The 533261-nt window shown below is 41.1% G+C and overlaps 1 protein-coding gene and 1 long non-coding RNA gene across 3 annotated transcripts; one reads left to right on the top strand and one right to left on the bottom strand.

Moving 5' to 3' along the window:
• The first annotated feature begins 69039 nt into the window (after positions 1-69039).
• Positions 69040-130667, top strand: LOC139159583 (uncharacterized). 2 transcript variants are annotated; one of them, XR_011557812.1, is made up of 5 exons: positions 69040-69125; positions 74181-74304; positions 78168-78313; positions 93841-93918; positions 127197-130667. It is a non-coding gene; the product is annotated as an uncharacterized lncRNA (long non-coding RNA). The 2 variants fall into 2 exon arrangements; XR_011557813.1 differs by lacking the exon at positions 69040-69125 and adding an exon at positions 71233-71313.
• Positions 130668-132105: 1438 nt separating this feature from the next.
• On the bottom strand, positions 132106-470830 carry GLI2 (GLI family zinc finger 2). Its single transcript, XM_070730027.1, has 14 exons — positions 470413-470830; positions 406316-406484; positions 239629-239734; positions 192143-192345; positions 187598-187789; positions 173738-173939; positions 171003-171213; positions 168187-168300; positions 160533-160664; positions 154393-154542; positions 151166-151330; positions 148357-148638; positions 140471-140807; positions 132106-134563 (listed from the first exon to the last, which is right to left on the bottom strand). Exons 2-14 carry the CDS (start codon positions 406461-406463, stop codon positions 132213-132215), a joined length of 4593 nt encoding a protein of 1530 aa, XP_070586128.1. The 5' UTR covers positions 406464-406484; positions 470413-470830; the 3' UTR covers positions 132106-132212.
• Between the last annotated feature and the right edge of the window lie 62431 nt (positions 470831-533261).

The raw sequence follows: 533261 nt of genomic DNA, 5'->3' as shown, positions 1-533261 counted from the left end.
CTTCTTCCTAGGGGTGACAGAAAGTAACTAGCCCAAGGTCACTCAGCTGACTCCGTTCCTATGGCAAGACTAAAATTCCTGGTTTCCTGGTTTCTAGCCTGATATCTTAAGCGTTACGCAACAAACTGGCTGTCAATGATTACATGCCAACCGTAATATTTTCCAAGAAGCAAGGGCAATGCTCTAAGATTAATGAGATATTAGGAACATGTTCCTTCTCTGCATCTCTTGAAATTGTAGATCCAGCAACTACAGTGAGTTAAGATTTTTTTATTTTATTTTTATTTATTAGATTTGTATGCCGCCCCTCTCTGCAGACTCAGATGCCTTGAGTCTCCCCCATTGAATTGTTTTGTCATTTAAAAATTCTGAATTGCCCCATTTCTGAAATTCTTCTATAATTAGGAACCTATTTTCAATGGTAGCCCTGGGCATGATTCTCATGAAACTACCATGTTTCCCTGAAAATACAACCTACCCCAGCAGTAAGTCATAGTTTGATTTTTTACATGTGTGCTCATTATAAGCCCGACCCCCCAAATAAGCCCTAATTAAGATCCCGCTCACTCCAGAGTGCATGGGTTAAAATTAAGCTTAAAATAAGGTTCAGGAGGGAAGTGTTTTTAATAGGAAAGTGAACACAAGAATAAAGGAGCACAATTTGAGGTTATTTGGGGGAAAGATAAGAAGCAACGTGAGAAAATATTATTTTACTGAAAGAGTAGTAGATGCTTGGAACAAATTTCCGGCAGACGTGGTTGGTAAATCCACAGTAACTGAATTTAAACATGCCTGGGATAAACACATATCCATCCTAAGATAAAATACAGGAAATAGTATATGGGCAGAGTAGATGGACCATGAGGTCTTTTTCTGTCATCAATCTTCTATGTTTCTAAGCTATAGTGGGGATGGAGCTGCCCTACTACTTATCTTCAGACATTGCGGCCAGGCCTTGCACACCCCGACACCTGCCTTGCCAGCCCATTTCTTTTGCCTGAAAGGCTTTCCTGAAGGCCTCTGCAGCTGACAACATTGCTCCAGGTCGATCCGGAGCTTTGTTATTGGTGACAGAGGCCTTCAGGAAAGCCTTGTAGGCCTTGGTAGCAGCAGCAGAAGTGACAATGAAAAAGGGGTGGGAGGTGATGCATGCAAGTGAGGTGAGTCAATGGACAACATTTCCCCACCCCACAAAATAAGACTTGGTCCTGATACCTTTTTGGGTGGCCAAAAGAAAAAAAAAAGATCTGGTCTTATTTTGGGGGAAACATGGGTAGTTACTAAGAATAGTATGTTTGTGATATGAAGATGCATGAGAAAGTTTAATTGTTGGATGTCAAGGTCCAATATTGAGCAGTGTTTTGATGGGCTGTGATGTGGTCTCTTACCTCAGCACTCTGAGAAAGATACAGGGAGAGAACTAGCTCCTGTGACAAAGAATTACATTAAGAAAAGTACAGTGGTACCTCTACCTAAGAACGCCTCTGCTTACGAACATTTCTAGATAAGAACTGGGTGTTCAAGATTTTTTTTTGCCTCTTCTCAAGAACCATTTTCCACTTACAAACCCTAGCCTCTGAAACTGTAACTGGAAAAGGCAGGGAGAAGCCTCCGTAGGGCCTCTCTAGGAATCTCCTGGGAGGAAACAGAGCTGGAGAAGGCAGGGAGAAGCCTCCATGGGACCTCTCTAGGAATCTCCTGGGAGGAAACTGTCTTAAAAGAAAACTGATTTTCTGCTTTTTCATAAAACAACAAAGAATCAACAATGCAACAATGTTTTTAAAAAAACATTGTAATTGCTGGCATGCTATAATGGGGCTAATCAAAGGATACAATTGCTTTTCAACACTTGAACAAAAACATTTCAATAATACATAATGTTGGCATATAAAATTTTAATGTATCTTATCAAGAAGATTTATATTTTGTTGGCTTGTAGACCACTTAATGTTTGCAGTCGTTTTGTATCAGTGATTCAACTCATCGCATTTAAGATGATCATTTCCCAATCCTGCTATTTAGGCAAGTCCAGCTTTCTCCATTTTGACATGACATTTTACAATACATTTGCTCTCGCTCTATGCATGCTTTTACCCAAGTCACCTACTCCTGATTCACCTAGCAATTCCTGTTAAATTCAGGGGCCCTTATTTGGAGGAAGAGAGGAAAATCACAGCTGAGTTTTTTCTACAGACATGTGTAACTGCTTTGGAGTTCAATAAAGAGAGAGAATTACCATCTCAACCTCAATGTAAAGTGTTTAATCACAACTCTGCTTCCCTTACATTGTCTTCTTCCTGCCCTCTTTAGCATAACAACTTAAATGCTTTTATACTGCCTCTCAAAACATTATGTTTCGTTTATAAAAATGCTTTTGAAAATATTGAAGTGTATCAGAAATTTGGGGAAATTCTTCAATGGGGAAAAATTAGATAGCAAAGATAGCTTGTCTACCACTACTGTTCTTTTAACCTTGTTGCCAATGAAATATTTCATGTTTTTGAGGTCTTGCCATCAAGCATTCAATTCAAACGATCATTTCAAAAGTAATCTTGAATGGTATTTAGTAATTTAAGATGTTCCGAGTCCTCGGAGAGGGGCGGCATACAAATCTAATAAATAATAATAATAATAATAATAATAATAATAATAATAATAACTGGAGCAAGAGCACTTAGACTTATATACTGCTTCACAGTGCTTCACAGCATTCTCTAAGGGGTTTATAGAGTCATCATATTTGCCACCAACAATCTAGGTCCTCATTTTACTGACCTTGGAAGGATGGAAGGCTGAGTCAACCTTGAATGGGGATCAGGGGCAAATTCGTTCCTTTAGGCATAGAGATTGGCCCAATGAAGGTGTGACAAACCCTAACTGAGTGCAAGAGAGCATGCTAAAGGAGCAGCACAATGAGAGAGACGGGTGGTGGTGCAGAAGAATAACGCAGACCTATCTCAAGATCATGGGCAAAACGAATGAATTTAGAGGAAGCAACAGGCCGAGGAATAACAATGAGTGGGAGGGACCCAGGAGAAATACTTTCAATGCAGTGCCCAATAGCCCTCCCCACAGAGAGAAAGTGGCAATACACAACAGGGAAAGAGGCAACAGAAATTGCATTATCATCATCTGTCAGCATGACTAAGGCAGAAACAACAAAGTTAATCACAAGAGGGAAGAAAGGGTGTGGGCCTATTATGCCTGCAATGACTAAATCTATTGGCATCACAGAAAAACAAGCATCTCTTCAATGGGGATTTTATATTCTGACAAAGTCAGCAGGGCTTTATGAAAGCTTAGTAGTTTTAAATATTTTTTAAAAAACTTTCCAGAGATAGTGATGTCTATCATTTCTTCATCTATAATGATACCTGGAACTTGCATTTTAGGGCCATTCTTCACACACACACACACACACATATACACACACACACTTTCTGCTCTATGCTATCCTATTTCTTGTTGTGAGTGGTCTACAACCAGCTCAGTTAGTCACAGATTCTGAGGAGGATGAACTGGTGGCTGGGTGTGGTTTATAGAAGGAAGGCAGCTCAGGTCTCACTGTGTTCGCCCTAGAACAAGGACAGAAGCACCAGCCTGAAGATGACGAGTGGGATCTCGTCGAAACATCGCCAGAAATTTCCAAATCCTACATGGGAAGAAACCCGAATATACCAAGACCGTCATATATATATATTCCATATATATATAAAATTAGTATTTATACATTCTGTAATAAAGTACCCCTATATTTTTAACCATTCATAAAAATCTGTTCCAAGTTAGATAGTATTCTGATTTTTCCTTATTCTGTAGTTCTTTAGTCATCTTGTCCATTTCAGCAGTCAAAGATTTTCCTTACAATTTCATCATCATTTGGTATATCATTATTTTTCGATTTTGATGCATAAACAATCCTGGTTGTGGTCATGATGTGAATTATTAAATAATATTACTTAATTAGATTTCTATGCCGCCGTTCTCCTGAGACTCAGGGTGGCTTACCACAAGACAAATACAATATGCGAGAAATATAGCATTTAAAATACTCAAAAAACATTAAATGTAAAAGCACATTAAAAAATTAACAAGTTTCATATTCTAAAACCCCAATTAATTTAAAAACCAATCATTCACATTTCATACTAGCATACATTATCAATTCAATCATAGGCCGGGGTAGATGTTAAAATTCAATGATCCCAAGCCTGTCGGCAAAGGATGGGAATATGTGGGTAGTATGAATCTCCTGGGGGAGTTTATTCCAGAGGGACAGGGCTGCCACAGTGTAGGCTCTTCCCCAGGCCCTGCTAGGCAGCATTGCCTGGTTGACAGGACCTGGAGAAGGCCAAATCTGTAGGACCCGAGAGGCCACTGGGATACGTCTTTTACATAGTTTCTTGTATAATTTCTATATAATTTCTAGTAAAAAAAATAATCTGATTTCCATTCTATATGTTCTTTTATTATTTCTTCTATTATTTTCCTAACCCTAGTCCAATTTTTCCCCTTTTTCACATGTCCACCATTGGTGATAATTAGTGATGGGCGAACCAAACCCGCACAATTCGGTCCTGTACCAAATTTTGTGGTGTTCGGTATGCCGAACACAAACCTGAATTTTTTTGAAACTTTGAGCAAAGTTTGGGGTTGCCTTTGGCGTTCGGAGCTTTGATATCACCAGCAGGTTGCTAAGGACGCCAAGGTGATCACTTCCTGGATTCCATGGAATCCAGGAAGTCATCACCTTGGCATCCTTCGCAACCTGCCAGTGACGTCAAGGCTCTGCCCCTGGAATCTCTTTGTGGGAGGGATTCCCCAGCTCCTTCAAAGGGAAGTCTTCAGGTAAAAATAAACATTGTTATTTTTACGAAAAAGGATGCCGTAGCAGCGTTGAAAGGAAAGGGCGGTCCTTTTATGTAAAAATAAACAATTTTTTTGACATTGTTTGACATGCTGTGGGAAGATGCCATCTGTAAAACATCTTGCATTGATTTTCTCTATATGCTGTGACTATTGTTAATTTCAAGTTTGTCTGCCACATTTTTTCCATTTGACTAATTCAATATTGTAACCCAAATTTTGTGCCCACCTACTCATGGTTTCTTTAACTGTTTCTTCTTCCAATTTGTAACCTAACAAAAAGTTATAAAGTTTACTGATTAATTTATAATTCACCAATATCATAATCTTGTCCAGTTCTTAGTGATCTTTTTGGAATTCATTGTTTCCTATCCATAGATAGGAATTCATTGTTTCCTATCCATAGATAGGAATTCATTGTTTCCTATCCATAGTATATCGGCTACTACTACAGAGTATATCTGTAACTATCCATAGTATATCTATTTGTTTTCTAACCTACTCCTTCTATTTTTCTCTTCGCAACTAAGGGTGGAGGTGAGGAATTGTCTTCTCATCAATATTACTCAAATAACATCAGTACAATTCACAATACCAAGGGCAGAAGTTCATACAATCTCCATTTAAGAAAAACAACTTAAACAACAATAAGTTATGATGCAAAATGAGAAGCTGTTTACATATAAGCTATAGATGGCAGAACCTCTTAAATTATGCTTTAGAAATAAATGAATAAGACTGATGAAATATCTTGAAGTGGACTGTCTGATGGATTTTGCACAACATTGGACACTTTTTTTTCTGGCTCTCTTCAGTTTCACACAAGAGTCAAATTCAGGTCAGGCTGAAGAAATTCCAGATAAATATTAAGCAATGGATACAATCTGAGAAAGCAGGAGGCATAAGGACAAATATATACTACCATGATGAGAATGCCCTACTTAGGGGTAGTTGGATTTTATTTTTCTGATGTTCACATTGTACCCACATTCAGTTTTCATATAAATTGATGGGACTTAGTGTTGAAAATCTCAAATTTACTGGTAGTCTCATGGATTTGTGGGTTATGTTTAAAGATTAGAAAACTAAAAAGTGGAACAAAAACAAGTCTCAATCTATCATGCTCATAATTTATTAAATCTTGTGCTTTCAAAACAATCTGACAAACAAATTTAATTGCAAAACTTTTCTTGACAAAATTATAGTGGATACCATGCTTCGCCAAAAAGATGACCCACCTTGAAAAGAAGCCCTATCTCATTTTGAGCGCATGCATCAACTTAAGCCCCACCCACAAAATTAGACCTAATTAAGACTCTGCCCACCCCAGGGTGCAAGGGGGGGGAGGGTGAGGTACACAGGTAAAAAGTAAGCTAGGGTGGGGATTGGGGAATGGAGCTTATAACAATGCTCTGAATCAATCTGGAGCTCTATTATCGGCTGCAGATGCCTTCCGGCAGGCATCTGGAACTGAAACAGAGGCTGGGGCAATGCATGCAAGTGACGGCAAGTGGCTGCAGAATAAATGGGCCAACAGCGGGCTCCTGTTAGGTGAGGCTGCCCCTGCCACCATCGTGAAGTGAGTCAATAATTAGAATCCTCCAAAAGAAACCTAGCTGTTTTTTTGAGGGGTCGTGTTCTGATTCAGCCTGAGGCTCCTCAGGGACCGGCTGGAGCTCTGCCGGATCCATGCCCAGAGGAGGAGGACAGTGACCAGGAGGGGGAGGACCAGGCAGACGGGGGAGAGGAACGTCAGGAGGAGGAGGAGGGAGAGCAGCTTGAGACCCCCCCGGGGGGGGCCTCTCTCCAGCTAGTAGCCTGGATTCATTGGATGAAGACGCCCAGGCTATAATAGACATGCGGCAGAGACGTGCAGCTCAAAGAAGGGGCCAATTAGAAAGATATTCCCATCCCTGAATTGGCAACAGCTGGGTTTGGGTGTGGTTCTCCTTAGCAGGGTTGAAAAGGCAGGCCCGCCCTTACAGTCTCGTGGAGAGTTATCAACTGGGAGTCCTGTGACCTTGTTTCGATTCTTGGCGTCTCTAATCTTGGCTTGTGGCCTAGAAGCCTGGAAGACTTATTTATTTTATTATTATTTATTAATCAGATTTGTATGCCGCCCCTCTCCGCAGACTCGGGGCGGCTCACAGCAATCGCCATACAATGTAAACGAATCCAATATTTAAATTAATTTTAAAACACCACAAGTTAAAACCAATCATACACACTAGCATACCATACATAAATTTTATAAGCCTAGGGGGAAGGAACATGTCAATTCCCCCATGCCTGATGACAGAGGTGGGTTTTAAGGAGCTTACGAAAGGCTAGGAGGGTGGGGGCAACTCTGATATCTGGTGGGAGTTGATTCCAAAGGGTCGGGGCCGCCACAGAGAAGGCTCTTCCCCTGGGTCCCGCCAAATGACAGTTGACGGGACCCGGAGAAGGCCAACTCTGTGGGACCTAACTGGTTGCTGGGATTCGTGCGGCTGAAGGCGGTCCCGGAGATATTCTGGTCCGGTGCCATGAAGGGCTTTATAGGTCATAACCAACACTTTGAATTGTGACCGGAAACTGATCGGCAACCAATGCAGACTGCGGAGTGTTGGTGTGACATGGGCAAATTTAGGAAAGCCCATGATAGCTCTCGCAGCTGCATTCTGCACGATCTGAAGTTTACGAACACTTTTCAAAGGTAGCCCCATGTAGAGAGCATTACAGTAGTCGAGCCTCGAGGTGATGAGGGCATGAGTGACTGTGAGCAGTGACTCCCGGTCCAAATATGGCTGCAACTGGTGCACCAGGCGAACCTGGGCAAACGCCCCCCTCGCCACAGCTGAAAGATGTTTCTCTAATGTGAGCTGTGGATCGAGGAGGATGCCCAAGTTGCGAACCCTCTCTGAGGGGGTTAGTGACTCCCCCCCCAGGGTGATGGACGGACAGATGGAATTGTCCTTGGGAGGCAAAACCCACAGCCACTCCGTCTTATCCGGGTTGAGTTTGAGTCTGTTGACACCCATCCAGACCCCAACAGCCTCCAGGCACTGGCACATCACTTCCACTGCTTCGCCGACTGGACACGGGGTGGAGATGTAGAGCTGGGTATCATCTACATACTGATGATACCTCACCCCATGCCCTTGGATGATCTCACCCAGCGGTTTCATGTAGATATTAAATAGTAGGGGGGAGAGGACCGACCCCTGAGGCACCCCACAAGGGAGTAACCTAGAGGTCGACCTCTGACCCCCCACTAACACCGACTGCGACCGACCAGAGAGGTAGGAAGAGAACCACTGAAGGACAGTGCCTCCCACTCCCAACCCCTCCAGCCGGTGCAGAAGGATACCATGGTCGATGGTATCGAAAGCCGCTGAGAGGTCAAGAAGCACCAGGACAGAGGATAAACCCCTGTCCCAGGCCCGCCAGAGATCATCCATCAGCGCGACCAAAGCAGTTTCCGTGCTGTAGCTGGGCCTGAATCCTGACTGCTGAGGACCTAGATAATCGACTTGGGGGAGGCGTGGGTTTTATTATCTCCAGAGTTGTTTTTGCCAGCAAGAATCCTGTTTTATTGCCTGGCCTTCGTGAAACCTCTGTGAAACTGCATCGTGTTCCTGTCTGTAAGAACAGTTTTTGTTACCTGTGTTTGCTTTCCAGTATATAAACTGCCTTTGCTTTTTATTAGTGTGTCTGGCTACTCTTTTTGGTTGGTGTTGGCGTCTGGGGGGACCCAGACAGAACAGGTTGGGGGTCAAAAGAAAATACGATAAGACATAACATAAGAAGAGCCATGCGGAATCAGGCCAAAGCCCATCAAGTCCAGCATTCTGTGTCACACAATGACCCACCAATTGTACACGGGGATCTCAAGCAGAAAGAGAAGGCCAAACCCTCCCTTTCCCTTGACCCCCAACAAATGGTACTCATGGGAATCCTGCCTGCCGCAACCAACATAGAGGTGGCACATGGACATCCATTTCAATAGCCACCGATACTCTTGGCATCCATGAATCTGACTAATCCTGCCTTGAAGCTATCCAGGCTGACAGCTATCACGACCTCTTCTGGGAGTGAATTCCATAAACCAACGACCCTCTGGGTGAAGAAATATCCCTTCACTTTCTTACCTATGAGCTTTAGGGAGTGCCCCCTTGTCCTAGTATTGTGTGATAGAGATTTTTTTTCTATCCACCTTTTCTATCCTATGCATGATTTTATACACTTTGATCAAGTCACCTCTTAAACGCCGTCTTTCAAGGCTGAAGAGACCAAGGCGTTGCAACCTGGTTAGAGCAGCCTCGAACTCAAGCAATCCACGCCAGTCTCAGCCTCCGCAGGTTGGATTACAGGCTCGCGCTATCCTTCTTGAGATGCGGTGACCAGAACTGTACACAGATGGAAGACCTTCTTATCACTGCACAGCGGCCATAGTACCTTAATTGTAAAATAATAAATAATCTGATTTTAAGTTAGATGTTTCCCAAAAACTAGTTTCTAAACAAATCTTCTGCAGCTTCTAATTTGAAAGACCCACTGAAAGAGTTTCCTTTATCTACATTTCTTGTTGAACTGTTCCCATTTTAAATATAATTAATTTCCCATTCTTCTTTCTGCTCTGATCTTTAGTGGGAAATTACAGTAGTAGACATTTGTTTTCTTGGCAAGCAAGGCCTGATTTAATTCACCTGAGATAGCAGAGCAGGACAGAACACAAGTTGCCTAAGGTACTTTTTTTTTTTTTGTGGCTTACTGGGTTATTTCATCTGAACATTTCGTTCCCACAGCTCTCAAAATGTCAATTGTTTCTCTGTCTTCCTTAAATGTAGCTGACCTCATGTCCTGACCTGGCGAGTGCCTGGCATACTCTGTTTGCTAGTTTTACAAGCTCGTGTTTGAAAAGGGATATTTTGGGGGCATGGCAATGAAGACAATTTTTGTGATATAAACCCCTATGGCAGTGATGGTGAATCTATGGCACGGGTGCCACAGGTGGCACACGGAGCCATATCTGCTAGCACGCGAGCTGTTGCCCTAGCTCAGCTCCAACATGCATGTGTGTGCCAGCCAGCTGATTTTTGGCTCACAGACTCTGGGAGGACATTTTTGGCTTCCAGAGAGCCTCCAGGGGGGAATGGGGAAGGGTGTGTTTTACTCTCCCTTGGCTCCAGAGAAGCCTTTGAAGCCTAGGGAGGGCTAAAAATGAGTCTACTGGGCCCACCAGACGTTGGGAACAGTCCATTTCCCCCTGCAGAGGGCCTCTGGGAGTGGTGGTGGAAGCTGTTTTCGCCCTCCCCAGGCATTGAATTATGGATTGGGCACTCGTGCATGCACGATAGCACATATACATGCTCTTTCGACACCCGAGGAAAAAAAGGTTTGTCGTCACTGCCCTAGGGTGTCCTGAAATGTAGCAACCCCACCACATCATTTGTGTTGACTTTAGGATGTTTTGCGCAGCCCTTTGTAGGAAACACCATTGGTGTTCATGAAATTATTTGCTTGCTAGCTGCTCTGTTGATAAACATATGAAGTTACATACATTTTCTTTTAAAAAATCTAATCCATGACTTTTTGCCCCCTAAAGTGAGGCAAAGCCATTTCTACTGACTCTATAAATTTAGTTTTGATAACAGATTGACTTGCTAAATTCAGAAAGTGATGGATTATCCCACATGAGGAAAACTGTAAAAATCTAATTCAGGGGTAGGCAAAATTGGCTCTTCTATGACATGTGGGCTCTAATCCAGGGGTGGGTTCCTCCTGGTTCGGACCAGATCGCCCAAACTGTTAGTGACCCGCTGGTGATGTGACGATAGTGTCACGGATCTGGTTTGTTCAGTGATGGTCCATGGGCACCATCTTTTTTGGGGGAATTTTTGACGAATTATTCCATTTTTGGATGGCTTCTCCTCTTCCACTGCTTGAAAAAGAGCTCTCCCACTCACCCCCTGGTTAATACTGGCCTTTATTTCTTCACCCAAAGCACAGCTGGTCAGCTCCTCAGCAATGTTTCGGGCTGAATCCTGCATAGAAGCAAAACTGCATGAGGGAATACATGTGGAACATCAAGATGCAAACCAGTGGCAAAGGTAAGTGGAACCCACCCCTGTTCTAATCCATTGTCAACCATGGAAATGCACTGGTTGATTTTGTGCCAGCTAATTTATCAGTCTTTGTTAGGGGGGAAATAGGTGGAGACAGTGACATACTGTACATGTTAAGTTATAAATATAACTCATAAATGAAATAACTCTTCTAGCTTTTTCTTAGAATGTTTTGTTAGGCTTAGACTCTTGTTTAAGCATGTCAGGATTTAGCGATGGCAACGTTGGAAAACATAGCTGGATTGTCTTTCCTCATCCAAATGAGGAAGGTGGCAAAATCCTATCATCACAGTATTAAAAAAAATAAAGTAAATTGTGCAAGGTGAACAAATCTGGGTAAATGAGAATGGAAGTGACCTGATTTCAGAGTTAGTCTATGATAAATCATGATTAGATGAGGAAAGCCTGTTAATGGAAACTTTATTATCTAGCTTCTGTTGCAAGCTAGTCATATGCTTAGTCACACGAAACTCAAATTTCCTGAATCACAAGAGCCAGATTGGGAGTAGGGTAGAAAAGCAAATTGCAATCTTTGCGGAAGGTTTTCTTCCTGCACTGTGTTTTAGGGAAGCAGCCTTATATTTGCATACAATGTTTGGAGCTGTGGATTCGCAAGTGATTTGTTATCTTCAATTCAATTCTTTTTTTAATCTTTAGATTGTTTTAAATCTTTATCCAAGTATCCATAATCCAATAACACTTTGAAAGATGCAAAAAATAAAACCGTCCAAATACAAATTCAAGTTTTGTAATGAATTAAGCCACTTCATCAAAAAATGGAATATTGTGAGTGCTGAAAACACACTAACAGTCATGTTATAAACGCTAATGATGTTAAGAGCTAAATCTGCTTTTTTTTAGCATGTAGGAGTGCTTGGATAGCCAGCCTTGTTAAAAGATACAGTTGGTGAATATATTTAAATCTTTCAATCATACCCCAAAGTGTGCTCAAAAGTTGCATTTATTTATTAAATTTATTTTCCACCTATCTCGTCATGGAGTTACTCTAGGTGGCTTACAACACTAAAAATCAAGAAATTAAAAGGGAGTACACAGAACAGAAGTAAAATGATAGAAAAATAAATAAACAAAAGAAAAAAGAACACAATGAGAACACATCAATGTGATAACCTAAACCTTGGATAGGTGGAGAACAGAGAACAAGGAGGGGGAGGGGGAGTCAGTGATCAATCCAGTGGCAACTTCCAGCATGGAACTCCTCTATGTGGTCCAGGGGTGAAATGCTCCCAGTTTGCTTGTGCCCATGTGTTGTCATTCTCAAAGGGAGTGCGAGGCTCTGCCCACCCACCTGGATTTTGCCATTTGGGTTCTTTCACCCTCTGTGAATGCGCAAAGCATTCTGTGCATGCGCAGAGGGTAAAAGAACCCAAACAGCAGTATCTGGGTGAGTGGGCAGAGCCTCACACTCCTTTTGTGACCGGCTCAGACTCTGATAATACACAGGGACAAGCGAACCAGGAGCATTTCACCCTGATCTGGTCCAAAGACCAACCAGCAAAATACCAAAAGCATACCTCGTGTTGCCATGAATAACTAAGATGCTACACAAACATTCCTGTATACGCTTTGTCAGTAGTGATGGGTGAACTCAACGGTATTCGGGTTCGGCAAGTTCGGACAAACTTTATGCTAAATTCAGCCGAACCCGAACTCGAATCTGAATGGGGAATCCCTCCCATGAAGAGATTCCGAGGACGGAGCTTTGACGTCACCGGCAGGTTGCTAAGGACACCAAGGTGATCACTTCCTGGATTCCATGGAATGCTCTCTCCACATGCTGTCCCCGACCCACATGACATCTCTTGGGCACACCTACGTACCCTTCCTCACCTCTGCTGCACTTTTCACACATCACCACCAGGGGGGATTCTAACTTACCTTATCACTGGTTCGTTTCCTTCCATGCCACATGGCCATGCCTTATGAGTGTGTGCGCATATGAGCAATGCTGAAAATTCCATTTTTTTAAAAAAAAAAGCCAAAACCAAGATGGTGGAACATGCACAGTGCCAGAAACACTGAGTTGTGAAAGGCGGCATAGAAATTTAAACAAACAAACAAACAAACAAACAAACAAACAAACAAACAAACTCAGCTTCTGCGAATGCTGAGTTTTTTTGCTGATTTCTTTTCGCAGAAGAAAGAAATTAGCAAAGAATTCTTCCTCCCAACCCCACCCCCACCCCAAATTCCAAAAAATAGATGGTGGTATCCACAGACTGACACTGACAGAACCAGCTCTGTCAAATCACCGTTATGCCACCAGCGGTTTTCTATTGAACTGATGCAAACCGCGATGAACCCACCTCTGATCCCCACATACCCTTCTGGTTCACACACACGTACAACCCCCCGCTTCTTTATCTAACAGCAACTACTTATCTGCCTGCTGGCCTTGGTTTTCAACTCCCTGCTGGTTTCCCCACTGACCTTCTTACATCTTCTCTCCCCATTCCTCCTACCATCTCTCCCTCCTTCTTTTTTCCTTCTCTATCTCTCCTAACTCTTTCCTTCCTCCTTCTCTACAATCCCTTCTATTCTCACTCATCTCTCTTTTTCTTATCTACTTCCTCTTACACCCTCTAAATCCTGAAGCCTGGCATTATGGTTCCTCATTAAATTGATTTTCTTTATAGTTGGTTTCAGTATATACAGTATAGTGTATTTATATTAATTTCATTCGGAAAGTAATGCATTTGGGGGTGGGGTGGGAAGTGAAAGCAGGCTCCTACTATATGAAAATCAATGTTTCATTGATAAGCTGTTTTCCCCCCCCTGGCAGCTGATAAATCTTCCCACTGGTTGAATAAAGAAAATCAGCTCCCAGCTAAACCAAAAAAAGGCAAGCTAGTCAGAAGGAATCGTTTTATCTTTCTTGGATAACTAAAAGGTTTTCCTGGTTATGAAATGAGTTGTTTGTCTAGATGCCAGGCTCCAAGTAGTGTTCCCTTTACTATATTTTGGCAACTTGCAATGTCAGCTTATCAGATGCTGAAGAATGTCCAAAAGCAAGCACGGCAGCCTACGAGAAAGTGCCAGCTGCCAACTAGGGCCAGAGCGATCATTTATTGCCATACTTCCTTCATTCTCACTGACAATGGGTTTAACAAGAACATTCATTTAGGAAGGTCAACACGTGGAGAATTGCTATATAGCTTTATTAATGGAATCTTAATATACGTACTACCATACCGTCTGGTACCGCCTTCTGCCGCACGAATCCCAGCGACCGATTAGATCCCACAGAGTTGGCCTTCTCCGGGTCCCGTCGATGAAACAGTGACTTCTGGCGGGCCCCAAGGGAAGAGCCTTCTCTGTGGCGGCCCCGACCCTCTGGAATCAACTCCCACCCGGAGATCAGGACTGCTCCCACCTTCGTTGCCTTTCGCAAACTCTTTAAAACCCACCTCTGCTGTCAGGCATGGGGAAATTGATTCCACCAGGCCGTTCCATTTTATGTATGGTTTGCTTGGGATGTATGATTGTTTTTATATTAATGGGTTTTAAACTGTTTTAGTCATTAGATTTGAACTGTATTTTGTTGTTGTGAGACGCTCCGAGTCTCCGGAGAGGGGCGGCATACTAATCTTATTATTATTATTATTATTATTATTATTATTATTATTATTAATAAGTACTCCTTCAGCAGATCCTTCAGGACAAGTTCTAAAAAGATAAAAGGCACCTTCAAGTTGTGCCCAAGTCCTGCTGACTACTGAGGCCAATTTCTTGGCAGAGTTACAAAGTGATTTACCATGGCCATCTTCTGGGATTTTTTAAAAACTTTTTTTTATGTTTAGTAGTTAAATAACTGTAGTAAATGTATTTATTGTATAATGAAGGTGCAGCCATAATATCAACAAAGAAATGTAAAGATGTATATATTTTAGATATCATTTTTTCTGATATCTCCAACTAGAACTTCTGATGTAAATAGGGTTATTACTATTATTATTATTATTATTTATTAGATTTGTATGCTGCCCTTCTCCGAAGACTCGGGGCGGGTCACAAAATACAATATAAACAATGCATAACAAATCTAATTAATTAAGAATTACAAACTAAAACCCCAATACGTTAAAATCAGTCAATCAATTCAGACATAACCACACTTCACATTTGGTAGACAGTGTGTGCGTGTGTTGATCTAATTGCCCCATGCCTGGCAGCATAAGTGAGTCTTAAGACTCTTGTGAAAGGTGAGGAGGGTGGGAGCAGTGCAAATCTCTGGAGGGAGCTGGTTCCAGAGGGCCGGGGCCACCACAGAGAAGGCTCTTCCCCTAGGCCCTGCCAGTCAGCATTGTCTTTGGGACCTGGAGAAGGCCAACTCTGTGGGACCTAACCGACCGCTGGGATTCATTCGGCAGAAGGCAATCCCGTAAGTAATCTGGTCCGATGCCATGTAGGAATTTATAAGTCATCACCAACAGTTGTAATTAATACAAATATTTGTTGCATGTTTGTTTTTGTCTGTGTGTGTATTTAATAAAAAATTTCAAAGAAATAAAAATATTATTCTGGACACTGACATCCCCCCAATTCCACTGAATATGTTACCTAGCCTGGTAGTGAAATGTTCAGAAACCAACCCGCAGGGGCAGAAAGCTACAGATGTTTACCAATATTGCATGCTTTCTCCCCTTCCCTTTCAGACTCAGATTTTGTTGGTCATCCTGTTATCTAGGCTCTTCCTCCTGTCTCCTGTCATTACATCCTTTTTGCACAAATAGAAATGATGAGTGTATTTGCAGGGAATTCCCCAGTTACCTGGGAAGAGCATGACATAGCTATTAGGGAAACGCAGTTGACAGAATAAGCAGACTACCAGCTGGAGCGCAGCATCAGCCTCTTAGACACAATGGTTGGTTACGAGAATACTTTTACTTTAGCGTTGTCACCTCCTCCAACATCTATTTGGTAGGATTTTTCAAAAGTTATTACTTTTTAATAAAATGAATACAAACACTGGCTTTATAACAAAGCCTCATATATCTGTGTAAACAATTGGAAACAGAAATAAAGAAACCTAGAAATGCTGGAACTGAGCAAGATGCGCTCCATATATCCATTTTGCTCTTGTTACTTTTCATAACATATGGGCTGAATTTAAAAAAATCCCAAGAGGGAGTCACAACAGGAATTACTAAATGCACCTCTTGAAAAGGTTATTTGAGCAGGGATTGGTTCATTCCCATTCTTTTTATTCAGTGGGCAGATGCAAAGGAACTTTGGGTCTTGTAAAATGATATTTAAAAAAGGAATGTCAACAGGCATAGTGTGAAATACAATTTGGAGCTACTAGTCCTCATGGTTCAGCAATGCATTTTGAAATGGCATGGCTAGACTTTTTGTCACTGACAACTTTGCTTATATGATTTTTTAAAATAGAAAGATGGGGGTGGGGCTAGAATCAATCAATCAATCAATCAATCAATCAATCAATCAATCAATCAGTAAGGGGCATGCATAAGTGCACCAGAGTGCCTTCCAGCCCCTGTCCTAATGTTTCTCTTTTGCAAGTATTGTGTATATAAATATTATTATATCTTTGTACACCACCAATACATACTTGACAAAACAAATATCTATCTATGTATCTATCTATCTATCTGTCTGTCTATCTATCGATCGACCGACCGACCGACCGACCTACCTATCTACCTACCTACCTACCTACCTACCTACCTACTTACCTATCTATCTATCATCTATCTATCTATTTATCTAAATTTTTATTCCGGTATAGTTGAACCTTAGGTGATACCTAGCTATAGAAACGCATTGTACAACAGTCGTTTTCTTGTTGTTATCTCAAATACCAACAAGTTTCTCAAGGTAATATTGCAAGGGCGAAATAGATGCATTTCTTTTACTTCTTCATATATGGACTTATGTCACAACCGTCCTCATAACCAGTGATGGGCTTCTATGGGTACGGTCAGGTACGCAGTTCCGGTAGTAAAATTTGGAGCTCCACCCAAGAGCACCCAATTTGCACTGAAAGATGTTGAAACAAAATGCATAAGCCACACCCACAAAAATTTTGGTAGCCCATCACTGCTCATAACCTATCTCCATTCCTAATAGAGTATCAATACATAACTCTATTCAATATTTGAAGATGAAGGATAATTCTTTATATTTATCCCTCTTACCTTTGTGTATAAGGGCTTCATAAGGCTTTGTATATAATTCTAAAAAGGCCATTTAGGGCATTAAAGGAGTCTACAGCTCTTTAAGCAGTGGTGTGAACTCAGGAAAGAGGTGGTTGTTTTAAAGAATTGCAGACAGGTGTTAGCTTTGCATCTCTATGCACTAAAAACACAATTTTGGAATTGAATCTGAAAGTTGCACAATGTTAGTACCCACTGATAACATCCACTATGTGGATATTTTCTTCTTCTTCTGTTCATTTGTGTCCAATTCTCTGAGACTGCTTGGGCAAATTTCTGCACTTCTCTTGGCGAGGTTTTTCAGAAATGGTTTGCCATTACAGTGTTCCCTCGATTTTCGCGGGTTTGAACTTCGCGAATGGCCTATACCACGGTTTTTCAAAAAATATTAATTAAAAAATATTTCGCGGTATTTTTTCTATACCATGGTTTTTCCTGCCCGATGATGTCATACATCATCGCCAAACTAATAATTTTTGCAAATAAATAACAAAAAAAATAATTATTGTTAATAAATAATTATGTTTATAAATATCAGGATCACTAAGTGTCTTATTCAATGGTGAGTACCAGTAATAATGGTGAGTAAATGGTTGTTAAGGGAATGGGAAATGGTAATTTAGGGGTTTAAAGTGTTAAGGGATGGCTTGTGATACTGTTCATAGCCAAAAATTGTGTTTTTACTTCCGCATCTCTACTTTGCAGAAATTTGACTTTCGTGGGCGGTCTCGGAATGCATCCCCCACGAAAATTGAGGGAACACTGTATCCCCTTCCTGGAGCCGAGAGGAAGTGACTGGCCCAAGGTCACTCAGCTGGCATTGGGTCTAACAAAGGACTAAAATTCACGATATCCTGCTTTTTAAAAAAATTACCTGCCTTGTAATTTACAACAACTTGTAGGTTCTAATTGAAATCAGTGGGAACATCAAACTATGGCGCACGGAGATGTTTCCATGTTAAATCCTATCTTTTCACTCGCCCTTTTATATCAGCATCTGTGGAAGCCCCAGCAATGAATTTTTATCTCTTGTCATAAAAGTAAACGAACCTTAGAAACTATTTTAACACATTGGCAGGTATTTCATGGAAGGGCACATGGACATAGGCCTGGTCCAGGCACAGAGAACAAATCACTCTGTAGGAGCATTTGAAGATGGAGAACAAGGTTATTTAGAAGTAATTTCTACTTATTGTCACTCTTTAGAGAACTGGAAAGCACTACATAATTTTCATAGCTTACCTAGAATGATTTTTTTCAAGGATCATTTCCTTCCAACTTAACTTGCAGAAGTCTGATGGCTCTGATTGAAAAGTTGTTCTTTAACCAGCTGCAGCTGGATGGAACCTGTTCCTTTACAAATATAATGGCTAATTTGAAAACATGGTATGTTCTTGGAAGAAATTGGGCTGGGGGGAAGGGAAAACAGACAAGGAGAAAAGTAGGGACATGGGAGAAATATACAAAGATAGCAGTGGTCCAATATCTAAAGGATTGCCATAAAGAAGAGGGAGTTTTCCAAGGCACTCGAAGGCAGAACAAAAAGCAATAAATGGCAAATAATCAAGGAGACAAACCAAGGAGGAATTTTCTGACAGTTAGAACAATTACCAACTTGTTCTCCAGAAGCTGTGGAGAACATGTTTTGGAATAGATTGCCTCCAGAGATTGTGGGTGCCACAACACTGGAAGTTTTTATGAAGAGATTGGATAACCATTTGTCTGAAATGGTACTATAGGGCTTGCTGCCTAAGCAGGGGGTTGGACTAGAAGACCTGGAAGGTCCCTTCCAACTCTGTTATTCTCTTAAAGAGTGGCATTTGTAAATAGGCATAACTTGAATTGAACCAGCAAAGAATGATGTGATTTCTAATAGATACAAAATGAATGCAAATCGCTCCAAACTTGCCTGCAGAAAATACGATTTCAGCAATAGAGTGGTCACCGCCTGGAACTCATTACCTGACTGGGTTGTTGCTTCCCCCAACTACAATTGACCTCTCACCTTTTCTAAGAGGTCTGTAAGGGGCGTGCATAAGTTCACTCCTCCACTCGAAAAAGAATACCCTACGAGACTAGACTTTCAATCCTGGGCCTAGAAAGCCTAGAACTAAGACGCCTTAAACAAGATCTAAGTATTGCCCACAAGATCATATGCTGCAACATCCTGCCTGTCGGCGACTACTTCAGCTTCAACCACAACAACACAAGAGCACATAACAGATTTAAACTTAATATTCACCGCTCCAAACTTGACTGTAAAAAATATGACTTCAGTAACCGAGTTGTCGAAGCGTGGAACTCATTACCGGACTCCATAGTGTCATCCCCCAACCCCCAACACTTTACCCTTAGATTATCTACGGTTGACCTATCCATATTTCTAAGAGGTCAGTAAAGGGCAAGTACAAGTGCACTACAGTGCCTTCCGTCTCCTGTCCTATTGCTCTCCTATATCTCCTATACCTTTCTTCTATTCCTATATCTCTTCTTCTATTCTTTCATTGATATGTTCTATTACTATACCTTCTTTTCTATTATTTCTTAGATATATTTTACTATGAGTATCTCCTCTATAACCTTCATCATGTATTTTACTATGTGTATATAGATATATACCCACTAAAACCCTCATTGTGTATTGGACAAAATAACGATTAAAGATAAACGATTAAAGATAAATAAGGCAATGGGTCCAGATGGCATCCACCCCAGAGTTCTTAAAGAACTCAGATCTGTCATTGCTACACCCCTGACTGATTTGTTTAACCAATCCTTGTTAACAGGAGAAGTTCCTGAGGATTGGAGAATGGCCAGTGTTGTGCCTATCCACAAGAAGGGCAGTAGAGAAGAAGCTGGTAACTACAGGCCAGTTAGCTTGACATCAGTGGTAGTTAAAATGATGGAGACTCTACTCAAAAAGAGGATAAATCAGCACCTAAAAAACAATAACTTATTGGACCCAAATCAGCATGGCTTTACTGAAGGCAAATCAGGTCAGACTAATCTCATTGATTTCTTTGACTATGTCACAAAGGTGTTGGATGAAGGTGGTGCCGTGGATATTGCCTACCTGGACTTCAGCAAAGCCTTTGATACGGTTCCACATAAAGAGCTGATAGATAAATTAGTGAAGATTGGACTTAATCCCTGGATAGTTCAATGGATTTGCAGCTGGCTGAAGCGTAGACATCAGAGAGTTATTGTTAACGGCGAGTATTCTGAACAGAGTCAGGTTACAAGCGGTGTGCCACAAGGGTCTGTTCTGGGTCCTATTCTTTTTAATATGTTTGTGAGTGACATAGGGGAAGGTTTGGTAGGGAAGGTTTGCCTATTTGCCTATTTGCCAATGACTACCCTATTTGTGCAATAGGGTTGATATTCCTGGAGGCATCTGTAATATGGTAAATGGTTTAGCTTTACTAGATAAATGGTCAAAGCAATGGAAACTGCAGTTTAATGTTTCCAAATGTAAAATAATGCACTTGGGGAAAAGGAATCCTCAACCTGAGTATTGTATTGGCAGTTCTGTGTTAGCAAATACTTCAGAAGAAAAGGATTTAGGGGTAGTGATTTCTGACAGTCTCAAAATGGGTGAACAGTGCAGTCAGGCGGTAGGGAAAGCAAGTAGGATGCTTGGCTGCATAGCTAGAGGTATAACAAGCAGGAAGAGGGACATTATGATCCCGCTATATAGAATGCTGGTGAGCAGGGCCGCCGATAGACGGGTACTACTGGGAGCGCCGTACCAGGCCCGGGCAAATTGGGGCCCGCAGTCAGCGGCTCCTTGCACATGCCCAGTCTGTACCCTCCCTCTTTTGCCGGCTGCCTGCCTTTACCAGCAACAGAGAGAGATAGAGATCGGGCGCGTTACCGGGTGGTAGAGGCGGTGTGGGGCCAGACGCTGGGTGCCGGGGACGCGGGGGGAGGGCGAACGGGTGGACGTGGCTGCTGCTTCTCAGCTGCAGAGCCAAATGGGGGCAGAGATCAACGGCGGAGTCCGGCACTGGGGCCATGCGGGACCGCTTATCCAGGCGGGCGTGGACCGGCAAGCCGCCCTCCGCTCTCATAGAAACATAGAAACATAGAAGACTGACGGCAGAAAAAGACCTCATGGTCCATCTAGTCTGCCCTTATACTATTTCCTGTATTTTATCTTACAATGGATATATGTTTATCCCAGGCATGTTTAAATTCGGTTACTGTGGATTTACCAACCACGTCTGCTGGAAGTTTGTTCCAAGGATCTACTACCCTTTCAGTAAAATAATATTTTCTCATGTTGCCTTTGATCTTTCCCCCAACTAACTTCAGATTGTGTCCCCTTGTTCTTGTGTTCACTTTCCTATTAAAAACACTTCCCTCCTGAGCCCTATTTAACCCTTTAACATATTTAAATGTTTCGATCATGTCCCCCCTTTTCCTTCTGTCTTCCAGACTATACAGATTGAGTTCATTAAGTCTTTCCTGATACGTTTTATGCTTAAGACCTTCCACCATTCTTGTAGCCCGTCTTTGGGCCCATTCAATTTTGTCAATATCTTTTTGTAGGTGAGGTCTCCAGAACTGAACACAGTACTCCAAATGTGGTCTCACCAGCGCTCTATATAAGGGGATCACAATCTCCCTCTTCCTGCTTGTTATACCTCTAGCTATGCAGCCAAGCGTCCTACTTGCCTTTCCTACCGCCCGACCACACTGCTCACCCATTTTGAGACTGTCAGAAATCACTACCCCTAAATCCTTCTCTTCTGAAGTTTTTGCTAACACAGAACTGCCAATGCAATACTCAGATTGAGGATTCCTTTTCCCCAAGTGCATTATTTTACATTTGGAAACATTAAACTGCAGTTTCCATTGCTTTGACCATTTATCTAGTAACGCTAAATCATTTACCATATTACAGACCCCTCCAGGAATATCAACCCTATTGCACACTTTAGAGTCATCGGCAAATAGGCAAACCTTCCCTACCAAACCTTCCCCTATGTCACTCACAAACATATTAAAAAGAATAGGACCCAGAACAGACCCTTGTGGCACACCGCTTGTAACCTGTCTCTGCTCAGAATACTCGCCATTAACAATAACTCTCTGATGTCTATGCTTCAGCCAGCTTGAAATCCACTGAACTATCCAGGGATTAAGTCCAATCTTCACTAATTTATCTATCAGCTCTTTATGTGGAACCGTATCAAAGGCTTTGCTGAAGTCCAGATAGGCAATATCCACGGCACCACCTTCATCCAACACCTTTGTGACATAGTCAAAGAACTCAATGAGATTAGTCTGACACGATTTGCCTTCAGTAAAGCCATGCTGATTTGGGTCCAATAAGTTATTGTTTTTTAGGTGCTGATTTATCCTCTTTTTGAGTAGAGTCTCCATCATTTTAACTACAACTGATGTCAAGCTAACTGGCCTGTAGTTACCAGCTTCTTCTCTACTGCCCTTCTTGTGGATAGGCACAACACTGGCCATTCTCCAATCCTCAGGGACATCTCCTGTTAACAGGGATTGGTTAAACAAATCAGTCAGGGGGGTAGCAATGACAGATCTGAGTTCTTTAAGAACTCTGGGGTGGATGCCATCTGGACCCATTGCCTTATTTATCTTTAATCTTTCAAGTTCTTCTAAGACATCGGCTTCTAAGATCACTGGAGCTGAATCCGTACAGCTGGAAGCAATGCTATATCCCTCTATAGTATTATTCTGTTGCTGGCGTGGTGTATGAGAGAGAAAGAGAGAGAGCGGACCCTGGGGTGCGGGCGTGGGGGGAGGGCCTGGAGTGGGAAGCGGCGACCCGGCCAGCGCGGAGGAAGCAAAAGAGAAAGGCACTTTCCCTCCCAGCCCTCCGCCTGCAACACCCCGAGATCGAGACTGAATCCTTTGATCTCCCGAAAAATCACTTCGGTTTTGTTAATCGGCTTTTCCTGCTTTTCTCACCCAAAAGTTTTTCTTTTTCTTTCTTTCCTTTTTTACATTCTGGCAAATGCGGGAAACCGAGGCGCGTCTCGCCCGCGTTCCTGAGCCTGCGTGGATGTTTTGGGCCTGAAAACTAGAGAGTCTCTTTCGTCCCCGGGACCTTTGGGCAGGGCGGGGGGTTGCTACAGACACGGCTGAGGCCTTTGGGCTGGAAGCCCCCCCCGCAGCCCATGCCCTCCCCCCAGGTTTCCACGACCTGGTCAGGCGAAACTCTACATTTTGCTGCCCAAACAGAAATTCGCTTTGCTCACCTGCATGGAGAGAGTGGGGAACTGTTCGGAAAGAGGCCCTTAAAGTGGGACAGAAGCGAGGTCCCCCTTTCTTGCCCTTCGAAGCCCTCGGCGGGACACTTCGGGCGGCCTGAGCCCCCCTGGCCGGTTTTGAAGCCCCCTCGGCCCCGCACGGCGCCTGTCAGAGGAAGCTGCCCTGTACCGGCCAGGATCCGGGAGGGCCCCGGGTGCGAGGTCGTCGGGGTTTGAGGGGCCCTAAAGCGCCTGGCAGATTGCCCAGCGGGTCTCAGACGCCACTCGGGAGCCACGGAGGCCCCTTTCTGCTCAGGGTCTGGGCCGTGCCCTCTCCGCCCACAGCAGAAAAACAGAAAAAATAAGGGAGAGAGAAAGAAAGAGAGCGAAAGGAAGAGGAGAGATAGAAAGGGGAGAGAGAAAGAGGGAGAGATAGAGAAGGAGAGAGAGAAAGAGAGAGATACAAAGAGAGTGAGTGAGAGAAGGAGAGATAAGAGAGAGAAAGAAAGATGGACAGAGAGAAAGAAAGAGAGGGACAGAGAGAAAGAAAGAGAGGGACAGAGAGAAAGAAAGAGAGGGACAGAGAGAAAGAAAGAGAGGGACAGAGAGAAAGAAAGAGAGGGACAGAGAGAAAGAAAGAGAGGGACAGAGAGAAAGAAAGAGAGGGACAGAGAGAAAGAAAGAGAGGGACAGAGAGAAAGAAAGAGAGGGACAGAGAAAGGGAGAGAGAGAAAGAGAAAGAAAGGTAGAGAGAAAGAGGGAGAGATAGAAAGAGAAGAGAGAGAAAGAAAGAGAGAGGGGGGAGAGAAAGAGGGAAAGATAGAGAGGGAGAGAGAAAGGAAGAAGAGAGATAGAAAGGGAGAGAGAGAGAGAAAGGAGGAGACAGAGAGAGGGAGAGAGAAAGAAAGAGGGAGAGATAGAGAGTGAGTGAGAGAAAGAGAGAAGAGAGAGAAAGAGAGAAGAGAGAGAAAGAGAGGACAGAGAGAAAGAGAGAGAGAATTAGAATTTGAAATTAACTTGGATACCACGGGCTCGTTCAGACCTGCGTTCACCGATGGGCGTAAAAACTAGATCGAAAAGGATATTGAGATGTGAAGCAATATGAAATTGTATTTGGTTTTTTCTTAACAGCTCCTATTTTAATACCACTGATAACTACACAACCCCCTGGATAATTAGAATAGAATAACAGTGGGAAGGCACCTTGGAGGTCTTCTAGTCCAACCCCCTGCTTAGACAGGAATCCACTACTTCAGACAGATGATTTTTTTTTTAAAAAGTAGTTATTATGTAAACATTAAAAAAATAAGATAGTACATAATCTATCATTTTACAATATACTTATTTGTTTGTTTAAATTTTGTATTTTCATTTTATAAGACAAGCAACAAAACAACACAACATAACAAACACCACCCCCGTCCCTTTTGAACTGTTATCCTCACAATCTTATGAATAAAGTTAATTCTGGGAACATCGGGTTTTATTTACAGCTATTTTCAGATGATTATCTAACATCTTCTTAAAAACTTAAAAAAAGTAATTTTAAAATGGTGGGGGGGGGCAGACACTTAGGCTGTATGGGGCCCCAAAATTCCTGATGGCGGCCCTGCTGGTGAGACCACATTTGGAATACTGTGTTCAGTTCTGGAGACCTCACCTACAAAAAGATATTGACAAAATTGAACGGATCCAAAGAGGGGCTACAAGAATGGTGGAAGGTCTTAAGCATAAAACGTATCAGGAAAGACTTAATGAACTCAATCTGTATAGTCTGGAGGACAGGAGGAAAAGGGGGGACATGATCGAAACATTTAAATATATTAAAGGGTTAAATAAGGTCCAGGAGGGAAGTGTTTTTAAAAGGAAAGTGAACACAAGAACAAGGGGACACAATCTGAAGTTAGTTGGAGGAAAGATAAGAAGCAACATGAGAAAATATTATTTTACTGAAAGAGTAGTAGATCCTTGGAACAAACTTCCAGCAGACGTGGTAGATAAATCCACAGTAACTGAATTTAAACATGCCTGGGATAAACATATATCCATCCTAAGATAAAATACAGAAAATAGTATAAGGGCAGACTAGATGGACCATGAGGTCTTTTTCTGCCGTCAGACTTCTATGTTTCTATGTTTCTAAATAAATAAAATAAAATAAAATAAGTGCACTTTTGTGCCTAATGTCCTACTGTCTTATTATCCTTTCTATTACTACGTTCTGCTTATGTTAATATGTACTATAATACTATACTTGCTTGACAAATAAATCAATAAAAATAAATCAATAAATAAATAAATAAGTGCTCCTTTTCGGATTGCAAACATATGATTAAACATTTGATGCAGGGATCTAATAATCTCTCTCTCTGTGTCTCTGTGTCTCTGTCTGTCTGTCTGTCTGTCTGTCTGTCTGTCTGTCTGTCTCTCTCTCTCTCTCTCTCTCTCTCTCTCTCTCTCTCTCACACACACACATATAAACACACAGAGAAATCAGGGTTTAAGCATTAGTCTACACCCCAGCAACAAACTACAGATGTGTCATATTCAGAGATAGGCTTCTGCCTGGAAGGGGGGGGGAACGCAGTGGGGTAGCGAAAATGGAGCTCCACCCCAAAACACCCAATTTGCACTGAAAGACGTTGAAAGAAAATGCATAAGCCACGGCCACAGTGTGGTAGTAAAAATTTGGGTAGCCCTTCACTGGTCACATTCACATAAGTTATTTCTCATTCATAGGTATGAGCATGTTGATGAGCAAGGCTACAGGTTTCTTTCTAGACTGTAAGTAGAACTTCTGCTGCAGTACAGTATTTCCAAACAAGTTTCACAAGAAACAGGTAAGATGCCAAATATTTGCTGAGATGAAATTATACTGTCAGAAAAGAGAAAAGCCCTGACTGATTATTGGGAAATTGCCTTAGACTTTTTTGTGGTATGTTGTTCCAAATACTTTAATACTATTTGGTAAGTCAGGTATGGAGAAGCTATAGTTATAATCTGTGGGCCAAATGTAACTTATAAGTGGAGGCTCTCTTTTCTCCCAACATCAGTTTGTTTCTCTGGATGGTGTTTCAGTTCTTTCTAAGGGAGTGTGGGAAGCTAACGCCCCCTCCGAGAAGATGAAATATTTTGAGAAATATTTTTTAAAAGGGCAGGATAAAATATTTTCCCTAAAAGAGAAATACAACTCAGAGCCCCAGCTCCCTGCCTTCTCCTCAAGCAGATACTGAATTGGGGCAGCTTTAGAAATACAGTTTTGGTAATCCATTACTATCTGCAGCAAGTTCTGAATAAAGGTAGGGTTAACCCACTACCATCTAGCAGCAGAGTTCACCACATTGCACAATCTTATAAGAGCATTGCATCATCCTCCACACTTCAACCAAACTTAAATCAGACAACCTATAGAGCCGGCTATGACCTCTACAACAACCAATAGAATATATGTTCTTGCACAGGAACAGAAGTTCAAGTGCAAAGCCCAAGGTAAGGTATAAATACCCCCCCACACTCTCAACTCCATGTGGTCAGCTGCCCAGAATAACCCACGTGTTTCTGCTTCATCACTAAATGGACTGTCCTTCCAATCAGCCTCCAGCCTCCATTTTTGTTTCCAGTGGCCTTTCTCCCAGATTAGACCTGGACCTGGATACAGTGATACCTCAAGATACGAACCCCTCGTCTTACGAACAACTCGTGATACGAACCCGGGGTTCAGAAAATTTTTGCCTCTTCTTATGAACTTTTTTCGAGTTACGAACCAGCACCCCCCGAACCCCGAACCCGGGTTCGGGGGGGTGCTGGGAAGCCCCCCAGGCTGGCTGAGACCTTTTAAAACAGCTGTGCCGCTTCCCATCTGTCTCCTGAAGCCGAACAGCAAAGCCGAACTTCCGCGTTCGGCTTCAGGAGACCGATGGGAAGCGGCGCGGCTGTTTTAAAAGGTCGCAGCCGGCCTGGGGGGCTTGTCAGCACCCCCTGAACCTAGGTTCGGGATTCGGGAGGTTGCTGGGAAACCCCCCAGCCCGGCGGTCACCTTTTAAAACAGCCGGGCGGCTTTCCAGCAGCCTCCCGAAGCCGAACAAACCCGAACTTCCGCGTTCGGCGTTCGGAGGCTGCTGGAAAGTCCTACTTCTCCCCCCCAGCCAAAATCCCAAAGCCTGTTTGCTGCCACACGATTTAGCCAGGACAGGAGCGAAGTGACGTGGAGGAATGGGGAGCTGAAACCGGGCGGTTTCAGCTTTCCATCCCTTCACGTCACTTTGCCGCTAAATCGTGTGGCAGCAAACATGCTTTGGGGATTTGGCTGGGGGGGAGAAGAAGTAGGACCTTCCTAACTCCCTCCCCCCCAGCCAAACCCCCAAAGCATGTTTGCTGCCACACGATTTAGCGGCGAAGTGACGTGGATGGATGGAAAGCTGAAACCGGGCTGTTTCAGCTTTCCATCCCTTCACGTCCCTTTGCCGCTAAATCGTGTGGCAGCAAACATGCTTTGGGGATTTGGCTGGGGGGGAGAAGAAGTAGGACCTTCCTAACTCCCTCCCCCCAGCCAAACCCCCAAAACATGTTTGCTGCCACACGATTTAGCGGCGAAATGACGTGGATGGATGGAAAGCTGAAACCGGGCTGTTTCAGCTTTCCATCCCTTCACGTCCCTTCACCGCTAAATCGTGTGGCAGCAAACATGCTTTGGGGATTTGGCTGGGGGGGAGAAGTAGGACCTTCCTAACTCCCTCCCCCCCAGCCAAACCCCCAAAGCATGTTTGCTGCCACACGATTTAGCGGCGAAGTGACATGGATGGATGGAAAGCTGAAACCGCCCGGTTTCAGCTCCCCATTCCTCCACGTCACTTCGCTCCTGTCCTGGCTAAATCGTGTGGCAGCAAACAGGCTTTGGGGTTTTGGCTGGGGGGGAGGGAGTTAGGAAGGTCCTACTGCTTCCTCCACTAGCCAAAAACACAAAGCCAGGCAGCCTCCAGCCGCCAAAGGAGCCTTCTGATTCTCCCCGCTTCTCTGTCCCGCTCATTACCCGTGTCCGGCAGAAGCTGCTGCCCGATTGCTCTTAGCCGGCGGGATGCAAAGTGCTGGGGTGGGGGGGTGTCCTGACAGCCCCCCCACCCCAATGCGAGTGGCGGGGAGTCACCCATGGCCGGCAGAAGATCGCTCTTGCTGACCTGATGCCTCGCAGTGAAGCCGGGCAAGAGCGATCTTCTGCCGGCCATGGGCGACTCCCCGCCGCTCGCCCATGGCCGGCAGAAGATCGCTCTTGCGCGGCTTCCCCGCGAGGCATCAGGTCAGCATTCTGGACGGGCGGGCGGCGGGCGAGGATGGGGGAAGCCTCGTGGGGAAGCCGGGCAAGAGCGATCTTCTGCCGGCCATGGGTGAGCGGCGGGGAGTCGCCCATGGCCGGCAGAAGATCGCTCTTGCTGACCTGCTGCCTCGCGGGGAAGCCGCGCAAGAGCGATCTTCTGCCGGCCATGGGCGACTCCCCGCCGCTCGCCCATGGCCGGCAGAAGATCGCTCTTGCCCGGCTTCCCCGCGAGGCAGCAGGTCAGCATCCTTGGCGGGCGAGCGGCAGGGAAGCCGGCGGCTGTGGCAGCTGCTGCAAGAGGCTTCCCCGCCTCCTCAAAGCAGCCTCCCAACGCCGAAGCCCCCAGGCTGTTTTAAAAGGTGACAGCCGGGCGGCAGCGGTTTTTTGCGGGTTTTTTTTGTTGTTGCACGGATTAATTGACTTTACATTGTTTCCTATGGGAAACAATGTTTTGTCTTACGAATCTTTCATCTTACGAACCTCCTCCTTGCACCAATTAAGTTCGTATCATGAGGTATTACTGTATTTCTTCCAACAGGAGGAAGGAGAGTTCATCAACAGCTGTTTGGAGAAAAAAGATTTTTCCTGCCTAGGGTTGCTTTCAAATGGGGACAAGCCATTATGGCTATTGGAGCAGCAATGTTGTTCAAAAAAGTAAGAAAGCAGGAGCAACCTTGTAATGCACGCCCAATCACTTTTGTACCTGCATTGTAAGCAACCGCTTGTCAATCGCTCCAAACTTGACTGCAAAAAATATGACTTCAGCAACAGAGTAATCAACGCCTGGAATGCACTACCTGATTCTGTGGTTTCTACTCCTAACCCCAAAACCTTTAACCTTACACTATCTACAATTGATCTCTCCTCCTTTCTAAGAGGTCTGTAAGGGGCATGCATAAGGCACCACTGTGCCTACCGTCCCTGTCCTATTGTCTACTTTTTATCATTACTTATCTAATGTTTTATATGTACAAATTATCACCCCTATAATTTCACTTCTGCCACTATCCTCTGTAGATGCTGGTGATCCATTTAGCCATGAAAGCATAGTATGTTCCCATTCTTGCAAGTTTGGTGATCAGGGGAAAGGAGTCAGTGTGTGCTTATAAGACGCAGATTAAAACTCCGTTATAAGGAACTGGGTAGGGGTGGCATTAGGATATTCACCAGCTGGTTGATTTACTTTTTTTACCTACCTAGAAAATGGGAATGTAAAAGTTCCAGTTCAAAAGATTATTTAAAATATAAATGGAAAAATTCCAGTTAGGATCTATGTTTCTCCTTCGTGCAAGGGAACAACAACAACGGCAATAACAACAATAATAATACAATCTCATTAAAAAAAATATTCCTCATGGTTTTCAACATGTTGATAATGATCTCAATTCCCTCACCTCTGCCAGGCATTTGCAGTGGCTTCAGAAATGACTTGTTCCTAAGCTTCCATTAGGCCTCTAGACAAGATTTTAAGGAGCACAACAACAACAACAACAACAACAACAACAACAACAACAACAACAACAACAACAGAGTTGGAAGGGACCTTGGAAATCTTCTAGTCTAACCTCCTGCTCAGGCAGGAAACCCTACACATCTTAAAAACTTCCAGTCTTGGAGCTTGGAGTATTCACAACTTCTGGAGGCAAGTGGTTCCACTGATTAATTACTCTAAAATTATTTCTCCTTAGTTCATAGAAACATAGAAACATAGAAACATAGAAGACTGACGGCAGAAAAAGACCTCATGGTCCATCTAGTCTGCCCTTATACTATTTCCTGTATTTTATCTTACAATGGATATATGTTTATCCCAGGCATGTTTAAATTCAGTTACTGTGGATTTACCAACCACGTCTGCTGGAAGTTTGTTCCAAGGATCTACTACTCTTTCACTAAAATAATATTTTCTCATGTTGCCTTTGATCATTCCCCCAACTAACTTCAGATTCAGTTCTAAGTTGCTTCTCTCCTTGATTAGTTTCCATCCATTGCTTCTTGTTCTACCTTAGGTGCTTTGGAGAATTGTTTGACTCCTTCTTTTTTGTGGCAATCCCTGAGATATTGAAATACTGCCATCAGGTCTCCCCTAGTCTTTCTTTTAATTAAACTAGACATACCAAGTTCCTGCAACTGTTCTTCATATGTTTTAGCCTCCAGCCCCCTAATCATTTTGTTGCTCTTCTCTACACTCTTTCTAGAGCCTCAACATTATGTAATGAGGATATGATGGTGTCAAGGTTCCAGGTAACATCCGAACTAAATCAGAGTCAAAGTACTCCTCAAAGTTCCAATTTATTTCCAGTGCCATCCTGACACCTATACAGGAAAACCTGGATCTGAGTTTCCCACTCAGTTGAAAGTTCACATCCCTTGTTCCCCACCCACAAACTTGTCATGTTGCCCAGTCCGATGGTGCCAGCATGACCAGTCCTTTCTTCTTTTCCGCCCCGGTGTCCTTGAACCACTCAAAATAATGCTTTGTGGTTGCATCTGTTCCCTCCTGAAAATCACCCCTCCCAAGTTCCCATAAACATCAGGTCTTCTATAGATAATGTGGCAAGCTGTTAATTTATCACCAACTTCTGCACCGGGCTTGACAGAAGGAGGAAGCTATTCTCCCCAGTAGCATGACTCCAAGTATGTTAGAGGTGTTAAAAGAAGTAACCAACACATCATATTTTGCCTGGAAAGAAATGGAAGATCATCCTTTTATCTCTAGGGCCAAAGCTTTTGCTGCACCATTCAATCATTCATTCATCTCATTATGCTGTGTGAGAATGACCTTGGGAGACAGGGAGAATAGCCACAGGCAGACAAGTGTCAGTTGAATCCATAAAGAGGAACAGGGGTGTGACAAATGTTTCAGAAGGGACACTCTCTAGTTTCCTGGACTATAAAGGCAAAGGGGGGTTGGGAGTTGGGGAAGAGATGTACTTTCATACATGCAACATTCTGTTATTGCCACTTTACAATAAAGTTAAAGCTGGAATGTCTGCGAGTGCTTCTTGTTTGGACTACTACACGAGGCTGACAGGTCCCTACCTGTTTCTATGTCTAAATGGTGTTTGCGCTGGGCAGTAACCATGTTTTAATCACTCCTGTCCTTTGCAGATTTTATAATTGCATCTCTTAATTTTAATAATAATAATAATTATTGGGTATTTTGCTTGCCCCCCCAAAAAATATGAATCTGAACATTATTCTCCCTGAGAAAATTCAATTCAATTCAATTCAATTTATTAGATTTGTATGCCGCCCCTCTCCGAAGACTTGGGTCCCTATGGCAATGATGGTGAACCTATGGCACAGGTGCCACAGGTGATTAAGCAGAGCCACATCTGCTGGCACGCGAGCAGTTGTCCTAGCTCAGCTCCAACATGCATGTGTGTGCTGTCCAACTGATTTTTGGATCTCACAGAGGCTTGGGATGGATGGGTGGGGGCGTTTTTGGTTTCCAGGGAGCCTCCAGAGGGATGGGGAGGGTGCTCGCCATTACTGCCCTAAGGGATTGCAAAGTCTGTGCTCTTTCTCCCTAATTGACAAAGAGAGTCATTTGCCAGGTTTGCTTCTACCAAAAGGTTAGCTCGTGAAATAGTTCCTGTTAAGAATTTTAAGGTCATCTATTTAAAGGCATTACCTTGCAAGTGGCCTGTCATAAAACTGTTTTACGAATGCTCAGTGAACACTATGAAATAAAAGTTCAACAAAGTAAATGTTTCCAAGGGAGAATGTAAAAAATGGATTTATGGGCACACACAGAGACACGTCCTGATCAGGACATTGCACAAACTTTTGAGAACAACATAGACCAGATCCCCATTCAATCCCCATTTTCCAAAACATGTGTAAATAGCAATAGCATTTAGACTTACATATCACTTCATAGTGTTTTTAAAGCTCTCTCTAAGTGATTTACAGAATCAGCATATTGCCTCCCCACTGTCTGGATCCTCATTTTACCCACCTGGGAAGGATGGAAGGCTGAGTGAACCTTGAGCAGTGGTGAGATTTGAACTGCTGAACTACAGCTAGCAGTTAGCTGAAGTGGCCTGCAGTGCTGCACTCTAACCACTGCACCACTCTGGCTCAGTGAGAGGCTGTGCACAGATCTTTTTTTTTAAATGAACCTGATTCTTATCTTTCTAGATTGGTTAGATTTAAGCCGACCTACGAAATAAGAAAATATTGCTTCTCTAGGTGACATTGACAGGCATAAATATTTAAAGTGCATACCATTGTTTGGATTGCTTTGCATTTATGATTTGGAAGAAACTTACACACAGGTCTCCAGAAGTCAGCCATATTATTTGTTTATTTGTTCCAATGCTGACATGCGGCATTTCAGAACAAATTCCTCCCTACATGCTGTGAAATAGGATGGAGAAATTGGGGCTGTGTGAGACTGTGCTACTTTCCTTTATGAACCACGGCCAGCTCAATTGTCTAAGATGGAATGAATCATCATAGAATCGTCATAGAAAAAGCAAGGTACATGGCCAACCCTGCCCCACTTTATTTATTTATTTATACACCAGTAGTGTTGGGCGAACCGAACCCGCACAATTCGGGTCCATACCGAATTTTGTGGTGTTCAGCATGCCGGACCTGAACCCGATTTTTTTTTAAAAATCGTGCTTTGGTTCGGCGTTTGTGCCGAACACTGCGAAAGCCACCACCCGGCTGTCATCTGCTGAGAAGAGGAGGAGGAGCCAGGCGCCGGTGGCAGCGGAGGAAGGCGAACACTGGGGAGCTGTTGGCCAGTTGGGAGGCTGGGAGGGAGGCACAAAAGGAGCTGGGGAATCCCACGAAGAGATTCCGGGGTGGACCTTTGACGTCACGTATACCAACAGGTTGCTAAGGACGCCAAGGTGATCACTTCCTGGATTCCATCCTCCCTCCATTATTCTAATGCCGCCCCCGGAATCCAGGAAGTGATCACCTTGGCGTCCTTAGCAACCTGTGACGTCAAAGCTCTGCCCCCAGAATCTCTTCGTGAGAGGGATTCCCCAGCTCCTTCAAAGGGAGGTCTTTTCATGTAAATATATATTTTTTTATTTTTACGAAAAAGGACGCCGTGTGAAAGGACCTCCCTTTGCTTGCGCCGCCACTGTGGCATCCTTTTTCGTAAAAATAAAAAAATTTAAAAATAAAAATCAGTAAAAATAAAAAAATGATGGGATTCCGGGGGTGGAGCTTTGGCGCCATGAACCGTTCGGGTTCAGGTTTGGGTTCGGCCGAACTTTACATGAAGTTCATCTGAAGTTGCCGAACCCGAACACCGTTGGGTTCGCCCATCACTATACACCAGACTTTTGAATAGCCCATTTCTCTAACAGGGGGGCTATTACTTTACATTATTAAAGCTGTGATATACATCATGTGTATGGTGATGTCTTGAAAATATAAAGCATATGAACATGTAAACATATAATCCCAAAACTTTCCAGCTTCTGGCCCAGCATAAGGGGTGTGTTTTGTGTGTGTGTGTGGCAGGCACATGTGAGTCCACCCTCCACTCCCGTAGTGGGTTCTGTAACCCTTTGCTATGCGCAGAAGGTCCCGGGTGGATAAGTGGAGCAGAACCAGGATGAATCGGGTGCAGCCCACCTCTGCTTCACTCCCATGAATGGATCTTTGTGTGTGAGTGGAGAGCGTTTGTGCACGTGCTTAGCCACCACTGATGTGAGTGGACACAAATGATGCAATGGCATAGTCTTCACTTCATCAGATTTTGTTCATATCAGATTTGCCAGTGATGGCGAACCTATGGCATGGGTGCCACAGATGGCATGTGGATCCATATCTGCTGGCACCCGAGCTGTTGCCCTAGCTCAGCTCCAATGTGAATGTGTGTGCCGGCCAACTGATTTTTGGCTTGCACAGAGGCTCTGGGAAGGCATTTTTGGCTTCCAGAGAGCCTCCGGGAGGACGGCGGAGGGTGTTTTTATCTTCCCCTGGCTCCAGGGAAGCTTTTGGAGCCTGGGGAGGACGAAACACGAGCCTACTGGGCTCACTAGAAGTTGGTAAATAGGCCATTTCCAGTCTCCAGAGGGCCTCCAGGGGGTGGGGGAAGCTTTTTTCACCCTTCCGAGGCATTGAATTATGGGTGTGGGCACTTGCACATGCACGATAGTGTGCGCACATGCTCTTTCAGCACCTGAGGAAAAAAAGGTTCACCATCACTGGAATATGCTCTCCTTCTTACTCCTAAAGTATTAACCAGTTGAAAGAAGGGTGTCTATGTGTCTAGTGGTGAAGCAGGCCAAGTTCCAGGAAGTAATTGTTTCCCTGAATATTTACAGATCAGTATTTCTAGACAGAGAACAAATACTATGAAAATGATCATCTAAAAGGATTTGTTTGAAACTTTATTTATATTGGATTTTGATTGCCAGGTTTTGTGTGGTCTATTGCCTTGTGAAAAAATTGTCTTGAACATTCTCTTCTAAATCCAAACCCATAAAAACAATTATCAGTCATTCTTAATCTGTTTAGGGAACATGCAAATGTTTACTTGAGAATGACAGCCTTTTCTGAGAATTTAAAACAGCTTTAACCATTTTTATATAAGTGCACTGAGGCAAGTGATTTATATTTGCACCTGCGTAACCTATGTCTACAGTTTAGCAAATTCTCCTATAAAAAAGTAAGTTATGCCCCATTGTACCAGCCACCTTGGTGCGTAGCTGCCCTTGGCCCTTGCGAGCATGAGTGATCATTTTTGATTCCCTTACAACTCTTTATGTTAGAGAGGTCTTGTAACGATTTAAATTATGGTTTGATAAAAGTTCCATAAGGAGAAGGATATAAAAGAGAGAAGCAAGTATTAGACTTTTAGATTGTACAGAAAAAAAAGATGAATGCCTGATCATAAAATATATGTGTGTTTCCAAAGGGCATGCACAATAATTGTTGCATTCAATCATATTTGCAGATGGGGCAAATGCCTTTAAAAAGTCTTTCATTTCAGCAGAATTCAGCAGTAGGATGAGTCTTACAGATAGTTTCACTCTTTCTTACTGGAAAAAATTGGCCTTGAAAAGGTCATGTGCCCCCATTTGCGGTGCTTTAAGGCAATTGTGAAAAATTAAACTGACAGACTGTGTTTCCTCTGGATTGGACATTAGAAAAAGTTTAAGGAGAATGAGGAGCAATAGTTGGGGTTTAGTAGTGGATTCTATTGGAGAAATGAGTTTCCTGTCATATTCTCACTGTACTGTATATATGCCAATACACATGGAAGACATCTATGTATATGTTATCTATAACAGGGGTGACAGTTTAGTGAAGGGGGGGGAGTGCTGATATGTCACATGATGACAACATGACGACATGAGTTTGACACCCCTGATCTACAACATATATGAAAGCATAGATATCCTGGGTATGGGATAATGTCTTTTCACCCATCTGTACTCAGATGAATGTTCTGTTTTGGTTACCAAACAAATGTTAAGAGATATATGTAATAATAATAACAACAGAGTTGGAAGGGACCTCGGAGGTCTTCTAGTCCAACCCCCTACTTGGGCAGGAGACCCTACACTACTTCAGACAAATGGTTTTCCAACATCTTCTTAAAAACTTCCATTGTTGGAGCATTCACAACTTCTGGAGGCAAGTTGTTCCACTGATTAATTATTCTGACAGGAAATTTCTCCTTAAATTCTAAGTTGCTTGTCTTCTTTATTAGTTTCCACCCATTGCTTCTTTTTCTACCTTCAGGTGCTTTGGAGAATAGCCTGACTCCCTCTTCAATGTGGCAGTCCCTGAGATATTGGAACACTGCTATCAGGTCTCCCGTAGTTCTTGTTTTATTAAACTAGACACACCCAGGACCTGCAGCCGTTCTTCATATGTTTGAGCCTCTAATCCCCTATTCTTTTTGTTGCTCTTATCTGCACTCTTTCAAGAGCAGTGATGGTGAACCTTTTTTCCCTCAGGTGCCAAAAGAGCATGTGTGCGCACTATCGCACATGTGCGAGTGCCCACACCCATAATTCAATGCCTGGGGAGGGTGGAAACAGCTTTCCTTGCCCCTGGAGGCCCTCTGGAGGCTGGAAACGGCCTGTTTCCCAACTTCTGGTGGGCCCAGTAGGATCATGTTTCGCCATCCCCAAGATCCAAAGGCTTCCCTGGAGACAAGGGAGGGTAAAAGCGCCTTAATCCATTCCCCCTGGAGGCTCTCTGGAAGCCAAAAACACCCTAACAGAGCCTTTGTGCAAGCCAAAAATCAGTTGGACGGCACACGCATGCACATTGGAGCTGAGCTAGGGCAACGGCTTGCATGCCAGCAGATATGGCTCTGCCTGCCATCTGTGGCACCCATGCCATAGGTTCGCCATCACTGTTCTAGAGTCTCAACATCCTGAGACCAAACTGAATGCAGTATTCTAAGTGTGGCCTTACCAAGGCATTATATAGTGGTATTAACACTTCAGGTGATCTTGATTCTATCCCTCTGTTAATGCAGCCTAGAACTGTGTTTGCTTTTTTTGGCAACTGCTGCACATATGATATACTGTATATGATTTTAAATCAGCATTTATGGGTAGTGCAAACCTTAGATTGTTATTTTTAGGGCACAATTTTAACAAGATGCTTCCTAAAACACTTGAATTTTATATGTTATATAAACCTTTCAATTCTCCTATTTGGAGATATCCATCTAGGGATGGCATTCTTTTTGTGCACCATTTCTTGGTTCATGGAACCATCTTATCCCCCAGGTACCTGCTTGAAACTGGTTCTTTTGCATTCCAGTTCCAAGTGACCTCTAGCATTGCAGAGTGATAGAGAATCTTAGTTGAGTTGCAACCTCTTCATTATGGAGTTTCCACATCAATCAGATTCCTTATGTAGAAGTGGAATCTTTCACTTGTCACCTTCCTAACATTGTAGATTTGAAAGAAATGAAATTCCTGGTTCAAATGCAGGCTTTGATTCAAAAGAAATTAACGATTAACTTTCAAATGAAACAAAAACTCTTCCTCTTGGGACTGACAAGCAATTGAAAAAAAATAGGCACGGAACATTATTTTTATATCTAAATGCAGCAATATTATTGTACACATAAAAGAGAGAAAGATTTGGCAATATTTACAGCTGCAACAGCTTGCCTCCAGAAGTTGCAGCCGTTTCTTCATTGGATGTTTTCAAGAAGAGGTGGGACAGCCATTTCCCCAGAATGAAGGAAAGGTCTCCTGCTTAGATCAGAGGACCACCAAGTTTCCTTACAACCCTATTATTTTATGTTCAATGTTCCACAACAGAGGAATTGTTGGTGAAAATGACAGAACAGACTAAAATGGCCAAAACGACGTATTTGATTGTAGATTGGTTATTGTAGACCCTTTATGGACTTTTTGCGTAAAACGGGGGGAAAGAAATTACAATTTATGGTTTTCATAATTAAATCTGTCTTAGATGATAGAAAGAATGTAACATTAGAGAGAGAGAGATGGATCAATTTATAATTGTCCTTAGAACTGCTGTAAAGAAGGTTGGAAGCTCCTTGTTTAGATCTTTCTTCTTTCTTTTCTGTTTGTCTGCTACTCTTTTTCTTTCTCCACCTTTGGTCTTCTTTTAGTTTATCCCTTTTCTCTTTTGGATTTTGGTCTGTTTTAGTTTGGATTAATTCTTGTGTATAGAGAGCAAGAGAGAGAATTAGCGTGCCAACAAAACCAACCCTGCTCCAATGGCATATAAAAACTGCAATCCCATTGACTAATGGGAAAGATTCACAATGATTTTTACAGACTGTGTTCATAGTTCAGGCATTACAAGTGGCAAAGGGAAAGTGGACAGCATGCAGGGGGAGGCCTTTGACAGATTCTGAGTTGGAAACATAGAAACATAGAAGATTGACGGCAGAAAAAGATCTCATGATCCATCTAGTCTACCCTTATACGATTTCCTGTATTTTATTTTAGGATGGATATGGGGTGAGATGGGACAGCCATTTCTCCAGAATGAAGGAAAGGCATGTTTAAATTATCCCAGGCATGTTTAAATTCAGTTACTGTGGATTTACCAACCACGTCTAATGGAAGTTTATTCCAAGCATCTACTACAGTGTTCCCTCAATTTTCATGGGGGATGCGTTCCGAGATCGCCCGCAAAAGTCGAATTTCCACGAAGTAGAGATGCAGAAGTAAATACACCATTTTTGGCTATGGACAGTATCACAAGCCTTCCCTTAACACTTTAAACCCCTAAATTACCATTTCCCATTCCCTTAACAACCATTTATTCACCATTATTACTGGTATTCACCATTGAATAAGACAATCCTGATATTTATAAACATAAATACAATATAAATACAAATCTAATAAATAATTAACAATATGATGTCATCGGGAGGGAAAAACCGTGGTATAGAAAAAAACCCACAAAGTAATTTTCAATTAATATCTTTTGAAAAAATGTAGTATAAGCTATTCGCGAAGTTCGGACCCGTGAAAATCGAGGGAACACTGTACTCTTTAGTTTAGCTACCTCAGACCCTGGGCAGAAAATAATAGTAAAAAAAGGTTGCAATAGCTGTAAATTCATTTTTTTACTACTAGGTTCTGTGGGTGTGGCTTGGTGGGGAGTAGTGATGGGCGAACCCAACAATGTTCGGGTTCAGCAAGTTCGGCCGAATTTTATTTGTGTTTATTTATGTTTATTTTTATGTGAAAGGACCGCCCTTTGCTTGCAGCGCCGCTGTGGTGTTCTTTTTCGTAAAAATAACAATGTTTATTTTTACGTGAAGACCTCTCTTTGAAGGAGCTGGGGAATCCCTCCCACAAAGAGATTCCAGGGGTGGAGCTTTGATGTCACCGGCAGGTTCCATGGAATCCAGGAAGTGATCACCTTGGCATCCTTAGCAACCTGCCGGTGACGTCAAAGCTCCGAACGCCAAACACAGCCCCGAACTTTGCCTGAAGTTTGGAAAAATTTCAGGTTCGTGTTCGGCATACCGAACACCGCAAAATTCGGTACAGACCCGAATTGTGCGGGTTCAGTTCGCCCATCACTAGTGGGGAGCCATGTGACTGAATGGGCATGACTTCTTAATGTCACTCACAGCAAGGTGCTGCACCACTAAGCCATGCCTGCCAAGTCATGCCCACCAAGCCATGCCCACAGAACCAGTAGTAAAATAATTTGAGACCCACCAATGTGGAATGTCCATAGACATCCTGGGAAGAAGCCCCTAAGTAGAATTCTGAAACCACGTATAAATGCTGCATCATTGAGGAACACATTGACATTTGAACCCTGAAAAATCTCTTTAAATCAAGTAAGAAATTAAATGGTAGATAAGATATCCTAGGGCAATCATTATTACCAAAGGGGACAATGAAAGGACATGACTTCTTGAAATACTGATCTATTTTAAGAAGAAAAACCCTGCAGCTAAAAATTACTATCTTCTCTCCTTTTCAGCAACCAGCCAATTTTTAGCAGCTGTAGGCAAAAGAAGGGAAAGTTGATATAATTAGCACATGCCAATACTAATATGAAGATAATGTTCTTTAAGGTTTTAGAGGTCATCAAGATATTTTTGATTGTGGGTAGAGTTCAAATACTCTGGTGAGCTCACCATGCATTTTAGAGTCACTTTCTTAATAATGAGCATGCTATCTCTTTCAAATGCTATGATACTCCATTTTAAGAAAACCTATTTCATGTAAAAGTAAAACAAAAACCAAACACATCTTCAGTCTGAAATCCAATAACTTTTGTAAGTTTTGTAGATCTCATAGCAGTCATAGGACAGCTCCTCTGGATTTTATAGGATTCTGTTACTTTTGTTAAAATAGAATTCGTGGCATGATTATCCAAAGCATTTGAGGGCAGGGCAAGAAGCAATAGGTGGAAATTAATCAAGAAGAGAAGCAAACTAGAAGTTAGAAGAAATTTCCTGACAGTTAAAACAATCAATCAGTGAAACAACTTGCCTCCAGAAGTTGTGAATGCTCCAACACTGGAAGTTTAAAGAAGAGATTGGAGAACCATTTGTCTGAAGTGGTGTAGGGTGTCCTGCCTAAGTGGGAAGTTGGATTAGAAGACTTCCAAGGTCCCATCCAACTATTCTATTCTATTCTATTCTATTCCATTCCATTCCATTCCATTCTGTTCTGTTCTACTCTACTCTATTCTATTCTACTCTATTCTGTTCTATGATGTTGCAAAATTCAATCCATATGTGCATGCATGTGACATCACACAACATAAATCTTGACCCACAATACTGCTGTCATTCTTTTGTCCATCCCTCTCTGGATCTGCTGGGTAAATACCAATTTTATTTACTGTCTCCTTCACAATCAGTTGTATGAAAACTCCAGAAGCTTTCAACATGTATTTCAAAACAGAACCTGCTAACTTCTGCTATCCAACTATACTTGGGTAGTCATTGACAGGAAGGACGTTGTAGCAGATGATTTTATGGGCTATGCTTAGGTCGTGTTTAAGGTGACGTAGTCCTACGAGTCAATGAATACTTCGGCTTCAAGCGCAAAAACACATGTGTACAAAATATATTCAAACTCAATGTAAATCGCTTGAAACTCGACTGCAGAAAATACAACTTCAGCAACAGAGTGATCAATGCATGGAATGCACTACCCGACTCTGTGGTTTCTTCCCAAAGCCCAAAAACTTTAACCTTAAATTGTCTACAGTCGACCTCACCCCATTCCTAAGAGGTCTATAAGAGGCGTGCATAAGCGCACCATTGTGCCTGCTGTCCCTGCAGTCTTATTGTCAAAATTTACCTATCCCTACTTTGCTTTTGTTTATGTTTATATCATACGTTATGTCCTGAGAAGCTGGGAAGTTTTCACTCCAGTCCAACAAGGAAGTGCAGCAGGGAAATTTTGATTGCTCTTTCCCAAAAGGGATTCCTACTTAAACCACTGCCAAAAGCAGGCAGGGGCTGATGTTTGCTCACCAATAAAGAGCTGACATCTCACTGCCAGTCTGCTGCCTCTTCAGTAACTGAACTCAACATTGGTTTCTCCTGCAGAGTTTGCCAACATCTCAGGTGGAAATGGCATCACTCATTTTCCAGGGCCATTCGTACCTGGGATGTTGACAAACTCTGAGATCTTCTAATTTGGTAACCTAGTTAATAAATGGTTGTGCAGCCTGATCCTAAAGACACTTTTGTTAACATCTGTTCCATTTTCCCAGCAGCAAAATTAGCTTCCAAGTGAGTATAAAGAGAACTACAAGCAGATGACATCAGCTGTCTGTAACCTATATGAAGGTTGAGTTCTGGATTGGGGGTGATTGTTATCTTAGTTTGGTATATCAGCTACCCTATATACATATATATATATTTCGATCCAGCACTTACTTACTTACTTACTTACTTACTTACTTACTTACTTACTTACTTACTTACTTACTTATTTATTGTTAGAGTTGAAAGGGACCATGCAGGTCATCAAGTCCAACCCCCTGCCAACTTCCCACAGCACACTTTGAAAGGCTGGGTCAAATATAGAAAGAGCCGGGGTGGCACAGTGGTTAAAGTGCAGCATTGCAGGCTACTTCATCTAATAGCTATAGTTCAGCTAGCTGTAGTTCAGCAATTCAAATCTCACCACCGGCTCAAGGTTGACTCAGCCTTCCATCCCTCCAAGGTGGGTAAAATGAGGACCCAGATTGTTGGGGGCAATATGCTGATTCTGTAAACGGCTTAGAGAGAGCTGTAAAATCACTATGAAGCGGCGTATAAGTCTAAATGCTATTGCTATTATCTTGCTTTGGAACTGTCAAAGGATTGGCTCAGGGTTTGTAATTGACCTCCTGTCATTTCTGTGTGTCATAGGTCATAAGCTTTTTCTGCGAGAAGAATGGCAGTTTATGTAGCACAACAACTAATGAGATTCCATCTAGTGAGACTGTGCCTTCTAAGTCTGCATGCTTCGCCTCTTGGCCCTTACTCACAGGAGGGAGTTAAACTGTAACTTAAATATTGCAAAGAGTTTAGTACAAATGAGGCCCAAGGCTGTCTTCAGGCTTTCCTCAGTTTAAACTAAGAACTAAACGTCTAGGTCAAGCTGGTACAAGGAAAATGGCATGGTTGAATGTCTATGGAGATGAATCTCATCCCACTTATGGCTTTTTCAGTTCTGGCCAAATAGTGGAGAATGGAAGGATGTATATTCCTTGCAGTAATCTGCTCTTTAGTATTCTCTCATGAAGCTTCTTGGAAGAGAACCAAAACATCTTCAAGGAAAAAACTAAGCCCAGTTGTCTCTGGAAAAAGTACTTTGGGGGCATTCTTGAATTTGAATGTCTTCTTTTTTCTAGAGCTGGTCTGTTTTTTTTGTCTCAGATCCTTAATACTGTTGACTGTTGCTTTATCTTCTTCAGCCTCTGAAGATTTATCATTGTAGCAGCCCAAGTATATCGCCAAAAAGGCTTCAAGAATTGTTAACCTAATCCTACGTAGCTTCTTCTCCGGTAATATCACACTATTAAACAGAGCATACAAAACATTTGCCAAACCAATCCTTGAATACAGCTCACCTGTCTGGAATCCACACCGCATATCGGACATAAATACATTAGAAAGTGTCCAGAGATAATTTACGAGAAGAGCCCTGCAGTCCTCTATTCGCAACAGATTACCTTATACAACCAGACTTGAAATTCTAGACCAGTGATGGTGAACTCATGGTATGGGTGCCACAGGAGGCATGCGGAGCCATATCCATTGGCACGTGAACCATTGGCCTAGCTCAGCTCCAATGTGCATGTGTGTGCCAGCCACCTGATTTTTGGCTCACACAGAGGCTCTGGGATGGTTTTTTTGGATTCCAGAGAGCCTCTGGGGGGATGGAGGAAGGTGTTTTTACCCTCCCTCAGCTTCAGGGAAACCTTTGGAGCCTGAGGAAGGCCAAAAATGAGCCTACTGGGCCCACCAGAAGTTGAAAAACAGGCCATTTCTGGCCTCCAGAGGGCTTCTGAGGGGCGGGGTGGAGCTGTTTTTGCCCTTCCCAAGCATTGAATTATGCGTTTGGGCATGTGCAATATTGCACGCACACACTCTTTTGGCACCCAAGAAAAAAAAGGTTTGCCATCACTGTCCTAGACTTAGAAAGCTTAGAACTACTTCGCCTTTGGCACAACCTAAGCATAGCTCATAAAATCATCTGCTACAACATCCTTCCTGTCAATGACTACTTCAGCTTCAACCACAACAATACATGGGCACATAACAGATATAAACTCAAAGTGAACCGCTCCAAAGTTGACGGTAGAAAACCAAGTGGTTAATGCCTGGAATTCACTACTTGACTCTCTAGTTTTGTCACCAAACCCCCAAAACCTTACCCTTTGACTGTCCACTGTTGACCTCACCCAATTCCTAAGAGGTCAGTAAGGGGTACGCATGAGTGCATCATTGTGCCTACAGTTCCTGTCCTAATGTTCCCTCTTATCAGTACCCATCTCATGTATATAAACAATGTTATATCTATGTATGTTACCAATATGTACTTGACAAAATAAATAAATAAAATAGATTGACTCCTGGTTTAATAGGACCCTATGCTTTTCCTAAGTGAGAACTTTGTTGACTAGTATTGCCAGAGGAGGGTCTTTAGTGACAGGGGTGCCTTCACAGTTGGCCTCTGAGATGTCAGACTTCTTTTAACTTGGTAACCATAGGTGGTGTTACCAGGGAAGGGCTATCAAAATGTTTACTGCCATACTGTGGCCGTGGCTTATGCAGGACTCCCTGAATTTTCTTTCAACATCTTTCAGTGCAAATTGGGTGCTCTGGGGTGGAGCTGCATTTTCACTACCCCATTGCGTTCCCCCCTATCCGGGCAGCAGCCCACCCTGGGTGTTACACTTGGAACACCACAATAAAATAGTTAAGTCTAGCTGGCAACTGCCTGTAGATATTATGCCAAGGTTAATTAGGGTAAGTAGTCTTCATTTCGTCTTCCTTTTGACAGCTAATTAGAGTAACTTGGCAAGTTTGCTGTTCCCCAGCTCCCATTGATAAATGGGGGAGAAGGTGTTTGTAGTGTGTGGAGATGCTACTTGTGGCCTTCTATGTTGGTTCTGAGAAGTGTAACCAGGAACACCCAATGTGAGCTGCTTGAGAGTGTGAAACCCAGGTAATGGATCATTATGAAGCATCAAAAACAATGCCATGAAATGGAAAACAGTTTAGAGAGATTTATGGATAGAGGTGGCCCTAGATGACATGCTGCTCTGGGTATTTATTTATTTTAATTTTTTTATTTTATTCATTTGTCCAATACACAAGTACATAGGATGAAAATAGACATGTGATAATATAAAAAGGGTGAAAGTGGGCTTAGAGGAGAGGATATATGACAGGAAGAGAATATATAAGATAGGTGAAAGAAAGGAAAGACAATTGGACAGGGGACGAATGGCACATAATTCAAGCAATGATCAATCAGTCAAATGAGCAAATTAATTTTATCCCTTCCCCCCTCCTTTGGCTTTTAGTTTACCATGTGGAACTGTAGGAAAAGGAGTTGTTTATGAAGGAGCTTTCAATCATGTGAGCTCAGAACAAAATTGAGCACCGTAGCAATAATGAAGCTGATTATAATAATCAGTGGGGACATTGGAGCATACTGGTTGATAGGCTTGTGGGAAGATAGAACCGTTCCCAGTAAGACTACAGAAGGACAAAGATAGGAAGATGGAAATAAAGAGTTTTCATCATCCAGCCCAGATCTGGTTCCTCCTTTCATTCTGATTTGTCCTTTTTTTGCACAGTATTATTTCACAAGTCATTTAGTGCTCAACCCAGACAGACAATGACTGATTACCTATCAGACTAAGACCCAGTTTGTAACTATAGTTTGTTAATCCAAACCACCTTTGGTTTGATTGGCACAACCTTCTGGGTTTTGGACAGCAATACATTCATTCTATGTGTGTGTATGTGGAGAGGTGGGAAAGAGCTTCTCAGCTCTGCCCCCAACCTATGGAACCTAGAGCCACCAGAGGTATATTTGACCAATGAAGACCTATCAAAATTTTTACTACCACACTGTGGGTGTGGCTTATGCAGGACGCCCTGCATTTTCTTTCAACATCTTTCAGTGCAAATTGGATGCTCTGGGGTGGAGCTCCATTTTCTCTACCCCACTGCGTTCCTCCCCATCCAGGCAGTAGCCCACCCCTGTATTTGACTCTTTAACTTATGGCTTTCTGGAAGTTTCTGAATGTCTTTTTTTCTGGGGGGGGGATTGATTTTTTAAAAAAAATAATAAATGCCAAATGCTCATTATTTCATAAAACAGTAAATTATGAGATTGGGACAGTTTAGAAATATTACAAATAAACACTCAAGAAAGATAAAATTAATCATGATTTGCAAACTTCAAAATGCTAAAGCTGTGCTGTGGATCCAATTGGTGTGATAAAATATGAAGGTCTAGTTCGCTATCTGGAAAGACCAAGGAGAAACCAGACTCAGTAATTCATTTCCCTGCCCTGGAATTATGAACCCAAGAGTGGGATGGAGACTCTTCCTCCCATGCGTTTCCCATATTTTAAAATTGTCATTCAGTAATGGGTTTCACTTATTAGGACCAGAGTACATCTGGAGCCGCCTGCTACTGCACGAATCCCAGCGACCGATAAGGTCCCACAGAGTTGGCCTTCTCCGGGTTCCGTCGACTAAACAATGTTGTCTGGCGGGCCCCAGGGGAAGAGCCTTCTCTGTGGTGGCCCCGGCCCTCTGGAATCAACTCCCCCTGGAGATTAGAACTGCTCCCACCCTCCTTGTCTTTCGTAAACTACTCAAGACCCACCTATACCGCCAGGCATGGGGGATTTGAGACATCTTTCCCCCAGGCTCCTTATAATTTATGTTTGGTGTGTATGTGTTGTTTGGTTTTAATATGATAGGGTTTTAGTTATTTCTTTTAATATTAGATTTGCGCCACTATAATATTGTTTTTATCATTGTTGTGAGCCGCCCTGAGTCTTTGGAGAGGGGCGGCATACAAATCTAATAAATTATTATTATTATTATTATTATTATTATTATTATTATTATTATTATTATTATTCTGCTACCGGTTTGGAAATATGTGTGCACATGCGCTGCTTCTGCGCATGCACAGAGCATCCATGATGACATATGGGTAGGTGGGTAGAGCCTACTGCCGCTGCCACTACTGGTTTGCCTGAACCAGTAGTGGTAGAACTGGTAGAAACCCTCTGTTGTAACTGTATTTCTGTGTTAGGGATTCTTTTCTACTTGAGTAAGATTCTCCCATGATTTAGAACCCCAGGAGGGGTAAATCTCAGTCCAGTTGCATTTCAAAGAAACTTTTGAGAAGGCCACATAAAGTAACAGTGGTTTTTATTGTATTCGCCCATCTTAGTAACACAGTGGATCAGAAATAAATTTTCTTACTTCTCTGCCTCATTAATTCGTCCTTTCCATCGGTGACTGCAGCAAGGTCATCTATTAGCTATGCACATGAGAAATTGCATTTCTGGGAAAGTCACGATCGCAACAAATTAGGCAATCTTTTTTTTTTCCAAATCATCAAAAACCCAGCCTTGAAGTGATCGATCTGCTGCTTTGGCAATCATCCACTTCCACTCTGCTTCAAGGCCATGAGCAAGAGAGGGACCCATCAAAACCCACCCCCAGACTTTGAAAAGTTCATCAAACTGCACTAAGATCTACAATATAGATTGGACATGGATTTCGTGGGGGGTAAATTCTGCAGTAAAGATGATCCTTATATTTATTATTTATTTTTATTTATTTTATTATTCAGATTTGTATGCCGCCCCTCTCCGCGAACTCGGGGCGGCTCACAACATGGCATAAACAATCATAACAATCATAGCTACTTAAACTGCTTCTTTTCTTCCCCATTCATGTTACATCTGGATTATTATTTATCAGATGTATAATATCCATCCATAATATTCGAAGAGGGCCTTGACATCTAACAGGTTGTGGGCTGTCCACGATGTGTCCACAGGTGATCACGAGAATTTGGGGGGGTGGAAGGATGTCAAGACTTGCACACAAATTGGATTAAAGTGAGGGAGAGGCGCACATAGTCAGCCTCACTCTCTCTTCCCAGATTCCATCTTGCTCCAGTAGCAGGACAAGAGTCAAGACAGTTGGAGATGGGCATCTTTTGTGTCTTGTCATGCTCTTAGCGTACCACATTGCTTGCAGAGACTACCTTCATGACCGTTGTCTTATTTTAGTAGATTTCATTTGCTCAGTCCACCAGAATCTGTTTTCACATGCTCGGGATAGACAAGTCCCTATCTTCGTCAAAGGTCAATGACCCAACAGCTACTCTCAACCTGGTTTGGCCAGCCTGTTGAAGCTTATGCCCCGAAGTGTGGCTGCTGTGAATGCTACAGCTACTAGGAGCCACAGGTGAGTACTGAGGGACAGGCGGGGGACCAAAGGTGAAAGAGTTGCCTTAAAAGATGCCCTAAAATGAGCTGACATAGAAGGACACAGTGTGCCCCTACAGGAGGTGCTACCCCTCCCTGATCATCCCATACACCCCTATCAGATGTATATCCTATATGTAACCATAATCATACAAATCTAATAAATAAAATAAATAAAATAAATAATGAAAACAGAACTTGAAAAATGTTCCCCTTCAAAGAAAGAAAGGCACAATTCATGGTTACACTATAATATTTGAAATCCTACACAGAGACAAGCTAAAGAAACAAGGAATATATTGCTATTATCAAGACCTGCAAAGAATTGACCCTGAAACCCTTTAAGTTCCTGATCCTCTTCTTCTCAAATCTAGATATAGCTTAATGGTTACCGGTAAATTTAGAGTTCTTTTTGGGGGGGGGGGGGGGGGGGGGGGTGTTACATATTTTTTAGCCTATAGCACCACCTGCTGTTCTTCCCCAACTGTGCCACTAGTTGAGAATGGTCATTCAATCAATAAAAGGTGGTGTTCCTTAAAAGGTTTTGCCTTCTACTATTAAGGTATGGAGCATTGCAAAAAAAAAAAGAGCTTTTGATTGTATAAATTATTAACATTTACTATATTAAAAATAAAATGAACACATTGGCATAATGTTTATGTTCTGTGCCAGCCTCGAGCCACAACAGTTTACTTATTGAATCACACAAAAATGATAACATTAAGCTCATTTCATCATTAAGAAAAAAATCCTACATTTTAAGAAATAAATTTTTTTGGAGGACCCTCATTCCCTCTGGACCACATTTCTGAGAAACAGTGATCTATGGAAAGAATGAATGAACACAGAAAAGGATGTTGAAGAAAAAGAATTGAGACTTTTGCCCCCCAACAAATTATACTGAAAGTTTTGATCTTATTTTAATAATTTAGAACTTCATTAAATCCCCATTAAATCTTGCTTGGAATATTTGCTGAGGATATCTTTACTAGTCTGATTGACTGGAGTTTTCCTGTATTTTGGCCTCCTTTAGTTTTCTGTTGTGTATTCTGCTTTATGAACATTTAAATCTTTGGTGCATGAATAATATCCTTGTATGGCTGTGGTGCTTAACATGTTAAAAGACACACAGTAGGATAATAATTCTGCAGTTTTTATTTATTAACTGCAAAGAATAGTAAGATTGATTCTGTCTCCTCTCTGAAGCCATATTCACAGAAGGATTGTTTGTTGTCACTGATCTATAGTTGATGCTGATTTTGAGCAAAGAAACTGTGGATAAAATCAAGCAAACATAATGAAAGCTACTGAAATCACTATGCTTCAGCAGCTATCAATGCTTAAAGGTATCCTACCCCCAGAAAATTATAGAGGTAAGTCTGAATCAAATCTATTTTTATTTCACTAAACCGACTATTCTACATGAAAATGTATATATCAGTGATGGTGAACTGTTTTTGGTTTGTGTGCCAAAAGGGCATATGTGCGTGTGCTAGCAAGCGTTGTACATGCCCACACACCTTCCCTCCTCGCCACGCACAGACACAATCCCCACGCTGCCCCTGTGCATGCGCACAATGCCTCCCATGCCTGCGCATGCTCACAGGCCTCACTGAAGCCTGGGATGGTGAAAACATTCTGGTTTGTCCGTTGGGCTGTTTTTTGCACTCTGGGGCTTCAGGAAGCTTCCCTGAACTTTCCAGAGTGCAAAAAACAGCATAATGGGCAAACTGGAAATTCATTTTTCCGAACCTCCGGTTTGCTCACTGGTTTTTGCCTTCCCCAAGGCCGAAAATCAGCTCCAGTGCACACATGCATGCTGGAGCTGAAATGGGGCAATGCCCCACATGCCCTCTGATATGGCTCTGTGTGCCGCTGTGGCACGTGTGCCATAAGTTCACCATCACAGGTATATATAGTCTTTGATTAGTGATCACTCATTCAATGACTGTTATGATGAATGAGTTGGGTTGTGACCAGTCCTCAAATTTACTGCCTGTCCTAGTATTAGTCACAAGATTGCTTCTCTCCTTGATTAGTTTCCATCCATTGCTTCATCTCCTGCCTTCAGGTGTTTTGGGAGAATAGATTGACCCCCCTCTTTTTATGGCAGCCCTTTAGATGTTAAAACACTGCTATCATGTTACTCCAATTCCTTCTTTTCATTAAGTTGACATATCTAGTTTCTGCACTCTTCTCTGAGTGTGGCTCTTCTCTGCACTCTTTCCAGAGGGCTTAACACCTTATTTGTTTATTTGTTTATTTTTGTTTATTTTTATTTGTTTATTTGTTTATTTTTGTTTATTTGTGTTTATTTTTGTTTATTTGTGTTTATTTGTTTATTTATCAGATTTCTATGCTGCCCTTCTCGAGGCGACTTAGGGCAACGTATAAATTAAATATAACAATATACACAAAATCTAATAATTATAAAATATGAAAATATGTTGAGTTGTGTGATTGCTTTTCAATAAGGGTTTCTTAATGTGCTTTGGTTTTTAATATTGGATTTGTAGATTGTATTGTTTGTTGGAAGCCGCTCCGAGTCCTTGGAGAGGGGCGGCATACAAATCTAATAATAAATGAAATCTAATAATAAATAAATGAAAATTTACTAAAACATTTAAAAAGACCCCATGTACACTCACACACATTCATTCATTCAATCCAATCATATCTGGATGCAGTATTCTGAGCGTGGCCTTACGAAGGCATTCTAAACACTTCACGTGATCTTGACTCTACCCCTCTGTTAATGCAGCCTAGGATTGTGTTGGCTTTTTTTTTTTATGGCTGCAGCACTCTGCAACAACTTGTATGCTTGGAAGCTGTTTTGTACTTATGACGGTTTCAACATCCCATGGTTACACGATCATGATTTGTGAGCATCCCTACAGGTAAGCAAAGTCAATGGAGAGGCTGGCAGGGAAGATCATAATTTGCTCCAGTATGTCTTATCCCACCAGCACGTTCTCTCTTAATCTCTCTTTGCACACTATTGCCAAACCTCACTATATTTGTAGCATGTCTCCCCACTCACTTGTGCACACCTGCACATGGTTTCCCACCCAGCTGTAGCCATTCCAAATTCCACCATGTTATCTTCTGTACTCACTGTCTGCCTTCCAGACACTTTACCAACAGCTGGCCTGCCTGCCTATGTAGAAGCCCCCCCCCCGCCTTTGTCATGAAACTATGCTAACTAATGCCAACACTAATAAGTGTTGACTCAAGGATGAGCCTTCTCAAACTCTTTGTTGGTCAAAGACTCAATTGAAAACTGGGGAGAAGAAACAATTGAAACTGAATTACGTTAAGGCAGCCTTCACCTGGACTGAAATATTCCAATTTACAGCAGACTAAATTACAAATCCTATCTGCACTCTTACTGCATACAATAATAGCCAGGTTAGTTCCAAGCCTGAATTGAACCCATTTTTACCACTATGCTACATATTTACCTGCTGTGGCTCAGAGGTAAAGCTCTTGCCTCACAATCAGGAAGTTGTGAGTTCAATCCTAAGTAGAGGTAGAGGTAGATGTAGGGTCTTCTGCTTGGGCAGGAGATTAGACTCTGTTATGTAAACCAAAGCCCACTATTCAGCAATCTATTCCCCTATACCATTGATGGCGAACCTTTTTCCCCTCGAGTGCCAAAAGAGCACACCCATAACTCAATACCCGGGGAGGGCAAAAACACCTTGCCCCACTGGACGCCCTCTGGAAGCCGGAAACAGCCTGTTTCCCAACTTCTGGTGGGCCTGGTAGGCTCGTATTTTGCCCTTTCCAGGTTCCAAAGGCTTCCCTGAAGCTGAGGGAGGGTAAAAACACCCCCCCCCCCGGAGTCTCTTTGGAAGCCAAAAAACGCCCTCCCAGAGTCTCTGTGCGAAACAAAAATCTGCTGGTTAGCACACACATGCATGTTGGAACTGAGCTAGGGGCAATCGCTCGCGTGCCAGCAGATATGGCTCCACGTGCCACCTGCGGCACCCGTGCCATAGGTTCGCCATCACTGCCCTATAACATAACCAGCATGGATAGCAGTCAAAGATAAGGGGGGAAAGTAGCCCAACTCATTTAGAGAATATAAGATGGCTACGCAGAGGGTATGCTGTGGCTGGGTGCTCCTTCTTTTGCAATATTAATGCCATATCGGGTTTTCAATTCAATTCTATAGAATGTGAAGGATGTGTGTTTGTTTGTTTTATCTTTACAGTTATAATGTACACCGAAGATGGCATTTAATTTAATAACAATAACTAAACTTATATCCCCTTTAAATAGACAAATAAGAATATAGTTTTCTCTCAAATGCTAAAAATGAAGCTAAGCACAGTCCTGCAAAGGTGTCTTAAACACGACCTAAGCATAGCCCATAAAATCATCTGCTACAACGTTCTTCCTGTCGATGACTACTTCAGCTTCAACCCCAGCAACACACAAACACACAACAGATACCTTAAAGTAAACCGCTCTAAAATTGACTTCAGGAAATACGACTTTAGTAACGGAGTAGTTGATGCATGGAATTCACTACCTGACTCTGTAGTATCATCACCTAACCTGCCAAACTTTACCCTTAGACAATCCACTGCGGACCTCTCTCGACTCCTAAGAGGTCAGTAAGGAGCATGCATAAGTGCACCAGAGTGCCTTCCGTCCCCTGTCCTGATGTTTCTCTTTTACTCGTATCATGATGTAGATATTATATCCTTGTATACCACCAATGCGTATGTGACAAAACAAATAAAATCAAAAGAAACATAGAATGATTCTTTTCAGGATTTCAGTGAACTATGCCATTTTTACACTATTTACTTTATCCGTTCTCACCATCTGTCTGATTTCCCTATTCACCGACCAGTGTGTGTTTTATTTTTTAAATATATGCAAGCTCTACTTTTTCTTTTGAGAACTATGCTCAAGTGCATTATTATTGCTTCCTAGCAATAATCGTAGCCGCAGGATTGTGGCAGTTCTTAGGCAAGACATCAAGTTAACCGTGAAGAATTGCTGAAATGGATGAATTCACTCAATAACTTTCCACAGGAAATGAATATTTCAGTGCTATTGAGACCGTGAGCAATTTTTAGCATCACCTTGAGCTGGTCGTGCTAAGGAGTATTTATTAGGCAATGGATGTACTTCCCTTCATCATATGATTCCCGGACATTTTATAAAAGTAAAAAAGAGAGAGAAAAATCTCCAATTGCAAAGTGTGGCAAAACTGCAATATGCAACAACACTAAAATATTAGTTAATGCACCGAAAAGGCCAGATATATTTTTTTTGAGGGGAGGGGAGAAACCTCATTGAAAGTTTTATGGGATTATTATTTTTTTAAATGATGATGCTTAATACTACATGGTTAGGAACACAGTCATGTGTTCCTGCAAAGAAATGTGACACCCTGGGAAAAATTACGTAGCACATATGCAAACCGAAATGTCTTCTCCTTGCCTGCCAGTTCCACCTTTTACTACCTCTGTAGGCAATGAAGGGCTACCAAATTGTTACTACCACACTGTGGGCGTGGCTTATGCAGGACACCCTGCATTTTCTTTCAACGTCTTTCATTTAAATTTGGGTGCTCTGGGGTGGAGCTCCATTTTTGCTACCCCACTGCGGTCCCCCCCCCATCCAGGCAGCAGCCCACCCCTGTCTGTAGGTAATGTCTGCTTTAGCATTATCTCATCAGCTAACTGTAGAGCAATGATGGTGAACCTATGGCACGGGTGCCACAGGTGGCACATGTAGCCATATCTGCTGGCACGCAAGCCATTGCCCTAGCTGAACTCCAATGTGCATGTGTATGCCTGCCAGCTGATTTTTGGCTTGCACAGAGGCTCTGGGGGACATTTTTGGCTTCCGGAGACCTCCAGGGGGATGGGGGAAGGGCATTTTTACCTCCCTTTGGTTCCGGGGAAGCTTTTGGAGCCTGGGGAAGGTGAAACACAAACCTACTGGGCCCACCTGGAGTTGGGAAACAGGACATTTCCGGTCTCCAGTGTGCCTCTGGGGAGCGGGAGAAACTGTTTTTGCCCTCCCCAAGCATTGAATTATGGGTGTGGGCACTTGCACATTTGTGATAGCGCATGTGCATGCTCTTTCGGCACCCAAGGAAAAAAAGTTTGCCATCACTGCTAGAGCATACACAGATGGTTACTGGAGCTGCTGTCCCACTTAATATAGAACTGCTGGGTAAGTTCTTTAGATAAGGTCTCCCTCCCTCCATATCTGTCTGTCTGTCTGTCTGTCTGTCTGTCTGTCTGTCTGTCTGTCTGTCTGTCTATCTATCTATCATCATTATCTACCTACCTACCTACCTACCTACCTACCTACCTATCTATCTATCTATCTATCTATCTATCTATCTATCTATCTTCTTCATCTTCATCTCTCTCTCTCTCTCTCTCTCCATCTATCATCATCATCATCATCATCATCATTATCATCTATATATCTCTACCTACCTACCTACCTATCCTGTTTCCCCGATAGTAAGACACCCCCGATTGTAAGACGTATCGGGGGTTTCAGGGGGGTCGGCTAATATAAGTAAGACATATGTCTTACTTTCGTGGAAACACGGGGGGTATTGCCGCCTCCCTCTCATCTAGCTGCGCGCCGCCTCCTGCCCACGTCCGCACCGTCCCCCTCTCCATACGTCGCCGCGCCGTCCCCTGCACTTGTCACTGCCGCCTCTGCAAATTTACTCGGGCACGTCCCTACTCCAAAGAAACCTCCCCCCTGCCCGTCACAGAAGGTAAAACATATATCTTACTTTCAGGGAAACACGGGGGTATTGCCGCCTCCCTCTCATCTAGCTGCACGCCGCCTCCTGCCCACGTCCCCCCTCCATACGTCACCGTGTCTGCCGCCTCGGTCTGATCCAAATGAGCGCCGTCTCCTGCCCACGTCCGCACCGTCCCCCTCTCCATACGTCACCGCGCTGTCCCCTGCACTTGTCACTGCCGCCTCTGCAAATTTACTCGGGCACGTCCCTACTCCAAAGAAACCTCCCCCCCGCCCGTCACAGAAGGTAAAATGCATATACACTAAAAAAACACATTTTACACAGTTTTTTTAGCTGTCAGTGCCCCTTTAACAATATAAGACATACCCCGAAAGTAAGACATAGTGGGGCTTTTGGGGATAAAAAGAAAGTAAGACACTGTCTTACTTTCGGGGAAACACAGTACCTACCTACCTACCTACCTACCTACCTATCTATCTATCTAATCTATCAAAATGAATCATGAATCTACATCTCTGTTTATCTCTATTTGTATACCAGTGTATACTGTGTCAAAAGTGGAACGATGGCTCAGCGGTTAAAGAAAGAGGAAGGCTGACAGCCCAGGGTTGAGACCCAAGTTCTGCACAATGGGATGAACCACTTGTTACTGGTCTCAGCTCCTGCCCACCTAGCAGTTCAAAAGCATCACATGTGAATGAATAGGTACTATGTTGGTGGGAAGATAATAGTGTTCCAAGCACCTCAATGTATAGCCCCATTGGTCACATGACAATGGTAGCATCTTCGGACATCCCTGGCTCCTTCGAAATGGAGATGAGCATTACTCCTTGGAGTCAGACATGACTGGACAGGGGAAACCTTTACCTTTATCTATACACTGTGTTATACTAAAATATATTTTCAATGCGGGGGAAAAGGCGTTTAAGATGATCTCTAGATTGTTGGCCTTATATTTAATCTTTGCATGTTTGCTCTGCGAGGCATTTAGGAGAGAATGTGGCAGTCCCATTCGCTCACAGCAGTTGATATACTATGTCACTTTTGACACATCCCAGAGAGCCATTCAGTAAACTAAGGCTCACTGGCCTCACACCTCCAGCAATTCCTGAACGGCTTGATGTCAGGGACTGATTTGATTAATGAAGTCAAGTTAAAGCAGAAATCTGTTCAGGTGCAGCTTTTCTGTCGCCAATGGTTCCAAAAGCCACAGAAAAAAAGTGGAGTTCCAACAGCTGGGGGGGGGGGGAGGGAAAGGAACATATGTCCTGGCATCTGTGGAAGACTTGATAAGGGACAGAAATGTCCTCATTCTGATACCGGTTAACTCTTGCCTTCTCAAAATGACATCTTTTAAGCAGCGAAAAGATAAAAAGAAACATCCTACCATTTTAGGAAATCAATGTCCGGTTAAATAATTGCTTCTTACTTTGGGATAATTTTTACCCAAAAGTCTGACTATTGTACACATTCCATGGTTCTTTGCTTTTGCCCCCACATGACTCAAAGGTGCTCTTTCCAAAAGGCAACTGGACTTACTTGGATTTTTTTCTCTGTGAAAATGTTTTGCTTCTCATCCAAGAAGCTTTTTCAGTCAGTCCGTCCGCTGTCCAATTGTCTCTCCTATATTTTATATATCTTTTCTCCCATTCATATATCCTTTCCTCTACTCTTCATTGATGTATTCTATTCTCATATCTCTTCTTCTATCCCTTCCCTGATATTTACTACTGCATGTTTTTATTCTCTTTAACTTTCAATTTGTAGTGGACAAAATAAGTAAGTAAGTAAGTAAGTAAGTAAGTAAGTAAGTAAGCAAGCAAGCAAGCAAGCAAGCAAGCAAGCAAGCAAGCAAGCAAGCAAGCAAGCAAGCAAGCAAAAGCAAAGAAAGAAAGAAAGAAAGAAAGAAAGAAAGAAAGAAAGAAAGAAAGTAAGTTAGAATGGAAGCAAGAACTGAAGAAGTTTCTTGGATAAGAAGCAAAATATTTTCAAAGGAACCCCCACTCCCCCAAGAAAGTCCAGCTGCCTTTTGGAAAAGCAAAGATGACTGAGAATCTTCATAAACTTCCACTCATGACTTCAATAAATAGATGGAAGAATGAAAGTACCAAACAATCCATTTCCAGTCGTGTCCTTCCAGATAGATGTTTTTACACTTGGGGAAAAGACTGTTTTCAGATAATAAATATCTATATCTGTTCTGTCCCGGCACCAAGCCCCCCTGAAATAAGATGCACAGCACCTGATTTAGTATTAAAGGTTTTACTGCTAATACAAGTCTGAGCAGCTGGCCAAAGTCACAAGAATAAATAAACTCAGCAATAATTACTAGATTGGAGTAATCGTCCTTATCATAGATTTACAGAAGTTGGCTGGAAGCCCTGAGCTGATTAAGAAAGAATGTGGTTGTTTAAATCACAAGCCGACAGACAAGAACTGAAACTAGATTTCCAGGACGAACTGTGTTGTTCTCTGCACTTAAGCATCACATGACTCTATCTTAAATAGCCTGAGGGCATGGCCCAGTAGTCAGCAGTGCTACTCATGAGTAAACCTCCTCCTGAGTAACCACTCATGCCTCCTAGAAGCCCTGCAAAACCTACCATCAAGAAGAGGCTCCTCCTTTTCTCCTGAATTGCTCATCTCAGGAGGTGCAGAAGGCCCTGGTTGCTCTTCAGCCTGTGACACCACGTCCTCTTTGCTGTCAATCTCGGGTGCCAGGAACACAGGATGCCTCCACTGTCTCTGAGTCCTCTGGCTCCATTACTAATTGCACAGAACATGAACAGGCCACAACAATACAGTAGTACCTCTAGATACGAGCTGCTCCACATGTGAGTATTCCAAGTTATGAGCCAAGACACGAGCAAAATTTCTGTTCGACACCCGAGCTCAAATTCGGGATACGAGCCGAGCTTCCACTAGGTGGCGCAAGAATTCCTTGCTTCCAGTTATCTTGGCGTGAAAAACAAAGTCTAAAGACATTCGTTCGAGATGCGAGTTGATCAACATACGAGCTCGGGTCTGGAACGAATTAAACTCGTATGTCGAGGTACCACTGTATCTATCTATGTTATTATTTTGTATGTATTTATACTTATTTTATATTTATAAAATAAATATAGATAATAATATATTAACATAGCTTTAACCTTAAACTATCTACCGTGGACTTCACTCCATTCCTAAAAAGTCCGTAAAGGGGCTTGCATAAATGCACCAACATGCCTACCATCCCTGTCCTACTGTCCACTTTTATTCGTAATTATTTGCTGTGTTCATGTCCATGTTTATATTTATACCTGTTATCTCATATTTATTTGACTGACTGACTGACTGACTAACAACTAACTAACTAACTAACTAACTAACTAACTAACTAACTAACTAACTAACTAACTAACTAACTAACTGCACGAATCCCAGTGACCAGTTAGGTCCCACAGAGTGGGTCTTCTCCGGGTCCCGTCAACTAAACAATGTCGCTTGGCGGGACCCAGGGGAAGAGCCTTCTCTGTGGTGGCCCCGGCCCTCTGGAGCCAACTCCCCCCAGAGATTAGAATTGCCCCCACCCTCCTTGCCTTTTGTAAGCTGCTTAAAACCCACCTCTGCCGCCAGGCATGGGGGAATTGAGATACTCTTTCCCCCTAGGCCTTTACAATTCTATGCATGGTATGTAGGTATGTATGTTTGGTTTTTATAACAATGGGTTTTTAACTGTTTTTAGTATTGGATTATTATTATATGCTGTTTTATTATTGCTGTTAGCCGCCCCGAGTCTCTGGAGAGGGGTGGCATACAAATCCAAATAAGTAAGTAAGTAAGTAAGTAAGTAAGTAAGTAAGTAAGTAAGTAAGTAAGTAAGTAAGTAAGTAAGTAAACAAACAAACAAACAAACAAACAAACAAACAAACATTGGGTTGCACTAAACCGTTCACATCTCTCTACCCAAAGAGCTCCACCTGTTGAGAAATCTGGCAAAGGGTTTGTTTTATATTTTTTCTTCCTACTTGTGGTTGTTACCCATCTGCAGAATTGGCCCCTCCCAAAAGACACATCAATCAGATCTCAGAATAAGCAGCAACAATAAGGTAGATGTGATGTGGAATAGGACTGCAGTTAAAATAAAACCTTATACTTTCCTGAAGAGCTTGATGTTGTTCTGTAGAAAAAGTGAACTGATTTCTTCCAATAATAAATACAGAGGGCAATTCTTCTTCATTCTGGTTGTGAATCTGTTACACTAGTTGTGCGCTGCAGGAAATTGGGTAAGTTAATTGAAAACAAAGCATTGGTTGCGGTAACATTTTCAGAAAAGCAACCTTTTTTTAGTCTCATACATAAAATTATTTTTCTTTGTGTTACATGCCTATGAATACAGTACATCTTTCACAGACTTGGCACTTCTTGAGATAGTAGAATTATACAGTAGTTCAGCATATTACAGGTAGTCCTCGAGTTATGACTGCAATTAAGCCCCAAATCTCTGTTGCTAAGGTAGATATTTGTTAAGTGAGTTTTGCCCCATTTTACAACCTGTCTGGTCACAATTGTTAACTGAATTCCTGCAGTTGTTAAGTTAATAACACGGCTGTTAAGGGAATCTAGCTTTCCTATTGACTTTGTTTGTCAGAAGGATGCAAAAAGTGATCACATGACCCCAGGACACTGCAACCGTCATAAAAATGAGTCAGTTGCCAAGCATCTGAACTTTCATCATGTGATCATGGGGATGTTGCAAGTTGTAAGTCTGAAAAATGGTCATGTCCCTTTTTTCAGTGCCATTGTCACTTTAAACGGTCACTAAATGTACTGCTGTAAGTCGAGGACTACCTGTATTTGCTCTGAAATAATTCAGTGTCCTAACACAGAAGTTGATATAGTAATAGCAATAGCATTTAGACTTTAGTACCTTTACAGCCCTCTCTAAGCGGTATACAGAGTCAGCATGTTGCCCCCAACAATCTGGCTCCTCATTTTACCCACCTCGGAAGGATGGAAGACTGAGTCAACCTTGAGCCGGTGATGAGATTTGATGTGCTGATCTACAGCTAGCAGTTACTGAAGTAGTCTGCAGTGCGGCACTCCAACCACTGTGCCATCCCGCCACACCTCATATTATTTAACATAAATAACAAATACAGTGGTACCTCTACTTAAGAACGCCTCTACTTAAGAACTTTTCTAGATAAGAACTGGGTGTTCAGGATTTTTTTACCTCTACTTAAGAACCATTTTCTACTTAAGAACCTGAGCCCGGAAAAATTTCCCAGGAAATTTGAGAGCGTCATGAAGACCTGGCCAGTTTCCTGCCATTCCCCCTTTAATCCCAACCATCTGGGCTGCCAGAGAAGCTTTTTGGTGGTGCTTAAGGAGGCTTTGGCAGTCCAGAGCAAACAAAGCATTTTCCTTTCTCTGGGTGCTTGGACAGGGAATAAGCCTCTGCCAGCGCCCAGAGGAAAGAAATGCTCCCTTCGCTCTGTCCTCCTCTTCTTCTTCTTCCTCTTCCTCCTCCCACTCAAATTCCTAGCTTTTATTTCTTTCCTAATGGGTTTGCACACATTATTTTCTTTTACATTGATTACTATGGGAAAAATTGCTTCTACGTAAGAACGTTTCTACTTAAGAACCTGGTCACGGAACGAATTAAGTTCTTAAGGAGAGGTACCACTGTACCATCTGTTTTCTTTTCTCTGTACTTTATGATTCTGGAAGCCAGGATGGTTGATAGAGAATATGTAAATATTGCAAAATAAATGAAACGGTGTAAGGAAATAATATCTCAGGCATTTGCTTCTCTTTGCAGTGATTTTACCTTTTAAAATTCTTTCTACATCACATTTCATTGTTTCTAGTTGCATAGGTTTTATGTGCAGGAAAAGACAGAGGAACCAATGTATAAGCAAATCGGGATTGTCACCTGAATCTTCCACGTTCAACCTCAACACAGTTCCCAGAAGCCAATTTGTCATGGGCCCGCCTGGGGTTTTGCCCCTGGGGAGCTGATTTGGTTCTGTTCAGTTTTCTAGGTCATCCTGAAGCGCCTTGCGGGCTGTCCCAATGCTACCTTGGAGCAGGTGTGTTTCTTGCTGCTTGGCACAGCAGTGTTTCCTTTTTTGGGTTGGTGTCATTCTTCGAGTAGCATATGGAGGTTGGAAAACCAGATCATCTGCTACATTAACAAAATAAACACTGAGAAGTATCCATGCTGTTTATTGCACTCTGGTGATTAAATTTGTCTTCCTGATTCATCAGCTTCCGTCATGCCTATTTATGGAAATCTTTCAAAGCCTTTCAAAGCACAGCGGGGGTGAAGCTCGATTCCATTGAGGGCCACATCAGAGTTGTGTTTGACCTCAGGGAGTCAGGTGGATGTGCCTGGGGTGGGCGGGGTCAGCTTGACATCACTCATGTCAGCGGCACTCCTCCTAGGCTCTGTTTTCGGCTGTGACGGCCTACAGCAGCGCTCTCCCAGCAAAAACGGAGCTCAGGATGGCTGTGCATGGCCCTCCTGAGTTCTGTTTTTCCTGGCAGAGGCATCATGCGCCAGTCCTTCACAGTTTCCAGGGTGGCCCTGTGGGCCAGATTTAAACACCCCATGGGGCAGATGTGGCCCACGGGCTTTGAGTTTGAAACCACTGCTATAGCATAAGACAAGGCACATTTTGTCTTATGCTATAGCAGAGTGCAGAATGCAGCTGCGAGAGCAATCATGGGCTTTCCCAAATATGCCCATGTCACACCAACACTCCGCAGTCTGCATTGGTTGTCGATCAGTTTCCGGTCACAATTCAAAGTGTTGGTTATGACCTATAAAGCCCTTCATGGCACCAGACCAGATTACCTCAGGGACCGCCTTCTGCTGCATGAATCCCAGCGACCAGTTAGGTCCCACAGAGTGGGTCTTCTCCGGGTCCTGTCAACTAAACAATGTCGCATGGCGTGGCCCAGGGGAAGAGCCTTCTCTGTGGCGGCCCCGGCCCTCTGGAACCAACTCCCCCCAGAGATTAGAATTGCCCCCACCCTCCTTGCCTTTCGTAAGCTGCTTAAAACCCACCTCTGCCGCCAGGCATGGGGGAATTGAGATACACTTTCCCCCTAGGCCTTTACAATTTTATGCATGGTATGTCTGTATGTATGATTGATTCTTATAATAATGGGTTTTTAACTGTTTTTAGTATTGGATTATTGTTATATGCTGTTTTATTATTGCTGTTAGCCGCCCCGAGTCTGCGGAGAGGGGCGGCATACAAATCCAATAAACAAACAAACACACACACACACACACACACACACACACACACACATAAATATTCCTAAGGAAACACAAAGACCAACCCAGGAAGATTTCTTGTTCCCTTTCAAAAAATGTCATCTGGTCAGTAAAGGGCAGCCATTTGTGACCCTACTGGAATGCTCTGCGGGGGAGCAAACGCGTGCCAGAATTGTTAAGTGAATCACTGCAATTGTTAAATTGCGTTTAACTGCATTTGTTAAGCAAATCGGGTTCCCCCCTTGACTTGGCTTGTCAGAAGGCTGCCAAAAGTGATCACATGACTTCAGAATACTGGAACCGTCATAAATATGAATCACTAGCCAAGCATCTGAATTTTGAACACACGACCATGGGAATTCTGCAACAGTCGTAAGTGTGATAATGATGGGCTACCAAAGTTTTTACTACCACACTGTGGGCGTGGCTTATGCATTTTTTTCCCAACATCTTTCAGTGCAAATTGAGTGCTCTGGGGTGGAGCTCCATTTTTGCTACCCCACTGCGTCATTCCGTCTGGGAAGTAGCCCACCCCTGGTCAGAAGTCAGATTTTTCAGTGTCGTTGTAACTTTGAACGGTCACTAAATGCACAGTGGTATGTCAAGGACTATTTTAGAGAGGAGGCATCAACCCAGTATATCCAGTGAAATCATGGGATTATGAACGGGATCTGTGATAAACGTTCTCCTGCTATATTACTTTACTTGCGATGTTTCAAGGGGAGCCAAACATTGATCCATCAACCTCTAGCTCCTTTTGAAATATCACAGATGGCAATAACGGAAACGGCAGGATTATGTATGGCCATTTGAAGGAGCTGGAGAGCGCCCTGGAGCAGAAAGATGGGCTATCAATCAAACTAATAAAGACAGAATGCATATGCATAATTGATGAACAGTTTTACCATTTTTAAACCAGAAAGTAAAATATATTGGCAAAGTTACCTTTGGGTTATGCTGTCAGTCATTCCGTGTTTCTGACACAAATACATCTTAGTCTCACCCTACAGTCTGTGCTCCCTTGCCCCCAAATTACACTGGAATAATAAAGTATTACATAGTGGCTGTTGGCACCAAACTGGATCTAGTAGAAATAAAGGACCAAAGAATCATGTCCAACAGGGCAAAAATTTAAGCCCAGATAAACCTCATTGATTTCAGTGGGGGGAAAAAGTCTGTAAAAAGGAGCAGGTCTCTAAATATAGCTAGTCTTTTATTCATCTTTTTTTTCTTTTAAAGAATTTGGATCTGTCTTTAACTATATCAAAGGAAACATGGATAATGATTTGCTGATTTAAGAACATTCATTTAACTTATTTATTTAACTTATCAAAATCCTTTGATTCCATTAAATTTAATATAATCAAAGGATTTTGATACTGGATATTTTTTTAACTTGTAGGGTCACTTAGGAACAATGTGGGTCTATGCTGCATCATTTTGATGCGCATCAAACACCCCTTCATCCCCTCTCAACTCACATATACCACCCTACATGGCGGCTGTCACTCATCAGACAGGAAGCCCCCTGAAATCAGAGTGGCAGGGCAAAGAAAAAAAAACCCATAAGGAAAGCTTTCTGTATCTGCATCTGCAATTTATGTAACCAGATAAGTGACAAACTGGGGGATGAATGGCTGAAAGATATTGGCCTCTACTGGACAGTCTATCATAGAGTTGCTGTAATTGCTTTAAATTCATCTGAACATGTTTAGAAACCTTCTGGATTAAGACACTGATAGTTTAATTATGAAAATTCTCATATTGCTATGCAATGCTGCATAATTACGTTTGCCCTGACTTATTTTTAATTATGCTTCAATTAGTGTGCAAAACTGTTATCTATAATAGGTAAAACCAGCTTTTTGAATATTCACTACTTTGATGTTGGGTGAAAGATTAGGCCTAGCTTTGATAGTCATGTGTGGCTAAAAATTCATCATGAACACAGTTAATTATGCTGTCAAGAGCAACACATTCCAACAATTAGAGATAGGGAGCTGCCGTTTAAAGAGTCTAGGGTGCAAACAACCATTTATACCCTGGAGAGTATTCTATAAAGTGTGGAATAATCTCCAGGGCATAAATTTTAAAGAGGAAAGAAATGACCACATTAAACCATTCATCATGTGATGAATTTCCTGTTGATGTTGGAAGATTGTATGTAACAACATGAGAGGAAATTATATATTCTCCTCAGTGATATCTACTGGTTTGGCTCATTTTTTGACACAGTTTCCACAAGGGCTCAAGACAACCTAATATACTATTTACTGGCTGCTGATTTTTCAATCTATTATCATCGAGATGCATTAGACTACAACTCTCATAAACAAATTGGGGAAGATTGTTGTGTAATATGAAAGCTTGATTTTTCAAATGTTGATTCTCCCGACAGCTAACTTGGAAAGTAAGACTTATTTTCTAGAAAATATGTTTTTTTTGGGGGGGGGGGGGGTCAGGTGGTGTAAAATAAATGAATGTGTGAATGAGTAAAATATAAATGCTGAAGCTGAATATTTATTTCTGTACTCAAAAGACATTTCTCTCTCTTCCCAATTCCACCAGGATTGATAATGATGGATCAAGATTGAACTCACTCCTTTATGTGTTTGCTTGGAATTCAAGAATATTTATCCCTAGAGAAGTATGCATAGTATTGCTGCCAAAGACACTTTATACCTTCATCATGATTCACAATCATGATCATTATTGTAATTTAAGAAGTGGATAGTCTTAAAAAGCATAGGTGAAAGAAAAAAGAATAATTATACTCCAATTACAAAAGCTGCCAACACACTGCATTACACTATCTGCTGTTTTCTAGTGTTCATTTTGGACATTCTTAGGTTATTGGGATCCTTGATCTCAACCATAAGGTCTGGTTTCTACTTGGCAGGTAGAACAATAATATAATTTTGGATTCCCCATTTTGTATATTGCATTGTGAACCAAAGTATTCATTGCAACTTCAACTATTCTTTGCTACAATTAATCTCAGCTTAAATTCTTGTTTTAAGCCATCCCATGCATTTCCAGTTATCAATGTTAAGATGATAAAGAGTAAGCAGTGCTCTTAAGTTACAAAGAATATACAGAGGACCATGTGGGTGTAGAAGATATCCAGCTAAAAACCCAGAGATATGAGTAGTACTACATGTAACAAGAGCAGATAGCTTAAGTATATAAATATTATTTACATCAGTGATTTTTTGAGCCGTGGCACATTTTTTACATTTATGAAACCCGGGGGGGGGGGGGGGGGCTAAAAAAAGTTGGGACAAAAATATTCTCTCTCTCTCTCTCTTCCTTCCCTTCACTCTATTTATTTCTCCCTCCCTCTTTCTCTCCCTTCCTTCCTCTTTCTTTCTCTCTCTCTCCAACTCTCTTTCTTTCCCTTCCTTCCTCTCTTTTTTGCTCTTTCTCTCTCCCACCCTACCTCCCTCTATGTCTTTTTCTCTCTTGATCTCTCTCTCTTTCTCTCTCTCTCTCGCTTTCTTTCTCTCTCTCTCTCTCTCTTTCTCTCTCTCTTGCTTTCTCTTGTTCTCTTTCTCTCTCTCTTCCTTTCTTTCTCTCTCTCTTGTTCTCTCTCTCTCTCTTTCTCTCTCTTTCTTTCTTTCTCTCTCTCTCTTGCTTTCTTTCTCTCTTGCTTTCTTTCTCTCTGAGCTTCGCGGCACACCTGACCATGTCTCGCGGCACACTGGTTGAAAAACACTGATTTACATTTACCAAATATTGTAACATTAGTAACAATCCAGTCATTCACAAATGCATCAATCAATCTTCTCAATACATATACATATACAAACCAACATGAGAACACATAGTTCTTACTACACACAGTAGTTCTTACAACAATTCTCCCCCCAAGAGAGCTGCTGCTGGCTCCGTCTTATGGTTTGCTGCATCACCAGCTCTTAAAGCAACAATGTACTAAATCCTGTAAACATACATTGCTGGTTTGCTTTACATATTGTAACATCCAACTAGTTATGCACATAGCATTAACACCTTCCATCATTAATGTTCCCAGCATTTATTTTATTTATTTATTAAATTTATATGCTGCCCATCTCATTGTCAAGCCACTCTCTCAGCAGCTCTCTCTTCCTTTCTGTTATTCCATCAGTTTCTCCTGGTTTGTCCCTGTACACTCTATGGTAGAAAAAAAGGCCCTGGATTGAGTTGGGTTTAGGCTGGCAAGCAAGAACCAGCTCCAGTGACTTGTTTGCATTCTAAAAACGCTATTTGTTGTGCCTGGCAAATTGTACACACACACACCCTCTGTAAAAAATGAGTCCATTAAAAAAAAAAAGGATTGGGCTGCAAGCCAATCTCCTTTCCTAAATATTTTTAAGTGCATGATTAATACACTTCCCCAGCTCCTGTCTGGGGCTGCAGGGGGAGGTCAGAGAGCAGGTAAATGAAAGAAAATGGCTTCATTCGGCATTGACTAAGCTATTAATCATTGCCCATTTTCAATAAATCACAGCAGATGGCAGGAGCTCATGGGAAATGACACACCATGTGGATGATGGGAACTGTGGGTTTTCGCAGACACCAGCAAGGGAAGAGGTCACTCTTGCACACCTGCCAAGTGCCGTGGAGCAGGGCTGGTGTTTCACACCTGCGCTTTTACCTCAGCGTGACAGAGTTTTCCACAAAAGTGGCTCCTTAGCAAGATTCAGGAATGGAAGAAAATCCCCATCCTTCCATCCCTTTTGGCGGTTGCCCGCTTTTGTTTCTCATTGAGTCACACATAAGCCACCAGGAATCCAGGATGTGATTTACAGAACAGTTCAACAAACTTAGTTAAAAGGGCTGCCAATTGGCTGATCTCAGCAACTTTTCCTTGTCTAGGCAGAGATGGACTGATAATATGGCATCGGACCAGAATATCTCCGGGACTGCCTTCTGCCGCACAAATCCCAGCGACCAGTTAGGTCCCACAGAGTTGGCTTTCTCTGGGTCCCGTCGACTAAACAATGTCGTCTGGCGGGACCCAGGAGAAGAGCCTTCTCTGTGGCGGCCCCAATCCTCTGGAACCAGCTCCCCCCGGAGATTAGGATTTCCCCCACCCTCCTTGCCTTTCGTAAACTCCTTAAAACCCACCTCTGCCATCAGGCATGGGGGAATTGAGACATCTCCCCCAGGCCTATATAGTTTATGCATGCTATATTTGTGTGTATGTCTTGCTTTTTAAATAAGGGGTTTCTAGTTACTTTTAAATATTAGATTTGTTGTACATTGTTTTATTATTGCTGTGAGCCGCCCAGAGTCTACGGAGAGGAGTGGCATACAAATCTAATAAATAAATAAATAAATAAAATAAATAAATAAATATATTTCTGGAGCTGCGAAGGGTGCAGTGCTTCGAGGCTCAGACCACACTTCCGGAACTCATTTTCCTCCCAGGTTTGTCTGTTGCCAACCCTGCACATAACTGGTAAGGCCTGCCTTGACTTGAAACAAATATCGTATTTTTGGACTATAAGACGCACTCCCCCTTCCCAAAGTGAGTGGAATTGTCTGTGTGTCTTATTGAGTGAATGTTGCCAAAGCCCTGCCCACCCCTCCACCCTTTGGCCTCTGCCTCCCAGTAATTTGCTTCATTGCAGGAAATAGCAAACAGCCAGGTCAGCTTCAGCACAGCCTGATTTAGCACAAGTAGCTGATTGGTGGTTGGATCTGCCTCCCAAAATACCGATGATCAGCTGATCAAGGCTGCGGGGATCCCTGCTGCCTATCACCGCCTGTGCGTGCCCCATTTTCAGTCCCCATACATCTCATTTTCCATGAGTCCCATTCGGTGACGATAGGTGGCAATGGCGGGGAACCAAACCAAGGGCTAGATGGATGGGGATTTTCTTCCATTCTTGAATCTTGCTAAGGAATGGGGTGAAAACAGGATGCACAGAAGGCCAAAAATGCATGGAGGCCAAAAATGGGGCACATGGAAGCCAAAAATGGGACACACAGAGATGGCGATAGGTGGCAGCGATCCCTGTAGCCTGGAGCAGCTGATCATCAGTATTCCAGGTAGCCGATCAAACTGCCAATCAGCTGCTCATGCTAATTCAGACTGTGGTGAAATTGACCAGGCTGTTTGCTGCAAGGAGGCAAATTGCTGGGAGGCAGAGGCATTTCCCCCTTTTCCTCCCCAAAAGCTAGTTGTGTCTTATATTTGGAATGTCTTATAGTCCAAAAATATGGTAGATTTCAATTTTATTATTGCTCTTGTATTGCTCCTAAATCCTACTGTGCACAGTACTTTTTTGTAGACTGGTCAGTTCACAGCATCAACCCAGAGATTTGTTTGAAAAATAGTCATGGTACACTACTAAGGCAAGATATTGTCATTTAAAGATTTAAATGTTCATTTAAAGATATTTAATCACTGCATAGGTTGTCCCTTTCAGGCATCCATATGTCAAATCTTAGTCCCATGGAACAGTATCTTCCACACTAGTGAGTCTCTAAACAATAAACTGCAAAAAAAATTCAGAGTGTTTCTTTTTAGAAAGCACTTCAAGATTATTCATTAGTTGTAATATTAAACTGCAGATATAATTGGAATAATTTAATAGCCAGCAATTATTTATGAAAGTTGATCTTGCTTATTATTGGCTGAACACTTCATGGCTAGGTGAAGAATTGGAGTTGGCTAATGCAATTCTTAAAACTTTCTCCAGTTAGCAGAATTGAGAACTGTATCAGTTTGGTACTATCTGAGGCGTCACAATGCATTTACATGGCTTCCAGAAAGGTTAAGTAAGATCACTCCACAAGGTGGCACTAAGTAGCTTGCTTGAAGATGCTTGCTTGAACATCCCTTTTCTCCATATATTTAAACTAAAAGACGAAGACAATATCACAGTCTCTTCCATCACTGTCTTTCCATGGGATCATACAGGTGGTGCCAGTTGTTACAATAAATTAAGCAAGTAAGTAACTCACAGTTTGACAGCAAGAAGAGGAAAGGAGATAATTGCTTTCCTGGAAGCTGAAAGGGGGAAAATATTTAAAATATTGCTTTCTTGACATAGAATTGTCGTTCTATTAATGCGGGAATGAAAACTTGTGGGGCCTTCAGTCATGTTGGTGGATCTTTTGGTGTTTTAGTTCAACTCTATTTGAAGGGCCCTGGATTTGCCAGTTTTGTCTTATCCACCCTGTGCATTAACATGCTTGTATGTTATTCCCACAAATTTCAGTGGGGTTTACTTTCAAGTGAGTGGGTAAATAAATGGTAGAGAATTTAAGCCTCAAAGTCTTCAAATCCAGTGCTAGTAATACACTCAGGGGATCAACCAATTAAAATATTTCATTACTTGCTAGTCATTAGTATTCAAAGAATACCTACCTACATCATGGGTTGAAAATGACTGCATAGTTATTTTGGTTTAGTAGGTGTTGTGGTTAGCTCTGGCCCAGCTCCTGCCCCAAGGACTGTGGATGTGGGGGAGACATCCACATGCCGAAGGTCTGTTTTGCTCCCGGTGGAATCTGCTGGTGAGGGCTCCTCTGACCAAGAAGACATGAGTGACAGGGAGGAGGAGAGTGTGGCAGACAGCTCAGAAGGAGATCAATTATCTCTCTCCTCCTTGGATTCAGAACAAGAGTTAATGATACAGCCACGCATGCGGAGAGCGATGCATAGGCAGCAACAACTGAGAGATTATTATCAAAGAAAATGAGGCCACCTGTGGTTGGGTGGGGCTGTGGTAATTAGTGAGGCTGTTATAAAGAGCAGCGTGTGGGTTTGGCCATTGTGGAGGATTATCTGATCATTGTGTTTCGTGCCTGCCTTGCTGACTTCGACCTTGGAGTGTTGCTTTTTCCCCGCTTTGAAACTAAAGCAGAGCAAAGGGTGCTTCATTTTGTGAAAGAAGAAGGACTCACAGCTGCAAGCTAAGTATCTCAGAACTGATAAGGGACTTGTACCAATTACCAGTTTGTTTGGAGAGGAGTGCTCTTTGCTATACAAAAAGAGGGCTTAGTTTAAATGAATTTTCGTTATAAAGAACATTGTTTTGAATTTTCAAACTCGTGTGTGTCTGAAATTTGTATCTGAATTTTCAGAGGATTCTGCCAGAGAGCTCAACAGAACAGTAGGTAAGGCACCAGGCTAGAAAATATGAGGTTGCATGTTCTAGTTCCATTTTATGCGAGAAGGCCAGTTGGTTCACCATGGGCCACATTCTCTCTCTGTGCAAGCCACCTCATGGGATTGTTGTGAGGAAAAAAAGGAGCAGGAATGAAATTTAGATATGTTCTCCACCTTGAGTAAAAATAACAAAGGAGGGAAATTAATAAATTCATCATATGATAAATTCAAGGTAGACTCCTGCAGTGAAGTCATGTGTCCAATTTGTCAGAAGATGAGGGAGATTTATGTGATTATTTTTAATATGAACCCATCCAATGCATAGTTCCACAAATATTTGAATGAATACATAATCCAAAAAGCAATGATCCATTGTTTCTAAAAAAAAAAATTGACTTCTGCAATATAAAAAATGCAAACAAACCTGCATACAAAACCTACTGAGATGTGCAAACTAACAATGGTGATACATGTAAAAGAAGATATGGACTTTTAGGAAGCATGGGACAAATGGTATAAGTGGCTAAATAACAAAATTAAATATCACATTTTGTTATAAACCAGGTTTACTAATGAAGAAATTGTAATGACTCTTGCCTCTTTGCTTCCTATGTACTTCCTTTATAAGTAAATACTATATTTTTCAAAGTATAAAACACACCTTTTTCCTCCTTAAAAGAGGCTTAAAATTCAGGTGCGTCTTATATTCTGAATGTAGCTTTTTTCGAAACTTTTTTTTCCAGCCCTAACTTGATCTTCCCAGCTCTTACCTTGTAGGCACTTTCATTGTTACTCTCTGCAAAGAATGTTTTCCAAGCCCTAAGTCTTTGCAGGTTTTGCTCTGATTACTCTGAATGTTTCTTTCCAGCCCTAATGAAGTGCTAACCGTGTTCCCAACTCTTGCCGGCTTGCAAGCTCTTTCATTGTTACTCTCTCTGAATAAGGTTTTTTTTTAAGCCCTAACCAGGGGATAAATAATGTGCTGAAGCTGAGCAGACTAAGGATGCAAGTCAGATGAATATCTGGTAGGCAGATCCTTCCCCCCATTTCCTCTCCAAAAACTAAGGTGCATCTTATACTCCATTGTGTCTTATATTCCATAAAATAAGGTCAATATTTTCCTAAACATTTACACTTTACAATATTGCTATTTTCATTTTGACTATCACTATTACGTTATGTTATTATGTTTGTGTATTTTGTATATGTTTTTTATATGTTGTTTTTAAAAGAAAAAAACTTAAATATTAATTTTAAAAAACTGCGGAGAAAAAATATGGAGAACTTTCACATAAAAATAAATATACAGAAAATGCTATTGAAAAGGGCATGTGGTTAAAAAAACATTACTTGTAAAAATAATAATAATAATGGGTGATACAAATGTAAATTATTATACAAAACATTTTTTGTGCTGATTTTAAAATAGATTTTTAAATTGTATTTCATTCATAGTTCATCTTTTTTGATACTCAAAATGCTTTAAAAAATTACTGGTAAATAAAACATTAAAAATTAATAGATGCAAAACTTAGAGTTAAAGTTAAATCAGTATTAATATTATATTGATAACCATTTTGAATACATGATAAAAGCAGATGCAATGAACTTGGGTTAAAAATGGCAAATATTATAGAATGCAAAATAAATTCACCACCTTTTTCAAAAAATTTATTTAGACTTTTATCTAGAGACGCCTTCAGACTGGAAAATCACAAACTATTTTAAGGATAACACACCATTTCATCTTCTAACAAGCCCGTTTTCTTTAATGTCTATTTGCCTTTTTTCTAATTTTATATAAAATTGTCATAGGGTTCCTTCTAATGGAAAGATGATTTAGATATTTTGAAAATAAAATGAACAAAAAAGGAAGGCAGCAGGGTAAAGTGACATACAATTCAATCGAATCTTCATCTTCTTTGATGCTATTGTACTGTATACAGTGTTCCCTCGATTTTCGTGGCTTCGAACTTCGCGAAAAGTCTATACCATGGTTTTTCAAAAATATTAATTAAAAAATACCTGCCCCATGACGTCATATGTCATCACCAAACTTTCGTCCACCTTTAATAAATATTTTAAAATAAACTTTAATAAAGAAACATGGTGTGTAATAATCTAAATGGTTGCTAAGGGAATGGGAAATTGCAATTTAGGTGTTTAAAGTGTTAAGGAATGGCTTGTGATACTGTTCATAGCCAAAAATAGTGTTTTTACTTCCGCATCGCTACTTCGCAGAAATTCAACTTCCGCGGGCAGTCTCAGAACGCAACCCCCGTGAAAATTGAGGGAACACTGTATTTTTATTTCAATTTTAGTAACTATTTCTCAATTTAATTTATTCTATGTGAATATCTGCCCTTCCCTGATGTGGATATCAGGTGCAGTGGGCAGGGGAAGTTATGCTTAAGTCACTTCCTAGGCTACAACACTAAAATAATATAAAATTAAATTAAAGGAAGAAATAATACAGAATTAAAGAAAGAAGTAAATGTGAGTTTAAAATGTAGAAGAAGATTCATGCACTCAGTCAGCAATCCCTTAGATCTGGGAGGAAAAGCTTATTAAACTGTTCTAAAATAATTACAATTTTGCCATATAATTGCATTTCTTGCTGTTGTTTAATTGCTCATTAAATAAATCAAATACAGCAGACAACTTTGTCCTCATAACCATCACAACTAATAACCATCAGATTGTTATAATTGTTTACTTGGACATTTAGAAGATTCTATTTAAAAAAGTTAGAATTTTTCTGTCTCTTTAAAAAAAGTATGGGATATTTAATATTTAGGATATTCTTTCCCAGTCTGGTAGCTTCTAACTTTGTTGCAGTGATTAGGTTTTATGAACACTGAAGGACAACTTCACTGGAAGTGGCCAGATTTGGAATACAGTAGTACCTCTAGATACGAGCTGCTCCACATGCGAGTATTCCAAGTTACGAGCCACGACGTGAGTGAAATTTCTGTTCGACACCCGAGCTCAAATTCGGGATACAAGCCGAGCTTCCACTAGGTGGCGGAAGAATCCTTGCTTCTGGTTATCTCAGCACAAAGTCTAAAGGCATTCGTTCGAGATGTGAGTTGATCGATTTACGAGCTCGGGTCTGGAATGAATTAAACTCGTATGTCGAGGTACCACTGTATAGTAATCCCTCGCTACTTCGCGGTTCATCTTTCACTGATTTGCTACTTCACGGATTTACAAAGCGAACTTAAATCCATTAAACCCATTAAAAAATTTAAATCAATTAAAAATTCATAAAATTCTTCTACAGTACTACTATACTCTATTAAAGAAACTGGTGGGATATCACATGTAGTTCCAGCTGAGAAACATTATAGAATGACTGTTTAATGCAAAGGGTGAGTCTTAAAAGTCCAAACACTTGTTAAATACATTAAAAAATATATTTCCTCTACTTCACGGAAATTCATTTTTCACGGGTGGTCTTGGAACGCATCCCCTGTGAAAAAGGAGGGATCACTGTACTATATTTAGACTAAAGGATGAATGCAAAGGTGGTTTCTGGATCCTGTTGCTGCCGGTTTGTTCAAGGTCATGCCGTGGGTGGGTATGTGTTTTGCGTGTGCCCGCAGCAATAAAAAAATTGCTTCTGTGCATACCGCAGATGCAAAATCCAAGATAGCAATGCCCTCAGAGACACCAATAGAACCAGCTCCGTGACATCATCACAGGATTATTAATGGTTCTAAAGAACCGGTTAAAACCAGCAGGAACTCACCTATGTCCGAATGTTGTTATTTAATACTGAGTGAATCCCAGCAGTTTCTCTCTGAGATGGGTATTTTTTGATGCCAATTGAATAGATTGTTACGTTTTGAACAATTTGAAAAATGATGGTAAAATTCTGCATTTGTTATAGGCTTCAAAAATTGACAGCTACTGTTATGCCCAATTCTACCTACTTGCCCTACAAAACAAATTCTTCAGGAGATTTCAACTGCATTATTCATGCCACATGGAGAAGATGATTGCAAGGACAGCGGGTAAGCATCAAGTGCTTCTCCTCCAAGTTTGCTAAATGGCAACGCAAACCATGGTATCTGTGGCATCAATTCCTTTTGCAGCCATTAAAAAAAAAAGGCAGGCTATTTATTTATCTTATCACCTAAGAATACTTTATGCCTTTATTGATTGGTACCAGTAAATGTGGTAGAAATAATTTCTGCCTCTTAATTGCACATTAAGAGGGACTTGTGACATAAACTGTTTCTTGGTTCCTGAAGTCATGCCACCTACGGCTTCACTTGTAACGCACGAAAGCGTTTCGCCCAACTCACTGAATAAATGCACCTCATTGCATTAATAAATTCCCTTTATATTAAGTCCTCTCTTTCACTTCCACTTTATGAAACCAATTCACTATTTCAACACAACTGGGTATCTTTTATTTACAAAGCTGTCATGGGGCTACAATTATAAGATGCATCAAATTTGTAATTTCTCCCCAAGTGTGTACTGTTAATGCTTTTGTAGCAGATGAATTCTTGACCCCCAAGAGAAAACCTATCTGCATTGCTGCTGCCACAATTGACAAAAAAGATTTTGTAATCAAGTTGGAATTCAGAAAAGTTGATTTACTCTACATCAGACCAGATTCTTTCTTGGGGAAAAATCTAAGGATTGTTTACTTATGAACTCTGATTCAAACTGCAACGCTTTGTACTATGTAAAATATAGATAGGTGATAGGCCGGTCTGTCTGTCTTTCTGTCTGTCTGTCTCTGTCTCTCAGTTGGGACAACAATGAACTTGGATGACTCAGTCAATGTAGCCTTAAGTTACATAACTGACAGATCAATTTTATAGCATAAAATGGCTTTTACATTACTGAAGTATATTTTCAGTTCCATGGGCTATAATGACCACTAGTAATTAAATGCTTAATGTACTCTTCGCAGCTCTTACATTTTTATGTCAGGTCTTGTGAATCTTTGCCTACAATATCACTAAAGCCAAGCCTATGAATATATTTCTCAATCTGAGGGACAGTAGGAAAATGTATTTATATTGGTCTTCCCAAATTTAGTATCTGTTGGGTTATCACTCCCATCCCTGATGAAAAGTGGTTATACTGACTGGGTTGATTGGCACTGTATCCCAACAGGAAATTACTAAGTTACTAAAGTTTACTCTGGAGCATATCTATTGTGGCTTGTGTTAGAACGCTAAATACTAACTAGAGCTAAATATCACTTCAGTACCTGTGTAGCAGTCTGGGAAAGTTGATAGATAGCTTGTCTCATCTTCAACTTCCCTCCCTAAGTATCTCCTGAGCTAGAAAACATAGATGCAACAGCGGAACACATTGATAAGAGAAGGATTGTCTTTGTTTCCAGCCTTGAGAATTTCAGCTGGCAGTCGTTCAATTGGGACACCTTTGTACACATTTGGATTCATTTCCGAACTATCCAGTCCTTAACTATTTAAAATTTGGAAGGAAATTCATCCCAGGCTTCCCTCCTCACTAGAAATACTACAAGAATGGAATAGCTTATTTGAGGAAACATCCCAGCTGCAAAAAGAGACAGTATGAGAATAAGAAAGTTTGTCACCATAAATATTTTGCTTACCCGGTGAAGTTTAGCAATAGATCATTGAACGTAAAAGTTCAGGATTTAATGGAATTTCAAGCATCTGTCAGCTGTTAATTTCCGTATCATAATAGAGTTAAATAATGGCTGAGAAGTTTAATATCTACAAAACCCAGCTCCTATCATCACTTCATATTGATTGTCATCTCAAAAACTTTATATACATAGAATCAGATCCGTGTGTGTAAATTGATCGTGAATGTATCCTTCCCTGTGCTGGAATGTAGTTTCCCGAGTTCACTGCAGGGGCGAATTCTTCTTACTTGCTGCTATCAATGGGCTGGACGCGCAAGCATGAGGATTCGCACGTGTGTGCGTCCTCAGTGTGATTTTGCTTCTGTGCATGCACAGAAGAAAAAAAGACCAAAATTTCAAGAATAAAAGATGGTGGCACTTGAAGGACTGGCACTGGAGAGGTCGTGCGCAAATTGCACCATCTGGCGGCTGCTTCCGGTGCAGAGTTGCCTACCACAGTCTTTCCCAACCTTGGCAACTTGAAGATATCTGGACTTCAACTCCCAGAATTCCCCAGCCAGCATTCGCTGGCTGGGGAATTCTGGGAGTTGAAGTCCAGATATCTTCAAGTTGCCAAGGTTGGGAAACACTGGCCTACCACACCAGTAGCAAACCACCACTGGTTCATTGCCTATTTCTTACTAATTTAACTGCACCACTTTTGTTAGAACATTCACCTGGAGTGTTCTTGGATTGGTTTTGTTCCTGAGTGTACAGGAAATAGTAGTAGCTAAGACGAACCCCATCCACCACTCTGATTTGTGATGTGTTTAGCAATCGCAATAGCACTTAGATGCTTATACCACTTCACAAAGCTTTAGAGCCTTCTGTAAGCGGTTTACAGAGTCAGCATATTGCCTCCAAAAATCTGAGTCCTCATTTTACCCACCTCAGAAGGATGGAAGCATGGGTGGATTCCTCCCAGTTTGGAAAGGTTTGCCCAACCTGGTAGTGACCCATTGGTGATATCACAGTGACATCATGGACCCGGTTGGTGCCGGGCACCGCCATCTTTTTTTGATTTTGTTTTTTAATTTTAATTTTTTTAATTTTTCTTCTTCTCTGTAAAAATATGTTTATTGGTTATATACATTAAAAACGGTACAGAAAAGTAAAGGGAATATATATAATGTACATTCTAGCAATTATAGTTTACTTATATAGCATGTGTGATTGGGGAAGGAGAGAGAAAGAAAGGGAAAAGGATTTAGAAAGAAGGGAAAGAAATACAAGAGGAGGACGAATAGAAAAATAGAGCAAGAAAAGAGTAGTAAGAAGATTAATGTGAATGTGCCCGCTTAAGCATGACTTAAGCGCACATATGCCCAAGAGGCACATCCACATAGGAAGCGAAGTTAGAACCCACTCCTGCATGGAAGGCTGAGTCAGCCTTGAGCCTGTGAGACCTGAAGTGCCAAAGTACTGGCAGTTGGTGATCAGCAGGAGTAGCCTACAGTACTGCATTCTAACCATCGTGGCTCTTGATTTGCTTTGTCATTGGATTGCTATCTTGTCTTCTACCGCATGAATCCCAGCGGTCGATAATGTCCCACAGAGTTGGCTTTCTCCAGGTCCCGTTGACTAAACAATGTCGTTTGGCGGGCCCCAGGGGAAGAGCCTTCTCTGTGGCGGCCCCGGCCCTCTGGAATCAACTCCCCCCCGGAGATTAGAACGGCCCCCACCCTCCTTGTCTTTTGCAAGTTACTCAAGACCCACCTATATCACCAGGCATGGGGGAATTAAGACATCTCTCCCAGGCTTTCTTATATTTTATGTTTGGTATGTATGTGTTGTATGGTTTTTAAATTATTGGGGTTTTTTAATGTAATTTTATTATTAGATTTGATCCATTGTCATACTGTTTTTATTGTTGTTGTGAGCCACCCCGAGTCTTCGGAGAGGGGCGGCATACAAATCTAATGAATTGAATTGAATTGAAATTATTTTGCAGTCATTTTTTCTGGCTTGGGTTAATATTTATATTCTACTGTTAGATGGGTGGTGTGGTTAGGACACTGGGTCGACAAGTGTGCATGCAAGACTCCAGTGCTGCTATGGTTCAGGGTGAGCTCCTGTCCTTTGCTCCAACTCCCATGGTGACATGAAAGGACCCCCCCCCCCATTGGGTATCCCAATTGTTTGGTTCACATAGGAAGGCCAGAGGAAGCGTGCTAATTCAGTGATTGAAAAATGACTTTGTATGAAGCAAGTTTCAATTTTGGTTTTGTTCCTTTTTTACAGAAGTTCCCTTGAGTGAATTGAATCGGATTCTGTTAATTAGTACAGCAGGAACCAATGGGAGGCAGCGGGATTTCATTATAAATAGACTGACACAAAGATGGCAGTTTCCTGATGTTTCTAACCTACTTCAGAAGATTCAGAGCAAGGTGAGTGTTGAGCTAGAAACTCACAGCTGTGAGCCACACGTACATTAACGTTCACATACCTTGTTAGCAAAGGAATTAAAACACTACATGGGTTTCTTTTCTTTCAGGGGGATAGTATTAAAAGCATACTTCCTATGGAAGGAAGTATAACAGACACTGACCCACAAGGGAATGGATGAAATCAAGGTTGTACCGTTCAAAAGTTGCATCTCCCCCGGTTTTCTTCTTGTAATATAATGAGGAATTAAGTCCCTCATTTCCAGCCTCCCCACAAAGTCCTTGAACTCACAAGAAACATTAGCAGATGTTCATTAATGTAAAAGCAACTGGAGGATTGGAGGCATTTGCTGGCGATCCATGTTATGCATAAATGTTTGAAATTCTCCATAGAGGAAAACCACTTCTGGTTCAAAGCCAGTTGGCCATACATGACTGCAGGAGGTGGGTGGGAAGTGGGTTAGGCTTTGATTGGGAATTGTTAGTATTATTATTATTATGTTTGTTTGTTTATAATTAAAGAAACCAGCATCCAAAATACATGGAAATGCATGTTATTAACGGAGTCACTCTGAACCTAATGAAAGAGAACTACTTTGATAAGTTCAATGGTTTTGGATTAAAAGGGAATGAACCAAGAGAAATAATTTCTGATATCGTTCTAAATTTCCTAAAAGAACCTCATTGCCCCTTAAGTTTCACTTTAAAGGCAGAAGCTGAAAACGAAGCAGAGAAATCTAGATTGATGTATAATAAAAATACAATAATAACCACCACCACCATCTAATTCTGACTGCATGAGATCAAGCCTTAAGAGTAACAAAGTTAGGACCGAGAAGATAGCATTTAAAAAAATTATTTATTAAACAAATTTATGTAGCTGCCCAACTCATACATATGTGATTCCAGGGGGCTTACAACATTTAAAAACCAACCACATCATAAGAACCCATAAGAAATCCTCAGCTGACTCTAATGATAGTAACATACCATCAAATGCAAGTTCTGCAAGAAGTTGAAGAAATAGTGACCACCTAATTAGGTGCTGCAAGAAGATCACACAAATTACAATATGACAAAATAACAACAATAGTGCATTAGAATATCTGTAAGAAATGCCATTAGCCTGCAAACAGGAATAGGTGGGACCATAAAACAGACAAAACAATAGAAAATGATGATGCTTGAATGAACTTGGGCTTTGGAATTAAATAGATAAACACCTGCCACATAACATCCCAAATTTAATAAATTGTTGATAAAAAGAACAAAAAAAGTCTGGATAGCAGCCATGGTAGTAGTTGGAATAAATACAATATAAGAGAAAGAACTGGAATAAATAAAAAAATGCAAAGGACCTGCCAAAACAGAATTAGAACAACTGTGTCAAGAGAAAGTAAAGATAATATCAATAGTAATAGCTTCCTTGGATATAATCCCAAAACAACTGGACACCATCAGCATTGACAAAATCTCCATCACTCAATTGCAAAAGGCAGCTTTATTTGGAACAGCTTACATCCTGTGACAATACTTTTAATGTTATTAAACAACAACATCTGCCTGTTCCAGATCCTTGGGAAGGACTTGACAGATGTCTAAAAGCACCAAATTCAGTCTAAACATCTGGCTGGATGCATGACCAACCGCAATAATAATAATTGTTAAGACCAGGTTGTTGTCATGCTCTATTTATAAGGGCCAATAGGAAGCTACTCTAGAGCAATGTCACACCATCTGTGTGATTGTTCTAGAATAACAATTTTGACTCACTTCTGTCTTATATACAACTTTCAAGCTGTTCCAGAATTGTAATGCTGATGGCTGTGGCAGCTGGATCAACACAAAGAAGCATAAAATTGGCCATATAAGTTGAGGTATTAGACACTCAGGAACAATGCAGTAAAGAATATCATGAAAATATTGCTTTCTAGAAAATCCTGGATACTAACATTCCAGTGTATCCACTAACATAATCTGAGATTTGACTATAGCTTCAGTTACTTGTAAACATCCCATCATACGATTCCCACCGCTCCCTTCAGTAGCAATATCCTTGCTACCTATGGAACTGTTATGTAAAGGAGTGAATGTAAATGAATTCTTAAAAATAAAATAATAATAAAATTCTTCAAAATAAAACTACTATTGGCCCAAGGAACATGTTTTATGATGGCATCGAATGTAGTAATAGTTTTGTACTAAAGTTTATTTTAGAAATTGGCATATTGAGTTAGAAGAGTGGGCTGGCTATAGATTGTTGGTTGAGACTAATGAACTATAAATAATTTTACTACTTATTAGTTTATTACTAACATTTAAACAAATCTGTTGACGTACATAGACATCATTTTTCAGTGAATGAGATTTGCCAAAAGAGAAAGAATATAAGATTTTTAAAAACAGAGGTACTCAAGCCTCTTCTGTTCCATAAGGTTGCTAAGAACTGGAAAAGATTTTAAAAGAATTTTAGCTATTTCTACAAGCCAATCAGATGGATAAATACTGGGTTCAGAACAGTCTCACTGTTCCTGAATATGGGAATATGGTGCTTTAAATCTATATAACTTTTTGTGTTAGGGCTTAAAATATATGCAAATGGCTTCATTCCAGAGATGGGATGTTATATTCTTCCTTTGAACGGCACAATTCCAGGAACAGCCTCGTATTTTTTCCTGGAAGTAATTTTTTTTTAAAAAAGGAGTTGTGATTTTCCCAGATAGGTTAAGGTCCCAAAAGAGTATGACCCAAAGGAAGAATGTTCTATCTCCAGGATTAAATATTTTGTGCACATCTACTGTGGGTGGATTCTTAAAAGATGAACTGTCGTAAATTGTAATTTATGACTTAGTAGTTACTACTTTGACATTGGCTTCTGGTTGGTTTTCCCACAAAGAGATGTATCAGCCTCTGCTTTTCCTCAACTGCTTGCCTCAGCTGTTATAGTAACTGGGGAGGGGGTTAATTGGGGTGGGTGGGGGTGTACTAGTGAGTACCTAGTTTGAAGTTTTAAATATTACTAGGGAGGAATTTTCTCATCACTACCTGCCTAGAAGAGGCAGGCATTATGGACTTGTTTACAGCCTACTCAAGGTCAACGGCTTCGGCAGCCCAGATGTGCAAGACCAAATGGCTAGTGCAGCATCCATTGGTATTCATCTGGCTAGCATCCTGTTAGTGTGTGAGAGAGTTGAAGGGTGTTTGGAAACACAAACAGTATTTGCTGTGTAAGCAAGAAGGAGAGAGGAAGGAATCTGTGCTTGGCTTAGCTCAACTGTTCTGTAGTAAAGCTGCTTGCTGCTGTGAAAACAAAAGTGAAACTGAAACACCTCTGCTTGTCTTTTGCATTTGGATCAGATTTCTTTTCAGGTTGGGAGCGGGGAGTAGAACTCCTTAGCATCAGAGCTTGTCAATAATATCAGAAATACTCATGCTCCGATGGCCATACATACATACCAAAACAAGCTGATAGGAGGAGAGCCAGTAGTCTAGAGGCTAAGGCCACTGCCTTACAAGGCAGAGGCTGCAGGTTTAAATACCAGTAAGGCTATGGCTGGCTGACGAGAGCAAATAAGCTCAAAATAGATCTATTTATTTATGTATTTGAATTTTTTATGCCACCCTTCTCCTTAGACTCAGGGCGGCTTACAACATGTTAGCAATAACACTTTTTAACAGAGCCAGCATATTGCCCCCACAATCCGGGTCCTCATTTTACCCACCTTGGAAGGATGGAAGGCTGAGTCAACCTTGAGCCAGTGATGAGATTTGAATCGCTGACAAACAGATCTACAGTCAGCTTTAGTGGCCTGCAGAACAGCACTCTCCTGCTGCGCCACATTGGTTCCCTTCCTTTTCATTATCAGCAAAAATGTGTTTGTGTGTCTATTTATATCTGGTAAGCAAAATGTATGATGGAATTCCTGTCCCCTTGTTCTAACTTTAGGAATAAATGTAAAGAAATATGTAACTCTTGGACTACAGAGAAAGGAACTCCCTAGTCGGTGTTGGCCCAAGCCATTTCCAGTGCCAGAGGCAGGATTGTTTATTCCCATCTGTTGTGGTTAGCTCTGGCCCAGCTCCTGCCCCAAGGACTGTGATGTGGGGGAGACATCCACATGATGCAGGCCTGTTTTGCCCCCGGTGGAATCTGCTGATGAAGGCTCCTCTGACCAAGAAGACATGAGTGACAGGGAGGAGAGAGTGTGGCAGACAGCTCAGAAGGAGATCAATTATCTAGCTCCTCCTTGGATTCAGAACAAGAGTTAATGATACAGCCACGCATGCGGAGAGCGATGCATAGGCAACAACAACTGAGAGATTATTATCAAAGAAAATGAGGCCACCTGTGGTTGGGTGGGGCTGTGGTAATTAGTGAGGCTGCTATAAATAGCAGCCTGTGGGTTTGGCCATTGTGAAGGATTATCTGATCGTTGTGTTTCGTGACTGCTTTACTGACTTTGACCGTTTGTGTGCTGATTTTTCCCCGCTTTGAAACTAAACCAGGGCAAAGTGTCTTTCACTTTGTGAAAGAAGAAGGACTGTGAATTGCCTCAAAGCTGCAAGCTAAGTATCACAGAACTGATAAGGGACTTGTACAAATTACCAGTTTGTTTGGAGACGAGTGCTCTTTGCTATACCAAAAGAGGGCTTGGTTTAAGTGAATTTTCATTATAAAGAACATTGTTTTGAATTTTCAAACGTGTGTGTGTCTGAAATTTGTACCTGCGAATTTTTGGGAGGAGTCTACCAGAGAGCCCGCCAGAACACCATCACACCATGTTATACAATATTTTGGCACCTGAGAAAAGACCCTACAGACATATCTCCCCAGCACTGCAAGTACAACAGTTGTGAATCTAATAACTAAAGACCAGCTGCCTTCTCAAAGCAACCCAAATCATCTTTCTAAAAATGTTGGCTTTGCTCCGCTTAATTGCAGGGCCAGCTTTACCGGGGTCCCGACTCTTCCATGAGTATACCTCAAGTGCTTCTGCTCATGGGAAAGTGGTTTGGCACAATTCCTTGCCATCTAGTTGTCCTCTTTTTTTGGTGGTGGGGGAGGGAAGGAAAAGGTGGGACCTCCCAATGGAAAGAAGCATGCCAAAGGCTGATTCAGCACAAAGGCACTTGATGTTTCCTCACACGTCTGCTTGGCTGGCTTTTGAGATCAAGCAAAAGAAAAATACAATCTCCACCACGCAGACTTTTGGCTGACCTACGTCAACCTAAATCAGCTGAGGCAATGTAGGAATTAGTCTGCTGCTGTTGTTGGACAGCATTCTTTCCCACCACACACTCTGTTGGACAAGCAGCGACTTCCAGCAAATGTAACAGAGCTGCATCTGTCTCCTGAACCGTAACAAAACAAAACTCCACTCCTTAGCTATTGCTACATGTCCCCAAAGGCTTGACTTTATTAAATATTGAAGTTACGGCGAGAAAGCAAGCAAAGAAAAGGATGTTCTTCATAAAGCAAAAAAACCCCAAAAACCACAGGTAACAACCCCACTCCCTTTATGCTATTCCAATTTCATCATCTGCAAAAGAGGTAGTCCTTAACTTACAACAGTTTGTTTAGTGACTGTTCACAGTTAAAACAGCAGTTGGAAAAGTCTTTATATACATCCAATTTAATTATACCCCACTTTTTCTGTTCCTTTCTATCCATTATATTTAATATATTTCTGATTGGGTGTGTAATCTGTCTCCCCTTTATGAAACCATACTGGTCCCTGTCAATTATTTTAGGTAAGATTTCATCTAATCTCTTTGCTGAAATTTTTGTAAAAATTTTGTAATCTTGATTAAGTAGTGAGATTGGTCTATACGAGCTAACTTCTTTAGGGTCCTTATTTGGTTTTAAAATTGTTATAATTTCCGCTTCCTTCTCTGATTCTGGTATCTTACCTCCCTTCAGTATGTTATTAAACAATCTATACATATGTGGTACTAATATCTCTTTCAGTTCTTTATAATATTCTGCTTAGTCCATCTGTACCTCGTGATTTTTAACATTTTAAACCTTGTATTACTTCCATTATTTCCTTCTCTAATATCTCAGCTCCCATCTTATTTGACTCATTCTTATTTAATTGAGTGGAGGTCTGTCCCTCCCATTCCTGAACTCTTCTTTTCTTATATAAATCTTGGTAAAATTCTACAAAAACCTCTATTTTAGCAGTTGGAAAAGTGACTTATTTTTCACACTTAACAACTCTTGCGGCATTCCCACTGGTCACATGATCAAAGTTCAGACGCTCGGCAACTGGCTCATATTGATGATGATTGCAATGTCCCAGGGTCATGTGATCACCTTTTGCAACCTTCTGAACAAGCAAAGTCAATGGGGAAGCCACTTAGCAAGCATACTGCTCACTTAACAAATGCAATGATTCTCTTAACAGCCGTGGCAAGAAAGGTGGTTAAACAGGGCAAAACTCACTTAACAGATGTCTCACTTAGCAGCAGAAATTTTGGGTTCAATTGTGGTCATAAAAATATACCCGTATATCTCCATCACTCTGCGAACCTCATTGGCCTCTGATAGGTTGACGAACGCAATTTAAAGTATTGGTTATTACCTATAAAGCCCTACATGGCTTACCACCAGATTAGTTACGGGGCTGTCTTCTGCCTCACATGTCCCAGAGAACAATTAGATCCCACGGAGTTGGCCTTCTCCAGGTCCCATCAACCAAGCAGTGCCGGTTGGCGGGACCACGGGGAAGGGCATTCTCTGTGGCTGCTCCGGTCCTATGGAATCAACTCCTCCCAGAGATTCTCACTGCTCCCACCCTCCTGACTTTTCAAAAAGCTTTAAAAACACGGCTTTGCCATCAGGCCTGGGACTACTGAGTAAAAACACTCTGCTCCAGCCAGTAGTATGCCAGCAGTAATGGATGAGTGACAGATGACTGTCTCTTTAATGTTTTTTTTTAAAATATTTGGAGTTTTAAATGTTGTATCTTTGTTTTAGAAACATAGAAGATTGATGGCAGAAAAAGACCTCCTGGTCCATCTAATCTGCCCTTATACTATTTCCTGTATTTTATCTTAGGATGGATATATTTTTATCCCAGGCATGTTTAAATTCAGTTACTGTAGATTTATCAACCACGTCTCCTGGAAGTTTGTTCCAAGCATCCAGTACTGTTTCAGTAAAATAATATTTTTTCACATTGCTTCTGATCTTTGCCCCAACTAACCTCAGATTATGCCCTCTTGTTCTTGTGTTCACTTTCCTATTAAAAACACTTCCCTCCTGAACCTTATTTAACCCTTTAACATATTTAAATGTTTCGATCATGTCCCCGCTTTCCCTTCTGTCCTCCAGACTATACAGATTGAGTTCATTAAGTCTTTCCTGATAAGTTTTATGCTTAAGACCTTCCACCATTTTTGTAGCCCCTCTTTGGACCCGTTCAATTTTATCAATATCCTTTTATAGGTGAGGTCTCCAGAACTGAGCACAGTATTCCAAATGTGGTCTCACCAGTGCTCTATACAGCAGGATTTTATTTATTTATTTATTTATTTATTTATTTATTTTGTCCAATACACAATGAAGGTTATAGAGGATATACTCGTAGCAAAATATATCATAGAAAGAATAGAAGAGATATAGGAATAAAATATAGGAATAAAGATATAGGATACTGTATAGGAATAAGAAATAGGAATAAAATATATCAATGAAAGAACAGAGAAAGGATATAGGAATAGAAGAAAAGATATAGGAGATATAGGAGAGACAATAGGACAGGGGACTAGTGCACTTATGCACGCCCCTTACTGACCTCTTAGGAATCTGGTGAGGTCAACCGTGGATAGCCTAAGGGTAAAATGTTGGGGTTTAGGGGATGACGCTATGGAGTCCAGTAATGAATTCCACACTTCGACAACTCAATTACTAAAGTCGTATTTTTTACAGTCAGGTTTGGAACAGTTAATATTAAGTTTGAATCTGTTGTGTGCTCTTGTGTTGTTGTGGTTGAAGATGAAGTAGTCGTTGACTGGCAGGACGTTGCAGCATATGATCTTGTGGGCAATACTTAGATCATGTTTAAGGATCACAGGGTTTTATTCTGTACGCTGCCCTGAGTCCATTAGGAGAAGAGTGGCCTATAAATTTAAGCAAGCAAGCAAGCAAGCAAGCAAGCAAGCAAGCAAGCAAGCAAGCAAGCAAGCAAGCAAGCAAGCAAGCAAGCAAGCAAGCAAGCAAGCAAGCAAGCAAGCAAGCAAGCAAGCAAGCAAGCAAGCAAGCAAGCAAGCAAGCAAGCAAGCAAGCAAGTAATAAATGACTACCTTTATCTATTTTGACTTTGAGGGATAAGCAGTGATGAACCAGTAGATGTCTACTAACAGGCTTTGTGATTTCTAGTGCCACTGTTGCCCCATACCACTAGTTACTGTACAGCTAATCAGTGTGTTAGGCATCACAGCTCAAGCCTGCTGTCAACCGGCTCAAAAAAATTATACAATATTTAACAGTTGGGCTCTTACAAGCTGGTAGGAGCCCTCTTCAGCATGCCATTGAGGAGGGCTCACCTGAGAGCTCTCAAGCCTTCCCCAACTTGTAGCTTCAGGCTGTCACTTGATCTTGCTCAGTCCGCTAAGAATAAAGGCGTAGATTTGAACTGTGGAATGGGATTTTTCTTCTCCAAAGGGTCACCTAAATTAAATTAGAGGACATTAAGGCCAATGCCAGATCCCATAGTTAGACTGATTTCAACCAGATGAGGAAATCAGAGGGGCAATTTAGTTTCTTGAACTAGTCATCCTTAGAAGTTGAACAGAGAATTCTCAAATTCTGAACTACAACAGCAAATAGCAACAATTTATGGAAACAGGGATATTTTGAATAAGCTTCATGGATACATATAGTTTTATACTGCATTATTTTTGTTGTTAAAAATAATGGTGTATCTCTAGCTAAAGACGCTGAGATAGGCTGAGCACGGAATGATGTGAATGAGCTGCTCTGAACTATTGGCTGTGAAGACATTGAAATTTCAAAGAGAAATGTTTGTCCTCATTCCTGATTGTCTTTTATCCACTGGCCTAAAGCTTTCAGAAGTGCAGTAGTATTTTTAAAACTTACATAAAATGTTTACACTGTTCACAGTTCTTAGTTGCTTTTCCTAGCAAAATTTTTCCTTCTGTTTCTGAATTTTCTGAATTCTTCCTTTATGTATAAAATATTAATTTTATTATTTATTTATTTGTCAAATACGTATTGGTAGTATACAAAGATATAACAATATTTATATACATGATATTAGTAAGAGAGAAACATTAGGACAGCGGAAGGAAGCACTTATGCACGTCTGGTGCACTTATGCACGTCCCTTACTGACCTCTTAGGAATGGGGAGAGGCCAACAGTGGATGGTCTAAGGGTAAAGTTTTGGGGGTTACAGAATCTGGTAGTGAGTTCCATGCATTAATTACTAGGCTACTAATTTCCTGCAGTTGAGTTTAGAGCAGTTTACATTAAGTTTGTATCTGCTGTGTGCTCATTTGTTGTCATTGAAGCTGAAGATGATTTTATGGGCCATGCTTGTCTTCTTCCTCTCCTATTCACCAATTATAATCACATTTAAAATTTTCCCTTCTTGTTAAATATTGGGGACAAAATATATAAAGTTAAAAAAGGATCTCACAGGCTGTCACTTTCACAGCATCTGGGAATTATTTTGTTTTCACAGGGGACTTTTTATGTACAAAAAATTAATCTCTCTAACTAACAGGGATTAGTGTTGGGCGAACCGAACCCACCCAATTCGGGTCCGTACCAAATTTTGTGATGTTCAGCATGCCGAACACCGTGAAAGCCACTACCTGGCTGTCATCTGCTAAGAAGAGGAGGAGCCGGGCACCGGTGGTGGCGGAGGAAGGCGGACACCGGGGAGGTGTCAGCCAGTGGGGAGGCTGGGAGGGAGGCAAAAAAGGAGCTGGGGAATCCCACAAAGAGATTCCAGGGGCGGAGCTTTGACGTCACGTATACCGGCAGGTTTCTAAGGACGCCAAAGTGATCACTTCCTGGATTCTTTCCTAATGGGTTTGCACGCATTATTTTACATTGATTCTTACAGGAAAAATTGCTTCTACTTACACAAACTTTTCTACTTAAGAACCTGATCAGGGAATGAATTAAGTTCTTAAGTAGAGGTACCACTGTAATGGAAATTCCAATTCCATTAATTTCCAAGTTATAAGACTCATTTCAGTTATCTTCCACAATGTCTTTGGTGGGCTAGCACTTACCTGGATGGGTTCTTGTAAGACATGGTATTCTCATCAGGCTCAGAGGATCTGGATATATGGCATAGCTTGTGCAATGGTTATATTAATTGTTTATTAATTGGTGGTTTTGTTTCTCCTTTCTCTGCTGAATATATGTGCATAGGTTCTTTACTGTTATCTGTTTCTTTCTGATGGTTCAAAGTGATGTTAACTAGCTAGAGTGATGCATCTTCAAAATTGCTAAATTATCGCTTCTTAGCGAAACTGAAACATTTTTGACTCCATATGAGGGTAATATGCTAAATATTGAAACTTTTGAAAATCCTACAGTCCTAGATTTGGAGCCTTAGAAAACTGACTAATTGAGAAACATCTTACAGGAAGGTTTTCTCTTCTCATATCTCAAGATCAGAAGTTCAAGAAAAACAACAGAGCACAATAACAAATCAGATTTTACCTCTAATTGAAATAAGGCAGTTTTCTCCCACAAAACTGTTTATGGAAAGATTGCCACTGCAACCTCTTTGCAGAGCCCAAGTAAAGATTCAAATGGACTAGGGTTTGAGAAAATAAATGTTTGCTCACTTGTTTCCTTTCTATTTGTCTTTGTCTTTGGTCATTTGTGTTACAGGGAAATAACCAATACACTAAATCTCCATAGACATACTGCTACTGCAATGTTTTTGCCTCAATAATATTTAGTGTGAGATTTATATTTCACCATCTGGAAGAGAAAAATCTGGTGTTCCCTAGCACCTGGTCCAGATGTTTGCAGAGGTACCAATGTCCTGTGGTCTGTAGTCTTGGAAGGATTCCAGTCCATAGAACTAATCTGAGTACTGTTTGTATGCCCACACAGCTGCAAGACATATTTTTTTTCAGTTTGGACAGATTAAATTTCTGAATCTGTGACAGAACAATAGTACAGGGCTGTGGCTCATTCATGATTTTGAAGCAATGTCCTACTCACTCTGTGCCCCTTCCCAAACCTCTTTAAGCACCAAAGGATTTGTGTGAGTGTGTGCGTGTGTGTGTAGTATTACCTTACACATTTTTTTGTATCTGAAATGAGTCCCCAATGTTCGGTTTACTTCTCCACCATGCAACCCCACTTATGATTTCTCTGAGCTTATTAAACATTGTTTTAAAAACCCATTTCTCAACTGTGAATTGGTTAATTAAAAGTATCAGTTTAAAACAAATCCATCTATACTTCATGACTCTTGGAAAACTTTGCAATTTGCTTTTGGAAAGCATCACCGACATGGCCTTGCTTCAGCAGGGGGTAATAAATCAACTGCAGTATTGTTTTTATTAGTTTCTCTGATTATTGAGTTTGCCATGGCTGAAGTTTTAATGGCTTCAATGAAATTCAGCTAATTTAGTCTGGGTTCAAGTCTAGTCTGTCTGTATTATTTTAATATAACATATGTGGCAGTGGTAACAACAAAGATTTCTGTTATTCTATTAAGAGTCGCAGTGGCGCAGTGGTTCGAATGCAATACTGCAAGCTACTTCTGCTGACTGACTGCTGCCAGCAGTTTGGTAGTTCAAATCTCACCAGGCTCAAGGCTGATTCAGTTTTCCATCCTTCCTTGGTAAACTGAGGACCCAGATTGTTGGGGGCATTATGCTGACTCTGTAAACAGCTTAGTGGGTGCTGTAAAACACTGTGAAGCGGTGTATACGTGTAAGTGCTATTTGCTATTAACCTATAAAAATAATTCCAAAATTTCTCAAATTTCACAGGTCATGACATGCTTCTTAACTTCAACCTTTTCTCTCAACAAATCTGTTGATTCTTCTAGAAAATCTTCATGATTCCATGATCTTAATTCAGATCTGGAACTGGAGTAATTGAGGAATGATCCTCTTTTATAGTAGCTAATCATACAATCTAGGAAAGTTATTGAAAATTTATTTATTTGTTTGTTTGTTTGTTTGTTTATTTATTTATTTATTTATTTGATTTTATTTGTATGCTGTAGACTCGGGGCGGCTAACAACAATCCGAGTCTACGGAAAGGGGCGGCATACAAATCTAATTAATAATAATAATAATAATAATAATAATAATAATAATAAAAAATAGCATATAACAAATCTAATATTTAAAATAACTAAAAAACCCTTATTAGAAACCAAACAAGCACACACACAAACATACCATGTATAAATTGTATTGGCCTAGGGGGAAAAGATATCTCAGTTCCCCCATGCCTGATGACAGAGGTGGGTTTTAAGGAGCTTACGAAAGGCGAGGAGGGTGGGGGAAATTCTGATCTCTGGGGGGAGCTGGTTCCAGAGGGCCGGGGCCACCACAGAGAAGGCTTTTCCCCTTGGTCCCGCCAATTCACATTGTTTTGTCGACGGGACCTGGAGAAGGCCAACTCTGTGGGGACCTAACTGGTCGCTGGGATTTGTGCGGCAGAAGGCGGTCCCGGAGATATTCAGGTCCCATGCCATGAAGGGCTTTATAGGTCATAACCAACACTTTGAATTGTGACCGGAAACTGATCGGCAACCAATGCAGACTGCTGAGTGTTGGTGTAACCACATCTACCCAAGAAACTGAGGGAGTAGTGATATTCAATAATGTTATATTACTGAATTATACACTGGAATTATACAATTCTTTTGAAATGGCATCTTTTCAGGTAGATTTTAGTCAGTATTATCTGATCTGATCACATTTTCTCTATTTAATCTACATATACATGGCAAAAAAAATACATCAGGGAGAAGACATAGATTAAATACTGCTACAGGCAAATGGTGTTTCAAAAAGGACAAGAGTTCAGTGATGTTATCTCCATGTTTTTTTTTATCAAGGAATTAAAAGAAAACAAAAGACAACCTAATCAGATTCCAAGCTCCACAGATAGAACTATTCACTAATCAGCCTAATTAATTAGACTGCACAGTCCAGGGCCTAGAATGGAAAAGAGCAGAACTCCTCCTAACTAAAAGTAGTTAACCATGAAACTGCATAAGTAAGCTTAGTGAAAACTGCCCTTATGTGTTATCTTCTCTGCAACTCCATCATGTATTGACTATATAAATAATAGACTCTACCTTTGAATTTGTAAATAGAGTAAATGGTTTTATATTTGCTCATTGGGAATGCAATTGTGATGTGATTTTTAATAGTTCTGCCATACACTTAATAAAATAAAATATGCCACTTAGTATGAACTTTAATGTCTATATTGCAACCAGAATCTTCATCACATGACACATATGTGTCACGTGAATTTCCTTGCTTCACTAACAGTTGATCTTGAATGGGTCTAATAAACTATTCTAAGATGATGTGAAAAGATACCATTGGGGATAAACTAGCACAGGCATAGAGTGTAAACCCAAGCTACTGACTATCTATCTATCTATCTATCTATCTATCTATCTATCTATCTATCTATCTATCTATCTATCTATCTATCTATCAAATTTGTATGCCGCCCCTCTCCGTAGACTCGGGGCAGCTAACAATAGTAATAAAACAATATAAACAAATCTAATATTTAAGTTAATTTAAAAAGAAACCCCAATTTGAGAAACCAATCATACATACAGACATACCATGTATATATATTTTTATAAGCCTAGGGGGAAGGGAATATCTCAATTCCCCCATGCCTGATGACAGAGGTGGGTTTTAAGGAGCTTACGAAAGGCAAGGAGAGTGGGGGCAACTCTGATATCAGGGGGGGAGTTGGTTTCAGAGGGCTGGGGCTGCCACAGAGAAGGCTCTTCCCCTGGGTCCCGCCAAACGACATTGTTTAGTCGACGGGACCCGGAGAAGGCCAACTCTGTGGGACCTAACTGGTCGCTGGGATTCGTGCGGCAGAAGGCAGTCCCGGAGGTATTCTCGTCCGATGCCATGAAGGGCTTTATAGGTCATAACCAACACTTTGAATTGTGACCAGAAACCAATCGGCAACCAATGCAGACTGCAGAGTGTTGGTGTGACATGGGCATATTTAGGAAAGCCCATGATAGTTCTCGCAGCTGCATTCTGCACCATCTGGAGTTTCCGAACACTTTTCAAAGGTAGCCCCATGTAGAGATCGTTACAATAGTCGAGCCTTGAGGTGATGAGGGCATGAATGACTGTGAGCAGTGACTCCCGGTCCAAATAGGGCCACAACTATACTAAACAGGGAGGCACTTTTCATAACCTACTCTGATTGATGAAGTGGAAGAATTTATAAAAAACATCATTAATGCAAAAAGATGACTAAGTTGCTTTCAAAACAAAGGATGAAGAACTAAATTGACTCAGCAATCAAATGAAGCTCAAGATATTCTACTAGAGTTTTCTGAAACATTTTTATTCTGTTTTCCATTACATGTTTTCCTAGACCTAAATATTTTAAAAATATTTTTATCTCCCCACTCAGCCATGGCTTATATATTTAATTTTTATAACAGAAAAAAATTATCATTCTTCAAAGTGATGCTTATCAAAATGTGTTGGGGTGGCAACTCTACAAGTTCCCCATGATTGTGGCTCATAGCTGCTTGCTGATAACATACTTTAGAAGAAACACACACACACACATTTTATTGATAGCAATAGCACTATGGATCAGAATGTAGAGAACGATCTGATGGATCGTCTACTACACTTGCCACTTCTGAATGCCTCCAGAGGGATTTTGATAGACAGAACTCTACCATAGGTCTTCTCATGAAAATCCCAAAGAAAGTATAATAACATAGTTCTAAAAATACCAGGTTCCACTATGTTTTCAAATCTAATACAACTTTAATGAATCCGGCAACAAGTAACAAACGAAAAGTGCCATAGTGCTGCAGGAAAGCATAAAAATGTCTCACAGATGCCCGAGTCTCTCATCCCACTTCAAGACACTTGAAGGTTTTTCTATTTCAAAAGCAAAGTTGTGTCTGGGATAGGATAGGAAGCAAATCACCCTGGAGAAATCTAGGTTACTGTATGCAGACCCGTTGAAGCTCTCTGGGTCCCCTCCCCTCTTTTTTTTCTTCCCTTGTTCTGTGCCTTTGCTACAACCCTAAGACATCTACAGTAGTTAGGAAAGTTTGGAAAAATTACGTGAGGAAAAGCATTTCAGGATATGTCTGAAGAAATTGATGTTGACTTAGAAGCTTTCCAGAAAACTTTTCTTTCCCTCCCCAGAGAATTTTCTAAATGTTCTGATTTTAATCATTTCAATTAATGCAATATCCCATAATTCCCAGGTAATAAATATCATGTACTTTTGAATAATCACTGCATTTTCTTTTGTGCTTCTTTAACAGAGGTGGTGTGAGCAGAGCTGAAAAACAGGAATGCATATTTATTTGACTCATATACAGTATAGCAAGATGCCTCTTATGGTAAGTGGTGAATTTCAGGAATCCATCATAATAACCCTGACAGTCATCTCCTCAAAGTAACTATTACAGTTTTAAAACCAGTTTTCAACAGACAGGTTTAGTTTTGTGCGTAGATATCTAGGAATTAGTTCCACTGAACTGAATTTCTGACTATGGAGGTTAAGTTTGAAAAAAAAAGATAATTGATCTTCAACAAGCAATATTCAACCTAATAAATGGACTGTTTACATTATAAAATATAAATAATATTGTGTGAAGTAGAAACCTCAGCAATGGAAAAGAAACAAGAATGGGAAGAAGAGATGAAAACCTGTATGTATGTATGTATGTATGTATGTATGTATGTATGTATGTATTATTATTATTATTATTATTATTATTATTATTATTATTATTATTATTATGTCAGTACAACACAGCAAACGAGATCACTATGCTGGATTTCGTATTTCATCACCAGTCGGGCGCTTCCCAAGCACCTAGGGCTGCGTGATGTAGCGGCGAATTATGTTTGCCGATCCCAGCAAAGTGGCCTTTTGCAATTGACAGATGGAGATTTTGTCAATTCCGATGGCTTTCAAATGTCCGCTGAGATCCTTTGGTACTGCGCTCAGCGCAGTACCAAAGGATCAAAGGATCTAATATTTATTATTATTATTATTAGATCAAAGGATCTAATATTTATTATTATTATTATTATTATTATTATTATTATTATTATTAATTAGATATGTATGTTTATTTGTTTGCTAAATTTCTATAGCCACACATCGTAAGCAAGTGATTCCAGGTGGCTTACAATTCTAAAATTATAAATCAGTTAAAACAAATAAGAACAATAAAAATATCAAAAGAATCATAAATAAATCATAAACACACAATAGCCAAGCTTATTAACTAATTCAAGTAAAGCCAATAAATGTGTTCCTTAATACATTCTGAGCCCGAGTCCTGGGTGCACAGCCAAAGTTTTGAAAAACTACTTACAATAAGATTCCTTTGAAATCTATTTTGGAAATTTTGGAAAGTCAGCAAGAACTGACTATGAAAACAGAATAGATTTTTTATTGGCCAAGTATGATTGGACACACAAGGAATTTGTCTTGGTGCATATGCTCTCAGTGTACATAAAAGAAAAGATGCATTTGTCAAGAATCATAAGATGCAACACTTAATAATAATTCAGGTACAAGTAAGCAGTCAAATCATATTAGGAAACAGTCAATATAAATAGTAAGGATACAAACAACAAAGTTACAGTCATGCAGTCATTTGTGGGAGGAGATGGGTGATGGAAACGATGAGAAGATTAAAAGTAGTGCAGACTTAGTAAATAGTTTGACAGTGTTGAGGGAATTATTTGTTTAGCAGAGTGATGGCATTCGGGGAAAAACTGTTTGGGAAAAAACTGTGTCTAGTTCTAGCCGCCCCGAGTCTGCGGAGAGGGGCGGCATACAAATCCAATCAATCAATCAATCAATCAATCAATCAATCAATCAATCATCAATCAATAGTGTGTTGTTCCCATGTTACAGATTTTTTTGCAGTAGTCTATTTGTGTGTGGCTGGACCTGCCTGGAGACGGACAGAGGAGCAGTGTCTCAGTTCCTAAGACCATCAGAAATATGTTTTTCCAATGGTCTTAGGTGACCCCTGTGAAAGGATTGTTCAACTCCCAAACGGATTGTGACCCACAGGTTGAGAACTACTGCTCTATACCAAGATATAGCTTTATACCTTGGAAGCAAAACTATAATGGACACAAGCAGAGTTGGGGTTTACGTACTCTAACAACTGGTTCTCCGAGCATTGGAAGTGTGAGAGCACACATGCATGCGCATGCTCACTTGGTTCTCATGTGCACCATCTGCGCATGCATAACAAAACATGGCAATTTGCTCACATGCACCATCTGCACATGTGTGTGAGGACAAACAACATGGCAATTCGCTCGTGCACACCATCCACACATGGATGCGTGTTAGCATACAGCATGGGAAAAGGGGAATAGAATGGTACATGAGGGCTAATTTGCATACTGGTATATAGTTAGTTTTGGCAGTTGGAAGGGAGAATTCTTTTCATTTGTATGTTGGTTGTTGGTGAATCTGCATCACAGAGAGCAGATGTATTCTCTTAATGTTAAAGTTCACGAGGGAATATATATATAATATTCACAGAGAGAATATTTAGGATTAGAACAGGATCTAAATGAAGCACGAGGACTGTGCATATATGTTATTACTTGAGAAAAGAAGTACAGTGTTCCCTCGATTTTCGTGGGTTCGAACTTCGTGAATAGCCTATACCACGGTTTTTCAAAAAATATTAATTAAAAAACACTTCGCGGTTTTTTTCCTATACCACGGTTTTTCCCATCCGATGATGTCATACGTCATCGCCAAACTAATAATTTTTGCAAATAAATAAAAATAATAATTATTGTTAATAAATAATTATGTTTATAAATATCAGGATCACTAAGTGTCTTATTCAATGGTGAGTACCAGTAATAATGGTGAGTAAATGGTTGTTAAGTGAATGGGAAATGGTAATTTAGGGGTTTAAAGTGTTAAGGGAAGGCTTGTGATACTGTCCATAGCCCAAAATGGTGTATTTACTTCCGCATCTCTACTTCACGGAAATTCAACTTTCGTGGGTGGTCTCGGAACGCATCCCCCGCGAAAATTGAGGGAACACTGTATAGTTCTGCTGTCAAGTTGTTATTTGTGAAAACATAAAACAAGTTACATCAAGATGAAATAAAACACATAAGCTTTTGTTGGAATCAGTGTATTTATGTGCCCAATATACATTGTGTTGCACAATTCTGCTATGTAAATTGAAGAAGATTACTTAAAAACATAAATTTCATAGAAACCTAACAATGCGACATCAAAAACACAGTGATATAGGACAGGATTGCTCCTGGGCGGGTGGGCCCACCTGCAAGTCGCAACTACCGGTTCGCCCAAACTGGTCCAATGCAGCTGAATCCCACGTCTGGACACAAGATATGCTGAGTAGAGGTTCCTAAAAATACCCACTCACTGTTGCTAGCATCTGATGATTTAACAGAATCAAGCAGAAGTTTGACATAAATGTGCTTAGGAACTGTTCTGGCGGGCTCTCTGGTAGAATCCTCCCAAAAATTCACAGGTACAAATTTCAGACACGCACACGTTTGAAAATTCAAAACAATGTTCTTTATAATGAAAATTCACTTAAACCAAGCCCTCTTTTGGTATAGCAAAGAGCACTCGTCTCCAACCAAACTGGTATTTGTACAAGTCCCTTATCAGTTCTGTGATACTTAGCTTGCAGCTGTGAGGCCATTCACAGACCTTCTTCTTTCACAAAGTGAAATATACTTTGCTCTGGTTTAGTTTCAAAGCAGGGAAAAATCAGCACACAAAAAGTCAAAGTCAGCAAAGCAGGCACGAAACACAATGATCAGATAATCCTCCACAATGGCCAAACCCACAGGCTGCTATTTATGGAAGTCTCACTAATTACCACAGCCCCACCCAACCACAGGTGGCCTCATTTTCTTTGATAATAATCTCTCAGTTGTTGTTGCCTATGCATCGCTCTCCGCATGCGTGGCTGTATCATTAACTCTTGTTCCGAATCCAAGGAGGAGCTAGATAATTGATCTCCTTCTGAGCTGTCTGCCACACTCTCCTCCTCCCTGTCACTCATGTCTTCTTGGTCAGAGGAGCCTTCATCATCAGATTCCACCGGGGGCAAAACAGGCTTGCAGCATGTGAATGTCTCCCCCACATCCACAGTCCTTGGGGCAGGAGCTGGGCCAGAGCTAACCACAACAGGAACAGTTCGCTCAAATGTGTGAGTCAACTGAAATAGTTGACCAACAGCACTCTATTCTTTTTCTTCCCTCTTTCTTTCTTTATTCTCCCTCTCCTTTTTTTCTTTCTCTTTCCCCCCCTCCTTTCTTTCCTTTTCCTTTTTTCCGTGTATAAATTTAGTCTAGGCTTAAGTGATAAGACAATTAGGTAACCAACATAGTATATTAAGTATATATCAATATTTTAAGTAATCGATATAAAATATATAAAGAGGAAAGAATGGTAAACTGCTGAAATGTAAGCCTAAAAACCTCAACTAATGTTAAACACTTTGATTAACTTTGTTTATTTTATTATTATTATTATTATTATTATTATTATTATTATTATTATTAATATTAATATTATTAATATTATTAATATTATTAATATTATTAATATTATTAATATTATTAATATTATTAATATTATTAATATTATTAATATTATTAATATTATTAATATTATTAATATTATTAATATTATTAATATTATTAATATTATTAATATTATTAATTGGATTTGTATGCCGTCCCTCTCCGCAGACTCGGGACAGCTAACAACAGTAATAAAACAGTATATAACAATAATCCAATACTAAAAACAGTTAAAAACCCATTATTATAAAAAACAATCATATATACAGACATACCATGCATAAAATTGTAAAGGCCTAGGGGGAAAGAGTATCTCAATTCCCCCATGCCTGGTGACAGAGGTGGGTTTTAAGCAGCTTACGAAAGGCAAGGAGGGTGGGGGCAATTCTAATCTCTGGGGGGAGTTGGTTCCAGAGGGCCGGGGCCGCTACAGAGAAGGCTTTTCCCCTGGGTCCCGCCAAGCGACATTGTTTAGTTGATGGGACCCAGAGAAGACCCACTCGGTGGGACCTAACTGGTCACTGGGATTCGTGCAGCAGAAGGCGGTCCCTGAGGTAATCTGGTTTTAATTGTTTAATAAAGTTTATATATATTTTTAAAAAAGAAACAAACAATGCTGAATGTATTAAAGATTTATTCTAACAGAGGCTCCTAAGTAGAATGTCTGCTTAGTCCTTTTAATATTTCTATACACCAAACCATTTTCTCCAGGCTTGTTGAGCTAGGCAGGAAAGTTGTGGTTCAGTTTCCCTCTCCTTCCTTCCTTCCCTCTCTGGTTCCCCTGCATTTGGTAAGAGGCTCGGAAACATTGCTTTATGCTCCAAATGAATAAAAATAGCAAAGGCCAGAAACTGCATCCCAACGTGGCTGCCCTTTTATTAGCCAGAGTCAAGGGTAGGATGTCTCCCTGAAGGTGGTTGCTTCCCGGCACGCTCTAATTTGGAGCGAACCTCAAGCAGGTTTATGACACAGCTGAGAGCAGGCATTAATGCAATAGACTGGTAATTCAATCATTTTATAGAAGTTGATCTGTCCTTTTTATTACAATTATTGTCAGTCGGGGTGTTTCGTTCCATCACTGAAAATAAACATCATCTATCATACTTGCAAAGATTAGCTGGTGACAGATCCGGCTCTGCTTTGCATAAATGTGTATTAATGCCGGCTCTGTCTGAAGAAGAGGGAGAAGTCTATATTTCACAAGAATGATTAGACAATGTCACTGCTGCTTTAAGTAATGTCTTTTCATGACTGATAATCAAACTGAAACTACACGCACAATGCATGTGCTCACACACACACGCACGCACACACACACACACAGAAATTTACTGCCTGTGACTTAGCTTTGCTTAGTTTCAGTAGCATTAAAAAAGAATAGTTGCTATACATAAGTAATATACTCCCACCCCCCAATGCATAGAGGGTTGTTATCAATAATGTGAACCCTATAGTAATATCTTTCTATCTTACAATCTGCCAATTCTTTTCTTTTCAGAATGCAGCAATTATTTCCTATTATCTACTCCTATTGGTATCTTCTTATGAATGTCACTTTGTTGGTATGATTTATGATTTATCACTTTGTTGCTTATATTTATCCTGAGAGTTTATGTACAAATTCTTTGGGTGTCCAGTCACACTTGGCCAATAAACTATTCTATTCTATTCTATTCTATTCTGTTCTGTTCTATGCCTTGCTTTTTGCTTTGCTTTGCTTTGCTTTGCTTTGCTTTGCTTTGCTTTGCTCTGCTCTGCTCTGCTCTGCTTTGCCATGCCACGCCACGCCACGCCGTGGTAGGATTCAATTTTTTTTACTAATGGTTCTGTGGATGTGCCTTGGTGGTTGTGGCAGAGGAAGGTTACTGCAAAATCCCATTTCCTCCCCATCATCTGGTACTCAGGAGGCAGAGAATAAATGGAGATAGGGGCAGTCAGAGGTGGTATTTACCAGTTCTCCGAACTACTCAAAATCTCCATTATCAGTTCTCCAGAACTGGTCAGAACCCGCCGAAACCCACCTCTGAGGCCAGGCCATGCCATTCTTGGAGTCAGGCGGATTCAACATGATGTAATGGTATTCCTTTGATACAGATCTCACAAATGTAAACATCTCTTACAGGGATCATTGCTAGAGTCTGTTCAGAGTCCGTTTGGAATGAGCAGCATATAAATATAATAAATAAATAAATAAATAAATAACCCCCCTTTGATATCTGTATTATGAGGGGGGGGGACTTTTCATATAGCATTCAATACAATATTGGAAAATAAACTTTTGTGCAGTTGGATATGAGAGTAGAATCTAATACGTGTGTGTGGGTGGGTGGGTGGGGTTATGTCGCTAATCACACATAGAATGACATCGCTTCAGGAGGTCTAGTTTTGCCAAACTCTGTTTCTCCCAGATACGATGGATACACTTCTCAACATGCCCTTTGACACTGAAATTTAGAACATCTGGAAAAGTCTATGCTGATAGAATGAAAACCCCGGACTTCCATTCATTCTGGAGTTATAAAATTAAACTAGTGTCCACGGTTGTGGAGATCTCTATTCCTAATTTCCAATTTCCTCTTTTGACCTTAAGAATTTAGGAGCGTATAAAAGGCAACATATGCATGAAAGGAATGCATGTAGAAATGGATTTTAAAATGGTTGTTCTTACAAGCAAGATGTATGGAATCAAAGACTACAGAGCGACGTGTATTCACAATCCCTAAGAATTCAATTCAATTCAATTCAATTTATTAGATTTGTATGCCGTCCCTCTCCAAAGACTCGAAATTGTTCATATCTGTTGGAATACAATTTCCTTTCTTATTCCTCAGCAAGCATGCCTCCCTTTGCAAAGAATTAAGGAGCTATTCAGATCTAGGCAGAAAAAACGATGATTAAAAGAGATCACTTATGAGACATCAATGCTATTATGACCAACCCCTAGAGGGAGCAGTAACAATACTGTTAAGTGAGAAATTGTTATGATATGGGTGTAACTTAAATTATATGAGTGATTAAATGATATGATTAAAAAGCATTCCTTTCGGTCCATCCCCCATTCCCGTCTTCTGGAAGCCATTATATGATTAAAGTTGATCTGGAGCTAAATTCAAGCAAGGAAACCATTTAAACTAAGTCCTTGCATCAAACTGAGCACATCTCAACCAGCCATGTGTTTTGAACTGCCAATCCTTCTGCTTTTTGTTTCCCATTCCCATGGTGGGAGGCAAATTGGGGGCTGATTAATGAGCCACTGTGAGTTTCCATATATAGATGGTGGATTGCATGCAGCTTGGCAGCATTCAGGTTCTGGATGCCTGACCTAAGCGTCCTTATTTGGAACTGTTTCCTTGAAGTAAACTGAGATTCTAAAGGGTTATTAAAGACATCAGAAGACAGATCTATTCCAATCGGTCTACATACTGGAACTAATAAACACTCTTGACTTTCTAAATTCGGCAACTTAGAAGCAGCGTAAGCTAGTCCTAACTTAACAAACTGAGAGAAGGATCCAGAAAATGGTCAAATGGGCATTTGCCCACATCTGTTTCGTCCGCTCTGTGCCCCTGCAGTCCATGTTATTCATGTTTTCTAACGGGCATCTTGCATTATCATTATCCCTAATAGTGCTTTATTGTATTAGTTACAGTTAATTTAAATGTTACCGAAGCATTGAAAACAGATTGCAGATGTTTTCAAACAGACGTTATCTTAATGTTAAAACAAAATCATGAATATTTATAGGGTATTATTGTCTGGGCTGAATTAGTTGGCTTAAATAGTAATGTAGGTATTTAACTTTATTCAGGGGAAATTCTCCAGATAAGGTGAATATAACCAGCCTCTCTCTAGATCATTAGAGTTAGTTTGTGCTAATACTTCTACTCCGTCTGCTATTCCTTTTGGTCTGTTAAAATACGTGAGTTTGAACTCTGCATACCACTTTCACCTGAGAGTGGGAGATTTCCTCATCCTAAATTCCTCATTTGTTGTCATTTATCATCCCAAAGCAGAGAAATAGTTCTGAGTAACCAGAATCCAAGAAAATCTGTCTTGGGTTTCCTCCTGTCACTCCATATTTCATTTTAGAAAAGTATTTCAAGAGTTAGTTGGCAAGTTCTCGTGGAGTTTCACCTGTCTCTTCTGTTTCCAACAAGTTGATCTCTCTTCCCCCCCATGGGTAAATATAGGGAACTTTTCTTTCTTAAATGAATTATTGTTGGATATTATTATTTATAACAATTATTGCCACCAAAGCTTGGAACAGAAGGCAATTACAAAATCCCCAATGTTGCAGAAAACAAAATTGGCACGACAGGTGGCTAACTAAAACCTCAGCTTTTACATTAACTCCAGGATTGCATCTGCAGCAATTTGAATACTTGAGTTTTAGAACCAGTTAGAAAATATAGAAACAATGAAAAAAGTTTGGCAGCAAGGTACAATGGCAGTGGATATATGGGCCTTGCATTTTTACGCAGCTGCAGAATCCTGCAAATGATCCCAAGTGATCATAGCTATCAACTTAAACAGAGGTCAGCAATCTTGAGCAGTCAAAGAGCCACAAAGATCCTAACCGGAAGCCCTCCATTCAATTCTGGGTGGGTGTCAAGAAGTCCGGTTCCTCCACCATAGAGTCTCCCCTAACGCGGCATCACTTTTCCTCTACCTATCCTAATCAAAAGCCTATCAATTGTGGAGTCGACTGTCGACAGGGAGTCGCAGCAGAATGATGAAAGAGCCACACGCGGCTCCAGAGTCACAGGTTGCTGCCACTGGGACTAAAGCAACTGCTGGGCTGCTAAACGAGAGCCCTTCATATGACATGGAGACTGCTCCAGCACAGACAGCAATCTGTTCATAGGTGCTACTGGAAAGGGAACAGATCAGGTTTGTATGAGGTTGTTGTTGCTGTTACAATTGTATCACAGCAGCCAGTTGTTTCACCGGATTTGGCATTGATTACTAATCAAGCGCCAACCAAGGGCCTAGGAGCATGCGGCTTTCTGCATTTGACTGATGGGGTTTTTTTCAATTTAGTACTGCTTTAAGTGTAAAACTTCCTATCTATCTAGAACTATGACTTGGTGACATAAATGTGCCATAATCATTGAATTTCAGTTTTTAAGCCCTGGTATTTTGCAATATTTTCATGTTCTTTTTCATCAGCCCTGCTATCCCATAGTATTGCGGTATCCCCTGTGATGTATATGGTAGTCACCTTGTTTTTGTCTACCTGTGTGATGTCTGGTGTATTATGCACCAGTACATTGTCTCTTTGTATGCAAAAATCCCACAAGATCTTGACCGTTTGATTTTCAGTGACGTTTTCAGGCTTGTGTCCCCACCCGTTTGTGGCAGTATGGATGTTATAGTTTTTGTATAAATTTATTATTTACTTATTTATTTATTGGACTTTTATGCCACCCCTCTTCGAGGACTTGGGGTGGCTTACAACATATGAAATAACAATACTTAACATTCTGAATCCAATTAATAACTAATAACCTAAAAACCCAAAGACCATAAAAACACTCATACACATTCAGTCCACTAACTCGCATAACTTTCATTGGCCAGGGGGCAGAAGTCTAATAGACCCAAGGTTGGCGACATAAATGAGTCTTGAGACTCTTACCGAAGGCAAGAAGAGTGGGAGCAGTACAAATCTCTGGGAGAAGCTGATTCCAGAAGGCTTGGGCTGCCACAGAGAAGGCTCTTCCCCTAGGCCCCGCCAAGCGACATTGTCTAGTTGATGGGATCTGGAGAAGGCCAACTCTGTGGGACCTGCCCGGTCGCTGGGACTCATGCAGGAGAAGGCGGTTCCGTAAGTATTCTGGTCCGATGCCATGTAGGGCTTTGTAGGTCATAACCAAACCAATTGGCAGCCAGTGCAATCCATGGAGTGTTGGAGAGATATGTGCATATCTGGGCAAGCCCACGACTGCTTGCGCGGCCACGTTCTGCATGATCTGAAGTTTCTGAACACTCTTCAGAGGTAGCCCCACGTAGAGAACATTGTAGTAGTTGAACTTTGAGGTGATAAGAGCATGAGTGACTGTGAGTAGAAACTCCCTGTCCAGATAGGGCTGCAATGCCCCCCTCGCCACAGCCAAAAGATGATGGTCCTGAAGTAGACCCAGAGACAGGGTTCAAACAAAATCGGTACTTTTATTCAGCTCAGAGAACAAGTAACAGCTCAGCAAGGCAAGTGACAATTCAGCTAGTACTGACTGGCTCTGCTTGGAGAAACCGCTTCTTTTATACATTTGCGGCTCCCGCCAAAGCAAGAGCCAGCCGCGTCTGAGCCAATCAGGAGCGACTTCCTGCTTTAGCTCAGACAGCGCTGGAAGACGGAACAAACTATCTACAGGAAATACAAGGTAGCCATTCAAGATACAACACCCCTCCCCTCATAGTTGGACACATCCATCACGACAGCCATGTGACAAAGTCGTCCAATCGGTGGGGTCTCCGTGAAGCTCGCTCTGACCTGCGCAATTCAATTTCTCCTTCGACACCGACGGTGGAGGATGGCTCGCTGTTGTTCTCCCGGTGCGGTGGACTTGGCCTGGCGGGCCCAACGAGGACCTCGGAGGAGGAGGATGGCTCGGCGTCGCTGGATGGCTCCCCCTGGCCCGATAAGTTCCTTTGCGTGTCTCTTAATTCGGGCAATGTGTTAAAGTCTGTTAAAGGGCGAGAGTCCATGTCAGCGGTTTGTGGCAAAGGATTTTCTGTTCGTTTCCGAATGTGGTCGATGTGCCGTTTCCACAGTCGACCATCCTCTAGTTTTACCATATAAGTCTTTGGTGCATTTTGTTTAACAACAATTCCCTTCATCCAGTTTACACCTCCATCAAAATTTTTTACATATACATTTTGTCCCAAGTACATTTCTCTTTCAGGTTTTACAAACATTTGATTATTAACACAGAATCTTGGATTCAACCTATCTAGTGGTGACCTTAATTTTCTTCCCATTAATAACTCTGCAGGGCTTACATGTGTGTGAGAGTTAGGGGTGATGTGTTGGGTGAGCAAGAATTGGTCCAAGTTTTGTTGTACATCCCCAGGGCCTGACCTGCGCAATGCCTCCTTTGCCACACGAACGTAACGTTCTGCCAAGCCATTAGCCCATGGCGAGTAAGGCGAGATGAGGGCATGCCTGACCCCTAGGCCGTCTAGGAACAATTCGAATTGTCTGGCTGTTAGCTGTGGCCCATTGTCAGACACTAAGATATCCGGGCAACCATGGGTGGCAAACAGTCTACTCAATACCTTGATGGTGGCACTTGTGGTTATGTTGTTCATTGCTATTATTTCCACCCATTTGGAGAACGCATCAACCACTATTAGGAAATACTGGGATCCCACTGGACCAGCAAAATCAATGTGGATTCTTGACCAAGGCCCAGCAGGCTGCTCCCACTCTGCTGGAGTTGTTTTGGGGGGATTGGGCCGTGATTCTTGGCATGGGTCACACTTTGATACCCAGTTTTCAATATCAGCATCCAAACCTGGCCACCATAAATGCCCTCTTGCTAGGCTCTTCATCCTGACAATCCCAGGATGGCCCACATGTAACATTTTTAGTACCTTTTCCCTTAGGCTTTTGGGGATGATCACTCTATCTCCCCACAGCAGGCAACCCTTTACAAAAGATAACTCAAGTCTTTTGGTTTTGAAGTCACACAATTCAGGTTTCACAGAGTCATTTTGCCATCCCTTAAGTACACAGTTTACCACTTGTTTAAGGATTTGATCTTGCTGCGTGTGTGCAGCTACCTCTTTGGCCGTGGTTAGTGGGTTATCCTCGAGCTCTATCATTAGTACATCAGTGGAAGGAGCAGGGTCCTCCACTAAGTCTGTTATGGGGCACCTGCTGAGGCCATCTGCATGATTGATTTCCTTCCCCCCCTTGTGGGTGAGATCATACTGGTACCCTGAGAGGAAAAGGGCCCACCTGATCAGTCTTGGAGACATAAATGGCGGAGTGGGCTTGTTGGGGGCTAGCAGGCCTAGTAAGGGCTTGTGGTCTGTAACCAATTCAAAACTTCTTCCAAAAATGTAATTGTGAAATTTCTTCACCCCTGCCACTAAAGCTAGAGCCTCTTTATCTAACTGGCTATAATTCCTCTCTGTGCTGGTCATGGTTCTGGAGAAAAATGCGATTGGGGCCTCTGTCTTATTAGGCAGAACGTGAGCTAGGACTCCTCCTATGCCGTACGGTGAAGCGTCGCACGTGAGCCTAATGGGTAGTGAAGCACTGTATTGAACTACCACACTTTTAGAAGTTAGTAATTGCTTTATTTGGAAAAAGGCTTCACGTTCAGTTTTCCCCCAGGTCCAACGGGTTTCCTTCTGGAGTAAACGATGTAGAGGCTCTGCTACTGTTGCCTTCTGCTTCAAAAAAACGGAATAAAAATTAAGGAGGCCTAAAAATGCCTGCAGCTCATTCTTGTCTTGTGGCTCTGGGGCTTCCCTAATGGCCCTCAGTTTCTCTGTTGTGGGGTGTATGCCTTCTTTGTCCACTTTATATCCCAGGAATTCTATACTGTTGGTTCCCCAGACACATTTGTCAGGCTTGATCCTTAAGCCTTTATCCTGTAACCTCTTAAGTACTTCCCTTATTCTTTTGTTTACTTGTTCTTGGTTTTCCCCTGCTATTAAGATGTCATCAAAATATGGGATGGCCCCATTTACCCCTGACAATAGGCGTTCCATAATACTCTGGAATATCCCTGGGGCTATGCTTACCCCAAACTGTAACCTTGTGCATTTGAACGCTCCCCTGTGTGTTACAATCGTTTGTGCGTTTGCTGTTTGTTCATCGACCGGAAGCTGCTGGTAAGCCTGCGCGAGGTCGATTTTTGCAAACCTTTTCCCTTCCCCCAGGGAGTGTAGGAGTTGTTGTACCACCGGGATGGGGTATGGGTGATGCTGTAGGGCCTTATTAAGGGTGGATTTATAGTCAGCGCAAACTCTTAACGAGCCATCTGGCTTTAGAGGCGTAACTATGGGCGTTTCCCATGGCCCTTGTTCCACAGGGACCAGAATACCTTGGCTTATAAGTTTATCTAGCTGCAGGTCTAGCTTGGGGAGAAGCGGGAGGGGTACCCTGCGAGGTTTGAGCCGGACTGGTGGGACCTTGGGGTCAATAGAAAATGATATAGGGGGGCCCTTATACGATCCCAAGGTGGGGCTGAACACCTCAGGGAACTCTTGCACGAAGTTAGGCATATTATCACAGTTTACAGTACAAACACCAGAAATTTCAATCCCCAAAGGTTCCATCCAAGCCAAACCCAGGAGAGAGTGCTTAGCCCCTGTGACAATGAGCATGGGTAGGGTACATTTGACATTCTTAAATACAATAGGTACATTTGCTGTTCCCAGGACCGAGATTACCCCCCCTTGAAAATCTCTGATTACTACAGAGGTTTGCCTTAGATCAGATTTAGACAGGTTAGGCATGTACAGTTTAAACTTCTCCCATGGCATAATGGTATACCTAGACCCTGTATCAAGCTCCATCGAGCATGGTTGGTTGTTAAGTAACAGCGAGATAACAATTTTGCCCCCTTTTTTGGTTGCCGTGTTATTCACGGAAAATTGAGTGTTACCTTTTGAGTAGTCGCGGTTAGCGGCTGAGTAGTTCCTTTGACCCGGATAGCGGAACGGTCGGTTTTCTCGCGGCTGGGGCGTTTGGTGTTGTGGCCGTTGGTGGCGCGGTGTGGCGAATGTTTCCTCTGGTGCCGATGCTCTGCATGCGATGGTGATGTGGCCTCGACGGTTGCAGCGGCGGCATGTGGCGTCCCGGAAGGGGCATCGATGGCGCTGGTGGTTCCCTCGGCAGCCGGCGCAGGGGGCTGTGGGGTGAGTAGCTCTGTGGTGTCTTGGCTGGTCTTGTACCAGGAAACAGTTGTCCTCATTGTGAGCTGGTTGGCTGAGGTCGTCTGATCCCTCGGCGCGGGGAGACGCGGAGTCAATCTTGGCGATGATTTCTCGCCTCCCGTGTTCTTTTAATTCCTTAGCTGCTGCGTCGGCGGCTTCTGCGGTTTGCGCTAGTTTAATCACGGTTTGTAGAGTCGGTTCGTCTTCGGTGAGGAGTTTATTCCTCACCATGGCGCTTCTCATGCCGAAAACCAAGGCATCGGTGAGGCGAGCTTCCGGGTCTTTAAACTTGCATTGTGCAAGTACCGTCCGAAGTCGCGTTGTAAACTGGTTGATTGATTCTGTTTCCTTCTGAGCCATCATGGAGAACTGATGCCGAAAAACCATGGCTGGTTTGGTCGGCTTGAAGTGGCTCGCTAGCTTGGCTTGTAGGACGTCCCAAGCGACGGTTCTCGCTGGCTGCGGGTCGGTGAGAGTCTGGGCAAGGCCACGGATTTCTGGGCCGCAGTAATTCAAAAAAATAGCCCGTCTGCGATCGGCGTCGGCGTCCTGTATTCCTGCCGCTTCGAGGAAGATCTCGAAGGTAGCCAGGTATTCGTCCCAGGACGTTTTTTCGGGGTCGAAGAATTCTGGAGCCCGGCCGATCTGGACGTTGCTCATGTTGCACGCGAGGTTTTCTTTCGTCCGTCGTCGCCAGTGAAGTAGACCCAGAGACAGGGTTCAAACAAAATCGGTACTTTTATTCAGCTCAGAGAACAAGTAACAGCTCAGCAAGGCAAGTGACAATTCAGCTAGTACCGACTGGCTCTGCTTGGAGAAACCGCTTCTTTTATACATTTGCGGCTCCCGCCAAAGCAAGAGCCAGCCGCGTCTGAGCCAATCAGGAGCGACTTCCTGCTTTAGCTCAGACAGCGCTGGAAGACGGAACAAACTATCTACAGGAAATACAAGGTAGCCATTCAAGATACAACAGTCCAATGTCAGCTGTGGATTGAGAAGGACACCCAAGTTGTGGACCCTCTCTGAGGTAGTCAAAAGTTCCCTCCCCCCAGGGTAATGGAAGGACAGATAGAGGTGTCCTTGGGAGGCAGAACCTACAGCTACTCCGTCTTGTCAGGATTGAGTTTGAGCCTGTTAGCACCCATCCAGACCCTAACAGCCTCCAGACACCGGCACATCACTTCCACTGCTTCCACTTGCATACATTCCAATGGATCCTTTGTGCAACAGAGTTGCACCGTAATTTGTAATTGGTCTGCACGATTTTCTTGCAGCAGCTGAGCATGTGGTCAACAGTTTCATCAGCTTCCTTGCACAATCTGCATTTAGCATCCTTTGGGGATTTATCAGTGTTGGACTTTATGGCATTTGTCAGCCAAAGAATCTAGTGCTGGCAGGATCCAGGAGAAGAACCTTTTCTTCTATGTCAACCTCCCTCTGGAATAGCATTGGCATCCTTCAGTCTCGAAAGACCATGGTATCATGTTCTGGATTCCCCAAGCTTCATGCTCTGGGGAATCGTCTGGAATAACCTCTTCTTAAAGCTGAGATATTCCTAGAAGAGCCTAAAAAGTTGTGTTGTTTGGCCTGCCTGCCCCCGCCCCCCAACCACCCACAGCAAGAGGTGTCAACCTCTTGTCAACCACCCACAGCAAGAGGTGGATTGCTGTGGGTAGTTGACAAGATAGAGAAGATTCTCTTCCATAGATTGTCCATCAACTGATTCTTCAATTTCTATTTTTATTCAATTTTTATTTAAAATTCATTTTAATTATTTTTTGCACTGTTCAACTTTTATTATATTGTAAGGTGCATTAGTGAGATTAGCAGCAGAGAAATACAATAAACAAACAAATAAATAAAATGTCACTTATGAAGCGACAATACCTGATTTTAAAATACATTTTTTTTATTAGCCCATGATGACATTGAAACACTTTTTAATTAAAAAAAGGGGCCAGTTTTGGGGCCTTCTTTGTTCTCTTTCATCACAGCATAAGAAAAATCTAATAGGATTTTTTTCCATGGGATGTTCTGCCTTTCTTACAGCAGATGCAAATCTTAATAACATCTGGGATCCATTTTTAAATCCACAATTCTGCGACATGTTGAACCAAAATCCAGACAAAATCAGCCCAGCCACCCTGTCATGTCTTATTGATCTTCCCATATCCTTTAACAGCCAGCATTTACTAATAAACTGCAATATGTAGCTCTTGCAGTTTAGAGTTACATACCCATAACTAAATAACTTTGTAATCAATGACAGGCCATTTTCAGTTGATGCCTTAAGACTGCTTTGTCTTTGAAGAACAGAAAATGGTGCTTATTGAGACAGGCTGTGGCTGGAATTAACAAAAGATCCTTTTATTAGAGGAGAATTACTAAGAGTCTACCAACACCGTTTGTCAACAGTGGTGGAGCTGGCTCTATTGCCAATACTGTCTGGTCTGGCCTGGAAGAAACCAGAGGGCTATGAGCTGTCCACAAACAATTAATTGTACAGATGTTACTCTGACATCTAGTGCTGTCTGGATCATTGCAACCTAGATCTAGAAACCCAGCCTTTTGATTTCATTGATTGGCATCTTGTTAGATTCAGAAGCTAAATGGAGTCTGGGTGGATTAATACTCAGATAGGGGACCACCAGGGGGGGTCACAAGACTGTAGGCTACATTGGGAAATCAAAAATCATTCCCAGATGACCCCATCCCATCATAGTGGGGGCAAATCACATCCATTCTGTTGCCAAGAAAGTTATACGAAGAATGAAAAACTCAACCTGAAGGAGATTTTACATTTCCTTATACACAGAGTTGGGCAGCAAGTGCCATGGCATGGAATGCCGTTCCACTGGCAAAAATGAAGCTGTGCATGCAGCTCCATCATCGCTCGCTGTGCACGTGTGTGCACACGAGATTTGGCTTCTAGGTGGGCCCAGAAAGCACGTAATCTCTGGGCCCACCTTCCTGGAGGATTTCTTCCCGTTGGTGGCTTCTGGGCGTGATTGACAGGGCGCCTCTGCCGCTGCAGCTGGTGGCTGCGGCCAATCCCGCCTGGGAGCCACCAGCCACCAGGCTGCCTGAAGTAAAGCACCTGCCTTTCCTTCCTTCTTCCTTTCCTCGTTCTCTCGAGGTGGGTGAGATACAGCCCCAGAACAAGGAATCCTTTTGGCTGCAGGCAAGAAATCTTTCTCCCAAACTCTGCCAGAAATGAGTCTTCGGGCCTGTGCAGCCTTCTTGGAGTGAACGTGGAGAAAGATTTCTTGCAATGCAGCATGCAGACAAAAGGTCTGTTGTCTTGGTGCTGTGTCTTAACTTGCACTATTTCCGCCACTCTGCCCGGGAGGTTTCTGTTCAGTGGGGATGTCTGAGGTGCTGCGGTTGTTGCTGATGCCCTTGCTGCTGCCGGCACCTATGGAAGTCCCTACTGCCACCCCCCCCAGGCCAAGCTCAGCTGCGGGCAGAGCTGCATCTGTCAGGGCTGCTCTTAGCACGGTTGCCTGGTGCCTCATTGCAGGGAAGAGTAAGTGGAGCCTGGGGGAGGGAGTCCAGGCAGGGGCTCCCCTCCGCAGGAAGAGTCCAGCTCAATCACCCTCCATCTGGGGTTTGGAAGCCGCAGGGCTAGAGTTTAGGGTGGTGGGGGAGAGTCATCTAGGTGGAGGGGTTTCCTGAGCATGCCAACAGTCAGCGCTCAGGTGGGGGGAGAGGAGTGGGGGGGGGCGAGAGAAATGGAGGTCTCCATTGACCATCACCATAGACCAGGAAGCACAATTATATATCAGCTGCTGCTCTGGCTGGGGGTTTGGAAGTCACAGAGTCGGAGTTGGGAGTTGGGGAGAAAGAAAGGGAGCTGTTTCTGTTTTTCTGTTTATAAAAACTTTTGAGTTTTCCTTTTATCGTGTGGTGTGTGTCTTCCTGGACTAATTACTCTGTAATTATGGGCGGTTGAAAGACGCCAGCAGAACACTATCTATCTATCTATCTATCTATCTATCTATCTATCTATCTATCTATCTATCTATCATTTATTCAAACTTATATTTGAAAATTTATTTACATGTATGCTTCCCCACACACCCTCATAGAATAACCACAGGTTTCTCATAAAACAAAAGCAATTCTCGGTGTCATGCCAATAGGCCAAGAAACTCCACATGCTGAAATAGCACTAAAGCCCCAATAAAGCTTGAACCTCTGTTTCCCTTCGGCGTAGTTTTTCAAAAGCTCCCATTGTTTTCAGATTGTCTCTCTCCCCTCCTCCATGTTTCATGCCTTATCAGATACTACAGATCATAGTAAGAGTAATAATGCAGCCTGAAACCCAGATTCCAGGAATTCCTGGCTAACCACGCATAATCAAATGGAAAGAAGCTCTAAGAACTCTTGACATGTAGGAACCTTTTTAAAGGACCTGAAGATTTGAAACCTTAACCTGTCATGGGTTTAGAGAGATGAAAGGTCAGGAAAACATGTCATTAAGTGCCCCCCTCCCTGCAAATCTGAAGAATTAGAGTGAAAGAACCAATTAGAAGGAGAGAGTGTCACACGGAGATTGTGTTGCAGTCTTTTCCTTTTTTCTTTTCATTAAACTTCAGAAACATTACAATGAATATATCCCTTTCCTCCCAAAATTTTAATAGTTTGTGCTATTCTGCGTAAACTGCGCCCCACAACTTCCTTCACAGCTATTCATTTATGAGGTTTAGCAGACTAGGTTTTTCTTCAGATCACATTCATTATGAACGTTGCACAGTAAGGCCTGGTTCTCCCATTATCATAATTCACGGTAGTGTAATGTTTAACTAACATACATGAATTTCTAATTTCACACAAATCCACGGCAGCCCGAGATGACTCAAATTCGTATCTTCTGATCTGGTGTTAGCTCTTTCATTCGTAATAAAACCTAAACTTCCATTTCTATGCACATATTCATCAGTTTCATTTACATGATCAGTTCCCCTTCATTCAGACCTGTTGCAATAAAACATTTAACAGCTTTCCAACTTTGGATGATGTATTATTTTTATAATAATTCAGCAATGATATATAATAATGTAATGATGCTACAGTGGTACCTCTACTTAAGTACGCCTCTACTTAAGAACTTTTCTAGATAAGAACCGGGTGTTCAAGATTTTTTTGCCTCTTCTTAAGAACCATTTTCTACTTAAGAACCCAAGCCTGGAAAAATTTCCCAGGAAATTTGAGTTTCCTGCCATTCCCCTTTTAAATCTGGCCATCTCAGGCTTTTCTGGGCTGCCAGAGGAGCCTTTTAGGAGGCTATGGCAGTCCAGAGTGAACAAAGCATTTTCCTTTCTCTGGGCGACTGGAGAGGGAATAAACCACTGTGGTGACTCCCTTGCGCTGCCTCCGATACACACGGCGTGAGGTTGCCTCCCGGAGCATCTGGGCACGGAAAGGCAAAAGGGGGTGCTTCACCCCGGCCGGATCAACTCAGCTTCAGCCAAATCGTGGAATCACCACAGTGAAGGAAAGGCGCTGGCTACAAAGTGAGCAAGCAAGAGGAGAGGCGAGCCCTTCAACATGGGAAGGAAGAGGAAGCAGGTAGCAGCAGCAGCAACCACCTTTCAGTCAAAGGAGTTGGAGGTTTCTCCCTCTCGCCCACCTGGGTTTCTTTCTCTGGCGCAGTATATGGGAGGCAGCCTCGTGCCAAGTATATGGGAGGTGTGTGCTCCTCCTCGTTGCTTCAGAGTCCCTCTTTTTTTTTAACCCTTAAAGTTTTGGATTTTTTAAATTCCCCTCACCTCACCTTCTTCCTTCAGCATCAACTGTCCTCCTCCTCTTCTTCTTCCTCCTCATCCCACCCAAATTCTGAGCTTTTATTTCTTTCCTAATGGGTTTGCATGCATTATTTGCTTTTACATTGATTCCTATGGGAAAAATTGCTTCTACAGTACTTACAAATGTTTCTACTTAAGAATCTGGTCATGGAACGAATTAAATAGAGGTACCTCTTAAGTAGAGGTACCACTGTATATTGTTAACAGTGCTTCATAGGAAACGTCTGTTTGAATACCCATCTCAAATAACAGACAAGTCCACTGGATCTGTAACAGGCGAGGCAGTTCAGTTTCTGTGAATTTTACAACATTCACAGCTCTTTACAGCATTTATGCAAAGTAATTTAACAACATAATTTATACTAATTATACAACAATGTAATTATACAATTAATGCAAAATACAGCTATTGTAATGAGATAAGGAAAAGAAATGGCTCAGCTGTGAAAACAGAAGAAAAATAACAGCATCCCTTTCAAAAAGCGAAGTAGTAAAATAACTATCCTTCTCTGCCAAATGTATCACCAACTAAAAATATTTAGAGGTCATTTCTTGGCCTGCTAAATTACTAAATTATTTGTATACCATACTCAGCTCATGCTTCCATTTTACTTAGCTAGATGCAGATTTAGAATGATTTGCAAATTAATTTTGTCTTCTTGTATATTGAGGGTGGGCACAACTTACTTAATTTATAATAAATGCAATTAGAGAAATGAATGAGCTATCAGGATTTTTAAAGTATGATCCATCGGTATTGGCCTAACTTGCAATCCTGGTTATTAGAAATAACAAAGAACTTTGGCTATATGGAATACAATTTCCCTTGCACTTTTTCTCATTATTTTATGACATATGGATTAATATTAAATTACAATGCCTTAATTTACAAATTAGAGCTTAATTTCTAAGTGAAAATAAATTGCTTCTGCAGAAATGGGTTTTGGTTTCTGTGTGCGTGTGTTTGTTGCAGCCTTTTGCTTTTTAGATTTGACATATTTCATTAGTTCTTTTTCTCAGAATTTGTGCTCTATTCCACATAGACCTCCACTATCAAGTATCTCTGATCCTACAGGCTAGAAGCAGCTTTAAAACGGATATGAAGCCTTTACATATTGGATGTTTTTCATAACTTCATCTTTCTTATGAATCTGACAATAGTTCGAAATGTGGAATGCTCACACACTGCTAAAACAAAATAAATTTCTTTCTTGTTAGAAGTCTGAATGGAAACTTGTTTAGGAATGTCTAAAATCCTTAAGATAACAGTCAAAAAGGTCAGAACTTTCAGAAACATTGGTATTCAGAAACACCTTTAAATCTTTATTTTACAAGATTTGTACAGGGCTTCAAAAGAATAAGGCATAGATCCTCCAAAGCTATGGCTTCTTGGCTTCCCTATAAAATAGATTCACAAAGAGCTAGAACTACAATGCAAGCAATTCCTGTCTGGAATAGAAAGAAGGATATTTACTGTACTCAATTTGATTTCTTCTTTACTGGAATTGTAGTTTTGACACTTTGGCTCACCAATAAATCCTACAATTGCACTTGAAAGTGACTTTGCATTTGTTTTTTCTTTGACTTCCCAAAATAGATCTATGTATATTTACCTAGCAGCTATGCTTCTGGGCATGGGCATGGCCAGTGGGTGACACATCTGGGTCGTGGCCACAGGTTTGATAACCCTGCCTTAGAGCAGGAGACTGTCTAGCTTTTCACCTTGCAGAATCTCAAAGTAAAATACAAGAGGCCTAGTTTTCTTGCAATGGAAGTTTGAGACGAAGTATTACTTTAAAATAGAATTATTCGTTCTAATGATGAGCAAAGCTGAGGTGTGTTTCGTTTTCAGCTCCTCGTTTTTATTATAACTATCACATTTATCTGCTGTTTAACTTCCTGAGGTCCAGATCAGTGTCAGTCTCTAGCAGGTGCTTTTGATGTCATATGCTGCAAAAAAGAAAGTCAAGGACATAAATGGATCATGAATAATGTGAATGAAGGCAGTGGGCCTTTGACATCAACATTTTTGTAAATCTGGCATTTTAAATCACTTTTAAAGGTGCAGGGTAGCAACATTCTAGAAAGCATTATTCTCTTCCGTACCTATGGAAGAAAGCATGGTGAACTTATAATATTTTCCCTCAGTCATGGTCCACAGCCATCATGCATGAAGCAGCAAGGGGTTGATGTAGTGTACAAACACCAATAATTGATTAACTATCCCTTTCTGGAGATTAAATGTTCTCACACAGGAATATAAATCCATGAAACCACTCATACTGGGAGATGACCAGAGGTGGATTCCTACCTTTGTGAATGAAAACTCTGGTGCTGTAGTTTCTGGTCCGTGTGTGGTGCCATTTAATTTGCAGTTATTTTTTGCTTCTGCGAATGCACTGAAGCAAAATCTTGCGAGAGGATGTGTACATGTTTGATTTTTGGTGATTGTTGGTTCTGCGCATGCGCAGAAGCAAAATCTTGCAAGAGGATGAATGCATGCATGAGCGTAGCAAGCACACAAACACACGGAATGTTGCAATGCGTGCACAGTGCACCAGTATGGACAAAATCTGGGACCGTCTTCTGCCGCACGAATCCCATAGACCGATTAGGTCCCACAGAGTTGGCCTTCTCCGGGTCCCGTCGACTAAACAATGTCATTTGACGGGACCCAGGGGAAGAGCCTTCTCTGTGGCAGCCCCGACCCTCTGGAACCAGCTCCCCCCAGAGATTAGAATTGCCCCCACCCTCCTTGCCTTTCGTAAACTCCTTAAAACCCACCTTTGTCATCAGGCATGGGGGAATTGAGACATCTTCCCTGGGCCTGTACAGTTTATGCATGGTTATGTTTGTGTGTATGTTTTTGCTTTTTAATAAGGGTTTTTTTTAGTGACTTTTAAATTATTAGATTTGTTGTATATTGTTTTATTGCTGTTGTGAGCTGCCCCGAGTCTACGGAGAGGGGCGGCATACAAATCTGATAGATAGATAGATAGATAGATAGATAGATAGATAGATAGATAGATAGATAGAAAAATAAATAAATAAATAAATAAATAAATAAATAAATCAATCAATCAATAAATAAATAAATGAATGAATGAATGAATGAATGAATGACTAAATAAATAAATAAATAAATAATAACCCAATGCTGGAGATGACCTAAATAGAGTACACAGTCCTATTTTACATACAGTGGTACCTCAAGATACAAACCCCTCGTCTTACGAACAACTCGTGATACGAACCTGGGGTTCAGCAAAATTTTGCCTCTTCTTACAAACCTTTTTCGAGTTACGAACCGGCGTTCGGAGACTGCTGGGAAGCCACGCGGCTGTTTTAAAAGGTGACAGCCGGGCGGCGGGGCTTCCCAGAAGCCTCCCGAAAGCCGGTTCGTAACTCCAACAAAGTTCGTAAGAAGAGGCAAAATTTTGCTGAACCCCGGGTTCGGTTGGGTGCTGGCAAGCCCCCCAGGCCGGCTGCGACCTTTTAAAACACCCGCGCCGCTTTGCAGCTGTCTCCCAAAGCCGAACGCGGAAGTTCGGCTTTAGCGTTCGGCTTCAGGAGACAGCTGTGAAGCGGCGTGGGTGTTTTAAAAGGTCGCAGCCGGCCTGGGGGGCTTGCCAGCACCCCCCCGAACCCCGAACCCGGGTTCGGGGGGGTGCTGGGAAGCCCCCCAGGCCGGCTGTCACCTTTTAAAACAGCCGCGCGGCTTCTCAGCAGTCACCGAAAGCCGTTTTTTTGCGGGGGGTTTTTTGGTTGCACGGATTAATTGACTTTACATTGTTTCCTATGGGAAACAATGTTTCGTCTTACGAACCTTTCGTCTTACAAACCTCCTCCTTGCACCAATTAAGTTTGTATCATGAGGTATTACTGTATTTAGTTTTCCAAGAAAAAGAGCTGGGAAAGGAGATGAATTTGTAAAGGAAGTCAGTTTGCTTTAGTGGTTGGTTAAGTTACCAAGCTAGAAACCAGGAGCCTATAAGTTTTATTCCTGCCTTAGGCATCAAGTGCCCAGTGGGTGGTTTTAGGTCAGTCCCTCTTTCTCAGCCCAACTCACCTCAGAGGATTGTTGTCATGAGGAAAATAGGAGGAGGAAGAGTATTAGGTATGTTTGCCACCTTGAGGTACAGAGGTACCTCTACCTAAGAACGTCTCTACTTAGGAACTTTTCTAGATAAGAACCGGGTGTTCAAGATTTTTTTTGCCTCTTCTTAAGAACCATTTTCTACTTAAGAACCCAAGCCTGGAAAAGCTTTTCTACTTAAGAACCTGGTCACGGAATGAATTAAGTTCGTAAGTAGAGGTACCACTGTATTTATAAAAATAATAAAGGCAGGATAAAAAAAATCTGAATAAAAAAAACAAAAAGAAAAGTCAAGATGGCAATTGCAACCATTCAGCTGAAGGTCCACTTTTGTATATGCCCTCACATTGCGTGGACATACAAAGGGGAATTATTTTGATGGTGCCTTTGTGGCCACCATCTTGACACCAACACACTGCTGCCACTGGCTATTAGCCTTTGTTACCATATTGTGTCTCCCAAGCACAGAAAGCTTTAAAGCCATCTACTGGAGCAACAGCCAAGGAAGAGTGGCATCTTCATGCTCACCTTCTGAACTTGTGAGAGGCAGTTTGTAGGTTGACCTCTGTCTAATCTAATAGGGTTTTCCCCATGTTTGTGTGTTCTGTCGAGGTCTCTGGTAGAATCCTCCCGAAAATTCACAGATACAAATTTCAGACACACACACTTTTGAAAATTCAAAACAATGTTCTTTATAATGAAAATCCAAATAAACTAAGCACTCTTTTTATATAGCAAAGAGCACACATCTCCAAACAAACTGGTAATTTGTACAAGTCCCTTATCAGTTCTGAGATACTTAGCTTGCAGCTGTGAGGCAATTCACAGTTCTTCTTCTTTCACAAAGTGAAACACACATTGCTTTGGTTTAGTTTCAAAGCGGGGAAAAAGCAGTAAACAAAGGTCGAGGTCAGCAAGGCAGGCACAAAACACAACGATCAGATAATCCTCCACAATGGGCAAACCCACAGGCTGCTATTTATAGGAGCCTCACTAATTACCACAGCCCCACCCAACCACAGGTGGCCTCATTTTCTTTGATAATAATCTCTCAGTTGTTGTTGCCTATGCATCGCTCTCCACATGCGTGGCTGTATCATTAACTCTTGTTCCAAATCCAAGGAGCTAGATAATTGATCTCCTTCTGAGCTGTCTGCCACACTCTCCTCCTCCCTGTCACTCATGTCTTCATGGTCAGAGAAGCCTTCATCAGCAGATTCCACTGGGAGCAAAACAGGCCTGCGGCATGTGGATGTCTCCCCCACATCCAGTCCTTGGGGCAGGAGCTGGGCCAGAGTTAACCACAACGTTGTGGATATGGGAAGATAATATATTTACACTATAACCTAGGGGTGTCAAACTCACATTGTCAGGTTGTCATCACATGATGTATCACGAGTTTTCCCCTTTGCTAAAACAGTGGTGGGCGTGACCAGCTGAGAGTTTGATACTCCTGCTATAATATCGCCGGCTCGACTTACCGGCCACGGCGCTTTTGCGGAAGGGCCGGGCAGACACCGGACCCTTCATGGTGGCCGCCATTTTGTTTTCGGCCGAAATCTCGCGAGACGAGATTTCGGCCGGGAAAGCCAGGCCCACGTGGCCTGGAATGACGTGGGGACCGGGCGGGGCTTGCTGGCCCTATTTAAGGGCCGCAGGCCCTGGGCCAAGCCTGTTCGCCCGGACCCAGTCAAAGGAGCAGACACTTGGCTGTCTGCTCCTGGAGCCTTTCGGCGGCCGCGTGGAGGCGGCCGTCGCTTTGGAGGCCTCGTTGGAGGCTGGAGGTGGCCTGCGCGTCACGGGCAGCAGGCTTCGGCCTATCCGAGGCTGGCGGTCTGCCCGTCTTCCGAAGGAGTTCTTGGGCAGCAACGGGCTTACGGACGTGTGAGGCCTCCCACCCCCTGAAAGCTGAAAGGCGGCCGCGTGTTGCGGTCGCCATTTTGAGAGCCTCATCGGAGGCTCGGGGGAATGGTTTGGGGGGCTTCGGGTCTGGCGGGAAGGCCAGGCCTGGTGCCGTTTGGCTGTTGCCCCCCCCCTTTCTGGGGGGGATCTTGCTGGCAGCCCCCTTGGGGACGTGGGGGGCTTGGGCGGAGGGCTCGCGTGTGCGGCCCCTCCTGTCTCGCGGCCCCCAAAAAACAAGACATAAAAGAAATAAAAATAAATAAACATAAATGGATAAAAAATAAAAACACAAAAAACAAAAAAGGCCCCTTGGGGACGTGGGGGGCTCGGGCGGAGGGCTCGCGTGTGCGGCCCCTCCCGTTGCGTGGCCCCCGAAAAACAAGAAAAATAAATAAACATAAAATAAATAAAATTAAATAAAAATGGAGGACAGTTGGGCCCGTGGCAGCTTCCTGCTGCTGCGTTGCCTGTTTGGGCAGGGGCCTTTTGCTGCCCTCTTGGGGGCCCTGGGGGCCCCGGTTCCTTCATGTGTAAAACAAGAATCACGGGTACACAAGATTATATTAATAATAATGGGACTGATGATGGTTCTATTATTTCACATATTTTTATGGAACCATGGACATATAATGGCAAGAGAGACCCATTGGTCCCTCTGGTCTGCCCTTGTTCTGTTCTGTTTTTATCTTGGGATGGATATATGTTTATCCCAGGCATGTTTGAATTCTGTTGCGGTGGATTCATCTACCGGGCCTGCTGGAAGTTTGTTCCAAGCCTTGGCATTTCAGTGAAATCATGGACAAACTTCAGTGCAGTTATGGTCCAACTTAATTATTTAAATATTGTTGCCACTCGGTCCCAGTTTCTTGGGGTTTTTTGTTTCGGGGGGGGGACACCTGTACCCAGGTTTGCCCCCCCCCGGCTCCTAGTGCAGGAACACAGGCCCCTGGGGCTGCTTTTGCCAGGGCCTGGTGTGTTGGGGGCGGGGGGGGGTTTGACCCCGCCAACCCAGGCTGTAGGGCCTTCGCCTCTTTTGACGGCTTACCCGTCGGGGCCAGGGAGATTGGACATGGGGGCCACCACAGTGTGGGACCCGTTCTCTGCATGTCATGGGTTTGCTGCAGAGGGGCTTGTTTCCCCCCTTTTGTATGTACAGCCATGCGTGTGGGAAGGCGGGGCTCCCATGCCGCTTCAATGTGCCCCTGCCCCTAAAAGGGGACGGTTAGGAGGGGAAGGGGTCCAGGGTACAAACCCCACCTACTGGGGGGAAAGCTGGGCCCTGCCCAATTAATTTACAAAACAACAACAACAACAACATTGGGGTTGGTTGAGGGACGACCACCCTCGCTCGAGAGCGGCCGCTCTCTTGCTAGGTTTCTCCAAGGGATTCAGGATCCCTTACATGGGTTCGAGCAAGCCTTTGGGTTCAACAACCACAGGTTGGTTGTGGGGCATGACGGCATTGTTCGGTCCGGAATAGCATAAGAGGTGGACATGGGGAGGGACCTTGGGCCCTTCCCGGAGCCGCCCTTCCCGAATCTTGGGGTCTCCCCATTAGGGGGGTCCCCTGCAAGGTGGGTGATGAATTTAGGTTGATTCACCACTTGTCTTTTCTTAAAAGGGAGTCAGTGAAGGATTTCGTTCCTGACGAACTTTATTTAGTCCGGCTCGCATCCTTTGATGCGGTCGTGGCCATGGTAAGGCAGTGTGGGGTTGGAGCCCTTATGGATAAATGCGACATTAAGTCAGCATCCCGGCTCTTCCCCATGCACCCGGACGGCTTCGGGCTTTTGGGCTTCCATTTCATAGGTGTTTTTATGTGGTCGGGGTTTTACCCACGGGTGGCTCCGTCTCATGCTCTCTTTTGGGCGAGCTCGAGCACCTTATTGGAGTGGGCGCTCAGGAGGCGCAGCGGTCTGGGCTCGGCGTTCACTACCTCGAGGGTTTCTTGGTGGCGGGGACTACGCGGGCAGAGCACTGCTTTGCTCTGCTGCGGGTCTTCGAAGCCCTTTGGCTCTGTTGGGGGTGCCTTAGCCCCTGCGGGGACCGAGGGCCCCGCCACCGGGATTACCTTCCTCGGTATTGACTTGGACTCAGAGGTGCAATCTTCTAGATTGCCCCTGGACAAGTTGACTAAAATTAGGGATAACCCGGGTACGGTTCTGGGCTGCAGGAAGGTCACCCTTTGGCAGCTCCAGAAACTAGTTGGGATACTTAATTTTGCCCGCCGGGTCGTGGTGCCGGGCAGGGTTTTTTCTAGGTGGTTATATGCTGCGATGAGGGGGCTCCGTTTGCCCCATCATCGTACCCGCTTATGTGCAGGGGTCAGGGCTGACCTCTGCGTGTGGCGGGAGTTCTTAGAAAGTTTTAAGGGGTTGTCTTTTTGGAGGCAAGAGCTTCTTTGGAAGCTGAATTGCAGTTGTGTTCTGATGCTGCGGGGACCTGTGTTAGGTGCAGGGTGTTAGGTGACCAGCGGTGCTGGTCTGCGTGGCCTCCAGAATGGAGGGCCTCTGCCGTGGTTAAGGATTTGACCTTTTTTGGGAGCTCTTCCCCTTGATAGTGGCCCTAGAGCTTTGGGGTGAGCAGTTTAGGGCAAGACTGTGCATTTTGGTGCGACAGCCTTGTGGTTGTCCACGTTGTGAACGCCCTGTCCTCAAGAATGACAGGGTCATGCGGCTTTTCCGCCATTTGGTGCACAGGTCCTGTCCCTGAACACATTGTTTGTGTCTTGGCATGTCCCCGGGTTGGATAACGGGGTTGCTGACGCCTTGTCCCGTGGTCGGTTGTCCCGGTTTCGGACCCTGGCCCCGTGGGCACGTGTGTCGCCAGAGGTTTTTTCCTGTCCACCTTTGGAGCCTGGGTGGGCTCCTGGGCAGTGGAGAGTAGGGGCTTGCTGGGCTACGGCACTCTCGGGAGTGTCTGGCACTCTGGGGGGCTTAGCAGCAGGCAGGTGAAGAGTTTGGGGATTGCAGGCAGTATACGGGTTACCCCTATAGCTGGCCTGCCCCAGTTGTGTACCCGGCCATATTTGTGTCCAGCTTAGGCAGCGTGGCCTTTCAGTTAGGACTATTATGGTCCAGGTTGGCCGGCTTCGCCTTTTGTCTAAGGCGGGGGCGGGGTTATTGATTTACGGTGACTTCCGCATCGTGACGGTGCCGGAAGGTTGGGCCAGGGCCTTATCGCAGGCCGTCAGGTCATTTGGTACCTTCCACCTCATTACCTCAGTTAGGTGGGTGCTAGTATGTAGGGTTTGGCCAGGCCAAGTATGGATCCCGCCATTAGGGAACGTTGTTCTCGAGAGGCGCTGCCACTAGTGCGGTAACGGCGTTCCCGATACGGAGGATTCGGGGAAGTCGACCGCTGGCGGTCAACGGCCTGTTTTAGGGTACGAACGGCCTGTTGAGGGTCCGAGGTAAGATCTTAGGCCAGGTTCCCCTTTGGTCCCTTTCTTTTCGACCCCGCCAGGACGCAACCGAGGGTGTTGCTTTGGGTCATGAGCGCTCCGAGACCACTCAGCAACAAGGTACCGTCGGGGGTGGGGACCCTGCCGTCGTGGCGGCTGGGTCCTTGTTGTCTGGCGGGGAGACGGGGTGTGCGGTGGGACGGGCGTTTCTACCGCTATTGCTGGGAGGGCGGCATCCCATTGCTGCGCCCAGGTGGTCCTGGGAGGGCGGCATCCCATTGCTGCGCCCAGGAGGTGCTGGGAGGGCGACATCCCGTTGTTGCGCCCAGTTGGTCCTGGGAGGGCGGCATCCCATTGCTGCGCCCAGGTGGTGTCGGGGGGCGGCATCCCATTGCTGCCCCCAGTGGGGCTGGGAGGGCGGCATTTCATTGCTGCGCCCAGTCGGTGGCCAGGGGCGGCATCCCATCGTTGCGCTCAGAGGTGTGCTGGGAGGGCGGCATCCCATTGCTGCGCCCAGTTGGTGCTGGGAGGGCGGCATCCCATTGCTGCGCCCAGTCGGTGCCGGGGGTCGGCATCCCATTGCTGCGCCTGGATGTGTGCTGGGAGGGCGGCATTCCATTGCTGCGCCCAGTTGGTGCTGGGAGGGCGGCATCCCATTGCTCCGCCCAGTTAGTGCCGGGGGCGGCATCCCATTGCTGTGCCTGGATGTGTGCTGGGAGGGCGGCATCCCATTGCTGCGCCCAGCGGTGCTGGGAGGGCGGCATCCCATTGCTGCGCCCAGTTAGTGCCGGGGGCGGCATCCCATTGCTGTGCCTGGATGTGTGCTGGGAGGGCGGCATCCCATTGCTGCGCCCAGTTGGTGCTGGGAGGGCGGCATCCCATTGCTGCGCCCAGATGGTACTGGGAGGGCTGCATTCTTGGCGGCGCCCCGGTGGTGGGTCTTGCACCTCGGTGGCAAGGACCTGTTTGGGCCTGGGGGTCTACTTCAGATCTGCCAGGCTCGCGTTGCCTGCGGTGGCTTCACACTGTGTGCCCCCCACGCAGGGGGGTGGTCGAGATCCTCACGGGGATCGCTTGGTGGGACGCCATTTCCCTTAGGGCCCTTCACCGGGTTAGGAAGGGAGTTAAGGCCCTGGGTACGGTAGTCAGAGGGTTAGGCGGGGTGGTTGTGGCCCATCCCCGCATCACCATAGATCAGCTGTGGCTTTACCTGGCTGCTGGTCTTCCTCTGTCAGATCTGAGGAACACCACTTTCTTACAGGACCTGCAGTGTCTCTGCGTGAGCTGGCGCAGTTAGAGGGGGGAGTCGGGGGGCCAAGATAGAGATCTGACCCCCGCTCCGTGGCAGGTTAGGGGCGGAAATCTGGGTGGTGGTTCAGCAACTGCGCGTTCTCCCTTGGGCATCTTTGGGGATGATTGACAGGTTCTCTCCAAGCTCATGGTGGGTGCTACCTGCGCACTTGGGGGGAACCTGTCTTTGGGTCCCGCTATTGAAGTCCCAGGGTAGGGGTGAGCCGGCGGGACCCCCCTCATGCGAGTGCATGGCAGGGTCTCAGGTGAGGGAGAGGTCCCTCACCTGGACCAGCATCGACTACGCCCTTAGTTGCCCAGGAATGTTGACCTTTTACGTCATTTCCGCCCCAGAAGTGTTTGTTTGACCCTGCAGGTCCACTGTTTCCGGGTCATAGTTGAATATGTTGATTTATGCAAATTTATGCTAATTCATGCTAATTTAATTAATAAATTATGCAAATTTATTTTAATAAAAATGACCCAAGTTTAAATCCAGCTCTGGTGTCCGTGTCGTTACTCCGTCTCTTCTGCAAATCATACCTTAGTTTAAGAGGAGGCGGTGACATCCTCAGAATAGCTTTGAAAACTCTTCCACTGCCAAAAAAGCCAAACACAGAGTTTTCCCAGTAAATTAAGTTTGTAACTAACTCTTGTTGGAGTTCCATATGCAAGTATAATCTAACAAGTCAGGATTAACCCTCTATTTATGAACTTCACTTGGTCTTGTTTGTTTTGTTACTTTTACAGCCACATATTTAAATGGGTAGTTCGCAGATTTTACTTGAAACATAAATTCTGCAGGAAGAAATTATACTTAGAGAAGACAAGTTTGTTTTCTTCAGCTGTTTTATTTACACGTTAAATAGCTGTCAGCAGAAAGATCTGCTTGGCCGTAAATTGTCATCCATACAATTTACTGGAAAATGTTTTGTGGATTTATAATGCAGCCTATCCTCCAGGTGCAATTCTCTGTTATTCAGGAACAAGGTTCCTTGAAGTAGAAAGAGAGAACATTAGACATTTGAAGGGAGGATGGCCATTCTCTTTTATGACCACATCACCAAATTTGTCATTTATAATTCAGTGGATAATAACAGACAGAATCCATACTGAATCTGAATCTGTTATTTTTTGGGAGTTATCCTTTAATAATAATAATAATAATAATAAACGTTTATTTATAATGTCCTTTTAACAAAGGGACATTATGATCTCCTTAATACCAATGTTTATTAAAATTAATTGCTTTTTTTCCACAAGTGCAACTTTTAGGCATGGGACAATGTTATGTTGCTCTTCCTGATGGCTACCATATTTTTCAGCGTATAAGATGCACCTTTTAACCCCCCCCCCCCAAAGTGGGTGAAAACTTGGGTGCGTCTTATATACCAAATGTAGCCCCACCCATCCATCCCCTTTCTTTGGTCTCTGCCTGCCAGCAATTTACCTCCTTGCTGCAAATAGCAGCAGAGACTGATTAGTACAAGCCACTGATTATCTGCCTCCCGACACTCAGCTGATTAATTGAAGTTGGACAAGCTCACATGCTAAAATGAAAGTGAAACTAAAGCTGCATGAGGCAATTGCTGGAGGGATCAGACTGTGCAGAAACTGGCTGTTTGTTTTTTGCTACAAGGTTAGTCAATAACTATAAATGCCTATAGAATTATTGAAATTATTAGATTTATTTTTTTAAAGATTGCTTTATATTGTTCTACATAACTTAACAAAATGAAGAAGATTTTTTTAAATAAATGCTTGATCTGAAGAGGCCCAGTGCTATTGTATCTTCCCCACGACATCCGTTCTGCTCCCACCCTGCTGGCTTTTTGCAAAGCTACGAAGGCCTGGTTTTGCCGACAGTCCTGGGGGCCAATAATTCACAGCTTGATGGCCAACTGTAAGAATGGTGTGTATGTATATGAGTATGATTTTCTTTTTATAATACCTTTTAATGTTTTTTTTAAATTTGTTATGTTTTAACATCAGTTAATTGTTTGACTTCTTTTACTGTTTTGTATTTATTCTTATTTTATTTGTACTGCTGTTGTAAGCCGCCCCGAGTCCTTTGGGATTGGGCAGCATAGAAATCAATCAATCAATCAATCAATCAATCAATCAATCAAACAAACAAACAAACAAAGGAAAAACCTTTTAAATAGCAGAGAATACTTCCAGAAAGCCACATCAATTTTAAAGTTCTGGAAAAGTATAATCTGAAACGCAACAGTGTCCTGTATTAGTATTAAGATAAGGCAGCTGAGTTAAACCCTCACTTAGTCATATTTGGAGTAGATCTGTTTAAATAATTAGGAAGAATTAGTGTGATTACATCTAAGAAAACTTTCTGAGATTTAACATACTGCCATAATGTACATTTTTCCAATTCCTTACTACTGTATTTCTATGGCTCCGGCCCACATGCACAGAATGTGCTGTTTGCTGTTTGGCAAATTGCTGGGAGGCAGAGGTCTTTTTTCCTTGTTTTCCTCCCCCAAAACAAAGGTGCGTCTTATACTCCAAAAATATGGTATTCATTCAACTTGCTTGCATAAACTTTAATACTAACAGGATTTACTCTAGAATAGCCAAGGATCTCTCACACAGTATGGAAGAATAAATAATTAACTTTCTTCAATTTTATCCAACCCACAATAGGTCTGTAAAATGATGTATGGACTGGGAAAGAGAAGATTTACAAGGATGGGCAAAATGTACCAGTCACCAGGCAGAACTTTTGCCCCCTTTGATAATACACAGCAGTGGATTCCCATTTTGTTCATCTCTCCAGATTAAATAAAGAGTTGCAGTCAATGCCAGCAGCCTAGTGAGATGCTTGGATGATGATGATGATGATATCTATTCAGTCCAGTTATCCACTGGCAATCGAATGGGCCAAGTCGTCCGATCTTGCAGTACTTCTTTGAGTTGCAAAGAGTTGTAAATTGTGTGTCAAATTCATGCTATATAATTAAGCTTATTATAAGCTTAATAATAAGCAAGATTCTATAGTGGACTGCATATAAAAAGTTTAACTTCTAATGTTTATGGTTTTAATATATTAATATGTTGTTTCATTATTGATAGTTTTAATTGCTGATTGGAAGCTGCTCAGTGTTTGATATAAAATGTGCGGCTGTATAAATATTTAAAATAGAGATAAATGCTTACAAAATTTAATGATGTAATGTGGACTGATACAGAGTTTTGTGCCTTTCTTTCATGACACATCCTGAACAATAATGAATAAAGACAGAAATTATGAAAAAAATTACTTTTTTTAATGTACAAAACATTTATATACAGTTTTAGCATATGACTGCCATCCGTATGATGTAGAAAACAGATAAAAAGCTCCTGGAGATATAAAGGCAGAACAATTCAGCTACAGTACTCTTATTAATAATGAATGCCTTCTATACAGAATATATACAGAGCCAGGTGTTTTTTTTGTTATAATACTATTTCAGTAAATAAAGGGAGACCACCATGGACAAGGTGAAAAAAATAATGGACAAATTGTTTGTGTTTGCATTTGTTAATGCTTATTGGGATTCATATCAGTATACATTCCTGCAACTAGGCATCCTGATGGCTTGTGGGATGTCCAATATCTTCTTAGCTCTTTGAAACTTTGTGCTGTTATTCTATATCAAGACAATTCTAAGTGATGGGGACCAAATCTTGTGTGTAATGCTACACAATTATCACTTGAGCATGGTCCTATGAACAGATCTGAAAGGCCCATATCAGTAGGTCAATACCAACACTGTCATCCTATTGAAAGAACTGAATTCATTTTTAAAAAAAATATAACTTTCCTGTCCTGCCTTAAGATGTGCAATATTTAGATGTATTGAGAAGAACATCTGTAGTCGTCTCTCCCTTTTGTCTACTTTTAAGTCTTCCATTGTCCATTATGATTTTTTTTAAAGGAATAATAATGTTTTGGAGAACTAAATAGGTTTTCTTGGGACACCTAAGTAAACATATTCTGAGGTTAACCTTTAACATGGTGAAAGGCATAACTAAAGTGATTTTTCTTGATGACACTTAAAAATGTACAGGCAAAGAAAAGAATAACTAATAAGAAATGGATATGGTAGTATCCAGAAAATTTTGCCACTATAAACTCTGATGTAAGAAAAAAGTTTCCTTTTCTATGCCACTAAACATTAGACTCAGGAAAAGCTGTGAAACAGTCATCCATCACCTGCTTAGCTAGTGATTAAATTGGACTTACACTTCTATGCTAAGGTGAGAACCAGTTCATATATTGGCATTTCTTGATGTAAACATGATTATTCAAAACTTCCATACTTTATGTATGGAAAGAGGTAGGGAGAAGTGTCACTGGCTTGACTTTATGTCCATATGCTTGATCCATATTCAAATCATCCTAATCAGACTCGTGTTTGCCTGACTGTGTATTTCCAAGGTAGAAACTACAAGGTGTATAAATGGCACTGGAAAGGGATCAGATTCTGATACAGAATACTGATAGGAAAAAAATATATGAGCACAGACATTCTTGGGGGCCCTGTTTCTTTAAAGAACTGGGTTTACATCACACTTTTTAAAAGTTCAAAAATAAATAATGAAACAAGTCACTCTAATCAAATGTATAAATATATAAAGTGGGGAATTTATAATACATCATCCTTTTACAGCTATGCTTTTATAATTCTGCTGAACCATAAAACCCATAGAGCTAACTGTAACGTCACACAAGACAACTGGACTTTCCTTTTTTTACTGTTGTTGTCTCTTGTGCTCCTCTTTTTGGTGTGCCCTCAAACCCGTTTTAGATAAACTTTAACCATCTGAAGCAGATTTGGAAAAGCAGGAGCTGTATAGGAGAGAGTGAACTTTGTTTTATCAGCAGTTACCCAGAAATGTTGGCTAGACAGATACTGATGTATGTTGATATGTAGTGCCCCTGATTTGGGTTTGAATACTTTAACTCAAATCTCCGAATCCCCTTTATAAAAAAAGGCAAACCTTGATACACCAAGGTTTCTACATTTGATATTCACCCTACCCTGTATTGCAATTGGCAACTGCCAAATTTCATGTTCTATTTCTTTCCCAAGCTTTTCCTGGCTGGGATTTCTGCCCTTAATGATTGTCTGATCTCATAATTTTCTCTTTCCAAAATTCTATTAGATAAATGCATAAGAAAACTCCATTGGTTTGCATGAATTAATTTATGAATTTTGCACTGCAAATACTTCTGGATGACATGCAGTTTTGGCAGGAACTGCTTACTGACAGCAAAAAAAAGTATCTTAAGAGAGAGAGGGGACAGTAGGAATGGATGTACTATCTCTTCTTACTGGAGGGGTTAGGTATATAAATAGTATATGTAAGCTAAATACATGGCAACTGGATGGCAACTTAGATGCCATAATACTGACTACAAATTTGCCATTCTTATAATAGCACTCTTCATTTTTATGAGTTCAACTTGATGAGCATTTAGCACTGAACCATTCTACTACTCTATCATGTTATATTGTCAGTTTGGCTTTTCGAGGACCTTCCCATTTCATCTGTGCCTAATGGAAAAGACGCAGAAGACCTTTTTGAAGGACTGCTGTTGAATCTCCTTGTTAGGCAATATGGGAAGGTCTTCAAAGCAGTTACACTAAGCCTTCAAGAGATTATGCCACTTACAGTTCCTAGTGTGGGTTTGGAGAGGTGCCTGGCATCATTTATTAATTTTGTGCTTAAATTATTTTCTTTCTGTGCTCTCCCTTTTCCAGGGAACTCTGAGCAGTTTATAATCTCACAATAATGACATCACAACTGGCTAAGCAAACAGAAGATCATTTTTATCAAAGCCAGTTGGCCACCTCCAAAGTGACATATCAGTCAGAGCTAATCCATGCAGTGTGTAATTAATTGATAGAACACATAACTGGGAGGAACGAACAAATTTTATGATATAAAAATGTACACATTTCTGCAGCATCATATTTTATGTCATACGTAACAAACTCCAGGACTGTTCTTTCTGTATGAGCATTTCCAAAGTGAAGTCAATAGAGACTCAGAGTGATTTGTGTTTCACACCATGCATGGTAGGGATTATTTTTCCTACAATATAGTGGTACCTCTACCTAAGAACACCTCGACTTAAGAACTTTTCTAGATAAGAACCGTGTGTTCAAGATTTTTTTGGCTCTTCTTAAGAACCTGAGCCCGGAAAAATTTCCCAGGAAATTTGAGAGCGGCACGAAGGCCTGGCCAGTTTCCTGCCATTCCCCCTGGGTTTCTCTCTCTGGCATAGTATATGGGAGGCAGCCTCGCACTGGGTGTATGGGAGGCGCGTGCTCCTCCTCGCTGTCTCAGAGTCCCTCTTTTTTTTTTTTAAGCCTTGAAGTTTTGGATTTTTTTAAATTCCCCTCACCTCACCTTCTTCCTTTGGCAGTGACTGTCCTCCTCCTCTTCTTTCTCCTCCTCCTCCCCCCCAAATTCTGAACTTTTATTTCTTTCCTAACGGTTTTGCACACATTATTTGCTTTTACATTGTTTCCTATGGGAAAAATTGCTTCTACTTACAAACTTTTCTACTTAAGAACCTGGTCACGGAACGAATTAAGTTCTTACTTAGAGGTACCACTGTATTTTAAAATTAGTTTGGTTTTTCAAACCTCCACTACATTCTCCATGATAGCCTCTGATTAGAAAAAGCAAACAAACCAAAACCTAATAGGCTATTCCGCTTTTTCTATTTCCCCATCAGCGTGTCTCTCTCAAATGTCTTTTTAGCAACATAGTGTTGCCTGACACAAATGCTTTTTTATTTTATATATGCTTCTGGCAATACACACTTTATCTGACATTATTGGACAACGGATGCCTAGATGTCTCAGCTGCTAATGCACAGTAAGGTAATTTGCCTCAAAGCTGATTCTCAGCTATGCTGCAAGATACAAGGAGCGATACTGGCTGTAATACTGACTTGTGTGTGTGTATGTGTGTGTCTGCACATGCATGCACAACTGGTCATAAGCAAAGCATGAAGCATTATAGTATGGCTTTGCATATGGTTAAATTTCGCTAGGGAGGACAAGACATTACATATTTGCAGCTATAGGTAAGGGAAAGCCAAAAAAAGATTGCAAAAAGTAAAGCTTCATTTGAAACATTGATTATTTTAACACATGGCTTTTGAGTGTCCCACAACTGGCAAAGTGCCATTTGATTTTGAGGTTGATGGTTTGAAGAAACGTTAACCCTTTGCAAGTTAACAAGGGAAGGGAAGGTGGCAATGGCAGTCAGGTTTTTGAAAGGATTCTCAATGTGTCTACCTTTTACAAATGGTGACACACTTTAGAAGCACTTTAAGAAGGAGAGCACTTTAGAGCACTTTAAGATGGCATCTTTCAGCACTTCCCCAAAACAAAAACAAAACCAAGCACCAAAATAATACTAGAAGTGCATCCTTTCAGTGCTTTTTTCAAAAATATAGTTTATGCATGTTTGTACAAAGATATTTCTTTTCTTACTTGGAATTCCCTTAATATGTTTTAATATTTGTAAAAGTCTACTCTATGGAAACTTTTTTTCCCCTTTTCCTTTTTTTTTTAATAAAGAAAACCACATTCATAACGTTTCCCAGCACATAATCTCTGGATATGTCTAGAGGTACCATTTGTGCTTTATGCATTAAGACATCATGTTAAGAAACTTGCTCTCTTCTGCCAGGGTGGTCAGCATAGAATTCATGTCCCCTATTGCCATGTTGCTAATTCCGGCTGGTATAGCTGGCAGCGTCAGAGAATTTCGGGGAGTTGTAAGGCGAGAAGAGTTCTGAGAGAGGCTCTGCAGGATGCTAGGGCTCAAGGTTCCTGACATCAGACTTGAATGGTCGCCATCATCCATGATAGCATCAAAATCTATCTGAGGAGATTCCGGACCCTGAGAATCCACTGTGCTAGAAACTTGATTGGTACCAGGGGAAGGCATGGTGGCTGGTTTGGTGTTCAGCGCACATTGTTGTCTGACATGGTAATCTGTTTGGTTGTTGACATTCCCATTTTGTTCATACATATGTATTTGACCATAATAGTGCATCAAATGGCCTTCCCTCATATTACAGTTAAATTGTGGTTGCAACGATCCTACACCAGTCGTTCTCTTGGGGGAAGAGTGTGCCCTTTGCTGCCCTGAACTCACATCATTTATTGGGTGAGATATTCTCACGTATCCCAACTGCTGCCCAGCACGGACTCCTTGGTGCTTATTTCCTGGATTAGGATTAGGTGGAGGGTGAGGTTGCACCATTGAGGAAGTGAAACTCTGTCCAACGGTACCAATTGTATTCTGTTGTGGCTCAAAGTTTGGTTGGTTTGAGGTTATTAACGCAGAAGCTTGGTGGAAATCCTCTTGTGTCATGAAGTTCATATGGCTTGACTGAGATGAATAGCTCTGCTGATACCCTGGTTCTTGCAGGTCTTGGCTGTGCACTACATATTCTCTGTCATTGCTAACTCCTGAAATGGGGTTAGCCACATTATCTAATTGCTGAGAATGAACGTGGAATGCAGGCTTCATGGTCATGTTATTACAGGAAGGAGAAAGTTGGGTGGCATCACCACCCATCGTATTTGGACTTAGCATTTGATGAACTTGGTTGAACACCCCATGGGAGTTCAGGTCTAGGTTGTTACTAGAACCTGGATTTACCTGCTGCTGCTTTAAGTGCATGCAATTGAGCCTCTGTCCATCCATGCTTCCATTTTTTTGTACAAATTGCTGCAGATTCCCATTCATATTGTTTTGGCCTGCCTGCAACTGCTGTTGGTTGAAGTTCTGATACTGACCAAAATTTTGCTTCTGATGGAATACAGCTAGGTTCCGCTGAGGTAACTGCTGTTTTGCTTGAGAAGGGGGTACATCAACAGTTCCTGAGCTAACTTCATTCCACTGGACCGGCATGTTATTTTTAGGCAAATTAGAGTTGGCTCCATAGTTTATTTGGCATCCGCCACCAACAGAGGTTGAATGGTTCATATTCAGATCTGGAACAGCCATTCTGCGCTGGTTTAATGCATTGTTATTTTGCACTTTTGCGTTTGCTTGGAAGTTTTGCATTTCACTGCCATACCCTGTAGAAGAGTTCTCTGGGGCAATCCCGTTGTTCTGAGATTTGATGTATTGTACCACATCATCAGGTAGGACAATGTCGTCATCTCCTACAGAATTATCTGCCTCACCAGGCATTGCTTCCATGGCAATATTTTCACTAATACTTGGGGGCCGTGGGGAATACACGTGCCTAGCAAGGCTCCTGTCTGAATATGGAAAGACGGGAAGGTTGAATTGTCTTCTGTCTACATGAGCGTGAAGAAAATTCATGCTGTTGGTGCTATTGAAAGTATGGATTCTAGGAAGGGAACTTGGGTCTCCAACAGGCCTCCTTACTGGGTCACTTGCCCGTCTTGCACTATTTCTAGGCACTTCATGAGAGAATGCAGGCGATGTCCCATACACATAAGCATTGCTGTCGCTGGAACGCCTTGGCCCTGGAGGGAGGCGAAACGAAGGAAAAGCAGGCTCTGAACCATCAAGGAGAGAGATTTTATTCCTCAGGGTCATTCTTTCCATGTTAGGTAATGGCGTAGGCGGTGGGCCTCCTGTGGCAGCAGCATACCTAGCTTTCAGCCTGTACTGCTGAGCTGGGGTGAGATTCAGGAGACCAGAGACCCCGTTACATTGACCGGCATCACTTGACCTGCGAGAGGCATCGGTGGAAATAGGATCATAGGAGTCAGCAGAGCTTATGTTGTTAGGGCGGTTTCCAAATTGGGAAGCTTCACTGGAACGGCGGCTGGAGAAGTAAGGGGATATTCCTGATGATCTGCGGCTGACTGTGTAGGCCGAACTGATGGTACTGGTTGAGCTGTCACGGCGTTCGGCTAGTTGGTTTAACATGGTAATTTCACTGATCGATAGCTCATTTATCCTTGGGTTAGGCAACATTGTAGAGGTGCCATGCATATTGTCCAGCAGACAACCTGAAAGAAAATGTGAAAGAAAGAAAGTAAGACTATTGGTCAGTGATTAAAAAGAAAGGGATCTCATTATTGTACTTGGATACAAACAATACCATTACCATCCTTGGAGAGGGGCGGCATACAAATCCAATTAAATAAATAAACAAACAAATAAATAAATAAATAAATGTTGAATACAATGGTCCCTCGATTTTCGTGGGTTCGAACTTCGCAAAACTGCTATACCACAGTTTTTCAAAAATATTAATTAATAAATTGCTGTTTTTTCCCCTATACCACAGTTTTTCCCACCCGATGACATCATACGTCATCGCCAAACTTTCATCTGCCTTTAATAAATATTTTTTTAATAAACTTTAATAAATAAACACGGTGAGTAATAATCTAAATGGTTGCTAAGGGAATGAGAAATTGCAGTTTAGGGATTTAAAGTGTTAAGGGAAGGCTTGTGATACTGTTCATAGCCAAAAATAGTGTATTTAATTCTGCATCTCTACTTCGCGGAAATTTGACTTTCGCAGGTAGTCTCGGAATGCATTCCCCGTGAAAATCGAGGGAACACTGTACTTATCTAGCTCACACATGTAGAAAATTTGAAAATGGAAAGTGGTCTGGAAGACCCATTGTTGTCTTCCAAATTATTTCCAACAAAATTGGCAAAGAAAACTATTGTCCGTCCACATTGTAACATATAATCTGTGTTGATTGCTTTTATTTAGTATTTTATGACTATCACTGAATGTTGTATTTTGTGCTTTATGATTATTGCATTTTATGATTATGATCACGATATATCACTTGTTGTTTGTATGTACATTGAGAGCTTATGCACTGGACACAAATTCTTTGTGTGTCCAATCACACTTGGCTAATAAAGAATTCAATTCAATTCAATTCAACTCTATTCTATTCTATTCTATTCACAGCATAAAACACAGATGATCAAGAAAGACAGTAATGACAATCAGTAATAAAACCGATTGCTTTGGCCTCTTTGAATTAACAAATAAACAATTTGAGTAGTAATATTTTTAGAAACAGACTGTCAGAATTAAAAAAGGGTTATGGACAAATGAGTTGTTTGAATTAGTGCAACTGAAGACTGCAAATATGTACTTAGGAAAGGGTGTTTAATTTCTTAATTGAAATTATGGCATTCATCTATACCTCTTATGTCCATAATACTCCAATAAGCTGCTATTTTGGTGCCTAAAAACAGAAAGAATGCCCATTTTTTTTTAAAAAAAACAAACTATGCCAATTTCATGTTTTTTTAAATTTCCCATATGACTCTAAGGCAGTGTTTCCCAACCTTGGCAATTTGAAGATATTTGGACTTCAACTCCCAGAATTCCCTGGCTAGGGAATTCTGGGAGTTGAAGTCCAAATATCTTCAAGTTGCCAAGGATGGGAAACACTGGTCTAAGGGTAATGGACTGAGATCAGAAAATATTTATCAAAGAATTAGAAAATTTGTTCAAGATAACAGGGTAAGACTGAGGTAAGACGGGACCATCTTCTACCTCATTCATCCCAGCGGCTGGTTAGGTCCCACATAGCCGGCCTTCTTCAGGTCCCGTTGTCCAGACAATGTCATCTGGTGGGACCTAGGGGAAGAGCTTTCTCTGTGGCAGCCCTGGCCCTTTGGAATGAACTCCCTCCAGAGATATGTACTGCCTTCTCTATCCTGGGCTTTCGCAAGACTTTGAAGACCTATCTCTGCCAGTGGGCATGGGGGCCGTGAGTGGTAAGATTAGCTCCAGCCAATACCATGAGTGATTGGATTGGGTGAATGTGGATGATTGTGTTGGAATAGATGGGGCCTTTTTAGAAATGTGTTTGTTTTATAGTATTTTTAAATAATTAGATTTCTATACATTATATTGTACATCATATTTATTATGCTGTGCATCGCCCTAAGTTGGTTGAGAAGGGTGGCATAGAAGTCTAATTAATAAAATAAATAAATAAAATAAAACTTGTAAGGCAGGTTTCATTCTGCTCTTGCTAACCTAGAGAACCTCTACCATGTTTCCCCCCAAATAAGCACCAGGTCTTATTTTGTATGTACATGGAGAGCTTATGCACTGGACACAAATTCCTTGTGTGTCCAATCACACTTGGCCAATACAGAATTCAATTCAATTCAATTCAATTCTACTCTATTCTGTTCACTGTATAAAACTTCTATCATGTTTTCCCCCAAATAAGCACCAGGTCTTATTTTGGGGGGATGTTTTATCAGTTTACCCTAGGACAGTGATGGCAAACCTCTTTTCCCTCAGGTGCCGAAAGAGCGTGCATGCTATCGTGCATGTCAAAGTGCCGACACCCATAATTCAATCTCTGGGGAGGGAGAAAACAGCTTCTCCCACCCCTGGAGGCCAGAAATGTCCTGTCTCCCAAATTCTGGTGGGCCCAGTAAGCTCGTGTTTCACCCTCCACAGGCTCAAAATGCTTCCCTGGAGCTGCGGGAGGGTAAAAATGCCCTCACCCATCCTCCCTGGAGGTTCTCTGGAAGCCAAAAACGCCCTCCCAGAGCCTCTGTGTGAGCCAAAAATCAGCTGGCTGGCACACACATGCACGTCGGAGTTGAGCTAGGGCAACGGCTCGCATGCCAGCAGATATTTATTTATTTATTTAATTTATTTATTGGACTTGTATGCCGCTCCTCTCCGGCGACTCGGGGCAGCTAACAACAGTAATAAAACAATGTACAATAATAATCCAATAAATACTAAAAATGATTAAAAAAACCATTAATATAAAAAGCCAAACATACATGCAGGCATACCATACATGAAATTGTAAAGGCCCAGGGGGAAAGAGCATCTCAATTCCCCCATGCCTGGCGGCAGAGGTGGGTTTTAAGTAGCTTACGAAAGGCAAGGAGGGTGGGGGCAATTCTAATCTCTGGGGGGAGTTGGTTCCAGAGGGCCGGGGCCGCCACAGAGAAGGCTCTTCCCCTGGGTCCCACCAAGCGGCATTGTTTAGTCGACGGGACCCGGAGAAGACCCACTCTGTGGGACCTAACCGGTCGCTGGGATTCGTGCAGCTGATATGACTCTGCATGCCACCTACCGATGCCATAGGTTCGCCATCACTGCCCTAGGACCACCGAGGCTAGGCTTCCCAAACTCTGACATCTATTGCACCACTACCTGACTTCGTTCGCTGCTTTTGGCCAGATGCTGCATGACTCATTGTGTGGTGCTGCCGCTTGTGGCAGGAGCTGCAGGGCATGTTGAGCCATTGTGTATGCAGTGGTACTGGCACGATACACCATGCAGCATCCTCTGCCATGCAGTGTCCTACTACAAGCGGCGGCCCCAGTGCAATGCACCACATGGTGCCTGGCTGCAAGATGCTGCAGAAGTCAGGTAGTGGCGTGACAGGTGTTGGGGCATAGGGGGGCCTTACTGCAGAGATCTTTAGGTAAGTGAATATAGGGCGCCTGGGGCAACTCTATCCCCTGACCCGAAGCTTGATTTTTACATATGCATCTCACTTCACCTCTTTCAACGAGATGGTGGACGGGGCTTAACTAGGGTTTATTTTTGGAGTAGGGCTTATATTAAGCACAGGCATGAAAATCAGGTTAGGACTTGTTTTTGGGATAGGTCGTATTTTCAGGGAATCATGATATATTAGTCATTTATATTATTGTGCAGGTAGTTCTCAACTTACGACTCTAATGGATCCTGGAACTTCTGATGTAAGACGTAATAGTTGTAAGTCAAGGCACTGACATAACAAGTGTACGATTTAATGACTTTTTTTTGGTCATAGTCATTAAGTGAATGGTGCAGTTGTCATGTATGCCTGTAGGCATTTTGTTTTGCCAGAAACCAAATAAAAATGGTGGGAATCATAGTTACATGATCATGGAGCACCTCAACTTGCTCTTAAGGTGAACTGTGTCAGCTGATTGAACCCTGACAAACTGGTTGTCAAAAACCCAAAATGCAGTCATGGGACTCTGGACCAGGTTATAAGTAGTTTTGGGGGAGTGTCATAACTTGACAAAGCAACAAAATCACTAAGCAACTATTATTATTATTATTATTATTATTATTATTATTATTATTATTATTATTTATTAGATTTGTATGCTGCCCCTCTCCGTAGACTCGGGGCGGCGCACAACAGTGATAAAACAATACATGGTAACAAATCTAATAATTAAAATCTAAAATAACAGTTTTACATTACAAAGTCTAAAAAAACAACAACCCAGTAGATAAAATACATACACACAGTCATATCTAGTTGTTGAATGAATAACTAGTTGTTGAATGAGGACTATCTTGAATGGTTTGTAGAGATTCTCAGTCATCCAGGTCATGGTTGTCCCAAAGGTGCTTTTTCAGGAGGCAACTGGACTTTTTTTGTCAGAGCTGAAGAAGCTTCTTGGATGAGAAGGGAAACATCTTCAAGGAAAAACAAGAAAGTCCAGTTGCCTCCCAAAAAAGCACCTTTGGGACATATTTTGAATGGGTTAACTGGGCTAAATTGAAATGATATTTTTTTGCTTTGTAAGTGTTTGGAATGCACTAATTTTATAGTCCATAAATTAGACACCCCCCCCCCCCAAGTGTATCTGTACAAATCGTAATTTTATATGTCAAAACTGGCTACCATCCCGATATCCTTGTTCATTTGCTGCAAGTCAAGAAACCTTCAAGTATAATGCAATATGTTATCTCTTTCAAGACTGAGACATCCCAAGAGATGCTGGTTGCACATCCCCATTTTCTGTTTCAAGTGTGAACCTGCACGTTACTTTTCAAGAGGACAGAAAAAACTGGAATATTGAACATTGGAATAGAATGTCTATTTGGTCTAGGTAGAAGTCCTTCAGGATTGAGCAGCAGAGAAGTCGAATAAAATAAATAATTTGGAGTGCATTCTCTTTCATGTTGTCCTATACTTTTGACTTTCTATCTCATGCACCGGTTGTCATAACGGATAAGAAACTCACAAAAGCAATACTATAATGTGATCAGTAGTAGGTTCCTACTGGAACGGTAAAGGACGCTGCAGTAGGAGTAAAAGTTGATCTGCATGCGCAGTTTTGGGTGTCTTGCGTGCAAGCACGTCCCAGCATCTTTTTGCTTCTGAGTATGTGCAGGAAGCAAAATCTTGCAAGGGGACAGGAAAGATATTCAGAAACACTGTTGGATACATATCAAATACAGTGGTACCTCTACCTACAAACGCCTCTACTTACGAACTTTTCTAGATAAGAATCGGGTGTTCAAGATTTTTTTGCCTCTTCTCAAGAACCATTTTTCACTTACAAACCTGAGCCTCCGAAACTGTAATTGGAAAAAGCAGGGAGAAGCCTCCGTGGGGCCTCTTTATTTATTTATTAGATTTGTATGCCGCCCCTCTCCGAGGACTGAAACCTGACAAAAACGAGAATCTCCTGGAAGGAAACAGGGCCAGAAAAGGTGGGGAGAAGCCTCGGAGGAGCCTCTCTAGGAATCTCCTGGGAGGAAACGGGGCTGGAAAAGGCAGGGAGAAGCCTCCATGGGGCCTCTCCAGGAATCTCCTGGGAGGAAACAGGGCCTCCACCCTCCTTGTGGTTTCCTCAATCGCACACATTATTTGCTTTTACATTGATTTCTTTGGTAAAAATTACTTCTTACAAACTTTTTTACTTAAGAACCTGGTCACAGAACAAATTAAGTTCGTAAGTAGAGGTACCACTCTAGTAGGCTTGTTCTCTGTCCTTTCTGTACTGCTCTGCTGAAATGTGTTTATTTGAAGGAATAATCTGCTAATGGGATTGTAAATTGAGATGTTACTATGTTTATAAAGAAGTTAATGAATCCAGCTGAATCAGTTATCTGTGTGTGCTTCTGGTTTTGATTTTTTTCAACAACATTTAATAGGCTGACTTACCATTTCCTGGGATGGGAGGCAGCTTGCTGTTTTTGACTTGTGGTGCTGGATTTGCCCATGAGCAAGAATCCTTCACTGTCCTGAGTTTCTCTTTCTTGAGCTGCTCAAGGCGTTGCATTGCTGTCATGTTTTTCCTTAGTTGAAGACTGACAGTTGAATTGCCCGATGAGACTGTCGAGTCCACAACAGGAGTATTATCCTCCAACACAGTCAGGTCCCCCAGACTTCCCCCACTGTGCATGTTCATTTCCACTCCACTGTCATTGTTGTTGATGCTCCCAAGGGGTGATGGTTCACTGCTGCATGATGATTGGCCACCAGGACTGGACTGATACATCTTAAAGAAGGAAAGAAAAACATCACCAATTGAAGACAATCCAGGTTTTTCCCTGGTTAGCTCTATAGACAAAGGCTGTACTCAGAGTGGCTCCAGTTCACAATTCACCGCAAAATCATCACAGACAAGACAACCTAATGAATTCCTAGGAAATATACTATTTATTCTGCTAATAATTTGGAATGTTTTGAAATTCCTTTGATTACTATGCATGTTGGTACATCTTTGTTTTTCATTCCCCCTACTTTGTATTCTCCTCTGCCGCATTTCCCCATATTATATTTTAATTTGATTGGCTGTGATGACCCAAATGATTGAATTGGTGATTGGTCCAGGACATCATCACAAAATATATTGGACTGGGATGTGTTGACAAAAATCCCATGAGTTAATACTCCCTTAAATTAAACTGCAGTGTGAGTAAATGAAAATAAGGAAAAATAGCATTGAGAAGATTGAAATATTTCTGGTCTCTATCTGAACATGTCAGAAATTAGCTATAAATTATAGATGCTTTCAGGGCCCAAGTAAATAAATCTTACCAGGGAGGGGGAGGACTTTCTTAACTAAACCATGTAAGGTGTTTTTTTTAAAAAAAAAGCATTTTAACTGATTAAATAATTCCCCTGCAGACAAAGAAAAAAAATCAGAAAGCTTTACAGTGCCTATTGCAGTACGCCATCTTAAGAATTGTGTTGCTTACCCTAGAAACTTTTAATTTTTCTTTCTGAAAGTTCAGATTGTGTTCTCCAAACCTTGTTTTGATCTCAGGCCTGGGATTAGTGTGTGTGTGTTTTGTATTGACCATTTTAATCTAGTCTGTCCGTGTGGTTTTATATTTTGTTTTTATGCAGGTTTTGGTCCTGTTTGCTGCCCAAATTCCATTGGAGTTGGGCAGCTATAACAAATTTGAATAAACCAAAATATTTTATTGACTTAAGCTTAGGCATCATACTAAATATTCTCAGATTTAAATTAGCACCAGAGGGAGAACCTAGAAAAAAATTAAGTCTGTCTTCAGTACTGAAATTCGGTGTATTCAAGTCTATTGCAATTTTAATTTAAGCCAGGTCTGTCCTCTTTTTTTAAAAATGGTTTTTATTGAAATTTAAAAATTTAAAATAAAACAAACATACATACAAACAACAAAAAAGAAAGAAAAAGAAACATACACAACAATACTAAGATTTACAGAACAAAGGAAAAAAATAAAAAATATATAAAAGTTAAAGTATATCATTCCATTAAACATTTTCCTTAGAAATTAACAACTGAAACAATCTTTTTTCCGTATACCGACTGTATTTGCCAAAATAAGAAAACAAATGAACAAAAGGAAACCAGGTCTGTCCTCTAGGTAAACAAATCCTCATTACCTGATAAGTCAATGGGCCTATTATTGCCGATAAGGGTGATGGCACTGTAATGTGGACACAGGATTTTCCATCAGTTAAGCCACTGAAATGATTTTTATGACTTTTTAAAGCAGTGGTATGTAAACAGCAGGGAGCTAAAAGCCAAGGGGGCGGGTTTGCTTTTTCTTTTTTTGTTAGCAAAGAATTATATGTACTCTCTCAAGAAAAGTTAAGCTCTTGATGACTCTGTCAGATAAACCTGGAACCTGAGTAGATTTCCTCTTCTACAATGTGCTGGTTTATCTGCGGCAGAATCAAACCCGAAATGCTTTAGGCACCATATATGCCTTTTGCTTCAAAGGCAAGCAGCATGCTTGGCTGACAGTCTTTGTAAGCAGATAAGGGCATGATTTGCAGGCCTGGGTTTGGTAAATGTTTTTTATTAGGAATTACATTTCACATTAAGTAATTTATCTGCAATAAAAGTTAAATGTCCTGTGTTGGCTCCCTCAAAGGAAGGCTGCTTTGTTTTCTTTCGCTGCCTGACCCATGGCATTGTGATTTATGACCGCTGGCCCTCTATGGCTATAGACGGGAACGGCTAGCTAACCCCTGAGTTGAATTGACTTTTCTCTGTTTTTAAGCACAATATTTGTTCCTGAGGACTAAACAGGCGGTTCTGCCTACTATGCTTTATTTATCAAAGTGGATTTTCTTATGAACAAAGATTATTTTGTAAATGCACAGGAAAAAGAAGCCTTTTCTCAAGGTGAAATGTTCTAGCAAGAGGATGCTCACCATGTAATTCATAATCAAAGAGGTCCAATGCTATGATAGCACTTAGCAATAGCACTTAGACTTATATACCGCTTCACAGTGCTTTTACAACTCTTTCTAAGCAGTTTAGAGTCAGCATTTTATCCCAAACAATCTGGGTTTTCAGTTTACCCACCTCGGAAGGATGCAAGGCTGAGTCAACTTTGAGCCTGATGAGATTTGAACTGCCAAATTGCAGTCAGCTGGCAGTCAGCAAAATTGGCCTGCAGTACTGCACTCTACCACTGAGCCACTGTGGCTCAACCATAATAATGTTGTTATAACTAGAGGGACCTGGCTAACATGAACACAGTAATGAGATAATTTTTCTGTCACTTCTTAAAATATCATATATAAATGGCAAGTGGCACTACAGGTAGCTCTCCACTTGCAACAATTCATTTAGTGATCGTTCAAAATTACAATGTACTTTGAAAAAAAGTGAGATGACCGTTTTTCACACTTAGGACATAATAGCATCCCTGTAGTCACACAAACAAAATTCAGACACTTGACAAGTGGTCCGTATTTATGATGGCTGCAGTGTTCTGGGGTTATGTGATCACCTTTTGCAACCTTCTGATAAACAAAGTTAATGGGGAAGGTGGATTCACTTAACAACCATGTTATTAATTGAACAACTGCTGTGATTCATTTAACAACAGTGGCAAGAAAGGTCATGAAATGGGGCAAAACTCACTTAAAAACTGTCTCACTTAGCAACAAAAAATTTGGGCTCCATTGTGGTATTAAGGCGAGATTCACCTGTACTTAGTTTGCTGAAAGCATACATTTACACCACAGTGTAAAGCTGAAAATTTCATTCAGAAGAGAATCGATTGCCTGTTCCACACTGTGTCTTGAATTGAGGAATTCCCATATATTTTGGGCCAGGGAGGATTTGTCTAATGAATTTTACAGTGTTGGGTTCTCAATAGGATAGTTAGTTTACTTGTGGAATGCCAAACATAGAAATGATGAGAAAGAAGGAATTACACATCACTGTAACAGATACTTAACTACAGCTGCTTTTCCAAACAGGCCATCTTAACTCCTGCAGAAACTCTATGGAGACCAATCACACAGCTGGTTTGCTTATACACACACACACACGCACACTGGACAAAGCACATTATGTCTTTTGTAACAGACTTTGACAAAGACAGGGTATTTGCTCACCTTAGTACCGACTGTCCTTGTGAAGTTGAGTAGAAAAAGTTAAGAGAGGAGAAAGAACAGGTTGTTAGAACGCAGACAACACAGAGGGGGGAGGGTTGAGATTGTTGATGGAACAAGACATGAAGCAAAAATAATAATAATAATAACGGCAGATTAGCAACAGCCAGGGCACAGATGAAACACTGCTCGAATGTCTGTAACATAACATTTTTTTACACTACCGTCAATGTATATAGCACTTTACAGAATCCAAATGTGACAACATGCCTTGGTACACAATCAGTACGGACGTCTCATCACGAGGAATCAGAAAATAAATATTTTCAGAGTATCCAATTCCAGAAATAATTTCACTCCTTCACCCAGATGTCCTGAAGTGGTATTTTGCACCACTCAAATATACAGAATGTGAAATGTAGCTCTTTCTATTATTACTACCATTAAAAATGTATATCTTATTTAAACATAAGTAATGTTTAGTTTACTTTAATTGGATTTGTATGCCGTCCCTCTCCGAGGACTCGGGGCGGCTCACAGCATATATAAAAGACATAATAATACAATCGATCCAATTAATATAATTAAAAATCTTTAAAAATTCTGACTTTAAAACATTCATTAACATTCACTCAATAAATCACACTAAAAACACTCATTGGTCAGGGGGAAAGATCTAATGACCCCAGGCCTGCGACAAAGATGAGTTTTTAAACTCTTGTGGAAGGCAAGGAGGATGGGGGCAATGCATTTCCTATTTATGATTGACATTTTATTAAGTTCAATGTATTTAATTCAAATGCAATTTCTGGTATATCATAGGGCTAAAATCATATCTGCAATGAATTTAAGGTAAGTATTTCTCAGCCTCAGCACTTGTCATCTTGTCATGTAAAATCAATGTATTCTGCAGAATTGATAATTACTATAGTAATTGCATAAATGGCTTAAATATTTGTCAGTATTATTAGTCTCATGTGATAAATGTCAATATTTTTTAAAAAACCAGTGGTTGAGTTTTGTTTACTTTTGATTACTTTGGAAAGAACATGCCATGGCCCATATTTTAGCCACATAAATAAAGCCAGACCAGGCCACACACATTCATTCACATACAAGTATGGTCTTTTTCCACAGTTCTGTTGGGAAGAAGAAAGTTTTATTTAATATTTTAATCAATCTTCTCCATCTTTCTTGCTAGAGGAGAGAAACTCCATCAATGTCTAGTCCCAGTTGGCTCTTCTATGATTTGTGGACTACAACTCCCAGAATTCCTGCGACAATCATGCTAGTTCAGGAATTCTGGGAGTTGAAGTCCATGTGTCATAGAAGAGCCAACTTTGCCTACCCCTGGTCTAGTTGAAATTAAGATGAAGAGCACAACAGACAAACTTTTTTTTCAGCTTATCTTCTCATTGCAATATTCTCCTGTCTTCATACAAAATTTCCAAGTTAGTATGCCTGCCTGTGTCACTAAATACTGCAACTAAACAGGAACAATTCAGGAAAGCAAGAAAAGCAGAGCAGATGCTGAGGTGAATTGTCACAGGAGTAGAAAAGTTTATCACAACTTTGCTAGGATATTTAGAGTGGATGTAATTTGGGGAAATATTTAGAGTGGATATAATTTGGGGAATGTGTCAAGAATGGAGAGTAGAACTCTGTATTTGAATCCAGGTTTGGAGCTTCTCACACAGAGTCTTCAAACTGTCTTTTCATAATAGTTTGGAGAACCAAATGGACAGTACAGCATAATTATGGTCTTGCTTAGAACATAGGTATCAAAAAAATAAAGTCTTTATACCAGAAGTGGTTTCCTGCTTGTTCAGATTGGTTCTATAGAACTGGTAGTGGGAATTCCCCCCACTTGCTGAACTGTTTAGGGATGTGTCCAGCGATGGCCGGTTGTGTCAGAAACAGGGCCATACCTGACGCAATATTCCAAATTGCAGAGAGAACTGTAATCAGTGTAATGACTTTAACAATGTAAAACTGCTTAGTCATGGTGAAACCACAGATTGTAATGTAATCTGATTGGTTGACAAAAGTATATCCTGTCATGCCCCTTTGCATAGGTGTGGCTTATGGCTTGTGGCTTATGGTTTAGTGGAGCCTGTGAATTATAATGGCTTGTGGTGTCTGAAGAATATCATGGCTGAAGACTTGTAGCTGAATATTGTAACTGAAAATTGTAGTTAGAGAATTGTGAGTATTTTGTATAATAACTTCTAGAGAGAGATAGCTACAGTGTAAATAGTGTAGGTTTGCTACGAAAGAAGTAAACATTTTGATTGGTTGACAAAAGTATATATTGTGATGCACCTTTGCATAGGTGTGGCTTATGGCTTATGGCTTATGGTTTAGTGGAGCCTGTGAATTATAATGGCTTGTGGTGTCTGAAGAATATCATGGCTGAAGACTTGTAGCTGAATATTGTAACTGAAAATAGTAGTTAGAGAATTGTCAGTATTTTGCATAGTAACTTCTAGAGAGAGATAGCTACAGTGTAAATAGTGTAGGTTTGCTACGAAAGAAGTAAACATTTTCCTAAGAAACTCTGCAGTACTTGTCTTCAATTACCTTCAAGACAATGGTTCCTGATATCCTGGTCTGAGGCAGACTGGCTAGCTATCTGGGTAGACTAGCTTCTGCAACACCCTACTCCAACAGCCTGGACCATCTCCCTCGGTGGTGCCATAGGCGCCACCATCTTGTATTTTGCTTCTGCACATGTGCAGAATCTGGGCTTTTAGGACTGTGCATGCACGAGCAGACCCACCCACACTGTGCGTGATGAAGGCTACTGGCAGTGGGGTAAGCTAGAACCCACCCCTGCTTTTCAGAAAAGACAAATATTCAAGAAATTGTAGCTTTATGTGTTATTAAAATTCAAAATATTATGTCTCTGAGAGTGGACAATTATATTTTATGGATTTGCTCCTGGGAATCCTATCAAATTTTAATCCCAGTGCAAGGTAAAAGCTAGTCTGCTCTTTTCAGTCATCAGGAAAAACAGTTTTCCCATTCTCAGAGAAAAACTCCAAACGTTAATTTTACATCTTTTTGTTTGGCTTATGCATATAAATATCTGTTATACATGTTGTGGATGCCATCTGGAATCAACTCGCCCCATAGATTAGAACTGCCCCCACCCTCTTTGTCTTTCGCAAATTACTTAAGACCCACCTGTATCGCCAAGCATGGGGGAACTGAGACACCTCCCCCAGGCTTTTATATTTTATGTATGGTATGCGTGTGTTGCATGGTTTTTAAATGATGGTTTTTTTAGATGTTTTTTAATATTAGATTTGTTTCCATTGTAACATTGTTATTATTATTGTTGTGAGCCGCCCCGAGTCTTCGTATCAATCAAACAATATCAACTTTATTTGATTAGTCAATTGACCATATCAAAGCAAGGAAAAGGACCACATTGGTCGTCATAAAACTGTGACTGGTTAAAATACAATAAAATTGGCTAAAATAGAGGGAATTTGAATAAATAATAAGTTAAAATGCAGTATAATATGCTAAAATTGAGTAGTAAAACATGAGAATATAACTCATGCAAAGGATTATATTAAACAAATCTAAGATACTGATATAAAATATTCTTAAGTGAGTTCATCGCCTTTGCATGCCACCCCAATATGATCTATAAAACGTATTCTCATCTGAACAGCCCTGACTATAAACTTAGCGGTTCTAGAAACTACATATATATTTGTACCCTGAAGAAAATATGATAATTGTTTATTACAGTCCCAGTGTATGATTTTGTCAAGTAGGTGCTGTAAATACTGAGGTCTTACTGAGGAGTATAGTTTACCATTGAGTAGCACATGTGCAATGTCTTCTATTTCTGGTGCACCGCAAATGCATGTTCTCTCAAAATTACTTGGTGGAATCGTCCATATTTGACCATAGAATCTAACTGCTCAAATCTTCATAGAGGGGCGGCATACAAATCTAATAAGTTATATTATTATTATTATTATTATTATTATTATTATTATTATTATTATTATTAAATTTGAAGTGCAAAAGGATGCTGAAAAAATTGGAACTGAGCTAAGGCAAAATCTAAACTGGCAGATCAGAAAAGATTGTACGTCTGTGTGTTCAGGGGATGGGATGGAGAAAAAGTTAACATCTATTTGCAGTAATGTTAATAAGTCAACGAAAGCAAGTGCTTCTCTTACCACAGACTTCTCTGTCTTTATCGTTTTGACTTGTAAACTGTCTTCCGTGCCTGTGGTGGTGCTGTTTGCCTCAGCCCGCTCTCCAGTAGACCGGCTGCTTGGCTTGGCACTTGCTTCATTGTCATTGTTTTCCTTAAGGACAGGCGGCCTCAGATGAATGTCATTGCGTTGCTTTTTGGTGACGTGGGCTTCCGGTCCGTGCACTGTCTTTACGTGTTTCCTGAGAGAACTGGGGTCTGTGTATCTCTTGGTGCAGCCTGGGATCTTGCAGACATAGGGTTTCTGCCAAAAGTAACAAAGCTGAAGTGATTCACCAAAATAATAATAAAACAGCTGAGATATGTAACTTAGTGGCACTTTTGGGGTAGAGAAAATGGCGAGAATGTGAGAATGGTAAGAAAAGTATGTGAGAAAGGTATTATATATATATATATATATATATATATTTATATATAGTCAAGAAAAACCAAAAGCACAGTTCTGCAGAGAATAGGGGGTCAACCTATCCTTTAAGGTAGTGTTTCCCAACCTTGGCCACTTGAAGATATCTGGACTTCAACTCCCAGAATTCCCCAGCCAGCATTTGCTGGTTGGGGAATCCTGGGAGTTGAAGTCCAAATATCTTCAAGGGGCCAAGGTTGGGAAACACTGTTTTAAGGCACCTCAAGCAGGGATGAAATGCTCCTGGTTTACTCATGCCTGTCAGTCGTCGGATAGCCGGGTATATAGGCAGCACCAGGCTCCGCCCACTCACCTGGATGCCGCCATTTGGGTTCTTTTACCTCTGTACATGCACAAAGCATTCTGTGCATGCACAGAGGGTAAAATAACCCAAATGGCGGTGTTCGAGTGAGTGGGTGGAGCCTGGTGCTGCCGTTGCAACTGGCTCTCAGATAGCTGACAGGCATGAGTGAACCAGGAACATTTCACCCTTGATCTGAAGGCAGGACAAGAAGCAATGGATGGAAACTAATCAAGGAGATGACCAACCTAGAAACGTTACGATGTAAACCGGTGGCGAAGGTAACAGCACAAATAAAAAGCACACAGTACAAATAAACAGTGTTAGGCTCTACAGTTGGAAAGAGAAGCAAGCAAACGAGCTGAAAAGAGACTTCCCCCTCCCTTAAACCAAACACATTTCTTCAAATCTGCTTTCAGCAAGATAGCTCTGGTATCTCCTTCTGAAAGGCTGGATTCATGCAGCATTCTGCTTCAGGCTGCTTAAAGACTTTTTCCATTAGATCTTAGAAGAAGACCATCCAAAGAATGTTAATTTACTGCTTAGCTTTGGTGCAAAATACTACTTCTACTTTCCTTGATTCTGATTTAGATATTGCTGTCCATATCAGTGGTGGGCTACTGTCGGTACAGCTAATTGCATGTAGCTTTGCTACTCTGGCACGTAAGTGTGGGATCAAGTGCAATTTTGCTTCCCGCACCTGTGCAGGTAGCAAAATCTTGTCTGGGGACGCACATGTGTGCATGTTTCGGTGAGTTGTTTTGCTTCCCTGCATGCGGGGAAGGAAAAAAACCTTGCCAATAACACAATAGTTACAACTTCTGCACAAAACAAGTAGAGATTAATCCTAAACTAGCAACATTCTTAAAACATTGTCTGGCAAAACAATGTTGCTTTTGCTAAGCACTTAAAGAGATAGTAATGAGAAGCCAAGCATCATTTCTTTAAGGAGGAAATAATACAATAATTTGGATCTGCTAAATAAAAAAAGTCAATTTGAAGTTTCCACCAGCCTTGCCTTTGAGGCAAGAGAAACATGTAAATAAACCCAGAAGAGAGAGAAAGAGAGAGAAAAAGGGAAAGAGGCAAGAGAGAGAAAAAAGAGAGTTGAGAATTTTATAATAATCCCATCTGGAGTGCCTCTTAGTAAATCTACCTAGGTGTAAACTGTTTACAAGCAGACTAGAGTACTTTGACTCATTGACCTACTTTGGGGTGCAGCTACAACTTTGGCTTATTTTAATTTTCGGTCCTTCTTTCTTAGGGAGCAAAATTTCCCCTGCTTAATAAAGGGTTTTGATGGTTCCACTTCTTACCATTGGTAGCCTTCTGCCACCAGCGCAGTCTTTTGCCTTCAAGCCATACATAACAAACACAAAATGTTATTTGTTAAGAAAAATATTTGTTTGAAAAGCAGTGGTGATGTGGCCAAAAAACTTATAGCACATCACTGGGGTATCTCACTGACAATGATCCCCAAGTTTTTGAATCTGATATCACTTCTAAAATCTTCCACTTGTATTGTTCCACTTGTTAATTATAAAGTATACCTATGATTAGATTATAAATTAATGTTACTCAGTCCCCAGTGGTTTTTCAGAACTCTGGAGCGTTTCCCCTTACTGTCCTTTGCTTAATTAGTGGTAATATAAGTTTCAACCTCAGCATTAGCCATTTGCAGCAGACCATCACATGTTGTTACAATAAATGCAATTTCCTGACCTTCCCCAGTTACTAATAATGGATCTTAATTAGCCAAGAGGACATACAACATTTGTCTTGTGCGCCAGCCCTACGCGCTCCCAAGGCCAGCCGTTTCATTTAGTTTTAGGCACTCAAGAGGCTAGCTTGGTGAATTTATTTCTCAAATATACCAAATAAAATTGAGCAGGAGGAATACTCAATCTGGCCCAATTTCTATGAGAAAATATGCAGGTATTAAACTAGCATAATCTCCCCTTTCAGCACAAAATATGAGAAAAAGTCACTATGATAGAATTATAATACAAATCACTGCACATTATTATCAATGTAAGAAAAAAAAGTTTGATAGAGGACATTCCCTACCTCATTGGAATGTGTTCTGTTCTGGTGTTTTGCTCGATCCGAAGCATTGGAAAAGGCCTTATTGCAGCCCTCATGTTCACAGACATAAGGTTTTTCTCCTGTATGTGACCTCAGGTGTGTCTTTAAGTTCTCTAGCCGGGAATAGGCTTTGGAGCAACCTTCAAACTAAAATAATAAAAGAAAAGTGGAGTGTTAATCAGCTGGAGGCATTTTTCCATCTCATCTGGTTTTAATCTCTCTTGAAGAGAATAAATCCCAGGCAGATCTTAGCTTTCATGAGGAGTCTGAGACAGAGAAGGGCCTCCCCCCTTTTCTCTCTCTCTCTTTTTAATGCAATTTGTAATCTGGGCAACTGATGGAAAGCAGGTGCTTGTATTTTTAAAACCAACCCACTCATTGGGGCTCTCTTCATGCACAATTTTCATGCAAGGAGCATTCCTGTTAAAAGTCTACATGGACTGCATGTCTGAGTTGCAGATATCTGGATGGTCACTCAACTGCAGCAAAATACACCCAAAAAACTTTAACCAACAATAGAAATTCTGAATACACATGCTCATATTTGAACAGGACAGTTGGCCAATCCAGTTTCTTATTTCTATGCCTGGATCTTGGTATCCAACGGGATTGTCTTCCATCAAATTCTTTATCCTGGATAAGGATGCAAGCTGAATATTGTAACGTGGCCTTTTGTTTCATATTCTGTTCCTTATCTCAGTTGGCTTTTAAAGAACAAGGGTAGGCTGAGACATGTTGCACAATGAACTTGGACACTTCTTCACTCAATAAGTTTTTAACATAGATTATGGCACTGTGTGGGAAAGGTCTTTTGCTCTAAAGTTAAAAGTGCCAATAGGGTCACAGGTGGCTAGACGTTACCATTCCTAGATGCAGGAGACGTTGCTTTAATCCTTAGAATTCTCAAATGACTTTATGGGGTTTCAAATAAAAACACGAGTAAGAAGGGACATAATAAGTAGTGGGTTCTAAAACTGTTGCTACCAGTTCGTGCGACGCTTCTGCGCATGCACAGAAGCATCTGAGTGGGTGGGCGGAGCCTCCTGCTCCTGCCACTACCTTTTTGCAGAACTGGGCCGAACCAGGAGCAACTCACCACTGGACATAATTAATTTGCTTTAACAGGAGACCAGCAGAAGGAGGAGAATAGGAGCCTTGCTTGCTGTATCGATTTGTGCAGCAAGCTCAGTGATGGGCTACAAGCCCAACATAAATTACACTCATGGCCGCAGCTCGTAGGTTCTTGCGGGACCAGCGCGATTTTGCTGCCTCACCTGTGGAGGTAGCAAAATTGCACCCGTGTTTTGGCAAGGTTTTACCTGCGGCTCTGTACGCGATTTTGCTTCCTCCACAGGTGCAGCAGCAAAATCGCGCTGGTCCCGCAAGAACTTACGAGCCGTGGCAGCGAGCGCAATTTAGCGTTCTGGCTCGTAACCCATCGCTAAGCAAGCTCCTTTGTGCAATTCAAGCAATCCAGCTGCTCTCTTTGTGAAACCTGTTTTATTAATCTGCAAGACACAGTGGCACACAGTGTAAAGTCTCCTCCTGACAGGGACCAGTCTTTGTTCTTTTGCTGGATACACAGTGGATATTTTGCCTGATATTATATACTTAAAAAGCACGAGCGTATAGAGAGGATAGAAGAAATGCAGGGATATTCTTCACATATTGAAACTGGATCGGTGTGCTTATGGCCACATGTGGAGGATTATAGTACTGGAGGCACTTGGGGCAGAGGCTGAAATCGGAGTGGGGGGTTCTCATAATTGTCTGCCAAACATCTTTCCTTCCCCTCCTTCTACACCAGACCTCACCTCTGCAAAGAAATCCTGGGTTTTTCTACCTTAAGGTAATAAGGATTTCTCCTCCAATCAGATGCAGATCAGAGCGAGCGAGCGAGCGAGAGAGATCCAGTAGTGGGTTGCTACCGGTACGGTAAAGGACGGTGCACCGATAGCAATCGCTGTGCTGTGCGCGCAGCTTCAGTTAGCTTGTTCACATGCCTCCCAAAATGTTTTTGCTTCTGTGCATTTGCAGGAAGCAAAATCTCATTAGGGGATGTGCGCATGCATGGGATTTCGGTGGTTTTTTTGCTTCTGCGCATGCGTGGAAGCAAAAAAATTTGCGAACATCTTACATGTGGGGGAGATTTTGCTTCCTGTGCATGCGCAGAAGCAAAAACACATTGTGATGCATGCGCACGCACACAAGCTAACTGAAGCAGCACCTGCAGTGCACCAGTAGTGGCAGTAATAAGAATCCAGCCCTGGAGAGATCCTCTTTTCCTTCCCTGCCACTGAAAGGATCTTCCTCTCATTCGCTCAGAGATATGGCAGAGGAAAGAGTTGATAGGTTTAATCGGCTCCAGATTGCAACCCGCTGCTCCTCTGCTTGTGTTGGCTAGAGCACTGTTTCCCAACCTTGGCAACTTGAAGATATTTGGACTTCAACTCCCAGAATTCCACCCTTCTCGACCGACTTAGGGCGGCGTACAGCATAATAAATACAATGTATAATATAATGTATAGAAATCTAATTATTAAAAAAAAAATACTATAAAACTAACAAATTTCTGAAAAGACCCCATCTATTCCAACACAATCATCCACATTCACCCAATCCAATCACTCACAGTATTGGCCGGAGCTAATCTTACCACTCACTGCCCCCATGCCCACTGGCAGAGATAGGTCTTCAAAGCCTTGCGAAAGCCCAGGATGGAGAGGGCAGTACATATCTCCGGGGGGAGTTCGTTCCAAAGGGCCAGGGCTGCCACAGAGAAAGCTCTTCCCCTAGGTCCCACCAGATGACACTGTTTGGACGACAGGACCTGAAGAAGGCTAACTCTGTGTTACCTAACCAGCCGCTGGGATGCATGAGGCAGAAGATGGTCCCATCTTACCTCAGTCTTACCCTGTTATCTTGAACAAATCTTCTATTTCTTTGATAAATATTTTCTGATCTCAGTCCATTACCATTACACCAGTGTTACCCATCCTTGGCAACTTGAAGATATTTGGACTTCAACTCCCAGAATTCCCCAGCCAGCGAATGCTGGCTGGGGAATTCTGGGAGTTGAAGTCCAAATATCTTCAAGTTGCCAAGGTTGGGAAATACTGGGCTAGAGAAGCTGAGAGGCACAGGCCTGCAGTAGCTTGTTTGCTAACGCCTCGGGCTGAGCCACACGTCCACAGCAACACTCTTCTTACCGTGCACTTGTGGGGTTTTTCTCCAGTGTGCCTTCGCATATGCACCACTAGCATGTATTGTGCTTTGAAAGGCTTCTGTTCCCGGGTACATTCCTGCCAGCGACAAACAAACTCCTTCTTCTCCCCATGAATATGATCATTGTTGATGTGCTGAAAGGCAAGAAGAGGAAAAAACTGGGCTGTGAAATGAGAGGCTCGGAATCCCCATGTCAGAAAGACGGAAGGACATCTAATTGGGCTCCAGTCTCTCCTTGACAGGTTTCCTGGAAGTCCTGGATTACTCTTAAAGGAATAGAATCATGCCACTGGATTATTCATACAGTTGTTTTGGTAAACGGCCTTAGTTAAGTATAGTTTGTGTCTTTTTCTTTTTTGGTGCCTTTCAATCAATGTTGACTCCTGATGGACAAATCCCTGCAATTTTCCTATTTTGAGAACCAGTTTGTTGCAGTGCTTAAGGCATCAGACTAGAAACTGGGCAGCCATGAGTTCTAGTCCCACCTCAGGCACAAAGCCAACTGGGTGACCTTGGGCCAGTACTTCTTATTTCACTTCTGAACAACCTTGACAAGAAAACTACACAGACTGGCAGGGCTGGGCATTTGTCAGGAGTGAACACTGATTTGAAGGGGAAAAAAAGCTCTATTTTAAACTTCACCCTGCAATTTGCTCAGAGGAGGTTTGCCTTCAAAAGGCAGTGTCAGATATTTCAGAATACAGTGGTCCCTCGATCATCGCGAGGGTTCCGTTCCAGGACCCCAAGCGATGATCGATTTTTCGCGAAGTAGCGGTGCGGAAGTAAAAACACCATCTGCGCATGCGCAGATGGTGTTTTTACTTCCACCGCAGCCCGCCCTTCGCCTGCCCACCCCGTTGCTCGCGCCTGGGGTTTCCCCGCGCGCGTGCCGCCCGCCCGCCCACGCTGTTGCTGGGGCCGCTTCCCAGCTGGGGAGCGGAGCTGGGGTTTCCCCAAGCGCGCGCGTGTTGCTGGGGCCGCTCCCCAGCTGGGGAGCGGAGCTGGGGTTTCCCCAAGCGCGCGCGCGTTGCTGGGGCCGCTTCCCAGCTGGGAAGCGGCCCCAGCAACGCGCGCGCGCTTGGGGAAAGCCGCTCCCCAGCTGGGGAGCGGAGCTGGGGTTTCCCCAAGCGCGCGCGCGTTGCTGGGGCCGCTTCCCAGCTGGGAAGCGGCCCCAGCAACGCGCGCGCGCTTGGGGAAACCCCAGCTCCGCTCCCCAGCTGGGGAGCGGCCCCAGCAACGCGCGCGCGCTTGGGGAAACCCCAGCTCCGCTCCCCAGCTGGGGAGCGGCCCCAGCAACGCGCGCGCGCTTGGGGAAACCCCAGCTCCGCTCCCCAGCTGGGGAGCGGCCCCAGCAACGCGCGCGCGCTTGGGGAAACCCCAGCTCCGCTCCCCAGCTGGGGAGCGGCCCCAGCAACGCGCGCGCTTGGGGAAACCCCACCTCCGCTCCCCAGCTGGGGAGCGGAGCTGGGGTGTCCCCGCGCGTGCCGCCCGCCCGCCCACGCCGTTGCTCGCGCCGCCGCTGGGGTCTTACCGGGGCAAGAGGGGGAAGACCCAGGGAAGCCGCCCAGCTTCCCAGCTGGGGAACTCCACCATCTACGCATAGAAAAAAGGCCATAGAAAAAAGGCACGCATGCGCAGATGGTGGAGTTTACTTCCGGGTTGAAAACTCGCGAAATAGCCCTTTCGCGATGCTCGAGGACGCGAAACTCGAGGGTTCACTGTATATCAATATACATGTTTGGTTGGAAAAATCCTTTCTGCCCAGAGGATGCTCTGTGTTATGGATTCATAACCTGTTGTCTTCACATTCCACATCAACCACAAAAACCTGATTAGAGGAACATTTAGAGCATAAGAATTTCTTAATTTTAGCAATAGCAATAGCATTTAGATTTATATACCGCTTCAGAGTGCTCTACAGCCCCTCTCTAAGTAGTTTACAGAGAGTCAGCATATTGCCCCCAACAATCTGGGTCCTCATTTTACTGACCTTGGAAGGATGGAAGGCTGAGCCAACCTTGAGCCTACTGAGATTCGATCTGCCAAACTGCTGGCAGCCAGTGATCAGCGAAAGTAGCTTGCAGTATTGCACTCTAACCAATGTGCCATTGAGGCTCTTTCTATCATTTTAATCCTGTTCTGGTTCAAACTCTTTTCAAAGGAAATATGTAATCGCCAGTTATTTAGGTCAGTTTTTCGCATTTATAGCCTACTGTTCCTACAAGAACTTTGAAGCAGTTTTGTTGTTTTTTCAGGACTTGTCGTTCAGGCAACATGCAGGAACAAGCTTCTTTTGCTCTGCAGAATGTATTTGTAGAATACAATTTAAGGACACTCTTGGAGTGCAGACAGCTTTGAGTAAATTTCAGTTGTATTACCAGTTCATTTTTCTGCATCATCATAAAGAAAGGAAGAGTTAACATGTTCCCAAAATGTGGTCTAAACAGAGCAGTGCTAATATGAAAGCCCATAAGGAATAATTTAAATCCACAGCATCATAAAAACTGATTCTTCCTTATTGTGATAATAGGGCAGTTCTTATTTGATGTTGCTCGCTTGCTCATTCCCTTAGATCTCCAAGAACATCTTCTTTGGGCTACTAGCTACTGCCCATATTGCTCAGGCCAACATAGTCTGGTTTAATAGGCCTTTCACTGCTTTAAGAGATCTGTAGATTTTTGATGGGGTACTGCCTGAGATTTCTCGCATGCACATCAAACAGAATTCTAAGGTTGCTTCAGAAAAATTCATGACAAATAATGATGTATCAAAGTGGAAAATGTGAAATGTGCATACAGCTATTAAGAAAAAAAGGAAAGGGATAAGGGTATAAGGAGAGTACTGCAGAATCATATGTGGGTGCCATGTAATTCAGCCATACAAAGGGTTGGTCTTCTGTGGTGATAGTCACAGAGTGAAATTGACCTGACCGTGAACCCTTAGAACCCCAAAGTTATCTGCTACTACAGAATGTAGAGATATGGGAGAAGACAGTAAGACCAGCTCCATTTTAGGAACTGATATTATCTCTGTCTGTCCACAGTCTCCACCTAATGAAACTCTAGAAAGAGTGCAGAGTAGAGCAACAAAGATGATTAGGGGACTGGAGGCTAAAACATATGAAGAACAGTTGCAGGAACTGGGTATGTCTAGTTTAATGAAAAGAAGGACTATGGGGGACATGGTAGCAGTGTTGTAATATCTCAGGGGTTGCCACAAAGAAGAAGGAGTCAAAACTATTCTCCAAAGCACCTGAGGGTAGAACAAGAAGCAATGGGTGGAAACTAATCAAGGAGAGAAGCAATTTACAATAAGGAAACATTTCCTGACAGTTAGAACAATTAATCCGTGGAACGGCTTCCCTCCAGAAGTTGTGAACACTGAAGCTCCAACACTGTAAGTTTTTAAGAAGATGTTGGATAACTATTTGTCTGAAGCAGTGTAGGTTTTCCTGCCTGAGCAGGGGTTGGACTAGAAGACCTCCAAGGTCCCTTCCAACTCTACTTTCTTCTTCTTCTTCTTCTTCTTCTTCTTCTTCTTCTTCTTCTTCTTCTTCTTCTTCTTCTTCTTCTTCTTCCTCTTCTTCCTCTTCTACTCCTCCTCCTCCTCCTCCTCCTCCTCCTCCTCATTATTATTATTGTGTTGTTGAAAATGACCACTGGTTAAATAATTAGTGAAAAATTCCTAAATCATTTGTAACAGGATAAGTGGATGGCAGAAGGACAACTTCTGTGTTCTGTATTTTTAAACATAAAGTACCCTCAGATCTATAAGATTTCAGGGGACCCTGGCTCCAAGGTTGCAAAAGTATAGGAGGTCACTAAAGCAGTGTTTCCCAACCTTGGCAACTTGAAGATATTTGGACTTCAACTCCCAGAATTCTCCAGCCAGCATTCACTGGCTGGGGAATTCTGGGAGTTGAAGTCCAAATATCTTCAAGTTGCTAAGGTTGGGAAACACTGCACTAAAGGACAGCCAAGAGACTCACATAACGTTTCTGGCATCTAGTAATTTTTCTAGGTTCTTATAGTCCAAACCTGGTAACTCTAAGTTTATTCAAATATTAAACGGCTAAGGAGTTAAACTGAAATATTAAATCTTGTTTTAAGGTTGATTTTATTACTAAAAATTTTAGGAAAAAATATAATTACATATAATTATCCATATTCGAGGAAAAAGAAACAAACCATTTCGCAACCGTATAATTGTTTCTCGATACGAAGGCTTAAAATGCAATACCTGAAGGGCTTTTTAGAATCTGGATTTCTTTTCCATTTAACACTGAGATTTAACATGTGCACTGCATCCCTAGAGGCATGAAAACTCAGACAAGCCTGGATACTTTTTGAGGAGAAGCATTCATGTGAAAGCAAAACTTCCTTTAATAACTGCGTACAGCACACTCTCTCATGTTATCTTTCTAAATTCTTCATATGCATTCCTGAATAATACTTTGCAGCAGCATGTCTTCCCTGGCTCAGGGCTCTCCAGATTATTCTTCAATTGACTTACTTTTCAGAGTTTTGCAGACCCCCTTTCATTTTAGACAGGCTGAAAAGAAACACACCACCCTTTCCTTTTCTCTGTAGAATTTAGAACAACATTCTTTTAGAGTAGAATTATCTCAGTACTTCCTCATAATTTCTTTTGATGGAAAATGAGTCATTTTTGATATAATGGCAAGCCATGGCATGACACTCTTTGCCTGGCAGAAGTTGTTTACATGAACAGTTTGGGGTGAACACTATAGCATTTGAATAGGAAAAACCCATTTGCACAAACAATGATGAACTGGTTTGTTGAAAATCAAAATCAAAAGTAAACAAATGGCCTGTATTTATTGTATTGAAGGAAGGAGGAGGAGTGAGTAGAGACAAGTACCTACAAGGTGGGACCAAAATGACAATCCAAACATCATGGCATCGGCTGTGCTTTAGGTGTCATTTTGTAATATTATTATTACTTTGTGTGGGTCGTGATATCATGACTCAAATCACCTTTAAGGTGATTATATCTGGTTACAGATTATAGGTGATTATAGCTGGTTACAGAGGCTATGCATGAGGCTCAGGTATTATGGATTTAGGATTATGTCTGAAGGCCAAAGTCATCCAACAAATGTTATGAACCAATGACATCTGAGTCGAAGTGGATCACTCACATCACTTCAGTGGCATTTCTCCACAGAGACACAATAGGCATCATCCAGTGAAGTAATGTAAATTATGTCCACATAATATTTTGCCTCTGCGGTGATTGGAGAGATACACCTTAATATGTTCACGAGGAAGAGCTCATAGATTAGGGATGTCTGTAACCTTCTTGTCTTGTGTGCCGAACGTGTGTGTGCGCCCGAGAGCATGTGTGCATATACCCATAATGCAATGCATGCATTATACCCCTATGCACCCCATGAACCTTGTGCTCCCTTGTGGATGTGCATGCAACACCCCCCCCCATTTTGGGCCTATCAGGCCTCTTTGTAGCCTCTTGGAAGCAAAAAGAGGCTAAATGGGGGCGCACCCTCCACATGCCATTTTGGGCCTATTCAAAATTACCCAATATTTCCCCCCTAGTAAAATGTAAGACAGCATGAAAAGTGACAGCAGGATCCAGCAGAAGCCCAGTTTCAATAGGAAGGTATTATCACCTGTACCATCATAACGACTCTTGGGACATTCTCACCTGTTAGGCAGGACAAGGAAGTGGACATGACTGTGAGTGCCAGGAGAGTAGAGTGACAAGCAGAAGTAGTCCTACTTGTCTCTTTGGTGCAACTCTTCATTGCACAATCAGCACAAGACTGGATCACTCAGTAATTAGTCCACAAAGGTTTTCAGAATACAGTAAAGTCCAGCAACAGATCACTATTGATCCCAGAAGGATGCGTGTGGCAACACTTATTCTTACATGCTGGTCGCTGAGAAATATGGGAAACTATCCAAGACTTTCCTGCAACTACATTCTTCTGAACATTTGACTTCATTTGGCAAGGTTTACCTATGCCCAGTTGGATCAATTTTAAAGCTTTGTAGTTTGAATTTTGGCTGAGCAACTCACACAATATGATGGGAGGCTAACTCTTCAATTCAAGGGATTAGGTCTCTTTCATAAGAACACTTACGTGGACCAGCTGCTCCTGCGTATCATACTCCTTTGTACAACCTTCCCAGTGGCAGTTGGTCTCATAAATAACTTCAGGCTCCTGCTTGCATTCGTCCTTATCAAGTTCTTCTTTCAAGTCTGTCAGAAGTTCCTGTAAGATATAAAATGCTTTAAGTAAGATGGACTGGCTTTGCCAGAAATCCTCAGTCACCCATAGATTAGCTAGCAGGTGCTATTGTGTGAAAGAAGAGAGCTTTTCTGACCAGCTTATAAGAGGACCTGCACTGAGATATACTTGCATAAAGAGACAAGCACCATAAAGTTGGCTAGTTGGTTGAAAATGTGAACAGATATTCTTCTTTGTATTGAATAATACAATACATCCTCATCCTGGGTGTTCGACAACCATTTTATTTCTCTAACTATCTTAAACCTCATTTTGTCCTCAAGAATTAATATGGCTTTTTATCGCACATTTTCTTTAACAAAATATAAGGACCAAATATTAAGTACAGAACAAGAGCTAGGTGCTGCAAAGTCAGAAACTGTAAAGGATTATAGTGGATAGAAATGATTTAAATTAGCACAGGTAGATTTTTTCAACACTATTAAACTATTTCCTAAATCTGCACTACTGTTAATCTCATTATTCCCATCACCCACCTCCTCCCACAAGTGATTGTATGACTGTAACTTTGTTGCTTGTATCCTTACAATTTATATCGACTGGTTCCTAATATGATATGATTGCTTATATGTACCCAGACTATCATTAAGTAGTGTACCTTATGATTCTTGACAAACTTATCTTTTCTTTTATGTACACTGAGATCATATGCACCAAGACAAATTCTTTCTGTGTCCAATCACACTTGGTCAATAAATTCTATTCTATTCTATTCTATTTTTAAAGACATGTCGCTTTGTGTGCAAACTTGGCATCAGGCCACTTTATGCCTGAAATAAAACCAATTCAAACCCACCCACCCCTTCATTGGTATGTAGGCCATAAGAAAAAGTGCTCTGGACCAGAAATCTGTAGATAGGAAAATGGATAAAGTCTGGCGTTTGAATTTTATACCAGCTGAAGTGCCAGAGACAGCCCTAAAGATAAGTGTAAGTAGACGATGCCTATTTGCAAGAGGTTGTAAGCTGAGATATTGGGCAAATCTGGTGAAAGATCCTGCAGCTTAAATAAATCACGTAGGCCCTAACTCTCCAGATCCACCTCCAGCTTGCAAACCTTTCAAGAGGAGAATGATCCCATTGAGTAGTGATCATTGACAGGTTAGCTACCACTTACAACAGTTTGCTTAGTGACCATTCCGAAGTTACAACTGCATTGAAAAAAGTGACTTTTTCATACTTATGACTTTCGCAGCATCCCCTTGACCATGTGATCAAAATTCAGATGCTGGACAACTGGTTCATATTTATGACCGTTACTGTGACCCACTTTTGTGACCTTCTGGCACGCAAAGTCAATGAGGAAGCCAGATTCACTTAACAACAGGGTCACTATCAACTGGAGTGATTCACTTAACAACTCTGGTGAGAAAGGTCATGAAGTGGGGCAAAAGTAACTTAACACATATCTCACTTAACAACAGAAATTTGGAGCTCCATTGTGGTCATAAGTCAAAGATACTTGTACAATCTCATACATAATGTATAATCCAAAGATATGACACGTTAGATAATATGAGAGATGGAATATAGGATGTCCAATTGAAGAGAATGAAAAGCAGAATTTGAAAAAAATGTGCCAATATCCGAAACGGAGCTCCAGTGTTCTCCAGAAAAAGCATTCTTTCATCGCTTCAACAGTTTAGGGTATGAGCAAAAGAAATCAGTGCAATTCTCAAGAAAGACTTCAAACATAACACAAGCGTATGGTGCATACACTTTTTTGGGGGGGAGGACTGATTTATAAGACTATAAATACGAGTATATGGTCAGAATGCAGAACTGCAGGCTATTTCTGCTGACTTCCAGATGCCAGCAGTTCAGCAATTCGAATCTCACCAATCTGAAGGTTGACTCAGCCTTCCATTCTTCTGAGGTAAAATGAGGACCCAGGTTGTTGGGGGCAATATGCTGACTCTGTAAACTGCTTAGAGAGCACTGTAAAAGCACTGTGAAGTGGTATCTAAGTGCTATTGCTACTATGCTCCTGGTACACTTGTTCAATAGAAACATAGAAACATAGAAGACTGACAGCAGAAAAAGACCTCATGGTCCATCTCGTCTGCCCTTATACTATTTCCTGTATTTTATCTTACAATGGATATATGTTTATCCCAGGCATGTTTAAATTCAGTTACTGTGGATTTACCAACCACGTCTGCTGGAAGTTTGTTCCAAGGATCTACTACTCTTTCAGTAAAATAATATTTTCTCATGTTGCCTTTGATCTTTTCCCCAACTAACTTCAGATTGTGTCCCCTTGTTCTTGTGTTCACTTTCCTATTAAAAACACTTCCCTCCTGGACCTTATTTAACCCTTTAACATATTTAAATGTTTCGATCATGTCCCCCCTTTTCCTTCTGTCCTCCAGACTATACAGATTGAGTTCATTAAGTCTTTCCTGATATGTTTTATGCTTAAGATCTTCCACAATTCTTGTAGCCCGTCTTTGGACCCGTTCAATTTTGTCAATACCTTTTTGTAGGTGAGGTCTCCAGAAGCTACAGAGAGCTACTTGTAAAAAATGGCAAGTCTTTCAGCACTGCATTCTCATCAACAGCCCAATACACTCTAAAACTATTGTCCCTTTTGAATAATACAAAATTGGAACACTCTTTAGTGGGAGAAGGGGGATGACCCATGTAAAAAAATAAGGACAGGGCTTCCATCACAGCCACTGTCTTGATTCTTTTGACATATGCCCTCCTGCATGTCATTGGTCCATTAATACCAGACAATTTTGACCAGCATCCATCCCAATGCATTACAACATGTATTTGCTACTCCTTGACTAACTGTTTGCCTCTATGCTACCCTAACGTGTCAAAATGTAGGGTGGTTTATAAAAATGATTTATATATACATAGTCCAGGTTTTCCTCAGCATTTTATAATAAGCAATCAACAGTGGGTGGTTTTGACTAATTAATCCAATTTCATTACCCACAGCCTTTAAAGACTTGTATAAAAATTCAGAGTCATGATGAGAAATCATCGTGAGGACCTAAAGAATAAAATAATAAAATAAGCCTTTTATTGATTGTTTTACTGATAATGAACAAAAGGTTGCACCTAGGGGCAATCCACAACAAGTTCTGAAAACCAATTGATTTGGAAAGAATCAGATGCTAAGTAGGATTATGGATGCTTTTATATCAATGTATTTGAAGCTCTGTATGGGCATAATAAAAATAAAAGCAGCATTGTAAGGACACTGGAAAATTTAGGACTAAAGACTGCATTATGCTTAACCTTTTCATCAGAATTGGAAAACAGCCTAGTCTGGAAGAGTCATTTTTTAATTGTATCTTTGATAAAACTGATCTTTCTGAGGAGAATCTTCCTTTTTTTTAAAAAGGAATTTGAATTCAAGCTGGAGAATTAAAGAGTAAAAGAATATCATGATTTCTATGCTAAATTCTGTCATTTTATTATAGCATTTATGTTATTTTTACTTTTGATTGAGAGCTTCCCATAATTGGGCAGTTATATATATATATTTAAATTAAATAAAGTGTAATTAACCACAATGCTGGACAAACTTCTGTCAGATTTTTGAAAGGTGCAGTTGGGAGTTGAAACATGTGCCCACCTAGCAGTGACACCCATTTCCATCCACTTCTCACTCTCCCTCTCTCTCCCTCCTTCTCTCTCTCCCTCCCTCCCCCTCTTCCTCCTCTTCCTCTCTCTCTCTCTGTCTCTCTAATAATAATAATAATAATAATAATAATAATAATAATTATTATTATTATTATTATTATTTATTAGATTTGTATGCCGCGGAGCGGCTCACAACAAATAAAAAACATCATATACAAATCTAATGTTAAAACAGTTTTGAAAAACCCCTATTAAAAACAGTCATACAACCCAAACATACCATACATAAAGTCAAGGCAGCTAAAGATATATCAATTCCTCCATGTCTGGCGACATAGACTCGTATTTATAGTCATATACTCATATTTATAGTCTTAAATACTCATATTTTGAAATAATACTCCTGGCATGCTACAGAAAGACTAGTGCGACCTTTCGACCTGACAGAAGGTACACATTCTAGCTTTGCGTTGCTGTTTGCAATGGGGACAATCATCTGAGGCTTTGATTTTACACTTCTAAAAAGCTGAATTCATCTGAAATCAACTTAGAGGTCTATATTACGGAACGGCAGAAAGGTACACACAAAAGAAATTTAACGAATTGGGACTTTTGTAAAACATATGGATGTGTGTGCAAATATGGATGTGTCATATGGAAATACTACAATGGACCTGCAAAGTTATTTTCAAGGAGAGTTCTAAACATGCAATGTATGAAGAAATCCATGCTTAGCCACAGGTGCCAAAATTGGTATAGGTACATGGTGGACCATATTCAATTTGAGATTATGGACAAAAGGATTAATTCGACTAATGAAACTGATTTGCAACAGCTGATGGGGTGATGGGACAAGATAAGACGATATATGGTGAGTAGGATTCGAGACCAAGCTATAAGAAACAAGTTGGAATCACTTTATAATATGTAAATAAATATTGCGCTCTTGGGTTAAAATGATTTATACAAGAAATACCCCCGACTGGTGGTGGGGTATGATTTATTTATTTATTTATTTATTACTTAGATTTGTATGCCGCCCCTCTCCGAAGACTCGGGGCGGCTAACAACATGTAGAAACAAATCATAAGCAATCAGACAAATTTAAAATATTTAAATATTTAAAAAACCCCATATGCTAACAGACACACACACAGACATACCATGCATAAATTAAACGTGCCCAGGGGGGAGATGTTTCAGTTCCCCCATGCCTGACGGCAAAGGTGGGTTTTAAGGAGTTTACGGAAGGCAGGAAGAGTAGGGGCAGTTCTAATCTCCGGGGGGAGTTGGTTCCAGAGGGCCGGTGCCGCCACAGAGAAGGCTCTTCCCTGGGGCCCGCCAACCGACATTGTTTAGTTGACGGGACCCGGAGAAGGCCAACTCTGTGGGACCTAATCGGTCGCTGGGATTCGTGCGGCAGGAGGCGGTCTTGGAGATATTCTGGTCCGATGCCATGAAGGGCTTTAAAGGTCATAACCAACACTTTGAATTGTGACCGGAAATTGATCGGCAGCCAATGCAGACTACGGAGTGATGGTGAAACATGGGCATACCTAGGTAGGCCCATGACTGCTCTTGCAGCTGCATTTTGCACGATCTGAAGTTTCCGAACACTTTTCAAAGGTAGCCCCATGTAGTGAGCATTACAGTAGTCGAACCTCGAGGTGATGAGGGCATGAGTGACTGTGAGCAATGAGTCCCGGTCCAGATAGGGCCGCAACTGGTGCACCAGGCGAACCTGGGCAAACGCCCCCCTCGCCACAGCTGAAAGATGTTGTTCTAATGTGAGCTGTGGATCGAGGAGGACGCCCAAGTTGCGGACCCTCTCTGAGGGGGTCAATAATTCCCCCCCCCAGGGTAATGGACGGACAGATGGGATTGTCCTTGGGAGGCAAAACCCACAGCCACTCCGTCTTATCCGGGTTGAGCTTGAGTCTTGAGCTTGTTTGTCTGGTGGTGGGCACAATCACTGAGCACATGTTAAATGTCATATGTTGTGTGTGTGTGTGTGTGTTTATATTATAAAAATAAATAAAAATGTTTTTTTAAAAATACTGCCACAGGTGCCAATTCCCAAAATCAGGATATTTCCAAAGGCAGAAGGAATGACTGCTACTTATTAAAGGGGCGTACATAAGTGCACTGGTGTGCCTTTCGTCCCCTGTCCAATTGTCTTTCCTTTCTTTCAACTATCCTATATATTCTCTTCCTTTCATATATCCTCTCCTCTAAGTTCACTTTCACCCTCTTTTATATTGTCACATGTCTATTTTCTTCCTATGTATTTATGTATTGGACAAATGAATAAATAAATAAATAAATAAAATAAAATAAAATAAAATACTTGGATGCCCTTTCCTTTCCTTTACAAACTCTTTTCCCCTGTGACAGAGGAAAACTCCCTTTCCCATCTCTTGGCCCGTCTCTTGGCGTAAGGCAGCTATCTGATTTGATTATGCTGGGAGCAAAGCAGGATTGTTGTTGCTTCAGATCCTGTGTTGTTTTGCTGCCTTTGTATGCCGAGCAGTTCCCAAACCAAATGCTCTAGAGAGATGTCTTTTTGCCCTAATCGTGCTGACTACAGCATGTTTATCTTTCCCAGATATGCTATCTTCATCAATTTCACCAGCCCCCTGATGATTGCACATGTTGCTGTCCCCATGCATCATGCCAAAACCCCCGCTTCTGAACTGGAACCGAGAGAAATTTGTCATAAACTCTTCTGTTGGCTTGACAATAGCAAGCCTCATATTTCATGAAAATGAAGTGCCTAGAGCACTCCCAATAGTTTACAGTCGTGATAAAGAACCATCAGAGAGTGTGCCAGCCATTAAGCAGCCTGGAACTCAGCAGTTCTGATAAGGACACAGAAACCAATGGGCCCTTTCCGGGTGTCAAATACTGTGTCACTGGGGTAAAAGGATGCTGCTCTCAGCAATTGCTTCCTGAAGAGGAACAAGTCTTTTATTGGGAGCTTCCTATTGTGACACCAGTTCTTCCTGTCATCTATCTTTGCTCTCTGGTACCATTATCACTCGCATGGCAAGTCAGAAGTGTCAAACATCTTTCCCCTGGTTGCTTAGATGCAGTGACATGTCTGTTGAAAAAAAAATGCCGTGACCCAAGGACTCCCAACATGTTCCTTTCCAAACACCCATTGAAATCGGCAATCATGTTGAGATGCGCATAAGGAGATCGCTGATCTTGAAACATTCCCACTGATACAGTTTCTCTAGAAGCCACACCCCACCATCATTCCAACCCGTGCAACTTTCAACGTGCTTTCTATTCAGGATGAGAACGGCAAATTTGTTAAATTCAAATCACTGAATCCTGTACTCAGAATGAAACTGTACTTGAAATTCTTGAGACTGCAACCCTGAATACGCACTACAGAGTGTGACTATTTGACACTGAAAAAGAATATAATTTGCATGACATCAATCTTTGCAGTAAACAATTTCAAATAATTTTAGGTGAAACAGCCAAGGAGAAACTTGATTTTATTGAGGAGGTTGTGTTTGACTTCGAGGGGGCTGGGGTGTGGCCAGAGTGGGCGTGGCCAGCCCAATGTCACTCATGTCATGGTGGCACCACGGGCCGATCCTTTGCTGTTTCCAGGATGGCCCTGCAGGCCAGATTCAAACACTCTGTGGGCCAGATCCAGCCCCCTGGGCCTTGAGTTTGACACCCCTGACCTAGAGGAACACTTCCAAATTCCAGTATGACTCTATCACTTCATGCATTTCAAAGACAATGTACATCCCACACTTGAGCTTGCTGCCTTCTTCTTCACTGCAAATTCATAATTTGCTCAAATAGTTGTGGCCCACAAAATCCTAGTCAATCAGTCCAGGGACTGAATGTAATTGTTTAAGAGTTACCTGAGTTGGTGGAGAAGCTGGTGGGTGAATCTCTGTTTCAGTCTTAACTTTACTGCGTTTATGAATTACCGGATTGACTGTGCTGCTAACAGCTGACTCGCTGCTTTGCTTGTTCTAGTAAGGCAAAAATAAAATGGAGATGAATTAAGTGGTCATGATCAATGTGCTTAAGTAAATGAAGCATTATGGCATTGTAATTGACAGAAATCGCTCATTTTCAGCTGACTGATAAGCAGCTGCTTTGCATCAAGATGAAAATCAATCCAGGAAACAAAAATATGGATGGGTTCCTGCCCCCCTTAAAACCTGCCTGCATTTTCCAAATACTATTATGCTCAGTGAAGTATCCCTTGTAATGTATTTCACACAGAAATGGACAGTATTATTGTTTGTCTATGATGGACATTATTATTTTGTAAGACAGCAGGACAACCTGCAGCCCCAGGGTCAGACGGGATCAATTAAGATCATGGGTCTGACCCTCAGAGATCTCTAATGGCGTTAATAAATGTTGCATTTTAATATATCACCAAAGGAAAATTATTATTCATGTTGGCAACAATTCTGTGAATTGTGTTTCAGAGTAAATCAAATGTCATCTAGGTCTATCCATTTTGGAGTTTCAGCACAAAACATCACAATCAAATGCCAACTTTGGCCAACATATGTTGTATGTTCCCCTAATTTATGGTTTAGGATAGACCCGCTATCCTAAATCTTCATCTCCATTAAAAAGGAACCCTTTGGATAGCAAATGTTTTGCAGTGTTATTTTTCACATCCCACCTCTGATGAGCATGCACATGGCAACACAATTGCTGGAATATGAATTGAACTAACCATATGGATTTTAACCAAGCTGGGAACTTCAGTTTAACTGATTCATCTGTACACTGGAGGCAAATAGCTGTATTATTTCCAAATAGATACATTCAGCCCTTACTTGCGAACTAAAAGGCCCACAGTCATCAGAATGCTGTCTGATAAAGGGCAAAGACAGTCTCCTGTCTCATGTATCTCAGCAGCCGATCAGGTCTTACAGAGTTGGCCTTCTCCAGGTCCCGTCAGATAAGCAATGCCAGCCGGCAGAACCTAGAGGTAGAGCCTTCTCTGTGGCAGCCCCGGTCCTTTGGAATCAACTCCCTCCTGAGATTTGTATCGCATCCACTCTTCCAGCCTTTCATAAGGTCTTAAAAACTCACCTTTGACTGCAGGATCGGGGCCGTTGAGCATTGACATCTTGCTCCGGCTGAATGTATGATTGCAATGGAATGATTGTAGATGTTTGTTTTTAATAATTGGGGGGGGGGGTTAGATTAGTTTTAAGTTGGCTTTCTAACATGCTCTATTTCAGTGTTTCCCAACCTTGGCAACTTGAAGATATTTGGATTTCAACTCCCAGAATTCCCCAGCCAGCAAATGCATTTGCTGGCTGGGGAATTCTGGGAGTTGAAGTCCAAGTATCTTCAAGTTGCCAAGGTTGGGAAACACTGCTCTATTTTGTATTCACTCCTGTTTTGTAACTCGCCCTGAGTCTATGGAGAAGGGCGGCCTAGAAATACAAATAAATAATAAATAATAAATAAATAAATACACATATAAAATTAATGCTGTACCAAAACCGCTGCTTCGTAATCTGAGTACTGAGGGATGATTTTATGGCCAGTCATTGTAGTTCATCAGCATTCACTGCTGCAGAAGCACGAGCATTGAGGCACAGTTGGTCAAGGGTAGGACAGGTTAAAACATCTTTGAGAGGGACCAGAAATGCCTGGCCAACGGCGTAAACCGCTGGCCGAAATTACCTCCGGGGCTGGGGAGACGCTGCCGGCAGCTCTTTCAAGCTCCAGACTTCCGGGTTCCTCTGGAACCCGGACGTTCGGCTTTTGGCAGCGCGCCAAGGTGGCGCACTGCCTGCTGGTCAGGGGAGGTCCTGGATCGCCCTATTTAAGGGCGATTCAGACAGGACCTCCCCCTTGCCTTGGCTCTCCTGAAGCGAACACCCGCCCACCCTCTGCTATCAACAGTGTGTCCTGAGGAGGTCGCCTCGGGGCCGAATAGGAATTTTTTGTGGCCTCCCCTTTAGAGGCTGCCGTTTTTTCGCCTATTCCACACTGACGGCGCGGACTGGATTGGTTAGGGGGTGCGGCGCACTTAGATATCAGTATAGGCCTCCCTCTGGTCATTGGGGTTTGGCAGGTTAGGGGCGGAAATGGGCAATTAGAAGCGACTGTGCATGCTCCTTTGGGCATCCTTCAAAGGGTGATGGACCGCCTCTCTCCAGGAACTAGAGGTTGGAACAACATCGGGGATTGGAGAGAGGATGTCCATGGGAATCACCGGATCCAATTTCCCACGAGGATTGGAGGGTGAACTCCTCCCACACGACGAAGGGGCATGGCTTGGATCCAGGTGAAGGTGGTACCTTCACCTGGTTCAGCAAGGAGTTTTTGCCCAATGTTGCCAAGGAATTTTCTGGTAGGAATTTCCGCCCCGTTAGTTTTGGCCTCTGCAGGTCCTTAGTACTTTCTGAATTTAAATATTTAAATTGACGTATTCAAATTTATTTAAATTTATGTTAATTCAATAAATGACCCGTATTTAATCCACAACATGTCTCAGCGTCGTTACTCCGCTTCCGGGGCTAATTGGGAAGACTTGGGGTGCCAACGATTTAACACAAAAAGCCAAGGTTATGATGAGTGAAATTGACAGGGCAATTGAAAAAAATTAATGCTAAGAGATTCACCATGGCTTTCTGAAAGTGTTTTCCACAAAACCAGCTAAAACCCTGCCAGAAACTGATGAGGATCCTACCTGGTTGGACTCAGCGATGCAGTTGCTGCTATTGCTGATCTGAGGAGAAGAGTTGACCGAGATGACAGCTACATGCTGCCGGGCAGGAAAAGTTGGAGATGGCTGTAGAAAAGGAGGGGTATGTCCAAATGCTGAGCTCAAGCCTCTTTGCTGGTTCAGAATTTGTTGGTATGTCACCGGATTGATCGGATGAGGGAAAGTAAAAGCAGGACTGGAAAGAAGGAAGAAAAACGAAACTGGATTGGTGGAGCCTTTAACAATTACAAAAAATTACTGAAGTTTACTAAGTTGCTGAGTTGAATTCAGCCTGGCTGGGCTATTTTTTCCTCCTTTAGACAGCAGGTTGTCCCATTCATGTCTTACTTTAGAATCTTAAAATCTTTGCTTACAAAATAGGCAAAACTAACAAATTGATGAACAATAACTTTAGATTATTACATTTTCCTTTGGGGCATTCTGGATTTTTTAAGGAATCCCCTTAAGGCAGTGCTTCTCAAATTGTGGGGTGGGGCCCAGTGTTCCCTCTAATTTTTTTTTGGGGGGGGCGGAAAAGTATAGTATCTGAGCGGCAGTCCCTTCGAGACTGGGCGGCACAGAAATAATAAATAAACAAACAAACAAACAAACAAACAAAAAACCCACCCTGTTTTGCCTCAGAGAATTTCAAAATAAAATACTGTACTGTGTGTCTATAACAGTGAGCTCATAATAGGGCAACTCTATCAATATCAAAATGCCACTTAAATAGTTGAGCTAGTTTCAAACTAGATTTTGATTTTCTTTCTCTCTTCCTTACTCCCATTCTTTTTCTTTCTCTTTTCCTTCCTCTCTTTTTTCTATCTGTTTCTCTCTCTTCCTCTCTTCCTCTCTCTCTCCTTCCCTCTCACTCTTTCCCTCTCGGCTTCTGGGCAGGTTTGGAAAACTCTGAGTTGATGATGATTTTTAAGTGAGCGATTGCTCACTGCTCAGTTTAGAGGGAACTATGGTGGGGCCCCCTGGGGAGGCATAGAGAGATGCCAGGGGCACGTGTGACACCAGGGAACATGTGTGGTCCCTCTCGATCAATTCCCCTGGACACTGCTCCGAGCCAGGGAGGGCAGGGCAGCTGCATGGGTTCCTGCTGTTCTTGGCAGGTAACCATGAACGGCATGGTGAACTTGCTGCTGGACAAAGAGGAGCATCTTCTGCAACTGGGCGAAAGGCATCCTAAAGTCTCCTTCCACGCCATTAGCTGTGAATGTCTGGCACAGGTGACACTTATGGGCCAGGCCGGCAAACCCAATACATCGGTTTGATTAAGCTGGCCTGTCCCTGTGTCAAAAGAGGGCCTTATGGGGTAACCTATGCTTCTCTAACCGAAAACAGGCTCCGCTGAGTTCAGTGTGACTTACTCCCAGGTAAGTTGGTACAGCAACCTTCCCCAGCCAATTGTTTGCAGCTTATAATAAGTAAAATTATAAATATTAACACTAAAATTCCATTGGGGCCCAGATCAGAGAGTTGGGGGCATGCAAAAGATTTACTTCTTCCTTGCCTTAAGGCAATTTCCCTTGAATTTATGGGGTTTTTTTTCCTGAGACTTAAGCTCACTGGAGCTGGCCTTTGTCAGTTGCATATTATCTCTTGGTTGACAATGAATTACACATGGTCAGTCCAAGATTATCAGAAGATCATTGACAAGCACTAGAAATTTTTTGGGAGCCATGTATCATTCAAGGTCAGTATTTCTATTGAGATATTGTGTACTGTTTACTATAGTTTCCTGGCCCTGCTGCTTCTACTATTTAAATCTTTCAAGGGAGGAATTGTACGTGTGGAAATTACTGCTCACTGTAAATTAGAAATTTGATTAATGAAAATGTAAAACCCCTAGATCTACCAAACAAAGCACAAGAATGTGCTGATGCTTAAAAAGAATATTTACTCATACCACCAGGAAGTGTGTTTCATTTTAATCATTATTTTTTATTAGCGGTTCATCTAAGGATCAACACATTTATAAATATCAGAGAACATAATTTAAATAACATTGCTCGGTTGTTGATAACTTGGGTAAATAGATACAAGCTTTAAATAATTGTTTACAATTGACAGTGATGCACAGTTTCTGAGGAACATAAAATAATCCACTTGAGGCCTGCTCACTTTCAACTTAATGGAAAAAGAACATACCTCTCTCTACGTTGCTGAAATCAGGGAATAGTTTCAGCTCTGTTTACCAATAAAAGCCTTTGGAATCAGTTTGCAAACAAGACATTTGCACAAGTTCCATTTTAAAAATGAATGAATAAGAATCAAGCTGTTTATTCTGGGCCTGTTGCTTTAACTGTACAAACATCATAGGCATTTTACAATCTCTGAGTCACTACTGACTCCTTGGTTGTCCTGATTCAAAATTAAATATGGCTTTTCTGCTAGAAGCACCAATGGGGGAATGTCAAGTGTTTTGACAAGTCTAGCAGGCTAGCCCATCTCATGCTTCAAAAGGCAGGTAAACAGTCTCTCTTTGGGCTGCTTATGGTGCATCCATCAAAGGCCTGGTAAAGCGGTCCACCCTAGGCCATGCAATTTCTTTTCAATTTATGGATATGCCCATGTGCAACAGTATGCATCTATTGGTTTAGTTCTCCACAAGAATCCCAGTTTGGCCTCTGGGGAAAATGAATTCCTAATCCCTGCTGTAGAAATGGAAAAGTTGAGAGTTTCATTGCCTGAGATATTTCATCTTCCCTTACCTTATTGCCCCTGCTGATAAATGGCCGTATGAGCCACTAGCGGCAGAACTACTTCTGGAATTATTGATATAAGCGACCAGGGAATTGGGTGACGTCCGAATCATGGTCTGGAGATCAATGCTGGCATCAGACAAGGGGGATATAGAAAGCGCTCGCTTCCTGCTGAGTCTTGGTGTTACTCTGGGGCTGGAGAATCTTGACACTGTTTGAAAGGAAAATAAGAAGAAATGGCATGAGTCCAGAGTAAAAGAAGCTGATTTTCAATTTTTAAAAAACAAATATTTCAACACAATACAGGCAGTCCTTGATGTACAAAAGTTGATTTAGTGACTGTTCCAAGTTAAAATGGCCCCAGAAAATGTGACTTATGTGATTATTTTTCCTTCGTTACGTCCTTTACAGCCTCCCTGTGATCATGTGATCAAAATTCAGATGCTTGGAGGCTGGGTTCATATTTATGACCTTTGCTATGTCTAAGGATCGTTGTGATCTCCTTTTGCGACCTTCTGATAAGCAAAGTCAATGGGGGAAGCCAGATTCACTTAACAACTGGCTTACTAACTTATCAGCTACAGTGATTCATTTAACAACAGCATCACAAAAAATGGGGCAAAACTCACTTAACAAATGTCTCACTTAACAGCAGAAATTCGGGGCTCAAATGTGCTCGCAAGTCAGCAATTAATCTGTACATTTACAGTTTGAGTGATGTGTATATCTGGTCAATAAGACTATATACAAACATCATTTATCTATGGGCATACATGAGTGGCCATAACCGACTCCTGATTTTGGATGAAAGAAAGGGAAGAATAGACTGCTACTAACTATGCTCTCCATCTATGGAATGGGAACATTTCCAAGGAATCCCATTAGTGTTTTCTGAAAGGGATGGTCAAACAATGAAGACTGTGACCACAACCATGTAGTCACAACCTTTTTCACTGGTGATGCAGGTGCAATGCATGTAAAAAGGAGTAGGGCTTTGATGTTAATTATATGAGCTTCATAGATCCTGGAATATACTTCCCAGTGAAGTTTAGGTGGTATCTCTTTTGATACAATTTTGATGTCAGACTTACAGACTTAAAGAAAAACAAAATCCGGCCCCCTTGACTCCATGTTTTAATTGAGTTTATCTCCGCTCTCTTTGGTTTTATATAGCATTATGAGACTTATTGTTGACTGATTTGTTACATGCAACAAACCTGCTACTTTGCTTTCATTCTGGTTGTAAGTTGTGAGTTACTAGAGTAGCATGTAAATTACTTTGCATAAATTAAGAAAAAATAGGCATGCTAAAGTTGCACATGATACAAACATCTTTGATTTTCACCTTCTTGTCCCTTCCATAAAAGTGGTGAAAAATGAAGATTTTCTATAATATTGTAAAGGGCCATACTCAATTTTAAAAATATCAATATACCTACTGGTAGTTACATCGAAAGTGCCTTTGCCCTGGGCAAACCTGTTGTCATTCTCCTGTTATGCATTTGCTGTACTCAGGAGCTACTCAAAGTTAAAACTAATTGTACTGACCAACAAAATCAAAGCAATTGACATATTTATTTTACACAGAGCTAAAAGATAGAAATATAAGTTAAGTAACCAGATATCTTGAAGAATTTTGTTTGGCTTGTCGCTACAAAAGCAAAGCAACCTTTCATTAACCTGGCTTGCATATCCCAAACTAATTTACAGATCACAACATGTTCATCAAATAAGCTGTTGGTGAAATAGCATTTATAGGCTAAAGACTTTAGAAAGAGATGTGAAGTATAGATACAAAGATTGATATTTAGTACAGTAATGGGAATTTCAATCCACACCAAATATTTTATTTAGAGAAATCAGTGTGAGAGAATTTACTGCTGGTATATTAACTTAGTACAGATTGCTAGAATGGACAATTCATTTTCTAAAAATGGTTTGCAATGTAACAAAAATCTTGGCTCATTTATGTTCTGTACAATCACTCTTCATTTATCAAGTACTTTGGTTAGATACCATACATAAAACAATTATAATAATCATGATCCAATCCAGTGTTGTGTGTCTGACAATAATGCACTTTGGAACGAGAGTCTTCTGTTTGTTGCACAAGAAAATTAGTGCAGTGCTTCCAAAATCAAGGCTTGGTGCCAAAAGGAGAATCCCAATCAAGGCACAAAAGGAAAACAGATCCAATGCCTACTTACGAGGAACTCAACGGTTCAAAAACAGTCATGGTCTATTTGTCTAGCAGGCAAGATTCATTGCTTTCAGGTTGGTATGAGCAACTACAATTCTCAATGGAGCCTTTAAAGATTCTTCAAAAAATCCTCCTATTTGGAGAATAAGCAAAGTAAATGGATGTAAATAGTGTAAGTCCTTCATTTTAGATCTTCCCCTCTCAGTGGACTTCATAAGAGTTTGGTATTTAATTAATAGTTGGGTTGTTTGCTTTCCTTCTTTAAAAAACATTGAGTTTAGTTGAACTGGTCTTTATATTTGTCTGCTTTTTTTTGAGGAGTAGAAGGTTGGCCTCCAAATATGAGTCTTGGAATAGGATCCTCTTTGAACTGGAAAAATTAATTTAGTTGGGAGAGGCCAAAACATTAGGTTGGTTCATTTATGGTTTGTGGAGGAAGACGATGGTGGTTTTAAAGAGTAAATAAGAGTTCTCCTTTGGAAGAGTTGTCAGTCAATGACTTTCATCATTTCATCACAAATAAATCAAAGGTTTTGAATACAGGGAGGTTAGAAATTAGTTGACCAAGCAACCTCAGAGGCTAATTCTGGTTTCAGCATGTTTGCCATTAAATTAGCAATTCTCAACCATTCAATCAACTAATCTCTGCTTTATAGTGCTAGGATGACTGGTTTAATATAATAAGAGAGAGAGAGGAATGCTTAGTGAATAGTTGCTAGAGGATTTGTCCCCAGAAGACTCCTTCCTATGTATCAATTATTATTAGTAATTAATTATGAACATATTATTTATGAACAGGCTCACAGAATGTACTGATGTTTGATTTCGTAATAGCCAAAACATGATTCATGAGTAATGTTTCATGAGACATGATAACACATATAGGTATCTTAACAAATTATTATTATAGCTTAAATTTCCATAATTTGCCATCAAATTCATCAGACTAAGGTGATCAAATCTCAAGATCCAAAACCCCCCAGAAAATTTGCATATTATTTTGCCTTTTTAGTTATTGGCCCCAACAAACTCAGAATATATTTTTCCTTCACTGGATTTCACTATGTCTTGCTTTCAAACATGTGCAATAAACAAAAGCTCTTTCATATAACAAATAGTACAATAACAGAAACTCTTTCATCCAGCAAATAGTATATTTTTCCTTGATTGGTTTGGCTTACTTTATCACGTGAACACTACTAATTGTGGCTTATTCAATAAAAGATGGTTAAATAAAGCCAGGTTTATTATAAGGTATGAAACAGGTCAGTGCATTGTGTAGTGGACTGCAAATACATTGGACTGGGGAAGTCCAGCTTTGCATTTTGAAAAAAAGCTATTTACATACAGTAGTTAACCAAGTACACGATAGACTCAGCTTGTTCCAAAACCACCTTTCCTAACCAGTCGCCTCCTTTTAATGCTCTGGTGCTTCCTGCTAACACAAACCTATTACCACTGTGGTTCTGAGCCCACATGCAATTCAGACTTGGCCACATTATTCTGCTTCTACAGTGGTGGTGGAAGTTAACACAACCAGTACTCCTAGTGAACCCAGTCCTGCTTAGATATTAGCAATACTACAAGCAGAAATAGCAATGCTATTCTGGAAAAAACTGGACAATCACCTTGGGGAGTTCAAAATCCCAACCAGTCCAAAGGCTAATCTAAAGGCTTCATTCAGTAAAGGCAACAATTATCAGTCAGGTAAACCATTTGAAGGAGCTGAATTGACAGGCAGGAGCACTAGGTATCTCTGCAGGAAATCACGTGTGTTTATTGCCAAAGAAAATTCAGTGAAACTTTGCCAAGCCTGGTGTGAACAGCTGCTTCTTTTCACATACATTCTTCAGCTAGCACCATATATAGAATGAGCTCTAAATTTTACAGTTTGGGCATTTAGGAAATTCTATTTATTTAAAACAATTTATTCCGGTCTTTTTTAGATATGAGTTGGAGGCCTCCAAGGCACTTGAAAACTTACTCACTTCCCATGTGACCCTGAACAGTTTTTGCAACTCACCATTTTGCTATCAAACTTACAGACCTATCTTAAAAAATTCCTTTTAATTTCTTTAAGAGAGCTTACACAACTGCATGTTGAGTACAATATACTATAGCTCTCTACTGTTTATATTTTTAAATGTTTACCTACCATTAGGGTAAATAATAATAATCATAATTTATTGGATTTGTATGCCACCCCTCTCCGTAGACTCGGGGCGGCTAACAACAATGATAAAAACAGCATGTGACAATCCAATAATAAAACAGCTAAAAACCCTTATTTTATAAAAACCAAACATACACACAAACATACCATGCATAACTTGTAATGGCCTAGGGGGAAGGAATATCTCAACTCCCCCATGCCTGGCGGTATAAATGAGTCTTGAGTAGTTTATGAAAGACAGGGAGGGTGGGGGCAATTCTAATCTCTGGGGGGAGTTGGTTCCAGAGGGCCGAGGCCATCACAGAGAAGGCTCTTCCCCTGGGTCCCGCCAAACGACATTGTTTAGTCGACGGGACCCGGAGAAGGCCAACTCTGTGGGTCCTTATCGGTCGCTGGGATTCGTGCAGTACCTGGTGATGCTCATCTCCATTTGCAAAGGGAGCCACCAGTATCCAAAGACATTTCTGTGTTCATGTGACCAGTATGACTATACCCTGAGGTACATGGAATGCTGTTACCTTCCCACCAAAGGGATACTTATTTATCTACTCATATCTGCATGCTTTCGAATGGCTAGGTGGGTAGGATCTAGAGCAGTGATGGCAAACCTTTTTTCCCTCGGATGCCGAAAGAGCGTGTGTGTGCACTATCGCGCATGCACTAGTGCCCGCACCCATAATTCAATACCTGGGGAGGGCGAAAACAGCTTCTCCAATCACCCCTGGAGGCTGTCTGGAGACAGGAAACACCCTGTTTCCCAACTTCTGGTGGATCCAGTAGCCTCGTGTTTCGCCCTCCCCAGGCTCCTAAGACTTTCCGGGAGCCAGGAGAGGGTAAAAACTCCCTTCCCCATCCCTCCAGAAGCCAAAAATGCCCTTCCAGAGCTTCTGTGCAAGCCAAAACTCAGCTGGCCGGCACACACATACACATTGGAGCTAGCTAGAGCAATGTCTCGTGTGCCAGCAGATATGGCTCCATGTGCCACCTGTGGCACCCACGCCGTAGACTTACCACCACTGTTCTAGAGCAAGAAATGGGAGCTCACCCTATTGCATGGGTTTCAAACCTGGACTGTCAGCTTTGCAACTGACAAACTTAGCATCTTTCACCGCTGAGCCATACCTACCGTACAGCCTCATGTATTGTATAGAGCAGGGATGGGTTCCAGTAACCTTTGCTACCGGTGCACATTGCGATATTTCGCGTGTACGCCCTCGCTCCACTCACGCATGACCACATGTCCCCTTGAGCGATTTTACTTGCATGTATGCTCAGAAGAATGTTTCAGCCCAAAACAGGAGCTGCTCAGCTGTGTTTCGGATGAAAAAATAAAGGTCGGTATTATCCCTCCTGCGCAAGGGAGGGCTTTTCTTCAAAGCAGAGGACGAGGAGAAGTCCACTAACCCCCCAAAAATTCACTGAAAATTCCCCAAACAAGATGGCGGCATGCACAGAGCGGCACAGACTGGAACTGTTATGCCAAAATTATACCACCAGTGAGTCGCTACCGGTGTGCACGTATTGTTCCGCACCAGTAGGAACCCACCCCAGTGTATGCTACAAAAATAAAATAAATGAGAAGATAACACATTCAACAATCTTGTTGTTGGCAACACACTGCGGTTTATTGTTTTACGCTGGGAGATCTAAGTACATTTAAACAAAGATACTCACAAAGGTTTCATGAAGAAGACTAATACTACTGAGCAGATGAGAACTTAATTGAGAAATTGAGTACGTCCCCTTGATGGAACAGAGCACACCATTGGCTTGCACGAATCCCAGCGAACAGTTAGGTCCCACAGAGTGGGTCTTCTCTGGGTCCTGTCAACCAAACAATGTCGCTTGGCGGGACCCAGAGGAAGAGCCTTCTCTGTGGCGGCCCCAGCCCTCTGGAACCAACTCCCCCCAGAGATTAGAATTGCCCCCACCCTCCTTACCTTTCGAAAGCTGCTTAAAACCCACCTCTGCTGCCAGGCATGGGGGAACTGAGATACACTTCCCCCTAGGCCTTTACCATTTTATGCATGGTATGTCTGTATGTATGATTGGTTTTTATATAATGGGTTTTTAACTGTTTTTAGTATTGGATTTTCTTATATACTGTTTTATTGCTGTTGTTAGCCGCCCTGAGTCTGCGGAGAGGGGCGGCAAAGAAATCCAATAAATAAATAAATAAATAAAATAAATTCCCATGCTGATGTTGCAGATGTGCTCATACGGGCTGCATAACTGGCTGTCAATACTGCACACTTAATCCAGCAACTGCTTCCCTCTGTGGTAAGCAAGACAAGCATCTCCCTGAGGATGTACTGCCGAGGTTGGATAACATGTAACATATACCTAACCTCCTTTCAAAACCTCTGTGTGAATGTGCCTTCTTGAGCAATAGTCATCCAGCTAATGAGGAATGATGCCGCACATTATACTTATTTTGATTATTCCTACAAGACAGAATTTTGTCAGGAGAAGAGACAAACATATTCACCCATTCGCCTAAATTTATACATCCATGAAGGGCTTTTGTGTGTGTTCATTCTCTTATTTTACCAAGAGGAGGGAGCAAACTGGCTTTCACAGTCATATTTATCTCTGTTACTCCCACCTCTCAAGAGAGATCTGTTTATTAATGTGCCACTTCCCTTGATAAATTACTAAATAGTAAGAAAAGCCTTGTACTCGGTCTTCGCTGCTCCTTCTTACCATGATTTATGCTTGCCATGTCAGCTCTGCCATTGGTTCCCATTAATTTGACCACTGTAGAAATCTTGATGGCCAAGAGCAGACCAGGTTTTATTGGTGCAACCATTTAGAGACCTCTAATCTTTCCCCCACCCCCAGGGTATAAAGCTCTGCTGGAAGCTGTCAGTTTCTGCAAGATAACCTGGGACTTACTGTATTTTATCACAAATCATGGCATATGTATTTCATTACTGTCTGCTCTAATTTGGATCCTCCAGGTACTGCAAGATATGGTGAAATTTCTTCGGTGTTATTGATTTTTATATTTAGAATCGAACATTGTGGATTTACATTTCTACTGGAATCTGCTACGTGATGCATTCACAGTACTGTATATGTTAAAGTCACAGAGTTGATCTCAGGCAATTCTATAGGCAAATTCATTTTTTCCACCTCCTAGTACAAATTTCTAGGAGAGATAAAAGCACATCAAATGTTTGTTTGTCTTTACTGAAAGGCTGCCCAAACAAAAATATAAGAAGCTAAAAATATTTATTCAACTATAGACTTTCACTAATTAACATCTCTGCTACCTAGTAATCCAAGACACTCACACACCCTTTTACTAATCTTCAGATTGCATTCACTGATGTACTTTTGAATTACTTTCACATCCTAATTATGGAATATAATTAGTTTATTTGATTTTTTTAATGCCGTCCTTCTCCTATGCTGGCTTTTAACAGAGCCAGCATATTGTCCCCACAATCTGGGTCCTCATTTGACCCACCTTGGAAGGATGGAAGGCTGAGCCGGTGATGAGATTTGAACCACTGACCTACAGATCTACAGTCAGCTTAAGTGGCCTGCAGTACAGCATCCTACCTGCTGTGCCACCCCGGCTCTTCTCTACATACATTAATTACACAAATTACATACATAATCTGTAATTTTCCAAATTCAGGACCTGGATTGATTAATTATTAGATGGACTAATGAAATAAAAAGTTTGATTCCCAGTTGTCCCCAGCTATGTTTATTTACTTAACTCCCTATCAAAGTCAAAAATAAATAAATCCTAGTACTGGACTTCTATGGCACAATTATAGATGCTCAGAATACAAGTAGCATTGGGGCTTGCCCACTATCCTGCACTGGCCTACCCACTTTATTTCCCCATTGGGATCAAGGTTAAGATTGTATTAATCTGTAAAAATGCTGCTTGGTGCATCATGATTGGATAGAGAATGAAAGTGGGGCGGGGAATGTGAATTGGGAAAATATGGATTTAAGACAGATACTATCAGCTTTGATCTCTGAACTGTTAGATTTTGTTACAAACTAACATGTCAAGCCATGCCCTTTATGTCTATTTATGTATACTAAAAAGCATACAGACTTGGTAATAACCAACCAAAGATGACATTACCTGCCTCATGGATAATCATTACTTTGTCCCCCATATTCTCATTTTGGGATATTATTAAGAAAACCAGAGGTTCATGCTCTCATTATCTAACATGGGAAAAACATCAATTCTCCCTCCCTCTCTCTCACACACAAACTATTGTGTAGTCAATTTAATTTAAAACTTACTGATGCTCTTCCCCCTGCTCTAAAGTCCATCATAACAAGAACACTGGATTGAGTCTGCAGGAGATTCTTACGTGCCACCCTCTGCGAATTTATATTTCATTGTCAAGAATCAGCCAGTTATCTTTGACGTATGATTAATTTCTCTCCTACTGTTTGCCATTGGGTAGACTATTGAAGTCTGCAATCATTGTTTTCTTCATCATCATCCAATTCTCTGTGAACAGGGATAGTCATTTTTGTTTTTCTTGTACCCATTGACCTTTCCCTCTGGATGGGTATTATGCCTCGTAGGATAACCAGTGGGCACCAAATTGTACTTGCCTTAAACGAAGTTGCAGTCTTAGTAGAAATTATTTGGCGTTCGAAGGTATAAGGACTTCCTTGTTGTAGATCTAGTCACTGTTATACTGCTGCCCTTAAGCACACAATTGAGTGCTCCAAAAACTTTCTAAACCCTTAGAGATCAACAGGACCTTCTCCAAACAAGAAAAGTATGAGAGATAAGGACCATTAATGCAAAAAATTGGAGGCTTGTTAATTATTTTTCTTTTTTACTAAAGTCATGATCTGTACCCTGGTAGTGATAGAAATGGAATTGCAAAATAAACAGGGAAATGACTACTATACTGTATGGGGAAAATTATACAATTGGATGGAGAAAAAAACAGAAATGAAAAATGTATAGAGTGAGATAATTTCTTTTTGGTGAGTGTAAAAAGACTACCATTGTATTATTTTTATGTGACTTCATTAGACTTTTAATATTTTTTTACTTTTTATTTTATTAGGTTGTCTGTCTGTCTGTCTGTCTGTCTGTCTGTCTGTCTGTCTGTCTGTCTGTCTGTCTGTCTGTCTGTCTGTCTGTCTATCTATCTATCTATCTAGGGTCAATTTTTTTCTGATGATTCTATCTAATATACTAGCACACACTCCTACCAGTTATATCAAAATGGAATCAGGTTATGAGGAGCGTGGAAAGGTATTCACACCACAATATAATATTTACAATGATTTATGAAATGTCAAAAAAATTAAAAGTTACTGAAAGTAATGAAGAATCAGTAGAAGAAATAAATGAGAGGCAGGTTTGATTAAAACAGCTATTACAGATAACAAATTATTGTGGGGAAGCAAAATGGAAGGTTGAAATATGACACGAAAGGAATGGATGGGAGTGAAAAAAATTGCAAACCTGCGTAAACCATTTAACTGACTAATATGGGGGTAATGCATGGTAAAATTAGAATAAAATAAATAAATAAATTGGTTATTCACAAAAAAGATTGTGGTTCTTCCTCTCCATAGCCATATAAGAATAGATCTTGGTAACCAAAATACAGCTAGTTTTTATTTAGGTTGATATTTGCTTCATATTTCTTGCCCTGTTTATATATGCCTATAGATTTTTATACCTCCAAAACTACAAATACTTTGATTCTTTTGGAAAAGAGCTGAAAATTCAGAAAGGGTGAGTGAAGTACTACCCTACAGGACTTCACTTCACCTCCTTTGATGCATAATAAGAAAAATAACAGCATTCATTCCTAAATGGGTGGATATCCCTTCTGTGCTGCTTCTGTTTTTGAAAATCCTATTCATAGACACCAAATCAGAAGCAATATTAACTTAAGCTGAAGCACAGTAAATAAATACATTATCAGAGTTCTGTGTCAGGCAACCCCTTTATCGCCAAACAGCATGTGGCTGCCATCTGTAATTTCCTTGTGATTTTTTTTAAAAAAATGTTCTGCAGTGTCCCACCGTGTCAGTGGTGGTTTGCTACTGTTTTGCCCCAGTTTGGGTAAACTGGTAGCAGCAATGGTGGGAGGCTCCGCCCACCCGCCATCATGGACAATCTTCACATGCGCAGAAGTTTTCTGGCACAGGTGATGGATGTCCTAAGAAACAAATTTCATAGGGTCCTTTAGTTTTGCAATTCAATTATTCCAATATCCTTCTTGAGAAACACAAAAGCTGTCTCACCACCCTTAAAAATCATTAAGGCTCCTTAAGCCAGCATAAGTGAATGGGATTTTGGAAGAATCCAGGACTCAGCAAAAGTTTAGCCAAAAGATCAGAGGAAAGAACTTTGAGAGACACCTTGCATTGTACTTTCTGTTGAGTGCAGTAAAATTAAATTTCAACAATGCACACACTATCCACCACTCACAACATGTATTAACTTATTTTTTTAAATTGGTATCCATTTCACTTTGAAACCTCCACTTTTTGCAATGACTAAAAAGCAGCGTAACATAAAGATCTTGAATTCATGCTAATAAATCATATGCAACTGGATTTTGCCAGTATTTCCTAGACTCAGAATGTGTGAACTATAGAAAGTGGAAACACTACTGGGATAGCCATTGTTATTCATTTGTATGCAACTTATTTTTGGTATTGGCGGCGTTAGGAGTGGGGGTAGGAAATCATCCCAAGGATTGAAAATCAGAGCCACAAAGAACTCTTCGGAGAAGACAAGGACTGAAGGGTGGGGGTGGGGGTAAAACAGCCCTTCCAAACTAGTAGCTTTTTAAATTTACAGATGAATCTCCTCAGATTTAAAAGCTGACCTCATTTCTTTGGAGGTTGCTAAGGTTTTATCCTCCTGCGTGAAATTAACATAAATGCAACAGGGCGGAACTGAAGTTTTACTCCACAGAGGCCTGCTGTGAATTCTTCTATGGCACATTAAAGGTTGAGTAGTTTACTGTGGCCTACACGTCAACAGAGAAGCCATGAGCTGGAGGGGTGGAGACACACTCTGAGAGAGGCCGATTTGAAAAGAGAACAAATGAAGGAATCTGAACCATAGAAAACAAATTTGTGTGCTACTTTATTTCACTAAACTCTATAAGCAAGAAGTAAACGAGCTTATGTATTCATCTTTCCCATAAGCTTCATGGCTAAAATTCATTATCGAAGCTCATAGCACTATAAAATAATTGATCTCCAACATGCTACTAGATTGTGTTTTGTAAAACACTCACATGGTTTAACCTGCAAAACTATACTCAAAAGACATCTTAAACTTACTGTTCAGTTATAGCAATCCATAAGACTTCAGACACATGAGTTTCACAGTGGCTTTTTCCAATGACCTGGTAAACATTTTCCTACTTAAGCTCAAATATTGTCATCAGTTAGAACCTGCTCAACAGTTGTGTTATTTCCAGTTGTTCCCATCTTATCTATACTTGTGACAGGAAGGAAACTGGAACATACAATCCAGGCATATTAAGCGCTTGTTAGTCACATTTATTTAATGGACATTTCCTCTCTGAAAACTGTTAAAAGTGCTTCAGCTAACATGATTTGTCTATAGTCTGTCAACAACTTGAAGAGATCCTTATCACAAAACCTGTATTAATTCTGCAAAATAAATTCCCCCCTTTCTTAACTGGCTTGAAAGACTGGAGCGGTTGAAAGCATGAAGTTTAACAAGAAAGCAAAACTTTAGATGAGAACTTTTTTCCCCTCTGTCCCTCCCAGTTTCTAAAGAGGCGGGGTCCAGCATTTGTTTTTGCACTGTGAAAGCGATCATGCCCGCTCTCATTTAGCATGGCAGAGCCTTTCACTTCACACGTCTTAGCTTCCCAGTGTCTGCCAAGTTTAATGAGGGTGTTTGTTATCCAGTAGAACGGGAGATTTAGCTAGACAAGTTGTACATTCTTTCAGAAGAGTTTGCAAAAACAAGCGGGGGAGAGGTTGGTCCTATTATTTGGGCCATGTGGCAAAACAGGGCCTTCAGCCACATGCAAAAAGTAAGGGGATGTCAACTAACTCAGTGCTTTCGACAATCTTGTCTTTCTTAAAACACCCAGGTGAGTGCACACAGGGACATTTTTTAGGATCAATGTTACAGTGCCATTCAGCCGTCTAGAACAGCAGTCAGCAACCAGTGGTCCATGGACCACTGATGGTCTCTGAGAAAATTTTGGTGGTCTGCAGAAAAATTATTTGCATTTTTAATATTGCAATAAATTAGGGGTACTGCTTCTTGGTCAGATCCAATTTGAATTGAGCCAGTTGTTTTGCCAACTTTGTCGTAATGGCTGCTTAGGTCCAACAACTGCTTCCAATTGGGGCCGTAAGGAGCCTGGGAGGGCAGGGGGAGGAGTAGCTGGGAGGAGAGAATAGAGGCCGGCAAAGCAGCCATCAACATGAATGACATAGAGTTGGCCACGCCCACCCTGTCACATGACTACCTAGCCATGTGACCCAGCGATCATTAAGCAGATCATGTTAGTGGTCCGCGAAATTTAAAATTATGAATTTAGTGGTCTGAAAGGTTGGAGGCCCCAGATCTACAAGTGATTATTCCAGCAAGAACATAGAAACATAGAAGATTGATGGCAGAAAAAGACCTCCTGGTCCATCTAGTCTGCCCTTATACTATTCCCTGTATTTTATCTTAGGATGGATATATGTTTATCCCAGGCATGTTTAAATTCAGTTACTGTGGATTTACCAACCATGTCTGCTGGAAGTTTGTTCCAAGGATCTACTACTCTTTCAGTAAAATAATATTTTCTCATGTTGCTTCTTATCTTTCCTCCAACTAACAGATTGTGCCCCCTTTTTCTTGTGTTCACTTTCCTATTAAAAACACTTCCCTCCTGAACCTTATTTAACCCTTTAACATATTTAAATGTTTCAATCATGTCCCCCCTTTCCCTTCTGTCCTCCAGACTATACAGATTGAGTTCATCGAGTCTTTCCTGATAAGTTTTATGCTTAAGACCTTCCACCATTTTTGTAGCCCGTCTTTGGACCCATTCAATTTTATCAATATCTTTTTGTAAATGAGGTCTCCAGAACTGAACACAGTATTCCAAATGTGGTCTCACCAGCGCTCTATATAGCGGGATCACAATCTCCCTCTTCCTGCTTGTTATACCTCTAGCTATGCAACCAAGCATCCTACTTGCTTTTCCTACCGCCTGACCACACTGCTCACCCATTTTGAGACTGTCAGAAATCACTACCCCTAAATCCTTCTCTTTTGAAGTTTTTGCTAACACAGAACTGCCAATACAACACTCAGATTGAGGATTCTTTTTCCCCAAGTGCATTATTTTACATTTGGAAACATTAAACTGCAGTTTCCATTGCTTTGACCATTTATCTAGTAAAGCTAAATCATTTACCATATTACAGACGCCTCCAGGAAACATTCCTGAACATGGATCCAGCCAGAGAAGGCTCTTTTACTCACCATCTACAGGGCTGAGGTAATCATGAAGATGCGTGGCCCCGGCTGCTGCTCCACTCTGCATGAGAAGGTCCCCATAAGGATTCGGGTGGCTGGCCATGAACGCCATCTGGTGATAGTAATCTGCAGGGCTGGCTCCGGGAGGAGGATGGGGAAGGCCAAAGAGACTCCTCTCTTTCAGATGCTCATGAGCTACTGCACAGGGAACAAGACAGGGGCAGAGGAAAGAAGAAGGGTAAAATGTTTCCAGACAGCAAAATATCTGCAAAGATGTTAGAAACTCCCTGTTCCCTGCCAAAACTGTGTAGTTGTAACTCTGACGTGTGCTCGCTCTGGACAAAAGACATCAGGCTGGGGCCCTCTACATTCCTCTATTTCCGCAAATTTATAAACAATCTCTCATTTCTTAGCCCCCCACTCCAAAATAATCCTGCTGTATGAACACAGAGTTCACAAGGGAGAAGGAAAAGGAGAGAAAGAGGGGGAGGAAGGGATTGGAGCAAAGGAGGGGAGACTTCTGGATGCAGTAATGTTGTCAAAATTAACATCCTGCCTCTTACAAAAGAAAAAGACAGACAAAGCCTAGTTAATGAGAAGCAGCATAAGACAATTAAAGCAGGGATCTAATAATCTGTGTGTGTGTGTGTGTGTGTGTGTGTGTGTGTGTGAGAGAGAGAGAGAGAGAGAGAGAGAGAGAGAAAGAGAGGGAGGGAGGGAGGAAGAGAGAGAAATGGGATAGGGGAGAATGAAAGAGGTTTTTTTTAATAGTGTGCCTGGCAGTGGAAAACCATTTAGCTTGCCAGAACCAATTATCCTCACTTTTGCCCATTTGTGAATTTTCAAACCTGCCTGCCTCTATGCCCATTCTGCACTGAACTTATTTACAAAGGGAGGAGGAGGGGGGAGAGGGAAGGACAGGGAGAGAGGGAGAAGGGGAGAAAAACGTGAAAGCCAAGATCAAGACCCCTTTCGAATGCCAAATAATAATAACATTTCTTTTGCAGGAAGAAAGAAGATTCAGGGGTCACACTGAGAGGAAGAAAGACTATTAAGAGCAATAAAACACATCTGTAGCTTACTTAATGCAGAAGCTTGGAAGCTTAACACTTGCTAAAGGGAAAGGCCCCTGGGATCAACAAAACCAAGTAAGCAACAAGAGAGAAGCTAGGTTTTGCCAGATGTGTCACATCTGTCTAACAGAGGACATGCATCGCGCAGTCTAGTTCTTATTCTTCTGAGGTGAAGTTCTATCTTCATCCCAGATATAAAGGAAGTGAAGGTTAGATACTTTCTTTCGACTTTACTACTAAGTAGCAGATAAGCACCAATCTGTAGAATCTTTCACAAAGGAGGAGCTAGTAAGGAGGCTGCTTTTGACTGAAATCCATTTTGATGCCACTTACTTTTGATTACTTTTGAGACTGTTTGCAAGAATAAACACAAACAGGACAGCTAACAGTATTCCCGATTATTATTTTCAGCCTTCCACCTTTCTCTTCAGACCTGACTCCTCTCTTTCTCTTTCTCTTGAGATTAGCTATAATAAATACTCAATGTATAGCTGGTAATAGATGGCAAATGGTGACATGTGATTTCTGGTCTACTTTTCATGTGGCCTCCTCTCCCCCACCTCACCCTTCCCTTCAGATTCCTTGGTGATTTAGAGGTCAGCCTGGAAGGTAAAACAAACAAAGCTGTTCAGAAAGACCGCAAGGGCAACATACTTCCATATTATTACCGAGAAAACTGGATGGCCATGACAGGAAATCAGCAAGAGTCAAGCTTGATTAGAAGAACTGACCTTTGCTTTCCTCCATGAAGACCGATAGCCGGACCTTCAGCAATTTGAGAACCTTTGCCCTGCAAGCCTTTACACCAGTCCTGGAGAACACTTGGTTTGAGATATCTCACTTAGTATCCTTTCCCTCTTCCTCACCAGCCTGCTGCAGCTGGCTAACCGAAGAAAGCCTTACACTGAACCATTGCTCTCCGGAACTGGACAATTCACTGCAGCCGTCTTGTTGTAGCCAACTCACCATGGCCATTTTGATGCAGCCAACTTGATTGGGGACAACTTGGCATGGACAATTCCACTCAATGCAATAAACTTTATCCGTCATTGTTTCTTTGTTATCATTTCCACTTTTGTCAATGGAAATAATGTCAAAGAAACAGTGGTGGCTCACATATATTGGATTGAGTTCTCTCATGTGGAATTGAGCCGGCGCAGCAGGTAGAGTGCTGTACTGCAGGCCACTGACGCTGACTGTGGATCTGTAGGTCAGCGGTTCAAATCTCATCACTGGCTCAAGATTGACTGAGCCTTCCATCCTTCCGAGGTGGGTAAAATGAGGACCCGGATTACGGGGGTAATAGGCTGGCTCTGTTAAAAAAAGTACTATTGGTAACATGTTGTAAGCTGCCCTGAGTCTAAGGAGAAGGGCAGCATAAAAAAAAAAAATCGAATAAATAAATAAATAAATTGTCCATAGCAAGATGGCTGTGATGGGTTGGCTGCGGTGAGCTGTTATAGACCCATTACTCTCTACTTTTCCTTTGAATGCATACAATTCAAGGGGTGGGCATGTATGAGTGTAAGGGCTACATCCATTACTTCATTACCCAATCCTATTGAACCATCTTTTGTCAATATTTCATTTAGAAATAAATGTTTTTAACTTCCTTTAAGAAATAAATAAAGAATTTGTCTGGCTTCTTCTTCTTCTTTTCTCTCACTAGTTACCATCATGAAATGAATCACACACACAAAAAAGGAAAATCTATGGAAATCTATTATCTAATCATAAGGGTGTATGTTTATGATCAATATAATCCCCAAAAGATATTGCAGAACTGGGAAATATATAAATAAGATATTATATAGAAGAATATTAGTAGTGAAAAGAAAATGAATAATATTAGTACAGTATGTTAATAATTATATTAGTACATTATAATATACAATGACCAAAACTACCAATGATGTCAATTCAGTCTGATTGCCCTTCTACCATAGAAAAGAAAGGGTCAAAGGTCTATCCACCCATCCTCCAATTTATTGGAGAATATGGGGAATTCTAGGATCATACACAGGAAGAATTTGCAGAGCAGCTTTGGTTCCGAAAGATTTCCTGTAAGAGCCAGCAAGGTTTAAGTTGTGTGATCCAAGAATTCCAGTGCCTCTTTATATAGGCATGGAGATGTTGTAATGAAAAGAAACGTTAATTGTAAAAAAGCAGATTTAAATTAGACATCAAGAAAATGTCTTAAAGGTCGCATCACAATGCAATAGACTACCTGGCGTGGTAGTGTACATTGGAAGTCATGAAGATGTTGAATAGTACTGGGCAGTGTTCCCTCTAAATTTTTTTTGGGGTGGGCGGAAAAGTATAGTATCTGAGAGGCAGTCCCTTTGGGACTGGGCGGCACAAAAATAATAAACAAACAAACAAACAAACAAATAAAAACCCCACCCTGTTTTGCCTCAGAGAATTTCAAAATAAAATACTGTACTGTGTGTCTATAACAGTGAGCTCATAATAGGGGCAACTCTATCAATATCAAAATGCCACTTAAATAGTTGAGCTAGTTTCAAACTAGATTTTTATTTCCTTTCTCTCTTCCTTACTCCCATTCTTTTTCTTTCTCTTTTCCTTCCTCTCTTTTTTCTATCTGTTTCTCTCTCTTCCTCTCTTCCTCTCTCTCTCCTTCCCTCTCACTCTTTCCCTCTCGGCTTCTGGGCAGGTTTGGAAAACTCTGAGTTGATGATGATTTTTAAGTGAGCGATTGCTCACTGCTCAGCTTAGAGGGAACCATGGTACTGGGCCTAAAACAGAGCCTTGGGGTACTCCACTGCATACATCCCTCCATGTAGATGTAGCTCCATTGAGCACTACATGTTGAGTGCAGTTAGTTAGCCAATTTTGAATTCATCTGGTGATGTTGCTGTCCATCCCATATTTTTCTACTTTATGTAGTATTTATTTATTCATTCATTCATTCATTCATTCATTCATTTATTCTTTGCCCAATATACAATACATATGGAAGAGAATAGACATTAAGTAATATATATAACGATAGAAAGTAAAAAAGAAGAGAAGTAGATGGGAGGGAGAGAATATATTTGATATAAGAGATAAGGAGAGAATATATATGATATATATATATTATATATATATGGAGAGAATATATATGATATATGACATAAGGAAAGATAATTGGACAGGGGACAATAGGCACATCAGTGCACTTATATACGCCCCTTAGTAGTAGTAGGTTATGGTTTACTTTGTCAAAAGTCTTACTGAAGTCCAAGTAAATCACATCGACAGCATTCCCCTGGTCCACTAATTTTGTCACTTTGTCAAAGAATGCTAAAGGTGCTTTTTCAAAAGGCAACTGGACTTTGTTTCTTCTTTAAGACATTTTGCTTCTCAGACATTTTGCTTCTCTAGCTCTGACATAGGAAGCGTTATTGTACAGATGCACCCTGTTTGCCATAAATGTTTACTTTACCATTGAGTCATTCCTCAGAGTCCCACTTACCATCAGCTGGGCTGAGACCTCTAGCCGCTGAGATCATAGACAGAGTAGGGCTGCTGTGCATGGATCGGAAGTAATGCTCCACATGGGGGTTCATGTATGGATGAGGGTGGCTGAAAGGTGAGTCAACAGGTCCCGCAGGATGGGGTGACAGACGGATGAGGGAGATATCGGAGATAACAGGACTGCCACTTAGAGCGGAAGGTCTGTAAAAGAGGCAGAAAAAAACCCAACTTTTTATCAAGAACAGTCTCTTTAACTACTGAAATATGAATACACTACAAAACCAGAAGGTAAGGAAAACTACTGATAGTCCTTGTTTAGCGATTGGGACAGAAACTCCATTATTGTGTGCTGTAGTTGCTAATTGGAAAATCACACCGCTGAGACATCTTCCACTTCAGTCATTAAGCAACTAACCATGGGAATTAAGTGAAACAGCACATGACTGTAACATGCATTCTCCATTAACTCTGCTTGTCACAAGCCAATTGTGGAGCATGTATTGTGCATTGGTTATGCTGGCTAGCTAGCACAACTGGAAATCATGGTTTAGTAACATCTGCAGGGTCACAAATTGCCTAGCCTTCAACCAAGGACAATGGGGGGAAAAGAACCTGTAATTTAAAGATAAACGTTTAGGGATGCAAGTAAGCAAGTCAAAATAATTTCCAAGGTCATCTGAAGAACATTGTTATTAAAATTCCACTGGAAATATAGTACTCCAAATGCCAGTTTCATAGAAACTATTGGCAGAACAGCATTTTATTTGTGACATAATCCTACACCTTAATCCTCAGGAAAACATCATAAGAACATAAGAAGAGCCATGCTGAATCAGACCAAAGCCCATTGAGTCAAGCATTCTGTGTTACACAGTGGCCCACCAATTGTCCTTGGGGATCTTGAGCCGAAAGAAAAGGCAAGACCCTCCCTTTCCAGCTTCCTATTTCAGGAAAGGCTACAGCAGGGGTGCATTCTTTATGGTTCGGGACTGGTTCAACCGAACTAATAGAGATCTGCTGGTGGTGTCACAATGGTGTCACAAATCCGGTTCAGTCTGTGCCAGTCCGTGATTTGCCACCATATTTCTTTTTGGAATCTTTTCCCATTTTTTTTTACTGTTTGGAAGTTTTTTCCTCTGCTGTTGCTTGACAAATGGCCCTCCCCACCCACTCTCGAGTTTATACTTACCATTATTCCTTTGCCCTAAGCACAGTTGATCAGCTCCTCAGCTGTGTTTCAAGCTGGTTCTAGCTACTGAGCATGCGTAGAAGCAGAATTGCATGAGGGGCGTGCATGCGTGTGCATGAGTGTATCAAGCACATCTGTGCAAAACGCCATAATCTGAACTGGTGGAGAAGGTAAGTGGAACCCACCCTTGGACGTCAGGTAATAAAAGAACTGTGGCAAATCTAGTTGTTTAATTCACATTGGTATAAAAGAGCTAACAGAGAAAGAGAGAGAGAGCAAGGAACGAGAAAGCAAATAAAAAGGCTGCATTTCAGACTCAGCTAGAAATCATTACAAATAATTTTAGTCCCATCTGGAAAAAATGAAACGGGATTTTTAAAAAGTGATGTCATTAAGAAAACATCTGACAATTTAATGGTGATGAAGGCTAAATTGAAGTGTGTGACTTGCAGTGGGAAAATGAAGTGGGGGTAAACTCAAAGCAGCCCCAGACTTCCCCGAGCCATGAAACCTGCCTTAATACATCAGCCTTGAAATAAATTCTCTTACATACACAATGAATACTCTCTTTCATCAATACTCGGTTTTTCCCAACAGGGTTGTGAATGCCTTTGATGGCTGCTTGAAACTATGTATTATGTAGTTCATGAGCTTTTGAGTCAATTCAGATCAAACTAGGAGACCAACATCTAAAGTCCATTAACAAGAGCCAGGATTTGCATATCAATTTTGCTTATGGCTTATGGGGGGGGGGAGTGAATCTTTTCTGCCCCACAGAAAAGATAATGTCTGCATTGGTCAAAAATAAAGATAAAATGGATTAACATTCTCTACCAAGAAATGGTTTGAGACTACCACTGTTGTACTTCATAGCCATCAAAACAAAATGTAGAGCAATGCTAGAGAATATAAAATCATTTTTTTTAAAATTAGGGAAATTCATTACAAAAGGATATTATTATAAACAACTTCTTCTCAGAACAGACTATTCTATTTGATAATGAGCATTAAGTGAAACAGTCCCTAAAATGAACAATGTCCATGAATAATTGTGAGCTGTACCATGTAGTCTGCAGAGTTAATTTACTGATAATAAAGCTAGAGTGACTAAGTTGTAGAAGGAATGTTTTATAGTTATGTTATTCAACAAAATGCATGCATTTTTTCCCTAGCTATAACATTCAGTCTGCGTAAATCAACACTTCCAGTATCAAGATTATTTTGCCTTAGGAATTGTTTATATCCTAATTCTTTACAATCATTGTATTGCTAAACATTTGATTGTTATACAAATTTTACAAGACTACTTAATAAAAGATGGCAACATTTTTAAGTCCAAACTTTTTTATTATTAATCCCTTATTTTTTTCACCATCAGAGTTGAAGCCAGTGTCTTTCTACTAATTGGATGCATGTTTCAATACTTTCTCTTTCATCATTACAGAATATATTTCTCTATTATTAATTCTCTCTCACTGCCTGATACTCACATACAATTATGCTTTTCCTTGGATCATTTACTTACATCTCTTCTGGGTTTGGGGCTGCAACTTTAAAGTTATTTGTTGTCTGATCCCCCTCCAGCCATAAGTCATCCACCTAGACCTCCTGATGCTTCTTATAGAATGAAAACAGTAAAGAACAAACTATTTATTGACTAGAAAAATATATGAGCACCTATCTTTTGAATGTACAATAGCTAGATGTAGCTCTTAGCAAGTTCCTCTCAACCCCTGCCTTTTAACTGTCTCAGTCTAGAATTAGATTCAAAATGGATTTAAAGAACAGAGCTTCCATTAGGTAAATAATATGGGGTAAAACCATGTGATAAGCTGACTCCATGATACATGCCAGACTTTAAAAAAATCTTTTTAAAAAATTTAAATGTCTGGTCAGTTGTTACTAGTGAATCATAGGAATTTCATCAGGGACAGGATCTTTAATAGTTGGAAGAAATGGTTTTATTGACTACACTGAAAAAGTACCTGATTTTTTTTTACCATTCTTGCCATAGATTGTTTATATGAGAACTAAATCTAGATTAGTCAATTTGGTTTGAATTCTGAGAAGTGGCAGTGGATAAAATGTCATGAAAGAAGTACTACTTTGAGCTGGTAGCATCCTATCCACAAATAGTCTCCAATTCCTGGGAAAATTGGTGTGTATGTGTGTGTTGGGTGGTGCTAGTAGCTTTGGGATGGAGACAGTAGTGGGTTTTACTTACCTTTGCTACTGGTTGGGAACTGTGAACGCATTCATGGGGTACTTTGCCCATGTGCAGAACCTTCTGCGCATCACTGGTAGGTTGCTCTTGGTTCTAAGAACCAGTAGTGCTGGGAAGCTCTGTCCACCTAGCTAGGATGCTTCTGCACATGCACAGAAGCATCACACATGCACATTAGCACATGCACGAACTGGTAATAAGGGGTTTTAGATTGTCTGTGATGACTTCTGGGTGGGTGGAGCCTCTCACTGCTGCCACTACCAGTTTGCTCTAGTCTAGTGGATGGAGATTATTAGGGAATGAGGCTGCAAAGCTAACATCTTTTATCCCTTAGCCTTCTTTATTAAAGTCAGGCTGCAGTTTCTAAACATGCTTTGGGAAGAAAAGTACAGGAATCATTTGGGATAAACAAACTATAGTTCTGAACAGTTTATTTTGGCAAACTAGCAGAGGAAATAGAATTATCCTCCTTTCCACATTTCAGATTCAATGTTGTATCCTACAGGATGGCTTATTATTGACAATTTATAGTGCAGGGAATATAGATTAAAAAAGATAAGATATATACAAGGACATGTATTATTACTTTTTCTGTGTACACACTAAAAGTGAAATTCTGATGCCATCTCTCAAAAGAAAATTGTGTATGTGTGTATACATACCCATACAAAAATTAACAAAAAATGGTTAGTATCCTACAGTAATAGTGGTGCACCTGCTTTTGCAACGTGAAATACCCAATTTCTCTTTCCATTAATCCTAGTTCTTTATGCCATACCCCACAAGTTTCTAAAGAATCCCAACCTTTTAAAATAACTTCTGAAGATAGAGGAGGGCTACAATGAAGGTTCAGTGATAACCCTTGGACTCTGCTAATGCTAAACCACCACTGACTACAGTCGATTATTCATATTCTTTGTAGTGGATTGGATGTACTGTATAGTCAACCCTACTTGCAAAGGTAAACTAGACAATACAAAAAGGAATTAATGTGTTTATATTCCAATTTTATTTTGCGTAACTTAAGGCAGTACATATAATGTTCTTTTCTCTCCTCTTCTTCACAACAACTCTGTGAGGTTTGTAGGCTCAGAGAAAAAGACTACCCCTAAATCACCCAACTGCCTTCTTTCATAGTTGTTTTAGCCTGTCTGTGGAGCAGCTATGGAGTTTTTTTTAATTATTAGTTTTTGGATGAAGAGCCTGGGAACAAAAGAGAGGATGAGATCACAGGCTAAAGGATGCGTCTCACTTGGAGCCTAATTTGCAGCCATGAGAAGAAGGTCTCAGATTATTTCACCAGCTGTCAAAAGTCTTCCCTGCTGGTGCCATGTTCTCACCTACCTGTCAATGTTGAAAGCCACCCTGCTGAGTTGGGCCTAAAGTACATTCCTCCACAGGCACAGAAATGCTCAGCAGTTGGTGTGCAATGGGGTGCAGGAATAATGCACTGGCAGTAAGATATATTAGGAACTGACACCTGACACATATAATCAGTAGGAGATCAGGAATGTCATTTATTTCCAGAAGTACCATCAGCTCCCTATGTCTTTGAGGTCTAAGAAAAGCAGCATAATTTTCTTAACATCTGTGTTTCCTTTGATGCAGCAAAATGAAATTGAAGCAAACCTATGATGTTTTAGTCTATGCCACAGAACTGAAGTCTATCAGACAGGCAACACTAGCAGCCTCTTGGGAGGAGGAAGGGAAAAAAATGCAGCAGCAACTTCCGATCAGCAGAATATCTCCGGGACCATCTTCTGCCGCACGAATCCCAGCGACTGGTTAGGTCACACAGAGTTGGCCTTCTCCGGGTCCCGTCGACTAAACAATGTTGTTTGGCGGGACCCAGGGGAAGAGCCTTCTCTGTGGTGGCCCCCACCCTCTGGAACCAGGTCCCCCCAGATATCAGAGTTGCCCCCACCCTCCTTGCCTTTCGCAAGCTCCTTAAAACCCACCTCTGTCGTCAGGCATGGGGGAATTGAAAATTTTCCCCTTTCCCCTAGGCTTATAGAATTATTATAGTTATTACAAATCTAATAAATAAATAAATAAATAAATAAATAAATAAATAAATAAATAAATAAATAAATGGATGGATGGATGGATGGATGGATGAATAAATAAATAAATAAATAAAATCTCTCTTCCTGAAAGTCAAGATGGCTGGCAATCACTCCTTTACCTCAAGTCTATTACCATTTTATTGTCATTCTCTTGAAGCAGGTGTGAACCAAATTTGAGGGACCTTATTCATATGGTAAAAGGTTCCTGGAGAATAAACTGGATCTAATGCTCTTGACTATAGTCTACTACCAAACCAAAAACCTGGATATATTGTTATTTGTTGTTAAGTTGAGTTTCTGGTCAGTTGAGTATTGTGATTTGTATAGACCTGATTTGATTGCTTGTATCAGTGATGGCAAACCTATGGCATGGGTGCCACAGGTGGCAGGCAGAGCCACATCTGCGGGCATGTGAGCCGTTGCCCTAGCTCAGCTCCAACATGCATATGCGTGCTGGCCAGATGATTTTTGGCTCACACAGAGACTCTGGGAGAATATTTCCAGAGAGCCTCTGGGGGTGGATAGAGGAGGGCCTTTTTATCTTTCCCGGCTCCAGGGAAGCTTTTGGAGCCTGGGGAGGGTGAAACACGAGCCTACTGGGCCCACCAGAAGTTCGGAAAGAGGCCATTTCCAGCCTCCAGAAAGCCTCCAAGGGGTGGGAGATGCTGTTTTTGCCCTCCCCAGACATTGAATTATGGGTGTGGGCACTCATGCATACACGATAGCATGCTCACACACTCTTTTGGCACCCAAGGAAAAAAAGGTTCACCATCACTGGCTTATACTTTACTTCTAAAATCTTTCAGTTGAGCTACATTATTTCAGCATGCATTTCTTTTAGCAACAGGAAGCAACAATCACTGAATCATTTGACTGAGAATGGGAAATGGAAGGGAAGGTAGATAGGTAGGTAGGAAGGAAAGAAGGAAGGAAGAAAGAAAGGAAAGAAGGAAGGAAGGAAGGAAAAAAGGAATGAAGGAAGGGAGGGAGGGAGGAAGGAAAGAAAGAAGGAAGAAAGAAAGAAAGAAAGGAAGGAAGGAAACTTCAAAGACAAGAATTGGAACAGAAATATATGAAATCAAATTAAATTAATGTGGTAACGATAGAACTTTGATTCAAATTTAATAATGGTGATTTTTGTTGTTGTTTAACATGCCTCACAGCCCACTTTACAAGCACATGTTTCTATGCTACATCAAAGGAAATAAACAATCTGCTTCAGCCTAATATCCTTTTTTATTTAATTATCTATGATCTTTGTATTTGAAATTCTACAAGCTCTACCTTTTTGCACAAACCTTCAGCAATGGGGCCAGAACCTGACTATTTAAATGTTTTTGTTAGCGATTTTTAGTTTAAAAGAAAAAGCATGAAAGATATCTGTACTGTATAAATGTTAGTTCATCGTATTGCTGAGATAGACAACTTTAAGAACTAAGAGAAAGAAGATCTGATGTGTCCAGACAAACAAAATCCCTCAGACAGAAAACATACAGTCCTCAGACAGGACTTCCCAAACAACCTTCTCAAACATCTGGGGGAACAGTTATATTTTTAAAGACTTTTGGAATCCCCTCAGGTTGGGAGCCACATGGATCTTGGGGGTAGTCTTAGTCAGAGGAGCAGATGTCTCAGTAGTGAAGGCTTACTTCCTGGACCCTGAAAGATGGCATTGTTTGATTGAAGAGGCCCAAGGTGCACCAAATTAGTACAGGTCATCTTTGACTTACAATAGTTCATTTAGTGACCATTCAAAGTTACAATGGCACTGAAAAAAGGGACTTATGATTTTTTATACTTATAATTGTCATAACATCCCCATGGTCCCATGATTTACATTCAGATGCTTGATCACTGACTCATTTATGACAGTTGCAATGTCCCAGAGTTATGTGACTTCCCTTTGAAATCTTCTGACAAACAAAGTTAATAGGGAAACCAGATTCACTCTTCTCCGGAGAGAGGCAGCATACAAATCCAACCAACCAACCAACCAACCAACCAACCAACCAACCAACCAACCAACCAACCAACCAACCAACCAACAAATAAATAAATTGTGTTTCTAATATAACAACTGCAGTGGTTCACTTAATGAATAGAATAGAATAGAACAGAATAGAATTCTTTATTGGCCAAGTTTGATTGGACACATAAGGAATTTGTCATTGGTTCATATGCTCTAAGTGTACATAAAAGAAAAGATATATTTGTCAAGAATCATGAGGTACAATACTTAATGATTGCCCTAGGGTAACAATAAGCAATCAGGAAACAATCAATATTAACATAAATTGTAAGGATACAAGCAACAAAGTTACAGTCATAAAGTCATAAGTGGGAAGAGATGGGTGATAGGAATGATGAGAAAATTAATAGTAACAGTAACGAGTGAATAGTTTGAATTAGTGACAGTGATTTAGTGAATAGTTTGACAGTGTTGAGGGGGTTGGGGAGAAAACTATTCTTGTATCTAGTTGTCTTGTGTGCATGCTCTATAGCAGGGGTCCCCAAACTAGGCAACTTTAAGACTTGTGGACTTCAACTCCCAGAATACTCCAGCCAGCTATGCTGGCTGGAGAATTCTGGGAGTTGAAGTCCATAAGTCTTAAAGTTGTCAAGTTTGGAGACCTCTGCTCTATAGCATCATTTTATGGGTAGGTGCTGAAACAATTTATGTCCAGGATGGGAGGGGTCAGTAAATATTTTCACTGCCCTCTTTTTTGACTTGTGCAGTATACAGGTCCTCAATGGAAGGCAGCTTGGCAGTAATTGTTTTTTCTGCAGTTCTGATTATTCTCTGAAGTGGCAAGAACATGTGGCAAGAAAAGTCATAAAATGAGGGCAAAACTCACTTAACAAATTTCTCATTTAACAACATAAATGTTGGACTCTACTGTGGCCGTATGTTGAGAACTATCTGTAGTGACAAGATCTCTTAAAGGCAAAGAATGGGCTATAGTGGCTAGGCTCTTCAATCATATCCCTCTCTAAGCAATTGCAATTCTTCGGTAAATGCCAAGTAAATTTAAAACAGAAATATAGAAATAAATAGCAGACATGAAGCACTAGCACTTAAATTGTCCACTGACCTCAGAAAGAAACTACCCATTGAAAGAATAATTTAACATGATCATTGAAATCAATGTATTTAATGCTGGTTACAGTTAATACCTACAATACTTACTGTATAGGTGGTCCTCAACTTCCAACAGTTCATTTAGTGACCGTTCAAAATTACAACAGCACTGAAAAAAGTGACATGGCTATTTTTTCATACTTATGGCTATACCCTCATGGTCAGTTGATCAAACTCAGTTGATCAAACTTGACAAGTGGTTCATAGATATGACGGTTGTTCTGTCCTGGGGGGTCATGTGATAATCTTTTGCAGCCTTCTGACAAGCAAAGGCAATGGGGAATCCAGACTCACTTAAAAACCATATAATTTACTTGGAGTTCAGTAAAGCATTTGATAAAGTAGACCACAATCTACTACTAGGCAAAATAGAAAAATATGGGTTAGACAGATGGATTCGTAACTGGCTGACCAACCACACTCAACATTTAGTACTCAATGGAACTGCATCAACATAGAGGGAAGTATGCAGTGGAGTTCCCCAAGGCTCTGCTTTAGGCCCAGTATTCTCAATATCTTCATCAATGATTTGGGTTAAGGGATGGATGGGAAATTCATCAAAGTTGCAGACAACACCAAGCTAGCAGGAATAGCCAACACTCCAGAAGATAGGCTTAAGATACAGAAGGATCTTGACAGACTTGAACATTGGGTCCTATTTAACAAAATGAAATTCAATGGTGAAAAAAGTAAAGTTCTACATTTAGGCAAGAAAAACAAAATGAACAGATACAGTATATGTGGTACCTTGCTCAATAGTAATAACTGTGAGTGGGATTTTGGAGTCCTAGTGGACAACCATTTAAATATGAACCAGCAGTGTGCAACGACTGCCAAAAAGCCAACACAGTTCTAAAAGAGGGATAGAATCAAGATCACGTGAACTTTATAATGCCTTAGTAAGGCCACACTTGGAATACTGCATCCAGTTTTGGTTGCCACAATGTAAAAAAGATGTGGACACTCTAGAAAGAGTGCAGAGAAGAGCAATAAAGATGATTAGGGAACTAGAGGTTAAAACATATGAAGAACGGCTGCAGGAACTGGATATGTCTAGTTTAATGAAAAGAAGGATTAGGGGTGACATGATAGCAGTGTTCCAATATCTCGCGGGCTGCCACAAAGAAGAGGGCACACCAAGACAGCTAGAAACAAGAACAGTTTTTTCCCGAATGCCATCACTCTACTAAACAAATAATTCCCCCAACACTGTCAAACTATTTACCAAGGCTGCACTAATATTACTATTAATCTTCTCATCGTTCCTATCACCAATCTCCTCTCACTTTTGACTGCATGGCTGGAACTTTGTTATTTGTATACTTACGATTTATATTGATATTGTTTCCTGATTGCTGATTTATACCCTATGATTATCATTGTGTTGTACCTTATGATTTCTGATAAATGTATCTTATCTTTTTATGTACACTTAGAGCCAAAGACATATTCCTTGTGTGTCCATTCACACTTGGCCAATAAAGAATTCTATTCTATTCTATTCTATTCTATTCTATTCTATTCTATGCCATTCTCCAAAGCCCTTGAGGGTAGGACAAGAAGCAATGGGTAGAAACTAATCAAGGAGAGAAGCATCCTAGAACTAAGGAGAAATTTCCTGACAGTTAGAACAATTAATCAGTGGAACAAGTTGCCTCTAGAGGTTATGAATGCTCTGGAAGTTTTTCAGAAGTTGTTGGATAATGATTTGTTTGAAGTCGTGTAGGGTTTCCTGCCTAAGCAGGTGGTTGGACTAGAAGACCTCCAAGGTCACTTCAAACTCCGTTATTCTGTTTTTTCTGTTTTCACAACCACACTAGTAATTTAACAAATGCAAATGATTCACTTAACAAGAAAAGTCATAAAACGGGGCAAACTCACTTAACAAATGTCTCACTTAGCAACTTAAATTTTGGGCTCAATTATGGTCGCAACCTGAGGACTACATGTAGTCAGTTTATCCACCCACCTACTGACAAGTAGCAATTTCGTCTTATAATGGAAACAGCCTCCTGTAGCCCAAGCAAAGGTCTCAGCAAGACCTCATCTCTCATTCTCTTGACGCATACCTTAGTTTTTTATGCAGACATATATCTGTATACAAATACCATTCTGCTTGACCCCAAGATCACCCTGTTTCCATTACAGCATTGTTGTAAGCTCAACCAGACTTGCTTCAGCGCCAGCCCCAAACCGTCATTCCTTTTGCAGAGTGGTAATAAAGAAATCACTGTTTGAAACTGACGAAAAGCAGATTTCTTAACTGAGTAAACCCCAGCCTTTTGGTAATGAAATTTAGTTATAAAATTATTTCTAGAAAGAGATACCAACTCATTCAGATGCACTTTGTGAAGTCGCTGCTGCAGTACAATATCACCTCAGGCAAATTCCAGTTGGATATTTGTTGGAGTTTAATTTTTTTTAAAAAAATTGTGTGTGTGTGTGTGTGTGTGTGTGTGTTAGCTGAAAAAGCAAGAGTGTTACTTGTATAAATTGGTTAATTATAGGAAGCAGAGGAGTAACAACATTTTTTACTATCTTGGATCAATTACTATCTAGAAAGACAGATACTATATATCAGTGATGGCAAACTCCCCCCCCCCCCCGTGCCAAAAGAGCGTGTGCATGCGCTATTGTGCATGCGCGAGTGCCCACAACCATAATTCAATGCCCGTGGAGGACAAAAACAGCCCTCCCCCCAGAAACCCTCTGGAGGTAGGAAAAGGCTTGTTTCCCAACTTCTGGTAGGCCCAGTATAGGGGTGGGTTACGAGTCGGAATGCTAAATTCCGCTCGTCGCCATGGCTTGTAAGTTCTTGTGGGACCAGCGCGATTTTGCTGCTGCACCTGTGAAGGTAGCAAAATCGCGCACGGAGCCGCAGGTAAAACCTCGCTGAAATATGGGCGCAATTTTGCTACCTCCACAGGTGCAGCAGCAAATCGTGCTTGTTCCGCAAGAACTTATGAGCCGTTGCGGCGACCACAATTTAGTGTTCCAGCTTGTAGCCCATTGCTGGCCCAGTAGGTTCATGTTTCGCCCTCCCCAGGCTCCAAAGGTTTCCCTGGAGCTGGGGGATGATATAAATTTATGTTTTAACGTATGGTTTATATGAGATGTATGATTGTTTTTATATTAAGGGTTTTAAATTATTTTAATCATTGGATTTGTAATGTTCTGTTGTTGTGAGCCACTCTGAGTCTTCAGAGAGGGGCGGCATACAAATCTAATACATAATAATAATAATAATAATAATAATAATAATAATAATAATATAAAATGCCCTCCCCATCTTCCTGAAGGCTCTCTGGAAGCCAAAAATGCCCTTCCAGAGTATTTGTGCGAGCCAAAAATCAGCTGGCCAGCACACACATGCATAGTGGAGCTGAACTAGGGCAACAGCTCACATGCCAGCAGATATAGCTCTGTGTGCCACTTGTGCCATGGGTTTGCCATCACTGCTATATATGCTTGGAAATAAATCCCCCTACTGTTTAGAAGAGCTCTTGGAATTTCATAGCTATCAGGAAGATAAGGCTGGCCTGAGGAATAATTGAGAGGGGACTGCTCTCATGGAGCCTTAGTCAGAAAATACAATTGACAACCTTCCTGACTATTGTAATATGGGAAGGACTCTATGACCATAATGTATGTTTCTTTAAACTGATGCCTTCTAGACTCACTTCCATCTGGAATTTCTAGTTGGCTATCAGAAATGCTGGCTTGGAATTTCGCTCATTGTAATCTCAATACATCTGAAGGGTGGCAAGCATTTCCATCTTTTCCCTGGACCTCTGAAGGTTCTCTGCTTACCAAAACATGTTTCTTCCTTATTATTCCTGATCTGAAAAAATCATATTCCAGAATGCTTCCATGATGCCAACAATTTTTTTTATTCATAGCCCTCCTCAAAATTCCCTTTTTCTTTCATTGTGCCTCGGATCAGTCCCAATAAAGCCAAGTGTCCTTTGAGTAAAACTGATCTCCTGACAACTTTGTAGATATGTCCATCTGGTTTTTGTGAATAACAGGGAATTGTTTTGCCACTGTGGTATTGTTTTTGTTTTACTTTCTGTTCTAGTGTACAACCTTGATATTCCCTGGAGTTTTCTCATCCAAATATTATCCAAGTCCTACCTTGTCATGTGCTACCATAAATTGAGATCATACTTAGTTTATTTACAATTATGTGTAACTAAAACTATACACTATGTTTTGTTTGTAAACCCAGCAATTGTACAAATACAGTATATGCCCAATCTTCATTTAGTTTATTTTCTATTTCCCCCCCATCTTTTGAGATATTATCTTTATGACTTGATTAAATTATTGGACTATAAACAAATAGCAGAAAATAATTCTCTTGGTGCTCTTTATTAGTTAAAGTACCAGTGTGTTTCTTTATGAAATCAATTTGCTGTAAGGGATATTCTACTCCTTTTGAATTTGAAGGGGAAAAAAATTAAAAATGGCCCTTATGTCTACAAGTAACAGTGAAAATGACTTATTCATCTCAACCTATGTGCTAGTAACCTTGATCTACATTTCTTTTGAGCACTGTGTATGAATGTTTATTTAATTATTATATATTAGTTAAAAGTATAATTATTAAGTCTTTATTCTTTGGGCCTTCAATTTGAAAAGAAAAGGAATGAAAGAATTCATAAATGAATTGGGTGAAGACGATAGTGGAGAGTAAGGAAACAAATCTGGCCCCTCCAAAGAAAATCATCCAAATGTAGTACACATGTGTATATTCCTGAACCCAGGCATTTAAGATTATTTCAACTTCTTTTTGAAACAGCTACAAACAAAACTCCAACTTTATGTTCTGAGATTTCTGCAGTGGATGGATATGAATTTTACCATTTAGCAGTGGACAGAGCGCTTATTTTTGCACACAATGTTTATGGTAGTTGTCAGCAAGTAGCATGATGTCAGCCACTATGTCAGCCAAATAGCTATTATAAGCTATATTCTTTACATAAAACATTCAGCAAGGTTTTTTTTAAAGCATGCTTAGTCTAGAGTAAAAACACACACACAAAAACCTCTTTAACTTATTTAAAGTGGAATATGACCTATTTTAAAAGTTTTAAAAGAATTGCATCATGAAAAGCTTGTAAACTTCACAAAACATAACAGCCAGGATGACTGATTAGCAGCCAGATCAGAAAGAAAGAAAGAAAGAAAGAAAGAAAGAAAGAAAGAAAGAAAGAAAGAAAGAAAAGGAGACAGAAAACTGAGCATTCCAGCCCAAATAACTTTTTGGCTAGTATATTTTGGAGTCTGGCTAAAAGATTTTCCCCGCACTTAGGTTTAGAATCTATAAATAAAGAAAATAAAAAAGTATTGCTCATCTTAATGATAATACAGCCACATAAATACTTCAAGAATTAATCAGTAGTGAAAATCCACCCATGTGGTCACTAAGACACCTACTTGATGGAACATGATTAAATAACCAGTATGCAAAAAGAGGGAAAAGGTGATCAGTGAAAAGTTATCACTATTTGAATAGAGTGATTCCAACTTGACTGAGAGTCTGTTCTCTGTAAATAAAACCCAGCTCAAATTTGGATCTGCTTAAACAGGAACATTATTTCCATTCTTCCTCTAATCAAAAATGATAACTTTATTCCAGAAAGTTCTACAGAAGGTAAAAGAGGATTAAAAAATGCAAGCCATTCTTCGTCTTGCAGAAAGATGGGAGGTTACAGAAAGGGGAGAGTTCCTCTTACCTTCCTACTGGTACGCTGCATGCCCTCACGCCCCTCGCTGCGTCCCCTTGCACGATTTTGCTTATGTGCATGCACAGAGGGATCATTTTCCTTCTGCACATGCTCAGAGAGGAAAAACGTGCTGAAAAATAGGGGGAAAAAGATGGCATCATGCACAGACAGGCAAAGAGCCATCGCACGCAAATTGTGGAAATGGCAGGCCACTACTAGAGCAGTGCCCCAGGGCACCCTGGTAGGAGCCCATCTCTGGTTACAGAGATGGGTAAAACACCTGGTCCAACTCCAATTATTGTAGCATTCTAGAGATTGCCATTCAACCTCTACTTAAATGTACATTTTACATTATATATTCAACCATTATTAAATTTATCTATTCCTGAAATTTGAAGTCAAAGGTTTGGGGCTTCAAATAAATTTGCCCCATCCTTTGAAGACAAAATTATTTCACTACTTCTTATTTGAAGATGACATCTGTAATATTATTCCAGTCAACGAAGCAGTGGAAGTGATGTGCCGGTGCCTGGAGGCTGTTGGGGACTGGATGGGTGTCAACAAACTCAGACTCAATCCAGGCAAGACGGAGTGGTTGTGGGTATTGCCTCCCAAGGACAATTCCATCTGTCTGTCCATAACCCTGGAGGGGGGAACTATTGACCACCTCAGAGAGGGTGCGCAACTTGGGCGTCCTCCTCGATCTACAGCTGACATTAGAACATCATCTTTCGGCTGTGGCAAGGAGGGCGTTTGCCCAGGTTCGCCTGGTGCACCAATTGCGGCCCTATTTGGACAGGGAGTCATTGCTCACAGTCACTCATGCCCTTATCACCTCGAGGTTCGATTACTGCAACACTCTCTACATGGGGCTACCTTTGAAAAGTGTTCGGAAACTCCAGATCATGCAGAATGCAGCCGCGAGAGCTATCGTGGGGCTTCCCAGATTCGCCCACGTATCTACAACACTATCTACAACACTCCGTGGCATGCATTGGCTGCCGATCAGTTTCTGGTCACAATTCAAAGTGTTGGTTATGACCTTTAAAGCCCTACATAGCATTGGACCAGAATACCTCCGGAACCGCCTGCTACCGCACGAATCCCAGCGGCCGATAAGGTCCCACAGAGTTCGCCTTCTCCGGGTCCCGTCGACTAAACAATGTCGTCCGGCAGGCCCCAGGGGAAGAGCCTTCTCTGTGGTTGCCCCGGCCCTCTGTAATCAACTCCCCCTGGAGATTAGAACTGCTCCCACCCTCCTTGTCTTCTGTAAACTACTTAAGACCCACCTATACTGCCAGGCATGGGGGATTTGAGACACCTTTCCCCCAGGCTTATTATAATTTATGTTTTGGTATGTATGTGCTGTCTGGTTTTAATTATGATAGGGTTTTTAGTTTTTTTAATATTAGATTTGTGCCTGTATAATACTGTTTTTATTGTTGTTGTGAGCCGCCCCAAGTCTTCGGAGAGGGGCGGCATACAAATCTAATAAATTATTATTATTTATTATTATTATTATTATTATTATTATTATTATTATTATTATTATTATTATGTTTATGCCCTGGCTACTGTAATTACTTTTAGTTTGTATGTCTTTTATTGTTTTTTATTTAAGATGCTTTTGTCTAATGTTGGATGTTACCAGGGATATTTTACCACTGAGAGTCTTTTGAATTGCAATAGGATAAAATGTTTACTAAATTATATAAATAAATATGTAAATAAATAAACAAACATTGATGCTTGCTTCAATGATGCAATATCTTGCTTGTTTATGTAGAGATGGAACATATTTATCAACAAACTACCTTTTGCCATAGATCCTAAATATTGTCTAGTGTTAAGGTTGGAGCCAAAAGAACACTCAGATTGTAAATGTATACCTTCCAATCTCACCCCCTATATTAGCAACAACTGTATCTAGAATTTACAGAACAGTTCAGCTGTGAACTTAAAGAACTAGTTCCAACCCAAATTTGATTATTCCCAGATCTATCTAGTACATTTGGTGCTTAAAGCTGCCACTGTCTCAAATCTGGGTTTGAAAGACTTTAAATCAGTGGTTTTCAACCTGGGGGTCGGGACCCCTTTGGGGTCGAACGACCATTTCACAGGGGTCGCCTAAGACCATGAGAAAAGAAAATTTCCCATGGTGTTAGGAACTAAAGCTTCTATTCTGGCGCCTTGGAACATATTTTTACAATCCGACCAATCAGGTGTTTACAATAGGGGTGTCCCTCTGACCTTCCTGCCAATCAGCTTAAAGCTCTGTTGGGAGAATTAGTGCTAGGTTTATGGTTGGGGGTCACTATAACATGAAGAACTGTATTAAGGGATCTGGCATTAGAAAGGTTGAGAACCACTGCTCTAAATGATATTTCCCCCTTTAATTCTTAGAACCAGAACACTCCTACCTTTCCCATCAGTCTGGCTACTGCCTCATTGCAGTTAAAATTGATCACATGGAAAAATACCTTCTTAAACCTTCTTAAAGGGTCTAATCATTTCTCCCTTTAAAGTGGTAGGCATTTATGATCTGAGTAATGATTAGAAGGACAGAGGCATTAGAGACCCTTATAAAACAAGTTAGGGAAAAAAATTAACATGCATGTTTTGGTGTAAATAGATCCAAGAAGCTTATCTGCTTCCTGGGAGATAAACAGTAAGGCTATCAAAAAAACGTTATTAGATAGTGTAACATTAGATTTAAGTATACTGAATCACATCCAATCTGGCATAAATCCAAGCAATTGAACTTATACAAACTTTTTCAGAGAATGCTAAGGGACTGGCTGGAGCCATGAATGTCATTTGTATGAGAGCTCCACTAACTATTTCTCCATAAGACATTATCTAATCACATTTTTGCTCCCTAAATATAAAAGCATATCTTTGTTATGACACCTACCATATTTTTGGAGTATAAGACGCACCTTAGTTTTTTGAGAGGAAAATAGGGAAAATAATCTGCTTACCAGGTATTCATCTGGCTGGCGTCCTTAGTCTGGTCACCTTCAGCATATTATTTTATCCTCTGGTTAAGGGCTTAAAAAACCTTTACTCTGAGAGAGTAACAATGAAAGAGCTTGCAAGTCAGTAAGAGTTGGGAACATCATTAGCACCTGGAAAGAAACAGTCGGAGCAAGTAGAGCAATGGAAATAACCCTGCAAAGACTTAGGGCTTGGAAAACATTCTTCTTTGCAGAGAGTTAACAATGAAAGAGCTTGCAAGCCAGTAAGAGCTGGGAACATCATTAGCACCTGGAAAGAAACAGTCGGAGCAAGTAGAGCAATGGAAATAACCCTGCAAAGACTTAGGGTTTGGAAAACATTCTTCTTTGCAGAGAGTTAACAATGAAAGAGCTTGCAAGCCAGTAAGAGCTGGGAACATCATTAGCACCTGGAAAGAAACAGTCGGAGCAAGTAGAGCAATGGAAATAACCCTGCAAAGACTTAGGGTTTGGAAAACATTCTTCTTTGCAGAGAGTTAACAATGAAAGAGCTTGCAAGCCGGTAAGAGCTGGGAATATTGTTAGCACCTGGCTAGGGCTGAGGGGGGGGGGAGCTACATTTAGAGTATAAGATGCACCCTAATTATCAGCCTCTTTTATGGAGGAAAAAGATGCGTCTTATACACTAAAAAATACGGTATAGAGTGTGCAGTTGGATTCATCTTGCATTACAATTGCTGATGTTCTTGGCTTTTCATCTTCTTTATTACCCTGTTATGGAAAATATTTTGCTTGCCTTGGGGGAATCTGGTATCTAGAATTATACATATTTCAGATGAAGGCTATTCAAAGTAGAGCAAAAGCTAAAGATTGCCTTGAAGTAAGCTTAGCTGCTGCTGACTTTATGAACATGCCCATGTACATTTTTCTTGGCAGCAGTGTTAGCTGGGTTGCCATGCCTTCCTTCAGGAATTTTTTTAAATATAAAATTTCTCAATCTAGCCTACAGCTTGGGATTTCCTGATGTACTCTCATCTGAATACTAACTGTTTTGAATATGCTTATTAGCTTGTGGGGTGTTAGACAAAGTCAATCAGCTGCTGCCACAGGCTGTAGACAAACAGCGTGCATCACTATTATTTCCTGTAATTTGAATCTTATAGTGTAATTTAGTGTAAGTGCAATTAGAACAGGATTAGCCTGATTAGTAATTATACTGCATTGCTGGCTGATATTTAGATGGCATGCATTCCTGCTGGGACCCAACTGATCCAATGTTGGCTGTATTGCAACATTGCTTTTAATTGTCTATTGGTGCTGTGAGGGAAGCTTTGTAGTCTACAATTCTAATTACATTAAAGATATGACTAGTTGCCCCATAATATGGGTCACCTGCATATGAATTTTTCCTTGAAAGCAATTCTTTCATATGGGAATACAAATACAGATCACATTGTACTGCAGCTAATCAATTGCAGATGATTAGCTTGAGGGTGAAGACTATTAGTCTAGGCCAGTGATGGCGAACCTATGGCAAGGGGGGCACAGGTGGCACGTGGAGCCATATCTGCTGGCAAACAAGCAGTTTATTTATTGTTTGTTTGTTTGTTAGAGTTGAAAGGGACCATGAAGGCCATCGAGTTCAACCCCCTGCCCAAGCAGGAACCCTATAATACACCAGTCAAGTGGCAGTTCAATCTTCTCTTAAAAATGTCCAGAGTGTTGGAGTTCACAACGTCCGCTGGTAGGTTGTTCCATTGGTTGATCGCTCTGACCGTCAGGAAGTTCCTCCTTATCTCCATGTTGAATCTCTCCTTGGTCAGCTTCCAGCCGTTGTTCCTTGTCTGGCCCTCTGGTGCCCTGAAGAATAAAGTGATTCCCTCCTCTCTGTGACATCCCCTCGTATACTTGTAGACTGCTATCATGTCCGCTCTGGCCCCCCTTTTCTCTAGGCTATCCATGCCCAGTTCCCTCAGTTGCCCTAGCTTAGCTCCAACGTCCATGTGAGTGCCACCCAGCTGATTTTTGGCTCACACAGACGTTTTGGAAAGTTGTTTCTGGCTTCCAGAGAGCCTTCGGAGGGATGGGGTGGGCGTTTTTACCCTCCCCAGGGAAGCCTTTGGAGCTTGGGGAGGGTGAAACATGAGCCTACTCAGCCCACCAGAAGTTTGGAAACAGGCCATTTCTGGCTTCCAGGAGGCCTTCAGAGGGCGGGGGAAGCTGTTTTCATTCTCACCAAGGATTGAATTATGGATTTGGGTACTCGTGCATGTGCAAAAGTCCATGTGCACGATCTTTTTGGACCCAAGGAAAAAAGGTTCACCATCACTGGCCTAGGAGATCTGGCAAGAAGGAATCTTGCTTTCTTCTCATCAGACCTTTCCCTGAGCCTTTTTTTAAATGATGGCTTTTATTCTGCCTTTACTGTTTTTCATAAATAACTCAAGGTGACAAACCCCCTACAACCACTACCCTGGTTGGGTTGGGTTGAGATTGTTGGGTTGGGTTGAGAGTGACTGACCCAAGGTTTGCATTTTGACATGAATGGATGTGAAGCACTGCAGTAGAGGGCAGCTCTTAGAAACATAGAAACATAGAAGATTGACGGCAGAAAAAGACCTCATGGTCCATCTAGTCTGCCCTTATACTATTTCCTGTATTTTATCTTACAATGGATATATGTTTATCCCAGGCATGTTTAAATTCAGTTAGTGTGGATTTACCAACCATGTCTGCTGGAAGTTTGTTCCAAGGGTCTACTACTCTTTTCAGTAAAATAATATTTTCTCACGTTGCTTTTAGGCTAAAAGCATTTGTGAAATAATCAGTGAAATCTAATAAAGTCAAGGAGGCCTTGATGAGTCTTTAAAAGATTACTTTTCAATGTAGTCTTGCTCTAATAATAAAGGACAATGAAAATTAGACAGAAGTCCAGAAAATTCATAGCAGAAAACACTTGGTATACATGCATGTAGATCTGTATTGAACTAGGAGGGCTTTGGTGAGTAAGAAAACCACATATTAGGAGAAATATAAATGATGAATATCAGGCTTTGCTTTGGGGAAGATGAAGCCAACCAAACTGAATGTTGTGGTGGATTAATTAACTTGTTTTCTTTTACTATACTGTATAGCAATTATCTGCAATCATCTTTTGATTAGTTCTAAAAAAATGCTGAACTTAATTTTTGCCTGTTTTGAAAGAAAACACGAAACCATTTAGTGTCAGCAGATAATCTGCAACCATGACTATTAAAATGTCTACAAAGTTCAGTATTTCAGATTTTCCAGTGAGATGTGAAAAAAAAAGTTCTAAGCATCCTTATAAAATAATCCAGACTATGAGATTATAATGAGGGTTTGAAGAATTGGAAAGAGTCATATACAGACAGTTTTCGAATTATAAAAGGAGTTTTTGCTCCTTCTATAATTATAAGAAAAACTAAAATTACCAAGGGAATGTATATTTTTTTCTAACATCTGGGGAAATCTCCCCTTCAATCATCATTTACACTGGGGTTGGTGATCCTGTGACCTTCCAAATATTTGTAACCCTCCAGATGTGACTGAACTACAAGTTCCAGCCAATACACTAATTGGAGTTGAAGCCTTGGAGGACCATATGTTCCTTACTAAATTAACCACCATTCATTTTGTCTAGATTTGGCCTAATGAATGAGTATAATAATAAAACTATCTTATAACCCGTCTCTTGAATGCCAAAATTGAATGAATTCAAAGGACAAGAAACATACAGAGTAACAGGTGAAAAACAAGACATAGGATTGGTTAGCCAAGACCCTTTCTCTTCCTTTAATGCTTCCCATTATTGGTGCATCTTGATGTGAGTGATTTAAGAAAGGTTTTAAACATTGGATGCTGAAGGAGGCAATATGTCCCAAAATACCTTGCCTACCAAAGAATGCCAGTATAAGAAATTAGTATTGTAGAACATCTGATACTCCAGTGAAGGCTCCAGCCAAGAATCTAATGTCACCAGCTCTCCTTTCTCCTTCACAATTTTTAATCCTCACTTGCTCTTGACATTTATTTTTTTTAATTTTTTAAATTTATTTTGTCTAAAACACAATGAAGGTTACAGAAGATATACTCGTTGTAAAATATAACAATGAAAGAATAGAAGAGAAGATATAGGAATAAAATATATCGATGAAAGAATAGAAGAAATGATATAGGAATAGAAGAAATGTCATATGAGATATATGAGATATATGAGAAAGATATATGAGATATAGGGCATACATATGAGCAAAGGCAAAAAAGTAAGGAAGAGTAGCAACTCTCATTTTTATCTTGCTTTTCTATCCCTGGGAGTGATATAGCTTGAGCATAAAGAGAAAAAGCAACAAGTGGGCCATGGGTCAGAAGGAAAAAAGTAGGCTGATCTAGGACACTATGAGCTTCTCAATGCTGCTGAGCAGAAAAGGGAAAAGCTATTGGAAATAAATGTTCCTTTCTACTCCATTTCTCATTACTTTTCATCTTCTGAGTTCCTACTCCTTGTTCATGAACATTTTTTACACAGCCTACCACATAGATAGAAGATAAATTGGCTGATGTTCCTAAATTTATACTGTATCTTTAGAAGTTTGAAATAAATAGCAGCAGGTAGATACTTAGAATTAACTTCTCATGGACTCTTCCTTAACCTGGGAATGAGCTGGAGGTACAATTCAGGGTCTTCCTGGTGTGAGTGAGTATATATTACCACAATCTCGTTTTCTCCATTCATTTCATTGCTACCTCCTCCTTTAAATGGGTAAGCAGTCAGATCCGTACCTAACTCCTTTCCATTTCTTTTATGACAGTGCTATTCATTGACCGTCATCTTTTATAGCAGTCTACAGATCTATTAAAGCTGTAATTCCCAGAACAACTCCAATATATCTGAAAAGAATAAGGCTGGAGATTGTTCCAATGATTTACCATTCTAGACAGAATACCTCCGGGACTGCCTGCTGCCGCACGAATCCCAGCGACTGATTAGGTCCCACAGAGTTGGCCTTCTGCGGGTCTCGTCGACAAAACAATGTCATCTGGTGGGACCCAGGGGAAGAGCCTTCTCTGTGGCGGTCCCAGCCCTCTGGAATCAACTCCCCCCGGAGATTAGGACTGCCCCCACCATCCTTGCCTTTTGTAAACTTTTGAATACCCATCTATGTCGCCAGGCATGGAAGAATTGATATATCCTTAGCTGTCTTGACTTTATGTATGGTGTGTTTGGGTTATATGATTGTTTTTTAATAAGGGTTTTTAGAACTGTTTTAATATTGGATTTGTACATGATGTTTTACTTGTGAGTCGTTCCAAGTCCTCAGAGAGGGGCGGCATACAAATCTAAATAATAATAATAATAATAATAATAATAATAATAATTATTATTATTATTATTTGTATGGGTCCATTTAGATTTGTATTATTATTATTATTATTATTATTATTATTATTATTATTATTATTATTATTATTAGTTGGTTTCCTCACAGGCATTTCATTATCCAAACTTGCTAACATCATTAGTGAATTGGATGATGTTACCTAGTTTGGGTAATGAAACAACCAAGCTCAGAAAGCACCAAGGACTCCTCATTTCGACCCTGAGTTACCAATATTCCTCCTGTATTGGCAAAGCTACAGGCAAAGAAACAACACCCCAAAATAAAGATTGGCTTGATAATGAGGTTCTTCTAAAGGAACAATGACCATTAAGCAGAAGGAGGTTTAAAAGGTTGGCCACAAAGTAAAAACAAAGTATAAAGCCGGTCTTTTTCATGTTATTTATGTATTAACCTCAGGTTTGCATCCTTTGCTTTAACAGCAATAATTGTGACCATGTGGTCACATTGTGGGATCTTATTAAAATTTTTTAGCCACTTCCTATTCCTCATCTGGCTCACACAGACGAGCAAAACTAAAGATTTTCCAAAAACCACGGTAAGGGAAGTTCTTTAAAACGACATAACCTGTGTTATAGCACCATACCGCAAGAAATAGACTACCGGTAAGAATCCAATCTTTTCCATGCTTACTCAAGAGATAAGCTCAGCTGATTTCAGTGAAAATTGTTACCAAGTATATATTGGGAATGCAGATTTAGTGTATCAGACACTGCTTTGTTCTTAATTCATTCCATTATTAACATTTAAAATAACAGCGTGGTGCAAAATTAGTGTCACATGGAAAATATAAGCATGCATCTTTGACTTAGCATCAAATTAAAGGTCTCCAGACATCCGTTCAAAAGAATTTTGAACAGCTAAAACACAATACAGATGTGAAGATTAGTCTGATCAGCACCCAAATCTTTCTCTTGATTTTTTCCCCCAAGAGCATATTTTGTTGAGTGAAATTCTGGCAAAGCATCCAGATTCAAACCTCTGCCAAATCAGGCTTGCTGTAACCACAGACCACTTGGGTGGTCTTACACTAGACTAAAGTGTGTACAGTCTTTCAAACCACATGGTCTAGCAATCTAATTGAGTTGACTCATCTCTTCCAATTTCAAGTTTTTCCATCATGAAGCCATAGAGAATCTTCTGGAGAAGATTATGTTCCTCAATGATTATACTCATAAGTGAATGGAATCAACAACAATAAAACAAATAGTGACGTTGCCATTTCTATTGGTTGTAAGTTCTCTAAAATGTTCCTAACAAGCTAATATTCCATTGTTATGGGCCAATGGATTACTTTTAGTGTCAAACAATATATTACAGACATGGTGGCACAGTGGTTAGAGTGCAGTACTGCGATCTGCATTTCGGCAGTTCAAATACCACCAGTTTAAGGTTGACTCAGCCTTCCATCCTTCTGAAGTCAGTAAAATGTGGACCCAGATTGTTGGGGGCAATATGCTGACATGGTAAACTGCTTAGAGAGGGAAGCAGTATACAAGTCTAAGTGTTTATTGCTATTGCTACTTTCAGAATACAGTGTCCCCTCGATTTTTGTGGGTTCGAACTTCGCGGAACGTCTATACCACGTTTTTTCAAAAATATTAATTAAAAAATAATTCGCGGTTTCCCCCCCTATACCATGGTTTTTCCCACCCAATGACGTCATATGTCTTTGTCAAACTTTCGTCTGCCTTTAAAAAACATTTTTTTAAAATAAACTTTAATAAATAAACATGGTGAGTAATAATCTAAAAGGTTGCTAAGGGAATGGGAAATTGTAATTTAGGGTTTTAAAGTGTTAAGGGAAGGCTTGGGATACTGTTCATAGCCAAAAATAGTGTATTTACTTCCGCATCCCTACTTCGTGGAAATTTGACTTTCGTGGACAGTCTCGGAATGCATCCCCCGTGAAAATTGAGGGAATACTGTACATCAAGGCTTTTAAAATAATTTCAACATGCTTCAGCAGGGTAAATTTGTGAATTTCAATTCAGTTTCAAATATTGTTCCATAGTAAGACACATTAAAAAAAATATGTGAAATTCACTATGAGTATAATTTTCATATAAGACAGTGACCTGTACCTGAAGATAGAAAACAGAGGCTATATTTTTGAATGCCATGTTTGAAGAAAATATTAGGGATCAACACTACACAATTTTGATAGGAGTTTGAACTGTCATCACACAAAGGAACATTTTTGACTTCAGGCTTTGGCTTCGAATTAGACACAGCTTTTTTAGAAAATGGGCCTTTTTGTTAGTTTTTTTGCATTATTATCATGAAAACCATTATAATCTGTCTACAGTGATCCCTCGATCATCGCGAGGGTTCCGTTCCAGGACCCCTCGCGATGATCGATTTTTCGCGAAGTAGCGGTGCGGAAGTAAAAACACCATCTGCGCATGCGCAGATGGTGTTTTTACTTCCACCGCCGCCCGTCCTTCGCCCGCCATTGCCAGCTCCGCTTCCCAGCTGAGAAGCGGAGGGGGGGGTGTCCCGAAGAGCGCGCGCGCTTGCGGACACCCTAGCTCCGCTTCTCAGCTGGGAAGCAGAGCTGGGGTATCCCGCGCTCGCGCGCGCCGTCCGCCATTGCCAGCTCCGCTTCCCAGCTGAGAAGCGGAGCAGCTGCTACGAGGGGCATTTCACCTTCCCTCCCAGGCAAAAAGATGCCGGCATTCTGGGATGATGGGGCCGGACTTCTCAGGCGGAAGGCGTGCCCCTCTCCCCGGCATCTTTTTGCCTGGGAGGGAAGGTGAAATGCCCCTCGTAGCAGCTGCTCCGCTTCTCAGCTGGGAAGCGGAGCTGGCAATGGCGGACGGCGCGCGCGAGCGCGGGGATACCCCAGCTCTGCTTCCCAGCTGAGAAGCGGAGCTAGGGTGTCCGCAAGCAGACGCAGAGATTTGCCTCCCACCCCTCGCCCGTGCCGCCGGCGCGTCATCTTCCCTCCCAGACAAAAAAGGCCGGCTTTCGGGGAGGAAGGGGCGTGCTCGGCTCTGCGTCTCCAGCCCGTTTCGGCCAAGCCTCCCTGGCCAAACAGCCAGGGAATCCGGGCCGGGCATGGCAGTGAGGGGCTGGAGATGCAGAGCCGAGCATGCCCCTTCCTCCCCGAAAGCTGGCCTTTTTGTCTGGGAGGGAAGATGACGCGCCGGCGGCACGGGCGAGGGGTGGGAGGCAAATCTCTGCGTCTCCAGCCGATGTTCCCTGCCATGCCCGGCTCGAATTCCCTGGCTGCTTGGCAGTGGAGGCTCGGGCAAAAGGGGCTGGAGACGCAGAGCCGAGCACGCCCCTTCCTCCCCGAAAGCTGGCCTTTTTGTCTGGGAGGGAAGATGACGCGCCGGCGGCACGGGCGAGGGGTGGGAGGCAAATCTCTGCGTCTCCAGCCGATGTTCCCTGCCACGCCCGGCTCGAATTCCCTGGCTGCTTGGCAGTGGAGGCTCGGGCAAAAGGGGCTGGAGACGCAGAGCCGAGCACGCCCCTTCCTCCCCGAAAGCTGGCCTTTTTGTCTGGGAGGGAAGATGACGCGCCGGCGGCACGGGCGAGGGGTGGGAGGCAAATCTCTGCGTCTCCAGCCGATGTTCCCTGCCACGCCCGGCTCGAATTCCCTGGCTGCTTGGCAGTGGAGGCTCGGGCAAAAGGGGCTGGAGACGCAGAGATTTGCCTCCCACCCCTCGCCCGTGCTGCCGGCGCGTCATCTTCCCTCCCAGACAAAAAGGCCAGCTTTCGGGGAGGAAGGGGCGTGCTCGGCTCCAGCCCCTCACCGCCACGCCCGGCCCGGCCAAACAGCCAGGGAGGCTTGGCCGAAAGGGGCTGGAGACGCAGAGCCGAGCACGCCCCTTCCTCCCCGAAAGCTGGCCTTTTTGTCTGGGAGGGAAGATGACGCGCCGGCGGCACGGGCGAGGGGTGGGAGGCAAATCTCTGCGTCTCCAGCCGATGTTCCCTGCCACGCCCGGCTCGAATTCCCTGGCTGCTTGGCAGTGGAGGCTCGGGCAAAAGGGGCTGGAGACGCAGAGATTTGCCTCCCACCCCTCGCCCGTGCCGCCGGCGCGTCATCTTCCCTCCCAGACAAAAAGGCCAGCTTTCGGGGAGGAAGGGGCGTGCTCGGCTCTGCGTCTCCAGCCCCTTTTGCCCGAGCCTCCACTGCCAAGCAGCTAGGGAATTCGAGCCGGGCGTGGCGGCGGCGGCGGCGGCGCTGCTACTCCAGTCACCCAGTCCTCTCCTGCCTCCCGCACCAATGTTCCCCGCTGCGTCAGTCGCTGCCAGCCCCGAGGGACATTTCACGAGGGGCATTTCACCTTCCCTCCAAGGAAAAAACATGCCGGGGAGAGGGGCACGCCTTCCGCCTGGGAAGTCCGGCCCCATCATCCCAGAATGCCGGCACCTTTTTGCCTTAGAGGGAAAGTGAAACGCCACTCGTAGCAGCTGCTACGAGGGGCATTTCACCTTCCCTCTCAGGCAAAAAGTTGCCGGCATTCTGGGATGATGGGGCCGGATCTTTTTGCCTTGGAGGGAAGGTGAAACGCCCCTCGTAGCAGCTGCTATGAGGGGCGTTTCACCTTCCCTCTCAGGCAAAAAGTTGCCGGGGAGAGGGGCACGCCTTCCGCCTGGGAAGTCCAGCCCCATCATCCCAGAATGCCGGAATCTTTTTGCCTTGGAGGGAAAGTGAAACGCCACTCGTAGCAGCTGCTACGAGGGGCGTTTCACCTTCCCTCTCAGGCAAAAAGTTGCCGGCATTCTGGGATGATGGGGCCGGATCTTTTTGCCTTGGAGGGAAGGTGAAACGCCCCTCGTAGCAGCTGCTATGAGGGGCGTTTCACCTTCCCTCTCAGGCAAAAAGTTGCCGGGGAGAGGGGCACGCCTTCCGCCTGGGAAGTCCAGCCCCATCATCCCAGAATGCCGGCACCTTTTTGCCTTAGAGGGAAAGTGAAACGCCACTCGTAGCAGCTGCTACGAGGGGCATTTCACCTTCCCTCTCAGGCAAAAAGTTGCCGGCATTCTGGGATGATGGGGCCGGATCTTTTTGCCTTGGAGGGAAGGTGAAACGCCCCTCGTAGCAGCTGCTATGAGGGGCGTTTCACCTTCCCTCTCAGGCAAAAAGTTGCCGGGGAGAGGGGCACGCCTTCCGCCTGGGAAGTCCAGCCCCATCATCCCAGAATGCCGGAATCTTTTTGCCTTGGAGGGAAAGTGAAACGCCACTCGTAGCAGCTGCTACGAGGGGCGTTTCACCTTCCCTCTCAGGCAAAAAGTTGCCGGCATTCTGGGATGATGGGGCCGGATCTTTTTGCCTTGGAGGGAAGGTGAAACGCCCCTCGTAGCAGCTGCTATGAGGGGCGTTTCACCTTCCCTCTCAGGCAAAAAGTTGCCGGGGAGAGGGGCACGCCTTCCGCCTGGGAAGTCCAGCCCCATCATCCCAGAATGCCGGAATCTTTTTGCCTTGGAGGGAAGGTGAAACGCCCCTCGTAGCAGCTGCTATGAGGGGCGTTTCACCTTCCCTCTCAGGCAAAAAGTTGCCGGGGAGAGGGGCACGCCTTCCGCCTGGGAAGTCCAGCCCCATCATCCCAGAATGCCGGAATCTTTTTGCCTTGGAGGGAAAGTGAAACGCCACTCGTAGCAGCTGCTACGAGGGGCGTTTCACCTTCCCTCTCAGGCAAAAAGTTGCCGGCATTCTGGGATGATGGGGCCGGATCTTTTTGCCTTGGAGGGAAGGTGAAACGCCCCTCGTAGCAGCTGCTATGAGGGGCGTTTCACCTTCCCTCTCAGGCAAAAAGTTGCCGGGGAGAGGGGCACGCCTTCCGCCTGGGAAGTCCAGCCCCATCATCCCAGAATGCCGGCACCTTTTTGCCTTAGAGGGAAAGTGAAACGCCACTCGTAGCAGCTGCTACGAGGGGCATTTCACCTTCCCTCTCAGGCAAAAAGTTGCCGGCATTCTGGGATGATGGGGCCGGATCTTTTTGCCTTGGAGGGAAGGTGAAACGCCCCTCGTAGCAGCTGCTATGAGGGGCGTTTCACCTTCCCTCTCAGGCAAAAAGTTGCCGGGGAGAGGGGCACGCCTTCCGCCTGGGAAGTCCAGCCCCATCATCCCAGAATGCCGGCACCTTTTTGCCTTAGAGGGAAAGTGAAACGCCACTCGTAGCAGCTGCTACGAGGGGCATTTCACCTTCCCTCTCAGGCAAAAAGTTGCCGGCATTCTGGGATGATGGGGCCGGATCTTTTTGCCTTGGAGGGAAGGTGAAACGCCCCTCGTAGCAGCTGCTACGAGGGGCGTTTCACCTTCCCTCTCAGGCAAAAAGTTGCCGGCATTCTGGGATGATGAGGCCGGATCTTTTTGCCTTGGAGGGAAGGTGAAACGCCCCTCGTAGCAGCTGCTATGAGGGGCGTTTCACCTTCCCTCTCAGGCAAAAAGTTGCCGGGGAGAGGGGCACGCCTTCCGCCTGGGAAGTCCAGCCCCATCATCCCAGAATGCCGGAATCTTTTTGCCTTGGAGGGAAAGTGAAACGCCACTCGTAGCAGCTGCTACGAGGGGCGTTTCACCTTCCCTCTCAGGCAAAAAGTTGCCGGCATTCTGGGATGATGGGGCCGGATCTTTTTGCCTTGGAGGGAAAGTGAAACGCCCGTATCCAGCAGAAGCGGCGGGATTCAAAGTGCTGCGGTGGGGGGTGTCCCGACAGCGGCGGGTGAACGGGGCGAGCGAACGAGGCGGGGGAACGAGGCGGGGGAACGAGGCGAGCGAACGAGGCGGGGGAACGGGGCGAGCGAACGGGGCGAGCGAACGAGGCGGGGGAACGAGGCGAGCGAACGAGGCGGGGGAACGGGGTGAGCAAACGGGGCAAGCGAACGAGGCGGGGGAACGAGGCGGGGGAACGAGGCGAGCGAACGAGGCGGGGGAACGAGGTGGGTGAACGGGGCGGGCGAACGTGGCGGGTGAACGAGGCGGGGGAACGGGGTGAGCAAACGGGGCAAGCGAACGAGGCGGGGGAACGAGGCGGGGGAACGAGGCGAGCGAACGAGGCGGGGGAACGAGGTGGGTGAACGGGGCGGGCGAACGAGGCGGGGGAACGAGGCGGGGGAACGAGGGGAGCGGCGGGCGAACGAGGGGAGCGGCGGGCGTACGAGGCGAGCGGCGGGCGAACGAGGCGAGCGGCGGGCGAACGGGGCAAGCGGCAAACGGCGGGCGGGCATCAGCGGGATCCGAGGCGGCGGGGAAGACCCAGGGAAGGTTCCTTCAGCCGCCTAGCAGCTGATCTGCTCGGCAGCGCAGCACCAGCGAGGAGCCGAAGATCTTCGGCTCCTCGCTGCTGCTGCGCTGCCGAGCAGACCAGCTGCTAGGCGGCCACTCGAGAGCAAGAGGGGGAGAGAAAGAGAGAGAAGGAAAGAGAGATGAGAGAGGGAGGAAGAGAGTGTGAGAGAGGAAGAAGCAACATAGAGAAAGAGAGAGAGAAAGAAAGATGAGAAAGGAAGGGAGTGACCTCATCGGGTGGGAAAAATCGCGATATAGCGTTCGCGAAGATCGAGATGGTCACAATTGCTGAAAAATCGCGATATAGCGTTTCGCGAAGATCGAGATCGCGAAACTCGAGGGATCACTGTACTTCCTTTGAATACCGTTCCAATCCATATCAGAAGATCTATAGCTATTCGTGGGTAGAGCTAAAATTCAAAGAATGATGTGTACAAACATCCCAGTATTTAATGAGTTATTGACTTTCAACACATACGTACAAAAAACTCTCAATGCTTAGTCTTTTCAGTGTTAGAGATGAGTCTTGAAGGAACTCCAGAAGAACCATCAATCAAAGGAAACTGAAGATTAAAACAATCCTATAGAAGAATGAGTAACAATGTACAATGCTGAGATACTGCTGTGAAATTAAACTGTTTTATGAGCTTCCTTCTATAAAAAGTGACTTTAAAAGCAAAAGGTGATCCCCCTTATTTATTTATTTATTTTGTTTGTTTATTTGTTATATTTATATGTTTTTAACCTCTACTTAGACATAAGAAATGGCAATCATTTTCTTTCCTTCCTTAAACTTGGGAAACTTGAATGCAAAATATTTAAAGAAAACATAAGACCACCAAGCTATGTGATATTTTGTTTTGAATTTGTTATATCAAGGGGTCCATTAATTTAGCCCAAACTTTGGGAAATCATTACTCTAGAAAATATTCACTAGCAAAAGTCTAATTTTAGTGTATTTTAGCTCCTATAAGAGTTTATTTTGAGTAAAAGTAACAATTCTATTTCTCTCCCCAAGATCTGAAAGCATGATCTTACCCAGGGGTTCTCAAACTTGGCAACTTTAAGACTTGTGGACTTCAACTCAGAATTCTCCAGACAGCTATTCTGGCTGAAGAATTCTGGGAGTTGAAGTCCACAAGCCTTAAAATTGCCAAGTTTAAAGACTTCTGATATTCTTACCCTTCCAGTGACCATATTAAGACATTGCTGTACTCCCACAGTTATTAGTGAGTGAAAGTAATTAAAACAAAGTTGAGACTGCCAGAATTTCCTCACTAGAATAGCTAATAGGCAAGGTAGCTGCAGAGTTCTGGTATTGTCTTAGGACTTAGAAAACAGGGGTGGGTTCCGCTTTTTGTTGCGTGTGCTTTGCACATGCACAATGCTAAAATAAAGCTTCTGTGCATACAAGCAAGTGAAAAACAAGATGATGGTGACCAGGGTGCCGCTGAAAGAACCAGCTCGGGAACATGGCCAGGCTGCTATTACTGCTGGTTCTGAGAACCAGTCCCTATTTTTACTACTGGTTCTATAGAACCAGTCTGAACAAGCAGGAACCCACTTCTGGTAGAAAACTAGGTTGGGGAAGTCTAATAATACAGTGTCCAATTAGAACTACAATATACAAACACTAGGAAATGCTAGCATAACCACCTATTTGTAGACATGATAGAACACATATTGGGATGATATAAATTTCCCAGAACAGGCAGGATATAATGCAGAAATCGATTAAGTAATGCCTATTTAGAAACTTAGTGTACAATTTTCCAGTGCTATAATTTAAAAAAAAAAACCATGTTAACATACAGGAAGAGATAATGCAAAATTACAATATTCTTATTGTGACAACATATTTTTAACTGGATAAGAGTAATGCAAGAGTTTAATCTTGCTGATAAAAACAATACAAACTATTCTGAAGAAACACCAGGAAGATCTGTCTCTAAAGAGGGCTGTTTCTTAACACTGATTTTATTTTATTTTTTTTATTTTATTTTTTAAAAAGTTATAATACAAAACACCAAAAATATTTTAAAAGGCAAACAAAGAAAAAAACACAAACTAAACATGCCATTAAAAATGCATTAAAAATTAACACATATTCCAGTTGAATACTGATTAATATATTACAATATTAGTTTCCCATCCTTTTCAAAATACACCTCCCCCAATTTTAAACTACTAATTCTATTTGCAAATTATTAATCTAATTTGCAAATTTGTATATAACCCAAATTATATACAAATGACAAAATTGTTAACAAGAAGAGTCCTTCAGGAGTGGGTAGCATACAGTTTTAAACAAACAAACAAACAATACTGGTAATAAAAAAGTCAAGATTAAAATGTCAAAACCCTTCGTTATAATCAATTCACAGAAAATTTACCATGGCTTCTTAACCATCCCAAATCACCCCAAGAATTAACTCTGATCCATCCTGGATCAAATTTCCATGTTTGTTTCCTAATAGCATCTCTTAAATATAGTATTGTAAATCCAATCTCCAAAGCTAGTCTATCTTCCCAAAAGGCTTATGAAGATATTTTCTGGATATTTGGATGCAAACATTTTTAAAAAAGATTTGAGAAAAATAAGCTCCAAACCTTTTAGAAATTGTTAAAATATAAAATCCATGTAGTGAATATCCAATAAAAATCTAAATCAAGTAAAATCACTTTCACTATCCAGAAAGATGTGTGATTTTCCATATGGAAAAGCAGAACTTAATAAAAACAGCCAAGTAAATCAAAGGGGAAAAGTAAAAAGAATAGATAAAATCTAGCAGGGAGTTGAAATAAAGCAGCATTCAACCAGCTAGTTAATTTTTAAAGAGAAAAAATAAAGCAAAACAAAAACTTCAAAAAGTGAAGTTAAAACTCAGGCTAGCTTACAAGAATAGTCTGCTGAGAGGAAAAGGTGGATAAAAGATTAGTGATTTTCTTGTTGCTCTCAATATTCAAGAGTTCCCATTCTGTGCAGGTCCACAGCCATCCGAATATTGTCTTGGGTCATTCCTAAGTGCTCCTGTTGAAATCCAGGAAGGAACACTGCCAGAGAACCAATTTTGGCAGCAAGATCAGCAGATTGTCAGCAGGAGAGAGAATTCTTCCTACTGGGCAGCAGCCATCTTGGGGAGATTCCCTGATTTTATTTTTGTTGATCAAATCATCAACCAGGTAGCCTAACAGATATCCAATGTGAATGTCTTATTAGCCATATATAACTGATTGATGACTGTTGTGAGCTGCCCCATACAAAAGCTGCTGCACCATACAAATCTAATACATTATTATTATTATTGTTGTTGTTGTTGTTGTTGTTGTTGTTGTTATTATTATTATTATTATTATTATTATTATTATTATTTATCTGGACAGATTCTAGCATTTCCCCAACAATTCTGGAAGCCAGCTGAAAGTAGAATCTGTCCAGATATTCACACTATACAGAAGATGTGTATTTTGAACTGACAAGATAAAGAAAATGTTTATAGGTATAGGTCACTCACATGAGAACAAAAATAACCTCTGAAGCAGTTATCATTGCTCTATTAATGATTCAGTTGTGTTAACTGTTGTTGCATTCCTGTGCATATGTTCTCAGAAGCCAGGACTACCGTAGCATTTCTTCCTTATTATATCCTTTCCTAATGCTGTATGGAATTTCCCGAATCTTTCAGTCAGCAACACTTAAAACTTTCTTTGGCCATCCCAAACTAGAAATTATGACAGTCGTCATTTAATAAATCTACAGAGCAGTGGCGGGTTCGACTTACCTTTCCTACCAGTTCACATCGTGTTGGAAGAACATCACATCATACAAATTACCCTCTGCATATGTGCAAAAGCCTCTGTGCATGTGCAGAGGGTTCTTTGCAAGCCGCTTTCAAGGAGCGGTGACCGAAAAACCAGTTTGGGAGCATGGCTGGCCAGCCATCGCTGCCGGTTCGGTGAGCGGGAGCAAATTTCCACCACTGGTACAGGAAAACTGGTTTGAACTGGCAGCAACCCATCACGGCTAAGGAGGGAAAAGCTGTCCAATTAAATATGCTAAAATTTCATCTCCTTTCTGACCAAACATTAATGTGCTATTTGGGACAATAAATATCGGCATATGAGGACTAGAACAGGCCATATATGAACTTAACACATATTGTGATTGCCAAAGCTTATACAGAATGGGCCAACCACTTTTCTATTATTTTCAAGCAGCCAAAAGTTACTCGTAGTTGTGGTCTATCACTAAGCAGTAGGTTCTGCTGTTGAACAATCCCTAATGTTTGAATGGAGATGATTACTAATATTAACTACTAGCAGATTAAAATCCGCAGAGACACCTTTACTTTATCTTACAGAAACTGGGACAGGGAATTATAGAATCCAGTCCTTAATCTACTTGTAGATTAATATAATATTCCCCAGCGCTCTTGAGGCAGAGAACTGGTGTTAGAAGCTCTGTTTAATTCAACGATTTTCTCACTCCTTTTGCCTGAATTATGAAGATTATAGCATCTAACCGGTATAAGAGGCAGGAGAGAGAGAGAGGTCCCTAGAATATACATTAGAAAACTTCCCTTCTGCAACTTCTCTGTCAAAAGCAAAATGACATGGGTTTCAGTCTGTTTTCTTTTCTTTGTTAAGTCGTTCTGATTTTGGGGGGGTTTCTTCTTCTTTGGCTTGACAGAGGAAGGGGAAAAAAACACTGGTAACACTTGAGGATCTTTTCCTGTATTAAGGACTTCACCAGCCATGTAGCCCTGCAGCTTTATAGTGCTGTCTGAATAACAACTACAGTGCTGAAATTGCATCCTAAAACGTGCCAGGACATCAACCTAAAAACAATACTACCTTTCTTCTTACATTTCATGGTGTCTGACAACTTTCAACCACAGGAAAGCAGCTGCTTTGAAGAATCATTTGCTAAGTCAAAATCTAGCAGAGAGCTTATAATGCATTAGCCTTTGGGCTCTTTCTTTTTCTTTTGGTCCAAGAAAGCTGAATTAGAGTTTTTGTCAAAATCTTTTGTGTCTGCATAGGCAGGAATAGGTGGCTGAAGGAAAGAAGCGCATATGACTAGGGAAGTTTAAATCAGGGAGAGGGGCGGCATACAAATCTAATAAATATTATTATTATTATTATTATTATTATTATTATTATTATTATTATTATTATTTATTGGATTTATATGCTGCCCCTCTCCGCAAACTCGGGGCGGCTAATAATAATAATAATAATAATAACAACAACAACAACAACAACAACATAGCACTGATTAAAACAAACTTCATAAACTTAGAAACTATTATTGGCATTTGATTGGGTTAAATTCTATAGTAGTTCCTTAAAAAAAAAGAATCTGATCTCATTGATTCCAGGCTGCAGGATTAAAGAAGAAATATTTCAAAACATTTGGATAAAAATTTCATTTTTAGCTACTGCTTTTTTCCTATGATGTCCTCTACACATGTACAAATTAAACAATAAGTTCACCTTCAAGGCTCCCTACATATAAAATGACTGTGGCCAGCTTACTGTTAAAGATAAGACAATGGGTATCAAAGAAAAGGAATATAATTAAAGCAAATTCCTCTTTGGGGATCACATGATAATCCAGGGTGGGAGGAGGGGATATGTATGCTTGGAGGACTTTGAATTTGCATAACCTTCACCAAGCCCCTTTTCTTCCTGATTCTGCGTCTTATTTACTGTAAATGAGGTGGGTTCCCTAAACATGCTAATAGTTGTTGTTGTTTTGGCCACATAAGCATCGGCACTTTGAAAATGAATCTGTAATATTTTCTTTCAGTGTTTGTGTGTGTTTGTGAGCACATCTGAAAATTAAGACTTGATGTGTTCAAGAGTTGATTCCCAAAATGTGATTCAGAACATGGGTGTTATGTCCCCTGTCCAATTGTCTCTCCTATATTTTATACATCTTTTCTCCCATCCATATATCCTTCCTCTACTCTTCATTGATGTATTCTATTCTCATATCTCTTCTTCTATCCCTTCCCTGATATTTACTACTTCATGTTTTTATTCTCTTTAACTTTCAATTTGTATTGGACAAAATAAATAAATAAAATAAATAAATAAATATGTCTCTGCAGAATTTGAAAATTGTGTTCCTGAGGGGAACACGTAGGATGCTTAAATTTTGTTTGGATAATGCAATGCTTCTCAAATACTGGGGCGCACCACTCTGGGCTGGAGCAATACCGGGAGGGGAGTGCGTGACCCCAGGGAATGTGGATTTTTTGCCATAGTGAGTAGGACACATGTCCTACACACGTCCTACAATATGACACTTGTACCAATACCTCTGTCGCATTCCTTGGCGTTGTGTCCAGGGCAGCCCATTCTAAAAGAAAACGTCTCACAAGTTCAATCAAACTTCTCAAACTTGCGAGATGTTTTCTTCTAGAATGGGCTGCCCTGGACACAAAGCGAGGAACGTGATGGAGGTACTGGTACAAATGTTAGGATGTTCTGGTTATACATATTTTAACAGCCGCTAGGATAGTTTATGCACAAAATTGGAAAGGGGAAGATATCCCCAAAAAAGAGGATGTAGTTAAAAAAATATTGGACTGTGCAGAGATGGATATGATGACGAGAAGGCTGAATGATCAAGAAGAATCTGATTTTTATATTATTTGGGATAAACTTTATACAGTACATGGATAGATAAGAATAAGTTGAAAATAAGGTAACGAAAACGGTATGAATATAATTAAATGTTATTGATATTTTTTGCTGTTGTTAGTGTTGTTGGCTTCTTCTTCTTTTTATCAATTTAACTTTATGTTTATTAGAATATATAAACAAAGTTTTTCTTTTCAATTAGAATATTTAAAGATTTAAGATTTTATCCTTTTTTCTGTATTAAAAATTGACTTCAAGAAAAGAGGGGTAATTGTAACCCCTAATATGTGTTTAAATGTTTGTAAGTTTGTATGTCTTTTTTTACTGAAAATCAATAACGTTTATAAAAAACAAAAAACAAATGTTAGGTAGGACATTTTGCATCGTCTGATGGTGGGGTGCAAACTGGGGGTGGCAGGTCGGGCCACAATACTATTTACAGTCACGGTGGAGAATTGGGTTTGTGTGTGAAATGTTTACTTCTTCCTGGGGTAGGCATAACAGAAAATAATTGAGAAGCACTGGGATAATGGAACATTCTTGAAACCTAACAAAGCAAAAAATAGTATCCTCTCTTACCCAATGAAAGAACTTGCAACTGCAAATCTATTTACCTGCTACCCATTTATTACCTATATGTCAATGTTCTCTTTGAGTACTGCTCTAATTCGGGGTCACTTTCTCAATGCACAAAATCAACTTTCCTTGTGTACCTCCAACTTACATTGGGAACTCCAGCTGAACCCATTCTCTCAACAGCTGGGATAAAATAACTCCCACTCATTAGGCTATATGCAAACAGTGATAAAAGGGGCATATAGAGTCCCGTTATGTTGAGGAGCTAAAAAACAAACCTTTGACACAAAGCAGCAGGCAGATAATAAGACTCTGTGGCTGACAACAAATGAGACTACACTTAATTTGCGGTGCAGTGTTCATGTAATTAGATACATTTGGAACAGGCAAGAAAGTCGACAGCTAGAATATGGCCATGATGAATTGGGAGAGCCTCTTTTGGGCTCTGATCATATTAATCATAAAGCCCAAGCTTCGTGACTTCATTTTTCTTTAGAATATAAGACTTTTTTGGTTTCCCATAGGAAAACTGTGAAGCAGTTTGGGAACAAGATTCCTTTTTTTATATATAAATTTTAATTATTAATTATTTATTTATTTATTTATTTATTTGTTTATTTATTGGATTTCTATGCCTCCTCTGTCCAATGACATTATAAAAATATTGAAATGATTCATTCAGAAATATTATTATTATTATTATTATTATTATTATTATTATTATTATTATTATTATTATTATTATTTCTATACCACCTCTCTTTGAAGAATATACCAAACCATTGAATACTAGGCTATTGCATGGTTATTCCTAATCCAATGCTTGCTTGCTTATTTGTTTGTTGGTTTGTCACGAGGATTGCACATAAAAGAGGCCAATTTTCCGACTGTGAATTTAGTCAACTACATTTGATACAATGTCAGTTATGTACTTAAAACCCATAGTTTCTATTAATTCTTTGCTTATAATGGATCTTCTTGTGATCTTCGAAGGCTTTACAGGTTTAATACAGAATTGCCAACAAATATAGTGGTAGTTGTGTCTATACACCTTCATTTCTGAAATAACTTTCACAATTCTGAAAAAAGACTCCATTTTCAATCTTTACACCAATCAATAACAATGTCTAGTGTAGAACTTTTTGAATAAGAAAGTATCTACTAAAATTATACATACAGTGGTACCTCTACCTAAGAACGCCTCTGCTTACAAACTTTTCTAGATAAGAACCGGGTGTTCAAGATTATGAATAATTATGATTATTGTTTTGGTATTGTTTTATGTATTTATATTTGTAAATAAAAAATTATTATTAAAAAAATGATTTTTTTGCCTCTTCTCAAGAACCATTTTCCACTTACAAATCTGAGCCTCCGAAACTGTAACCGGAAAAGGCAGGTAGAAGCCTCTGTGGGGCCTCTGTAGGAATCTCCTGGGAGGAAACAGAGCCGGAAAAGGTGGAGGGAAGCCTCTGTGGGGCCTCTGTAGGAATCTCCTGGGAGGAAACAGGGTCAGAAAAGGTGGGGAGAAGCCTCCTTGGGGCCTCTCTAGGAATCTCCTGAGAGGAAACAGGGCCTCCACCCTTGCTCTGGTTTCCCCAATTGCATGCGTTATTTGCTTTTACATTGATTCCTATGGGGAAAAATTGCTTCTTCTTATAACCTTTTCTACTTAAGAACCTGGTCACAAAACGAATTAAGTTAGTACTTAATTTAATGCTATTTAATATCTACATGAAACCGCTGGTTGAGATCATCCAAGGGCATGGGGTGAGGTATCATCAGTACGCTGATGATACCCAGTTGTACATCTCCACCCCATGTCCAGTCAACAGTGGAAGTGATGTGCCGGTGCCTGGAGGCTATTGGAGTCTGGATAGATGTCAACAGACACAAACTCAACCCTGATAAGACACAGGGTTGAGTCTGTGTCACAATCACTCATGCCCTCATCACCTCGAGGTTCGACTACTGTAATGCTCTCTACATGGGGCTACCTTTGAAGAGTGTTTGGAAACTTCAGATCGTGCAGAATGCAGTTGCGAGAGCAATCGTGGGCTTTCCCAGATATGCCCATGTCACACCAACACTCCGCAGTCTGCATTGGTTGCCGATCAGTTTCCGGTCACAATTCAAAGTGTTGGTTATGACCTATAAAGCCCTTCATGGCATCAGACCAGAATATCTCCGGGACCGCCTTCTGCCGCACGAATCCCAGTGACCGATTAGGTCCCACAGAGTTGGCCTTCTCCGGGTCCCGTCGATGAAACAATGTCGTCTGGCGAGGCCCAGGGCCTTCTCTGTGGTGGCCCCGACCCTCTGGAACCAACTCCCTCCGGAGATCAGAACTGCCCCCACCCTCCTTGCCTTTTGCAAACTCCTAAAAACCCATCTCTGCTGTCAGGCATGGGCCGTTTCATTTTATGTATGGTTTGTTTGGGATGCATGACTGTTTTTATAGCATGGGTTTTAAACTGTCCTTTTTTAACCATTAGATTTGTACTATGTATTGTTGTTGTAAGCCGCTCCGAGTCTCCGGAGAGGGGCAGCATACAAATCTAATTAATAATAATAATAATAATAATAATAATAATAATAATAATAAGTAGAGGTACCACTGTATTGCTCAAAAAAAATAAAGGGAACACTCAAATAACACATCCTAAATTTGAATGAATGAAATATTCTCATTGAATACTTGGAGTTATATTCTTTTTTTAAAGTGTTCTCTTTATTTAATAAAGGGAACACTCAAATAACACATCAAAGATCTGAATGAATAAATATTCTCATTGAATACTTGGAATTATATTTTGTTGTTTAAGTGTTCCCTTCATTTTTTTGAGCAGTTTATAATCAATCCAGAAACAGTGTTACAAGTTAAATTTATGAAATAATCAAAAATTAGAAATGTAGGCTACTCTTCCATATCTTGATTATCACAGTGATGTTCTAAGCCAGCATGATATAATGGTGAAAATGTTGGACTTATACTGGGAGATCAAGGTTCAAGCTCATCCTTGTCAATAAAAGCTTCCTTTGTGACTTTGAGCTAGTTTATCTCTTTCTCTCTCTCTCTTAGACCAACCTACTGTATTCCACAGGATTGATGTTGAAGGGGAAAATGGAATGAAAAAGCAATGTATATGCTGCCTTGATCTCCTGAAGGAACACGGGAATATAAAATAAAATCAATAAATAAACAAACAGCTTAGCTTGGGGCTCCCCGTGAACATGGGTTTGGTCACTATGGGAATAAGAATTCTAGGCCACTGTTTCTTAAACTTTGCTTGACTCCTTCTCCAGTGGTGGGATTCAATTTTTTTTACTACCAGTTCTTGGTAGGCATGATGTGGCTTGGTGGGTATGGGGAAGGATACTGCAAAATCCTCATTTCCTCCCAATCAGTTGAGGCTTGGGGGGGGGGGGCAGAGAATAGATGAGTGTGGGGCCAGTCAGAGGTGGTATTTACCGGTTCTCTGAACTACTCAAAATTTCAGCTACCAGTTCTCCAGAACTGGTCAGAACCTGCTGAAACCCACCTCTGCACTTCCCCATATAGATACAAGTCCTTAAATTAATCCACCTCCTCAGCACTGCTCATGATGCAGTTTTATTGTCAATCATACTGAAATGGCCTGCCATTGTTTTTTGTTTTGGTTGTGCTGGTGATTGGGTGTTTTTATGATGTTCTAATCCTTTCTTCAGCCTTATGAAGAGCCATTGTGGTGCAGTGGTTAGAATGCAATACTAGATACTACTTCTGCTGGCTGTTGACTGCCAGCAATTCAGTAGTTTCATTCTCATCCGCTCAAGGTTGATTCAACCTTCCATCCTTCCAAGGTTGGTAAAATGAGGACCCAGATTGCTGGAGGCAATATATGCTGGCTCTGTAAACAGCTTAGAGAGGGCTGTAAAGCACTGTGAAGGGCTATATTAGTCTACCTGGTATTGCTATTGCTACTATGAATTTCCAAGCATTACCCAGGATGAATGCTTAGCTTTTCCAATTTTGGCTAAGTCTGGAAATAAAGAAACAAAACAAATGCTGTTGCCCCCCCAAAAAATTGGATTCATTTTGGTTTAATGGAATCCTTTCTTCACAGGTTTATTAGATCAATATCTTATTGTAATTGTAACTGAATCCATCCATTGGTCATCTTCTTCTATTTTCTTCCACTTTTCCCAGAATTAGACTCTTTAATGGGCTCAAAATACAATAATTTGAGTCTAGTTGTTTATGCTCCCACTGAGAATTTTGAGTGGATCTGTTTTGAGTTCATCTGTTTTCTTGAATGTCCATAGTATGCTCAAGTTTTTTGCCGACAGAAAAGTTCAATGCAATCAATATTCTTCCTATCCTGCCACTTTAAAGTCCAATTTTGATTCCATTGAGTGTGAAATTGAAATACCTGAAAAGTCTTTCCTTTACAAAGGAAATCTAGGTACATGTATTATCTATTTGAATTGATACTTGTTTTTCCAACTGTTATCTATACCCCTAAACTCACAGAGATGAATCAACTTTAATAACAATATTATTTTGAAATATTTACAACTGAAGACCTTTTAACAAGAATTATTCTGTATCATTAGCATAACAACAGGTTGTATTCAGCCATGTTTATGGCCAGATAAGAAGGAAGCGATATTAGTTTATAGTAGCCAAAAATCAGAAACAACCTGGTACCAGAATTTCATTAAAAGACATAAATATCTCATGAAGTAAGTTTTGATTCACAAAAGATTGTGCCATTTAATAAAATATATTCATCTGAAAATATTTTACCACGCTTCTAATTTTATATCTAGAATGGCCTTCAATTGTTGGCCAACAAAATAAATATAACTGCCATGTAGCAAGTTTAAATATTTTGGTTTTTAAAAATAAAATATCAAAATAAAATAAAATAAAGTGAGAGAAACTTCGTTGGAAAGAACTATTCTCTTGAGAATTTACTGCAGAGCAGATTATCAAAATAGTTATTTTGAATCCAAATGACTTTATTTATTTATTGTGCGTATTCAAATAAAATATTTGAGGTGTGTTTATTTTTAATAAATTAATACATTCTACATTATAAAATAATAAAATTAATAAAATATTTAATTATCTTAAAATAAAAATATGTTTTTAAAAATAAAAAAAATCCATAGAAAGAACATTTAAGGGTTGAATTTTTTCATGCAGTGAATAAGACAGCATGATATAGTCATACTGGCAGAATTTGAAAAGTTGAGATAAAGAAACTACTGAAAATGCAAGTTTTAAAAGACAAAAGAGGCCCCAGACATCTAATTCACTTAATGAAACAAATCCAGCAGTCCAGGGTTCACTCACATAACTTTTTTTAGGAGAAGAAGAAGGCTAATCAGATTTATTTTGCTGGTGCTCTTCTTATTGTGGATTCATCTGGAGCTGAAGACCATGATGGAATTTTTCCACATTCATATTTCTATTTCTGACCTGTTGTCCTATCAGTTTGCATCTACAGGGTGCGTTCTGGCTCATTCTTGGCCATGTTTTTCTAACAGCACACATACAAGCCTGTTCTTAAGTTGTTTTCAGTCTGGAATCAATGAAAGCCATGCTCTCTGACTTCCCTACTACATTTTCTGCCAAGGAGACAGAAAAGGCCTCTCATTCCTAACAGCATCTTGCTATGGACCTTCCAGTACCAAAGTAAACTGAAAATGTTGATGTCACTTTTTTAAACAGTTTAAAAACAACATTTTATTGCATTTGGCTGCAACTTTGTGTCTAAATAATAAATCTGGTTAAACATGCACATTTCAATCAGGGAAAAGAATTCTGCTAGGTGAGCTGACCTATGTTGATGCCTTCATCTTTTTAATCAAACCAGTTATTAGCAATGAGTGCAACTATTCTTGTGGGGCATTGAGTCTTTAGAGGCTGGAAATTAGTAGCATTATACAGTGATCCCTCGATTAGCACGGTCTCGATTAGTGCGAAACGCTACAACACGGTTTTTCAAAAAATATTAATTAAAAAATACTCCACGGTTTTTTTGCTATACCACGGTTTTTCCCACCCGATGACGTCATACGTCATCACCAAGAGTCACTTCTCTGTCTCTTTCTCTTTCTTTCCTGTCATTCTCTGCTTCAATCATTTTCTCATTTCTCTTTTTTTCTCCCCTTTTTTCTATCATTTCTCTCTCTCTTTCTTCCTCTCTCACACTCTCTTCCTCCCTCTCTCATCTCTTTCTTTCCTTCTCTCTCTTTCCTTCTCTCTCCCCCCCTCCACTTGCCCACGAGAAGAAAAAAAGCAACCTCTGCCGGGCAGCTCCCCTTGTGCCCCCGCTTTGTGCCTCCTCTTGTCCCTCTCTTTTGGGGATTTTTTTTTCTTTTCTGTCTGAGTGCGTCTGTGTGAGCGCGAGAGAGGGAGTGCGTGTATGTGTGTGTGTGTCTGTTGCGGCTTGGGCTGGTCGGCCTCGGAGGCGGGAGAAGGCGAAGAGGTAGCAAGCGGGGAACCCGGCGGGGTGGATGGCGGCGGCGGCGTGTGTGGTGGCCGCCTTCAGCTTGGGGTCGCCGGCGGCGTGCTCGAAGGACGCGCCGCCGCCCGCCTTGGAGCCCTCGAAAGCCTCGTCGTCTTCTGTGCTCTGCTCGCCGCTGCTCTCCAAGCGGGGCGCAGCAGCTGGGAGCGCGCGCCTTTTCTCCCCTGCGTGGATCCTGGCTAGCCGTCGCGCCTCTCTTGAAGATGGGGAGCCTGGCGACGCGCTGTTTTCCCCCACCGAGGACAATCGGGGTAAACTCTTTTGGTTGGGAACCAACCGGCCCGGTGCTCTTTTGGCTCTCTTGGGGTTTCCCCTTTGCCTGGGCAGCAGGAAGACCCAGGGAAGGTTCCTTTGGCCGCCCAACAGCTGATCTGCTCCGCAGCGCGGCAGCAGCGAGGAGCCGAAGATGGGGTTTCCCCTTTGCCTGGGCAACGGGGAAACTCCATCTTCGGCTCCGCGCTGCAGAGCAGATCAGCTGTTGGGCGGCCAAAGGAACCTTCCCTGTGTCTTCCCCGCTGCCCACATGCAAACTCCACCATCTGCGCATGTGCGGCCATGGAAAAAAAAGGGTGCGCATGCGCAGATGGTGTTTTTACTTCCGCACCACTATAACACGGAAAATCGATTAGCGCGGGAGGTCTTGGAACGTAACCCCCGCGCTAATCGAGGGATCACTGTATATCACTAACCTAAACAGATCTCTAAAGAGAGTTTCTGCTTAATAAGATAATATGTAATAGACCACTGGCTGATTTATGGTGTATTTGAGGGCAATTGGTCTCAGTGGTTCAGGTAGATTACCATCTAATAAAATTAATAAATGAAGCCCCTGAATCTCTGGGATAAATGAGTAGTAAAGAAGGAACAACAACAACAAGGCTATTAGAGATCCCTAGTAATTATTCCAGTTTAAGATCAATACTGACAATGTTGGTTTATTTATTTAAAACATTTATATAATTGCCCATCTTATGACCAACTCTGGGCAGTTCCCAATCAAAAGTTAAATCAGCAAACAGATTTATAAAACTTTTAAAATGACAGAAAACTGCCACTGTTGCACATATTTGTGATGCTTCTTACTAATTTCCAATTTGTAATTCTTTGCTTAATGATATTTCCCCCCGCCCTAGAAATTTAAAAACAAGGGGTTTGCTTTTTATTCGTTTTTGTGGAATTGGCAGAATTCACCTGCATATTTTGGATGGCTCCATTCTGTTTATATTCAGAATAATTTTCAGAGAATAAGATTAGATTAGATTTATTGGATTTATATGCCGCCCCTCTCCACAGACTCGGGGCGGCTCACAACAATGGCAAAAACAGTACATAGTGACAAATCTAATATTTACCAATCTAATTACAGTTTTAGGTTAAAAAATTCATAAAAGCCACCCCAATATATATAAAAAACAAGCACACAATCAATCATACACCAAAACAACGTGGGCAAGGGGGAGATGTTTCAATTCCCCCATGCCTGACGACAGAGGTGGGTTTTAAGGAGTTTACGAAAGGCAAGGAGGGTGGGGGCAATCCTAATCTCTGGGGGGAGCTGATTCCAGAGGGTCAGAGTCACCACAGAGAAGGCTCTTCCCCTGGGTCCCGCCAGACGACATTGTAAGGATTCGGAGACAAGCCTATTCTCAGGTAAATTGGAATGAACTCTATGGAGGTTTTGAGATTGGAAAAGGTTTATTTCTATACAAATAAAGAATTTAGCACTTTCTAATCTAGATGCACAATAAATTACAGCACACCTCAATAGGCCTCAAGATTAGAAAGTGCCGGATGCTTTATTTGTAAAGGAATAAACATTCTCCAATACTGGGTACCTTCTTTTCCTTTGCAAAACAAAAAGTTTACAGCATTCTCTCTGCTGCCGCACACGCAATAATACTGCTTCGGTTTTATTAATGATCTCCCTCAGAATGATGGGACGTTTTGCTGCGGCAATCAACAAGCTTGCTAGGCGGCTGTGATAAACCCACCAAGGGATACTCTGAACAGCCAGAGAAGCACATTCTGTCCCAGGCACTGTGCCTGATATTTCTGTGCAACAATGAAGCAGTTAGTACCCTTTTCAAAGACCTCCGCAGTTCTTCATTGCATGAAATTGCCCAGCTGTCAGGACTTCAGACTGCCTTCATCCTCACAGCAGTTCCTCCTCTCAAAAAAAAGGGGAAAAAAAGAGGTGGTGAGGGGGGGGGATATCCGGAAACAGCATTCCAGAAGAGAAAGGGGGAGGAAAGCCTCCTCAGCTGCCCAGCTCTTCATTATGCTGTGATGAAAAGAGAGTTCTTCCCCCCACACTCCAATTGCTACAAGATTTGGAAGCAGCTAAGGAGCCCCTCGATGCCTCTCTCTCTCAAGAGAAAGACTTTCCTCTCTCTCTCTCTCCAAAGTCTTCTGTTGTTTTACGGCAAATCCTTCTCTTATCACTCGCTGGTGAGAAAGACTCAGAAATACAAATTCGTCGGAAAGGTTTGGTGTGCCTCTGAGACACTGAAGAAGGTTTGCAATATTGATGAACGGTGGGTTCTAAATCCAGAGTTGACTGGAGTAGAAAGAGCAAACAAGTTCATTTATATGGCAAACGTATTATGCCGCATGGAAAAAGTAGCTACAATACGATGCTAGGTCCATGCTCAGATAATTGAGAATCTCAAATGTTGGTTGCTGTAGTTAAGTTGGGTGGACGGTGCGGTTTCAAGGGCAATCTTGAAAGCAAAATTGACTAAATTCTCAAAGACAGAAAGATAAATATTTCCAGTGCCTCTGCCTTTATTGCAGTTCCACATCACTCTCTATTTGCCTTGGCAATACAAAATGAAGCATGCAAATATTATTGAAATGATCGATACTTCTATATTCACAGTATAAACCATTCAGGGGAAATTTATTCTTTGTGCACAATTCTTACAAGCCACAGAATTCATTTTTTCCAGAAGTATAATGTGGGAATATGTAACTGCAGCAGGTTAATGGTCAAAACAACACCAAATAATCCACGTTTTGGATTATTATCCCACAAATTCCATGGGATAATCTCTTGCGTCCAGATTTAAGCTTTGCAGTTTTTGTATTGAATGGCACTGATGCAGTCATCAACACTGTACTCTTAAATTCACTATAGTACATGGATTTAATTTGCAGCGATTTGACTATTTATGTAATTTATTCAATTTATGTTAATTACTAGAAAGAACAAGCAGATAAAAACCTGTGGCAATAGCCTAGCCCCAGCCAATATTATCTATATTCACAGGACTAGAAACTTCCTTTTTGAAGAGGACTGTATATCCTTGAAATGTTGGATTAAATGAATCAATGCACTTAGACACAATGATGTGATCTCCCTTCTAACAATCACATAGATGACCAGCCATGGAATTATTGACAATGGAATGACAGCTTACATATAAAATGCACATCACTTTGATTTATACGCTGTAATATTTCCAAATCTCAGGGACATTCATGTTAGGAAATATATAGAGAGGAAACAGTAACAGGTTTTGGTGAAGTCAAAAATACAATGAGTTGGTCACTGAATAAAAATGCCTTACTTGCTACACTAGCACAACCCTTCCCTTTATTTGCCTATCAGAGATGCTATCTTACAATATAGCTCCCATATGCTCCAGAAGTTCAGCCAAAGGCTTTTGAGAAACCCTTTTAGCCTTTCTAAAGGGAAAGGAAGCCGTAACAGATGTATTTCTTCTCTACATCATAAAACACAAGAAAGGCTAGGCTATAAAAGTGAACTTGCAAGACTTACCCATGAATCGCATGAAGGGAATGAGGTTCATAATGGTATCTTCCTTCTTGGTGACGCATGTCAATTGGCAAAGGAGAATGGAAGGCTGGAAAAATGTGCTGTGGAACTGTGGATGGGGGAGAAAAAAAAGAAAAAAAGAACTTCAAAACAACAAAAAAGAGCACGCTTCTTCACCATATCTTACTTTATTTTTTTAAACCCATAGTTTCAAAGGCAGTAAAGCTCCATGCATTTTAGAGCAAGTGCGAGGCAGACAAGGGGTCTTAGTGATAGCAGCCCTAGAGTACACCAGAGAAGTGGAATGAATAAATAATCAAAGTCATGGGGAGAAATCCTACATCTTCGACATAAAAGATCTCCTACAGGGTTTTTGACAAAGACAAGCAACTAAGGGCTCTTTGAACTCAGGGAGATGATAGGAAGCACCAAGGAATGCTAGACTCCTAACACAAATCAGAGTTGACAGAGCTTGGCAGAAGCCACATCAATTCCACTGCCAGGAATGGCTGCTGAAGCACCTTTCCCTAAAAGGTGACTGTGCGCATGAATGCACCACGCACAGGCACACATACACACACTCAAAAAAATACACACATAAACATAGTGTGCAACTTGGAAATATTTACCTATCTATGGAAAAACAAGCAGTGAAATGTGAAGTCTGTATTTCAGAGGAAACTGGCTAGAGAGGACCTGAAGCTCCAGTTCTGAAAAGGCAACCTGAATTGGCCTTATTGTTTTCATTCATAGTTGGGCATCCAAAGAAAGTGGCCAGAAAACACTCTTGGTTTATGATACGGCATGATAGCTTTATTGATTAGCCTATAGCCATGATGGCACGCAGAGCCATTTCGGAGGGCACGCAAGGTGCTGCACTATGTCACCTCCAGTGCGCATGTGCATGCAGGTCAGCTAATTTCTGTCCTTTTTCAAGAACCATTTTCCACTTACAAATCTGAGCCTCCGAAACTGTAACTGGAACAGGCAGGTAAATGGTTAAAAATAGGCCATTTTTCGCTGTCCCCAGGAATCAAGAGTCCATTGTGAGGCCTGTGTGCATAGGCAGGGGGCAGAGATGTGGAGTGCGCATGCATGGGGGGTGTTGTACACATGCACGGGGGGAGGACAAAGGTGTGGGCATGCGTGCTAGTGTGCAAACATCATTTTGGCACACAAACCAAAAACCCTGCAACTTTTCGGCACTTGTTGCATGCACGTTCATTGGCCATGCAACCCAGAAGAGGATCTGCAAAGGGGGCATGTGGGTCCATGTGCGTGCTGGGAAATCAATATCCGGTTTCTGGCATGCACTTGTGCACCAGACATCTAGTCTTCTGGTTACTGCTGCACAAATGTGTGTGATGATCAGCCAGCCGGCGTGCATGCCCACACTGGAAAACTTTCCAGTTTCCAGTATTGCCACACATACGAAGGTCAGTTTATCATTGTGCGTACATGCATGCCAGAAACCCGGAAGAAGATCAGGTATTGTCATGCATGCCAGGCGAAATGGCTCCATGTGCAACTTTGAGCATGCACATGCGTGCTGTAGGTTTGCCATCTTGGCTATAGGCCATATTAAAGCACAAGGTTCAAACACATATCACCAATAAAATAGTATACAAATAATTTAAAATAAAAGTTGGGTAAAATACAATAGTTAAAGGATAAGATACATTGTAATTTAATACATAAATATATAACTACAGTGATACCTTGTCTTACGAACTTAATTGGTTCCGGGACGAGGTTCGTAAGGTGAAAAGTTCGTAAGATGAAACAATGTTTCCCATAGGAATCAATGGAAAAGCAATTAATGCGTGCAAGCCCAAAATTCACCCCTTTTGCCAGCTGAAGCACCCATTTTGGCTGCTGGGATTCCCCTGAGGCTCCCCTCCATGGAAAACCCCACCTCCGGGCTTCCGTGTTTTTGTGATGCTGCAAGGGAATCCCAGCAGGGGAATCCCAGCAGTGCAAAAACGGGCGCTTCTCTGGCAATGGAAGTCCAGAGTTGGGGGTTTCCCAGCGAGGGGAGCCTTTGCCTGGCAACAGAAGCCTGGAGGCGGAGCACCCCAGCAGCGGTGGCGGGTTCGTAAGATGAAAATAGTTCTGAAAAAGAGGCAAAAAAATCTTAAATCGCGGGCTCGTATCTCGAAAAGTCTGTATGATGAGGGGTTCGCAAGACAAGGTATCACTGTACAGTATTATAATATTTATTAGTGGTCCCAAAAGTACAGTCATAAGTGCAGATGAGAGTTGTCCAATAAATGGGAATTTCAGTAGGTCAAGCTTCACCCTGCATATCTGCACATTCAACTACTCACTGAGTAATGTCCCAATTAGATATAATTTACATATTTTGAAATAATATTCATTTATACAACTGGGCTTAATCATTTTATTAATCAAATTAATTTATTAATCTAATCAAATTGAAAAAGTTACACATTTCACCAAAGGCGACTCTAGGCTGAACAATCAGATAAAAAACAAAAAAGCAAACATTAAAATGCAAGACCCTTAAAAATTCAGGAAAGATTTATAAAGTCAATTTCTTCTATCAGGGCTAAGAGGAAAATAGTTTTTTTAATCAGATTTCTCTTACTAGACTTTTGCTGACAAGGAATGACTGATAAAGCTTATGGATTTTATTTTTTTACGAGATGTGAATATGAAAGGGAAGACGGATAGTTATATTTAGAGATGGTGACAAGCTCTTAAAATTGTACAGTTGGGTATCATCCTCACATTGGTGATACTGAACCTGAAACTGATAAATAACTCTGGGCATCCTCCAAGTGAGAAACTATGGATGAAAATCCCCCCCCCCCCGTCAACACTCCTTGGAATCAACCACTGAAGATGGTGGTGAATGACTGCAGCCTAGGGTCCTCCGCTTCAAGCCAAGCTGATTCAATGGTTGCAAAATGTCACATGACGAGATTCTGTCATTGTGAGTTTGATACTCCTGGTCCAACTGAACAGGCCTATCTACCTAAAACAATTTAAATTGCCCTTATTTAACTTATCACTGTCCAAATATGAAGCTTAAGTATCAGAAGGTAAATGAAATGCCAATATCATTCTTTAAGAAAAAGTAGAAGTTTCTCCAATAATATTTGCCATGAATGATCAATGTTCATAGATCAGAACAGAACAGGATATAATTTTTATTGGCCAAATGTGACTTTAAAAATATGTCTGTGCATTCAAAGTAAGCCTGTAGCTTTAACTTTGCTTCTTCAGTCCAAATCCTCACTGATTTAATTGCTGGTTTTGTGGCTTTAAAACCCTTGTCTGTAAGCAGGTATAAGGTGAATCATGCAATGATCAGAGTGGCCCACAGCTGCTCATGTTCAGAACCGATAAGCATCTTTTAGTGTTGTGTAGCAGTGGTCTAAGATATTCTTGCCTCTACTGGCTGTAGTTCACCAGTTCAAATCTCACCAGGCTCAAGGTTGACTCAGCCTTCCATCCTTTTGAGATGGGTAAAATGAGGACCCAGATTGTTAGGGGCGATATGCTGATTCTGTAAACTGCTTAGAAAGAGTTGTAAAGCACTGTGAAGTGGTATATAAATCTAACACTATTCTTGCCCCTGGTGGGATAATTGACATGCTGAAAATATTTTGGAAGCTCTTTCCTTATTACCTTTGTTAAAATTACCTAGAATCTGGGTTTTTGGCTTTAACCTCCATAATTTGATCAGCCAGAGTTCGTAAATCCTTGTGGTGGGATAAAGCTCTTGAGAAGAGCATGGAATAGTGGAATACAAATTTCCACAGAAGACTTGTTTTACAGAAAGACAATGTGGAATGATGAAGAAGGAGAATATTTTTCTTTAAAAAAAAACCCTGGCATTTATTTGTATTTGTATTCATATTCTCTCTCTCTCCCTCTCTTTCTCCCTCTTTCTCTCTCTCTCTTTTTGTTAAGCCGCTGTCAGCCCAGACTTTTTGGGGCTGCCATTCAAGTAGAGGGAGGCTAGAATTGCTCTTGGGCAGTGGGGAATCTCCTGATGTTCGTCAGCTGACGGACTTTCTCCAAAGCCTGGAGTGGTGTTAGTGACACCTAGCTGGCTAGCGGGTGTTATTGGACACATACACGAAGTGCCGAGAAACTGTGCAATCATGGTTTGAGTCAAGCAACATGAAGATGGTGTGGAGTCACGGGGTGTGGCGTGTGCTACGGCTTAAATAGGTGGCAAGCGCACCAGGTGATTGCTGCTGACAACCTGTCAGGTTCCAGGAAGTCGTCGGAACAAAAGTCAAACACAGATGTCTGTACATGAAGTTCTTTAATTCTCCAACTCCTGGGCCATGGTTTTGACTGTGGCAGCTGTGTTGGAGGGCGAGGCGGTCAATGGGTGGCTGATCTATATGCTTGAAGCAGATGGATAGTTCTGTGTTTGGCAGGCGGCCGACAGCACACAAAACTGAAGGATTCTCCTTAGAAATCAGACTCTACCAAGAATAGAGCTATCATAGTTATACCACGTACAGTGATACCTTGTCTTACAAACTTAATTGGTTCCAGGACCAGGTTCTTAAGGTGAAAAGTTTGTAAGACGAAACAATGTTTCGTCAATGGAAAAGCAATTAATGCGTGCAAGCCCAAAATTCACCCCTTTTATTTATTTATTTATTTATTTATTATTTAGATTTGTATGCCGCCCCTCTCCGAAGACTCGGGGCGGCTCACAACAAGATAGAACAAATCATAAAAAATCCAAATAACGTTAAAATATTTAAAGATTTAAAAGAACCCCATATATTAACAGACACACACACAAGCATACCATGTATAAATTGAACATGCCCGGGGGAGGTGTTTCAATTCCCCCATGCCTGACGGCAAAGGTGGGTTTTAAGGAGTTTACGGAAGGCAGGAAGAGTAGGGGCAGATCTAATCTCTGGGGGGAGTTGGTGCCGCCACAGAGAAGGCTCTTCCCCGGGGGCCCGCCAACCGACATTGTTTAGTTGACGGGACCCGGAGAAGGCCCACTCTGTGGGACCTAATCGGTCGCTGGGATTCGTGCGGCAGGAGGCGGTCTCGGAGATATTCTGGTCCAGTGCCATGAAGGGCTTTAAAGGTCATAACCAAAACTTTGAATTGTGACCGGAAATTGATCGGCAGCCAATGCAGGCTGCGGAGTGATAGTGAAACATGGGCATACCTAGGTAAGCCCATGACTGCTCTCGCAGCTGCATTCTGCACGATCTGAAGTTTCCGAACACTTTTCAAAGGTAGCCCCATGTAGAGAGCATTACAGTAGTTGAACCTCGAGGTTATGAGGGCATGAGTGACTGTGAGCAATCAGTCCCGGTCCAGATAGGGCCGTAACTGGTGCACCAGGCGAACCTGGGCAAACGCCCCCCTCGCCACAGCTGAAAGATGGTTCTCTAATGTGAGCTGTGGATCGAGGAGGACGCCCAAGTTGCGGACTCTCTCCGAGGGGGTCAATAATTCCCCCCCCAGGGTAATGGACGGACAGATGGGATTGTCCTTGGGAGGCAAAACCCACAGCCACTCCGTCTTATCCGGGTTGAGTTTGAGTCTGTTGACACCCATCCAGGCCCCAACAGCCTCCAGGCACCGGCACATCACTTCCACTGCTTCGTTGACTGGACATGGGGTGGAGATGTAAAGCTGGGTATCATCAGCGTATTGATGATACCTCACCCCATGTCCTTGGATGATCTCACCCAGCGGTTTCATGTAGATATTAAATAGCAGGGGGGAGAGGACCGACCCCTGAGGCACCCCACAAGGGAGAGACCTTGGAGCCAACCTCTGACCCCCCACTAACACCGATTGCGACCGGCCAGAGAGGTAGGAGGAGAACCACTGGAGAACAGTGCCTCCCACCCCCAAACCCTCCAGCCAGTGCAGAAGGATACCATGGTCGATGGTATCGAAAGCCGCTGAGAGGTCAAGGAGCACCAGGACAGAGGATAAACCCCTGTCCCAGGCCCGCCAGAGATCATCCATCAACGCGACCAAAGCAGTTTCCATGCTGTAACCAGGCCTGAAACCCGACTGCTGGGGACCTAGATAATCGGCTTCTTCCAAGGACCGTTGGAGCTGGAGTGCCACCACGTTCTCAACAACCTTCCCCATAAAGGGAAGGTTGGAGACTGGATGATAGTTATTAAGTACGGCTGGGTCCAGGGAAGGCTTCTTGAGGAGGGGGCGCACGAGCGCTTCTTTATAGAGTGTTGGAAAAACTCCCCTCCCCAAGGAAGCGTTGGTAATCTCCTGGACCCAGCTCCGTGTCACCTCCCTGCTGGCCGAGACCAACCAGGAGGGACACGGATCCAGTAAACAGGTGGCGGAACTCACAGCTCCAATGGCCTTGTCCACTTCATCAGGTGTCAGGCAAAGCATCCGTTTTTGCGCTGCTAGGATTCCCCTGAGGCTCCCCTCCATGGGAAATCCCACCTCCGGACTTCTGTGTTTTTGCGATGCTGCAGAAGTCCGGAGGTGGGGTTTCTCAGAGAAGGGAGCATCAGTGAAATTGCAGCATTGCAAAAACACCGAAGTCCTCGAAACTCCACCTCCGGACCTCTGTGGTTTTGCGATGCTGCGATTTCACGGAGGCTCCCCTCGCTGGGAAATCCCACCTCTGGACTTCGGTTGCCAGCGAAGCGCCTGTTTTTGCGCTGCTGGGATTCCCCTGCTGGGATCCCCTGCAGCATCGCAACAAACACGGAATTCTGGAGGTGGGGTTTCCCAGGGAGGGGAGCCTAAGGAGGATCCCAGCAGCGCAAAAACAGGTGCTTTGCTGGCAATGGAAGTCCAGAGGAGGGGCATCCCAGCGGTGGCGGTGGGTTTGTAAGGTGAAAATAGTTTGTAAGAAGAGGCAAAAAAATCTTAAACCCTGGGTTTGTATCTCGAAAAGTTTGTATGACGAGGCGTTTGTAAGACGAGGTATCACTGTATAACAAAAGCCATAGCTCTCAGTTTGGTGTGGCTGGATAAATGGGGCCTGACAATTTGGTGCAGTCATTGGAGGATATCGACTTCCAATTATATCAAAGTCATATTCAATACTTAGTGCTTTGGAAAAGATACCCACTGGCGGACACGTCATGGGTCCCATACCCATGAGAGCTGATAGAATCATCATCTGATTTCACCGTAAACATCCTGGAAAACCAGAGCCAACCACGTAACAGAATGTCCTTACACTCCACCTTTTCTCTTTTATGTGTCCTCATGGTAGAGGGGCAGCATGTCAGCCCCAACTTTTGAGGCTGCCATTCGGTGGAGGTAGCTTCGTGTTGCTGGCAGGGGGGGAACCTCCCGACCGTTTGCCAGCTGATGAACTGTCTGCAAAGCCTGGAAATGCCAGTGGTGTTAGCTAGCTCAGCTGGCTAGAGGGCGCCATTGGGCGCTTGTGTGAAATGCTGGGAAGCTGTGCAATTGTGGTTTGAGTCAAGTGATGCTGGGTAGGGGCAGTGTCACAGTGTCGGGTGCATGCTACAGCTTAAATAGGTGGCAGCAGCACCGGGTGATTGTTGCTGACAAAGTCTTCATTCAATGAATGATTGTTGGTGAGTGCCAGGAGTTGGCGAATTAAAAGACTTCGTGTACAGATGTTTGTATCCAAGCTTTTGTTCCGACGACTTCCTGCAACCTGGCAGCTGCAGAGTTACCTCTGCCTTTCAGTATCCAGACAAAGTATAATTAGCAACCACATTATTATCTTTGTTGGTGTAAAGTACATGCATTACTCACTGGGCATATTTTGTAAACTACTTCAAATAAGTAATTTTACTTTAAATGTTATTAAATGTAAGCCCCTAATGGAGTTTTGATCACAGGTTAAGTCAGAGCAACTGTAAATTAGTTGCCTCTCCTCCCTGTGTTCTCATTCTTAGTTAGATGAGGGTTCTGCAGATGGTTTTCCCAGCATGTTAATATTCAGTGTGGTAATCGTGACTTCATCTGAGGAGAATCCCACAGGCAAACCAAGGCGATATGCTCTGTCATGCGGCTCTGACCCAGCTCCCTCCCACTTTGTCTGAGACGTCCTCTGACCCCTTCTCTATTCTCTCCTCTGATAATACACCTCAGGTCTTTATTGACAGTGCATTAAGTTGGGTTTCCCTTTCAAAAGAAAGAGAGAGGGGGTTTTTTGGGTGGCGTCTGATTCAACTCATTTGAAAATAGCAGATTATTCAAACAGCATCATAAATATATCTAATGAAATGAGTGCATCTAGGTCACTTGGCCATCTAGGATGGGAAGTGATGCATATGTGCTTGTAAGCCTCTCAAGGAAAATTACATGAATTCCATAGGATCAGTGATAAAGAATTTATAAAAGGAAAAAGATAAGAAATAATCTAAAACTAATCTGCACCAATATTCTTCACTGGACCACCCCAAATCTTCCTTACAACCCATCTTTGCTTCCATTATATGCATGTCACATTTCCTAAACTACAGTACAGTGTTCCCTCGCTTTTTGCGGGGGATGCGTTCCGAGACCACCCGCGAAAGTCGAATTTCCGAGAAGTAGAGATGCGGAAGTAAATACACTATTTTTGGCTATAAACGGTATCATAAGCCTTCCCTTAACACTTTAAACCCCTAAATTGCAATTTTCCATTCCCTTAGCAACCATTCAGATTATTACTCACCATGTTTATTTATTAAAGTTTATTAAAAATAATATTTATTAAAGGCAAACCAAAACTTTGGCGATGACATATGACGTCATTGGGTGGGAAATACCGTGGTATAGGGAAAAAACCTGCAAAGTATTTTTTAATTAATATTTTTGGAAAACTGTGGTATAGACTTTCCACGAAGTTCGAACCCGCGAAAATTGAGGGAACACTGTATATTACTTCTTCTTCTTTAAACTCCTCCCCTCTCTCTATAGACAGACAGACAGGCAGACAGATAGATAGATATAGATATACATTGGACTTGTATGCCGCCCCTCTGTCTGTGTGTGTGTGTATTGGTTTTTATAGATTTTCACGGGTACAGGTATGAAGGTCTTGGCACATTCTGGTTTCTTCCCGTGTAAGTTTCAGAGATTCTGCCTCCCCCACCCCAATTTTACTATCTCCTGCAGTTTAGGTTTCATAAAATACATTCAATACTTTCCACACAACACAGTGAATAGAAGTACAGTGCTACCTCTACTTATGAACTTAATCCGTTCCGTGACCAGGTTCTTAAGTAGAAAAGTTTGTAAGAAGAAGAAATTTTTCCTATATTGGCATTAAAATCTTTTAGCTTTTGTAAAACTGGACTGTAAATGAGATTTTGTTTTTATTTGACATCAAATAGGGCCATGCTGCATTTTTGGTTTGGGAAGATTTTGGCTGTATTTTTATTTAAAAGAGTCCCACTACACAAGCCCTTTGAGTTTCTGTCTACATATTTTAAAAAATTATCAAAACAAAAAAATCAGCAAAAAACATGTGATACATACAGAATATAGTTGTCAGGCTATGAATAAATTAACTGCCTTGAAATGGCCCTGGGTTGGGCCTAGAGGCAAAAAAGGAGCTGTGACATTCCTTCACTATACCAGGGTGATCCGACATAAAAAACATATAGCCCCTTCCTGGTAAAGAGCTGAAGGGATCAGGTCTGCTGGCCTAGAGGTTAATTCTCTGCCTTACAAGGCAGAAGCTGTCAGATCAAATCCCAGTAAGGGTGTGGCTAGCTGATGAGGCCAGAACAAGGCCGAAATGGTGCCATCCTAGTCTCCCTTAATTAGAAAAAAAAATTCAGCAAAAAACATGTGATACATACAGAAACCAGAGTGCGTAGTACGTGTCTGTAAATTTATAATATATTTATATTAATGTCTTTTCCCCTTTCTTTGGTGGGTTTAACAGTTATTCCACTGTGTATTGACACTGGGCATGTTGTGAAAAAAATTGCTGTGATAGGACAATCATATACACAACTAGGAGTCTGATGAACCTCTTAATGAAATCCTGCAATGAAACTCTTCATTACAGGGATGGTGAATTTCATTTGTCTCATTCTGATTTTTTAAAATCTTTTTCTTCTTTTCTCAGCAACTTGGTAATAACTTCAGGGGGAACTCAAGGGATCTTTCCCATTTCTGTTCACTAAACAGCTAAAGGCCAGGATTTGAGGATTCATCCTAGTCTGAAGAAAATATATTAACTCTATCAGTTAGGAATCAATAGTGCCACCAGGAGTAAAATGAGCAGGTGTGATCCTTAGAGTATCAAGGACTTTTCTTATATGTTGAACTGTAACATTACCATCCAAGAATCGTCTGCTTAACCCAAGGTCTGGAATTTGCAAATCTAAGAGGAATCCAGATACACTCTTTTTTCCAATAGGAATGATTTGGCAATAAACATAGTCTGGGCCTTGAAGTTTTACTGTAGCCTTTTAATCTGTATTTCTGATCTTAACATTTTTAAGATTATAAACTCACAAGGGAACAAGATATTCCAAATGTATTCATTTTTATTTTCAGTATAACGTAGGATCAGATATTCAACTGGTAGGAAAAGAGAGTTTAAACAAGATTGAGACTACAATTATTTTATGGTCAATTCTTCTTTAGAAGTTTTTTTTTATCATATTGCAGGTGGGTCTTTGCTTTCCTTAACTGGGGGCGGGGTCTTCAGATGGTCACTCCTGCCCTAACCATCTCACAATTGGACTACAGTGATCCCTCGAGTTTCGCGATCTCGATCTTCGCGAAACGCTATATCGCGATTTTTCAGAAAATATTAATTAAAAAATACTCCACTCTTCTCTCTCTCTCTTTCTTCCTCTCTCTCACTCTCTTCCTTCCTTTCTCATCTCTTTCTTTCTTTCCTTCTCTCTCTTTCTCTATCTCTCCCCCTCTTGCTCTCCCTCTTTTTCTCACTTTCCCTCTCTCATGCACCGAGCGGCGGGCAGGCGGGCAGGCAGGCGGCGGGCGGACAAGCGGCGGGCGGACAAGCGGCGGGCGGACAAGCGGCGGGCGGACAAGCGGCGGACAAGTGGCGGCCGGACAAGCGGTGGCCGGACAAGCGGCGGACAAGCGGCGGGTGGACAAGTGGCGGACAAGCGGCGGGCGGACAAGCGGCGGGCGGACAAGCGGCGGGCGGACAAGTGGCGGGCGGACAAGCGGCGGACAAGCGGCGGACAAGCGGCGGGCGGACAAGCGGCGGACAAGCGGCGGGCGGACAAGCGGCGGCCGGACAAGCGGCGGCCGGACAAGCGGCAGCCGGACAAGCGGCGGCCGGACAAGCGGCGGCCGGACAAACGGCAGCCGGACAAGCGGCGGACAAGCGGTGGGCGCGGCAGCAGCGAGGAGCCGAAGATCGCTGCTGGGCGGCGGAAGGAACCTTCCCTGGGCCAGGTGCGGAAGTAAAAACACCATCTGCGCATGCGCGGCCATGGAAAAAAGGGCGCGCATGCGCAGATGGTGTTTTTACTTCCGCACCACTATATTGCGAAAAATCGAGTATCGCGAGGGGTCTTGGAACGTAACCCTTGCGATACTCGAGGGATCACTGTATTTCTATTCTCTCTATTTTAGGATGTTTTTGAAGACCATTCAGAAGATACACCTGATCCAAAGTACAGTGGTACAGATTGTAATATTGTCCCAGCTATTCTGATATGACATGTAACAGTACATGAGCTGCTTATCCAAAAAACCACCTGCCTCCCATTGTTTCTACCTGTTCAATCCTCTCAGGCAGAGTGAGTATATGCTAGGACACCTCAATTAAAAGTTGTCATCTTGTAAGACTAAGGAAACATATCTTCTATGACACAGCCCCTACTTTATGGAACAACACTCTCCAAGCTTGGCAACTTTAAATCTTCAACTCCCAGAATTTCTCAGCCAGCTTTGCTGAGTAGTTGAAGTCTACAAGTCTTAAAGTTGCCAAGCTTGGACACCACTGCTCCAAAATTACTCTACACCTACTCTCCAAATGTTCCAGAAGACCCTTAAGACCTGGCTCAGACTTGGAGTTAGGATGTTTTTAGGACCCTGTCAAGCATTTTCTGAATGTTATTGATATCGTTCTGACTGCTTTTTTTAAAAAATGTGCCTTTTAAATATTGTGAGAAACCAATCTCCCTTTGGAATTTACAGCCTCAAAAACATAAGAAATAAATAAATAAAATCCTGCCAAAGAGGAAAGAACATGTTCATGTAAAAACAGGGTAGAATATTACAGACCGCCCTTTACTAACCATGCAAGTACACAGTCAATTACCACTGATAGTTTTCTTATTTTTATCCACTGACCAAGAGAGGACAGTAAAAAAGAACATATCTTAAACTGACACTAAGCGAGTCCATTAACTATTATACCATCCTCAACAAAGAAATAGGATCTGTTGATCGTAGTAGATATCTGCATATCCATGAACATGTTTGGACCAGGATTCAAGCCAGCTACAAACCTGATTTATATGGGGAATAAGAATGGGCATTTTCTTCTGGATGACTGAGCCATCAACCTTTGTCATGTTTGTTGTTTGACAGTCTTGTTTAAAATTCATCCCTGATCCACTCTATCACAGCTTTTAAGTATGCATTAAGATGTGAGGTGAGAGAACGCCATCCCTCACAGTGAAAACTGTATATTCATTATTACTGGACAACTTAATCCACTTAATCTTGCAGAACAGGAGATCATATCAATCCTTACAAATATCACAGCATCTTCATGTTCCAGAGCTATTTTCCAGCACCCCTGGCTTAAGTATAGAGACAAAGACATACTGTAGGTTTAGTTCAGAAGAATACAAAATCTAGAAAGAAGATGAGCTCCAAATCTCATAATCTCCAACGACTGAGATAAACTGCCAAAAACTATAATGCAGCAGCAGCAGTATCTGCAAAGCAGTAGTTTCCATAACTTTCTCTTAGTGAATAGTACCAAAAGCCAAGATGAACAGGTACATGCGTGTCTCTGAATGAGAAATCCACATTCCAGATAGGTGCTGCAGGAAATATGAGTCTAATAATGGGGTTTCCCCACAACTTCAACGTGTGGAGCTCCCCCAAGGCGTTGCCTTATATGGGACTGTATATTATAGATATTAATGCTGAAATCACTCAGAGATAATGTGTCTGTGTTGCCTTTTAGCAGCTCCTTTTCTAGTCGAGGCTTGTATCACAAAACATTTGTCTGGAAAGTGTGATGAAGCCATGTAACCTGGCATGTCAGAAAGTCATGCCAAAGTATATTCATATTACTGCATTATAAGCAGTTTTTGTTCCGTTCCGTCCCGTCTGGGAAACAATGTCATCTGTTTCTGATAAAGATACCGGAGATAGTAGAACAATATACTTTTTAAATAGCTTTCTAATACTCCCATTCGCTGGAGATCAGTGACACGCCTTTATTCAGGTTCATTTATTATTATTATTATTATTATTATTATTATTATTATTATTATTATTAATTAGATTTGCATTAGATTTTTTTTTTGTTTACTAAATAATTATTACACTTTAAATACTCGGATCTTCTGTTTTGAAATCCCAGATTTCATTCCCCAACCATGTCACTGAATCACTTTGACAAAAAAGAAAAAAAAAGTTCCTGCAAAAATTAATTCAGGCCCATAAACTGCTAAAACACATCCTGATAGATGTTATGATGGAGGGTGTTTCAGAAAGCCTTGTAAATTCTGGATGTTTTTAGTTAAGGAAGGGGAAAATAAGGTGTCTATAATGAAGACTGGAAGCTAATGAATAAGAAAGCTATGGTATAATATTCTTTTATATTATAATGCAATATGTAGTGTTATTTAAAGCTTCCAATGAACTTTTTTTAAGGGCTATCAGTATACCATTCCCCCAGTTTTTACAAAAACTAGCAAATGATTAAATCATAAATCCTACCATGACCTTGTGCAGATAAGTAATGAAACTTTTTATCAGGGTGACTTAGTCATTTAATTCTTGAACTCAGAATACAGGTAAGTCCTTGACTTACAACAGTTCATTTAGTGACAGTTTGAAGTTATAATGACAAAAATGATCGTTATGATCGTTTTTCACACTTACGACCGTTACAGCATCCTCATGATCATGTGATTTACATTTAGCCGGCTCATATTTATGACGGTTGAATGTCCCGGGGACATGTGATCACCTTTTGCAACCTTCTGGCAAGCAAAGACGATGGGGAAAACAGATTCACTTACCGACCATGTTACTAATTTAACAACTGCAATGATTCACTTAACAAATTTGACAGGGAAAAAAATTGTAAAATGGGGCAAAACTCACTTAGCAAACTTCTCATTTAGCAACATACATTCTGGGCTCAATTGTGGTTGTACGTTGATGACTGTACTATGTTTCTGTACTATGTTTCTGAGATCTAGGCCATTTTGGGAGAACTCTGCTATACCAGAGTTCAAGACAGTCATATACCTTGGAGCTCCGGAATGGACATCAATGAACTCAAGCAAAAGTTAAGCAGCGCACTAAAATACTAAATGACAAGCAAGCCTCAGGGGGATAGAAACTCCTTAAAATAAGAAGGGGAAAATGTAGGCATAAATGATCCCTGTGAGAAAGAAGAATGGAGTAAGGTTTAAGAGTTCAGAAGGATGAATAGGGAGCTCATTGAGAAGCTTACATACAAGATTTATAGAAAATAGAAGCAAGGACTAATAATTAATAACAATCTAATAATAGCTCAAGCCCCTAGGGATTTAGTCAAGCAGGCCAAAGTTCAGACTGAAGAGAATTAGAAATACAGTGAGGCATTAGCCATCTCTTAAGTATTAGAGGAATGGATTTGTTGCACTGAGAGAAAGAAGTTACTACCAGGAATAGGGAAAAGAATGCACAGCTAAATTGTTTAGCTGTTGTATTTTCCTCCAAAAGTTGACAGGCTTTGATTTGGTTTGACACGGAAAACTCTGCTTGGGTTGCCTGGCTCTCGAGAGTTTTTAAACTCTGGCATCGCTATTCATTCACCCTCTTGCACTCTGAGCATTTGCATTCTCTTGTGTCCTTGTGCTTATGCAGAGTGGTTTTAAAAATACAGAGATGCTCTGTTCTGATTGGCCTGATAACCTTACAATAATGTATATGCTTTGCGCAGGTTCCTGGTTGCTGCTGAGATTCTTGATAGTTATATAGTGAGAGGGTCTTCTATAAGCTGTACAGTGAAAAGGACAAGAAGTATTTTCACAGTGTGTGCATGTAGCAACAGCAATAGCATTTAGACATATGCCACTTCATAGTGCTTCTACAGCCCTCTTGATTCTTGATAGTTATATAGTGAGAGGGTCTTCTATAAGCTGTACAATGAAAAGGACAAGCAGTATCTTCACAGTGTGTGCATGTAGCAACAGCAATAGCATTTAGACTTATATGCTGCTTCTTAGTGCTTTTATAGCCCTCTCTAAGTGGTTTACAGAACCAGCATGTTGCCCCCCAAAATCTGGGTCCTCATTTTACCCACCTCTGAAGGATGGAAGGCTGAGTCAACCTTGAGTTGGTGGTGCACTATAACCACTGTGCCACTCCTGGCTCTTTTACATGTGAATTCCAGAAACTATTGATGATATTAACATCATCAAAAAATGCCAGTCAAAGAATAAAATGAAAAGACTGGAAGATCTCTTGATGATTATCTAAATTCTCCTCAGTGCAGGAATCTACTAGTACAACATCTCCAGCAGATGACCAACCATTCTCTATTTAAATACAGTACTTCTAGTAAAGGAGAGTCCATTGCGTCTTGAGGTCATCTGCTCTGTTGCTGAACAGCATTTACCATTAATGATGCCCATTAAGTTCTAAATTCTTTTAAAATCCATTGTTTCTTATCCTGGCTTTATGGTATGCTTATGGAGTGCTGAATAAATCCCTTCTGACTTCTTCAAAGTGGTTCTCAGGTACCTGAATAACTATTATTGTTGATTCCCATAACCTTTTCTTCTCCATTGTCTCTTGTTGATTCTCTCTTCCCCGTACTCCCAAGACCCCTTATCACATTGATTGCTTTCCTCTGGATAGGTCCTAGTTCGGTGATGGCGAAGCTTTTTTCCCTTGGGTGCTGAAAGACTGTGTGCATGCATTATCATGCATGTGTGATTGCCCACACTCATAATTCAATGCCTGGGGAGGGCAAAAACAGCTCCTCCCCGGAGGCATTCTGGAGGCTGGAATCACCTGTTTCCCAATTTCTGGTGGGTCCAGTAGACTCGTGTTTTTCCCTCCCCAAGCTCCAAAGGCTTCCCTGGAGCTAGGGGAGGGTAAAAATGCCCTCCTCCATCCCCCCCCCCCCGGAGGTTCTCTGGAAGCCAAAAACTCCCAGGACCTGTGTGTGAGCAAAAAGTCAGCTGCCCGACAAACACATGAATGTTGGAGCTGAGCTAGGACAACGGCTCACGTGCCAGCAGACATGGCTCCGCATGCTACCTGTGGCACCCTTGCCATAGGTTTGCCATCACTGTCCCAGTGTGTCAATGGCTTTCCTAAAGTGCAGTGCTCAGAACAGGGCACAACATCGCAAGTGTGGACTGACCAATGCTAAATAGAGAAGAATGACATTGTTCTTGTGGTTCTCTTACAGGAAAAAAATACCAACAACAAATGAAAATGTTTGCTCTGTTGACTAAGGTTCAATTTATAACCCACCTGGACACCTACATTGTTTTTGTATGTGTGGCTGTCCAAGTATGCTCTCAAATTGTTATTTGGAGTTACTGGGCCAGCTACGTAGTTCTTAAGCTTTGTACTGAATTTTATATTACCTTTCCTTGTAAATGTTTTTTCTCCCTTTACTTAAAAGTATAGTCAGCTCACCTTTCTGGATTTGGTAGCTCAACTTAAGAGCCCTGATGGTGCAGTGGTTAGAGTGCAGTACTGCAAGCTACTTCTGCTGATCAGTGGCTGCCAGCAGTTTGGCAGATCAAATCTCACCAGGTTCAAGGTTGACTCAGCCTTCCATCCTTCCAAGGTTGGTAAAATGAGGACTCAGATTGTTGGGGGCAATATGCTTACTCTTTGTGAATCGCTTAGAGAGGGCTGTAAAGCACTGTGAAGTGGTATATAAGTCTAAATGCTATTGCTAAATGCTATTGCTATCTTCAGCCGAGTATAAGAATCTTTGGCAGCGGCACCTGCAACCAGCCTGATGACCCCAGGATGAGAAAAGTTGAGTTGTGGCTTCAGAACCCAAGTTTCATTTTTAGCCCCATCATTGCACCACCAGGATGGGTAGAAATTGTGCACCTATGTACTTTATAACAAGGGTCTCCAACCTTGGCAACTTTAAGACTTGTGGACTTCAACTCCCAGCTGTGCTGGCTGAGGAACTCTGGAAGTTGAAGTCCACAAGTTTTAAAGTTGCCAAGGTTGGAAACCTCTGCTTTATATCACTTGCCCCCTCCCCCATTGTGAATGCTTGGGGTGCCTGGCTTTTGCTCAGCTATCCAACCATTTCCATTTGGGGGAGGTTAGGCAGGGCTTGGTTTCAAAGAATTGACAAGGTATCAGCAAGAATAAGATTCCTTTCCTGTCTTTTTGGATCTTTATCTGCATAAGGAATCTCAATCTATATTCGAAGGCCTTTTTTTTTTCTTGTGGCAAATAATTGGCCAGGGAGGTTGAAGAGAGGCAGGGAAGGCTGTAAAGAAACCTGCGACATGCATTAAGCCAGTAGCTGTGGGAGCTCTCAGAGCATATGTGATCCTGCTTCTCTGCCATTTCATCACTTAGGATATATCTTTCTCTACCTATTGGCTACTTTCCAGATTTTCCCTGTTGTTAGGAGGGGAGGGAAAAACCCAGAAAGAAAGACAGCCAGGGGGGACAAGGCAACATGCAGTGCAGCCCTTGGGAGGATCTTCCATTTGGGGGGCTGCGGGATTATTGAAGAGACAGGCAGCCTTCAGGTGATCATCTGGCAAATGTATACAGAAATATCTAAGTTTACCACTGGCTGTGGATGTTGTATCCAAGCTAACTCACAGCAAATCCAGCGAAGCAGAAAATTCAACCCAGAGGGTTTTTAAATCAGCGACTCATTAATTCTACAGGTCCAAAGCTGCAAAGCGCTAACAGCCTTGGAACTACTTAGTTGCTTGGTCGTCATGCCAAAACATACGCCTAAGCATTCCTCCAATCTGAAAGTTATTAAAATACAATAAGGACACAAGTCTTGACTGTTCCACCATCCTTCCCAGGTTCCGCTTTCTGCTTCTTCCCAAGAGGAAGTGCTTAATAAGAATAATAATATCCTGAAAGGGGAACCCATGGCCAGGGTAATTAAAAAAGCTTCCCTTCGCCCCGTCTCACTTTGAAGGAGGGGAGGAGGGGGTAAAATATGGGAGGAGGGGGGGGAGGAGGGATTAAAATCAGACAGGAAATTCCACTAAACAAGTTGGCTTCTGTCCTAATAATACAGGCCTTTGCCAATTCCACCAGAAAAAACGGAGGGAGGAGGGATCGTCTAAGACAAGCTTGGATCTGAAAACATACTATGGTAATTCTGAAGAGAATTTTGAAGAAGAAGAAGAAGTACTAATTGTTGTTATATAATGTCATCCTTGTGTTAAAAGGGCAGTGGCTGCAATTTTAGCGGAAAAAATGAGCACACAGAATAGGGAACTTTTTAAAAAGCCAGATGGAAGCTTAAGCTCCTTCTGCCCTCAAAATGAAAGAGAGAGAGATTTCCATTGGCTGTCAACATTCCTATAGAGAAATAAGAGCAGATTAAAAGAGAAAGCAGGTAGTTGTCCGAAGCATGGGAGCACATTAATTGGACGGCCAGAGATTTAAGCAGTGGTGTAAATAATGAGGAACACGGGTAGAATTCTTTAACAGGTGGGGAGAAAAATAGGAGCTGGCTTTCTTTTAAAAAAAGGGGGAGGAAACTCTTTTCTAACAGGGTTTGAAAAATCATTCAACACATATTTATTACTAAATATATGCTGTTAGCTATAAACTATTTCAACAGCAGGGTATCTCTTTTCTATAAGAGGACCACAATGATATCTGATTCAGGTGTTTGAGACACCCAGAAGCTGTGCCCTAGAGGTGGAGCTCTGGCCTCACAATCAGTTGGTTGTGAGTTCTATCCTAGGTAGAGGCAGATGTAGGGTCTCCTGCTTGGGCAGAGGGTTGGACTAGATGACCTGCAAAATCCCTTCCATCTCTCTTAATATGTTAAGATATTGGCACGGTCACTTGCTCCAGTAGCTTTCTCCTGTTGTTGGTGAATTCTCTCATTTGGAGGAGCACAAAAGTTGCTGCAGGTTATACTATAGTTCAGCCTGCACAATTTCCTTTCAAAGAATATAGACAAGCATTACTGCGACGACATTCATCTAGATTCTAATTTTGTACAAAACAACTTCATGAGTTTAATATCCATGCTTGTAAAGACACAACCTCTAGTCCCATTATTTCATGGACTAAGCATTATTTTAATTTCTTCTGAGCTTTAAGGCCAATTCCCCTAAGTGCTTTCAGAAAATTTCCTAAGGCTTTGGTCTCCTAGTAAAGAAGTATATGAGACATATTGCAGGAACTTCCCTCTCCAAAATTTGTTTCATTGGATCAGTCCAATATGAAAAACATTGGCCTATAATTATTTTTTCACTAAATTATTATTATTATTATTATTATTATTATTATTATTATTTATTTATTTATTTATTAGATTTGTATGCCGCCCCTCTCCGAAGACTCGGGGCGGCTCACAACAGTAATAAAAACCAGTATAACAATGGAACAAATCTAATAATAAAAATTATATAAAAACCCCAGCAATTAAAAACCATACAGCACATACATACCAAACATAAAATATAGAAAGCCTGGGGGAGATGTCTTAGTTCCCCCATGCCTGGCGATATAGGTGGGTCTTGAGTAACTTGCGAAAGACAAGGAGAGTGGGGGCCATTCTAATCTCTGGGGGGAGTTGATTCCAGAGGGCCGGGGCCGCCACAGAGAAGGCTCTTCTCCTGGGGCCCGCCAAATGACAGTTTGGTCGACGGAATCCAGAGAAGGCCAACTTTGTGAGACCTTATTGGCCGCTCGGATTCGTGCAGTAGAAGGCGGTTCTGGAGGAATTCTGGTCCAATGCCATGAAGGGCTTTAAAGGTCATTACCAACACTTTGAATTGTAACCGGAAGATGATCGGCAACCATGCTCAAAGATGATTGCAGGGGTCCCAGGACTATACATTTTTTCTATAGAGCTTTAGTTGCTATTATATGGAAGAAATGTTGCTAGTTGAGGTGGATACTAAAGTTAATAGCAATCAAGATTTCACTATGAGAATCTTCTGAGCTTCATATCCAAGTTCTTTTCATGGTAGAAACTGCATTCCTGGAACTCATTTGCAAAATGGGATGCATGTAGGGATCAAAGCAAGAATCGTACAGCCTCTTCAGACAGTCTAAGCCACAATCCCCTTCTTATTCATGCTGTGGAGTGACTAACATTGAAATCAATGACTTGCTTATAAAGGATTTAGCATGACTTTTACAGTGGACAAGCACAGGCCGCCAAGGAACACATTCTTGCAGAGATGCTCCAGAGCCAAGCATAACTTCATGAATAGAGGAGTGTAGAAATTTCACTCATTACCACGACTGGCTCACCCACTCTGAGGGCACCATTTCAAACATTTCCTGCAAATTCCAGTTTTTGTGAAAGTGGGGCCATTTGTCAATACGACTGGCAGAGAAATAATTCAACGTATCCGTGCAGGTTGCTGGTAAAATTTAGGAAAATACTAATTGTTTGTTTTTTGGGCAAATGCTAGAGTTTAGTTGTGTCATTAGAGCTATTGCTAAAGAATCCCACAGAAAACAGATTACTACAACAGGTTTTGCACCTTATCCCTCATTCTTCAAGCAATGGATTACCAAGATGCAAAGGAAACATGAATGAAGGAAAATTGAGATTGTGATTTACGAATATATAAGTAGGGCCTTTCCCCCAGAATTCTATGCAAGGTTGACTAGTGGTGACCACAGGGTTCTTTTATTCATTTCTCTGTGAGTAGAAGCTTACTTTCATAGAAGAAACAGAATTATCTATAGATCAGTGCTGATAGAGGATTAGTGTGGAGGATGTTCTGATATGTGTGCGTCTATTGATTTGGTAAGAAAGGATGAAATTGTAAATTCTTATTAGTTTGATTCTTGAATCCTTGAAATATGGTGAAAAATAACTTAGCTAATATCGTACCAGTTGAATACCCATCTGCTCTCTACAAGAATGCCTCTGGGAATGACGCTATGCTGTTATGTAATATTAGATGTCAGAGTCACAGTAACTAATTTACTAAGTGAACATGATGGAGCTGCTGAAGGCTATCAAGCCACCACCCTAAGAAACAGTAAAAACCACATACCCTGTTTGTGATCTGGGAATTTATTTATTTGTTTGTTTGTTTATTTATTTATTTATTAGATTTGTATGCCGCCCCTCTCCAAAGACTCGGGGTGGCTAACAAAAATGAAAAGACAATGAAAACAAATCTAATATTAAAAATAATCTAAAAAATCCCAATTTAAAGAACCACTCATATATGCAAGCATACCATATATAGATTCTATAAGCCTAGGGAGAAGTGAAATTTCAATTTCCCCATGCCTGACGACAGAGGTGGCGAAAGGCAAGGAGGGTGGGGGCAACTCTGATATCTGGGGGGAGCTGGTTCCAGAGGGTCGGGGCCACCACAGAGAAGGCTCTTCTCCTGGGACCCACCAAATGACATTGCTTAGTTGATGGGACCCAGAGAAGGCCAACTCTGTGGGACCTAACCGGTCCCTGGGATTTATGCGGCAGAAGGCGGTCCCGGAGATATTCTGTTCCGATGCCATGAAGGGCTTTATAGGTCATAACCAACACTTTGAATTGTGACCGGAAATTGATCGGCAACCAATGCAGACTGCGGAGTGTTGGTGTAACATGGGCATATCTTGGGAAGCCCATGATTGCTCTCGCAGCTGCGTTCTGCACAATCTGAAGTTTCCGAACACTTTTCATGTAGAGAGCATTACAGTAGTAGAACCTCGAGGTGATGAGGGCATGAGTGACTGTGAGCAGTGAGTCCCGGTCCAGATAGGGCTGCAACTGTTGCACCAGGCGAACCTGGGCAAACGCCCCCCTCGCCACAGCTGAAAGATGTTTCTCTAATGTGAGCTGTGGATCGAGGAGGACGCCCAAGTTGTGGACCCCCTCGGAGGGGGTCAATAATTCCCCCCCAGGGTACTGGATGGACAGATGGAATTGTCCTTGGGAGGCAGAACCCATAGCCACTCCATCTTATCCGGGTTGAATTTGAGTCTGTTGACACCCATCCAGGCCCCAACAGCCTCCAGGCACCGGCACATCACTTCCACTGCTTCGTTGACTGGACTCCTCCACCCAATTGGCATGTCATCTTTAAAATCCCCCAAATGTTCAATTTCCTTTTCCCAAAAAGTTTTCTATATGCCCACCAGTTTCCCCTTCCGATATTCAGCCTAGTTTTAATCTTTAAAAAAATAAACCTTAAGGAAAACACTGCTGAGAAGATCAACAGATTTGATAATCTGATAATTTAAAAAAACTCAAAGTATGAATGGGAGGCAATACTCATTTTTTTAAAAAGAAAAAAACCCCCTTCCCTTTAATTTTCAAATCTCTCTCTTGTAACCCAAGCCATCTGGAAAGTTTCAGGATAAAGAGTGAGTTAGGTGGCTGATGGGCAGATGCTGGAGATATTGTGGGAAGCCTCCCACCAGAAGAATGAAATATTTTGGGAAATATTAAAAATGGTAGGATAAAACATTTTCCCTAAAGAAGAAATAAATAAATAAAAAATCTCAAGGGAGACAGAAACCAGCCCCAGTTTTCCTGCCCCAGGAAGAAACTGAGGAGGCCAGCTTTTAGAAATTAGAAATGCAGATTTGGTAATCCATTCAAAATGACTTGGTCAAGACAGAAACTCAGATAAGCAACAAACAAAAGATTGATAAAATTAGCTCAGACAAGCACCTAGGATTTGCATTTTTCCTTTTGCCTATAGAGCCATCCATGACCCCATAGGAATATGACAACAGCCAATAGAATATTAGAGGACATGTTCTTGAATAGGAAGCTCAAACACAAAGCCCAAAACGAGGTATAAAAACCCACCCACTCTCAACTCCATTTTGTCAATGGCCCAGAATCACATGTGATCAGTGGTTCTGTTTCATCAATAAATTCTTTCCAATCAGCCTCTATTTTGTTTCTAGTGTCTTTCTCCTGGATTGGGACTGAACCCACCGTTCCCCATAAGCTGCGCGTGTGCGCGCTCTCTCCAAAATACCCCCCCCGCACAGCCTTTTCCTCGGGCGCGCGCTCCCCATCCCCCTGCCAGCCCACGGGGGGGGGGGGAAGGTGCGGGCAGTAGAAGGGAGCCGCGACTGCCCCTGCCTCTCCATGGTGCCTCCGGCCCCCTCGTGCTCCTGGCCTCTCGGCCCTGCCCCCCGCCCGCCCGATCCGCCCCCTCTCCTCCTCCGCCTCCTGCCTTGGGCGAGACTTCTCTCACAGTGGCTGTGGCTGCGGCTTCGGCTTCTCGGGACGAAAGCCCTCCCAGCCAGGGGGCTGCGAGAGGGGGGGGGGCGGGCTTTCCCGAAACGGACGGAGAAATCCCTCTCTCGCAGCCCCCTGGCTGGGAGCGCTTTCGCTGCAAGAGAGGGTTTTCTCCGTCCGTTTCGGGAATGCCCCCCCCTCGCAGCCTCTTCGCTGGGAGCGCTTTCGTCCTAGACTTCCAGCAAGGGGGCTGCAGTAGAGGCAGGGCAGGCATTCCCAAAGCGCTCAGAGAAAGCGCTCTCGCAGCCCCCTCGCTGAGAGAGAGAGAGGAGGAGAGAGAGAAAGTAAGTGAGAAAGAGAGAGAGAAAGGGGGGGAGAGATAACAAGAGAGAGAAGAGAAAGAAAGCAAGAGAGATAGAAAGAGAGAGAAAGAAATCAATAGAAAGAGAGAAAGAAAACAAGAGAGGGAGAGAGAAAGTGAGAAAAAGAGAGAGAGAGCAAGAGGGGGAGAGAGAAAGAGAGAGAAATGACTCTTGATTTAAAGCATATGGTAAAAAGCACCCAAATAATAAGAGAAAAAACCCCCAGCCGTTTGTTTGTGTGTGTGTGTGTGTGTGTGTGTGAACTCTTGAACCATTTCCAATAGCTCACCTGTTATTGGAAATGGTTCAAGAGTTCGCACACACAAGGGGTGGGGAGACAGGGATGGAAAAAGAGAAGATAGTAATAATAGTAATAGATTTTGGTTTTGTTTTATTATTAATTTCTTTTATAAAAAAGGGATTTTGTTTCTTATTTATTTATTTATTTATTCATTCATTCATTCATTCATTCATTCATTCATTCATTCATTCATTCATTCATTCATTCATTTATACTTCTATGCCGCCCAGTCCCAAAGGGACTGTCGCTCAGACACTATACTTTTCCGCCCACACCGAAAAAAAATTAGAGGGAACATTGACTGAACCAGGGGTGGTTTTCACTTACCTTCTCTACCGGTTCGCAAATGTTTCTCTTTTACTAGTATCATGTATATAAATACTATTATATCTTTGTATATCACCAATACATACTTGACAAAACAAACAAACAAAGAAATGTAAGTGTGTACCACCATCGCAGATGTACACAGCTTCCCATGCATACTTTTTACTTATACACATGCCTTCCACGCATGCGCCTAGCCACGAATTGTGGCTAAATAGGACGGCATTACATCCAGGCAAGTGGGCGTACTTCCCCGCAGTCGGTGCAACCAGTTCACCCGAAATAGTACAAACCAGCAGAACACCACTTCTAAACTGAACCAGATGGATTTTCCTTCCAACAGTACCAAATACTGACAGAGCTTAGGTTGCTATCTTTCTTTTCTGACATGCCGTGTTGTTCTGCTCCATATCATTCTATACTAAATAAACATGGGTCCCTGGGTTTTTCCCATTTAGAGAAGAATTTCATTTGCTTGAAGGAACCCATAATCATGAGATTGTTTCTCCCTTCCTTGTCCTAGATTAGAAGCATATGCAAATAAGAGGAAGGTAGATGTGGCCATTTTATAATGAGCACAAGACAGTCAGCCCGGTTTGGGGTAGAGGAGAATGAGTGAGTTATCAGCTGTACCCAGCTGTGGTTCTGGTGCTAGCTAATAAACCCCATGTATCATCCTGCCTTGGTAAGTAAATGTTCTGACTGGTATTAAAAATGGGCCTAGTGGATTTTACAGCACATCCTCCTTGCTGTTCATGCAAAGTGCTGGTTGTTAGCTTGCTGCCTGTGCAATTAAGGTGCTTAAGACTGTGAGAGGTCTTCAGAAGGTCCGAAGAGTGATTGCAGTTCAGAATAATCACCCACCTGGTTGGGCAGTGATTTATGGCCTCCTCTGTTAATAGCTGTGCTTAACACAGGAGTTTGCTGAGATTAAGTAATTGCCTTAAACAAACAAACAAAAAAAAGTTTATTATCTTTTAAGTCTTTTAACTGATGAATGAATGGGCACTGAAGAAATCATGTAATGGATCATCTGAGATTTCCCTCCTAGCTTTAAAAGAAGAAATGTTATAAAATTGTTGAAATTAACTGTTTTTTATAATGTCTTCTACAGACTGTCAAGAGCGATGTAACTCTACTAAATATTAATAGTGGCATACACTGTTGCTTCTGTTGTTGTAGCATGTCATTTACAGTATTTTGGGAATAAACAAGTTGCAATTACACATTTCATTCATGATTTACACATATATATAATCACTCAGTTGTGAACTCTACACCTCCAAATTAGATGATGCAAAATTATATTGCATGATTTGGAACGCTGTTCTACCTCACATGCATGAGGGAAGGACATATTATTTTTTGAACTGATGATTTTCTCTGTGTGCAAAAGGCCACCTCGAATATTAACGAACACTAAAAAAAACAAGTTTACAGTCTGTAGCAGCGATGGGTTGTTCGCAGTTGGAATTGGTTTTTAGAACCAGTAGCGGTAGCAGCAGCGGCAGCAGGCTCTGCCCACCTATTAGGGATGCTTTTGTGTATACACAGAAGCCTCACGTGCACGTGCAAGCACACACACCAAAGTGGAGGCAATCTACTTTAGAACTCATCACTGATCTGTAGTCTAAAGCAGTGCTTCCCAAGCTTGGCCACTTGAAGATATCTGGACTTCAACTCCCAGAATTCCTCAGCCAGCATTCGCTGGCTGGGGAATTCTGGGAGTTGAAGTCCAAATATCTTCAAGTGGCCAAGGTTGGAAAACACTGGTCTAAAGGAAGTATACTCTCTTATAACTTGCTCAGTACAGTGGTACCTCTACTTAAGAATTTAATTCGTTCCATGACCAGGTTCTTAAGTAGAAACGTTTGTAAGTAGAAGCAATTTTTCCCATAGGAATCAATGTAAAAGCAAATAATGTGTGCAAACCCATTAGGAAAGAAATAAAAGCTCAAAATTTGGGTGGGAGGAGGAGAAGGAAGAAGAGGAGGAGGACAGTCACTGCCTAGAGCGAAGGGGGCATTTCTTTTCTCTGGGCGCTGGCAGAGGTTTATTCCCTCTCCAAGCACACAGAGAAAGGAAAATGCTTTGTTCACTCTGGACTGCCAAAGCCTCCTTAAGCGCCACTGAAAGGCTCAGAAAAGCCCAAGATGGCCGGGATTAAAGGGGGAATGGCAGGAAACTGGCCAGGCCTTCGTGCCCCTCTCAAATTTACTAAGAAATTTTTCCGGGCTGGGGTTCTTAAGTAGAAAATGGTTCTTAAGAAGAGGCAAAAAAATCTTGAACACCCAGTTCTTATCTAGAAAAGTTCTTAAGTAGAAGCGTTCTTAAGTAGAGGTACCACTGTATAGTGATCTGGAATGAATGTATGAAAATATGTTTGAGAAAATGTGTGAATGATCCAATATAATTTGAACAGGGACAGAAAATTTACTAATGATTTTATGATCTTATCATCCTTAGGTTTTTTCAAAAAATTCCAAATGAAAATATTTACATATTTGCTTGCGCATCAGATATCTTGACTCATTTTGTTTTTCCTTCAGTAACTCTTCCATTTTTTTCCCTTTGAGGCACTCGTGCAAGGAACTCCATGTCAACAATGTTTCACAGGCTTTCGTTTGTTTTCTCCTAAATGGAAATCGAAGGACACTTCTAAAAAAGAGATGCCTGGGAACATTGCTGGAATCCACATTCAACAAGACTGACTAGAGATCACATTACTTGGGTCACTGTAGAAGTTTGTGGTTCCCTGCTGGTTTATTTATTTTGCCAAGTTCTAAATTCATATGCAAAAAAACTCATGAGTAAGACTTTCTTTGAAGGATCTAATAAAAAGCACACATATAAAGAGCAAAACCTACTGACTTTGCAGGTGTGCAGTTATTTTGCTATTCTATCCCAGAAAACCTGCACAAAACCTAGAGTGCTAATAATCAGGAGCTGATCTAAAGATTGCATTTTGCCCTCCCTCTTATATGTAAACAGGTTACCCACCTTCTAAAGATACAACCTTCTTTTTCATAGGCAAAGCAATGCTATTGCTCCAAGATAAATTTATGTAGAGAAAACTTACTGTCCCATCCAGCTTCAGACACTGGATATTAAAGGTCAAGGTCACCAGCTAGTACTGAATTATCCCAAGCTTTTATTCCAGTAAGATTATTGCTTTCTGTGCTTAGGCTGTTATAACACATGATCATATTACTGTTCACAATGTGTTAAGTGGCAGAGGAGCACACATGTCGAACTTTTCCATGGAAGAAAGTGCAAAGTGAAAGATAGAAAGCAGCCCTAAGATCTGCAACAGATTTACAACAGGAGTAACCCAGTAAGTTCATTAAGATTTCAGAGACATGGGGCACCTTTGGTTCAATCCTTAAATGACAATGCAGAACATCTGTTTAACTTTTGTTTTATAGCCTGCTGAAGATGTCAATAGGTGGGCCCTAAACAAATTTCAGGGAGGCTTCCTTCTTGGTTTATTGAAGTCTTCAGTACAGGTTGACCAGGAGTCTTTTTTTCAGTGACACGGGCTATCAGGGCAACCTGGTCTGCCCAAATATGGGATGGAGCATACTGCTTCTGCTTTCTCCTTTCAGCCCCAATCCAGGAGCCTTCACAGGCAGTCGCTCGCACAGCAAACTATTTTTGTGTTAAATTTAAATTTACTGACAAAGAAATAAAGAGAGACTGGTATAGCTATTTGTATAGATAGGTTTAGTGTAGCTAGGTTGACTGGGACTATAGCTGTGAGAAATAGTCGAGTCTCTCCCTTTAACTTGAAAAAGAAAACACTGCCTTGAAGTTCATCTAGTTCACCCACTGGACACAAATATGCTGCCTGCAACATGCAAGCAAGAAAGCTGCTGTGATGGCTGTGGAATTTGGGGAGCTGAAGTCCAGACATCTTATTGTTGCTAAGGTTGAGTATCACAGATTCACAGTATAGCAAACTCCAGCTATCATGTGGTTGTCGAAACCATGTCTTTATTACAGTTGAAAGATGATGGTATAAGATTCTATAAATCACTACTGAGGACTTTATCATAGTTTGGGGCTGATGTTGGATCCTGAGAGCTGAAGACCATGATCATGAAGTCTAGAGGGCATGAGATCGAAGAAGGCTGACATTGCAACTGAGCCTCAGTTTTTGTCACAGCAGCATATATTGATTTGAGAGGAGATCTCCCACCCAACCACTACCAGACTTAGTCTGTTGGCTATCATTAATGAGATGTCATAGGCCATTGGATTATTTACATAGACTGCTGGGCGGGGTGAAGATTTAACCTGTTTTCAGCACAGCTTGAACTGATAGGGTTATATTTATTCCCATGAGAAACTTATATAAACAATGGCCTGTGACTCATTTTTTAATTCTTTTTTTAAGATGGCTATAATCCTTATTTGATGCTATGAGCTGAGGCACTTTTAAAGCATTTTTTTAAGGGAAGAAAGCAAGTTAGTTCTTGTAAAGATGTTTTTCCTGTCACTTGGCTGTAACAGTTCTGATTTATAAGAACATAAGAAGAGCCGTGCTGAATCAGGCCAAAGCCCATCGAGTCCAGCATACTGTGTCACACAGTGGCCCACCAATTGTACACGGGGATCTTGAGCAGAAAGAGAAGGCAAACCCCTCCCTTTCCCTGGACCCCCAACAAATGGTACCCAAGGGAATCCTGCCTGCCTCAACCAACATAGAGGTGGCTCTTGGACATCCATTTCAATAACCACCGATACACTTGGCCTCCATGAATCTGTCTAATCCTGCCTTGAAGCTATCCAGGCTGACAGCTGTCACGATCTTTTCTGGAAGTGAATTCCATAAACCAACAACTCTCTGGATGAAGAAATATTTGCCCTTTATTTGTCCTCACTTTCCTACCTATGAGCTTTAGGGAGTGCCATCTCGTCCTAGTATTGTGTCATAGAGAAAATAATTTTATAGAATTCTATTTTATAGAATTCTATAAGTTTTGAGTTTTATAATTGAGCCCAGAAAAAATAATTGTTCTCTACCCACCTTTTCTACCCCATGCATGATTTTACATACATCATGCGACTGATATTTTCATACATGGGGCATAGTTCCCTCTAAGCTGAGCAGTGAGCAATCGCTCACTTAAAAATCATCATCAACTCAGAGTTTTCCAAACCTGCCCAGAAGCCGAGAGGGAAAGAGTGAGAGGGAAGAAGAGAGAGAGGAAGAGAGGAAGAGAGAGAAACAGATAGAAAAAAGAGAGGAAGGAAAACAGAAAGAAAAAGAATGGGAGTAAGGAAGAGAGAAAGAAAATCAAAATCTAGTTTGAAACTAGCTCAACTATTTAAGTGGCATTTTGATATTGATAGAGTTGCCCTATTATGAGCTCACTGTTATAGACACACAGTACAGTATTTTATTTTGAAATTCTCTGAGGCAAAACAGGGTGGGTTTTTTATTTATTTATTTATTTATTTATTTGTTTGTTTGTTTGTTTATTATTTCTGTGTCGCCCAGTCCCGAAGGGACTGCCGCTCAGACACTATACTTTTCCGCCCACCCACCCCCAAAAATTAGAGGGAACACTGACATGGGGGTTTATCCTACCAGAACCCTAAAGCCTACGCCAGTGATGTAAGGAAAGCTGAAAATTAAACTGAGCAATGGAATAATGGCTTACTCTGTCCCCATCTCTCTATAAGATGAAACTCGGTGTTCCATGTTTTTTTTTCCTCAATAGAAACTATCCGAGGAGACAGATTAGGCTGCATCTGGTAGAATAACCTTCTTTTTAATTCAACCATAATATTTGTACTGCTGCTGTCCTTCCCAAAATGAGAAGTGCCACACCAGGCAGCAAAATAAATTCTTACTGAATCAGGCAATTAAAGATATAGGCACTTGCCCTACCTATATCTGGTATAGGACATGATAACTATGGGTTCAATGTGTGTGTGTGACACACACACATGGCCTAAAAATGACAATTCAGCCAAAGAATAACTTTTCCCAGTCCCTTGAATTTAGCATTTCATCTTATATACCGCTTCACAGTGCTTTACAGCCCCTTAATGTTTAATGTGTGTTCCCAAGCCTAGCACTGAGTTGTGGTAGTTGTTCTGACAGAAAATTGTGCATACTAGTGCTTTGGAAGACAAATTGTGCTCTTGAAGGGGGGGGATGTTAAATAATTAGGCTGCTTAAAGTGGAAGATATTTTTTTTTCTACAAGTAGCACTCAAGGGAAGTTTCCTGAGCAATTGTTAAAGATCACCCGTTGTGATGTTTAGATAGATACTACACAATTAACACTAAGGACTACTGTAATGCATTCTTAATCCAAAGCCCATCCTTCCACTTACTTGCTCTGTCATTGCCCCAGTGAACCTCCTCCCATTATTTGTAGCACCCCCAACCTCTGAGAAAAGCAGGGGGGTCAGAAAAGATTGGCGGTTTCTCAGCACAGGGAGTTTATTAAGCAATTGAACAATAGGCTCAAAAAAGTATGTGATTATTGGCTTCCTTAGGATTCTGGAGTGCCTTTGTGAACACAGAAAGGACAAAAAAGTGAAAAGAGGCTGTCATTTTGCCGGAGTTTTTCTCTCTCTTTTCTTTTGACAACAAGGGAGTGTTTTATGAGTTAAGTTACTCAAAGGTTGTTGTTTTTTTTTTTTTAAATCACCTCTCTGTTTGAGGTCAGACAACATCTCTCCCTCAACCACTATCTTTAGTTGGAATTGATAATTTCCTATCCTAGCACAGATTGGTACCAAGGCTTTTGGCTACAGTAAGCAACTATTTCTTTCAGCTTTCTGATACTCTTTCCCTAGACTGAGATTCTCAGGGTGAAAATAGAGGCGGCCCTTAAAAAGAGTAAGTGAAGCATGATTTGAGCACACCTAGTTTCTTCAATCCTTAACTGTTTGTCTCTGTTAAAGATCATACTACTAATAAGTCATTTGCTTAATAGGAAAGTGAACACAAGAACAAGGGGACACAATCTGAGGTTAGTTGGGGGAAAGATCAGAAGCAACGTATGAAAATATTATTTTGCTGAAAGAGTCGTAGATGCTTGGAACAAACTTCCAGCAGACGTGGTTGGTAAATCCACAGTAACTGAACTGGAATAAACATAGATCCATCCTAAGATAAAATACAGGAAATAGTATAAGGGCAGACTAGATGGATCATGAGCTCTTTTTCTGCCATCAATCTTCTATGTTTCTATGTTTTTTATAAATGCAAAATAAAGCAGGGCCTTTATTTAAAGCAGTGTTTCCCAACCTTGGCAACTTGAAGATATCTGGACTTCAACTCCCAGAATTCCCCAGCCAGCATTCACTAGCTGGGGAATTCTGGGAGTTAAAGTCCAAATATCTTCAAGTTGCCAAGGTTGGGAAACACTGATTTAAAGGATCTAAAGCCTCGGTCATCCAGGTCATGGTTGTTCCAAAGGTGCTTTTTCAGGAAGCAATTGGACTTTATTTTTTTTTCTTTGAAGACATTTTGCTTCTCAGACAAGAAACTTCTTCAGCTCTGACAGATAGCGGGTGGACAGGATGGTGGATAGTCTTAAAAAAAACACACAAGGAAGTCCAGTTGCCTTCTGCAGCTGAGAATCTCTACAGACTTTAGCTGTACAATTTGGGATGAATAACCTTTGAGTGGTGTGGGAGTAGGAATGGATTTCCAGGGAAAAACTGCTGATTACAGCAACCAGGAAGGACCGTTGTACCTACCTGAACGGTCTTCTCGCTGCACTGGAAGGAGAGTCCAACATGGGTAGTTAACCAATCTTATTGGTAGAGACTGAGTTAATTATTTACATATTAATTAGGTACCGCCCCCTTGTATCCCCCATGAGCTCAGTTTTAAAAACGAAGACAATGTAAGAGGATAACCAATTTTTATTGTCAACTGTCCAACAAAACAATGTCCCCCCAACTCCGGCGTCCCTGAACTTAAACAGTGCCGGGTGGGTTTGGACTCTCCTTCCAGTGCAGCGAGAAGACCGTTCAGGTAGGTACAACGGTCCTTCTCCACTGCAGCTGGAAGGAGAGTCCAACATGGGATATGCCAAAGATTAAGGCCCATGGGAGGGAGAAGGTCTTGTCAGGGACGTCGTGGAGGCACAAACTCGTTGCAAAACACGCCTTCCAAACGCTGCGTCCGCTGAAGCAAACGAATCCAACTTATAATGTTTAACAAAGGTGGAAGGAGCCGCCCAGGTTGCGGCCTTGCAGATATCCTCTATGGATGCTTGCGTGGCCCAGGCAGCTGATGTGGCCGCGCTACGTGTTGAATGACCCGTCAGTCCTGATGGTGGGGTCTGGTCCCTAGCCTTGTAAGCTTCCATGATACAATCCTTGAGCCATCGGCTAATGGATTTAGAAGACAGGCCTAGACCCATCCTATGTGGTGAGAATGATATGAACAACTGTTCAGATTTCCTGAACGTTTCCGTACGTCTGATGTAGATTTTCAGAGCTTGCCTGACGTCAATTTTGTGCCATCGCAATTCAGATGGATGATTTCCATGAGTACAAAAGTCAGGGAGTATCAATTCTTGTTTCCTATGAAATGTAGAATTCACCTTTGGTATAAAGGTGGGGTCCAATCTTAGCACAACTCTGTCTGGATAAAAAATACAGAGGTCCGATCTGACTGATAATGCCGCTATTTCTGACACTCTGCGTGCCGACGTGATTGCGACCAGGAAGGCCGTTTTAATGGATAGCAGTCGTAGGGAAATGGACCTCAAAGGTTCAAAAGGTGGTTTTGTCAATGCTTTGAGTACCAGTGTAAGGTCCCATGACGGAAACCTCCGGACTGGCGGGCTGTGTTTGTTTGTAGCTCCTCGTAGAAAGTCCCTCACCCACGGGTGGAAGGCCAAGGAGCGTGCCTCTGGAACTTGTATCATAGTGGCAAGGGCTGCCACCTGCCTTTTTAGGGTGTTAGGGGATAACCCCCGGTCTATCCCCTTTTGCAGAAATTCCAACACCGGAATTACCGATGTCTCCTTCGGGTTCAGATGACGTTGTTCACAAAACTTACAGAACGCTTGCCAGGTTGCCTGGTAAATTCTTGACGTCGACGGACGTCGTGCTGCCTGTATTGTATCAATGACCTTCTCTGGTAACATTTGTTGCCTCAGCCTGCTCCTCTCAAGTGCCACACGGTTAGATGTAGCCACTGGGGATCCGGGTGTTGCAGGTTCCCTTGACTGAGGGCGATGATCCGGTCCGGAATCCTCCTCGGTGGTGACACCGATAGTGTCACAAGGTCGGAGAACCATGGACGTCGAGGCCAGTGAGGCGCCACCAATAGCACCTCCGCTCTCTCTGCCAGGATCTTCTCCACCACCCTGGGAATGAGACTGGTGGGAGGAAAGGCATACAGTAGACCGGGTGGCCAAGGGGAGAGAAGGGCGTTGGTCCCTTCTGCCCTTGGATCTGGAAAACGTGTGTAAAACCTGGGCAGTTGAGCATTCTGCTGACTGGCAAACAGATCCATTGAGGGAATGCCGAATCTTTGAGTCATCCGCTGAAAGATGGCGGGGTCCAAGCTCCATTCCGATGGATCTAGAATGGTCCTGCTCAGCCAGTCCGCCTGAGTATTGCTGACGCCGGCAATATGTTCGGCCGTCAAGGATGCCAAGTGGATCTCGGCCCAATCGAAGAGATGGTTGGCTTCCTCCATGAGGCGCTGTGACCTCGTGCCCCCCTGATGATTTAGATGGGCCCTGGTTGCAACATTGTCTGTCAGGACCCGCACGTGTCTGTCCTGCACTAGCGGGGTAAACGCTTGGAGGGCCAAAAACACCGCCCTCAATTCGAGGAAATTGATGTTGACTGGCTCCAAGTCCTTGTCTGACCAGAGGCCCTGGGCCATGTGATGTCCAATGTGTGCGCCCCATCCTAAAAGGCTGGCGTCTGTCGTGAGGGTTACTGGACTTTGGAGCCGAAAGGGGGAGCCCTTGCTTAAGGCTAGCGATGTCTACCATCGCAAGGACTCTCTGACTGCCCGCGGAACACGAACCTTTGTGTTGCAGTGGCTCCTCCTGGTTCTCTGACCGGGGAGCAAGAACCACTGTAGATCCCGGATGTGATGTCTTGCCCAGGGAACGATGCCGATGGCTGACACCAATGTTCCCAGGATTTTGGATAACAACGCCAGGGGAACTCTCCTGTTGTGCTGAATGCTGGAGATCAGTTGCCGTATGGTGCGTTGTCTTTCTGGAGAAAGAGATACCGTGTTTGATAAGGTATCTATGACTGCTCCGAGATGAAGCAATCTGGTGGTGGGAGACAGGTGACTTTTCTCCATATTGATCGTGAAACCGTGAGACTCCAGTGTTTGCATCGTCCTGGCCAAGTCGTTCCTGGCTCCCGATGGTGACCTGGACAAAACGATTATGTCATCCAGGTAAGCCATCAGCCGGACTGATCTCTGTCGCAGATCTGCCGTCAAAATGTCTAACAGTTTGGTGAAGGTTCGAGGGGCCGAGGAGAGGCCGAACGGCATGGCCCTGTACTGAAAATGCTCCCCCTCGGTGCAGAAGCGGAGGAACCGTCGATGACTGGGATGTATGGGCACGTGGAGGTACGCCTCCTTGAGGTCTATTGATGTTAAAAGATCGTGGGAGCGTATGGAAGCTATAATTGTCTGCAAGGAGTGCATTCGAAACCTCCTGTATTTTATGAAAACATTCAGTTGTTTCAAGTTTAATATGAGCCGGCAGCCTCCTGAGGCCTTGGGTACTATAAAGATCACTGAATAGAACCCCTTGCCCTCTTCCTGTCGGGGTACCGGCTCGATAGCGTGAATGTCCAATAAATGCTTTATCTCCTCTCGGAGTTGTAGTCTCTTTTGTGAGTCCCGTATTACGGGGCAATGAAGGAAACGGGATGGTGGAGACTGGACAAACTCCAGTCGAAGTCCTTGTGAAACGGTGGCCAAGGCCCATTTGTCGGATGATGTGTGTTGCCAGGAGAGACTGTAATGTTGAAGTTTCCCTCCTATAGGCATTCTGGCTGAGTCACTTGGAGCGACGAAAGCCTCTCTGGTTACCTCCTCGAAAGGGCCGTCTCGATTGTTGGTAACCTCGGGGCCTGTCATGGAAAGATCCCCGGTCGGAACGAAAGGCCGGTTGGTTGTATTGGCTGTATTGGCCCTGAGCAAAAGGTCGTTGGGCCTGACCCGTACCTGTATTGGCTTCCCAGCGGGGGTTCTGGCGCCTTGTGTATGGGGCGGACCTGCGGTCCTGTCTCCTATTGGCCCTGGGGAGCACTTTCTTTTTGTCCCTGTCCTCAATGAGGACCTTCTCCAAACTCTCCCCGAAGAGCATGGATCCCTGGAATGGACTTGAGGCCAGCCGCCACTTAGATTTTAAGTCTGCTGGCCAATTTCTCAGCCAGAGAAGGCGTCGTGACGACATAGTGGTTGCCATGCTCCTAGCCGAGAACTTCGCCGCATGGAGGGTGGCATCTGCCGAGAATTCCGCTGCCGCTCGCAGCTTGCTCAGGTCTTGCCGGAGACATCCGTCCTCTGGCCCGAGCCTGGCCTGCATTTCCTGCAACCACATAATGGATGCCCTATTGATGAACGATGCCGCGGCAGCCGCTCTGAACCCCCAGCCCGACACCTGATGCGCCTTCCTCAGCAATATCTCCGCCTTCCTATCTTCTGGCCTCAGGCTGTCGCCAGTCTCCGAGGGCACCAGCGCACTGGAAACCAGAGTCACTACTGGCTGGTCAATTGGCGGGAACTCTAGGAGTTTTTCGACCTCCTCGTCAAAGGTGTAAAACTTCCGTTCAATGTTCGAAGGCCCTTGCGCGGCCGCTGGGTGCTGCCAAGGGCGCTTAACTCCCTCTACAAATATGTGGGAGGCCGGGAAGTGTTCAGTCTCGGGCTGAGCTTCCTTAAGGAGTGCCTCAGAAGTCTTTTTCGTGTCAGTAGGGTCAGTTGCCTTAGGGGCGGCCGCGAGGTTCATCAAGGCAAGGTCCTGAATAGTGCCGGTTTGAACAGTCCCACCGTTGGTGGCGGATCTGGCACTGTCTCATCCTCTGACCAATCATATTCTCTGTCACTCTCCTCAAACTGTGGTTCCTCCATTAGCGACCCCACGCCAGAAGGGGGCGGTACTGTCCAAGGATTTCTTTCTGGAGCCTGTTGTGGGGGCCTAGCGCTTTGTTGCGCCCCTGTAGCAATGCCCTGTGAGTAAACGTTGGCGATGATTTCCTGAAGGTCAGGTGTCATCTGTTGCCAAGAGCCAGAGGGACCTCTTAAGCCTGCTGCCATGGGTGTAAACGTAGCTGAAGGCCCCTGCAGGCTTCTGACCGAGTGTCCTGCAGACCCCGGTCTGTTCCAAGAAGTGCCAGGGGATGGCATGGCCTGAGGTATAGGTATAAATTGTCTATCAGGCGACCAGTCCCCTGTTAGCATGACCCCAGTGGTCCCCAGGGGAGATTGGGAGGTCAGTTGTTCAGGGGTCATCTGCTGCCGCTGTGTAAGGGGCAGTCCGGAAGGAGAGGACTGCAGGGCCGCTTCCAGTTTTTTTTCAAGGGCCTTAATGCGCTTCTCCGCTTCCTTCAATGAGGAACTGGAAGATTGGGAGGCTTTAGTCTTATCCTTTGCCTTCCCTTTGCCCTTATCCTTGGCAGCTGGGGAACTGCTTTTGTCAGTCCCTGCCTTCTCTTCCATTTTACTCACAGTTAGTAGTACAGAACAGTAATTTTGGCTCCACGCCTTCTTTTGGCTCCACGCCCTTGCAACTCGAAGGAAAAATGGCGCCTCGGCACTTTAGCCTCTTGCGCATGCGCACTGGGGCCTTATAGCCCACTGTCGCGCCCTTGCCGCCAGAATTGCCGTCCTCCGCGCCGAAATGGCCAAGATGGCAGCACCCATGCCCTTCGCGATCTTTTCAGGCTCGCCGCTCCGCGCCCTGCCACCAATGGCGGTCCCCGCCAGGGTGGTCGCCCTGGCTCTCGCCTCTGCTGTCCGTAACAGCCTGGTGGCCTCAGCGGTCGCGCTGTTGCAGCGGCGGCGACGGCGGCGTTATCGGCGGCTTGCTCTCCCCCGGCGGCGACTTCGGCGGCGGCTCATTTCCCAGCCGCCGAACAGCTGATCGCTCTTTCGGCTCGGCTCGCCGATCTTGGAGAGCGATTCCAAGCCTCCCAGTGGGGGGGGCGGACCCCCCCACCTTCGGCCTGCAGCCTTAGTGTGGCCTCGGAGGCCAGGGACCCCAGGCTGGATGCTCCTCTGCGGGGTGTTCCCTCGGAGGGAATACAAAACCCCTGAGGAGTGTCGTTGGGGGTGCTGCCCGCGGAGGGCAGGGACCCCTTGCTGTCTGTTCCACTGCTGCCAGCTGTGCCTGAAAGACAAAGCAGAACATTAAACAGGTTACAACATTTTTTAAACATTTATTAAACATTTTTAAACAATTTATTAGCTTTAATTAGCTTAAGCTCAAACTCAGTAAGTCTCTACTCTTAGACTGAGTTTTTAAAACTGAGCTCATGGGGGATACAAGGGGGCGGTACCTAATTAATATGTAAATAATTAACTCAGTCTCTACCAATAAGATTGGTTAACTACCCATGTTGGACTCTCCTTCCAGCTGCAGTGGAGAACACTGCTTGAGGACACAGATAAAATGCTCCAAGAGCTTCAGTGACCCTCTAAAACAGTGACGGCGAACCTATTTGGCTTGGGTGTCAAAAGGGTGTGGGAAAATGCAATAGCATGCACGCATGTGTCCACACCTATAGTGCAATGCCTTCCCTCACTCTCTCCAGGGTTCAAAAAAGCCTCCAGGTTCTTTCCAGTTCAGGAAAACAGAAGTTTGAAAACAAACTTCTAGCTGGCCTGTTGGGCCATTTTTCGCTGTCCTCAACGTTCAGGAATTTTATTATTATTATTATTATTATTATTATTATTATTATTATTATTATTATTATTATTATTATCATCATCATCATCATCATCATTATTATTATCTTTATTATCATTACTGTATTATTATTATTAAAGCAATAATAATAATAATAATAATAATAATAATAATAATTAGACTTGTATGCCGCCCCTCTTCGAAGACTCAAATAGTTCACAAGTAATACATGAGATACAAATCCAGTATTAAAAACAATTTTAAAAACCCTTTTAAAAAAACAGTCATACAATCCAACAAACCATACATAAAATGGAACAGCTGGGGGAATGTCAATTTCCCCAGGCATGGCGACATAGGTGGGTCTTTAGTAGCTTATGAAAGACAAGGAGGGTGGGGGCAGTCCTAATCTCTGAGGGGAGTTGATTCCAGAGGATGGGGGCCGCCACAGAGAAGGCTCTCCCCCTGGGTCCCACCAGATGACATTGTTTTGTCGACGGGACCTGGAGAAGGCCAACTCTGTGGGACCTAATCGGTCGCTGGGATTCGTGTGGCAGAAGGCGGTCCTGAATGTATTCTGGTCCGATGCCATGTAGGAATGCCTCCTGAAACCTAGAGAGAGCAAAAAACAGCTTAACGGTCCAGTTGGAAGTTCAATTTTAAACTTCCAGTTGGGTCGTTGGGCCATTTTTCACCATCATTAGCATTTCCGAAATCCCAGTTGGGCCACTGGGCTGATTTTTGCCATCCCCAGGGTTCGGGAGGCTGACAATCAGCTGGCCAATGTGCAAATGTATGCTGAAGCTGCCACAGGGCAACGGCTTGCGTGTCCTCATATATGGCACGTTTGCTATAGGTTCGCCATCACTGCTCTAAAAGGATGCAAGTAATCAGCTGTCTGCAAGGAATATAAATCCTTCCATTCCCCACCATCCTGTTAGAGGTGAAGAAGCTTCTTGGATGAGAAGCAAAGTATCTTCAAAGAAAAAACCCAAAAACCAATTACCTTCTCAAAAAAATCCTTTTTTAAAGGGTCTTACCAATTTCCAATCGTTTTTGGAAATTGGGAACAGTTTGAAATAGACAAATGGGTCATTTTCTCTTTGCAAACACTCTGCAAATGTCATTCTATCTATTAAAATTGTTTATCCTTCTTTTACTTCCCAAATCAATCCTAACACCCTTTAGAAGTTTGATCCATGGCATACCAGGAAAAGCCAGACAGGGTAAGCTTTTAAACTCTGTCTTTATAACATGTGCCACTTATAAGCTGAATCAGAGGTTTGTCTCCCAAGACATCCTCTGTTATTAAGGAACTATAATTCTCTGCCTATTCCTAAATTCTGATGGTCTTAACAAGAATTATATGCATCTTCTTTTACTACCTCTGTTAGATGGATTGAATCAGCTTTCTAGACATTTGAAACTGGCCAACAAAGCAGATTCAAAATAATTTCCCAATTGCCACAAACATTCCATATATTCCCACAGCTCTCCTTCTCCATCCATTTTTTTCAAAGCGGCATAAACAGGGTTTCTAATCCCCTTCCAAATAAGTCACAAACCATTCCTAGATCAATTTAGTTTCAGCAAGGTAGCCATGTTATACCGTGTACAGTATTCCATTTAAATGAGCCCTGTTCTACTTCTGAAAATGTTTAGCAGAAAAGGTATTAGTAAGAAATGGTAATGATGTCCCTCAAATAGGTTTATTACAGTTGACTATTTGGACACATGGCAACAATATGTATGTATGTATGTATGTATGTATGTATGTATGTATGTATGTATGTGTATGTATATCTGTATGTACTGTATATATGTTTTTGTAGATTTTCACGGGTACAGGTATGAAGATCTTGGCATATTCGGGGGGTTTCCGGTGTAAGTTTCAGAAATTTCTGGCGATGTTTCAACGAGGTCCCACTCGTCATCTTCAGGCTGGCGGTTCTGTCCTTGTTTTAGGGCGAACACAGGGAAATCTAAGCTGCCTTCCCTCTATAAATACTGGTGGGTGGGTGTGGAGTGCTAGCTCAGCAGCTGCAAGCTGTGTTGAAACTTCCTGGTGAGTCAGTGGGGTAACACCTGGGGTCATTGATGTAATGTGTATGTATGTATGTATGTATGTATGTATGTATGTATGTATGTATGTATGTATGTATGTATTGCTATTACCTTCTTCTAGGAAGTTTAATCTTTTTAAAGATTTTTAAAATTCTGGCTTTATTTTATTTTGCATAAATAATTCAAGGTGGCAAATGTACCTAATTCTCCTACTTCTATTTTGTTCACAAGTCACAACAGCCCTGTCAAGTGAGTTGAAAAGTCACCCAGTTGTCTTTTATGCCTAAAGTGGGACTCCCCGGGTTTCATACCTTAACTACTAGACCAGTCTACTCTCTGATATTGTCTGCAACTCCCACCAAGTAAAAATGATTAGATTAGATTAGATTTATTGGATTTATATGCCGCCCCTCTCCGCAAACTCGGGGCGGCTCACAACAAAGTAAAAACAATACATAATAGCAAATCCAATACCCACCAATCCAATTACAATTTTAAGCTAAAAAATTCATAAAAAACAATCCCAGAATATTAAAAAACAAGCACACAATCAATCTAACACCAAAACAACATGGGCAAGGAGGAGATGTTTCAGTTCCCCCATGCCTGACGGCAGAGGTGGGTTTTAAGGAGTTTACAAAAGGCAAGGAGGGTGGGGGCAATCCTAATCTCAGGGGGGAGCTGGTTCCAGAGGATCGGAGCCGCCACAGAGAAGGCTCTTCCCCTTGGTCCTGCCAGACGACATTGTTTAGTCGACGGGACCCGGAGAAGGCCAACTCTGTGGGACCGAACCGGTTGCTGGGATTCGTGCGGCAGAAGGCGGTCCCGGAGATATTCTGGTCCGGTGCCATGAAGGGCTTTATAGGTCATAACCAACACTTTGAATTGTGACCGGAAACTGATCGGCAACCAATTCAGACTGCAGAGTGTTGGAGTGATATTCTTACTCTGCTGAGATATATTCTATATAACTTGATTTCAAGCATTAAGTAAGGCAATTGCCCATTGATAGGAACAAAAATGGCCCCACGAAAGGCATGTAGTCGCAGAACAGCCATCACTCCGAACCTGTTCGTATTCAACTGGATAAGTATCAAAGTTGAAATTATAAACAAATGTCTTTAAGGATTCTCCTTCCTTCTTCCCTTGAGAAATGCCGGACTTCAGCATTAGCAAGTCAGATCCACATTTTTTCCAGATGTTTTGAACTCTTATTACTCTGTGCCAGCAGAGCCATTGGTAAAGAAATATTGAGAGATATAGTCCAAGACTACTGAAGGTGGCCAGGTCTTTCAAGAGCCGATTCCTAAACTGAGGTTTTATTTTTGCCTTGTTGTTTCTCTTCTTGTCCGTTTCTTGGCTTTGGTGTGTTTATGGATTTGTTATGTTTTTGTCCATTCATTCATTCATTCATTCATTCATTCATTCATTCATTCATTCATTCATTCGATTTGTATGCCGCCCCTCTCCTTAGACTCAGGGCGGCTAACAACAGTAAAAAGACAATATGAACAAATCTAATATTAAAAGTAATATAAAAACCCCAATTTAAGAAACCAATCATACATACAGACATACCATGCATAAATTTTATAAGCCTAAGGGGAAGGGAAAGTCTCAATTCCCCCATGCCTGACGACAGAGGTGGGTTTTAAGGAGCTTACGAAAGGCAATGAGGGTGGGGGCAACTCTGATATCTGGGGGGAGTTGGTTCCAGAGGATCGGGGCCACCACAGAGAAAGCTCTTCCCCTGGGTCCCACCAAACGACATTGTTTAGTCGACGGGACCCGGAGAAGGCCAACTCTGTGGGACCTAACTGGTCGCTGGGATTCGTATGGCAGAAGATGGTCCCGGAGATATTCTGGTCCGATGCCATGAAGGGCTTTATATTTGTCTCTATTGAAAAGGAATGCAGTAGTTACCGGTAAATATTTTTTAAAAATATAAATAACTAGAATGGCTATGGACCGCATTGGCCTACACGAACAGATGCCCATAGCATGCAGCAGCCATAGTCGCCATTTGAATTAAATATCTATAGGATTCCATATAATTGGCTCTCTATGACGAGTAATCAGAAAGAGCTTTGGAAAGTTCCTTGATTAGGATTAAGGTAACTTTGATCCCCTTACCCTGTGATCTTTCATAATAAATGATATCTCTAATTTGCAATAATGTCCTCCTTCAACAATGGAAACCCCAAGTGGTCTCCATCCCACAGAACAGCAGAAATGCATTCCCCCACTGTAAAGGCAGATTTAGGAAAACCTATGACAGTTTAATGCCCTTTGATTAAAGAAAAAACTGTCCAGCAGTGAACATGTTTTTCTCCTTCATGAAATCCTCCTGGAACAAAACTTTAGAAAACTTCAGTTTTAAAAAGAATTGTCATTTGGTTCTTCTTCCTCTTAATAACAATAACAATATTTTTTTCTAATGGAGAAAGGTGTTATTTTTGTTGGATTGTGGCTGTTAGACAGGCCCATGGCTTCAGCCCCTGGGGTAGTCTACAGCAAGCTGGCTAAACAAACTAATCTGCTATCAGATCGTGGAGGTCAAAACACATATACAATGCTACTGAAATCTTAAGTCTCAAAACAAACAACTGTTGTTTGTTCAGCCTGCGTAGAACCTCTTGCTCTATGCATGGAGAGGATTTTGTACTTCACTATGTCCAAGTATTCTCAATCTGGCATGTTACTATATTTCTAAAGCAATAGCAAGGTTTTTACTGTTTGCAAAGGGATTTGCTCGCATTGGGCATTTTAGCTTTTGCCTTTGATGGAAGGTATTTCAGACTATCCTTAGATATATTGATGTTATCTAATAGCAAAGTAGACCAACACCAATACAATTTAATCTGAACTCTAGATTCAACAACTGGTTTAGGAGCTAATATTTCACTAAGATGATGTTGTTGCTGCTGCTTTGCCCATAAGATCATCTTAAACCAAGAGTTTAACATGAGGCCCCAAGGATCACCTGGGTCTTCACATGTTTGATGTACTGTATGTTCCTCCCAAAATTGTCACCATTTTTAAAATGTAATGGAAGGAGGAATGATCATATTAACTATATTTAATTTCAATCAAAGCCTAATCTAATTTCTTTCTTCCACTTTTTTGTTCTGCACCAGCTACGTTTTGAAGCGCATGTCACCCAGCATAGCTGTGAGTCTTGGCTATGACATGTACTCCACGGCCTTTAAACTAGCTTGATTGAGACAGAAACTGCAAACCAGTTTGGCATAGCAGTTAAGGCATCAAGCTAGAAACCAGGAGATTGTGAATTCTACTCTCACTTTAGGCACAAAGCCAGTCATTTCGCTCAGCTCTGGGAAAGAGGCAATGGCAAACCACTTCTGAAAAACCTTGGCAAAAAACCTGGAGGACTTGTCTAATGCAGTCACTGAGAATTGGATACAAAGGAACGGAAGGTGGGAAAAAGGTTGCTATAGGATTGTAGGCACCTGGAGAAAGTACTGTCTGGTAAAAAGATCTTTAAAATTAAAAGAACACCCAATTGCCAATTAGGAATAGCAATAGTACAGTGCTTTACAGCCCTCTCTAAGTGGTTTACAATGTCAGCATATTGACATACAATCTGGATCTTTGTTTTACCAACCTTGCAAGTATGAAGGCTGAGTCTTGAGCCAATGAGACTTGAATTGCTGAACTGCTGTCAATCAGCAGAATCAGCCTGAAGTACTGCATTCTAACCATTGCAGAACAATATTAGTCTTCATATAACAAAAGCAGATATTTAACATTGAATCTTAATAGTTTTCATATCTACACCACTAAAAAGATGGTCCCAGCCACCATAATATATGTGCAGCTAGAGCCATGAATGGAATGAAGACCAGAAAGAAAACACACAGAGCAAAGTTTACTGTTCTGCCAGAACTGAAATCCCAGAAATTTACCCATGATGCTCTGTGTAGACTCCAAGTGCATCTGTGCCTTCATAGAGACCACCTGAGAAGAACTTAAGCTAATCCATGAAGACACTATCCCTAGACAGAAAATGGTCTTCTTATGAGGTCAGATTTTTGGCAATCTTTTCAAGAGATTTGGAACATCTGCTTAGTACTCATCTCCCAGGAGCCTCAAAACATCAATGTGCAACTTTAGTGGGAGAGAAAAACAGTGCTGATTTATACAAGAGGATAAAAGAAATAAATCCAGAATGTAATTCTTCTCCTTTCACACATCTATATGCCTAGGAGCCCCAGCCATGATATTTATCAGGTTCCCTTTCTCACATTATTTCTCCAATGTTTTGGTGGGGAAAAAAACTTCTGTGTTTTTATTAGAAATTGGCATGATGTGAACACCAGCAGCAACATCTTGCTTATTCCTGAAATAGCTTTGTGGTTAGTCCCAACATAGATCACCTGAGCCAGAAATACAGCAATGTCGTCTGGCGGGCCACAGGGGAAGAGCCTTCTCTGTGGCGGCCCCGGCCCTCTGGAATCAACTCCCCCCAGAGATTAGAACTGCTCCCACACTCCTTGTCTTCTGTAAACTACTTAAGACCCACCTATACCGCCAGGCATGGGGGATTTGAGACATCTTTCCCCCAGGCTTATTATAATTTATGTTTGGTATGTATGTGCTGTTTGGTTTTTAATTATGATAGGGTTTTTAGTTTTTTAATATTAGATTTGTGCCATTATAATATTGTTTTTATCATTGTTGTGAGCTGCCCCGAGTCTTCGGAGAGGGGCGGCAAACAAATCTAATAAATAATAATAATAATAATAATAATAATTATTATTATTATTATTATTATTAGTAGTAGTAGTAGTAGTAGTAGTAGTAGTAGTAGTTGGGAAGACATTTAACTTGGAGGAATGTCCACATGATCAGAAAATAGCAAAGGAGGCATAGTAAGTAGCATCCTTTAAAAAAAAAGTTTTTATTGGTTTTTTTAAAAGACAAAGACAAAAACACAGAAGCTACAAAAAAACAAGAAAAAAGTATGCAGTATAATTGTTATACATGAAAACATATTTACAATTACACATCTGATTCTTTAGTTACTCTGTTTTGGTTTAATTTACGTTAATCCTATTTCTCACTTTCCATCAATCCAATTGTAAAGTTTGTCCCACAGTATAATATTCTTCTTCCTGGTTTTTCTGTAACTCAAAAGTGATTTTGCTTCATTTTGCGCATTCTAATATTTTATTAGTTACCAAATCAACTTTTTTTTTTGCAATTCTGTGTAAAGGTCAGTCAAGCCGCCGTTAATACATGTACTATAAGGTAATAGCTCGCCTTTTCATATTGTCCTCCGATTATCCCTAATAAGAATGTCTCCGGTTTAAATTTTAATTCAAAGTTTACAATCTCTTTAACCATATTTTGGACCATAATCCAGAATTTCCTTGCCTCTGGATACAGCCACCACATGTGGTAATCAGTGTTCCCTCTAATTTTTTTTGGGGGGGGGCAGAAAAGTATAGTGTCTGAGCGGCAGTCCCTTCGGGACGAGGCGGCACAGAAATAATAAACAAACAAACAAACAAACAAACAAACAAACAAACAAACCACCCTGTTTTGCCTCAGAGAATTTCAAAATAAAATACTGTACTGTGTGTCTATAACAGTGAGCTCATAATAGGGCAACTCTATCAATATCAAAATGCCACTTAAATAGTTGAGCTAGTTTCAAACTAGATTTTGATTTTCTTTCTCTCTTCCTTACTCCCATTCTTTTTCTTTCTCTTTTCCTTCCTCTCTTTTTTCTATCTGTTTCTCTCTCTTCCTCTCTTCCTCTCTCTCTCTCCTTCCCTCTCACTCGTTCCCTCTCGGCTTCTGGGCAGGTTTGAAAAACTCTGAGTTGATGATGATTTTTAAGTGAGCGATTGCTCACTGCTCAGCTTAGAGGGAACTATGGTGGTAATAGGTACCATGCTTTGAATTACAATTCCTGCAATTGCTTTTCAGATTTGGGTGGATTTTTGTTAATCTTGCCGGGGCATAATGCCACCGGTAAAATTTCTTATGCATCCTATTGAGCTGAAGGAGATAAGTGGAGCAACTTCATCAGTCTAGCAAGTAGCTTTTGTGACACCAAACCCAGTATGACATATATTTATGCTTTCAAATTTCAAGTATTCTGTATGTTCCCCACAAAATTGGGGAACTCTGCTCTTTACTAAGTGCTCTGAAAACTAAGCATTCATCCTCATACAAGAGGCAGTTGTAAATTTGTTCAGCAGCCTTTCATGTTTGCTCCAATAATAACACTTTTTTTAAAAAAAAAATCCATTGTTATGCCCCTAGGCCAGTATTTCTCAAGCTTGGCAAGTTTAAGATGTGTAGACTTCAACTCCCAGAATTCCCCAGCCAGCATGACTGGCTGGGGAATTCTGGGAGTTGAAGTCTACATATCTTAATGTACTAAGGTTGAAAAACAGTGCCCTAGGCAATATATATGTCAAAGTGGATAGACAAACATGCATACTGTATATAACAAAAGATTCATTAATACTTCCCTAAAATTGTATTTATTAGGCATGACTGCCTGTTAATGACTGCACTGACTGGGTGACTTAAATGTACTGAACTTTGAGGTAAAATGCAATCATTAGCTTTTAATTTGATAACAATTTTATCAAAGCTAAGGTTTAAGTTGTTGAGATTTAAAATTTCAGATGTGAATCAAAAGAAATAGAGATTCTCTATTTGATTTAAAAAAACAATTCTCTGAGTTACTGTAAAAAGCTGATGTGAACAGTAACTAACTTGAAAGCCTTATTATATCTTCAGTCATATACCACACGCAGAGGGAGAGTTTAAGATATTATGATGCTTATATATTGGCTGTAGAATTGATGCCAAAATTTTGGTTCCAAAACAAGTCTAGGAACTATCATCCAATCTCCATTTCGGAAATGACCAGCAGATAAAAATTGTTTTGTCTGCTGGATGATCATGTGGCAGAAAATACAAAGAAGTAACCACTGGAGGGGAAAAAATGTTTCATATGTATAATACTTCATTTGTACAATTATGCATGGATCTGAAGGGATTTGAAATGAATGGAACTTGCTTTCTGTGAGATACAGACATAATTGTGCCATGCCATGGATTTAAAATTAAGTTTAACATTTTTTCAAGGTTAATTTTAATGAAATGTTCATGGGATATGGATCTTTTGAAGTAAAAGTAGACATTTGAAGGAGGAAGAAAAGGAAAGGGGGATTTGAACAGCAGCAACAACTGAGTTTGAGATTGCTCATGTACAGTGTTCCCTCGATTTTCGCAGGGGATGTGTTCCGAGACCGCCCGCGAAAGTCGAATTTCCGCGAAGTAGAGATGCGAAAGTAAATACACTATTTTTGGCTATGGACAGTATCACAAGCCTTCCCTTAACACTTTAAACCCCTAAACTGCAATTTCCCATTCCCTTAGCAACCATTTAGATTATTACTCACCATGTTTATTTATTAAAGTGTATTAAAAAAAATATTTATTAAAGGCGGACGAAGGTTTGGCGATGATGTATAACGTCATCAGGCGGGGAAAAACCGTGGTATAGGGGGAAAAAACAGCAAAGTATTTTTTAATTAATATTTTTGAAAAACCGTGGTATAGCCGTTTTGCGAAGTTCGAACCCGCAAAAATCGAGGGACCACTGTATATGCCTGTATTACAGATGTCCAGCTGAGAAGGCAAGAAACGCTATAATGTAAACACAAGCTGGAGTAGACAACTCAAGGACTTATTTTTATTATCAGAATGTGTGTCTGCTCTAAAATACCTGTGTTTCTTGCCTGAGTTCACATAAGCACTTTATGAAAGATAGGTAGCCTGGTTGTGTGGGAGATTAAATCTCAGATAACATGTCTATTGTGGAGCTGCAGCAAATTTTGATTTATATCAAGTCAGGTCTCCTTAAAGTTCAACTTGGCTTCTGGTGATTTAAGGCTTTTCCTACAGTAGCAACAATTCAGAAGTGACTAGCCATTGCACTCCACCAGATTTTTGTAAAATAAATTGGGGCATAGCTTACTCTTAAAACAATTTTATCATCTTTCTTTCAAATTCGTTCAGCTCCTTATAAGCCTATATATTCCATAATAAGAAGTGGTTAATCATGTGTTCACTGAGCCATGTGGTGGCCTAAAGCTGGAGTTCTCGTCTCACAATCAGGAGGTTGTGAGTTTGATCGTAAGTAGCAGCAGATATTTCTCTCTCTCTGGGTGCAAAGAGAAAATATCTGCTGTGTACTCCATGTAGGTGTCAGGAAGGGCATCTGGTTAGAAAATGCTCAGCTCCATTCAGTTGCCCCAACTCAACCTGCTTGCAAGAGATGACAGGGTTATTAAAAGAAAAGAAAAAAGAAAAAGTCATGTGTTCACTTGTCTACTCATCCACAGCCAATTGTGTTATGCAGGGCTTGTAGCTCCACCAGCCACTGACAGCTGCATGGTTATTTTCAATGGCTTTCAGATTCTCAGCAACCTCTGTTTTTATCATCTGTGATACACAGCAAAAATAAGAGCACACAGAATTGACCTCCTCCAGGTTCCGTCGACTAAACAATGTAGGTTGGTGGAACTGTGAGGGAGGGCCTTCTCTGTGGCTACCCCGGCTTTATGGAACCAATCTCTCCCCCCCCATGTCTGTACTGCTCGCACCCTACTGGCCTTCCGCAAGGCCACGAAGACCTGGCTCTGCCGGCAGGCCATGAATTGTACATCTTTCATGGCCAAATTTTATTTTATGAATGGTGTACATGCATAAGATTTGACTGGTTTTTATATAAATGGGTTTTATTACGGGGTTAGTTTTTAGAGATTATATTCGACTTCTTTTTATTGCTTCTATCTTTTTGTATTGTATTATATTATGTTGTAAACCGCCCTGAGTCCTTCGGGATTGGGCGGCATATAAGTCAGATAGATAGATAGATAGATAGATAGATAGATAGATAGATAGATAGATGGATGGATGGATGGATGGATGGATGGATGGATGGATGGATGGATGGATGGATGGACGGACGGACGGACGGACGGACGGACGGACCGACCGACCGACCGACCGACCGACCGACATCTATGCAATAATGTAGTTTGTCTTGTTCGGGCCTCCCAAAAATTGTCAACAGTTATTGTGTGGTTGGTCAGCCATTGGCTTTTGGTAAGAGTGTGAAGTTTCTGGCAAGAGCCACAGTCCAGAAGGGGGTAGAGTTAAAACCAATTTATATGTAACGTAATTATACTCTCAAGAGTATTTACCATTTTGCTTCCCCTCCCTGCCACATACAATAGCAATAGCCTTTAGGCTTCTATACTGCCCCATAGTGCTTTACAGCACTCTTTGGATGCTTCATATTGTCCAAGCATAATTTGCATATAGCCCCCAACAATCTGGATCCTCATTTTATCAACCTCAGGAAGATAAAAGGATGAGTCAACCACGAGCCCCATCTGGATCAAACTGCAGGCTGTTGGTAGAATTTTCCTGCAATATTGCACTTAAACCACTGTACCAGCAAGGCTTCAAATTCTCATTCTCCGAATCCTTTCAGTTTTCTTGGCAAGTTTATTTCAGAAGTGGCTTGCCGCTGCTTCTTCCCGACAGCTGAGAAAAAGCGACTGGCTCAAGATACAGTAGTCAGCTACCTCTGTGCTTAAAATGGAACTAAAACTCCCCAAATAATGAGCCTAATCAGGCTTTTGAGTGCATGGCAATAATGCCATGGGTTTTTATTTCAGAGTTAAAAAAAAATAAAAATAAAACAGGGTCTTATTTTCGGGGAAACATGGTATCTATGTAGATTTAGATTAGCTAAATTACGAGCCTGATGCCTTAATCACTATATCAAACTGGATCTAAATTTGGGCTTAGTACCATGTATAAACCAAACAATGCCTTGTTTAAACTAACTAACTAACTAACTAACTAACTAACTAACTAACTAACTAACTAACTAACTAACTAACTAGATTGACTGATTGTGTTTCTGTCCTGTGATAGTTAATAATAAAAAAATGAGCAAGAACAATAAAACTACAATATCCAACAAACCATAAATATATTATAATCTACAACATATATTATCTATTAAAAACAGAAATACTGTATAGAGACCGTGAAATTTTATAACTTCTGCTACAGAAATATTCAAACTACAGTCTTGAAATCACCAATTCCTCTAAAGATAGATCAAATTTTAACTCCTGAAAATAATCAGGGAAGGAGCAGCTTCAATCTCTAGGAGCAGAGGAGAGTTTCATAAAGCTTGGGCTAATAGAGGACACTATTTGACTGTCTCCTAAAATGGCCTGCATCATTCTTATCATGCTGCCTTCTCCTTCCCCAGGAATTACAAGTTGTCTCTCTCTTCCCTAGCATACATCCCTTCTCACATCCATAATATAAATGTATCCTTAATAAGCCAGAGGTGTCAAACTCAAGAGGGCAGGATCCCACTCATGGGGTACTTAGATCTTGCCCGCAGGGCCACCCTGGAAAGAGCGAAGAACCGGCCTGTGATGTTTCTGCCAGCTAAAATGGGCTCCTGAGCTTTGTTTTTAGCTGCTATAGCCTCCTGGAACTCTCTGCCATTGAAAACAGTGCTTAGGAGGGCCACACAAGGTCCATTTTCATTGGCAGAGGGTTGCAGGAGGCCATGGAAGCTGAAAATGGAGCTCCATTTTCGCTGGCAGAAACACAACAGGACATCCAAACAGGAGTGGTGTTGAGCTGGCCACACTCACCCTGGCTACACCTATCCTGGCCCCCCAAGGTCAAACACAACCCTGATGCAGCCCTCAATGATATCAAGTTTGACACCACTGATCTAAACAAACAACCAGAACATCCACAAACAAAACTAATTTGTCCCAGTATAGAAAATCAAACAAAGGTTTTTTTAACAATCTAACCCCCCAAGTGCTAATCACTTAAAATACCAAGCAACATTCACCCTTTCTGTCTTCACACTCAAAGGACAAACTACTGCCACTCTTTGTTCTCCTGGGGATCAGGCCTCAGTTTCTGAGGCTTCCATAATGCTCCAATGGAGCAGATGTCATAATCATGAGAATGAAGTGTCCTGTTGATTAGTAAAAGCCAATTTGGAAGAGAAGCTGCGTTTGTTTAGCGAGAAAGCTAGAATACCATCATATCCTTCTGGGCAACATGTTTATCCTTAAAGTTAGGAGCTGCGTTCTTGAACACAATTTTTTCCCCTTAGACTACTCACCCAAAGAATTCCTGAATAAGGAATATTTTGTAAGCCTTTAATGAAACACATAGGATGATTACCTGCACATAGTTCTCCTTGATTAGAAAGTGCTTGAAAATAAACATTAGTTTTTATTCCTAATTAAGGAGCTGTTTCTTGAAGTACAGTAGAGATAGCCGGTCTCCTAGTATTGTGTGTGAACACATCTTAGTTTGCTGAGTCATAGTGTCTGATCTTTGATAATCCATGGATCAAATATACTTTACAGTCAGGTATTTTAATGTAATGGATTAATCCATGGATTAAATATGCTTTAAAATACAGTCAGGTATTTTAATGTAATGTCAGACATACAGCATTCAGAATGGCAACACTAAAATGTAAGAAGTTTAGAGTTATGTCATTTTCATATTATAGTATGCACTATATATCACATCTGCTTTATTAGGCAAATCACCTGTGTATGTTACAGATGACATCTTCCCTAACACTAGGGCCGGGGTCTCAAACGCAATTTCATTGAGGGACACATCAGGATTGCTTTGACCTTGGAAGGCTGGGTGGGAGGGGATAGTGTGGGTGTGGCTATGATGGGTGTGGCCATGTTGGCGAGACACGATATGGTTTCAATGATGGGTTGCTACCAGTTTGCACTGGTTCGCATGTGCCAGTGGCGGAAATTTGGCCCCGTCTGCTGAACCAGTAGTGTTGGCTGGCTCCCCAGTCACCACTGCTTGAAAGCAGCTGGCAATGAACCCTCTGCACATGTGCAAAGGCTTCTGAGAAGAAGCATATATCTACTGAATTATTGGACATAATGCTACCACGAGACATGGAACCTGAGCTGGAACTAGAACTGCTTTGGTTTTCTTCCCTGACAAGTAAATCACAAGTGGCCCATTGCCCAACAAAGTTTGCTTGGCAACATCTATTTGAGAAGTTGCTGTTCATTCTTTGCTAATACCATACTGGGGGGAAAAACCCAGGGTTATATGAAGTAGGGCAATATATGCTACATTCTAGATCCTTCAAAGGATTACTTATTAAAGTTATGATAGTTTTGAAGCAGGCTCAAGAAAAGTTGTACAACAAATCAGTTAGGATGTCTTTAATTTTAAATATTAGTAGACAACCGTTGCCCTATTGTATTATTGTTTCAGAGATACTTCCTTACCTAAATGGAGCAACAGAATGATCAAGAGCAGGCAAAGGAACATGCATGATTTTTGACTTCCTGCTGGCTTCCCCATTGAGTTTCCTTCTGAGAATCTGGCAGGGAGCATTGGAAACTTTCCTTTCCTTTCTCCGCTCCTCTCCCCATCCAGCGACTTTTTGGGAGATGGAGTGAATGATTGCAAGATTGGCTGGGAAACTGTCAGGGAATGTTCAAAATTAAGATCATGTGACCACAGCAGCAGCAGAGCAGAGCCACTAGCACTGAAGTGGAACATTCTTCCTCAAATTTAATTCCTCTGGAATTCATTCCCATGGGCATAGTTCCCTCTAAGCTGAGCAGTGAGCAATCGCTCACTTAAAAATCATCATCAACTCAGAGTTTTTCAAACCTGCCCGGAAGCCAAGAGGGAAAGAATGAGAGGGAAGGAGAGAGAGAGGAAGAGAGGAAGAGAGAGAAACAGATAGAAAAAAGAGAGGAAGGAAAAGAAAAAGAAAAAGAATGGGAGTAAGGAAGAGAGAAAGAAAATCAAAATCTAGTTTGAAACTAGCTCAACTATTTAAGTGTTTGTTTGTTTATTCTTCTATGCCGCCCAGTCCCAAAGGGACTGTCGCTCAGACACTATACTTTTTCGCCCACACCGGAAAAAAATTAGAGAGTACATTGACCATGGGTCCCACATTTTGGCCATATTCTATAAGTTAGCCCAGGGGTTGGCAACCCTTGGCTCCAGAGATGTATGTGGCTCTTTGGGCCCACTGCTGTGGCTCCCTGTCCCACCACTGTCTGTCTTACAACCCCCCAAAAGAAAAGAAAAAACAGAGTCAGAAAACCTAGGGGTGGTGGTCATGTGACTCAGTGGGAGTGACATCAGTTGGCCACGCCTTCCCAGGTTTTGTGGCTCCTGGTGTTTCGTTTTCTCTGGGAAACAGATCCAAATGGCTTTTTGACTTTTTAAGATTGACAACCCCTGAGTTAGCCCATTTGAGGTACTTTCGTTGAAAAATTGCTGCCCTGTGACTCTTTCCTCCTCTCCTCTCATCTCGTCTCTTCCCCTTCCCTCTCCCCAGCAGGCAGTTAAGAAGCTGCTGGTGATTGAGAGAGGGAGTGATTGATTGAAACGGTCAGGAAATGTTCAAAATTAAGATCACGTGACCACAGCACCAGCACAGGAGAGCCCCAGCAGAAATTCTTCCTCAAATTTCATTCCTTTGGAATTCATTCCCGGGGGCATCCATTTGGTTCAAAAATTGTTTCCCTGTGACGCACCATTATACCTAGTTAAAGATCACAATATGAGAGTTCTCATAGTATATAGAATCAAATGCTAATAGAAAAGTAATCAGTGACTTTTCAAGAAAAAAATGCAATTATATTTCTGAGAATATACCATGTAAGTCTTTGATTGTGACCAGGTAAAAATTAATAACAAAATATAAATACATGTTATCCTTGGATTACCCTTTGCCATCTCCAAATTGAAGATGTACAAAACTAGACAACTTCTTTCAGCAACTTAGTAACCGAGTAGATGATGCATGGAATTTCACTACCAGACTCTGTAGTATCATCACCTAACTCCCCCAAACTTTACCCTTATATTATCCACTATTGATCTCTCCCGATTCCTAAGAGATCAGTAAGGGGCGTGCATAAGTGCACCCGAGTGCCTTCCGTCCCCTGCCCTAATGTTTCTCTCTTACTAATATCATGTATATAAATATTATATCTTTGTATACCACGAATACATATGTAAAATAAAAATAAAATAAAATAAGAACTTTGAGCATTCTTCATGTTGAAACACCAGTTTCGTGGTTACACAGACGAGTTATAAAGTTGCTCCCACTGCTCCAGAACTTCTTTATGTGGCTTTGCAATTCTTCCTTAAACCAGCTTGAACTAATGTAAAGATATTTGCAATTCCCTAGATCTCAATGGCATCTACAATGAAAATGGAATATTCTGGGAGAGAATAGTAAAAAGTATAACCTGGCAGAATACCACACTTTAGAGGACAAAGGAGCAGGAGTTTCTCTTAACTGGTGGAATAATTCCCTCCACATTCATCTGCTGATGTAACAGTCTCTTATTTCTTTAGCGGTATCTCTAACGGTGCTTATTGAAATCTGTACTCAATTGAACATGAATAAACTAAGGAAATGTATGCCTAATGCAAAACACTTTGTCAAGAGACACCACCCATCCCACCCCGCAAAAAATGGTGTGATCAAAACTCAACATAAAACTGACACAAAGCACAGCAAGGACGGGGCCATTTTCTTTCTTTCTGCCTTGTGAACAATGTCTCCATTGCAATCCCCTCCCCTCCTCTTTCTCATGCTTGTCTCCATGTGATTAACATGCAGCCCATGTCCGGAAGAATGGGAATTTACTCTCACTTAAGGCTTCAAAAGGTGCCAGCAGGTCAGGTGGCTAATCATTAAATCAAATTGCTCTCCCTTCATTCTTGTGCTTCCTTTTTGCCCATGTCTGGGGTTTATAACTTGGGTTTATGTGAGACATCAACAGAAGGCAGGAGAATAGGAGCAAACCATCAGCGGCCAGAAATCTCTAGCCTTCCAGCCAGCAGCAACTTCTGAATCTACTGATCTGCAATGCTCATATTGCTTTTTTTGTGTATGCGCTTTGTTTAAACCTGAAAATCCTGATTGCATCCCCTTCCCCCCATTTCCCATCTCTTTTAGCAAGTACTGTACTTGTTTCTTCAATAGCTACTGCAAAGTACTACTTTTCTGGCTGTGCTTGGTGATTTGTAATTACCTTCTCAAACTTCATTTCATTTTCAATAGGTGAATTCAGGCATAAGTAATCTAATCGCTACCTCCTTCTAGGCACTTTTGGGGAGAAGGGAGGGAGCCAAGGCCTATTAGCAAAAAAATGAGGGTATGTTAATTGCAGGATATTTGGGGATTAGCCTCAGGACATTTGGCAGATCTTTTCCTGCTGCAACAGGTAGAGTTTGAGTGGTGCAGGTGTCAAAAACTCTTGAGTGCAGTTTACTTTGCCAGAAATATATTGTATCACTTAATAGGAATTTTCTGTATTTGCTGTTGAATATTGAGATCTCTTCATGCTCACGTCCTTCAACCCGGCACCATTACAATGACCAAGCTGACAGTGGAAGATGAAAGGTGTAATCTAATATATGGGAGGCAACCCATTGGGGGAGACTATCATATCAATAGCATGAAACAGAAATAGTTAGGGAAACATATACAGTGTTTCTGTAAATATTTCTATGTGTACAGAGACTTACGGTAGGTTAAGCCACTTTCCAGCATGCAGTTGCTACACAATAAGTACACGAGAAATTATAGTATTTGTTATGTTGATAAGATGAAACTCGAGTACCAATAACATAAGAATACAGTGGTACCTCTACTTACGAACTTAATTCATTCTGTGACCAGGTTCTTAAGTAGAAAAGTTTGTAAGAAGAAGCAATTTTTCCCATAGGAATCAATGTAAAAGCAAATAATGTGTGCGATTGGGGAAACCACAGGGAAGGTGGAGGCTCTGTTTCCTCCCAGGAGATTCCTAGAGAGGCCCCAAGGAATCTTCTCCCCACCTTTTCTGGCCCTGTTTCCTCCCAGGAGATTCCAGGAAAGGCCCCACGGAAGCTTCTCCCTGCCTTTTCTGGACTTATTTCCTCCTAGGAGATTCCTAGAGAGGCCCCATGGAGGCTTCTCCTTGTCTTTTCTGGTTACAGTTTCGGAGGCTCGGGTTTGTAAGTGGAAAATGGTTATTGAGAAGAGGCAATAAAAATCTTGAAAATCCAGTTCTTATCCAGAAAAGTTCGTAAGTAGAGGTGTTCTTAGGTAGAGGTACCACTGTACTCTGTTGCTATCATGCTCATTTCTAAACCAAGTTCCTTTTTGGAGGCGCATACAAAGACAGACTATAATTCTTTTGTATTTAATGTAATTTTTAAATCATTCATTCTCTTCTTACTAGACTCTTCAAGAATCAAGGTGCCTCCTCTTTTTCATTACTTCCTAGTGGTTTACAACTACCCTAGTTTCAAACAAAATCGTATCAGAAAAATAGATTTACTGAGGTTCATAATCTCTTCTCCAGTTTCCCAGTGCCAGAAGAAAATGGTTATCATATTGATGAATTTTTGTCCTTTTTTTCCCCTCATTGCTTATTTTGTGGGTGCTGTTATTTTACTTCTGTTCTGTTTATAGCCCTCACATTTTCTTCCTTACTATTATTGTAAGCTGCCTAGAATAGACCCATGGCTACATGGCAAGATAGATGGCCAAACAAATAAACAAACTAACAAACAAACATGCCTTAACAAACATCTCCAAGCTTTTTCAAGTAGTATGCACTCTTTCTTGGTTTCATAAATGAAATAGGTATATCAAAAAATCTAACTGGTGTTTTGGCTATCATTGCCTAAATGAGGGTTGTTAAAATCATGGCCCACAAGCCAGATGCATCATGTGCTGGCCACACCAGCTTATCGATGGGGAGAAAAGTCACAATACATCACGTGATGATTTTAATTTAATTTAATTTATTAGGTTTGTATGCCACCCCTCTCCGAAGACTTAGGGCGGCTCACAACAACAATAAATACAGTAAACAATAATACAAATCCAATTAATAAAAGTAGAATTAAAACCTCTTAATATTAAAAACAATCAATGCGACACAGTCATACCATTCTCAAGCGCTATAGTCAGAAGAGAGGGGGGAGTTAATCCCCCCATGCCTGGTGGCATAGGTGAGTCTTTAACATCTTGCTGAAGACAGGGAGGGTGCGGGCAATTAGAATCTCCTAACACAGTAAGTATTACCATCTTCAGAGAGAGGCGGCATACAAATCAAATCAAAACAAATCAAATCATAAATAAACAAATAAACAAACAAACAATGAATCTGCAACTATGGCGGTAACTGTTGTAAAAAGAGGAAGCACTTGGTTACAATAATCATAGCTTTCAGTAGGGCTTTATTATTCAGGAAGAATGACATCACGATAGTCAGACAGCTTTTTCTCCTTGTACGAACCACTCAGATATTTTGAAAAACCCCTCAGCAAGCGCCCACAGCATGTACTGAAAACTACAGAAGGTATGCTAGGAGAATTCTCTCAGTCTAGAAGCTGATGTCACACAGGGGAAGATTTCTCAACAAATGATGCTTCTGCATTTTCCTGTCGGTGGGCTTGAGGGAGCATTTTCTTGTTGAGTTACATGCTTATTCTCAATATTCTAAGGTTTTCACAAATGAAGATAATCACATTGTTTATTTCCTTGTCAAACATGAATAAGATAGCAGATATAGATATAAACATGAAGGAAGGAAGTACAGATCAATAGAAACAGTAAGACAGGGACGGTACGCTGTTGTGCTTATGCAACCTCCTTTATGGGCCTCTTAGGAATGGGGTGAGGTCCATGGTGAACAGTTTGAGCTTGAAGCTATGAAGGTTTGAGACTGTAACAATGGAGTCGGGTAGAGCATTCCATCAGAGCAGTCAACTCTGTTGCTGAAGTCATATTTTCTGCAATCGAGTTTGGAGCGGTTTACTTTGAGTTTGTATAGATTGTTTGCCCATGTATTATTATGGTTGAAGCTGAAGACGCCATTGACAGGTAAGACATTATAGCAGATAATTTTGTGTACTATGCTTAGATTGGACCGCAGGTGGCACAGTTCCAGATTATCCAAGCCCAGAATTTCAAGCCTGGTGGCATAAGAGATTTTGTTGTGAATAGAGGAGTGGAGTACTCTTCTCATTAAATATCTCTGACCCGCTCAATTGTGCTGATGTCCGATTTACGGTGTGGATTCCAGGCAGATGAGCTGTATTTAAGAATTTGTCTGACAAAGGTTTTGTATACATTAATTAGCAACACAATGTTACTGGAGAAGCTTTGCAAGATTAGGTTGACAATTCTTAATGCCTTTTTGGCAATGCTGTTACCGTGAGCTAGGAGGCTTAGATCATTTGAGATGAGTACTCCTAGGTCCTTGACAAAGTGAGGGTCATCTATGAGATCGTTTCTGCTCAACTTGTATCAAAATGTTATTCTAAATATTCTTTTCATACAGATCTATCTTTTTCAATTTGGGTATCTACAGGATGTGTGTACTTCCCAGCAATGGTCAGGCTGGTTAGAGAAGCTGAGGGTTAAAATCCACACACCCAAAGAACATTCATTTCGAAGAACGCTGAGTTACTGTAGATAGTAGGAGCACTTTTAGGGAAAACGCCATATGGCTGAAGTTTAACTGTACAATACTTAGTTCTGTTGATGTATTTTTGGTAATTTCAGATTAGGTTTTCTAAGAAATAATAAAGTGCCAGTAAAAAAAATGATGTTTTTCATTCTTCAAAAGCTTTTAAATATATTTCTTCTACATGTTACGGGGTGTAATTCGGGATGAAGAATTGATGAGTAGAAAAACAGTCAAACATGCTAATATCCTTTCAAATCTACTTTATAAAATGGACTGTTAAAATTAAATGTACAATCTTTACCATTTTTTCTTATCTACCATGGAAAATAATGTTCAAAACAATATTATAATTAAAATACAGCCTGGCTAAAATATAAAAATACTGTACACTAAAGGGAATCTTGAAGAGCAGACTTCAAAAAGCCCTTCTGAATGGCAAATCCTGGTAACTAAAATCAAATCAAAACTTATTGAACATCTGCATACATTTAATACTAAAAATAACAAAAATATTGACTTTTAATAGCATTAAATTAAATTAGTCAACTATCTATCCTCAAATTACATTCTTATTCTGTGCTGGCTTTTACAGAAGTGAATTAAATTCATGCAAAAAACAAAATTCAGTAGAAATTGTAGATGAGGGATTTTTCTTTTATAGAAATTATGTTAAATTGAAGCCATGCTGACAAGAATGAAGAATATCACTGTATTCCAACTGGCTTTTTCAGCAGTTGCCTCTTTTTTTGGCCTTCTTTCTATATACAGTACTGCAAACCACTTCTCATAAATATCAAAAATAAGCTCTTTAAAGATCACCTGGAAATGGACCGGGTTTTGGCTTTTACAACCCACAGGTGGGAAATCACTTTGCAGATTTTAAATAGACCTGGTAAATCAATTTGACTAACTGTGTTTTCTTAACAAATTAAGGGGTTCAACCATTTCAAGATAAAACAACACAGACTCTCAAGAAGACAAAGTTTCATTGTCTAATCCATATTAATGAATACAACCACTTAAATCTGTCTAGAAAGTCTAGAAAGGAAAGACTTCAGGATGTGGCTCAGTCTATAAAGTCTAGCAGTCTAGAAAGGGGGGGAAAATCAAGATGTGACTTAACTTAAATACATGTAATTTTTGGAGTATAACACACCCTCCCTCCTCTCATAAGAGGGTAAAAATGTGGGTGTGTCTTCTACACCAAATGTAGACCTGCCCACCCTTTGGCCTATGCCTCCCAGCAATTTACCTCCTTGTACCAAGCAGCAAACTGCAAACAGCCTGTTTCAGCTTCAGCCCAGCCTAATTAACACAGGCAGTTGATGGTCTGTTGGATCAGTCTTCCGACCTTCAGCTGTTTCAGGCTGCTACCTATTGCCGTGCGGGCCTCCTGCAAGCAGGCAAATTGCTGAGAGGCAGATTTTTTTTCTTGTGCTAATCAAGCTGTGCTGAAAACGAAACTAAAGCAGACTGTTTGCTGTGCTGGGAGGCAGAGGTAGAATTATTGTGAGTGTTTTATGAGTTTGATTTTCTTCTTTGCGTCCTTTTGTTGTAAAATTTCTGTCTAGAATCAACAATTAGCTGGAATTTAAAAAGCATTTCAATAACTTAAAATGTAACCTGAAGGAAAATAAAGAAGGGGGTAGGTGGGAATCTTTTACATCTAACAGATTACAAGATGAATACTTTATTGATTCTGATTACAATACCAATCTATGCAAAGAAAGTTTTTTTAAAACAGTTCCAAACTGGTAAAATTTCATATTATTTTCCATATCAATGCACTAGTGTATATCTTGTTTTCCTCCCCCCAAAAGGTAGGTGCATCTTATAATACAGAACATCTTATACACTGAAATACATATCCTCAATCCTTTAATCTGATCTTCAATGTTGTAAAAACAACATGGTGAACAATATATCAGTGAGAAATACATTTTTTCCCCAATCCTCCAACCCTGGCAAAGTTCAAGAAAACTATGCCAGTATTTTATATCAAATGTCCACCGTGTTTACAGCCCCCAAAATAATTGGTTGTACTGCATGACCAATAGTAGTATACTATAATACTGATAAGATGATTCAGTATAATTGAAAATATTAGAAAATATTTTATTACTCATCTACTTAGACAGCTTTAAAAAGGATCAATTGAGGATTGGCCAGAGCTTTTTAAAGGGGTTGAGGTTGTCAAGCTTCAGCTTTCTTCTCTTGATGCTTTTTAAAATCCTCCATTTTTATATTAAAAACAACTATATTCATGGCATCTTCTCCATCTTCTTTAGCTTTTAAAGTTATGTAAGTTTTAAATTCCAGAGCAACAATGCAATTTTACTTGGCAGCTACTTTTAAATCTATCAAGTTGCAGGGTGGAATTTATTTGACATGTGGTAATATATGTTAGTTATTTCCATGTTGTATCTTACTAACCTATGCAGTAAACTGTTTATGTTATAGTAGAACTTTTTCAGATTGCAAAAGACTATTAGATTAGGTCTAGATCTCAGTTGCAAAACAAAAAAAAGGAAAGGCAGGCAGGCAAGCAAGAATGAATTAAGGAAGGAGGGAGGGAGGGAAGGAAGGAAGGAAGGAAGGAAGGAAGGAAGGAAGGAAGGAAGGAAGGAAGGAAAACTCCTTGATGTCCTCCAGTGGTTTACTAGAATTTTTTAAACTCAGATCTGGGATATATACCTGAGATGGTAGGCCTGTCTTTTCTCATTTAGTTTCTAGGAGCACTAATCTCATCAATATTATGATGACTTCTATGTATCAGCTGGTAACTGGCCCACTGTGGGGCAAACTTGTTTCTGACCTGATTGATGGTTGATTTGCAACTGTATTGTTCTTATGGATATCTAATACTGTAGAGTTAACATGAATCAAACACAATACATATCTATTAGAAGATGTGATCATTAATTCACCATTGTAGCTTAAATGTTATAGTAGATACATACACATTTCATTGATTTTTGAACAGTCACTAGTTCATAATTATGTATGATATGGTATGATATGCTTTGTAAGCAAAGTGACCAATGCTTGCCTTTTTTCTACATGATATACCTTACATCTACTAGTCACAGTATCCTGGTGTGGTATAGGCTTAAGACAATGGACTAGCACAGGGGTTGGTAAAGTTGGGTCTTCTATGACTTGTGGATTTCAACTCCCAGAATTCCTGAGCCAATCATGCTAGCTCAGGAATTCTGGGAGTTGAAGTCCACATGTCATAGAAGAGCCAACATTGCCTAAACCTCGGCTAGCATATTGGACAATCAGGTTGGTCCATTAGATGGACCCTCAGCATCAGATTTTGGGCAGATCACTCTCTCTCAACCCATCTATTGCACAGTAGTGGGGATAAAATAAAAACTTGACCTCCTAAAAAAAAGCTAAAACCGAAATGATGTTGACAAGGAGAAGAAACATGCTCCATATTTTCAGATTCAAACAATTCAATTTCCTTGAGTATATCCAAATTTTGTCATGTAATATGGAAGATGTGCAGCAATTTGATTGATCTATTTACTTAATTGGTTAATCAATATCAGTTTTATGTACATAGGGTGTTTAATAGACGGGTCACTGACTGCAATAAGATTCTTCTTCGTGCTAAAATGTAACCCCTGTTTGGTGAAGCTCTAAAAAAATAAGGTGAATATTATGCAGACCACAAGTGAATAGAAGACTTTCAGCCATGTCCCTAAATCACATCCTAAGAGGGGTGGGGGGGAAATCCAATGCTTTAATTATGCAGTATATCCATGTGGAATACAAATAGCACTGCCTACATTGTAACAACCCTTTTAAACTATTATATTTAGGTATAGTGGCTTTAAGGCTCTATAGAGAGCTTTCTAGCTTCATGGAAATTATCCCCTTTCATTTCCATATGGAATGCAAATGCCTATTTTACAGAAGGCTCAGTATCTATTTTGCACCCTTTCTTAGCCATTGTAAATCTCTCAAAGTGGCACGTGATTGTATATGCGGCTTAATGGATTGCAGGTGAATGAGCTCTTGACAATGAACCCTTCAAGAGCCAAAGACGACTGCCTTCTGAAGAAACACATCCGGTAATCCAAGAGAGAGTGCTTATGGATATGCGTCCAGGCTTCTTAGCAAACTGTCATATTGATCTAACGCAGCCTTAAAAAGACTCAAGGAGTTTGGGCAAAGTCTCCTATTTGTGTTTGCCTTTCTCTTAAGAGTTTGCTGAGATGGCACTTCAGCATTTCCAAGCAGTGCACCTCCGACCCTGGCAATCCATCAAGTGAATGCAAATTGTGGACTAGACAAAACAAGGCAAACAGACGTTCTGCTCTGGAATAATGTACTGCCAGTAGAAGGACCTCCTCGGTAATGATGGTGGTGGGGCATTCATTCAAACTAAAAACTTGCATGTTTCCTCTAGACTAGATCTGCTCTGGCTCTCTTTCTCCCTCCCTCCCCCCTCGCTCTCTCTATCTCTGATGTGTGTGTTTTAAATTCCCCTAAGTAAATGATAAAAGTTGACTCAAGGCTGATCTCAAACAGTAGCCTTTCTGTGTGTGTATACATATGCACACACATATATAGTAAACACACACACACTTTTATTATAAAAGCCCATTTTGGAAGATCAACACTGATGAAGAAAGCTCTTTTAACAGTAAGTCAATAGTAAGCTGGAGTATGCAAATTCCAGTCACAAAGAGAAGACAGTCATGGATACGGAAGCCACTAGTTAAATTTTGTTCCTTGTACACTACAATTTTAAGCCTCATATCTGGGAGTAAACACTCCTGAACCTGAATGACTTCTGATAAATATTTATACAGTTGCAAGACAAAGCCGGGCAAATAAGGTTTATTGAAATCTCTAGCTTTTGTCGGTTGGTTGTTTTAGTTTATGGTAAAGGACCTCTGGAAAAATAAAAACATTGTCAAGGAATTACCGGTTGAAATGTGTGCACTAAACGTCATTAAGTAATAGCAAAAAACAGAGATCTTCCTTTTATTACAGCTAAGTATAGCTGTAGAATAGAAACTAATTAGAAAAAGACACCAATTGTAATCTTCAAGTTATATTAAAAATTTCCTTTCTTCCATTGTTTATTTTAACAGATATATCTCTTGGAACAAGTTATTTTAAAATGCATAATACCTTCAAAAATAGCTGCATTATACTTATTAATCCATTTCAAATAACATTTATCAATTTGCAATTCATGACTTCATGCTTTGGGATCTCAGTCATGGCAAGAGGGTAGAATCTGGGATGAGGAAAATTCCTATTGTAAAGTTTTGGTTGTAGCTACTACTGTATTCAGGAGAGGAGGATACTTTCAACTCCTAATCATAACTATTTTGAAAATTAGCATTCTTCCCTGAGAACTTGGTTCAGTTTTAAGATTTTGGACTCTCCTCCAGACCCCAGATACATTGTTACATAGAAAGGACACAAAATTAATGACTAGTAGAACAACCAGCCTTTGAATTGACAATTAAGATATTCAAGTAGTGGATTGCTTCTGCCTTTAGAATCAGCCATCAACAGTAAAGGAACAAGCAGCCAACAAGTACACTGTAGACCAGACCTGGGCAAGGGGCAGCCCGTGGGCCGCATCCAGCCTGCCCACTGTTTGTGACCGGCCTGCCCGCTGTCTGTGACCAGTCCGCGGAGGTTGGGGTCTGCTCCAGTGCGAGGATGAAAGAGCTCACTGTGTCTTCCAAGACTCCTCCAGTTCCTGCTTTCCTGATGAATCATGCGGAAAGCAGGAACTGGAGGAGTCCCTGCAGATGCGGTGAGCTCTTTCATCCTTGCACTGGAGCGGACCCCAACCTCCTACCGAGAGTGGCCAAGCACAGAAACCACGCAAACACTCCAGCACAGTGACTGAGGTGCACCATGTTGCTGTAAAGCAAACAATTAGAGGTCTGTAGAGTGGGTATGGGTGTTTAGGTCAGTCCAGAGTCTGGGTCTTTACAGTATTGGGTAGAACTGAGTTAATTATATTAGTCCGGCCCTCTAAAACCATCCCAATTTCTCATGTGGCCCCATGACAAAATTAATTGCCCACCCCTGCTGTAGACTAACAGTTGGTAGAGCAGCCATGAAGGCCTTGGACAAGTTAAATGCAGTGATAGGTTTATATCTACTGAGAACAGAATCACGCAAGTCATGTTACTCACTGGGACACACTATGGAAGTGAAAGCTGGACTTTAAAGAAGCAGGATATGAAAATATTGATCCTTTGAATTTTGGTGTTGGAGAAGATCTCTGAGAATATGCCGAACAGCCAAGTAAACAAACTGATGTATCATTGAGCAAATCAATCCAGAATTCGTACTTGAGGCAGAATTCCCACTTGAGGTTCAAATTATCCTACTTTGAACACATTATGTGATGACTCAGCTCTTTTGAAAAGGTCGCTAGCAATCCAAAAGGAATTAATGCAGTAATTCAGATATGTGTGTGCATGCAAGAGTGAAAGCAGATAGTTCACGATGATATCCAGGTGGGTGGGCGGAGTTTCCCACTGTCACTGTTAACAGTTTGTCCGAACCAGCGGGAATCAATAGCGACCCACCACTGACAATGGCACATAATCATTAATAATAGCTGCCTTAAAGATAGATAGACAGACAGACAGACAGACAGACAGACAGACAGATGGTGCAAACTACTATTGCAGCAGCTTGTCGTGTTTAATGTACACAGTTCATTTACTGTGAACTGTGTAATGTGCTGATAGTTCAAAGTTACAATGGCACTGAAAAAGTGAGTTATGACCATTTTTCATACTAAGGACCATTGTACTGTCCCCTTGATCACTTGATCAAAATTAAGACACTCTTATTTGCAACTGTTGCAGTGTTCTGAGTCATGTGATAATCTTTTGTGACAAGCACTTAGTGGGGAAGTAGATTCCTTTAATAGCTGTTTTATTAGTTTAAGAAGTGGAGAGATTCACTTAACCACTGTGGCAACAAACACTGTAAAATAGGCAAAATTCATCTAACAAATGTCTTACTTATTATTATTATTATTATTATTATTATTATTATTATTATTTGGATTTGTATGCCGCCCCTCTCCGGAGACTCGGGATGGCTAACAGCAATAATAAGACAGTGTACAGTAATAATTCAATACTAAAAATGATTAAAGACCCATTAATATAAAAAACCAAACATACATACAGACATATCATGCATAAAATTGTAAAGGCCTAGGGGGAAAGAGCATCTCAATTCCCCCATGCCTGGTGGCAGAGGTGGGTTTTAAGTCGCTTACGAAAGGCAAGGAGGGTGGGGGCAATTCTAATCTCTGGGGGGAGTTGATTCCGGGGCCACCACAGAGAAGGCTCTTCCCCTGGGTCCTGCCATGCGGCATTGTTTAGTTGACGGGACCCGGAGAAGACCCACTCTGTGGGACCTAGCTGGTCGCTGGGATACGTGCAGCAGAAGGTGGTCCCTGAGATAATGGAAATTAGCAATGGAAATGCTGGACTCAATTGTGCTCGTAAGTAGAGGACTACCTGTACAACAGTTGGAAATTAGCAGTGCTTGTCCAGAGTTTCATGCAGGAGTCTCCTCCTTTCCTGATGTGGAGAGGCCATAACTGACCCTATAAAGCAGTGTTCTCCAACCTTGGCCACTTTAAGACTTGTGGACTTCAACTCTGAGAGTTCTCTCGGAGTTGAAGTCCACAAGTCTTAAAGTGGCCAAGGTTGGAGACCCCTGCTATAAAGGATGTTCTCTAGCATTGAGCTGCAGCCCATTTGGACAGTGTGACAAATGTTTGCTGTGTGTACTTGCCAATTGGTTGGGTTGCACAAGGCTGAGTTGCACAGCAAATGATTCAGAAGATGGGATTCCCATCATGGTCAGATACACCCACTTCCCATCTTCCAGCAGAAAGAACGGCTGTGGAAGCGTAAACATGTAGACATAATTGAAAGCAGCTTCCGACGCCATTGCACAAATCTGGAAAAATAGGGGCTGCTTTAATGTTTTCAAGAGCGGAGCTTTATATACATCACAGCTTTCAAGGGGTCCCACACAGACTTAGCATCCAACGTGACAGGAAGTCATTTCAACACATAAATGTCACACGTGCACTAATCTGACTCCTCCTCCCATCACAATGAAGATGGCTTTTTAATGCATCTTAACTTAAATGCATTAAAATACTTTCAATGTAGTGTATCCACTGCAAGTCGCGCCCTGTCCTTCAACGCTGTTCCTGCAGGCGTGCGTGAGAAGATGAACTGCGCACGGTTTTCCTGCCCTCTCCTTCTCCTGTTGTTTTGCTCTGCATTGCCTTCCCACATTAATCCCCTTAGAAATATGAGAAGCATCACCACAATTTTTTCCAAGACGTAAATCAGAAAACCAAAGTCATAAACTGAGTTCAGCAGGGGGTGGGGTTGGAAGAGGGAGATGGTACTAAATTAAGCTTTATGTTAAATTGGGCTTCAAGGGAAAGAAAAAGATGGGAGGGGGTGGTGGTAGGGTTCTTGTTTATGTGGGAGAAAGATCTTAATTAAAAGGATGCTTTTGGAATGAGAGCTAAGTCTCTGGGCGAATGCCATCAAGATCTGAACAAAGTGGAAGGGAGCCTTCAAAGTCAAAGAGGATTGTGCAATTAGCCATCCTCCCCTTCCCCCCAAACCTCAGCCCAATTATGATTTCTTTCTTCTTCTGTTTTTTTTTTTTTACTATTCTCCAAAGAACTGAAGGCAAGGAATTTCATCTGGTTTGCATGTACAGGTAGTCCTCGGCTTACGACCACAATTGAGCCCAAAATTCACGTGGTTAAATGAGACATTTATTAAGTGAGTTCTCTCCCATTTTATATCCCTTCTTTCCACAAAGATTACTAAGCAAATTACTGCAGTTGGTAAGTTTGTTGTTGTTGTTGTTTTTGTTGCTGTTGTTATTATTATTATTATTATTATTATTATTATTATTATTATATTATTATTATTAAATTTTATATGCCGCCCCTCTCCGAAGACTCGGGGCGGCTCACAACATATAAAAACAATATATTATTATTATTATTATTATTATTATTATTATTATTATTATTATTATTATTTATTAGATTTGTATGCCGCCCCTCTCCGCAGACTCGGGGCGGCTCACAACATATAAAAACAATATATTATTATTATTATTATTATTATTATTATTATTATTATTATTATTAATTAGATTTGTATGCCGCCCCTCTCCGCAGACTCGGGGCGGCTCACAACAGTGATAAAAAACAATATGTATTGACAAATCTAATAATTTAAGATCTAAAATAGCAATTGTACATTTAAAAAATCTAAAAACAAGGAACCACAATATAAAAAACATACATACAGTCATATCATGCACTAAAACTACATAGGCAGGGAGAGATGTCTCAGTTCCCCCACGCTTGACGACAGAGGTGGGTTTTGAGGAGTTTATGAAAGGCAAGGAGGGTAGGGGCAGTTCTAATCTCAGTTCTAATGCATCAAAATATAATTTAATTAAAATTGGAATTAAGGATTACATTTAAAAAACTAGAAAACCTATTTACATACATACGTATCCATTCAAACAAACCTACTTTACATTCATTGGACAAGGGATAGAATCTAATAACCCCAAGCTTGGCGGCATAGATGAATCTTTAGACTCTTAGTTAATATAGTTGTTAAGTGAATTTGGCTTTCCCCTATTGGCTTTGCTTGTCAGAAGGGGTCCCGTGAGTGGGGGGGGACACATCAGTGAAGGGCTACCAAAATTTTTAGTACCACACCGTGGGCGTAGCTTATGCATTTTCTTTCAACATCTGTCAGTGCAAATTGGATGCTCTGGAGTGGAGCTCCATTTTTGCTACCCCACTATGTTTTCCCCCATCCGAACAGTAGCCCACCCCTTGGGGACACAGCAACAGTCATAAATATGAACCAATCACCAAGTGTCTGAATTTTGATCACATGATGCTGCCAAGCAGGGATGACATTCAAAAATTTTCCATACTGGTTCTGTAGGCATGGCTTGGTGGGCATGGCAGGGGAAGGATACTGCAAAATCCCCATTCCCTCCCCACTCTGAGGTCAGCCAGAGATAGTATTTGCTGGTTCTCCAAACTATTCAAAATTTCCACTACCAGTTCTCCAGAACCTGCTGAATATCACCCCTGCTGCAAAGGTCATAACTGTGAAAAATGGTCAAAAGTCATTTTTTTTTTAGTGCTGTTATCACTTTGAATGGTAACTAAATTAATTGTTATAAGTCAGGAACTACTTGGACTGCCTTCAAATATTCTGGAATAAACCATCCTTCTAAGAAAGTTTCGTGTGGGTAGTTTGAATGATGTTTTGACATCACAACCCTTAATGAACCTAATGCAGCATCTATCTAATACAATGCAGCATCTATCTAATACAATAGAGTAAGACGGTGATCTTTGCTTAGACCAGGGGTATCAATTGATTTCATTGAGGGTTGTGTTTGACCTTGGTGTGGCAGAGTGGGCATGGCCAGAGTGGGTGTGGCCAGCTCAACGTCACTCTATCAGCAAAAACAGAGCTTGGGAAGGCCACCCATAGCCCTCACCAGCTCTGTTTTCACCTGCAACAGCCTCCTGAACCCTCTGCCAGTGAAAATGGAGCTCAGTTTTTGCTGGCAGAGACATCGTGTGCCAGAACTTCACTGTTTCCAGGACAGCCGCATGGGCCAGATCTAAAAACCCCATAGGCCAGATCCGGCCCCCAGGCCTTGAGTCTGTCTGGCTTAGACTAAGCAGCTAACCAGCTCAACCCTACAACTATAATATTGCTGTTCTTGCAGGAAGCATAATTTGAAACCACCCCTCACCTGGTATCCTCCAAATTTGCTTGGATAGAGACTTCACAGCCTAGGGTACATTTTAAAAGCACTACGTTGGAGAAAGCTGATATAAACTATGGGCTTCCTCTTATGTTTAGATATGTGGTCATCCAAGGGTGCAAATGTGTAAGGTGGCAGATGTGGCATTGCTGATGTTGCACACGTAAAAAAAGGGTTAGAGCTTCAATAGCAACAATGCACCTGTCATGGGGCAGATTATCTCCCCACCCCGCACCCCCGACTGCTGTTTCTACACTTACATCTAAGAACACTCCTTAGATCCTCTGGGGGTTTTTTGCACACAAAGAAGTACTCAAAGAGATTGGTACATCATTGAGGGAGCTGAAAGAGGATTCATTGGTTCTGCATATACAGCTTTATGATTCAACAAGTGAAAAGCAGCTAATCAATATACAGAAAGCTCTTTCTTTTGTTTTATAATTCTAAGAGAACAATGCAGCCCTTTGTGGATTGCCATGTTTGGCTGATTTGGGCTGCATGTGGCTTAGTAGACTGTGCAGGCTTTAGAGAACATCTCTTTAGACAGCTTTTTAGCATGACTCAGTGCCATAAAAATGAATAACTGAACTCTTTGCTTCCCAAAATGTTTGGGACATGTTATTTCACCTTGGAGAGGGACAGCGATTCAGGATCAGAACTGGTCCCCTTCCTGGAGTTTAGCAGCCTATTAATCCAAATGAGGTATTTTCTGAAATCCAGAGAAAGATTTCGTGAGGAAGTTTTAAAAAGCCAATGCAGAAATGACCTGTTTCTTTCTTTCTGTTATGGCAAATTTGCCATAACAAGAGAACTTTTATTAAGACAGCCTAGGAAACATTTTAGAAAATAGGCGTTGATTGCTTACCTGAACGCCTCTTCTCGTACGGTGAGTGGGTACAGCAGTCACATGGGTTGCTCCTGTCCAATCCGTTGGAACTGAGCCTAGTATTAAAAAAGACTGCTGGATCCGCCCCTTCCCCAGAATTCGCGAATCCGTAGACTAGGCTCAGTAGTGAAGCTCTTTAATGTTCAACTCTCATGTGTTATAAGAAATTAGAATAGAAGGTAAAGAAGACCACACAAGGGAGGGAAGTGACTGCTGTACCCACTCACCGTACGAGAAGAGGCGTTCAGGTAAGCAATCAACGCCTATTCTCCGTACTGAAGGAGTGGGTCCAGCAGTCACATGGGACATACCCAAGAGATAGGTCCCTAGGGTGGGAGTACATTGCTATCGTGAGAGATAACGGATTGGAGTACTCTTCTTCCGAAGGCAGCGTCTGCTGATGCGTACGAATCAATCTTGTAGTGTTTTATAAAGGAATTTGGCGAGGCCCAAGTGGCTGCTTTGCAGACTTCTTCCAACGGAGCCTGAGTCGCCCAAGCGGCAGATGTGGCAGCACTTCTGGTGGAATGCGCTGTAATATTCCTTGGAATGGAGAGGGAAGCTGTCTCGTAGGCCTTTGAGATGGCCCCTCTGATCCAACGACCTATTACTGTGGAAGACACTCTGGATCCCAAGGATCTGGGATGGTAGGCTATGAAGAGTGCTTCAGATCTCCGGATGGATCTTGTGCGTTGGATATAAATCTTTAGCGCTCTAGTGAGATCTAGAGTGTGCCATCTAATCGCCAGGGGATGCTCTCGTTGGAGACAGAAAGAAGGTAAAACGATATCCTGAGATCTGTGGAACATGGAACTGACCTTGGGTAGAAAGGTGGGGTCCAGCCGCAGAACCACCTTATCCTGATGAAACTGACAGAGGTCCTGTCTGATAGAAAGGGCTGCCAACTCAGATATGCGTCGGGCGGAAGTAATCGCCACCAGGAATGCTACCTTGAAGGATAGGTACCTGAGGGACGCAGAGTTCAGGGGTTCGTAAGGTGCTTGAGTAAGAGAGTGGAGAACCCGTGGCAAGTCCCAGGTTGGATATCTGTGGATTTTAGAAGGCCTGAGATTGGCCACTCCTCTTAGAAATTCTTGGATTTCTGGAAGGGAGCGTAGGGGCTGCCTGCGAGGCCCCGCCAAGACGGAAGAGATAGCGGCCAGATGGCGGCGGATGGTGCTGGTAGAGAGACCTTGGTGAAAACCTTTCATAAGGAAGGCGATTATCCTGTGTATGGGAAGACACAGGGGGGATAAGCCCTCCTGCGAGCACCACTGATGAAATTTGGACCAAGTATGGTCGTAGATCCGATTGGTAGACCCCCTTCTAGATTTCAGAATGATTTCCACTGTGTCTGGGTCATACCCTCGCAGGTCTAAGTCCCTCCGGATAACAGCCAGGCGGTGAGGTGGAACCACTCTGGATCCGGATGGAAGGAGGCCCCCTGCCGCAACATATCCTCCGAAGCGGGGAGTCGCCAGGGGTCCTGGACGGACAGTTGTTGAAGGTCCGCGAACCAGGGTCTGCGAGGCCAGTGAGGGGCAATCAGGATTACACGTGCTTTCTCCAGGAGGATTTTGTTGATCACGTCTGGCAGAATTGGAATTGGAGGGAAGGCATACAGTAGGCCTGGAGGCCAAGGACTCCTGAGGGCATTGACTGCCTCCGCTCCCGGAGACGGGAACCTGGAGATGAAGCGGGGAAGCTGGGTATTGTCTCTGGTCGCGAATAGATCCAACACTGGATGGCCGAACCTGAGGCAGATTTGGTGGAACAGTGACTGATGGAGATTCCACTCGCCTGGATCTATGGTGGCTCGTGAGAGCCAGTCCGCTTGGACGTTGAGGCTCCCCGAGATGTGATCGGCTAGAAGCGATTGGAGATTTTTCTCTGCCCAAAGACCCAACTTCAGGGCCTCCCTCATGAGGGCCTTGGATCTTGTGCCTCCCTGTCTGCAAATATGGCTTTTGGTGGCTATATTGTCGGTGAGAATCAGCACATGTTGGTTGGATATGTGAGGTTGGAATTGCTTTAGAGCTAGAGACACGGCTCTTAATTCTAGCCAATTGATGGGCTTGGAAGCCTCCTCCGGTGACCATGTGCCCTGAGCTAAAAGACCTTGGGCGTGGGCTCCCCAGCCCGAGAGGCTGGCATCTGTGGTGACTACAAACTGGTCGGGACACCGGAAGGGGGATCCCTTGTCTAGGGCTGGAGAAGTCCACCACTTGAGGGATCTGCGAACCGTCGGTGGGATGGTGATGCGTCGGTTCGAGTTGCTGTGGCCTGATCTCTGAAATGGTAATAGTAGCCATTGAAGTTCCCTGGCGTGAAGGCGGGCCCAGGGAACAATACCAATACATGACACCATCTTACCCAAAAGGGAGGATAGGGTGACAATGGAGGCCGATTGCTGGGGCAGGATGCGAGCAATGAGATCCAAAATGCTGCGTTTTCTCTCATTGGAGAGAAAAACCTGGGATATTTCGGAATTAATGATAGTCCCCAGATGCAGGATGGAAGTGGATGGATCAAGATGACTCTTGTTAAGGTTTATGGAAAAACCATGGTTCTGTAGAACCGACATGGTAGAGGAGAGGTCTGCAGCTACACCAGCTCTGGAATTACCATGAATTAAAATGTCATCTAAATAACATAAAATATGAATGGGAGAGGCCCGGATATGAGCCGCCAAGGATCCCAAGAGTTTAGTGAAAACCCTGGGAGCTGAGGAGAGCCCAAAAGGCATAGCCCTATACTGAAAATGCCTGCCTTGAAAGGCAAAGCGCAGAAATCTCCTATGGACCTTGGCAATGGGGATATGGAGGTAGGCCTCAGTGAGATCTAGAGACACCATAAAGTCTCCTCGATGAAGAGCTGATAAAATGGAAGATAGGGAGTGCATTTTGAATTTTCTATATTTAATGAAGCGGTTTAATTTCTTTAGGTCCAAGATGGCTCTCCAGCCTCCAGAAGTCTTAGGGACCATGAAGAGGATGGAATAGAAGCCTAAACCTCTCTGGAGAGAGGGGACCGGTTGAATAGCTCTAATAGTCAACAAATGAGAAATAGCCTCCTCCATTCGAATACGAGATGGAGAGGAACTGGGAGAGGGACAAGAAATAAAACGGTTAGGAGGAGAAGAAATAAACTCTAACCTTAGGCCCCTTTCCACTGTGTCAATGACCCAGGGGTCCTTACAAGAGCGGTGCCAGGCGGAAGAGAACCAGGCTAGGCGACCGCCTATAGGCAGGTGAGAAAACTTACCATCTGGTTCTTTTGGAAGTTCTGGTAGTAGAGGATCCTCTCTGATAGCGGGACCCTCTGCCCCTGGTGGTTCTAGCTTGGGATCGAAAGCGAGGGGAATACTGACCTGGGCTCTTGTGAAATGCGAAGCTTTGATCCTGCTGACGCCCGGTGCGCCGAAAGGACTGCGGTTTCGGGGCCTTCTTGGTGGTAGGTCCCAAGACCTTTTTCTTGTCTGCGTTTTCCGTAAGGAGAGGGTCCAGAAGATCTCCGAAGAGGAGGTTACGTTTCAGTGGACCCATAGCTAACTGCCATTTCTGTCTTACCCCCGCCTGCCAAGGGCGGAGCCATAGAAGCCTTCTGGCCGTTGTGGAGGCTGCTACTGATCTGGCTGCAAATCTGGAAGATTGGAGAGTAGCATCTGCTATATATTGGGCAGCTGCGAAAATTTTGTTGAAATCCTGTTGGCCCCGTAAGTCATCTGGAGGCAGGTGTAGTTGGAGCTGACGAAGCCATAAGAGCATAGCTCTGGAAAAAAAGGATGCCGCTGCAGCACTCTTAATGGCCCATGAGTCTGCAAGGAGACTTCTTTTGAGCATTTGTTCAAGTCGTTTGTCCTCTGGCCGGAGGACCTCCTCTGCCTCGCCAGGCATGGCAGCCGTTGAGTGGAGCGTCTTCACTGGTTCATCTGGCCTGGGACATGTTAGGAGTTCCTCATAGGAGGGGGAGAGCTTGTAGAGCTTCTTGTCCTTGGGAGTGGGAGTGAAGCCTATGGTTGGGTGGTCCCACTGTTTAAGCAAGGCATCCTTAAACAACTTGGGCATAGGAATTACCTCATTGTCTTCCTGTTCCTCCATGAAGTAAGGAAGATTTTCCTCTGGGGGGTCTGTGGAAGGAGTAGCTTGCTTCTCTTGCCCGGCTAGCCCCGTGGATACTCTAGCTTTTAGCAGGAGAGATTTGAAAAGCTGCGAAGGGAAAATAGCAGCTGGGGCTGGAATCTTAATCTGAGATTCCTCATCCTCCGACAGACGCTGAAAGGGGTCATCATCCTCTTCTGCATCCACGTCCTCATCCTCTTCCTGAGAGGAGTCAGAGACCTCCATGACTGGGGCTCTGTAGGAAGGAGAAGAACTCACGGGACGGGAGGAGCGAGGGGGAGGATGAGACAGAGGAGGTACATTTAAAGATGAGAGTCTAGCATCAATAGTGTTAGTCAGAATAGTCAAGATAGACTGAAACTCCGGTGGCAAGGAAGAAATATCAGCCGGAAAAGCCTGAGGATCCCTGAGGCCCTGAACAGGTTCTGGCTGGGGGAAATCCTCGGTAATATCTGGCTCCTCTGGACCTAAACCCCATAGGTTAGGTTGGGGTGGATTTAGGTTTGGCTCATCCAGGGATAGCACAGGTACCCCAGAGGGAGGCAGGTTAGAGGCCTCCGGGGGGGTAGGGTTGATATGCACTTGGGCCTGCACCTTAAAACGTTTGGCTGATTTATCATGTATTTTTTGTAGGGCTAGGTCCCTTCTCTTCTCAGCCCTAGTGGGCTTGGCTAAAGACTGAGAGCCTGAGGAAGAGGAGGAAGAGGCCTGGGGAAGCTCAGAAGGATTACCAGTAGGCCTAACCTCTTTGGAACCTTTGGTAGTGCCTCTCTTGGGAAGGGAAGCCATAGTCTGAGCAATTACAGAAGACAAGGCTTGAGCCAAAAAATAGGGGAGAGAAGAATTATTTTGTGGAATTCCCAAGAGGATAGGTGACCCTGCTCCTAGGCCCAGGAGCAGCTGCGCCTTAAGAGGCAATCCTGGGCGATACCAAGAGTTCTTGTCCTTAAGTGCAGCGTGGCAGGCCTCACTAACTTAACTTTAAGAAAAACCAAGGCACACTGGTTGGAGGCCACTTCCGTGGAGAATAGGCCCGAGGGAACTCAAAGCGACGACTCCAGGGTCAGGCGGCGGGCTGTAGGCACTAATGGCCGACCCCTTAGGGCAGAACCGAAAGTGCAACTTACTGGGCGTCAGAGCCTTGGCGCCAAAATAACTGCTCCGTTATTTGCAATAGGAGCGACTAAGCCCGGGAGACAAAACAAGTCCCACACCGCGGGAGGTAAATAGCCCTTAATTAGTTGAAAAAAATAAAGCTTGCTCACAGCAGGACCTCCAAGGCCGGAATTAACAAACCGGCCGCGGCTACAGCACGAAGGGAAAAACCGCAAATGGCTGAGCCGCTAACTTCTCCCCCAACTCAAAGCCCTGTAGGGCTGAGAAAAAAACTGCCGGCAAGCTGAGTAATGGAAAAATCTTACTTGCTATTGAAGAGAGATCGAAGGGAAGGTGTTTTATCGAGAGGAACGAGCATTCACACACATCCGAGGATGCGAACTGAGCGAATTCTGGGGAAGGGGCGGATCCAGCAGTCTTTTTTAATACTAGGCTCAGTTCCAACGGATTGGACAGGAGCAACCCATGTGACTGCTGGACCCACTCCTTCAGTACGGAGAAATAATATCTAGCCTTGGGGTACAATTGCATAATGCTGCACATTGCTAAAAGCAGTTCTAATCAGAAGCAAGGAATGCATATCCCATATGCCAGTCAGAACAGTTGATGCTCAGGGATTTTACTGAATCTTACTGAAAATACATACACTACACAACTTGGACTCTATCCAGAATAAACAAGCAAAATGGAACCTGTAAGATTAACTAAAACTCTGTCACACAAGCCTCAGACATTTCTAAAAGGGAATAAACTAAAATTTTAAAGGATAACAGGCCAAAAGATCATTTTGATTTTTATTTATAAAGGACTTTGAATTTTGCAAAAGCAATGTCATTAATTATTATAAGAGTAATAGTAATCCCATAAATTAGTTATGCAGTTAGGTTTGTTAGGTCTGCTTTACTTCTGATGGAAAAAGTAAGAGAAGTGTCAATGAAGAAAATTTTGGGAAGTGCAGTGTGACTTTAAATTCAACCTGGATTGTACAGATCCGGTTTTTGCTCTATTCAGCAGATCATCAAGAAATGCTTGAATGTGAGATAGTGAAATGAAAAACTTCGAATTATAGAACATTTGATGGAAATATTGAATGGTCACTGAAGTCTGTAAGAACAATGTTGGAAATAAAGCAGACAGGAAAAAATTGAATTCTTAGAGTTCTATGTGGACAGGGAGTAAGACAAAAATATGTGATGTTCATTTTTTTGTATATACTTAATACATGTATGTCTTAGGGAAATATTACAAGTAAGTTAGTTTAACACATGGATGTATATGTACTTTAACATGCAGATGATGCTGTGTTGTTGGGTGTGAACAAGAATTAACTGCAGCAGATGTTAAATAGATCATATGCTGCAATGAAAAATGTGGATTGAAAATGAATGTGTATTAATGAAGATTTAAACAAGGGAGCTTAATAGAGAAAATTGAACAAATAATTGGGAGGAAAGCTGGCAAAAATTATCAGATTACTGTACTGTATTTTTTGGACTATAAGACCCACCCCACCCCCCAAAAGTGGGTGGAAATGTCTGTGCATATTATAGACTGAATACGCCCTGATTTTGGCCTCCTGAAATCTCCCCGTGCATCCCCTTTTGGGCAAAAATGGGGCATGTGAAGGGCTTGGGAAGCCTGCAAAGTGCTCCTGGGGGCTGGGAAGGGCAAAATGAGACACATGTGGAGTTTGGGAGGCCCAACAGGGGTCTATTTTTTGTGAAAATGGGCCCATTTTCCCCAAAACACAGCATGCGCAGAAGGTTTGGGAGGCCTGCAGAGTGCTCCTGGGGACTGCAGAGGGCAAAAACTGGATGCACAGAGGAGGGGTGAAATCTACCTACCTTCGTTACCGGTGTGGAATTGCATGCACCATCACATCGGAGTTTTGGCCACTGCACATGCACAGAAGGCTTTGCACTTGCTTCAGTTGTCATTGCCCTTTTTGAATTGAACTGGACACAATACTCCAATGACATGATTATGGAAAAACCAATGGATCTTGATTAGTTTTAAGCAGCTAGGACATTTTTGCCTGAGCAAAGGGTAAAAGCTAGAAATAACTGACATCCAGGCTGATGGGTGGAGCCTCCTGCTGCCACCACTACCAGTTCTCCAAACTATATGTCCTTATCAATAACGTCTCGCAGGTGCTGGCAGAACCAGGAGGATTTCGCCACTGGTGCGGAGGCTAAAATCTGTTTGTTTGTTTTCTTGTTTTCCTCTTTGAAATTTAGGTGAAAAATATGGTAATTTGGATATTACGGTCAAATATGTAGAAAGATGGAGAAATAGATGGCAAGGTTTTAAATAAAGGAGAAGGAAGTAGATATGATGTGGTCTGGTGTGACAAATATTTTTGAATGGCTATGTGTAAGATATGCTTTTTATAGGGAACTAGGAGTTGAATATGCCAGGTGAATCATAAAAATAAGTTGAATGCAATGAGGATGGAGACTTTAGAAATGTATTTAGTGAAACAAGAGTTTCAACATAAACTCTAAAGTCTCTAAAGTCAAGACACTAAAGACAAGAATAAATGGGTGACAAATCTATTTACCGATATGTTGAATAAGAAAGTTAATTACCAATATGAAGGAAGGGCATTGATGTGGTTTGGTTTTATAAAGACACTGAATGAAGACTGAATCACAGTCCAACTATTTGAATCAACTGACATAAAAGACCATGATATTTGTGGTTTGATGAAGTTGAAAAGATCTTAGAAGTAAAGAGGTGAAAAGTGCAAAGAACAAAAGGTCAGTACAGGATTGGTGCATGGATATGGAGAAAGCAAATTCTGCTTATACAACAAAAAGATATGGAGAAGTACCGTATATTGGGTGATGGTGTAAACTAAATTTTGTAAAATTTCTTTTGGTTTTCTCTTACTGTTTTTTCTGTGTTATGCAAAGATCACTAATATTGAAAGAGGACAGTCTGATGAGCATATCTTTATGCCATGCTTAATATTGTTCTCATAAAGGAGTTTTAATTAAGGTATTATTCTCAAATGGAAATCCCAGAATGAGACATTTTAGTTAAACTGAGAAGACAAAGCTTAGCATTGAGCAGTAGCCTTCCAAAGGGATTCAGATTTTATCTTGTAAAGTTATTGAGAATTTTTTTCACACATCGAGCTATTGGATTATTAGCATTGAACAAAAAGAATCATAATCTGTATGGGCAACCAAAGATTGAAAATGCGTTAGATACCCCATCCCACCCGCTTGGCATATTACAAAATGCAATGGTAATAAAAATGATAGCATCAGAGGTGGGTTCCTACGAGTTCGGACCAGTTCCATAGAACTGTTAGTAACTTGGTGGCCTGGGTTGCTGGAACCGGCAGCGACCCAGGCCTGTCATGCCCCTGAGCCGATTATCTCAATGGCACCATAAGTGCCACCATCTTGTTTTTTGCTTCTGCAAAAGCGCAAAGGCTTTTAAAAAATACTGCACATGCACGTAGCATGTCCCTGAGTGAACCAGCAGTAGCAGAATCCGGAACCTGCCCCTGGATAGCATGCATATCTTTTGGCTATGAGGTACTTTGGTCACATCTTGATCATTTCCAAAGCTGCTCGCACAAGACTACACTGCACATGGTCATATTTGTATGTGTTTTTACTTCAATAATGGAGGAAGGTTTTTTGTTGTCTAATGTTTGCTTTGAGCAACTCACATAGAACTGCAAAGTGCTTCCACAGAGATGAACATTGCCTTTCTTTAGAAATCTAGGTTGACTTTAGAGTGACAAACTGATTATAGAGCAACATTCCTTCCTTCTAATTATAAGAAGAGTATCAGATTTCTTTGGAAAGTAGGTAATCTGAATGAAGAGCCACTTATAACTAAAGGACTGCTTTATAATTTCAGGTGCTTTTCAGCAACTTGTTAGGTTGATTGTTTACAAAAAACAAAGGTCAGATTTTCTTGTTCTACCACTACAAAGGATGAAATGATAGGTTCTGAAGACTCTTAATGCGGCCACCATAACCACAAAAATTAAATTGTTGCTGAATTTTATATAAATCATATTGTCAAGGAAAATAGAACAGCATGGGATTACTTTGTTTAAAATCCTTTAGTACAGATATGTAGCATTTTTTCCTTAAATTTTGTATTCACTGGATGAATTGCACTACAACCAGATTATAGAATAATCTATTATACTTTACTATACTATACTATACTATACTATACTATACTATACTATACTATACTATTATATTATATATAATATAATATTTTATGGAAATAAGATTAATAATGTGATTCATAGTTTGTGTTTAAAAATATTTTACTATTGAGGAATATAAACCTTTATCCACAAAGGTTTTGTAAGCAGAAAACTAGCCATATTCAACTTCTGGTATAATAAATAGAGGAGGTTGTTTGATGGATTAGCAAAAATATGGGTTAAACATTGTAAAATAAGTGGTTGCAAATGAGGAACAAACTGTTTTAATTACAACTGATAATTGCAAACTGAAATGAAGACCCACCTCTGGTCTTTAGAAACTAAGTCATGAAAAAAAACCTTTCGGTGTCTTGAAAGGGCAATAGAAAGACATCCACCTCAACCAGTATTTGGATGAATCAGTCTTTATGGTTGTTCAGCTTGCAACCTTCAAATTATCTACTACAGTGATGGCAAACCTTTTTTGGTTCGGGTGCCAAAAGGGTGCACGCTCGCACCCACACCCATAATGCAATGCCCTCCATTCATCCATGCATACAACCTGCCCACACACTGCCCCCCCCCAAAGTATGAGCATAGGCCTCACTGAAGCCTCCAGACTACTGGTAGGTCGGTTGCGCTGCTTTTCGTTCTCCTCAGGGTTCAGGAAAGCATCCAAACTTCCAGTTGAGCCGTTGGGCTGTTTTTCATAGAGCAAAAATGGCAAAAACCGCCAAAATGAAGCCCAAAAATCAGCTGGAGCTGACGTAGGGCAACATCTTGTGTGCCCTCAAATATGGCTCCACATGCCACTTGTGGCACATATGTCATAGGTTCACCAGCACTGATCTACTATATATATAAATAATATATAATAATTTGGTATGCAGAAGATTTTTTTCAGTAAAAAAATGATAAAAAAGGAAGGAAGGAAGGCAGAAAGAAAGACAGACAGACAGACAGAAAGAAAGAAAGAAAGGGAGGGAGGGAGGATGAGAAAGAAGAGACAGAGACGGAGGAGGAGGAGGTGGGAGGGAGGGAGGGAGGAAGGAAGGGAAGAAGGAAGGAAGAGCAAGCTTCATTGAGGAGGGGATTGGATTAATCATAGCTCTTCCAGACAATATGGATACAGTTCCATATGAGTCCCCCATTGGCTATATGATGATGATGATGCAACCAGAAGTTTATAATTGCAATCATTTGCAATATATCACTGTGTCAGTGGCATTTTTCCATAGATGAGAAAAGGCTGCTTCAAGATAGTGACAGTTCTTTCAGAAACAACATACTTGGTGCTTGAAAGTGCTCTTGCTGGAGGGAAAATCTTGATTCACCCTCCCATCCATATCCTTGAAGGAGCATTCTGTCATAATTAGGCAAAATGCAGAGGAGCAAGCATAACAACCATCAGGAGTTATGATGGCAGTGAACAGTGGACAGGTGACAAAAGAAGGAAAGATGGAGAAATGCTAGCAATTTGTTCTGTTTCATTTTTTAAATAAAGGGGAAAGATAGAAGGTGTTTAGGAATGGACCAGAATGGGTTTATGAGGTACTCAGTTATTGGCCAGCAAGTGGACATTGATTGGATGACACATCTCTGTCCATTGCTGGTATTTGGGAATAAGAAATATTGATTGGTTGGTAATTCTATGTGTACTCTGTACATAATTAAACATGCTTGTGCTCCTAGCATCTTGATCTCCAAATATATCTAAAATCAATCAAAACATGGGTGTCAAACACATGTGTCACATTGCTGTCATGTGATGTTTCACTAAGTTTTTTTCCTTCACGGAGCTGGGGTGGCCATGGCCTATGTGTAACACATCTGGCCACGGGCCGCCAGTTTCACACCCTGAGCCAAAACAACTCAGATAATTTGTGAGTGTATTTCAAACTGGATTCAGAAAGGCTGGAAGATAGCAAGAGCACTTTAAAGAGTCAGCAACAATCCCACCTAGGAAGAATGGAAGGCCGAGTCAACCTTGAGCTTGGTGAGATTTGAACTGCCAAATTGCAAGCAGCCGGCAGGTAGCCAAAATAGCCTGCAGAACTACACTCTAACTATTGCGCCATGGTGGAAATATTGCTCTTGTGAAAGATCTCCAATGTCAAAAGCTGAAAAAGTAACCATGTGATTTAAAATATGCTTGACTAGTCTCACAGTATGTCCCTTAACTTGTGTGAAGGAGATAATGCACTAATAAAATAACTGCATACAAGGAATTGTATTACATAGCTGAATATTGGTTTTTGAAATGATTTAAATTCTGGTCTTCAGAAAATCATAACAGGAGTTCTGTTATAGGACTGTCCAAAAATCTTATCATGGACAGCATCCTATTTTCCACTGTAGCTTATCACTTGCTTCTGGAAAAGTCACAAGTAGGTCATGGTATGAATAGCTTCTTCCCATTATTTTTATTTAGCAACTGGTTCTCAAAGTCACAATGACCCAGAACTTGATTTTAACAAAAAAAAACATCTGGAAGGCATTCAGGTTGGAGAGGACTTAACTATTTTTGTGCCTTTTCTCTATTCTTTGGGATGAAACAAATTTGGAGTTGAGAGATGAACTTACTGGTTTTAAACACATGATTCTTCTAGATTTTTTTCCAAGTACAAAATATTTTTAAGTTTAGCTCTTTTTATTTAGCTCTATTTTTAGTTATCTATTGTAACTATTTTCCTACAATTCTTTCCTAGTCATCCAACAAGAAGCAAATAATAAGGGAGTGAGAAAGCCCATCTGGAACCACACTGAAACTTGGCCTAGATCATCCGCCCGCCAGCACTGTTACCCACTAGAAGAAGAAGAAGGAGAAGGAAAAGAAGGAGGAGGAAGGAGAGCAGGAGAGAAGAGGAAGAGGAGGAAGAAGAAGAAGAGGAGGAGGAGGAAGAGGAAGAGGAAGAGGAGGAAGAAGAAGAAGAAGAAGAAGAAGAAGAAGAAGAAGAAGAAGAAGAAGAAGAAGAAGAAGAAGAAGAAGAAGAAGAAAGTGAAAGAGTAGGAGTAGAAGTAGTTCTGGAGCATGCAGATACATATATTGGGACTACCATGAAGTAAGCTTTTAGTCAAAGCAAAAAATAAGTGAATTATCATGGCACTGATGATCATGTCCAGAAGGATTTGGACAAGTAAACTGACTGAGAAGAAAATATATCATAATGGAAAAGGAGAGTTAAACAAAAATCTTATAGCCAAAACATATTATATATTCCAGCTGTACAGGTAGTCCTTGACTTACAACAGTTCATTTAGTGACCATTCAAAGTTACAATGGTACTAAAAAGTGACTTATGATCATTTTTCACACTTATGACCTTTGGGGCAACCCCATGGTCACGTCATCAAAATTCAGATGCTTGGCAAGTGGTTCATATCTATGAAAGTTAATTGATATGTATAGCTCCCCATGTTATTCTGATATGTGTTTTTTGTGCCTTTTTTTCTGTATACTTTTCCCTTTCCCCTTTTCCTCCCTTCTTTCTTTTTTAATAAATCAATAAACTATTTAAAAAAAAGAAGAAGAAAGTTGCAGCATCCCAGAATCATGTGACTGACTTTGGCAACCTTCTGATAAGAAAAGTCAATGAGGAATTCAGAGTCGCTTGACAACTAATGCAACTAAACAAATGCAGTGATTCGCTTAACGTCTGCGGCAAGAAAAGTTGCAAAGTGGCACAAACTCATTTAACAAAAGTTTCACTTAGCAACATAAATTTTGGGGTCAACTGGGGTCGTAATGTGAGGACTACCTGTATGTAGTTGTACACTCACAAATGGCCATTGATTATATTAATTGACAACCCTTTTTGTCTTGCAAAATGTCCTTGGTAGGAAAACCCCTTTGGCAGAGGAGGTAAAGATTGGAAGGAAATGCATAGTCCCTCCACCCCTTGTATACATTCTTCCTCTAAAACACTGGTTCCCAATGTGGGACCCATGCCCCAGAGGGGGACAATCTGATTTTTAATGGGGGCAAGTGGAAACTTTTTAAACCAAGTTAATAGCCTTTTCGGCTTCCTTCACTTTTTGAACAGTAAGAATTCTATGTCATGTGAAGCATCAGGATTAGGTGAGGCATGGCAGGCGGAGAGTGCTACTTACCACCAGTAATGGTGCGATGTACATGTATCACCGGTGCATGTGTCCCAGCGAGAATTTGCTTCTGTGAATGTGCAGGAAACAAAATTTCGCGAGAGGACATGCGTGTGAGATTTCGATGGGGTTTTTTTGCTTCTGCGCATGCACAAAAGCAAATAATTGCCAAAAATGCTCTCTCGCGTGCACATGCACAGAAGCAAAATCTCGCTGGGATGCACATGCACACACCAGAGACACAGAGCTGCACATGTGATTCCATTTTCGCTATCAATGCACAGTGTACTGGGTAGCAACTGAGGCATGGCCAAAAAAAGGTTGGGAACCACTGCTCTAAAGCTTGTCCCAAAGATACATTTTCAGGCGACAACTGGACGTTTTTGGTTTTTCTTTTGAAGACGTTTCGCTTCTCATCCAAGAAGTTTCTTCAACTTTGACAAGATAGTGGGGAATGGAAGGGATTCTATTCCTTGCAGACAGCTGGTCATTTGCATGCTTTTGGAGGGTCCTCGAAGCATTTGGAGGTTTATCTGTGTCCTCAAGGTCTCCAGAGTAGTGGTCCCAGTTCCTGAATTGATATCTCTCAAGGCCAAATTGTGTGAATGGGATGCATGTATGCAGATTGGATAGTTTAACTATGGGTTTTAATTGGGGTTTTATAATTTTACACTTTATATTTGACTTCTTTTTCGTTGTATTTGTAATTTTTTATTATTGTAAACTGCCCTGAGTCCTTTGGGATTGGCTGGCATAGAAGTCAAATTAACTAACTAACTAACTAACTAACTAACTAGCTAACTAACTAAACAAACAAACAAACAAACAAACAAACACCTACCTACCTACATAAATATTCAAAGAAAAAACAAAAAAGTCCAGTTGCCTCCTGAAAAAGCATCTTTGGGACAACCATGACCAGGATGACTGAGAACCTCTACAGACTCTAAAGCTTCTCCCACAAGTTGATTTTTTTGGCTCTTCAAAGTAAGCACCAGCCTCTAATAAAAGTACCTGGAAGGCGAAACATCTGGCACAAAAAAATAAGATCTAGGGTCTTATTCTTTCTCTGTCACAGATTCTGTTCTCCTGAAATTGCTATTGTGGGGAAGGTGAAACTCTTCAAGCTAACATCTAGCTTTGGCTCAAAGGTCCTTCCCCAATGGGAAATAAAGTAGTAGAGACACGAGCAACGAGAGAGGCTGACAGACCTGTCCAAACCAACTCTTTTTGCTTTTGGCCTGCAAGTCATTGCCTTTCTTGCTGTCACGGAAACAAAACTACAGAGGTGGCTTTCAAGGCTGTTTGCTGCCCTTTCATTTTTCTTCCTGAGTGCTGCTCTTTGAAGCTCCTCTTACTGAACATATCAATCCTGTCACTTTGGCATCAACCGCTTTACTCAGATCTGCCACATCCATCATCTTGTGTCAATAGAAGAATGTGACGCACATGACTTCACCTTTCCTCCTTCCCACCCTTGCCCCCATCTCAAGAGCTGCAGTAGTTTATTTAACCAAAAAAATAACCAAAAACCTATTGTACAGCAACACAAAGTGACTTATGAACAGGGACTTCCTAATAGTACTTCTGTATCACACTCACATTATTGTATTATGAGGTGAGATTGTCCTTTTTTAAAATTCACAATGCTTCTTTGAGGTTTTTACCATTATTATTTCTTTTTCACAGATGTGGAATTGAACTTTTTTGGGGGGGATTAAAAAGAACAGTGAACCCTCCTAAGTCCATCAAATGAAGTCCCAGACAATGTTGCTTGAAAATTCAGGGACACTTTTTTTTTTGACAAAGGATTCATTCTTTCTCATTCATAGTCATTTGGTTTCATTTAGACAAGTCTAAATTTGAATATATCCCATTAATATTAGTGGTTTTCAGAAATACATAGTTTTAAGAGGCCAAAATTCTTCTTATTAATTTCTTGCTCTTTAATTAGAATTAAGCATAGTAATATGAGTATCTATGGAGATTCTCAGTCATCCAGTGTTCTGACCTAGGCTTCCTGATCAAATAATACAGCACAAATGGCGTCCCCAAAACCTTTTTTATTTTAACGGCTATTAATTATTTTTATTTCCAACCATAATAAATCCCAAACAATGATAACAAGTCTGACAACAGTCTTTCGAGGAAAGGCAAATAAGCACACAAACCTTGATCTTTCTGGACAAGGTGCCAAAGACCAATTAGCAAAAAACTTGGCAAGACCAAACAGAAACAATTCAGTCCAAGCTAAAATGACATGAGTTCAACAAAGTTGCTTCCTGTAATGAACTCTTCCATGTGCTCCACTTATATAGCCTATGGGAGGGGCCAAATATCTCCAAGCCTTACTCCAGAGTAGTCCTTCTCTTCTGTAACTGTTCCTGCCTTCTGGCAGCTCACACATGCACCCAATAACTGAACATTTGTTGTATGTTTGCTAGGATTGGCATGTAACTGAACTTACTTACTATTCTGCAGTTTACATGGTGGTTGCAATCTTATAACCAGAACCTTACAACAAATACAAAAGAGGGGTGAGGTTCATTATTTTCATTGTTTTTATTTGTAATTATTTTGCTACCCAGAGTCCCTTGTCGAGGTGGGCGGCCATACAAATTGAATGGCTCCATTGCTGTGAACTTTTTGCAAGTCCATCAAGATTTGGCTCCATCATCAGGCTTGGGAACTCCATGGGAATGGTGAGCTGTTGAGGTGGCTCCATTGTTGTTAATCTCCCTCGTGCTCTGGCTTTTTAAATTTGTAATATTAATATTTTAATTGTTCATTTTTTTAATATTATTATTGCTTAACCTTTTTATTACCGACCATCCAGAATCAGATTTTATGAGATGTGAGGCTATATAAATGAATAAAGTGAATGGTTGCAGCTGCCATCCTAATATTTTATTCCCTTCCCTTTCTCCAAGGACATCTAACTAGAGACACTGCCAGAGAGACCTATTAAGAATTGTATTCCAAAAGATCTTTGAGATAAGTGAAACCTTTTCCAATACGTGTTTAGCTTCACAGCCTAACTTTTCAGACATTTTGTATAATTTATTCTTTGGTAACAGATTTGTAGTTGTATAGGCATTGCTCTGCTTTAAAGATGCTCTTAGTTCTGACAATAACCTACTTTTAAAATAAACTAATTCAAGATGGAAATAAGCATGTCAAGGGGAAATAACAAGAAATATTAATAAAAACAGAAAACTACAAATGATTTGGTTTACATTTTTGGAAAAATGTAAGCAGACTGATATGAAACATGAGATACAAGGTATTTTGGCTTTTTTTCCTAAGGTGAGAAGTGAACAAAACAGCAATCAAAATATTAGTTTTGTTATGCATATGTCTCTGAGAGACAAACAACCTTCAGACACTCTAAAATATTTTCCATTTTACAGTAAAAGAAGGGAGTAAAGAAGAATGAAGGATTTTCAAAACACATGTATAAAAAGAGCCAGAGCTATATAGACACACACACATACACACGAGGAATAAGGTGAGATCACCATTTCAAATCAGGGTTATATTCTTACTATGTAGTAAGAAACCTGTAGCTCTCAAAATGTTTCTGAACTAAAAATGATCTGTCTTACACATTGGCAAAAAAAATCAGAATACAAAATTCAATCTGGACGGATACGACCTCATAGATGCCTCTCATTCTTTCAAGGACTTTGGAGTACTCATCACAAATGATATACTGGTAAGTGCCAGATCTGACTGTAACAGCATTGCCAAAAAAGCATTAAAAGTTGTTAACCTAATCTTACAAAGCTACTTCTCTGGTAATATTGAACTACAAACTAGGGCATACCAAATATTTGCTAGACCAATTCCTGAATACAGCTCATCTGTCTGGAACTGGTACTGCATATCAGACATCAATACAATTGAATGAGTCCAGAGGTATTTCATGAGAAGAATCCTCCACTCCTCTGCTTGCAAAAGATTACCTTATGCCACCAGACTTGAAATTTTGGGCCTAGACAACTTAGAACATCATCTACGATACGACCTAAGTGTAGTATATAAAATTATCTGCTACAATATCCTACCTGTCAATAACAACTTCAACTTCAACCACAACAATACCTGAGCACACAATAGATACAAACCTATGGTATTGCATTATTATGGAGAAAATGAAATTGTATATTTGTGATGTAAAAATGTAAAATAAAATAAAATAAATTGTAAAAAAAAAATAAGCTTAATCTAAAGCACTCCAAACTTGATTGTAGAAAATACGACTTCAGTAACAGAGTTGTCAGTGCCTGGAATTCACTACCTGACTCTGTGGTTTCTTCCCCAAACCCCCAAAACTTTAACCTTAGGCTGTCTCACCCCATTCCTAAGACGCCTGTAAGGGGCGTGCATAAGCGCACCAGGGTGCCTACCTCTCCTAATGTTCCCCTTTATTCCTATCCATTTTATATATTCATAATTATGTTTATACTTATATCTATTATCTAATACTTGCATGATTAAATTAAATAAATAAAATAAAATAATAAATAAATAATTTTAAAAAACCACAATTCCTAGCCACCCGTCCAATGCTGACGATACTGCAAGTTATTGTTCTTGAATAGGTGGAGGACAACAATATATCTAACTGTAGATTAGCACAAGAGTTCTTAAAGTATTAGAGAGCAATTCCTCTTATTGTTCAGTTTCAAGTAATGTTTTCAATGGACCGTGAAGCCAAATGCTGCCCAGCGTAACAGATTTATAAAGATCCAGAAAGTACTTAAAATATATATCCCACTGAAATCTATGGAGCGTAGAGCTGGTTTATATATGTTTGCACATCATTTCTCAACATGATGATTTATTGGTTCCTCTGTACAGCATCTCTACTGTTTTAACTGTGATAGTTCTTTCACACACCAATGCCATTTAAGTGATGTATCCATGCATGGGTCTCTGCTAAACACATTAGTTCAGACAAATTTGGCCAAATGTTTTACCTCAGAAAGTTTTGTGCTCATTACCAATGTTAGATAAGGCTACTCTTTGAAACATATGGAATTGGAAGGGATCTTGAAACATGTAAGATGAGTTTCTGTAGTGCTAAGATTTCTTAGGAGTTAATTATTATGATAATTGCCTCAGAGCAGGGGTGTCAAACCCGTGGCCCATGGGCCAGATGCGTCATGTGCTGACCATGTCCCCACCCCCAGTTTAGCAAAGGGGAAAAAAGTTGTGATACATCACGTGATGACAACGTGATGCTGCGAATTTGACACTCCTGAGAGCGAATGTTGCCAAAGAGAAAAATGCAGAAATCAAAACTGAACTAAATCACTATGAAAATGAGATTACTTCAAGATACTGCTCCTATTAGTAACTTATTGATTCCTTGAAGGATAGTTTCTCTGCAAACAGTAGGATTTTTATACTAAGTTTACAGCATGATGGGTCTTAATACATAGTTTGTTTCACCATCGTTTGGGGGTAAAGCAATGAATATAATCTTAGGAATACTTGTATCAATTGCCCAGGAAAGGCCTTACAATTCTCACAACTACTGATTTTTGAGCGACTATGCAAGCTGCGTATGTCTGGAGAAATAACAAATGTGTGCAGCTAGCACCTAATTTGCAATAATATTGAAGTCCCCTCATGATAACTCATTTACTCTTATAATAAATATATAAAAAAGACAAATTGCTACATTGAACATGCATTTTCTTCACTGCATGGAGCTGCTACCCCAGGGAGAAAGCCCTGTGCTGCTAACTAATAGTAAATCCTTTGGAAAATCATGTGTCATAATGATGGACAACCACGGAAAGAGTATTAAATAGATTTAGAGGTTAGATACTCAATGAGAACAAAAGGGACTCTTTGCAAACTCACACCAATCAGGGCTGCCTTGACGGTGTGAAGATTAGCACCAAATCCCAGCCTGAAAGAAAAAGGTTCATTATGAGGCGAAACAACAAAGAGTTTGCCCAAAGAACCTTACTCTGCATTGTAAGTAGAGGGTTATCATATTACCATGGTGATTCTTTAAGGAACAATTAACACCTGGGGAATTTCCCTACAATCTTACACTCTAAAACCAATTGGCTCATTGGGCTACGGAAATATATAAAATACAGTGGTCCTTACAGTATTATTTTTTTATTTTTTTATTTTTATGTATTTTGTGCTTTTGGTGTTTAACTGTAGGTTGCCTAAAGTCAAGTAAAAGTGAGATGGGTGAGTAAATATAAACTGAATGAATAAATACAATGAATAAGTAAACTATAGATCAGTGGTTCTCAACCTTTCTAATGCCATGACCCCTTAAAACAGTTCCTCATGTTGTGGTGACCCTCAACCATACGTCTAGAGCCAATTCTTGCAACAGAGCTTTAAGCTGATTGGCAGTAAGGTCAGAGGGACACCCCCATTGTAAACGCCTGATTGGTCGGATGGTAAAAATATGTTCCAGGGCACCAGGATAGAAGCTTTAGTTCCTAACATCATGAGAAATTTGCCTTTTCCCATGGTCTTAGATGGGAAATGGCCCTGTGAAATGGCCGTTCAAGCCCCCTAAAAGGGGTCTCGACTCCCAGATTGAGAACCACTGATATAGATGGTGCCACTTGTATGAGGATCTATGAAATAATGTGTCATGTACACAGCTCTAGACCGATTTAGGAGGCCAGTAACCTATTCAAGTAGTGATCCTGATCTCATATGAGCTCTTGGTCTTCTGGAAAGTAACTGCTTTTACAAAATGAAAAATAATTTGAAAAAGTGATGCCAACACACTAAACAAATAACCTCAGGGGATCCACCTGAGTCCCCTGAACATCTGAATCTGTTTAGCATCCCCAAATGTTAAATACTGGTTTATACTGTAAATGAGATACTGGTCACATTGGTTGGAATTGATGGTGTTCAAGTTTGACTGGCAGTTTCTTATCTCAGATTTAAATTACAGAGAGGAAAGTGTTCTTTTGTGTTCTGTAAATTATTAGGTATACTGTTGTTTTCAATGGTATTTTAACATAGTCGTGTAATAGAAGAGAGCTTGTGTAGCTGTTAAAGCACCAGGTTAAAAAACCAGAAGACTGTGAGTTTTAGTGCTACCATAGGTATGGAGTTAAATTAGGTGATCTTGGGCCAGTCACTCTCTTTCAGCCTAATTTCAGAGAAACCACTTCTAAAATCTTGTCAAGAAAACTGCAGAGATTTATCCAAGTCCTCAACACTGATTCAAAGGGAGTAAGCTATATTGTATTACATTGTGTGGCATTGCGATGCGTTGTTATTTTGTTCTGTTCTGTTAGATTCTGTTCTAGTCTAGCCAGTCACATAAACACACATACACACAATTAACAATCACTGAATCATTTCATTCAGAATGGAAAAAGGCAGGCAGGGAGGGAGGGAAGCAGGCAGGCAGGCACATAGATATATATATTCTTTATTTTTGAAAATGGCATGAAGTTTCAGATTGAAAAAACAAATACAAAACCAAATACAACTGAACTTTGCCCGTTATATGTGGCAGTCTCTATTACACTAACTTTGTCCTTGAAAAGTTACATTATGCTTATTATTCATGAATAAATGCATGGGTAGATGAAAGATACCAACAGAAAAGCATTTGAGAAGCCAACTTAGCTGTCCTGGATGCGGTGGTAGAAATTAATTTACATGCCCTTCAAAATGCCATGGGAAGACATGCCACAATGCATCACCCTCACTGGTTCAGGTTTTGAACTTAAACTTTTCTATTCAATAGGCAAGAGTGGGGTAGTCATTTCTGTGGTCAACAATATGTATTTTCCTTATTAATAAGGGTTGAAAGTTTCTTGAGCTTCAATTTCCTGGAAACAATGTCAAAATGATCTTCCATAGTTTTCTGGGATTTCTTCAAATTCCCAGTTTAGATTAGTCAGTTTATAGTCTTGGGAGTTTCTGGTGATTTTTCATCCAAATACAAATCAGATCCTGCAACAGGGCTATTAATAGAATTCATTGCAGTTCCTTCTTTCTAGAAAGATGAATTCATAAGTTTCTTCTCCTTTCCCCTGCATGAAATCCTGTCTCTACAGATTTCTTGACATTCCCTCCTTCATATCTCTGTTTTGTTTGGAAATAAATTCTAAGATCTATATGCTTTGTGTGTTTCTGTACAGCATCTGACATAACTTTTTGCAATAAATGTTCAATGTTAGCAGAATAAAATAAAAAGTAGAAGAGGAAAAAGACAGCCAGGGTTTGGCTTTAGATGTATCTGGCAAAACCCTACTGTTGAATATCCCATAAGATGTTTTAATCAGTAGAATAAAAATGTAAAAGTTTCTTTCCCAAAATTTAGAATTCTCCTGGGATCAGACTTTCCTCCAGAAATCTTGATTCTCAGGCGCTTGCAACTAACTCAGACTGAAAAAAAAAAGAAAAGTAAAAAAGAAAAAAGAGAAAAAACATTGCTAATTTGCACTTTTAAGAAGTAAGAGAGAAACTTTTTCTTTTGCCTTCTCATTTGTTACCAAGATACCTTTCACTCCTGTCACAGTTACTGGGAGATGCAATGTTGAGCTCTCGCATGAGGCTTCTTGATGTATTGGTATGGACTGAACTTCAAGTGGACGGCTGCGTACAAAGGTGTGGTTATTATGAATCATTTATTAGCCAAGCTACAGCTTAAAACAAATGCTCACTAATGCAGAGGAGAACTTGACTTTGGAAATACTGCACTGTGTTGTGCTGACTGTATATTTTACAGATATTCTCTGTTTTACCATCTCAATACATTTTTCAGAGGCCCTCTTTTGTCATTGTACAGCCAGTCAGTGCCAGACTTCCACAGTACACTTTCAAACAAGCTGAAGTTGTGGTCCTTATAACATGGAGATTGCTATGTGTCATAAACAATATACCTATAGATACTGACATTGTAATCAAACAAAGCTACCTTGGTTATACAAATGGTCGACTTCAATTATGGTTTAAAATCATGCTCACCAGGAGAGGGTTCCAGTTGAATTTTCCTACCAGTACGTATCTGCATATATACACGTGTCCAACTGCGTGATTTCACTTCACCATATGCTCAGGACCACATTACAAACCGAGACACAGCTAAGAAGCTTATCAGCTGTGCTTCTTATGAAGGATAAAGGTTGGCATTAAGACAAGGCAGGCGGGAGGGCTTCTTCTGACACAGAGACACCGGGAAAAAATTGCCAAAAATTGCATCATCATTGGGTTTCTACCAGTAGGAACCTAACACTGATACTCACTTTAAACATAAATCTTAAACATAAAAGTTGAATTACTTTCATTTATGGCTAGCTCTTCCATATTAAGTTAAAATTCTGTTCTATGTGAGTTGTATATCTAATGCTGATGAATTCTTGAAGCAGGCCCTTATCAACATCAAGACTTATTTTGAAGAATTTCTGAATGTCATTGCTATTTTTGGGTTATATGCAACTTTTAAAATTGTTTGAATTTTCAAACAATTTTGAATTGTTCAGCGTTCTTCAACAGCACTGAAAGAAATGTGGCCCTTGGTTATATTTGCTTTCCTTTCCACCTAACCAGGACCCCAAGTCATCCTGTTCTCTATCTTGATACATGGACTCTAGGAGAAAGGCTCCTTCCAGTGGTGTGGATGAGTTCTACTTCTGACAGCTCCCTATGTTTATTAATTTTCTTTTATAGAAAACGCAGTAGAAATATCAAATAAAACAGCCCTATTGAAGCCTCTTGTTATCTAACAAGGTGTTTCCAGTTTGCATCTGGACTTTCCAGTGTCCAACTTCAAGGTGAAATCTTAAGTCTTTCTAATGCTCATTCCCACATTTTATTCCATATCTCTGTGTGATTCCTGAATTCTTTACTGGGGACATAAAAACCAGAGCAGTCGTTAAGCAATGAAAAGAAGCGGGATAGCATTGAATTCTCAACAAAATTGGAATGATTGTTTCTTGATTTCAGCTCTAACTAGAGAGGAATCATTATTGCCATCTGAATGTCTCTCCTTTTCTATATCAAAAAATAATCACTTGAAAATCAAATGATTTTAAAAAAATGGAAAGCAAAGCAAAGCAGAGAAGGGCAGGATCCCTGGCTAAGCTTTATTCATATTGGGAAATCAGTGTTTAAAAAACAGACGCCATCTTGATATGGCAAAACAGCTGCTTCCAAAGGCAATTCCACCCATCTTTCTCTCCCTCCTCTTCATCTTCCTCATTCCTTTCCTTCCACAATCCCTTTGTGGTAAGGCTCAAAGTTTCCTCATTGATAAGACAAATGAAGTTTCTTCAGAGACAGGGAAAAAGGAAGAGTGAAGAAAGTTTAATTTGCATGAGGAAATTAATAACCTTTACAATGCAGTTGTATGGCTGCAATTTTAATGACTGTTCTGACAGTATTAACAAAGATCTGGGGTCAGAAGTTAAAAGTCTGGCTACTGTCAAGGTCCCCAAGTCATAACGGTGTCCCAGGAAACAAAACGTGCTTCAGTAAGTCATAACAATGAGCTCAATGGGTCAACACATTCCAAGTTTGTCATGGCTACCTCGAAAATATTAAATATTGGTGGGAGGGGTGGGAATTGGAAGAAAGGAAACAGTTGGAAGTCAGGGAAGAAAGACATTCCTCTAGGCTTAATCTGATTTTTACCGTGATAGGCTGGACATATATTCCTATAATACTTGCAGTGCAATTATTTAGCATTCTGTATCACCAGGGAAGATGGAGAAGTAATAAAGAAGGCTTGGCAAGGAGAACTCGTAAAAAAACAAATTGCAGCATCTATTTGGTATTAATAATTCTGCTAGGCAACATGCTCTTGCTTATTGGAATAAATCTTGGAAGTTTTATGGCCAAGGAAATACAAATTGCAGATCACAATGTCAAATATACAACACAAACTTTATTTGGCAAACATAGCCTCAGCGCAGGCTGAAGAATAAATGGTTGACATGACTAGAGAATAAAGTATAAGACAGAGATAAAGAATGAGGGGAACAGAAAGAGGGAAAGCTAAAAGGAAAATATTCTAACTAGAAATCTAAGCGAGTTAAATGAAAAAAAATTGAAAAAAGATTTTGGAGTCAGTCACCTATTATACGATCCCTTTCATTTCAGCATCAAATAGGGAATCAAATTCTACCATGCAGCAAGCCTCATTTGGAATGTGGATATCTACTCTTTTCTAATCATTTTAATATACTTAATAGCCTTTTTATGTCTGTATTGCACGGTGTTGGTATTTACTTTTATAGTTTTTCCTCACAGATACTATTGTGATTTCTCGTATTTTTAGGCATGTCTCCCAGAGGTTTTTCTACAAACTGTAAATATAGTATACACATTTGGGAACATTCAATTATAGACAGTAAACCCAGATCTAATAAATATTGAGAAAAATAAAAACAGCAGGAGGAAAAGGAACAGGATTCTAACCTGATTTAAAGCACAAACATAATGTTAAATTAAAATAGCTGAAATAGTAAAACAATATTCACTTGCTATCAAAAGAAAGCTGTGTGACTGCTAAAGAGTATATTACTAAACCTAGGTGCTACTGATAACAGGGATCCAATGATAGGCAAAATCAGGAAATATTATTTGTATATAATTTTGCAGTTCTGTACAGCCCCTATCCCTGACACTGTCAGTCCTGCTCAAATTGTTATTCTTGCAAGTCTGATGATGACAAAGACAATGACAATTTATATTGTAAATTTGATTTAGGACGCAAATCAAGTTTCAGTAGGATTTTCCCTTCATTTTATCCTCACATCAACTGATGAGGTAGAGAAATAATGACAACTGACCCAAATTGCATACCCACTTTCTACAGGTACAGTTCAACACAGATCTCTTTTGCCATTATATCAAATGGATCTCTACTCTAGTATCGTTTTAATATTGCTGTTCCATGGCACTGTCTTGCAACAACTATCAACATTTTGCAACCTAGAACTTGGTATTGGGTAGACATTGCAACAAGAAGATGGTGAATAGGATGCTAAAATAAAGTTGATAATCCCAAGGCCAAAATGCATTTCAAAAAACTGGAACTTCCTTAGTGCCTTATGTATTAAGATAGGCTGTTTACTCCAAGGTCCGCTATTCAAATGCGAAAATGGAGCCTGCTGATTGGTTGAGCCATCTGACAGCTCTGTATAAAAGGGAGAGCTGTCAGCCTGGCTTGGATCTTTACTTGTTACTGAATAAAGAGCTGTGTTTTGCAAGCCTGTCTTAAGCCTTTGCAGTCCCAGAACTCAACAGCCTGCCCGTTATCATGAAATTGTCTGGTATATAAATATTAATACTCCAAACAGGTATTCAAAGCCACTTCTGTTTTTCAGTGGACTTGAGGATAGGAAATTGGATGACTATACATTATCCATAAGTATAATCTATCTGTGTGTCTGTGTGTCTGTGTGTCTGTGTGTCTGTCTGTCTGTCTGTCTGTCTGTCTATCTGTCTGTCTATCTATCTATCTATCTATCTATCTATCTATCTATCTATCTATCATCTATCTTGGTATCAATCCATCTAGTTATCTAGCTATCATCTATTTATCAACCATCTATCTGTCATCTAGATGCAAACAAACACAAACGTTGCATTTACCCATCCTACTGGATCCAGCAGATGAAGAATGCTACAGGTCCCATCTGCTAAGGAATGTCATGTGAGAGAACTGAGGAAGAGAGCTTTTTCTGCTGTGGTATCTGCACTTTAGGAAGTACCTGAACAGGTGGGTGTGCCACTGGGCTTGGGGCACAATACAAAGTGATTGCTTATACTGAATTGAAAGTACTGATTCTATTTATCAGATGATTCAGACTATGTTTTGTGTTTAACTGAATTTATAAAACTTATCCAAGTTTTTAAACACTTTTAGTTTGGTTGCATGGCTGTTGCCTTCGTTTATATTTTTCATCATTCTTGCTATTGTTTTTTAATGGTTATGAGCTGCCCAGAATTGCACACACGAGATGGATAGCAATACAAATTGAATAAATAAATATTTCTACCGGTTGGCAGAATTTACTACTCTAGGGAATTTGGGAGAAAGGCAGAGGCCTTGCTCTGTATGCATTTTAGTAAAAGAAAAGATGCAATAATCCAGGTACTGCTTCTTTAAACCTTTCTACATTCTGCCTTGAATACATACATGAACCTACACTCAAGCCACTTGCCCGGTAACGCAGCTCTAAATCAACTCAATTGCTGGATTCTAGCGACCTTTTAAATTTTGTGCAAACCAGATACAGTAGGCCTATTCTTACCACCCTTATACAGACTGCTGCTTAAGGTAGGGCAAGGCATATGAATGATACATAAGGACGAGCTACAAAAAAAGATTAAAAAGATGTCAGTTAACAAGAGGCTATTGAAGCAGGGCCTGATGTGGCACAGGATGATGAAAGCTAGTTTAAAAAAAGAGGCAGGAAAAGTGCCTGAGAAGTGTAAGTCAGCATCTATCATAAAGTTCCCTTACAATCAGTGATTCTACTCATGGTAGAAGAAAGACTATTCAACAATACCGTCTAATACTGAAAGAAGGATAGCTGCTGCCACTGGTAAATCTGCACAAAGAACAGATATTCAAAAAAAAAAAAAAGATCTCACAAATGAGGACAAAAGTGAAGAAAGAAATGTTCTGCAAGTATGAATTACAATTCAAGGTGTCGCTGTTATTCAGAGTCTGAGTATTTGATTTTGTCATTAGGAGAAGGAATCGATTTACAAAGATGATTTGTTACTTAAAGGAAGAAAACCTATTCAAAAATTATGCCCTGAGAAAAGGGTAAAACATCCCAAAAGTCACATTTGGGATGTTAGCAATAGAAAACATACATAACCTTGAAATTAATGTGCAATACACAAAAAGTCATATTGGATAACCGAAAAGAGAAAGCAGAAACAAGGTGTCATTTTGTGCTTGAGCTTTTAATCTATAATTTGCATATTGTTGAAGGACCACATTTAAGAAGGAAACATCTGGGTATTCTCAAGCACCCACTTTGCATCTAGGAGGCCTTCTGGTCTAAAAGTTGTGATGACTCCCCTGAAGCTTCCCCAGATCTCTCTCCAGAAGTCAGCTGGGGGAAGATGAACCAGTTCTAGGCACTTCTGGAGGGGAGTTGGTCAATGACTTTGGCAGTTCTGTGTTAGCAAAAACTTCAGAAGAAAAGGATTTAGGGGTAGTGATTTCTGACAGTCTCAAAATGGGTGAACCTTGCAGTCAGGCGGTAGGGAAAGCAAGTAGGATGCTTGGCTGCATAGCTAGAGGTATAACAAGCAGGAAGAGGGAGATTATGATCCCGCTATATAGAGTGCTGGTGAGACGACATTTGGAATACTGTGTTCTGGAGACCTCATCTACAAAAGATATTGACAAAATTGAACGGGTCCAAAGACGAGCTACAAGAATGGTGGAAGGTCTTAATCATAAAACGTATCAGGAAAGACTTCATGAATTCAATCTGTATGGTCTGGAGGACAGAAGGAAAGGGGGGACATGATCGAAACATTTAAATATGTTAAAGGGTTAAATAAGTCCAGGAGGGAAGTGTTTTTAATAAGAAAGTGAACACAAGAACAAGGGGACACAATCTGAAGTTAGTTGGGAGAAAGATCAAAAGCAACATGAGAAAATATTATTTTACTGAAAGAGCAGTAGATCCTTGGAACAAACTTCCAGCAGACATGGTTGGTAAATCCACAGTAACTGAATTTAAACATGCCTGGGATAAACATATATCTATCCTAAGATAAAATACAGAAAATAGTATAAGGGCAGACTAGATGAACCATGAGGTCTTTTTCTGCCGTCAGACTTCTATGTTTCTATGTTTCTATGACTCCAAACAGCTGTCTGGGAGGGATCTGGTTGAAGCACAGCTGCAGCAGACCAGTCCTGAAGTGTCGGGTGGAGAAAGCATGCAGCTTCAGCCAGTCAGTGATGAGAAAGAGGATCTGCCTCTTACACGTGATCCAAGGATACGTAGGGCAGAGAAAAGGAAGGAGCAGAGAAGGTCAGCCAGATTACTCACACGAAGAAAGCCTCACCCTTCTTGATGGGATGCACCAGAAGCTGGCTATTTAGCACAGCAGACAGATGGAAGTGATGCTGGGAACAATTGTTTATTTCCAAGCTGAGTGTTTTCCAGTTGTTGTAATTCTTGCCTTGCTTTGGACTGACACTGTGCCTTGTGAACTCTGGATTTTTCTTGCCTCATGAATCCCTTTTGTATTGTGTATTTAATTTTGCTGGTGGATTTATTTTGATTGGGAAACTTTCAAGTGCCTTGTGGACTCATTGGCCATTGTTCTGTGGACTAGCATCGATCTGCTTGTGGATGGACTTAATTGGGACAGTTCTGGGTATTTGGTGAAGGGACTTGAGGAGGGACCTTGGGGATGAATATTAATAAACCACAGGTTAAAAAATTTTGGTCCAAAATACAAGGATGGTTGTGGGAAATTCTCAAAGTCAAAGTAATCATGAAACCCGAAGCATATTTGTTAGGTATTATAGATCAAAAATTAGAAAGAGATAAATATTATTTAATAATACATGTTCTAACTGCAGCCAGGATGGCATTTGCACAGTGTTGGAAACAACCAAAAGTACCAGATGACTCACTCATCCATAAAAAAATATTTGACTGTGCAGAAGCAGACGTGCTAACATTAAAATTAAGAAACAAAGAAGACACCGACTACTATAAAATTTGGAAGTATTTTTATGATTGGTTTGCAAAAAGAAAAGAAAACTAAAATTACAATACAACTAACAATATATTATTCTAATATACCTTTTCTTTTTATTGCTTCGTTTTGGAAATTACAATGGATTTCAATATTTATATATTTGTAATATATTTATAGAAATAATAATTTTTAAGTTACCAATATTAAATATAAACTTAACATAAGGCGGTAAGCAAATAATGAACTTATGGACAAATTTTTAATAAACCAAGATGAATGATTGAACACCGATAACCCAATGCCAGATGAAAGACAAGAAAAAAACTTAGGTTTTTTTTCTCCTCACAAAGCATGAATTAAATATAAGTTAATATATTGTTATTAAGTTCTTGTTGTGATTAGATTTTTTCTTTTTTTGTATTTGTTTTTTTCTTCTTTTTGATTATGTATATTTGTGTAATATATTTGTGTATTGTGTGAGATTTTTTTAATTGTATGTTATATGTTTTTTTAATAAAGAAATTTAATAAAAATTATTTTATATAAAAAAATAAACCACAGCTCTATGTGTGTGTATATGTGAGCAGGACAGCACAAAAGTTGGGGTGATGTGGTGGAACCACTGGCTGAACAGCATTTAGCAATAGCATTTAGACTTATATACCACTTCATAGTGCTTTTATTAAAGCCCTCCAAGCGGTTTACAAAATCAGCATATTGCCCCCAACAATCTAAGTCCTCATTTTACCTGCCTCAAAAGGATGGAAGGCTGAATCAACCCTAGCAGTTAGCTGAAGTAGCCTGCAGTGCTACACTCTAACCACTGCACCAGCCCAGCTTTCAAGGGAAGGGATCCCCTGTAAGGGATATAAAGAAACATTCTAACTTAGAGTCTGTTTTAGATCAAATCCTTAGGTCCCAAGAGAAGTCAGACAGTCTGGCGAGGTTCTTTTAATATAGGTCAGGGGTAGGCAAAGTTGGCCCTTCTATGACTTGTGGATTTCAACTCCCAGAATTCCTGAGCCAATCATGCTAGCTCAGGAATTCTGGGAGTTGAAGTCCACATGTCATAGAAGAGCCAACTTTGCCTCCCCCTGATAGAGGTGATCAGCAAGAAAATATCTACTTGGGCTTATCCACAAGTGGTTCTGGTTGCTTGTACCTGATAGGATGAGAGAATGAGAACTGGAAAATGGTTTTGAGTGACACTGTTGCTAAAACATCACCAAGTCACTTAATAATAATAACCATAGAGTTGGACAAGACCTTGGAGATCTTCTAATCCAACCCCTTGCTTAGGCAGGAAACCCTACACTACTTCAGACAGATGGTTATCCAACATCTTCTTAAAATCCTCCAGTGTTGGAGCATTCACAACTTCTGTCCCACTGATTAATTGTTCTAACTGTCAGGAAATTTCTCCTTAGTTCTAAGTTACTTCTCTCCTTGTTTAGTTTCCACCCATTGGTTCTTGTTCTACCCTCAGGTAGAACTTACAGATTCTCTTATTTTGTTGAGACCTCTCCAAGTCACGAGGCTCAGTTCCCTACTTCGATCAAACAATGGTGCATGATTCTTTCAAATCTGCTTGACGTGGAATCATGACCCTGTTCAGAAATCAGTAGTGGTAGTTCCCATTGAATACCCACTACTCCAGTGCTGAATGAGGGAGGGCTTATAAAGGATCCCCATATTTGAGGATTGCCGCATCCTTGCTTTTATGAGATCTCGGTTTGGGTGCTTGGTAATTGGCTCGCAATTGTGATGGCTGAAGTATCCCACAAGTCACATGACTGTCATTTGTAATCTTCACTGCCAGCTCCCAGAAGCAAGTCAATGGGAAACCAGAAGGAAGTCACAAATGGCAAACACATGATGCAGGGCTTGTATAACACAGCAACCGGTACTGCCACAACTGCTGATATAAGTTAGCATGGACATGTCACCATATCACTTAGCAATCGAGCTTTTGGTTCCAATTACCATTGTTAAGGGAGGACTACCTATAGTAGAACAGAATAAAACCATTTTAAAATATTGGAAACTACTGTAACTGTTGTTCTGGAAAGAGTTGTACTGTTATGCACATGAACCTTTTTAAAACAAAAACAAAAAACTGGGAGACTTCTAAGTCTTTTAAACTGACCCAAATGAAAGAATGCCCGGGAAAGCCATGTATTATGGGAATAAAAGACACTGTGTGAAACCATATTAAATGCAAATAGTTATTTTCCAGACTTGCCTAGAATTCCAGATCTTGGCATCGTAAAAATATTCAGGCACCCAAACAATGTAGCACACAGATGCTCTTCAAAGAACCATGACATGTTTTTATAGTCCAAACACAAAGTAACGGTACCAAGTATATTTTCTCAAAAAAAGTCAAATATTTAAGTGACATTTTAAAGGCTTCATAACAGCAGGCTACTCCAATTTCAAAGCACAGTGCTTGCACATGTCTGCCTGTAACGCACAACACTTATGTCAGCAGAACCATTTTGAGGATTATAGCATAATTCAGTGATTATAAAAGCAAACCTTCAGATCTTTCAATGGGCATTTTCCAGTGGTGGAACAACCCTGAGAATTGTAGATGAGTTATTCTTGCTTACATAAAACATTTACATGAGTTGTCCCTGTAGAATTTGGGGCATTTTTAAAAAGTTTTGTTTATTAATTTTTCCAACTTTAAAAAAAGAAACATCCCTGTGAATTAATACAGATCAATGCCCGTTTTCTCGTATTTGTTACATTTCTCACATTACCTCTATATGATTACATTACATTGCTTGTTTATATATTTATCGTTTTTCATATGTCCTTTCACATTTCATCCCTATCCTTTGCTTTTATTTTCAATCCAGTTATACCAATTATTCCAGATTTCATGGTATTCTGAATTACTTGTTCCCTTAATTTCCATAGTCATCCTATCCATTTCTGCACATCTGTACAGTATACTTTGTCTATAGTAATTTGGGGCATTTTTATGGTGACAAGATAATTGGCTGTGTCTCAGGTGAAGTTTGGAATGCACCTGATCTGAAGACATGATATAGAATTTTTAAACTAGCTCTTCAGGAAATGCCTTGCTTTTGAAACCTTAATCCCTAATTCCCATTTGAACGATGTAAGTTATTGTCCATTCCAGAATTTCTATCTTTCTCTTTAAAAACAAAAAACAAAACCTCTTTATTAAATATATACATTAAAAACAAAGAAAAACAAAAGATTAAAAATGTAAATAAATACATATGAACATATAATACATTGCAAAAAAGTTCAAAAGAGAAAGAGGTAAGTAATCTACAGCAGTGTTTCCCAACCTTGGCAACTTGAAGGTAACTGGACTTCAACTCCCAGAAAATTATGTACTGGCGATTCAGCAATTCAACATAGCATTCAGATTACTATTTGAAAGTTGCATTAGAATTCTGGGAGTTGAAGTCCAAATATCTTCAAGTTGCCAAGGTTGGGAAACACTGATCTACAGTAATAGTAATGCAACTTTCAAATAGTAATCTGAATGCTATGTTGAATTGCTGAATTGCCAGTACATAATTTTCTATGGTGGTTTGATGGTCATTTTATTGCTTTTGTATCTCTATCTCTCTCTCTCTCTCTCTCTCTCTCTCCCTCCCTCTCTCTCTCTCATTGGTTTATTCATTTCTGGAGTGGAAAAAATGAGACAGGGTAACTCCAAAAATCTCCATGGTAATTTGATCACGGCTGTTGCTCTTGGCAGCGAGTATTCTGCAAGGTAAAAACTAGAGATTCCCATTATGACTGTGATACAAGCCAGAGAAGTGTAGAATAGCTTTTGTGCTTGGCAAGCTTCTTAATGTGTACAAGTGAAAAGGGAGCCTATGCCAAAACATCTTTCACTTGGATGATGAGGTATTGCATTGCGTCCATTGCAAACACCATACATGAAGCAAGATGCAGAACACAATATTTATTAAATCAGCCATCTCGCATATGAGACTCTGGTGGCACAGTGGTTAGAATGCAATACTGCAGGCAAACTGTTCCCAGAGCCTGGAGTTCGAACCTGATGTGGCTCAATAAATTGACTCAGATGTAAAGCATTATGAAGTGATATACAAGTCTAAGGGCTATTGTTATTGAACAGTTTTAGAACATTGATAATAAAAATACAAGTTTAAAAACTGAATAGTATAAATGACATACTAAAACAATTACCTATTTAAAAACTTTAAAAGGTCCATTAGAACAGGGGTCACCAACATTTCGGACCTCAGGGACCACTAAATTCATATTTTTAAATCCCGCTAATATGATCTGCATAATAACTGGCTGGGTGGGCGTGGCTAGGTTGACATGTGACTCGGTGGGCATGGCCAACTCAATGTCACTCACATCAAGGGGTGCCTCGCTAGCCTCTACTTGCCCCTTCCTTCCCAGCCATTGTTGGAGCTAAGCAGCCACCACAAGAAAGAGTTGTTCAAATTGGATCTGACTGAGAAAGAGGCTCAGCAGAAGAATCTTACTCAAGACTATGAGCCTCGGCTTTCCAAGCAGAAGACTTGCGAAAGTGCAAGGATAGGTACCAGTCCCTGAAGGCTCAGTGGGCTGAGATGGTCAGCCAGGTCCAGGCCATGGTCCCACTGGAACAAGGCCCTCCAGCTCATTGCCACCACCAGCACTTCTCTCCAGCCTTTGCCCAAAGCCCCACACCAGGATGCCGAAACAGACCCCAAGTCAGAATTTCTCCTCCCTCCAACCCTAACAAAAAGATCCCAAAGGGAGAGATTCTCTGCAGCAACACCAACATTCATTGCACATATTCAGCCCAGGGGCCATAGTTTGAGGACCTCTGATTTAGTGCAATATAAAAATGCAAATAACTTTTCTGTGGACCATGAAAATTTTCTCGCAGACCACCAGTGGTCTACAGACCACCAGTTGTTGACCGCTGGTTTAGTAAACACAAATATAATCAGCAGCTGAGTACCAAACATTCATAACATTCAGTACAGTTACTGAGCAAGTTCTGTACTGCAAGCGGATCTCCAACAAGTGGCGCAAATTATAGCCGTCCAAAAGTTTAGTAGAGTCTGGGTGTGTTTAAGTTTCAGGGAGAAGATGTTCCAAAGGGCAGACACCATAGCAGAGTAGGCTGTCTTCTTAGGCCTATTATATCCAGGGGTGAAATCCGCAGGGGTTATGCTTATGGCCAGAGGTGAAATCCTCTGAAATCTGCTACCAGTTCATTTTGCACATGCTTTGCATGCTGAAGGCACTATTGTGCAGTGCTGCAAAAGGAGCATTTTTGAAGCCATCAGAGTCTGCAAAGGTAAGTAGAACAGCAAGGAAGGGAATCAGCTATACCACGTGTTTTAGTATAATGATGATAATAATAATAATAATAATAATAATAATAATAATAATAATAATAATTATTATTATTATTATTATTATTATTATTATTTAGATTTGTATGCCGCCCCTCTCCGAAAACTTGGGGCAGCTCAGGGCGGAAATTCTGCTTTCTAGCTAATCTAGATCACGTAAACAGCTAATAATCACGCAGCTGATCATCAGATATACCGGTTCATGCAAACTGGTAGTATTTTTTACTACCAGTTCAGGCGAACCAGTCCAAACCGCCAGCATTTCACCACTACTTATGGCCCAGATCCATAACATGCCGCTCCTGATAGGATGGTGGAAGATGGGGAGAGGCTATTCCTCAAATAAAAATTGACTAGTTACTATTTATTTCAAACTATTCAGCTCTCATCAGATAGCCATACCCTTTCTGGGATTTGAACCTGGATTACTTACATATTAGGTAGATGTATTAACCTCTAAGCCAGTGTTTTTCAACCAGTGTGCCATGGCACACTAGTGTGCCGTGAGACATGGTCAGGTGTGCCGTGAAGCTCAGAGAGAGAAAGAAAGAAAGAGAGAGAGAGAAAGAAAACAAGAGAGAGAGAGAGAGAGAGAAAAAGAAAGAGAGAGAGAAAGAGAGAAAGAAAGAAAGAAAGAGAAAGAGAACAAGAGAGAGAAAGAAAGCAAGAGAGAGAGAAAGAAAGAAAGCAAGAGAGAGAAAGAAAGAAAGAGAGAGAGAAAGAAAGAGAGGGAGGGAAGGTGGGAGAGAGAAAGACATACAGGGAGGGAGGGAGAAAGAGAGCAAAAAAGAGAGGAAGGAAGGAAGAGAGAAAGAAAGAGGGATGGAGAGAGAGAGAAAAAAGAAGGGAGAGAAAGAGGGAGTGAGTGAGAAATAGAGCGAAAGGGAGGAAGAGAGAGAAAAAAAAATTTGTCCACACTTTTTTTAACCCCCCCCCCCCCTCAATGTGCCCCAGGGTTTTGTAAATGTAAAAAATGTGCCATGGCTCAAAAAAGGTTGAAAATCACTGCTCTAAGCCATGGTCTCTCCTAACTTTGTTAGCTACACCAGGGAATACCTGCCCTGATAGACCAGTCTCAATGAAAAAAAACACTTCAAACTACATGTATTACTCTTGTTTATGAACTCTGCCAGGACCAGGATGGAGGGAGGACAGCAATCCTACTTCTGCTTAATCTTTTAGCAGCATTCAATACTACGGTATTGACCATGGTATTCTCTTGAATTGACCAAGAGGTCAGCAGTGAGAGAGGGAAATGCTAGTCATTTATATATTTTTTTCTGCCTGATTACCTGGTTCCATTCAATAGTGGCAATTATTTGAGCACTTGATTACTTTGTTATAAGGTGCCACAGAATTTGGTCCTTTCCATCCTGTATCCTTCCATCTTTCATCCTCCATCCTTCTATTTAACTTGTGTGTGAAGCCTCTGTGATAGGTTACCCATCATTCATACTCTGAAGATACCCATTTATTGATTTAGTTATTTGAATTACATAGTCATCCAGTCAACATATGATTCAAGATAATATATATTACCAGAACATAATCTGCAATTGAGTTGTATAAAACAACACAAATATTTTTAAAAAAAATAGAAAGAAAAAAACAGAAAGTTCAAGATATAGCCTTTATATGCTAAAAGTTGGTAGGATAGTTAAGAGATATCTAATTTTCAAAGTGCACTGTAGTCAATTATTAATATTTTAAGTGTGAACAGCTATGGATATCTTTACTCCATTAAGCTCTTGAGAAATTATTTACACCATGCATATATTTGGACAATGATAATCAGTGAATTTCTAGCAAAGAAAAATTTTCACAGTAACCTAAACTTTCCTATAATTTCAATAGGAAATCTGCTTTTAAAAAAAGTATATATTTTTAGAATCAATACCTGTATTTGAAAATGAACAAAAGATCTTTTATTCAGATTGTTGGGATGACAACATCCAACATTTGACTATGGTGTATTAAAATTTGGGGAGTGACAGATCTGTTGGGAAAAGGCTTAATTTACTGAAACCTGCTGACCAAAAATGAACAATCTGATGTCCTTGAATTATTGCTGGACTGAACAACTAGAGTAGGCTACTGATGGTGACAGATTCTACATAACTAATATCTGAGAAGACTTTTTGTTCCTCCTCTTGCTACAGGTTATGTTCTGCCTGATACGATTAATAACCAAACACTGGTGTTCAAATTGTTTCATCCTCCTCAAAATCTGTGGAACTATCATTAGTTTAACTACAAATGTATGGTCTATATATCAGAACATAACTACCACAAATGCTTTTCTAGTCAACATTATTTACACAAAGTAGCAGGCAGGTTTACCGCCTGCAGGCAACAGTAATTATCCATGATAAGCAGGATAAGAATGACAAGATGCATTATTTGCAGCTATGTGCTGTACTTTTTGGAACGGTTATATGGCTTTTCAAAGCAGTCCTCACTTTCTGTTTGAATTCCACTTGATTCATTAACTTTGGGGTGGGGCCATGGAGGGAATACATAAAATGTAATAGGAATATTTTACATTATATATCATACAGCAGGAAATAATCTTGTGTACAATGAGATTGACAATAGATGAGAGAAAATAAATGGAAGTAATGCATGATCTTATACATCTTTATCTGGGAGTAACTTCTGGGTCAATAAGAGCAGAAAAACTGCTAGAAACAGTGTTACAAGTAACATTTCTAGGTCTCATTGGTAAAGACTATTTCTAAAACTCGTTCATTTAAAAGTGAATGAATGTTGTAGATATTACATATAAGATACAATAATTTCTCTGGAAAGTTTGTAAAAAGTTTCTAAGAGGACTATGTGAGATATGGAAGATGTTCATCATTGTAGTTGTTTATGACATAGAATTCCCTTTAAACGTAATAGGCGTGTTCAGGGAACAAGTTCCTTGGTAGAACTGATGGGAAGTGAACAGATCCTCCACTTACACAGACACACTGGTGATATCAATATACAGTCTGATACAACAGTAGTGCACAAGCAGCGGGCAAGCGGACATTCACTCAGCTCCATTTACACAATAGGCAAGCGCTCACACATGCAGCTCCATTTCCACATGGGGTGGGTGCTCATGTTCTTACATTCAGCTCCATGTATTTATGTGTATATTGTTACATGTTGTTTTTTATCATTGTTGTTAGCCGCCCCGAGTCTGCGGAGAGGGGCGGCATACAAATCCAATAAATAATAATAAAATAATAATAATAATAATAATAATAATAATAATAATAATAATATGGATACCCATATATATATGGCTACACATCATGCTTTTATTTCAAATTTTAGAGATTAAAATATGTATTATTTATGGAAACATATCCATTTTCAAGATCAATATAGTTAAGTAACAGTGAATTAATTTTAATTTTTATATCACTTTAAAACTAACATGCCCTCAGAGAATTCACAAATAACACTGCAAACAAATCATGAATCCAAACATTTCACTTGGATCAAACACAACCTTCATATTAGAATGATCAGCATAATTACAACGTGGGAAAATTAGAAAAAGGAGCTAATCAGAAACAAATGCATAATAATAAGCCTGCTGCAAATAAGTCATGCAGAACTATCATACTCTCAGGTATATTCTCAGGTATATTCTCATATTCTCAGGTATGCCCATGTTTCACCATCACTCCGCAGTCTGCATTGGCTGCCGATCAATTTCCGGTCACAATTCAAAGTGTTGGTTATGACCTTTAAAGCCCTTCATGGCATCGGATCAGAATATCTCCGAGACCGCCTCCTGCCGCACGAATCCCAGCGACTGATTAGGTCCCACAGAGTGGGCCTTCTCCGGGTCCCGTCAACTAAACAATGTCGGTTGGCGGGCCCCAGGGGAAGAGCCTTCTCTGTGGCGGCACCGGCCCTCTGGAACCAACTCCCCCCGGAGATTAGAACTGCCCCTACTCTTCCTGCCTTCCGTAAACTCCTTAAAACCCACCTTTGCCGTCAGGCATGGGGGAACTGAAACATCTCCCCCTGGGCACGTTTGATTTGTGCATGGTATGTCTGTGTGTGTGTCTGTTAGCATATGGGGTTTTTAAATATTTAAATATTTTAAATTTGTCTGATTGCTTATGATTTGTTTCTACATGTTGTGAGCCGCCCCGAGTCTTCGGAGAGGGGCGGCATACAAATCTAAGTAATAAATAAATAAATAAATAAATAAATAAATAAATAAATAAATAAATAAATAAATACTGGAAATGAAAGAACCCTTGCTATTTTGATGTGGCCAAAGAAACCTATTGAGCTCTGTTACTGTCCGTAGACATTTTGGACTGAAACTGTCATTATCCCGGTCGTAGCGTTTGAGGCTTATAGGCCTCATTTTTTGAAAACATGGAGGACAACTGTTAGGAATGTCTGTTTTATTTGGAGCAGGGTAGGATAAGATAATAGTAACCTATTATCAGCCGTCTCAAAACTTGAATTTGAAAGGGAGCAAAATTATTATCGGTATGAAACCAGATCAGTTCCATCTGTTGTTTCATGGATTGAGACCAAAAGAAAGGAGTTTGTGTTATGCAGGCACCAGGGTGTTTGGCAACCCTATTGAAATACGCCATTGAAATACTTATTGTAATCACTTTTCAAGGCACAAAGCAGATTTCAGGACGGGTCTGCTTCCCACATTGTTTCCTCCCTACAGGGTTAGATTTCAGATTTGCCTGGATTAGCCTAAACCCCAGGAATTCCCCATCTGGACATTAAGGAAATTGAGGAGGGGCTGGATTTCATTTCAAAGGTCAGCAGGACGTGGTAATTTTTCTGCCTGATTCCGCAACAGAACTTTCATTTTTGTAAAATCAGTAAATCACTTTTTAAAAATATATATATTGAAGATTTGTCCCCCGAAACACACTTGTAATCACATTTTTCAGCATAGCTCAATATTGGCTGGTTAAAAACAATACAAAACAGAGATGTTAAAACTTTCTTTGATTATTTTATTTTATTATTTCATTTCATTTTATTACTTTATTTTATTTTATTGGGAAGCACATAGCCCATGATGTAATTAATATAATTAATATATATACACACACACCCAAAAAACATCCCTTCTGATATTATCAATTAGGCTGGCTACAAAAAAAGAAAACAAGGGATAAAAGAAATTTAGATCAATACATACACATTTAGAAACGATATCTACAACTGAAACAGAATTACAAAATATCTAATCAAACTGACATATGCAGGCCTTGTTAACTGGCTTTATGCTCAGTTTGTGGTCTGGATGCTAATTCCTGGCTGAAACCTAACTTGCAACATTAATTTTATCTCTTTTTTTTATGGCTCTTTTTCTTTCAACTAGATTGGACAATCTTTAAAAAAACAACAACCAAAACCCCTCAAAGCCTCTAAATTAGTTTAAGTTGCAATTAAGAAGAGTTCTGTGAGCTACAGGTTGTTTTATAATACTTCTTGATGATTACTCCAGGGCTACATTTTTATATAGTGTCGCTCTGGATAGTGAGATGGGTGGCATATAAAACAAATAAATATTAAAGAATAAATTTTATTTTTTCTTTCTTTTTTGTTGTGAGCCGCCCCGAGTTCTCAGAGAGGGGCGGCATACAAATCTAATTTATTATTATTATTATTATTATTATTATTATTATTATTATTATTATATTATTATTAATTTCCTTTCTGATTTATTGATTATTCTTTCTTATTTTCTTTCTTTCTTTTCTAATATTTTACTATTTATTTTTTTATTTGTCAAACATGTATAGGATAGTAGTTGTTTGTATAAATATAAGTAAAAAGTAACGATAAAGGAGGACAGGGACAGTAGGCACAGTGAGGCGCTTATGCACACCCCTTATAGACCTCTTAGAAATGGGGAGAGGTCGACTGTAAACAGTCTAAGGTTAAAGTTTTGTGGGTTTGGGGAAGAAACCACAAAGTCAGGTAGTGCATTCCAGGCATTGATCACCCTGTTGCTGAAGTTGTATTTTTTATAGTCGAGTTTGGAGCGGTTTACATTAGGTTTGAATCTATTATGTCACTGTTTTTCAACCGGGGTTCCACAGAACCCAAGGGTTCCGCAAGGGCCAGCCAGGGGTTCCACGACTTAATGAGAAGGGAAAAAAACCCCCAAACAGGAGCAGCAGCAGCCCTCGATGCTCCCTCCGCCTTACTCCGCTTTTGCCCCCACCTCTTCCCAGAACGCCTTTTCTGTGACATCACACTTTATAAGCACTTTGTTTGTTGGATTTATAGGCTGCCCAACCTGGAGCCGAGGTGGCGCAGTGGGTAGAGTGCAGTACTGCAGGCCACTAAAGCTGGCTGCTAGATCTGCAGGTCAGCGGTTCAAATCTCATCACCGGCTCAAGGTTGACTCAGCCTTCCATCCTTCCGAGGTGGGTAAAATAAAGACCCAGATTGTGGGGGGCAATAGGCTGGCTCTGTTAAAAAGTGCTGTTGCTAACATGTTGTAAGCTGCCCTGAGTCTAAGGAGAAGGGCGGCATAAAAAAAATTGAATAAATAAAATAAATAAATAAAAATAAATAAACTGCTGCTGGACTCTGGAATTACTTAATGAGGGTGCTGCTGTTCCTGATTACACTTAAGTGATGACTATCTTAACTAAATACGAAAGAAGAAGAAGAAAAATACATAATATTTAAAAGGGGGAAAATCCCCCACAAAGTAGAAAAGCAGACACATAGAAAAATCGATGAACTGAAGCCATGATTCATTATGGTGATCCAACTTATATTAAATCGATTCTGCAAACTGTTTAATAGCTGAGTTTCCAATGCTAAATAATAAGCCTTTTGCATGCTTATGTTCTCAAACCTACTATTTCTTGTTGGTTTCTGACAGCTTAACTATACCTTGAGGAGGTTACAGTGCAGGCACTGAAAGCAGGAACTGTCATCAGGTATGGCTTGGCTTCTAGCCAAGAGTGTGGATTCTAGCTCTTTTCCAATAGAGCTGCTATGATGTGTAGATTGGTTTTAAGACTTGTTCTGTTTCATTCTGCACGTAAACCTTTTCAGCAACAACCAAACATCCCCCCCAAAAAAAACCCCTGAAAACCCTGAAGCAAAGGAGGCGAAGCAAGAGTACTGAGCAGTGTAGGTCCAAGGGTGAGTTATATAAGTTATAAGTATGTTCATTTCATGTGGTCAGAGAATGGAAATGGGCGGATTAAGCGAGCAGCTATTGCATAAATATCAAGAAAAGGGCCTTGTCTTTTACTGTCAGGTTAGGCCAAGTTTGTGTGGTACAGGGCAAGCATCCAGATTCAGACAGAAAAAAATGCTGACTGAAACAAAAAAAAGTAGTACTTATGCAGCGGGGATGGAGGGAATAATCAAGGGGTGTCTATAGAATCATCCAGGTCATGGTTGTTCTAAAGGTGCTTTTCCCACTGAAGTTAGAACTGAAGAAGCTTCTTGGAGAAGTGAAATGTTTTCAAAGGAAAAAGCAACAAAAAAGAAGGCCCAATTACCTTTTAGAAAAAGCACCTTTGGGGGACCATCAAGGGGTGGAAGATAGATTGTTGTTAAGTCCACCAGGAAGCACACCATTGCTGCCAATTAGAGTATGAGGCATCCAGGCCAACCATTGGAGTGGGATGGGCCTTCAAGTGACTTCTCTCTCTCTCTCTCTTTTTTAAAAAAGTTTTTTTTTCTTCCACATTAAAGTCACATACAACACCACATATACCTTTAATACAAATCAATAAGCTGCCTGAGTCTTCGGAGAGGGGCGGCATACAAATCTAATAAACTATTATTATTATTATTATTATTATTATTATTATTATTATTATTATATTGTCTTCTAAATACAATAACCAAATTTAAATTCCAATCTATTTATTTATTTATTTATTTATTTATTTATTTATTTATTTATTAGATTTGTATGCCGCCCCTCTTCGAAGACTCGAGGCGGCTAACAACAATAAAAAGACAATGAAAACAAATCTAATATTAAAAATAATCTAAAAAACCCCAATTTAAAGAACCACTCATACATACAAGCATACCATGTATAAATTCTATAAGCCTAGGGGGAAGTGAAATTTCAATTCCCCCATGCCTGACGACAGAGGTGGGTTTTAAGGAGCTTGCGAAAGGCAAGGAGGGTTGGGGCAACTCTGATATTTGGGGGGAGCTGGTTCCAGAGTGTCGGGGCCGCCACAGAGAAGGCTCTTCTCCTGGGTCCCACCAAACGACGTTGCTTAGTTGATGGGACCCAGAGAAGGCCAACTCTGTGGGACTTAACCGGTCGCTGGGATTTGTGCGGCAAAATCTTACTTTTTATTATTCAGTCTTTCTTGGTCTTCCCTTTTTTCACTCCATTCTTACTCTCCACCTCTACTATCTACTTTCTTACACCTTCTCCCCCCTTTTCTACTACCATCTCCCCCTCCTTCCTTCCTCCTTCTCTGCCTCTCATTCTACTCTCCCCCTTTCTCTCCTTCTTTTCTACTTCCTCTTATGCTTTGGATCATTTTTTGTCAAGTGGACCAGATGAAATTGAAGTCTTATTTGAAAAGAAACCATCACAAAAAACCGACATATATGATAGAAAAAATGTGCTCTTTCTAATGAAATAAAAATAAAGATAATTGAAGGTGAGAAAACAGAGAGCAATAGAAAAAAAACTAGCTCTTTCTAATGAAGGTGATTGAAGGTGATGAAACAAAGCTCTCTGTTTTCTCACCTTCATTTTTGTTTCATTAGAAAGAGCATGTTTTTTTCTATCATATATGTTGTTTTTGTGATGGTTTCTTTTCAAAAAATCAGTCAAGTGGACACCTGGTCCACTTGACAAAGAATGACCCTTTTCTAAATCTTTCCCCGAGTGAATAATTCTATTTCATGACAAACTTCTTCAAGTGTCTTTAAAGAAGTCTTTCAGTGGGAAGCAGGAAGTCTAATGTAATGAACCAAGGATTTCAGTTCCAGCCAACTAAAGTATAAGAACATCAGTCAACTAGAGTGTGAATTAAATTAATTCCCACCCGTTAGGCTGTTATGTCATGCAACATGCAAACAAGATGATGTAAGAAATGGGAGGAGTTAAAAAGGGGGGCACACATAAATGGTGCACACTCCCCTCCCGTATATATCCCAATAATGTATCAAAAGAAGGAATTATAGCTCAAGTCTGGTCCACATGCATGGCCACAAGGGAAGCTAGTTGGCACAGTTTAAACCAAAAGGGGGAGCATGACACTTAATACAGATTACTGCCCAGTCACACAAAACAAATGTATGCTCAGCTACTAAAATAACAATTACCAAGCAAATAAAGGAACAACTACCTTCTCTCATGCTAATGATGGATGATGATGAAAAATTCTATTATTCTCAAAAAAAATATGCAGCCGCAGTTCCTCGCTTGACAAACCTTAATGTTACTATTTAAGCACTTGAGAAAGAAAATAAATACAGATGTGCTATTTTTAGCAATGCACTTATCAGTATAATCCTCCCCAAATATAACAACATATTTCCCTTTATGGCTACTTCCAAAGAGAATATTTGCATCTCCAATGGAAAAAAAAATAAAAATCTATTCAGTCCTAAGATGGACAGAACAATTTTTAAAATGAAAAATTAAGATTCTTTCTCTGAGATCAATATATAGGACGAGAAACCAAAAAACTGTGTCACTCTACTGAAAAAATATTTATACATTGTTTGGCTTTTCATTTGCTCTGAAAACTACATGCAATGTTCATACATTTCTGCTTACATCTTTCTTCTTTTTTTTCATGGAGTCCTAAATCTATCGGAAAAAAATGGGTGGAAAAAATAAACCGTGTTGATTCTGAGAAATATTGGAAATAACCATAAAGCTCATTCAAGGTACTTAAAATTGTCTGAAAGCAAACCATTAAAGAAGCAACTGATTCAGAATGCCATTTACAGCATATTTCTCTTAAGAGAGAACCTTTACTTTTTAGTAATACATTTCTTGACTTTATTTTTTCACTTTCCCCATGCATGGAGTTAAATTTTACAATACTACCTCAACACACTAACAAACAAAACTAAACCACTTCCCCAAAGAATGAACATTTTCCCAGTTTGCTATGGTCTAATCCACAGTGAAGACAGCCTCTCCAAGCTTTCACTGAAGTTAATGCAGAAAGAGCCCTGCTTGATCACACCAAAGATCTGCCTAATCCATTAATCCAGTTCCTACTGTGGTCATCCATATTTAAACTATTTTACACAGAGAATCCTATGAAATTCAGTTCAGGCAGCTAGGTTAAATTATGGGAGTCAACTTCTCTCACAAACAACTCTTTTTCCTTGTGATGGATCTTGATTTTCGAATTTCCTCTTAAGCATCACATGTTTGCTTGTAACAGGGGTAGTTTCTAGCCAGGCTTTGAAGCGAATCTGTTTTGGAAAGTTTAAAATGTTGAAATGATGGTTTTGTTTTATCTTTAAAAAAGAACTACTGTTTGAAAGTCTATATAATCTCCAGAGGTTGTGTTCATTTACTTATATTAATTTTGAAAGAATGTATAGCTGATTTGAATTGTTTCTTTCAAGATTCTGGAATGGAAAACAATTGTTATTATTTTTTGCATGTAGAGTACCCTCTAGGGAACTGCCCTAAATGGTGAGTTGGAAATATTATAAATAACAAAATGATAAAACATTAACACCAATATATTCATTTTCTTCACATGAACCCTGATAAGTAGATTTGGCTGAGAGAGAATAACCCAGCTAAACAATGCAGCAACTTTATAGTTGGAGAAAAATTGAACCCAGATCTAGCCAGTCTAAACTTGTCTGTTTAACCAAGGCATCTTTGTAGAAAATATGTTTTTGGAAATAGATGGTAGACTTTGCTCATTTTTGACAGACTTCTGGTTATGAACTCAGAAAGCATGGAACAAAATATTTCTTTCCGCTAGCTCTTTGTTGAAAGGTTACATTGATACTCCAACCGTAGAAATACTGCTAAAGGATGGTTCCTCTTTAGATGGAAGTTGTACAGATATCAAAAGGAAAAGGGACTTGCGAAGTTTCCTTCAAGTTAAGCTCAAGTTTTGGTGATTTTATTAATATGTCCATGTTATTTTCCTCACAGAAGCAGAGAAATAGTTTGCCATCAGCCTTTCTGAAATATTTTCTTGACTTCCCAATTTAGCACCCTTCCCTTATAATCCCTAAATATACAGCATACAAACACTAATTAGATTCTAACCTAATAAGAGTTCTAGTTAGAATTCAGTACTGCAGGCTACTTCTGCTGTCTGCCGGCTGCCAGCTGTTTGATAGTTCGAGTCTCACTGGCTCAAAGTTCATCCTTCCAAGATTGATAAAAGGAGGACCCAGATTGTTAAGGGGAATATGCTAACTCTGTAAAACCACTTAGAGTGAGCTATAAAGCACTGTGAAGTGGTATATAAGTCTAAGTGCTATTGCTATTTTCTACTTCACCAAAAATCTATTTGCTTTTTTTAACAAGAACCAAGCCTCCATAACTATGGAATGAGTGAGGTTTGTAGTGTCCCTAGTACTGATGACCCTTCCTGGTCTCCAATTAGAAATAAGGAACAAGTGTCAAATGTCAACTGCAGACCAATTGCTGCTCTAGACATACTGGAAAAGATATGGACCAGTGATGGCAAACCTATGGCACGGGTGCCATGGGTGGCACATGGAGCCATATCTGCTGGCACACGAGTCATTGCCCTAGCTCAGCTCCAGTATACATATGTGTGCCGGCCAGCTCATTTTTGCGTCACACAGAGGCTCTGGGAGGGCGTTTTTGGCTTCCCAAGAGCCTCCGAGAGGATGGGGGAGGGCATTTTTACCCTCCCCTGGTTCCAGGGAAGTCTTTGTTATTGTGAACAGCTCCGAGTCTCCGGAGAGGGGCAGCACACAAATCTAATAAATCTAATCTAATCTAATCTAATCTAATCTAATATTTGGAGCCTGGGGAGGGCGAAACACTGGGACCAGTAGATGTTGGGAAACAGGCCATTTCCAGCCTTCAGAAGGCCTCCAGATGGTGGGGGGAGCTGTTTTTGCCCTCCCCAGCCATTGAATTATGGGTGTGGGCATTTGTGCATGTGCGATAGTGTGCGCCCACATTTTTTCAGCACTTGAGGAAAAAACAGTTTGCTATCACTGGTATGGGCTTTCTTGGCTACAAGTTACTGTTGAATAACCTCAAACAATTTATCATTAAAAATGGAGCTGGCCCCACCTCCCTTAATTTAAGAGAGGCTTAAGTATTTTCTTTTTATGGAAACCGTTTAGCTTACTGTTATTTATTCTGCTGGTTGCAATTATTCTAATGGCTGCATTAAATTCCAAATTTTAATTTTAGATATTATAATTTATGGTGAGGCAGGCCTCCACTCTCCTAGCCTTCCAGAAAGGTATGAAAACAAGGCTCTGCAGCCTTGCTTGGGGTTCACAGTGGAGCAGACAGCCATGGGGCTGGTTAGCTCCCTGAAAGTCCTCCCCTCCCCTTTTAATTAATTTTTAACATTGATTTTCAATCATCCTTGCCTTTTTTCATATACTGTGTTTATGTTTTAATATTTGATTTGTACATCACTCAGAGTCCCTCTGGGAGGAAGACGGGTGGTTTCACAATTTAATAAATAAATAAATGCAAAATGGTTAACATTCAGTAAATATTTTTAATGCACACACACAAGAGAGAAACTTAGCAGGAGCTAATACTGGCATTCAAACTGGTACGTCTACATTAGAAGACTCAAAAAAGGCCTTGGTTTCACCTAACTTGGTTTTCAACTGTTGGATGTGCTAACCACATTGTGACACAATGTTATGTGTATGCCTTGCTTACTGTGGCTTTTTCAGCAAGCCCCTTTTTCTTAAAAAAATAAATAAATACAACCTGGCTCAGTGTTACAAGTGAACAAATCAGGGCTTTAAGAAGCAGTATACAGATGAGCTTTTTTTCCGCTTGTATAGCCACAACTGACAACAATGCCTCAGTATGGATGCCCAGATAAGGTAGCAAAGATTGAATTCTTTGCAGCAGTTGTCACCTCAGTAAGTCAGCTTCAGCACAAGAGTCTTAGGCCAGACCGAATAATTTATAGCACAGGATTTCTAAAGGATGCTTTGACATCTCTCAAACTCCTCTCACTTTATTGTTAAGTTCTTGGTATATCAGGTATAATTTAATAAAGGGGATTATTTTAACCTCCTAGGTCCCAGCCTAACTAAATTTATAGACTCGGAATTGCTATAAATTATCTTATAATTACACTGCTGCACAAGTGACTTTCCTTTCTAGATATTAAAAAGCAATTCAGGTAAATGATCTTTTGCCACCATGGTGCAGCCCTGCAGAACTCATTAACTCTGGGGATTACATGGCATACCAAAAAGATTACAGTCAACATTGCAGTAGAACTTTTGAAGCAGTGATACACCTAGAATATAAATAATATGGCTGTCAGTCTGATTTGTTCTTCACTGCATTTGTCTTACCTATCAACAACCAGATAAGAAGACATCTGCAGATTTGAAATCAATGTTTTGATTTCAACGTTTTTTGTTTGCTTTTTTGCTTGCTTGATTTTTAGGTCATCTGTCTTTAAGAAGATACTGGGCAGCTTATATATATAAAATAATAACAATAGTGGTAATTTAAAGGGACATGGCTTCCCAGACAGAAACAATTAAATGACATCCAAAACAAAAATGAACTGACCCAACATGTTCCTTCCTGAATAATGAAGGATAACACCCCCCCATGCCTATATATGTGAACTTTTCTTGAGTTTGAGGATGCTTTTTTTTTTTTTGCAATATTCCTATAAATATTAATACACATGCAAAGAAAAAAAACACCCAAAGATGATGTTAGCTATATGGAATCTAATTGCATTTATCAAAACTTTTAGGTAGTTTTAAATGCAAATATAAATTTTCAAGCAAGATTAATTAAAAACAAATAAACAAAAACAACAGATTAAATTGCAAAAGTTGAATGGAAAGGTGTGAAATTCATACAGAACAGAAATAGACTGACTGCTCATACCAGAAGATCCTTAATGATTTTCCCTTTTCCTCTTACACTTTCAAAATAAAGACTGATTGAAATAAGCAGAGTTGCCTTGAGTAAGTGGATTTGCCTCTCAGCAGGCTCCCATCTTTGAATAGCAATCACACCTTACACAATACTTGGTTTATTAAAATAATAAAGAAATTAACATAGTAATCATAAGCTAGCAAATCCTGGGCCACTTTTATCAATGCATTGATATCATTAGGATGTAAGCCAGTTTGGTGAAGGAGTTAAGGCTACACTAGAAATCAGGAGACCATGAGTTCTACACCTGCCTATTATTTCTTATGTTCTCATTTACAAAAGTATTGGCTGAATTCTACAATTCTGGACATTTTCTGTTCTTTGGATTTTATGATATTAATAATCAGTGGGTAAATCTTTATTTCGTCTGAGTTGCTTCATCGTTACACCAGCATTCCAGAGTGGTCTCCCAAATCCCAAAACTTCAATTCCGAGAGACATGGGAACCCATATGCATGTACACAGAGAAGGAAATCATGTAAACATCACACAAAAGAACAAAGCAAAAAGAAGAATGCAGCACGAGCATATTCATGAAGAGAGATTACAGTATATGATTTTCGCTGAGCATCTGAAACCACTTGCAGGCCACACAGAAGTTACGAGTAAGCAGATGACATCCTCTTTAAAAATCTTTTTAGTCATAAACAGATTTTGAAACATATACTTAGAAACTACGTAAGCAAACTGGCTCTTCCTCATTATTATTCTGAAGACTTGTCTACCAGCAAGACCCAGTGGTTATCTCTTGCCTCTTCCCCCTTTGCTTCGGTTGTCCTCTTTACACAAGCCTGGTTGCAACCAACCAGGACGTTGATGTTGGGATGAACGGAGTTAAGTATTTTGATTCATGGAGAGAGTTTCACAGCCCTGATTTGAAAAGGAGACTTAGGGGAAGCAAGTGTGGAAGCCTCAGCTTCATCAAAACTCTTGTATGTGCTAGTATTGTATTGTATTGTATTTATTAGATTTGTATGCCGCCCCTCTCTGAAGACTCATCCTAGACTGTACTCCTAGACAAAGGGAAAAAACCCATATGTCCCAATGCCGAAGCTAGTCTTCTCTAACTTGGCACCTTCTAAATGTGTTGAGACCAGCTCCTAGACTTTGTATCCAGAAGAGTTGTGTTGAATTTGGAATATGGGAGTTGTAATTTCAGCTCATCTGAAGGGCATGATGTTAGGAAAGGATGTTACTGCTGCTATTTTAGTATCTGCAGAGACAATTAAAGCAGCTGTGTTTATGCTAGAAATCTTTTTCTTATTGCAAGCTGCTCTGATAGGGCCAACTACACTTATTATATTGCTTGGGTTAGGTGCCATCCATCCATCCAAAGGTCAGCAGAAAACGATACTGGTATGAAATCTGCTTTCATTGAAAATCCCAGCCTTCCTTCATTATCAGCGTTCTGTATTTCCAATAGTGCTGTTCTGATTATGTAAGTGCAGCACCTGAGGAACAAAAAGATTGGTTGATTCCTCTAAGTTTTGCTACTCCTCTTTTTTCAGGATGTTGCAGCTAGTGGAAAAAGCAGCCAACCATCAGGGCAGTGAAACAGAAGGGTGAGACTGACTTGCCAGCAGGACTATTCTCTCTGTTCATGTTTCTTTGCACCCTTCTGTCCTAAACATGTTCCAGAGGTTTCTCAAGACCTAGTTATGCCAGTAGGCTTGGGAGTCCCATAGAACTGGTATTATTTTCAGATAGCTCCACTATTGTGGTTGATATTTTCACTCCCTTTGTGCCTTGGGGGTCTGTATATTTTAATTTTTAAGGTTTTAATCCTTAATATATGTTTTTGTAATCGACTAAGCAATGTTGTCTGGCAGGGCCCAGGGGAAGAGCCTTCTCTGTGGCGGCCCCGGCCCACTGGAACCAACTCCCACTGAAGATCAGAACTGCCCCCACCCTCCTTGCCTTTTGTAAGTTGTTGAAAACTCACCTTTGCCGCCCGGTAGGGGGAAATTGACACCTCCCCTAACTACTGCTTTATGTATGGTTTGATTGAGTTGTGTAATTATTTTATTAATAAGGGTTTTTAAATTATGTTTTTAAATATTGGATTTGTACATTGTTATTATTGTTGTGAGCCATCCCGAGTTCTCGGAGAGGGGTGGCATACAAATCTAATTAATAATAATAATAATAATAATAATAATAATAATAATAATAATTGTTGTTATTGTTATTGTTGTTGTTGTTGTTGTTGTTATTATTATTATTATTATTATTATTATTATTATTATTATTATTATTATTATTATATGATTTTCCATGCCACCCAGAATCACTTCTTCTGAGAAGAGTGACCATATACATTTGATAAATAAATAAATGTTCAATAAACTGGTTTTAAAATTCAGTCTGAAGTCACCAAGTGAGCTAAGTTATAAGCAACTCTATTATTTAGGGTTTGTTTTTTTCTATATAAGCAACAAATACCAGCTGCCCCCTCTGTGTTCTAATTAGGAGGCAATGAGTGGAGGCTTGGTTCTATCATTCCAGTTTTATATACCACTTCATCCCTGGGCTAAATTGTAAAGATGCAGATTTAAAGTATTTACAGTATTGCTGTGGCCAAAATTTTAGTTCAGAAACAGGAGGAGAATAGGCGTTGATTGCTTACCTGAACGCCTCTTCTCGTACGGTGAGCGGGTACAGCAGTCACATGGGTTGCTCATGTCCAATCCGGTGGAACTGAGCCTAGTATTAAAAAAGCTTGCCGGATCCGCCCCTTCCCCAGAATTCGCGAATCCATAGACTAGGCTCAGTTGTGAAGCTCTGTAGTGTTCAACTCTCATTGTTAGAGGAAGAAAGGTATAGAAAGGTAAAGAAAACACATACAAGGGCGGGAAGTGACTGCTGTACCCGCTCACCGTACGAGAAGAGGCGTTCAGGTAAGCAATCAACGCCTATTCTCCGTACTGAAGGAGCGGGTCCAGCAGTCACATGGGACATACCCAATAGATGGTCCCTAGGGTGGGATTAGCTTGCTATCGTGAGAGATAACGGATTGGAGTACCCTTCTGCCGAAGGCAGCGTCCGCTGAAGCATAAGAATCAATTTTGTAGTGCCTGATGAAGGAATTTGGCGAGGCCCAAGTGGCTGCTTTGCAGACCTCCTCCAACGGGGCTTGAGTCGCCCAAGCGGCCGAGGTGGCTGCGCTCCTGGTGGAATGCGCAGTGATGTTCCTTGGAACTGAGAGGGAGGCCGACTCATAGGCCTTAGATATAGTCCCTCTGATCCAACGGCCTATTACTGTTGAAGACACTTTTGCCCCCATGACTCTGGGATGATAGGCTACAAAAAGTGCTTCTGACCTCCGAAAGGGTCCTGTGCGTTGGATATATATTCTCAGTGCTCTGGTGAGATCCAGGGTGTGCCATCTAATTGCCAAGGGATGGTCTCGTTGGAGGCAGAAGGAAGGTAGGACAATATCCTGAGATCTGTGGAACATGGAACTGACCTTGGGTAAGAAGGTGGGGTCCAGTCGCAAGACTACCTTGTCCTGATGGAATTGACAAAGGTCCTGCCTGATTGAGAGGGCAGCCAGCTCCGAAATGCGTCGGGCAGAGGTAATAGCCACCAGGAAGGCTACCTTAAAGGATAGGTACCTGAGGGACGCCGATTTTAGGGGTTCGTATGGTGCCTGCGTGAGGGAATGGAGAACCCGTGGCAAATCCCAGGATGGATACCTGTGGACCTTGGAAGGTCTGAGGTTGGCTATGCCCTTGAGGAATTCCTGAACTTCAGGGAGGGATCGGAGAGGCTGTCTGCGGGGACCCCCTAGGACAGATGAAATGGCTGCCAGATGACGCCGGAGGGTGCTGGTGGAAAGCCCTTTATGGAAGCCTTGCATAAGGAAGGAAATAATTCTGTGTATGGGGATGCACAGAGGGGAGAGACCTTCCTGTAGACACCACTGGTGAAACTTGGACCACGTGTGGTCGTAGATTCGATTGGTCGAGCCCCTTCTGGCCTTTAAAATGACCTCCACTGAATCGGAGTCATGCCCACGCAGTTCTAAATCTCTCCTGATAACAGCCAGGCGGTGAGGTGGAACCACTCCGGGTCTGGATGGAAAGAGGCCCCCTGCCGCAGCATATCCCCCGAAACGGGGAGTCGCCAAGGGTCCTGGACGGACAGCTGTTGGAGATCCGCGAACCAGGGCCGGCGGGGCCAATGAGGGGCGATTAAGATTACTCGGGCCCTCTCGGTGAGGACCTTGTGAATCACGTCCGGGAGGATTGGAATTGGAGGAAATGCGTAGAGTAGGCCTGGAGGCCATGGGCTCCGGAGGGCATTGATTGCTTCCGCTCCCGGGGATGGAAATCTGGAATAGAAGCGAGGGAGTTGGGCGTTCGCATTGGTCGCGAAGAGATCCAGAACTGGTAGGCCGAATCTGAGGGTGATTTGATGGAACAGGTCTTGATGGAGGTTCCACTCTCCTGGGTCTATCGTCGCTCGGGATAGCCAATCCGCCTGGACGTTGAGACTCCCCGAGATGTGATCGGCTAGGAGCGACTGGAGATGTTTTTCCGCCCAAAGGCCCAACTTGAGGGCCTCCCTCATGAGAGCCTTGGATCTCGTGCCCCCCTGTCTGCAGATATGGCTTTTTGTGGCAATGTTGTCGGTGAGAATGAGAACGTGCCGGTTGGGAATGCGAGGAGAGAAATGCTTCAGAGCCAGGGAAACGGCTCTTAACTCTAGCCAATTGATTGGCCTGGAAGCTTCCTCCGGGGACCACGTGCCCTGGGCTATCATCCCCTGGGCGTGGGCGCCCCATCCCGATAGACTGGCATCTGTGGTGATGACAAATTGATCCGGGCACCTGAACGGGGATCCTCTGTCCATGGCCGGAGACTTCCACCACTTGAAGGATCTGCGAACACTCAGTGGGATGACAATGCGTCGATTTGAGTTGCTGTGCCCCGATCTCTGAAAAGGCAACAGAAGCCACTGGAGTTCCCTAGCATGAAGGCGAGCCCAGGGAATGATGCCTATGCATGACACCATCTTCCCCAGAAGGGAAGATAGAGTAACTATGGATACTGAAGGGTTAGATAAAACGTTAGAAATTAACTCCACTAAGCTGAGTTTTCTCTCGGGAGAGAGAAAAACCTGGGAAGATTTTGAATCAATAATGGATCCCAGGTGAGGAATGGAAGTGGAAGGTTGGAGGTGACTTTTGTCAAAGTTGATGGAAAACCCATGGTCCTGAAGGACTGACATGGTAACAGAAAGGTCTGATTTCACTCTCTCTAGGGAGTTCCCATGAATTAAAATATCATCAAGATAACATAAAATGTGGATGGGAGACGCCCGGATATAGGCCGCCAGGGACCCCAAGAGCTTTGTAAAGACCCGAGGGGCTGAGGAAAGGCCAAATGGCATCGCCCTATACTGGAAGTGCCTGCCTTGAAAAGAAAAACGTAAAAATTTTCTGTGGCATTTGGCTATAGGAATGTGAAGGTAGGCCTCAGTGAGGTCTAAGGAGACCATGAAATCTCCCGAGTGAATGGCGGCCAAAATAGAGGACAAGGAGTGCATCTTAAACTTTCTATATTTGATGAATAGGTTTAGTTTCTTTAAATCCAAAATGGCTCTCCAACCTCCGGAGGACTTTGGAACCATAAATAGGATGGAATAAAACCCTTGGCCCTTCTGACCGGAAGGGACCGGTTGAATGGCTCTAATGGACAATAGATGAGAAATGGCCTCCTCCATACGGTTACAATCTGAGGATGACCTGGGAGAAGGGCAGGAAATAAAACGTTTAGGGGGAGGAGAAATAAATTCTAAAAGAAGGCCTGTTTGAACAGTGTCAATGACCCAAGGGTCCTTGGAGGTGAGACGCCAATTTGAAGCGAAATGAGCTAGGCGACCCCCTATGGGAATGGAGGAAAGATTACCATCTAGGTTTTTTTGAAGCCCTGTTAGAGGAAGCTCCCCTTTGGAAGCGAAAACCTCTACCCCTGGAGTTCCTACCTTGGGAACGAAAGCGGGGGGAATACTGACCTGGAGATCTCTGATAGGAAGCCGCTTGGTCTTGCTGGCGCCCTGGGCGACGAAAGGACTGCGTTTTGGTAACCTTTTTCGTGGTTGGACCCAAAACCTTCTTCTTGTCCGTGGTCTCCGTGAGGAGTGGATCCAGAAGATCACCGAAGAGAAGGTCGCGCTTTAAGGGGCCCTGGGATAACTGCCACTTTTGGCGAACTCCCGCTTGCCAAGGGCGAATCCATAGGAGTCTTCTTGCCGTTGTAGAAGCTGCAATAGACTTAGCAGAAAATCTAGTAGATTGCAAGGTGGCATCAGCCACGTACTGGGCAGCTGCAAAGACCTTGTTGAAGTCTTGTTGACCTCTCAAGTCATCTGGAGGAATGTGCTGTTGAAGTTGGCGAAGCCACAGCAGCATGGCTCTGGAGAAGAAGGAGGCTGCTGCAGAACTTTTAATGGCCCAGGAATCAGCGGAGAATCCTCTTTTGAGCATTTGCTCGATGCGCTTGTCCTCTGGACGGAGGACTTCCTCCGCCTCGCCTGGCACAGCCGCTGCCGAGTGAAGAATTTTGACAGGTTCATCTGGTTTGGGAAAAGATAGAAGCTCTTCATAGGAAGAGGAGAGTTTATACAACTTTCTGTCCTTGGTAGAGGGATTAAGGCCAGAGGCTGGAAAATCCCACTGTTTGAGTAAGACATCTTTAAACAATTTAGGCATAGGAATTACCTCATTATCCTCCTGTTCCTCTGTGAAGTAAGGTAAATTCTCCTCCGGGGGATCAGTGGAAGTGGAGGCTTGTTTCTCCTGGGCTGCTAATCCCGTAGAAATTCTAGCTTTGAGGAGGAGAGATTTGAATAGTTGAGAAGGGAAAATAGTAATTGGAGGAGGGACCTTTATTTGGGATTCCTCATCCTCTGATAAGCCCTGGAAAGGGTCTTCATCCTCCTCTACATCCTCATATTCATCCTGGGAGGATTCTGAATCATCCTGAATAGGAGCTCTGACCGCTGGGGAAGAACCCAAGGGGCGGGAGGAACGAGAAGGAGGAAGAGGTAAAGGAAGCTCATTGATGGAGGAGAGTTTGGCATCAATGGCTTTGGACAACACAGCAAAAATAGATTGGAACTCAGGAGGTAAAGTGGAAATATCAGCAGAAATGGCAGAAGAATTCCTAAAGGCCTGGGAGGATCCTGGCTGGGGGGAATCTTCAATAATATCTGGTTCCTCTGGACCTATGCCCCATAGGTTAGGTTGGGGTCTGTCTAGGTTTGGCTCATCCAGAGATAACACAGGGACCCCAGAAGGAGGCAGACTAGAGGCCTCTGGTGGGTCTTGACTACTGATTACTTGGGCCTGCACTTTCAAACGTTTTGCTGATTTGTCATGAATTTTTTGTAGGGCTAGGTCCCTTCTCTTCTCAGCCCTGGTGACCTTGGTCGAGGGACGGGCCCCTGGAGAAGAGGAGGAAGAGGCCTGGGGGATACTAGTAATCTCATCGCCTGTAGGCCTGGCCTCTCTGGGACCTTTAGTTGTGCCTCTCTTGGGAAAAGTAACCATAGTCTGACAATTAACAGAAGACAAGGCTGAGCCAATAACTAAATTATAAGGAGAAGATTTCAAGGACTTCCCAAGAGGAATGGATCCTGCTTCGAGGCCTCGAAGCTGCTGAGACGTGAGGACAATCTGGGCAAACCCAGAGTTCGTGCCCCCAAATCCAGCGGGGCCAGCCTCCCTAAACTTTGCAATTAAGTAAAACCAAGGCACTCTGGTTGGAGGCTTAGCCGGTGGAGAATTTAGCCTGGGACCCCCAAGGCCCGCTCCCGGATCCACGCGGTGGACTGAGGCCTACGCGGCTGGCAGAAGGCCAACACGAGAGGCCTAGATATTTTAAAAAAGGGCGCGAAGGCCTTCGCGCCGAAAAAATCGCTCCGTAGAATTTCTTAAGGGAAAAGCGATCGACTAAGTCCAGGAGACTAGAAGGCGTCTCACTCCGCAGGAGGTATTTTATAAGCCCTTAAATATTTGTATACAATAATAGAACAATAATTCAATGATAAATACTTGCACCAGAACCTCCAGGCCAAGGGATTAGAAGAATCCACAAGCGGCCGCAGGAATCGTAACCGGCAAAACCGCCGGGGGAAAACGAAACCGCAACTTCTCCCAAGGAAAAAAGCCGAGCCGCTTTATTTCTTTTTTTCTTTTAAACGGCTGGCGCAATTAGTGCAAGTAATTGAATAAAGACAATAAATCTTACTACTTTTTTGAAGGAAAGGTCGAAGGGAAGGTGTTAGAATGTTGAACGAGCATTCACAATACAACCGCAGGATATGCGAACTGAGCGAATTCAGGGAAGGGGCGGATCCGGCAAGCTTTTTTAATACTAGGCTCAGTTCCACCGGATTGGACATGAGCAACCCATGTGACTGCTGGACCCGCTCCTTCAGTACGGAGAAGAGTCATGATCGCATCAGCATGAAACATCTTTTGAACCCATCCACTACTGATCATTTCACTTTGCCTCCAACATAGATTTTACACACCTTGTAGCTACTAGATGCTCTTGGCTTAACAGGGGAGATATTGAGACAGCTGCAGTTGATACAAGCTTGTCTCACTAATAGGATTTGAGGAAAAAATAAAGGTGCCAGAAAGATATGGAACAAGAAAAAAACAGATCACATATGCTGCAATGCCATCACTGAACCTAAGTGTGAAAAGTCCATTATTTTTCAGGATTAATTTCTTGGCAATTCAAGTGAACTACAGAATTGAATTGATCTTCATTCCAATCAAGCCCTTGTTCCAATATTTGCCATGGGAAATACAGATGGGATAAAAGTAGAGCTAGTGCGGCTGAAGTACTCTTATCTCTATATATATATACAAAAGCCAAATGCCACTCGCACATCATCATAAAATCTCCAGAACCCTACAGCCTACAAACTGGAAACCTGGCACATATATTCCTCTTGGCTTCTAGGTACTTGCTAAGAAAGGATTATTTGAAATGCCAATCAGATCATTAGTTATTGTTTACATTATTATTAATTTTAAATCTGATGCTAAAGAGTTAGACGTTATACTCCCCCTCCCCACCTGAAAAGAACTCTGTTGCAACTGCCAGTGGGCGTGGCCAGCACATGACTCATACGGCCTCCAGACTGGGAGTTTAGACATTCTACTCCATGCTGTAGAGTTCAGTTTTATAGCGAAGCTGGATATCCAGCTACTATGACTCTTATTAAAAAGCACTGAGGTTACTAGAGCTCACTGAAGAACATTCGCCCACCTTCGATTTTAATTTGGTCATGTCATGTTTGGGATAATTCTTAGGTCCATAAGTAACACTCTTTGATTGACCAATTAAGTTCTGGTTCTTGTGTGGCTTTCTTCTTGAAAAGCTTATTCCAAATGAACTAAAAATAGAATGGAACATGACTTCTGTCACATAAAAAGGAATTATAGAACAATGGATAAGTTACCGGACTAGAATCAAGAAGTCCCAGTTTGAAGTCTACCTCAGTCATGAAAAATTATTGGATGACTTTGAACCAATTACTTCTTAATTTGCTCATAAAGTACTTGTGGGATTAAATAAATGGAGACCTTCATGTAAACTGTGCTTGTGGTCTTAGGATCAAGATAAATAAATCAAACCAATGAAGAAATAAAGAAACAGCCCCTTCCTTCTTACTAAATGGTGTGGTTATGTAGAAATATGATTCAGATGCCTTCTACATCTAACACTCAGAGATGAATGATTAAGATGTCCATTATCACATAAGAGAAGGAGAAAAAGATATTAAGAGTAAATTCTGGCACTGTTACTTTTACAGTGGGCTGGATTAGGAGATTCTGCAGGAGCTGATCTTGTTTGTGAGGACTGCAACAAAACTAACCTATGCAGCTTCATAGGACTGCAACAAAACTAACCTATGCAGCTTCATAGGACTGCAACAAAACTAACCTATCTTAGTTTTATCTTTGACTTTACCATTGCTGGTTTCTAACTCAACTGCAGGAAATACAACTTTAGTAACTGAGTAGTTAATGCATGGAACTCACTACTTGACTCTGTAGTATCATCACCTAACCCCCAAAACTTTACCCTTAGACTATCCACTGTTGACCTCATTCACTGTTGACCTCACTCACTGTTGGTTCTAGAGGGAGTTGGCCCTCTGGAACCAACTCCCCCTGGAGATTAGAACTGCCCCTACTCTCCTTGCCTTCCGTAAGCTCCTTAAGACCCACCTTTGTCGTCAGGCATGGGGGAACTGAGACATCTCCCCCGGGCATATACAATTTATGAATGGTATGTCTGGATGTATGTTTGTTTAGAAAATGGGGTTTTTTAAATATTTTAAAACAGTAATTTAGATTTGTTGTAAATTGTTTTCACTTTGTTGTGAGCCGCCCCGAGTCTGCGGAGAGGGGCAGCATACAAATCTAAATAATAAATAAATACATTACTAAGAGGTCAGTAAGGGGTGTGCATAAGTGCACTGGCGTGCCTACCGTCCCCTGTCCTAATGTTTCTCTCTTACTAGTATCACGTATATAAACATTGTTATATCTTTGTATACTACCAATACGTAAGTAAGAAAGTAAGTAAGTAAGTGCTGGCTGAGTTTTAAAAAGAGAGACAAGATTGCACTGCTATAATTGAAACTCTGACACAGAGTATTTCAGTATAATTTTAACACTGCAAATTTAAAGTCCCTGGGGATGAGTTGGAGAAGAAGAATGTTATCTATAAAAATGGGTTCCTTTCTCAAATTTGTCGAGCCAGGAGCCAAGGATTCCTCAGTGACATTTTGTTTATGTTTGGAACTTGCCTACCCCTGCTCTAAAATTCACATCTTATACTCCCTTTCTCCAAGTGTCATATTATGTCTCCAGCTTCCCACAAAGCAACGACTCCCTAGCTTGACTCCTGAGACAGCAAGCAGATGCTGGTTGTTCTTTGGACAATGGGAGATGGGGATGAGAAAACATGAATTGATGGTCAGGAATGGCTGTCTTTGCTCACTGAAGCATTTCTGACTCTTTCCTGTCATAGCATTTATTACAAATGACTGCTATGTGCAGGTTAATTACATTATTAGCTAAAAGTACTATTGATTTCTATCTATGTCATTTTTCCTTCAGGGAGAAGTAATGGTGTTACAACCTGAATACAGACCAGGATTCATTCTTATACAGTAACTAACATGCCAAGGAATGAGATGGGTGAGTAATCTATTGGGGGCAGGGGATATCTCTTGAGAGACGTTCAGGAAGGTAGAAAAAATGAACATGGCATCAAGTAGAAATTACAACAATGAAAAAGAAAATTATGGAATTTTGTCACAATACATAGATCATTTTGTACTTGCACCCCACTGGCGGACAGAAACAGGCAAGCAAGGCAGTTTGCATTATTTCATAATATACATATTACCATTTTCCTACCCTTCCCTAACCTTTAGACACCTAAGGATATAAGAACACCAATCAACTGAAAGTTAATAATAGAAACAGATTCTCAGAATATTTTAGATACACACTGTGGAGCCCATGAAAACATCTTTTTATGATCAACTATATTAAATGTAATGCAACTCAGGGAAATATTAAGTGTTAACTTCTAAAGAACATGTGCATTTACTTGCAGGAACATTTATATAAATCTCTCTTATATACTTGGATCAATGTTTTCTCCCCCAACATTGGAAACTTTAATAGTACTTGTCAGTATTCCCTCTAATTTATTTTTTTTGGGGGGGGGGCGGAAAAGTATAGTGTCTGAGCGGCACAGAAATAATAAATAAACAAATAAACAAACAAACAAATAAAAAACCCACCCTGTTTTGCCTCAGAGAATTTCAAAATAAAATACTGTACTGTGTGTCTATAACAGTGAGCTCATAATAGGGCAACTCTATCAATATCAAAATGCCACTTAAATAGTTGAGCTAGTTTCAAACTAGATTTTGATTTTCTTTCTCTCTTCCTTACTCCCATTCTTTTTCTTTCTCTTTTCCTTCCTCTCTTTTTTCTATCTGTTTCTCTCTCTTCCTCTCTTCCTCTCTCTCTCCTTCCCTCTCACTCTTTCCCTCTCGGCTTCTGGGCAGGTTTGGAAAACTCTGAGTTGATGATGATTTTTAAGTGAGCGATTGCTCACTGCTCAGCTTAGAGGGAACTATGGTACTTGTGCAATCCAGTCTTAAGATGCTGTTCATTCTGCCATCTATATAAACTTTAAGCTACCTTTATCTTTTTAATTTTTATTTATTATTATTTATTAATTAGATTTCTATGCCGCCCTTCTCCTGGGACTCAAGGTGGCTTCCAACAGAATATATGAGAAATCTACCATTTAAAATACTAAAAAACATCAAGTCTAAAATTACATAGAAAAGCTAACAAAAGTTATATTCTAAAACCCCAATTCATTTAAAAACCAATCATCCACGTTTCATACTAGCATACATTATCAGTTCAATCAGGCCAGGGTAGATTTTAAAATTCAATTACCCTGAGGCTATCGGCAGAGGTGCGTTTTTAAGGCTTTATGAAATATATAAAATATGCGTTTTATTTTCTCACTTATGGCTTATTTGGGGAGATGTCAAATTATTAGTTTGTTTGTTTACTTCCCATTTGCTTAGGAGTAATATACTGTATGGAGGTTTTTCTTGATGGTGGACAGGATGGAAGTAACAGTAAACAGTCACTACACATTTTCTTTCTGCCTCTCCCAGTGGCCTACACAGCATATTTTGACACTTGAAGCAGATCAGTTTTTTTAAAAAAACATCCCTTTCTTTCATTGTTGAAAGCCAGTTTGGTGTAGTGCTTACAGCATCAGACTGAAAACCAGAAGATTGTGAGTTAGAAACATAGAAACATAGAAGACTGACGGCAGAAAAAGACCTCATGGTCCATCTAGTCTGCCCTTATACTATTTCCTGTATTTTATCTTACAATGGATATATGTTTATCCCAGTCATGTTTAAATTCAGTTACTGTGGATTTACCAACCACGTCTGCTGGAAGTTTGTTCCAAGGATCTGCTACTAGTTCTAGTCATTGCCTTAGCCACAAAGCCACCCAGATGATTTTGGGCCAGTAACTCCTCTCAGCCTTAGGAAGAAGGAATTGGTAAGCCACTTCTGAAAAATCTACCAAGAAAACTGCAAGGCAGCCACCAGGAGGCAAAACTGACTTGAAGTATGGCATTTTCCTGCATCACGGCTGTGCCAATACTGTCAAAAAGCTGTTTGACAAACAGACAACAACATCCCAACTACACCCCTGCCACAGTGTCCTCTTGCTTTTCATAGCAGCTCCCCTATTGCCTGTCTCTAGGGCAGATCCCCACCACCCAACTTCCCTTTTGGCATGTCACTATTCTTTCTGAAGACTTTCTCCAGTTTTCCCTTACTCTGTTGAGAGAGAAAGAGTGTTAAAATGTTAGGGAAAAATAGTTGGTAATGTTCTACTTTCAGATAATTGACCCAAACCCTCTGCTACTTTCTCACTTTTCTCACACCATTATCAAGCCAAGTGAAGGTGAAAATACATAGAAGACATCAATAAAACTTAATTAATGATCAACATAGTCTGTATTGCATCCAACCCAAAAGTTGGCTCTTAAAGAGCCATTCGACTGATCATAAAAAGAAATATGTTCACAACTTTAATAAGAAAAATACTTCTATTGCTTCCAATTGAAATATATTTTATGACTCAAAGTTTCTATATTAAAATTTGCTCCTTAAAAGACCTCTTTCTCATCCCCAAGGGGATTTTTTAAAAATGATCTTATAGCAGCTGTTACATATCTTTATAATGCACATATTTAATGGTGGAAATGTTGATTTAGTTCTATATATTTTTAGCAACCAGAAATAAATTTGTTTTGATTCAGAGGCTGGGGACTTTGTGACACTTTGTGACTTCCAGATGCTGCTTGGAAACAGTTCTAGTCAGTTCTATAAACTATAAAATCAGCTTTAGCATACATTGTACTGACCCATTCAGAATAATTAATGAGAAATAGTATTTACCTGTAGAACCTGTATGCATCATTTTGTTAATCACTATAAATAACATTTGATGCGGAGAGGGGTGGCATACAAATCTAAATAATGAAATAAATAAATAAATAAATAAATAAATTACTTTATAAGTAATTCAAAGTAGTGGACATACCTAATACTTTTCCCAACTCGTATTTTTCCCACAACAATGTGCCTTTGAGGTGAATTGGGCTAAGAGGGACTGGCCCAAAGTCCACCAACCAGCTTTCATGACTAAGACATGATTAGAATCAGTCACCTGGTTTCTATATTAGCTCTTTAACCTAAATCTAACTGAGTCTTAATTATTCTAGTTAGTGCGGTAAAAGCAAAAATGAGTGTTTTAATTCTGTTTTTCCTCATAAGTTCTGCAATAATAAACCGCTAACATTTCACAAAATGTAAGGGTCATCCAATTTAACAAATGGTTCCTTGCATGTTTGTTTAAATATAAGGGAGTGCCCGGGTTGTGAAAATAAATTGTGACAGTTTTATTTGTATATATCTCCTAATCCCCTCCATTTCCAAAGGCACTTTAAAACTAAATTGTATATTTTTTTCCCCAAAATCCGAAATACTTTATTTATTTAATTCAATTTCGTTGTCCATCATTCTTGCCAAAGCAAACAAGACAAAAACAGGCTAAAAACAAAACACAACAAAATAGACAACAGGGCAAATTCAGATAACTAACACTAAAATACTCTATCCTCAAGTTCTGGGAGAACAATCAGGTCTTTAAAGCTTTCTGCAATACCATCAGCATAGGAGTCTGAACCTCTGGGTGACTTTGTTCCAGAGGACAAGTATAAGGGGAGGAAAGGCACACAGATGACACTGTTTAATCAAGAGGACCCAGACAACATGAGCTCTGGGGGCTCATATCAGCAATGCAGTATTTAATTAATTAGAGATATTTAATTGCCACTTGAATTATTTTATGTAATCCATGCCATAATCACAACTCTTAACACAATCCTATTGATCAAAAATGTTCTTTAGTGTAATATCTGAATATTAATAGGCTGTGAATGAGTGAATCTCTAATCCAATAGAATTTGATGTTTAAATGTTGACTACCAACTTCATCAGAATTTAGGAAGAGGTGTCAAAAAGGCCAAGAGGGAGGTTTCAACTCCATGATCGTACTTCCATTCCTTCATATTATAGTTATAGTTTATTAGATTTGTATGCCGCCCCTCTCCAAAGACTCGGGGCAGCTCTTACGGTTCTTATATTAGGGTGCAACACCCCCCCAACTGTTGCCCCTGATCAGTGTATCATTTCTTCATACTTTCTTTGGATTGTTTGTACAAAAAAATTGTTCTGGACTCACGGTTAATTATTGCATCTGAGCCCTGCTCATTCTGCCAGTGCTCAGATTACTATTTGTATGATTATGTGAATACTTCAGTGAGGCAATATTCAACCATTGATACTCTCTTGTCAAATACCTGGCTGCTCAAGAACATCAGGAAATAAGATTTGAGCAGGTGTAGAGTAAGGAAGACGACCTTGATGGAGATATGATGTTACCAAAGCGGTGAGGGAAGCTAGCTGATTCTCCTCAATTCTGCTGTCCCCTGCAACAAACAGAAGGACTCTGCTACGTAATCTCCCCTTTGTGGAGGAAGATGACCGTGCCCTGAATGCTGGATCAGAGCAGGAAATGCAAGCCAGTATGGATAATTTTGCAGCAATGTGCAACAACTTTGGTCTCCTTATCAACATAAAGAAGACTGAAGTGATGCATCAGCCAGCTCCGAAAGCCAAATACCAAGAGCCTACCACCACAGTAAAGGGACCAAAGCTACAAGCAGTGGACCAATTTACATATCTTGGCAGCACCCTCTCCCATGCAGTGACAATTGACATTGAGGTCAACTGCAGAATTGTCAAGGCAAGCTCTCCATTTGGCAGATTAGCAACCAACATGTGGGACTGGCGTGGAATAACTCTTGCTACAAAGCTCAAAGTCTACTGAGCAATAGTGCTGACTACTCTTTGTATGCCAGTGAGACTTGGACTGTATACAGGAGATATGACCTGCCTCCATAGAATTCTGAGGATCTGGTGGCAGGATAAGGTGCCTGATACTGAGGTCCTCTCCAGAGCAGGCCTGCCATCAATTCCCACCCTGCTGATGAAAGCTCAGACACACTGGGCAGGCCATGTTGCTAGGATGCCAGACCATTGCATCCCTAAACAGCACCTCTATGGTGAGCTGTCTAAAGGAAAGTGATTGCATAGGGGACAAAGGAAGTGATACAAAGACATATTGAAAGCCTCCTTCAAGTTCCCTGACATCAACACCCCCTCCTGGGAAACCCTGGCACAAGATCGACCAACATGGCGCATGCTGATCCACCAAGGCTGCCAGACGTCTGAGGTCAGAAGAACAATCATAGCAGAAGAGAAGTGAGCACTTTGCAAAGTCGGTGCTTCAAATGCTGCAACAATGCTGCCAACACACATCTGCCCAACATGTGGCAGAACATTTTGTGCCCGTATAGGCCTTACCAGCCACCTGTGGACATATTGTGTACAGCCCACAACCCATTAGATGTCAAGGTACTCTTCTAACACGATGGATGGACATCATAGCTGTTTAAACAGAGTTCTTTCCTACAAGATTTTCTAGTGTTCATTGAATTATTGTAAAAAATAATAATAATAATAATAATAATAATAATAATAACAACAACAACAACAACAACAGCCCATGTTTATTCTATGGTAGAAAGAAGTGATCTGAGGGGAAAATTAAACTGAAAAAGTTAAAACTCATCCATTCCTCCTTGGATATTCCTCGTCTTGTTTACTCAGTTAAAATGAATTATGTACTGTTTTTAGTATAAATTTTTCTAACGTACTAACGATAAAAATATAATAATTTATACTAATTGTAGCAGTCATAGAAGCACTCTAGGACTCCAAAATAGATCTAAGGCTTTGCTAGGAAGTTCCCTAGTGCCAAGAGACGGAAAGGGAGAATATTCATCACTGAGAAAGAGAACAGAAGTCACAGATTTGCATATTATTTGCAAAAACAATGTATATGTGCACATACAAATTAAACACTATGGTGTACATAGAAATAAAATACATGTCTGATGAGCATGAGGATCATCTTGCTAGATCAGGCCAAAGCCCATTTTAATTCGGTATTTTTTTGTGCTTTATGGCTAACCAAATGCTTCTGGAACTGAGACATCTCCCCCAGGCTTATATAGTTTTATGTATCGTATGCTTGTGTTGTATGGTTTTTAAATGGTGGGGTTTTAGATGCTTTCTTTTAAATATTAGATTTGTTACATTGTCACATTGTTATTATTATTGTGAGCCGCCCCAAGTCTGCGGAGAGGGACGGCATACAAATCTAATAAATTATTGTTGTTGTTGTTGTTGTTGTTGTTGTTGTTGTTGTTATGATGATGATGTCAATACAACACAGCAAATGAGATCACTATGCTGGATTTCGTATTTCATCACCAGTCAGGCGCTTCCCAAGCACCTAGGACTACGTGATGTAGTGGTGAATTATTTGCTGATCCCAGTAAAGCGGCCTTTTGCAATTGACAGATGGAGATTTTCAAATGTCCACTGAGATCCTTTGGCACTGTGCCCAGCGTGCCAAGTACCACTGGTACCACTTTCACTGGCTTATGCCAGAGTCGTTGCAGCTCGATTTTTAGATCTTCGTATTTCACTAATTTCTCTAGCTGCTTCGCCTCAATTCTGCTGTCCCCTAGGAATGCGATGTCGATGATCCATACTTTCTTTTTCTCCACAATCAGGATGTCTGGTGTGTTATGTTTCAGAATTCGGTCAGTTGGAAGTCGGAAGTCCCACAATAGTTTTGCTTGCTCATTTTCGACCACTTTTTCGGGCTCATAATCCCACCAGTTCTTTGCCACTGGTAAATGGCTGCTCCGGCACAAGTTCCAGTGGATCATCTGTGCCACAGCATCATGTCTATGCTTGTAGTCAGTATGTGCAATCTTTTTGCAGCAGCTGAGTATGTGATCGATTGTTTCATCTATTTCTTTACAGAGTCTGCACTTTGGATCGTCTGTTGATTTTTATTGGATGAAGCTATCCATAACTGGATGAAGCTATCCATAACATCCAATGTTGTTGTTGTTGTTGTTGTTATTATTATTATTATTATTCTGGGATACTTGCAAGTACAGGATGAAGATATAGTTCTTCATTATTTTCCTGCAACAGGTATGTTGTTGAATCTTCAGAACTAAAATTCCTTGATGGACTTAATTATTTAATTATTTAGTTATTTAGTTATTTAGTTATTTAATTAATTGGATTTGTATGCCGCCCCTCTCCGAGGACTCGGGGCAGCTCACAGCATATATAAAAACAAAACAATAATGTAAATCCAATTAATACTCCAATTTAAAAACAATTAAAAAAAAAACTTATCAACCAAACATTCAGCAATCATACTTAAGGCATTCAGTGGTCAGGGGGAAGATCTAAAAGTCCCAAGCCTGGCGGCAAAGATGAGTTTTTAAGCTCTTTCGGAAGGCAAGGAGGGTGGGGGCAGTGCGAATCTCTGGGGGGAGTTGATTCCAGAGGGCCGGGGCTCCCACAGAGAAGGCTCTTCCCCTAGGTCCCGCCAGCTAACATTGTTTGGTCAACGGGACCCTAAGGAGGCCAACTCTTTGGGACCTCACCGGTCGCTGGGATTCGTGCGGCAGAAGGCGGTCTCAGAATGTATCCTTTCCCCTTTAAAACCAGCTAGGATAACAGCCATCATATCTTGTGTTAAATTTGCACTTTTTTTCAACCAGAACTGTACACAGTATTCCAGATACGAATATATAACAGATTTCTGAAAAGATGTTGCAATGTGGCTGGTTTTATTCTCAATTCCTTTCATAATGATAGCTGACACAAAATTCATGTTTTTCACAGCTTCTGCATACTAAGTCAATCTATTCTTATAGAAAGGTAACACAGGAGGGACTATTGTCCATACAGCCCAGATAAAAGATGGTAGAAGATAAGATATAAAACAGTCAAGTAAAAATATATTTGTATGGTTTCACTATTTATCCCTCTAGCCTTCTCACAATTTTTCTAAACTTCTCTCCTTTGAAGAAATATCCACACCTTAATACAGTCACTTACTGAGTTTAACCACTAAAAACTCATGTTCAACCACTAAATGTTACCTGATTTAAGGGTGGAATTCATGGACTCATGTGCGGTTTTCATCCCAAACCATATATTCATCTAGGTTTACCTACATTCAGGAACCTCAGCAAATGATTTGGTGAACCTCACTTTAATTTCTAATGTATAATTAAAATTACCAATCCGGCCATATTTAATACTCAAAGTATGAAAGTAAAAACCAAAGCTTAGAGTTCTTTGCAAAGAAAAGTGTGAAAGATTTGTTTTGTTTTTGTAGCCAGTTCTGACAATTGATCAGAATGGAAAGTGGTGGGGAAGTGTTTCGTGTCTTGTAACAATACATTTTATGGATTCACGATAGCCTGTAATATTACACTGAAAAATGAATAAAATGTGTTATTTTACAGGTAATAAATATAAACAAGTTATTAGTGGGATTATTCTAAAGAAACAAAATACATTCATTTGATATAAGAGTACCCAAAACTTATTACCATTGTCAAGCTTCTCAATCTGGTGCCCACCAGATTTATTGAATCACAAATCTCAAGATGGCTTAGTATTATGGGAATTAAAGTCCAACACATCTGGAATGCATCAGTTGGGAAGCCTATCACAGGGGACCTAATGTCAAAACATCAGACAGGAAGTATGGGATGATTGTGTTCAAAAAGGCAGACAGGAAATACGGGAATAGACAAGGAACTAAAAACAGATTTTGTGAACCTAGGCTTGATTTTACACAACTGGCTGAATTGTAAGGCTCTAAATAAATCATATATCTGTCAGAGGGCTAATAGCACATTTTATTTGATCACATTCATTTTCATGTGCAGAGGATACCAGAAAATTCTCAAGCTGTCATTCCACATCTGCAAAAAACAACGTAAGTATCACTAATACTTTAGCCAACGAAAGTTTTGATTCCTTCCCAAAGCAAATTCTAGGAAAGAAGGATACTTTATTACAGTACATCGAAATTCTTCCAGTAAAACCCATGAAAATATTTAGTAAAATCTTCATTTTTGTGGTTTTTTTTAAAAAAAATTCCTCAGCTTCTAGCACTTATGAAAGAGCATCAGTGATTCTAATGACAGATCGGCATGAGAGAGAAACACTCTGATGCCAAATGTGGTTCTAGAAAGTAAGCAGTCCTGACACGTTCCTGCTTGTATGAAAGGAAGAAAAAATGAGTAGTAAATATCTCAAGATGTCCAGCTAGATTACTGGACTACCAGATTAAAGGTGTCTGCGGAGTGAGGGGAAATCAAGTTCCGCAGAAAAATCCCAATAAAATAAGGTAGTGAGTTTTTCATTATAATGGGCAAGAAAAGGAAGCATCAAATGGGAGGATGTCACTCAATTTTATTTATTTATTTTTGTTATCCTCAGCTTATTTTTTTTAATAATTTTTTTTATTAATTTTTAACAAATTTATGTTACACACAACATAAAACAGTGCATAGTGAAATGTGCCCACCACTCAGACACACACACATCCCCCACCACCAAATCGGGGGTGTTTCTTGTATAGTCCACTTGACCCAAGAGCAATATATCTATTTACATATTATAGAGTGATTCCAATTTATTTCTTGTAGCTTGGTCTTGGATTCGGCTCATCATATATCATCTCACCTTGTCCCACCGTCCCATCAGTTGTCCCAACTCAGTTTCATTATCCGAATTTATCCTTTTATCCATAATTTCAAATTGAATATGATCCACCATGTACCTATACCAATTTTGCATTGTCCATTTTGTCGCATCCTTCCAACCATAGTTCCCTCTAAGCTGAGCAGTGAGCAATCGCTCACTTAAAAATCATCATCAACTCAGAGTTTTCCAAACCTGCCCAGAAGTCGAGAGGGAAAGAGTGAGAGGGAAGGAAAGAGAGAGGAAGAGAGGAAGAGAAAGAAACAGATAGAAAAAAGAGAGGAAGGAAAAGAGAAAGAAAAAGAATGGGAGTAAGGAAGAGAGAAAGAAAATCAAAATCTAGTTTGAAACTAGCTCAACTATTTAAGTGGCATTTTGATATTGATAGAGTTGCCCTATTATGAGCTCACTGTTATAGACACACAGTACAGTATTTTATTTTGAAATTCTCTGAGGCAAAACAAGGTGGTTTTTTGTTTGTTTGTTTTATTTCTTTCTTTATTTATTTATTTATTATTTCTGTGCCGCCCAGTCCCGAAGGGACTGCCGCTCAGACACTATACTTTTCCGCCCACCCCCCCAAAAAATTAGAGGGAACACTGCTTCCAACCCAAAACTATTACTGCCTGAGTGCTTTCTATTGCTGCTTTTTTTTGTTATCTTCAACTTGTGACCGGGCATTTAATGACTGCTTGCAGTCACGACTGCCATGGAACAGGCATGGCAAAACCTTGCACCAGCTTCCCCCCAGTCACACAATTGGATTTCACGGTCCTCGGCAAGCTGTTTGCATTTATGACTGGTTGCCAAGCACCCAGCAACCACGTGATCACCATTTCCAATCTTCTCTGTTGGCTTCCTCAGAAAGTCAATGGGGCATCCAGCAGGGAAGGTAACAAAACAGAGGGGATGGAAGATTTGAGGTCCATTCTGCTAGCATGCTAACGAATTTTCCCTCTGTTCCTCCAATAACAGGGAGGGACTATACTGGTGGAACAGATCTCAAATCTGGCAAAAACACTAGCAAAAACAGCATTTTGAAATACTTTGAGTCTCAGGGTTTCAGAGCACTTAGGCTCAGACCATTTCAGAATGCTGGCTTTGTTACCATTTTTTTCTTTCTGGGGGAGAAAATGCTACCGAATGCCTTGTTCTCACAATGGTTCAGAAAGCCCTTTTCCAAACTTTCACAATTTGGAGAAGGAGCCTTTTGAATCATCATAAAAACAGGGCCTACATATAGGATAGAACAAGGTGACAGAAAGGTAAGTGACCCTGGGCACATAGTTCCCTCTAAGCTGAGCAGTGACCAATCGCTCACTTAAAAATCATCATCAACTCAGAGTTTTCCAAACCTGCCCAGAAGTCGAGAGGGAAAGAGTGAGAGGGAAGGAGAGAGAGAGGAAGAGAAAGAAACAGATAGAAAAAAGAGAGGAAGGAAAAGAGAAAGAAAAAGAATGGGAGTAAGGAAGAGAGAAAGAAAATCAAAATCTAGTTTGAAACTAGCTCAAGTATTTAAGTGGCATTTTGATATTGATAGAGTTGCCCTATTATGAGCTCACTGTTATAGACACACAGTACAGTATTTTATTTTGAAATTCTCTGAGGCAAAACAGGGTAGGTTTTTTATTTATTTATTTATTTGTTTGTTTGTTTGTTTGTTTGTTTATTTATTATTTCTGTGCCGCCCAGTCCCGAAGGGACTGCCACTCAGACACTATACTTTTCCGCCCACCCCCCAAAAGAATTAGAGGGAACACTGCCTGGAGCATAGAATTGATCTGTATACAAATGGGCCTAGTCAGCCAACACCTCCCAGGGGCTCCCACACCCACTAGGCACCACTACCCATTCACTTAATGACCTACACTGTCATTTAACACCCACAACAGGAAGATCTCAGATTCTTGCAATTGAGAAAAGTAGTCACATGAATAACCTCACTGAATAACCACAATGACTTATGGCCAAAATTCCAGGATTCAGTTGTGGCCATAACAAAAGGGCAAAATTAATTTCAGGAAGTGACAGGCCTAGATAATATTTAAGGAAATTTTCATATGTTTTCATTTTGCCTCAAATATCTATGCTTGAGAAAAGACAAATACTTAAGATATTCATCAATTATAATTAAAACAAAAGGAATATTGAAATACAGGATGTTTGTGTCATGTCTTACCCAAGCCATCTGATTCAGAACTCTGAAAATCTTTTTTCACTTGTTTGTCAGTGATTAAGAATTCTGTGTATGGTATGTTTTGGATTAGATGACTTTTGACTAATTTAATCACTGTGTTTTGGTATTTCATGGAGTTGCTTGCAGTGTTGTGTCTCCTAAATACATTCTACTCCTAGATTCTACTCTAAGTTTAATGTAATTATGCATAACAAATACCCAGTTAACTTCATAGGTTAACTTTATATTGCATCATTTTCTCCAGTCTGATGCCCACAATAAATGTTAAGAATAGAAAGTCGAGAATTGTTTTAGAGGCTGAAGAATCCAGAAACCTATCTGAATACATCTGGAAAATACCAGGCTAGAGAAGGTTGAATTAGACCATTTAGTCTTTAACACAGCTGGATGAAAGCTAGAAGAAAAAGGAGGGAGGAAAACCCTCTACTGGTTCCCCAGTATGTTTTGTTTCTAAATTACGCATTTGGAGTTCCACGCTGATACAATGAATGTTATCAAAACCTTGACTTTAGCTGTTTATTTAGAAATCCATCTGCTGTGAGCAGCATTTCTTGGATCTATTTCAGAATCAAGAGTAAATCCATGTGGCAGAAAGCAGCAAAGCTTTTTTGGCATAAATATTTTGGATTCTACACTCCAGCTGCTGCAAAGCTCTATTGCAAGCATTCTGATCTCCTCGGGACATTACTTGGAGAATGCCTGCCTGTGTTTCCCTTGGAACCTATAAAAATGGAATGATGCTAAAAGTTTGAAGATGTTTACATAAGAAAACAGTACGCTGGTCAAACAACCACTAAGCACCTGGGAGCCTCCTCTGAATCTGAACACAATGAATCACTTCCTTCTAATTCTTTAGAACTTTCCCAATGATAGGACTATTCTGGGATACCATCCAGTCTTTTCCGTCTCCAAATGGTCTATCATGCATCTCCCCACCACTCCTGAGAATTTATTCTGAACTGAAAAATACATCGTTCCTATCTCTCCTCATTCCAATGTACTTATTTATTATGAGGAAAGTACTTCATTAGTCAACCTGGATAATAATTGTTGTTATTTCCAAATGAAGAAAGAAATAACAAAATTCTCTTGGTTGGAATGTGTGACTCTTGTACTTTGTTTATTGCAGGGGTTGCCAAGCAATATAGGGAATATCCTACCTTTCATTTTACAATAGCTTCTTCCATCTTCTACAATTTCCTTGTTGATAATCCCAGAAGAAGATAGCTTGAAAGAATACCCCCTTTGGGGATTTTTCATATCAGGATGTGTAAGCAACAGAAGGGAGACAGCGGTGTAACAAAGAAGAACTCAAATAGAAAAAGATTTAAAAACACAACTGAAAGAAAGCCTAAAGGAATTCAAAAGTATCCTAAGAATAAAGAAAAAATAGACACTTATTTTGTCAGGGGGGGAAATGGGACAAATGGAGGACAGATTTTAGTGCTTGAAGAATTTTATCATATATTCTACAATGGATACTTTGCAAAACTTGAGTTCTCCTAGACTTGTGATAGTGAAGGTGGCACACACACCCATATCAGAGGGCACCCAAGGCGTTGCCCTATGCCAGGTCCAGCACATATGCACATGCTAGCCAACTGATTTTCAGCCATGAGGAAGTCTGTTTCACCCTACAGAGTGTAAAAAACCATCCAATGGGCAACTGGAAATTTGGGAAAACGGACTTCCGGTTTGCCCATTGTGCTGTTTTTCACGCTCTGGGGCTTCAGGAAACTTTCCTGAAGGCTCCAGAGTGCAAAAAACAACATAATGGGCAAACAGGAAGTCCATTTTTCTGAACTTCCAGTTTGGCCATTTGCCCATTTTTTTACCATCTCAGGTTTCAGTGAGGCCTTTGTGCATGTGTGGAGATGGGGAGGGGATTGTGTGCATGCGCAAGGACAGCACGGGGGGGGTGCACATGCTTGGGAGGAGGGAATGCATATAGGAACCTGCACACATGCTAGCACACTCACACACACCCTTTTGGCAGGCAAACCAAAAAAAAGTTCACCATCACTGTTCTAGACTTTAAGTTTATCCTCGAGGCTTGACTACTGTAACGCTCTCTACATGGGGCTACCTTTGAAAAATGTTCGGAAACTTCAGATCATGCAGAATGCAGCTGCGAGAGCAATCATGGGCTTTCCCAAATATGCCCATGTTACACCAACACTCCGCAGTCTGCATTGGTTGCCGATCAGTTTCCGGTCACAATTCAAAGTGTTGGTTATGACCTATAAAGCCCTTCATGGCACCGGACCAGATTACCTCAGGGACCGCCTTCTGCTGCATGAATCCCAGCGACCAGTTAGGTCCCACAGAGTGGATCTTCTCCGGGTCCCGTCAACTAAGCAATGTCGCCTGGCGGGACCCAGGGGAAGAGCCTTCTCTGTGGCGGCCCCAGCCCTCTGGAACCAACTCCCCCCAGAGATTAGAACTGCCCCCACCCTCCTTGCCTTTCGTAAACAACTTAAAACCCACCTCTGCCGCCAGGCATGGGGGAATTGAGATCCTCTTTCCCCCTAGACCTTTACAATTCTATGCATGGTATGCATGTATGTATGTTTGGTTTTTATATTAATTGATTTTTAATCATCAATACCAAATTACTATTGTACACTGTTTTATTGTCTCTGGAGAGGGGCGGCATACAAATCCAATAAATAAATAAATATCCTCTCACATGTAAGAGCAGTGTAATAACTGTGAAGATAAGAAAGACATATGGTTGTATCTTACATGTCCACGTTTAACAATTAACGTTTAGGGAGTGACTCTTATCCAAAAACAAACTAATTTCTCCCATCTTCTTGGAGCCACCAGTTATTTCCGTTAGCAGATTGCTAAAGAATGTGATTATAGTGCTGCCTATAATTAGTGTTCCCTTGATTTTCGCGGGTTCGAGCTTCGCGAAACGTCTATATCACGATTGTTCAAAAATATTAATTAAAAAATACTTTGCGGTTTTTTCCCTATACCACGGTTTTTCCCGCCCAATGACATCATACATTATCGCCAAACTTTCGTCCGCCTTTAATAATTTTTTTTAAAATAAACTTTAATAAATAAACATGGTGAGTAATAATCTAAATGGTTGCTAAGGGAATGGGAAATTGTAATTTAGGGGTTTAAAGCCAAAAATAATGTATTTACTTCCGCATCTCTACTTTGTGGAAATTCGACTTTCGCGGGCGGCCTCGGAACGCATCCTCTGCGAAAATCGAGGGAACACTGTATTCTAATAGTCAAAACTATTTGTTGGGAAGTGCCACTATGGAATGGAATGACATCTTGGGACCTTTGAGTTAACATGTCAAATTTTGCAATCCCCAAAAAGTGAGTGGATCAGGTCAAAAACAAGATAAAATGAAGTGCATATTTAAATTAAATACAACGAACGTGATTTATTTGAAACCGACCTAGTCCCACATCCTCTCAACAAAAGAAGTCTAAGAATGGATCTGGAAGTCAGAGCATCTGAAAAGCAAGCCAAGCTACGTCTGTTTTTATTTATACAGTCATAATTATTTCTAACTTTGCATAACAATATTTTGCTAACCGTAAGAATTCTGGAAATGACAATGCCAAGACGTCTGGAAGACACCAGGTTATCAAGAGAAGCTTGTCTTACAGTTAACTTGGGTCTTCAATAACTTTATAGAGATAGCATCAGGGTGCTAAGAGACCACATGGCAGAGTGTCAATAGGAGGTTGGTAAACTGGTTGGTTGCTGGATGGAAGAGAATGTCCCACCTAACTCACACAGGCAGCCATCACTCTTAGTAACCATTAGTTGCTTAATTACTAAGATGCCAAGGAGTTAATAGCACTAGCACCTAGACTTATACACCACTTCTTAGTACTGTTACAGCCCTCTCTAAGCTGTTTACAGAGTCAGCCTATTGCCCCCAACAATCTAGGTCCTCATTTTACCCACCTTGGAAGGATGGAAAGCTGAGTAAACCTTGAACCAGTGAGATGTGAACTGCCAAACTTCATCTTAGCAGTCAGCTGAAGTAGCTTGCAGTGCTGCACTCTAACTACTGTGCCACCTGAACTTAAGGACTATTGATGCCAAGCAGATAAGGGCTATTGAATATTTGCTTTTACATTGATTCCTATGGGAAAAATTGCTTCTTACAAACTTGTCTACTTAAGAACCTGGTCACGGAATGAATTAAGTTCGTAAGTAGAGGTACTGCTGTATATTGTTGTTAGCCGCCCCGAGTCTGCGGAGAGGGGCGGCATACAAATCCAATAAATAATAATAATAATAAATAATAATAATAATAATAATAATTATTATTATTATTATTATTATTATTAATTATATTTGCTTTGACAGGTACAATACAACATGCAAGAATTTTTTAAAAGACAGATTTTTCTTTCTAAGTACAAGTATTTATTTATTATTATTTATTTATTATTTGGATTTGTATGCCGCCCCTCTCCGAAGACTCGGGGCGGCTCACAACAAGTGAAAAACAATCCAATACAATCCAATTAATTAAAATATTATAAGTTTAAGAAAATCCCCAATACTAACATACACACATACAGGCATACCATATATAACTTCAACGTGCCCAGGGGGAGATGTTTAGTTTCCCCATGCCCGACGGTATGAGTTCAGGAGCACCAAGCCTTCTGTTTACTAGTGTTTTGCGTAACTTGTCTAGCCACATCATTAATTTTGGTTTTCCTCCAATAGACTAAGCAGCTTAAAATATATTTCCAGGCATTTTGGGACTTCACTTTCCTGAATTTAAGAAACTATCTCTGGCAGAAAGTCTTGGTTGCAGAGTAAAGCCTGCTCTGAATCTTGAATCTTCAGAGTGAACGTTAACTTGTTTTTTTCTTCCTCTTCTGCAGCATATCTATTAATTTTCCCTAGTGTTGTATAGGCTTCCTTTTCAGAGGAGCTAACTCTGAATAAACCAGATAATACTAGTAATAGTAATAGTAATAATAATAATAATAATAATAATAATAATAATAATAATATATTAGATAAATAATAATTTATATAATAACAAGGAAGATTTGTATGCCGCCCCTCTTCGCAGACTGTTTCCTCCCAGGAGATGCCTTGACAAAACTATAGTATTACTATACATCTTGATGTCATAATGCAAATGATGCTTGTCAGTCTGTCTGTCTGTCTGTCAGTCCATCATCCAGGGGAGGGTTCATTCCAGTTCTGACCAGATTGTCCAAACTGCTAGTGACCCGCTGGTGATGTCAGGATGGCTTCATGGACCCAGTTCAGTGGGTGCCAATCTTTGGGCGCAACCATCTTTATTTCAGGATTTTTGGATGACTTTTTTTTACTGTTTTGACATTGTTTCCTCTGCTGTTGCTTGATAAAAGGCTCTCCTGTCCGCCCCTGGGTTGAAACTGACTTTTATTCCTTCACCCAAAGCACAGCTGATCAGCTCCTCAGCTGTGTTTTGGGCAGATTCCAGCTACTGAGCAAGCACGGAAGCCAAATTGGATGAGGGAACACGTGTGTTTGCGCAAATCAGCAGCAAGGTAAATAGGAACCCAGCCCTGCTATCATCCGTCCATCCAGCCACATACACACACATCCTTTTAAATCTTCAAATATTTTAAATTTAGTCGGATTATTTATGATTTGTTCCACTTGTTGTGAGCCGCCCCGAGTCTTCGGAGAGGGGCGGCATACAAATCCAAATAATAAATAAATAATAAAATAAATAAACCCTTCTATCTATCTATCTATCTATCTATCTATCTATCTATCTATCTATCTATCTAATCTATCTATCTAACTATCTATCTATGTATCTATCTATCTATCTAATCTATCTATCTATCTATCTAAACTATCTATCTATCTATCTATCTAATCTAATCTATCTATCTATCTATCTATCTAACTATCTATCTATCCATCTATCTATCTACTGGACTTACAAACAGCTCAAGACAGCAAACATATCATATACACTTTCCTCCTCCTATTATGTTGCTTGGGACAGTACATCATTCATATCATTTGTGTGATGATGTTATGATATGTGTGTAGCACTATTTTCCCTCTCCTCCTCCTTTTCTCCACCTCCAATATCCATGCTACACAATGGAAGAAGTGAGATATGTATTATTTCTAAATCTGGCTACTTTTCAAATTGCCAGAGAGCCTTCATCACAGTCACCCTAATAAATCCCCTCAAGTGTTCTGGCTTTGAGATTAATTCCAGATTTTTCCCCGGAGAGCCCCTGCAAGCTTACTGCCATTTCTAAGAGGGAGGGAGAGAGAAGGGGGGGGAGAGAGAGATTGTGAAACTCAGTTTAATGCCATTTCCTAACCTTGTGCTTGTCTGCTATGATATGCTTAAAGAAATGAACCAGATTCACTTTCGGCTGCATACTTTGGTGGAAAGAAAATGGCAGGGTTTGAAGTTTTTCCCCTCTCTCTGCTTGGGTGCAGCAGGGCTTTCTCTTCAAGGCATCCTGACCATTCTTTAGGGAGTCAGCAATTACTAGGTGTCAGTAGTGAATGGGTAGCATTTTTAAGAGCATTTTTCTTTGCCACTTGCTAACCTTGGGAGCAACCCCACAGCTCCACAGAGAAAGCTTTGGTAGGTTCAGCCAAAGTCTATCAATTATTTAGTGTCAGAGGAAAAGGCTTAATCTATGTGATGAAGAAACACATTTTATCTGGAGCTTGTTCTCTCTTAACAGTGATTACACAATTGGTCTCTCCAGGCCTTTTTCATAATGTGGTTATTTTTACTTAGCAGTCTCCCTACATTACTGTTATCTTCTACAGCCTTTCAATAGGAGAGGGAAACCCACTAAATCCCTGTAGGTGATTTTGCATAAGCCTGGCTGGAAAATATATGTCATGGGAGAGTTGGTTCAAACTGTGCTTCAAGCTGGTTTCATTCATAAGAATTATCCATCTGTAGGATCAATGATGTCAGTGCTGTTTTGCATGTTCTATATTGAGCCAGTGTAACATTGCAAGCTATACTTCTCTTTGCAGATAAATGGATGCCATGCACACCACCAAAAATCTGGATCTCATAGTCAAAGACAGCAAATAAGTCTCATATGGCAATGCCTATAATTTTCATGAGAAATAAAATATTCCTTATCCATGACATATTTCTTGATCTCTCTTTTCCCATATTTCATCCCAGTGATTTCCCAAAGTAGCTACTAATCTTATATTTTATTTGTTGTACCAAACTTCTATGGGAATTCTGAACATCTGGAAGAGACTTACTAACATCATCGTACAACTATAATAAATCTTGGGAAGTAGCCATTGAGACTCTACTAATATGGCATAACAAAATTGTCCCCAACTGAATGGCATGCCAGATTTCTTATGCAAATCCCAACATGAAACAGTGGTTTCAGGGGGTTTATTTGGCTTATTTTGCAGAAAAGATGTGGTCCCATATGATGCTCTGTTTGAGCCAGGAGCTCATACTTGGCTATTACAGTTTGCAGAATAAGCATCTTTGATCAAATAAAAGTTTACTGTGTGACCCTATACATATTTAAACTGGTATAAAACCCTCTGTGTCCAACTATGCTTACTCATACATAAATTCGTATTAGTGTAAGCAGATAACTTATATACATATAGTTTATTTTACTTCAAGTTTAGTCACATGGCCATTAGCAGGAACCCTGCAAGTATAGACCAAAACATCGAGATAGAATTGAGCTTCATATTCATGTGTGTCCTTGTTCTTTGTGTATAGGATTGCATTTTAATTGTCTGAGTGTAGTTTAGAAAATCCTAGTAAATATTGATTGAATGCTTGATTGATTGATTGATTGATTGATTGATTGATTGATTGATTGGACTTTTATGCCGCCCCTCTCGGAGGACTCGGGGTGGCTTACAACATATAATAAAACAATGTAATTTAGATCCAATTAATTAAATATAAAATATAAAAACCCAAGCCATAAAAAGCAGTCATGTCCATTCAATCAACTTTCTCTCAGCACATCCGTCGGCCAGGAGGCAAGAATCTAATAGCCCCAAGCCTGACGGCATAAATGAGTCTTAAGACTCTTGTGGAAGGAAAGGAGGGTGGGGGCAGTATGAATCTCTGGGGAAAGTTGATTCTAGAGGGCCAGGGCCCTACAGAGAAGGCTCTTTTCCTAGGACCCGTCAACTAACATTGTCTAGTTGACGGGACCTGGAGAAGGCCAACTCTGTGGTACCTGATGGGTCGCCGGGATTCGTGCGGTAGAAGGTGGTCCTGTAGGTATTCTGGACCAATGCCATGTAGGGCTTTATAGGTCAAATATAGGTCATATATAAACTCATTAGAACAGAAACATTATAATGTTGAAGATGATAGCACGAAGCAATATATCTTGTTTTTTAATTTAATTATTTTCGTGCACAGAGGGAAGGTTCTTCTTCAAATCTCAGTACCTATGAAATAAAATTTGTCTTCCGCATCATTACGTAACTTAAGAAAAAAATTGTTTGAAATGGTATAGGGCATTACAAACAAAGATTTCATGTAACTTAGTTTCCATTGCATTCCGATTCTCGTAAGAATTCTATATCTTTAAAGCGATGCTTCTATTGTAGCAAGAAGAGGAACCATGGAAGAATAGCTTAATTATAGCTAAGAATAGAGGAAACGTGAAATACACTTCCATAGTGCAGGTTGGTCTACACTAGGGCAGTGATGGTAAACCTTTTTGGCTCGGGTGCCCAAAGGGTCGTGTGCCCATGTGTGTGCCCACACTCATAATGCAATGCCCTCCCCCCACATATGCACACAACCCATGTGCTCCCCCTGTCCATGCGCATAACCCCGTGTGCTCCCCTCCAAAGGCGCATAGGCCTCACTGAACCCTCCAGACTTGTAGGCTCATTGGCTCATTTTTCCCATCCCCAGGCTTCAGGAAAGAGTGAAAATGGCTTAATGGTGGCCAACAAGCACATGTGTACTGAAACTGACATAGGTCAACGCCTTGCACACCCCCAGCTATGGCTCCGTGGGCCACCTGTGGCACGCGTGCCATAGGTTCATCATCACTGGTATAAGGGTTCTTGCCAAAGCAGGAGGTTGGACTAGAAGAATTCCAAGGTCCCTTCCAACTCAGTTATTCTGTTATCGATCATGGTTACAGTAAGAAGTGGAATGTTATTATGGAAGAGGAAAAGAGTTGTGTCTACATCCTTTACAATTTACCATCGCTTGTACCACAGCCTTAGAAAGATTAAGACCAAAAAAATCTAGCAACACAATCAAGCTTAAAGGTAGATCATGATTCGTGCAAATTCAAATATTATAAAAAATCAATTTAGTGCAAATTATTAAATCATACCAATCCTATTTAACACAATCCAAAATTCAGTTAGTTCAAGGCTAGTGTGCACCCAAATGAGATTACTATAGCATTTACGGGAGAAGTTTTAAGATGCTGATCATTGTTTATGCAAAATGGAGAAAAGGAAGCTTCCACATTTGCGGAAAGCTCAAAACCAAATCTCACTTTGAAGAACTGCAGCAGCATACAGTAAACAGCAGGTTTACTTTGGATACAAGTTTGTTTGTTTGTTTGTTTGTTTATTAGATTTGTATGCCGCCCCTCTCCGAAGACTCTTTATTATTCTATTCTACTGTTATACAAATTTATAATTAAATATTTTAATTGCCTACGTATATCCAGCTGGAACCAATTACTGCACTTCCCACAGAAGTATCACTTTGAATAGTGCACATTTTAATAATGAGACCATTTTGTGGGATTCAATAACCACACTAGTGTAGACCTACCTGCACTATGGAAGCGTATTTCACGTTTCCTCTATTCTAAGCTATAATTAGCTATTCTTCCATGGTTCCTCTTCTTGCTACAATAGAAGCATGGCTTTAAGGATATAAAATTCTTACGGGAATCGGAATGCAATGGAAACTAACTTACATGAAATCTTTGTTTGTAATGAATATCAAAAAGAAAGAGAAATTGGTCACGACATCAGAATATAAAACACCGTGACCCGATTCCATTTCCTTTGCACTGTTTTTCTCCCCGCTTACAACTCAGTGGTTGAGCTTAAAAGATTTCCTCCACTTATTCCAGAGTATATAACTATCTCCTCTCTTTCCCTTTTCCAGCAAAACTAGGAAAACATTTCTCTGGAGGAGTCACTGGCCTGCCAAGGAGGGTAGGTTAGATTACTTAAGTGGCAGTTTCTATTTTCTTATTCCTTTAATTCTATGGAACACACACAGCTGACATTTTTATTGGCTTGTTTATGTGAAGCCTACTAAGATTCCGCTTTCCTTCCATCTTTTCTTCCCCCTGCACTCGGCTGACCTTCCTGTCTTTCTTCGCCACTTTTGAGGGGATGACCCCATTAGTAGTGCAGAAAGATTCCTGAAGAATTAATTGACACATTTCTTTATAGCTCCTTCTGTCTTACTGTTAAATTGGATGACTCTTTTTAAGACCTTTCAGTGTCTATCCACTATCTGTCCACTACCATTTAATTGTATTCATTCATATTTATTTTAGCTATCAATGGCCAAAATTGAACATTTTTTTTGCTGAGTAAGACCATCAAATGCAATACTTCTCTTCTTGTTCTTGAGTCATATCAGTAATCAGACATCGGCGATCATGTTGGCAATTCTATTTTAATCAACAGCCGCATGAAAAAGTGCTGCTGAGTTTTGTCCAAACCAGTCCCTTAGATTTTGAAGCTACTGTATGATGTTCTTTTTCTGCTTGGATCTCATCAAAAAAAATACTGCAGAAGTGTAAACAAGGTGAGTGTCTCATAAATTAATTACAATTTTTTTTTCTGTTAACATATACCATTTTATTGTTGTCAATCAATACTTGCAATCTTTCTTGGCCACTTGTCTTTCCACTTAGTCCTCCACTTGCAACCACAATTGAAACCAGAATTGCTAAGCAAGACAGTTTTTAAGTGAGTCACACTTGATTTCATGACCTTTTTTCTTTTGTTATGAGAATCGCTGCAGTTGTTAAATGAATCATGTGGTTGTTAAGCAAATCTGGTTTCCCCTATTGAGTTTGCTTGTTGGAAGCCAAGTGGAAAGGTTGCAAATGGTGATCATGTAACCCATAGAGGATGTAACTCTTGTAGAAACGTACTGGTTCCCTAGCATCCAAATTTGATTGCCTGACCATGGGGATGTTATAAGGGTTGTAAGTCAACAACCAGTAATAAACAACTTTTTTTTCATTCGACTTTGAATGGTTGCAAAACAAATTGTTGTTAGGACTATCCGTATGTTATAAGTCAAGGATTACTTGTATTTTGGAGCAATGCTGCCATCGTTTTTCTACCCTACAGCAAAGGAACTAGACCTTGGTGCCTTCTTGGATCTTTCTACCCTGTGTAGGGTGGGTATTACAGGTACTATTTCGCAGTGCTGGAAAAACTGCTTCAAAAACAAAATTCTTGTTTTTAAGCAAAGTCATGGGAACTTTATTAATCTGGTCTGGGACTGTGATGGTGAACCCGTGGCATGCAAAGCCTTCTGTACTGGCACGCGTACTGTCATCCCAGGTCAGATCTTCACGAAAGATCTTACCTCTTGCCATGCTGCCGGAGTTGGGATGGCCTGTCTCCTACTGGCCAGCTGGTCTTCAGGTCTCTGCTGTGCATGCATGCAGAGTGTACATGCATGTCTGTGCATGTGTACATGCATGTCCATACATGCACATGTGCACGCGTTTATGTGTGTGTGCACACCTTTCAGTTTGAACTTGCGTGCATGCAGTGTTTGGGCACTTGGTGTCTAAAAGTTTCACCATCACTGGTCTAGAATCTTTCTTCATCTCAGCCCAGTAAGAAAAGCTGTGGCTGCGCTAGTGGTACAGCTTCATCACTCAAGTAACTTGCACAAAAGGGAGAGCTTAGTGAGGAAATAGTGAGAATGTAATAAAAGGACCCAGAGGTGCTTTTTCAAACTGGACTTTCTTTGCTTTTCCTTGGAGACATTTCACTTCTCAACCAAGAAGCTTCTTCAATTTCGTCGTAAAGGGCTACAGCGTGTGTTCTGTCTGGGTTCCCCCAGACGTCAACACCAACTAAAAAGAGTATCAGACATGCTGGTAAAAAGCAAAGTCATTTTATATCTTTGAAAACAAACACAGATAACAAAAACTGTTCTTACAAACTGGAATGCTATGAAGCTTCACAGAAAAGTCACGACGGCCAGACAATACAACAGGCTTCTTGCTGGCACACACACCACTGTAGATAATAAAACCCATGCCTCTCCCAAGTTTTCAGCCTTCGAGGCCACAAGCCAGAATCATAGACGCCAAGGATCGAAGCAAGGTCACAAGACTCCCAAAAGATAACTCTCCACAATACAGGAAGGGCGGGCCTGCCTTTTCAACCTTTCTGAGGAGAACCACACCCAAACCCAGCTGTTGCCTATTAGGGATGGAAATACCTGGCTAAATGTCCCCTTCTTTGTGCTGCCCTTCTCTGCCTCATATCTATGATGGCTTGTGCGTTCTCATCTAATGACTCCAGGCTACTCGCTGGGGAGAGCTCCCCCCCGGGGGTGTCAGCCTGTTCTCCCTCCTCCTCCTCCTGACATTCCTCTTCCCCGTCTGCCTGGTCCTCCTCCTCCTCCTGTTCCTCGTCCTCCCCCTCGGAGCATGGAGCCGGCAGAGTTCCAGCCGTTCCCTGAGGAGCCTCAGACTGAATCACAACAAGCGTGGGGGAAATTTGAGCAGCATAGTAAGTTTCAGATTGTCCTGACTGCAAGAGACATTACATCAAAATCCTAAAGGTGTTGTTTTTCAATGGGCAAAGGGACTTTATGTGCATGCACATTTGAAGACATTTCACTTTTCATCCAAAAAGCATCTTCAGCTCTGACCGGATGGTGGGAAGAAGCTTCTTGGATGAAAAGTGAAACGTCTTCAAAGAAAAACTAGAAAGTCCAGTTGCCTCTTGAAAAAAGCACCTTTGTGATAACTGCGACCTGGATGACTGACAATCTCCATAGACATTAATCAAAATGCTCCCAGGAATGCATTCAAGCTGCATCTATTACGTAGTAGAGAATTAGTTGCTGAATTATAAAGCTAGGATCACATTTGGATTGGTAAGAGAACGAGAAAAAGAGAGACACCCCTCTCTTCCTCATACTTGCCATCTTTTATTGTTACCTTTTATTGATTTTGCATTTTCTTTGTTTGACTATTGCAAGCCATTCAAAATCGTTGAGAGTCAGGCAGCATGCAAGTTGAAATTATGATAATGATGACAGTGATGGTTATTAATCGATCTGACAGCCTTCGTTTTACCTAGCTATGACAACATGGTATGAAAAAGGGTTCTCCCTATTTAAGCACACAGGAAAAGAAATCAATTTCACAACATACACATAAAAGACTACACAGTATTCCATTTCACCCCTTCTGCAGTTAAAGCACATGTGGAAGGTGATGGGTTTTATTTCTTCACACAAGGCATTAATTTTCAAGAAATACTACCCAGTGGAAAAACTACGTCCTGACTTTTCACTGGCTCCAAGCTTGGTTTTCCTATGTTTACACCAAGTGGCTGGTTGGACTTCATTATACACCAAGTATTTCCATAGATCAGAGGCAGTGAGACCTATGTAACCAACATAAAATAAATTACCTCCCTATGATAAATGGTTCTATTAGCAATCCAGATTGTTAAACTCCGATAGAACAGAATAGAGGGAGCACCAGCCCATTCATTCTCCCTCCGGCAGATACCAAGTTGTAAATAGGTTATTTTGTGTGTAAATAACACATTAAAACTCAGCATTAGCTGTGGCTTTTGATAGAGAGGAAATTGTTCCAAATAAATAATCCAGGACAGGAATGTAAAATAAGCCAGATTTAATAGTGCATGCCTCCCGTTGCCGTGTTAAACATGACTAAAATGATAAACCCCAGAATATACTAATAGTAAACCATGCTCTGACATCAAAGTAATGAGGCCATATTTTAACCCAGCTTTAGAAATGCTAAAATTAGTCTTGACAGAGCCAGACATCAGGAAAAAAGTGCTTCCAATATAAACACCATCAATTTACCAACTTGGTATTTGTGTCATGAGGGGTGCATAGCATTATGGGGTACAAGATGGTGTTTTTTGGATTTGATAACAAGGCATTTAACACTTTGAAACAAGTGTGTGCTGAAAAACTGTACAAATATGTATAAATTCATGACAATTTCCAGTTCTACGAGTCTTCGGAGAGGGGTGGCATACAAATCTAGTAAATAATAATAATAATTATTATTATTATTATTATTATTATTAATGTTGTTGTTATTATTGTTATTGTTGTTTTGTTGTTGTTATTGTTGTTGTTGTTGTTATTGTTATTATTGTTATTATTGAATATTTAAAGAGATTTCCAATGCAGATTCTATCTTGAAGTTGTTCTTTGAAAAGTGAACAGTTCAGCTATGGTATCTTTTGCTAGCATTAATCTTGGCAGGCTTCAGATAACGATGTCTCATAAAACATAATTGCATAGAAGTCATCAAATGGCTATGAGATCAAGAAATCCTGTATAAACATTGATTGTATGCCATCAAGATACTGTCAACTCTTAGCAAAAACATAGATACACTTTCACCAGGATAATCTGCCCCTAATCAGGCCCTTTGGATCTTCCAATGGTGTACCCATTGCTGCTGTAATTAAGCTCATCCATCTGTTGCTGGTATTTCTCCTCTTTCCTTCGATCTTTCACAGCATCATAGATAACTCAAAAGATCTATGTGTATAAAATATAATTATTTAAATCTGGCCATTTGTATCTTCAGTGAAAACGCTCAACTGACATATTTCATAATCCACCTGTTCCTTTTCTTGCCTTTCCATGGTATTCTTAGAAATCTTCTCTAACTCCCAAATTAGCCTCTGTGCAATTAGATTTAACTGGAAAGGAAATAAAAAGGGAACAAGATGGACTTTTAAAAAGAGCAATAATGAAACATAAGGAATTCAAGCAGAGAATGAAAGAAGAATTGGAACTTTCCCCACAAGAAAATACGAAGTAACATACTAACCTACAAACCTACAGCCAAAGCAGTGATTAGGGGAACTGTAATAGCTTATATGGCTAAAGGTTATAAAAAGAAAAAACAATTGGGGAAATTAGAGGAAGAATATAGAAAACTAGAGGAAGAATTACAAAAGGAACCACAAAGATTAGGTATTAAACAGCAAATGATACTGATAAAATATAAATTTAATTTAATGGAGAAAGAAGAAATAGCCCAGCAAATCAAGAGAAGCAAAACTTTTTCGAATATGCGAACAAACCAGGCAAAAGGTTAGCATATAAATTAAAGAAGCAAAGAGAAAAAAGGTTGATTAGTAACTTTAAAAATGACAAAGGAATAGTATGTTATAATTTGGAAGAGAAAAAGAAAATTATTCAGGATTTTTATAAAAATGGCCTTTAAAATGGCAACTCTCCCAAAAGTTCCTGAAGACATAAAGAACATGATAAATGAGGAAATAGCATTAATGGAATTGAAGGAGGCAATGAAAAGGCAAAATAATAATAAATTCCCAGAGCCAGATGGACTCCCAATTGAATTGTACAAAGAAAAGCAAGATCAATTAGAAAAAACATTATCAGAGATATGTAATGCAGTATTAAAAGAAGGCAAAATACCCACACCATGGAAGGAAGCAAACATAGCATTAATCCCAAAAGATGTTACTGACCACACACGAATACAAAATTACAGGCCCATTTCTCTTTTAAATGTGAACTATAAAGTTTTTATTTCAAACATGGCTGAAAGATTTAAAGATACAATCAGTTCAAAATGGGCTCCTGCTGAAAAGACAAATCAGAAATAACTTAAGGATAATAATTGATGTATTGGAGTATTATGAAAAACATTTAATGAATTTAAATTTATTTAAATTATTTAAAGTATTATGAAAAACATATAATGAAAAACAAGTTGCCCTAATATTTTAGATGCATAAAAGGCTTTTGATAACGTTAATTGGGACTTTATTTTAGAACAGCTTAAATATGTGGAATTTGGACATCATTTCATAAATGTTATCACATCAATCTATACAATACAATTTGCAGGCATAATAATAAGCGGAGAAGTAACACTAAAATGTAAAATACAGAAAGGAACCAGACAAGGATGCTTGCTTTCTATTTACTATTCATTTTGCCATTAGAAGTATTGGCAAAAATAATAAAAAACAATGATCAAATAAAAGGATTAGAAGTTAAGAAAGAAACATATAAACTACAGGCGTTTGTGGACGATCATATCTTTATCATAGAAGACCCACTAGAATCTGTTCAACATCTTTTAGAAACACTGGGTAGATTTGGAAAGACCACAGGATTAAAAATAAATAGGGATAAGACAAAATGATTGTTAAAAATATGAATGAAAAATAGAAAAATGAGTTGATGGAAAAATTGAATATCCAGATAACAAGGAAAGTTAAATACTTTGGAATTAATCTATCTGCAAGATGTATAACCTTCAAAAAGGACAATTATGATAAATTATATGAAAAATTAAAATGATTAAATGGGGTCAGAATTTTGGCTACAACATTAACTTAAATGAATGGCAACAACTTTGGACAAGAAACAAAAAACTGACATTAGCCACAGCATTTAAAGAAAACTGGTATAAAATATTCTATAGGTGGCATATAACACCAATACAATCAGCTAAGATAGACAATAAATATTCACCTAGATGTTGGAAGTGTAGGAAAGAGAATGGTTCTTATTATCATATGTGGTGGCGTGATAAAACAAAGAAATACTGGAACAGAGTCCAAAGATGGCTGGAAGAAATATTGGAAAGGAAAATGGAAAAAAGCTGGAATTTTTCTTTTTGGGAATTTATTTAATTTTACATATAATAACAGTGGCGAGAATTGTTTTTGCGCAACAATGGAAAAGCAAAAACATACCATCTGATGAAGACTTAATAGAAAATGCAATGTCTTGTGCAGAAATGGATAAATTAACAATGGAGATAAAAGATAAAAATGAGTCAGAATATGATAAATGCTGGAATAAGTTTTATTTTTGGTTGGATACACACACGCACACTCAACTAAATTAAATATTAAAAACCAAAGAGGATTGGTCAAAAGTGGAAGGAACGAAGGAGATACCTATATAAGATCAATGCATAATACAATGTATATAATAATAGCAATATAGAAATATCACAATAGGAAATATGAAACAGGACTGTCACACATTGTTCAATGTTTTTAAATGTTTGTCTATACATGTTTATACTGAAATAAAGAAAACGTTAATTTTTTAAAAAAGAAATCTTCTCTCCCAAATGTAAAAGCATCAATATTCTTTCTCTTCTGGTTCTTCAAAGAGCAAAGTTTGCCTTTCACACATCTTTTCTCTTTCACCTTGAGGTCTTTCAACTTTCAACTGCTCAATTATATAGTCAATGTGATTGCTGTGCATTCCACCTGCTACTGTCCATGTATTGTTTGGTGGTTAAAGACTGGATTAGCAATGAAGAAATCACTAGATTAGTATACCCTTTTAAATTACTGCCATGCCTCATTTGTTTCCTGGATCATACAATGCAACTACATTTTCCTTATTATTTTCAACTTTGACATTCCACTTGGTAACTGCAAGAATCACCTCTTGATACATGATCTGTTGATTTCAGATTGAATTTGGTCATAAAATCAAGTTGATCATCTGCTGCATCAGCAGTTGGAACATAAACATAATCATCATAGTAAAAGGTTGTCTGCAAGGTCTAATTATATAATATTATTCAAACATTGATTGTATTGGACCCAAGTATTGTCCTTGCTATTTCCTTTCCTTTCCAATGTGAAAACAATACCACTCCATCTTGTTTTCATGTCCCAAGTAGTAAAAGAGTATGATATGGCTGAAAGGGTCCATTTCAATTCTGATGCCTAAGATGTCAATGTCTAGTTGATTTATTTCCTCTTTCACTGTGCTGAGCCCATTTCAATGCTTCTAGGTTTCACATTCCCACTGTAATTCCATTTTCGGATTTTTCTTTTTCCTACATGGCAATGACACATCATGGAGGCTTTAATCTAATAACGGCACAAACAAATCCAACTCCAACAAACTCTAAGCTCAACAGAGTGCCATCTGTCCTCGGGAAATGAACTTCTATATCATTAATCACTTTAATTATTCATTTTGTTTTCTTGGTAAACTATATGAGTGGTTTACCATTGCTTTCTCTTATATACAGTAGAAAGAACCGATTCCTGTTGTGGCTGACACTGAAGAGGTCTTCTGCGTACAGCATCTTTCTATGTCACTGCTAGCAATATAGATGGGCATCTTGGGTGACTCTCTTGGGAGTATATACTCTTGGCATCCTTCATTCTCAGGAACAGCATCTTTCTGCCTCCATAAGGCAACAGCACAGATTGAGGGGATCCAAATATTACATAACCACTTCCAGGTTCTGTCCTATACTAAATATAATATCACAACTATTAGTAACAACCATGAAATTTTAGTTTTTTCAACCATGTTCTGATTCCAAGAATAGGAATAATTAATAGATTTGTAACAAAACAGGAACCTTGACCTACTGCAATATATTCAAACCTGGAATCAAAATGGCAGCACCAATCACATACTTTCTGCCTGAGTATGTCTGATATAATACAAAAGTCAAATTATCATCATGTCAAACCTGACTTGTGGTAATTTCATGAACATATCTGTGAATTGTTCTAGATGATAGTAGCCATTGTTTGACATTGCCTTTTTCTGGGCAGTGCCTCCATGAAGAAGAAATTAATATGTGTAAGATGGGTGATGTGATGTTCTAGGCACTGTGTCCAACAACCATGTAAAAGAAGACTGATGAATCACTGGTCATTTTGCAGATTTTGATTCTCCAACTCAAACATTCCTGCTTCTGGGATCCTTTAATTCCTAGGCTAGCCTATAAGTCTAAGTCTAAGTGCTGTAGCCTTCATATGGAAAAAATACCATACTTTACAACAATCTTTTGTAAAATTCTTGAACTTGAAAAATTCTGCAGAATAGCCAGCTACAATACCAAATGTTTGTAGTCCTTTGGTTGGGAATCTCACAAACAAGATTTCCTAATCGCTGCTAGATACCTAAACACAATCTGAATGTGTGCTGTTTTGAAAGTGATGCCACAGGTTCTAAATTTTAAGCAGTTTGACATTTTTGAAATTTAGCTCTATGTTCAATGATTCAGATTTTAAAAAGATAAGTTAATAAATGATAATAAAATAATATTGAAATAATAAGGTTTTATAACATGTATTAATATTGTATGAATTATTATATTTTATATTTCTTGTTTTTGCATTTGTTGTTTTATTTGATTGTTGTATACCGTTCAGTCATTTTTGGCAAGATCGAGGAACTATTTAGGTTTGATGAATAGAATAAAATAATATATTTAGAAAAAGTTATTATCGGCTGTTCCTCAGGGATCCTCAATCCCCGGTCCGTGATCCATTATCTATCTGTAACCGGTCTGTGCAAGTGGCGGGCAAGCATGCTAAGATCCATTTGTGCATGCACAGGATTAGGTTTTGTACACAAACCCATCCCTTTTCCCCTGCCACCTGCTATCACCATCACTTCCTGTCCAAGGAGACTGAAAGGTAGGGGACCACTTTGCTGTATCTGTTATCCTTGAGATTGGTGAATATGGAGTACAATATGTCTATGGAGTTTCTCAGTCCTCCAAGTCATGGTTGTCCCAAAAGTTGTCCCAAATTGGACTTCCTGATTTTACTTTGAAAAAGTTTTGCTTCTCATGCAAGAAGCTTCTTCATCTCTGACTTCCCACCACCCAGTAAGAACTGAAGAAGCTGCTTGCATGAGAAGTGAAATGTCTTCAAAGAAAAGCCAGAAACCAGTTGCTCTTGAAAAAAAGGACCTTTGGGACTGAGTGCAATACTATATTAAGGAATATGTCATTTGTAGTTGGTCTACTTCGGTTCAGTTTAGATTTATGTTTAATCCTGTGTGAGAGCTTGTGGTTCTATGGAGTCCTGAATTCTGTGCCGCTCAAAATATGAGTCTGCCATTAGTAAAGTCACAGCTTCCTTCAACCATGTATGGGTTGGCAACCTAAGGCCTTGGAATATATCATTGCAACTCCCAGAAATTTCCAACATTGGTGTTGAAATGTACCACAATCCTGGGGATATCTGCATCATCCAATGTATGTATGTATGTATGTATGTATGTATGTATGTATGTATGGATGGATGGATGGATGGATGGATGGATGGATGGATGGATGGATGGATGGATGGATGGATATACAGGGGTGGACAAATAAATGGAAACACCTTGCAGCTCTTTCGTGGAATCCAGATTTGTGAAGCTCCCTTCGAAAAGTTTTTGAGGAAACTGTGTTCTGTACGTGTCTATTGAGCTCTGCAGTGATTTTAGGAGCTGTGGTCTTGCGATCCGCTCTAACAATTTGCTTGTCTCTCTCAGACAACTTCGACTTTCGACCAGACCTGTGCTTGGCTGAGGACGTTTTCCCTTCTCTTTCAAAAGCAGTCATTACTTTTGAGACATTATCTCTTGAAACGCCAAACATTCTGTTACACTAGCGCCTGCCATTCGAGCACCAACAATTTGGCCTCTTTAAAAGTCTGAGAGGTCTGCCATTTCTATAAGGTTATAACCAATTTCCTTAACTTTCTGTAAAAAAAAAAAAGTAGTTTAAAAAAACATATCAAATAACAGAATTTTTTAAAAAAACATTTTAAAAAATGATTGATTTGAACATGTTCAAACATTATGATGCCAAAAAGTCAAGTGTTTCCATTTTTGTGTCCACCCCGTATGTATTTAATTTATTTATGTAAACAAAGACATAAATTCTGACTCCTTTGCTCCAGTTGTTGTTTTACCATAGTGCGCGGGGGGGGGGGGAGGAAATATACTCTTCCATTACAAAAAAGTGACCTACAGTATTACCTGGCATGAAACCTAGCTTAAGCATTCGTCATAAGCTAATGAGTAGAAGGATGGCCAAAGAATGACCAGATGTATCGCACAGATAAAAACCTGCCTAAGATCAGAAATGTATATAGTAAGATCCTCAGTATAATGATGCTACAAAAAAATATCTGAGAAGTATAAAGAATGTGTAATGAAATAATTTTTAATCCTTCTTTGCAGAAAATTTAAGAAAGACTGGAATTAATGAACAGATTTAAAAACAAGTTAAAAGGAAACCAAGCCTAAGAGTTCAGCTCTTCTCTCAGCTGTCTGAACAAACAAATAAATATGTTTTCCTCTCCTGAGGCACTATTTAAAAACACTGTAAAACTCATATATGTAAGTCTTTTCCCTCCCTCCCCCAATCTTCATGTCAACAAAATAACATTTTCCAGATGTTGAAAAGGATCCTTTTTGCGCCCAGAATCCAAACATGACAGTCCATAAATACTTTTAAAGAAATATTGTCCTTCAAAATTCCACAGAGTTTTTGAATATTTTTTCTTCCACTCAGTGTCATCTAAGAGACGACATATCTCAGAGCAGTATAATTTATATTTCTTCCTTCTTGCCCCCAATCTTTTTTTAAAAAAAAAATAACTGAATTGTAGAGCAAAAACTAGTAAGTTTCCTTTGAAAAAGGAAAAACTAAGGTTACACATTTTGAAAGTATACCCAGCCCTGCTGCGTAAAATAGTAGGGAAACTTTCACACTCCCCAAAGTAATATTATCTATCAAAACGAAGATGAATGAAAACAATTATTTTTCTAGATTGTTTTGTTTAGATGTAAATATAAAGTGAGAAAAAAAATAAAGAAATTTTTGTTTACCAAAGCAGACCTGGTCCAGCACTGAGAAATATTTTTGACAGAATATTATATATTCTGCATATATATTCCTTTGGCCACAAACAGCTGAAAAAACTTTAGACAGCTGAAGATGCCACTTGTCACATTCCATTGGTCAAGTCCCAGCTAATGTGTTCCTTCAGTTCCTGCTGTGAAAGGTTATTCTATCCCACATAACACAAACAAGGAGTGGGTTGGTATCAAACCAACACAAGCAAAAATCATATGATTATTTCTTGTTGCTTCCATCCAAAGACAACAAATATCACCACTTTCTCAGTCAGCTTTCCATAGATGTGAAGTTCAAAGGGCCACATCGTTCTGCACATTTCAAAAGAATAGACGAAGTTTAGGAAGAATATCCTTCCCAAGACTGGTGAATTTCATTTGTGTTAAAATGTATCTCGCAAAGTTACAAAAGATCATAGCAATTATGTCGGCTTGGAATTCTGAGCAGCACTTCAACAGTGGATGCTAAGTTAAGGAAGACTTGTGTCAGTACTCATTTTATATCTTCATTAGATGCTAATTGGGCTCATTAAGAAAATAACTGAAATTATATTTTGTTAAGCTTGAATCTTTTTAATTTTTTAATATGGTTCTTTAAAAAATGTTTTAAATATTTTATTTGTCCATTACCCACAGATGGGGTAATGGAGATGGACAATTTTTAAAAAAATGATAAACAAACAAATAAACAAACAATTAAAATTAAAGTTAAAAAGTACCAACCATGGTTTCTGCAGACAAAAATCTACACAGAATAAAACTCCATTGCTCCCATAGATATCAAAACCTGGGTTTTCATTCATCCTGATATCAATTGTATAAATGCCCCAATATCAATTGTATATATCATGATACCATGGTCTTTCGAGACTGAAGGATGCCCATGCAATATCAATTGTATTGGTACTTTATACAATACCAATTGTATAAATGACCTCCTTGCATGGTTGGAGCTCCAGAGGAAAGCAATCTAAACAGGTCATCAAGTTGCTGTATGAGTTCAAACTGATTTTTTACAGCATATGTTTCCAATATGCTGGCATGTTTCCAATGCCAACAACATTTCTCACTCCCTTGAAGAAAGTTAGGTGTGCAAAGCCTTCTTTTAAGTAATATGAGCTGTTTTATTTTAAGAAGCTTCTTTGGTCTTTTCAGATTTTTCCCTCCCCCTCAAGTTACTTTCTGGTTAACATTGCTCATTATGTAGCCCTCTAATCCTTCCCCCCCCCCTTCTTACACGTCTAATCTCAAGCAAAAGCATTTCACATTGAACATAGCATGGTGACCCCTTGATATGCCACAAGGCTGGACATCCAGCTCCAAACGTCATCCCAAAGTCTTACATTTGCTCTTATTTTCAGAGGGTGCTTGTTTCTGAAAAAAAATTCAGGAGTCAAAACAAACCGCATAGCCTATACATTACAGTATTTTAAAACAGCATGTTTGTTTCTTTAATCAAAGAGGGACTAAAATTTCCCCCTTCACTCTGGCATCCAGTAAGCCACAACTGATCATCAGTGCTATCTCTGGAGGAAATGAATGCGTAAATCATGTTAGGCTCAAGTAGCCTTTATTTTAGCCCCACTTTTTAAATTTTTTTTTTTGAGTTACAGTTGTCTGGCCAAATGCGTCATTCGGTGATCACCTGAGATCTGCAAATGCTCAATTTCCATTTCCTGAAACTAAAACCAATAAACTCAGCATCCTAGCAGAAGGATATACAGGTAGTCCTCAACTTCCGACCATTCATTTAGTCATCGGTACTGCAGTGGTGAAGAAAGTGACTTATGACTGATTTTCTTACTTACGACCATTGCAGGATCTCTGTGGTCATGTGATCAGAATTCAGGTGCTTGGCAGAGGGCATGTACTTTTATGATGGTTGCAATATCCCCTGGGGTCATGTGACAAGCAAAGTCAATGGGGAAGCCAGATTCACCTAACAACCATGTTGCTAACTGCAGGGATTCACTTAACAACTGTGGTGAGAAAAGGTTGTAAAATGGGGACAAAACCCACTCTATCTTGCTTAGCATCGGAATTTTGGGTCTCTATTGCTGTCATAAGTCAAGGACTAGCTGTACACTTCTGACATTGGAAATTATTAAGCCTTTAAAAAGCTTGCTTTTAAAATAAGGCAAAGGATTACGAAGTACCTCCTTGAGTCACCACTGCTGCTGTGGCTGCAGCTGATAAAGGAACTGGTTTCTTCGTTGCTTCATTGAAGCCATTGTCTTCCAGAAGGACATTTTTCTCTTCTTTTTTCCCAGAAGCCATTGATGCGGATGTTTCCATCTTAGACATGCATATTCCAGCTTCCAGGTCCTTAAAAAAAAAAACACACAAAAAGTTCAGGGTTTCTTTCTCTCTCCCCCCCCCCCACTCCCATTAAAGACACAAAAATTGCTTTGATGGAAATGCTTTCATCCTATTCCAAAAGATAATTAAAAGCAATAACAATAAATATTGATTTAATTGCTCATCAGGTTTTTTGTTAAGCTGCAGTAATTATATCCAGAAAGGATTTGAAACCACATTTTTCTAAACTATGGTTGACTTAAGATTGATGTATACATACACGCACATACATACATACATACATACATACATACATACATACATACACATGAACACACACACACATACATACAGGATATACCAAAGATCAAACCTGTAGACCAATCACAATGTTTTTTTTTTTTTAAATGCTATTGTACTTAGGAAAGTTTGGAAAGTCATGTCTCAAACAAGGAAGTGTTTAGAAAAAGACGGCAAACAATTTAAACATTTAATGTAATTTGTATAATAAATTGTCTACAGAGTCTGACTTTGGATACGCCCTGCACACATTCATTCATTATTTTCATTCTATTAGAATAAGCTTACATGCACTCCCTTAAGGTACAACTTTAGGGTAAACTGCTGATTAAAATTTGATAAGTAGAACAATTAGAAACTTCAAGAATGTTTTATCCTTTTACTGAAAAAAAAACCCAGAAAGGAGACTTGTTCACTACTCTTCTGGAGTATTTACTTAACCTAGGAAATCAGTCCTTTACTCCTTTACCTTGACATACAACAGTTCCAACAGGTGACCATTTGAAGTTTATTTATTTATTGGATTTGTATGCCGCCCCTCTCCGCAGACTCGGGGTGGCTAACAACAGTAATAAAAACAGCATGTAAATCCAATATTAAAACAGCTAAAAAAACCTTATTTCTAAACCAAACATACATACAAACAAACAAACAAACAAACAAACAAACATACCATGCATAAATTGTAAAGGCCTAGGGGGAAAGAATATCTCAGTTCCCCCATGCCTGATGGCAGAGGTGGGTTTTTAGGAGCTTACGAAAGGCGAGGAGGGTGGGGGCAATTCTAATCTCCGGGGGGGAGTTGGTTCCAAAGGGTTGGGGCCGCCACAGAGAAGGCTCTTCCCCCGGGCCCCGCCAAACAACATTGTTTTGTTGACGGGACCCGGAGAAGGCCCACTGTGTGGGACCTAACTGGTCGCTGGGATTCGTGCAACAGAAGGCAGTCTCGTAGATACCCTGGTCCGGTGCCATGAAGGGCTTTATAGGTGATGACCAACAATTTGAATTGTGACCGGAAATTGATCGGCAACCAATGCAGACTGCAGAGTGTTGGTGTTACATGGGCATTTTTGGGAAAGCCCATGACTGAGGAAAAAGTGACATAACTATTTTTCATACACGTCGCAGCATCCCCATGGTCACATGATCAAAATTAAGAGACTTGGCAAGGGACTCAATTTTAAGATAGTTTCAGCATCGTGGGGCCATGTGATCCCAGCTTTTGTGACCTTGTGACAAGCAAGTCCAGTGCCCCCTGAAACATTGACACTGAGGCAACAGACCATACCCTGAGGATTCTGCCATGCTTTATAGAACTCAATGTTGCTTATCTAGCTATTGGAACATATTTTTTTTTGACCTTTGGATAGGCTTCTATCACATGCAAAGCATGGACTTGAATACTGAGCTATGGCCCAACTCCAATCCTCCTTGGAAAAAAGAGGCTTTAATACAGTTGAAAGGCAATAACATTCTAATAAAAAACAGCCATGCACCGTAGCATCTGTTGAGCCACCACTTGGCTGTTGATTGCTGTATACTTCATTGTGCTTCAGTAACTCTTACCTCTGAGCCTTATCTGCTACGGGCTCAGAAGATTATAGAACAGGACTCTAAATTGACAGAGATACTGATCCCTGCTGTGTGTTGTGTTTGAAATGGGAAAGCATCCTGTGGTTGTGCGTAGCATATATTGGGCCACATATTATTGAGAACGAGCATAATTTATGAAGCAATCCTATTCCAAGTGCTTGTCAAATTTTAATTTTATTCCTGCCAAACTGATCTGATTCCATATGTTTCCATGTCCTCATTTCCTAAACCGATCCCAAATGGTTCGCTCTTATTTCAAAAGACACTGGGAAAAAATCATTTAGTATGTTTTTATTAAAATAGACTCTGCATTTTTCCCATGCGAGAAACACACACAGGCACATAAAACACATATTAAATGAAACAGGATTTCAACAAGATCGATTTGCACTTAGGACAAGTCTAATGCTCACACTTTGGAATATTACACTTTCTCTGTTTTATAAGTATCTTGCTGGCTCCAGTGTCCAAACAAAAGAAGAAACATTTGTGTTTAATGAGGTTCATACATATGAGAAGGAGCTGGTCTATAACTTGTGAACCTCCTTGGATTCATAGTAGCTGCTTGAAAAAGTGGTTGAGGCTGTAACTGAGGAAACTTGCCCCCCAGATTCAGTAGGTGTACCAGCTATGGCTTTACCGAGACCACAACGCCAGCACTGGGTTGCTACCAGTACAATACAGTTCTATGAACTGGTAGAAGTGGTGATGGTGGGAGGCTCCGCCTATCCATTCCCAGATACTTCTGCATATGCACAGAAACACTGTGTGTACATGCAAGCATGCAAACCAGTAACAATGGGATTTAGAACTCATCACTGCACAACGCCCTAGTTATACTACTACTACTACTACTACTACTACTACTACTACTAATAATAATAATAATAATAATAATAATAATAATTTATTAGATTTGTATGCCGCCCCTCTCCGAAGACTCCGAAGTTATAGTGGCTCATGCTGTTATCACTACACTGGATTACTACAACACACTTCCAATGGGACAGACTTTGAACGTTACTCAGAAGGAAAAACTAATAATTGTGACTGCAACTGTGAAGAGGTGACTAGTCGCCGTTAGCTGTGACGGCCACAGCAGAAAGATTGAAGTAAAGAGATTGTGGTTTGCCTGGTCATGCAGGAGCGGAGTGGAAGTAAGAGGTTGGAGTCGGGTGAGTGACTGGCCAATTTAAAGATAAAGAAAACTTAAACAGAGATAGTAAAAGATATCCTAGAATAGAAACTAGCGGCTATCTTGCAATTGGGAATACCATAGAGATGTAGTGAATAAATGAAGATTAAAGCCCAAGAAGATTGTCGCTAAGTTTAAAAAAAAAAATTGAAAAAGAAAAATGGATTTGGAAAAAGTACTTTACAAGTGGATTTAAAGTATTTTGGAGATTTTCATAAAAGATCTGGCTTGTTATATTGGGAAACCAGGAACAGCATCTGCTGGCTAAAAGAAAATATTACAACAGCTTATAGAAAGTTAGAATTTGCTGACAGCTGGTGATTGACCTTGCATACAAGAAGATAACTTGGAGCTTGGAAGGATTTGAAAGGTGTGTTGTGCTACTGTGTTTTGATGATGTCCAGTTTTGGTGACAGAAGATAATAGGACTTTGAACTAGAATGAAATAGACTAAAATTGGAGATTGGCACACCAAAACACCAAAACACAAAAAGACCATATAGATTTAAGTCTTTAAAAAATTAAGCCTTTACCATTGTAAATTCAAGAAAGAGAAAGACAGGGACAGACAGAGAGAGACGGGGGAGAGTGAGAGATATGAGAAAGAGAGAGAAAAAGAAAGATGTCACGAGAGAGAGAGAGAGAAAGAGATGAGGGGGAGAGGGAGGGGGAGAAAGAGAGATAAAGAAAGGGGAGAGGGGGGAGAGAGAGATGAGGGAGAGAGACAAGAGGGGGAAGAGAGAGGGGGAGAGAGAAAGAGAGAGGGAGAGAGAGAGATGTCAGAGAGAGAGAGAGAGAGATGAGACAGAGATAGACAAAAAGGAGAGAGAGAGAGGCAGGGAGAGAGTGGGAGAAAGAGAAAGAGAAGGTAGAGAGAGAAAAAGTGGCTTCAGTGCTACCATATGGTGGCACCGTTTACTGAACATTGCAGGAGTGTTGAGCTTGGGCAAGAATAGATGAGCATCAGCTGAAAGCTAACAAGTACCAGCTGAGCCCAGGAGAAAATCCATAAAGAAGACACACATGGATAGCAGACAGCTCACTAGAAACAACATACATTGCTATTTCTTGCATACAGAAACATTAACTTTGATTTGACTCATGAAGGTCTGAAAAATATTTTACTACCACACTGTGGACGTGGCATATTGTGGGTGTGGCTTGATGATTATGTGACCAGATAGGAGTAGCTTGCCAGCCATGTGACCAGGTGAGAGTGTCTTGATAACCATGTGATGGCTTAAAGGTCATGTGAGTGGGTGGTACAATCTTACCGACCAAGATAAATGTTCAAATAGGTGCTTGGACTATTTTTCTGTTAAGTCACATCATTTGAATAACCACAAAAAGGACAACATTACAACCAAAGACAGCATTATTTGTTGAGGCGCACAGTAACATTTTAAGGTTTTGTACTGAACCCACAAAGTTCAGTATGATAACAGATTAGGCAAGTAGCTCGATTTTCTTTAATTGCTATAAAAGTTCAGTTCTAGATAATGGTTAAAATGATTAAAGCATTTATGGATAAAAACATACTATTTAATTATTTTCTATTTTAAAAGTAATTAAGGATCATACTAAGGTACTATAGAAGGAAGGACAATAAAAAACCTATTAAGTATTCAATAAATAGTGCATAAACTTACTACCCCCACTGCATGTCCCGCCCCATTACTTATTTGACTTTTGGGGCTTCTTAACCATAGTTTTTGTCTAAATAGTACTATACCAAAACAATTAATTTACAGGTTGGATTTGAAATACTACCTCAGAATTTATTTATTTGTTTCTTTGTTTGTTTGTTTATTATTTATTTATTTATTTATTTATTTATTTATCGACTGACTTAATGCATTTAGTTGTAGCAAGTTCGAAAACTTTTTCATTTTTGTCTCTGTCTTCACATCTATGAGACAGGAACTGGTTTAGCAAAACCTTGTAACCATCTTTTCCCAGTAGCTTTTCCAACTTCTGAAGATGGACCCTGGATGTGGAGCATAAAGTCTGAACCAGCTGGTTCATCAAGAGTTGACATATTATGGGAAAAGAAATATTCCGACCTCGAGCACTTAAAGTTACTCCCAAGTACAACAATTACAAAAAATGCAGTAAAAAGAGGAAGTGTTCTTCATTATTGGTGAGCTATAGCTATAAGATATGCTTCTCAGTTTAGGGATATCAGGATCATACTAATAACAGATACAAACAGCATTTATTGATGTGCCAAGAATTTAACTGGATTATTCCCATATTTTAGGGCGGCAGTCTAAGATCACAGGATTGAATTCTGTTTTATTGCACTGAGGAAGTTACTTGGTTGCAGGGTGGATAAAAATAGATGATTTTAAAAAATAAAATAAATTGGATTTTTAACATTTAAAATCAGGTTTCGTTTTATTTAAATGATTTTTTTTTGGTTTTATACTTTTGGAGTAAAAATCTATCTAATGATAGGTTTTATTTAAGATACATTAGTACTTTAGTTTATTCAGCATGAAATGAAGCTGAATGGATTACGTAGCAGGAGACTGTATATTCTGCAATACTGGGACTGTTGGTGAGTCAACAGCAGGTCAGAGGAGGAGCCGCTGCAGGACAGAGATGAGAGCTGCCCTTTAAAAATTATGATTTAAATCGACTTGATTTAAATCAAATCCACCCTGCTTGGTTGGGTAATAAAACATCTGCAAGCAAAGTCGGAGAGTATCAAGAATTCCTGAACTAAAATATTTACTTGCATCAAATATTGGGACACAAGTATATAAAAGTGCCAGCTGCTTGAGGATTTCACTCAGTAATGGGGCCCACCTGGAACGACTGGGATCGGTGATCCGGTAGGACTTTTTAGTGGGCTTCAGAGGCCGGTGTGGGTGGGCATGAACCCAACACGTGTGTACGTGTCCCACTGTGAGATTTCGCTTTTGCGCATGCACAGAAGCAAAAAAAAAGGAAGAATTGCCAAAATCTCAGCTGCACGAATGTCCTCGTGCGAGATTTCACTTTGGGCGCAAAGTTGGAGGCAAAGTTGCACATGGGGGGCGCATACACATGCATTGGGCACACCCACGCCGGCCTCGGAATACTGGTACCGGTAGGAAAGTGTAAGTGGAGCCCTTCACTGATTTCACTGTGTGTGGATTTTGGCATCAAGTACTTTTGTTGCTTTTGTTAATTGCAGAGACTCTTTCAATGTGTGAAGCAGCCTTAAACTGAATCAAATTATCCTTCCATCTAGTCCTCTAATTACAGGGTGCATTCCAAAAGTAATGCAATTTTTTAAAGTAATTTATTCAACAGATTTGCACAAACGGTTAAAATTCTTCAAAGTACTGTCCTTGGGCCTCTACACATTTTTTTCAGCGACTCTGCCATGACCGGTACGTGCCCTGGAAGGTGTCTATGGGGACCTCTCGCAAGGTCTTTGTCACAGCTGATTGGATCTCTTCTATGGATGAAAAATGGGTTCCTTTCAGGGCTGGGAACAAAAAGAAGTCTGCTGGGGCAACGTCAGGACTATAGGGGGTGGGTGGGGAAGTGTTGGCACCTAGTGTTTGGCCAGGAACTCACGGACTCGTAGCACATTGTGGCAAGGCATGTTTTTCATCCATAGAAGAGATCCAATCAGCCATGACGAAGACCTTGCGAGAGGTCCCCGAAGACACCTTCCAGGGCACGTACCGGTCATGGCAGAGTCGCTGGAAAAAATGTGTAGATGCCCAAGGATAGTACTTTGAAGAATTTTAAGTGTTTGTGTAAATCTGTTCAATAAATTACTTTTAAAAAATAAACTTTTGGAACGCACCCTGTGATTGTTGTTGCAATTCTCCAATCTTACTGGGGACAAACGTTAGAACTGCTGGTAAGCCATGCATGTGTTTTACTGCTATGAATGATAGCCACTATGGTCCAAAGTCTCTTTGCTCCTCTTCTTCAATAGATTGGAAAAAACAGCATATAAATTTAAGCAAAGAAGTTATCATAATCTAAGTGCCTACCTGGGGGGGGGGTGGACAACTCTCTGGCAGTTAAGGCACTTTAATCATTTCTTGCTAAGACCTTCAGATATCTGAAGGAATGACTGGATACTCCAGACCTGAACTAGGAATACTGTATAATGCTACTCAATGATGCTAGCTTTACTACATGCTTGAGGCTTTCCTGATGCTAGATAAGACACCTATAGAAAAGTCACCTTGCCAGCTTCATTGGCAAACTTGGTTTATCCTTACAAAACTGGACACTAAATTGTTACTTTACTTTTTTGAAAAGAGAGAGCGAAAAGAGAGAGAAAATGACATTTTTCATCTGCTAATGTGAAGCTGGCCTCCACTGAGTCAAGCTTAACTTCCACTGACAACAGGGTCGCTTTGAGTATGTAAGAGTCCTGGCAAACAATATAGACCTGGACTTGCCATGAGTTTTTTCTAATGTCATGGAATGTTAAACAATGTTCCAGTCTAGTCTAAAGTCCCGGCATTCCTGAAGATCTTCCATCTAAGAAATTCCCCTGGTTAGCTTTTCTCAAGATCAGTCAAGACTGGTCAGCTTTTCCTTCTACAGTAACCATGAGAATATCCTCTTCTCCTCCCCCTACCCCACAAATAAAAACCTGTGATAAAAATCCCTATTTTGATTGCCTTGTGCTTGTAAACATAAAGTACCCTTGTTTGTTTGTTTGTTAGATTTGTATGCCGCCCCTCTCCGTAGACTCGGGGCGGCTAACAACAATAATGAAACAATATGTAACAAATCTAACATTTAAATTAATTTAAAAGACCCTTATTTAAGAAACCAAACATACACACAAATATACCATGCATAAATTTTATAGGCCTAGGGGGAAGGGAATATCTCAATTCCCCCATGCCTGATGACAGAAGTGGCTTTTAAGGAGCTTACGAAAGGCAAGGAGGGTGGGGGCAACTCTGATCTCTGGGGGGAGTTGGTTCCAGAGGGTTGGGGCCACCACAGAGAAGGCTCTTCCTCTGGGTCCCGCCAAACAACATTGTTTAGTCGATGGGACCCGGAGAAGGCCAACTCTGTGGGACCTAACTGGTTGCTGGGATTCGTGCGGCAGAAGGTGGTCCTGGAGATATTCTGGTCCGATACCATGAAAGGCTTTATAGGTCATAACCAACACTTTGAATTGTGACCGGAAACTGATCGACAACCAATGTTGGTGTAAAATGGGCATACTTAGGGAAGCCCGTGATTGCTCTCGCAGAAGTTTCTACTTATGTCGCTTTTCATATTAGTATTCATCTTTGTCTAACATCCTAAAAGTGTAAAGTTTGGAATGCCGTGTTATTCAATAGCTACTTTTTGTCATATGAACAATGGTATCTCTATAACATACAAGTCACTCCACTGATTTTTATGTGCACAGTTTTTCCATGGTCTTGTGCCAGACGCAATTTATAAGCTCAGCAACAGATTGATTGCAGGGGAGAACCATTTGGCACTGAAAAATCCAAATGGAAATCTTACCTATTCAGAAATTATATAACAAATGAACATCTTATGCAATGCCTGAGCTTTCCCTCCAGTCATAACTCAAAGTAAGAACTTTTGCTTCCATTACCAAGCCTGTTTATCTGTATGACTTTCTCTGCAGGCAGAAAGTGTGATTGTTATGTTTGGGAACTGAAATATTCCACAGTGATGTTAGCATGTTCAGAAATGCCCAGGCTCTCAATAAGGAAACTGCTGTATGATTTTGCCCTGGATGACTCTGAAATTTTAACAGCTGCATGATATATATTGAAAGAAAGCTACCTCAATGGGACCTAAATAAACCAAAACCTGTGGAAAAGAAAGGCATTTTAAACACTTCTTTAAGCTTAGTGATCTTGAAATAGTTGTCAAAATAGTTGTCTGAGGTCTGAAGCATATTGAATATTATAGGAGGCAAAACTATCTGAAAAGGTGAGCAGTATATGCATTTGTCTGGGGAAAAAACACAAGCCGTTACCAGAATGTGCTCTGGTCCAACACACTCAACATACACGAGACATACTCACTCTATATACATTTGCACAAAGTTATAGTGACAGTTTTACCAGTAACTACCCTGGAATTTCCTTTTTTCCCCCTTAACCAGTTGTTTCATGAAGCTAAAAATGTGCTTCTCTGAACCTTGAGGAGAGCAAAATAAAGCCCAGCGGGCCTACCCAAAGTCCGGAGGCTTTAGTGAGGCCTGTGCAAATGCATAGCAGGGCAGCAGGTGGTTGTGCTCATGTGCAGAGGGCAGCTTGGGGGCTATGCGCATGCACGGGGAAGAACATTACATTATGAGTATGGGCCCATGTGTGTGCAGGGATGGGTTGCTGCCCGGACAGGGGGGGATGCAGCGGGATAGCGAAAATGGAGCACCCAATTTGCACTGAAAGTTGAACAAAAATGCAGGGTGTCCTGCATAAGCCATTCCCACAATGTGGTAGTAAAAAGTTTGGTAGCCCTTCACTGAATGCATGCACACCCTTTTGGCACCCAGGCCAAAAACGGTTTGCCATCACTGTCGTATAGATTGATCTCATACCTCATAGATCAGGTATGTTGACTAGGAATTCTTTGTTGTGTGCAGAGGACAGTTGAGAAATGTGGCCTGCCCCTTATCCTTGGGCGGGAAAATACAGAGCCTGGATTGGCTGGCTCAGCCTGGCAGCAGCAGACATAAATAGCTGCCAGGCGTGGCCATCTTGTTGTTGTTATATCACTGTTATCAAGAGTTACTGTTGTTCCACAATAAAGTGAGAGTGGTTAATTCTGGGCCTGTCTGCCTCCTTCATTGGTTGGATCCCACATTCTGGAAGCTGCATTCATTATATTTCTAGAGGCATGCACTAGTGGAGGTTTGGGAATCAGCCTAGAAAACTCTTGAGGAGGATTGGGAATCAGTTCATTGTTCATGTATTCTCTCCCCCTTTCTCTTTTCCTGAAAAGGGCAAGGGCAACAATCGGAGGACTACAATTAAGCCTCATGAAGAAATATTACATGGCAGTATTTTACAACAGACAAGAGGTGAGCGAAACAAGGGAGAAGAACAAAATATAGAACGGTAAGTAATGAAAGTGGACAGAGCCAGCACATTCATGGGGCTATAACACAGAACTTGAAAAGTGGAAACGCATGATGGACAAAAGGAGATGATTCTTTGCCCAGCACATGTAAACTACGGAAATTGCTACCATAAAATTGGTGCACCAACTAAAGCAAGAAAAAGAAATGAATGGAACAATTGGCTATTAATCAAGAAAGTTATCTGTTGCTTCCAGTATCAGAGTGATGTGAAGCCAACCCTCCTTCACAGGATTTCAATCTGTCAGCTACCTGGGAGATAGACTGCAGACATTTGTATCAATATCTTCTCTGTCTCAAACAGGATCTTCCTGAAGAAGGATGTCTATCTTGGTAGGTAACTAAAGGAGGTTTTCCCCAGCCTCTTCCCTTCGGCACAGGAAAGGGATTTTTGCCTTTAAAAAAACCATGGTATGAAGTAATAGACGAGGACTATGAAAAAGGCTCCAAGATACAGTACACACTCCTGAGAGTCTGATTAGAGATTGAAATATATGAGAATATGGAAGATCTGAGGAGCAAGGAAGAAGCTTTGTTCCAATGATCCATTCATCTCTAAGGAATAAGTAACAAGCCTGAGTTAGAAAAACCAAGTAAGATTACCTTTATCTTGAAATGTGTGGAGCTATTTAGGCTTTATGGTCTTTGATACACACTGTCTCTGATGTACATTTTCTCTCTGTAAACTCAGTGATTGTGTGTTCTGAATAACAGAAAAATACCATTGTATGGTCTGCTGAGAGTCTTAACTTTTCTTGTGCATGTTTTTTGCACTGGAAATTCTCGTGAGATGCTACTGGCAGTTCTCACAGCTCTCCAGTTTTACTTTTTCCACCATTGACAATTTTGTATGTGACTAGTTAAAAGGTTTAAGAATTTTTATCTTTTACATTTCCCACTTTTAGAAAAAGTCAATTTTGCCTATATCTTCTGGGATAAGTCTATTTCCCAAAGGAAGAAGGACAGATTTTCCTAGCTACACATCTCCATACTACATACCCAAGAGCTATAGTTTTCTTTCTTTCTTTCTTTCTCTTTCTTTCCTTCCCTTTCTCTCTCTTTCTCTTGCTTTCTCTTCTTTCTGCACTTCACTACATTCCACTCCACTTCACCTTTTCTTTCTGTCACACAAAAGTGTGGAATTTATTAATTTAATTTAATTTGATGGCTTATCTATCTCACCTGCCATAGTTAAGGGTAGGGTGGAAGATAAAGTCACCCCCCTAAAATGAGGGAGCTATACCAAGTAGCTCTACCAAAGCAAAAGGGTGGAGTCAGATTGTATAGATCAGTGTTTCCCAACCTTGGCAACTTGAAGATATTTGGACTTCAATTCCCAGAATTCCCCAGCCAGCATTTGCTGGCTGGGGAATTCTGTGGATTGAAGGCCAAATATCTTCAAGTTGCCAAAGTTGGGATAGATCAAGATGATTTCTCAAAGAGATTGAAGGCTTCCAAAAAAAAATTACCCTACAGGTTCAACAAAGCAACACAGAGACAGTTATTTGGATCACTGGAGAACATCACAGGAATGAGGCTAATGTGTGTACCTCCTGCTTGTGAGTTTCTCAGAGGCAAGTTGTTAGGCACCATGGAAAAAAATAAACTGGACCAAATAAGCCTTTATTTTTAAAGGAAATTGTTTTTTGTCTTGGTCTGTGGGAAACAGTTGGCAGTATTTGGTATTTAACAATAAACATAGATTAAATTTAAATTAGGAAGTAATTCATCAAGTTACAGTCACAAAGAAAAGAAGGGATAAAAAATGAAGAGATAATTATATTACCTTTTCATATGAAATATGGAAATGATTACCAGTAAAGATCTTAGGCCAGCTTACCCTTTTTCAAAGCATGAGCATATTCTTGATTCAAAATACAATTTAATCCATTTTTTATTTTAAAGCTAGCATACGGGTAAATAGTGATAAATTACCACTTTCCGTGAAGCCAAACTCTTTATTTTCATTTTTTAAAAATCTATCATTTATCACTGGCTTCCTTTGCATAAAACAAAGTTTGAGCCAAATGTTTTACTACTGACTCAAGACAGTGGCTTTTTATATATTTTCGCAACTCTTAACATCTTGTACTGGTACCAAATTCATATCTCTTCCTGCACTGCACTGCCCTAGTGAAGCCAACACATATCTGATATGGCACATTACAGCAAAATAGCCTTTCCTAATTTATTTCTCTTACCAGCTTCTGTTAGGTGCCAATTTTAAAGAAATGTATTTTTTCTACACATTACTATCAATGCCCAGTTTAAAATACTGGCTGAATTTGTACAAAGCACTAAACCTTTATATAGCACTGCAAGACTGAATGAGAGCAAGATTTTACCATTGGACTCTTTCCTTCTTTGAAGAGGCTCTAACTTTTATGTGGGTCATGAAAACTTATCACAGCTTTTTGTTATGTCCTAATCCAGACTGCAATGTGAATATTCTTAACTGTGGTTATTTGAAGCAAACCAGTTTCAATCCTTAATTTAGGAATCCGGCTTGCTTTCATCAAACATATTTACAATTCAATGCTACATAAGGTTTAAATATGAAACTAAATTATGTTTAATCTAAACCAGAACCTCAAGTTTGCAATCTTTATCTTGCTGCCACTCCAGAGAAGCACTGAAAAAAATGCAAGACCATGAATCACCACGGTTAAACTTAAAGCTCTCTGTGCTATGAAAAAGCAGAGTAGCATGTCACCAAATTGAATTGGCTTACTTTCAAGATTGGCGGTTGGCTGTACAAGATCTATGGGGAATAATGACTTCACTATTTTGTTAGACACTCTTACTGCTTTCTGGGGGCCCTCTGATTTTTTCTTTTATCATGTTTCTGTAATTATTTTTACATTTGCTGTTTTTCTTAGTTTTAAATTACATTGTATTCTTAGCTGCTTTGAAAAGCTCATTTGAAAGGGGAAAATGAAATTATTTTTAAAAATAATTTTACTGCCTTTAGCATACATAAAATAAAAAGTCAGAAAAGAAGTACAACTAAGATGAAGCAAAAGAAAAATGAACGGACAACGTGATAAAAATTCATACACACACATGACATAAGTACAAGTTTTACACACCAAATTAAACCATGACTATTCCAAAAGATTTTAGTTCATTTTTGTCTGCATCAACATGAAAGAAGTTCATAAAAAATAAACCTATATCCACCATCTAAGATTTTAAATCAAGTAGATCAGCATCTTTCCAATAAATATAGTCCTCAACATATGATGGTAATGGAGCCTACCAATTGCGGCCATATGTTATGTCAATAAAATGGGTCAGTCACAGAACTAATCCAGTTTTACATGTCTGTGGCAGTTATTAAATGAATGTGGCAATCATAAAGCAAACACTATGGAAAATCATGTTTTCAATGGACGTCAGTTTTCGGCAAAACCAACATAAAATGTGGTCACATGACCATGGGATGCTACAAACTGCCATAAATGTTGCCAGGTTACTGAATGCCTAAAGTTCAGTCATGTGACCGTGGCGGGGGCCCAACTGTCGGAAGTTTGAATCTGTAGCTTCTGACTTTTGGGTAGGTCATAACTTCTAACAGTTGCTAAGTGACTAGTCATAAGTCAAAGACTAACTGTAAAGCTATCTTTTTAGCTATGGTCCATATACAATAGGTCCAGATTCTTTCAAAGATAGAAAATAGGCGTTGATTGCTTACCTGAACGCCTCTTCTCGTACGGTGAGCGGGTACAGCAGTCACATGGGTTGCTCACGTCCAATCCGATGGAACTGAGCCTAGTATTAAAAAAGCTTGCCGGATCCGCCCCTTCCCCAGAATTCGCGAATCCATAGACTAGGCTCAGTTGTGAAGCTCTGTAGTGTTCAACTCTCATTGTTAGAGGAAGAAAAGTATAGAAAGGTAAAGAAGACACATACAAGGGCGGAAAGTGACTGCTGTACCCGCTCACCGTACGAGAAGAGGCGTTCAGGTAAGCAATCAACGCCTATTCTCCGTACTGAAGGAGCGGGTCCAGCAGTCACATGGGACATACCCAATAGATGGTCCCTAGGGTGGGATTAGATTGCTATCGTGTGAGATAACGGATTGGAGTACCCTTCTGCCGAAGGCAGCGTCCGCTGAAGCGTAAGAATCAATCTTGTAGTGCCTGATGAAGGAATTTGGCGAGGCCCAAGTGGCTGCTTTGCAGACCTCCTCCAACGGGGCTTGAGTCGCCCAAGCGGCCGAGGTGGCTGCGCTCCTGGTGGAATGCGCTGTGATGTTCCTTGGAACGGAGAGGGAGGCCGACTCATAGGCCTTAGATATAGTCCCTCTGATCCAACGACCCAGTACTGTTGAAGACACTTTGGCCCCCATGACTCTGGGATGATAGGCTACAAAAAGTGCTTCTGACCTTCGAAAGGGTCCTGTGCGTTGGATATATATTCTCAGCGCTCTGATGAGATCCAGGGTGTGCCATCTAATTGCCAAGGGATGGTCTCGTTGGAGGCAGAAGGAAGGTAGGACAATATCCTGAGATCTGTGGAACATGGAACTGACCTTGGGTAAGAAGGTGGGGTCCAGTCGCAAAACTACCTTGTCCTGATGGAATTGACAAAGGTCCTGCCTGATTGAGAGGGCAGCCAGCTCCGAAATGCGTCGGGCAGAGGTAATAGCCACCAGGAAAGCTACCTTAAAGGATAGGTACCTGAGGGATGCCGATTTTAGGGGTTCGTATGGAGCCTGCGTGAGGGAATGGAGAACCCGTGGCAAATCCCAGGATGGATACCTGTGGACCTTGGAAGGTCTGAGGTTGGCTATGCCCTTGAGGAATTCCTGAACTTCAGGGAAGGATCGGAGAGGCTGTCTGCGGGGGGCCCCCAGGACAGATGAGATGGCTGCCAGATGACGCCGGAGGGTGCTGGTGGAAAGCCCTTATGGAAGCCTTGCATAAGGAAGGAAATAATTCTGTGTATGGGGATGCACAGAGGGGAGAAACCTTCCTGTAGACACCACTGGTGAAACTTGGACCACGTGTGGTCATAGATTCGATTGGTCGAGCCCCTTCTGGCCTTTAAGATGACCTCCACTGAATCGGGGTCATGGCCACGCAGTTCTAAATCTCTCCTGATAACAGCCAGGCGGTGAGGTGGAACCACTCCGGGTCTGGATGGAAAGAGGCCCCCTGCCGCAGCATATCCCCCGAAACGGGGAGTCGCCAAGGGTCCTGGACGGACAGCTGTTGGAGATCCGCGAACCAGGGCCGGCGGGGCCAATGAGGGGCGATTAAGATTACTCGGGCCCTCTCGGTGAGGACCTTGTGAATCACGTCCGGGAGGATTGGAATTGGAGGAAATGCGTAGAGTAGGCCTGGAGGCCATGGACTCCGGAGGGCATTGATTGCTTCCGCTCCCGGGGATGGAAATCTGGCATAGAAGCGAGGGAGTTGGGCGTTCGCATTGGTCGCGAAGAGATCCAGGACTGGTAGGCCGAATCTGAGGGTGATTTGATGGAACAGGTCTTGATGGAGGTTCCACTCTCCTGGGTCTATCGTTGCTCGGGATAGCCAATCCGCCTGGACGTTGAGACTCCCGGAGATGTGATCGGCTAGGAGCGACTGGAGATGTTTTTCCGCCCAAAGGCCCAACTTGAGGGCCTCCCTCATGAGAGCCTTGGATCTCGTGCCCCCCTGTCTGCAGATATGGCTTTTTGTGGCAATGTTGTCGGTGAGAATGAGAACGTGCCGGATGGGAATGCGAGGAGAGAAATGCTTCAGCGCCAGGGAAACGGCTCTTAACTCTAGCCAATTGATTGGCCTGGAAGCTTCCTCCGGGGACCACGTGCCCTGGGCTATCATCCCCTGGGCGTGGGCGCCCCATCCCGATAGACTGGCATCTGTGGTGATGACAAATTGATCCGGGCACCTGAACGGGGATCCTTTGTCCATGGCCGGAGACTTCCACCACTTGAAGGATCTGCGAACACTCAGTGGGATGACAATGCGTCGATTTGAGTTGCTGTGCCCCGATCTCTGAAAAGGTAACAGGAGCCACTGGAGTTCCCTAGCATGAAGGCGAGCCCAGGGAATGATGCCTATGCATGACACCATCTTCCCCAAAAGGGAAGATAGAGTGACTATGGATACTGAAGAATTAGATAAAATGTTAGAAATTAACTCCACTATACTGAGTTTTCTCTCGGGAGAGAGAAACACCTGGGAGGATTCTGAATCAATAATGGATCCCAGGTGAGCAATGGATGTGGAAGGTTGGAGATGACTTTTATCAAAATTGATGGAAAATCCATGGTCCTGAAGGACTGACATGGTAACAGAAAGGTCTGTTTTCACTTTCTCTAGGGAGTTCCCATGAATCAAAATATCATCAAGATAACATAAAATGTGAATGGGAAACGCCCGGATATAGGCCGCCAGGGACCCCAAGAGCTTTGTAAAGACCCGAGGGGCCGAGGAGAGGCCAAAAGGCATCGCCCTATACTGGAAGTGCCTGCCTTGAAAGGAAAAACGTAAAAATTTTCTGTGGCATTTGGCTATAGGAATGTGAAGGTAGGCCTCAGTGAGGTCTAAGGAAGTCATGAAATCTCCCGAGTGGATGGCGGCCAAAATAGAAGGCAAGGAGTGCATCTTAAACTTCCTATATTTGATGAATAGGTTTAGTTTCTTTAAATCCAAAATAGCTCTCCAACCTCCGGAGGACTTTGGAACCATAAATAAAATGGAGTAAAAACCTAGGCCCCTCTGATCGGAAGGGACCGGTTGAATGGCTCTGATGGACAATAGATGAGAAATGGCCTCCTCCATACGGTTACAATCAGAGGATGACCTGGGAGAAGGGCAGGAAATAAAACGTCTTGGGGGAGGAGAAACAAATTCTAAAAGAAGACCTGTTTGAACAGTGTCAATGACCCAAGGGTCTTTGGAGGTGAAACGCCAATTTGAGGCGAAATGAGCTAGGCGACCCCCTATGGGAATAGAGGAAAGGTTACCATCTAGGTTTCTTTGAAGCCCTGTTAGATGAAGCTCCCCTTTGGAAGCGAAAGCCTCTACCCCTGGAGTTCCTACCTTGGGAACGAAAGCGGGGGGAATACTGACCTGGAGACCTCTGATAGGACGCCGCTTGGTCTTGCTGGCGCCCTGGGCGACGAAAGGGCTGCGTTTTGGTAGCCTTTTTAGTGGTTGGACCCAAAACTTTCTTCTTGTCCGTGGTTTCCGTGAGGAGTGGATCCAGAAGATCACCGAAGAGCAGGTCGCGCTTCAAGGGGCCCTGGGATAACTGCCACTTTTGGCGAACTCCCGCTTGCCAAGGGCGAATCCAAAGGAGTCTTCTTGCCGTTGTAGAAGCTGCAATAGACTTAGCAGAAAATCTAGTAGATTGCAATGTGGCATCAGCCACGTACTGGGCAGCTGCAAAGACTTTGTTGAAGTCTTGTTGACCTCTCAAGTCATCGGGAGGAATATGCTGTTGCAGTTGGCGAAGCCACAGCAGCATGGCTCTGGAAAAAAAGGAAGCCGCTGCAGAACTTTTAATGGCCCAGGAATCAGAGGTGAATCCCCTTTTGAGCATTTGCTCAATGCGCTTGTCCTCTGGACGGAGGACTTCCTCCGCCTCTCCTGGCACAGCCGCTGCCGAGTGAAGAATCTTGACAGGTTCATCCGGTTTAGGAAAGGATAGAAGTTCCTCATAGGAAGAGGAAAGTTTGTACAACTTTCTGTCCTTGGTGGAGGGATTAAGGCCAGAGGCTGGAAATTCCCACTGTTTGAGTAAGGCATCTTTAAACAATTTAGGCATAGGAATTACCTCGTTATCCTCCTGTTCCTCTGTGAAGTAAGGTAAATTCTCCTCCGGGGGATCAGTGGAAGTGGAGGCTTGTTTCTCCTGGGCCGCTAATCCCGTAGAAATTCTAGCTTTGAGGAGAAGAGATTTGAATAATTGAGAGGGGAAAATAGTAATTGGAGGGGGAACCTTTATTTGGGATTCCTCATCATCAGATAATCCCTGGAAAGGGTCCTCATCATCCTCCATCTCCTCGTATTCATCCTGGGAGGAATCTGAATCATCCTGAATAGGAGCTCTGACCGCTGGGGAAGAACCCAAGGGGCGGGAGGGACGAGAAGGAGGAAGAGGTAGAGGAAGCGCATTGATGGTGGAGAGTTTGGCATCAATGGCTTTGGACAACACAGCAAAAATAGACTGGAACTCAGGAGGTAAATTGGAAATATCAGCAGAAGTGGCAGAAGAATCCCTAAAGGCCTGGGAGGATCCTGGCTGGGGGGAATCTTCAATAATATCTGGTTCCTCTGGACCTATGCCCCATAGGTTAGGTTGGGGTCTGTCTAGGTTTGGCTCATCCAGAGATAACACAGGGACCCCAGAAGGAGGCAGGCTAGAGGCCTCTGGGGGGTCTTGACTACTGATTACTTGGGCCTGCACTTTCAAACGTTTTGCTGATTTGTCATGAATTTTTTGTAGGGCTAGGTCCCTTCTCTTCTCGGCCCTGGTGACCTTGGTCGGGGGGCGGGCCCCTGGAGAAGAGGAGGAAGAGGCCTGGGGGATGCTAGTAATCTCATCGCCAGTAGGCCTGGCCTCTCTGGGACCTTTAGTTGTGCCTCTCTTGGGAAAAGAAGCCATAGTCTGACAATTAACAGAAGACAAGGCTGAGCCAATAATTAAATAATAAGGAGAAGAATTTCAAGGACTTCCCAAGAGGAATGGATCCTGCTTCGAGGCCTCGAAGCTGCTGAAGAGTGAGGACAATCTGGGCAAACCCAGAGTTCGTGCCCCCAAATCCAGCGGGGCCAGCCTCCCTAAACTTTATAATTAAGTAAACCAAGGCACTCTGGTTGGAGGCTTAGCCGGTGGAGAATTTAGCCTGGGACCCCCAAGGCCCGCTCCGGGATCCACGCGGTGGACTGAGGCCTACGCGGCTGGCAGGAGGCCAACACGAGAGGCCTAGATTTAAAAAAGGGCGCGAAGGCCTTCGCGCCGAAAAGATCGCTCCGTAGAATTTCTTAAGGGAAAAGCGATCGACTAAGTCCAGGAGACTGGAAGGCGTCTCACTCCGCAGGAGGTATTTTTTAAGCCCTTAATATATTTATACGATAAATAATCAATAATGTAATCGATAAATACTTGCACCAGGACCTCCGGGCCAAGGGATTAGAAGAATCCACTAGCGGCCGCAGGAATCGTAACCGGCAAAACCGCCGGGGGAAAACGAAACCGCAACTTCTCCTAAGGGACAAAGCCGAGCCGCTTTTTTACTTTTTTCCTTTAAACGGCTGGCGCAATGGTGCAAGTAATAAATAAAGACAATAAATCTTACTATTTTTTAAAGGAAAGATCGAAGGGAAGGTGTTAGAATGTTGAACGAGCTATCACAATACAACCGCAGGATATGCGAACTGAGCGAATTCTGGGGAAGGGGCGGATCCGGCAAGCTTTTTTAATACTAGGCTCAGTTCCATCGGATTGGACGTGAGCAACCCATGTGACTGCTGGACCCGCTCCTTCAGTACGGAGAAGTTCCCAATTTTTAGTATATACAGTACTTCGCATTTACATCTTTAACCTTTAACCTTTATAGTGCTCCTCCAAGTATCATATTAACAAATTTGTAAATGTTAAATTGAAACTATACAGTGGTCCCTATACCACGGTTTTTCAAAAATATTAATTAAAAAATACTTTGCGGTTTTTTTCCCCTATACCACAGTTTTTCCTGCCCGATGACATCATACGTCATCGCCAAACTTTCATCTGCCTTTAATAAATATTTTTTTAAATAAACTTTAATAAATAAACATGGTGAATAGTAATCTAAATGGTTGCTAAGGGAATGAGAAATTGCAGTTTAGGGGTTTAAAGTGTTAAGGGAAGGCTTGTGATACTGTTCATAGCCAAAAATAGTGTATTTACTTCCGCATCTCTACTTTGCGTAAATTCGACTTTCGCGGGCGGTTTTGGAACGCATCCCCCGCGAAAATCGAGGGAACACTGTACTACATAAATAAATGTACAAACCACTCTTAACTCAAGGAATGTTTCCAATCTTAATTATTCAACTCTCGAATTCTTGTTTCAATTGGTATCCATGGTAGATTAGTACATAAAAGCGTAAAACCACACTCTGTCTAGCTATACTACACGTATGGGACTATACTACACGTATGGGACTTGTGAGCAAAAAAGACTACTGAGGAAATATGTCTTTATTCCCTTTGACATGACACAGCATTTGTGCATGGAGACGATATCAAAGAGAACCATCACCTGGAGAACAACTTTAGATATCTGTGAGAGTATCTAATTGATTTCTTGCATTTTTCAGATGTATGGATGTCTAGCACTAAAGACATTCAGCAAATCTTTCATAGAATAGAATCACTGAGTTGGAAGGGTCCTAAAAGGTCAAACCCAACCTCCTGCACACTGCGGAATTCACTGACTATTCTCAAGAGATAAGTATCAAGATTTTCATCTGAAAATCTCCTGTCAAGAGGAGGAAACCAAAAGATATCGATATCTTTTTAAATTGAGGTGTACAGAACCGAACACAGTACTCCAAGGGATGACTGACCAAGACAGAATATAGTAGGATGATTGTTGTTGTTTATTTTATTTATTTTATATATTTTGTCAAACTATTATAGGACAGTAATTTGTATAAATAAAACATTAGAAAAGTAATGATAAATGTAATGATAGAAGACAATAGAACAGTAGGACAGGGATGGTAGACACAATGGTGCACTTATGCACGCCCCTTACAGACCTCTTAGAAAGGGGGAGAGTTCAATTGTAGATAAATTAAGGTTAAAGTTTTGGGGTTAGTAGTAGAAACCACTGAGTTGGGTAGTGCATTCCAGATGTTGATTACTCTATTGCTTAAGTCGTATTTTTTGTAGTCTAGTTTGGAGTGGTTGATATTTAGTTTAAATCTATTATGTGCTCGCACTTGTGTGTTGTTGTGGTTGAAGGTGAAATAGTCACTAACAGGAAGGACATTTTGGTATATGATTTTATGAACTATAGTTAAATCGGAGCGGAGACAATGGAGTTGTAAGTTGTCCAATTGAAGAATTTCAAATCTGGCGTAGTAAGGTATTTTGTTGTGAGAGGAGGAGTGAAGGACTCTTCTTGTGAAATATTACTGGACTCTCTCAATTGTGTTTATGTCAGATATGCTATGCGGGTTCGATACAGGTGAGCTGTATTCTAGCATTGGTCTGACAAATGTTTTGTAAGCTCTGGTTAGCAATTCAATATTACCAGAGAAGCTGCAAAGGATTAGGTTAACAACTCTTAAAGCCTTTTTGGCAATGTTGTTGCAGTGAGCTCTGCAGTGTATGTTGTTGTTGTCATTTTACAGAAGCAAATCTCAGTGGTTTTGGCTGCTCCCTTTCTCTGCAACTTTTCTTATAACCGCAGACAGGAAAGGTATATAAATGATTTAACTTACAGCAATGCAACTTCTAAACCTCTATGTAGAACACTATGCAAGCCTAAATGTACAAGTTCACACTAAAATATGAACAATCAATGGTGGTGAATGAGCACAAGGAAGCACATATTCCCTCCGTTTTTAGTTCCTCTTCCTCTTCACTTCAAAAATAGGTGGAAAGGTCATGAGATACAGGCATCTTGCATTTGAACAAAGAAAGTTATATTTATGCTTCCAAGGTCATGCTTTTATCATCAAAGATTCTCCCTCTCCTACAACATAATTTTAATGAGAAGAACTGCCAGAGCAGATACAGTCAAGGTGGCTGTACATTCCTCAGAACCAAGGTCAAGATGCCATGAAAAGATACAAGAAAATGTTGTCTAAGGTCTCCCTGGCATCAGAAATGATAAATCAAAGATGCTGGCATGTTACTGTTAACAATGCTATCAGCAGCAATTTCACTCCTTTTGAAATTCTAACACAAAGTTTTCCCACTTTGACAATCTCTAGAGATTTGGACTTTTACTCCTAGAATTCTCAGCTGGTCATGCTGGCTGGGGAATTCTGGGAGTTGTAGTCCCAAGATTTCTACTTGACCCAAAGAAAGCCAAACTATATCCTTGCTCTTGGAATTTAGATAAACTCTGAGATGAGGCCTTTCCCCCTCCCCAAATCACCTTCACACATTCAGTGCATCCCACTCAGAGTTCTGTACTTCTGAAGCACCTGAGAAAGTTGGAATGGATGAAGAGGCTGATGAAAACCATTATGAGCATGACTTGCTTGCTGGTTGCTTAGGGGGGGGGGAAGTATTCCAAAATAACAGAAATAGCATAGACAGAATGGAAATCCACACGTAATTCTCACTAGGAGGTAAGTTTAAAACAGAAGTGTCCAATCTGAGGAACTTTTTAACCTTGTGGACTTCAACATGGCTGCTTGGGGGAATTCTGGGAGTTGAAGTCCATAATTCCAAGTTGACATGGTTGGACAACCCTCATTTAAACCATAAAGAAAGACAAAAGGAGGAAGATATTGTCGGATTTACCAGTCAATGGGAGAAATAGGGATGTGCATTCATCAGGCCACTATATTTTCCTTTCAAAAAAGCTTGTTTTCTATATAAATTTTCAAAAAAGCAACACAAAGGGAGGGAGGGAGGGAGAGAGGGAGAGAATTTTTTTCCTCCTCTCCTTTGGTTCGCCCTCCTTTTCTTTTCTTTTCTTTTACTTTTGCTCCTCATTTATTAATTTAGTCCTATGAAAGAATTCTAGGCCAAAGAACTCTCCCCCACAAAAGATATATCTCCTCAGGACCCCCGTCAGCCCACAGTGTAATTGGATCTGTTCGTTTCACTTGCTTTATGCTCTGAGGTGAGGCATGCTGTCAGTGTTTCCATTACACCCCTAGCACCCAGACTCAAACAAAAATCCAGAATAACAGACCTGGAGGGCGTTTTTTTCCAACTTAAAGCAAAGTTGGCTAGAAGCCATTTGGCATTTGATCCTATGTCATTATAATAATATTGCAAACTAGGCACTTTTTTTTTCACATTTAGCTCTCCGTTTACTCCAGACTGCAAAATATCTAGGAAGCTTTGACTTGCGAGACTTTTCACCCTGTATTTTATAGCCAGTGACTAGATACAAATGGCAAAAGACTCTAGCATGCCGTAGAGATCTTAGAACAATCAAATGGAAGAGCTAGAGGAGATCATGAGAATCAGCTAGTCCAAACCTCTGGCTAGTGCAAGGATCCAGATGCACCACACATTCACTGCTGGTTGCATTTATGTTTGAAAAGGAAACTAATTTGGATGTATATAAATAGTCCACTAAGCCAAATGCAGAGTTTTAATTATGTGATGAAGCTTTTACACATATCCTTTGACAACTCGATTGTTAAAGTCATGTTTTTTACAGTCAAGTTTGGAGCGGTTAACATTAAGTTTGAATCTGTTGCATGCTCTTGTGTTGTTGCAGTTGAACCTGAAGTAGTCATTGACAGGCAGGACGTTGCAGCATATGATCTTGTGGGAAATAGTTAGATCATGTTTTAGGCGTCGTAGTTCTAAGCTTTCTAGACCCAGTATTGTTAGTCTATTTTCATAGGGTAATCTATTTCAAGTGGAGCAGTGAAGGGCTCTTCTGGTGAAGTATCTTTGGACATTTTTGAGGGTGTTGATGTCTGAGATGCGGTATGGATTCCAGACAGACGAGCTGTATTCAAGGATGGGTCTGGCAAAAGTTTTGTAGGCTCTGGTGAGTAGTGTGAGATTGCCGGAGCAGAAGCTGCGTAGGATCAGGTTAACAACTCTAGAAGCCTTTTTGGCGATATTGTTGCAGTGGGCTTTGGCACTTAGGTCATTTGATATTAGAATTCCAAGGTCTTTTACTGAGTGGGGGTTGGTTATGAGATTTTGTTTGTTCAATTTATATATGAGGCTCGGGTTCTTTATGCCGATGTGGAGGGTAGAGCATTTGTTGGTTGATATTTGAAGTTGCCAGGTGTTAGACCAATCTGAGACAAAGTCGAGGTCTTTTTGGAGAGTAGATGTGTTGTCCGTGGTGTTGAAGTTTTACATCATCGGCGAAAAGAACATAGTTGCTTGTGATGTGATTGTAGAGGTCGTTGATGTAGAGAATGAAGAGAGTAGGACCTAGCACGCTGCCCTGGGGAACACCACTTTTGACAGTGACTGGGGTGGAAATGGCGCTTCCAATTTTGGCAACTTGTTGCCTGTTTGACAGGAATGCAGTAATCCAGCTGTGGAGGAATCCTGAAATGCATAGGAATTTGAGTTTTAGGAGTAGTTTGTTGTGGACCACTGAGTCGAAGGCTTTGCAAAAGTCAATATAAATTGTATCAATGGATTTTCCTTGATCTAGCTGGGTAGCCCATATGTTTTTGCAATGAAGTAGTTGTAGGTTGCAGGATAATTTCTTTCTGAATCCAAATTGTTTGTTAGAGAGTAGGTTATTAGACTCTAAGTAAAGGGTGATATATTGATTTATAATTGATTCCATGATTTTACATGACACGCAGCATAATGATATTGGTCTGTAGTTGTCAACGAGAGAAAGGTCTCCTTTTTTGAAGATGGGGATGACTACTGCTTTTGACCATAGTTTGGGGAGTGTGCTGGTCTTGAAGGATTTTTGGAAGATAATGCTTAGAGGTTCAGCTATAGCAGAAGAGAGCTTCTGGTCCGACTGATAGAGAAGGTTTAAGGTCTTGGATTGCTTTTTCAACACGGTCTACAGTGAAGTCTATTTGGGTTAGGTTGTTGAGAGAGTTTGAGGTGCGATTTGCAAAGATGGGGGATGAGCCATTACTGTTAACAAAGACAGAGCCAAAGAAAGAGTTGAAGAGGTTAGCTTTGAATGGATCATCGTGGTATTCTTTGTTGTTGGGTCCTACGAGAGGTGGAATAGATCTAGAGTCTTTGAGTTTGTTGTTGACGAAGTTGTAGAAGGCTCGGTTAGATTTGGTGCGAAGGGGGTTTTCCTCTTGTTTGCTGTGATAGTTGAGATATTCTGCTTTTATTTGCTGGCATATGCTTTTGTAGCAGCTTTTGAAGTTGGTTGCTTGGCCTTTTTTGCTTTTACAGCACAGAGAACTTTTTTTGGTTTGCAGTTTCTTTATCGAGACAGGTAAGCTATTTTTCCTTCTCAGATCTCATAAGTAGCTGGCAAAACAAAGAGGCTTACAACAGAAGTACCAATGAATTATCATATGTTGTTAGCATATGCTTACACTGGGACAGAAGGGACGTTCTTCGAAACTGCTTGTTTTTGGACCATCATTTTGGTCCTCATCATTATGGCCATGATGGTGTCCTTGTGGTTACATGATTATGATTTGGGCACAAATCAACCAGCTTACTGTCACAGTACAGTATCCTGTGAGCATATGAGCACCATTTGTGGCCTTTGGTCACAACCTCTAACAAAGCAAAATCCATGGGAAAACTGTCAGGAGGCGGCAAACGGTAAGCCTATGACCATGAACTGCAACTGTATAGAACTCATCTAATAATGGTAACTTGGACTTCTGCAACTGCTCTCATAAGGCAGCAAGATAGTGTGGCATAATACCTTATGCCTGCGTCACTTAGGAACAAAGTTCCAAACCCTAATTTCTGTTGGTAAATGAGGATTAGCTGTAATGGTTTCAGAATTCCTTGACAGTAGCTGAGTGTTACGACACTGTCCTCCAAATGTATCAGAAGAGTCTCAGTTTATGTAAGCCTGACTTAGACTCTTCTTTGTTGTCGGCAAGTATTCCTATTGTGACTGAAGACTTGTTTGAGCTTAATGAATAAATGAGAAGGGTCAATGGTTTAGAAGCATTGCTTTAAAACAGGGAGGGTCAAACTGGCGGCCCATGGACCGGATGCATCACACACAGGGCACGCTTACCAGCTCTGCAAAGGGGAAAAAAAACTTTGCGATACATCACGTGATAGCAACATGATGCCACAAGTTTGACACCTGTGTTTTAAAACATCCAAATTAACTCACAACGTGAAGACAGAAAACAATCCTGTGTAATTTTACAAGTGTGTGTGCAATTAACAGTCTTACCGTTGCCTCTGCAAATAAGGACGGCAAGGTCTCATAAAGGAAGCGACATAGGAAATCATTTCATTGTCTACACCTCTTGCTTATTCAACTCATAAGAATATAAATATTAATTGCGGCCACAGCTTCATTCGTCCAATTGTCTGGGCAACTGTTGACCAGCTGTATGCACTTGAGAAGCTCACAACCTGTGACAGGAATAGGGATATGGCGTTTCCATTGTTGCACTCTTGTACCAAGTGCAGAAGACATGCTGCCTTGTTTTCAAGAGGTAATCTACAATCCTCAAGACCAGTAGCCACTAAAAGATTGGTCCTCTATGCGCTTGTCCTCTACCCTTTTAATTCCACTTAAAAGTGTAGATCATCGCTTTATGTCATTAGAATGAATTCTATAGCTTGATTAAGTGTTGTGTAGAGAAGTGTTTCTTTTCATTGCTTCCAAGTCTCCAGTGGATGGTGAGTATGGGGACAGGCATTGTTTATGTAGGAGAATAAACTGCTCTATTCACTTCCCCCCCAACACACCATTTATGATTTTACTCAGTACTGTCATAGGTCTTTGAATTTAAAAAAACCCACACATAAACAATTACCTCTCCTCATGATTTAATGTCCTAACAATTTAAATGGCCTTTTCTCAAGTTTTAGACAGAAGCCTACACTATTCTTAGTAGGAGAAACTAAAGAACTGAACTGGGAATATTTGACAGAATAAAGATGCATCTTGGCATTGAGTAAGGCTGTCCAGCCTTCCACCGGTTTGTGATTTTGAGCTTGGAAATTATATCTCTAGGATAGCTGACCAGATAAGGAGTAAAAAACAAAAATTAAAAAGCAGGGAAATGAAAGTTTATTATTTGCTTTTTTAAAAAAGAATTTTGCATCCATTTCAAGAAAAAAATCTCCGCTTGTAGAATGTTAAATTTTCTTCTGACTGCTATAATTCCAAACAGATTATAAATTTCTGTTACTTTCCTAGCTAGTCACTAACACACACCTCTTTCACAGCTAATGCTTCATTAAAACGATTTCCAGAGTTTAACCTTGTATTCCTAATGTAAGTGACATGGAAAATAATTACTAAGTGTCACTTTTAGAAATCAATTCATTAGTATGAGTTGAGCTGTCTTGCATCCGTTCAAGAGTATGTATCCCAATTAAAAATAAATTGCAACATGATCAGTCAAAGCAAACTGATTATGTTGTGTCTTCTATAGATGCCTTCAAGCAGGAAAAAGGCAATAGATACAAAGAAGGGGGAAAGGAAAGAGTAAGAGCAACATAAATATTTACATGTTCAGTTATTTGGGATAACCAATTCAGGTCCCTGATTTGTTAACCCAATAAGAGGGTTAATCTGAAGCAAGTGAGAAATGTAACCCAGTTTTCATCTCCCAATGTGATCGTGTAATTCAAGCCAGCATAAACATATTTCTCTGATTTAGCAGATGGACATCATGAACCAAAGCCTTTACTGCCTGACCTGTAAACTTGAGGAATAACTTTCAGGGCCAGGATGGACATATCCTAAGAGATTCATGGTGGTCAATATGACTTTCCGTTCTTTTGAGAGAGGAAGAGTGGGTTTTATATTTAGGGATCATAGATGAGGGAAGCAGTGGATTAGACAGGGATGGGTCAATGGCTATTCCATACCCAGATGACTTTGAGATTGTCTCCTAACATATATGCTAAAAATGGAGTGGCTCTATGATGCATCTTGCTTTAAAGCAAGATTGAGAGAAAACTAATCAGCATTCTCTAGACATAACACAAATTAAAAGTATATTCTTCCTCGAAGTGAGCTCAATTCCTGGTGACCATATGGATACATCCATGTTGTTTTCTTGGCAAAAGCATAGAAACAATAAGAGACTATGCAAAGGAAGAGTATAAACGGCTCAGATTTCCCTGCTTCCTCTGTTTAAAATACAAACTAGTTATAGGTCAGGATCCATTTAAACAAATGCAATGGAAATATATCTTTATTGTATATCATTTCCTGTTCAAGAGACCAGCCAAGAAAGCCTCACCATGAGAAGCTAAAATAAATGCAGTATGATGTTTCTTAAGAGCAAGCAAGGAGAGGAATTGGGTGCAGAGCAGTTTTGCAAGGGAGTTTAGCAGTGGAAAGAACAAGCCAGCCACAGATCCAACCCAAACAACAGATTTAGAGGAAGCAATTGAATGGTCTTTGCTTCCTTGCCAGAATGATATTCTAATTATGCATGGGGCAAATATGAAAGGACTGTTGATTAGTTTTTTCTTATTAGATAAGTAGAATAAGAGCTTTGAAGAAGACAGAGCATAGCAAGTTCCCCAAGAGCATTGGAGGCTGAAAGAAACTCCTAAGTTGAAAAGTTACACTTTTGAGCACAGAAATAGCAAAAAATGGGTGATGGTAGAGGAATCCACAATAGCCTAAATGGAAGAAATTTGGCTTCTAGAAGTTGTGTGGCCAAGCTTTGACCAATACCACCCTCACCTTCTTTGCAGGTGTTTTATAAGAAGAAGCCCCATCTCCTCAAAAGTAGTAGAAAGGAGATAATAGTCAGTCTTTAAGCACCTCCTTCATCTGTTTTCTCGATTTAATGATGTCTTTCTTGAAGAGCTACAGCTGGACTGCAGGATACAAGTTCATGGGAGGTTATTCTGCTCCAGACATTATCATTAGCAGGATAAATAAACATGTTAGTCCAGACTTGTCCCTCCCCCCCCCCCCCTTCAAATGTAGTGACCTTCTGAATCTTTTCAGTAGTAGGAAACGTTAAAAAGAACCAGAGCTAATTTTACCCATGAACGCTGTTAACTAGAAGTCTCCCCACCCCACTCCCATCTACACATACACATACTTTTTGTACTCTTCTCCTATGCATAGCATAGTAAGTTTTCTCTCAGGTCCCAGCAAAATGTTTAATAACAGAGGGCCTTGATGATAGCTGACCTGCATTTACTTTCTCTAAATACACAATAGACTTTTTCTGCTGTGCTGTAAAATATTTAAACAGATATTGAAAAGTCACAAGTGGAAATGTATTGGTTTCTTGTAAAACTAGCACTAATGATATAATAGCAAATTTGGTAGGAACTGGGGCAGTATATTTCAGAAAGCATGCACAGTGTGAACCATAAATCTCAAGTTCTCTCTTAACATTATTCCTATTTGTCAGCCTTCCATTTGTTCATTACTAGCCCTGTGCCATTGTTATCACTTCACAAAACTCAACACATATGATTGCTGATAATCTCTGTCCCTCAACTGCCACAATAGGTAGAGCCAACAGCCTCACAGATTGTCATTGGTGAATATTGGCTTCCTTGCCCACTTTTTGCCCTAAATTACAAATTCTAGAGATAGTGGAGCACATCATAGTTGTCTAATCTTTAGCTGGAACAGTTATAACCCTAGAATGTAGGGTCCTCAGGTAGTGAAATTGGCTATTTAGGCCACTGAATTCCACTCAATATAGTCGTATTTGAGCTATCTAGCTTCTGCTTTAACAGAGAGAAGGGACCAGTGTCTCTCTGGGCATGTGGATAAAGCTTCTCAATCATCCAGGTAAAGTTGTCTGAAGGTTGAAGTCCAATATCCAGGACTATAAAAATAGTCAACAGAAGTCATACGAAGAAAGATTGTCATAATATAATAAAGAATTTCTATCAATAAAAGCTTTTCACAATGGAAAAAATTACCAAATCACACAGAGTCAAGTCAACTGGACTTATTTTTTTGCAGGTTTGAGATGTTTCATTGCTCATCCAAGCAGCTTCATCAATCAGAACAAGTTAATTAGTTAGTAGAATATAAGAATTTAGAATATAAATCCAGTTACCATGACTCAACCTACAGACATCCTTTACTTGGATGATTGGGAATCTTTATCAGCATACTGCTACACACTTTGGGGGGGGGGAACGGATGACCCTGAGGTTTGGTGTGGGAGGAGTTGGTACATTCCAACAACTCTCTGCCTAGCTAACTTGTTCCGACTGATGAAGCTATTTGGCTGATCAGCAAAACATCTCAAACTAACAAGAAAATAAGTCTAGTTGTCATGATTCAGCACCTCCCTGGGTGATTTGGTAATTTTTTTTCCATTGTGAAAAACTCTTATTGATAGAAAGTCTCTAATATTTTATAACAATCTCCTTTCTTCATGCGACTTCACTTTGGAGTAACAGAGGTCTTTATCATTTTCTATCTGATATTCTTTCAGGTATTTTGAAGCTTGCTCTCATGTCAATCCTCAGGCTTTTTGATCCAAATATATACAATTTCTTCAGGCTTTCTTCATAGGGATTTGGGTCTTCTTCCCTGATCCCTTTTGACTTTCTTTCTTTCAATCTCTCCAAATTTGTTGGAATCCTTAAAATGTGCCCTGAATTGAACAAAATATTCAAATTGGAATCAATGCAAAATAAAATGGAAATTTTACTTCCATAATTTGGAAATGAAATTTTTCTTAATGAAGCCTAAAATTGTGCCTGTTTATGAAGCCACATCATATAGATATTTATACAGTCGGCTTGTTACCTTTAGGAGTAAATTAAAAGTTAACAAGAAACTAGGATATCTCAATGAGAATGAGTTGATTTGCATTTGGGAATTATTGGAATTTCTGGTAGAATGTATATGGAGAATACTAGGATTGAGACTTTGGTTTTTTTTAAGACATTTCAGTTCAGTTCTTCATCAACAGAAGAAGCTTCTTGGATAATAAGCGAAACATCTTCAAGCAATACAAGTAAGTCCAGTTGCCTTTTGAAAGAAAGCACTTTTGAGACAATCATGACCTGGGTGACCAAGAATCTCCATAGAGATTACTTAGCTACCTTAGAAGATGAGAAGATTTAGGAGATAGAGAGAGAGCCAAAGTGGCACAGCAGGTAGAGTGCAGTACTGCAGGCCACTAAAGCTGACTGTAGATCTGTAGGTCAGCAGTTCAAATCTCATCACCGGTTCAAGGTTGACTCAGCCTTCCATCCTTCCAAGGTGGGTAAAATGAGGATTCGGATTGTGGGGGCAATATGCTGGCTCTGTTAAAAATTGCTATTGATAGATAGATAGATAGATAGATAGATAGATAGATAGATAGATAGATAGATAGATAGATAGATGATGGATGGATGGATGGATGGATGGATGGATGGATGGATGGATGGATGGATGGATAGATATCTTTTTATTTTCAAATTGAATGCCAAAGTGTGAAGATTGGAGTTTTTAACATTGAACGTTTTCCCAGATTAATCATCTTGAATAGTTAATTCATGCCTTTCTGGAAAATTCGGAGTTGGCCACCAGGATGTAAAAAACAACGGCAGCCTAATCAGACAAATATTTGGGAAAGCTGTATAGTCCTTGAACTGAACCCAACATTTTTTTTGCCAAACTACAAGCACTTTAAAGAACCCTATGTGATAACCGATTAGCTCTGTAGCCGTGATTCGGCCTTACAAAAGAGGAAATTACAAGAAGCTGATTCTAGCTGTTGAAGCGTACGTGTCAAAAGCTGACCAACAAAAAAATATTTCTCACATCAAGAAATTAGATTTCCATTTTGTGGAGCTATCAACAGGATAGGAAGAACTTTCTCAGATCCTGCCAAATTGTAGCTCTGTTTTGGAATGCAAATGTTTGTTTTGATAAACTGCAGCTTGCAACTCCCAATTTTCACATCAAGAAATATATTTTTTCACAATTAAAAAAAAAGAAGTTTGGCTTAAACTGCTTTTAGGCCACAATGACTTCTTAAACATGGACAGCCAAAAAATAAAATAAAAAGAAGAAAGAATGACCACAAAGGAAGCTCAGGGACACATCATACTTGGACATCTGAACAGTTTCACAAAGATCTGACTCAGGGGCAGGCAGTATTTACTGATAGGAATAACACTGCCAAATAAGGTATAAAGACTGGAGAAAAGAGATAAAAATCTGATGTGAACCACAATTTGGAACCTATATTAAATTCTTCAGAATTGTGCATCCCAAGACAACTCCAGAAACATTCTGAAGTTATTTGAATTACTGATACATGCTTTGACCTAGCTGAAAAGGGCAGCTAGTGCTACATTTCACTCAATTCAATAAAACAACGTTCTTATAAATAACTTGAATCTTAATAGATTTCATCACTATTTCATCACTGAATAGCTAGTTGGAATGTTATATTTCTCACAAATATTATAAGCAACGCAGCGTTACAAAGAGGGAAGTAAGTCTTTCTCATTCATTTTGAATGCAAAGTCATGATTTTCTGAATCAGCTCACTAGCAACAGCATTGGGTTGCTTCTGGTTCTGACAGGTTCTTAGAACCGATAGCGCCGGCAGGAGGCTCTGCCCACCCACCTGGGATGCTTCACCTACCTGCCTGGGATGCTTCTGCACATGCGCAAAAGCGTTGTGCACAGGCACAAGAACATATGCGAACCGGTGCCAAAACTATTTAGAAACCTCCAGTACTGGAGTGGAGTAGAAAAAAATCCACTACTGACTAGCAGTAACATCTGATGAGATACTGAGTTCTTATTCTCATTCATTTGCTCCACTGATTTAGATCTACACAACAGTATATGATAAAAGAATCCATTACAACTAATGAAGTTCTCCTGGAGGGATTTTTTTTTGCCCCTTCATGGTATACTCAAATATAGGTTTTCTTTACTTATGGAATGACAAAATAGTTGTGGGTTTAAAATAACTTATTGTGTACAGATAGTCCTTGAAGTATGACTGCGATTGAGCCCCAAATTTCTGTTGCTAAGCCAGACAGTTCTTAACTGAGTTTTGCTCCATTTTATGACCTTTCTTGCCAATGCTGTTAAGTGAATAATTGCAGTTATTAACTTAGTAACATAGTTGTTAAGTGAAATTAGCTTCTCCATTGACTTTGCCTTGTTAGAGGGTTGCAAAAGATGACCACAAGACTCTGGGAGACTGCAACCATCATAAATATGAGTCAGTTGCCAACTATCCATGGTTCACAAGTTTGTGTGAAAAATAGCAATAGCACTTAGATTTACAGTGTTCCCTCAATTTTCGCGGGGGATGCATTCCGAGACCGCCCGCAAAAGTCGAATTTCCGCAAAGTAGAAATGCGGAAGTAAATACACTATTTTTGGCTATGAACAGTATCACAAGCCATCCCTTAACACTTTAAACCTCTAAATTACAATTTCCCATTCCCTTAGCAACCATTTAGATTATTATTCACCATGTTTATTTATTAAAGTTTATTTTTTAAAAAATTATTAAGGGCAGACGAAAGTTTGGCGAAGACATATGACATCATCGGGCAGGAAAAGCCATGGTATAGGGGAAAAAGCCACGAAGGTTTTTTTAATTAATATTTTTGAAAAACTGTGGTATAGACTTTTCGCGAAGTTCGAATCCATGAAAATCGAAGGAACACTGTATATACCGCTTCACTGTGTTTTACAGCCCTCTTTAAGCAGTTTACAGAGTCAGCCTGTTGCTATTTGCAGTGCCTTTATACAGTGAAGGGCTACCAAAATGTTTACTTCCACACTGTGGGCGTGGCTTATGAAGGACGCCCTGCATTTACTTTCAACATCTTTCAGTGCCAATTGGGTGCCCTGGGGTGGAGCTCCATTTTTGCTACCCCACTGTGTCCCCCCAGTCCGGGCAGGAGCCCACCCCTGCCTTTATAACTCCGTTCCATCATTAAACGAACTGTTGTAAGTTTAAGACTACCTATATATATATCCAGAGAGGGGCGGCATACAAGTGTAATAAATAATAATAATAATAATAACAACAACAACAATAATAATAATAATAAATAATAAGGATTATTTGTAGTGAAGTGTCACAGATTCTCAATAATAATGATGATATAATAATAATAATAATTATTATTATTATTATATCATTATTATTATTGAGAATCTGTGACACTTCACTACAAATAATCCTCAATTTACAACCAGTCATGTAATGACAATTCAAAGCTACAATGGCCTTGGAAAACCTGATTTCTGACCTGTTGCACCATGTCCAAGAGGGTCATAGCAGTCACCCTTAAATAACTGCAACTGACAGGAAATTCAGCAATTTTTAGAGGCATGCTTGTTTCTCACCGCTCAACGAAAAGCCTAAGAATAAGTTATTTATCTGTGTTTTGGACTAGTTTGCCTATCACAAAAATACTGTCTTCCAAAACCGTGGCCATCCCAATTCTAACTTGAGTGTGTTTTAAGACTGAAGGTATTTTATTAGATGCTTAAAATAAAATTAAAGTTTCAAATCTTGGATAGCCGGGAGAAGCTGTAACAGACTAGAGAAATGTAGAATTCCGGGATGAAATACACTAAGCCATTGTTTATTTATGGTTTAGGAGAATAAATCACAATCTGCTAAATTCACACCTATGAAAAGCCTTAGTTTACAAGCCTCACTGGCTGAGGTCACATAGCAGGCTAAATAAACCACATTGAGGTTTACTCAGTGTGTCCTCATTTAATGTAGTATAGGGATGTAATGCTGTGTGTCTTTAAGATAAAGGTTCCCTCGCACATACGTGCTAGTCATTCCCAACTCTAGGAAGTGGTGATCATCTCCGTTTCTAAGCTGAAGAGCCAGCGCTTCCATTGATGATTCTGCGGTCATGTGGCCAGCATGACTAAACTCTGAAGGCTCACAGAACGCTGTTACCTTCCCACCAAAGTGGTCCCTATTTTTCTACTTTCATTTTTTACGTGCTTTCGGACTGCTATATCGGTAGAATAGCAATAGCATTCAGACTTATCTACCGCTTCATTGTGCTTTTACAGCCCTCTCTTAGCAGTTCACAGAATCAACATATTGTCCCCCAACAATCTGGGTCCTCATTTTGCCCACCCTGGAAGGATGGAAGGCTGAATCAACCTTGAGCCGGTGGTGAGGTCTCAACGGCTAAACTACAACTAGCACTTAGTTGAAGTAGCCTGCAGTTCGAATCTAACCACTGCGCCACCCCAGAAGCTGGGATAGGTAATGGGAGCTCACTCTGTTACACGGCGCTAGGGATTCAAACCGCCAAACTGCCAACCTTTCTGACTGACAAGCTCAGTGTCTTAGCCTGTGTGTCCTTAGTGTCACTCTGATATACAGTACAGTGTTCCCTCGATTTTCGCTGGTTCGAACTTCGTGAATAGCCTATACCAGTGATTTTCAACCTTTTTTGAGCCGCGGCACATTTTTTACATTTACAAAACCATGGGGCACATTGAGGGGGGGGGGGTGGCTAAAAAAAGTTTAGACAAAAAAATTATCTCTCTCTCTCTTCCTCCCTTTTGCTCTATTTCTCTCTCCATCCCTCTTTCTTTCTCTCTTCCTTCTTTCCTCTTTGCTCTCTTTCTCTCTCCCTACCTACCTCCCTCTATGTCTTTCTCTCTCCCACCTTCCCTCCCTCTCTTTCTCTCTTGTTCTTTCTCTCTATTGCTTTCTTTCTCTCTTGCTTGCTTTCTCTCTTGCTTTCTTTCTCTTTCTCTCTTGCTTTCTTTCTCTCTGTCTTGCTTTCTTTCTCTTTCTCTCTTGCTTTCTTTCTCTCTCTTTCTCTCTTGTTTTCTTTCTCTCTTGCTTGCTTTCTCTCTCTCTTGCTCTTTCTTTCTCTCTTTCTCTCTCTCGTTTTCTTTCTCTCTCTGAGCTTCGCGGCACACCTGACCATGTCTCGCGGCACACTAGTGTGCCACGGCACACTGGTTGAAAAACACTGGCCTATACCACAGTTTTTCAAAAAATATTAATTAAAAAATACTTTGCGGTATTTTTCCTATACCACGGTTTTTTCCACCCGATGATGTCATGTCATCACCAAACTAATAATTCTTGCAAATAAATAACAAAAAAAATTATTGTTAATAAATATGTTTATAAATATCAGGATCATTAAGTGTCTTATTCAATGGTGAGTACCAGTAATAATGGTGAGTAAATGATTGTTAAGGGAATGGGAAATGGTAATTTAGGGGTTTAAAGTGTTAAGGGAAGGCTTGTGATACTGTCCATAGCCAAAAATGGTGTATTTACTTCCACATCTCTACTTCGCAGAAATTCGACTTTCGCGGGCGGTCTCAGAATGCATCTTCCGCAGAAATCGAGGGAACACTGTATACTTAAAATAATGGGGGGATCCCATTCCTGAAACATCATTTTTAATCATTGTTGCTGTTGATTATGAATGACAAAAGTTTTCAAAGGGGAATGTTTCTCAGTTCCACCTTTTGAAGCCAAGGACTGAACCCTGAACCTTCTGCCTGCCAACTCTCTGCTCTTTCACTCTCCTCCTAGGTACCAAAAAATCAGAGAGATACACGCATGAAAATACTCATATATATAAAGCGTCATTCTCCAAAGAACAAGGTCTGAAGTAAACCTGGCATCCTAAAGCACTCCTCCAGAAGAAAAGCACGTTTTCTTTTTTAAAGTTTTCTGAATACAGTCCCATGGCTTTGTATATAAAAGTCATACAACGGAACCTTGAGCAGTTTCTCACAAGTTCTTATAGTTCCTTCCTTGATTAATACCTATGGACGGCACCAATCAGATAAAGCCCTTTCACTGGCAATTGAATTTGGCCTGAGGGCTGTACATGTTCCACCTCTGCCCATCCGATGCTTATCCAGCTGTTGCTCTGGAACTCCCAGAATGTAGGATTGTAATCCGGCCCCGCTCTTTCCTAAACATAGGAGCTAAGCCATTGTTCTGAATTCAAATAGGAAAGAGGCATGGCCGAAGTATAGACTCAAGAGAGCAGCACTGGGAAGTCTTGCTTAGGAATCATTAGTTTAACCTGTCTTTGTAGCCATATGGCTGGACTGTTCAATCATTCCTGTTGCAGGGATGCAACAATATTTATTTTATTTTATTTATTTATTTATTTCAATTTCTATTGCCTGCCTTTTGAGGAGAATGACTAACAGGAGACAAAACAAGAGCTTTTCATTCATTTCTTTCTCCCAATACCCTGTTTCCCCTAAAATAAGACATCCCTTGATATTAAGCCGAATTGGGCTTTTGAGTGCATGGCAATAAGAATTTAAAAAAATATTAGATAGGGACTTATTTTCTGGAAGACAGGGTGGTCCTACTGGGTCGCTCCAGCTAACAGTTCTGGAGAAACTGTTTTGTATTTATATGTTATGTATTTAGCATTCCAATGATCAAACATTGTCGCAGTTTATCTAAGGTTCACCATCGCTGCACTAAGCTGTAGCTGCTTGCTATTTTTGTTGTCTTGGAGGCCCAGAACTACTCTTGGGTACCAAGAAAATGCTAGGGTTTTTTATTGTTATTTTTCATTTATTTCATTCATTTTCTGATTCTTGCAAGCCTTAAAATAAATAACTTACGGTGAAGCAGGGAGTATGCTAGATCAAAGGAGAGTGTCAGTAAGCCTATCCTTGGTATAAATTTAGTTGCTTTTTATCTGCAATTGACCAGCCATAGTCAAATTCACTCTTGGTAGAAAAATAACTCCTAATGGTATTCTAGGGCATCCATCAGGGAATGGTCAAACAAAGCCAAGATGGCGGCCATCATAGGTGACCAGAGTCCTACCCCATTGTACATATTTCCACGTACACATACAGAGAGCAGCAAGGTTTTATTCTTTGGACTTATTTTTTGACTCTACTTTGAGAATGCCCCTGGCGGTATTACGTAGCAAAAGGGTAAAGAAGGGAATGGCATAACATAAGCTAGAATTGTTTCTTCCTCTTTCTTTACATTTATAAACACATAAGTGCACAATCTATATTTCTGTCCTATTTTTGAGGCAAAGCGATACCTTGTTACTGTTACCATTATGAACAACACGGCTGTCTTTGAAGCAAGATAAATTATTTGGCCTCTTATTTAGACCAAATAATATTTCCAATTCTTTTCCAGAAAAATGGAGAAACAAGCTTTTTTTTTTTTAATCTATCTTACTGTAGTCTGACTTATACTCCCATTGCTTCCAGTCTATTTGACATTTGAGAAAATGTTAAACAATCACATTCCAGCCACATTCCTATCTCGTCTACATTTTAAAAATATTTTTATGTGCTGGCCAAGGGAAGAGCTGATTTTCTGATTCTTGCAAGCCTTAAAATGTGTCTTTTAGGCTGCACCTTTTCCTTATCTTGAAAAGCTCAACTGGAAAATTAGGCAAAACAGGCCCTCTAAATCAAGCTGTAGCATCTCCAGTAAAATGGTAGTTTATCTTCCGCACAAGCTGGATGGTGAAGATCCATGTAATTAGAGAAACAAATGCAGCCATAGCTCTTAACATCTACACCAGTAATTCAGTTCTTCCATTAAAAGGGGGGGGGGGCGACAGCGACATGAAAGTGTCGGTTGGCTTAGATCACAAATTAGATCCACAGCTAAAACTGTCTTCCATAATTGGTTTTAAATATGCTGCATACTTCAATGCTTTGCTACCACACATGCTGCCACATCGGATCCTGAAATGCATATTATGTGTTCTTTGGAGGTCACTCCAAATGCTATTCTATCACTTTCTAGAAAAAGATACATTTAGAGTATAGAGTAAGTCAACGAACAAGCAATATAGATACACATAAGCAGTGAAGGGCTACCAAAATTTTTACTATCATACTGTGGGCGTGGTTTATGCATTTTCTTTCAATAATTTGCACATCAGTGCAAATTGGGTGCTCTGGGGCAGAGCTCCATTTTTGCTACCTCACGGTAGTTCCCCCCCCCCATCCGGGCAGTAACCCACCCCTGCACAGACGATATATCGATATGCAACACTGCTAAATGAATACATCAACTTTAACTGTTTAGGTTTTGTTCTGTTATGTGATCTGGTCTCTTTTGAATGTTGGATTTGTAGTATGTATATTTGTATTTAAATGTTGTTTTTAAAATTGTTCAATAAAAATTCTTTTTTTAAAAAAAAAACCGCTTTTCCAACATGTTTGGAGCATTCACAAGTCAACAGAAGCTAAGAGCCAACCACAGCTGGATTGAAACAATGATCCAAAAGTGTTTTCCTGAGTCCCATGGGATTGGACAGCATAGAAGTCAAACAAACAAACAAACAAACAAACAATAAATAAATAAATAAATAAATAAACAAACAAACAAACAGGAAGGAAGGAAAGAGAGAGAGAGAGAAAGAAAGAAAGAAAGAAAGAAAGAAAGAAAGAAAGAAAGAGAGAGAGAGAGAAAGAAAGAAAGAAAGAGGAAGGAAAATATAATATGGGGAAGGGGGAAATCACAGCCTAGGACAGTGAAAGAAGAGTAAAGAGTAAAGGTTGAGACTAAACTATAAAGAGCACAATCTAATGATTTCATATAAAAAGGAGTGGCAGGTTGGATATTGACAAAAATATTGCAATTGGTAGCAAATCGAATGATTGGAAACCAAGTGATTGGGCAGATTTTTTAGCAATGGGTAACATGCCAAAATAAGAATGATTAAATATTTGGAGATTATATCACACCTTAAAGCTCTGGAGCTTTGGGTGGTCATAGTAATAGCTTGCTAGTAGTTTCTTGAGATTTCTATTAGATCGCGGTAAGAATTTATCTAAGAACTAGCACTAAGACTTGTATACCGCTTTACAATGCTTTACAGTCCTCTCTAAGTGATTTACAGATGCAGCATATTATATCCTATAATTTGTGGCCCACACTTTACCCACCTCAGAAAGATGGAAGTCTGAGTCAACCTTGAACCTGGTGAGATTTGAATTGCCAAATTGCAGTTACCCAGCAGTCAGCAGAAGTAGCCTGCAGTACTGTACTCTAACCACTGCGCCACCATGGCTCATAACACACTCTAAGACTGTGCAATCCTGATTGGTTACTGTAGCGATTAAATTAAGGAACCAGATCATAATTTCCCAGTGCTGAGTCTCCAAATTTTGTTGGCCATTATTTATGCAGGATGGAGTGGTTAGATCTGAATTCCAACTATCTTTGTACCAGAAAAAAATCTGTATTAACACACCATGTCATTCTTCAAGAAGTCACACCATGTTGTGATTGCAGTATGTATAAGTTTTAACATTTCATACTTTGCTAGTTCAGGTAATGTGTTTATTTTTGGCCAAAAGCTCTGAAGTCTTGAAGAACAGACTGCTGACAGGAAAAATAATCTTGGATTGCAAGCAAAGTCCCTGAAGTTAAATGATACTGTTAAAGGGGATTTCTGATAGTACACGTGCCATCTCGTTTCCAGCAAGCACAAAGAAAAGAAGAACCCTATTTATGTTTGTAAATTAATCCAGTTTCTTGAACTTTGCTCATATTCTAGGGTGTTGTCGTATTACATGTCTCATCTTATTAATTATAGTGATGATGTCTTTATAGTTATTAATAAGAAATGGCTCCAACTATCTGTAAGCAGATGCTTAGTCTTTAAAGAGTCCTCCAGAAACAGCACTTTAAATAAAAAACTTCACTTTTAAAAAATAAAATTAAGTTAGTTCCTTAAACTAGCCTTATTAATTTTATAATGAGTCTTTTTCATTGTCACGCATTTATTTTTATTTTTTTTTGCCTGATCCCAAGAAAGTAAATCATGTTGTGGGGAAAAGGAATAGTCATAGTCTATTGGTGAAATTTATTTTTTCAAAATAGAAAATCTCAGGTTCAGTCAATGTTATCACCAATCAGGGCAGTGTCTGTCAACCTTGACCACTTTAATATACATGGACTCCAACTCCCAGAATTCTGGGTGCCGAAATCCATGAATCTTAAAGTCACCAAAGTTGACAGTGTATGAGAAAGATCAGTGCCAGCATTGCTGGCTGAGGAATTCTGGGAGATGATGTTCATGCAACTTAAAATTGGCAAAGTTGCCAAACAATGAATCAAGGAGATTGGTACTGAACCTTAAAGTGCTATTAATAGGTAAGTAAAAAATAAAGGTCAAGACTGTTTCCCCCCTTATGCTGCATGCTCTAATTAATTTCAGTACCAGCTGAGAAGTTATGCAATAAGAAGGTGCCAGGTTGAACAAGATTGAACTGGATGAACAATGGGATACTTCAGATTATGGTAGCGTCAAAAGTTAAAGTGTGGCTTGGTGGGTGTGGCTTGTGGGAGTCATGTGACTGAGTGGGCATGGCCAAATTGACATCACCCACGGCAACGTGGGGCAGCACCACCCCGCCAAGACACACCCACAGAAATGACAGAAAAGTTTGGCCAAGTCTTCTATCGTTCAACCTGGCTGTTTCTCGCTTCCTTCTTGTTTGCTCTGTGTGTAAAAGCCTGAGAAGGAGGAGAGAAAAAGTGAGGGGGAGGGGAGGGGTCAGTCAGTGGAGTGATTTACTGGTTCTTTGAATTGTGCAAATTGCTGCCATCAGTTCTACAGTCTGTCCCAACCTGCTAAATTTCACCTCCGGTCTTGTGACTGCCTAGATTAGTCCTTGCAGAGTCTTTTTGGCAAGACTTCAGAAGTGGTTGGTCATTGCCTGATTTCTAAGGCTGAGAAAGAGTGACTGGCCCAAGGTCATCCAGCTGGCTTTGTGCCTAAAGTGGGACTTGAACTCACCACTCTTCAATTTCTGATCTGTTAGACCAAACTGGCTCTCCATTGTGTTTAAATGCTTTCGAAGTCAATTAACTCACTCTATCTCAGGACTACAACATCCTGAGTCATTTCAGTGCTATTTTTCCTGCAATGAAAATTTCCATGACTAATACCCTAAATATGAAACTTGGATTTAAGAGCACCACACAATGAAATGCAAGTTTAGTTATATGCACAATCCATTACTTCACTTAAACCTGCTTATTAAAAAGTTTTCTGATAGCTATATAAAACTTAAATGATCATTTCCAAATGTGAGTCCATAACCTATTATGGAATGTATCCAACACCTGCCTTTCATAAATCTCTAGCTGTTCTTTCATTAATGTGAAAGTCTTACAGTATGTTAAATTTAATTGAGCAATCTGAACAAATATTAGCAAGATGGTCCTGAAAAATAGCCTGAGTTGAGAAACCACAATTGAAACAATTGCCCTAATATAACTGTGGTTATACCAGACTGAAAATGCCAGGGGAATGAGACCATGTCCTTGCTCTATAGCAGGTTCACCCAGGAGATGAAGAATATGGAGCTTTACCAACAGAATCTACCACTGGAATATTCTGTTAGATCCTCCATTTTAATTTTAAAATATTTTTACTCACTGGTAGATTATTCTCAACTTACTAGCATTCTTTTTAAAAAAAATAATACATCCTCGACACCAGGGATGTCAAACTCAAGGCCCAGGGGCTGGATCTGGTCCATGGGGTGCTTAGGCTGCCTTTTGGGGGATTACCTTGGAAACAGTGAAGGATCGGCCCACAGTGCCTCTGCCAATGAAAATGAAGCTTGGGAGGCCTTTTTGACTGGCAGAGTGACCATAGTCATCACTGACATGAGTGATGTCAAGTTGGCCATGCCCACCATGGCCACACACACCCCAGTCCCCCCAAAGGCCAAACACAACCCTGATGCGGGCTTCAATGAAATCGAGTTTGACATCCCTGCTAGACACTCTTGACGATTCCTGTGACATTTAGGCTCGCCCATATATTCTGAGGAATGCTTGGCTTCTACAATCGCATGTCTCTTTAGTAACACTAAGTAGGTACATCATGTGAACTGCTACTCATAGTCTGATACTCATGACATGAAAAGAGATTTAAACAAAACACTAATCAAAGCTGAAACTGAAAGATCAAATGTTTTGGAACATTCATGAGGAAAAAAATTGAAGTTTTCTATTTTAACTTTTTTTTAAAAAATGAAAAAAAATGGTTGTCGACTGCTTACTTTCTAAGGCTGAGAAAAAGATGATTTAAACAAAGTCACTAGTTAAAAGCTGAAATGAAAAGAGCCCAAAACGTTTTCTTTGGGCTCCTTTCTTTAAAAAAACCCACCCACTTATTTGGCTCTGTTTGAATTGGCTTTACTTAGTAACCATAACATCACTGCACAGATTTAAACTTAAATAGTTAGGTAGCATTGTGATGTCATCCTCTGACTAACAGGGTGAAATTACTCTTACAGATTTTCAAAAATAAAGGAAAATGAGCTGTGGATATTCTCCCCCCCCCCCCCGGGTATATATTTTTTATTTTTCTCCACCATAAAATAAAACAATACATAATTACAAACACTAAAACAATACTTATAATCAAACATATATTAAACTTTTCTTTTCTATATTAAACTTTCAATGGAGTAAAACATGTGATATTCTGATGGGTTTGTTTCTTTCCAAACATTCGTGTTCATCATTTATATCCTCAAACTAAAACGGATGAATGTCCAACAGATTTAAAGTTGGCGTGAACTACATATTTTTCAGCTTTTTGCAGGTTATACAATAACATGCCTAGCAAATACATATCACTTCTCATAGATAGATTATTAGGACATTTCAGTCTTTTGGTATATTTTTGAAATTGTATCATGATGTGATATAAAACAGAAGACATAAAAGATGAATAAATTTTTAAAAATCTGAGATATTTTTATACTCGAGTCCATGTAGGATTATAGCAGGTTATAATAATTATAAAATAAATGAATAAATAAGAAAAAAAGACAGAGAGGGAGGGAGGGAGGATGAGAGGGAGAGAGAGAGCTCAATAAAGTTATGCATATACTGTATTTTATTACCAATATTTATAAAGAAATGTAGTACTTGCATAAACCCCATTGAACTCAGTGGGAATCACAATGCAAAGTTTACTCCAAATGATTCCCTTTAGTTTCAATGGAGCCTGATTCTAGGTAATTACATATAGGATTAAAACCAAAGGGATTATAAAGTTGAAACAGTCAGTCCAAACGCAAAGTTTCTCTAGGGCATTGGAAACAATGGTACAACAGATCTAATGATAAACTAAAACAAATTACTTTCCACAATGAGAAAGAAACTGTAGGGTTTGTTTAGATCCTTGGGAGTTCTTGATCTTAACTTACAGTAGGAGATCCCACATGAAACTGACGCCATTCTGATTAAAAGCAGAAGAGCCAAATTCTTCTAAGCAAAGATTCGCAACTCTACATGGCTGGATTTTTTTAAAAAAAAATCTGATAATTGTTGCAATATCAAATGGTGAGATTACAGGAAATCCTCAATTTACAACAGTTCATTTAATGACTGCCTTGAAAATAGTGACTTATGACCATTTTCCACACTTACGACCTTTACAGAATCTGCGTGGTCATGTGATTTACATTCGGATGGTTGACAACTGACTCACATTTGTGATGGTTGCAAAGGCCAGGGATCACGCAATCCCCTTTCGTGACCTGGGGTCTTGTGATCATGTTTTTCAAACTTCTGACAAGGCGAAGTCAATGGAGAAACCAGATTCACTTAACAACCTAGTTACTAATTTAACAACTACAATAACTCATTTAACAGCTGTGGCAAGAAATGTCACAAAACGGGGCAAAACATACTTAACAAATATCTCACTTAGAAACATAAGTTTGTGGCTGAATTGTGGTTGTAAATTGAGGACTGCCTGTATCAAAAAAACCAGCTATCCATGTCCAAGTTCTTGGGCTCCGTTGCCACTGCAGCTTCGGAGCGACTGAGAAATAATCACCCAAACGTTTACTACAGGTAATCAGTTGGATTAGTAAAGGAGTGGATTAGATAGCTGCAAAGGGTAGAGAAAGAGAAGGGTTAAAAATAACATATGTTGTGCTTTCAAATTATACCAAAACATGTGATGCTTGTCTCCCAAGTCTGGCACTAAGGAGCCTGTGGTCTGGCAAAAGTTTGGATTTCTGGTTTTGATTTCAGAAATCATCACAAACACTAAAGCTGAAAAGCTCTAAATAACACTTGAAGGGAAGGGCTACAAAATCCTAGTTTGTATACCATACATGAAACTAGACATTGTTCTTCTTGGAGTTTGTGTTCCAATTCTTTCTTTATATAATTAGATATGAATGGATCCTTAAAGGAGGAGGAGGAGAAGGAAGAAATTGGTACTATGTTAGATCTTGCTGTAAAAATCTTTTGGCAACAAAACTGCTTAATCTCTCGGATTAATTTTTTTTATTTGAGAAGACAAGTAAAGAAAGAATCTTGGATACTTCTGAGTCTGCAAGTATCAACATGGAACACCGCCTGGAATCTCCAAAGGCATGTTAATCCAATGGCTTTATCACAAAGTATCTGTCACTCTAAGAAAGCTGGATGGAGGCAAGATACAGTTGCTATCATACTTTAACTCCTGGTGCAAACAGTGGTAGAGTTGCCAACAATCTAATGAAACAAAGTCCTATTACTCTCTATATGATGGGAACGTATCCAGGTGGGTTCTCTCCCAGTAAAGAGCCCACAGTTCTATGGAACTCTAATACATTTGCATGTATTTCCACCTATAAATAAGACATCTGAGCCGCAATGGCACACTGGTTAGAAAGTAGTACTGCTGCCTACTTCTATTTCTGCTGCCTGCAGTTTGGCAGTTCAAATCTCAACAGGCCCAAAGTTGACTCAGCCTTCCATTCTTCCGAGGTCAGTAAAATGAGGACTCAAGATTGTCAGAGGCAATATGCTTAATCTTTGTAAACCGCTTAGAGTGGGCTTTACAGCACTGTGAAGCAATATATAAGCCTAAATGCTATTGCTATCTCTCTATTTCCAACTTCTTGCAGCAATTTGGAAGTCATTTCTAAAATTGCTCTAAGTAGGTTGGGCTCCAATGGTAAAAGGGGATGCAACTTTTATGTAATGAAAAGTTTCTCCAGCAGTCCCTTAAACTTCAACCTTATATAACATATTGCTTTCAGCACAGTTTTCTCTTTATTGAAAGTAGAAGCCTGAGTCATTTTTAGTGTCTCACATATAATATACGCTGCTCAAAATAATAAAGGGGACACTTAAAAAAACAGAATATAACTTCAAGTAAATCAAACTTCTGTGAAATCAAACTGTCCACTTAGGAAGCAGCACTGATTGACAATCAACTTCACATGCTGTTGTGCAAATGGAATAGTTGTGCAAATAAAATATTCAATGAGAATATTTCATTCATTCAGATCTAGGATGTGCTATTTGAGTGCTCCCTTTATTTTTTTGAGCAGCATATATAATACAATGCAGCACCCTCTTCAGGAATTGGTGACGTTGGCATTCCTCAGCGATCTATTCTGAGCAGTTAATCAAAAACATCCTGCAAGTGTATGATTTCTGTCACATGGGTTGCCAACGGGATGAAGAAGAATGCAGACTTTCTAATGGATTAGTTTTAGAGTCAGTTTTGGTGCAGTGGTTATGGCATCAGGCTAAAAGCTGGGAGACTTTGAGTTCTAGTTCCATATTAGACAGAAAAAGCAGCTGGGTGATTTTGGGCCAATCCCTTTCACTCAGCCTTAGGAAGGAGGCAATGGCAAATCACTTCTGAAATCTTGCCAACAAAATTGCAACAATTTGCCCAAGCCTCTCCAAGAAGGACACAATTAAGCAGAAGGGGAAAATGTATAGGTTGCCAGGGAACACAAATACAGTGATACCTCGTCTTACAAACGCCTCGTCATACAAACTTTTCGAGATACAAACCCAGGGTTTAAGATTTTTTTGCCTCTTGTTACAAACTATTTTCACCTTACAAACCCACTGCCACCACTGGGATGCCCCGCCTTTGGACTTCCGTTGCCAGCGAAGCACCCGTTTTTGCGCTGCTGGGATTCCCCTGAGGCTCCCCTCCATGGGAAACCTCACCTCCAGACTTCCGTTGCCAGCGAAGCACCCATTTTTGTGCTGCAAAAACACAGAAGTCTGGAGGTGGGGTTTCCCATGGAGGGGAACCTCAGGGTAATCCCAGCAGTGCAAAAACGGGTGCTTCGGATGGCAAAAAGGGGTGAATTTTGGGCTTGCACGCATTAATCGCTTTTCCATTGATTCCTATGGGAAACATTGCTTCGTCTTACAAACTTTTCACCTTAAGAACCTCATCCCGGAACCAATTAAGTTTGTAAGACAAGGCATCACTGTATAGGAATTGTATTGTGCTCATGTTCTGATTTGGACTTTAGAGCCAAGTTCTCACAACCAGTATGACAAGATAAATGTTAGACAAGAAGAGGAAAGTGTCTGATCCAGAGTGGAACAACTTCAGCTCCATAGGCTCTACAATACTCCTATTTTAATCAACTTGAAATCTGATTTTAAAACGACTGGCTCAAATCATGGGTACAACATTTAATAGGGAAAGGAATGAAATGCATAAATAACAGTCATATTGAGACAGGAAGCTATTTATCAGAACCAAAACTATTACGTTCTCTCTTTCAAAAACTCTATTTTTCCTTAAATTCCAAAACATCTAGGCTTTTCTGCACAGAAAATGCTTTAACCATGAGTTGAATTCTATTACAAATGATGAAGTTATCTTTTAGAATATTCTAATCTTCTTTCTCCTCTGATATGAGGCACTAATGCATATTTCACCAAATACAGACTTTTTTTTCTCAATAGCACACACGAAAAGTACAAGGAACTGCATTATCTTACTGGTTTTCCTACAAAATAAAGGTACATTGGGGCATTCAATTATATTTTAAAAGCTCATAGCACTTCCAGATCAAGCATAACAATATGAGACAGCAGCACAGAAATAGTTTTCTACATCTCTTTGACACCATCTGTTGGTTGTCCAGATTTTTTGCAGCCCCCCAAAAAAGTCCTGCTTCCTCATTATTGGCTCAACTATGGTCCTATATATTTCTTTAATACCTATACTGAGTAGGTCTTTGGATAGTCACTAGACTATATTTATAGTGATGCAGTTAATAACTTAAACAGAGCTAAATTCAAAGAGCAACAGTGATTCAGAGCATATAAGTGTTATGTACATAACGTTTGTTCAGAACACCTTAAAACAGGCACATTTTTCCTTGGGTACCTATGGCAGAACTTGGAAAAGAATCACTGCATTAAGGGGCCCCTGGCAGGTGCAACATACATGATCACACATGTTCCACATCATAATAAAGTGAGATTAGCATGCCATCTCGGACTCAAACATTATTAACAGTATAGAATGAATTAAACTTGTTGAGATATTTTACATTATATTCTGAATCAACAACTGAGAAAAGGCTCGAAGACTAAAAATGATTATTTGTAGGCAGACAGATGGCAAGTTGCTCCAGGAGTCAAAAGCCATACCAGTAGGGTTATGATGGACAGAGATCTCCGTGGGATCACTGGATCTATGAAGGAGCCATCCTCAGATGAACCCATCGCACTTTGCATCTCTGGAAACTGCTGTCTCCTTTTAGGCAAGGAAACATATTTCCACTTCTTAAAGTGTCAGCTTTTAAAGATTCTTTTCCCAAGCAGAAAAACAACCACAGAATTTTAGAGAAGAATTCAATGAGGATAAAAGCCATAGTCACATGAATAGCTAACAAAAAGATGGAGGATACTGTGTAAGCTATCAACAGCACTGAGATCCTCAAAGAGAATAACCGCCAGGCAGACCTGCCAGACAACACAGAATATTTGAGCTTCTGTAGCTCCCGTGTTATGTTTTATACTGCTAACGGTAAAAGGAACAAAGAACAGGGAAATAAAGTGAAAGCTGCACCCTGAGTTCTGCACTTTGCTTGAACTGTTGCACCTAGAGCTCTCTGGCCTGGACAGAGCAAGAGTAACATAACAGTAAATGTTCTGAATAATGGGAAGTTTTAGTGTTGTTGCGGTCAGCGAGAAAGCAGGGGAGGAACATGGGCCAGGCCTGGAGTCCAGAGAAGATTCTTTGTTGGAGTCAGAGATGGGGCTTGGCCATTTGGGAGATCTGTGCGGCCTCCAGAGCCTCCACAGACTGACATGAGGGGGAACCAGTTCCCAATGCACGCATGCACAGATCCACCATAAGGCAAGAACAGTTATGGAGGAAAAAGGCTACTCAGAAGTAAAGGTTGGAGATGATTGGCTCCTCTCAAAGGATATAAAAGTGGAACAAACGGATGTGCTCGTTGCAGGAAGCAACTTGATTCAATTCTGGTTGGTGTAATTCAGCAGCTCCATTCTGACTCTGTGTTCTGTCTGGCCTCCTAGCTAATTAGGTCCTTGGCAGTGTGTATAGAGCCAAAGTTGGCTCTTCTATGACTTATGGACTTCAACTCCCAGAATTCCTGAACAAATCATACTAGCTCAGGAATTCTGGGAGTTGAAGTCCTCATGTCATTGGAGAGCCAACTTGGCCTACCCCTGGTCTAGAGAGATAAAGATTGGTGCATATCAACCTTCTTCCTGAAAGACTATGGCAGACTTCTGTCAGACTAATTAACATTGTTTGGGTCTTATTACAGCTTTGAATGAACATAATTCACAGCCATTGAAATAAAAAGAGGGGGTTTTTTGGGACTACCTTTGAGTTTTATGATTTATCAGGAAACCTAGGTCAGAACAAGTGATGTCAGTAAGGTACAGGAGGCCCAGCTTTTAATTCTGCAAGTAATGATGCTTAGCCTGAGAAAATAAGACTTTACATCTACTCTATGAAGTCTTCTCTTCAGGTGAAAGGTAGAAGTCAAAAGCTCCAGTATCTTGAGGGCTGATTGGTATGGGAAGAATATGAAGTTTGTCAGCTATAATAAAATTTGCAAAACAACAGGTTTCAAAAACCAGAGATTTACAGTGATGCATGATCATAAAGAGCAAGGAGGCATTCAGGTCAATCGTGGTGAAATAAGCAAAAATTATCCTATTTAAGACTGGACAGCTTTTTAAAATAGTATGCATAAATCACACACTATGGCCAACTTGCAATAATAGCAATAGCAAAAGCACTTGGACTTATATACTGCTTTGTAGTGCTTTACAGCTCTTTCAAAGTGGTTTACAGAGTCAGCATATTGCTCCCAACAATCTGGGTCCTCATTTTACCCACCTTGGAAGGATGGAAGGCTGAGCCAACTCCGAGCTGGTGAGATTTGAACTGCCAAACTGCAGCTAGCAGTCAGCTGAAGTAGCCTGCAGTACTGCACTCTAACCACTGCGCCACCTCGGCTCATCAGTGCAATGCCACTTCCTCAGAGACAGGTCTGTATACTTTTAAAAAAATAAAAAGTAAATCCTATATCACCTATATGCCACCAGTGCTGCATCTTCCAAATCCAGCCATGTAGATATATTTATGATTCATAATCCCATACACCAATTTCTGGTGAGTTTACAGCATGTGTCAATCAAGGAAGTTATTTTTGTGCAAATTCTTCATATATGTCACTCACATGATACACGGGGTTCATTTCAGAGATTATTTTTCTGATGGGTCTGTGCTTTTCTCCCGCTTGAAGTCAACCTTTGATTTTCTTAGACTCTTAACTTTAGCACAAGTTTTTAATAGGCATAATATATTTCATAAGAGGCATGGCATTTTGGGCAGTAAAAACTAGACTTTAAACCTTGATCCTTAGGCCACCGAGCTATCAAAGGCAAAATTGATGATCATAAGCCCAACCATAACCAATGTATCAAATCAGGGTGCTTTGTTTCTGTTTTTTGAGGAGAAAAATGACAGGCTGAAGGACTGTCAATTATCTGATTCACAAGACTTCCATTTTTGAAAAGCAAAGCTAAAATCTACCCTCATATTCAGCAACTTGAGCTATATTTATGTGTCATTTGTCCTTCTCTTTCTTTAACCTTTGAATGAAAACAAGGAGAAAAGCTGTAGGTATGATTAATACAGACATTCACCAATAAGCAACAATCCACAAATTATGTGCACATTTAGTACACATTTTTTGTGTATTAGCCCAAAATAAAATAGCCCCAAAGCGTCTGTATTTATGCAGTGTTGCTTTTTTTTCACCCTAGAAAGCGGGAGTCTCAACTACATACAAAATGAAGGAAAGGAATTCATCTTTCAAATAGTACATCCCCATAAACCAACAGGTTCCCTAAAAACCATTTATCTTTCTGCTGAGTAAACATGGCAAACAAGCAATTAGCAGCAATCTACATTAAGAGTTTGGATGCTCCCCTCAATATGGCAATGTCCATTCAATCATGCACTCTATGATGCATTGTGGGGTCTTTGGTCTTTCTGATCTTGGTGGTTTTCATCAAAATACTGTTTTGGACATTAATGATATTGCCTAGTTTGGAAATGAAATATCTGCAAGGAAACACCAGGCTGAGAGAGCACCAAATAGTTTAACCCCAGGCTATAAATATTTTCTTCTATGATGGGCTCCTTCATCTCATTGTTTCTTCCCCTTTGCTCCCCCTGAGAAACCTTGTCTGAAAATATTTTGTTGTTATTTGCCTTATACCTACATATATAAATGATATGAATTTGATATCCACACAACTTACATTAAAAAGAGGTTTGAAGTGGCACACAAGGCAAGTTTGCTGACAATACAGTAGTCCCTCGCTTCACCTACTGCGGCTTCACTTCATCGCGGGTTTCTGAGGAAGTCGATTGACAGATTTAAACAGCCCGCCGAACTCGATCGGCAGGTTTTTCAAAAAAAAAATAATCTAAAATTGTAAATACTGTATTTAAATACTGTATCTAAAATAAATACTGTGTGGGAAGGGTTTATAAACACTTAAAACAATGAAAACTTACCAAACAATTACAATATAAATACTTAAATAAGTACTATCAGTCGATAAATTCCCCATCGCGGATTTCACCTATCGCGGCCAGGTCTGGAACGTAACACCAGCGATAGGTGAGGGACTACTGTATTACTTGAAATGATCCCAGATTTCTTTTCTTATTTCCCCACGCTGTTTCTCAAAATCTTACATCCCCAATTTGAAAATTCACTGAAATATCTTAATCTACAACAGAGGTGTCAAACTGGCAGCCCGCAGGCTGAATGCCTCACCCATAGGCCATACCCACCCCAGCTCCGCAAAGGCAAAAAAAGTCACAATGTGTTGTGATATGTCATGTAATGCCATCAAGTTTGATCTACAACAACCAAGATGTGCTCAACTGGCAAACAGTCATCATCATCATCTTCTTCTTCATCATCACTGAGCACCAGTGGCACAGTGATTAGTGTGCAGTACTGCAGGCTACACTTCTGCTGATCATTGGCTGCCAGCAGTTTTACAATTCAAATCTCACCAGGCTCAAGGTTGACTCAGCTTTCCATCCTTCCGAGATGGGTAAAATGAGGACCCTGATTGTTGGGGGCAATATGCTGGTTCTGTAAACCGCTTAGAGAGGGCTGTAAAAGCACTGCGAAGTGGCATATAAGTCTAAGTGCTATTGCTATCATCATCATGATTCATGTTCACAATCAATAATATAGGGAACGGGCTCAAATACTGAAATCCATTATTAAATAAATTATGATACTTATATAGCTGTTATTAGCATAACCCTAATTCATAATGACATCTAAAACAAATTCATCACACCCAGCAATACAATGATTTGATTTATACTGAAAAGAAAAGAGGGGGGGGGGGAAACACCTCTGGAGAACAAAATTACACTTGTAAGATATACGTGCTTCTCAAACCTAAAGGGTTTTGTTTGCTTGCTTGCTTGTTTATTTTTAAGCATCAAAATAACTAAATTATTAAAAAGGAGGGTGGGCAAAATGCTTCTCTGAAATTAAATCACATGTTTGATTCACGTTCACACGTCCAACTGTTATTAATGTCAAGCTGTAGTGAAGATACTCAAGAAAATCATTACCATTCAGAGCCACTAACAGCTATTAAATCTCCATCAATTCAACTTAACACAAGTGTACTTCAGGGCCTTTCCAGATGCAGCTCAGAAGCTCCTGCCTGACTTTATTCTATTGTCCTCTAAGCCACAAAAGAGCCCTTGGTCTTATAGACCTGATGTTCTTTTAAGGGATCTTTCCTTAATCAACAGATCCCTTTCTCTACCAATGGAGTAAAAAATGGTAAAGAGTTCTAGGATAACCTCAGCAAGTCAGCATGAAACAAAGGAGGGGAAAACAAAACCGTATTAACATTACCCTAACAAAGTTTTTCTTTCACATCTTGGAGGCAGGAAGGAAGGTGAGGAATATTTAATTTGGAGAAAAATAAGGCAAAGGAACTCCTAGACTCGTGACCACAATGGGGACTGAAACTTTCGTCACTAAGTCATTAGCACCCAATTTTACAAATTTTTAAGTGAATCACGCAATCCTAACTTCAGCCCAACTTCCCCCAGGGACTTTGCTTGATGGGAGCCAGCTGGGAAGGTTACAAAGGGGGTTGATGTGACCACGGGACTTTGGAACAGTTGTGAATACGTGGGGGGAGGGGGTTGCCCAACATCTGACTTTTGATCAGGGATGCTGCAACAACTGTTAAGTGTGACCATCAGTCCATAAGTTGGGGTTTTTTTCAGTGCAACCATAAATGAATAGTTGTAATTGGACAACTCCCTACAGATCTCATTTCAGCACAGAGAGCTCAGTTCTGATTCTGGGTTTGTGGGTATTGCTCATTTAAATCCTCAGGATTTCAATCAATGTTGGATGAACAGTGGAACTGCATCCATTGTTGTTGTTAGTTGCAAAGTTGTGTCTGACCCCCTGTGACCCCCTGGACAACATTCCTCCAGGCCTTCCTGTCTTCTATTATCCTCTGGAGTCCATTTAAGCTAACGCCTGCTGCTTCAGTGACTCCATCCAGCCACCTCATTCTCTGTCGTCCCTTTCTTCTTTTGCCCTCAATCTTTCCCAGCATTAGGCTCTTCTTCTTCCTTCTCATTAGGTGGCCAAAGTATTTGAGTTTCATCTTCAGGATCTGGCCTTCTAAATAGCAGTCAGGGTTGATTTCCTCTAGGACTGATCAGTTGGATCGCCTTGCAGTCCAAGGGACTCGCAGGAGTCTTCTTCAGCATTGCATTCATAGCCAATGCCTATAACATTCCAGATAGTTATCACCATCTAATGTGACCAAATGCAGGCCCACCATCAACTGGGCAATGGGTCCAAATCTGTTCCCTGCTCTGTATTCAGTAATTCAATGGATGGAACATGGGAAAGTCATTTCAGGTTAAGCAAAATAGGTTTCAGGTTTGGAAAGCACTTGGATGGGTGCCTGGCTGACCAGCCTTCTTAAGGAGTCTTGAACTTTAGAAATAAACCATGTAAGCAACTGATCTCCGAGTGCCATGATTTGCGGTTCCACAACCGAGCATCACACTATGCAGGTTCCGTCAGTATCAGATGACGGAACAAGTAGCCGGATTGTTTTTTGCAAATGTGCCATGCTGTTTGAGAATTCTAACTGCCATAGGCAGGGGTGGACAGCAGGCAGTACGGGGTGGAACGCAGTTCCACCGACGGAAATGAAGATCGTGCTCAGCTCCAGCTGATCAATGGCTGTCACTTCCTGGATTACTGATCTCGGTTCAGCTCTCCTTTTCTTCCCTGTTGCTGCTGCTACATCTGCGCTCCTTGCTTTTTTCCTCTTTCCTCCTTCCTAGCCTCGGACACGCTTCCCTCTCTCCTGCCTGGCTCCCCTCCAGCCTCACATGGCCACCTCCCACCTGAGGTGCAAGCAAACGGCGCGGGTGGAAGCGGTGCTGGCAGCATTTATGCTTTAGGCGGGGGGTGACCCAAGAAGGAGAGCGCGGGAAACGTGAAGCAAATTGTCACCCCAGCAAGCGACACTAGTAAGGTTGTACGTCGAGGACTTAACAGTTCACTTGAACGATGATGATCGTTCAAGCCACTCCCACCTGATCACATGTCCAGCAAGCCACTCCTACCCAGTCACATGACCATTAAGCCACACCCACAAAATAAGCCACATCCATAGTGTGACTGTAAAAATTTTGGCTGCCCATTACTGCCCAGAGTTCTAGTCACTTTGGGAGGACTCCTGCCCCAAGCTTGAGAAGCCAATGTTCCTGACTACAACTCTAAATGAAGACCAATTTCCAATAGCTGCATGATGGATGTAAATAATTATTTTATGTGGGAACTATTCAAATATTAATCGTGATAGAAATAAAAAAGGACTTGGCATTCAAAGGCAAATTGGTTTACATAGAGACTGGTTGTGCCTACAAAGGCATTTTGCTACCTATTTGTAAAATTTAAGAATATACATTCCTTTACTGATACCCTCTTTATTATTTATTTATTTGTTTGTTTGCTTGTTTGTTTATTTGTCTAATTTATATGCCACCCAACTCCATAAGGACTCTGGGCAACTTACTTGGGGCCAGATCTAGATGATACTTCATTTGATCAACAGCCCCAGGCCTGCTGGAAAAGCCAGGTCTTTACAGCTTTCCCGAAGGCAAGTAGGGTGGGTGAAGTACAGATCTCAGGTGGTAGCTGGTTCCAGAAAGCCAGAGCCACTACAGAAAAGGCCCTTCCCTGTGATCCTGCCAGCCAACATTGTTTAGCTGACGGGACCCAGAGAAGGCCAACTCCTTAGGTCCTTATTGGTTGCTGGGAGCTGTGTGGTTTATCCCAAAATAAGACATCCCCTGATAATAAGCCCAAATGTACTTTTGAGTGCATGGTAATAAGACCAAACGCTAAGTTCAAGGTTCAAAAAAATATAAGACAAGGTCTTATTTTTAGAGAAACACAGTATATAATTGCCTACTCTCTTTTATTTCTACCTGGCATAAAGATAATGACTCATCACTGTTTCAAAGCCAAAGAGCCAGCACTGTCCAAAGATGTCCCCATGGTCATGTGGCCAATGTGACTAAACACCAAAGGCGCATGGACACCAAAGGTTGTCCTTATTTTTCTACTTGCATTTATTACGCAATTTCAAACTGCTAGATTTGCAGAAGCTGGGACAAGTAATGGGAGCTAACTCCATTCTGTGGCGCTAGGGATTCAAACCGCCAAACTGCTGACTTTTCTGATCGACAAGCTCAACGTCTTAGCCACTGAGCCACCTCATCACTGCTACCTGGCATGATGCACCATAATTTTTTTTAAAAAGAGGGGGGTTGTTGATAGAACATTATGGTAGTCTAGAAATACATTAAAAAGCCAACAACCAAAGCACCTCTGATAGTATAAGCAAAATCTGCTGAGACAAACTAATTTAGATGATTATTTGATTACTAGCATTGGGTGTGAGACAACCAGGAAATACTTAAATAGTGCACTAATCTGAGAAGCTGAAAAAATATTGAAGAAGATGATAGCCATTATAACTACATGGCCTTGTCCACATTATCACCAGAAAACAACTAAAAGGACCCTTTTTTTAAACTTCTGATATGGTGAATGTTGTATACATTAGAAGTTCTCTGACTAATATCAGTTATCTGTGATGTCTATTTTCAGAATTCCATTTAATAGACATGCCAGAGATTAATCCAAAAATTTTAGCAAAGAAGACACATATTCTGTCATTCAACTGAGCCTGTTTTTCTTTTCTGAGTACTCTGCCCAGTCAGTCAGGCTCATCCTGAAATCTTCCTTAACTTCCTCAAAGAATCTTTTTAAAATATCAAGCAAACAAACTTCATGCCGCCTTAGACATTTCCTTTCATGTATCTCCAGAAAATGATAATTGAAGATAAGCTATTTCTTGATTGCATTTTCCACTAACAGGCAGCCTTAATGTTCCATTTTAAAAAGAAAGAAGAATAAAACTATTGTTACAACCATGTTAAAGACTTGATGGCATGTGAATGTAAAAATCCCACGCAAATGCTGAGGACAGAAAAAGTATATGTAAGAAATTCAGTCAATAAGCAGCAAATGTGGCCATCAGCATTCACCAGGTTAGTACCAGTGTGTGTGTGCACACACAGAAACAACACACACCTATTTTCATATATTCATCAACTTTCTCTTGGATAGTCAGCAAATTTAACTGAGCAAATTTAACAAGCAGCCACAAGTTATTGGGGGATCAAGTAAAAGTACTTTGTCCTACAAAGGTATCCACAGGCCAATGAGAAAATGTGGTTATTTGGGGGATGTTATCTGAAGTTAATAGAAGATAAGCATCTTACATGTGCTAAATTCAGTTTTCCACTCTCCTGCCAGACAGGCACACAAAAGAAATAAAACAGAAGGCTTAAGAATAACTACTGTTCAGTGTCTTAGAAATCAAGTATGACTGAATCATAAAGAGGGAACAGTTCAAATGATTCCGCCTCTCCCCCCCCCCCTCCCCGACACATAAGTTGCTTGAAAGAAAACCTAGAAGCATAATTGGTCTGGAAGCCCCATTTAATTACAGGGTTCGGGTCCAACTGGGAAAGGAAAAGAACTGCATTTTAACCGCACCACCTGAGATCATCCAGATACTGAAACTATTTGCAAGTTTGACAAAAACATTTGCATCATAAAACGCGCCAAGGCAGCGGCCAGCCGAGGGGGCCGAGGCAAGGCAGATGTGGAATGTGCAAAGATCAGGGCACTAAAACAATTGGGGCTGTAAATAAGGACTAGTAATCAGCAATCATTGCAACTCGGGGGCTTTAAATGCCAGGCAATTAATGGGCTTCGTTTCTACTGAAAGGAAATACTTTATCATAAGCTATCCTGTGAGCAGCCAAGAAGAGCCTTGCATCTAACCCTCACAAAGGTATGAAAAGAGGGAGAAAAAGCATTGATAATTGGGCTTTCTGTCCAGTCACGCACATTACACAAACTTTCTCCCTCTGAACCATTAGGAGCACAGCTGTTTCCTGCACTTTCTACTGTATGTCTTACAGTAGAGGGCACAATGAGAGAGAGGGAGAGGGAGGGTTTCTGTGGCGAAAAGGTGGGAAGGGGCGCCGGAGGGGAAGGCAGAATTCAACCTAGTGCTAAAAGTTCCTTTGATTTCGCTGTTGTTTTTGGTTCATTAAATTTTCCACAGATTTGCAGAGAAGAAAAAAACATGATCAATAAACCCTGACAAAAGCGAACGTGTGAAAAAGGCAAGAGAAAGGCAAAGGGGGAGATAAAAGGGAGATCCTGATTTCAGAGCCAGATGACCAGAGCTTTGGGGCTGCTGAAGAATTTGAATAGGCCATCATTTCTTTACAGCTTTTCACTTTCTTTCTCCCCCTGACTGTTGGAACTCTTCAGTCAATACAATAGTAAATGCACTAAAACTGGTTTTCTTATGCTAATGAATGGGATCGGGCACTCAGAGTTAAAACACACTTCCCACCAATATGTGTTCTTTTTTCTCCTTTTTTTAAAAAAAAAATACATTAACCTATTCAAGTTAACCCAAAACTTCAGAGCCTGCTTAAAGCTTGGCCTCCCCCATGCACAAAATTAATGTGGGTTCTGTTCCCACCTACTCTTTTTAAGCAGCAAAGGGGCAGAAAAAGTCTTCAATCAGGGTAAGGTTTCTTTTAAAAGCCTTTCAGATGAGAGAAATGAAGACTGAAAAGGAAGGAACTGAAAATCAGCATCTAGAATTTTAGCCTGTCTTATTTCATTCAAACACTGAATGGAACTAAGTAAGAGTCATACTAATAACAGGAATAACAATACTTTGTAATTCGTTTCAAGGGAAAAATCTATACTGTGTTTCTGTAAATCTCTGCGAGTTCTGGCCCTGTGATTCGGGATAGCCACCAGAAACTAAATTTCATAAACATTCTTCAAGGTTTAAATAAATGGTTTCACTCAGTTATGCCTCCACAAAACTCCTGGATAAAATATATATGTATCATCTTCAAGTACAATACTGAGAGTCATTGCTATAGCTACCCTATATTTAGAGTGATTCACTTTATGGAATATTCCAAATTACTTATCTCCTTTGGTGTTTTATCTTTAAGTGCCATTTTTAAATAAGAATTTTGTTCTCTTTATGGCTTTGTGTGTTAAAGATGTGATTGACCCTAAAGGGTTTACCTTCAAAATGTTAACAAATAAAGTCCAATTCTTTTCCATAGTCACCCTAATGTTGAGGATATGTCAAACACTTTTCAAGCAAATTAACACAAAGCAATCTACTTCATTCACACACAAAAAAATCCAGATAGCCCAACCCCGCAGCTTACAAGCAAACATTTGCAGCCCGGTTAAGTGTCAGAGAAGGCTTGGAGCCATAATTAGATAATAACCACATTTTTTAAAAAAAGAAGTGGCATTCAAAATAAGCTCTTTTTTTAACCTAGTCCTTCAAAACTCTTTTGGTAAGATGGTGAAGTGTGCTCAGTCTAAGGAAAGCAACGGTTGGGTATTTGCTACACAAATACACAGAGACAGTTTTGGAAAGCTGCTTTGCTGCATTTGCTTTCTTTGCTAATCTGTCCTGGAAACTCTGTTGTGAACAAGGCACTTCTGAGAATACAAAAAGCTTGAAGGATTTGTGTATCTTTCAGGACACAGTGCAAACAACTGGCTTACAGTAGGCCACCAGAAGTTGAGCGAGCAAGCTTAGCAACATTTATTCAGCTTTTATAAATGCTTTGGATGTCTCTAGAAGAGATTGTTCTGCTAGGAGGAGTTGTCCCTTAAAAAGTATATATGTTCAAAGCTATTTTTTTCCTTCAAAAGCCAAAATAGTCTATGCTGTAAATGAAACGGAAAACTCTTGATATATATATTAATGTGGCTAAGGAAAGTTTGTAATTAATCATCACGTCTAAATTCTTCCCCTATCCTGCAACTCTAGAGGAGCCGCCACGGCAAGTTATAAAATAAGTAATTTAAAAATAAAAATGCATTACATTTTGCATAGGTGTATTTCTTGAGATGCAATGCAATGAGTACTTGACAGAGAACTGCCTGTGCAGTCAACAATTGTTTTTTTTTTACCTTGTGTGAAAGTTAATATGAATGAATGATAAAGTTGATGACTCCTTCCCATTTGCTCCAAATACAAGCTTTTGATCAACAGATGATACTTCAGGAAAAAAGGGGTTATGCTGCAGCACCTCAAGATACTTTTAAAGACTATGCTAAACGCACAATACGATTCCTCCACTGTCCACTTCTTTACCGGGTTTTTTTAGGGGGGTGTAAATATTCAGCTTGCTTTTACAGAATTCTCATCCTGCACTAGCTGTATACTACGTTGTGTCAGGTTTATAAGAATTCCAAAAATAAAACTTCTGCATATAGACTAGCACTGTTAGATGCATCATGCATCAATTAATCACTCTAACCTAAGGCAGGAGAACCTAATAGGAGAAAAGAGAAAAACAACAACAGGAAAGGGCCTGAATATTTTGCCTTATTTCTTAAGTGAACATAACTGCATGCAAACATCACTTATATATGTACTGAGTTACCTCCACCTATATCCCCTCCTGGATGTTAAGAAAGAAGGGTATGAAAAAGGAAGCTGTATTTTCTTTTGCAAAACAGTTAACATTTTTAGGCATTTCAAAGTGATGCATTTAAGTCTACAAGTGGATTCAGAATCAAATTATTCTTTTACCACACCCACATTTTCAAAGATTATCTCTTTTAGAAAAGCCACACCACAGAATGAAAAAAGCCACTAAAGAGAAAACAGTGATTATCAGATAGAAGAAACAGTTCTATCTTCCAAAAATTATGGGAAGCCTTTCTAAAGCCTTTAGAAAGATTATACATGTATAGTCCCTGCAATTTTCTTGGTAAGGTTTTTGGAAAGTTGCCTTATGCTTAATTGTCCCACAAAATGTTCCACTAAGAGTAATTTCCTTGAGAGACAAGCATGAGAGGAAAGACCATACCGGATGGGATATTATATTGTAGCTGTCATTTATTTTGAGGGTAAGTCAAAGGCAGGTGTTGTCACCAATTCCTAGCATATGGGGGGGTTGGAAATCACTTTAGGCAAACTTTAAAAACTACACGCACAAACACAAGAGTTAGACACACTGGTGTGTAAACTATGTGCAATGAACATTTGCAGCTAGGAAAACCTCTGATATCTGTAAAAAGTTATTTTCCAAGTGAAGGAAAATAATGTGATTTCCTTTACACACACACACACAAAAGTAAATTTGCTTTATCTTCAGCCTGGTACACAGAAAATCACAAAAAAGGGATTCACTTAAATCTAAGGGAGCTAGAGCAAACAGATGAGATCCATGCAGCTTTGCAAGAAATCAGTTTTTCCCCTTTCTGTATATTTTGGATTTTAGCATTTATTTACTCTATCCTTTTGGCACAGGGTCCAATGGACATGCCAATACAATATTTGTTTAAATACTATTTTATGCAGCAGGCAAGAGAAACGTTTACTTTTGAATTCTTGGCCATCCCCCGAGACCCAATTGCATGAAAAAAGAGAGTAATTTTTACAACTGCTCTTTTTATTGGCAACAGTCAATAGTACACAAACTTCAAAACCCAAAGCTTCAAAAGTGTACCCAGACCCGGTATTTTAGAAACTATGTAAAATAAAAGAAACCAACATAAACTGAACGTGTTAAGGATTTAAAAGATGAAACCTCATAGATTTCAATCTATGCTAGTGGTTCATTTCTCTATTCTGTAATAACTGCCAAACTTTACCTAAACTCAATTTTATTATGTTAAACACATTCTGAATGGTTGCCAAGTTGCTGTCTCTTATGCTTGTTAGAAAGAAATGCTCATGGGGGGGGGGGGGCGGGCGGGGGGGGGATATTGGACTTACTGATGAGTAATCATAAACATAAAATCAATGATAAGGGGTGGTGTAGTTTATCAGAATACTGTACTGTATATATATTCTGTGTGTGTGTGTCTGTATGTTAGACTTCCCATTCAAGTGCAAAAGAATCTTTCCAACTTCTTAAGATTTAAGCTTGTTTTTATTTTTCTGTTATGTAACTTTGTCCAACACAGTTAGTTTTGTGTCCTTTATGATGAAAGGTGACCAATGGTGTGGTCCTTGCAAGCCACAGTGTGTAGATGAGATAAATTTAATGAGAAACTAAAAACTTTACATCACCAGATGTTCTCCCCACTTAAACCAGCCCAAAACGTCTCAGCATCACTCTCCTCACACAACTTTTACAAAGCCCGCAGCTGTCCTCCAAACCTCAGCTCCCTAGAGAAGAAGGAAAGGTACAAGAGGCCCCTGGCTATTATTCAACAAATTCTTTTTGCGGGTGCTGACCGCTAAGAGTTTCCAATCTCGGCTGACTTCTTAAGTTAAAATAAAGACCAAGCCTAACTGCGCCTCAAGCAACCCTTGGAGCCAAAAAGTGTGTAGTTCCACAGGGACTGGATGTTTCTAAACAGGGGAACCCTAGCAAATGACAGCAATGGAGCCCGGGTGCGTTGAGCACCAGATGAGTTCCTTCTCTTTGCAAGACTTTTTGGGCCCCAGGTGGGAGTAGTGGGGAGAGGGAGAGAGAGACAGAGAGAAAGAAAGAGACAGAGAGAGAAAGACAGAGAAAGAGAGACAGAAAGAGAAAGAGTGACACAGAGAGAGTCAGAGAAAGAGAGAGTGACAGACAGACAGAGACAAAGAAAGAGAGAGAGACAGAGAAGGAGTGACAGAAAGACAGAGACAAAGAAAGAGAGAGAGAGAGAGAGAAGGACCGACAGAGAGAGAGAGAGAGAGAGACGAGAGAGAACGAATCCCCCTTTGCTCTTCAAACCCTTAATAGGATTGGCGCCCAGTTCGCTCCACGCCGCTCCCCGACACACGCGGATCAAGTTGCAGAGGTGGATGGTTGAAATTCCTTCGCAAATATACTTGCTGAAAGATAGCTTCGGGGACCGGGGAAGGATGGGATGGCGGGGAAGGGGGGGTAGTGGTGGTAAGAAAACGTCGCAGCTGGGAGACTAGTGCGCGGAGTTAACTCGTATCAAGAGCGCCCTCCCTTCCTCCCTCTCTCTCCCATTCCCCCCCCCCCCCAAGGGAATAAGCCCTACAGAAACTTCGGCCACGTTCTCTCTCTAGTCTCTGGAAAGCTACAAAAATAAACCCCGCGTTGCAAAAAAGAAGAGCCTGTCAGGCTGTTACATCACAGTGCCACGAGGTTTAGCGCCGCTGCCGCCTCAGATCGCCTCACGCAACTTCAGAGAAGCAGCATCCCAAGCAGGGAGCAGCGCGCGCTCGCACGGGGCGCGCGTATACACGCATCCCTCCAACTCGGTCCAAAGTATCCGGAAAATTGAGTCTCAGGGGCAGCCAAAGAGCGGGACGACACCCCCCCCCCCCACACACACACAGGCCCCATTCCCGAAGCAAAAAAAAAAACCTGGGCCAAGACCAAGAGAGGAGAGCAGACGGAGCCGACTCGAGTCTTTGGTTTCCCCGAATGTTTCCCCCTCGAAACGGCCTGAGGGACAAGCCGAGCTCTCTACCTGAGGGCGTTTCGAGGGGGAAACCTGCCCGCCAAGGGGACGGAAGCCGCGGAAACCTCTGCCCCCCACCCCCACTGCTGAAGGCCGGCGGGACGGGGGGGAGGATTCTCCCTTCGCTCGGCTTCATATTACGGCCGGGTCGGGCCTAGCCGGTTCACGCACGCAAGCACACACTTCCCCTCTTTTGCCCCCCCCCCCCCCCCAGCTAGCTCGGTCTCTTTCGGCTGCAGCGGAGCAAGCCAGGAGCGGCCGCTAAGTTTTCTTTTTTTGGGGGGGGGGAGCTTCTTTCTCTCCTCTCTGCAACCTCTCCTTGCGTGCGGGGATGGGGGGCGTCCCAACCCCTTCCCCCCCTTTCTGTCACACCCACCCGAGAAGAGGAGGAGGCGGAGGAGGCGGGAAAACGCGTTTCTCCCCCCCCCCCCCCGGTCCACGATCCTCTGGAGAAAGGCGAGGAATCTCCACTCGGGGAAGCCCCCCACCCTCCCTTTGAGAAATGCCCAAACGTCGCGATGGAGAACCCCAGCGCCCCCCGCCCCTTAAAAAAAAGAAGTCACGAGCGGCTCTGCCAACTTTACCCCCGAAGAGAAGTTTTTTTTTCAGGCGGCCAGAGGCTGTTCGGGCTCCAAAGCGGGACGGCCAGCCCGGCTCCCCATCGTCCACTTCAAGAGGGCGCGGAAAGAGCGAGCGGAGTTTCGCTGGCCGGGCTTCCTTTTTGTGTGTGTGTGCGTGTCCTCTTATTTTTTTTTGTTTGAAAGAAAGGCGAAGTCGCTGGAGCTGCTGCTGCTGCTGCCGGCCCTTCCCGACGCTCGCGCGGATTCTTTTCCCTTCTTTTCTCCCGCTCCGAGGCTCATTGATGATCGCCGGGGGGAAAAGGAGGAGGGGGAGAGAGAAGAAGGGGGGCCGGGCGGCCGGGAGAGTTTTTAAAAAAGTGTCGAGCGCCCCTGCTGCCGGCGTATTTCTGCCCTTCTGCCATCCATCATCCTTGCGTAGGACATCAATACACGCACGCTCGGCGGGGGGGGGAGCGAATTAAGGCAGACGGAAAGGAGGAGGAGGAGAGGGCGAGTCCAATTGAGGAAAGTTCAAAAAAAAGAACCCAAGAGAAGAAAAGGAGGGGAGGAGGAAAAAACTCTCTTTCCCTCTCTCTCTCTCCCAACTTTTGAAACAACCCAGTTGGGGTTTGGTTAACTCAAGTCAGGTGATCTCCGGAACCCAAATCCATTGACTGATCTGTTTTCATTCTAAATCCGCAGGCGGCTGCTGCTCCTCCTCCTCCTCCCCGCCCTGAAGTCAACTGCACCATTAGTTCTTCCAGAGAGGCCGGCCCTTTCCTCGCATACCGGAGGGGAGAGGAGGTGCCGCGAGTGGGGGGAAGAGGCGGTAGAAAAAGGAGCCGGCGCGCAGCGGGAATTAAGCATCTCGGATTCCGCTTGGAAGAACAAGAAGATTCCCCCATGAACGGGTCTCTCTCTCCCCCTCCCTCCCTCCCTCTCTCTCTCTCTCTCTCTCACACACACACACACACCAAACTTTGGCCAAGGCAGAGGGGAATTAAGCATCTCCACGCTTCGAAGATCAACAAGATTCCCCCTAGAAACTGGTCTCTCTCTCTCTCTCTCTCTCTCACACACACACACACTAAACTTTGGCCAAGGCAGGGGGGAATTAAGCACCTCCATGCTTCAAAGATCAAGAAGGTTCCCCCCTAGAAATTAGTCTCAGTCTCTCTCTCTCTCTCTCTCTCTCTCTCTCTCTCACTCACTCACTCACTCACTCACTCACTCTCTCACACACACACACACTAAACTTCGGCCAAGGCCCAGGTCACTTGGGCAGCCAGCCAAGCAAAATGCTGTTCCTGAGTTTGAAGGAGCCAACAAAGGAATTTCTGGCCAGAAGTTCTTGAGAAGAATCCCATCTTCCCAACTCTCACTGATTTAGTTTTGGGACAAATCCCTGTTGACCTCCCTGATTGGGATGTAGTTTCCTTTGTGGCTTAGGATTCCATCAGTGGCAACTTCTTTTCTTTAAAAGAGTTGCCAGGAGGAGGCCTTGTTTGATGGCCTGCTCTGAGTTGTGTATGCCTTTATTTTAAGTTTGGGAGTGCTAGAGGAAAAGAATAAGGAGGGAAATGAATAGGAAAAGTTTACCCTCAAAACTTTCTGTTAGTACTATGTACAAGACAGTTGGGTTTGCAATATATAAACAAGCTAACAATGAATGTTTGTATCTCCAGACCCCGTTTAGAGCCCACTGGGTTGGCCTTCTGCAGGTCCCATTGACTAAGCAATGTTGGCTGGTGGAGCCGCGGGGAACGGCCTTCTCTGTGGCAGCACCGGCTCTCTAAAACCAACTACCACCACCACCTCGAGATCCGTACTGCCCCCATCCAGAAAGCCTTGAAAACCTGGCTTTGCGGGCAGGCCTGGGGGCCATGAGCAATCAACACTCTTTAATTCTGGCCACAGTAAGATTGCATGATATGATATGTCTGTATTAATGGGATTTTAAACTGTTTCTTACATTATTTTTATTGTTGTAAATCACCCGGATTGGGTGGCATACAAAATTTATTTATTTATTTATTTATTTATTTATTTATTTTGTCCAATACATAATACACATTGAAAAGAAAGATATGTAATAATATAAGTAAAGAAAAGAATAGAAGAAAAGATATAAAAGCATAGATGAACATATTTGAAAGGAAGAAAAGATAAATGAGATAAGGAGAGACAATTGGATAGGGGACGGAAGGCACACTGGTGCACTTATGCACGCCCCTTACTGACCTCTAAGGAACCTGGAGAGGTCAATCGTGGATAGTCTAAGGGAAAAATGTTTGGGGTTAGAGGTTGACACTACTGAGTCAGGTAATGAGTTCCACGCTTCGACAACTTGGTTGCTGAAGTCAAATTTTTTACAGTCAAGTTTGGAGCGGTTAATATTAAGTTTGAATCTGTTGCGTGCTCTTGTGTTGCTGCGATTGAAGCTGAAATAGTCATTGACAGGTAGAACGTTGCAGCATATGATCTTGTGGGCAATACGTAGATCGTGTTTTAGGCGACGTAGTTCTAAGCTTTCTAGATCTAGGATTGATAGTCTGCTTTCGTAGGGTATTCTGTTTCGAGTGGAGGAGTGAAGGGCTCTTCTGGTGAAGTATCTTTGGACATTTTCAAGGGTGTTGATGTCCGAGATGTGGTATGGGTTCCAGACAGATGAACTGTATTCAAGGATGGGTCTGGCAAAAGTTTTGTAGGCTCTGGTGAGTAGCGTGAGATTGCCAGAGCAGAAGCTGCGTAGGATGAGGTTAACAACTCTAGAAGCCTTTTTGGCGATATTGTTGCAATGGGCTTTCGCACTTAGATCATTTGATATTAGTATTCCAAGGTCTTTTACTGAGTGGGGGTTGGCTGTGAGATTTTGTTTATTCAGTTTATATATGAGGTTCGGATTCTTTTTGCCGATGTGGAGGGTAGAACATTTGCTGGTTGATATTTGAAGTTGCCATGTGCTAGACCAATGTGAGATAAAGTCGAGGTCTTTTTGGAGAGTAGATGTGTTGTCCGTGGTGTTGAAAAGTTTTACATCGTGAATGAATGAATGAATGAATGAAGTACTATAGCTTTAAGAAGTAATATTGCAAATTGCCATAAGAGGGAGCCAGAAAGCATGATGCTGTCTCTGCTCTCTCTGTTCTTTCTGCTGAATAACTGTGACTGATGTAGTAAACTCTGTGTGTTTGATGTTAGTTTTGATGTATTTGTAAGTTGTAGCGTATGTCTGATATGTAAGACAAAGACAGGCTTGTAATATTATTATTATGTTGACTGCTATTTCTAAAGTAAACACCATTTTATACACTTTAATGTATCTCTCTTGTATGACTGAATAATTACTCCTATCTCCTGGATATCTGCTGGAATCCCACATTTCCTCTGTTCATGTCCTTGATAACTCAAGGATTCTATACACTCCTTAACACTTTCACATACCGATGTCTATGGAGATAGTTGTCCAGGTCACGGTTGTCCCAGGGGTGCTTTTTTCAAGAGGCAATTGGGCTTTCTGGTTTTTCTTGAAAAATGTTTGACTTCTCATCCATTCTTCTTCTCATATAGAGATTAAATTTTTTCTTCCCCTTGTAACAGATGTTTTGGTCTTGTCAACTGCCATGGGTCCAAATGCAGTTGACAATGTGTCAAATTAATAAATAAAAATGCATCAATCAATAAAGATTTCTGTCTCATTATACAGTTGAATGATTAATATTTAAATCAGTTGACTTAACAGTAAGTGGATTATTTTGTCCCTTGCCAGCCTGAGTTCAAGCCAGGGCACACTACTGAAACAGCATTGTTCACGCTTGTCAGTGACCTCTGGAGGGTTCAGGATGGAGGTGAAACAACTCTTTGGATCATTCTGGACTTCTCTTAGGCCGTTTTGGAGGAAAGGATTGATTGAGCCCTAGGCCACTTGCAAGGCCTCTACTTTTTAGCTTCTTCACGAAACCATCCAGTATGGGGACCAGTAACATCTGACGATAACCCAGTTACCGTATTTTTTGGAGTATAAGACATAACTTTTTCCTCCCCAAAAGAGGCTGATAGTTTAGCTGTCTCTTATATTCTAAATGTAGCTTTTTTTCCCCAGCCCTAACCAGCTGCTAACGATCTTCCCAGCTCTTACCTTGCAGGCTGTCTGCGAAGAATGTTTTCCAAGTCTTTGCAGGGTTTTTTTCATTGCTCTAACTTGCTTTGAATAAGTTTTTTTCTGGCCCTAACCAGGTGCTAACAATGTTCCCAGCTCTTACTGGCTTGCAAGCTCTTTCATTGTTACTCTCTGTAAAGAATGTTTTCCAAACCCTGTCTTTGTAGGATTTTTTTTATTCTCTACTTTCATTCGCTCCAAATGTTTCCTTCCAGCCCATACCAAGTGTTAACAATGTTCCCAGCTCTTACCAGCTTGCAAGTTCTTTCACTGTTACTCTCTGCAAAGAATGTTTTCCAAGCTGTAAGACTTTCCAGCTCTAACATCCTCCAAATAAGTTTCTTTCCAGGTGCTAACAATGTTCCCAGCTCTTACCAGCTTGCAAGCTCTTTCATTGTTACTCTCTGCAAAGAATGTTTTCCAAGCCCTAAGTCTTTGCAGGATTTTTTCCATTGATCTATTTGCTCTGAATGTTTCTTTCCAGGTGCTAATGATGTTCCCAGCTCTTACTGGCTTGCATCCTCTTTCATTGTTACTCTCTCCGAATAAAGTTTTTTTAAAGGCCTAACCAGCAGATAAAATAATGTGCTGGCTAAGGACGGTAGCCAGATGAATACTTGGTAAGCAGATTCTTTTCCATATTTTCCTCCCCAAAAACTAAGGTGGGTCTTATACTCCGGTGCATCTTATACTCCAAAAAATATGGTATATCTCTCCTAGCCAGTCAAGTGATGTTATGTCATGCTGGCTGAGTGCCTGCAAGCTGTGAGAATCTTAATGGACACAAACCTGCGTTGACTCAACTTCGGCAAGAGGAGTGCTGTAGGATTTTGCCTCTTCTTCCTCACATCTGGCCCAGATGTGAGGAAGGATAGGGTGATACTCCCCAGAGCTATGTTGATACATAATGTAGAAGACAACCTTAGACTCGGGGCTGCTACTCAAGGGGCTGGTGGCAACCCTGCCTGGGAAAGAGATTTTCCACACATTTGTCTGGAATGCCAATTGCACTTTTAATGGACTGGGAGATCTTGTTCATGGTCACCCAGGCCTTGGTCTCTTCTTGTTTGGGTTACTGCAATGCACTCTACATGAGGCTGCCCTTAAAGACTATTCAGAAGCTACAACTGATCCAGTATGTAGTGGTATGTGCAATGATAGGTAATCCTATGTTTACCTATGCAATACCTCTTATCATGTGATCTGCACTGCCTTCTGGTTTCCTCCTAGATGCAATTCAAGGTGCTGAATATTACCTTTAAACCCTATATGGCACAGGACCACCTTACCTGTGGGATCACCTTTCCTAAGAACATCTATTCCTCCTTCCAAATTACCGTAGATAGGATGGACATGCTCCTACTCCCTTCTCTTACGCGTTGCCATATTATGGGAGTTAGGAAGCATTCCAGCAGCCGCATGGAAAGCTTTCCCATCTGAAATTCAATAGGCCTCTACCCACTTAACCTTCTGAAAATCACTTAAGATTTGGCTTTCCCCCACAAGCTAGTTTAAAATGAGGTGACTGCATGTCAACAGCTTCACTTGGGGTCAGGTTTTTGTTTTCAACGTTTATGGTTTTAACCGCAAAAAAAAAAAAAGCAAAAGTAAGAATATTTTGGACATGTGATGTGACACCCAGAAAAATACGGCACACTTCACTTAATCCTTCACGGAAAGATTGAAAGCAAATGAGGTCCAGCTAGGGAGCACCAGAATCCAAAAGAGCAGTTCCCCGGCAAGCATGTGTGCACTGGGCGGCTGAGCTTCCAGTTTTGGGCGTATGTGCCAGTCATTGATATTCTGGTTTCTGGCATACATGCATATGCGAAGGCCAGCTGGCCAGCACATATGCATGTGCCAGAAACCAGAAGTTCAGCTTACTGGCACATGCATGTGTGCCAGGGAGCTGCTCTTCCAGTTTCCAGTGCTCCCATGCACGTGAAGACCTACTGGCTATAACCCAGAAGAGCAATAGGCGATGGTTCTGCAGGCCACTATGAGCATGCATGCCATTGGTTTGCCTATACAGTGGTACCTCTACCTACAAACGCCTCTACTTACAAACTTTTCTAGAACCGGGTGTTTCAAGATTTTTTTGCCTCTTCTCAAGAGCCATTTTCCACTTACAAACCCGAGCCTCCAAAAATGTAACCAGAAAAGGGAGATAGAAGCCTCTGTGGGGCCTCTCTAGGAATCTCCTGGGAGGAAACAGGGCTGGAAAAGGTGGGGAGAAGCCTCCGTGGGTCCTCTCTAGGAATCTCCTGGAAGGAAACAGGGCCTCCACCCTCTCTGTAGTTTCCTATGGGAAAAATTGCTTCTTCTTACAAACTTTTCTCCTTAAGAACCTGGTCATGGAAAGAATTAAGTTTATAAGTAGGGGTATAATTGCATCTTTAGGGATTCCCCCTGTTAAACTACTGAAGTTTGCAGATGATACAATAGCCATTGATCTCATTCAAGATGGGGATGAATCTGCATACAGATAGATTGAACCACTGGCCCAGTGGTGCAGCTGGAACCATCTGGAGCAAACATGCTTAATGTAGAGATGAGAGTGAATTTTAGGAGAAAGAGCCTTTGTATTTTATCATCTCTTAACTGTATTTGACAGCACAGCGTCAACAGTAGAATCCTTCAAGTTTTGGGATTCTATAATCTTCCAGGATTTGAAATGGACACCTAATGTTAGAACCATTTTTTTTTAAAGCACAAAAAAAGAATGCTTTTGAGTCAGTTCAGGAGCTGTTAATATATTTTTACAGAGGAAATGTTGAGTCTGTCATTTGTATGTCTATAAACTCTCTGGGTTGGTACAGCAACCAAACAGGACAGGTACAGACTCCAACAAATAGTTAGGATTGCAGAAAAAAAACAATTGCAACCAGCCTGCCTTCCACAGAGGGTCTGCATAAGTCATACAGAGGGTTGAGAAAATATCTACAGACTCCTCACATACTGGATATAAACTGACTCAACTCTTCCCCTTGGGGTGCCTGCCTATCCATCCATCCATCCATCCATCCATCTATCTATCATCTATCTATCTATCATCTATCTATCTACCTACCTACCTACCTACCTACCTACCTACTTACTTACTTACTTACATATTTATTTATCAGCTTTATATGCCACCCAGGGATGGGCTACTGCCTGAACGATGGGGGGGGGAACGCAGTGCAGTACTGAAAATGGAGCTCCACCTCAGAACACCCAGTTTGCACTGAATGTTGTTGAAAGAAAATGCAGGGCGCCCTGCATAAGCCACACCCACAGTGTGGTAATAAAATTTTTGGTAGCCCTTCACTGATGCCACCCCTCACATAGGACTCGGGGCGGCTTACAACATATAAAAAAACCAATGTACATCAAAATCCAATTAATATAGTTAAAAATCTAAAATCCTGGAAACCAATTAAAATGCCCTCATATCCATTCAGTCAACAAACTCACCATACATTCATCAGCTAGGGGGCAGTGTCTAATGACCCCAGGCCTGGCGGCATAGATGAGTCTTCAGACTCTTACAAAAGGCGAGGAGGGTGGGGGCAGTACGAATCTCCGGGGGAGCTGATTCCAGAGGGCTGGGCCCCCCACAGAGAAGGCTCTCCCCCTAGGTCCCACCAAGCAACATTTTGTAGTTGACGGGACTTGGAGAAGACTGACTCTGTGGGACCTAACCAGTCCTGGAATTCATGCGGTCCCATAAGTAATCTGGTCCCATGCCATTTAGGGCTTTATAGGTCATAATCAACACTTTGAATCAAGTCTGGAAACCAATTGGCAGCCAGTGCAGACTGGGGAGTGTTGGAGAGACATGGGCATACCTTGGGAGGGCTATGACTGCTTGCAGGGCTGCATTCTGCACAATTTGTAGTTTCCGAACACTCTTCAAAGGTAGCCCCATGTAGAGAGCATTGCAGTAGTCGGACCTCGAGGTGATAAGGGCATGAGTGACTGTGAGTAGAGACTCCCTGTCCAGATAGGGCACTGTAGCCCAAAACACCTAGGCCCGAGGACAGTTTCTTCACTCAGTTGCCATCACTCAGCTGAGCAACCTAATTCTCACATGTCTAATGTCTATTTACATTTACCCATGTTGTATGACTATAGCATTATTGTTGTTGTTGTTGTTGTTGCTGCTGCTGCTGTTGTTGTTGTTGTTGTTACCCTTTTTATCTTTTTTATTGCCCCTTCTTTTTGTAGTGTGCAGTATTGGGTTGCTTGCCAGTACTGGCCACACTGCACACCGGTAATAAAACTGGTGATGTGCGTGCAGCTCCAGGTGTCTGATGGGCATGCACAGAAGCAAAACCTCAGCGGGACCCACTTGTCCATCAGTCACCCGGAGCTGCGCACGCATCGCACCGGTAGTGGCAGTAAGTAGGAACCCCTGCTTGGTGGGATGATTATGATGATGAGGATAATGATGCCTTGCATGTGCACTGAGAGCATTTGTAGCAGAGCCAAATTCCTTATATGTCTAATCATGCTTGGCCAAATAAAGTTGTTCTGTTCTGTTCTTTTTTTTAAATTATTTTATTTATTGATTTTAAAAAAGAAACAAACAAACAAACATAACACATAGGACATAACAAAACACTAAATTAGCATTTCCAAAGTGTGAACTGTAGGTGGTAGACATCACAAAGGTAAAAACTTAATGCTGTGACTATTCTGTTCAGTTCAATTCAGTTCAATTCAATTCGACTGTCCTGTCCTGTGCTATCCTATCCCTGGCCCTATCCCTGCCCCTACCCCTACCCTTACTCCTACCCCTACCCTTACTCCTACCCCTACACCTACTCCTACCCCTACCTCTACCCCTACCCCTGCCCATACCGCTACCCCTACCCATACTCCTACTCCTATTCTATTACCAGAGTTTTGTATAAAATAGGCATTAATGTTTTAAATAAATAAATAAATAAATAAATAAATAAATAAATAAATAAATAAATAAATAAATAAATAAATAAATAAATAAATAATGCCAAGCAAGATTGAATCCCATTAAGACTTGATTGGAAGATAATCAGGAAATCTCAAGGCTGCAGCTAGATTGGAAAGTTAGAAACACACCCTGAAAGAAGGCAGTGGCAAAACCCTTCTCTGTGATTGCCAGGAAACATTCTCAACAAGAGCAAGTCTTCACTGTTACTTAAAAGAGGAAACAATGTGAAATTAAACATCTCCATTGCTGTGTGCTGTCCAAATATGTCAATAATTCTTTGTTGGGGCTTTCCGTGGTGCAGTGCTTGCCCAAAGATAGAAACGAGAGGGAAGCTCTTCACACTGTTGCATAACTGATGGAGAGTGGATGTCCTTCCAACTATCGAGCATTGCTTTCTCCTGTCATCACTGCTTTCCTATGAAACAGTGCTCTGGCTTGACTGTTTATATAACCAAAAACCAGCTCTTGTGGCAGCCAATTTAAGAATACCGAAGCAGTGTGATGGCCAAACACATAAGCTGATTCATCGCTTTTACGGTAGATGAAAAGAAGGAGCGGTAAAGATGAACAATTACTGTACTGCAACAGACATAAATGTTAGATTAACCTTCCCTTCCAGATCTATTGGCCTCCAGCACCTTATTTCTCATAAGGATGGGTTTGGACAATGTCTCCCATCAGAAGCTTGCTGAAATCCTGGAAAATATCGTAAAAACCATGCTACGGATGGAAATTGTGGAGAATGGATGAAAGGAGACCTTGTTTGGAAGTGTAGATGTGATTAACGCATGTAAAAATGGCCAAACAGGGCACATGCGTTTGCTACCAGCATATGCAATTGTTTCAACATAAACTTCAGTCAAACTATATGAGCCACGGTGGCACAGTGGTTAGAGTGCAGTACTGCAGGCTACTTCTATGACTGCTGGCTGCCTGCAATTTGGGAGTTTGATTCTCACCCACTCGTGGTTGACTCAGCTTTTCATCCTTCCAAGGTGGGTAAAATGAGAGTCTGGATTGATGGGGACAATATGCTGACTCTGTAAAACTGTTTAGAGAGGGCTGTAAAAGCACTGAGAAGTGGTATATAAGTCTAAGTGCTATTGCCATTGCTATCTGCACCTGCTTTCTTAGGTTTGATCTGGGCTGAGATTGCAATGTGGACCAAGACATAATAAATCATGAAGAGTATATTCCGAATGGATATTTGTTTGTTTGTTTGTTTGTTTGTTTTGTCCAATACACAATAATACACAATGAAGGTTACAGAGGATATACCCTGTTTCCCCAATAGTAAGACACCCCCGATTGTAAGATGTATCGGGGGTTTCAGGGGGGTCGGCTAATATAAGCCGTACCCCAAAAGTAAGACATATGTCTTACTTTCGGGGAAACACGGGGGTATTACCGGGGGGGAGCCCGATGACGTCGCTTCCAAGCTCCCCGCGCGCCCCTCACCTTCGCCTCGCCGCGGCGCCACCGCCTCTTCCCCAGCTTGGCAAAGCGAAGGACGGCGCTGGTCAGAAGCGAGCCGAGTGGGCGGCGGCTTGCAGCGAAGGCGCTCGTCCCAGCAACCGAGTCCTGCCGAGGCTCGGCTGCAAGCGGCCAGCGAGGCCGACCAGCTCCGAGGTGAGCGGCCGGAGCTGCGCCCTCCTTCGCCCGCCTCCTTTCCGGCAGGCAGGTGGGGCTGCCCAACTGCGCAGAGCGGCTCCTCCCCTCCAGACACACGCTTCCCCGACACGCGTCTGTGGCTCCACGCGTGCACACCGCTTGGAACCCTGAGGTTGAACTTGGAAAAGGGCTCACGAGGCTCCTGTCCCGCGGCGGCCCTTCTGGACTCTGGGGAGATGCCTTCGGGAACGCGACCCTTTCAATTTTTTTCCAATGTAAGACATACCCCGAAAGTAAGACGTAGTGGGGCTTTTGGGGGTAAAAAGAAAGTAAGACACTGTCTTACTTTCGGGGAAACACGGTAGTAGAGAAGAAATACAAGATATAGGAGAGACTATAGGACAGGGGACGGAAGGCACTCTAGTGCGCTTATGTACGCCCCTTACTGACCTCTTAGGAATCTGGAGAGGTCAACCGTGGATAGTCTAATGGTAAAATGTTGGAGGTTAGGGGATGATACTACGTTGTCCGGTAATGAGTTCCACACTTCAACAACCCAATTACTAAAGTCATATTTTTTACAGTCAAGTTTGGAGCGGTTAATGTTAAGCTTGAATCTGTTGTGTGCTCTTGTGTTGTTGTGGTTGAAGCTGAAGTAGTCTTTGACAGGCAGGACATTGCAACCTATGATCTTGTGGGCAATACTTAGATCATGTTTAAGGCGTTGTAGTTCTAAGCTTTCAAGACCCAGGATTGTAAGTCTAGTTTTGTAGGGTATTCTGTTTCGAGTGGAGGAATGAAGGGCTCTTCTTGTGAAGTATCTTTGAACATTTTCAAGGGTGTTAATGTCTGAGATGCAATATGGGTTCCAAACAGATGAGCTATATATCACCTGAATCCATCCAAAGATGAATAACTAGGCATACATACTTCTTCCACCCCCTTCATCACTTTATTTAAATTGGGGTGCAATACAGAGTCATTGTATGATCAAACTAGCCTCCAAATACCTGAGATTAAGTGGAAGGTCATGAGCTATGGTTTCCAAGCAATTAAGGACCCAAGAAACTTTATTATATTTATTTAACATTCTTTTTAGACTACCCCGATCCATATGAATTCTGGGCAGTGAACTACAGAGCGCCAAGTAAGTACAAGAGCCAGATTTCCATGGCACCTCTGGCTTGACCCAGGGCAGCAATATATAGTTGATTGTCATTGACATATTGACAGCACCCTCGATCCAAATTGATGGATGAGCTGTTTCATCAATTTCATGCAGATATTGAACAATGTAGGGGAAAGCACTGAGTTCTTGACACCCCACAACGGAGTAACCATGGACTTGAATACTTCCTCCTGGATCATTATTAAAACTGCCTACTCAGGTGTTAGAACCACCATAGAACAGTATCAGCTCTCAGGGTGGGCCAGGTCTGGAAACAGACACTCTAAGAACTATGGGACACTATTGTTTAAAACCTGACAGAGATTCTCTCTCCCCACTCTTATACCAAAGAAAATCATTTTTGATTTTTCCTTTTTTGTTCCTTCATCCTTTCCAGGGCTAATCTCATTTTACCTAATGGCTGTTGAATTCCTTCTTCAGTGCTATCTCTACATATGTCTACTTATGGTGTCCCCAAGTCTCAACAACTTCAAGTAATCCAAAAGGAAACTATAGTATTCCAGAGGACCACTAGGGGGCAGTTTAAGAAGTGGAGGAAGTAATACCTTGGATTGGTTGAGAGTTCTGTGGTTACAGTATAAATAGGAGCTGTCACCGAGTGGCAGCCCAGTTCTGTCAGACACGTTGTGTTCCAGTAATCTGTTAATAAAGCTAGTTGCCTTTACCTCATTGTCTACCTCGTGAGTGAACCCTCAAACACATCAAATTGGCAATGAAGGTGGGATTCCTTTCCTAATCAAGAGGATCGATATCAAGTGTGAGACCATTGAGGTGAATAATTGTGTGGTACCTAGGTATGAAATGGCAACACTACATAATTAATACATAATAATACAGTGGTACCTCTACTTACTAACTTAATTCGTTCCGTGAGCAGTTTCTTAAGTAGAAAAGTTTGTAAGAAGAAGCAATTTTTTCCCATAGGAATCAATGTAAAAGCAAATAATGTGTGATATTGGGGAAACCACAGGGAGGGTGGAGGCCCTGTTTCCACCCAGGAGATTCCTAGAGAGGCCCCACAGAGGCTTCTCCCTTCCTTTTCTGGTTACAGTTTTGGAGACTCGCATTTGTAAGTGGAAAATGGTTCTTGAGAAGAGGCAAAAAAATCTTGAACACCCGGTTCTTATTTAGAAACGTTCGTAAGTAAAGGTGTTCTTAGGTAGAGGTACTGCTGTATATGATTATGTATTAGAGAGATGTAACAGGGCCAAGAAGAACACATACCTCTTGTTTAAAGATTACCCCACTGGAATCAACTCCTCCAGAGATTCACCCCGGGGCCATTGAGCTTTAACATCTCGCTCAGGTTTGTGATATGATTGCATGATTGTAGTTAGAAAGAATGGGAATGCCTGGTTTTTATATCTTTGGGGGTTTAATATTAGTTTTATGTTTGGGTTTCTCTTGCTATATTTTGTATTATATTTTAGGCCCATTTTTGTAAGCTGCCCTGAGTCTGTGGAGAACGGCGGCATAGAAATACAAACAAACAAACAAATAAATAAATGAGCCTGCCTGATTTTTTGACTCATTTTACAACCTTTTTTGTGGTTTTCATTAAGCAAACATAACAGTCATAAAGCGGCCACCATAGTCATTATGGAGACATTGCGGTTGTTAAGTGACTATGGACATAGTTTTTGTGATGACTATGGACATAGTTTTTGTCACATAGATAACACAAACTGGCCCTTTTAGTGCTCCAAATCTCCCCCCCAAAATCCCTCCAGTCACAATTAGTCCAGCCCAGTCTGCACTAATTGTGGACTATTGCCATGCACCAAGTCTGCATGGCAATAAATCCCAAATTTATTTAGCAAAACAAGAATAAAGCAAGGAGTTCAGGAAGCAAAATATCCAGATAATCAGTCCAGAATGCCACACAGGAATGTAAGGATTCTTGGCAAGTTCAAGCATCAGCACACAATATTCCAGGAACTCAGTGTTTGTGAGCATCTCCTTAAGTCTCATTTTCCAAGTATGCCTGGTGAAGCTGGGTGGGGCACTCTCCTCATAAGTGGCCTCCTTCATCTGAGCTGATCCCGCCTCTTCTGTACTCTCCAAGCCCTTGCATCGAAGAGGGTGGTCCATGCTCCTCGGCTGAGCTCTGTTCTCCCTTCCTGCAGGCCTTGCTAATCCCAAACAGCCTTACCTGAACTGACTCTGCCCTTCCCCACTTTCCTCCAAGACCAAGAAGGCTACTTGTTGTCAGTTCTTGTTCCAGTTCATCTTCCTCCACAGAGTCAGACTCTAATGGGGGCATGATAGTTCTGCTGAAAACCAGAAATTGTAAAATGGATGCTGCAAATGGCCATGTTTGCTAGTTGCCCAAAATGCAGTCATGTGAATGAGAGGAGCAACTGTCAGAACTTTGATCCTGGTCATAACTAGGCCACAAGGTAGATCTACTGTAACTTCAAACAGTTGTAGGTTGTATGCACCAGCCAAACAATCAAGGACTATCTTGTATGTTGTTTGTTTGTTTGTTTGTTTGTTTATTTGTTAGATTTGTATGCCGCCCCTCTCCGTAGACTCTTCAGTTATGTTCTTCAGTGAATCCATATTAAGGTGAACAAAGAATCATCTGAAAATGAAATCAGAATAGATGAAAAGCAATAAGGATTATATTATATTGTTTAAATTTACACTGTATCATCCTTACAATTTGTTTAAAGAGGAAGAAACTACAAGTGGAACATCTGAATGTATATGAGCTGACAATAATTTCAGATTACTGATTTTTTGCTTGTGACTTAAAAGCTGTAAAAATGTATTTGTTTAAATTGGCTGTTCTAGGACATAAGTACATTTTGGCTGAAGCAACCTCATATTAATTCAGTTTTGATTGTGCTGTTTTTGTACAATTGTATATGGTTAAACCTAAGCCCTTTTTTTGCTTTTAAGCTGCTTTGTGTCTCTTTGAAAGGCTAGAGTTGACAATAGATGCATTCAGTATATGAAGAACGAATTAAGTGCAAATATGAAAACAAGAAGAATTAAAACCTCAGTGTCATGTTTATTTAGTACATTGTGGCTCAGTGGCTAGGATGCTGCAAAAAAACCCATCCCCTCCAAATCAGCTGGAACTCGAGAGGCAGATAATATATGAGAGCAGGGCCAGTCAGATGTGATATTTACTGGTTCTCTGAACTACTCAAAATTTCCACTACCGGTTCTCTGAATTACTCAAAATTTCCACTACGGGTTCTCTGGAACCTGCCAAAACCCACCTCTGATTAGGGGGATCTTTCTTCTCTGCTCCTATCTCTATTGTTGCCCTGCCTTTCTCTCTGCCCTTGCTGGGAAGCCCAATAGTCAATCCCAAAAGCTACAGTTTACTCCCATTCTTGGAAGGATCCCTGCTAGACCCAGATGCAGTCATGGCCTGCTGCAACTGATGTTGGAACCAGATGTGGTGCTCTCCAGACAATATGTAGATACAGTAAGGGAAGGTAGAATGAATAGATCAGGGAAAGAAAAGAGGTGTGGTTGGGAGATAGCGGCAGACAGCAATAAAGGAAGACAAATTAATTACCCCTCTGTTGGTGGGCAGCAAACCTACCAGCCTAGTTGTTATGTAATGTTATGGCAGTGATTCTTATTCAACAGAGTTTCCTCCTATCTCATCAACATGAAGAAAATACATCACCAGGGAGGTGTGAATGGAGACTTAGGGTCTTATAGATTTGTTTACTCCTCCCATTATGGTACCATTTGCATTATCTTGCCCTCATGGCACAAGCTTTAGTTCCAGTGGATAATGCATCTCTCTACCAATCAGTGCTTCCTGGGTCTCTTCTTGTGATCTAACATTTAGTCATTTACTAGATCCAGGGAGTGGTTAGGAGTTCCTGCAGAGAAGCACTTAATTTGGAGGGAGGGGAAAGGTACAGCGCTGCCTATCCCTTGAGGCCACATTTTCCAAAGTAGTGGAACTGATTTTACTTTAATTTATATTTAATTAAAGTTAAATAGAATGAGTATGATTAATTTCCAGTCATGTATTTAATGATTTCTCCCTTCTATTACAGTAAAAATTAGAATTTGGAAAGAACTTCGGGGGTTTGTGAGGCTGCAAAGCAAGCTACTTTGGGGGCAGTTTGCATAAGTCTTTCAGACATTTAAAGACATTTTGTTCTAGAACTTCCCTGGCAATTTCAAATAGGGCACTTGACGCACTGTTGGGTCTTGGGTCCTGAACTTTAGATATCTTGCCTCAGGAATATCTTATAGATATTTAGAAGTTTGGGGATAAACGATTGAGCAATGATCCTTCAATATCATCTTTTGCCAGTGAGAACTGAACCGTCATAAACACCATAACCAACTACTCCTTCAAACATTGAACTAGAGAAATGCTCCAGGAAAACATTATTATAATGTTGCAAAGATCATGGACAGAAAACGAATTTAATATTGATTCAGTTGATTCATAAGAGAAATCTATGATTAATTGAATATTAATACTGAATATTAAATACAGTAGAACCCCGACTTACGAGACTAATTGGTTCCGGAAGGAGGCTCGTAAGTCGGAACGCTCGTATGACGAAACATTGTTTCCCATAGGAAACAATGTAAAGTCAATTAATCCGTGCAACAAAAAAAAAAATCGCTGCCGCTGAACGCGGAAGTTAGCGTTTGGCTTCAGGAGACAGCTGCGAAGCGGCGCGGGTGTTTTAAAACGTCGCAGCTGGCCTGGGGGGCTCGGGGGCTTGCCCCCGAGCCCCCCAGGCCGGCTGCGATGTTTTAAAACACCCGCGCCGCTTCGCAGCTGTCTCCTGAAGCCGAACGCGCGCGCGTTTTAAAATGTCGCTGCCGGCCTGGGGGGCTCGGGGGCAAGCCCCCGAGCCCCCCAGGCCGGCTGCGACGTTTTAAAACACGCGCGCCGCTTCGCAGCTGTCTCCTGAAGCCGAACACGGAAGTTAGCGTTCGGCTTCAGGAGACAGCTCCTTGGCGCTCGTATCCCGAATGTGAGCTCGGGAGGCGAACAAAAATGTCGCTCCCCTCCCAGCTCTTATCTCGAGTAGCTCGTAAGTAGAGCTGCTCGTATGTCGAGGTTCCACTGTATTAAATAAAGTTCTAAATGTTATGGTTCATGAAAACATATAATGGTAGAGTTGGAGTTGACCACAATAATCATCTAATTCAACTTTCTGCAATGTGCAAGAAATCCATTTAAGCCTTTTATTCCCCTTTAAAAGCCATCTTTCAGGGTGACCAAAACTGTTTAGTACTCCAAAATAAGCTCCTTAAACCTAGACTGGAAAGTATATTTTGTCTTACCATAGACATACCTGTTTTGGCAATTCAAGAACTATTTAAACAGTGGCAAAGGGGTTTATCTAAGTTTATGTGGCAGGGGGGGAAACCCACAAATTAATTACAAGTATTATAAGATGTAAAGGAAAGAGAAGGATTGGGTTTACTTGATTTGAAATTGTATTGCTTTCATTGCCTGGAGAGATAGGTGGTATGTATGTATGTATGTATGTATGTATGTATGTATGTATGTATGTATATGTATCTCTCTCTCTGTGTGTATGTATATAATAAAAATAAAAAATAGGCTGCATCAAGCATTAACATGTAATATAAGGCGCAGTTGGCTGTCTGACAAATGAGAAGAAATCATACACAGTGGACTCTAATTTTCTTTCCTTATTTATTGAACTTCTGCCAAAACTGGTCCTGAAAATTGCTGGGCCCACAAATTCCATCCGCAAAAACCCAGGCAACCAGTGCAGCTCATGGAGCAGAATTGTCACACGGGTGAGTGAAAGCAAGACCATCACTGTTCACACCATCACATTCTGGATCAGTTGAGCTTCAAGGGCAACCTCATAAAGCCCCAATGAATCTTTGTTTGGGAAGCATCCAGAAAGATGTAGCAGGTGCAAGAACCCAGGAACCAGGATTGTTCAAATGTATACAAGTTTATTCCAAGCTATCCCTAAACAAGAATCTGAACTACTAATGATCAAGGCAACTTGTGGTAGAGTCAATGGAATTCAAGGGGTGGGGCTGAGCACAGAACTCTTGTGGGTGTGAAGGGACTCCAAAGAGAGGACCCCCTCCCTCAGACTCAGTCTGATCTTTTCCTACATCAAGACTGATCAAATTGTATGAATGTTATTGGTCAGGAAAGAGCATAACATGTCTTCTGGACTCTTTGGTAGTTTGCTTAAACAAGGATTACCCATACTTTGATATTTTGCTCTTTTTCTATGGACTTGGCCTGCTCTCAAATCCCAATTTCTGATTTGTGCTTTGGATCTGACTTCTTGGCTCTGGAACCAATCTTTTTATTCAGCTGAGATTTATAGCAGTAATCAATAGGTAATACATTTTTAGTTATTTAAAATATTACCAATGCGTTACTTCCTGTCATTGAATGAATGTTGAGAGAGATGCATTGGGGATAATTGGACTCAAAGTGCAAAAGAACCTAGCATAGAATGGTATAGCTAGCATGTTTAACACCTGGAAAAGTTCATTTTATCACACAAACAAACACACATCAGTCTGGTGTCATGGTTTTGGCATCAGACTAGCTCTAGTCCTGCCTTCACCACAAAGTGGTGGCTTTGAAGCAGCAATTGGTATCTGGGCAATTGCATACCAATTGCTCCCCTTGGTCATTGGTCTGCCATTGCTTGGCACCTAGATCAGTGGTTCCCAACCTTTTTTTGCCCATGCTCCACCCAAGCATCTTTAAAATCCTCATCCCCCCCCCCCCCGGGTGGCATATAAGTCTTATTTTTCGAAAAGTGAACTCCTACTCTTGTGGGTGTGAAGGGACTCCAAAGAGAGGGTGCTTGACCCCCTCCCTCAGACTCAGTCTGGTCTTTTCCTACATCAAGATTGATAAAATTGTATGAATGTTATTAGTCAGGAAAGAGCATAACATGTCTTCTGGACACTTTGGTATTCTCCATACTAAACTATTCTCCATACTAAACTATCCAGGCTTCAAGCTCTGGGGAATCCAGAGCATGATACCACGGTCTTTCAAAACTGAAGGATGCCAATGCAACTCATGTGAAGGACGCCTAAAAAAGACATTAACTTGATTTAAACAAGGCTCCAATTGCCCCTATTATAAATCAAACTGCCCTCCTGTGGGCCATGGGCCCCACATTGGGAACCAGGGTTCTAGAGACTAAACACAATGACTTGCATAGGGAGAATTCCATTTGCCACTCTGTCTTAGCAAAATCTCTTGGCTCAAAATTGGTGCTGCCTTGGTAGAATGCCTTGGCACAAATAGATCATGCCTTGTTTTCAAAATATACTTATTAAGTCTAAGACATTGAAATAATCACTTTTTCGAATAGGTCCTCTACTTTCTTCTTCTGTAACTATATAGGGCAGGGGTGTCAAACTCACAGCGTCACATTGTTGTCATGTGACATATTGCTACTTTCCCCCTTTTCTAAACCGGGAGTGGGCGTGGCCAGTCTGTGACGCAACCGGGCTGCAGTCAGCGAGTTTGACACCCTTGATATAGGGAACGGTCCTCTTGTCCTTTGCAAATGACTTTCTTTTGCAAAGAGGTCATAATAAGAAGCATAATTTTATTTATTTAAAGAAAAGAGATCTGTATTTATTGTAAACCTTTCCCCCCCCCAGAACCAGACATGAATCTCTCAGCTTTCCAACTAAGACAAAAGAGTTTCTGTTGGGCAAAGTTGCTGGTCAGTTAGGAAGCATCTTTCAAGAGGCTTGTTTGTTGCAGCTCCCATAGCATATTAATAGCAGCAGAGATCAATTAAGTTCTAAAGAGGTTCTAATTAGCATCCTTGCAAACTGTTAAATTCATTACCCAGACATCAGAAGGGGAGAGGAATTCTACCTTGTCATGGCAGTGATGATAAATCACTGCCAATTAACTACAGAGCTAAAAGGGACATGATACTGGAGCCTGTGAACACCAGACGTGGGAAAATATGGTCTTGCTGGAGGAATTACACACTTCCTACAGGTTCTAACACAAATATGAATCAGTCTTCTCCACCTGTTCTCCTCACGCACATTGCTCTCTATTGTTTTATATTTTTCCCCAGGAGATACATCCTTTACTATATAGCCAATTAGAAATATTTCATTAAATAAGCAATTCTTATCCCCCACAACTAATTACAGTTGAATAGCCTGGCATCTCTGGAAAATTTTACATTTCAGATTCTTGTTATCAGTCCAGATATGAGATAAATTTACCCAGCTGGCCATCCCTACTATGATCACTCTGTATGTAATAACTGTTTCAAGCTTCTGTGAAAGAATCTTACCTGTACTAATTCATAGCTACTGAAAGTGTGTGTGTGTGTGTGTGTTTGTGTGTTTGTGTGTGTGTTTGTGTGTGTGTTTGTGTGTATCAGGAAGTATGTGTGTGTGTATCAGTGGCAAAAATCCATGTGAACTCTTCCATTGTTACAGTGTTTGGTTAAAAACTGTAACCACATTTTTAAAAAAAATATGATCTGTAAATAGATCGCACGAATAGATCATAGTTAATTTACAAAAGTTAAGTAATATTATAAAATAGAATCATCATTAGAACAAGGTTCTAAAAGGTTACTTCAACAAAAACAGTGTTTTCTTTTCTCTTGGGAAGCTTTTCTACATCCTATGAATCAGAAATAAGAAGGGCCTGTTTTCTGAAATCATGGAAAGAGATCTTTCCAAACATATTAACATTTCAGCCGTTCACAGCCAGCATCTTGGAACTCAGCTGAAAAGCAGCTGGGGTAAATAAGGAAGCTGATGAAGGATTAATAGAGTAGAAGTTTGAATGGGCCTCAGACCGACGAGTAGACAGTCCACAAGGGCCGTCCCAAGTAAAGCAGGACATGCTAATGTAGACTGAAGATTATGAAAACATGAATAAATGACAGCAGCTCTGACACCTTCAGGAAAGGACTTAGACAGAATGGAATAGGGAAGTTTTAAGTTTGTAAGAAAGTTCAGATTCAAACTTCAAACAAAGATTCCATGCAGAACATGGAATTCTATCCTGTCTATAAGAACATCAGAAAAACAACTACCATATTTTTCAGAGTATATGATGCACCGGAGTATAAGACGCACCTTAATTTTGGGGGAAGAAAATAGGGAAAATAATCTACTTACTAGGTATTCATCTGGCTAGCGTTCTTAGTCAGCACATTATTTTATCCCCTGGTTAGGGTTTAAAAAAAACTTTATTCAGAGAGAGTAACAATGAAAGAGCATGCAAGCCAGTAAGAGCTGGGAACATCATTAGCACCTGGAAAGAAACAGTTAGGCCAATAGAAAAAAAACCTGCAAAGACTTAGGGCTTGGAAAACATTCTTCGCAGAGAGTAATAATGAAAGAGCTTGCAAGCTGGTAAGAGCTGGGAACATGGTTAGCACCTGGTTAGGGCTGGAAAGAAACATTCAGAGCAAGTAGAGAATGAAAGAAAAAACCTACAAAGACAGGGTTTAGAAAACATTCTTCATAGAGAGTAACAATGAAAGAGCTTGCAAGCCGATAAGAGCTGGGAACATGGTTAGCACCTAGTTAGGACTGGAAAGAAACTTATTCGGAGCAAGTTAGAGCAATGAAAAAAACCCTGCAAAGACTTAGGGTTTAGAAATCATTCTTTGCAGAGAGAAACAATGAAAGAACCTGCAAGGTAAGAGCTGGGAAGATCGTTAGCAGCTTGTTAGGTCCGGAAAAAAGCTACATTCAGAGTATAAGACACACCCAAATGATCGACCTCTTTTAGGGAGGAAAAAGGTGCATCTTATACTCCAAAAATACAGTACTCTTTTGGCTTTTCACAACTTAAATAATCCAGGAAAATGATAAAGCAATTGTACACAAAAATCATGATGATCTAGATCATATTTATTTAAATCTTCATTTATTTTAGATATTTTCAATTATTCCGTTCTTCTACTAAGGGCTACTGAATGTCTAGGGGAGAAAAAAATTATTTATTTATTTATTTACTTACTTACTTACTTACTTACTTACTTACTTACTTACTTACTTACTTACTTATTGTTAGAGTTGGAAGGGACCATGTGGGTCATCAAGTCCAACCCCCTGCCTAAGCAGGAACCCTATAGCATCCCAGCCAAATGGCAGTTCAATTTCCTCTTAAAAATGTCCATAGTATTGGAGTTCACAACATCCGCTGGTAGGTTGTTCCATTGGTTGATCGTTCTGACCATCAGGAAGTTCTTACTTATTTCCAGGTTGAATCTCTCCTTGGTCAGCTGCCAGCCGTTGTTCCTCGTCCGGCCCTCCGGTGCCCTGGAGAATAAAGTGATCCCCTCCTCTCTGTGGCAACCCAGAGTATACCTGCAGACTGCTATCATGTCCGCTCTGGTCCTCCTTTTCTCTAGGCTATCCATGCCCAGTTCCCGCAGTCTCTCTTCGTAAGTCTTGGTTTCTAGACCCCTGATCATTTTGGTTGCTCTTTTCTGCACCTTCTCCACAGTTTCAATGTCTTTTTTGAAGTGTGGTGACCAGAACTGAACATAGTACTCCAGGTATGGAGTAAAGTCTATTCTGCTTTATTTTTGTGATTTTTATTCTTGTGCATAATCAGAAGTTAACTGTTAAAGCTTTTCCTCTTGGAAAAATGGCAAAGAGATAGAGATAAATAAAAAATGCTTTGGGACTAAAACTAGGAGTTACAAAATTCCATTAAAACTAGTTGGTCTGAACTGATACCTGAGGTGTCATCACCTTAAATTGTGGAATGAACAGACTTTTAAGGGGCCCTTCAAGGTCTTCAAATACAAGCTATGCTCAAAGTAAAGCTATTCTGAATTACTTGGATGAATCATGCTCTTACATTTATTCTATTTAACATTAAAAATTTATTTTAAATAACAACACATTACGAACTGACCACAACATCCAGTAAGTTTTGCAATCTTAAGAGATATATTTAAACTGCTTTCTACAATCTGCAATGGTTGAATTCTTTTTCAACCTAGGTGGTTCTGATGGTATGCCATGCAAGTGCTATCCAGGACTGAGGTTTTTTTCAGCTCAGCTAAGGCTGTTCTAGGCTCTTGTGTGTTACTAATGTGTGGAGTTAAGAAAAGGTACAAAGTTCTTTGCTGTTATTCAGCCTATTTCTTCTTCTTTATCCCTTTTTCAGTTTTAAATAATAAGAGCTGAGGTGGCACAGCAGGCAGAGTGCAGTACTGCAGGCCACTAAAGCTGACTGTAGATCTGCGGGTCAGCAGTTCAAAACTCATCACCGGCTCAAGGTTGACTCAGCCTTCTATCTTTCCGAGATGGATAAAATGAAGACCTGGATAGTGGAGGCAATATGCTGGCTCTGTTAAAAAGTGCTATTGCTAACATGTTGTAATCCACGGGTGGCAAATAAATAAATAAATAAATAAATAAATAAATAAATAAATAAATAAATAAATAAATAAATAAATAAATGAATGAATGGATGGATGGATGGATGGATGGATGGATGGATGGATGGATGGATGAATGAATGAATGAATGAATGAATGAATAAATAAATAGGCAACAAGCCTTTTGCTATTTTCTTGCAAAACCCCAGAGCTTTGCTAATGCCTTAGCTGAAATAATACACTTTTTCTTTTTTTTTCTTTTTTGCAAATAGTCTTCATTGATTATTTGCAATCAAGACAAACAACATAAACAAACATACACACAAACAAACCATAAAAAACATACACATAAAAAAGAAAAGGGGTCAACTGTTCTATTGACTATTGTTTTTGAACAGCCCTTGTATAGCTTCATGTTTTCTTTCTATAGTCTTTTTTCTTTATTGTGCTGACTTTCTTTGATCCAAACTAATACACTTTTTCAATTACGTTGGATACTTAGGTTCATCCCACTAAATTTTCCTTTAATTCATAGCTGGATAGTGTATTTATTTTACTTGGCCCCAAAGATTCTTTTTAACCTCTTGAATCTGTATATTCGTGGCACTGTTTTATTCATTTTTATTAATATTGCTTCTTCATTGCTTATTTGACCCCTATGACAATCATTAAGTGTTGAACCACATGATTCTTGACAAATGTATATTTTATGTTATGTACGTTGAGAGCATATGCACCAAGACAAATTCCTTGTGTGTCCAATCACACTTGGCCAATAAAATTCTATTCTATTCTATTCTATTCTATATACTGTATAGTATAATAAACATGTTTCTAAATCTAAATATTGAGTTATTATCATAATCTGCCATCTAGTGGGGAACATGAAGTATTTCAATACTGTACATTGCTTAGAAAAACCCCAGGAAGCCAAGAAGTTGGAGGGATTAAACAAAACAACTCTAACTGAACAGAACAAAAAAGTCGAGTGACTTTCCACAAATTGAGACTCTGTAGATATATAAAACTATGCCATCCATCATCCAGTGGTTATGCTGCCTGGGAATAAGAGGTATTGTCAGGGCGGGCTACTGCCCGGATGGGGAGGAACACGCAGTGTGGTAGTGAAAATGTAGCTCCACCCCAGAGCACTCAATTTGCACTGAAAGATGTTGAAAGAAAATGCAGGGAATCCTGCATGAGCCACGCCCACAGTGTGGTAGTGAAAATTTTGGTAGTCCTTCACTGGGTATTGTTATAAAACTCAGTTGCAGAACGTCAGGTTGACTAAATATCAGAGAAGATAGCAAGATGAATTTGTGTCTCTCAATAATAGCTATCTCAGCATGGAGGCTCAAATATTCTCAAACTAATATATTTAAAGAAGACAAATCCTCTGAGAAAGCATTGGTGGATAAGTTAGAGAACTGATTCCACTCAGTTCTCTCCATTGTCCACTCAGCATTGTTTCAGAAACATGGAGGAGCAGGGATGAAGAACTAGTAAAAATTCCCAGAACATCCAACTTTGTTGTTCAAGAGGCTTTGAAGCTTCAAGATACTTAGAAACTCCTTAGAATGGAAGGTATTGATACATTGTGACTAGGTGTAAGTGCCTTCTCTAAGCCAGGATTAACAGGAAAAAAAATATAGTTGATGTCCAACATCAAAGTGCATAAATTATGAGACTTGCATCATGACATGTTTATTGTTTTGTTATGTTATGTTATGTTATGTTATTGGCCACGTATGATTGGACAAACAAGGAATTTCTCTTTGGTGCATATGCTCTCAGTGTACATAAAAGAAATGATACAACCATGAGGTACAACACTTAATGATTGTCATAGGGTACGAATCAGCAATCAGGAAACAATCAATATTAATATAAATCGTATGGATACAAGCAACGCATGCAGTCATACAGTCATAAGGGGGAGGAGATGGGTGATAGGAATGATGAGAAGACTAATAGTAATAGTAATGCAACCTTGGTGAATAGTTTGACAGTGTTGAGGGAATTATTTGTTTAGCAGAGTGATGGCATTTGGGGGGAAACTGTATCCAGTTTGTTGTGCTGTGCAGTGCTCTATAGCTCTGTCCAAGGTCAGGTCAGAAAAGGAAAGACAACAGGAAAAGTGAATCCATCTTATCCCAAACTATTTTTGTTACAATGTTAGTGATGCTCTGGTTGTTATTGGAGCACAGTTCCCATTCTCTCTGATTAATGCCATAATAGATGTAGACGGCAAAGAAAGAGCAAACACCACTGTTAAATTGCCCCAGTTGTTTATAGTATTTTAAGGGAATAAGAGATTTTCAGACGGTTTCCACTCACTCAAAGCAATTTCATTCTTCATCTACAAATCCTAGTGCAGGGATGTCAAGCTGGCAGCCTGCAGACCAGATGTATTACACACAGGCCATGCCTACCCCAGCTCGGTGAATGGGAAAAACATTGTGAAATGTCACATGGTGGCAACATGCCTCGGCAAGTTTGAGACCTAGAGTAAATAAGAGGTTACTGAAAGAAAAGGCTGGTTCCTTCCCAAACGTACACATTTTTCGCTTACTTCATAGGATTCTCCTCCTTTTTCTTGCCCATGGGTTGCACTGGTAATTGCTAAACATTTGACCAATAGAAAAGGTGATGTCCTCTTTGGTCAAGGAATATGACAGAGATGAAGCCTTGATAGAGAGAGGTCGGGGATGAGGCAGACCAAAGTCTTGTGGCTCAATTGTCTGGGGGAGGTCCCAGATTCAACATCTCCAAGCAGAGCAAAAATTCAGGCTCCAGGTTGAAGTCCTGAGTCATCAGTATTAATAAGCAAGATGGGTTACAGAGGGGGATTTGCTATATTTTCTAATGTAACCTAGAGGGTGGGCACGGAAGAACAACTCTATAATTGTTCTAGACATGATTGTTCTCTGTCTTGTGGCACGGTCCTGATGCTGTTGCAATTTGCTTCCTCAATATCTTGTTTCCAGTCCCCAGGTGGGTTTGCAACACTGAGATTCCAGTGCTAACTAGAGGGTCATTTCCAGGTCAGCCAGATGTTAACAACTAAATTCAGTCGCAGCCCATTTCTCTGAATACATGTCATATGCTGGGGAACACCATTCTCTCCCTCTCTCTCTCCCCCCCCCTTTTCTATGGAAATTTAATATTGCTTTTGTCCAGATGTAGGAGTTATTCTCATCCTAGCAAATTAGCAACATATGGGATGAGCTCCTAGGTAGCCTCTTTAGAAAGGATTCACTTTCTTACCTGGGGCTTACCAAAGGTTACTTTCTCTTCGACAGAAACAGTCTTGCTGTGCAAGAGCATAATGGCATCGAGCCCGCTGCCTCCTAATGGATCAGGTTTAACACAATCAATCAATTTAACATTGCTCCAGATTTTAAAAAAAGAAAACGATATAAAAATATATTGTTCTAGTTAACACATAACTGTTTAAGGTACATTCTAAAATGAATTTTAAAATTAACAAATGAAAAGTTCAGGTAGAATCCCAAATAGTGACTTGGAATGAAAATGATCCATTAAGAAATTGAGCATTATTTTAGGAAAACAGAGCAGATGTTTAGCAGGTGAAACTTTTCCCGGGACCTTAGGAGGAGATGCTAAAGTTGCAGCTTATGAGTGCCTTTCTCCTTCCTGCTTTAGCCCCATGCTTCCTACTAACTCTTGGCTTGAGAGAGTGAAACACTAGCCACCAGTTTTCTGACTGAATAGTGCTCCAAATGTTGAAGGGCCTCCAATGTTATAAATTTATTTCTTCAATTTAAATTCTATTCTACTAGTTTTTCTCATCATTCCTATCACCCATTTCCTCCCATGTTGACTGTATGACTGTAACTTGTTGCTTATATCCTAAGATTTTTATTAATATTGCTTCTTCATTGCTTATTTGACCCCTATGACAATAATTAAGTGTCGTGCCACATGATTCTTGACAAATGTATATTTTATTTTATGTACGCTGAGAGCATATGCACCAAGACAAATTCCTTGTGTGTCCAATCACACTTGGCCAATAAAATTCTATTCTATTCTATTTCTTCAATTTGTATGCAGCCCAACTTCCTATGGACTCTAGGTGGCTCACAGTAAAAATATAAAACGTCAGTAATAGTACTAAAACCTCTAAAAACAGTTTTAAAACAATTTACAATACAACAATTAAACCCCTACATACTGTTCTTGGCCGGCCCCAGGCCTGTTGGGAAAGTCTGGTCTTTACGGCTTTCCAGAAGGCCAATAGGGTAGGGTTAGTAACCAACAGATGGCAGTACTGAATGAATTAAAAACTCTGATATGTTCCTGAGTGTTTTCTTTCACTCATAGGAAGTTATATTTAAAATAATGTTATGGAGATGGAGGCATTAATTTTCTGGAAACAAGAATGTGTGCAAATTTCAATCTAGAAGCATGTTCTGTTGAATATACTATATATAGATCCAATAACCACAAGTATTCTAAATCTTTTTGGTTTTTTTTAATTTTTCTCCACTTTTAAACACATACAACATGACATACCTTCAATCCTCAATACAATACAATAATTTTAGAATTACTTTCGGTATTTGTCATCCAACAAGTGCTGCCTCCTTAGCTGTTATCACCTGGTTACTTCAATATAATTTTTTTCAATATTCTTATACACATTTACAACACTGTTTGGTATTACAACTCATCTATTGCTTTCAGTCATCTTTTCACTCATCTATTCAATTTAGGCCATTGTGATTATTTTCAATTGTCATACATCCTTATTTACTTCATAAATATTTCTTAACTCTTATCTTATGCTAATTGCCCTTAGAAAAAAAGAAAACATTACTTACTTTAAACATTAATTATGTATACATGTCATCTAAATCTTACGGAATATTATCATAGCAATAACATTCCCGGGGGGAAAAAACAAAAACAAATTATATCCATTAAATCTACTTAACATTTATCATTATGTATTATGTATTAACCTAATTAATTTATAAAACACATTATGCGATTCTTAATCAAAATATAATATTCAGATATCAATCCGTCTAATCAGTGCAAATTTCTATTATTCAACAAATCTTTAACAAGTGTTTTAAATCTTGACTTGGTCTCAATTTGGGCATGATGAAAAGTCCCAGGACTTATATAGAGAATGCCAATGGAGCAGATAAGCTTTCCTAAAATTATTGGATCTATAGGCAGCCATGCTAAATGATGAACTGTTGATCTGTAAGCAGGGCCTTCTCACTTTACAATCTATTTGGCCTATTCATAACAAGCTGTAAGGATGTCAAAATGAAAATTTGTCTGTCATGACCTTATCAGGTAAAAGTTCTCACTTGCTTCATCATAATTCCTTGACACAACATATCTTTTAAAATATTTCTCTCTCTCTCTCTCTCTTTTCTCTCTCTCTCTCTATCTATCTATCTACCTACCTACCTACCTACCTATCTATCTATCTATCCAATTTTGTTTTCCATAGAATGAAAACAAATCAAAAACAAAGAAAAGAATAAGAATAATCCAAGAAGTGAAAAAGAAAGAAACTAAGATTAAGGAATATATATGACTTCTGACCAACTGAAAATTTCAGTTATACAGTGATCCCTCGATTATCGCGGAGGTTACGTTCCAAGACCTCCTGCGATAATCGATTTTCCGCGGTATAGTGGTGCGGAAGTAAAAACACCATCTGCGCATGCACGCCCTTTTTCCATGGCCGCGCATGCGCAGATGGTGGAGCCGGGGAGCGACGAAAGTGCAGAGGCTGGCAATGGTTGTATTTAATGTCGGCCACCCATAGGCACCCGCCCGCCCGCCCGCCGTTCGCCCGCCCGCTCGCTTGCCGCTCACCCGTTCACCCGCCCGCCCGCTTGCTCGCCGCTCGCTTGCTGCTCACCGGTTCGCCCACCCACCCGCTTGCTTGCCGCTTGCCCACCTGCTTGTTTGCCGCTCGCCCGCCCGCTCGCCGCTCGCTCGCCCGCCCGCTCGCCGCTCGCTTGCCCACCCGCTCGCCGCTCGCTTGCCGCTCGCCCATTTGCCCGCTCGCTCGCTCACCACCCGCCCGCCCGCCGCTCGCCCGCCCGCCTGCCGCTCGGGAAAGTGAGAAAAAGTGAGAAAAAGTGAGAGAGGGAAAGTGAGAAAAAGAGAGAGAGCAAGAGGGGGAGAGATAGAGAAAGAGAGAGAATGACAGGAAAGAAAGAGAAAGAGACAGAGAAGTGATTCTTGGTGATGACGTATGACGTCATCGGGTGGGAAAAACCGTGGTATAGAAAAAAAACCACAGAGTATTTTTTAATTATTATTTTTTGAAAAACCGTGGTATAGCGTTTCGCGAAAATCGAGACCGCGAAAATAGAGGGATCACTGTAATGTCCTCTTCCCCTTATAAGCTCTTTAGCCTCTCATTTAATCTACATCTTTCTTAAACTTCAGATCCATAAATCATCATGCTATTTCATGACACAATCTTAAGTTGTATCATGGCATTATGATCAAAGTGTCAACATTTAGTCCCATTTTTCTCTGTGGATACCAATGTTTTTTGTTTTAAAAAATTCAACAATCCTCTGAACTATTATGTGACCCACTGTCATTATTTGAGTAATAGACAAGCTAGTGCTATCTAGATGTTATTCTTCATGAAAATAGGGAATTTGCAGCCAACATGATATACTTTTTGTTGAAAACATTGTTTGATCTTCTCGATTCAAACTGGTAATCATTCCTAGATGACAATATAATACATTTATATCATATCCAACATTTGGGTCGCTTTATGTATAGATTCTATATTTTAATTTGTCAGGTTATGAAAAACTGAAGAGATTTTAATATGCACTGATTTTTTTGTAATCTGTAATATCACATGGTGATATATAGATATACTATGTTGACCACAGTTCGCAATATTAATTCTAACTTTAGAGTTTGATAATGGTTTTTTTGGTGATATATTAAGTTATTTACAATATATATGTTATACTGAAAAATTATAAACTTTATGATGTTTCTTATTCATTTGCATTTACTTTTTATTCTCCTTTCTTATATTCTTTCCCTGTTTATTTACATATTTTTCTCTAATGTTTTTTGATTTAGATGGGTCCTGTTTTTAAAAAAAATTCAGATTTTTGAAGACACCTTTCCTTGGGATTTAAGGTGGCCACTCGCTGTGTAGCAACCAACCAAGCAAGCACACAAACAATAAACACACCCACAACCTATTTTAATATGAATAAAAACATTCCATTATTTTTTTTGAACCTATCAAATGGCCACAAGATGGCAGTGCTACACAATCATGGCAAGAGACAGAACCAGGTGTTAGAGAGCATCAAGAGATATTCCAAAGAAAGTCCTACAGTACTGTATAAGGTCCTGCCTTGTTTAAACAATTGTATGTAGGTGATTAGCAACTTGTTATTCCCCATATTTTCCCACCCCAGTTTCACATTTTAAAAACTTTCTTAAGATATTCATTAACATTTTTTTAATTTTTTGAGCCAGCCATCTTCCTGGTTTATTTAGCACTTTCGAAGTATGTTTGTTTAGTTTGTTTTATATTTCTGATAGTTTCTTGTTGATCTGTAATGTTGACTTGATGTCTGGCTTCCCTCAGCTGTTTTAATATCATGGGATTTGTTGGATTATCTTGGAGGCTTCTTTCTAATTTAGATATTTCTTTTACATAAAGGTTATATGTTTCCTTCTCCTCCTTTTTCTTATTGAGTTTGAGTTTAATCAGATTTGTATGCCGCCCCTCTCCGCAGACTCGGGGCGGCTCACAGCAACACAATACAATGTAAAACAAATCTAATATTTAAGTTAATTTAAAAAATACCACAAATTAAAACCAATCATACATACTAGCGTACCATACATAAATTTTATAAGCCTAGGGGGAGGTAACATGTCAATTCCCCCATACCTGATGACGGAGGTGGGTTTTAAGGAGCTTACGAAAGGCTAGGAGGGTGGGGGCAACTCTGATATCTGGGGGGAGTTGGTTCCAAAGGGTCGGGGCCACCACAGAGAAGGCTCTTCCCCTGGGTCCCGCCAAACGACATTGTTTAGTTGACGGGACCCGGAGAAGGCCAACTCTGTGGGACCTAACTGGTCGCTGGGATTCGTGCGGCAGAAGGCGGTCCCGGAGATATTCTGGTCCAGTGCCATGAAGGGCTTTATAGGTCATAACCAACACTTTGAATTGTGACCGGAAACTGATCGGCAACCAATGCAGACTGCGGAGTGTTGGTGTGACATGGGCATATTTAGGAAAGCCCATGATAGTTCTCGCAGCTGCATTCTGCATGATCTGAAGTTTCCGAACACTCTTCAAAGGTAGCCCCATGCAGAGAGCATTACAGTAGTCGAGCCTTGAGGTGATGAGGGCATGAGTGACAGGTTTTGGGCTGATGTCAGTTGTTTTTTATTTTCTAAGAAAATAAAAAACATATGCAAAATGAAACTTTATTGGATCTGTAATAACAATTAATTCATACTAATGGGTGTGCAATCTTTATTCTAATTTTTTCCTGCATTAAAAATATAAAATTAATTTTTATAATTAATTTTATATAAAAATTAATTTTATATAAAAATTATAAAATTAAGATAATTATCTTTTTTTTCAATAAAAGTTTAAATATATATATAGTTTAAATATATATATATTTTTAAAAAGATATTCATTAAGAGAGGAAATGTGAAACAATGGCATTAAAAGTTTTAATTGCTTGGAACCATTGGGTTCTATCGGGTTCCCATCTGGTACATGCCATACTGCACACTGGTAGTAAAACAGTAGCTTTGCGCACAGCTTCTGGCCACCAGTGTGTACATGTGCAAGTCCTAGCGAGATTTTGGTTCTATGCAACGTGCGCTAGAGAGACTTTGGCAATTTTTTTGCTTCTGCACATGCACGGGAGCAAAACAATAGCTGAAACCTTGCACAGGCGCATCCTGTCATGAGATTCTGCTTCCTGAGTATGCGCAGAAGCAAAATCTCGCTGGAATGCACATGTGTACATGCAGTGCACATGCAGTGCAGCGGTAGCGGAGGTAAGTAGAAACCCTGCTTGGAAACTTCCCTCTAATGCCTGCTTGGAACCCTCCCTCTAACAAATCTGAACTTTGATGGGAAACGTATTGTACAAACACGCTTACGCACACACACATGTGTGTATGGATGTGTATTTGTGTGTGTGTGCAATTTGGGAGTGGGCATCAGAATTTCATTTTTAAATGTGTCCTAGTGCCTTAACAGGAAAAAAAAGTAATAAAGGTTATCTTATTTTATCTTATGTATCTATTTTACAGTAGTGAAAACCAGTCATCACTATATTCATCTAATGTGATACAATTAAATTAGTGAGAATTTTATATTTTTAATTCAGGAAAAAAATTAGAATAAAGATTGCCTACACATTAGTATGTGCAGTCAAGATTTCCCAACACTTCTCCAATTATATTTCCTGACAATAAAATGCTGGTTCAAATATAAACAGAGAGTGAATTTCTTTGGACTATTGTATAATTGACAGGTGTCTTCCATGTCTGGGTTTCTCCTGGTTTCAGATTTGTTTGGATGAACTGGTAGCAAGCTGCTTGTAAGGTCACAATGACGTCATTGACCTGATTTGGTTGGTGTTGATCCATGGCTGCCGCCATCTCTTTTTTAAAATGTTTTTTTTTTATTTTCCCCCAAATTTTTATAATTTTTTTCTTCTGAGCATGCGCAGAAGCCGAGTTTCCGGTTCTGTGCAGGTGGTCGTCATCTTGTTTTCATCTCTATTTTCCCTGGATTTTTGGAGGCACGGTCACATTGCATAGCAGGAAGTGAACTGGCAGAAAATAGAAACCTATCCTTAGTGTCATAAGATTCATAAGGGTTTAGGAGACATAAAACAATATCTATTTTGCAGTATTAAGTGGATAAAATATAACCGATCAAGGTATCTACCATTAATGCGTTCAGAAACGGAACACTTTTATTTCGTTTTTCTGTACTTCTCTATACTCTTAAGCAATAAATTTAATATATCCTAACTTTTAGGTATTTAGTTAAATATATCAGCTGCCCAACTTCGGTGGATTCTGGTTATAAATAGTTAATACGAGTTTAATTTATTTTGTAAAGGACATCATATGGTATTCTCTGGAATTCTGAAGCATTCCGAGTAGCTGGCTCGAAGGCAATCACTCAGCATTTTTTGCACATGATACTCATGTTGCAACTTCTCAAATAATATAAATTCATCCTCTAATCCTTTTAATTGATTTAATGGTACTCCACCCAGATTCTCCAACAAAAGGATTGCCCTGTTATTTTCAAGTGTGGATTCCCCCAGAATATTAATTTGGTCTGCTTGTAAGAATGAAACCAGAGCTGGCATGCTTTTACACACCTCTCTGACAGCTCAAACAAAAAGACTGGGAATCCTATATTTTTGAAAGTAGTCAGCCCTAATGCCTTCTAAAATATAAGAGATAATCAAATATGTCAGTCCCGAGATAACCCAGGAGGGCAAGTTTCCAGTTGACCAAACCTGCCATTCATTGATGTGAAAAAGAAGAAAAAACCTTGAACTGCAAACTTAAATATGGACATTTACATTTTCTTCTCTGGAACTTTCTTTATGCCTGTTAAATGTTCTCTGTCCATCCTTGTGTTGTCACAAAGAAGTCCAGCATAAAATGTGCTTCTTTTCATTGCCAATTCCTATCCTGCCTCTGTTGCCCTCTGCTGTCCTGATTTTTATGGATGCTATTTGTTTTAGGCATGAAAATCGGCTTTCCTTTTTGACTTGGTTCTCTTCCTTTTCAAAATACTATCAGCCAGCTGGATGGTCGGCAATAAGGCATGGTCATACCACACTGGACAATTCCTAACCAGGGATGGACTGCTGGGGGTTTGCAGAGGTTTGGGAGAACCTTTAGCTAAGATTCTGTGGCGTTTGAAGAACCCCTAAATCCCACTCCTGCCTGATCCTTCCGCCCCCTCCCTGCCAGTGATGGGCTGCCAAAATTGTTACTGCCACACTGTGGGCATGGATTAATTTGTGGGTGTGGCTTGACAGTCATGTGACAAGGTGGGAGTGGCTTGACAATCATGTGACCAGGGGGTGGCTTAAAGCAGTGTTTCCCAACCTTGGCAACTTGAAGATGTTGGGACTTCAACTCCCAGAATTCCCCAGCCAGCGAATGCTGGCTGGGGAATTCTGGGAGTTGAAGTCCAGATATCCCCAAGTTGCCAAGGTTGGGAAACACTGGCTTAAAGGTCATGTGAATGGGTGGGAGTGGCTTACCGACCAAGATAAGTTTTCAAATAGGTGCTTGCACTCTTTTTCAGTTGATTAAGTCACGTTATTTGAATAGCCACAAAAAGGACAAATGATAGAGACAGCATTATTTGTTGGGGAGCACAGTAACATTTTAAGGTTTTGTACTGAACCCACAAGGTTCTGTATGATAACAGATTAGGCAAGTAACTCAATTTTCTTTAATCGCTATAAAAGTTCAGTTCTAGATAATGATTAAAATTATTAAAGCATTTATGGATAAAAACATACTATTTAAAAATGTATATTTCCTATTTTAAAAGTAATTAAGGATCATACTAGGGAAGGAAGGACAATAAAAAAACTATTAAGTATTCAATAAATAGTGCATAAACTTATTACCCACACTGGGTCCATCCCCCCCACCCCCCGTGGGGGAAACAGCCTTCCTGCTCCCTGCCCCTCCCAGGAATCCCCACTTGACCTATTTTGGATGCAAGTGCAGGGCACATGAAGAGGCTGGGGAGGTTGAAAAAATAGGCCTACCAGAAGTTCAGGAAGGGCCTCCAGAGCCGGGGAAGGCCATTTTTGCTTTCCTGGAGGCTCGACAAAAGCCTCTCGAGCTCAGGGAGGGCAAAAATGTCCCCCATTCATACAGGAGGTGATTAGGCCACGCCCACCATGGCCACACCCACCCAGCAATCAGCCAGAGAACCCATTGCTGAAATTTTTGAAGCCCACCCCTGTAACTGAAAGCAACATGAAATGAAGGGGGGGAAACTCCAGGGCAGGGGGAACAATCATGATTGCAAAACAAATTAGGCCTCTACTTTTCTAATTTCATGAAGAGGAAGGAGAAACTGATTAAAACTGAGCAATAAAATCTAGCTCACTCTAACCCCTTATATGATTCCCGAGAATTCCAGAATGGAAAAACAGGGCTGCTGCATATAAAAATGAAAAAATACATTTCAGGATATTTTTAAGGAAAAATAGCACTAATACTACTTATCTTCCTTCCCAAATAAAATTCTCTGCTTTCCTCCAACGTTCCTTTTTGTTTGTTTGTTTGTTTGTTTATTTGTTTGTTTGTTTTGTCACGTACGTATTTGTGGTATACAAAGATATAATATTTATATACATGATATTAGTAAGAGAGAAACATTAGAGGAGGGGACGGAAGGCACTCTGATTCACTTATGCACACTCCTTACTGACATCTTATGAATCAGGAGAGGTCAACAGTGGATAGTCTAAGGGTAGACTATCTTGTTAGAAGCTTGGAAAAGAAGCACATGTAACATGGGAAGGAGAAGAGTGTTGGCCACAGATGAAGGCACTTAGGGAACAAAGCATTAACTTAGGAAACAAAGCATTGACTTAATGAACTCAATCTGTATAGTCTGGAGGACAGAAGAGAAAGGGGGGACATGATCAAAACATTTAAATATGTTAAAGGGTTAAATAAGGTTCAGGAGAGAAGTGTTTTTAATAGGAAAGTGAACACAAGAACAAGCGGGCACAATCTGAGGTTAGTTGGGGGAAGGATTAGAAGTAACGTGAGAAAATATTATTTTGCTGAAAGAGTAGTAGATCCTTGGAACAAACTTCCAGCAGACGTGGTTGGTAAATCCACAGTAACTGAATTTAAACATGCCTGGGATAAACATATATCCATCCTAAGATAAAATACAAGAAATAGTATAAGGGCAGACTAGATGGACCATGAGGTCTTTTTCTGCTGTCAATCTTCTATGTTTCTATGTTTCTATTAACAGAAACACCAGGAGGCAAATCACTGAGGTAATGTCCAGAGGGATGGGAACATACCTTCAAGTCCCCCAACAAACTTCGATCATACTCACATTGTCATCCAAACTTCCCTCCAAATTATTGGGTGATAACGTGTTAACACCTTGAAAACTGTGATAGGATAAAGATAGATTAAACTCTGTCCTCTCCAATAACGTGCTGTGGATGAAGTTCCGGAAATGTGATGTGATCATTTATATAAAGCAATATATGTTATGTCAGCACAAATTTGCTGGAGAAGATGCTATTAGTCATTAGTGAGGATCCTGCTTAATTACATTTGTATTCCTCTCCTCATTCTGAGTTTAGCTTTCCCAACTCATACAAGCCTAGCTGCTAGCGTGAATTCCTATTCTATCTCTGTTTTCATGAGTCCATATATCACTTTTAAGAACTGTCTCCATTTTTTCCTCCTTGCGGGGGTTGTTTATACCTGTGATTTCAATAGCTTGTGCTTTGGACTCTTCCATATGTCTCAATTTGTGCACCTGCAGCTTTTCAAACCATAGTATGCTGCCCACCTTGAACTCAAAATCTTCATACGCGACTGATTTCTCCCTAGTTTTGCTCTCCTAGATATGTTCACATTCTATTCTATGCCTGACACCTTCAGTTCATTAAGCAATTCTTTTCTGTTAGTCAGCATTAAATCCAGAATAGTGCCCACCCACCCCTTGTTTTACACCACCCAGAGTCCGTCAGGAGTTGGGCGGCCTATACATTTAATAAAACTTAAACTTGTTTATTCTTCTACTTTCTGCAAAATGAGATCTTCAGAAACAGAGATCATAAATCTGTTGGACCTCCCACTCCTAGCTGATATCAGAGTAGTGGAAGTCTCCCATTACTATTGTAACTTGCTCTTTTGAGAATTTGGTGGGTTGGTTCAGATGGGCATCATCCACATCTTCTATAGCCATGATGGTGAACCTATGGCACACAGGTGGCACGTGGAGCCATATCTGAGGGCATGTGAGGTGTTTCCCTAGGTCAGCTCCAGTGTGCACATGTACCCTGGCCAGCTACTTTTCAGCTTTCTGGAGGGTGGGGGATGCTGTTTTCACCCTCCCCAGGCTTCAGGAAAGACTATGGAGCCTGTGGATGGTGAAAAACGGACCCAAACTCAGAGTTCAGGAGGCTTTCCTAAAGCCTGCAGAGGGTGAAAATCAATGCAATGGTCTGTTTGTTTCTGAACTTTGGGTAGGCCTGTTGGGCCTGTTTTTCACCATCCTTAGGCTGTGGAGGCTTTCCTGAAGCCTGGGGAGGGTGAAAAACAATGCAATGGCCCTACCTGAAGTTTGTTTCCAAACTTTGGGTAGTTCTGTTGGGACTTTTTTTTTGCCATCTTGAGGCTCCAGAGGCTTTCCTGAAGCCTGAGGAGCTTGAAAAATAATGCAATAAGCCTACTGGAATTTTGTTTCCAAACTTTGAGTAGGTCTGTTGGGCCTGGTTTTCACAATCCTCAGGCTGTGGAGGCTTTCCTGAAGCCTGGGGACGGTGAAAACTGTCCCAACAGGCCTACTGGAAGTCCAGAGACTTCAGTGAGGCCTATGAGCATGGATGGGGGGAGGCAGCACGGAGGGGGGGTTGTGTACATATGCCTGGGGGGAGGGCATTGCATTATGGGTGTGGGCCCCCACACGTGCACCCTTTTGGCACCCAAGCAAAAAAAGTTTCGCCAACACTATCCTATAGCAAACCACCACGTTATTGCTGTTACCTGGATTTAATTTTAATCTTATCTAGAGACTTTCAATAGAATTTCCACATTCAGGAGCACAAATATATTCACTGGAATAGAACTTCATTAAGTATAATCCTATTTTGCTGGCTCTGTTTCTTTTGAATATGCAATAACTTTCAGGTTCTACCTTCCATTCAAGACTGTCTCCTCCACCAGGTTCTTCTGTTGTCTGCCTATGAGAACATGTGTGTTTTCCAGATTTGTTTTGCAGTTCTACAGGAAAAAATATTTTTATTTATTTGCTTGCTCACATTACACCCCCTTGCTTTGACCCCTGTGAACAGTTAAGTACAATAAGCACCACATACACTATTTACTAGTGCTTCTAGTTTCAAACTACTCAACTGCCATTTAATCATCTGAGATAAGTCTCAGCCCAAGATTAGTTATTGCCTCTGGGCATCATCGAAACTTATTCAGATCTGTAATGACTTAACACCGAGATGGGAAACATTCACTATTCTAAAATTCTTCTTTCTCTTTCCAGTTGCGGCTCCCATTTTTTCCCTTTTAAATGCAAATTACAATGACATTACTATTGTGAAATTTTCCTTGCCTTTGATATTCAATAATTTGAGGACAGAGAAAGAACAGTACAATGATGTCATTTTTATTGGAAAGAAAAACAGAAGTTAGACAATGTTTGCTTTGAAATATCTCATTAGATCTCCTGAGATAAACTTACCAAGTTCAATAAAGTTGACACTCCTTAGGAGTGCAAATGGAGGGTTTAAGTAAACCCAGAATTTGGTATTAAATTAATTAACATTAAACTGGGCATTCTTGCTGGCACATTGATGTTTAATCATTTTTGCATTTTGGCGTCAATTTCTTACCTTTTTAAGTTTAGTCATATTGAATTGTGTCCACAAAATTTTCTGCATCTACTTTTACATTTAAACATCTGACAGAGGCTCATACTTCTTCCTAATGATCTCATTCATGTCTTCCAGAAGATCAAGTGCTTGAGCGGTAGCCCCCAACTTCTCAAAGACTATTACATGTTTAGGGCATCCTTCTTTCATCGGAGTGGATGGGAATCATTTCTATTCTTCTCTTATATTCTTCTCCTTTCACACTTCAAAAGAAATAATGTCACGCTAATCAATGCAGAAGGCTATGTGCTGCTGCTATTGTTGAATGGGCTTATATTCATGTTCATAGCTATGAGCACAAGCGCCTTCATTGCTATATTTTAAGTCAGGAGAAAAATATAGATTTTTTTTCTTACACTGGCAAACATCTTACTTAGTTTAATGCAGTGCTTCTCAATTACTTTCTGTTATGCCCCCCCCCCGGAAGAAGTAAATATTTTGCACCCCAAACTCTCCACTGAAGTGCATCACACGGCCCACCCCACCTGACCTGCCAACCCCAAATTGTGCCCCATCACAAAATGCGCATCCTACCTGACACTTGTACCGGTACCTCCATTGCGTTCCTTGGCGTTCTAAAAGAAAACATCTCGCAAGTTCAAGAAGTTTGATTGAACTCACAAGTTTTCTTTTAGAACAGGCTGCTCTGAACACAATGCCAAGGAACGCGATGGAGATACCGGTATAAATATCAGGTAGGACGCACATACTACTCCACGGGATTACATGCCCCTCCCCTGGCATCACTCTGCCCCCCCCTAGGGGAGCACCCCACTATTTGAGAAGCACTGGTTTAATGTATGAAAAGCTCTACTTTTAGATGAGGTATAATTGTCATCTTACTACGGATCAGTTGTACAAGTGCTGACCTACGTTGAATCATGTGCTCAGGGAAGAAACTGCTGGTGATCCCTCATTTCCAAGAAGTACAAGGAGCTGAAACTCATAGGCCCTGTTTTATAGTGGTCACACCTATATTATGGAGTAGTGATCAGGCTGACTTCTCCATTGATCATTTTCTGGAAGCCTGAGATGTTTTATGATGAATAATGGGACACCCTGATTGATGGATTCTTTATTATGGTTTTCTGGATTTGTTTTAGTTCTTACTGTGCATGTTGTAAGATAAATTGTATTTGTGCTCTTAATTACTGTGCAGCAGTAATTACTGGTTGATTGTGGCAAGTCTAAATTAGATAGGTAAAGATAGAGATGTAGATCAATGTGATAGATAGATAAATAGATAGACAGACAGATAAATAGATAGATAGATAGACAGACAGACAGACAGACAGACAGACAGACAGACAGACAGACAGTCAGTATATAAGTAGATAGATAGGTAGATAGCTAAAAATGATAGTAGATAGTTGGAGAGATGGATGGATGGATGGATAGAAAGATAGATAGATAGATATAGATACATAAATTAGATAGACAGACAGACAGACAGACAGACAGATGAAGGTACATAAGTAGATAGATAGGAAGATAGCTAAAAATGATAGTAGATAGTTGGAGAGATGGAGAAATGGATGGGTGAGTGGGCAGATGGATGGGTGAATGGCCGGCAGGCAGGCAGAATAATTGTATTCTAACACTATGCAACCATCCATTTTTAAAATGTACCAGGTCACCCAAACCTAAGTACTGTATATCCCAATACAGTGCGTGCACTTAAGTGGCCTTTTGCAAAGAAAGGCCACTAAAACCTTACTTCCTTCTTTTTTTTTTACAAGTTAAAAAAATCAGGCAATAATGTATTCTCCTGGTTGGCCGGAACTAGGGAAGAAGGCAAGAACAAAAATAAAAGTTGTTGGGAAAGGTGAAGGTGCATGCCCAGGATAAGGGGTATTGCAGGATGGAAATTATCCAGGTGCCCTTTCCTCTGAATTCATGTCACCTTAGTTTTAAAACCTCCGTCCATGCAAGAAGCACCCTGTTCAGCCTTGATAGTCTGGTCTGATTTTTGCTCAACTCGGCCACAGGGATTCAGCATTACCTTTTTTTTCTCGGTAGGAAACAAACCATAGGAGCTCATTTTGCTCAGCCGTAAATCAAATCCTGAACATGGTGAATGTCACTGAAAAGCACTCAAAGTCCAAGTAATGCAAGGCATTCCTCAAATCAGCAAAATGGTTCCCATTTTTCCTCGTCTTCTGAAAGATCTGTAAATAATTCCAACTGAGCTGAATTTCTGAGATTAGAAGCGAAAAACCGCACTTTAGCTTTGTAATTTAATAGGGGAGAAAAGGAACTCACACACTTGTAAGGTGCTAACAAAATGGCCTGCGGCAACTTTTTTCTTTCTTTTTTAGCAATGACTAGCCTCACGCAAGTGCACATGTTAAGAACTAAGAGGTAAGAGCCTGAGGATATGTGAGCTCTTTTTAATTTTTTTTTACATTTTAAAGTACATTAGGAATGCTGCCATTTTCCCTTTGCTCAAAAATGGAAAAAAAATGACACCCCCACAGAAGAAGAGATTTTATATAAAATATTATCCTGTGCAGAGATGGACAGACTAATGAAGGATCTAAAAGAGAAAAATGAAACAGAGTATTCTGAAACCTGGGATAAATTCTATCATTGGTGGGAAAAGAGGAAAGCCAGGATTACGAATTAGCAACAAAGTTGGAGATATATAGAATTTTATTTCTCTGTATTTCATTTTCCTTTTAAGAAAGGTAATGGATGCAGATTTAGGAGAAGTAAACAAGTGGAAACATGTAAACTGGATTGTCCTTAATGTACTTGTATTTTTGTCTTTCATGTTTGTTTTGTTTTAAATTGTATCATAAATAAAAAACTTTTTATTTTTTTTAAAAAAGGAGCTCTGCCATTTTCATGACTATTTCAGAGTAATTGCATCAAATGAATTGGCCACAGAACCTGTGAAACTATTGGCATTAGGGGTCCAGAGGAACTGAGATTACATTTAAATTTATAATAATTAACTAGTTATAATAATAAAAGGATAAAAAATCTAGAAAGGCAAAAATGTAGCATTGGAAGCATCTGCTAATCAAAAAACATAAAATTTAGTGATAATTTGTGACTTTTTTTTCTTTAGAAAGTGAGTTGTAAACCCAATCAATACTGTGTGATAAACACCCATCATGCTCTGTCTACTGTATTTTCATCTGACTGTTGGCAGATTGTGGTGAATTCAGTGGAATTACCCCTAAGTGATTATTTAGGCTTTAATTATTTCTCTCTCAGCGATGAAGGTGCCAAGCAGTATCTCTGTGTGCTATGGTTTTACTCAGAGGTTGGAGCAGTCTCAAATCAAGACTCCCAAAATTGGCTTGGTGGGGAATTCTGGGAGTTGAAGTCCACATGTCTTAAAGTTGCCAAGCCTTGCAAGTATCATCACTTGGACTTCTGGCATTTATAATAACACTGTTTACTTCTTTTGTAACTGTTGTACATGCATTATTTTCAATAACTCCAACATGTGCCACCTAAATATTTTGTGATATAATTCCCCTTGCAGACTGAGAATTAAAGCCCAGAACCAGGGGTGGGTTCCGCCTGATTTGGACCAGATCACCTGAATCTTTAATGACCTGTTGGTGACATAATTTTGTCATAAATGATCTGTCTGTGCCGTAACATGCTCACCGCCATCATTTTTTTTAAATTTTGGGTCGATTTTCCTGTGTTTGGATGGCTTCTCTTTCTTCTGTGCTCCTTGTTCTCCCACTTGCCCCCAGGTTAATACTGACCTTTATTTCTTTGCCCAAAGCTGATCAGCTCCTCAGCTGTGTTTTGGGATGAATCCATCTTCTGAGCATGCGTGGAAGTGAGGTCACACAAGGAAACGGGCATGTGAGAAACGTCGCAACTTGAACCAGTGGAGAAGGTAAGTGGAACCCAACCCTGCCCAGAACACTTGGAAGGTTGCCTTTCCTACAATCTACCTTACCTGAGTGTAACCTTATTGGAACTCCACAAGGCTGTGTTGGCCCAAGACATTAGCCCAAAGGTTCTTTAATGAATTATCTCAAATTTCTGCACTCGCTATGCTTGCCGGCTATGTCTGCAGAACACGCCAACTATGTTTGCAGAACACACTGGGTTAAAATAAGTTTCGCAATTCAGTAGGTTATATGGACATAGCCTGTGAATTATTTCTATTTACACTGCATATCTGTGTAAGATTGCACTGTTATTTTGGTGAGTATGAGCTTTCATTTGAGACTTGCCAAGGAATATCTTGGCACATGCTCAGGAATGTGCCTGATGAAAGAGCTGTTTTATATATGCAGGACTCTTCCCTTCCCCTCCTCCCCCAATCCCAAATAATGCATTCCGAATTACCTTTATTGGACAATATTAGATCCACTATTGGGTGACTGGTACTTGCTGATTCTCTGAATGGTGTGTTCATATTTAGATACCATATTTAGGGAAGAAGAAAGTAGATTAGGAAGAGCTGCTGTATTAACATCAAAATTTTAGGTGAACAATCCTCGGTCTTGGGCACAATTTATGACTCTCAAGCAGTGATGGGCTACCAAACTTTTTACTACCACACTGTGGGCGTGGCTTATGCATTTTGTTTCAACATCTTTCAGTGCAAATTGGGTGCTCTGGGGTGGAGCTCCAAATTTTGCTACCGGTACTGCGTTCCTGACCGTACCTGTAGGAGCCCATCACTGCTCTCAAGTATCCAGAAGCAGAACCTCTCTCAAGTTTTCTTTCCATTTTGGAGCTAAAACACTTTCCCTCAGTGGACTGATTCCAGATGGAAACTTTCACCAAAAAAAGGCACCATGGGGCTCTTTTTTCCTGACAATTCTATAGTATTATGAGCTGACGTGGTGCAGTGGGTAGAATACAGTACTGCAGGCCACTAAAGCTGACTGCTAGATCTGCAGGTCAGCGGTTCAAATCTCATCACCTGCTCAAGGTTGACTCAGCCTTCCATCCTTCCGAGATAGGTAAAATGAGGACCCAGATTGTGGGGGCAATATACTGGCTCTGTTAAAAAGTGCTATTGCTAACATGTTGTAAGCCACCCTGAGTCTAAGGAGAAGATAGAAAAATCGAATAAATAAATAAAATAAATAAGCATGAATTGATTTGTAGAAAACCTATGGAAAGATTATGAACGCAGATTGTCCCCAACTTAAAACCAAAATTGGAAACAGAATTTCCATTGCTAAGCAAAGGGATTGTTTAGTGAGTCATGCCCAATTTTACAACCTTTTTGCCATTTAATCATTGCAGACGGGTAAATGAATCACATGGTGATTAAACGAATCAGGCTTCTCCCACTGACTTTGTTTGTTGGAAGCTGGCTGGGAAGATCACAAAATGGTGATCACATGTACCATGTTTCCCCCAAAATAAGACCCTGTCTTATATTTTTTTTGAACCCTGAAAAAAGTGCTTGGCCTTATTTTTTGGGGAGGCCTTATTATTTTGGGAGGGTGGAACAAGATAGGGGTCCTATTGCTGTCTTACCTGGCTACCAACTCTGTCTCCCTAACCAAGGGGTAGGCAAAGTTGGCTCTTCTATGACTTGTGGACTTCAACTCCCAGAATTCCTGAACCAATCATGCTAGCTCATGAATTCTGGGAGTTGAAGTCCACGTGCCATAGAAGAGCCAACTTTGCCTACCCCTGCACCTAACCAAATGGCAGGGACTGGCTGCTCATGGGTTTAAATATTTTCAGAGGAGGACTTATTTGAGGGGAAGGCTTATTTTAGTGCATGTGCTCAAAAGCACAATTGGGCTTGTTATTAGAGGATGTCTTATTTGCGGAAAAGCAGGGTACTTAGGATACCAGAAGCATCAGTTCTGATATTTTGATCATTGAGCTTTTCCCCAATCACATATATTTAGAATTTTAAACAGGTCCCTGTCCCAAAACAATTAATTTTAAACTTCCCCATGAATCAAAACATGTTGCAGCTATGGGAAGACTCCATTAAACAGGTCTCTGCTCAAATATTTGTACTTCTTTTAAAATCCATACCATGAATGTACAAAACAAGCACAGTGTGTGTATATGACAACAGGATGTGGCCAGCACTACTAATCTATCTGCTGAATTATTTATTTATTTATTTATTCAACTTCTATGCCGCCCCAATCCTGAAGGACTCATATATATATATGTATGTGTGTGTATGTATGTGTGTGTGTGTGTGTGTGTGTGTGTATATATATATAACGGTATTGGTATATTCGGGTTTCTTCCCGTGTAGAATTTGGAAATTTCTGGCGACGTTTCGACGAGGTCTCACTCGTCATCTTCAGGCTGGTGTTTCTGTCCTTGTTCTAAGGCGAACACTGCGAGAACTGAGCTGCCTTCCTTCTATAAATACTGGTGGCTGGGTGTGGTTTGATGGCTCAGCAATTGCCTGTTGTGTAGAAACTTCCTGGCGAGTCAGTGGGTTAACAATTGGGGTCGTTGATGTAGCTGAGGTATGCTGATTAGTTAATGGTTATAGATTAGGCGTGATATCCTGGTCCCCTCAACTAAACAATGTTGGTTGGCGGGCCCCAGGGGAAGAGCCTTCTCTGTGGCAGCCCTGACTCTCAGGAACCAGCTCCCCCCAGAGATTAGAACTGCCCCTACCCTCCTTGCCTTTCGTAAACTCCTTAAAACCCACCTTTGTCGTCAGGCATGGGGGAACTGAGATATCTCCCCCGGGCCTATTCAATTCAATTTATGTATGGTATGCTTGTATGTATGTTTGCTTAAATAATGGGGTTCTTTAATATTTTAAATTGTAAATTATTAGATTTGTCATGAACTGTTTTATTGTGTTGTGAGCTGCCCCGAATCTACGGAAAGGGGCGGCATACAAATCTAATAAAACAAACAAACAAACAAAAAAACAAATAAATAAATAAATAAGTCTGAGAGTAATTTTGCTTTGGAAATCTTGTTTTGAAATCTCGCTTATCAGTTCTCGCGCTTGCTTTGAAGTTCGGCAGCTGGAGGACATTCTTTTGTTTTTCAACAAACCTGATTGTACAATAGACTATTTCATTTCAACACCCTGTGTCTGAGCCTTAATTGGAAGTTAATTGCTGCTCGTTTGCCATGTGAGATTCTATCGATCTTACACGGGAAAAGACCCAAATATGCCAAGACACGTACATGCGCCGTGCACACACACACACACACAAAATTGTCAACAGGTTAAGTCTCTTTTAAACCCAATTTTGTGGGGTTATTTCCTGTTGAAGTTACTACCCCTCTACAAGCCTTCAAAATCTGCACCAAATCTCCTTGCATAAGACATCTGCTTGAACTTCATCGTCATGTTCATTCCTCAATGCTCTTTGTGGGAATGTGAGGAATACGAAATTTTACCAAGACTGGCAGCCTAGAGTTAAAGTGAAGAAGAACCTTCCGGAAAGGTGTGAAAACAAGGCTATGAGGCCTCATTTGGGTAGCGCTCAGGCGGATGCTGGCATGGAACTGATTAGCGCCATGAAAGCCCTTCCTTCACCTTTTAATTAATTAAATTAATCAATAAAGTTTAACCTTGATTTTAATCATCCTTGTCTCTTTTTACATTTTCATTTTTATATGCTGTTTTTATGTTTTAATATTTTTTTTGGGGGGTATGCTGCCCGTTGAGGAGATGGGTGGTTCAAAAATATGAATAAATGAATAAATAAATTAAAAAGAAAATAGGCAAGCCAAGCAGGCAGGCTGTGTTGATTTCATTTATCTTCTCTCAAAGAATATTGCTATGGGCTCGCTCACACCTTTTCAGGTCAGCATAGTATTGCAAAAATCTATTTATTTCTGGCCTGAAGTACAATTAGATCTGATTCCTGGAAGTCACTGAGTATGTGCATACTGCCTGACTGATATTTATGGAATCTTGTGTGAAGGTGGTCTGGTTGTGGATGGTGTTGGGCTGTAGGTTTATCTCATGACCTCATTCTGACTCATTTTTCTAGTAAAGTTATTTTTAGAGTGTTACATAGAATCTGCAGTTATAGAAAAACACCCTTCTGTGGTCCTGGTTTAGTCTACGAAGATATGAGACACAAACACAAAAAAGGAAAGGGGAATGAATTGCTCATTGGGTTTAGTGATAAAGAAGCAGGAAAAACAGGATGCCTTTGAGCATCAACACCACAGATATTTTTGTGAGTTGGGGTGAGGTCCCAAGCACAACATCCTCCATGGGACAAGCCAAACCTGCATGCAGGGCACTTTTCGTCAGTAGCAGGGTGCCTCCTTCTTATTTTGGTGACTTTGGACATTACTCAACTCTGCCCCTTTTGAGAATGGACCCCTGAGCATTAGAATCTTGCCCACCATAAGATTCTTCAGTACCTGGAAGTTGGAGGAGGAAGAAAAAAAGGAGGAGAGGAAGAGAAAGAAGGGGAAGGGGAAGAGGAAAAGGAAGAAGAAGAAGAAGAAGAAGAAGAAGAAGAAGAAGAAGAAGAAGAAGAAGAAGAAGAAGAAGAAGAAGAAGAAACAACAACGGCAACTCATCTTCAGGTCGTGCAGAATGCAGCTACGAGAGCAATCATGGGCTTTCCCAAATACTGTATGCCCATGTTACACCAACACTCCGTAGTCTGCATTGGTTGCCTATCAGTTTCCGGTCACAATTCAAAGTGTTGGTTATGACCTATAAAGCCCTTCATGGCATCGGACCAGATTATCTCAGGGACCACCTTCTGCTGCACGAATCCCAGCGACCAGTTAGGTCCCACAGAGTTGGCCTTCTCCGGGTCCCATCGACTAAACAATGTCGCTTGGTGGGACCCTGGGGAAGAGCCTTCTCTGTGGCGGCCCCAGCCCTCTGGAACCAACTCCCCCCAGAGATTAGAATTGCCCCCACCCTCCTTGCCTTTTGTAAGCTTAAAACCCACCTCTGCCGCCAGGCATGGGGAAACTGAGATACTCGTTCCCCCTAGGCCTTTACAATTTTATGCATGGTATGTCTGTATGTATGTTTGGTTTTATAATAAGGGTTTTAACTGTTTTAATATTGGATTGTTATATGCTGTTTTTATTACTGTTGTTAGCCGCCCCGAGTCTACGGAGAGGGGTGGCATACAAATCCAATAAAGAGACAGATAGATAGATAGATAGATAGATAGATAGATAGATAGATAGATAGATAGATAGATAGATAAAATAAATCTTCTCCTGGTTCTTTCAAACCTTGAGCCAATATTTTTCTACATTTCTATGATGGGGCTTTACTTTACTTCCTTCCCTCCTGCATAGACTACTATTGTCTCCTATCAAATTGATCATGGCAGTTTCCTAAGGTGCCACAGGCTACCCAGACCAAATTCAGCACTAATCTCTGCAGTATTTCAATGTCTGTATATCCCCATCTGTTTCGTGTATGCTGAGTGAGAGCCTGCAAGGGTTCCTTCATTTGAGATTATTTTTCTGCCACATGCTTTGCAGCAGCAGCTTTGCTGTGGGTGCTAAAAAAAAAAAAACAATCCTCAAAAGACCTCCATCGTGATGAGATTCCAGGTTTCACTTTTAGAAATTCATGAAGAAACCCCTTAATTTAAAAAGATGCTACTGGCAGTAGGTGAGGAGGGTATTTACTTTATGCTATAGTTAAGGAAGCTTTCCTGTACATTACAGTCTTAGCAAAAACATAATCTTTATCTGTGCCCTAGTGACATTATACTAAATGATGCTGCCAAGTGAGATGTTTAACCAGTGTCCCTTGTAGTTTGGTTTACAGAAACTAGCTTTAATGGATGAAAATATTCCAATCTTTAAAATGCAAATCTGAAAATATTTACAATACATCTACTTTTTGAATAGGGCTCAGATTTGGGAATACCTTGGGCTAAGCAGAAACTGTTCCTCAAGGATGTACCTCAGTCTGATCAGACAAATGATGAAGTGGACAAGGCCATTGGAGCTGCGAGTTCCGCCACCTGTTTGCTGGATCTGAGAGCAATCATGGGCTTCCCCAAATATGCCCATGTTACACCAACACTCCGCAGTCTGCATTGGTTGCCGATCAGTTTCCGGTCACAATTCAAAGTGTTGGTTATGACCTCTAAAGTCCTTCATGGCACCGGACCAGATTATCTCAGGGACCGCCTTCTGCTGCACAAATCCCAGCAACCAGTTAGGTCCCACAGAGTGGGCCTTCTCCGGGTCCCGTCAACTAAACAATGTCGTTTGGCGGGACCCAGGGGAAGAGCCTTCTCTGTGGCAGCCCCGGCCCTTTGGAACCAACTCCCCTCAGAGATTAGAATTGCCCCCACTCTCCTCGCCTTTCGTAAACTTCTTAAAACCCACCTCTGCCATCAGGCATGGGGGAACTGAGATATTCTTTCCCCCTAGGCCTTTACAATTTACGCATGATATGTCTGTATGTATGTTTGGTTTTTATAATAAGGGTTTTTTAAAGTTATTTTACTATTGGATTGGATTGTTACATGCGGTTTTTATCATTGTTGTTAGCCGCCCCGAGTCTACGGAGAGGGGCGGCATACAAATCCAATAAATAAATAAAATAAATAAATCAAAGGTGTGTACACCTTGTTCTGAAGGGCTACAAAATAAAGCCTGTATCTTCTAAACATTATGCAGTCACACTCCAGTCTTTCTTCCAAGAACCAGAGGCCTCTGAAAGAAAATCGATTCAAATGTCAATTTTTATTTAAACTTTAATAGTTTTCCAATCAATTAAGTTAACTTTTGGTGAACTTTGTGGATTCCACCACAGAGGGGCAGGCAAGAACTTTAAATAGGCCTCTCCAAAGCCACCATATTGGAGAGTGGCCTTTAGAAATTGAGTACTGTTTTGAAACCATTTTTTAATTAAAAAAAACCAATTATGAAATTATTGCTCATGTAAAGTATACATGAAAATAGAAATAATGGCAACCACTGAACATAATCTTTCAGAGATCCTAGAACACTAAAGGAACTACCAGAGAACTGGAAATTAGCTGATATGATTCCAATATACAAATAAAAAAGGGAAAGGTGGATCCAGGAAACTGCGGAGCAATCAGCCTGATATCAATACCTAAGAATATCCTGGAAAAAATAACCAAGCAGTGCATCTGTGAGCATCTAGAAATGAACAAGAGAAATAGTAGAAGCCAGCATGGGTTTATCAAAACAGATTTATGTCAGATAAACTTTATTTCTTTTTTTGATAAAGTGACTAAATTAGTTGATAAGAGAAATGCTGTGGACATAGTTTACTTAGACTTCAATAAGGCATTTGACAAAATAGACCATAGCCTATTTTTGAACAATGTAGGATAGATACTATCACCACCAGATGGATTTGCAGTTGGCTGACCAACTGTACTCAGTGAGTAGTCCTACATCTACATGGAGCATGCAGTGGGGTACCTCAAGATTCTATCTTAGTCCAAGTAATTTTCCACAGCTTCATAAATGATGTAGATGATAGGATAAAAGGGCAACTCATCAAATTTGCAAATGACATCAAAATCAGGGGAATCACTAGCACTTTATATAATAGACTCAAGATTCAGAAGAAGCTTGGCAGATTTGAAAATTGGGCCTTATTCAACAAAATGCAGTTCAGTAGTGAAAAAAGAAAAGTCCTATACTTAGGCAAAAAAAACCAAATGCACAAATATATAATAGGTGGTACCTGGCTCAGTAATAGCCAGCGTAAGATATATTTGGTATTCTAGTAGACCACCACTTAAATATGTGATGTAGCTGCCAAAAATACTAATGCAGACCAGGGTCCGTCAACAGAGGGATAGCTTCAAGATTACGTGATGCGATAATACCACTTTATACTGTACCGGTGACATCATATTTGGAATACTGCATCCAAGGATCCTGCATCACCAGGATACAGAAAGTATGTGGAGACTCAAGAAAGAGTGTAGAGAAGAACAACAAAGATGATAAGAGATCTGGAAGCTAAACAATATGAGGAACAATTGAGGGAACTAGATATGTTTAGTCTAATAAAGAGAAGCATTGGGGATTATATGATAGCAGTCTTCCAGTATTTGGTTGTTACAAAAAGAGGGAATCAACTTATTTTCCAAAGCCTTAAGGGGAGGTAGAGAAGTAATAGGTGGAAGATCATTGTTGTGGTTGGCTCTAAAGAAGGTTCCAAATTAGAACTAAGGAGAAATTTCCTGACAGTGAGAACAATTAACCAGTGGAATGGCTTGTCTCTTGAAATTGTGGCTACAATTGTGGTTTTCAAGAGGAGACTGGAGAACCATTTTTCAGAATACTATATCTTCAAGGATAGGGGTTTGAACTAGAAGATCTCCATGGTTCCTTCCAACCCTATTATTCTATGTTCTATGTTTGAGCTACATTAGCTAAAATAACTTCTTAATAAGTGGTTTTGGGTAATGAAGGAAAAGTTTGGGGAACACTGGCCTACATTCTCAATATTTTGTGGTGGACTCCCATCCATATATTAACATGGCCTGACCAGCTTAGCTTTTTGGAATAGTCAATGGCAGCTAAAAGTTGCCATTTAATCTGACAAAAATACAAGTGCCTATAATTAAGCTTGACTCCTAGTAATTTATGTATTTTTCCTGGCAATGGTGTACTGTAGCTTTCTTTCAGGATTTTTCGAAGTTCTCACTTTAGCCCAGTGATGGCGAACCTATGGCATGATTGCCATAGGTGGCACGTGGAGCCATATTTGAGGGCACGTGAGGTGTTGACCTATATCAGCTCCAGCGTGCATGTGCACGCTGATCAGCTCATTTTCACCCTTCTTTTCTGCCATTTTTGCTCTCCCCAGGCTTTAGGAAAGTTTACGAATTTCTGGTTAATCCATTGGACCATTTTTCACCATCCCCAGGCTTCAGGAGGCTGAACTCTGGAGACAGTAAAAAATGGCCCAATGGATCTACTGAAAGTCTAGAGGCTTCAATGAGGCCTGTGCACAGGGGTGGGCAGCAGGCAGGATGGGGTGGAACGCAGTTCCACCACTGGAAATTTATTTATTTATTTTTTATTTATTGGGTTTGTATGCAGCCCCTCTCTGAGGACTCGGCTTGGTTCACAACATAAATGAACCAGCTCCAGCTGACCATCCCATTCTCCTCCTCCTCCTCCTCGGAAAGCGGCAGGGAGACCAGCACCGGCAGGAGTTGCAGGGGGGCCATTTCCTCTCCCATATTTTCTGAACAGCTGATTGGCACCCATTCACCTGGCTACCCAGCCTGAGGCAGACGGTGACCCAGGAAGGAGAGTGCAGGAAACACAAAGCAAATTGTCACCCCAGAGAGCGACACTGGTGAGGTTGTAAGTCGAGGACTTAACAGTTCACTTGAACGATGATGATCATTCAATCCGCTCCCACCTGGTCACATGGCTGGCAAGCCACTCCTACCCAGTCACATGACCATCAAGCCACACCCACAAAATAAGCCACACCCAGAGCATGGCACTAAAAATTTTGGCTGCCCATTACTGCCTGTGCGCATGCGTGGTGGGACAGCAGGGGGTTGTATGCATGCGTTGGAGGACAGCACGGCAGTTGTGCGCATGCACCGGGGAGGGAGGGCATTGCATTATGGGTGTGGGCACATGCACGCACCCTTTTGGCACCTGAGCCAAAAAAGATTCACCATCGCTGCTCTTGCCTATATCCTTGGATTCATTGGGGTTCTTTTTCAAGGCTCAACCCATTTGAGACCCGAGTGCTCCTGTGTGAGAGGGTAAGTTCCCTTCATTCAATCCAGCTTCTTGACAGGGGAAATGAAAGGAGCCTCACCCCACCACCACTCCGGGCATCCCTTGGCAATGGGGATGTCACCAGCCGATCCTTTCAACCGTGAACTGCTTTAAATGGTGCCTCTGACACCTATGGGATTGGGGAAGGGAACTCAGCTTAACTTCTGAACCCAGGCAAATTAAATCATGCCCTGCCACTTGCAGAATATTTTTGGGTAGCTCCTCGTAAATTCAGCAGAGGATCCTCAAAGTGGACAATCACGTGTAATAAATCCCGAGTTTGCGGAGAGCGGCGGCATATAAATCCAATAAATCTAATCTAAATGTAACAGGGCAGTTTTGAGATGTGACTGCAACCAAGACTGACGGCAATGGCATATAAAAAGTAAGTTCTATTTTAAGAAAATAGATTTGATCTCTGTGTGATTATTGATTATGCAAGAATCCAAAGACATCCAGTGTGGTAGAATGGTGAGTGACTGAAGGAAAATTCCTTCTCATAGCACATGCTTAAATGACAATGCTTGTTGCCACAAGGTGCAGTAATAGTCGCCCACAGGGATGGTGTTTTTTTTTAAGGGATTAGATAGATTCAAGGTGGATGAGAAAATGTCAACATCAACCATGCTTGTGTTGGTTGTCAGCATAACAGAGTTAAACTGAGGAATATGACTAGAAGACATCTTGTGCCTATGGCCTCAAAGACAACTGATAAGCCACAAGACGTTATTTGTTATTGATAGTCACTCTACATATTTCTTTATTTTTATTTATTATATTCTTTCTTTTTTTGTTTTTCTTGCGCTTTTCTTCTTTTTCTGTTCTTTTTTTCTTTTCCCAAATCTGATTTGAATTAATTTCCTTAACATCATAATCAAATTTTTTTTAGTACAAAATATATTATAAAAAAGAAAAATGAAAATACATGATTCATACATCTGTGGACGGACCTACCCTGTTCTTTTCCCTATGGAAAAAAAAGTGAGGGCAAAAAAACAGTATCCAAATTTGCATTGTACATTGCACTTCTGGGATGTCAAATATCAAACATGTCATTAAACAGGATTTTCTGAGATTACCGTATCCCACATTTTACTGATTCATTCCCTTGTAGCTTGACAATGAACTTGATAAAATAAGCAAATGTCAGGCCATTCTCCATGATTCATACTCCAGTACGTGACAACAGGCGGCATAAACAACCTCCCCAAACTCCTAACAACAAAGCTTTTAATCTTAAATGCCAGACCCTCAAGGAGATATTTTAGATTCCTGTAATGTCACATTGTTTTCTTTGAAATAAAATGTGGGACATGCCATCATCTCCTGCCGGACTCTTAAGAATACAGGTAATCCTTGACCTACAACCACAATTGAGCCTAAAATTTTATCAATAAGCAAGGCCATATGAGTGCTTCTTAGCACTCATATCTAGTGCACTGTCTTTATGTTCTAGAGATGAACTATGCATCTGAGAAAACTAGCTTCCTGATCAGTTGGGAATTCTCCAAATGCTATCTGAAATCCGTCAAACCTATCAGACATCTGGGTGTAAGATAGGTTCTCTCTCTCCTCTCTCTCTCTCTCTCTCTCTCTCTCCCTCTCCCTCTCTTTCCCCCTCCCTCCCTCCCACTCCCTCTCCCCTCTTATGTGAGTTTTGCCCCATTTTATGATCATTTCTTCAATGTTAAGTGAACCACAGAGTCATTAAGTGAATATGGCTCCCTCCCTCCCATTGACTTTGCTTGTTGGAAGCTACCTTAGAAGATTACAAATTATGATCACATGACCCAGGACTATGCAACCATCATAAATACATGCCAGTTGCCAAGAGCCTGGATTCTGATGACATGAGCCTGGGGATGCTACAATTATAAGCAGGAGTGGGTTCCACTTACCTTCACCACTAGTTCACATTACAACATTTCACATGTGTGGAATCATTCAATTTCATTTCCACAAATGCTCAGAAGGTGGATTCAGACCGAAACACAGCTGAGGAGCTGATCAGCTGTGCTTTGAGCGAAGAAATAGAAGCGAGTATTAACCCAGGGGCTGGCAAGACGGCTTTTTTCCAAGCAGAGAATGTGCAGAAGCCATCCGAACACAGGAAAATTCACTGAAAATTCAGGGGGAAAATCGCAGTGTGCACAGACCAGCACCAACAGAACCAGATCCATGACACCAATCTTACATCAGTAGTGAGTCACTAACGGTTCAGGCGATCTGGTCCGAACTGTGAGGAACCCACCCCTGCCCCTGGTTATAAGTATAAAAACCAATCACATCACTTTTTTCAGTGCTGTTGTAGTTTTGTCACTAAATGAATGGTTGTAAGACTTTTGGTACCCTGACAGACCGGTTTTATCAGGGGCTACTTACAAGGATGTCCCATATGTCCCAGGGGATCAGGAACAACTCTGAGCTACAAATATTCTCCTTTATTGGTTTCAATGGGATTTGTGTATGCCTTGGTATGTATGGAAGGGTGACATGCAGTGAAGGGCTACCAAATGTTTTACTACCACACTGTGGGCGTGGCTTATGCAGGATGCCCTGCATTTTCTTTCAACATCTTTCAGTGCAAATTGCGTGCTCTGGGGTGGAGCTCCATTTTCACTACCCCACTGCATTCCCCCCATCCGGGCAGCAGCCCCCTGGTGACATGAGAAGCCCTTTCCCCGTTCCTTGGTATGCAGGGAGCATTTTCTATTCTTCCAAAGGGCAACTCTCTATCTAAAATTTGTACATCCCAAGAAGTCTAGGATCTTGAAAGTTTAGGAACACACTTATTCCATTTGTATCAATCTGATAAATCTCCCCAAAAGATCAAGTTGGGACAGGAGAGTTTCTGGTCATTTATGGATGAGGGATGAAGATGATGCTCTGTTTTTTTCTTGGCTGTGAGAAAGAGCCTTACAAGAAGGATCTTAGGTACACAAACCAGTATCGGGTTCCTACCTGGTACAGGCCACACTGCAGACCAGTAGTAAAATGGGAATTGTGCATGCAGCTTCAGGTGTCCGGACGTGTGTGCATTTGTGTCCCAGCAAGATTTTGCTCCTGTGCATGCGCAGGAAGCAAAATCTGGTGAGGGAACATGCACACACATACCAGACACTCAAAGCTGTGTGCGCAGCGCACTGGTAACAGCGAGAGTGGCAACCCCCACCTGACACACACAATAACCGCTGGATCCAAAAGGCAAGGCTTGGTGAAGGCCATAGCATGCCAAGGCATTTCTGGTTTTCTTTTTAGGCTTGTGTAAAGAAATTCATATTAATATAATACTGATGTCTAGGGACTTGGGTGTTTTACAGCAGAGGTCCCCAATCCCGGGCCATGGACCAGTCTGTACCAGTATGTGTCCTGTTAGGAATCAGGCCACACAGCTGGAGGTGAGCAGTGGGTGAGCAAAACTGCACATGTGCAGGATATAGGTTGAGCACTCCTCCTCCTCCTCCTCCTCTGGTCTATGGAAACCTCGCCTTCCCCAAAACCAGTCTTTGGTGCCACTGCTTTACAGTATGTAGTTCAGAGGCGAGTTCTATTTACCTTCCCTTCCAGTTCACATCACGATGGAAGTGCACATTTTGAGCATGTGAGACTTCGCTTGTATACCTGCGTATCACTTTCCAAAAATGACCCTCTGCGCATGCGCAATACTAAAAAAAACCCATAACATTGCAGCACCTATAGTGGTGCCAATAGAACTGGCTTGGAGGTGTGGCAGGCCAGGATTGTTGCCAGTTCCAGCTACCCTGGCCGCCATGTTACCAGGGGTGGGCTGCTGCCTGGACCGGGGAGGGGATGCAGTGGGGGTAGCGGAAAATGGAGCACCCAATTTGCACTGAAAGATGTTGAAAGAAAATGCATAAGCCATGCCACAATGTGGTAGTAAAAATTTTGGTAGCCCTTCACTGCATGTTACTATTGGTTCTATAGAACCAGTCCAAACTAGGAGGAACTCACCTCTGATGTAATTGTATCCAAGAAGCAACGGATGGGAACTAAACAAAAAGAGAGAACCAACCTAGAAGTAAAGGAGAACTTCCTGACAAAACGAATTGATGAAGGCTTGCCTTCAGAGGTTTGTGTGCTCTATCACTGGAGGTATTTAAGAAGAGATTGGACAGCCATTAGTCTAAAATGGTGTAGCGATTTCCACCCTTGGGGGGCATCAAGGACCGGTTCCATGGAGAGAGGTTTTTCCATGGACCAGAGTGGGTGTATTTTCACATGCTGCTTGTATTCCGTGGATGGGGCTTTGTTTGTTTGCATGGCCTGGTTTCTGACAGGCTGAGGCCTTGTGCCAATTCATGGACCAGGATTGGGGACCCCTGGTGTAGGATCTCCTGCTTGAGCAGTGGGTTGGAGTAAAAGCCCTCCAACTCAGTTATTCTATCAAGTCAGAAGATGCATTTTCAGAATTTGCCTTAGTTAGATTCCTCTTAAGGTCTCTGGCTCTTATCCAGAACCCTCCTTCAGATTCTCAACCGAGCTTTGTCAGACTGCGTTTCATATTTGCTTTAAGTGATGTGCAAAAAATGTGACTCAACAAGAAGCTGTTGCCTCAGCTTAACTGAAGTAGACCCAGAGACAGGGTTTTGAGCAATCGGTACTTTTATTCAGCTCAGAGAATAAGTGACAGCTCAGCAAGGTAAAGTGACAATTCAGCGAGTACCGACTGACTCTGCCTGGAGAAACCGCTCCTTTTATATATTTGCGGTTCCCGCCAAAGCTAGAGCCGGCCGCGTCTGAGCCAATCAGGAGCGACTTCCTGCTTGGGCTCAGACAGCGCCGAAAGAGGAACAAACTATTTACAGAGTTACAAGGTAGCCATTACAGGATACAACACCCCTCCCCTCATAGTTGGACACATCCATCAAGAAAGCCATGTGACAAAGTCGTCCAATCGGTGGGGCCTCTGAGGAGCTCGCGCTGACCTGCGCAGTTCAATTTCTCCTTCGCCACCGACTGTGGAGGATGGCTCGCCGCTGTTCTCCCGGTGAGGCGGACTTGGCCTGGCGGGCCCAACGAAGGCTTCGGAGGACGAGGATGGTTCGGCGTCGCTGGATGGTTCCCCCTGGCCCGATAAGTCTCTTTGCGTGTCTCTTATTTCGGGCAATGTACTAAAGTCTGTTGAAGGGGGAGAGTCCATGTCAGCGGTTTGTGGCAATTGATTTTCTGTTCGCTTTCGAATGTGGTCTATGTGTCGTTTCCACAAACGACCATCCTCTAGTTTAACAACATAGGTCTTAGGTGCATTTTGCTTAACAATAATTCCCTTCATCCAGTTTACATTTCCATCAAAACTTTTTACATATACATTTTGTCCCAAATACATTTCTCTTTCAGGTTTTGTACACATTTGGTTATTATTAACACAGAACCTTGGGTTTAACCTGTCTAGTGGTGACCTCAACTTCCTTCCCATCAATAACTCTGCAGGGCTTACATGTGTGTGCGAGTTAGGGTTAATGTGTTGGGTGAGTAAGAATTGGTCCAAGTTCTGTTGCACATCCCCAGGGCCTGACCTGCGCAATGCCTCCTTTGCCACCCGTACGTAACGTTCTGCCAATCCGTTAGCCCAGGGCGAATAAGGCGAGATGAGGGCATGCCTGACCCCTAGGCCATCTAGGAACAATTCGAATTGCCTGGCTGTTAGCTGTGGCCCATTGTCAGACACTAAGAGATCTGGGCACCCATGGGATGCAAACAGTCTGCTCAATACCTTGATAGTGGCACTTGTGGTTATGTTGTTCATTGCTATTATTTCCAACCATTTGGAGAAGGCATCAACCACTATTAAAAAATACTGAGACCCCACTGGGCCAGCAAAATCAATGTGGATTCTAGACCAAGGACCAGCAGGCTGTTCCCACTCAGCCGGAGTTGTTTTGGGGGGACTGGGCCGTGACTCTTGGCACGGATCACACTTTGAAACCCAACTTTCAATATCAGCATCCAGCCCTGGCCACCATAAATGCCCCCTTGCCAGGCTCTTCATCCTGACAATCCCAGGATGACCCACATGTAACATTTTGAGTACCTTTCCCCTTAGGCTTTTGGGGATGATCACTCTATCCCCCCACAGCAAACAACCTTTTACATACGATAACTCAAGTCTCTTGTTTTTAAAATCACACAATTCAGGTTTCACAACATCATTTTGCCATCCCCTTAGAACACAGTTCACCACTTGTTTAAGGATTTGATCTTGCTGCGTGTGTGCAGCTACCTCTTTTGCTGTGGTTAGTGGGTTTTCCTCGAGTTCTATCATTAACACATCTGTGGAAGGAACAGGGTCTTCCACTAAGTCTGTTATGGGGCATCTGCTGAGACCGTCTGCATGATTGATTTCCTTCCCCCCCTTGTGGGTGAGCTCATACTGATACCCTGAGAGGAAAAGAGCCCATCTGATTAGTCTTGGAGACATAAAAGGTGGAGTGGGCTTGTTGGGGGCTAGCAGGCCTAGTAGGGGTTTGTGGTCAGTGACTAGCTCAAAGCTTCTTCCAAATATGTAATTGTGAAACTTCTTTACCCCTGCCACTAATGCTAGAGCCTCCTTGTCTAACTGGCTATAATTCCTTTCTGTGCTGGTCATGGTTCTTGAAAAAAATGCTATTGGGGCCTCTGTCTTATTAGGTAGAACGTGAGCTAGGACTCCTCCTATGCCGTACGGCGAAGCGTCGCACGTGAGCCTAATGGGTAGTGAAGCACTATATTGGACTACTACACTTTTAGAAGTTAATAAATTTTTTATTTGAGAAAAAGCTTCACGTTCAGTTTTCCCCCATGTCCAGCGGGCTTCCTTCTGGAGTAAACGATGGAGAGGCTCTGCTACTGTTGCCTTCTGCTTTAAAAAAACGGAATAAAAATTAAGGAGGCCCAAAAATGCCTGCAACTCATTCTTATCTCGTGGCTCTGGGGCTTCTCTAATTGCTCTCAGCTTCTCTGTTGTGGGGTGGATACCTTCCTTATCTATTTTATATCCTAGGAATTCTATACTGTTGGTTCCCCAAACACATTTATCAGGCTTGATTCTTAAACCTTTGTCCTGTAACCTCTTAAGTACTTCCCTTATTCTTTTGTTTACTTGTTCCTGGTTTTCCCCTGCAATTAAGATGTCATCAAAGTATGGGATGGCCCCATTTACCCCTGACAATAGGCGTTCCATAATGCTCTGGAATATTCCTGGGGCTATGCTTACCCCAAACTGTAACCTCGTGCATTTGAAAGCCCCCCTGTGCGTTACAATTGTTTGAGCGTTTGCTGTTTGTTCATCGACCGGAAGTTGCTGGTAAGCTTGCGCCAGGTCGATCTTTGCGAACCTTTTTCCCTCCCCCAGGGAGTGTAGCAGTTGTTGCACCACCGGAATGGGGTAGGGGTGGTGTTGGAGTGCCTTGTTTAGGGTCGATTTGTAATCAGCGCAAACTCTTAAAGAGCCATCTGGCTTCAGAGGGGTAACTATGGGAGTTTCCCATGGCCCCTGTTCCACAGGGACCAAAATACCTTGGCTAATGAGTTTGTCCAGTTGTATGTCTAGTTTGGGGAGGAGCGGCAGGGGGACCCTGCGAGGTTTTAGTCTGATCGGTGGGACCTTGGGGTCAATAGAGAAAGATATAGGGGGCCCCTTATACAATCCCAGTGTGGGGCTGAACACTTCAGGGAACTCTTTCACAAAGTTAGGCATATCATAACAGTTTACATTACACACACCCGAAATCTCGATCCCCAGTGGTTCCATCCATGCTAAACCCAGAAGAGAGTGCTTGGCCCCTGTTACAATAAGCATGGGGAGGGTACATTTAACATTCTTGAATGCGATAGGTACATTTGCTGTTCCCAAGACCGAGATTACTCCCCCCTGAAAGTCTCTAATCACCAAAGAGGTTTGATTTAGGTCAGCCTTAGATACATTAGGCATATACAGTTTAAATTTTTTCCCAGGGCATGATGGTATATCTAGAGCCCGTATCCAGCTCCATTGAGCAAGGTTGGTTATTGAGTAACAGTGATATAACAATTTTAGCCCCCTTTTTGGTTGCCGTGTTATTCACGGAAAATTGAGAGTTACCTCTATAGTAGTCGCGGTTAGCGGTTGAGTAGTTCCTTTGACCCGCGTTGCGGAATGGTCTCCTTTCTCGCGCTTGGGGGGTCTGGTTTTGAGGTCGCTGGTATTGCGGTGTGGCAAATGTTTCCTCTGGCGCTGTTGCTCTGCATGCGATGGCGATGTGGCCTCTCCGGTTGCAACGGCGGCATGTAGCGTCTCGGAAGGGGCATCGATGGCGCTGGTGATTTCCCCGGCAGCCCGCGCAGGGGGCTGGGTGAGTAGCTCTCAGGTGTCTCGGCTGGTCTTGCACCAGGAGGCAGTTGTCTCCGCTGGGAATTTGTTGGCTGTTGTCTGTTTCCACGGCGCTGGGAGACGCGGAGTCGATTTTTGCAATGAGTTCTCGCCTTCCGTGCTCTTTCAATTCTCTCGCCGCTGCGTCGGCTGCTTCTGCGGTTTGCGCCAGTTTAATCACGGTTTGTAGGCTCGGCTCTTCTTCGATGAGGAGTTTATTTCTCACCGTGCTGCTTTTCATGCCGAAAACCAAGGCGTCGGTGAGGCGAGCTTCCGGGTCTTTAAACTTGCTTTGAGCAAGTACCGTTCGAAGCCGCGTTGTAAACTGGCTGATCGACTCGGTTTCCCTCTGAGCCATCATGTGGAATTGATGCCGAAAAACCATGGCTGGTTTGGTCGGCTTGAAATGGCTCGCCAGTTTTTGTTGTAGGACGTCCCACGCTGTGGCTCTTGCTTGTTCCGGTTCGGTGAGAGTTTGGGCAAGTCTACGGATTTCTGCGCCGCAGTAGTTAAGGAAAATAGCCCGTCTGCGATCGGCTTCGGCGTCCTGCATTCCCGCCGCCTCGAGGAAGATCTCGAAGGTGGCCATGTACTCGTCCCATGTCGATTTCTCGGGATCGAAGAGTTCCGGAGCCTGGCCGATCTGGATTTTGTCCATGTTGCACGCGAAGTTTCTTCCGTCCGTTCGTCGCCAGTGAAGTAGACCCAGAGACAGGGTTTTGAGCAATCGGTACTTTTATTCAGCTCAGAGAATAAGTGACAGCTCAGCAAGGTAAAGTGACAATTCAGCGAGTACCGACTGACTCTGCCTGGAGAAACCGCTCCTTTTATATATTTGCGGTTCCCGCCAAAGCTAGAGCCGGCCGCGTCTGAGCCAATCAGGAGCGACTTCCTGCTTGGGCTCAGACAGCGCCGAAAGAGGAACAAACTATTTACAGAGTTACAAGGTAGCCATTACAGGATACAACATTAACAGTCACTAAATGTGTTTGGTGTTTGCTAGTAGATTGATTTATGCCTGTTTCCTCAGATATTTTAGTTTCTTTGAAATATTTGGTGGCTCAGGTTTGGAATTGATTGAAATCTCTTCTGGTTGATTTGGTCTGTGTGTGCATGTATGCATGAAACATCCCCAAGTGATATACAAAAAACAATGCACTGGATTACATGAAATTAAATATATTACCAGTGGTCATGAGTGGTAGAACAGTATCATAATAAGACATTGAATGCTAATGCATTTTTTTTTTTAAAAGGGCAAAAAACATTTGCTGGCCTACAGTATATTATTATTATTATTATTATTATTATTATTATTATTATTAATTAGATTTGTATGCCGCCCCTCTCCATAGACTCGGGGTGGCTCACAACAATAACAAAAACAATGTAAGAACAAATCTAATAATTTAAAAAACACTAAAAACCCCATTATTAAAAGCAAGCATACACACAAACATACCATGTATAAAATGTATAGGCCTGGGGGAGAGGTCTCAGTTCCCACATGCCTGACGGCAGAGATGGGTCTTAAGAACTTTACGAAAGGCAAGGAGGGTGGGGGCAGTTCTGATCTCCGGGGGGAGCTGGTTCCAGAGGGTCGGGGCTGCCACAGAGAAGGCTCTTCTCCTGGGTCCCGCCAAACAACATTGTTTAGTCGACGGGACCCAGAGAAGGCCAACTCTGTGGGACCTAACCGGTCGCTGGGATTCGTGCGGCAGAAGGCGGTCCCGGAGATATTCTGGTCCGATGCCATGAAGGGCTTATATATATATACCAGTGATGGTGAACCTATGGAATGGGTGCCACAGGTGGCATGTGGAGCCATATCTGCTGGCACGC

The sequence above is a fragment of the Erythrolamprus reginae genome, chromosome 1 (genome assembly GCF_031021105.1).
Source record: "Erythrolamprus reginae isolate rEryReg1 chromosome 1, rEryReg1.hap1, whole genome shotgun sequence".
In the NCBI taxonomy this organism is placed as follows: domain Eukaryota; kingdom Metazoa; phylum Chordata; class Lepidosauria; order Squamata; family Dipsadidae; genus Erythrolamprus; species Erythrolamprus reginae.
This window is presented reverse-complemented; position numbering and strand designations above follow the sequence as displayed.

Excerpts from the sequence above, each read along its gene's own strand:
- GLI2 (XM_070730027.1), bottom strand. The coding sequence starts at position 406,463 with ATGTCTAAGATGGAAACATCCGCATCAATGGCTTCTGGGAAAAAAGAA. Across the intron at positions 160,665-168,186 it reads CAGCTTCTCCACCAACTCAG|GAACTTCTGACAGACTTGAA; the intron begins GTAACTCTTAAA and ends TATATCTTACAG. Across the intron at positions 151,331-154,392 it reads AAAAACCCCACAAGTGCACG|TTTGAAGGTTGCTCCAAAGC; the intron begins GTAAGAAGAGTG and ends TTATTATTTTAG.